Source organism: Trachypithecus francoisi, unplaced genomic scaffold, assembly GCF_009764315.1.
Source record: "Trachypithecus francoisi isolate TF-2019V2 unplaced genomic scaffold, Tfra_2.0 Lachesis_group2, whole genome shotgun sequence".
NCBI lineage: Eukaryota > Metazoa > Chordata > Mammalia > Primates > Cercopithecidae > Trachypithecus > Trachypithecus francoisi.
The window spans coordinates 148,914,939-149,461,169 of NW_022681465.1; the positions used below are offsets into that span (position 1 = coordinate 148,914,939).

At 42.5% G+C, this 546,231-nt stretch overlaps 1 protein-coding gene and 2 long non-coding RNA genes across 8 annotated transcripts; 1 reads left to right on the forward strand and 2 right to left on the reverse strand.

The window, feature by feature from the left end:
• Positions 1–14,247: 14,247 nt before the first annotated feature.
• ARHGAP26 (Rho GTPase activating protein 26) lies at positions 14,248–480,784 on the reverse strand. Of its 6 annotated transcripts, none has more exons than XM_033180796.1 (23): positions 480,227–480,784; positions 376,899–376,994; positions 375,222–375,283; positions 370,702–370,773; positions 364,347–364,448; positions 355,107–355,217; positions 347,455–347,559; positions 345,830–345,959; positions 341,752–341,852; positions 339,711–339,805; positions 320,135–320,213; positions 235,138–235,174; positions 211,767–211,832; positions 207,182–207,256; positions 194,497–194,584; positions 192,612–192,670; positions 190,950–191,055; positions 127,731–127,890; positions 114,757–114,895; positions 101,530–101,680; positions 35,527–35,802; positions 28,920–29,011; positions 14,248–20,642 (listed from the first exon to the last, which is right to left on the reverse strand). In XM_033180796.1, the coding sequence occupies exons 1-23, from the start codon at positions 480,378–480,380 to the stop codon at positions 20,554–20,556; spliced, it is 2,445 nt and encodes an 814-aa protein (XP_033036687.1). In that variant the 5' UTR covers positions 480,381–480,784; the 3' UTR covers positions 14,248–20,553. The 6 variants fall into 6 exon arrangements, 5 of the variants coding, with proteins under 5 accessions (XP_033036687.1, XP_033036688.1, XP_033036692.1 ...); XM_033180797.1 differs by lacking the exon at positions 480,227–480,784 and adding an exon at positions 454,900–455,019; XM_033180799.1 differs by having other exon boundaries at positions 19,817–20,642; positions 35,692–35,802; positions 480,227–480,730.
• On the forward strand, positions 381,477–391,113 carry LOC117065684. The gene is made up of 6 exons (XR_004430021.1): positions 381,477–381,582; positions 382,292–382,518; positions 383,433–383,508; positions 390,164–390,422; positions 390,566–390,724; positions 390,975–391,113. It is a non-coding gene; the product is annotated as an uncharacterized LOC117065684 (long non-coding RNA).
• A 9,663-nt stretch (positions 480,785–490,447) lies between the features above and the next one.
• LOC117064593 lies at positions 490,448–506,183 on the reverse strand. The gene is made up of 4 exons (XR_004429547.1): positions 505,782–506,183; positions 494,599–494,695; positions 493,502–493,609; positions 490,448–492,351 (listed from the first exon to the last, which is right to left on the reverse strand). It is a non-coding gene; the product is annotated as an uncharacterized LOC117064593 (long non-coding RNA).
• Between the last annotated feature and the right edge of the window lie 40,048 nt (positions 506,184–546,231).

Here is a 546,231-nt window from a genome sequence, read left to right on the forward strand (position 1 = left end):
CATGATAGCATTATTTTATACTTGAAGATACTTTGGGATGCATGAGCACAAAGCCTGTGTCTTTTGCACTGTTTCATTTACTGAACACCAATCCTATTAGTTCGCTCTGTATTACAGTTATTATCCCCATTTTATGGATGCAGAAAGTGGAGGGTAGACAGATTAAATGACCTCCCCCCAATCGCCTACCGGGGGGTAAGTGGCATGTCTGGGATTTGGAAGCAGCCCATTTGACTCCAGAGGCTACCCTCTTAGCCACAGGCTCCACCAGCACGTGTCTGAGACTGACACATGTGGATGGCGCTTTGTACCGCCAAAAGTACTCTCTTATATTTATGTCCTCCAAATAGACAGAAACAGGGCCAAGATGAAACCTTTAGCCTGAGATGGCTTTTCACAGTGTCTTCTGGGGCTGGAAGGTAGACCCAGTATCCGGTATCCTGCAGTACCTTCCAGGCATGAGCCTAAGAAACAACATCAGAGTGAAGCACACTGGCTTCCACCTTCCACAGGAAACACTTCATCAAGACTGCGCTTCCTATAAGATCACACCTTCCACATTAGCCCCCAGTCCTGGGAGCAGAGCCACCAAGAGGACCTAAATCAAGGTGAATGAGGGAAGGTTGGTGGCCAGTTACAAATTTTGCACTATAAAACCCCAAACTTCCCTCTAGCAAATCCTGTGTTGGTTTTATATTTGCTTTCTTTTTGGCTTCTAAACTCCTTACAATAGACTCAACGTTCTATTATCATCATTAAGATAAAACAGCAGGTCTCAGTATGTACTGAATACATTTTAAAAACATAACATCAGACCTACAAAAAAGTTGCTAAAATAGTGACGAATTCCTGAACAATCTTTACCCAGATACCCCAAAAGTTAGCAATTTACTACATTTGCCTTATCTATCATCTGTCTCTCTTTAAATTTTTTCTTTTACCATGTAAGAGTGAATTGGAGACCTGATGCCCTATTCCCTTAGTTAGTTATGTATATTTCCTAAAAGCCTGCCTAAAAATTCTGCCTCTCTAAACCACAGTGCAATTATCTAAACTGCAATGCTAACATTGATGGAATACAATTATCTAGTCTCTAATCCTTCCTCAGATTTTGCCAGTTGTTCCTATAATGTCCTTTCTAGCCAAAGAAAACCCAAAGTTATGTGTTGCATTTGCTTGTCATGTCCATGGACATCTAGAATAGTTTCTGAATCTTTTATTCCATGGCGTTGACATATTTGAAGTGAACAGCCCAGTTATCTCGTCGAATGCCCCTCAGCTGGGTCTTTCCTCAGTTCAGGGTCTTGACCCTCAGTTGGGTGAGATTCAGGTTATATGTTTTTGTTTTTCTTTTCCAGGCATTTTTCAGTTCTTCCTAATGCCTCATAGGAGGGATATGCTGTCAGTTAGTCCCATTTAAAGTTGGTGTCTGTTAGGCTTCTCTACCGTACAGCTACTGTTTTATCCCTTATGATTAATAAGTCTCTTGTGAGGAGATACTTTGAAACTGTTTAAATATCCTAAGTGAATCATTCATTGATGATTCTCCGTGACTCAAATACTTATTACTATGGTTGCCAGATGGTGATATTCTAATTCTGCCATTCCTTCTACAGTTATTAGTTGCTTTCAACCATAAGGAAGAATTTTCTTCTATGCCTTATTTATTTATGTCAGCTTGGACTCATGAATTCTGACTTTATTCAGAAAACTTCAATATTTAACAAAAAAAGATGTGTCTATCAAAGCATCACTCATGTCTGTTGGAACTCTTTACTATATTTATTTTGATACTCAATTGTCCCAAATGTTTGCCAGACACAATTGTTTCATTTAATTCATTAGGGATCAAATTTTAATCATTCAATTCTCAAAACAACTCTATGAGGTGGGGATCCCTTTTGATGTTTCTGCCACACAGGAATTATCTCCTCTCCCCATCCACACACACCTCTTTTTTTTTTTTTTTTTTTTTTTGTGAGACAGAGTCTCCCTCTGTTGCCCAGACTGGAGTGCAGTGGTACAATCTGAGCTCATTGCAACTTCTCCCTCTCAGATTCAAGTGATTCTCCTGCCTCAGCCACATGAGTAGCTGGGATTACGGGTGTGTGTCACCACGCCTGGCTAATTTTTTCATATTTTTTAGTAGAGATGGGGTTTCCTATGTTAATTAGGCTGGTCTCGAACTCCTGACCTCAAGTGATACACCCGCCTTGGCCTCCCAAAGTGTTGGGATTACAGGTGTGAGCCACCACGCCCGGCACTTCCCCGCCCCATTTTAAAATGAGAAAGACTCAGACAGGATAAATAACCTGTCAGAAAAGCTATGATGAGAATTCAAAGGCCCACTTGAAATCCCATGCTTTTTTCCAGAACACATTACCCCTTTAAGATATTTTTTCTTTTGCAGATGGGATACTTAAGGCTCTGTTCCTTTTTGTCACTTACTCAATTCTATTCAGGACAGAGGAGGTGAAGGAGAAACCGTGGCTTTGTCACTGACAGCCTGTATTTGTAACGGTTTCTGCTTTGGCCAAAAGCTACCCTGACTCTAATCAGCACTAAAGTTAGGAAGGTGTGTTGATTTAGATCCTGGCAGAATCCTTGTGTTCTTGAAATAGTTTCTGGCAATTGGGTTACTGAAAATCTAATGTTTTAAAGTGAGTGAGTTCATTCCAGTATTTAAAGGCAAAGTTTGGTGAGGTCTTTCATCATATAGCTACCAACTAATTTATGATTTACTAAATATGGATTTTTTCATATTATGCTTGTGTTAATCATGCCACAGTGAAGAAGCTTCTCGTTCATACATCCGTGACACAAGGAAAGTTGCTAACAACAGCATAGAGAGAACCCAGAAAACCTCAATATTTCATTAAAAAAACAAAAAAGAAATGTGTCTATTAACGCATCACTCATGTCTGGATTTGACCCTAAAATGAGTTTTGAGGGTCACCAGACTCACAATCATCCCAAGTGTCATTAAAAACATAGAATATGGTCAAGGCCAGCACAGACAACATAGTGAGATAGTGACATCTCATCACACGCACGCACACACACACACAGACACACACGCAGAATTTGGGGCCTCATCCCACATACACCAAGTCAGGATCTTTGGTTTCAATAAACTTCCCAGAGGACGCTAAAGGTCAGTCACTAAGTGAGCTCAGAGATGCTGGGGACTCTGACCAAGCTTGGTTCCTGGGGGGCTGTATACTGGCAATGCCAACCTCTGGGCCTCTTGCCCTCAGCAGTTACCAAGGGAAAGAGTAATTCTGTGATCCCCAAGTGAGGCAGCCAGACCTGGAATGGTTCGTGACCGTTCCACTGACCTGGGAGAATGAGCCTGTGGTGGCTTCCATCTCATCGAGCTCCCGCCTCCTTCCTGCAGCAAATGGAGCAGCAGAGAGAATGCATCACTAAGTTCTCTGATGCACAGGACCTGTACGGAGGTCTTGGCAGCTCTAAGAAAGTTTTAAGAAGCTTGTTTGAGGGAGGTGGGGAACCAACTCCTTTTTCTAGATCTGGTGAAAACCAGTGCAGATAAACAAAACCCAGCTGTTGATTCACAGGGCAGAGTACTGCCTGCGCTTGGGCAAAGTGACTTTGCGCCTCTCTAGTTCTACACCCGCCCCACCCCCATTCCCACGTGCCCACCCTCACTTAGGCTGAAGCCAGCCTAGGCTGTATGGAGCCAAGTTCAGGTGTTATCTATCATATTAACACCCAAGTAGACTAGGCAGTGGTGTGCTAGGAGGTGTTTAAAAACTGGCTGGGGTGCGGGTGGGGGTGGAGGTGGAGGGCTGATTTGTAGCACTTGGTGATTTTGGTGATATAAATAACTCCCACCATAGCCAGTTACAAGCTGGCTCTGGTGACCTGAGATGAGCCAGCTTTAAGTATAAGGTTCATCAGCTTCAGCTGGGGCTACCACAGGGACGGGGCAGAGAAGAAGTAGAATTTACTCTGCCGCACAGCAGACGAATGGGGCCAGTGCCACATGGTAAGCTTAGGCCTCCAAGGAGAGAAAATCACTGTCCCTGCCTCTCAAGATTTTCAACCTTTTTGCTCTGGCATTTGAGAGAAACAATGTGGCAGAGGGCTTGAGATTGTTCACAGTCCTCAGGGCCCTCCGGTTTGCCCTTAATAGAAAACCATTCCAGGTATTATCAAAGGAAAGAGCTTCAGTTCAGCAGAGGGAGTAGAAAGCTGTCATTTCTATTTGGCTTTCCCTGCAACACCATTGCTATGTGTGTGTGTTTTAAGAGCAATAGCTAATATTAACAACAATAAGACATTAAGGTAGTTTGTGGAAATTAGTGGCCAACCCAACTCCTGCAACTTTCTAAACCTGTTTTTCCCAACCCTAGCAGGAAAGAGAGGGGCACAAGATCCACACTCCATCTCTCCCCTGGTGTGAAACCTCAGGGTGGGCGCCCCAGTTCTGGAGCTCCAGACTAAGGGTAAAAAGCCCAGAGGCTGAAAACTGTTTCACTACCTGACCTTGGGCTGCCAGAACCTCTGGCTTTCCTCATCACCATTTGGGACCTATTATGGCTCTAGAGAGGGCTTGGTATGGTTTGGCTGTGTCCTCGCCCAAACCTCATCTTTAATTGTAGCTCCCACAATTCCCACATGTCATGGGAGGGTCCCTGTGGGAGGTAATTGAATCATGGGAGCAGGTCTTTCTCATGCTATTCTCATGATAGTGAATAAGTCTCATGAGATCTGATGATTTTATAAAGAGGAGTTCGCCCACACAAATTGTCTTTTTGCCTGCCACTGTCCATGTAAGATGTGACTTGCTCCTTGTTGCCTTCTGCCATGATTGTGAGGCCTCCCCAGCCATGTGGAACTGTGAGTTAAACCACTAAACCTCTTTCCTTTGTAAATTATCCAGTCTTGGGTATGTCTTTATTAGCAACGTGAGAATAGACTACTACAGGGCTTTCTGGTTGTAAGGAAGAGAAGTCACTTAAATCCACCCAAATACAATGAGGTGTTAATTGTAAGGATACAGGGATCATCTGGGATCCTAAAACAGAGCACAGAACCTAGTCCTTCTAGGAAAATAGCTGTTCAGGACTGAGGCAGCTTTTTGCTTTCTCTGGTTCTGGTCTTTTCTTTGTGCACCAATCTCTTGCCTCTGCAGATAGGCCTCTTTGTGTGTTAAACTTATACCCAGTGCAACATGACCACCAGTCCTAGCTGGACATCAGGAGCTCTCATCTCATGCACCCATCTCTAAGGACAGCTTCCTTCAAAGGTCAAACTCACAGGAGCAAAAATCTGATTGGCCTGCATCGTGTGTTTAAGCCAGACCACTGGCATTTTGACAGCCTCTGGCTTGGGTGTTGTATTAATTCTTGCACTGCTGTAAATAAATACCTGAGACTGAGTAATTTATAAAGAAAAGAGGTTTAATTAGCTCACGGTTCCACAGGCTGTATAGGAAGCATGATGGCTGTTTGGGAGGCCTTAGGAAACTTTCAATCATGGCAGTAGGTGAGGGAGAAGCAAGCACATCTGACAAGGCCAGAACAGGAGAAAAGAGAGAGGAGGCGCTACGTGTTTTTAAACAACCAGATCTCATGAGAACTCACTCACTATACAGACCAAGGTGGGATGATGCTAAACCATTCATGAGAATTCCACCCCCATGATCTAATGACCTCCTACGAGGCATCCCCTCCAACATTGGGGATTACAGTTCAATGTGAAATTTGGGCAGAGACACAGATCCAGACCCTATCACGTGTCTACTCGTGTCACAAGTAGCCCTTTTGACCATGGCCAGGGAAGCAAGTGGGGAGAAATGGATGACACCTAATATGTAGGGTTGTCCTTTACAGGGGTAATGGGCAGAACCCATAGAGCCCCAGGTGATGCCCAAGACTGGCAGGCTGAATGTAGTAATAGCTCTGCAATATTTTAGAAAACATCCAGATATTGCCAACTCCTTCCACAAACTGAAAAATACAATCCATATTGTGATACTATATTATTGACTTAAAGGCAATGAACTTTATAAAGCACATTAATAGATGTCATTTAATCCACACAACCTTAGAAGGGAAGTTCTTATGTCCATTTTAAAGATGAGGAAACTGATACTCAGAGAAGAGGAGCGATTACCTCAAGATCCTACAGAATCACACTTGATGTCAGGTTATCTGGCGCCTCACAAAGGAGTAGACAATCAAGTGGGACAGAGGGCTGTATAGAAATCATCCCTGAGTTTATCTAGAGCTCAGGATTTCTATTTTAAGTGAAAGAACCCAATTCAGATTGCTTTGAGCAAAATGCGAATTTATTGGCTGATGTAGTGGAAAAGCTCAGGTGCATCTGGCCCAATGGCATGGGTGCTGCTATTCTTTGTCTCTCTCGGCGCTGCTCTTAAGTTATCCAGATCTCAGGCAGCCTCCTTCACTGAGGGGACAAGATAGCCACCAGCAGTCTTCATGGCTCCAAATCTAGCACACCAAGTCTCTCACCACTACCTATCTAAAAAATCTAGAATACTGATTCTCCCTGGACTTAATTAGGTCTTAGGTTCATTCCTGAATCAACCAATCACTCTAGTTCAGTGGATTTGATGATCTCATAGGCCAGACTGGGTTCATAAATAAACCATTGTTGCCACCTAAACCCATGGGATCTGAGAGGAGTAGGGGGGGCCTCCGTGAAGGAAAACAGGTGCTGTTACCAGAAGAAAGAGTAATAGATGCTACACAGGCAAAAACAACAGATATTCCCTTGTGGTGGGAGAAGTGGAGGGCATGTAAGCCCAAGTTAACCTCGGGAACACAAGTGGGAGACGGCTATGAGTCTTAGGTGTGGACACAAGTAAGGACTCAATAAATATAGAATGAATGAATGGACAGATGGATGTTGGTTCAGATGGTTGTAACATGATGAAGAGTCAGTGCTTCTGGGACGTAAGTTGCATGCAGGCGCATTGGAGAAGAGTTTGTGGCCATATCGGGAAAAACCTTGAATGCTATGCTAAGGAGCAAGGATTCTCTTTTTCTTTTCCCTCCTTCGTTCCCTCCTTCCTTCCTTTCCAGGCCACATGGAGCTTCTGAAATTTTTTGATCAGAAATGTGCCATGGTGAAAATTTGGAGCAGAAAAAAAATCCCTTGAACATTTCGAAGTGCTGTACTTAAGTGAATGTATTATCTATTGAGGGCCAGGAGTGCCCTCCTTGCCAGTGGAGGTGTTCCTGTAAGATTTGGAATTCCTGGCTGTGCACGGTGGCTCATGCCTGTAATCCCAGCACTTTGGGAGGCCGAGGCAGGTGGATCATGAGATCAGGAGTTTGAGACCAGCCTGACCAACATGGTGAAACCCCGTCTCTACTAAAAATACAAAAATTAGTCAGGTGTGGTGGTGCATGCCTGTAATTTCAGCTCCTCAGGAGGCTGAGGCAGGAGAATTGCTTGAACTGGGACCTGGGAGGCAGAGGTTGCAGTGAGCCGAGATCATGCCATTGCACTCCAGCCTGGGCAACAGAGCAAGACTTCGTATCAAAAAAAGAAGAAAGAAAGGAAGGAAGGAAGGAAGGAAGGAAGGAAGGAAGGAAGGAAGGAAGGAAGGAAAGAAAAGAAAGAAAGAAAGAAGAAAGAAAGAAAGAAGAAAGAAAGAAAAGAGATTTGAAATCCTTTTATCTGGCAGTCCTTGAAACAAGGAAAATGTGAGCACAGCATGGAGGAAGAGCAGCAGCAGGGTATCTAAGTCTGATTAGATACACCCACCCCCTTTCAGGGCCTCCAACGATGCTGCCCCACCCCAGTGAAGGTGAAGGTCTGAACTGGGTACCCCCAGTGTCTCAGACTCATGCTTGTGGGATGGTTGAACAGGTTTGGGTGCGGCCCCCAAGGTGTGTGAACATCTTTCTGACTGAGGATCACTTTATGCCATTCAATTCCGTGTCATGATCTGGGCATGATGTATTGCCATTCTTTTTTACAACTGACTGAGGGGTCCTTTGTAAGAATTCCAGGGTGAAATGTCTCCACACTGATGCACCCCTGGGATGGGCCAAATCATCAAGTGACGACTTGAATCAACTGTGCTTGGGAAAGTATTTGCAGAGGCCTCTGTATGACATAATTCCTCCCTATTCATATGAGATCCAGTCATGGCTTCTCCTGGCCCAGCATGAAGAACGAAAGTCAGTATTTTAAAATAAGCTTTGCTTCCCGAGTGGAGGAAGGCATAAAGTCTTTTCTTTCTATTATTCTTAGGTTTTTTTTAGACTGTCTCACTTTGTAGCTTAGCTGGAGTGCAATGGCATGATCACGGCTCACTGTATCCTCGACTTCCTGGGCTCAAGGGATACTCCTGCCTCAGCTTCTCAAGTAGCTGGGACTACAGGCATGTGCCACTGTGCTTGGCTAATTTTTAATTTTTTTTGCCGAGATGGAGGTCTCGCTATCTTGCCCAGGCTGGTCTCAAACGCTTAAGCTCAAGCAGTACTCCCATCTCAGCCTCCCAAGTGTTGGGATTATAGGTGTGAGCCATGGCACCTGACCTAGATTTTTCTTTTAGTGAAATCATTCCAGGATTGATCAAAGTGGGACAGTGTTTGCCCATTTTATATTGCAATGAATATTTCACATCTTCTGCTTGCTATCTGAAACAACTTTTCTACGAGGTACACTATTAAAATCTCAGGAAATAGTCAACATAAAGTATGGGGGCCTTTATACTGGGACTTTAAATGAAGACAAGTGGCAGACAGTGTTCATGCTGAGGAGACATTGAGGCTGGGGGAAAGAGCACTTGCTATTCTTTCCCGATATGATGAATTCCTCTGCTGTGTCCTGTATACCGTTCTCCAGGACAAAGCCCTGGCACTGGGGACTTCACTAGGCCCTGTGCCCATTCCTGAATCAGTCAATCACTTTGGCTGGGTAGATGTGGTGATCTCATAGGCCAGAGCAGGGTCACAGGGTCATGGTTGGATCACGGGTTGATGCCAGCTCACCCAAACCCATGGAACCCAAGGTGAGGGGAGGGGCAGGGTGGCTCCCCAAAGGAAAACAGAGGTGCTGCTACCAGAAAGAGGGGTACTGGATGCCAAGCAGACAAAACAAAAGATATTCCCTTGGGGTGAAAGAAGTGAAGGACGTTTGGGGGGTGGAGCTTCTGAGACCATTCCCAGAGTTAGAACAGTATGGAAATTAAGAGTATGGGAGTTAAGCGTGAAGCTCTGGAGTCAGCCCACTGGGGTTGATTCTTTGCTCTGTTATTTATTAACTCTGTGACTTTGAACAAGTTGCCCAATCTAATATTTGGCTTCTTCATCTACAAAATAGGGTAACAACAGCACCTATTTCATAGAGCTGATTTGAGAATTGAACGAGACTAATGTACAGCAATTGGTTCAATGTCCATAACATGGAAATGCTGAATCAACGAGACAGACTTCACGACTGGCCTCTTAACATGCAACAGTTTAGCCCCCTTCAGGGAACGGAGGAGACTTGGGTGAGGGTCTTGCTCTATAAGCCTACCTTAGTTGACTCCCACTATTCCTGTGCCCTACAGATACTCACCCACCATCTGCTTTGAGTCTTCATGTTCTCTCTGCTACCTCTGACTTCTTTAAATCTCATTAGGCTCAAGAGAGGGTTCAAATGCCATGAAAATGATCTATTTTTAAGCATTAGCAGATCGGGTTAGAAACATACTGGTTCTCCCAGAAGAAGACACATGCTCATGGGATTTCCCTGGCAATCCCGTAAGAGCCTGAAGATCTGTTATCAGCAGCTGGATCAGGGTGGAGAAAGGAGCCATTTTCAAATTGTTAAGTTTTTTTTTAAATTTCACATTACATACTTCCAGCCAGCAAAGCACAACTGGGCCCTCTGCGGGGGCTGCCTCCATGCCACGTCCCTAAGGACGAAGTGACTGGCCAACACTTGCAGCTGGAGTGTCTGGGGCTGCCCAGGGAATGAGGAGTATCTGCACAGAGCTCAAGAAATGGGGAACTATTCACTCAAGATGAGTAAGCAGAGGGCTCCTAGGAGGAAAGAAAGTTTTTAATCCAAACATTTCCTGCTCTTATTCCTGCCACTGCAAAACCAAGGCTGAGTGTGTGCCAGAGACTGTGCTTTCTGAAGGGCTCACTGCTGAGAAGGGCAAAATGAGGTTGCTGACATTGGTTCTGCAGAGGGAGGAGGCTGATGTGGGGGGGATGGAAGAACCATATCAAAACCAGAAGGAAAAACTGCCACGAAATTTTAAAATGATCACGTGTGATGTGATTATGTTTACGCATTTGTGTAAATCACTTGTGTGTATCTATAAATAAATTTGGAAGTTTTAAAAGGTCATATGATCTCAGCACATTGGGAGGCCGAGGCAGGTGGATTGCCTGAGGTCAGGAGTTCGAGACCAGCCTGGCTAACATGGTGAAACACTATCTCTACAAAAAAAAAAAAAAAAAATTAGCTGGGCGTGGTGGCTTGCACCTGTAATGCCGACTACTTGGGAGGTTGAGGCAGGAGAATTGCTGGAACCTACGAGGCAGAGGCTGCCGTGAGGTGGGATTACACCACTGTACTCCAGCCTGGGCAACAGAGAGAGACTCCATCTCAAAAAAAAAGACATATGGGCTGTAGAAGCAGACAGACCTATGTTTGAACTTTCAGTTCACTGCCACCTGGCTTGTGTGACCTCCCTGATCCTCAGTTTTCTCATCTATAATTATAGATGATTATAGAACTTCATTCAAATGTCTTGAGGATTCAGTGATCAATATAGTACAGTGTTAGGTACCTAGCTAAATGTTAGCTAATATTGTCAGTCATTGAGAGAAAATAGAGCCGAAAGGCTAAGATGGGGGGTGGGTGAGGGTGACTAGAGTTTTCAATTCTCCAGAAAGCTCTGTCTTCTCATGTTTCAGTCACATTGAAATCATACCTAACCACCTAGCCACCTCTCTCTCGCTCTGCTCTTTCTCCCCACTCCCACCTTCCCCCTTTCTCTCTCCCCCCACCACCTCATTCTTGATCCTTGCTGTCCTTCTGCTTGGGACATTTCTCCATTTGCCTAAGTGGGAAACTCTTCTCTATCTTTCAAGGTCCATCTTGAATGCCACCTCTTCTGTGAAATTTCTCTGGTTCCTATTTCCCAGTAGAAAGGATCCCTCTTCCTCATCGCATCACACTACCTGCCACGCACTGCTAGTATGGTGATACCACATGGCAAACGCTGTTCCTTGTATATTTCCCTATGGCAGAAGCCAATTTTGAGTTTCCTGAGGACAGAGATCATGTCTTACACTTCCTGGTTGTAGCAGCTCCAGCATGGAAGAGGTGGTCAATAAGTGATTGCTGAATGGAAGCATAAAAAATCAAGGGTGATTGCTCTCAATGGGCCATGGCCAGTTGCTCCCCACTGTAAGGAAAAACAGAACGGAAATGGACTTAAGCTACCACATGGGAAACTTCAGTCAGACCCAAAGAATTCCCTCAGTGAGAGTGTTAGATACCAGACCAAACTCCTGTGGGACAGTGTGGAATTTCCGTGAAGGGACTTTACAAAGGAATACTTTTTTTATGTTTGGGGGTGATTGTGATGTGGTTTTGCTTGAAGGCAGGCCCGTTTCACATGAGGTTCATGAAACGACCCGTAAGTAACCCAGATGACAGCACAGGGTCTCTGGCTCTTGGTCAGCTGTTTCTCCAGATGGTTTCTTGTGCCCAGCACCAGCCAAGGAGGCTGGGAAAGAATGTGGCTGTGTGTGCCTGAGTGGAGGGTGGGAGGTCTTCCTCCCACGAGCTCCAATCCCAGTATGTGAGCAAACGGTGCCTTTTGCCAAGGGTCACAAAGTTACCCTGTGTTCAAGTACCCACGTCTAATAACATGCAGTTTCTTTCTTCCAACCCTAACTGTAGAGTAAAACAGGAAGGAGGAACTGCCTTCTAGCGCAGTGCTTTTCCCACATTTTTGTCCCCTTGGTCAGCCCACCCAGGGGCTATGAGCCCCTGCTGAGTGCCAGCCCCAGGCTGGGTACCGGGCAGAGGTGAACAAGACCTGGTCTCTGTCCTAACTGAGCTGCTTATCAAGAGCAAGATGGGCCTCAAACATTTGATGACAAATCATGAATTAATTATAGGTAGAAAGTACGTGAGGGAGAAAAATGGTGTGATGGTGTGATAGGAGAAAAGGTGAAACAGAAAGATGGCCATCCTCTACTGCCATAATTTCAACTTGCTCATCACAGCTGAGGCAAGCATGACTACTCCTTTTCTTTGTCATGAAGGTTCAGAAAAGGTAGAAAAACAGTTAATAATTCTTTTCAATAACCTACCCCCACCTCCAAATCCCAAAAGGGCATCCAGTCACAGTGTCAGAACACATGTTTCAAGTTTACGGTGGGCACAAGACCTGGAGGGTAAGATGCGATTTGGCACCCAAAGAAAGAACCCATGGACTCATGTTTTTACTAATTTGCTGGTTGGCCTGGGGAAGGCATCAAAGCTACCTGGGTTTCAGCTAATAGGAAGTTGCAGCAGGCTTCATGGGGCCAATGACATAAGAGATGTGACAGATTTACAGTATGACAGGAGTTGCTAAGTGCTGTGGGATACAGAGGGTCTCCGTGTTGATCATTTCAACTTAAAACCTCTGGCTTTGGTCCTCACTATCTGATGTTGACTGGGTGCTGCAGGGTGGCTTTCTGAAGTATGCACCCCGGCATGGGCATGCCCCTTCCCTGCAGATGGTTATTCAAAGCTCTTCCATGTGAGGAACCTCACCCACCCCGCGCAGTTACCATGGAGGTTAGAGCCTCCCTTGGCTGCTGTGCAGGCTGCAGTCAGCCAATACTGACTAACCCCGCATGGTTAATTAGTGGCAGCTTAGCTTGGTGCTATTAAAAGCAGGCCAAGCCAATGACATTGACACATTCAGGTAGGAGAGAAGTGTGGTATCTGAGTGCAGGTTGAGAAAGAACTGAGAAAATAAGAAATTAGAGCCACGACTTAATTCTCATGAGCAAGCATGTTTGGGGTCTGAGAAAATCTCTCATCACACTCACTCTCTAACATTTACCTAATTTCAACTGTCAGTCAAATCCACTTCTAACCCAGGTGCTCTTAGGACTAATCATGCAGTCAGAACTGAGTGAAAAAGACCAAGCTAAAAACCACAGGACGTGACAGTTTGCGCTCTGCTCTGAGTGGCTGCTAAAAGCAAAATGAAATTAAAACCTTCTGCTAGGAAGGCATGAAAGTTGAAGTAACTGGGAAATCTACTGGAAAGGCCAAGGACAAAGATAAAACACACACCACGTATTTCATTCTCTCCATGAAGGATCAGACATAGATGTACGCCATACTCAGAAAGCCTTGCCTAGTTACAGGATGACCCACACAAGTGGGAGGCGTTGGGTGCTGGGGGAGTTTTCCAGAGGAGGCTGTCAGCTCAGTGAGGGCAGCAGCTGCTGCCAGCCTGTGCTGTTCACAGGGGTAAACCAGGGCCTTAAGTGGCAAATGAGGACAAGTAGACAGCTCACGTGTGACCCACACATTTAAATAGCCCCCTCCCCTTAGAACCAGGACCAAGGGAGCTTCACATCCCTTCCTCCTCTCCCAGGGCAAGCTTCTGAAGCCAGAAGCCTCACCCTCAGTCCCCGGAGCGCTGGCTTCCCCATGCCCCCTCCGCTGAGCATGTCGGGGAGCCCTCTGTGCTTGTGGCGGAAGCTGGGCGCTCACTGGAAGCCTGGGTCCCAGGCTGCCACTCAGAATGTATCTGGAAGGGACGTGATGAATGCGAAGACTCAGTGATCTGGGTTGGCCTGGGACAGCGCGCGACAAGCTCTCAACAACTGATTTATGAGCCAGCTGTGCCGAGGGCATTGCCTGTGTTCTGGCTCTGATGATTCCATCCTTGCGTTCATGAGGTTCCAGAAAACAGGTGATTAGAAAGTCAAATTTAGGAAGAATAAAACAATATGTATTCTAAGGGAAGAAAGTTAGAAATGTGAAGTGGACTGTGACTCTTCGGGCTCAATTGTTTAATATGCCTGATGAGCAAATTCTTAAGTTTCCTAGCATCTGACCTCTTCCTAAATGGAAAGCAAAGCTTCTCAGAGCTCATCAGAAATCAGCACTGTAGTTGTCACCAAAAACTGCAGGATCGCGACCTTGGATCATCATCTATATATGCTTATTTGAAGACATATTAAAGTATGTATTGAGTCAAACTCTATCAGAAACTCAAGAAAATACCACCAAATGGAAAAGACATTTAATTCAAAAATCATACGTCCACTCATTTCATAGGGATTGTCACATAAACCAACCAAATGTAAGAAAGCCAAGTTTCAGAGGCCTCTGAACAGAAATTCTATTTTCTTTATAGATGTATTTTGTGACACAAAAGCACATTTTTTAAAAGCCTGAACATGGCAACAGGGCTAACGGTGACAAAGGTCTATTCTAGTCACAGATTACTTTCTAATTACAGCACTGGATTCTATGCACCAGTCAATAGTCAATACTGAAGTTTAGAACAGTGCGTTATTTTAAAAGAAAAGATTAAAGTGCCATTTAATAAGTACTTTATTGATATGATATCACACAGCACTTTACAGTATACTCAAAGGTAGTCTAAATTATGATTAAACATGCAAATATTTTCTTTTCCAAAATGTGGACAAAATGTCTTTTAGAGTGCTTCTGAACACTAGCCTTAGCTACTAAGCATTCATGGGTTTGACCCTTTTTGCAACATGACTTTAAATAAGTTAACAAAGAATGTAGCTGTAGATAATCATTTGATAAGTATGAACAGTTTTTAAATGGCACTGAATTTACATCTTTGATCATTTTAATAGGCCATCAACAGCCTCTCTTCTGTCTCTAATTCTCAACCTCCAAGTCTTAAAGGCTGTAAAGGCTCAGCAAGTGCCAACTCATGTGGGTCTCTGTGAGTGTCTGTGTCTTCATAGATGTAAATATGCGCTGTATATACACACACAAATATACTTTCGAATCAACAGATGTGCATTGTCAGATACAAGGCTGATTTTGGCATAACCAAGAAACTGGATCTGGATAACCAAGAAAGCCGCTTTTAGGTGTCTGGATAACTTTGTAGAAATGGTTGATGTACAACAGTATAGGATGTCTTAGCCTCTCCAGGACTGCTCCAGGTAACTAACATTTTGTTTATCAATACTCTGGTTCTGACTATACTAAAGCGAGTTTTGACATGTACATGTCACGTCATGTCATACCCACACAAGGGTCTGGGCCTGTGCTAAGCCTTTATTCTGTAAAGCATTCCATCTTGAGAGACGTTTTGTAATGTCCGGCACAACTTTTGTAAAAATATTAGCTGTGAAATTTTTCTGTGATTGCTTTTTTTTTTCTCCTCAGTAAGCACAATATTTATCCTTCTAAAAAAAAGTATCCAAAGCTCCTTAGGATAGTTCACCTTCCTCTTTCTCTCTGGTCCTGGTGTTACTTTGCATCCAGTACTTTTTCCTCCCAAGAATACAGGTGCTTCCACTGGAAGACCACATTTCAGCAAGGACTGGCTCTGAATAACACCTGGATTCTCTCTATGGCCTTTCCCTCCACTTTGGGAAGCTCTTTAGTTAGACAGGTACTGTAGGCGGCACGAGAAAAAAGTTAATTATTACTTGTTGGAGTCTTGTCTCAGGCATGCTGTGGGGCTGGGCAAGATTTGCCGCTCTGCTGCTGTTGTCATTTTGATGCTACAATTACAGAGCGGTGGTTCAGCACCCAGCCGATCGGTGTGGCTGCCAAACACATTTGAGCATGACAAGATACATTTTTTAGACACCAGCACGGGGTGGGTGAGAGGACATCCTGCTGACTTTATAAAGGGATGTGGGGCAGGGTTGTCGAGGTACGTGGTGATTGTCAAGTTTGCCAGAGATGACAGATAATTCCCTTGGCAGAACACCTAGGTCATTCCTCTTAAAGTCAGGTAGCTAACAGGCTGTTTGGTTTCTGCAGTGCTGGCTACCTACTTGGGGAATACGGTTGCTCAGAAAACATTCAGTACTTGGGCAAATTCTGGGAGCACCATGTCCACAAAACTCAGTCATCCAGACTTGCTTTCGGGAGCAGAAGCCAGAGGATGACAGGTGCCAACAGACAGGCAGGGATCAGGTTATCTTTGGCTTCTTCTTTCTGTCTTCCTCCCCTTCATCTGTGAATGGTTTTGGAGCCTCTGTAGTCAAGACAGAGCTTTTAGTGAGACAGCAGTTGCCATTTTCAGGCAATAGAAACTCAGGGTAGAGAAGGCCCTCCCTTTGAGCCGCAGGTATGGCACACCCAACTCTGTAGCTCTGGGCAAGTGCCTTGGAATGCCCTTGTCACTAGTATGGCTCTGTCCTGCTAATGCCAGTCTGTCAATACTTGATTGTTCATTCTCTTTGCCTCTCTGTCCGAAAAGCACTTGGCGAAAGGAAATGAACTGATGTCAAAAAGATAGTTTGGTCTGACATAAGAAAACACCTATTGGCCGTAGAAATACTTCGGACATTAAGCGAAAGACTGGCTCCAATTCTAGGACACCAAGGCAGGCCACACTGCACAGGGTCCATCCCTATATACGATTCTTTTGAAAAACAGGAGAGAAGATCTTCTGTCTTGAGCAAGTCAGGGTTTTACTTGCCTGGGGGCAGGGATTTGAAACCAGCTATCTTCTCCTGGCACAGCATTCTTTAACTATGACATTTTGTTAGTAACCTGAAGGAAGAGTGAGAGGCCGCCCTTAACACCCCTAAAAGATTCAGGCTATGGCTAAGTGATTCCTGGGTCTTACAAGGCAAACTGGAGGCTACTGGGGAAGCTCAGGGATCCCGGGCCATGGTCTTCCACTCTGATAACCAATTCATTCTCCTCATCTGCCCTAAAGTTTCCTGTTCACACAGAGTCAGAGGTAGGGGGCATGGATAGGGGAGAGAGTAAAATCTTTTAGTCTTCAAGTTCCTTCCTACTCGTTGGCTCATATTCTGAAGTTTATCCAGTTTTGTAGCTAATAGGAAGGAGGGGAGCCTGGCTGCGCAAAGGGAAACACAGCAGCCATCTGTCAAGGGCACCACACAGACACAGGGAAGCTGGGGAGGGGTTACCTAAAAGATCCCATTGGCAGCCATCTGTCATGGACACCACACAGCCAGCCACAGGGAAGCTGGGGAGGGGGTACCTAAGAGATCCCATTGGCAGCAACTCATGGGCACTGCACAGACACATGGAAGCTGGAGAGGGGGTTACCTAAAAGATCCCATTGGCAGCAGCTCTGTTTCTCCTGGTTTCAAATCAGAGCCAACTCAGGAGCGAGGGACATACTTCCAAGCAGTGAAGCTGGGGCCACGTGTCTACAGGGATGCTTTGTGAGGCACTCCCAAAGCAAGGATCTTGGCCTTCTGTTCCTCCACATGAGCTCCTGGTAAGTTTATGATGGGACAGATTACAACTTCAAACATCAAATGTGGTCGGCCATGGTGGCTCACACCTGGAATCCCAGCACTTTGGGGAACAGAGGCAGGCAGATCACTTGAGGTCAGGACTTCGAGATCAGCCTGGCCAACACGGCAAAACCCCGTCTCTACTAAAAATACAAAAAACTAGCTGGGTGTGATGGCTCATGCCTGTAGTCCCAGCTACTCGGGAGGCTGAGGCAGGAGAATCACTTGAACCTGGGAGGTGGAGGTTGCAGTGAGCCAAGATTGCACCACTGCACTCCAGCCTGGGCCACAGAGCGAGACTCTGTCTCAAAAATCAAACAAACAAACAAACAAACAAAAACACAAATAAAAAAACTCCATTGTATGTGTTAAAAGCATGATGTTGGTCTTTCTTTGGGAAACACAATAGTAGGTGAATGCACATCCCGAGGCCCCCATTTCCCAAGGTCTTCTTGTCCTCAAGTCCACAGATCTAACCTATTAGTATACTCCCTTTCTTCTCGAGTTTTCTCCAATGGCTTTCTTGAGTTCTATCTTGGTCCTGTCCATTCTTAATTCTTATTCCCTGATTCGATGGTAGTGTCTAGCTTGCTCTTGGGTGAGTTCCTGGAAAAGAGTCGTATAATCCTTGAGCTGATAAATTGAGTAGTGAATCGCCATGACAAACCCCTGTTAACTTTAAAACCACCTGTGAAGCTATGATGGCACAATCTACATCCCTCCTGGAGTCTTCCTCTTCCTTTGGGATCATAGGGAATTGGAGATGAAAGGGAAGAGTTTAAAAATGTTTAGGAAAAAGGAAAGCAGCAGCACATTGAGAACTGAACATTCTAAGAAGATGGTTTTTTAAGAACTTACAGACACACACAAAATTTGAAAACTAGCTTGTCCACATTTCTGAAGTCTCAGAAGATGTGGAGAAAAAGAAGTAAAGAACACAGCAATTGACTCATCTCTTTCTGTCCTGATATCTTGGGGGTACCAAGAAATACACCTGAGAAGAAAGACAAAAAATCAAATGCCTGACCCCACTTATTTAAATCCTGAGCTTCATCTTACTACTAAGTAGGCATTCTTTGAAAAACTCATTGCCTGGAGATGCTCTTCCCATCTCCAAATCCAAAGCCCAAGGGATGCTCAGAAACACATGACGACTGAACACCACTGATGTGTCATGCCCACCAATGGGACAGCAGAGAGCAAGGCCATAGGAATGTCTTCTCTTTCCTTCAGGCCGAAGCGGGGACAGTGACCTTGACTCTCTTCAGCTTTGCCGCCCCCTCTCCCTCTTAAACGTACTTCTTCAGCAACTGAAGACTAAGCATGTGAGCAACTAGCTTAAAGAATATCAAATATAAAACTTTGCCATATAGTATTTCAAATCATTCTATTTACAAGTTTATCTTTTCAAAAAAAAAAAGTAAAAGATACAGTAATTCCACACAATTCAAGTTTTTCTTTTCTTCTTTGAAGTTTCCTAACAAGGAGTTCCAGAAACAGGAACCACTCTGACGCAACGCTGCCATCCAAGGGGCTCCTGGGGAGCCTGACCATCCATCGGTTTGTAGTTTGTCTAGAGTCACCTTTGCAATGACATTCACATGTGGAAGATATGGATGACTCTGTTGCTTGAAGGCCAAGTGAATTTGAAATGTCCAGGCAGAACTTCCCCCCGCCCATCCAAGGCAGCCTTCCACAAGATCCAGCCTCTTTTCACCAGCAAATTCCCTTTTTCAGAGGGTACCCATCCCACCCTCTAACCCTGGGTTTCTTTCTGAATCACAGTGGCCTATATTAGTCTCATGCCTCAAAAGACTGAGAAATAATTCCCTTTTTCGGAGTGGCAGTGAATACAGATGTCCTTTTAAACTATAGGCCATACGGTTAGCCTAGGAATTAACCTTGAAAACCACCACAGCACCAGTGTTCAGCAGCCCAGAGCAGGGCAAGGGGGCTGGCCAGTGGTGGGTTAGAGGCAGGCAAGGGTGGGAGCAGGGATGGGTGAACGGGAAGACATGGGGAAACCAGTCAGATGGTGTCACCCATTGGGAGGCAGCATCTTACCCTTTAAAAAACAAACATCAGTTGCATGGAGAAACAGAAATATTAAGACTATGTAATTTAATCTCAAGAGGTTACTAGGGTGTGCTCCAAATATATCCCGATGCTGCTAAAATTCATCAGAAGGGGAACAGTTCCCAGCTACTATCCCGTCTGCCTCAAGTAGACCACCCTAATTCCTTGATCCTGCGCTTCAAGTTGTTAGAAAACCATTCAATAAAAGGATACCAAAAAGGGGAGAGAAAAAATGTGTCATGCAAAGAGGATGTGTTATTTTATTTTTTTTGGTTTGGTTTTAGAGTAGGTTGGGTTGCCGTGGTTACTAGGCGATGGATGGCAGCCCTTGGTGGCAAAGAGGTTCCTAGCCTGGGAGGGAGAAACGCAGGGTGTGTGTGTTCCCGTGCATGAGAAGACTGGACTGTATCTCACTGATGATGGGCCAGCGGCTGCTTTAGAGATGGTGAGAGATTGGATCTTATATAAACAGTGCTTTAACCCTCTTCATCCTGCATGCAAACAGACTCAGCTGCCTGTAGCACTTTAAGTCTCAAGTACTGAGAGGTGGGGTAGAGAGAGTGCCTACTGTAAACAAAAGCAATGGATCCAGCCTGGATCTCAGCGCCAATTTCTTCACCCAGCCCCAGCAGACTTAGCTACGCAGTGTGCTCTCGGGGACTGACTTCCTCTTTCTGAAGGTTGGGCGTTTGGACTGTTGAAACAAAATGAGTGCCCCCTATTTAGGGTACTCATGAGAAAACGGCTTTGCAAGTCTTCCTCTTAGTTATTAAAAGCAAATGGTCTCCTCTGCTGATTGACTTCTTTTCTTGCAGTATTGATGAGTGTTGGCTGAGATGATCATGGAGATGAGTGACACCAGAGCTCACAGAAACATTCATGTTGACAGGTAGCAACAGAGTCAGTCACGCTGCATTTCTCAGTGGCAAAGAGAAATGGCCTACGACACTGGAATCAGCAGTTGTCATGGATACCATGTAAAGCTCAGCAGTTCTGCTGGGGCCCACGGTTAGAGGAACTCCACGTAATTCTCAGGGATGAGGCCAGTCTTTCCGTTCAGAGTCCCCTCCAACCAGCCAGGCTCCTGAGATGGGTGAACTGTACAGGAAGGGGAGAGAAAGCGAGAATAGATGGCGTTACAGATAGAGCAGGCGGCAGATGTGTGTGTGGGGTGTGTGTGTGTGTGTGTGTGTGTGTGTGTGTGAAGGAAGCTTGAACAATGAGTACAATCACTTATTAAGTTACATCATTCTAGAAGTTTACAGGTTCTGAACCTTTTGTGGGATATAAGCCTTTTGATGAAAGCTGTCCTGAAAACTTTCTTCACAATGAAAAAGGAAACAGTCACAGACATTCAAAATTTTGCATACAATTTTAGGGGTTTCATAGATTTTCTGAAGCTCCTGGTTTAAACTACAAAGAAGTGACAGATTCCTACTATGTAGGTTAGAGGGCAACAACAATTGTCCTGGTCCATCCATACATGTATGTATCCTTCCTTCCTTCCTTCCTTTCCTTCCTCCCACGTACTCACTCACCTGCCTGCCCAGTATCAACTATGTCCTCAGTGCAGTACCCATAGAAGACTAAGAACTAGTCTCTAAAGATATCCAGCATCTAGAGGCTGGGCCTGGTGGTTCACGCCTGTAATCCCAGTACCTTGGGAGGCTGAGGCAGGTGGATTGCTTCAGCCCAGGAGTTTGAGAACAGCCTGGGCAACATGGCAAAACCTCATCTCTACAAAATATACAAAAACTAGCCATGTTTGATGGAGCGTGTCTGTAGTCCCAGCTACTTGGAGGAGGGGGAGTGCCGAAGTGGGAGGATTGCTTGGGCTCAGCAGGTCGAGGCTGCACTGAGCCGTGACTGCACCACTGCACTCCAGCCTGGGCAACAGAGCAAGACCCTGTCTCAATCAATCAATCCAGCTTCTCATCATCATCTCACTTTCCTTCAAATCCTTACCCCTTGCTTCTAATTTCCTTGCAAATTTTCTGGGTTTTTTTTTTTTTTTTTGGTGGTTGTCATTTTGAATAGCCTTTGAATAGCCATTTCTCTGTTTCACTCACACTCTTTCTTAGTTTTCTTTCCTGTTCTCTAGATTTCCCCCTCCTCTATATACCAGCTTAAAAATTCTTCTCTTCCTCCTTCTATTGCCCTTTGATTTTTCAGTATCCAAAGAATGTATATCTACTTTTGTGACATCATGATCCATCTCCATGGAAACCATTGTGATATTATAAAGATTATCTAAAATCCAGCTGAGTCTGCAAAGTAGTCAATAGCAGGAAGGAAGAGAGAAGGAATCATGGGACTAAGAAGTGGAGGATGTTCATGCTTGTCAACTGAAGATATACAGATCACTCTGCAGTGAGGCAGGGCATTTACTCTTAATGTGTTAGGAAAGCTCCAATTTTCCAAGATTATTTGGAGAGAATAGATTTTCCCCTATTCCCTTCCTGGGCTAATTAAATGACTTCCTGAGCTTGTTTTAGAAAAGCATTTCCGCTCCGACACTGCTACAGAATTCTAGTTTCAGTTTGTAGGGAAAGACGCAAGAACAGAAACCAAAGGAGGCAAATGGGAGACAGCAAAAGAATCTTCCAGAAGATCAGTGCCAGTCAACTTTGGGTACACCTTGAGTGCCTCCTTAGGAAAAGACAAGGTTAAACATCTATTCGTTGGCCTCCAAAGTTGGCCAATTTCAGATCACTAAGCCTCAGGAATAAATAGCAAGGATACTTTGGGTTCATGACAACCCACACAAGACAGAGTCTGGGAGAGAAGTGCCTTGGAAGAAGACACAACTTAAAAGCAATCTGGCCTCTCCAATTACCAAAGGTCTTCCATGCCACTCTTAAAGAACACCCAAATACCCCTGCCCTCTGCCTATCCCTCCAACCAAAGCTTCCAAGATCACTTCAGTTTCTGCACTTCATACTAGTGACAAGACCCTCTTCCCTTTAGTGGGTTCTTGCAAATATGTAAGGAGCTGGTGTGGATAAAGCACTCGGCACAGAGCCAGGCACAGAGCAAATGCTCAGTACAGGCTAGTCAGTAGGAGATCCTGGATCGCGACTTCTCAGCAAGACCCCCTCCTAGTAAAGACCTAGTAAAACCAGACGGCCCTTACCACCCACCTGAGCTTCAGGAAAAATCAAATGTTCAGAATAAAATTAACAAATCAAACCCATTCTCCAAAATAAAAACCTAGAAAGAATAAAGCAACCAAACTGACAAAACAAAAAACAAAAGCCAGGCCCTCCTGCTTTACAGCAAAGCTCCAAGTTGAGTTGTTACTCTACCAGATGCACTGAGTCCATCTCCTTTAGATCTTTCTCCTTTTCCTGGCCAGCTGTTCAACCACAGCACAGGTACTGGGGTGAAAACATTTACAAGGCAATTTGGGGACTAAGGGAAGAATTAGAGGGGACAAGACAGGCCCTCCAAACTGGAGGCCAAAAGGTAGGTCACAGGGGATGGCAGGAGATAACACAGCCTTTGGGTCGGACTGCTGACTCACTGAGCCTTCAAGCCAGGGTTTACTAAAGCATATGCCAGACCATGTGCTTCAGAACCCTCAGGATGCTTATTCAAACCGCACATTCCTGGGCCCCATGGCAAATCAATTAAAGCAGAATCTCTGGGAAGGGGACCCAGGAACCTGTATTTTCATTAGCTCACAGGAAGTTAGGAGCTGTACCTTTTCTGTGCCCAAATGCCTCTGAGTTAAAATGCAAACTGTCATTTACTAATGGGGGAGGGAGGCAGCACCAGTGCCTCCTTTCTTTCTGCTGTCTTCTGTTTCCATGTTAAGGCTTACCTGAAGCCCCACTTCCTTTGTAAATATTACCACGGAATCCCTTCTACCCGCACCCTCCTCTTCCAGATTCCTAAAATGCTCATAGTACATCCCACATAGTATGCATGCGTCCTACTAATATGCTGTTCAAATGTGCTGAGCTTTGCTTCTCTATCTAGTTTTTCAGTGCGTTTTGGTTTGGATTATAGCACTTCCTGGCTCGACAACCTTCAGTAATTCCCTTCTGCCTCGTGAATTATAATGATACAAGCTAACACTTAGATATGTTATGAAGCTGCCGTGTGCTTGGAGTTTTAGACATATTGATTCATTTGATTCTCAGGATCCTAGCTTATATTATTATTATCCATATTTTGCAGATGAGAAAATTAAGGCTCAGAGAGGTAAAATAATTTGTGCATAGTCACAATACTAGAACCAAAATTTGAACTCAGCTTGTTTGATTCCAGAGACCAACCCCCTTCCCACTATATCAGGCCTCTATTTAACCAGAGAGTGTGAGCCATGCTGATAAGGACGATAACATGTTGAGCACATGCCAGGTGGCAGACCTTTTGCAAATACGCGCTTCACACCTGCATTTCCTCCTTTCATCTTCAGAATGACTATGGAGTTGGTTCTGCTATTCTCCTCACTTTACTGATGAAAAACTGTGGCTGAGAAAAGTTAAGCATCTTGGCCAAAACTAAATATTAATAGCTGGTAGACAATGAAAATGAATCAGAGCCCAGGACATCTGATCCCAGAGTCTGTCGTCTTAACTACTACTGCTGTTGCCTAGCCCAATGCTCTGAACATCAAAGATGCTAAGTGCTTGTTGGGCTGAATGGCGCCAGTGTGCAACACTGAACTGCACCAGTGTCCAAGATGCTATACAAACACAAAACGTGTTGCCGCAAGCTGCCTGAGGGGCTCTTCAGCCCAGCAAGCATATAACAAATACAAGCTTCTGGGGACACAGGTGTGCTTCCTGCCAACCACTTTCTCTCAGCTCTACCCCTGTGTACACCATACACCCCTGCGCATACAACGCATGCCTTCTGCCCTCCTTTGCTCACCATGGTCAGGGAGCAAGTGTGTGACTAAGGTCTCTAATGGCTGACTGTCCCCAAAAGGAGTCTTAACTAAAAGAGGTGCAGACCCCTGGGTAATTAAAGTACATTCACTCATTTAAAAAACGTTTACTGAACACCTACCACATGCGAGACACCATGCTAGGTCCTTGCACATAGCACAGAACAAGCAGACAAGATTTTGCTCGGCGGGACAATCAAGTTATAAGCAAGCATATAATTTTAGGGAGTGGTGAAAGGAGAAAGACTAGAGCAGATGGGTAGTGCAAGTGCAGCGGCCCTGCAATGGGAAAAAGCTGGGAGTGATTTTAGAACAGTGGTGGGCCTGTATTTCCTAAAGAGCCTCACGGTGAGTGTGTCTCTCTCCTTAACTCTGCCATTAGTGCCACAGATAACACGCAGACACAAAGGCATGAGTGTCTATGTTCCAGTCAAGCTTTATTTACAAACACAGGCGGCAGGTTGGATTTGACTGGCAGGTCATAGTTTGCTGCCCTTACTTGAGAACATAAAGAAGGTCTGTGAAGCTGCAGGATGTCAAGCGAGGGTAAGAGGAGGTCAGAGGGGTAGGAACTGGGCCCTGGGGGGCCTTGTAAGTCATTCTCAGAGCAGTGGGAGGCCACTGATAGATTTTAAGCAGGAAATAACATGATGTGATTTTCATTTTCAAAGATGACTCTTGCTGCTATGTGAAGAAGGGGTTATGGGAGCAAGAGTGGAAGCCAGCAACAAGATGTGTCAGGCGGCCAGTGGAAGCGCCCAGGTGAGAGGTGGAGGTGGCCTGGGCTTGGATGTGGCAGCGAAGATGGCTGGAGAAGCTGAAGGAGATCCCTGAGTGCTCTCCTGTTAACCCATTTCCTAGGCAGCTTGGGGGCTCCCCTGTGAGGATGTTCTCCATCAGCAAAGGAAACTTGGGACAGGCCTGCTGTGTAGTGGTGCTGTGTCAGGTACCATGGGAATGAACGGATCCAGCTCCTCTCAGATCTTGTTAAAAGTATCCCTAGAACCCAATTTTAGTGACTGCCATGTGCATTTTCCAGGTATCACGAATCATGTTGCTTCAAGATGACTAACGTTTCTGAGACTATGAGCTTTTTCTCTTTCCAGTTACTGTCTGAGGTACTCTTGTTAAAATGGACAGTTTCCCAGTAGATTGGCCAGAGCTGACACTGGAATTATTTCTAGGTATTGCACATCCATTTCCCACTGCACAAAGTCCATGAGCTGACAGTAGCAGCCACTACAGAGTCACAGTAGGGGCCCCTGGAATCCAAAGGCTTTGAGATTAATCATTACGAAACAGCAGACTTTCACCTCCCCAGGCCCCTCCCTTTTCCTCTTCCTTATTCATTCTTCTTAATCCTGACACACACACAAAGACACACACACACACACACACACACACACGTGCACTTTCTTCTGATCGGTTTGATGATTTAATCTGACAGCTACACAGCATACAAATTAAATAGCCTTTACCTAATATCCCCAGTGGTAAACTAACAAGAAATGGAACAAGGAAAAAGACCCCCTCCCCGCCCCCCGCCAGGCAGAATAATAGTGTTCTGTAATGCCTCATTTTCTCCTGTACAGGTGAAGGGGTGGGGAGGAAGAGGGTCTACGTAAGCATTTTCCTCTGGAAAGAAGACCTAATAACATATTTTCAGTTAACCCAATTGAGAAAGTGTACTAACATTTCGTCAGGTCCATTTTCTACTGCAACTCAGTCAACACTGAGAGGTGTTTTCTTTCAGGTTTAATTTGGCCTTTTGCTCCTCAGGGAATTTGAAAGGTCACTGGCAAGGCTGGTTAAAAACAAACCAGCATCAGCAAACTCTGCCACGACTCCTAGAGCCCACAGGAAGGCTTGGGTAAGGCCTCTTACTCATTCAACCAAACTTCCCTCCTGCTCTCATCTATCAATACCTATAGGATTTCTGATGATTACCACGTTGTAGGCGGGAGCACTTACAGAATTGTTAGGTGGCAGGTGGCAGGTGGCGGGCTGGATTTGACCGGCAGGTCATAGTTTGCTGACCTTACTTGAGAACATGAAGAAGGTCTATGACGCTGTAGTATGTCAAGTGAGGGCGAGAGGTCAGAGGGGCAGGGACTGGGCCCTGGAGGGCCTTGTAAGTAATTCTCAGAGCAATGGGAGGCCACTGAAGGGCTTTAATGTCATTTCCATTTTTCAAAGATCACTCTCGTTGCTCTGTAAAGGGGGGGTTATGGCAGCAAGAGCAGAAGTGAGAAGATGTGTCGGGCGGCCAGTGGAAGCGCCCAGGTGACAGGTGGAGGCGCCCGGGGCTTCGGTGTGGCAGTGAAGATGGCTGTGGATGCTGAAGGACACTCTGCTGGGGAAAAAAAGGACTTGGCAGTTAACAATCACCAGGCTTCTCTTCTCTTCTTTTTTTTCCCCCCTTTATGCTTAACTGTTTAAGCTACTGCAGAAAGACTTAAAAATGAAAGAAGGTAGGAACATAAAATGGTAAAATGGTGCAACTTCTTCATGAAACAGTTTGGCGTTTCCTCAAACACTTAAACACAGAATTAATGTGGCTCTGCAATCCCACTCATAGGTGTATCCCCAAGAGAACTGGAAACCTGTGCCCTCACAAAAACCTACACGCATGTTCACAGCAGCATTGTTCAAACAGCCAAAAAGTGGAAACAACGTGCCCATTTACTGAGGAATGAGCTTACATAAACTGTGCTATATCCATACCATCACACATAAAAAGGAATACGGTTCTGACACGCTACAATGTGGATGAACTTGAACATTATGCAAACTGAAGAATCCAGTTTCAAAGATCACATACTGTATAATTCCATTTGTATGAAATGTCCAGAGCAGGCAAATATAGAGAGACAAAGTAGAAGAGTGGTTGCCTTGGGCTGGATGGAAATGGGTTGTGGTAAGTGGGGCATGACTGCTAAAAGGTATGGGGTTTCTTTTGGGGGTGATGAAAATATTCTGGAATTATATAGTGGTGATGGTTGCACAACTCTGAATATACTAAAAACCATTGAATTGTACATTTTAAATGGGCAAATTGTAGGTTGTACAGCTATCTTACTAAACCGTTAAAAAATGGAAGAAGGCTGCACTCACCAAAAGGAATCACAAAGAAGATAGAAGCATATACATAACTTTTGATAGTTTAAAACAATTCTGCCCCTGAGATCAGGAGTCCTTTGTGTTGTCAGAGGGAATGGCTGATAGGAACATGATGATTCCTTGCCCATGTGAGCAGTGAGTTGGGACTTAGAGGACAGACCTTTAAGCCCTGGATTCACCTGTCAATGTAGGAATCTCTCAAATTCTGCTCTTCTACAGACAGAAGCTCCTTCCCTGCCGACAAAGCAGGGAGCAGAAGCCCAAGCAACGCAGCCCATTCTGGTTTGTCTTCTGTAAGAGCCGTGTTGTGTTACGGCAGGGTGAGGACTCCGCTGCCTGGGCCTGCGTGGGGGACGCTCACCAGTAAAATGGCTTTGGACAGCCTTCAGCAGCCCCATTGCACCTGCACTGCACCTGCAGTCTGCTGGGGCCTGCAAGCACCAGCTGTGAACAGGAGAGGTGGCTGGGCTGGCTGTTTGTGCACTTTGATTTATAAAGGGCCCAGATGGAAGTTAATGGAGCAAAGGTTTAAGGACGGTGCTTGAGGCTTTGAGAGCGATAAAAGGGAATGCAGACCCAGACAGTTCTGGAGTAATCCCTCCTCCTTCTGCTGACCCAGAAGGCCAAGGGTTGAGTGTGACCTGGGAAACTCCCATGTTCTGTGCCTTGTTCCCCCTTTTGTCTACCTGTACCTGATGGGTATCTCTAATATGCTGAATGCAGGGGCTGGGCACACACAACGGCAGCCCCTGCGGACGTGAGTACAGTCAAGGGCTGGTCCCCAGGAACCCATCTCTGCCTCTGGCCTGGAATGTGTTTACAGATACAGCCAGGACCCCAGAGTCAGGTGCAGCACCCACTGCTCAGACAAAAGTGAGGAAAAATTGTCACTGTGAACTATGAGAGCATCAGGGCCTTTTTTGAGGATGGATACAATGATGACGATGGTTTTAATAATAAAAATATTAACTTATTGAATGCTTAATATGTGTTGAGTACCATTTTAAACATGTGATGGGTAGGATCTCTTAAAGCCACTTTCAGGTCCTGGGCTGGGTCTTTTGCAGGCACAATCTCATTCATGGTGGTAACAACTCAACACGGAGCTGATTACACTAGTTCACTCTTCACAATGTCTCCGGAAGTCCTGCTGCTGCTCTTTTATTTTGGGAAAAGACACAGAAACCAACACACACACACACACACACACACACACACACACACACACACACGCTTTTTTTTCTTACCCATTGTATTGAGATTTTCCCTAGGGAGGAGCTTTGAAAATGCCAGGTATTTATGTGCTCCCCTTGCCCCCACCCCCCGCCCATATCTTTGTGAGGGGATGAGAAACTCACCATTATCGAAGACCGTGCCTGCTGTGAACGAAAGTTCTGAGTCATGTTCAGCTTTGCAGGCATATAAGGCTTTCGCCTTCCGGAACGGTGTGCTGTGTGAAAACAGGAGTTTATTTAACATTTTTGAAAAAACCCTTAGAAAGCCCCAGATATTTAATCTCTCTTCTTCCCTTTCCCTGTAAACTACCTAGTCCCCTCTCGTGGGAAGTGCCTGGCAAGGCAGGCAGATGGCAAGACATGAGGTGGGAAAGCTGCAAAGGTCACAGGAGAAAAATGAGAAATATTCAGAGAAAAGCCATAAGCTTCAAGAAGCTACACTTCTTGTGGGGTCACCTTGTGCCATGTTAAAACTCTACCTGGGAGTTACAACAGCCAAACAGGGGGAGGGCAGGCTGGGCCCCATTTTTGGAGTGGGAGTGCCTCGCGGGAGGGGAGGGAAGCAGGGGCAGGAAAGAAGTTCCAAGCTGCTCTGGAGAACACACTCCCAACAGACCCTGTTGAAAGCTGGCAATGCTCAGTGAGTCAAAAAGGAGAAATTCCAGCAAAGCCAAGTTTCAGTTCCAGGCCACGGGCGGACATGAGCTCTCCCAGATGTTCCTGATTTCTTACTAGGCTGGGTCTTGCTGGTGAGGCAGGATTCCAGAGCTGGAGCTCTCCAACCCCCAGGGGAGGGAATAGACAAGGTGCGTGAGGGCAATTACACATGTGTGTGCACGAGCACACACGTGCACCTGTATGGGGAGTGCGGGGAGGAGGAAGAAGGGATAGGGGACATGAGGCGTTTTGTTTGTTTTGTTTTTGCTTTTCTCACGTCCAATGAGTGTTTACAATCACTCTCACTGTGCATCCGAATCACCTGGGGAACATTTAGAAAATGCAGATGTCTGGGTTCTACCCAGATGTGCAGATATTATATAGGCATCTTTTTTTTTTTTTTTTTTTTGAGATGGAATCTTACTCTGTCGCCCAGGCTGGAGTGCAGTGACACCATCTCGGCTCACTGCAAGCTCCGCCTCCTGGGTTCACGCCATTCTCTTGCCTCAGCCTCCCGAGTAGCTGGGACTACAGGCGCCCACCACCACGCCCAGGTAATTTTTTGTATTTTTAGTAGACACAGGGTTTCACCGTGTTAGCCCAGGATGGTCTCAATCTCCTGACCTCGTGATCCACCTGCCTCTGCCTCCCAAAGTGCTGGGATTACAGGCGGGAGCCACCACACCCAGCTGAGCATCAATATTTTAAAAAAGCTCTCCAAGTAATTCCAATATGCAATGAGGGTTGAGAGTCACTGTTCTAGAGCAGAGGGTGGCAAACTTTTTCCGCAAAGGGCCAGGTGGTAAATATTTTAAGCTTTGTGAGCCACATGGTCTCCATTGTGCAGGGTGATCCAAGTAAATGGTTATCTCGAATTTATACTGGGCCATAGTTTACTGTTGTTCCCTCTGGTTTTCTAGGAGCCAAGAGATGATGGCCAGGTGGGAAAACATTGGGAAAGCGGGAGAAAATGAAGTGGGACCCCTGAGAACGAAGGAAAGAAGAGTCCTTAGTATTCATCAGCTCCAACAGGAAAACAGCTCTTCCTGGCTAATTATGATGAAAGAATAAAGTTCAGGACAAAGGGCACAGTCTGTGAGCCAAAGAAACCAAGTCTGTGTTGGCCAGCAAGGACCAAATATCCTATGTGCAACTTTCCAGGGAGGAACATAAGAGGCATTTTTTTTTTTTTTTTTTTTTTTTGAGAAGCTGGGAAGCAGAGAGGAGGAGTGACTTGGCTGTGAAAAGTGCTAAAACAGATAAAAGACTATACTGACAGGCAAATGGAGCCTGTTATGACATTGAAGGTGAAAGGAGAATCCAGTTCACATTAGCTGGGGTCTCAGAGATCAGGTTTTGAGGCAATATTTCTGCCTCTTGAGGACAGGGCAGAGCAGGTCCTGGGCAGGGCAGAGCAGGCAGGTAAAAAGCAAAGAGACCAAGGAAGGGGGACTAAAAGTAAGGGAAACAGCATCTGAGGAAAGGCTCCTCTGACTGGATTTTCGCAAACATTACTTTTAACCTCACTAAATAAGGATAATGGGACAAAACAGGGGCAAGCCTGGAAACCAGCAGGGATATTTGGCAGGCAGAAATAAAAGGGAATGGTCCAGGTGTCCAAGATTATCATTCAAAAGGAGTAACATTCCATTGATATTAGGTTTGTGAAATTGAATAATGAAGTGGCAATAACATCATACATTAAAAAATAACAGACTAGGTGCTGTGGCACATGCCTGTAATCCTAGCACTTTGGGAGGTAGGCGGATTGCTTGAGCCCAGGAATTTAAGACCAGACTGTAGACACCTCCATCTCTACAAAAAAATTTTAAAAATTAGCCAGGCATGATGGGACACGTGTGGAGTCCAGGTTACTTGGGAGGCTGAGGCAGGAGAACTGGTTGAGCCCAGGAAGTTGAGGCCACAATGAGCAGAGATTGCACCACTGTACTCTAGTCAAGTGAGACCCTGTCTCAAAAAAAATGTAAGTAAATACATAAATAAATAAATAAGCAAGCCAAGAAAGGGCCTTGTTTTTTCCTCAAGTTGATAAGTAGCCAACAGTCTACGGGAGGAATTTTCCCTTGAGATCTCCCTCTACTGCCATAGGATAGGCACAAAAATGGGAGAAATGATAGAAGAGGTGCTTTTAAAGGGGGCCATTCCTATTGCCCAAGGAGTAGGAATGGGTAGGGTTGCCAGATAAAATACAGGACACCTAGTTAAATTTGGATGGCAGATTAAACAATAAATATTTCTTTAGTATACATTATGTCCCAAATATTGCATGGGGCATATGTATATGAAAAAATTTTTGTTGTTTATCTACCATCCAAATTTAACTGGGTATGCTGTATTTTTATTTTATTTGCTAAATCTGGCAACCCTACCCAAAAAGTCTTATCTTCTTAAAAGCTTGTCAGCTCAACAAGTCAAGTGTCCCATAACTCCTTCTCAAAGGCCTTAAGCAGTTTGCTTTAGGTAGGGTTCCTACCAAAACAGACAAATCCTGTTGGCAGAAAGATTGTGTTTGTAGGCTTTGGCTCTGATTGAAAAAAAATTAAAAATCTCCACCAGGCATCATTGGTTCTTTGGCTTCCTATTCTTCACAGTGCATCTCAAAACTGGCTACAGAGAGCCTGGAGCAGTTTTTGGCTGCTCCTGTCACACTGCCCTTCAGACTTCAGCTGGGCCTTTAAAGGCATGAACAAGTTTGGATCCTCCTGCTAGTTCCTTTTTAATTTTCGCCTCTGAGTATGGCACAAGGCCTGGAAAGCACTCACAGGAGTTTCCCTCAAATGCCCTTGCAAACCTTGCAAAATGATGACCCATTCTCCATCATATGGCACTACAGGGAGGTGGGACCAGCTAGACTGGCAGGTGGCAAAGGGTTGATCATTGAGGCATAATTCCAGGGACTCCTGTGCAAATGCAAGTTATGGGTTTGGGGCTGTGGGCTTTTATGGGGGAGGGGTGAGCAAGTGAAAGAAAAGGGAAATATGGAGGGAATGCGTCTCCAGCACCCTGTCTCTACTGTGCTGCAAAAGGCATCTCCATTCCTGACTTTGAACAAACAAGGTCTATACATGGTTTGAAGAGGGGACAGTGATATGGTTTGGCTCTGCATCCCCACCTGAATCTCATCTTGTAGCTCCCATAATTCCCGTGTTGTGGGAGAGACTCGGTGGAGATGACTGAATCATGGGGGATGGTCTTCCCTGTACTGTTCTCGTAATAGTGATTGGGTCTCATGAGATCTGATGGTTTCAAAAACGGGAGCTTCCCTACACAAACTCTCTTTTTGCCTGCTGCCATCCATGAAAGACAGGACTTCCTCCTCTTTGCCTTCTGCCATGATTGTGAGGCCTCCCCAGCCACGTGGAACTGTAAGTCCGTTAAACATCTTTTTCTTCCCAGTCTTGGGTATGTTTTCATCAGCAGCATGAAAACCGACTAATACAGACAGGAAGCAATTTCCAGAGGAGACATCATTCAGAAGTTCATGGGACCACTGATTAGGTCCAATTCAATATTTACTTTTAAAGGCTTTGCTCAGGGAAGGAAATCTGAAGTTTATGCTCTGGAAGTGGATTTGTGGGAGGCCTCAATGGACCTGAATAATGGGTGTATACCACCACCTCTTTGCTATACACTGCAGTATATAGGTTTTGGCCCTCTCTGTTCCTCTGATGAGCTAGCTCCCCAGCAATGTTGCTATCTGTGCTCCCCTAGGCATACACACTTAGCCCAACTCTGCCTTGACTTTTTTTTTTTTTTTTTTTTTTGAGATGGAGTCTAGCTCTGTCACCCAGGCTGGAATGCAATGGCATGATCTTGGCTCACTGCAACCTCTGCCTCCCAGGTTCCAGCAATCCTCCTGAGTAGCTGGGATTACAGGCGCCTGCCACCATGCCTGGCTAATTTTTGTACTTTACTAATTAGGTTAGTTGAGGTTTCTCCATGTTGTCCAGGCTGGTCTTGAACTCCTAACCTCGGGTGATCTCCCCGCCTCAGCCTCCTGAAGTGCTGGGATTACAGGTGTGAGCCACTGCGCCCTGCCTGCCTTGACTATTTCAAGAGGGCAGCTTCCTAAAGGGTGTCCAAATGGTGCTATTCTAACAATGGCCAGAGGAGGAGGTACTGACTGATTGTGACCCCAGACACACAAGATGGGCAGATTCTATTGCCACTGCCCTCTGTCAATCTGGAAATACTTTGGGAGGTAGGAAGAGGTAGGAAGGAAAAACAGTCTGGAAATACTTGGGGAGATGAAAACGAGTGAAGAGGTAAAGATACTTGACAAGAAACAGGGCCCCAAAGCTCAGAGTCACAAAAAAGTGAGTACCATCAAGGCAGAGAGGACATTTTAGGGTTTTAGCTGAGTGATGCCACTCTCGAGTCTCTTAACCCATTTTGTCCAAAGGGCCAATATTTTGAAGATTTTTACTCCATTTTGATAAAAATGAAGGAACTACATTCTCCTAAAGCCCAAGTTTCTCTAATGAGTGAGTGAGGCATTTTGGAAGCTGACTTGTCTGTGGTCACTTAGTTTCCTCTGGTTCAGGTCCGTATGATCTAATGAGAATAATCCATGCTATTTCTGGTATCTTAAAAAGTTAATGTCTCCCAAAGTGCCCAGATGTCCAAGGAATGATTAGGAAATCACTAGAATGTCAGGAAGACATGATCTGAAAATTTCCCTTATTTATAGAGTGAGGAAAAAAAAGAATTTATTGAAAAGCTCCTTCCCATCATCCAGGACAAAGCCAGGTAGAAAGCTGTATAAAACCTAAAAGAGCAAGCCAGGCTCTGGGCCGGGAGTGGCATGGAAACTCAAAGCTGGGGTTACCCACGTGTTTGGAGGAAAGAGTGCTGAGCTGAGGGGGAGAAGTCCTGAATTCTGGATTGGCTCTCATTTAGTCATGTCATCGTGTCCAAGTCACCTCACTGTGCTTTAGTTTTCTTTTTCCACAATAGGTTTCAGGCCATTTCTCTTCTCATTCTCACATGAGGATAGAATGAAATGATAGCTGTGTAAGTGCCTAGTGGGGAATAAAGTAATACATGTATCTGTATCTATATAAATAGCATGGGGTTTTCTTTTCTTCTAAAAGTGAAACTCGGCTTCACCAATTATTTAAGCCTCTCTGCTGGATCCACCCTTTGGAGAAAAAGACAGAAGAGAAAATACTCCCAAAGCCCAAAACGCTTCTGATGCTTAAAACTGGGCTCTACTATTTGGTTGTCTGAAAGCCGAGACTAAGCTTGAGAGAGAAGCATGTTCAGGAGCTTCACAGCATAGGAATTCTGCAGGATCCCTATTCATTCTTTTCCTGGTTGTAAAGAGCTCTTTTTTTCCCAAAGAGCACAAGAGTAAATAACTTAAGTGCGGAAGTCACAAAAGCAGGGAAAACTACAGCATGGCCCTGAGAAGAGGAACTAGGTCAAGCTGCTCTCCCTCAGAGAGAGGTAGTGCCTGTTCCCAGGACAGCTCAGGCTTCATGACACACAGAGACAGAAGCAGGCTGGGAGCATGGATTGTTCTGGGAGTATATGGGGGACACGGAGGCATAAGCCATGAGCAATTTAAGAGAAATCGCTTCATCTCTCAAGCTTTTATTCTGTGTTCTATTTGGCTCTCCCCCACTGGATCTGGTCTAAGTGACTCGGTGTCACCGCTCAAGGGCCAGGGGCCCAACCCCGCAAATAAATGTTGCCTGATGCTACCTGATAAAAAAGAGAGAAGAAAAGGTTGGCACGTGTCTCAACACTGTTTCCGCTTATCTTATCTTACACCAAAGCACAGCGAGCACATGAAATTGAGAGAGTCGTCAAAACCAGAGTCTGATTCAGGAGGTGCTCCTTCCCCTAACTCTAGGCACCAGAGAGATTAGTTCAGAAACTTGAGTCAGGGTTAAAAAGGGTGTGAAAAATGCCATGCTGGTTCATGCAAATGGTCCCTTTTAGCTCTGGTCTCTTAGGATGGAACCACAGGAGAGCAGAGGCAGCCCCCTGTTGCCCCTGGCCAGCTTTGGATAAACGGGAACAGATTGGTCATCATCCGAGATTTTACCTGGAGTCTTCACGTACCGCTTCTTCTGGCCTGTCAAAAAGCAAGTGCAGGTTTGGATGGCAGGGAACAAAGTTGACGAGGAGGCTGAACACTGCATGAAGAGAGGACCAAGCCAATGAGAGAACAACGGCAGCAACAGAAAACCAAACAAACCCTGCAACAGACCTGACGGGGGAGGAGTCGCTGGACGTGGATGAGGTGGGCATAGGGCTGGATGGCGCCGAGAACATGGGCCAAGATGGCGAGAGGGGTGAAGTTGGGCTTGGATTCGGGGGGCTGCAAGACATAACAACCAGAAAACTTGTCAGCACACAGGGAAACCACAATGGGAGCACAGGAGGTCATGGGAGGCCAGATGACGGAAAGCTGGGCAGAGCAGAGGAGCACCAAAACCCAGGGACGTGCTGTCAGGGCCATGTCACAGTCCTCCAGACCAAACCTCTGCATCAAGTAACGTCTGTTCTGTAATTCCTCGGAGTATAAACAAGCTTTGCCCAGCAGAACAACTGCTTTCCAGGTGATAGAAGCTTCTTCAATCATGTCCATTGGTGACAAATGCCCTGAGCCCATGCACATGAGTTCCCACACACACATGCTATCACCAGCCTTGTTCTGAGGCAGGGCTAGCTTATAGTGAGCCTTCAGCTTCCACTCTTGTGAGAGTGTTTTTCAGGTTATGTCTCAGCAGAAATGACCTTTTTTTTTTTCTTCTGGGCCACAAAGGCCATTCAGTGAGAAAATAATTTCCTGTTTGCATTTTTAACTAGATGGGCTGTGTGCCACTGGAGATCTGAAGTACTGCATGAAGAAGGCGATAGCCGATGGAGGTGAATACAGATACACCTCTTGGGAGATGGTATGCAACTACCAGCAGAATGCGGTTCCTCTGAGGTTTGCTGCCCAGGCTTGCCCTTTCTCCTTTCGTGGAATTTGGGCATTACGATACTCAAAGAAAAAGCCCCAGAGGGAAGGCAATAAAAAAAATGAGCTGAAACCTTCAATTTGTTCTTTTTGTTCTTTGACGGGTGGCTAATGAAAAGTCTGGAGAGGAAAGGTTGAAATTACTCACTGAAATGTGGCTTGTGGATTTTAATTGGTTATGTTAGCCTTTTGACTTATTTCCACAAATGACACAAGCACCTTCACAACTCTGTGAAATCATACATCACAAATAGGGCAAACACCAATGACTGAGAGAAACCAGTTCAGCCACACCGCCACTTGCCACCCTCGAATCTCAGCAGACTGCTGGACTGTTTGAACTAAGCACTTCATGAGGGCAAAAATGACAGAAATCCGGTTCAAGGGGAACAGACTTTCTAAGCGTACTGCAATTTAGCAGGCACACACAAATGTCCTACTTACTGGGACTTCCCTAGGGTTATACCAATTCAAACATGACACCACAATAGTAGCCCTAATTACTTACTGTTGTAACTCCTATAGACAAATAACAGCAAAAACCAGTGTGAGTTCATCAGAGAGGCTCAAACTAATGTGACTGATAAACACTTTATTAAATTTAATTACGTATGTTTTTAGAATATAAATTCCATGAGGCAGAGGCTTTTGTTTTGCTTACTGCTGTATATCCAATGTCTAAAATAGTGTCTGTAGGTATTATATTTAACAAATCATTATTGAATAAACTAATGAATCTCATTTACACACCCGAAAAGCCCACAAACAGGTACTGCTATAATTCCCATTTCACAGATGTGGAAACCTGGGCTAAGCTGAGGCTTCCCTAAGGATACCCAGCCTGTAAGTAACAGGGCTGAGGTTCAAACCTCATCTGCTGATTCTAAGGCCAGGGCTCCTGCAGCCAGTATACTCCCTCTGAGACAGCAGGACTTGCCCTGTTCCTCTAGCCTGTGCCAAGCTTCTTTATAGACTCAGTCATAGCATTAGAACTCTTCTTAACCACTGATTCACGTGTTTCCTTTAGATTCCTACCCTATTTGCATGGGAAAATGACAATACAGTGAGAGAGAATCACAATAAGACTCAACATATTCTAAATTCCAACAAAATCCCCAATCCTGCCTCCAGTGTTCAGTCTGGCACATTCATATAGCAGATGGAATTCATATAAGAGAAGAAATAAAATGTAAAGAGTATGACTCTTTAAAACTTTTTTTTTGTTAATCCAGCAAAAGCTAGTCATTGAGCACTTAGTACGTTCAAGACAATAAATGATATTTGCCAAGGTCCCTTGACTTCAAGAGCTTAAAATATATTTGACAAGAAGCAACAGATTTAAAAACAATAGTAATGTAAGACAGTAAGATCCATCAGCTGAGGGCTAAGCTATTATTAGCTTAATACCTGGCTCCCCCTTGATTCTGTCTCGAATCCTAGGAAAAGTGTCAACTTCTTTCTACTGTGCAGTTTCCATTTTCTTCCACAGTTGCTGCTAGTCAGAGAGGCCTCACTTTCTCAGTCCTCTCAACACAACCCCGCCCCACCAGACAATGACCTAGTAGGCAAGGCCTGGCAACAACTTTCAAACCACAACCCAGTCCAGGAACCCAAGCAGAACCAGGGACAATTTGGAGGTTCAAGAGAACAGCCCAGACCCAGGGGCTTTTACCAATGTGTTCTTTTGGTCAGTGGTTACCACAGGACAATTAAAAAGTCCTTCCAACTTTTTTTTTTTTTTTTTTAATGACTTTAATAAGTAGGAAACACCTCCAGCTTCCTATTCCATCTGTACCAAGAATTATGCCTTTGGCTAATGGCATAGTTGGGAACATATTCTGTGAACACAATGTGGGTTCTAAATGTTTTTCACAACCTCAGATATCTAAGTGGTTCTTGGCCAGAAGTACATGGCTGAAATTATCTGGGGGTGTGGCTGGAATGCAGGATATTCGTAACTCTTATAACAACTTACTCCTCAATCCCCATGTTGATTACCATAGTATCAGCTGCAATTTTTTTTTTTTTTTTGGAGATGGAGTTTTGCTCTTGTCGCCCAGGCTGGAGTGCAATGGTACGATCTCGGCTCACTGCAACCTCTGCCTCCTAGGTTCAAGCTATTCTCCTGCCTCAGCCTCCCAAGTAGCTGGGATTATAGATCCCCGCCACCATGCCTGGCTAATTTTTTGTATTTTAGTAGAGACAGGGTTTCACCATGTTGGTCAGGCTGGTCTTGAACTCCTGACCTCAGGTATTTCACCCACCTTGGCCTCCCAAAGTGCTGGGATTACAGGCATGAGCCACTGTGCCTGGCCTCAAATGCAATTTTTAACAACAGAATTTCAGAATTTCATTTGTTTGTTTATGGTTTAGCCATAGCAGTAACATTTGGTATTAAGTGACCGCTTTTTAACATTTATTACCACTATGTTTGAATTGGTATAATAATAAAATACATACTCCACAGTACTTCTGTGATTTTTTTAAATTATACTTTAAGTTCTGGGATACATGTGCAGAATGTGCAGGTTTCTTACACAGATATACACATGCCATGGTGGTTTGCTGCACCCATCAACCTGTCATCTACATTAGGTATTTCTCCTAATGCTATCCCTCCCCTAGCCCCCTACCCCCTGACAGGCCCTGGTGTGTGATGTTCCCCTCCCTGTGTCCATGTTTTCTCATTGTTCAACTCCCACTTAGGAGTGAGAACATGCGGTGTTTGGTTTTCTGTTCCTGCATTAGTTTGCTGAGAATGATGGTTTCCAGCTTCATCCATGTCCCCCCAAAGGACATGAACTCATCCTTTTTTATGGCTGTATAGTATTCCACAGTGTATATGTGCCACATTTTCTTTATCCAGTCTATCATTGATAGGTATTTGGGTTGGTTCCAAGTCTTTGCTATTGTGACTAGTGCTGCAATAAACATACATGTGCATGTGTCTTTATAGTAGAATGATTTATAATCCTTTGGGTATATACCCAGTAGTGGGATTGCTGGGTCAAATGGTATGTCTGGTTCTAGATCCTTGAAAAATCGTCACACTGTCTTCGACAATGGTTGAACCAATCTGCACCCCCAGCCACAGTGTAAAAGCTTCCTATTTCTCCACATTCTCTCCAGCATCTGTTGTTTTCTGACTTTTTAATGATCGCCATTCTAACTGGCATGAGATGGTATGTCACTGTGGTTTTGATTTGCATTTCTCTAATGACCAGTGATGATGAGCGTTTTTTTCATATTTTTTTAGCCACATAAATGTCTTCTTTTGAGAAGTATATGTTCATATAATTCACCCGCTTCTTGATGGGTTTTTTTTTCTTGCAAATTTGTTTAAGTTCCTCGTAGATTCTGGATATTAGCCCTTTGTCAGATAGACAGATTGCAAATATTTTCTCCTATTCTGTAGGTTGCCTGTTCACTCTGATGATAGTTTCTTCTGCTGTGCGTAAGCTTTTTAGTTTAATTGGATCACATTTGTCAATCTTGGCTTTTGTTGCCATTGCTTTTGGTGTTTTAGTCAGGAAGTCTTTGACCATGCCAATGTCCTGAATGGTATTGCCTAGGTTTTTTGGGGGTTTTTACAGCTTTAGGTCTTACATTTAAGTCTTTAACCCATCTTGAGCTAATTTTTGTATAAGATGTAAGGAAGGAGTCCAGTTTCAGTTTTCTGCATACGGCCAGCCAATTTATTAAACAGGAAATCCTTTCCCCATTGCTTGTTTTTGTCAGGTTTGTCAGAGATCAGGTGGTTGTAGACGTGTGGTATTATTTCTGAAGCCTCTGTTCTTTTCCATTGGTCTATATATCTGTTCTGGTACCAATACTATGCTGTTTTGGTTACTGGAGCCTTGTAACATGGTTTGAAGTCAGGTAGCGTGTTCCCTCCAGCTTTGTTCTTTTTGCTTAGGATTGTCCTGGCTATATGGGCTCTTTTTTGGTTCCATATGAAATTTAAAGTAGTTTTTTCTAATTCTATGAAGAAAGTCAATGGTAGCTTGATGGGGATAGCATTGAATCTATAAATTACTTTGGGCAGTATGGCCATTTTCATGATATTGATTCTTCCTATCCATGAGCATGGAATGTTTTTCCATTTGTTTGTGTCCTGGTCTTATTTCCTTGAGCAGTGGTCGTAGTTCTCCTTGAAGAGATCCTTCACAACCCTTGCAAGTTGTATTCCTAGGTATTTTATTCTCTTTGTAGCAATTGTGAATGGCAGTTCACTTCAATTTACCAAGCAAATGGAAAGCAAAAAATAAAAATAAAAAATAAAAAAGCAGGATTGCAATCCTAGTCTCTGATAAAACACTTTAAACCAACAAAGATCAAAAAAGACAAAGAAGTGCATTAAATAATGGTAAAGCGATCAATGCAAAAAGAAGAGCTAACTTAGATATTAGGGCGGAGCAAGATGGCCGAATAGGAACAGCTCCAGTCTCCAACTCCCAGCGCGAGCGACACAGAAGACCGGTGATTTCTGCATTTTCAACTGAGGTACTGGGGTCATCTCTCTAGGGAGTGCCGGACAATTGGTGCTGGTCAGCTGCTGCAGCCTGACCAGCGTGAGCTGAAGCAGGGCGAGGCATCGCCTCACCTGGAAGCGCAAGGGGGAAGGAAATCCCTTTTCCTAGCCAGGGGAACTGAGACACACAACACCTGGAAAATCGGGTAACTCCCACCCCAATACTGCGCTTTAAGGAAACAGGCACACCAGGAGAATATATCCCACACCTGGCCGGGAGGGTCCCACGCCCACGGAGCCTCCCTCACTGCTAACACAGCAGTCTGCGGCGATCTATCCGCAAGGCAGCAGCGAGGCTGGGGGAGGGGCGCCCGCCATTGCTGAGGCTTAAGTAGGTAAACAAAGCCACTGGGAAGCTCGAAATGGGTGGAGCTCCCAGCAGCTCAAGGAAGCCTGCCTGTCCTGTAGACTCCACCTCTGGGGACAGCCCACAGCTGAGGTCCAATAGGGGAAGCAGCGGGGGCCGGTGCAGACGCGAACGACTCTGTCTGACAGCTTTGGGGAGAGCCGTGGACCTCCCAACGCGGAGGTTGAGATCTGAGAACGGACAGACTGCCTGCTCAGGTGGGTCCCTGACCCCTGAGTAGCCTAGCTGGGAGACATCCCCCACTAGGGGCAGTCTGACACCCCACACCTCACAGGGTGGAGTCACCCCTGAGAGGAAACTTCCAAAGGAAGAATCAGAGAGGTACACTCGCTGTTCAGCAATATTCTATCTTCTGCAACCTCTGCTGCTGATACCCAGGCAAACAGGGTCTGGAGTGGACCTCAAGCAATCTCCAACAGACCAACAGACAGTCCTTCTGACTGTCAGACGGAAAACTATCAAACAGGAAGGACACCTATACCAAAACCCCATCAGTACGTCACCATCATCAAAGACCAGAGACAGATAAAACCACAAAGATGGGGAAGAAGCAGGGCAGAAAAGCTGGAAATTCATAAAATAAGAGCGCATCTCCCCCTGCAAAGGAGCGCAGCCCATCGCCAGCAACGGATCAAAGCTGGTCAGAGAATGACTTTGACGAGATGAGAGAAGAAGGCTTCAGTCCATCAAACTTCTCAGAGCTAAAGGAGGAATTACGTACCCAGCGCAAAGAAACTAAAAATCTTGAAAAAAGAGTGGAAGAATTGACAGCTAGACTAATTAATGCAGAGAAGATCATAAACGAAATGACAGAGATGAAAACCATGACACGAGAAATACGTGACAAATGCACAAGCTTCAGTAACCGACTCGATCAACTGGAAGAAAGAGTATCAGCGATTGAGGATCAAATGAATGAAATGAAGCGAGAAGAGAAACCAAAAGAAAAAAGAAGAAAAAGAAATGAACAAAGCCTGCAAGAAGTATGGGATTATGTAAAAAGACCACATCTACGTCTGATTGGGGTGCCTGAAAGTGAGGGGGAAAATGGAACCAAGTTGGAAAACACTCTTCAGGATATCATCCAGGAGAACTTCCCCAACCTAGTAGGGCAGGCCAACATTCAAATTCAGGAAATACAGAGAACGCCACAAAGATACTCCTCCAGAAGAGCAACTCCAAGACACATAATTGCCAGATTCACCAAAGTTGAAATGAAGGAAAAAATCTTAAGGGCAGCCAGAGAGAAAGGTCGGGTTACCCACAAAGGGAAGCCCATCAGACTAACAGCAGATCTCTCGGCAGAAACTCTACAAGCCAGAAGAGAGTGGGGGCCAATATTCAACGTTCTTAAAGAAAAGAATTTTCAACCCAGAATTTCATATCCAGCCAAACTAAGTTTCATCAGTGAAGGAGAAATAAAATCCTTTACAGATAAGCAAATGCTTAGAGATTTTGTCACCACCAGGCCTGCCTTACAAGAGACCCTGAAGGAAGCCCTAAACATGGAAAGGAACAACCGGTACCAGCCATTGCAAAAACATGCCAAAATGTAAAGACCATCGAGGCTAGGAAGAAACTGCATCAACTAACGAGCAAAATAACCAGTTAATATCATAATGACAGGATCAAGTTCACACATAACAATATTAACCTTAAATGTCAATGGACTAAATGCTCCAATTAAAAGACACAGACTGGCAAACTGGATAAAGAGTCAAGACCCATCAGTCTGCTGTATTCAGGAGACCCATCTCACATGCAGAGACATACATAGGCTCAAAATAAAGGGATGGAGGAAGATCTACCAAGCAAATGGAGAACAAAAAAAAGCAGGGGTTGCAATCCTAGTCTCTGATAAAACAGATTTTAAACCATCAAAGATCAAAAGAGACAAAGAAGGCCATTACATAATGGTAAAGGGATCAATTCAACAGGAAGAGCTAACTCTCCTAAATATCTATGCACCCAATACAGGAGCACCCAGATTCATAAAGCAAGTCCTTAGAGACCTACAAAGAGACTTAGACTCCCATACAATAATAATGGGAGACTTCAACACTCCACTATCAACACTAGACAGATCAACGAGACAGAAAGTTAACAAGGATATCCAGGAATTGAACTCATCTCTGCACCAAGCGGACCTAATAGACATCTATAGAACTCTCCACCCCAAATCAACAGAATATACATTCTTCTCAGCACCACATCGCACTTATTCCAAAATTGACCACATAATTGGAAGTAAAGCACTCCTCAGCAAATGTACAAGAACAGAAATTATAACAAACTGTCTCTCAGACCACAGTGCAATCAAACTAGAACTCAGGACTAAGAAACTCAATCAAAACCGCTCAACTACATGGAAAATGAACAACCTGCTCCTGAATGACTACTGGGTACATAACGAAATGAAAGCAGAAATAAAGATCTTCTTTGAAACCAATGAGAACAAAGATACAACATACCAGAATCTCTGGGACACATTTAAAGCAGTGTGTAGAGGGAAATTTATAGCACTAAATGCCCACAAGAGAAAGCAGGAAAGATCTAAAATTGACACTCTAACATCACAATTAAAAGAACTAGAGAGGCAAGAGCAAACACATTCAAAAGCTAGCAGAAGGCAAGAAATAACTAAGATCAGAGCAGAACTGAAGGAGATAGAGACACAAAAAACCCTCCAAAAAATCAATGAATCCAGGAGTTGGTTTTTTGAAAAGATCAACAAAATTGACAGACCGCTAGCAAGACTAATAAAGAAGAAAAGAGAGAGGAATCAAATAGACGCAATAAAAAATGATAAAGGGGATATCACCACCGACCCCACAGAAATACAAACAACCATCAGAGAATACTATAAATGCCTCTACGCAAATCAACTAGAAAATCTAGAAGAAATGGATAATTTCCCGGACACTTACACTCTCCCAAGACTAAACCAGGAAGAAGTTGAATCCCTGAATAGACCAATAGCAGGCTCTGAAATTGAGGCAACAATTAATAGCCTACCACCAAAAAAAGTCCAGGACCAGATGGATTCACAGCTGAATTCTACCAGAGGTACAAGGAGGAGCTGGTACCATTCCTTCTGAAACTATTCCAATCAATAGAAAAAGAGGGAATCCTCCCTAACTCATTTTATGAGGCCAACATCATCCTGATACCAAAGCCTGGCAGAGACACAACAAAAAAAGAGAATTTTAGACCAATATCCCTGATGAACATCGATGCAAAAATTCTCAATAAAATACTGGCAAACCGGATTCAGCAGCACATCAAAAAGCTTATCCACCATGATCAAGTGGGCTTCATCCCTGGGATGCAAGGCTGGTTCAACATTCGCAAATCAATAAACGTAATCCAGCATATAAACAGAACCAAAGACAAGAACCACATGATTATCTCAATAGATGCAGAAAAGGCTTTGACAAAATTCAACAGCCCTTTATGCTAAAAACGCTCAATAAATTCGGTATTGATGGAACGTACCTCAAAATAATAAGAGCTATTTATGACAAACCCACAGCTAATATCATACTGAATGGGCAAAAACTGGAAAAATTCCCTTTGAAAACTGGCACAAGACAGGGATGCCCTCTCTCACCACTCCTATTCAACATAGTGTTGGAAGTTCTGGCTAGGGCAATCAGGCAAGAGAAAGAAATCAAGGGTATCCAGTTAGGAAAAGAAGAAGTCAAATTGTCCCTGTTTGCAGATGACATGATTGTATATTTAGAAAACCCCATCGTCTCAGCCCAAAATCTCCTTAAGCTGATAAGCAACTTCAGCAAAGTCTCAGGATACAAAATTAATGTGCAAAAATCACAAGCATTCTTATACACCAGTAACAGACAAGCAGAGAGCCAAATCAGGAATCAACTTCCATTCACAATTGCTTCAAAGAGAATAAAATACCTAGGAATCCAGCTTACAAGGGATGTAAAGGACCTCTTCAAGGAGAACTACAAACCACTGCTCAGTGAAATCAAAGAGGACACAAACAAATGGAAGAACATACCATGCTCATGGATAGGAAGAATCAATATCGTGAAAATGGCCATACTGCCCAAGGTGATTTATAGATTCAATGCCATCCCCATCAAGCTACCAATGAGTTTCTTCACAGAATTGGAAAAAACTGCTTTAAAGTTCATATGGAACCAAAAAAGAGCCCGCATTGCCAAGACAATCCTAAGTCAAAAGGACAAAGCTGGAGGCGTCACGCTACCTGACTTCAAACTATACTACAAGGCTACAGTAACCAAAACACCATGGTACTGGTACCAAAACAGAGAAATAGACCAATGGAACAGAACAGAGTCCTCAGAAATAATACCACACAGCTACAGCCATCTGATCTTTGACAAACCTGAGAGAAACAAGAAATGGGGAAAGGATTCCCTATTTAATAAATGGTGCTGGGAAAATTGGCTAGCCATAAGTAGAAAGCTGAAACTGGATCCTTTCCTTACCCCTTATACGAAGATTAATTCAAGATGGATTAGAGACTTAAATGTTAGACCTAATACCATAAAAACCCTAGAAGAAAATCCAGGTAGTACCATTCAGGACATAGGCATGGGCAAGGACTTCATGTCTAAAACACCAAAAGCAACGGCAGCAAAAGCCAAAATTGACAAATGGGATCTAATTAAACTAAAGAGCTTCTGCACAGCAAAAGAAACTACCATCAGAGTGAACAGGCAACCTACAGAATGGGAGAAAATTTTTGCAACCTACTCATCTGACAAAGGGCTAATATCCAGAATCTACAAAGAACTCAAACAAATATACAAGAAAAAAACAAACAACCCCATCAAAAAGTGGGGAAAGGATATGAACAGACACTTCTCAAAAGAAGACATCCATACAGCCAACAGACACATGAAAAAATGCTCATCATCACTCGCCATCAGAGAAATGCAAATCAAAACCACAATGAGATACCATCTCACACCAGTTAGAATGGCAATCATTAAGAAGTCAGGAAACAACAGGTGTTGGAGAGGATGTGGAGAAATAGGAACACTTTTACACTGTTGGTGGGATTGTAAACTAGTTCAACCATTATGGAAAACAGTATGGCGATTCCTCAAGGATCTAGAACTAGATGTACCATATGACCCAGCCATCCCACTACTGGGTATATACCCAAAGGATTATAAATTACTCTACTACAAAGACACATGCACATGTATGTTTATTGCGGCACTATTCACAATAGCAAAGACTTGGAATCAACCCAAATGTCCATCTGTGACAGACTGGATTAAGAAAATGTGGCACATATACGCCATGGAATACTATGCAGCCATAAAAAAGGATGAGTTTGCGTCCTTTGTAGGGACATGGATGCAGCTGGAAGCCATCATTCTTAGCAAACTATCACAAGAAGAGAAACCAAACACCGCATGTTCTCACTCATAGGTGGGAACTGAACAATGAGATCACTTGGACTCGGGAAGGGGAACATCACACACTGGGGCCTATCATGGGGAGGGGGTAGGAGGGAGGGATTGCATTGGGGAGTTATACATGATATAAACGTTATGCACATGTACCCTAGAACTTAAAGTATAATAAAAAAAAAAAATTAAAAATAAATAAATAAATAAATAAATAAAAGAAGAGCTAACTTAATGCAACAAGAAGAGCTAACTATCCTAAATATATATGCACCTAATATAGGAACACCCAGATTCATAAAGCAAGTTCTTAGAGACTTACAAAGAGACTTATACTACAACACAATAATAGTGGGAAACTTTAACACTCCACTGTCAACATTAGACAGATCAAGACAGAAAATTAACAAGGATATTCAGGACTTGAACTCAGGAATGGACCAAGCAGACCTAATCGACATCTACAGAACTCTTCACTTCTGTGATTTTTTAAATGACTAAAGAAATTATGCCTTTTGTTTATTTGTACTTTAGAGTCATGGCAATAAACCCATCAACAATACTACTGCACATTTTTATGTACCACAATGATGCCTGTTGCAACAGAAGGACTGTAAACAGACGAACACTGCTCCAAGAAATAGAGAGCACATTGTATTTTAGTTCTGATGCAAAACTAAAGGTGTATGACTACGCATTCTCATACTCATAGAACAAACACATATGTGAGATATAAGACGCACAGGGATGGTTATTATGGCCCAAGACTCTTTGTAGAATCTTAAATTCTCCTTTCACTACAGAAGTCTCTGGCTGTAAATTACTTGAAAATGACAATGGCAGACAAAATAAATAAATAAATACAATAAAAATCTTGCTCCCTCCAGCCCCTCATGAAACCCAAAACAAAACAGACAAATTTCAAAATGGTCAATTTCACTCCTGGCTCTGAAACCTCCAATATCAAATTTGCAACCTCTTTCCCACTAATGAAGCCAAGGATAACAAACAATTAAAAAGAGGAAAAAATGATTTTATAACTACAATTTTAGCAGACGACTCCTAAAGGCATTCCTACAACCCTCAGAGTCCAGATGGGTGTATTGAGCTGAATACCCGGTGCCCCTAAATATTCCTGGGTTCCTGCCAGGCCCCCACATCTAGGCCCAATGACAGCAACAACATGGCATATACTTTAGCATGGAAGGAACATTTGCTGGTCTGGTTTGGATTCAACTGGTAGGCTTACATCCACTTTAGTTTGCTGGCCCACAGTGTCCTCAAAAGGAGTCAGACAGTCCCAGTCAGTCTCTCTGAAATTCACTGGACAGTGAAAGAATAATGGTTCAGGAAGATAAGGCTAAAAGGTTTGGCAGCATACTGGGTTGTGGCTGATAGTTAAAGTACAGTGTGTAGCAATATCATCAGCTTGACACCCTTCTGTGGTGACTCACTTGACTGATGGAACGTCTGCTGGACCAGCCAGGGAATGCCTGCCGTACTGTGGCAGGGCTGCCCAGGCAGGCTCCCAGTGTGACAAGGGATGTGGCAGACCCTCTCTGGTCTCCACACCACAGTAGTAGAGCTACTACAAGATGAGAGGTTCTATTACTGGAGGAGTAAGCTGACCGTGAAGAAGGAAGTTAATCTTTCAAAATTCTAATAATGAAAATTACCGACGGCCTTGTAGAAAATTGGAAAATACCAAAAATCAAGAAGAAAAGAAATACAATCATACATAATTTATGCCACTGATAATCACTGTTAACACTTTGGCATATTTGTCCTCGCTTTTTTTGGAGAATTATACTACACATGTAGTTAATACCCTGCTTTTTTTCCACTTAATAAGGCATTTTCCAATGCCATAATATAGCCTTTGATAACATATTTTAAAAATGGCTACAGGTGTTCTATTGTATGGTATACTCTGATTTATGTAACCATTTTCTTATTGTGTACACTCAGACTCCTATCCCCCTTTAGCTATTATAAATAGTATTGCAATGCACATCTTTGTAGAGGATTCCTGCCAGTGTCTCAATTGTTTCCTTAGCATAAATTCCTGAAAGTAAAATTAGTGGGTCAAAGGCTAGGAGTTTCTTTTAAAGGTCTTGATATACCGTGCCAATAGCTTTCCAGAAAGGTTCTACTGCTGTGCATTTCCACCAACATTGAGAATTCCTTCTCACCATGACACCACCACCATTAAGCATGATCATTAGAAAAAAATTAGATGGACATTTTTTCAGTGTTCAGAGGTCACCTTGGACTCTTTGCTTTCCTGATCTTTTCAGTGATGTACGAATGAATACAATTCCCTGCCTGTGCTCTGTTTCCACGTGGAAGCAATGTTTAATTTTCCAAAGGGCATTTTGACAAGACGGTCATGTGGGGAAGAAGACAGGCAGATGGATAGACAGACAGATAGCCACAATCTGGAGACATGAGACCCCCTAGTTGAAAGGTATGGCTGCTCTCAAAGGAAAAGAGAGTAGTGGATTTGTAGCTTAGTGTAGGACTTTAAAACAAGGACGAAGTAGGAGGGATGAGGCACACAAGGAAGGGCCTGAGAGTCTTGCACTAAGAGTCTCCGCAGTGTCAGACTATGGAGAAGCAGCAAAATTGGCATTTGCACGTCTCTGCCAGGCAGTGGCCCATGATCTGCAGTCCAGGTCCCCAATCATATGTCTCAGGCCTGGGCTGAGCCTTGGATCACCGGCCCAGGGCTCATCTTAATGCTGTCAGTTCCCCTTCTGGGTTAGACTGTTAACTGGGGATGGTGCTATTTAAGTAACAGGGGGCAGCTTTAATTTTCCCTATGATGAAAAAGAGAAGAAACTTCCATGAAAATCTAAAATGTCCTATCTAACCTAATCCCATTTCACTGAATTCTTCTTCCTTGGAAAATATCCCTTTATGGTTTGACTTAAGGTAGCGGGAAATCAAAGTTTAGCCAAGAAAATAGAGCCAAAAGGAATAGTGGTAAATTGGCTAGTGGTAAACCAGACCAAATGACACAAAACCAGTTTTTATCTGTTGAAAATTTGAAGACATATATTCCTTATGTGTGTCCACTCAAGCTTTTACAACACAGAAATCCTGTATAAGTCCTAACCTCCTGGATTTTCAGTATGTACTTCACAACTTTACGAGCAGAAAAAATTCACATGTCCCTAAGCTTGACTGTTCCATGTTCTTTTCTATTACTCATGTGCAGATGTCTTTGCACAGATTATTTCCCCTCATCTAATATAATTTAACATGCATTTTTATTTAAAAAATGACAGAGTTCTGTTTCTGATTTTAACGAAACTACTGAAATCCCCTTAAGGTATTAACAATAATAGGGAATTGCATTTTAAAATACTTCTTCAATAATTTGCTTTAAAAATAGCTTGACTAGTTTACAATGCAGTGATTCTGTTTTCTAGCTTTAAAAAAATTTTGTTAAACTATTGGGTACTGTGGCTATGACCTGGGAGATGGGATCATTCGTGCCCCAAACCTCAGCATCACACAATATGCCCATGGAACAAACCTGTACATGTATTCCCTGAATCTAACAGTTGAAATTATTTACACAAATAAAATAATTTATGAAGTTTTAAATAAACTTTAAACTTAGATGGGGTGAGTAGGAATGGCAAGTAATTCCATGATTTAAACAAAATTCAAGATTTTGGAATAGCACATACATCATCCTTAATGTTCCCCAAGTCAATAATCTGAATCTTTTCTCATTGAATAATACAGAAATATGAGGTAGAGGGAAAAATTCCAGATTGGAAGCAAAGACATCCGGACAACACTCCGAGTTCAACTGCTCATTGTACAGAAAAACCTCAAGGGAAAGGGCCAGAAAGGTTAAATGGGCAGAATGCTTCTATTGTGCACCATGGCTCACAATACTTATTGAGCTTAATATTCTTTCCTGTTGAACCTAAGTGTAGCCTCTCAATCTTTTCCAATACCACATTTCAGGCACAACAGAACTTTCCAGAATGAAAATTATTTACTTTCTCTCAACTAAAAAATTTCACAATTTATGAATTTATTTTTTAAAAAACAGTAAAGCATTTTGGGGGCATTATGAAGTGTTCATATGGTAACATTTGCTATTTCAAAAGACATGAATAGTTGCTAAGAAATCCCAATACTTCCTTACTAGGCATATAACTCTTAAATTGAATGCAGTACAATTGCCTTTCTCTACATAAAGAAGATATCGTGCTTGCCAAAACAAATTCACTCAAGTAACATAAAAATAAAAGGAAAGCAATAGTGCTACTACATCCAATCTTTCATTGTTCTGGGGTATAATCTAAAGCCACTGTTTAAATGCTAGAGATGTTTAAACATGATTCTTAAAATCTGTAAGCCAGAAACTATGACTGTCTCAGGGGGTTGAGCGTAGGGAACTGAATGTACAGATATGGACTGTACATTCACTTTTTTATTTATACTGTTTGGAATTTATCATGGGCCTATACTATTTTATACTACTAGTGGAAAGTGCTCTTTTATACATGGTGCTAGAATAACTGGATATCTCTATGGAAAAAAATGACACAATCCCCTACCTCACACCATACATAACAAATGTGTTCCAGATAGATTATAGACCTAAATGCCAAAGGCAAACAATATCGATTTTAGAAGAAATAACTCCAGAAACTGAAGGTTCCCAAACAGAGGTTGGAATTTATCCAATAGGGTATAGAGAGGGCATATCAAAAACAATATTAAAAGAGTAAAAAGGCAGCCTACAACATACAAATGAGCAAAGGGTTTATAACCAGACTATGTAAAGATTTCCTACTGGTGAGTAAAGACAACCAAGTGGAAAATGGGCAAGAAACCTGAATAGGGATATTAAAAGAGAAAATCCAAAAGAAAAGGCACTCAACCTTTCTGCACTGCAGGAAATGCAGATTAAAACCACAGTGAGACGTTACTGCACACCCACCAGAATGACTAAATAGTTAACATCAAAATGCTGAAAATACCAGAGGTTTATGAGGATGAGGTACATCTGTAATTCATATTTTGCTGCAGGAGGGGTGTAAATTGCTACTATCATTTTCAAAAATAGGGTAGCATTATCTATCAACGGTGAAGATATTATTCTCTCGGATCCAGTAGTTCCATTGCTAGACATACACCCTAGAGAAAGGTGTGTTATGTGTACACTGGAAGATGTGTATTGAATGTGTATAGCAAATTATTTGTAAAAGCAGAGACTGGAAATTCAAAATTTCAGAAAAAGTAGAATGAAAAAATAATTCTCGTGTATTAATACAATGGTGCACTCTACAGCAACATAAATGACTTAAATATGGTTGAGCAAACGAAGTCAAACTCAAAACAATAAAATACTGCATATAGGCACATATACAGTCTATCTTCATTATTTCCATATTCCTTATTTGCAAATTCACCTACATGCTAAAATGTATCTGTAACCTCAAAATCAATACTTTTTTGAAACAAAGCTCTGCCTTGTTTCAGCTCTCATACTGTAAACAAGTGTCTGTTCAAGGTCTACCTAGTACCACGTTTTTGTGCTCTTCGATGGTGATTTTGCCATTTAAAATGGCCCCTAAGCATACAGCTGAAGCACTGTCAAGTGTTCCTAAGCACAAGAAGGTTGTGATGTGCCTTACAGAGAAAATGTGTGTGTCAGATGAGCTCCAGGCATGAGTTAATGGTGCTGCTGGTCCTAAGTTCAATGTTAATAAATCAATAGTAATATTAAATAAGGTGTCTTTAAGTAGAAATACACATAAAACAAGGTGATGTATTGATCAGGTGATGAAAATGTATGACCAGGGGCTTGCAGAAAGCTCACTCTGTATTTCCCCTCCATGCAACGGTTTAGTATTCAGTAATTCCATATTTGCAGTGACTTTATAGAACATGACTACCATGAATAACATAATAATGTATTTATGAGGTAAAAATATAAATAAAAACTAATTGATTCCCATAAACATGAGATTAGACATTACCCTTGTAGGGAAGAAAAAGACTGTGATGAGGGAGGAGAAAGCAAGACATGTGGACACCAGCAAGGTTGCAGTTCTTAACCAGGTGTCGGGTGGTGGTTACTAAATAATAATTTAGTATTATTTAGGGGGTGTTTGCTAAATAACAATTTGTTAAGATGTACATTTATATTTCATGTACTTTTTAATACATGCTCAAACCTATCTTAAAACATATGGATAGTAAGTACCTTAACATATTAGTAGCATTCTCTGGGTGATGAGATTAAAGGTAACTTTGAAATCGCTTTATTTTTTTAGAATAGCTTGAGGTTCACAGCAAAACTGAGCAGAAAGTACAGAGTTCCCCTAGACCCCTTGTCCCCATACATGAAGTTTTTGTTTTTAAAACATATTTTTGCAATTAACATGTTACTTTTATAACCACAATTTAATAAATATTACAAAAAAAAATCTCCCCAGCCACCCAAACTGCAACTTTCACTCCATAGAATAAGGATGTTTAATAGAGGCAAAATGATAGTTCAGCCTTTGTTGCACCAATCCATGGTTTAGGTTGCACAATACAGTTGGCAGCTCCCAACTTGTATTGTTTCTCTGCCTACTGCACTGAGAAATTATGTTGACTCTTTTAGAGACTTTTTTATTTTGGTAAACTTATTACAGTAAATCAGTGGTCTCTTCCTTTTACCCTGGGTAGGGGGATGTCAAGGAGGATGTCTCTGATGCAGCACTCTGAGTAAGCTGTACAACATGTTAACAACACAGACTGAGAGGCACTGGCTCTCTGGCATACTTTCCTATATGGTTTACTTTCAGGGAATATTTCCTGTTTGGACTAGGGGGAGGAAAAAGATTTAATAAGAATCTAAATGTCCACTGCTGAAAACAAAGGAGTATCTAAAATTAGCAGCAGTGGCCCAAGGCATTTCAGCTCACGGGTAACCCTGGAGAGAGGAGATTCCTTGAGTAAGGAGCCTACAATATTTCACTATGTTCAGGACTTTTCAGCAATAGAAGCAGCACTTCTGCTAAGGACAATGCCCAGGATGATTAAGTTAAACTCTTGCAAATGCACAAACCTTGGTCCGGATACCATGAAAGGCAGATGAGGCAGAGAGATAAGGAGAGACAAATTTTGATGAAAAGGCTGAAAGGCTCCAAGTCTTTTTCTTTCCCTCCAAGCGAATAGCAGACTTCCCTCTAATTCTGGTGTTTATTTAGTAGTCTAAACATGTGGAAAATTGTCTCTGATCTGATTTTAATCTACTCAAGCTTCTTCTTTACTCCATTTATATCTTCCACACCTGGCCCTGCTCCTTCAGTGTGACCATTCACAAACCTGACATTCTCCCTGTGTTCCCGCTGGCCCTCCACAATGGCTGGCGCAGGCTGCCATGGAGGAATGTAATCTTACTAGGCTTCACGGCGATTTTTACCCCTTGTTCATCTGGTTCTGAGGAGCTTATTGACTTGACTGGAAAAAAACTTTAAATGATTTTGCAGCAAAGTCACCCTTTCCACTGGAGAAAAAGAGTTTTACCATCTGTGAATAAAAACAAACTGAAGAAAAATCATTTTTATATTCTCTTCAAGTTATTGTACTTCAAAACCAAATATCTACAGAGAAGTCAATGAAAAACAGACATGGCAAAACACATTTCTGATCTCACAAAATTATAATTTCTATTTTTTTTCAAATCTGAGGTGGATCCAAATGCACTCTGGATAATCTATGAGTTAACTTACAGTGCAAAAAGGTTTTATACATAAATGCTTAACTTAAGAGAACTATTCTTGGTGAACATTTCAAAATTCAAATCTGATGATTACATCATTTCTCTGCTTAAAACATTTCAATGCTTCCCCATTGCTCACAGGATAAAGGCCTTCTCACCTAGACTGTTACAAGAATCTTCAGCCTGTTTTCTTTACCTTTTACCATTCCAGTCCATTCTACTGTGCACTGTAAGTACATACACCTGCTAAAGACATAGCTTAATAAATATTTGTTGAATGTTGTTGAATGAAGAGCATTTTCCTGCTCATAAATTTCTGGTTACTTAACGAATGTAGAATAAATTTCTTACTCTGACAGACTGGAATAGTAGTTACAGTTTATTCTAGAATTTTTGTATTCCCCTTCTTCTGGTTCATTTGGAGAAGCTCTTTTCCATCCTAAGTGACCCAGGTGGGTCCAGTGTCCCACTGATTTCACTGCAGGGGCAGGCATGTGATCCAGGCTGGCCACAGTGGTCAGCATTGAACCCTTCTTCATCTGTGGAGTCTAATAAAGTAGTCCCCCTTATCCTTGGTGGTTATGTTCCAAGATGCTCAGTGGATGCCTGAAACCAGGGATACTACCGAACTATGTATATACTATGTTTTTTATATGTATCTATCTATGGTAAAGTTGAATTTATACATGTAGGCACAATAAGAGGTGAACAACTACAATAATAAAACAATATAATGAAAATTATGTGAATGTAATCTCTCAAAATATCTTACTGTACCACAAATCTTAACAGCCTCAGCATATATTTTTCCTTCCTTAAGTCAGTAACTTTCACCTTTTCACTTACAGGAAGCACTTTACGGCTTCTCTTTAGCATATGCAAATTGCCAGCATTACCATTCTTGGACTTTGGGGCCACTGTTAAGTAAGGATTATTTGAAAATAAGCACTGTAGGCCTGGCGTGGTGGCTCATGCCTGTAATCCCAGCACTTTGGGAGGCCAAGGTGGGTGGATCACCTGAGGTCAGGAGTTCGAGACCAGCCTGGTCAACATGGTGAAACCCTGTCTTTACTAAAAATACAAAAATTAGCCAGGTGTGGTGGTGTATACCTGTGATTCCAGCTATTCAGGAGGCTAAGGCAGGAGAATCACTTGAACCTGGGAGGCGGGGGTTGCAGTGAGCCGAGATCTTGCCACTGCACTCTAGCCTGGGTGACAGAGCAAGACTCTCTCAAAAAAAAAAGACAAAAAGAAAAAAAAAAAGAAAATAAACACTGTAATACCTGGAGTCAATCTGACAGCTGAGGTAGCTAATAAGCAACTAAAGTGTGGCTAGTGTCCACAGTGTGGACATGTTGGGCAGAGGGATGATTCCTGTCCCAGGGAGCAAGACTTCATCATGGTACTTAGAATGCTATGCAGTTTAAAACTTACAAATTATTTATTTTTGTAATTTTTCATTTAATATTTTCAGACAGTCATTGACCATAAGTAACTGAAACCAAGGAAGGCAAAACCGTGAATGAGGAGAGCCTACTGCATATGAATGCTCTTCTTTCTGGATCCAATAATGAAATGTATTGGCTTAGGGTGACCAGAAATCTTTTTTCATATTACATGGCCAACATCTGTCCGCAAATGAAGTTAAAATGAAAAAAAAGAGGGAAGAAGAGCCAAGCAAAATAATAATTTGGGCTCTTAAATCCAAACGTGCTGAGCGTTAGATCCACCATGAGACTTCCCAAAATGTCAGTTTATGACTTCCATTTCTTTCCCTTAAGCTAGCTGGGTTTCCTCATTTCAAGGTCTTTCACAACAGAGCCCCAACTCCCCTCTCAGTACTCATTACTTACCTTCAAAGTCCCCAGGGCTCTCCAGGTCGCCAAACTTTTTCTTAAGGGGCCATCAAATAAATAGTTTAGACATTGCAGGCCAAGAGGCAAAAACTGAGAATATTATTGAGGTACTTACATAACCATTTAAAATGTAACAATGGAAAAACAGTCTTTTCCCACAAGCCATAGAACAAACAGGCACCTGGATGGATGTGGCCTGTGGGCCTTGGTTTGCCTACCCCGTTCTAGTCAAATGGTTTTACTTGTGCCTTGAGTGTGCTTTAAGCTTTTGCATCTCCATGTTCTTGCTGGTACTGCTGTTCCCATATGAAATGCCTTTCCCTTTCCCGTAACCGCCGCTCATCTGCCATTCAAAGCCCATTTCAAATGTGACCTCCTTGCTCAGGCTTCTTTGATATCACAATGAGTTTGATCTTTCTCCAGTGAGTTAGATCTTTCTCCTTGGAATCTTCAAGGGCTGTGTTTGTCTTCCGGTCTTGATGCTACATTGAATTGCAGTTGTCTTATCCCTCTTTTATCTCTTGCACACTGTGAATGCTTGGAACTGACAATATCTAAAGACTGTATTTTAAAGAAAGACTCCACAGGATCAAGTAAATAGTTAAAAGAAAGGAAATGGATCTACCAGAAACCAATGGTAAGACTGCTGGCAGACAGGGAAGGCAGACATTTCTGAGTCAGAATTATCTGATGTCATAAAACGGTACAGCTCTCATTCTGGTGTTGTCACGACAGCTCCACATATGGCCACTTGCCAGTTTGCCTAAGACAGTTAGGCCTGACAAATACGATGGAAGTGGAGTTTCAGACATTTCATTTCTGGTGGGGAGGGAGACAGGCACGTTGGGCATAAACTTGGATGAATGCCTGTGTTTCAGTATTCATTCTCAGCCACCCACTGGCATTGTTCTTGCTCCTGGCTACTGGGTGGTGGTGCCCAACCTCAGTCATGCGTGCCCCAGCTTCATTATGTTTGTCATATCTGTGTATCACATGTAATTTTAATAGATAATATTTTCTTAATATTTTCTTTAGATTGATCTCCTTAACAAATGTCTACTTTAGTCCATTGTAAATAACATCTCATCATTAGTAGTATATAGAAGAAAGTTCATCCATGCACCATTGAAAGCTATTTCAGCTATCTCAGTGCCACACAGCTCACATTTTGGAAATTTCTGTTCTTGGCCACTAACCCTTTTTTACCCTCTTGTAAAAGTGTGGCATATATTTTCCCAAGATCTATTTAATTATTTGGAAGAGCAAATTTAATGAATGAAAAGCATATTTGTCCACTCACGCAAAGGGTACACAGTCATTTAACGTTTCTCCCTCTTAATTTTGGTATCATTTGTATACACTACCTACAGAATAATAAAAACAGTTATCAACATTTAAGGAATGCTTTGTACTCCTGGGAGAGTTTAAAACAGCTGTATTGAGATACAATTTATATACCATGAAATTTATCTGTCTTAAGTGTACAACTTTTAGAACACTGATAGAGCTGTGCAAGCATCATTCATATTCAGTTTTATAAAGTCACCACCACCCCAAAAGGTCCTTCCTGCCATTTGCAGTTAAGCCCTTCTCCCATTCTCAGCCACTGGCAACCACTGATCTACATTCTAACTCTAGAGATCTGCCTTTTCTGGATATTTCATAAAAGTGGAATTGCATATTGTGTGGTCTTTTGTGTGTGACTTACTTCATTTGGCATAATGTTTTTTGAAGTTCACCCATGTTCTGGCGTGTATAAGTAGTCGATTTATGTTTATTACTGAATTCTGTCCCATTCTATGGACATGATGTTCTTATTGAGTAGTAAGATTTCTGCATAGATTCTGGATACAAGTTCTTTATTAGTGATAATATTTGCAAATATATTTTCCCAGTGTATGGCTTGCCCTCTCATTTTTTCAGTGGTGTCTTTTGAAGGGCAAACAGTTTTAATTTTGATCAAGTTCAATTTGTTAATTTTTTTTTTCTTTTTAAATTGTGCTTTTGGTGTTAAATCCAAGAAATATTTGCCTAATCTAAACATTTTCTCCTATGCTTTCTTCTAGTAATTGTCTGGGAATGTCTTTATTTCACTTTCATTTTAGAAAAACAGTTTTGCTGATCATAAAATTCTTGGTTGACAGCTTTGTTATTTCCTTAAGCACTTGGAAAATTCAATGTATATCTAGCCACCCTGGCGCACGGAGCCTCCCTCTTATGTTCCTGACATACTGCACCTGCTACTCAGGCAAACTGCAAGCACCCTGCCCCATGCAGCACTATTCATAATATGTGCCCTTGCCTGCAATCTACTGAAGCATTTTTACTTTAAGAAGCATGTGTTGGAAGATATAAAAGAAAAATATTTAAAACTGTTTATGAGCAAATTTCCTCAAAAAGCTTCAGAAGCTGGTCCATTTGTGCCATCTGTTATAAGAGAAACTAGAAACCACCTGTCTGTCTGCCTGAGCTCTGCTCTTACCAAGGAAGCTGTAATTACCTCGTTGGTGAAGGATTTGAATCATTACAGTAAATCCTTATTCGGCACATATTGTATTAGGAAGGCATTCTGACCCCTAGAAACCAGGTTTTTGTTTTTTTTTTTGTTTTTTTCCCTCCTTCTGTCCTCCAAAGATGTAGTAAAACCTTGGCTATTAGGAGCCTGGAAGAGTGAATTGTGCCTTAGCCTTGTTTACTACTCAACAATAAATATTTAATAATCAAATATTTACTTATCACCTATTACCTGCTAGGCACAGTTGTAGGCACTGGAAGCACAGCAGGAAACAAGCCCAGCAAGGCCTCTGCTCTCAGGCAGCTTACATTCAAGTTCAGTAAGCTTCAAGGTAGGGCGGGGGAGAACACAGGGTGGGGGAGAACACAGGCTGGTGGAGGAGAAAAATATCAAAGCTCCTACTGGCATTTTAAATATCTGATTCTTATAACATTTATATTTTTTATGTTTTCTAATGTGTGTAATATAGCAATTACTAAGACAGGTATATACTTTATAATTAAGTAAATAAAAACAAATACATATTGGAAGTACATGCCCCAAATATTTTTTCTGATAATATTTAAATTATTATTGTAATGGAAAAAATTTAGGAAATACTACTTATGAGTGTGTAAAGCCAAAAATAAACTCATAAACAACCAAAGAAGATAATTTTAGGTGGTATTAAGAGCTATGAAATCAACCAAAATCAAGGCAGTGTGAAAGCAGGTGCCTGGGTGGGGAGGGTGTCTGGGTGTAATTTGGATTCTGTGGCTAGGGCAACTTCTTTTGGGTGACATCTGAGCTGAGATCTCAACAAAGTAGACTGCTGAGGGCTCACTGTCTTAAGCCCCAGTGCATCTTTTTTTATGGTTAAATATTTGGGATTAAAACAAAGCTAACCCCCATTTCTGCCTAAGCTCCTTCACAATCTCTTTGCCTAATCACAGAGCCTTTTCCCAGAATACTATGTGAACTTAATGGAAAGGGTCCTATTTTGAAAGAACTGTGGAAAGAATATCAGTAGTAAACATTGGCCTGTCTATAGCAGAATTCCCAGTAGCAGCTGATAACAGCAAAACATACTTTTCCTGCATGAAATTGTTTCTTGGTAAAGCTAAAAAGTCACTCTGTTTAGGGAAACAAATGCTTGCCTTTTCAATGAAGTCTCTGTGCACCCTTAAAAAGTATGTTGCTTTTTCCATTTTGGAAAAGGGGAACTACGCAAGCCCCAAACAGACAGCCTAGGAACTTCTCTTCCTCTGTGTAACCTGACACATCTCTAGCTATCTGCGGGACGCAGTACACTGTTCGATACTACAGTTATTACACCTCCTTCTTCTAGGTTACCCTCACTTTCACTACCTGAGATGTAACAGTTCTAAAGTTCTACTCCCTTTTTGTCAGTATATTTATGTTAATTCACTTGCAACAGTATTCATGGTCACACTGTTACAAGCTCATTCAGTTCCCTTCAGAAATCATCAGTCTACACTTTCAAAAATACCCACCTGAAATGTTAGTGAGGGTAAACTTTCCACAATGTCATCCCCAAAACCCCACAGCATGTCTCTGTCAGCTCTTCCTTCTTCCAATATTGTCACCCAGCCTTATTGTGACAAAACGGTACTCTACATTTACTCCAACTTTCTGTCATTCTCCCAGAAAACTATAGGAGAGAAAGGAGACTCCTCTCCGGGAAGGACTATTACAAATGACAATTTAGCAAATTACAAAAATGAAAGAAAATCAAATGTACTTTACAAAATGGCAAGTCCTCACGTTAGCAAGAAATTGAATGAGTATGGCAGGGTTGGGGCCTAAGAAGCTATACTTTCAAGACACTATTCCTGCTCTGGTCTTGTGGTTCTGATGAGCAACCAGAGGCGGGAAGCACTGATCTTGGTTCCCATTGTGCTCTACATCAGCTCTGAACATGACTGGGAAGTGTGAATGCCCCAGGTGTTGTACTTAGTAGCAAAACACCATTGTGATTACTTTGTCCCTCTAAGACCTTTTATTTGTTTGCATGGATTTTATTATTATTTTTGGCTCTGGAAATATGTGTAAGCTTCTTATCCCACTGAATTAATAAACTTTTAGTGCTAATCTGAGACTTGGTCAAAAGAACTGTAGGGATTCTGAGAAGGGAGGGATCAGACTGGGCTGGTGTAGTTTGGGAAAGTGTCCTGTGAGATGGAGTGCTCTCATTTTCCATTTTTGGGTTCAAAATCAAGGGGACTGTGGCATCCTTACAGCTGAGAAAGGAGAATCAGTGTCAAGAGCAAAATGTTTCTCTCTGCTGAGGCAAGACGTAGCAACAACATGAAGTCCTGCTTCTAAAACAACACCTCCCAATGGATAGAGTGCACTTATGACGTGCCAGGTAGGGCTGAACATTTCCCTGTCACTGACTCGTCACAACAGTCCTGCAAGGGCAGCCCTGATTTTGCATAAGGGTAAACTGCAGGTTGGAGGGGTTAAGTAATTTTCTAAGAGCCAGAAAGTGGTGGTGCTTGGCCTGACCTCAGGCAAACTGACGTCGGAAGCCGGGCTTTTCTGAATACCTGTGCCACTGTTCTCCTCTGGCCTTGCCTGTGCGGCTTCCACAAGGCGGATGGCTCCGAAAAAAGCTCCCACATGCCTCCTGCACAAGCCCGACGGACACGAGGGACCAGGAAAGACCTGACACAAACCAAACAGACTTCCAGAAAATTTGCTTAAATTGCCCTAGAAGCTGTTGAAACAGGTGAAATCCCATTCCATGATCGCATAAATATACATTAAATAGAAAAGAAGAAAAAATGGCTTGGAAGCTTCTCAATAGTTTCATGGGTTATTTGTTTTCAGAGAAAACTTGTCATACTTGATAGGCAGACTTCTAAAAGAAAACAATATTCTTAAGAATACTGAATTAACAGCTAAGTGCAGGAGTTTAGGGTCAGACAGCCTTCAATTACTGGCTCTGCAACTTATTAGCTGTGTCACTCTGGGCAACTTAACCTCTGTGTCCCTCATTTTCTTTGCCTGCAAAATGGGGATCATTAATAATGCTTACACTTCATAGGATTGGTGATAATTAAAGGAGATAATATATACAATATACTTAGTATATTAAAGCCTGGATATAGTAAATGTTTACTAAATGGTAGCTGTTATAATTAGAATATGCTTGGCTTGTCCTGAAAAAATCCTGCTTTTATTTTAAAATGAAGAGTAGATTTAAGGACTTAGTATTTGTACCATCTCTAAATCCTAAGGCACTGATCCACAGAGAAGTGCAAATGAAGACAGAATTGCACCATCATGCAACCAAATGGAAAGAGAGAAAAAGTACTACATCTCAGGTTCTAGAGCTTTCATTCTAGGATTACTTCCCCTCTTAGCACAGCCTTGTCACTGTGTCTGCACAGCAAAGCTCCCCAATGGAAAATGTACAGAGACAAGTTCGTAGGTGCTCAGGTTGTGTCACCAGTGGCAAATAGGTCCACAGGTATCAAATTACCTGTGACCAAAGCTCAAAATTTCATGTTCACGTGGAGGTGTCAATCCTGAGCTCCGGCTCATTTATGAAACTTCAGTAAGCCCCAGAATCTTCTTTCAGGGCAGGAAAACAGGAGATGTCTGTTTCTCCATTGGTTTGCTCAAGAGTAAGAGAGGCTTGATGTTGCAGCAAATAGGCCTGGGAAGATGGGGAAGAGTCACTACTTCCTATTCCACACTCATACTGATGGTGGCACAGTGAGGAGTCTGAGTCCCTAGGCACTGCTGTGGATGGCTTCTTACAAGCCCCATGTGGAGATGGAGTCGGGAGGGGGTTAGAGGAAAGGGACACAGAGTCACAGGGCAGTACTTCCTCCTTGGAGTGGGCTTTATCCTTGGACTCCACGTTCTTAAAAGCAACATCACATACATTTCATACAAATGCTGCCAGAGATGGCGCTGCTCATTCTTATAATACTCTACAAGGTGATATTATAATATCCACAAGGTGAGTGACAAACAGTCCCCATTCCTAAGCTGGACAAGGTAGGCTGGACCGGATCCTTGAATGTTAGACTTCTGAGAATGGCTGACTTTCTTGAGGGTGGCAGGTGCACCATTGCAATAGCTTTCCTCCCTCCTTTTCCTTCTGAGCCATGGCCTCTTAACTTCTTACTTCTCCTCTCCCTGCCCTAATCTCTGCAAAGAAGCTAAATCCTGGCTCTTTAAACGGGATGGCTCCTTTAGGAAGACAAGCCTAGAGGACATTCAGTGAGAAACTTCGCACCGGGGATGCAAGGTCAAGTGGGAAGAGCAAGGGAGGGGCAGTGCAGGTAGAGTGTGGCTGGGAAGCTTCATTCCTCTGCTTGCCAGCCTTGTGACAACTCTGCCTCACTCCCCTCTTCTGAAAACAAGGGTAAAAGTTACCCTAAAGGGTGTTTGTGCGGACTGCAGGAGTTAACATATATCAAGAGGTGGGCACCATGTCTAGTAAACAGAAAGTGCTCCCTTGACAGAAGGGCAAGGATTGATATTTGCTGAATCGGATAAAGTAGTGGAGTTAAGGAAGGAAAGAAATAGCCTTAGGGTGTGCGCAACCATTTTTTGCTTTTGGAAAAATTTGCTTTTGGAAAAGCAAAAATAAACACGGAGGATTCCAGGGCTCTGCTTAATTCAAATATTCAAAGCCAGCTTACTTTCTACTTCCTTTGTTTTTGGTAAAAGAAAAAAAGGAGGGACACCCCATAACATATATTTTTAATGCAGAAATTTTTTCTTAATACAGAAAGAAACTTTGTTGTTTCTAGCTATAAAAAGACTTCATACTTATTGTTAAAAAACAACAAGCAAAAGACAAAACCAAACCAAACTTATCAATACTCCTACTCCAGATACCATAGTTAACACGTTAGTGACTATTTTAGAATCTTTGTTGGTGTATATATGCATCCATACATATTTCATCTCATGCATTAAAATGACACCATAATTTACATACTTTTTCATTCTGTTTTCTTCGACAAAGTGGTTTTGTTATATAATATCCCCATATCAATAAACAGTTATCAGCAATATAATTTTCAGTAGCTGCATTGTAGTTCATGGCTGTGTAATAACTACACAACCATCAGTATTGTTGGACATTTAAATTATTTCTCTTACTATTGTAAATAATACAGGGGTAAAAATCCATTCACTGTTGCATAGATCTCTCATTAATTCCTTCTGATAAATACTAGGGGTGCAGTAAGCCCATCATAAGGCTTACAACATGTATTGACAGAAAGGTCTCACTGCTTTATAATCCCATCCCCAGTGGGGCAATTTGGCCTCACACATGTTCCTTCCCTCCTCTCCCCTTTTTCAGTCTCTTGAATATATGGATTTTGCTGCTTCTGTCCATCAAGACTGCCAAGGCAAAAATGGGGCAGATCTAGTCTAGGTTCAAACCATCCCTCCAAAAGAAACGAAAGCTCTAAGGGGAGACTTCTCTGAACCACTGTAGTGTTTCAGAACAAGGGGGCTGATGAGAGGCAGGACGGTAGATTTGTTCTCCCTTAGCCTCTTCTCCTGAATTAAGAATTACTGGCTTCCTCTAGTCCATCAGTCAGCAAGCTGAGTCTGAACACTGAATTACAGCAAGGGAATGAATGAGCTTTTATACAGTAGACACACACATGCTGCGCACACACAGGCACACAGACCCCCACCCACGGCACCTCCGGCTGTGATGCTGGAGACACTCAGGCAGGTAAGATGTACCTCCATAACCCTCATGGAATCACCAAGGAATGCTCCTTATACATATTTTTAAGGGAGAGACAAAAGGATAAGCAATAATACATTAATTCAGGTTAGAGGGAGGCCTGAATATTTGTAATGAGTATTTCAGCTAGTCCAAAAGAGGCATTCTCTACCCCCTAATGGGCAGGAAGGGACAGCTGGCATTTCGGACTTGGCAAATCCCTCCTGAAAGATCAATGCTGTCTCTGTATTGGACAGCCTGATCTGGTCCAAGGTTTATTTGTTGAAATAGATAATGTAATATTCAGACTGTCAGCATTTGCAAACATACACTGCTTTCCCTTAACCCCTTTCCCCCATGAAACTTTCAGAATCTAAATACCTTACCCCTTTATTCAAGGGTCAGAGTTTCTGAACAGGGGCAAAGGGAACTTCAAACCATGTGGTTACCATGAGGAGAGGAAAGAAGGCAGGAACATCAATCTTCAAAAACTACAGGTTATCCAAACTTCTACTAAAACTTAAGAAAATGGAGTCCTGCCCCAAGTACCTTCTACTATATTCCCCATCAGCATCTCCGCTTGCTTAGGAGGATGACAGAGACAGGCGCAGAGACACTGCTGAGGAGCCACAGGACTCACACTTGTAGTTAGAGACCTACATCGGACACTAAGGAGTTGGTGGAGGAAGCCATTCCCCTGGTACGCCTTTGCCCATAACCAGAGGTAGGGGTGGCCTCCAGGGGGGCCCCGGGGGAATTTCCACTGGTGAATGCAGCTGCTACTTTCTTGGCAACTCACAGTATGTGTGGGCAGGGAAGAGCTCAAGAAATGAGTTGCCTGAAGCCGACTCATTCTGCAAGCTGCTCCCCGGCAGATGATGGACTGTGGGTGAGTTTTGCAACTGTTCAGGATAAGGCCAACTCCCGGTGGGTTAGCACCAAAGCCACAAGCTTTGTGTTCTTCCAGAATAGTAGCTGAGATGAGCTAACAGTACTAAGAGTTAACATTTACTGAAGGCGCATTACCAGGCAGGTCACGGAGCACACGGCTCTCATCATCTCCTCAATCCCCACAACAAGATCAGCAGGCGGGTTCTACCATTAGCCCCATTTCACAGGCGAGGAGACCATGTGTATGAATTGGGTGTTCTGAGGAATCACAAAAAACCTTCCAAGACATTTTAATCTGGTCCTATGTCAACCCACCTCTTGCCCCTCAGCTCTGTAAATATTTGGCAAAGCACTGTGTTTATACATCTTTTGTGAGATTATACTGCCACCAAGAACAGCCAAAATTCTCCTACAGGTCTTATCTAGGAAAGGAAAAGGGTTTTGTTTTTTGTTTTTTGTCACTTTTCATTTGCATGAGGCATAAGGAGAATAACCTAAAATCAAAGTAGCTAACCTGTTGCCATCGCGTTGCATTCAGACAGTCAACAAAGCCAGAGAACCACAGGGCCTGTTGGGACTCTTACCACCTGGTAGCACCAACTTTCCAAAGGATCTATGTCACATAGGATTAGGAGGACTATGATAAAATCAATGACTATACCCTAAAAATTAATTTTCTTGACAGGATTTATGGAGATGACTATTTACATAGGGCTTGATTTTGAGAATAGGGTGGATGAAGACAGAGTGACTGTTTACTTAAGAGAACTGGCATGGCCAGACCACCACACACATAGAGCAAGGGCTTTGTCTTTATAGCCTGGAAATTTCAGGGCTATGAGTATATAAAAATCAATTGTTATGTGAATTATCTCCTAGGCCAATTAGCTAGGGTAGATAATAAATGATCTTGTGCATCTTCCATCTTAATGACAGGCTTTGGGTAAAGGAGTTTGTAGCTTATCAACAAACCAAGTTTTATTGTTTTCTAAACTAAAATGGATTCACTTAACAAATATTTAGGAAGCATCAGAGTCAGGCCTTGTCCTAAGTGCTGAGAATCCTGTGATACACAAGATAGGACCGGCCTTACTCTCATGGAGCTTAGTGTCATGAGGAGAGACAAACAAGTGAATTACCGGGCAAGAACATTTCAGAGGGAAACTGCAATGGAGTTTCCCAGTTCATCATCTGCAAGCTGCTCTCTCCAGCAGATGATGAACTGTGGGTGCGTTTTGCAACTGTTCAGGATAAGGCCAACTCCCAGTGGGTTAGCACCAAAAGCGAGTGCTTTGTGTTCCTCCAGAATAGTAGCTGAGATGAGTTAATAGTAGTAAGAGTTGTCAACTCTTACTACCATTAGGGAAATAACACAGAGTATTGTGGTAGACAGCGATGAGTGTGGGGACAGAAGGGTCAGGGCAGGCTACAGTGTGTAAGGATCAGGGAAAAACCTTCTGAGGCAGCAGGAGCAGGTGTTGCTAAGGCCTCACGGCAAGAACGGATGTGCTTTGTACGGGGACAAGAATAAGCACAGGAGCATACAAGCCAGGGAGGCAACCGTGTCAGGAGAGGTCGGAGAGGTTAGTTAAGTCAGGTAAACAACGGCTGACCATGTAGGCCATGAGAAACAGTTTAGATTTTACTCTATGTGCAGCTCTAAGCCACTGGGGAGTTTTAAACAAATTCCCGAATCAGAGGCATTGCAAAACCTGTAATGTATTTACAGAATTAAAAAACAAAAACAAAACAAAAAATCCTTAACATCTCAAAGATACTGGCATATCCAGAGTGGGGGGCTAAAGTTCCTCTTTTTGCAAAATGAATTGTCCAGAAAGCTCTTCCAGTGTATTTCATTTGTTTACTCATTCATGTCATATATAAATAAATGTTTGTCACTATGTTTCAGCCACTGTGCTTGGCACGGAGGGGATACAATTGAGAAGACAGGTTTGGCCCACAGAGAATGAGACAAATAACTAGGTGATGACAACACACTGATAAGTGCCCCACTGGGGATGATGCTTCCCTAACACTTGAGAGTTATCCCACCCAGTCTAGGGAGCGTGGAGGAGGAAGGTGTGAGGAGGGGGAAGCAGGAGAGGCTTTCTGAAGCAAGGATGTTTAAGAATACAGTGTACCCCAGAGGTGAGAGGCAACAGGACAAGGTTGTGGAAGTGAAACAAGTACAGCAAGGTCAAAGTAGAGAGTCTAAACAGAGGCTGCAGTGACAAGCCAGAGTAGGTCACCCAGAGTAGGAGTATATAGTATCCATGGGGGCCGTCAAATACTTTTGTGCAGGAGAGTGCTGTGTTCAAGCTTGCATGTTAGAACAATCCCACAGGTTTCAGTATAGAGAATGAGCCAGTCAAAAGGGTCAGGAAGGCCAGATTGGCAACGCTTGGGCTGGGGTGGTGGCAGTGGGGATGGTGACTGATAGGCTGCTGTGAGAACAGAATCAACAGGTCTTGATCATTGATGAGAAGTCAGTGATGATGAAAGGAAGTTGGCCAGGTTTCCATGCACCAGATGGAATTCATGGAAATAGGGAGACACACAGGTGTGGGTACAGGGTAGGAAGGGGAACCATTCATGCATAACAGGCAACTGGCTTGGCAGACATTTGGGTAGATGGGTCTAAAGAACAGGTAGGAGATCTGGGATATAGTTTTTGGCATTGATATAGTTTGGCTGTGTCCCCACCCAAATCTCATCTTGAATTGTAATCCCCACATGTCTAGGGAGAGACTGGTGAGAGGAGACTGGATCATGGGGGTGAACCCTCCATGCTATCCTCGTGATAGTGAGTTCTCACGAGATCTGATGGTTTTATAAGGGGCTCTTCCCTCTTCGCTCCTCACGCTTCTCTAGCCTGCTGCCATATAAGACATGTCTCTTCCCATTCTGCCATGATTGTAAGTTTCCTGAGGCCTCCCCCATGATTTTAAGTTTCCTGAGGCCTCTCCAGCCATGCAGAACTGTGAGTCAATTAAACCTCTTTCCTTTATAAATCACCCAATCTCAGGTATTTCTTTATAGCAGTGAGAAAATGGACCAACACAGACATGTTGCTGATAAATGGAACTACAGAAAGGGACAAGATCAACCGGAGTTAAGAAAAGAATTTAAGATGGCTCACGCCTGTAATCCCAGCACTTTGGGAGGCCAGTGTGGGCAGATCACGAGGTCAAGAGATTGAGACTATCCTGGCCAACATGGTGAAACCCCATTTCTACTAAAAATACAAAAATTAGCTGGGTGTGGTGGTGTACACCTGTAGTCCCAGCCCCTCGGGAGACTGAGACAGGATAATTGCTTGAACCCGGCAGGCAGTGGTTGCAGTGAGCCAAGATCGTACCACTACACTCCAGCCTGGGCAACAGAGCAAGACTCCATCTCAAAAAGCTAAAAAAAAAAAAAATGAAAAAAAAAAAAAAGAGAGAATTTAAAATCTGACTCTCTGAAATAAGAACTTTTAAGGGGAAAGGATCCTTCAAAGGAGGCTCCTTTGAGACAGAGAGATGTCCAAAAACTTCAAGAGTATGGTGCCACCAAAGACAAAAGCAAATTGAGGGTTTTAAACCAATGGGGCTGTTGACAATGACCACTGTTGCCTGAAATCAAGTAAAATAAGGCGTGAAAGGGGTCATGAGGTTTGACAGGGAGGTCATGGTGACCTTGATGAGAGGCAGTGTCAGTGGGTTGGGCGGGGACAAAATGGAGGCTGACATGAGGCATTCCTATATTTAGTTTTAAGAGTAGGGATGAAAAACAATCAGCACAGGACCTTTCCCACAATAACAAGTGAAGTGTGGAATTACCAAACATTGGAAATAACTCCAGATTTTTAAAATGGGAAATAAAAGAGAGCAAATTACTTCAGACAAGAAAAGGCCCAAGAAACCCTCCGGAGTTTCCTCCTTCCAGATGTCTTATGGAGTGGCCACCCAATGGCTTGCAGCTAAAAACTCTACTTCTCTCCCAGGGAGCCAAGCCCCAGGTGTGGGAAAGATGCCCCAGGGCCATGAGCCTCCAGGCATAGCTCACAGTGTCTGTTCTCAGCAGTAAGGGCAGTGTGCAGGAACAGTGATCACAGCCAGCAGAGCAGAAAGCCACAGTCATGAAAAGCAATGCACCCCAGGAGGTCCCAGGCTGGTCCAAGAAGCTGATGCACTCCCTGTTTTCACTTGGGCTCCCACAGCTCTCTTCACTGCCTCTCTTGCTTGTACACCCAACAAGTATTTAGTAAGTGCTGCTTTGGTGCCAGGAAAGGTACCAGATGCTGAAGAGGAATAAGCCCTCATCCCAGCCTTTGAGGAGTGTGCAGTCCAGTGGGGGAAAGCTGGTATATAAATGGCTGATAACCATGTATTTATCATGATACATGATAAATGGCCGGGCGTGGTGGCTCAGGCCTATAATCTCAGCACTTTGGGAGGCCGAGGCAGGGGGGATCACCGAGGTCATGAGTTCAACACTAGCCTGGCCAACATGGTGAAACCCCATTTCTACTAAAAATATAAAAATTAGACAGATGTGGTGGCAGGTGCCTGTAATCCCAGCTACTTGGGAGACTCAGGCAAGAGAACTGCTTGAACCTGGGAGGTGGAAGTTGCAGTGAGCCGAGATTGTGCCACTGCACTCCACCCTGGGTGATAGATCTATGCAAGACTCCTCGGAAAAAAAAAAATCATGTATTTAGTTAAATGGGGTGTGGTGGGCTCAGCAGTCTGGAGTCAGATGATTTCTAGGTCAACTACTTACAAGTTGGGTGACCTTGTGCAAGTTAGATGACTTTGCTGAACCTCAGTTTCCCACTTGAAAAATGAAGTATTAACAGCCTCCCTCCTAGAGCAATTGTGGGGAAATGTGAAGCCCTCAGCTCAGTGTCTGGCTCCAAGGGAGCCCGCATGAGCAGCAGCAGCTGTTGTTAAGTACAATGACAGAAATGAGCACCGGCTATTGTAGTAGCGCTGAATAGTGGCACCTAAGCCAGTCAAGGGGCAGGGCAGCAGGGAAGGCTCCCTGGAAGAGGTCTCAGTGGATCCTAAAAGAAACAGCAGATGTTAGCAAGTGTAGGTAGAGGGAGCAAATCCCATGCAGAGGGAACTGCAGTCTCCCATTTTTCTATGTTTCTTGCAAAGTTGTCACCCTCATACAATGAACACAATGCTGCTTCTTCTGGGTACTGATTCAACAGAAAGAGCACTGAACTTCAAATCCAAAGGTCCAGCTTTAATAGGAGCTTACGGGTTAAGACTGCCACACAGGCTGCGTGCAGTGGCTCACGCCTGTAATCCCAGCACTTTGGAAGGCTGAGGTGAGATCACTTGAGGTCAGGAGTTTGAGACCAGCCTGGCCAACATAGTGAAATGCCATCTCTACTGAAAATACAAAAATTAGCTGGGCATGGTGACACATGCCTGTAATCCCAGCTACTTGGGAGGCTGAGGCAGATGAATCATTTGAGCCTGGGAAGTGGAGGTTGCAGTGAGTGGAGATGACGCCACTGCACTCCAGGCCAGGTGACAGAGTGAGATGCTGTTAAAAAAAAAAAAAAAAAAAAAAAAGACTGCCACACAGACTTGAATAGGCCACTCATGCCCTCCCAGCCTCAGTGTTCCTCATTTAGAAAATGTAGGAGATAGTTGCCCTGCAGTCGTCATGCTTTCCATTGTATTTATCACATACCCGCAAAGAGCACCATCAAGTGCTGGGGAAACAACAGTGAACAAGAAACAGATGTGGGCCTGACCCACGTTACAGCTTAGAGCAGGAATCAGAGAAGAAAACGGGCAACTATAATACAGTATGCCAAGTGTTATGATTTGGGTTAGTGCCAAAACCAAATGAAACACTCTGAAAACTGTTTCAAGTGGCTCTGAAAACTGAAAAGCACTATAAATACATTTCGTAGTATTATTGTTATTCTTGACAACAGTGCCAGCCAGATCCTAAGCCTATCAGAAATTTTTCCCAACTTCTGGTCTGCCGACGGCACCTTGTCTCCAAGGTAGCTATGGGTGAGTGTGCATATCAAATACATGTACATGTCTGCTATTGACATGCCAGCTCTGCCAGGTTTTCTGTGGTCTAGTAATCAACCATGACTGAGTGTCTTGGCATTCGATGAGTCCTGTTTTCACTGGGGAGCATCATGCTTGGTGATCTCACATACATTTCATGGATCCAAATCCTACAGGCTCATGATGCAGCCCGATGAACTGATTCCTTCATTTGACAAGCACTACGTAGCAAACAAAGCCAAACACTGTTCTGAGAGGCCAACTAGATGATCCTTGGTCCACAGATGATCAATTTAGTGAAAAAGAAACTTGGGAAACTAATATGATGAGGTGTTATCATTTATTCTAGGTGGTATATGAGTGATCATATAATTTATCACCCAAACCAGCACATTGAAGCAGAAAGCCACAAATAAATTTATACCAGGGCAACAGATCTAACAGGCAAATGAAGAGGTATAGTCCCTACATGTAATGTAAAGGTCAAATGGCTTGTTCGAAGTAATGACAGATGAGTGCCAGAGCCAAAACACATTGATACTGTAGCCTAATTAGATGTCACTCACAGCTTTGCTTTCCACAGAACTGGTTATATACTTTCCATGGCTCCTTGCAATACGTAATTCTCTTTGCAAATTAGATCCTAAAGGCATTTATCGATTCTGAGATTAGGAGCTGAAAATTGCATAACAATGAAAATCAGACACCTGAGTCTTTTTTACGGTGGAAATTTGCATTATAGTATTGAAATTTAAGTTTCAATGCCAAATCTAGACCTCTGCCTAATGGTCTGCTACTTAGGTTTATGTTAAACCCCTAACTAAAGTAGTTCCTTCCTCAGGCTCCAAAATGAACTGTCTTTCCAAGTGTTTTTTAACATCAAAATTTAAAAGCTGTCTCTAAACTACCCTGGGGCTAAGGTAAATTAATTTCTCATTTTTAGGCTGGCTCTTTACATTCAGTGGTGAAAGGACTTTTACTTCAATGTATATGAGCAAGGAGGTGGTGCTCCCAGGAAGAAGAACGAGAGGAGGGACACAAAAGCTCTCGAAACAAACATGCTATGGTGCTTGGGAGTCACTATTCTGCCCAAAGGGCTCACCTGCCAATCCTGCAGGTAATTTCCCACGAGAAACTTACTTTCAAAGTAGAGTCCCACTGTATTAATTCCTACCATCTAAGAAGTGAATGTCAGTTCATAAATATAAAAGCAGACTTGGTTGGCAAGTCTCTTATGCAGTCTACTGAGCAGCAGATGGCTCACTACACAGGCATCATGACTTTTCATTTTTAAGGAACAAATGCTTGGCTAATCTCTGGCTAAGAGAAGACACAAATCTCATAAAGACAATTCTGTTTCATGGTCATGTGTCATATTTCATTTACTTATTTATTTATTTATTTATTTTTTTAGACACAGTCTCACTCTGTCACCCAGGCTGGCGTGCAGTGGTGCAATCTCAGCTCACTGCAACCTCCGCCTCCCGGGTTCAAGCAATTCTCACGCCTCAGCCTCCCGAGTAGCTGGGATTACAGATGCGTGCCAACATGCCCAGCTAATTTTTGCATTTTTAGTAGAGAAGGGGTTTCATCATGTTGGCCAGGCTGGTCTTGAACTCCTGACCTCAGTTGATCCACCTGCCTCAGCCTCCCAAAGTGCTGGGATTACAGGCGTGAGCCACTGTGCCTGGCCTATTGTGCCATATTTCAGATGAGGAAATTTAAAAATTAAGGGAAAAAGTCAAAATTGGCTAAAAACAAAAACCTTTTTATGGCAGTTCTCTCTCAAACCTAAATAAGAATCAGAAAGAAACTCAAACCTGCTTTTGCAGAAACACAAAACAAACAGTAATTCCCACACCCCACATATGCCCAATAGTATAAAACTTCCGGACCAGGTGTTGAAGTCTGTACCAACTGAGATGGGCTGTCTATTAGAAATCTCTTACATTTTGGTATCCATCATTCTTCATTTAAAAAAAAAAGTGTATCTTTTTTTAGACACTGCAAATTTGGTTAAGAAAAGCAGTCTTTTTTCTAAAACATTTCTGAAAATATCTTACTTACAAAAGAAAAACTCATGCTCAGTTGAGGTATGACAGATAGCCTTTCTCGGTGACAAGATGCTATCAAACACATTTTCCTTCACTGTCACCGCAGAGTGCCCCAATCCTCTATCTGCAGGCGCCCCGAAGCATTTTGCTTAAGCTTCTCATGAGCTGCCTTTCAAGATGCTGATGAGTCCTTTCAATCATTAACTGTTTCCAAACTCTGCCAGCTGCAAGCCTGACCCTAGATTTCTGAATTTTTACTGGTTAAAATAATACCACCATTTAGTCATCTGTGAAGCACCAAAAAGTAAGAGTCAGCCCTCAGGTCAGTTAAACAGCCTTATATAGGAGAGGGAACATTTGGGCTCCTTTAATGTGGGGAAAGAACGTCTTTTAAAGAGCTAGAGCCACAGACGTATTTGGAGCACACAGGTTCTCTCTGGCATCCTTCCATATCAAATTTGAAACGTAGTTAAATCACAGATTTACACTTAAGCTTGCTTATCTCTCATAATGGACTTGGAAACATATCAAAGAACCTGCCCATGTGTACTTATCTGTCCCTGCCAGGTATGAGGCTTAGAAGTTCAATACAGGACTTTCTTGCTCACTTGTTTAGAAACTCAGAGGTAGTGTATCAGCAAGTATTTGGCTGAGGGTTCCAATTACCTATGATCCTAGGTAATCCCATATTGCTAAAAAGTTGCCTGCTTATATACTACAAATTTAAAATACTCCTATAATGGATAATTCACAACCATAGGATAGAGGTATATATCTACAGATAAATTATATGAATACGTTTCAACTTGTTTGGGGGATGGGGCATTTTCTCTCTTTAATTTTTATATTAATCTATTGCTTGGAATGGCTATTGTATCAGTTGATAAAATTTCCAGACAGTATAAAAGGGTATCAGTATAAAAGGGTGGATAAGAAAAATAACTCTTCCTTCCCTCTCCAGAAGTAACCATTAGTATGAGTTTCTCGTATTTTCTCCAGAGATACTAAATGAACTTGCAAACTGGTGTGGGTGGATGTGTGTGTGTGACTTCACACCCCTCTTCCCTTTAAAAACAAATGACCACCAGTTATTCACACTGTTCTGAACCCTGTCTGTTTTCCTTAACGGCATCTCCTGGAGATTACTCCATCATTACATGAAAAGTTGCCTCCTCATTTTTTCTTAGTGGCTATGTAGCATGCCATTGTGGAGATGTACAACAACATACTCAACCAGATTCTTAACAATGAACAATAGATTGTTTCCTATCTTTTATTTTGAACGGGACAGAATCTCTGAGCTGGATAAAACAGAAGAGGCACTGAACGAATATTGACATTTTGATCTACCTGCTGCCATCCTCCTTTTAAGAAATACTGATTTCTAAACAACGTGGAGAGCCTATTGGAAGAAATAGATGTCACCCTTCTTGCTGTTACACACAGGAAGATAACAACACTTCTCTGCTTTGATGCTGCCCTCAAACAGCAACTGAATCCTGGCAAGAGGAGCTACTTAGTTTTGCCAAAACCAAATTCATCTTGGTGGGCAGACTAGCCTCAATGTCTAACAGCCTTCACCAAAGAAAAATCATCTTGAGGGTAAATTTTTTAGGTATAGGGAAGCCTAGGGTGCAGTCTAGGTCAAGGTCACCTCTCCCTTCCAAACAGCATGACTCCGAACTCCAATTCTACTTGAACTCTGATTTAGGACATTCAGAGGCCTTGGACAAAAAAGCTCCCAAATGGTGAGGTGGGGAAGTCTCTGGAGTTAGACTTTGTGGACTTCGGGCAAGTTACTTAACCTTTCCGAGGCTGCTACTGGTAAAAATGGGAAAATAATACCTACCTCTGAGAAGTGACTGTGAGGATTAAGAAAAACAATGCCTATGTAAATTGCGAAGCGAAGTGCCTGAATTCAGAAATGTTGACTCTTATTAATAAAGCAATGCAGAGGCACTTCATTTTTGGAGAAACATCTTGGCTCTGCCTAAAAATACATCTCTCGAAAATGCTGGCCTGTGGTGATTCTCTGCTGTTTTGACTCCACTCCCCCTAGGCCCTCGAGGCTCCTGCAGAATGGTTTGTTACTTCTCGGGCATGCAGTATGAGCCGGGTGCAGTGGCTCATGCTCGTAATCCCTGTGCTTTGGGAGGCTGAGACGGGAGGATCAGTTGAGGCCAAAGAGTTCAAGGGCACTCCTTATTTTTTTCTCCTTGTTTGTGCTTGCGCAGTTCCATTTGCTTGCAATGTCCCCCATCTTCCCATGGGTAACTTTTACTCACTTACCAAGATGCAGCCCAGAGGGTGAAGCTCAGTGTCCCTCCCCTGGGGGCCACTGCATCCTGAGTCTGTCTCCATCGCAGCACTGTCATGCCACCTTAAAGGGACCTGGGTGCAGGTCTCATATACACGGAATACTATCTTCCCAACACTATCTTGGCATGCTGTAGACATGATAACTGCTTGCTGAACTCATATGAACCCTATGGAGACAAGGATTCCAGTTGGCCTCAATGAAACATTATCTATGCCTCTGGCATCTTCTTTCAGCCAACAACATGGGTATCTGCCCTTCGGGTATTTATATTCCCACAGACCTCAATTTAGAATACATGTCACGTAGCGCCTATCAAAAGCATGGCCAAGACAACTGGGATCCTCTAAGAGGGATCCTGCCTTCCATCTATCATTCTGTTACCAGGCCGATCACCAGCAAACATGCTTTCTCCAGGTTGTTCTCCTTGTTTTACCATAGTAAAAACAACCTTTCAATACTTCAGCTTAATATCAGACTCTGTATTTAATCAAAACCAATGGGAGTAACAGCTCTATATAGAGGGCCTCATTTATTTTTTGCATGAAACTGCTTTGGAAGATATTGTCTATTGAGCTATTGAAAATCATTAATATAAGACTCACATGAAAAATTAATATTATAACTTATAGCTCTTGATGAACTGGAATGCTTTTTTTGAACAGACAATTGGACTATACATCCCATTATATTTTTTCCCTTCTTTGTCATGGCTGCTAGGTGGCTCAGGACAGTTTTATGATGAATTACTCTCTTCTTCTCTCAGCCTTTGTTAATCTGTTATTTTTTATTCTCATTTTACTCAACCATACATTTTTTTTTTTTTTTTAAAGAGTAACGAGCCTCACATTCCTGGATTTTGTTTGGTTATCAACCATGCTTACAGGACAGTTGTCACCAGATACCTGGCACATTGTCACCCAACTGTGCCCTAAACACACACATACATGAACAGAATTTGTCAGCATACAAAGACTTGAAATAACAAACAAATGCCTGCACTTAGTAAAGGCTTGGCACTCTTGAAAATGCTGCCTCAGTTTTGGCTGGCAATAGGAGACAAGCGTGTATGTGATGGTTGCCTGCACAGAGTTTGAGATGGACATAACACCCACGCTGTAAAGCCATCACTTAATAAATCTATTGAAACCAGTCTAGCCCTTAGGGGGACAATTAGACCTGGATTCTAAGAAATAAAAGGAAGGAAACAAAAAAAATGCAGAGGAAGTTCAATTCCCAAATTGCAAAACTAACAGTAAATGGGAAATGCAATCAGTAGATGCTGGGATTGTGCCTACACCAGAGATAAATACTGGGCTTGCAAACATCGTGCTACCACCTCTTCAATTTGGAAGAAAGTGTAGTGGCAAGCAGATGGTCAGCTTTTGAGGGAAAGTTTTTAGTTTTGTTTTTAATGGTAGAAATGGGCAAATGTAGGAGGAAAGCTCACAAATATGGGGGAAAAAATAGCTTACCTGAGATTGAAGAGCTATGGAATGCTTAAGGAAGAGACAGTACCTCTGGCAATATATTTAAAGTTTAAAGAGTTGGCTTGATAAAAGTTTGAAACTTGGGAAGTAATGAGGTGTCCCATAAAACTTTATTCCCCTCCCCTCCCCTCTCCTCCCTGTGATGCAAGTACACAGCAACTGCCTTCCAGCAAAGGAATGGCTATATTCCTTGGAGTATGATCTCCAAGTATCTGCCAAATCTCAAGATCTCAAGTGCAGCTTTCATCTAGGGCTACAAACCATGGCCAGGAATGACGGACTAGCCCTCAAGACGATGGATGGCTCGTTGGCTGAGGGTCACACAGGCCTCAGCTCAAACTGCTGCTTCCCAGTTCTGTGATCTTGGGGAAGTCACTTTATCCCCCTGATACCCAGTTTCCCCATCTGTAAAATGGGAATATTGACAGTGGTTGTTCATCTAACTGGGTTCTAAGATTAGACAACATATGGAAAAGCCCTAGGCTAGTGCCTGGCAACAGCAGATGGTCAATAAACATTCCTCCCATTCTTTTTCCTCCTTGGAGTCCATTTTTACTCTTTATATTCTCTGTCCTTTATTATAGCTCCTTTCAAGGATCTCCTGCTCTTTTTTCCCCTTTCTTTTTCTCTTAAACTCTGGCCTGCCGACCTCTGTTTTTAGGTACTCAATCTCTGTTTCCTGTTCTCCCATGCTCTTGTTATCTCCCCAGACTCCCCCAGCATCTGACGCTTGAAGGATACCAGAGAATGGAGGGCAAGAAAAAGAAGAAATATGACTGGGCTGCTTCAGTTTCTTTCCCAACACACCCAGCTTTAGTAGCTTGCCAATACCCAACCATTGCCCACAGAAGCAACTGAGCATAGTGGTTGTGGGTGGGGCAGTACTAGAACCTGACTGCCTGGGGTCAAATCCCACCTCTACCCTCAGGTAAGTTAGTTGATCTCTCTGTGCCTCATGTGTAAAATGGGGAGTACAACAGTACCTGCGGCATTATGTTGATTAAATAAGTACACACGTAAAGTGCCTGGGACACTGGGGCTTCATTAATGTGAGTTATCATTGTCATCAGCACTATTATCAACACCATAGCTCATGGAGACTTCATTTTAACCTTTGAGAGCAAAATTTGTTCTCAGGTATGAACCAGACACTGGAAGATCAAACTGAGGTGGAATTTTCCAGCCGCTCAATGTGATTCCTGGCAGAAGAAAGAGTTCTTATCCAAACTCATAGGTTTTGGACACTGTCACCACAAGTTGGAGACTTTCACAAAGCTCGTGAGGTGGATGCTAGCTGCCCCACTGTGTCTGGCAGGCCACCAAAAGATGCCACCATGCAGTGGCCTGTGTCTGGTTAGCTCTCAGAGCTGCTGAACCACTGTTTTTGCATGCTTATGGCTCTCACAGAAGACAAGGGGCCAGTCCTTTTCAGATTCTTTTTCTTCTGCTTAATCACAGTCTAAGATGCACTCTTGACAACACTGTCATTAAAATGAATGGAGGCCAAACCCAGCACACCGGTGTTTGCCATATGTTCTCTAATGACCTCTAATGGGCACGATAATGAAAGCCTTTTCCCAGAAATTTGTTTTTTAAATGAATCAACTATGTCCAGGGCCAATTAGGAAGATAATATTTTCTTCATTTTTAAAAAACTATAAAATACATTATTCTTAAAGGAGGCAGTCAGTTAACCAGGAATAAAATAAATTATGCAAGAAGCATTTGGACTGAAAAAAGGGGGATATTTTCAGAGAACATCTAAGACACTATTGAGGGGAATGAAAGCAGCATAAATTTGGATCCTGGAGTGTAAAGTCACCAAATATTTCACTAAGTCCACATAAGAAAGGTCCAGCATAGTGAATCTGTGGCTCTCTTCTCTGAGGACCACCCCTTCTCCATCTGCAGAGCCCATGTGCCTTGGGTGTTGTTCTCCCCTCCCACCCAGTCAAGGGTGAACAGGCAATTCAGGCCTAGCCCTGCAGAGCCTCCCTTATATCCCTGGCCACAAAGATTGATTAAGGGATGGGGATGGGACTCAATGTGGACCAACAAAAATTAGGCCCAGCCTGTATTTCAAAGTGCTGAGAAACAGAGCTTCTCTCTCTCTTTTCTGCTGGGCTTGGGCTTTTTAAGAAAGTAAGTCCAACTGGTGGTAACCACCCTGCCATCAAAAGGAAAAAGCTTATCTAAGGAGAGTTAGCAAAGAGGAAAGCTGAGCTGAGAGACGGCAAGAGCTCAGTTGCGAGGGCAACACCCATGCCCCTAGACCCAGCCATGCCTGAATACAAACGTTCCTACACACTGAAAAACCAGTAAGTTCCATTTTAGCCTAGCTTAGTTGGGCTAGGTTTTCTGTTACTTGCAACCAAGAACACTGATTGGTAAATCTGCTCAAGCTGACACACAGGGTATTGAATATAACTGTCTGTACATGTAAAAGATGTCATATTAGGGAAATTTACACCAGTATTCAGTTTCCAGAAATGTGAGGAAGACAGGAATAGCTCTTCTTAGAGCCCAGAGAGGCCCTGGATTGAGAGAAATGCAAACATTGCAAAAGCAAAGGCCCCAACAGTCACTTTAGTAGTGCATGGTACTCTGTGACAATGTGTCAGACTATCATCACTGAATGTCTGGGATGCAGTTTCCACAGTTCACTTACAGTTTGAGAAAGAGAATGGATGCTACCCATCCAAATGAAAATAAATACCACATGTACTTTAGCAGGGTTAGCATAGTAAGTGAAGGCTAAACAAAACAACCCTGTGTAAGGAGTAAAAATAAGCAGGAATTTTCTGTAAGTCTACGTGATCACTATTTATATCCTCTCCTTATTAATCTCACCATGAATCTGGTCTAACCTGATGGTTTCTGAGTTGCTTTACCCTCTCAGAGCCCAGAGCTAGTCTCTTAGAGACATAGCCTAACTCCAAGGCAACCAAACAGCCTTTGCTAAAAGCTGAAGGTGTCAGAATTTGTCTGATGTGCTTAGTATTGGGTTGCAACACAGAAGAGGAATACAGCTTATTTTTGAACCTGTTTTGTTGGTTTTTTAACATTATAAAACTCAAAGCAAAGAGGATGATGCAGAATGTCGTAGGATCTTGTGTGACACTTAGAAACGAAAACAGGCCTTTTGTGGAAGAAAATTTGAGCAACAAAAAAAAAAAAAAAGAAGAAGAAGAAGAAGAAGAAGAATTCCAGATGGTGAGGTCTATCTGACTATGAAGCAAAACTGTGATGAAAATAGGGAACATCTCAGGCAAGTCAATTACATGAAATAAATTGACAGAAGATGTTCCATCGGGATCCAGCTAGCATGGAATTCTGGAATGGGAAAACAACATTACTAGGCTTCCCCAGCTTTAGTGTCTAAAGAGGTAAAAAGCATATTGACACAAGAAAACAAAACAATGGTAATATTACAGATGAGAAGCATATGTTCAAGGTTAACTATGAGCAGCTCCCCACATGTGCCCAGTATGATCCTGCCTCTGAGCCTTTCCCCACTGTTTCCTGTTGAAATCCAACCTATCCTCAAGATGCATGCTTCAGTGCCAATTTGATCACAAAGCCTTCCTTGATCATCCCAGTTCAAAGTCATCTCTCTTGCCTAGGAATTCCAGCAGCACCTTATCCTGTAGCACCTAGACCACTCAATACAGGTATCTAATGTTTCTGTTATTTCTCATCGTGAAGCGCACGATCCCCCTCTAACTCATCTTTAATGTGCTTACATACTGAAGACATTCAGAAAAATCTATTGAATGGCAGAGAGAGTTAAAAAAGCTCAAAAAATGGGGCACAAAAGCCCTCTGTGAAGTGTTGAGTCCACTGTCTCTTGTCAGTTTCTTTTGCACATTGGAATGGCTGCAGCTGGACTTTCTCCATGTGATGGGGAACATGGCTGCTGGACATTCTGGTAGGCAACACAGATTCTTAACCCAGCTCCAGTTAAAACAAAACAAAAAAATCCGTGAAAATATTACAGTTGGCCTGGCTTAGTCATGAGATTACCCCCATACTATTACCATTTCTAGGTCCTAAGGAATTGTGGTACACAATCTATATCATTGATGAACAACTCTACAAACAAATGAAATTTAATCATTTGAGCGCCCCTATTCTTACTACAAACAACGGCTTTTTTTTTTTTTTTAAATTAAAGACGGAGTCTCACTCTGTCATGCAGGCTGGAGTGTAGTGGTGTGCTCTCAGCTCACTGCAACCTCTTCCCCCTGGGTTCAAGCAATTCTCATGTCTCAGCCTCCTGAGTAGCTGGGATTACAGATGTGTGCCACCAGGCCCAGCTAATTTTTGTATTTTTTTAGTAGAGATGAGGTTTCACAATGCTGGCCAGGCTAGTCTCAAACTCCTGACCTCAAGTGATCCACCCACCTTGGCCTCCCAACATGCTAGGATTACAAGCATGAGCCACCGCACCAGGTCAACCAATGGAAACCTTTCTAAAACATGGCACACATTTTTCTACCTTCAAAGACAGAATATATCAGATGCAATTTACTTAATTGAGGCAAGAGAATTATAAAAATCAATTACTATCTCATGCTGTCATACAGTTGTGACCAAAGAAGCTGCTGGGTGTGAAGGGTAGCTAGTTCTTTATCCAGACCTTTGTATTATTACAGTTTTTATGACTTCAGAAAGAGTTCTTCTGTACTTTGCCTCAGCAGCAATTATTAACTTTCTATTCTGTGAATGTAACTACCTTTTGTGGTATGAGTGTTACTTCCAAAATACTGAATGGCGGAAAGCCAAGAAGCCAAGTTTGTTTTAATTGTCTGCAAAAGGTATGTCCTGGACTTGGCAACCTTGGAACATGCTCTACCTTCAGTTCCTGCTGAAAGGTTGTGTAAGCCAGTTCCCCGTGGCTACAGATGATTAAACTGTAGAATCCCCTGCCTCAAGGTCTCCAGTGCATAGATGCTTTCCCTCAGGGCTGGGTAGCACAGAATTCAGCAAAGAAGCAGGTGAAATTCTAAGGAGAATGAGGCTATGAGAGCACTGAGGCTGTTGGGGGTCATGGCAATCCAAAGCTATAAGGAAGCAGAAGCTATGAGGGAGAGTAAGGCCCAGACACAGAATGGTGGGAAAGAATAAGCCAGAGGGGAGCACTGAGAAGCAGCAATTGGATGTAGAGAGGCCAACACACAAACTAAATGGTGGTCATGTGGAGCCAAAAGAGCCACTCCAATTCATTCTGCTCCTCGCCTTCCTCCAAGTGGCTCCACCTTCTTATAGTTCCTGCTCTGCCTGGACCCCCCAAAGCCCTAAGTAGCCTCTCCTGGATTCCTGGCCTGGGCTTCCTGCCCATACTCCCTCAGTCACCCTGACCTGAGGATGCCCAACAGGTCTAAAGAGCTGATGAAATTGTGAGCTCTTCCAGCTACTCAGAGAGCTTTTGTGTTCACTGCCAGCTATGTACATGGGGTTGTTCTAGATGAGTTAGGGGAAGGGCGTGTGTTATCCTTTAACTGAGATATGACTGGAACCCGGAGAGCAGCCTCCCTTCTCACCTTGTGCCCATCACGAAGCAGGACTCTGCACCTCAGTACAACCCTCCAAACACATTCCAAATATCCAGTGACTGTTAAAAGAACAACGATGACCATAATTACGGCAGGTAACTTTTACTGAGCCCTGATTATGAGCCAGAAGCCATGCAAAGAGCTCTACATGAACTATTTCATTTCATCCTAACAACCCTAGGAGGTAGATACTATTATTATTCCCATTTAACAGATGAGGCTTATAGAGGGCAAGGAACTGTTCATTGTACTCAGAAATAGAAAATAAAACACTATATGTTTTTACTTATAAGCAGGGAATAAAAAATACACATCATGGACATAAAGATAGAAATGACAGACACTGGGGATTCCAAAAGTGGGGAGGGCTGATGGGGTGACGATTGAAGAATTACCCATTGGGTACAATGTTCATTATTGGGTGATGGGTACATTAGAAGCCCAGTCCTCATAACATCACACAATATATCCACATAACAAACCTGCACATGTACTTCCTGAATCTAAAATAAATTTTAAAAAGGAAGTGTTCACTGTAAAACAACTAATAAAGTTGGGACGTGAACTCTCAGTAAATCTTCCCCCAGAACCCAAGTTCTTAATACTGTGGAAGACTGAAGAATGAGGGAGTGGTTCTTACCGAAGCCCGCATGGGGTGACATGGAGGAGGATTCACATCATGCACCGTGTACGAGAAACTCCATTAAACTTCCTTTTAGCTATTTCTGTTCCCCAAAGTTCCTCCCTCACTGACAACATCCTCATCTCTCCTCCCTCTTCCCCATCCAGCCTCCAAAAACCCCAACCTGTATGTTCCACTCAGCCAAACCAGTGCAGGGCCCCTAGGGGTCCTGATTCTACCCCAGCTTTGCACAGATACACACTCAGGTTTCACAGCTTCAGCGTGCAGTCAGGCCAGCCCCATGGTGATGTGTAAAAAAGCAGCCTTGAAAAGATCATATCCTCTCCAGAGGAAAGGAGCCATCTTCCTAGTTCGGCACACAGGCCAGCTCAGCTGAGCAGAGATGCTGCTTTCTTTCTCTTACTTACTACAAATTCACGGATTTCTATATGAATCTGAAGTAAAGCAAAGTATAGGGCTGTGGCAGCATGCAAATAGAGTTCTACATGACATCACATTGCTCTTCTGTTTTGGGGCCCGACACACTGATTATATATTCAGATTCTAGATGAGGGTCTTAGGTTTCTGTTGAACATTTTTGCACATAGAGACCTAATTCTTCCTGAGATGTGCCAAGGCCAGTGGGTTACACTGGGAACTTGCTTACACAAGGTGAACCAAAAATGATGACTAAGGCAGAAAGCTGGCTCTGGGTTTCAACAGGAACACTCAGGGTTATGGCTAATAGCATTCTCTATGCTCCAATGCAGAGCTACTATAGTCAAAATATCAACTCAACACAGGTTTTATGAACCCTCCCTTTGTACTGCCACTGGAGTTGGCATACAAGTGAAAAGAATAAACTCCTGCAAGTGGAAGAAGAGCTGCTAGCAGAATAGAAAAATCAGCCATGGATGCAAAGAAAAATACAGTAAAAAGAGTCTCATTCTTTGAAATGATGAACCAGGGTGCTTGCTTGCGAGCATCTAACCTAATTGATTCACGTTGAAATTAAAGGCAGAACTGAATAACTTAACAACTGGCTTGTAAGGAAGAGGAAATTTAATTTAGAATTTCCTTATAGACAAAGAACCAGAAAAGAGAGCCCTCATACCTATACAGAGATTTGGGTATTGCATGAAAATTTGATAGTAAAACTTCCCCTGACCCATGGCAAGCCATAGTCTCTCTTCACTTATTTTTTCCTGGTTACATTGATTCAGGGTTTAAAGAACTACTCCTTCTCAAAACTTTCCTCTTCCATATAAGGTCAGAAAACAATCCTTCAATATTTGATATAGTGCATTATATAAGAAATTGTTACAAATTTTTGCCAATACAAATATCAATAAACTGCTAGTTCTTTGGGATAAAAAAAAAAAAAAGAACAAATACAATCTAAGGATAAAGTCTCTTGTTGCAATGGGGTGGGGAGGACTTCAAAAATGTAACCCATGCAAATGATCAAATTGCAGCTTTTCATTCTTTGTGATATTTTTTCCTTTCTATGTCATTCTTACAGTCCAAATTTTAAGTTTTCTTGAAATCTAAAACATTAGAGCCACAGAGGCCTCAGTGGGCAAAAATAAATAAATAAATAAATAAATAAATTGGGACACAGCTTGGTAGAGTCTGAGAGGTAGGGAGCCTCCCGGAGAACAGGAGAAAAAAGTTGGATCATAAAACTAGAACTCCGACCAGGCATGGTGGCTCATGCCTTTTAATCCCAGCACTTTGGGAGGCTGACATAGATGGATCACCTGAGGTCAGGAGTTCGAGACCAGCCTGGCCAACATGGCAAAACCCCGTCTCTACTAAAAAAAAAAAAAAATTAACTGGGTGTGGTGGTGCAACCCTGTAATCCCAGCTACTCAGGAGGTTGAGGCAGAAGAATTGCTTGAACCCGGGAGGCAGAGGTTGCAGTGAGCTGAGATCGCGCCATTGTACTCCAGCCTGGGTGACAGAGTGAGACTCCATCTCCAAAAAAAAAAAGAAAAATATACCTAGAACTCCTTCTACCCCACTCACAGCAGCAAGACCAAGGCAGATAAGGAAATTAATACACTTCAAAGCAGATCTAGAAAACGAACTAGGGAAATTATTGGAAACCCTGCCTACAATTGCAAAGATACTTCATTCAACCATAAATATTTTTGAGTAAATGACCCAACTGCTCACTTACTACTTAAAATGTATCTTGCATTGGCAGCAATGCTCCCCTACATATGTAGATCTGATCTCCCTCCTCTGAGCAGCAGCAAGGAGAGTATATTTTAGTCTTTTTCACAGTGCCTGGAATAGTGTCTTTTTCTTTTTAAGATGGGGTCTTACTGTGTCACCCAGGCTGGAGTGCAGTGGTGCAATCACAGCTCATGGCAGCCTTGACGTTTTGAACTCAAACAATCCTCCCCTCAGCCTCCCAAGTAGATGGGACCACGGGCACGCACCACCACACTCAGCTAACTTTTTTTTTTTTTTTTTTGTAGAGATGGTATGTCATGTTGTCCAGGCTGGTCTTAAACTCCTGGGCTCAAGTGATCTTCCTGAAGTGCTGAGATTACAGGTGTGGGCCACTGCACCCTGGAATAGTGTCTTAAATAGTAAGTGTTCAGTAAGTGTTTAATCATTGACTGGGAAGGGACTGTCTGTCAGAGCTGGTCGATCCTGGATGCTGATATTAGTGAGTGCTCCAGAGTGCAGTTAGGCTACAGTAGCAAATATTCAACAGGTGGTGCCATACTCCAAAGGGAAACATTAGATGAAAATAAGTTTGTGTTCCATTGAGGCTGAAGGGGAAAGCGGGGAGTAAGGGCAATTGGTGGGTGTTCATTTCCTCATATGAAATGTTTGTAGTCTTCTCTTGGGATAGTGCAGAGTCTGACTGCTCTCTGGGATGAGATTACCTTGGCTGTGGCCATCACTAACATGTAGATCTTGTCTCTTTTGGATTAGTATGTCCAGGATTCTCATGACTCCATTTCCTGATTTCTGATTTCTTGCCAGTTTATTTTCACTGTGTGACAACTGAACATTGTAAGTGCTGTTATGGGATGACTAAGGACATATGTCCTCTAATTCTACTTCCACGCAAAGGATCAAGGGAAAAATGGGAAAGGGGATTGCGTGTGTGTGTGTGTGTGTGTGTGTGTGTGTGTGTTTGGGAGTAGGGTGTTTCTCCTCCAGAAGAAGCAGAGAATTATATGGAGCGCCTACCATGAGGTCTATGCCATAAGGCACAGCACATGGATGCTACGGAGGGGATGCAGGCTTTCCCTGAGACAGAGCAGAAGCCAACACATTCATTTGAAGAAATCTCTCTTGTGCTTCAGCTTTGGATTTACCAACCTTTCAGCAGCACTGTGCAAGTCAAAGTGCTGGAGTTAGAGGGCTTTACTCATCTTTGTCTGTGACGTCTGATATGACAGACTTGCCAATTTCATTCTCCTTTTCTATCTCAGGGCCATCATCCTTACATTATAGTCTGCGAGTTTCACCTACTTAAGTTTTCAAAGGTTTTCAGTACAGTGGTAAACAAAATAGACTGCACAGGGCTTTCCAATTTGCTCAAAACCCAGAATGATTTCTATCTCACTGCTTTGGTAACTAAAAAACAAAACAAAAAGCCTCTTTTTAGTGAGCATAATCACAAACAATATCACTTCTACCCTTACAATAGAAGCTGAAAAGGATTATAAAATTACTAAAATGTCCCCATTTTCATTAGCACAAAGCCGGTGATCTTATTGTCCTGCAGGCAGGGGATGGTGAAAAATACAGGCGATTTAAGCAGTAAGTCTGAGGTTACCAGGGCAACTGCTAATTATTATTGAGTAACTCTAGTATATCTCCATAAAGGTCAGGAGTTAAGGTTTTTCCATTATATATTCTGCTTTAAAATGGAGCTTTCAAAGGAAATTGGGTAGATAGCAGATGGAGAATGACAGATGAAGATCAGGTGAAAGAACTATATATAGCTCAACATAATTGAACTACTTACATTTCACAATGTTGGTTGGGGGTTGGAGGAGGAGTTCATGAGTAGCTGCTCAATATTAAATTGACTTTCTGGATTCTTAAGTTAGGGCTCCCTAATTTTAATAAGAAATCTGAGGCCAGGTGCAGTGGCTCGTGCCTGTAATCCTTGCACTTTGGGAGGCCAAGATGGGTGGATCACCTGAGGTCAGGAGTTTGACACTAGCCTGGCCAACATGGTAAAACCCCGTCTCTGCTAAAAATGCAAAAATTAGCCGGGTGTGGTGCCACGCACCTGTAATTCCAGCTACTCATGAGGCTGAGGCAGGAGAATCGCTTGAAACAAAGAGGTGGAGGTTGCAGTGAGTTGAGATTGCACCACTGCACTCCAGCATGAGCAACAGGGTGAGAGACTCCATCTCAAAAAAACAAAAAGAAATCTGAAATAGCCCAGAGGCAGGGGTCTAACTGGTTCTACTCAGCTCCCTGAGTGACAGCTCAATTAACTCCATATATGATTTCCTCTGCTGTGCCAAGAGTTACCACTTACTAAACTGACATGGAGCCCTGGGCGAGGCCAGCCTGGAGAGAGGGAGCCATTTGGCTATTGATGGAATGATTCAATGACCAACGACCAATGGCCTTAATTTCATTTTCACTTAAAACATACCAGCCCATGCATGATTACTCACACCTGTAATGCCAGCACTTTGGGATGCTGAAGTGGGAGGATCTCTTGCATCCAGGGGACTAGCCTGGACAACATAGCAAGACCCCAACTCTACAAAAAATAAAAAATTAGCTGGGTATGGTGGCACATGCCTGGGACTATCCAGCTACTCAGGAGCTGAGGTGGGAGGATCGCTTGAGCCTAGGAGGTTGAGGCTGCAGTGAGCTGTGATTGCACAACTGCACTGAGCCTGGGAAACAGAGTGAGACCCTGTCTAAAAAGAAAAAAAAAAAGAAAGAAAAAAAAACACACCCAAAGCAACAACTTCTCGGTAAAGACCTCACTCTTCTGTCAAATAGCATCTCATTTAGCTTCCTAGCTATTGAGGTAATACAAAAAAATTTAAGGTTAAAAAGAAAAATCTTGGCCGGGTGTGGTGGCTCACGCCTGTAATCCCAGCACTTTGGGAGGCCGAGGCGGGTGGATCATGAGGTCAGGAGATCGAGACCATCCTGGCTAACATGGTGAAACCCTGTCTGTACTAAAAATAGAAAAAATTAGCCAGGCATGGTGGTGGGTGCCTATAGTCCCAGCTATTCAGGAGGTTGAGGCAGGAGAATGGCGTGAACCCAGGAGACAGAGCTTGCAGTGAGCCAAGATAGCGCCACTGCACTCCAGCCTGGGCAACAGAGCGAGACTCCGTCTCAAAAAAAAAAAAAAAAGAAAAATCTTTTCTCACAAAGACATGTTCCAAAGCTTTAAGAGAATGAATGGATGGTCATTTCAAAACTAAGCAAATGTATTTCTGAGTTTTTGAAGCTAAACAGTCAATGCATGCACATGTTTAAAAAAAAAAAAAAATCCCACACTACAAGAGGGTAGTGTTAAAATGAAAAGTCAGTGTTCCTTCTGCCACAGATCACCATCCCATCTGCCTCCTTCAGGGAAAACCACACAGATTCATTCCCCCGTATCTTCCCAGAAATATTACAGATATTACACCCACCCATGTGTGTCTATATCCCTGGATTCTTATATAAAATACTATCGTATAATGTACACTGATGGTTTTCAAATCTAGCTGCACATCAAAATCACTTGGGAGGCTTAAGAAACACACCACAACTTTGACCCTACATCAGATCAATTAACTCTGAGGCTCCAGGGAAGGGGCCTAGGTGTTGGTACTTTTTATTTTAGGCTCCACAGGTGGTGCTAATGTGCCGTCTGGACTGAGAGTCACAGCTGCACACTGTCCTGCACCTCTTTTTCCCCCTTAATGTGCCTTTGAAGGTAGCTCTAGACCAGCACATACAGAACTATCTAATTCCTCTGTTGTACTGGACAGTACTCAACTCTACCATTTATTTAGGCCGTCCTTTATTGATAGCTATTCCTGCTGTTTCCACTCTTTGGACATCATTAATTTGCCTCTCCAGACACAATCTTCACCCTGATCTCTTCTCTGGGATCTAACCAGCACGGATTTCTTCAACAGGGCTTTTGCAATCTCTGGCTTCCTGTTGGGTTCACCAATGGGGAGCTCTTTAGACTAGCGGGGGAGGAGAGGGCCAAGGCATTTATTCCATTTCTGAAAGGTCTGGCTGTGTCCCTTGACCAAAGGTCACTGCTCCTGTCAAGGCACCAACTCGTATATCCTTCTGGGATCCTGTACCACTTTCCTCTCATGTCCTCTTAGCTAAGGGTGGTGACTGGGCAGCAGCTGCTAGCCCTGACTTACTGTACTATCTCTTGTGATTCCTCGGCACCAACTCTTTGATAAATAAACCCTCCTTGAGTTACGTTATTTCAAATGCACCAAAGTTTCTTCTTAGGATCATAATACGTCATCCTTGGATGAACACCTTTGTCTTTGTTTGTGGACAATAGCATCTTGGTTTTCTCTGAAGACAAGACTTCTCCTGTATAGGGCAACAAGAGGTAATAGGGTAGTCTGTAATGCAGCTATTTTATCCCTTTTCTGAGTATTTTTGACAACAGCCAGGGAATAGCCCCATCACCAGCTGCCTTCACTTTGTAAAGAATATTAGAAGGAACATTAAAGCAATGTCTTAGAACTCCACTGCTTCCTTGTGAAGGAAGGTGATAGACATTAGAAGAGAATTTGATAGTGCAAATGCAGTGAATGACTAAGATGCTACATTTCCAGATAATTTTTTTTTCAGAAGTTCTTTTCCTTTTTGCCATAATGACAGTCAAATCAACACACAGTCCTAGGCTGGAGAGGAATTCCTGAGGCTAAATTCTTCCCCAGTGGAGAGTTGAGATTGCAATTGGTTTCTAGTCTAATTAGCGTAGTTTCCAGTTGACTCCACCCAACGGAGGAACAATAGGGTAGGGGGCTTTGACCAAATGCTCTTTGATGCCTGTCTTGGAAGAGGAGCACTTCTATTGATTTCAGTGTATTTTATTATTTATAGTTAATTTAATTTGGGGTATTTTAATTCATTTTTAAAATTATATCAATGCTTTTAATCTGTGTTGCTTTATGTTACATCAGGATCAAACAAATAAACAAAAATAAATATTGAGTGTCCATCTGCTGCCACCATGGGAAGAAATCAATACTAGGGGTTTGTTCGTTGGTAGTGGGGGCAGTCTGAGAGCAAATAATAAGAAGGAATAAAAATAATAGTAGAAACCAATTTTTATTGATTGGTTTTATTGACTGATACTCTGAACGAGGCCATTTACTAAGTATTAGGAAGGCATTATCTTATAACCTTAAAAGTAGTTATTATTATTATTATTATTACCATTTCACGGAAGAGGTTTAGCTCAGAGATAGCAAATAACTTTCCTAAGTTTACACAGTTAGGAAATGGCAGAGCTGAGGCTTGACCCTGGTAGATCCACAATCAGGCCACACAGACATTGCTCTGCCCCAGATTCTCAAGCTTACCGATGCTTTTCACATGATGTAAACCTATAACCCATTTCAGTCTTCAGAAAGTTATTTGTGGTCATACACTTACCTATAAACAAACTCTCCGTTCTCTGGAAGGATCTTTACCATAATAATGCCATCCATTATGAGAAATACATTTCCCCCTCAAAAGTAGAGTGTTGATTTAGAATAGCATTTTCTAAACCATGGAATGCCATTTCAAGAGGCTTAAGAGAAGTGCTGTAGAAATAATGTACTATGGTCAATGTATTTAGGAAATGTACCATAACATGATGGACATATTAAAGGCTCAGAAGTTCTCTAGTCAATAATTTGTTGAACTGGCCAGGCATGGTGGCTCATGCCTATAGTCCCAGCACTTTGGGAGGCTGAGGCAGGCAGATTACTTGAGGTCAAGAGTTCAAGACCAGCCTGGCCAACATGGTGAAACCCTGTCTCTACCAAAACATACAAAAATTAGCTGGATGTGGTGGTGTGCACCTGTAGTCAGAGCTACTTGGGAGGCTGAGGTGGGAGAACTGCTTGAACCCAGGATGTGGAGGTTGCAGTGGGCTGAGATCACACCACTGACCTCCAGCCTGGATGACAGAGTGAGACTCTGTCTCGAGGAGAAAAAAAAAAAAGAATCTGTTGAACTTAGTCCAATGCAGCTCTTGCCCCCTTCCCTTCCTGTACCAGTTTGTGAAATGCTGATTTAGACATCTGTAATCTGTCCACGTTGATGCTCATCCATCACCTTCAGTATCACATAGCCTGGGAGCTATTTTTCTGTCAAATACCAGCATCTTGATCTTTTCATGTTACGCACACTATAGATAAACAATAAAAATATCTACTGGCTTAATTGATGCATCCACCCTGTCTTGATTTGTAACCAACAGGCACGCATTTGCGAAGCAGCTGACTGGGTTTTTTGGGGGAGATTGAAAGTGCAGCACTGGTGAGCTAATAGGCTCCTGTGAAAAGCAAACCCATCCCTCTTCAGCTGTATAAGCTGTGACTGATCCCAAAGGCCACGGGCAGAGCTCAGTTAAGCCCCAGTACTGTCATCACTGCACAGACAATCAGAGGGTGCTGGTGATGACACAGGCTTGGCCCTGAGAGCTTTACACTGAGGTAAGTCCTGATTTTATTCTGGTGGAAGTCCATGAGCTTAACGCACTAGATCACTATGCACTATGACTCTCAGACTTGAGCATGTATCAGAATCATCTGCAGGGTTTGGTAAAACACAGATTACAGGGCCCTCCTTCTAGAATATGCTGATCCTGTCAGGTCAGGGGTGGGGCCTGAGATTCTGTAGATCTAACAGGCTCCCAGGTAATGCCAATGATGCTGGTCCCAGGACCACACTCCGAGAACCAGTGCACAGGAACTAAGAGTCTGCCTTGGAAGACCAGTGTAATAGAGACCAAATGAAGCCTACGGTAGATCCTGCCTGGCTCTCCAGATCCCTAATGCAGAGAAGGAGTTAAAACAAGATTCTAAGGCTGTTTCCAGCTAGGAATGCTTTCCTAGCTAAGTAAGCATCTGCTTTCCAGATTGACTAAAAAAGGTTTCAAAAGCAGTACTTGAACTCTAATGTACTTTTAATTTACCCAATTTAGAATCTGAATCTATGAATAAGATCCCTCAGATTAAATACACAGAGGTAGAAACAATTCTAATCCTAAATAAGAAAAATAACACTTTAGAGTTCCTTCAAAGTTCCCTTACAGGCATAACAATGCTGAAGAGCCATGCAAAATCTTAAGTATATTTCCTTCCCATATATTCTACCAAAAATTTGAGATTTAAAATGCCTAAACTTACACAAATAAAATACAGTGTCATAAGGCATTTGAGGGCAGCTAAATTCAAAATGAAATTCAGTCATTCATACCTTTAATTAAACCGCAAGACTCTAAGCATGTACTGTACATGAGGGCAATTTTTGGAAACTGTTTTAGGTTATTTAGCAAGATTTATAAGTTTAAAGAAAAAATACAGACCCTTCATATGATTTTAGCTTGTACAGGAGAAAAGAACAGAACAATATGTGTAAAGCAAAACATTTTTCCATTTGTGATTTCCACTCTGCTGGAAAACAGGGATGTGGCTAGGCATTCAAACGGCGCCCTGCCCCTACCTCCTCCCATACCCCCTCTGCTGACAGGCCGTAGAGATCCAAGTGTCACCAATGGGTCCCTGGTGCTTGGGAAAGAAATCCTGCTGGGTCATCAAGTGTGAGAGCTGTCTCAAGCAATTTTTATATTTTAAAAAAGAAGAACCACCACTAATAACCAAACCCATTTATCTAATAAAAATTGGATGGAGGCAGGAATCTCCACCCTCAACCAAGGGAAGCCCAGCTGGGCTCCTGATTGATGAGTGAGATCTTGCTTAGGGAAAGGGAAAAGCGGACATGAAGCCACTCAGAAAATGGGTCACACCAGTAACAAACTGAAAATGTCAAGGGAACATGGCCTAGTTACGGGGCGGAGCTGTGGCTTCCACAGCCCAGGAGCCTGAGGTGACAGAGGGAGGGTATCTGGCATGTCCAAGAAACAACAATGAACGAGTAAGTAAGCTGGAATCACCAAGGGCACTGTGGGGAGCAAGGAGAGGCAAATAAATCCTCTTGAGAACAATGAGGCGTTCAGGTTATTTCCAAAGGTGAGGAATGTCACCAAGTTTTCAGGCAAACCGGTCTGAAGAGACCTTTTCTGCTTGGAGGTGGGTGAGAAACAGAATCCTCAATCTAAAAGGAAACATCCTTCTCCACAAAAAGCTGATCCAGCCACAGAGGAAAACTTCCTCTTTCAAAGCCCCACATTCCAAAGGATGACAAATAGAGACAATTCTAGTAAAATCATAGCTGCCTGTTTGGGTGTAACCCTTTGGCATAAAATAGCATGGGGATGGTAAAATTGCTTTTTAAAAAAAATATGTCATTAATTATCACTTGTCTAATGCATATTATACATTTTGCCATGCATTTGGTCTCAATAAATAACAGCTATGCACACAACTTATCAGGTACCCTGTGGGATTTAGAGGTTTCCACATCTTCCAGGAACAGGGCGTGGCGTGTCTACCCTAGCCGGCCTTGCTTTAAGGAGGGGTAACACTTGCCTCTACAGCAGAAGTTCCTTCCTCCTCTTCAATGATAACTTACAGCCCGGACTGAGTTATAGCTCCAGTCTCAGACTCAAGGTAGGAGGCTGGTGGGGGAAGGTGAGTGGGACAGCCAGGGACATTTCTCTGCACAGGAAAAATACATACCATGGCTGAGGGACTGGAGAAAATGTAAGGATAGTGTGTGGGGGTAGCCCTCCAAAATAATACTAATAATTGCCATACACAGTACTAAAATATATAAACAAAAGATGATCTTACTTAATTTTCATGCCACTTTATTTGAGGAGGTTATGATCACACTATTTTACAGATGAGAAAATTGAGGTACAGAGCGCTGACGTCACTTGCCTCCTTCCCCTCCAAATCCCTAGCTCCTTGATTCTGCATTAGCTTTCTCCCTGGGGCTTCTCCATCTACTGCGTGATATACTGTGTTAAACACTGATTTATCTCCTGTCTCCACTAGAATATAAAATCCATGAAAGCAGAAACTCTTTTTTTTTTTTTTTTTTTACTATTTTTAAATCACTGTACCTTCAGCACTCAGAACACCACCAGGCCCATGGTAGGAGTTCAATTGATATTTGTGGAATGAAAGCTGACCAGCTAAGCTGAAGATACGTAAAATCTGAGAGATATCTCTGAAGGCGAGTTTTCCCTGAATTTCATCAGAGAGCAGCTGAATCAAACTCAGAAGCCAGCAATGTTTCAGAGAAACAACTCTGTCTGGACGCAGGCCTTGTTTATCCTTTGAATTCCAGGGACTGTTCTCTGGCCACTGAGACAGGAGAGGAAGGTTGACTCTGGCAGAATCTGCAGGCGTTTGGCATGCGTGTCTTTTAGGTCACCAGAAATAACTTGGAAATGCATGAGTGTGTGTTAAGGGGGAAGGACGAGAAAAAATTAGTTTTATTTATGAGGCTACTGAGCAGTTAGTTATTTTTTAGGGGTGGGGACCACTTAGGCAGAGAGAACTCCAAGGTTGGGTTCCGTCATTGCGGTAATCAACCCAGCCCTCCTAGTTTTCTTTCAATCTTTCAATCTTTGTGGTCTAAAGAAGGCATTCACCTAGTCGTTTCTAATTTGGGGAAATTACTGCAGCATGTTATGTCCCTGGTGGGGCGTCCCCTGACTTCTTTCTCAGCATTTGTTCACTTCCTCCTTTAAAATCACTCTCTCCCAGAAGGGAGTTGGCATGATGCCCCACTGGTCATTGTGGAAGGAGAGAACGATTTGTTTCTGCAGCCCTCGGTAAGCACCCATTGAACGACCCTCACCCTTGGAGATAGATAAGCCCCACTTCCTCCACCAGAGAGAGTGGAAGGTGGTGGTGGTGGGCATGCTCAGGTCCAGGGACTGGTATCATCAGCCAGGCAATGTTGATGCCAGAACTAAAACCTAGGGTTTCCTGCTTTCCATTCCAATGTTTGAGCCACCTTTGTTGTTTGCCTCTGCCATTAGCCATAAATTTTGTTTCTTACATTTCTTAGAATCTCAGTTACGAGTTTTCTTTCCAAGAAGATTCTGAAAACTGAGAGGCCAGTCTCCATGCTGCACTATGCTACAGTGAGACCCTTCCATACCCTTCTATGCACGCAGACAGCTCAGCCCCATCCCAAGACAGCTGCCCATGACTCCAAGGTCACAAACTCACAGGCCTTGTATCAGTTTACTATCACTGTATACGAAACCACCCTAAACTCACTGAGTTCCCACAACCACAATGTGTTATTTATCATGAACCTATAGGTTGTCTGGGAAGCTTTTGGCTGGTCTTGCCTGATTCACCCAGGTGAACTGCATTCAACTGGTTGGTGGTCCCGATACTGAGCTGGGCTGAGAGAGATAGCTGGGCTTCTCTCTCCCATAATCTGTCATCTTTAAGGAGGCTACAACAGGCTTCTTCACGTGGTGACTGGGTTCCAAGAGGATGAGAGAGAAAGCTGTGAGGCATTGTGGCCTGGGTTCGGGAAGGCACATGATGTCACTTCCTCCACATTCTATTGGCCAAAATAAGTCAAAGGGTAAAGGCCAGCCTAGATTCAAGGGCTCTAGCTCTTAATGGGAGGGATTCCAAAGATTCTGTGGCCATTTTTAATTGACTATGGGCCTACAGGCATTATGTATAAAAGTGAAGCAGGCCAGCTGTGAGATAATAGAGACCAGAGAGCATCATCTGCTCCCAAGTTCCACACAGGTTTAGTATAGCCACCTCTTCTGAAATTTCAAAAGAAGCTGGAAATCTGGATTTAAAAAGATAGATTAATAGACTCTATTTTTTAGAGCAGTTTTGGGTTTACAGAAAAATTGCATGAAAGTTTTACACATACCCTCTCTATTTCTACATTCTGAGTTTCCTTAATTACTAACATCTTGCATTAACGCAATACACTGGTTACAACTCATGAACCAATATTTATATTGGTTCATTATTATTAACTTAAAGGCCATAGTTTACATTAGCATTCAGTCTTTGTGTTCTATGGGTTTTGACAAATGCATAATGTCTTGTGTATATTCCATTCGAGCATTACACAGAATAGTCTTACCGTGAAAAAAATGCCCTGTGCTCCAAATATTCATCCCTGTTCCTCTCCCCAGAATCCCTGGCGACCATTGATCTTTTTATTGATTCCGTAATTTTGCATTTTCCAGAAAGCCATATAGTTGGTATTATATCATACTGTAGTCTTCTCAGATTGATTTCGTTTTTTTGAGATGGAGTCTTGCTCTGTAGCTCAGGCTGGAGTGTGGTGGCGTGATCTCAGCTCACCGCAACCTCTGCCTCCCAGGTTCAACCCATTCTCCTGCCTCAGCCTCCTGAGCCTGGGACTATAGGCCCACACCACCACGCCCAGCTAATTTTTTTTTTTTTTTTGCATTTTTAGTAGAGATGAGGTTTCACCATGTTGTCCAGGCTGGTCTCAAACTCCTGACCTCAAGTGATCTGCCTGCCTTGGCCTCCCAAAGTGCTGGGATTACAGGTGTGAGCCACTGCGCCCTGCCAGGCTGACTTCTTTTACTTAGCAGTATGCATTAAAAGTTCCCCCATGTCTTTTCATGGCTGGAGAGTTCCTTTTTAAAAATCATTGAATAATATAGCATTGTCTACGTGCACCATAGTTTGTTTATCCATTTTCATGTACTGATAGACATCTTGGTTGCTTCCCAAGTTTTGGCAATTGTAAATAAAGCTACTAACAAAATCCATGTGCAGGTTTTTGTGTAGACATAAATTTCAACTCATTTGGGTGAATACCAAAGAGCATGATTGCTGGATTGTATGCTTAGAATATGTTTGGTTTCGTGAAAAACCACCAAACTGTCTTCCAAAAATGGCTGTATCACTTTGTATTCCCACCAGCAATGAGTGAGAGTTCCCACTGCTCCACATCCTTGCCAGCATCCGATGTTGTCAGTGTTCTGGAATTTTGGCCATTCTCATAGGTGTGTAGTGGTATCTCACTGTTGTTTTTATTTGTATTTCCCTGAAGACATAAGAAGTGAATCATATTTTTTATGCTTACTTGATACCTGTATGTCCTTTTTGATTAGGTATCTGTTCATATTTTTTGCTCATATTTTAATTGGGTTCTTTGTTTACTTATTATTTAATTTTAAAAGTTCTTTGTATATTTTGGATACTGATCCTTTATCAGATATGTGTTTTGCAAATATTTTCTCCTAGTGTGTGGCTTGTCTTTTCATTCTCTTGAGTGTCTTTCACAGAGCAGAAGTTTTTAGTTTAAACAAAGTCCAACTTAACAAGCTTTTATCTCACGGATTATACTTTGAATGTCGTATCTAGTAAGTCATAATTATACCCAAGGCCACCGAGGTTTTCTCCTATGTTATCTTCTAGAAGTTTTACAGTTTTGCATTTTACATTTAGACCTATGGTCCATTTGGAAATAATTTCTGTGAAAGGTATGATGTCTGTATCTACATTCATTTTTGTGCATGTGGATGTCCAATTGTTCCAGCATGAAATCTGAATTGTATGTGAAGTCTCCTGATTTTAAAGGTTCGTTCAAGTCTTTTTTTTGGTAGTAGTGGTACCGGAGGAATTACAGCTCCCCTCTCCCCTAATATACATGTCTGCAGATGCATTTATCCATTCTGGATAATCTCTGCCTCCTTCATCCCTCTTACCTGGAATGCTCTTCATCCATCCACCTAAGTTTTTCCTAATGCCCACCTCACACTCCACCTACCCGACCTTTCCCACTACTTCGACCTGGTGTGTGCACTCAGCAGATACTCAGTTAATAGTGGTTGAAATCTAAACACACTATGACTTGTAAGTCCCTATTAGCACTGCCATATGCCACTGCCTTTCTTCCTTAGCTAGACTGTGAACTCTTGGGGGAGACAGGAACCCTCTTTTTCTGGTTTACCCCAGGTAGCTTGGCATGCACGGGTCTGGGCATAAAATAGGTTCAGCCACAGTTGCTAACAATTTCAGACTAGCTGGACTTTGGTCCTGACTTACCAATTGTCCTTTGTTCTTCAGGAGAGACGGCTACTTCAGGAGTCAAGCTGAGGATCTGCCAAAGATTTAAACCCAGCAGCCTTGCCCTGGCACAGGTAGAATGATGGCATCTCTAATTTTGATGTCTGATTTAGCATTACATTCATGTAAATAAGAGGGCCCTGATATCCTTGGAGAATTAGGGAAGATTAATAATACCGCAAAATGTATCATCAGAGGTACCACTGTATTATGAGTTATAAACATGTTTCTTTGGCTATGATTTCTATCTGGTCATGATGATATCCCAGTCATTACAAAAAATAGTGAAATAAAGGAGTGAAATAAAAAGAACAAGCTTCATGGTAGCTGGTTCCGTACCTCATGCCTATTTAATAGTCAAGCTAATGGTAATCCTCCCAGCCCACCTATGTTCCTCATTTTCATCTGCATCATTAAGTGTTCCCACTGGAGGAGCTCTGGACACTTCCAACCGAACAATGATGGCGGGAACAAAAGGGCCCACACCTGGGGCTGAGACCCAAGTGGTCTCGGGTGATTGTTACCATGGCACATCTGTGTGCCGACAGATTTCTCGGAATCAATTTGCTCAGGGAAAGTACTGTGGGTCCATTTGTTAGGACTGCCTAACAGCCACGCATGATCCACGCCAGCAAATCCCAGGCAGAAAATATCAGGGAGACAGGAACCCAGGAAAATCACCTCACTGCCTTGGGTTTGAGAAGTGGCTGTGAGCCTGCCTGCAGAGCTTATGGGGGACTTTGGCATGGCTCTCACTCTGGGCCATGGCAGACGCTGGTATCAGTGCTGTTGTGGGTACTGCTTCTACCTCGGGGAACAACCTTCCCTGACCTCAAGACTCAAAGGTATCAATCAGCGACTCACTCGGCTTGGAAGGACAGTGGTCTTGTTGGAGGCACACCCACACTTCCTTTTCTAATCCTCCTCCAGAGACAAACAAGTAGAACCATTCCTGTTATCACCCTCCCTTCCCCAGGAAAGCCCCCCAGATCTGTACTAGGCAGGGAACAGTCCCTCTGGGTGGTGTGAAGTAGGCAGAGCGATTCCTAGGATGTTATGGAAAAAAAAAATCGTATCTAGACACTCAAAAAATAAAAAATTCCAAGCCTTCTCCTCAGGACCTGTTTAAAAGACACACCCCCCTTTTCCACTTAGCTGCTTAGGCAACCTCTTTGTACACACTGTACTCAGCAGTGACTCAGGGGCTCACAGCTACCAGCCACTGAAAAAAAAAAAATTACAGACCACTCATTGGTAGTGGCTGGCTAAAATCAGGGGATGTTAAGCAACTTGGGCTAGAAATTTAACCTTGCTCATACACAGCAAGAAATAACTTCAGCAACTGCTAGGTACAGAAAATTAAAACGAAGGAAAAAAAAGTAAAGAAAATAGAATCTCCCTAAAGTCTAGGAAAGCGGGTATAGGAGAGCCTAAGAAGGCCAAACCTCAAGGCAGGGAGGCTCCCTAGGCAAGCCCAGCTATGGAGAACCAGAAGAGACTCACTGCTCGTAAGCCGAACAAATTCAATTATTTTGAGGTCCTGAGGCACTGGTCCACTTCTTGGTGAAGGAACATGCGATTTACCACTCAACGGGCAAATAATTAAACTTCCTGAACATCAGTATGATTTAAAGCTGCCAACAACTAAAAAGACCTGATATTCTCAGTTGAAGGTTTCATCCTACAGTATAGTAACATTTTTATTATGTACCTCTTACGTCCATTTTGGAGTCATCTCTCCTCCCAAGTATTTAATAGCCCTTAGTGTCTTCTAAGGCATTATCAGACTCATTTTGCAGATTTGTAAATACCTCATAGCAATTGAATGACAGGGTGCTGTCATGAAACTATGGCATGCGGAGGAGCAGGAAAAGGTTACTGACATCCTAGCATCTCACCGCCATGCTAGTGTCTCCCCACGTGAAACAACCGCCCTGAAGACAGTCTGTGGCTGAACCTCAATCTATTTTCACTTAGAGGAAGGCAAAATCATCTCTGTTTTTCCTGAGTCTTACATAACTGTAGCCTGAGAGTCCAACTGTTCTGGTCATGGCCTCACATTCTTTCTGCAAAGGCGCTAGTTGACAAGATTTATGGGATGGTCTAAAGAAGCATGTGAAGCAATGTGGGTTGAAACCATGAGGGAGAACTTTCTGATCCTAGCAGAGTAGATCTAGTTTCTGTGGAGGGCTAGACAACCAGCCCCCAAACTAATTGTCCTGACTATGGGTGCTCAATGCCCAAAAATAAAGCAAAAAGGGTTCTTCTCTTTAATAGTATCTGTTAAGAAGTCATAGTCATGCTAAGGTTTGAGGATGTGAAGACACAAAGGGCTCCTGGAGGCTCTTCCTTGTGGAAGCAGACACGGAGGTGGCACTGAACATTTCCAACATAGTCAGTGGGGAGGGAAACCGAGACAACACGGATGAGTGAAACAAACTCGGCCACAGAGCTGCTACAGTCCCTGGATGTTTGTAAAACTTACAGAAATTGCTTTTCATGCCCAGCAGCCAGCACAGGCAATAGCTATCACCAAAGCCATCTCAGCAGGACGGTAAATCAAAAATCACCAAGGCTAAGAAGCAGTATGTTAAGAATAACGACTCCCTCTGAGATGATGATGCTTTAAAAACCCACAACAAGCCAGCTGAGCTCCCAGTTTAGGGAGGAGGTTTAAATATTGTTCAGGGGACAATGGTCCGAAGTCAGATGGAGCCAGATAGCAAATTCTAGGTGGAATGGCTGACCAAAGTCCTTGTGGGATAGGCACCTGGACATCATACTTACAGTGAGTTGGGCCGGGTGGGTTTGACTACAGCCAGGTCTGGGTCACTGGAGTTCATGTTGGGCTGTAAGCTGCTGCTGGAATTAAGGATGCTGTTTGGATTTGATGAGACAGATTCCAAACTGGAGTTGATGATGCTGTTCCTTTGTTCCTCTGGGGGGAAAAAGTCACAAGTCCCATATTACTATTATTGCACAGGGACAGTGTATTGCTACACGCACACAAATTTATAAAGAATAAGACTGGATTAAGATCTCTGGTCCCAGGGAAGTTTAAGAAACAACATAGAAAAGGTTAAGAATTAAAAGTGGGAAAAGGAAGAGTCAAGGGGAACAGGTGACTCGAAATTTTAAAGCAAACCCCCTTCCTTGTCGTAACAGGATATATCTCCCCTTTAATATAAGCCAGGATTTTTTCTAAGAGTGGCCCTACCATGGCACCATAAATTGCATCTTCTTTTGACTGGCAGATTGCCAGACTAGAGAAAAGCCTTCATAGACCCCCTCACATTCACCCAGATCCCCTTGGCTTCTGTGACACTTACCTTTTATTCTAAAACTCCTGTCTCTAGTATTGCTCTAATTCATCAGGCCATGTCCCACCTCCAATTCCACAGAGCCTCACCAGAGAAGATCTACTATTCAGCCACCAATGTCCTTATGACTCCAACAGTCTAAATTCCTGACCCCTTCTCAGACACGTCTTTCGGTGTCGCCTCTAGCTCCATGTACTTGGTGTTTAACTTCAAGTGAATTCTTTGATAAATCATTCTGTACTGGGCTGCAGAATGGTTTGCCTATAAACAACAACAAAATACCTGAGTCCATAGTCCCAGCAGTCATATTCACGCTTGGAGAATATTGCCAAGCCAAGAGACAGAAAAGCTGAGTCCTCTTCAAACACTGACTGGCTATGTGACCTCAGGCAATTTCTACTTGATCTTAGATTCCTGGTTAACAATCTATAAAATGGGGAGAACAAGAACTGCCTTTCACAGCTTGTGGAACTGTCATGAGGATCAAGTGGGATCACAGGCAGGAATGTATCTTGTAAACTTCAGAATACCGCTCAAAGAACAGAACTTTATGTTCTTCCCATCTTTAAAAACTCGGAATCATGAATGGAAAACACAATTTTTGGAGATAATTTAGCTAAATGGTACAGGCACCCACCATTGCTGTAGCAAAATATTATAGATGTGGAATGTGATTCTTGTCCCCTATTGATTACAGATATACCATACTAAAATCAACTGATACTTCTGGCAATTAACTCACTTAAACATCATATTTAGGCTAATCCTGGACCTTTTTGCAGTGAGTCAGGGGTATGTTACAATATGTCCCTCACAGGATAGTCTAGAGTCACTGGTATGATAATTTAAAGGCCAACATTTGAACTCAGGTCTCTTTGGGCAGTTAAGAGGGTGATGTGTCATAAAAATACTTTTCCTTTTGCACGAGTCATGTCTGTAAAAATAAAGTATGCTTATGAAGTGATTTTAGAGTAAGCCTCACACTAAATACATACACACTCACCCCAATACCCCTGATATCTTAGCAAATCCTTAACGCCCTGGATAAAGCCCCACAGGAGAGGAAAAAACCCTATGAGGCTACCTCCTGACTACTGAACTCAAAGTAGATTTGGAAAAAGTAGATTGAACTGATGTCTGAGATTTAGAACTGTTCATATTTTAAGAGCTTCATTTTTGAACAAAAACGACAACAAAGAGAAACCAAAAGAGTTACACTGAGCCAAGATGTAGGAGGACTAACAGGGCCTGTAAATGGGAACTTCCTACCAGAAAGAAAAACAACACTAAGATTACATAATAAGGGGATCACTGAGAGATTGGATGTGCCATTTATCAGTATGAATCAGTATCAGTAAGATTTTCCTTTTTACAAAACACGCATACAAAGATGCCCGAAAGACCATGAGGAGCTCGAGACTACCATATAAAGAAAGAGAGTGAGGACGGTTCCCTGGGCTTCAACTGGAGACATTTACTGCTTCACAGGACAGGACAGAGAAACAGTTTTATTAACTTGATTTTGAGAAGCTTAAAGGGCCAAGTTTGCGTGACATAATTCTCAGAATTCTTAGGAAACAGAAGAGCGTAACTATCGCTCACATTTCTCCTGTGATTATATTTACTTTTCCAGGAGAGGATTATCATTCTACAAACTAAAAACAGTCTTGCTAAAAGTATATTCGTCTTTCTAAAATGTTAGCAGGAGATTATTTTTCTCCCTTACTATCCATTAGTAAAGGAGGGTATAAAAATGTATCATAAGGCTTCATAGTTTTACAGCCAAGAGGGCCAAATATGCATCCTAAGAGGCCAACTCTTTATTGGTATCCCTTGCTGGGACAAATGACAAGAAAACCCAGAAACCTGGCCCTGCCTGACTATAAAACAACTACAATTTTGTAGAAGAAAGGTCTCATCATCTGTAGACAATACATAATGAGACTGAGAACATCTAGGTAGAGGATCTAAGCTGAAAGGCTGACAATCTTTACTGAGGGTGAGTAGGCAGGTGAGGATTATTCCAGGGAAAGGATAAGAATAAGATCAATGGCCAAATGTGTTAGTGGTTACAGCAAACTATACCAAGACAAATTTTAAAGCATTTGGAGTCAATTAGGAAATAAGGAGAAAATAAGCCAAGCATGGCAGTTCATGCCTGCAATCCCATCGCCTTCAGAGGCCAAGGTGGGAGGATCACTTGAGGCCAAGATTTTGAAATCAATCTGGTAAACATAGTGAGACCCCCATCTCTACAAAAAAAAAAAGTTAAAAATTAGCCAGGCCTGGTGGTACACACCTGTGGTCCCACGTACTTGGGAGGCTGAGGTAGGAGAATTGCTTTAGCCTGGGAGTTCAAGGCTATGGTGAGGTATTATGGTAACACAGCACACCAGCCTAGGTGACAGAGCAAGACTCTGCCTCCTTTAAATAATAATAATAATAATATTCAGTAATGTCACTCAAAATAGGAGCGTTTTTCATCAGCTAGGCAAATGAGTACTGCTCCCGACAGAAGCGCACAAGAACAGGCAGTCTAGAAGACACTTTAAAAAATAAAAATAAAAATTAAGCAAATCCTTCAAATAACATAGCTAGACTTCCCTGAGTCACTGATGATTCAATCCAGCTCTGGTATCCTCATAGAAGGTATAAGAAGGACTGATGGCAATTATGTTGCTGAAGGAAAAAAATTATAGGCTAGTGGGCTTCAAAAGAAAAACAGCTAGTTATGAGTCAAGTCAACAAGATCATAGAGGACCATGACAAAAAGGAAAGAATGCCCACAACTCAGAAGTATGCCTAAACTGGTTGAAGTCAGTGAGAATGCTTGCCCACCTCAAACATGTTTGTCAACAAGAATCTGTCTTTGTATCAGTCACAGAAAACAAGACCCCAGCAACAAGAAAATGATAAAATAAATCCCCAAATAATGGTAAGCATGCATTGGCAGTGCTTTCACAAACATACGTTCTATAAGGAGTGACAAACTGGATGTGAACTTGGTCCTTAAGGATGCAAACTACCTGAGGGCGGGGACATGCTGTCTGGCCACACGGCATCCATTAATGTGGCTGGTGAGGTCAACATTAGCCATCCATTCCTGGTGCCTAGCCCATGGGTCACTGACACTAAGGCTCCGTGAATGGTTATAAGATAAATATTAAATATAAGGGAATAATACACAGTTAAAAATTTATGCTGCTGGAACAGAAAGAGGTAATTTTGTGTGACTGAATTTTTCAGGTGCTTTAGACAGGGACCATGAATGTCCTTGAAACCAAAGTACTGATGACAGTGGGCAGAGTTTTTGTTTTTTGTACAAATCAGGAACGGAAAAACATGAGTATGCAACCAAATCACTGCAACTAAAAAAGGAAAGCCGCAGAATAATTTTGGTGATATTGTACTTGTTCTGGGGGTTGCCATGGAAATCTGGGAGCTGAGCGACTTCACTTTCCATATTTACCAAGTGACTCCGACCCACTCTAATGGCAACCCCATCACACACGGGAGGCAGGAGCTCTGTTTATCACAGAACCCAAAGGCGAGGCCAGGAAAGCACTCACAGAGCCAAGCCAAATTCACACGTCTTGGCAGGCCTGAACAGGTCTGGCTCACTGAATACACAGAGCTGGAGGGTAAATATGAAACATTTGTGGGAGGTTTCCCACCATGCATGGGACTCTGTCAGAATACTAGCTAATATCCCAACTTTCCATGGTACCTAAGAGTAGAGGGCAAAAAGAAGAGGCAAGAGGACTGTTCTTTAACAGCCTCTCAGGATGCCTCATAGAGCCAAAAGGAGGGAACGGACTCTCCACATGATCAAACAAGGAGAAAAGGGAGTTACCAGACAGCGCGAAGTTTTACAAAGACAAGGAGATTTATATAAAAAAATAGGAAGGCAAACACAAAATACCCAGAGGCTTTCCTGTGCTGTGGTCAGGAGAGAGGTGTACTTTCTCCTGCTTGTTAAAGTTTTGCAATGAAGTCTGTAATGTATCATCTTGACAAGATGGGATGATAATAGCACAGCAGCTTAATGAATTTTGCAATAAAAAATGATGAGTGTACAGCAATTTCTGAGTTTACCATCTCTGGGAAATACCCAAGTACATGGGAAGCTTGGAATCAGACTTTCCGAAGCAATTTTTACCCCCTGTAGCTCTTGCTCCTGATAATAGTGACATGCCAAGCCACACTAAAATCTGAGGTGGTCTCATTTCAGGCTGACCCAGCAGCCTCAGTCCCTATGATAAAAAATAATCTTAGAAAGCAGTCTGCGTAATATGTTTGGGTATATAAAAACAGTTTGGGCAATTTTTTTTTTTTTAATCTTAAAAAGGAGTTTGGGTGACGACAGACTCTACACATTGAGTTGAAAAGTAGGCTGGGCACGGTGACTCACACCTATAATCCTACCACTTTGGGAGGCTGAGACAGGCAGATCACAAGGTCAGGAGTTCAAGACCAGCCTGGCCAATATGGAGAAACCCCATGTCTACTAAAAGTACAAAAATTAGCCAGGTGTGGTGGCGGGCACCTGTAGTCCCAGCTACTTGGGAGGCTGAAGCAGGAGAATCACTTGAACCCAGGGGGCGAAGGTTGCAGTGAGCCAAGATTGCGCCACTGCACTCCACAGCCTGGGCAACAGAGCAAGACTCTGTCTCAAAAAAAAAAAAAAAAAAAAAAAGTGAAAAGTAGAGTCAATCCATTGTTTTGATCATAGTACATGAAAGATGATATTAAAACTTGGACAGATGATCTTCAGCAAAATGACTTCTGATTATGGTTCTGTGTGGACAGACTGACTCTTTCCCTATAGCATTTGTAATAACCCTTTTCTTTGCAAAGGGAAAAAATGCCAATAACACTGAATTTCGTGAGAGAATGGGGAAGTCACTGTAGCTGGCCTGGGATTGCACTGATTCACAGGAAAGAGACATGGAGGCACAATGAGAAAGACTGGCCCTAAAACACCATTTCAGAAACCACAGGGGAGGAATGGGCCTCTGATGAATGTTGAATAGGGGGTTGAATGATCAGAGTTAAATGGACACTCTATTACTCACAAGACAGCCCTCTTTTCTACGTGAGAACTTGCTTTCAGGAAAAGTTGCTTTCCTGTTAATCTACAGTTGACTGGGATCTGAGGGAGTCCACGTACAGATGGCTTATATTCTTGCTCATTAGAAAGAAGGACACTACACGTTTACTTACTTTTATACCACGACTCACTGCAAAATGGGTTTGAGATAGTACATGAAAGGTACAATTAGGGAGTTTTGTTTTTAATAACTTAAAAACAAGTGAATATATAAGAAATATGCATTTCTCTCCAACTTAGAAAGTATAGAAAAGCATTTGCATCTGCACACAAATATCCTGCATGGGCCACCCTCCAGCTGCATTCATTTTGGTGTGTAAAAGTCCAATTATTCTGCTACACAGAGGAATATATACATATACACACACACAGACATGTGTGTCATGCTTTTAACAAAGCAGACTCACATCATACTTAATGGTATCTGCTTTGTTCACTTGGTGATAGTGCCAAAAGGATGCGTCTAGAATGTGCTTGTTTTCATTTAATGGGTCTAGCTGGAACTTTTTTCCTGCCACAAGCTTTCCACAGCATCATTTTTTAATGGCCACATTATCAACATGGTTTTCAGTCACGTGTAGTAATTACACATAATTGACCCAAGAAACACGTTACACACCTTCTGCAGCCTGTGTGACAATAGGAATCCATGTGAATAAACATGTCATCTTCCAAAGCAAACAGGTGTGCCCAGGGCACCCGGGATCTGCAAAGGCAACCTGAGAAAGGGCACATGCTACAGCTTTGACTGCTCAGAGAAAGGCATTACGTAAGCCTTTGAATAGTATGAATTCCCAGTCATGTTTCAACAAGGAAGACACACATGAGAAATACATAAGCTGAATTCTCAACCTCTCACTGGGCCTGTCTGGGAGAGGGTCCAGGATGAATTAACGGAACTAAAAAAATCATTCAGAGCTATAATCTCAGCAGCTAGTTAACATGATCCATGTAAAACAAGGCCCAAGAATCCCCTCCTGCCCCCACCCCCACTTCCACCGACACTGTACAACATGTCCTAGGCTGCTGATGTTTTTGCACTCAAGCATCAAACAGGCTCTTTCAGGGGCTGGGGGGACTCTGCATTTCCCTCACATATGGGCCTCCCCTTTGCATCTGCAGGCTCCAAAGAGGGGTATATTTCCTTAGTCAGTTGTAAGGTAAAACTATAGCCTGATGATAATCACCATAATTGTAGCTAACATTTATTAGGTGCTTACTATGGTCTAGGCCCAGTGTCAAGTACTTTATATATACTGGCTCACTTAACCATAGCAATTACCCTCCGAGGAAGCTATTACTAGTGATAGATTTTACAGATGAGAAAACGGAGGTTCAGAAAAGGAAAGTAACATACTCCAGGTCTCAGAGTGGTAGGTGATAGAGATGACATTAAAACAACTCAGTCTCAGTCTGACTGCAGAGCCTCTGTTTTCATCCACCATGCCAGGGTGCTCCAAACCCCAACAGTGATTCAAAGAGATGTCCTGCTAATGACAGAAGACAAGCCACCCTGACTGTCCCCACCTTCCCAAGCCAGTACTTCTCTAAATTGAGTTAGCATCGGCATCACTAGGGTGCTTTAAATATATAGATGCTTGAGTCCCAGCCAAGACCTCCTGACTCAGAATATCCTGGGTAGGAGACCAAGCATCTGTATTTTTAACAAGCTCCCCACAAGATTCGAATGCACACTCAAGTCTATGAACCTCTATTCCAAGAAACGCATTTCAACATCTCGGTATAAATGCTAAAGATTTGGGACAGAATAAATCCTAAGTGTCACCTTGCAACCTCTTGGAAGAAATCTATAAGGTACAAGACCTTGTTGCTGGCTCCCTTCAATCCTTCTGGCTCCCCCTTCTACAGCTGTCCGGAAAAAGTACAGCTTGTGTGTCAGTACCTTTCACCTAGATGTACCAGTACAGTCTCTGCTGGATGATGTATCTGTGTGGAAACTTGGAGATTAAACAGTAATCTCCTTTGCTGCCATTCATTTGGTAGCACAGTTGAAAAACCTCGTTCCATCTGTTCGAAGGTGATTGCAAATGAGCCTGAGTGGCCTGGCCGAGTATATGAAAGCTACCGTTCAACACGTATCACTCTCTGTGTAGTTGGTGCTAGATTTGGAGGGGAGACTGTCATGTGGCTGCAGCCTGCCAGGACGCATGTTGAGGAACCCATTCAATATGGTTCAGCTGCCCCCATGTAGCCCTGGAAGCTGGAACAGATGGCTTTCATTGCTTCTGTAATTCAGGCTAGCAAGGTTTTCACTTTGGTAGCTCAAGAACTGACAAAGGCACTCTTTTGGAGATGACAAAGTATAGGGAAGGAAGACTACCTAGGTACAAATCCTTTCTCTGCCATTTGCTAACAGTGTAACTGCTTAACCTCTCGACCTCAGTTTACTTGTCTGTAAAATTTGGATATAAGAACCTACCTCACAGGATTATTAATTGTGGGGATGACACGAGACAATGAGGTTAGCAGGCTCATAAGTAGAGCTATAATTATTTTTATTTTTATTATTATTAGACGAGGTTCAAATTTAGTTTGGCCTGAAAGTTCTTTACCGAATGTATCCATTTGTACTTCCACCCCAGCCCCTCAGCATTTTATGGGCAGATGCCCAGCTTAATGAAACGTTGAACTCCAGGTTCTTAAGTGGAACTGGAAACATTTCCCCTTGGAGATAAGGATGAGTGTGCAGACTAGGTCACAACAGCTAACCCTAATGGAATGCATCTCCTGTCGAACCATCCCACAATTTGACAGCAAAATAACGATTGGGTAACAGTGTCACTTTGAGGTAGAATGACAGGGTTCAACTCTACATTGCTGCTGTGTAATCCTGAGTGTACACTATTTAATGTAAATTTTATTTCCTTTCAACTGTAAAATAGGGACAGTACCTGTGTCATATAATTTTAAAGATTAATTGGGATGTTGTGGTGCACAATGTCCAACACAAGAAACCACCTGGTAAGTCATATAGTCATAGATATTAAACACAGACAAGCAAAAAATCAATTTCTAGGGAAAATGTCTTCCAGGTTCAGTTTGACTAAATTACCTTTCTACAGTTCTCTCCGCAGTTCTACAGACAACAGCTACCCACTGCTACGCACAGAGACTCTCCCATCACAGACCACCTTTCCTATCTATTGGACCAGAATGGGATCTTCACATCATTTTGTATCTTTCTCAAAACTCCTTTCAGAAAACATTCCTTGACTGTCTACAGATAACTTTGATATCTAGTTCCTTCCTCACTAAAATATTCAGTGGTTTCCGGATGGTTTGTATTTGTTGCTATGATGCTTTCTAAATCCTGCATTTCCCCATCATTCCCTTTCCTCTTGTCCACAAAGTTTTAATCTCAGAGGCTGGTCCCATTTCACTCCTAGCCCCATTTCCATCACACATTGCCTATGATATGAGGAGCCACTTGCTGTCTTATAACTGATCTAAGTCCCTGCCCAGCACAGAGCATGAGAAATCATCAAGCTCTTCATTCTAAGAATAGGTGACAGCTTTATGTTTAGGAAAAGGAAAACAAAACAAAACAAACCAAAACAAAAAACCACCTAGAGAAGACTATACTAATACCCATAGATTAAAGAGAGAGAGTCTCAGGCAGGGACCTGGACACACACCTAGTCTCTTACACTGAAGGAAAAACTCCTTCTAGATAATAAGACACATATCTATGAGCACCATCTAATATCCCAGACCATGAGCCTGAAGTGCAGGTGCAAAGGCAGAGGCCTGAGCCTGAGGAGCTTCTTCTCCGGGAAGAAAGAGGCAAATGACAATCCGAGGCTAAGATTCACCTCTAAGAGCAAACAATGGGCTCCAACTTCCGCACAGAATAAGGACACTGCAGAGAGGTTGGGAGAAAAGCGTATGCTGCCAACAACACCTGGAGTCTCTTGGAGGGAAATACCTAAGTGAGCTACTCTGGAAGCCTCAGCCCCATTAAGCATTTCAACTGGGGAACTGGAAAGAGTACTGACAAATGGAATGCCAAATAAACATTAACGTGCAAGTGCATCAATGAAGAGAAAAAGGAGAATGACTGGACTCAAAAGAGATCAGGTGGACAGATTTATCAAAAGAAATGAGGCTCTGAAAATTATCGCAGGGCAAGTGTGAAGGTAGAGGAGAGGTATGCGGGAGTGCGCATGTACAGCTGCCTATGGGTGCATGTGTGCCCTCACAGCACATCCCTCCAACCGGGCATCTGCTCTGTGGCAAGAACCTGAAGAAAGGTAAGGTCGCATCAAACCAGGACAGGTGTCACTATGAACTGAAAGGGCGCAGCAGGAAACTGACATGAACGGCAAATGTCCACAGCCCACTGACAATATCTGAACCCAATTCTAGTTGAGTGGACAAAAGGAACTTGAGTTTGTGTACTTAAATTAAGAGGAAGGATGGAAGTCAGTCAAAATTAAAAGCCAGTTTGTGGATTCCAAATGGTGGTATGCATTCCACAAGTGGTACACAAAATAATTCTAAGGTGGGATATGGATGACCGCTTTCCAACTTAATGGTTACATATTTATTTTAACATATATTAGAGAATAATACAGTGAGATCATCGAAGTCATGTTTTTAGAGTTCTTATGTGTCAGGATGAAGCCAGGGAAAGAAGTGAGTTGCTTTAAGGTTAACTTAAAGAAGTATATTAAATAAGTCACAGTGAGCCACATGAGCTACGTGGCTGTGGCACAAATGGTGAATGAGGGGTTAGGTACATGACTGGCATTTAAGCACTGAGGCAAGTGTGTCAGGAGGCCTCAAACTGAAATCACTGTTATATGGAAATACATACTTTTTTTCACAAATTATTATATTTGCATAATCGTTACCTATACTTTAATGCCAAAGAGTAAATTCAGCAAAGTGCTGGGAAAAAGTTTTCTTTGTCCATAGACCAGACAAAGGGAAAGGTGCATTGTGTGAAAACTTCACAGTGCATTATCATCTGCTCACCCAACAGTGATGGGTAGCTGGATTACAACCTGGGAGGGGGCAGGTCCCAGCAGAACCTTCCAGCTCCTAGCTCAGTCTTCCTCAGTCAACTCTCCCACTGGCCCCCCACAGGGTGCCCTTCACGCCAGTTTGGATAGTATACTAGCTTCCCAGAAAAAAAGGGGTCTCTAAAACAAACCAATATATACACACAGACACATATAAATTGCAATTAAAGAACACACAGACTTGCAGTTATAATGTTTATTCTGAGAAAGGAGGGAAAGTTAGACTCCCTACAAATATCTGAGCCTACCTGTATGTGCCGGTCGTGCTTCCAGGGAGCATTTCCTAACATTAAGAGAAAGGCCCTATTGTTCACTCTCTTCCCCTTTTGCATCCCCTGTCTACCGTCTGCAGACATGGACAGAGCAGCTTGCTCTGCAGCTGAGACAGTCCTGCTTTCACACAGCCTTAACTTTCATCCTTTGCCTTGTGTGATAAAATTAATCTTGGACAAAGATCTAGTTGATTTTCTCCTGATATCCATCATCATTCTTATGAGCTCCCAGACAATGCTTTAAAGCTTGTTCCAACGCTGCTTCTGCTTCAGTCTAACTACATACCCAGCACTATTTTAAGCTTAGGGGAATTTACCAATACTGTCTAGCCTCTCCTAATCTACACCATACACTGCTTAGTACAAAACATTAGGTGACCGTGGCTGTCCTGGAAACCTGAGAAGCACATTACCCCATAGCCTGATGCCTCATTCATTCAGCAGGTGTGAGTGAGGCCAGTTCTGTTTCAAGTGTTCCCTGGTACACTCGCAGGGGCCCAGGCCACGTGCAGACCACACTGAGAGTGACCCCAGCCAGATATATTTAGAAGGAAAGCCAATCCCAGGACAGGGTCAAAGTCCTGAAACCTTGTATATCTGTTGACCTAGAAATTCTTCTAAGAATTTATCTAAAGAAATGTTCATGAAATAAGAGCAGATTTAGTGAGAAGGATGTTAATAGTAGCTTTACTTATAAAAGCAAAATATTTGAAACAACCCTAATGCTACTAAATATAGCAAGGTACAGCCACATGATGAGATTCAATGACATCTTTAAGTGCAGTAAGGGTTTTGGGATGGGAAGGTTTGCTTTTAGGAGTTATGGTAAGGAAGGCCATTACTTTAGAAATACAAGGGGATTAAATAACCACCTTTTTTGTGACAAAAAGAAAGATACCAATCCAGATATGAAGCCTCTCCTCTTCAAGACACGGTAGCTCACTGTCCTGCCTCTGTCCCTTTACCGTACCTTACAGAAACGAGTAATAATAATGATGATGATGGCAATACCAGTGCCATCACCACCCAGCATTTACTGAGCACTGACTCTGTATCTGGCAACGTTTGAAGGGCCTTAATCCTCAGAACGACCCCTTGAAATAGAAAGCATCAACCCTATTTTGCAGAAGAGGAGAATGGGACCGTGAGATATCAGTTAACTTCCCAAGCCACACATCGCTGATGAGCAGCAGAGGCAGAATCACACCCAGACCACCCAGGGCCAGAGTGTGTTTAACCACTGTGTTCCCCTGCCTCTCTCAGTGTAGGTCTCTCTAAGGAAGCAGCTGTGATGCTGACTTACATTTGTAGTCACTTGTCTACTCTCCTTACCCAGTTTTGAACTCCTTAAAGCCAAGGTCCCATGATTCTATTCCCAGTCCCTGGGAGGTGCCATGTAAACATCAGCTGCATGAAAGAACCAGACTTGGTTATCTGTGTGTGATTAAACAGTAACCAATAATGGTAGTGGCAGCTCTCAGTAATTGGCCCTTGCCATGTCCCAGGCCTTATGCCAGATGCTGAAATGCATAATTTCATTTAATTCGCATAACTTCCTATGAGTGGGTCCTCTTATCTCTATTTTACAGATGAGCAGACGGAGGCTCTCTTAGAGCAAAGGCTGAAACAATACTGTATATTTTAGGGGTCAGTATCTGATCATTGCAAGGAACTCAGAAATCCTGAGATGAAAAACAGAGGTGATATAATTGTGGTGATAACACGCTGGTATTTGGAACAAGTAGGGTATTGTTCCCTAATTAATTCACTAATGAATTTCAAATATTTTTAGGTGTCGACTCCATGCCAGGCACCATGAGACGTGGAGTAAAACATCAAGCTGAACAAGGTGCCACCCTCACAGAGTCACATTCTAGTAGGGCATGTGACTCACACTAATGGGTATTTCATTACAACTGAGAAAAGGAAAGGACACTGGCTCTATGGGAATTGCTAACAAAAGGGGAGCTGAAGAAGCAGTGCCTCAGCTCAGCTCTTATTGTGTCGGAGCAGGAGGAAAAGAGACTCAGCTGTTTGTTCACAGGAGATCTGGAAAGAGAATCCTCAACGGCAGCCCTTCCCTTTCATTCTCCTGTCCTATCAGGGTTACTCAGCAAAGGCACGTGGGAGGGCACAATGATACAGTCTTCAAGGACACAAAAAGCCAGTAGCACACAGAGAAAAGCTGGAAGTGTCCACCCTGAGCCGCGGCAGGTAGCATGGGATGTCCCTGAATGCCACGCTGGCCCTACGCAGCAGAGACTCACGTTTCTCTGTTGACTGAACGGTGTGGAAGAGCGTCAGGGGCCTCTCGCTGCAGGACGGGGGCTTGGAGTCACTGCTCTTCTTCCGAGACAGGTGCAGCTGGGCATTGGTGAGAGGCATATCGGGCACGGTGTTAAATATCTGCAAACAAAGTTTCACAACAAGGTTACTCACATCTGTGAACTGGGAAGAAAACAGGCCTGAAGCAGTACAACGGAAAGCTTGGCAGTGTCTTGGAATCAGCAAGAAAAGATCTGAGAAGACCACCGGCAGTTGCTCAAGACTTCATTTTAAACATTTCTAGGAAATCGCATTAAACATTCTCGTTTGGATGCTTATCCCAGAGTTTGATAACCACCCACTTCCATTTCTAACCTCTTCTGCCACAATTTCCACTGAGCGGCTTTTCATTGTTCTCTCCAGGGAAATAGAAAGCAGCTGTGCTCAATAGAAGCCACTGTCTGTTAACAGCACTTGAAGTTTTTGACTACCTTTGTCCAGAACCAATGAATCAAAAATTCCTTTATCTTTCTTCATTGGTTCTAAGTTCTTAACAATTACTTCATAACTTTCTTAAACTGTGAAACATGTATTTAAATAACATTTCATAAAGGGCCGCAGGGCAGGGCACCATTTCCCAATCCTCATCAATTGTCCTCAGCTGCAGCATCCTTGTCTCGTTCAGCAGTTCTGTGTTATCTGTGATGCTGAGCTTTTCCTCGTTTATCTTGATAAAAGTAACACATGCATACACACACACACACACACGTACTATGGACAATTTGAAAAATGCAGAAAAGTCTCCAGAAGAAAACAAAAAATTATCCCGATTCTACCATTTAGAGATAACCACTGTAAGCATTTAGGTTTTATTTAGTTACAAGCTTTTTTTTTGGAAGAGGGGATTTTATTCTTCTAAAAGTTCATGCTAAAAAATAAGAAGAAAATGATAGACAGAAATCATGATAACTCTCATCTTTATTTCTACAGATAGAAGTATGGCAGACTTTAATAATTATAATAGCTAATACTTACATGGTGCTTACCATGATTATAGTAGTAGCCGCCACTTATTGCAGACTCCCTTAGGTACCAGTCATCATACTGTGTTCTTTTCATGTAGCCCACTCAGTTCTCAGCAATCCTGAGCAACAGGTAATGTCCTCAGCATTTTATAATGAATAACTAAGGCTCAGGGAGGTTCAGTAGCCACAATTGTAGATACAATTTCAGAAAATAACAGTTTTTTCCCCCAGATTCCTTTTTAAATGCTTACAATAATACTGATGCTCATTCATTCAATCGACACACACCTTTTAAGTATCTCCTTTATAGTAGGCACTCTGGGCATAACAGTGAAGGAGGCAAACATGTCCTGTGGTTAAAGAGTCTGCCTTCCTGTAGCTATGGTTTACTGAGTCCTTGTCACACCAGGCACTAAGTTAAATGCTTTATATGAATTATCCCAGTTGATGTTAACACACACTTTTCATCATTGAAATTATATTCTTTATTCTGTGTGTATCATATACATTTCATCTAACATTATACCGTATTTCCTCATTAAAAAAATCTTCAGACATGATCCTTAATGGCTGCATAACACCCCCACTATATATTGAAAAATCCAAATTTATGGATCCATTCATTACCATCTCTTACTCTTTGAAGCTGGTCTCCTCCCTCCTGAGTTTTCTCCTTCCTAACAGTCTCTGATGTGTCTAGGGCCACTTTTCACCCATGAGTGGCCCTAGACACATCAGTCTTTCTCATGGTTCTCTCTCCTTTTCTGTGTGCATTTAAAAACAGAACTCAAAAGCTGATATGTAGGAAACAAAATCATAAGAATTATAAGAATTTCAGCCCAAACAGCTGCTCTCCACGGGTTGGCGGGTCCTCGGGCTCCAATGATGCCAGCCAGCTGGTTAAATCAGTCTCACTCCTAAACACAGCTGTCTGAAAACAGCAGTACCATATTTTCCCTAGAGGACTGAAAATTTTCAACAAGATAAACTGAATCACTACACGTAGCTGAGTTCAACTAGGGCAAGGGAATAAGAAGAGAAGGAAACAAAGTAAAAGCAAGAAAAAACTCCTAACTTCCCGACCAGCTGGAACCCCAAAAACAAGTTTACCAGTGCTACAAACATCTCCAGTCTCCTACTGAGCCTCTATAACAGAAAGAAAAGCTCAAGGACTGCAACCTCTAAGACGCTTTCTCCCTACTCTTTATTTGGTCATCCTCAGGTGACAACCTCACTGTGTACCCTTATCATTGACATTTAAAAATGGCTACTAAGTATGAGTTTTGCACCTGCCAGGCACTGTGCTAGGCAGATGCATCCCATGATGCATCTCTAAGCTGGAGGCCAACAGCATAGCAAGCTGGATGACTATCTCACAATGAGAGATTGCCTGCCCTGCCACACAGCTAAGTAGGAGAGTGACCGGGAGTGAAGTCCCAGGGCTGCAGCAGCCATTCATTTGGCTAACCTCCAGGCAATCTTCACTACAAAAGCTGTTGTCCCAAACATACAAAAATGTGTTTCAACCTAACAGTGTCTTCTAGCACCTTTCTGCCTCTGGCCTCAGTTACAGCAACTTCAGCAATCCCTAGCTAAGAGCATTTGAAAATGAATTCAGAGTTAGTGATAGGCCTGGTTCTCATTATTTTCCCTCACATCCTGCTTTGCCTCTGGCCTCCCAATTTTAACTCTTTTTTTCTAATGAGTTATTGAAAATGAGATCCTCACCCAATTACAATGGGAACAAAAATAACATGGACTTCGATTTCAACTGTCAACAAAAATGCGAGCTTTTACTATTTCCTGAGAACTGTAGTAAATGCTGGAGAAACAAAGAAGAGTAACTTGTGAGGAAGGACCATGGCTTTAGACAGATGTGTGAAAAATTGCTTCCAAGAAAATATTTATATACAGCAGAGCAGGAAGAGACACAAGAACAAATGAGGAAGAATTCCACTGTGCTCATCAGCTGTTTCCTCTAAAATAATTAAGTTATTCCAGCATAAGAGAATCAGCTCTGCAAGGAGATTTTTGCCATGGGCAAGAGCCATAGTCCCAGGGGCCAATTCCCTGGGTCTCATTGTGAGCCAGGCCCAGACTCCTGAAGACCGCTGATAGGGCTATTCTCAGGATCAAATGAGATAATGTGCAAGGAAGTACACAGCAAAATGTCCAGTGCCAGACATGTGATTATCATAATTACTATTACACGTTCTTCCAAGGTACAGGGTGCCTTTGCAAATTAGATCAAGTCAGAGCAGACGACACAAACTTTTATTAATGACTCTGGAAAATCATTCCCCAAGTGACTGTTGTTTATTTAACTCTGACACTTGAACACATGCAAATTGTTTAAAGCCTGTTGACTGTCTGGCCATGGGTTTGCCTCTATGCTGAAAGCTCGAGTTAGGATTCTAATGAGAATCTGAATTATTCACAACTTTGTTGGTTATTCCAATCCTATTTCATTTTGGAAGGGATGATTTCAAGAGAATCAAATGAAGTTTTCTTCAGTCTGCGGAGAAGAATCACTGTGCAAATGAGCCTGCTGAATGACGGAAGCAGGAGCTCATATAACCTATGAGCCATGGGTTTATGGAGCTCTACCATGTGGCTGGAACAATCTACTCATTTCATAGAGACTTTCCAAATTAACACAAAAGAGGGAGATTTATTTTCTGCCCCAAGTGCCCTGTTAATCCTGTCCAAACTCACAAACTAATTCCGACTTAGTCAGGAATGTCTTAGAGATAAAAGTAAGGAAGACTGTAAGCCTTCTGGAAGCAATTGGGGAATAAAATTGTAAAGCAAAAATAGAACTCTGGGTTACTCTTCCAAGTATCCCCAATTTCAAGCTTCCTGTAAGTGGAATTAGCAGATCCATAAATACCAAGTTACTGTTTCGCCTTAAGCTGCAAGTAACAGTGGTCAGGGGTGGTTTGGCCTCTGCAGTCAGACAGACCTGAGCTGATCCTGGTTCTGCTTCTCATTCAGCAGGCGGCAGCACCTACAGCTACATGGACCTCACCATCACTGACGCTGACATCACTGCCTATCATCACATCAAATACAGGAAAGGAACTTAAGATCATCATACGGGTACAAATGAAACAGGATTTGGAGCTATACGGACTAGAGTTCAAATCCTGACTTTGCTACCTACTAGCTATATAATCTCAGTCAAGATAATTAACCCTTCTGAGTCTGTTTCCCTTGTGCAAGTGGGGATCTAATATCTGCCTTGCAGAGCTACTGAAAAGATAATACACATAAAACGCTCAGTGCAGTATGTGGCAAAGAGTAGGCATGAGATGGTGATGGTATAAATGACAATAAAAACAAACAGAATTTGAGTACTTATCATGCTAAGTTATTTACATGGATTATTTTACTCATAATAACTATGTAAGGGAGGTACTATTATTCTTGCCCTCTTGAGATGAGAAAACTGAGACTCCCTGAGATTCACTGATTTGTCCAAGGTCACACAGAGAAGGAGTCCAGCTGGACTGGGACCTAGAGGGCTTGACTGTCTGGGTCTTAAGCACTTGTGGTCTTTACAGCTACCATTAATTTGAGAGACAGAGGACAAAATGGGAAGATGTAAGTTTTGGAGTCTGGCAGATCTGATTTTAGTCACTTACTAGCATTGTGACCTGGGCAAATTATAAAACTCTCTGACCTTCAGAGACCTTATCTGTAAAAAGTCCTAGGACTGTGGTGAGGACTGAAGCACCTAATACAGTTTGACATTCAGTATTCAAAAGATATTACTGTAGTCAATAAAAAAGGAGACATACAAGAAGCGAAATAACTGGAGATTCAACAATGGATTATTTGCAGTCAGGACATGAGGATTTAATTTATAAGTGTAAATTTAATTACTGTTCTTTGCAAAACATTGATCTTAACTGCTTACAGCAATGGCAGAATTTTCTGTTCTTATTCCCTTGCACTGTCTACAAAATTTAAATTTCACTGATTCCCCTCTGGCCCTTCTTGACATTGCAGAGCATTGACACTTGTGGAATTTGTTTTTATCCATGTCACATACACATTTTTAGACCTTCTTCAATCCCATCTGTCACATGCGCCTGCAATTTAAAAGGATTAGGAGTCTCCCTGTAATGTGTGTGGTGTACTCTTTATTATGTGCTATGATTTTTATGGGAGGGAAATTAGGTCATGATGAAGAGCTCCTAGTCTATAACTGCAAAGTAGCTCTGAGACAATAAATCAACAGCAGAGGCCTGGGGATTACAACGCAAAACAGAAAGGTTTATATGAGAAATGAGACCGAGCATGTTCTCAAGACACAAATGCACCAGGGCCCATAGTAATGTGGGATTGGTTTGTTTGACGCATTAGGAATGTAGACCTACCACTGTTGAGTACAGCTCTCTCCTTCTCATGACAGACAATGCAGCAGAGGACTGCATGGTTCAGGAGAAGCCATAAACCCAGCACCTTCACAGTGGAAGCCAGGCAAGTCTTAGCAGGGCTTATTTATTGTAACTGTTAAGAAGCCAAATTCAGAGGCTGTAGCTGCAGAGGTTTTTTAAGGACAGTTGGAAGTCCTATGCCCTGTTGATATCAGCATTTTGGCAGAGGGATCAACAATTTAGAAAGTAGTTTGGGGAGTTGTATTAAAAATCTCTCAAAAGGAACCAATTACATTTAGTAACTGAGGGTATATATAGACAGTTTGGGTAATCCATGGAGAGCTGTGATTTTCCATATCTCCAAAAAGATTCTATTTCCTGTTCTCTTTGCTGACAAAGATGGATAGATGAAAACACAACAACAATCTCCACCTTTATTTGAGTAATATTAAAGGAGCTTCACAATTCAAACAATTACTGGTTTATCTAGGATTTATTGGGGGAAATACATGTGTTCAAATGCACAACCTACCTTATCACATTAATGAAGAGTACCTTACACAACACTGACCACTAAAAAAAGAAAATAGCCCGGTGGCAGAAGCATTCTAACCTAACACACAAGTAAATCTAGCTTGTTTCTGAACCCTAACAAGGAGAGGAACAAAAAGAGTACAAGCAAGAACCATTGGAAGGAAAGTCAACAAAAAATTTAAAAATAAAAATCGATGAACAAACTACAAAAGCCGTGACCATGGGACAAGATTAGCTTCCTGAGTAGGCAAGAGTACCAAAGACTATCTCAATGCAGTGAAGCTCCAGGCATACCTTTTTATTAATTTCACATATCAACAACTGTTTGAAATAGCAAAGAAATAAAACGCGACTTCTAAACACCTGTCAGTTGCCAAACCAACTATATTTTATTAATGGATGCACATTTTGTGCACAAAGTCCAGAACTAGTGCAATGGATTTCAATGTTACCAGTATTTTGGTAAAAGCAGATCAAAGCACATTGGTGGCCCAAATCAGCTCAAATTGAGCTAACTACATTGTAAGCCACTAGCATTTGACTGGGAATGCGAGGTTGCTTAGGATTTAGTCCTTAGTCCAGTTGTCAAGCAGGGTCATCCATGATTACTAGCTCCTCTCCTTGACATCTGAGGTTAAAAGTTAACACATTAAAAAAGGGCACTGATCTTTGGGGATTTCTGAGAATTAACAGCTCAAGGATCAACACTCTCACCTCTTCCAAAGCTAACTGATGGACTGGGAAAAGAATTATTATAACTTACTTTGTCAAACATTAATAGGCATCAAAAGAGGCAATGCTGACAAAAGCCTGTAGTACATAACACATGAACACACATACATCCTGCTCCATGTACAGAAACCCTTTCGAGTGCCACAGTCCCAAGAAACAGCATGGACTGTTACAGAACAAGTGCAATCCTACTATTATGTGTTGGAATTTAACAGCAAGGGGACACACACACACACACACACACAGTAGCCTGAAATTTCGTGTTGAACCAAAACTATGAAAAGCAGGCAGTTTGTTTTCTTGATAAGGTTGGCCTTCTTAAACATCTAAAATTGTCATCATCATTAGCAAGTAAGCCTTTAAAACACTAGGTAAAGGGAAAACCTTGTAAGAAATATAATTTCTGGGCTTTGAGATCTTGGACCGTGACAGCATTCAATGTTTTGTTTGTTTGAAAATCTTAGCTAGAAGCATAAAAATACTGGTTGCTTTTACCATCACCTTAAGTTTTTGCCTACTTTATGTTTTAAGACTCAGTGTGATAAGGTATGAGTTTGGGGAAAAGATTCTGTTCATACGGAAATGGTAATTTTGCATAACTGACTGCTACCTTAACATAGCGTGGGAGGAGCCAAAATCTTTGCCATCTGAGCTTTCAACTCTGAAACTTGACTGTAGGTAAAAAGAGCTACACCATCAAATCTACTCTTTAGTTCTCATATAATTCAAAGAGAGTCCAGCGTATGGATCATTAATGGGAAATGATGCTATGAGCTAGTATTTCCCCTTAGGAAGTCTGGCAAAAAAAAAACAAATTAAGAATCTCTCTCTACCCTCCAAGCAAAGCCTGTAGGTCAAAGGTGACACTATCTGAGCTGCAGGTTTAGAACAGTATGGTTAACTCTACTGTGTTGCTATTTATTTAATGTGTGATTTTGATGTCAGCAATCAAAGTACTATTTGGTTCAGCTTCCAGGGATGTCTTTCTAAAGTGCTGACATAATCATTTTAGCCTCTACTTGGAAACCTCTGAGAGCTCCCAGTTTTCAGAAGTCAGTTCAAAACCTTTTCCTACAGCTTTGAGGACCCTTAGCAAATGGACTGAATCCAGCTCTCTGGCATCATCACCCACTACTTGCTAACAACCCACAGTCTTTCACAACCATGTCATTTTAACACAAACAACTTGATTAATGCTGCTCGTCTGAGTGGCTGTCCCTCCTATCTCTACTCTTTCTCTGCCTAGAAAACTTCTATTGATCTGTCAGAGCCCAATGCCACTAGAATTAAATTATTTCTCCTCAGTGATGCCATAATACTTTATTCATCCTACTGGAGGTCATTTAGCACATTGTAGTACAGTTAGTTCTATCTTGATAAAATGGGAGTGCCTTGAAAAATGAAGGACCTATTCTACTTATCTTTGGCCAATGGTAGATATTCAATAAATGTGTACTGCATTGAACAGAGATAAACTAGAGTAGATTTTGAAAGCTTGGGTTCTGAGAGTAGTACTAAGTTCAACCCCTGTTCCTCTCCTAATCAGCCGCTTCTTAAAATGTCTGCACTTCAGGCTTATAATTTGTAAAAACAGAGCTAAAAATATTAACCTTATAGGGTTGCTGTGAAAATTGAATGATGGATATAAAGCTGCTTAGCACAATATCTTGTAAACAATAAGCTATAAGTAAAAGTTAGCTATTACTATCATCATCATTATTATTTCTGGATTGTATTCATTGAAAGGATTCATTCATTTAATTGAGTAAACAGCCAGTATGTATCACCAACATAGAAAAAAAAATTTCCATGAGCCCCCAAACATAATATCGTATCTCCTAGTTGTTTCCTCTCTGTCTCCTCCTAATGTAGGTATTTATTTCCCAGAACTGTGCCAAACACTGCTTCCCTCCCAGGTCTGTGAGAGAGGTGGAGGACAGAGGCTCTGGACTACTGTGACAGGGTAAGCAGGTCGCTACTGCATTCTATCTGACCAAACTCAAGTTGTGTGTGAAACACACCACTATGGCTCCCAGGAGGAAGACATAGATGGATTCTCTGGGTTGCAGGGAGAGGGTGTTTCTAGATTTACAGGTACTATCTTGAGGGTGTGTGGATGTGAGTGACAAAATAAAGGAGATCATGTTCACTGTTAACCCTTGGCTGAATGTCTAGTGTTAACCCTTGGAAAACAAGAGAAAGACACGCAGGCAAAGAGAGAAAAGATTGTATGCCTTAGCTAGTTAGAACACAGAGGTCTCTTACCTTCTATTGAAAAAGAGGTGTTTTACCAGGTTAAAGAAACTGAATTACCCACTTCTCTTTCCTTTTTCTTTAATGCCAATCTTAAAAATGTTTTTCCAATTTTAGATATTTATGAGTTGGTTCTCCACACCCAGGCTCACAAAGGGCATTTAAGGGCTAAAACTGTCACTACCACCAGATGCCTGAGGTCCCTGGTTGAATAAAAAATGGCAATGCAGAGAAGAGGCGGAAAAGCACTCTCCATAAAAACACTGGGTTGCTACCCAAGCTCAGCACAAGCCGCTGATAAGAAAGCAGAGTCATTCCTAAAGGGAACTAAATGCAAACTTGCTGGGTACCATAGATCCCCTGCAAAGATAACGGTCAACAATCCTCCCACGCCTGTGTGCACACACTGTTCCTCCCACCCAGAGGTGGCTTCTCGCTCCCCCTGCCTTGAATCTGGCTGGACTTGTGACTTGCTTTGGCCAACAGAATATGACAGAAATGATACTTTGTTCCAGGCCTAAGCCTTAACAGCGCTTGCTATTTCTGTGTTTACTCTCTTGGAAGTTGGAGCTGGACTCCTGAATGATGGGACAGCACCTGGAGAGAGGGGGGTCTTTTGGAGGAGGATCAAGGCATTCTGGTCCACAGCTAGTACCAAAGTCCCAGTTGTGTGGAGTGAGGACACCTTGGACCCTCCAGTCCCAGTCAAACCACCCCAGCTGATACCACAAGGGGCACACATGAGCCCTTCCCAAATTTCTGACTCACAGAATTGAGAGTAATAAAATAATTGCTATTTTAAGTCACTAGGTTTGGAGATGATTTGCTATATAGCAATAGAAAATTAAAACAGGCATCTTCTGGCTCTCTCCATCTCTCTGTCAATGGAGTGGCTCCAATGGCTAGATGCCTGGGTTTCCACACCTTCTTTTCAGCACTATGCTCCATTTATTCCTAGAGCCCTCCTAATGATTATTCTGAAGCACAAAGTAAATATCTTATATAAAATGTTAACATGAGAGAATACTATGCCAGTCGCTAAAGGGGATATATACTTCAGTCCTGCAGTGAGGCTTGTTTCAAGCAAGCTTGTTTCATATGAAAAGGTGCTGCTGCAAAGCATTTCTTCAAGTGGGGTTTCAGAATGTTGTCTAACTTTCGACACTAAAGACTAGATAGAAGAATAGTCACCCCTAGACATCTGTGTGTGTGTGTGTGTGTGTGTGTGTGTGTGTGTGTTTCTATTATAGAAAATTAAAGCCAAGTCTAAGGAAATGCTTGGTAAATATTAACGAAGACCTTACATACTATGAATTTTTATGTTTTAAAACATTTTATTTATTTATTTTAGATGTAGGATCTCATTGTCACCCAGGCTGGAGTGCAGTGGTGCAATCATAGCTCACTCTAATCTTGAACTCCTGAGCTTAAGTGATTCTCCCACCTCAACCTCCCATAGCTAGGGTTATAGGCATGTGTCACCACATCCAGCTGATGTTTCATTTTTATTTTTTGTAGAGATGGAGGTCTTGCTATTTTGCCCAGGCTGGTCTCAAACTCTTGGCCTCAAATGATCCTCCCACCTTAGCCTCCCAAAACACTGGGATTACGGGTGTGAACCATCGTGCCTGGCCAACACTGTGGATTTTAAAGAGCAAGTCTCTGACAACATCCTTCTGAGGACATAAAATTGCTCTGGATTTGATGGCTAAAGTTAAGTTCTATTGGCAGGGAGTTTATACAAAGTATTATCGCCAGAAAGCCAGAGGCCAGAGCATAGCCATGGATGCTTAGAATTGTTGTGAGGTGAACACCACAGACTTCCAAAAAAGACTGAGGGAACATTTCCTTGCTTTATACCGGGCTAGGCCTGAAGCTACACTGAAAAAGGAGTCAAGATGGCTTATTCCAGTTGCTTTCACAAAGACAACAAACCCTATGAATATGAAGGACGACCTTCCCAGAGTAACGTACATGTACTGTTCTCAGAAGTCATATACCGTAGCTTTGGTAATATTCTATTGATCACATAGGCTAGCTCTATTCAGAGGTGGAGGGGGCTAAACAAGGGAATGAAGACTGGTGGACAGAATCACTGGGAGCCATGTTGGAGGCTGGCTGCCATATTCACCCAAAACCAATGTACTGGTGCCTACTGAGGAACAAAACACAATGTCCCTGCTTTCCTGAAGCACACATGCTTGGAGAGGTCAGAAAGCCAATGGATCTAATCATTAAGAAAATTTTATTATATGCTCTATAATTTGTGAAGTCCTATGTGTTAAATAAAATTTATAGGAGGCCATTGGTTTGGACTGAGCTCCTGCCCTAGGCTCAAGAGACCAAACCAAAATGCAGTCACTCCTGCTGAAGTTCTACGCCATCAGGTCAAATATAAGTTGTTTGTCTGACCTTCCAATAAATGAGGGGAGAGATAACAGGCAAATCCCAGACAGGCCAGTTTTAGTCAGCACATAAGGAAGTCCCCTCTGCTTTAACTTTTATAAGGAAAGTAACTTTAAAACAATTAATCTGCTTTTTGTTCTCTTCTTTAGCTCTATTCTGTCTATAAAGCCAACCTCCTCTGCTCGGCTTACTGGCACACTCATTCTATTTTACAGAACGAGGTATTGCCCAATTCTAGAATCTCAAATAAAAGTCAACTAATATCTTTAAACTTGTTGTAATTTTGTCTTTTGATATATGAAAATAGACAACGTGGAATAAAAGGAAAAGGGAATGGTGGAAGTTGGGATTATAATTTCAAACAGAGAGATCTAGGTAGGATTCACTTAGTACACTTGAAGGAAGTGAGGAAATATGCCATGTGGTTTTATGGAAGAACAGTGTTCCAGCCACTGGGAACAGCAACTGCGAAGGCCTGAAGTAAGAATGTGCCTGAGGTATCCAAGAAACAGCAAGGCAGAAACAAGATGGCTATAGGAGAGATGCAGGAGATGAGATCAGATAGTAACAGTAAGAGGACAGAGACTATGTGGGCGAATGTATGAAATGGGAAGCCACTGGATGGTTCTTAGCAGACAACTGATACTATCTGACTTAACATTTTAAAAAGTCTCATTCTGGTGACTGATACCAGAATTGACAGGCCAAGGGTAGAAGAAAGAAACAAATTAGGAGGCTCTTGTAAATAGTCAGACAAGAGGTAGTGGTAGCTTACAACATTATCAGTGTAGGTGGTGAGGCATGGTCAGATTCTGGAGTTACTGTGCATGATTAATTTGCCATTCTAGGCAAAGTTTTTATTTAAGAGGAACAGCATTTTTTATTAGATTCCAGATTTGTTGCTGCCAAATGGTGCTTTAGGGAACCCTGCACAAGTTCTGAGAAGCTTCACAGGGATGTGTGTGTAAGAGCAATGAAGTGGGTCAGAGGACTGAAGCTTTATGTCCCCTCCCCAGTTTCATAAGGGCAGCTCTGCATGAACATTCTTCAAATTGGGGGATGAGGAAAACCTTCAAAAGAAAGACTAGGAACTCCAATTCCCCAAAAGAAAAGACAGACCATAAAAACACACGCACACAAACTGTATAAAAAATACAACACCATTTATAAAATTGAAAGGCAAACTATAGGTAAAAATATTTGCGACACAAGTGAAGAAAGTTAAATATCCCTAAATTTAAAAAACTCATAAATTCGTAAGAAAACAATCAAGTAAGAAATGGACAAAGGGTGTTCCCACAATGAGGCTCATAAGAGTACTTCCTTCATTGAATTGCTGTGAGGATAAAATAACAATATATATATATAAAGTGTTTAACACAGTTCCTGGCACAGAATGCTCAGTCAATTTTACCCACCACTGCTGCCACCATAACCACTGCTGCTGTCATCGTAACTACCACGGTTGACACCTTTACCACCACCCTTACGTTATCATCACCACCATCACTACCACCACCAGCAACTTCATCATCATGACAGTGTAAGAGCCATGGCAATGCAAATCTGAATCAACTCTGAAGGTCAATTCCAATGCAGCTTCCCCCCAAGTACATTCTTCACTTGTGATCAATTACATATTACCTTTTCATGGTTTTCGATTAGGATCTCAATGACAATGTTCTGAAATTTGATGTCCATGATGGCTGCTACTGTTTCTTCCTGAGGCCTCAGCAGAGTGGGTCCAAACACTACGCCAAGGTTTGCCACCGTCATCAAATTCTGCTTGTGGTTGTTAGCAACACTGGGAGGAAGGAAAAGAAAAGGTACCAATGAGAGAAAGTATACACAGAGATACCAACCTCCCTGTACCCTTCCTATCTTCCTATCTACAGACTCCTCATCTGTAGGAGCCAGAACTTGGGACATCGTCAGATGCCACAGGAGTCAGAAAATCTACCACATTTCAGAAATCTTCAGCATCCAGGTTAATTTGCTATTTCAGGACATGACACTCTTTATCATTTCCATTTTGCCTAGAACAACCAACCAACCAAAGCAACTATCTGCCAAATTACTAATCTTTGAACATCTGAATCCCTGTTTTGCAAGTCCAGGTAAGTGCTAATCCCTCTTAATTACAATTTATGTACTTGGCAGCTGCTTAAACTGCAATCATTAGCATTTTTCTCCATGGCAAATGGAAAACCTCTTGATGGCTTTAATACATTTGCAAACATAAGCACAAAATAGACATAATTTTTTAAATGGGCAGATCTGGATATTTAAAACCAAGTCAGGAAATTCTGCACTTTAGATTTAAAGTATTAAAGGCTGATCAGATTAAACATGTGGCTCACATTAAGTGAAATGTGGCGCACATTAAGTGAAATGTGGCATAAACAGAAATAAAAATGCACTAGTGTATATTCATCTATATGGCTGTGTTTATATTGTCACTTATACTCAAAGTCTAACAAACACACAGGGTCAACAGTCGCTAGGTCTGGGTAATTTGCTAAAGACATAGGCATATTTTTGAGTAAACAACTACTCAAAAGATGTATCTGAACTCCACATGCAGGCCACCAGGACATAGCTATAAAACTCAATTGTTCACTTGTTGGCCCCATGTATAAAAACATAAATCATCTACTGGCAACAAATAAGTTAAAAGTTAATGCCATTCAGTTTTGTTGAGAAAATATCAAGAACTTACCTAAATCACCTGTTACAAGAAGGAAGCTATTCATTACTAACTTGAATCTAGAGACAAATTGGGTAGAGATAGGCAGTTTGCACAGACCTACCTCCCTAGCATTTAGTGCTATTTATATGGAGTACTTTTTCACACAATTCTATAAATGCCTGCAGTGTTTCTCTGGTATACTTTTTTTTTTTTTTAAGGAAGAAAAGAGATTATACTGCCTTCAGTGCTGGTTTTTAAACTGAGCCTTTATTGAAATACTGTATCAACTCATTTTATTAGCAGATGTGTACTTTTCTATAATTTTTTTAGGGCTAAGAGTTTAACTTTCTCCTCTAAAGGTGGGCAGACCATGGTTAGGTTTATGAAACTTTTAACTGTAGCACAGCCCAGTTAGAAAGAGGATTTGCTTTTTGATTGCTAAGCAACACCTGCAGCAGGGAGAGTGGCCTGTTTCTGGTCCACATAAAGAATATTTTATAAACATTTTCTTAGTTCTTGCTGAGTCTCCTGGTTTTACTTATGTTTTCCATTCTACCCAGAATCACATCACATTTCCAGTCTGACGAAGTTCATGCAGATAGTCAAATTCCAACCTGGCAAGGGGGAGAGACTTTGGTTCTGCGGATCAGTCAATCGGCAAGTATGTATATTTACAAGCTGCTTTTAACATCACTACTTTCAACATCAGCTCCTCTGTGTGGGAAGGGAATTCTAAGTCCTTATACTTCCCCTCCCAAAAGAGCTAAGTCATTAAACTTACCCTCTTGTCACAAAAGTCCCGTGTGCAAGTGAATCAACAAGCTATTTTTTTTATGACAGTACCTTCAAATTGTAGACCAGTATAAAAATACATGGTTTGGATGATAATCATTTTTCCCTGTCAGGCTTCTCCACACTACATCTGACTAAAGCAACAGTCTCCTAACTAGGGTTCCTGACCCAAGAACCTCTAACTTCAGCTTTATCCTCCCTGCTATCAGCAGCTCCACCTAAAACTCAGCTCTCAAACCTCCCCTGGCGAGAACACAATGGCATGGCATATGTGAATGGTTAGCAATGCTTTTATTGTTTAATTGTTCTGATAATGATGACTATAAACCTGTCATGGGCCCCACTGTTTATCTTTCTTTCTTTCTTCTTCTTTTTTTTTTTTTTTTAAACAGACAAGGCCTTTCTCTGTCATCCAGGCTGGAGTGCAGTGGCATGATCATAGTTCACTGCACCCTCACATTCCTGGGCTCAAGAGGTCTTCCTGCCTCAGCCTCCTGAATAGCTACCACCACCACACCTGGATAGTTTTTAAATTTTTCTGTAGAGACAGAGTCTTGCTATGTTGCCTAGGCTGGTCTTGAACTCCTGGTCTCAAGTGATCCTCCCAGCTTGGCCTCCCAAAGTGCTGGGATTGTAGGCGTGAGCCACTGTGCCTGGCCTATCTGACTATGTTTAACACAAAGTCTGAACTCTTATAAAACAGCATACCTTTCCTCAAATCACCGCTAAACCTTCCTGTGCCACTTCCTAGCTCCTGGTCCCTGGGCAGAGTGACTCAATATTTCTAAGCTTTGGGTTCCTCATCTTTAAAAAAAAAAGAAGAGGTTAGGTGAATAACATGCCTACTTCATGTGAATGTTGTACAGATTAAATGTGATAATGCATGGGATATGTGGTAATTATCATACTAATTCACCTTTCACTCTCATTCCACTTCCACACCTCTCTGCCTTTGTCCATATCATTTCTCTGCCTGGAATGTTCTTTTGTTGCTTTCTTCGCTTGGCAAACTGCTAATATGCAAGGCTCAGCTCAAATGGCCCATTCCTTTCTGTACCTTCCTCTCACCTTTCTCCAATCTTCTGTTCCCAAAAAAGGCAGAAGTGTTGGCCTGCTCCTGCATTTATTACACAGTGTTATCATCCCTACCAAGGCCTGAGAAGAGGAAGTATGGTATTTCATTTGGTAGCACCAGTGCTGAGCACACTGCTTGGCACAGGAGATGCATAGTGAGCATTCGCTGAGGCATTAAAAGATGAGGGGAGTTTCTGAGTAGGCCTAAAACAATTATTCCCAACCCAGCTACTTACTCATTAAACTTCAAATTATTGTTGATGATTTTTGGGGAATGTATCTCAACTATCCCCCAACCTCCCTTTTTAAAGTCTTGAGCTAGTTCCACTTCTTAGACTTAATTAATGAGTAATAATTACTTGGATTTGCAGGCCCCAGTGCCCAAAGGCATTTGGAAAAAAGGTATTGTAATTCTGGATTAGCAACTCTGAATATAAATAAGCTTGAGGTTACCCAGCATAATTCATTTCCCTTTTAATGATCCATGTTATTTTAGAACTTAAAAGACACATTGATCTAAGTCTTAGGAAACTTTTTTGGGGGGGAGGGGGTAGTTACACCTTTCATTATTAATGACCATTATCTTTCGGCACACTGAAGTAATAAATTGATCTGTCACTTGATTATTACTGCTCACAACTTGGTACAGCTATGTTCATTACTCCAGATTGAATTATTAATGGCTTGAGATCTCTACGTATCCCGGACAGAAAGGCCTAGACCTTAGCCTCTGCAGGCACTAGCCATCCATTATAGCTGGATGAATTTACAGATGTGTGAGAAACAGGCTGGCAGAGCACTGGGGAGCCGGTCCAGCAGAGGCCACGGGACTCGTTCATTAGCAAGGTCTATAAAACACAGAGAACCTGCTGTTTTGTTAAATTGAGCTGTCTGAGTTCCTCCTCACACGGCTCAGAATGTCATGTTGAGTCTTGACTTAAAATCTACACAGAGAAGTTTCTTGTACACTTCACACTGCAGTGAAGGAGTCTGTGACACATGCCTTTCAGATCCCTACGTCCACAGGCTGTAATGTCTTTTGAAAGAACTGCCAATTCTATAGGCTTCCTCTGGATGCTGCAGAGAAAAAGTTTTGCATGTGACATTCACTTGGGAGAGACCCAGTTTCTTCTGTGATCATCAGAATGGCTGCATCCACTGAGAAGCAGTGGATCTCCTGAGGGGCATGACTTTAGGGCAGTTGTTGGGGGTGGGGAGGTATATGTACCCCATGTTCCAGGCAGTTCCCTCATGAACTGGAATCAATGAGGAAAGAGCATGTTCCATGGAAATGGCCTTGGCAGAGGGGACTCTTGCCACCTTTGCTTTAAGGGGAAATAGATGGAGATGCTGTTTTGGTCTGATATCCTTTGAGAGGCAGAAGGAGGTAAATCACTTTCAGATAAAGATGGTGGTGAGGAGGGTGGCAGAGGGAGCATTATGACGGGCATAGACAGTAGCCAACCCTTGTGGGGCTTGTAAGGCAGAGACCCCCAGGCTGTCAAAGGGATCACATCTGTTTTCCTAGAGTTTAAACGAGAGCCAGAGCTCTATAAGTGCTAAGTAGTACTTTAAAACACCAGACTGGTCCTAAAGTAGCCCAACAATACGTAAGCTTATTGTAGGGGTTGCAGATAAGTTTCATCTTGAGGCCTAGAGTGCTATGTTGAAAAATGTCAAAGAGGAGTACTGGCTCCACTGGATACAATGTAGTGACAGATTTGCAGTGTGCCATGGGTTGGAGGGGTGGAGCAATAGCCCATCCCACTTATCTACCATCCCTTACTTGTTTGCTTCAGCATCCAATATTAAACAGGAACTTAGGCTTACAGAGCGTTTTAGACTTTTTAAAAAAGTTCTACAACAACTTTTTATGTTTATCTGAGCTACATAATAACTCTGTAACAGTGGCGCTCAAACTTCCTGACAATGACCCAAGGTAGGAAGTATATTTTACCAAGCAATACACACATACATAAACAGACAGGCACACACCCCCACACCATATCAGAAACAAACGTTTTCAGGCATAGTAAGTATGACAAATTCTGATATTTTCTATTCCCATCCTATCCTATTCAATTCTATTTTTATCCAATACATTGTTTTCATGAGCCACTTATATGTCATGAACTACTATTTGAGAAACACTGCAATAGAGGTATAAAGTGCAAATATTCTCTCCAATTTGCAAATCTGGACAATAAAGCTAAGGGAGATCATAGCACAGTAGTTGGAGTCAGACAGACATTACCAGCTGGATGGCAGCAGGCAAGTCACCTGGCCTCTCTAAACCTGTTTCCTCACATATAAAATGGGGGCAATAATATGTAGCTTGTAGCTTGTAAACTTGAAAGGCTGATTAAGTATGATTCTGCAAGTAATTCCCATGGCATGAAATAATGACTTAATAAATGACATCTGCTCTCGTCATGGTGGCTGTTGAGGTAGTTCTGACAAAAGTGGTAGCAGCAGCAGCAAGTGCCAATTTAAAGCCACATTGTTAGTTGGTAGTTTCTCTTGGTATCCTGTCCAGGAACCCCTAGTGGCCTGCTTCTGCTTGGGGCAAGAGGTTGCATCTTCTCCACTTATATTTCAAAGACTTCTATACCCTACCTATTTGTATTTCTCCTCTTTTCATTCTTTTGTGTAAAAGAAATTATGAAATACTTTGAATCTATAGAAAACCTGAAATCATAACAGTACTTCTTTTCTTTCTTTTGTTGTTGTTGTTGTTGTTGTTTGAGATGAAGTTTCACTCTTGTTGCCCAGGCTGGAGCGCAATGGCGTGATCTCAGCTCACTGCAACCGCCGCCTTCCAGGTTCAAGCAATTCTCCTACCTCAGCCTCCAGAGTAGCTGGGATTACAGGTGCGTACCACCACACTTTGCTAACTTTTGTATTTTTAGCAGAGACGGGGTTTCATCATATTGGCCAGGTTGGTCTCGAACTCCTGACCTCAGGTGATCCACCCACTTCGGCCTCCCAAGTGCTGGGACTACAGGCGTGAGCCACTATACCTGGCCATTGTACTTATTTTCTATCACTTCCCTATAAGCACTTCTGGTACAACAGGCTGAGAGCCTCACATGGAGCCAAAGCAAAGCCACCAAACTCACTCTGCCTTCAGGACAGCAACAACATCATGCCCCTAGCCTGCCTGGCAAGTTCTCCCCCACCATATAAAGCCCACCACCCTCCAAAGAACAGTTCTGAGCACTCCACTGACCACTGGAGGCCAAACCGAGCTCTCTCCTCTAAGAGATATGTCATGGTCAATCCCATGGGACTTTTCTACACCAGCTGCTCTCCTGTTCACAAATACCTTAGGACTAGGGACTGGATCATGACCTTAGAGCGCATCTTCTGCAGAACACAAGCAGGCGCTGGGGTAGGCCTGAGATGACCAATTCTGAAAATATTATAGGTAAGTGGGTGGGTACCTAAGCTGCAGTCAATATCACCCTTCTCTCTACTACCCTCTCAGGGAAGCTCCAAGCTCTAGGGTTGAAGAGGATTAGCCGGAAATGAAGCTGCTGGAACAACACTGTTTTGTGGCTAACCAGACAAGTTTGGTCTCCAGGGTTGTTAATTTGGTTCTTTTCACCAGCCTCAACTCCATCCTTAGTATATAACAGGGGATGGTGGAGGGAATCCCCCCTGCCACTCACTGCATGTTTTCTACCAAGTCAGACTCTGTGTTGCCTGGATACTACCTGGACTCGGTGAGGCAGGACTGCTGCAAACAGCACTGAGGAGGCGTCTGTCGAGAACACCCGTCAGGGCCATGAACACAGGTTGCTGGACTGCCCCAGTGGTGGCACCAGAATGAGGGTATCAGATAAATTGCTCTGTGTACTGACTGAGGCCTGGCTCACCAACCACATCTAACATCTTCCTGGGAATGGTTATCTGGTGAGCAGCCAGACAGGAAGCTTGGAATAGTTAATTGAGTGCTCACGGTGGGTACTTCTACACAGTGCCTCCTAACCGGAGAACCGTCTGAGGCAGGCAGGTACCACTATCATTACCACTTCACAAATGAGGAAAGAGAAGCACTGAGAAGGTAAGTAATTGACTCGAGGTTACACAGCTAATGAAGGGCAAAGCCAGGAGGGGAATGAAATCTGCAGAGTCCATACTCCCAACCCCAGCTTTCTCCTGCTCCCACACCACCAGGGCAAGTCCAACCTACGCTAAAAAGGCATTCTTCTTCCTCAGAAAATTCAACCCAAAATGAAGTCACTGTAGGGGAAAAAATCAGAGGTTATAAGAGGAAAAAGAGGGCCTCTCCCTCATTCACTTCACAAATCACTAAATTGGAAGAAGTAAAAACAAAGGAGAGAAGCAGAGCACTTATGCCTATGGGAGTGATACTGGACTAAACACTGTTTCTTCCTCCTTCTTGCAGTGGACACTTGACAAAATTATGAAAATGATGAACTACCCTCAAATATGATGGCATTCCATTTATAGCTGGCTGGCACAGTCAGAGCTGGTTCCTAATAATGAAAGAGTGAGCACTGTAAGATTGAGAGAGGAGAAATTAAAAGAAAAAAAAGGGGGAAAATAGCCCAAATGGGTTCTGTAGTCCAAAAAGGAGATAATTATGGCCATACATGTATTCATCCAGGCTGAACTGCTTTCATTCAAGGATGTCAAAGCTCTGTGAATGACTAGCAAAGTGTTCTCTGCTTGCTACATTTCAGATGGGTAAACAAAGCTGCTGAGATGTTAACTACAGCTCAGTATTACTTAGGCCCACTTTAACCCCCACTAACAGAGGCCCACTTGGTACTGAAAATTGTTTAGAGAAAAGGAAAAGGGATTTGGGGAAATTTTTAAAAAGACAAGATACCTCTTTGCATATAGCTTGCAATCTAATGCAGAGGTATTCTAAAATCTGAGTGTGTAACTAGCTCTATTTCCACTAGTCTTCTCTAATTCAACTCCATTCCCTATTTAAAATCTACCAAAGGCTTCTGACTGTTCTAAATTTCAACCTGAAACTCTTTAGCATCCAGTATAGTAGCTCCTCAAAAAATTAGACTCAGAATTACCGTACGATCCAGCAATTTCACTTCAGGGTTTATGCGTAAAATAATTGCAAGTGGGGTCTCAAAGAAGTATTTATACACCCATTTTTATTGCAGTATTATTCACAATAGTTAAAATGCAGAAGAACCCAAATGTCTATTGATGGATGAATGGATAAGCAAAATGTGTTACATACAAACAACAGAATATTATTCAGCCTTAAAGAGGAAGGAAATTCTAGCATATACTACAACATGGATGAATCTTGGGAATATTGCGTTAGGTGAAATAAGTCAGTCACAGACAGACACACGTTGTGTGATTCTACTGATATGAGGTACTTAGAGTAGTCAAATGCACAGAGTTGAAAAGTAGAATGGTGGTTGCCAGGGGCTGGATGAAAGGGGAATCAGGAGCTTTTGTTTAATGGATATAGAGTTTCAGTTTTACAAGATTAGTTATGGAGATGGATGGTGTTGGTGATTGTACACCACCACTGAACTGTACACTTAAAAACAGTCAAGGTAGTAAAGTTTACATTATATGTATTTTACAATAACAACAAAAACATATACTTTTAAAGAAAACCCGTGGCAAAGGACCTACAGGATCCAGCTGACCTCTCAAGGCCCTCCTCTACCCAGTCCCTGTACTCTTCCAACTCTGAGCTAAAATTCTCTTTAGGCCTCAGTTCCTTCCTTCCTAATGTTGATCCCCATTCCTGGGCCACTCTGTAGTCCCTCTCCCTATTGACTTGGCTCTGTCCTCCTTGCCACTCTTCCTCAAAGTGGTCTTTCTGGACACCTCACTCTAGGTCAGGTCCCTTACTATAATTCTAATTCTTCAATTCTCTTTCCTGGTACTTATTGAATTATAAATATATCACCACCATTCATGGAATTGACATTTTCTGACTCCCCTACTTAGCAGAGCTCCAAGAGGACAGGGATGTCATCAGCCTCTCTCACTGCCACATGCCAGTGCCTAGCAGTTTGCATATCATGTGTTGAATGGAAAACAAAAGAACACGTGGATGCTTTGGGAGGCCACCTTCTTCTAAGTGTGTCAAGGCTCAGCTGCACTAGGTGCCTGGGTTAAACATGTCATGCTGTCTTAGAGCCTTTGCCAAGCTGGGGGCAGTGGGGGGCGTGGTTGGCTACAGCAGCTCATCCTGACACAGACAGCATATCATGCACTAGGCGTCTCTTCCTGGTCAATCTGTAAGGTATAGCAGCCAAAAAATACTTACAAGCTCTAATAATTATTACATGCATTATCTAATATGCATTGTATAATACAGCATGAGCTCACACTATTATACTAGGATCCTTTCAGTACATTTTATAGCTCTCTAAGACAGTGTCTCCTATCTCTCCTTTTCTTTATCCATTTCTGAAATTCCTTTATTTCCTGCCTGTCTTTGATTATTACTAGGATTTCCATCAACAGTAACACAACTAACATGAACTGAGCACTTACTGTGAGCCAGGGATAACCACTCCATCAATTACCTCATGTGATCTTTAAAGTAACCCTAGGAGGGAAATTCCATTACTATCCCAAATGGAGAGGCTGGGACTCAGACAAATTCAGAAATCTGTCTAGGGTCACATATCTAGAATTTGAGACCAAAAAGTCTGCAGTCTGATTTCAGAGCTGCTGTTCTTAAATGCTCTAGTATGAGGCAGAGAGAGAGAGAGAGAGAGAGAGGAGAGAGAGAATATATATATATCCTGCCATTTTATCTCATTTGCTTCTCTTCTTTTCTACATGGCCTAACCTTAAGGAGATCATGGGGCAAAGAAGAACCTGATTATTTTTACAAGGATAATTTGAAAGCAAACAAGACTATTAGGTTCATCTATGTCCACCAACAGTATAAAATCCCTAAGCTTTTCTATTGGTAAATAAACTAATCTGGGTCATGAGAATTATTAGAACCCAACAAGAATGATACTTTTGCTATAAGCTGCCTAAGTTTTCCAAAATTAGTTATTTAGAGATTAAATAGGCCAACCTGCATTTTATTTGCCCTACATTGTCTCAGCTACCTGGGATTTGAGAAGTCTCATGCACAGGGAAAACACATTCCTTAGACCCAGGGGTTAACGGAGTAGCTTTCACCTATCTCATCCTGGACAGTTTAGGCTTCAGCTCGTAGCTGTATTCTTGGTCCCAGTCCACAGGGCGCAGATGGGGAAGAGCAGCATTCACATATAAAAAGACGTGCAGAGAAGCTGACTCAGAAAGCCTTTCTTCCTGGAAAATTACTTAACTATTTCGAATTACATAACAATTCATTCTAAAGTCCAATGTAATTAACATTTGCAAAGCATTTTATAGTTCATAAAAATGCTTTCACATTCATTATCATTGATTTATTGATTAGTTCTCACACCTAGAAAAAGGTGCCAGAGGGTAAATAGAGGAGGTGTAAAAGTTGCACATTTGTATGCCAGCCTGGTGTCACCAAGTGCTGCAAATGCTGGTTCCTGTTGTTGGTGACATTTCCTTCAACCACCCAACCTATCACCTTTAAGCTAACATTGTCCCAAAGCCAAGCAAGCCATGGAGACATTGCTTTGGGACTTTCCACCCAAGGAAGAAAGTGCAAGGTGACCCAGCACAGAGGCCAAAACGGTAACATCTATTTTTCAATTACCAACTATTTTTTAGCACCCACTGTGTGTCAGGGACTGCTTTAAGTGCTGGAGATATACTGGTGAACAAGACAGACTCCTCCAGTTTCCTGATGTAGAGAAGCGTACATTCTTTCGGAGTAGGACGGGCTTTATAAGCAAACAAAATATATGGCGGTATGGTGAAACAGCCAGCATGAAAGGGCTGGAGAGTATAGAGGAAAGGTTTGTAGCTTTAGACTACTGGTCAAGGAAGTCTCATGGAGAAAGCATGTCTTGACAAGCCATGAGGACATCTGGGAAGAGAGCTACAGGCAGAGGAAACAGCAGGTACAAACACCTTGGGGTAAGTACCTATGTGGCATGCTGGTAATGCCAGTGTACCTGGAGCCCAGAGAGCAAGGGGCCAAGTATCAGGAAAAGTCAGAGATGTAATGGACTTGGGGGTGGCAAATCCTGGAAAACTTTGCAGGTCACTGTAAAAGCTTTGTTCTTCACTGAGTGAGATGAAAAGCAATTAGAAAATTCTGATCAGATGGGTAACACAGTATTAGTCATCCTCTCTGTAGACTCAGAAAGGCCTCAACTAAGACTTAAATGCTGAAATTCCATAGATTGCTTAACATTCAAAGAGAGAGAGATATGACTGGGTGCGGCCTCTCACGCCTGTAATCCCAGCATTTTGGGAGGCTCAGGTGGGCAGATCATTTGAGGCCAGGAGTTTGAGACCAGTCTGGCCAACATGACAAAACCCCATCTCTACTAAAAATACAAAATGTGGTGCACCTATAGTGCCAGCTACTTGGGAAGCTGAGGCATAAGAATGGCTTGAACCCAGGAGATAGAGGTTGCAGTGAGCTGAGATCGCACCACTGCACTCCAGCCTGGGTGACAGCAAGATGCTGTCTAAAAAAAAATAAAAACAAAAACAGACAAAAACCAAAAAGAGGTAAGAACTTTACAAGCTGGCATAAAACCCAATAAGAGAACTCAAGACGTGTACAAACCAGAACACAGTAGTGTTCATATTTAATTAAAACGTGTCAGGCCCTGTGCCTTTGTGCCTACATATCTATGTTAACCTCAGAGGTTTCTGCAGTTGTTCCCCATTTTCCTCTTGGTCACTGTGCTGGAGACCTCTACTGGGAAGCCTGGTGGAAGAACAGAATCTTAGCCAAACCTGAACTGGGGCCTAGAGCAGGTAAGAGCTTCTAAGTGCGAGTTACCTGCTACCCAGCTAACAGCCACCCATGAACGGCACCAATATTAACATTTGTAGAGTCCATTGAATTTCACCATTGTAACAATCTTTAATTAATTAAAATAAAGAGCAGTCTTCTGAAACTAGATCCACATTACTAGCATCATTTTGCAGATGAAAGGACGGGGGCAAAAGGAGATAAATCAAAGGTTAAGGGACTGGCCCTTAGCCATGTGGCTTAGCTCCAACAGGAACAGTGGCTCTGGGATCCAGCGCTGGGAGCTTGTCCCTTCCCAAGAGATGTAAATCTCATTGCAGCTTCTATGGACATGACCATAATCCTTTCTGGAAAGATCAAGATTCCAAATCCACAGATGGGTTCATGGGAAATGTTACAGAGAGATGGACAGATTGATACAGAGAGAAGCATACACTCATGAAATATGCACCCTAGGTAACCTATCTCCTTTTGTGGGGATTTTTTTAAATAAGGGAAATAACTCATGTGACTGGCATATTTTTGAAATGGAATGTAAAGCAAACAGAAAATTACATTCCCTGCCATGAGTCTGAAAAAAAAAATTGGGAGGCTGAAGTTGAAAACATGAGCTTTATTTCAAGGGCCAGTCTACTAAAGTGACTGGAACTGACAAACCTACATGTTCTGTCATGGTATTTTTAGATTATGTTTGGATATTTGATTAGAAGAGAGAAAAATAACAGTAACGTATGGTGTCCAGAAAAGTGTATGCTCTTCATTTACAAGAGCTGAGACTCCACGGCAAAGTTCTGGAGGTCAGTTCATATAGTGAAAGGCGAAAAACATCCTAGATCTCTAACATCCATGAAGTTTACTGGTATAGCACATCAACATTCCATATGTTTACTTGTCTAACACTAATGAATGGAATCCACTAAAAAAAGAATACAAATCTTCACAATCCATAAAAGTTAGAAACAATCTGAATGGATTACACCTTTGTATCCCTCTCCTCCTGAAACTCTGTGGCAACACCTCCTAGCTCCTTGCTGCACTAAATCATTACCTCCTAAAACTTCAATGTAAGTTCGAGCCTAAGGGAAACAACCGTTCCTCTTATTTGTTCATCCATACAAAGTAACAGTGTTTATGCATAGTGGTACATGTGAGGATACGAGCGAACACACAAACCCTTCTGTTATATTTATTGCCTTAATCACAAAAATAGATTTGTCAGGGAATGATGCCAATAAAGTTCTTACTTCAACATATGCAAAGCAAAACCTGATTTATCCTCCTCAAAGGTGGCACAAAGTTGGAAACTCATTGAATTCTGCTACCATGAAAGCACATTTTAAAATACAGTGTTGACAACAGAAACTAGAGATCCAAGGGAGCAAACCAACTATCATTAGGCAGAGAAGAGCAGATCGTGTCTGGTAACAAAGACACCAACGATTCAGAGTGAAGTTGAGATCTGGGTCCCTGATCCACCCAACATTCACACTCTCAGCAAGTCATTCACAAAGCCCAAACTTAAACAGATATTTTTCAAAGGGGAAGTCAAAGTGTTTAGAGACAAAGTTCTAAAACGCTTTCTATTGTGCAGGCATCTCAGCCTGACACCTTAGTTGCTGTCATCTTGCTTTGCCTGGCTCAACAGAAAAGGTGGGTGAAGAAGGCCAAGCTGATGGCAGCTGAGATAGGGAGAAGAAATACAATGTAGGCTACAGTGGCACTTCAAGGACAGAATGATGCACAATTCCCAGCAGAAAATCTGTCAGTAACTGACTTTAGCAGACCAATCTGGATAGTGTATAAATCTACAGAGACGAAACCACTTAATGAATATCAGATCCTCGAGCAAATCCAAACACTTCATTGTGGCCTATACGATCCAGTCCCTGCCTACCGACCCCTCCAACCTCATGTCACGCCACCACGCTCTTGCTCACAGAGCTCCAACTACGCTGGCCTTCTGTCTGTTCCTAAATACACCCAGTATGCTCATACCCAACACCGACTGAACACCTATGAGATGCCACGCATCGTTCTTGGCACTAGGATACAGAAGTCAACCAGACTGACAAGATCCCTGCTTTCATTCCAATTAGGACGGCAAATAACACACAGATACATCAGTAAAAATGTCAGATTGCAGAAGTACCATGAAGAAATCAAACAGAGGTATATGACGAAACCTGGCGAAGAGGACCAACTTAGGTAGGCTAGGAAGGTCTCTCTAGGGAAGAGACCTGTGAGCTGAGCCCACTAATCAAACGGTGCAGTCTAAAAGTCTACAGCATAGAGGCAGACGACAAATCACACCCTCAAACACCTAGGCAATAATAAGTTGCATCTTCAACCACAAGCATCAGCGATGCCTGCCTGAGACCTCTTTAAAATGAAGCCCAGGCTGGGTGTGGTGGCTCACACCTGTAATCCCAGCACTTTGGGAGGCTGAGGTGGGTGGATCACCTGAGGTCAGGAGTTCGAGAACAGCCTGACCATTTTTTAAAAAGACAATCTCTACTAAAAATACAAAAATTAACTGGGCGTGGTGGTGCGTGCCTGTAGTCCCAGGTACTTGGGAGGCTGAGGCAGGAGAATCGCTTGAACCCGGGAGGCGGAGGTTGCAGTGAGCCAACGTTGCACCACTGTAGTCCAGCCTGGGTGACAGATTGAGGCTCTGTCTCAGAAAGAAAAGAAAAGAAAACAAAACAAAACAAAAAAACCCAATGCATTATATTCCAAAGGAGTTCACTTCCTTTTCCATGGGAATTCTGAAGTCTATGTCAACAGCTGCTGAGTACAACTGGAAGCCCTGCAATCGTTGCCACCATGTGGTTACCCGCACAATGATGTGAACACCCTGTGGCTTCTGGCTGCTCCTCCTGCCCATCTCTGCAGCCTCAACCCATTTAGGAAGCAGCTCCTCCCAAAAATACGTCACTAATAGATCCCACTGCTCAGTCTTCCATACAGAAGGTCACCTTCCAGAAATTTACATCAAGGAGAAAGCCACACCACCATCCTGTTGCTATGTACCAGCATTTAGCTGGATTATATAAAGAGCTAAGTAATCATTAAGCAAGGGTAGGAAACAAAACAAACAACAAAATAAAAAGTCACCCTTTAAAAAGACCCTTTGGGCTTGGTAAACTTGTGAGGAGAGGAAGAAACATGGTTCAGGGAGTCCTGCTACTCCAAGAAAAGTCAGGACTCAGATTGTTCACTATAAAAATGACAAAAAAAAAAAATCACTCGTACTCACCAAAAAAAGTCTCTTCTCTATTTGGCAATGGAAAATAAAAATTGGTACTTAAAACAAACAGTGAGTGGCTTCAAGAAATGAGTTAATAAATCCTACACGTTACTTTCCCATAACGCCCCAGTGCAGCTACATGTTCTTCAGACTTCTGACGCATTGAAGAGAGGATGCCTACAGCCATGAAACTTGGTGATCAGCAGAACGCACACACGGCATTTTCAGACATGCAGACAGATGCCACTCCCACCAGGACCACAGTGCTACAAGGCTATGAGACCTGTACCAAGGCTATGATACATGTACTGACATACCTGTACACACATGTCCACACACAAATGTCTACCTGGATGCATACCCTTTAAACATATACACACCCACATATGATTCCCACATACAGAAGAAAACTTATGCAATAAAATGCTTCTATCTTCCTTAAGACAGAATCATTTAATGACATTAGCTAACGTTAGATTGGTCTTTAGGTTAGGCCTATTTTTATTTTTATTTTTTTATTTATTTTTGAGAAGTTTCACTCTTGTTGCCCAGGCTGGAGTGCAACGGTGCAATCTCAGCCCACTGGAACCCTCACCTCTCGGGTTCAAGCAATTCTTCTGCCTCAGCCTCCTGAGTAGCTAGGATTACAGGCATGCACCACCATGTCTAGCTAATTTTTTGTATTTTTAGTAGAGACAGGGTTTCTCCATGGTCGAGCTGGTCTCGAACTCCCAACCTCAGGTGATCCACCTTGGCCTCCCAAAGTGCTGGGATTACAAGTGTGAGCCACCATACTGGGTCAATTAGGCCTATTTTTAAATAGCTTACCCTTTACTCTTTCTTTCAGTGCTATTGTTAGGGGAAAAAATTATAAGTTTTGTCTTTTATTTTCTTATAAATAAAACTATTTACAGTGGAATAACTGATAAAAAGCACAAAGAAAATAAAAATCACCAGTGATTCCACCATCCAGAAATAACTAAATGTTATTCAGTGTTTTAAGGTATACATGTTACATTCTACGTTTTTTTCAGACACACACATACTCATATTTTAAATCAAGTTGGAATCAAACTGTAGACACCTAATTTTATTACTTGCTTTTTACTGCATTACTGTGAACTTTTCAAGTACCATTCATTGTCTCGCTCAACATTGTTATGGTGGCACAGTGTTTTTCACTGTATGGGTATTCCATAATTTAGAAATCTCCCATTATTGGACAGTCAGATTGTTTCCAATATTTTATTGTTTCCACTAATATTGCAGTGAATCTCTATGTACACAAATATGTGCATATATCTTTCTTTCTCTAGAATAAATTCACAGAAACGGAATTTCTGGATGAAAGGGCATACTTTTTTGTTTTGTTTTGTTTTTTGAGAGACGTTCTCACTCTCTCACCCAGACTGGAGTGCAGTGGTGCGATCTCGGCTCACCGCAACCTCAGCCTCCCAGGCTCAAGCGATTCTCCTGCCTCTGCCTCCCAAGTAGCTGGGGTTACAGGCACATGCCATTACCTGCAGCCTGATTTTTGTATTTTTAGTAGAGATGGGGTTTCACCATGTTGGCCAGGCTGGTCTCGAACTACTGACCTCAAATGATCCACCTGCCTCGGATTCCCAAAGTGCTGGGATTACAGGCATGAGCCACCATGCCCAGCCAGCATAAATATTTTTAATAGATATTACCAAACTGTTACCCATGAGATCTATGTCAATTTATATTCCCATCTAGAAAATTTTAATATGCCCATTTCCCGAGGACCTTTATTTTTTCTTTTGGTGCTTTCACTAGCACCAAAATAAGGTATTGCTATTTTGAAAGCTTTTATCTTGAGTTTCATTTCTCTCTCTCTCTTTTTTTTTTCTCTAGGTCTATCCATGTTGTAACAAATAGCAGGATCTCCTTTACTAAGGTTGAATAATATTCCATTGTGTGTGTGTGTATATATATATATTTCTTATACTTTAAGTGCTGGGATACCTGTGCAGAATGTGCAGGCTTCTTATACAGATACACATGTGCCATGGTGGTTTGCTGCACCCATCAACCTGTCATCTACATTAGGTATTTCTCCTAATGTTATCCCTTTCCCTCCTACTCCCAGTTAGGCCCCAGTGTGTGCTGTGCCCCTCCCTGTGCCCATATGTTCTCACTGTTCAACTCCCACTTATGAGTGAGAACATGCGGTGTTTGATTTTCTGTTCCTGTGTTAGTTTGCTGAGAATGATAGTTTCCACCTTAATCCACGTCCCTGCAAAGAACACGAACTTATTCTTTTTTATGGCTGCATAGTATTCCATGGTGTATATGTGCCACATTTTTTAAATCCAGTCTAATATTCATGGGCATTTGGGTTGGCTCCAAGTCTTTGCTATTGTGAACAGTGCTGCAATAAACATACGTGTGCATGTGTCTTCATAGTAGAATGATTTATAATCCTTTGGGTATATACCCAGTAATGGGATTGCTGGGTCAAATGGTATTTCTAGATCTAGATCCTTGAAGAATTCCCAAACTGTCTTCCACAATGGTTGAACTAATTTACCCCCACCAACATGTAAAATCGTTCCTGTTTCTCCACATCCTCTCCAGCATCTGTTGTTTCCTGACTTTTTCAAGTTTCATTTCTTTGAAGGGTAATGATATTGAACTTTTTCCCATGTCTACTGATCCAGTGATTTTTAAGGTCCCAGACACAACAATTAGTCTCCAGCAAAGCAGATCAAAAGAATGGGTAAAGAAAAAGACATACCAGGCAAGGATGGCACCTCAGTTCTACATTTTAAACAATAGAGCTCTACACGTATTAAGGTATCCTTGTGTTTATAATCCATATGTCTTTCACAAATTTTCATGGGGAAGAAAAATAGTACAGAGATGTCGATCCCTCCTGTGAAGCTGGGCAGACTCCACTGGACTCCACCATGGCACTTGGGAGGCATTATATAAACATTTGTGGCCGCCACAGAGACCAAAAATGGATTGTGCTGCCTCCTCCCTGGTCTATTTCATACAGGCACTGGGATGTTGTGAGGACAAAGCAAGAAAGGGAGGTGAAAAAAGTACTGAAAATGATTAAGGGCTGTACAAAGCACGACGATAAGGAGAAGGAGGAGGAGAACAAATTTAAACAGAAGTTTCAAAGAGGCAGGATCGCAGTATATGCAGAGAACGTTATTAGTGAAGAATGCCTTGGTAAGAAAGCAAGCTTTCTGCTCTGGTATTTCATGAGCTGTATGATGAAAGAGTCTCTGTCTCCCTAGAGCCCGGATGGGCGATGCAATAGGGACAGGGGTGTAACCAGGCCACAAAGTCCCAAACGCCAAGTTTTAATTGTGTGACCGGCATGGGTCCAGCAGGGAAGTCAGTGATTAGCAGAACCAAGTACTGTTGCTCAAGCTTTATTAGGATCAGCATTCTGAGTTACGGGAGAAAAAAGAAATCCCTCTGATAAGAACTTGTTCTAGGAGAGTCAAATAAGCACCCCTTTTCTGCATGTTTGGGGCCGACAACGAGGTCTTTAATGAAGACAAACCTCTGAAAGAAATGGAGGTGGCATTTCTAGAAAGACCTGCCAGGGAAGATTCACACTCTGGTACTTGCTAGTGGAACAGACTGAAGTTTATCAGGAGGGAGCCCCAGGCCTGGAAGGCAGGAAGTGAAGAGAAGAGGGAGGGATATCTGGGCTGGAACACAGCAGTCTCCCCAGCCAGGCACCCACTGTACGGGTTCTCTGTCAGATGTAGAGAGGGTCCCTTACTCATGGTCCTGCTGTCTATATCACTCAGAAACAAAACCACGGCCAACCTACCCACTCCCATTTAACATAGTTTTGAATCATGAAAAATGCTAGTAATGACTACAAAAAAACACGCTGCAGACTCCTGGGGCTCCTGGCTATTGTTCTATGTTCTCCAGACTCCATTTCTACCAGCGCCACCACAGCCCCTCGGGAAAATAGAACCCGTTGCCATAGTAGCTGCTTCCCCCATCTTAGGGAAGGCATGCTCCAAGCCATTACGGGAAAAAAAAAAAAAAAAAGCTTTTATGTCATTTGACGAACTTTCCTCCAGCTTCTCTCCCTGTCTTGTCCAGTTAAATTTTGTGTAGAACACGCAGCAGAAACTGAAATGTGGACGTTTCCATTAAGCAATGACAAAAAAATTAATCCAGTTCCCAGAGACAGGCAGGTAGGAAGCAATTGTTCAAGGCAACAGTGTATGTGTTTGGTTCAGAGAAATTAAAAAAAAAAAAAGAAGGGAAAAGTAATTAAAGAAAGACATTATCTGAAGGGCATTATATCTGACAAACGCCAAAGCACTGCCTGGTTAGATGTTAAGAAAAGGAGAGGGGAAAAAATCAGAAATGGTGACACCTGAAGAGAAGGAGTCACCCCAAAGGGCTGAGAAAACAATCATCTTTTGTTAATAAAAACCAAAGGAAAGAGTGAGGACGGTCTGAAGGCCCAGGAAAGATACATTTAAGGACCACTCCCTGAGCAGAAAGAGAAGGGTGGTGTATGGGGCCACAATCCTACATCAAGAGACCTGTTGGTCCCCAGCACTGAAAGTGAAACAAAAAATTATGAGAAAGAGAAATGATACACTCAAACCAGAGTAATTTTCTGGTTTGTTCTCATCTCTAAAAAGGCATCCCTCCTGCCAGACTCATTCTCATTCCCTCCTAACTCTCTTGCAATGATTCAAGGGAGAGGTGTTCTGGCATATAACGCATTCCCAGTGATGCTTCTCAAGTGAAGAATAGCTTCAGACCTCTTTGGTTTTTGTTTGTTTGCTTGTTTTTTCTTTTTTTTTTGAGACAGAGTCTTGCTTTGTTGCCAGGCTGAAGTGCAGTGGCACAATCTCCGTTCACTACAACCTCCACCTGTGGGTTCAAGCCATTCTCCTGTTTCAGCCTCCCAAGTAGCTGAAATTACATGCACACGTCACCACACTCAGCTAGTTTTTCAATTTTTTTAGTAGAGACTAGGTTTCACCAGTCTCTACTGGCCAGGCTGGTCGGGAACTCTTGACCTCAAGTGATCCTCCTGCATTGGCCTCCCAAAGTGCTGGGATTACAGGCATAAGCCATCATGCATGGCCTCTATTTGAGTTCAGAAAATGGAGATACATGTACCCATTCATACTAGAAAGGAGAAGCAAAGGAGCAGCTTAGGAAAATCAAGTACATGCCTAAGGTAAACACACTTCATTTCCTACCCACAAAGCCAGCAGAGTCCCGAAGGAGACTGCCAAGGAGTGACTACTTGGGTTTTATGTCCAAAACCTAAAACTGGAAGAAAGGAAGCTAAGCTTCCTAAATTCACACCACGGGAGCTGATGAAGCCGAAAATCAGAGGTGATAATGTAAGTACAATAAACAATGTCCAGTTGTAAATCCCACATCTAAGGGATGTCAGTGCAAAACCACTTTCACAGCAGAGAAGAAAGTCTGCATCATTTAACTTGCTAGTGCTACCAGGATTTATGGTGCCAAGGATAACGCTAGGGATCGGATGTTCCTTCACTATTTCCCATACAATGTGGGCATGGCTGTTTGGCTCTTACTTATTATTCAAGGGTTGTTCTTTATGGATTTTCCCTTTGTGTATACAAGAAGTATCCTGCAGCTTCTCTAGGATGAGGATTTGTGTGGACTTATTTACCTTCATTTTTCTTTTCAGAAGCGGCTGTGATACCGAACCTGATATTTCACGTCTCTCAATTTTAGAAAATTCTCAGCCATTCTCTTCAAATATGACCTCTTCCCATTTGCTCTAGTCTCACCTGGAGTCCCATAGCCATATTTTGGACCTTCTCATACTGCCTTTCATGTATCTTCAAGTGTTTTCTGTTTCATTATTTCCCTGGACTGCATTCTGGCAACTGCCTGAAGTTATTTTCCTGTTTGCTCAGTCTTGCATCAACTTTGGTTAGTCTGATATTTATTGCATCAGCTACGTTTTTAATTTCAATGAGTTTTTAAAATTTCTGTACCTTCTAGTTGGTTCTTTCAAATATGCCTATTCTTTTGGTTTTAATCCCTTATTATTGTTTTTATTTTTGAAACATAACTATTTTATGGCCTCAATGGAATTTTTCTATTATGATTTTATTCTTGAAGTTCTTGGATTTTGGTATTCCTCCACATTGCTTCCACTGACTCTAGCTAATGGTGGATTACTTCCCTGTGTGTTTATAATTTTGGACTTAGCAGCAGAGGAACTTCACTTATGGAAATCCTAAATAACATAGGTTATGTGTACACAGAGTGAGTATACAAGAGGTATCACTGAGTGACATTGTGAAAATGAATTTGAATGTGGTTACAAATTTCCTTACAGATGCCAGGCTGAGATAGAAAAATAAATTCCCTATTGAATCCCTGGTCTAGAAAGTAGATTTTTTTATGTTGTCCATCCTTTCAATGATGGTGAAGCCTGTCAAGGATCCCTGATTAAGGTAGGGTCTCAGTTCCAATTCCTTCCACCCCCCAAGTGGTCCCCATGTCTCACCTTCATTCTCACATGGTTTTGAAATCCAAGTTAACCAACACTAGCAATTCTATATTCCTCTACCTGTGCCCCCCACCTGCCCAGGGCAGCTATGTTGTCAGCTTAGGTCCTTACTTTCTGGGAATATAATTTTTTAGGAATATGTAACCTTAGCTTAACTTATGCTATTTACTATGAATGAAGACTCAGATTCTGCAAAGACAGATATCACACTGAGTTAAAATAGGTACGTTTGCAAATTATTTTTGTCTGGTAGAGATGCAAATAATTTCTGTCCAGCAGAAAAGATAATCTCAAAAGTTGAGGTTTTATTGCTCTACAGAACATTAACCAGCTTTAAATCTAACTCTGTGATCTTTTTTCAGCATTGTGTCTTTCACTGGACATATAAACAAGCTCTGCTGTCCTCGTTTGAAGCCACTTTCTATTACTACTGGTAGCCTCACAGACCTTTGACATGTTCATTCTATACTTTTACAAAGTCATGTTTAAAAAATATTTTTAAAGTTATACTTTAACACTAACCCTATTTATTGAGTGTCTATCAAGTTTAAGGTAATGTGTTAATTTCTTAATATGTGTTATACTATTAAATTCAGTACCTATGAGGAAGAAGTTATTACTCCAACTTGAAAGATGAAGAAACTGAGGCTCGGAGGAATTGAATACTTTGTTCAAGATTGTCACCTAGCTAAGAAGGAACAGATCCATGATTCAAATCCAATCTTCCTGTTTTTTTCTCTTTGCAATATTATAGGCTGAATATTGTTTTCCTATGACGTCTACCACTGTTGCTAATATTATAAAGAATTGTTCTTTCTCTTTTCTAGATAAAATAATCCAGCTAATGTAGACTAAAATTACACTAGCTTTTCAGGGTAGATTGATCAATCTGTTGTTTCACACTGACCTTACTGTCAATTAAACCTCCCATACTAATTATTCCCAAGAACTGGTTTTAAGTCAAACTTGAATTCACCATTAAGAGTAACACACTTGTAAAAAATATAACAACATTTAATTTTTATTAAAAATTATGTTATTGTTAAAATGACATTGTGGAAAATGTATGCTTAGAAGAAACTGGCTGTCTAAAATACCATTTAACAGTTATGCTATCCAATGTAAATATTAAAGAATATATGGTCTGAACTATAACATTAGAACTTATGGTCAAATATGTCAAGCACAGCTGTAGAACAAGAATATAAAGGAGGCTTAAAATGAGAATGCTAAGCTTGAAACTCCAAATTATTTAATTAGGTTCTCAAGTAGAACAAAATTGAGGCAGTGCTATTATAAAGGAACAGCTCTTCTGAACAGTAAAAACTTTACGGAATTCTGAGAAGATTCCAAGGCAGAACTATAACTTTTTAAACACTGGAATTCTACAACTAATTCATTTTAAAAAATAACTCCAGACTTTTACAACCAATACAAAATACGTCCCACTGAACACCGTCACCTAATGAAATATGTCAGAGATATCTGAATTAAAACATCTTAGATGTCAGTAGGTTGCATGGGGCAATTTTCAAGTTAGCTCTGCTTTGATAGAATTTGTCAAATTCTCAGGAAGATAAATGACTACTTCTATAGAATTAGGTAAATTTGCCTTAATATACTCACAGGGAATTTCCCTCTGATTTGTACTTTACAGTCAGATATCCTCCTTTTGTTTTTTTCTTTTTGAGACGGAGTCTCTCTCTGTTGCCCAGGCTGGAGTGCAGAGTACAGTGGCACAATCTCGGCTCACCGCAACCTCTGCCTCCCAGGTTCAAGAAGTCCTCCTGCCTCAGTGCCCCCCCGCCCCTTCCCTGCCCCGGATTACAGGCACGCACCACCATGTCCAGCTAATTTTTGTATTTTTAGTAGAGACGAGGTTTCGCCATGTTGGCCAGGCTGGTCTCGAACTCCTGACCTCAGGTGATCCACCTGCCTCGGCCTCCCAAAGTGCTGGGATTACAGGCGTGAGCCACTACACCCGGCCCGGCTTCTTTTAAGAGGTGGCTAGAATGAGGATATTATGTTCTTTAGGCCATACAAAGCTATTTTGTGATTTTTATTTTCTCCAGGACAGTGGTTCTCTCACTGTTGGTCCATTAAGTACAGGGAGGTTTCCAAGACCCTTCGGCGGTTCCATGAGATACAAAAAAAATGGTCAGTTGAACTGTGATGCCTTAGCATGAATCTAGACAGTGGTACCAAGTCATACCAATAGTCATTGTATTCTTCACTGTTACACACTCACAGGTCTAAAAAAAAAAGAAAGAAAGCCTAGCTTTACTTGATAAATGAGTAAAATTACTAATTTTATTTAATCCTGACCCTTTAGCACACTTTTTATATAATAATGAAGGAGGAAAGGTGCATAAAGTACCTCTGCTGCATACTGAAATTGACTTGAGGGAAAGCAGTTGTGTGATTGAGATACAAACTGAACTTAACCTCTTTTTTCATGAAACACCATGTAAACGTAAAAGAATAACTGACAGACAAAATATGGTTACTGAGACTTGGGTGTTTGGCAGACACTTTCTCAGAAATGAACCAAGTGAGTGTCTGCTTTAAGGAAAACAGTAATATTTGTTGCAATGATCAAATTCATGCTTTCAAGCAAAAAGGCATAATTTTAGAAAATCTGGATCTGCACCATGAGCATGACAACTTCCCAATACTTAACAACTTTTTAAAATAAGTGGTGATATTAACAAATGTAATTTTTTGATATTATATGATGAAATGTGTTTTTGCATTGGAAGATCTGCTTAACTCAGTTAACTAATATTTTCTAAATGAGCAATGTATGCTAAAAAAAATTATGCATAAGTAAAAGATCCACTCAAAGTACAAGGTAGGTCAATAGATCTTAATGCAACTGCATGTGAACAATTCACTAATATGATTTTATTTTTTCACACTGCAATAATTTTTTTTTAAAATTACCATTTGTTGAATGTTGGTAGATTTTTTAAAAAAAGAATACCCAAAATTACCTGAAAAGGCTACTAAAAATATTTCTTCCTTTTCCAACTATATGTATATGTTAGGACTGATTTTTGTATGCCAATAAATTGAGTGAGGACGATATGAGGCCTGGAGCGGTGGCTCATGCCTATAATCCCAGCACTCTGGGAGGCTGAAGCCAGTGGATCACCTGAGGTCAGGAGTTTGAGACCAGCCTGGCCAACATGGTGAAACCCCATCTCTACCAAAAATACAAACATTAGCTGGGTGTAGTGGCAGGCGCCTGTAGTCCCAGCTACCTGGGAGGCTGAGGCACGACAACTGCTTGAACCCAGCTGGGAGGCAGAGGTTGCAGTGAGCCGAGACTGCACCACAACACTTCAGCCTGAAAAACAAAGAAGATACAATTTATCCAGTCACCTTCCATTAAGTCAGACATTAAGGAGATTTACAAAAATATAAAATGCCACTTAATAAATTCATAAATAAAGTTTTAAAATTGTTTTACTTCTAATTTCTAATACTGTAAAACATCAATAGATGGAATCCATATAGACAAAGGCTGTTGAAGTCCTTAATAAATTTTAAGAGCATAAAGAGGTGCTGAGACCAAAAAGTTTTAGAACTGCTGAGTTAAGAATATAGTATCTTGAACAGGGTTTCATTTGGGAGTAATGAAAATGTTTTCACTTAGAGGGAATGGTTGCATAATACTGTCAATATACTAAATTCCACTGAATTGTCTATTTTAAAGTGATTAATTTATGTTATGTGAACTTTACCTCAATTTAAAAATTTTATGTGACTGTGTATATATGTGCGTATATACATGTTATATATTATATAGTAATATATGAATATATCTAAAATGAATGTATATATGTAAGAATATATTATCTTAGACCCCACAAGTCAAAAGTCCGTGTAATATGGCACAATTTCCTTTCACAGAATTAAAACCAAGAGACACGAGTCTATTTATTGTTAGATATAAGCTCTAAATTTATTTTCAAATAATCAGTATGTCAGTATATTCAATTCTTTGCCTTCTATTTTTAAATTTAACTTCCTCTAAAAGCAAACTTTTTCGATTACCTACTCCACCCTGACTCATTCAGATTACCTGCTCCACCCTGACTCATTCTGATTACCTACTCTACACTGACTCATTCTGATTACCTGCTTCACCCTGACTCATTCCGATTACCTGCTCCACCCTAACTCATTCTGATTACCTGCTCTGTCATAGCCATTTTTCCCCCCAAACCACTCACCCCATCACTCTCTTTAAATTAGCCAATCGGAATGAGTTTAGCCTGTGTGGTCTGACTCTAGCCAATAGGAGAATGACACAGCAAGCAGCAGGAGCCACATGCATCTGGGATAAGAACCCCTTCCCCTCCCTTGTCCAAGTGTGTGCTCACCATTGTTCCATCTGTAAGGGCGCACCCTTCTATATAGAGGTATCTTGACTTGCTGAGAATTAAAAAGAAAATTTTATATTCGAGTGCTATTCTTTTTGTGGCACTGAAACTTTAGACATAACAATTGGGGGCTCGTCTGGGATTACATTCCCCTCCAGGGGCGAATGGTTCTCTGGTTCTCTCTCCTGAGCAGGTGCACCCCTGCGGCGGCCTCAGGGGTAAGAAATCAAGACCCACCCAGTGTGAGGAATAACTCGAGCTCTCAGCATCACGGAAAAAAAAGAAACTGGCCAGCAACCTAGCTTAAAGGATCTTCACATACTGCGTCAATGACTCTGTGCACAGACCAAGGAAGGAGAATCCACGGGAGCCGGTAAGGTATTTCTTTGGTGGTCCAGACTAAGGAAAAAGATGCAGCACGGTAAAGCATTCCTTGATTAGGACATACCAAGGAGAAAGAAACTACAGGGGCGGTAAAGTATTCCTTAGTCGGGATTAGGGATAGAAAGCCGCGGGGAGCGGTGAAGTATTCCTTAGTCGGGATGTCTTGGAGGTTAAAAAGAGGTGAGAAATCCCCATGAGGGGGTGGGGGTTGAACCTCAAGAAGCGGTGAGGAATCCCCATGGGGGGGCTGAATCTCAACAAGAGGTGAGAAATCCCCATGTGGGGGTTGAAACTCAAAAAGAGGTGAGAAATCCCCATGGTGCGGGGTTGAACCTCATACAAATCTCCAGTGGTAAGAAAAATATTCAGAACCTCCTTTCCTTTCTTCTCAGGGGAAGAAAGAGTAGCTCCACTCCCACTGGTCCCTCCCCTAGGGGAAGGGGAAGGAGAAGGGCGAACAGCAGCATAAGTGGTTGGCAGAGGCAGGGAAAGACCAGCAGAAGAGGAGAGAGGGAGAGAGAGGGAGACAGAGAGGAAAAACAGAGAGAGGAAAGAAAAAGAGAGACAAAGAGGGAGTCAAAGAGAGAGAGAGAAAGAGGGAGGTAGAGAGAAAGAAAACGACAGAGATACAAAGAGGGAGTCAGAGACAGAGAAAGAGAAAGTCAAAGAGAGAAAGAGAGACATAGAAGTAGCACAGAGAAAACAGTGTACCCTATTCCTTTAAAAGCCAGGGTAAATTAAAAACCTATAATTGATCATTGAAGGTCTTCTCCTGACCCTATAACCCTCCAATACCACCTTGTCAGTGTAAACAAGGCCTGAAAGCACTGTGGCCACTGACAACCAGTAGCCTTCCTATCAAAAATCCTTAACCCCATAACCCGCAGATGGCCCAGATGCATTCAGTCTGTAGCGGCAAGTGTTTTGCTAACAGAAGAAAGTAGAAAAATAACTTTTAGAGGAAACCTCATTGTGAGCACACCTTATCAGATCAGAACTATCCTAAATCCGAAAAAAAAAAAAGCAAAAAGGTAGCTTACTGACTTCAGAACCTTAAAGTATAAGGCTATTCTGTTAGAAAAAGATGATTTAACATTAACCACTGAAAATCCCTTAACCCAGCAGTTTCCTAACAGGGGATCTAAATCTTAATTACCATACAAAGGTCCGACCAGACCTACGAGGAACTCCCTTCAGGACAGGACAATAGATGGTTCCTCCCAGGTGACTGAGGGAAAAAGAAACAATGGGTATTCAGTAAGTGATAAGGAAACTCTTGAAGAAGCAGAATTAGGAAAATTGTCTAATAATTGGTCTGCTCAAACATGAGAGCTGTTTGCACTCAGCCAAGCCTTAAAGTACTTACAGAATCAGGAAAGAGCCATCTATACCAATTCTAAGTTAATATGGACTGAACGAGGTCTTATTAATAGCAAAGAATAATTGAAATCCCAAAATTACAAGGTTTTCAACAAAAGTAAAGTTTGCTAAAAGTTAACAGTGTAATGTGTATTATCCTAACTTCAAATCTTGTGGCCTTAGACAGTTTAGTTCACAGACATGAAGGAAGTTCACTTTGGAAAAGAATGGTTATCATTTTTGAGAAAAAAAAAGGGCGGGGGGAGGAGAACGGAGAACTTATGTAAAAAGAATGATATATGGTAAATTCTTGTCCTAAAATAAATTAACTGGTTGTTTAAAGAAAGGGATGTTTGCAACAAGTCAGAAAGTTGAGGCATGTCGAAGAATTGTCTGTAAAAGTGAAAAAAAAAAGTTATAAATGGGAATTTATGCAAGAAATGTTGTATAATTTAAAAGTAATTGGGCCTCTGGAATGTAAAACTATTGCAGAAACAGTTTATGTGCAAGGTGTATAGGAAAGTAAAATAAACCTTTGGTAAAAGGATTATATGGAGGCATAGGAATGTGGTTTACCTACATTAAAAGGTTAAAAAATATATTTTGTTTTAAAAGCATAAGCAAGTTTTGAAACATTAATTGTAAAGGAAATTATTTGTGTAAACATATTGGCTAAAGTTAAAGGGGTATCATCCAGTTTTTCTGTGAACTGAATATTAAAATAAAAGCACAATAGGTTTTTCTTAAAGCACTAACCTGCTCTTTAACAAAACTTATGAAAGATTAAAAAGAGTCTACAAAAATCTTACCTTATGGTCAGACGTTATAATTGGATAACTACATCTACAAGGTTTTATTAAAATTGAGTTTAACATTAATAACACATTAATATAAAGGTAAAATTTACCTTATCTGATATAAAAATCATACAGGAAGCATTGTCAAATATAAAATGATGTTTGGCTTTCTTTGGTCTAAAAACTAACAAAAATAGGTGCTAAAGGAAATTTATCAGTAAAAAGGCACCAAGGACTATAAAGTCCACCACTGATCTCCCCACATTTAAAACAAAAGATCAATTTCTTATAAACTATATACTTGGTTTATCTTCCACTTTCCTTTCCCTTAAAACTAAAAGTCTTTTAGTACAGGTACCACCCCTAGAATTTCCAATAAACCAGCACCAGCCTGAAGATCACATTTTCATCAAAGGGTGGAAAGAAGGAAAACTTGAGCCAGCCTGGGAAGGACCCTACCTTGTGCTGCTGACCACCAAGACTGCTGTTCATACAGCAGAAAGGGGATGGACTCATCACACCTGAGTCAAGAAAGCACCGCCCCCTCCAGAGTCCTGGGCCACAGTCCCAGGGGAAAACCCTACCAAACCAAAGCTAAGCAATTTAACTCTCTTTCATCTATTCTATTACTCTTTCTTCTTTACTCACTCTATTGCTGACCATCTAGTTATTAACATAACCAAGTCAATTTTGCCTCAAACGACTGCATTTAATGCTTGCCTTGTTATACTCTGTGGGGACTTGCCAAGTCAGAGACAGCTATCTACTTCAGAAAGGTACCTCTGTCCCTCCTGACTCTCCTCAGATTGGGCATTAGTGAATTGGGACCATTTAATCCGGGGAGATTTCGATAAAGAACACAGTGTCAACCAGGAAGCTTGCTCCCCAATGTAAAGCTTTTATGACATACTTGGTCCAATGTTCTGTGGACCACTAAAGAGCAAGAATGGACTGTCCCAACCGGTTTTTGCAATTTCCTAAAACCATACATTCATTTTACTAGAGGAACAGCCCTCCGTGCTACCCCCACAACTGTCAGCTAACTCATTGTAATTCTATACAGGTTATTATCTCAAACCCTCAAAGTTCTTCCCCTTTTCTAAGCCTATTACCTTCTTTAAGATGGTTTTTGTTTGGACGAACGGAGGCAAGATGGCGCACTTCCGGGTTCTTCATCACCAACTTTTCCCGCACCCGCGAAAATGCAGCCAGTGCCCAGGGAGGGTGCAGACCAACCGGGCATGCGCCAGGTGACGTCAATCCAAAGAGACCAAGATTTACCTGGTCGCACCTGTGGAACGCCCCCTGACATGCCCGTGTGCTCCGCCTATTGCCTTCCCACTCCTAGAAAAGCCGCTCCGGACGGACGCCACGCGCGGACTTCCCAGCCCCACTCCTGTTGGGATGTCGGGACTGTATCAGGAACCCCACCCAAGAGCCCCACCGGGGGACTCTCTTGGCCTCCTTTGCCGGAGGCCGACAGACCTCTCCCTACCCACCTTCTTCCCTTTAAGCTAGGTGACAAAAAATAAATTTGCAGTTTTGCTCCTACCCTTGCCTGCTCGCTGGTTCTTTTGTGCCCGCTCTGGTGGTCTTTAGAAAAAACAAATCAGTTTTATGGTATGGGGGCTGAGGTTTCAGGGACAGACCCTATTAGATTATTTGAAATGTGTTTCTTTGATCCCTACCACCTGCACCTTCCTCTAAGCCTTCTTCCAAAACAGCTCACAATGGAACAATTGCTCCTCCTCTAACTAACGACAAGACCAAGATAGCTATTGTAGAAGTTAAAGACTTAAAACAAACTTTGGCAATTAAGACAGGATACCAAGATGCAAATGCCTGGTTGGAATGGATCAAATATTCCATCCGCATGTTAAACAAAAGCAATTGTTATGCTTGTGTGCACAGCAGGCCAGGGGCCCAGACTGTCTGCTTTCCATTAGGGTGGTCCTCCAGTCGACCGGGCATGGGCTGCATGGTAGCTCTTTTCCAGAATTCTACAGCCTGGAGTAACAAGTCATGTCACGCTCTCTGTCTGCTATATTCAAAGTCCAGCACCCTGTGGGTCAACCCCTGAGGGCCATCCAGCTTCCGTCTTCCAACACTAAGTTCACTTCATGTCTCTCACGACAGGGAGGAAACTTAGTGTTCCTTGGAGACCTGAAAGGATGCAGTGAGCTTAAGAATTTTCAGGCCGGGTGAGGTGGCTCAAGCCTGTAATCCCAGCACTTTGGGAGGCCGAGACGGGCGGATCACGAGGTCAAGAGATCGAGACCATCCTGGCTAACACGTTGAAACCCCTTCTCTACTAAAAATGCAAAAAAATTAGCCAGGCATGGCGGCGAGCGCTTGTAGTCCCAGCTACTTGCAAGCTGAGGCAGGAGAATGGCGTGAACCCGGGAGGCGGAGCTTGCAGTGAGCCGAGATCGTGCCACTGCACTCCAGCCTGGGCGACTGAGCGAGACTCCGTCTCAAAAAAAAAAAAAAAAAAAAAAAAAGAATTTTCAAGAGCTCATCAATTAGTCAGCCCTTGTTCATCTCCAAACGGATGTATAGTGGTATTGTGGTGGACCTTTACTGGATACTCTGCCGAACAACTGGAGTAGCACTTATGCTTTAGTCCAGTTGGCTATTCCTTTCACCCTGGCATTTCATCAACCAGAAAAAGAAAAAAATAAGACATCATAAAGCGAGAGAAGGCCCTTATGGGTCTTTCAACTCTCATGTCTATATAGACACAATTAGAGTCCCATGGGGAATACCAGAACAATTTCAAGCCGGAAATAAAATAGCTGCAGAATTTGAGTCAATATGTTGGTGGGTGACAATTAATTAAAATGTAGATTGGATAAACTACATCTATTACAACCAACAGTGATTTATTAACTACACTAGAGACATTGTTAAAGAAACAGCTAAGCAATTAGGGGCTACTAGCCAGATGGCTTGGGAAAACAGGATAACCTCAGACATGATAGTAGCAAAAAGAGGAAGAATTTACATCATGATTAAAACTCAATATTGTACCTTCATCCCAAACAACACCATCCCTGATGGAAGTATAACAAAGGCATTACAAGGTCTGACTGCTCTGTCCAACGAGTTAGCCAACAACTCAGGGGTAAATGATCCCTTTACAGAATGACTAGAAAGTAGTTCGGTAAACGGAAAAGAATAACAGCCTCAATTCTTACTTCCCTCGTAGCCATAATGGGTGTACTTATTCTTGTCAGGTGCTGTGTCACACCATGCATCTGTGGGTTGGCGTAGAGGCTCATAAAAATGGCACTTACTAAAACCTCTCTTAACTATCCTCCACCTTATCCAGAGAAGCTTCTTCTTTGGGAAAATCTAGCAAAACAGCTAAGCCAAGACATGTTAAAAAGTTTAAAAAGAAAGCTGTAAGGAAATGCAAGAGGAGGGATTGTTAGATATAAGTTCTAAATTTCTTTTCAAAGAATCAGTACATCAGTATGTTCAATTATTTGACTTTTATTTTTAAACTTAACTTCCTTGTAAAGCAGCCTTTTCCAACCAGGTCCACCCTGACTCATTCCGATTATCTGCTCTGTCATAACCATTTTTCCAGGCAAACCACTCACCCCGTCACTCTCTTTAAATTAGCCAATCGGAATTAGTTTAGCCTGTGCGGTCTGACCCTAGCCAACAGCGGAATGACACAGCAGCAGGGACCACGTGCGTCAGGGATAAGAACCCCTTCCCCTCCCTTGTCCAAGTGTGTGCTCACCATTGTTCCATCTGTAAGGGCGCACCCTTCTACAGAAGTAACTTGACTTGCTGAGAATTAAAAAGAAAATTCTTATATTCAAGTGCTATTCCTTTTGTGGCACTGAAACTTTATTTACAACTTTATCATGAGTTTTTTTCAATCTAAGATTATCTTGGGTTCTTTCTGTTTCACATGAAATTTAAATGTTCCAGAAGGTCCTTTCCTTGGAAATAATAAAGACATGACAATTTTTTTTTTTTTTACAATTTCGTCCAAACCCGAGTTTTATGATCATCATGGCATCTCAGAACAACATATTTAACCATTCTGTCAACAGCCAATACAACCATCATCTACTTACCTGTATATCCTAGTACATATATAGTACAACCATTTATGTCATACCATAACAAGTTCTGAAAACAAAAGGGTGAGCAAAGATCACAGGTGGTCCTTGCACACATAGGGCTTACAGTTTAGTGTAAATGATGAACATTAATCAGAAAATGGTGCAAGCAAAAGGAAATATGCAATTGTGAAGAATGCCCTATGAAGGACGGATATATAATCTCAGAAGCACACAAAATGGGGAACTTTTGACTTAACTGAGGGCTGGGGAAGGATTCCATGAGGAACAGTAGCACCAGCTTTATGTGAGACCTTTTAGAAATGCTAGATCGCAGGCCCCTTCCAGACCTACAGAAGAATCTGCATTTTAACAAACTTCCCAGGTGATTCATGTTTAGAGAAGGACTCACTCTTCTGAAGAATGGGCCAGGATAAGACCGGGCACGGTGGTTCATGCCTCTAATACCAGCACTTTGGGAGGCTGAGGCGGGCGGATCACATGAGGTTGGGAGTTGGAGACCAGCATGACCAACATGGAGAAACACCGTCTCTACTAAAAACACAAAATTATCCAGGCATGGTGGCACATGCCTGTAATCCCAGCTACTCGGGAGGCTGAGGCAGAAGAATCACTTGAACATGGGAGGCGGAGGTTGTGGTTGGTGAGCCAAGATCACACCACTGCACTCCAGCCTGGGCAACAAGAGCAAAACTCTGTCTCAAAAAAAAAAAAAAAAAATTGAGCCAGGGTTAATTAGATGAGGGAGGAGTATTCTGGCATAGGTAACAGACAAAAGCCCTAGGGTCAGAGAGAGGAGGGCATGTCTGAAGAACTCAAAGAAGGCTACTATGGCTAGAATGGAGAGGGTATGGGGAGCACAGTGCCAGATGTTAGGGGCTGGCAAATACTAAATTTGGCCATGAGTAAACAAAAGGGTTAGGAGGGACTACAGTCTCCTGAACTCTATTAGGCATGCCTTTCTGGCACTAAACTGCTTTCCAAACAAACACAACAGTTAGATACTCATCCTTTTATAGTTGCTGAAGGGCAAATTCCTTTAATTCCAATGAAAGAACCAAGTTCTTATAGCACAAGTGGCAACAGCTCTGGCTCCCCACAGTGTGAGAAAACAGAGCAGGCTTACAACACCTTAATTTGAATGCATGTAAGGAATCATATTTAATGTTTTGATGCCTCAGAGGGTCCTCATTAGCAGAGAAGCCTGGACTCTAAAGAGGTAGTGACTACACTCTGGATTCTGCACAAATCTTAAGGCATAGTATATTTGAAGCCCCTGATAACATACATGGGTCACAATGCCAAGGACCCTGGCAAACACTCTAGTGCTTGGGAATCTTACTGGAACATGATCTAGCAAGCTCATAAAACTCAGCAGACTGCATTGCATGAGCTGCACCAAATGCGGCGATATCCATAAATATTTGAGTCAGTGGAGGTAAGGGGTAGGCGGGGAGGATCCAAAACTTTAATGTGGCTCCAGGCATTCATGGATATCTCAGCGTTGGAAGAACCAGTCATGTCCAGAGTCCCCCACTCCGTATCGACCGAAATTAGGTCTGTGGTAATAAGACCCCTGAGCGAGAGGGAAGACTCAAGATGTGGCCTTAGGCTGGAGAAGAAAATTTATAGCCAAAGCATCTCACCAGCAGCCTAAAGTGCTAAGACAGACAGGAAACATCTTGATTAATACAAGACAGACTGGCTCAATCTCCAGCTAATAAACCCTAGAGTAGTGCGCATTTCACTCTTAAGACTAGAATGTCCAAGGTGAAATGAACCCGGGATTAGAATTTATGGCTCTTTGAAGTATTTCTTACTTTCTCATCACTTCAGGGACCCAACCAAGTGTGCTGGCAAAACTTGCTTATATGATACACTAAAAATAAAGATGGAGTCCCAAGTTTATTTCCCAATTTACAGCTCTTTGAAGCAACTTCTTACTTTCTCATCTCTTCAGGAACCCAACCAAGTGTGCTGGCAAGAGTTGCTTGTATAAGACACTAAAAATAAAGATGGAGGCCCAAGTTTATTTCCCCCACAGTCAAAATTCTAGAAAAATGACCAACAATGGGTTTGTGTCATTTTAGTAATGCCAGAGGGGACTGGCAGTTTTCTAGTTCCTTGAATGGCTATATGCAACTTAATATAGCCATCTGGAATAATTCTTTTTCCAGATACTCTGGAGAGGAAAACATTCTTCCAACATTTTTCTTATCATCATAACTGATGACAAGATATGATCAACTTCTTGGTCTTTTACAGGTCACAGAAGCCACCATTAGCAGCTACCATAAGGAACCCTGAAAGGCCAGCTCTGACAGTCAAAGACTAGGAAAAAAACAAGAGTTCCGCCTTGTTTCTTTGTGAAAAAATTATTGATGGGAAATCTATCAGCCTTAGGAAGTCAAACCTTTCCTTGCATAATAGGGAAAATGTAGCTAAAATTATGTAAATATTATGAGAAACCATTTTTTAAAAAGACAATCTGAGGAACCAAGATGGTTTCCAATGAGTCTGAAATTCAGGACATTCTTTTGGTTAAGAAGATTTGTTTCCTTCCTCGTACCCACAGCCACTTCAGGGCTGGGAATCCTCAGCTAACTTTTGGCACTCACTCAAATCCAACCAGATGGATAAACACTTGGTTTAGCAGAACCAACGCTGTGGAGCGCTCTGCATCTGCCGCCACTACCCTCAACGTCTGGGAGAGGGACAGCATGAACAGGATCAGCTCTGACTTTCAGTGTTGCCTGTCCAATTTTAAAACTCAGACTAATTATCTGGCTTAAAAATTCATCATCATATGCAGTTACATTATTGCCTCTGTCTAGTTCTCCTAAGCTAATCAGCACGTTGGCCGTTTCCTCTCTGTACTCCTATGACTCTGCTTGCCTTCACACATGCCATTAACTGGAAATCTCTTCCCTCTTGTCCCCCTCTTTTCTCAATTAATTTCTCAATTTCTTTACATTACCCACCTCCCCTACCCCCAAATTAGAGACCCTAAGCTCTGCCTCGGTTTTTCATCACATATGTATATGAGACTAACTGGTGAATGTCTCCCCTACTATCTGCCACCAGAGGATGTTCTATGAAGCACCTACTGCAGGCCAGGACGAGTGGGAAAAATGACATGATAGACACTGGGGCCTATCATCAAGAAGCTTGTCCTCTAACGGAGAGGAAGAAAAACAAGTGAATCGAGAGTTTCAGGGGCTCAGACCATAACGTGCACAATGCATGGGGAGAGGGAGAGGAAACTCTACCTGTGCAGAAAGGATTTCTTTTTTTGTGAGACAGAGTCTCGCTCTGTTGCCCAGGCTGGAGTGCGGTGACGCGATCTCGGCTCACTGTAACCTCCAACTCCCTGGTTCAAGTGATTCTCCTGCCTCAGCCTCCCAAGTAGCTGGGATTACAGGCACGCGCCACCACGCCCAGCTAATTTTTGTATTTTTTAGTAGAGACGGGGTTTCACCATGTTGGCCAGGATGGTCTTCATCTCCTGACCACATGATCTGTCAGCCTCGGCCTCCCCAAAGTGTGGGGATTATAGGCGTGAGCCACCACACCCAGCCAAGAAAGCATTTCTAACGGAGATGTTGGCATAAGCAAAGGCAAAGAGGTATGACTGTGGGCCCTACAAGTAGTTGGTTATTCTCAAAGCAGCGAGCTTTTGGCATGGAGTAGAGACAGGCGAGGCTGGAGAGGAAGCAGTGTCCAGATCACAAGATGTCTTTGTATGCCACGCTGGAGAGGGCAGACTTCTCTGTAAGTAGGGCAGTGAAAAGGGCAGGGCTGCCTTTTGGTTAAAAACACGCATCCCTCCAAATCTGTGGTAACTCAGGCCATAAACCTTCCCCTGCTCCACTGCCAGATTTCCCATAAGCACCCCATGCATTCCGCTCAAGGGAACAAAAAGAGGGTGAGCAGCTTTTCCATGCATTCCAAATTCATTTCTATGAGCCACTGCAAATCAATCAGCACAGGGTGATGAGAATCTGGAGCTCATGACTGGGCACAGACAGCTAAATCTGTCTTGTTCTTGTTCTCTTTTTTCTATTTTAATAGCATATAGTGAAAAACTTATTTTTGAATTTTTTAAAGTAGGATTAAGTTTTAATGGCAGGGAATACTGTGACCACAGTTATGATCCCAAATCTTCCTGAAAAGTAATCAGTCCCCTACAGTCAGGTCATCAAGGCAGAGTCTTTTTCAGGTTGTTAAATTCCCACTCAATTATAGTTCTGACCACACTTTGAATGCATCCGGATGGGCTGGTGGCATCATATAGAAGTCAATGACGTGGATGGTGAGAGCCTGCACATACTTTAAAGTGGAAAGAACTAAAGAGTGTCTCCTCTTATCTTGAAGAACATTGTTTGCTCTAAAATCATGCCTTAATTTTTATGACATGTAATATAATGACTTGAAACTCAACCTTTGCAAATAAAGTATCTCAAGGTTTTCTTATCAGAGGGATAAGTCCGAGATATAAGATGGATAAAGATATATTGAATCTGAGTTAAGAAATAAAAAAGCAGCTGGGTACAGTGGCTCACACCTATAATCCCAGCATTTTGGGAGCAGAGGAAGATGGATCACCTGAGGTCAGGAGTTCGAGACCAGCCTGGGCAATATGGTGAAACCCTATCTACTAAAAATAACAAAAATTGGCCAGATGTGGTGGCAGGTGCCTGTAATCCCAGCTACTCCGAAGGCTGAGGCAGGAGAATCACTTCAACCCGGGAGGCGGAGGTTGCATTGACCCGAGATCGTGTCCCTGCACTCTAGCCTGGGCAAAAAGAACAAAACTCCATCTCAAAACAACAACAAAAAGAAGTAAAAAAGCATAAACAGGAAATTCTTCTCGACTCAAAAAATATTTACTGTGCTCTTATGATGTGGTCAACAGACTGGATGTTGGGGATATTCAGAGAAATAAGACTTGCTATCCCATCTCACAAGGTACGCCTGAGTGGAGCGAAGGGGGAGAAAATGCGACAAAGATAAATTTGGCAAGAGTAAAACTGATCATTACGCCAGTTACTGAGGTGTATGCTTGAGCAGAAATAAAGCCAGAATTTTAGGAGCATATCTGCATGGTAAACCAGTTTCCAGAGAAAGTGATCCATGGCTTAATAATGTAAACTAGCTCATATCTAGGAAACAATGACACCTGTGGCTAACGGAAAAAAGAAGAAGAAAAAGCCTCTAGCTCTAGCTTCCGCAAGGTACATAGAGACTGCCTTCAACTGCTGACTTATACTCGGCTGAGATTCTTGGTAGCTCTAACTTATCGATGTGGTCCAGCAAAATGCACACTCTACAGTGATAATCTTTGCTTAAGGGATAGTATATTCAGCTATGAATACCAAAATAAAAATGAGCTACATCAACCTTTTCCCTTCATTTTTAAACTAAAAAACCTGTGAAGTTCTGTAGAAAAGGAAAACTCCTTTAAACAGAAGCCATGGGAAAACATCAGTTAGGCTTTTGTGATTTGAAAAGGAATAATCTTATTTTATGAAAGTCAAAGAGAAATACAATACATCAGAAGGAGAGGTAGGTCTAAAGTGAGCTATATACAACTCCCGTCATCTTGGTTTCAGATCTGTAATTATGCTTATTTGCGGCTACAGTATAGTGAGAACAAAATAGGCTCAAGACTCAGCCAGAAACATGAATACAATTCTTGACTTTGAAACTTGGTAGCAGTGTGACTTTGGGCAAGGTATGTAACTCTGAATCTCAGCGTTCTCAGTAAATTAAAAATCCCAATTTTTGCTTTTGGGGACTTCTGCAATGATAGTAGATACCAGATAGCTAAAGCACCTGACATATAACAGGTTTTCAACAAATTCAAAGTAATTTTATGATTTTTTTTACGTTCCTCATAAATTCTTGGGCATAAATTGTTATTCCTCCTGACTTCTGAGCAGGGACAGATAGTGATGAGAGCATTTCTTTCTGGATGGGAACAGTAAACACAACTCCATATTCTTGTGACAGTCCAGAGAGAAAGCTCATTTCATTCATCCTAGAAGAATTTCTCCTAACACTTCCAGGGTGACATAATTATTGTCTTGGGGGTTGGGGCAAGTGTCAAGGCTGAAGCAATCAGGGCATTATCACTAAGCTGAGAGCCAGCAACAGATACTAAACAGAAGTTATAAACAGCAAAGGGAGACCCAAAAATGCAAAGTAGAAAATACAGTATTCCAAACTCTCAAATGTCCCCAGCAACAGATCCAGAGAACGAGTTACTGAGGTAGAAGCTACCATTTTTAAGCCCTTACTCCATGCCAGAAACTGGATATGCACTTTGCATGCATCAACTCAGTCTTGACAACACTGACTCTGAGATGGATCCTATGATTCTTCCCATTTTATAAACAAGGACACCTGTTTTCACCATCTTCAGATGGTAGGTAATTTCCTGGAGGTCCCCCAGCTGGTAAGTGCTGTAAATGGAATTTGAACTCAGGTCTGTTTGACTCCAGGGCTGCCACTCTTCAACACTGTGCCAATTACATCAATGGAAAACAGGTCATTGTCTTAAATCAACCAGGTAATTTATTCCCCAAAAAGCGGGCTTAGTCTTCCAGAGTTTGATTTTATTCTCTACGGTGTGAGTCCTGACTAGAATATAGCCAAAGGCTCTGCTCTGATCCCAGGCTGTTCCTTCCTGTCTTCACTGCCAGACCCTCCTCTTCCCACTTCTAAATGCTGTAGAGCCCCAGGACTCTGTCCTGGCTCCTCTCCTCCTCTATCCACAGACCTGCCCTCAGTGATCTCATCAGTCCCACGGTTGATACACAAGAAAGAAGAATCTGTATGCTGAGAGCTCTCAATAGAACTTTTGATGTCTTTACCCCAACACCCACCCACTCCACCACAGCAATAAAACAAGACAAGACCTCCATTTCTCCCCCACTGAAGGCCAAAAACCCAGGAGTCATCCTTTATCCCCCTTCCCCACACATATCGCATCTAGCTCATTGGTTAATCCTGTTGTCCCTACCTTTAAAAATATATCCGAAATATACTGCTCAGCATTTCCACCACTACTACCCTAGTCCAGGCCCCAGTGTCTTTCATCTGCACTACTGCAGCAGCCTCCCCAACACCACACTTGCCCCTGTTCGGCTCATTCTCCATAGAGCAACTGGGTGTCCTTGGGAAAAGAAACACCCCACCACAGATTGTGCCATTCACACCCTCAGAACAGTGGCTCCCCATTACAATGAGAATGGAATTCAAACTTCTTTCTGAGGTCCCCAAGCTACCACCTGGTCTGGCCCCTGCTTAGCTCTGCAAACTCAGCTTGTACCACACAGATCTTATTGTTTCTTGACCACGCCAGGGTGTTTCCACACCAAACAGGTGCCTTTCCCAGGGTTTTTGCACTTGCTGTTCCCTCTTCCTGGAAGAACCTTCCTCTACCTCTTCACATGGCTTTACTCTCTCACTTCATTCAGGTCATGGCTTAAATGCTACCTCCTCAGAGAGCCTTCCCAGACCACTTGCTCTAACACAGCTCCTTGTTCATCCTCAATACTTGGGCTTACCCTTACCTGAGGGCACTTACCACCACCTGAAATTATCTTTATAATGGATTTAGTCTACACTTCTATTTTTTAAAAGAATTTACCACTGTATTCACAGGTCATAAATCCAGAGCAGGTGCTCAATGAATATGTGCAAATATCTGCCTCTTGCCTCAATTTAAATTTAAGCTCTAGGATAGACAGCAGGGACTCTGCCTCGGGCACTGCTATATCCCCATGCCTAGAATAGCACTTGGTATACAATAGACATCCCCAGATTTGAAGAATAAATATGTGAAAGGCTCCTAGCAGTCCTACACATAAAGGTCAACTCCCATCTTACAGGCAAAGCAGTGACCAGGACTCACCTACTAGAGCGGCCATCTGAACTTGTGCTTGAGTAGCGTAAGGTCCCCCATTATCCAGAGTTAGGTCACACTCCTGAGGCTCCCCAGTAGATCCTCCCCATCCAGATGCTCTGGAGCTATGTGACAGCTGGCTTGGTCTTTTGAAGAGGGAGAAGACCATGTGAGGCAACATGAGCCTAGGCTTCGGGCACCAGGAGGTTTCTGCATCTCGTCTATCTCTAGACTCTCCCTAGGCCCTGCAAAGCTTCTGTCAAACAAGCTTACTCTCCCCAGGCACAGTGCACCACTGGATCAATTTCCACCAATGTTACCATGCTAAGGCTGTAGGGAAGTGAGTCCAAAGGCAAAATAGGTCCAATGTACACATAACAATATCCCAAGGAGTCACTGAGATGAAGCAAGTGCTTATTCCAAGACCTGAACAAGGTAAATATGTTTAAAAACATGTTCATTTAATCCAGTCTGACAGTGAGAAGGGTTTGTATGGGGCCGACAATACCAGGCTGGTTGTCCTCTGTCTGGCAGACCCTGCAAGTTTTTTCAGTTAAATGTAATAATCAAATTAGCTGCACAGCACGGTTAACTCTGAAAAGGCAAACAGAGCTTCCTGGATTATATCCCTGCCTGCCTTTCTCCCATGCTGACTACAAAGACCAAAGAATCTTAGCCTGGTAGCAAAGGTGTTTATAGACACACAGAGGACACTGGAAACAGAGAAGGAGAAAGATGGGGAGGTTTCTGCTCTAGCAGTCTCCAAAGGAGAAGGAGCTAACTTCACAGTACATGAAGATAGAGGAAAAAATGTTTCATAGGCTTCCTCCACCTAACTTGTTTGGTTGTCCAACTCTATAGATCCTTTGCGCCCTCCCAATCCTCTACTGTTTCCAAACTGACTTTGCACTCAGACATGACAAAGTTTGTGTAAGCACTCCCAAGAGAGCACAAGTTAAAGGAGGGAGAGACAGGTCTTCTGCAGACTAGTTATGTGAAAACAAAGGAAAGTTAAACATGTGATAAGATAAAGTAATAATCCTAGCACTTTTTCCACAGCCAATATCATTCTTTACTGATCCAGCTGGAAATTACTCTGCCTTTGCAGAGCACAATCAAGATATCGGGTGCATGACTGGAAGATTGGTTTCTTGAAATAAAAATGCCATGTATGTTTAGTGATGCCACCATAACCACCTGTTTCACTAGTCAGCCATCAAGAAAATACTTAAGAACCCAAAGAGCTCAGATGCTAAGAAAGTCTCTAAAGTTGATTTTTCTACCTCTTAGGCCAATCATACCCACCTGTCTTATTCTGCCACAGTTGTACACAAACCAACTTTCAATGAATATGTGTGAATATCTGCCTCTTGCCTCAATTATAACTTAAGTTCTAGGACAGGCTTAAATTATTGATGTTAATAGGAGAGAAGCAATTTTCAATTGTCTCTGCTTACCAGCAAGACACATTCCTGAAAAGTTTTCTTTAAAACAAAATACTATATCTGAAAACCTCTTTTTTCCTACTGACTGCTATAAAATTCCAGATGTAGTCTGAGATGGCAAACTAAAAACAGACGGAATCAATCTCTTCTCTAGCATGGTCCATCAGTGTCCACAGCTGAGGGAATAAAAGGGACGCACTCAGGTCTGGATACTGACCAAAAAAAAACCACACAAAATCGGAACTGCAATCCAGCAGGGGCAGGACTAGAGTTAGGCAGGAGACACACCCAGGCTACAACACTTAAAGAGGCCCTCACTTACTCACGGGACGGTTGCAGGTTATTGTCTCCTTCAATTTTGCACCCAGGTATCTCCTCTGCCTCGCCCTAGGCCCAGCCCTGCTAACACATCATTTTGGTGTTGTGACTTACTTTCCCTGCAGTGAAACTTCATTTTTCACTGAGTTAGCATAACATGATTGTCTGGGTAATTCAGGAACCTAACCTTTGTTAAGGTTTTTCTTTCTTGTTGACTAGCCTGCTGTCTTCCTTACTTCCTCCCTTCTTCCTGTCCATTCACAGAAGGTGAGAAAATACAGTAGTTTGTTCATTTCAATGGTGGTAGAATATAGGAGAGGGCATGCAGAGATGAACTGGCCTTTAGAGGCTGGCAGCAAAGGTGAGAGGCAATCAGGGGCTTAAGGAGATTCCTGGAAACCAGTGTTGGGGGAGGGGAGATAGGCTGAGTTGCATCCCAGAAAAGAAGAGCCTAGGCGCCAACAGCTACAGCCCCGCCCCACTCTTGGCCTTCGAACCCTCCAGGTGGTCCAAACAGCTATGTGGACCCAAGGTTAGAAAGACAGACTTCTCTTTGATTGCACAGTTTACTTTTAAAAATTGCTCACAACAGTCAGACACTTCAGACCCATCCCCAAGAGAGACTTTCCATAAAGATGCTGGCAGTGCCCTGTCATCTGTGCAAGCCAGATATGGCGGCACCCCATAGCCAAGGCAACCTGCTTAAGCCAGGAGCCCTAGTCATCTACAGTGAGCCTTTTATGAGTTCTGTCTGCTGCTGCTTGGCTTCTGAGGTGGCAGAGCCCTTTTTAGGGAGGCTCGTGGCAGAGGGTTAAGAGCCTTTACGTTTTATCATAAGCAGGACCTGCCAAAGCCCCAGTGAGGACAATGAGAAGAACTGGTGCTGGGGTTTTCTATGTTAGATCTCTGGGTGGTTCAACATCAGCCCATCTGTAATCCTATGAAGATATTTAATTCTTCAATTCCAGGGTTCTTTTTCTTCCCTGATATTCTATGTCTTTAGCCAAGCTGTTCCAATTCTTGGCCTGGAACACAATTCCACCAGCCTCCAATCCAAGACCTGTAGCTTAGCTAACCTGCTCCACTCTTTTACAGTTCATGATAAATGGTCATTACTGGCGCCCACATACCTGAGGCATTCACAGAACTTAGAGGATGCCTGGGACACATTAAGTGCCATCCAAAGTATTCTGTATCCATATCTAGCCATCGATCCAAAATGAAAAGTGTTATCAGGCATATATGCCAATTCAGTCATGACAGAGAATAACGTGGCAATATCTAGAAAAACTATGCAATTCCATTCCTAGGTAGGTATGCATCTTACTAAAACCCACACATGTGCAAAAGGATGTTCACTGCAGCATTGCTTATAACGGTAAAAACTTAGAAACAACTCTAAGCAGCTATCAGTGCACTTAGGAATACGGGAAAAGGGATAAATAACGTGTGGCATATTTACACAGCATTTAAAGAGATGAAATAATTTTTACCTCAAAAAAATAAAATTGAGCAAAAACCCCAAGCTGAAAAATTAGAGTATACCCTGATACCATTTATGAAAATTACAACACATATACAAATACCAGATGTCTATATTTGGACACACAAAATAATCCCTTTTAAAGTACCAAAACATAGTTCAAAAGGGTATATGCTAAAATTCACGTTAATGCTTTCCACTGGAGGGCAAAGGGAATTGAACAGGCGTGCCGAAAGAGGATGCCAATGTTAACATGTGGGGAGAAGGAACAAACTGACAAATGTTAGCTGTTATATAAATATGCATATATGTATAAACATATACATGACAAATTACAGCAAAACATACAAATATGGATGCTCCAAATTATTGTTTGTGCATTTTGCTCTTTTTCAAAATAAAAAAAAGGGAGAAGAGGGAGATTGTGCACATTTTGGACAATCAGGATTCCTTTACATTGTCGCAGAGAAATTTAAAAAGTGCAGTATACTTCAGGGGCTGATAGAGATGACAGAAAAGCTCAAGCATGGAGGCTCATTCTTGTAATCCCAGCATTTTGAGAGGCTGAGGTGGGAGGACAGTTTGAGGCCAGGACTTCGAGACCAGCCTGGGCAACATAATGAGACTGACTTTTCAAAAAGAAAAAAATTAGCCAGGTCTGGTGGCACACATCTGTAGTCCTAGTTACTCGGGAGGCTGAGGATCACCTTAGCCCAGGAGGTCCAGGCTGCAGCAACCTGTAATTGCACCACTGTACTCCAGCCTGGGTGACAGAGTGAGAGCTTGTCTGCAAACAAAAACAATGCCAGGCACAGTGGCTCATGCCTATAATCCCAGCACTTTGGGAGGATGAGGTGGGTGGACTGTTTGAGCCCAGGAGTTTGAAACTAGCCTGGGCAACATGGTGAAACCCCATCTCTACAAAAAAATACAAAAATTAGCTGGGCATGGTGGCGTGCTCCTATAGTCCCAGCTACTTGGAAGGCTGAGGTGGGAGGATCTCCCGAGCCCGGGAGGCAGAGGTTGCAGTTAGCTCAGATCGCGCCACTGCACTCCAGCCTGAGCGACAGAGCAAGGTCTTGCTTCAAAAACAAAAAACAAAAACATAACATAACTATTAAAAAGTTAATAACAACTTTAAAAATGCACATTTAATCAATATTATCCTTAGCAGTAGTTCCCAAACTTTGGTGTAGATAGAAATCACTTGGGAGTTTATTAAAAATGGAAATCCCTGCATGCCATGCCTACCCCCACCATTATAATTCAGGAAATCTTGAATGAGGTCCAGTGATCTCATTTCTATACAAAAACCAAACGTCCCTAGTATGGTATAATAGTTAAGCCTTTGTTAAATGTTCTGAGAAACATTTTTTTAAAAACTCAAAAACCTAAAAGCAAATGAAAATTGCTATTTTAACCTAAAAGTCTGTTCCCCTTTGCCAACAGCAACTCTTAAAATAAAATTTTATATTTTGATAAGAAACTAAAATCACTATATACAATATTTACTTACACAGCTCTGTAAAATGTTGACCCTATAATAGAGGAATATTTTTAATGTGCAATTGAAATGTTAAAGGCACACTTGTTAAAACTATGACAACTCTTGTTCTAAGTAACAATTAACTTTAATGGAACAATTCTAGAGTTATAATTAAAAAGTAACCAGCACAGAAAACACGCAGCTTTAGGCTATGCAGGCTTTGCTATCCATTATCTAATGATAACCACTTCTCTTCCCACCTCCCAGGCAGTCACAGTCCTCCTCCTGAGTTTCCCCAGCACCTATCTCACACCTTGGCACCAACACACAGAGCTGGAGTGTAGTTCACCTGTGGACAGGCCCATGCTACCCTCTAGGCTGTGAGCTTCTCCTTCCTAACAGAGAAGGTGTCATGTTCATCTTTGGATACCTGTGTCTAGCAGTGTGCCTGGCATGCTGTAGGCATGTATAAAACAGCTGCTGAATGAGTTAGCAAGTCCAAACATGTCTTAGGTCTGAGACACCCAATGGAAAAGGAATCTCAAGTACAGGAGTTCTGGCAGACCTTCTCTAAAGGACCAGAGAGTAAATATTTAGCTTTTACAGGCCATGTGGTTTCTCTTGCAACTTCTCAACCTGCCATCCTAGCTCAAAGGCTGCCACAGATAATACATAAATAAATGAGCGTGGCTCTGTTCCAATAAAACTTTATGAACACTGAGATTTGACTTCCATATAATGTTCATGTGTCATGAAATATTACTCTTCTTCTGATTTTTTTCTCAATTATTTTAAAATGTTAAAAAAAAAAAATTCTTAGCTTATAGGTCATACAAGAACCAGCAATGGAGTGTTCCAACCCCTTCTCTAGCAGATCTGGGCAGAGAGATTGATGGAAAAAGGCCAGGATGCCAGACAGACTGATATAGAAGAAGTAGAAGTAAAAGAGAAGAGAAAGTTCTATAATGGATGAAAAGTCAGTGGATCCTTACAGTACCTGTAAATAGGACAAAAACAATTCAGAAACACACACACACAAAATAATGCAGTTTGTTGTTATTTTTCTTTTATTTTAAACCAGTTTTATATAACAGGAAAGGTCACTAATTAACTAATATCTGAGGAAGTCGGAAAAAATTGGTGTACTTAAAAGTCATTACAATACTAGTTAAAATGAAAAAAGCCACAAAAACCTTTTCAAGATAAAAAGTTTTACCACCATTTCTACATTGCTAAAATGTATTCTTTCTCTCTGCTGCCCACTCTCCAGTAAAAATGCAAATGAGCAAAAAGCAGACAAAAGTCAGGGAGCAAAAGCAGACAAAAGGGATTCTGTCTCCAATAACCAAGGATTGACTGTCCTGTCCTATCCAGTCCCATTGTATAAAATCATAGATGTCTTCGAAGTTAAAGGGAGCTCAGCGTCACAGAGTCTGCTCCTCTCATTAAAAAATAATTATAACTTTTTAAATAGCACACACGATTATTTCATAAAAATTCAAAAATAAAGAAGCCAAGAAAAGAAAACCCAAGTTAAGATACTGATGGCTACCCTTCTAGACTGTTTTCCTTGACTGCAGCGTGTGTACATACTTTTTAAATACAAAAATAATCCCTTTCATTTTGTAGATGAAGAAACTGAAGGCCTGGTACATTAGCCTAAGATCATACATAAAATGAGTTAAAACCAGGATTAGAACCTCTTGCCTGCTGGGCCAGTGCTCTCCCCTACCATCCCTTAATGGAAATAAATAATTAGCCTCATAGATAAGTCAGTGCCTTTTCCATAGTAATTACTTAATATATTAATACATGATGAAATGAATGATACCAGCTGGGTTGACCCATTCCTTTACCTCACTCTGCCTCTCTCTGAGCCAGCTTAATCAGAGATGCTCCCAACTTTATCAATATCGCTAGAGAGTATAGTTTTCAACAAGCTGTCAAATCCCGAAGAACACAAGGATACAAGGACAGCCTCTTTTTTTTTTTTTTTTTTTTTTTTTGAGACGGAGTCTCGCTCTGTCACCCAGGCTAGAGTGCAGTGGCCGGATCTCAGCTCACTGCAAGCTCCACCTCCCGGGTTCACGCCATTCTCCTGCCTCAGCCTCCCGAGTAGCTGGGACTACAGGCGCCCACCACCTCGCCCGGCTAGTTTTTTGTATTTTTTAGTAGAGACGGGGTTTCACCGTGTTAGCCAGGATGGTCTCGATCTCCTGACCTTGTGATCCGCCTGTCTCGGCCTCCCAAAGTGCTGGGATTACAGGCTTGAGCCACCGCGCCCAGCCGGACAGCCTCCTTAATAGTAACTGGCATGTAACTTACAATTTTTGCTACTGAAGGTGCTTCACTTTGGAATTTATCGTTAAACTTTTTTTAAAAAATGAGGCACTATTCTGGGTCCTTTATGGATTAGTTTATTAGGAATTCAGTTGGATTCTCCTCATCCCCTAAGGAGGAGCTAAATTAGAAGGAGCAAAAAGCATCAAGATATTTGTATAAGGTTTGCCTTAAGTTTCAGCTAAGATCAGATTTAACCATGACTAAAACAATTTCTTCTTTAAATTTTATTTTTTTAATGGACAAATTATAATTGTATATATTCATGGGGTACATAGCGACGTTCTGATACACATAATGTATGGTGATCAGACCAGGGTAATCTGCATATCCATCACCTCAAACATTCATTGTTAACGTTCAATATCCTCCTACTGGCTATTTGAAATTATTTATAGTCATCCTAGAGTAGTATAAAACACTAGACTATATTTCTCCTATCTAGCTGTAATTTTATATCCTTTAACAAATCCTTCCCTATCCTCCCTTCCCCTACTCTTACCAGTCTCTAGTAACTTCTTTTTTCACTTTTTACTTCTATGTATTCTCTTCTACTTTTTACTTCTATGAGATCAACCTTTTTTAGTTTCTACATGAGTGAGAGCATGCAATATTTAACTTTGTTTCTTCACTTAGTATAATGTTCTTCAGTTCCATCCACGTTGCTGCAAATGACAGGATTTCACTTTTTTATGGCTGAATAGTATCCCATTGTATATATACACGTACCACATATTATCCATTCATCTGCTGCTGGACACATAGGTTGATACCATATTTTGGTTATCATGAATAGTGGTGCAATAAACATTAGTATGCAGTCTCTTCAATATAACGATTTCCTTTCCTTTGGATAAGTTTCCAGTAGTGGGACTGCTGGATCATGTTGTTGTTATATTTTTAGTTTTTAAAGAAACCTCTATACTGTTTTCCACAGTGGCTGTACTATGGAAAACATTCTCACCAATAGTGTATAAGACCTCCCTTTTCTCCGCATTCTCTCCAGCATTTTTTTTTTTTTTTGCCTTTCTGATAATAGTCATCCTAGAGTGAGATGATACTTTGCTGTGGTTTTAATTTTCATTTTCCTGATGATTAGTGACATTGAACATGTTTTCATATATTTGCTGGCCATCTGTCTTCTTTTGAGAAATGCCTGTTTAGATCACTTGCCCATTTTGTATTGGGATTTTTTTTTTTTCCTGTTGAGGTGTTTGAGTTCCTTGTATATTATAGATCAGATGAGTAGTTTGGAAACATTTTCTCTCATTCTGTAGGTGTTCTTTTCATTCTCTTAATTGTTTCCTTTGTTGTATAAAAGACTTTTAACAATGGGACTCTGACATCACATTTGTTTGTTTGTTTTTTGAGATGGAGTCTTGTTCTGTCACCCAGGCTGGAGTGCAGTGGACCGATCTCAGTGCACTGCAATCTCCACCTCCCTGGTTCAAGCAATTCCCCTGCCTCAGTCTCCTGAGTGGCTGGGGTTACAGGTATGCCACCATGCCTGGCTAATTTTTTTGTATTTTCAGTAGTGATGGGGTTTCACCATGTTGGCCAGACTGGTCTCGAACCCCTGACCTCAGGCAAGCTGCCAGCCTCGGCCTCCCAAAGTGCTGGGATTACAGGCACGAGCCACTGCACCTGGCCCACATTTATTTTTGCTTCTATTGACTGTGCTTTTAAGGTGTTATTCATAAAATCTTTTCCCAGAAAAATGTCCTAAAGCATTTCCCCTATATTTTCTTCTAGTAGTTTCATTGCTTTGGGTCCTACATTGAGGACTTTGATCCATTTTGAGTTGATTTTTGTACAGAGTGAGAGGTAGTGGTCTAGCTTCATTCTTCTGCATGTGGATTATTCAGTTTTCCCAGTACCATTTATTGAAGAGATTATCCTTTCCCCAGGAAGTATTCTTGGCTCCTTTGTCAAAAATAAACTGGCTGGAGATATGTAGATTAATTTATGGGTTCTCTATTCTGTTCCATTAGTCTATGGGCCTGCTTTTATGCCAGTACCATGCTACTTTGGTTACTACAGCTTTGTGGTATATTTTGAGGTCGGGTAGTGTGATACCTCTAGCTTTGTTCTTTCTCAGGACTGCTTTTGCTATTCACGGTCTTCTGTGGTCCCATATAAGTTTTAGGACTTTTTATTTCTATTTCTGTGAAGAATGTCTTCTCTTTTTTTTTTCCTGAGATAGAGTCTGGCTCTGTTGCCCAGGCTGGAGTGCAATAGCACAATCTTGGCTCACTGCAACCTCCGCCTCCCCAGTTTAAGTGATTCTCCTGCCTCTCAGCCTCCCAAGAGTAGCTGGGACTACAGGTGCACACCACCATGCCTGGCTAATTTTTGTATTTTTGGTAGAAACGGGATTTTACCATGTTATCCAGGCTGGTCTCAAACTCCTGACCTCAGGTAATCCATCCATCTTGGCCTCCCAAAGTGCTGGGATTATAGGCATGAGCCACTTCGCCTGGCTTGTCCTTGGTATTTTTATAGGGATTGCAATGAATCTGTAGATTGCTTAGGTAGTACTGTCATTTTAATAATGTTAATTATTCTGATCCATGAGCATGGGGTGTCTTTCCATTTGTTTGTATTCTCTTCAATTTCTGTCATCAGTGTTTTGTAGTTTCTCTTGTAGAAGTTTTCAATCTCCTTGGTTAAATTTATGCCTAGGTATGTGCCTATTTATGTCAAGAGTCACTATACATGAATAACATAACAAAGAAGGGATAATCTACATGTTTGCCAGTGTTCTTCACTTCATTAACAATCTGGCTAGGGCTGGGGAGAATGACCTTGTGGGACAGACAACATTTGGAAGGGAAGCTCATAACTAGGTAGCAGGCAAAGCAGTTTCAGTGGCAGCTCTATTATGAAGGGAAATGTCGTTCTTAAAGTAGCAAAATGGCAAGATTATCTTTTAATACAGAGAACAAGAAAACCTGACCAACCAGCTAGCTTGAGCAGCATATTTGACATGGGACCCCCCCATTTGCCTGGTGACTTAAAAGAAAGAGGTTTAAATGCACTGGATTCTGAGGACTGGTGAACCAAGAAGCTATCACTGGCACTCCACCAAACACCACTGGAGACAATTCTGGGCCCAGGGAACATCTGAAGACATGCAGTGAAGGGAGGCCAGGCCTTTGGGAAGACCTAGTTCCTGCAAAAACAGAATCAGGCTTCTGGGGAACCAAACTGTGTAACCAAGTATTAGGAAAATATCCGAATGCTGTTTGCTGTTTTGTATTTATTATGATGATGGTCTTATCTTCCACATAATGATGGATAATAGGGCTATTGAGGCACTTACAAGATCCATCACAGAGTTAAAATTTGTACCAAGACCTGAAACTTCTAATATAAAACAGGAATTCTCTAAGGCAAAAAACTGAATTTCAGCAAGCACAACTCCTATAAACAGCTGACATTTTTACTTGTTTGGTATCTTTTGAATGATGGCATCCAATTTTTCCTTGGCAAATTTCCAATTGAATGTCTTTCTCCCATTGCATGTGGTCCTACCAGGAAAGACAGGTGAGTCCCCAACTAGTGCCTTACCACAGACGTGGGGACCTTACTCAGGAGAGCCCGTTACAACTCTCTTTACTAGAAATGTTAACCTGCAGTAGATTCACAAGAGGACAAAGATAGTTGGAACTGAGACATCGTAAAGGTAGTGCCTGAAAAGGGCTACCCATGAGTTACCCGGATATTTTCCATTCATTCATTTATTCAACAAATATTTATTGAGTACCTCTTACTATGTGCAAGGCACTGATCCAGTTGCTAAGGATACAGTAATGTAGAGCAGACAGCAGTTGCCAGCCTTGTGGAGCTTACATTTCAGGGAGAAGAAAACAACAATGAGTAAACAAATCAAATATATAGGATATTAGATATTGACACATGTTATGGAAAAAAATTAACCAATTCTAGTAGGTAGGGAATGAAAGGGCCGGAGATTGCAATCTTAAAACAATCGAGGAAGACTTCACTGGGGAGGAGAGAGGACGGCAGGAGGGGAGATGTGGTCTGAGGCCTGAAGGACAGAGTGCTGGGGCACAGCAAACAGGACTGAGAAGCAGAAGTCAAGGAGGCAGGGGGAAAATCAGGAGAGTATGGTGTCCTGGAAGCCAAGTGAAGAAAGCTTATCAAGGAGGAGAGAGTGGGAATCCGTGTTAAATCCTTCAGAACAATTAAGAAAGGGAAGACTGAAATTGATTCAGCAACATGAAGTCATCAGCAATACTGTTATGAGGCATTTCAGTGGACTCGTGTGCATAAAAGCCTGAGGTTCAAGAAAGAATGAGTGGGAAGAGAGGATTTGGGAACAACAAGCACAGACAACTATTTGAGTTCTTCTAGGAAGAAAACAGAAAAATGGAATAGTACCTAGAAGGGGATATGGGATTGAGAAAGATTATTCGTAGTTGTTGCTTTTTCCTTTTTTATGTTTCAAAGGACTGCAGAAATTACAACATGCTTACGTGCTGATGGGAAAGATTTAGTAGAGACAGAAAAGTTAATGACATAGAAGACAGAGGGAGAAACTACTGAAGCACCCAAGTCCTTACAGATCCAACAGGGAATCAATCAGCTCTAGTGTCCCAGGAAGGGAATGCCTTTAGGTAGGAGCATTGGGTTCCCCTGTCACACAGGAGAGATGGTAGAAACATGGGTACAGGTGTGGATATTGTGGTGGTGGCTTGTAGAAGTTCTCTTCTGATTGCATCTATTTTCTCTGTGGAATGAAAAGCAACATCTGAGATGATCATCTAGAAGAGAAGAAGAAATGGCCTAGGGAAACGTAGCAGGATGCCAGGTACCACAAGGGCCCTTGAGGTTGCTTTGCAATGTCTGATGGTTCAGTTCTACTTTCCATTCCATGATTGACCCAGGAGCCTTTCAATAAACTTTATTCCTTTTATTTTTGATTTTATTTTTTGAGACAGGGTCTTTCTCTCTCACCCAGGCTAAAGTGTAGTGGCACAGTCTTGGCTCACTGCAACCTCTGCCTCCCTGGGCTCAAGCAGTCCTCATACCTCAGCCTCCCAAGTAGCTGGAACTACAGGTAAGTGCCACCACACCCGGGTAATTTTTGTATTTTTAGTAGAGATGGGGTTTCACCATGTTGACCAGGCTGGTCTCGAACTCCTGGCCTCAAGTGATCTGCCTGCCTTGGCCTCCCTAAGTGCTGGAATTACAGGCGTGCGCCACTGCTCTTGGGCCCTGTTTTTATTTTTTAAATTAGCCACAGTTGACATATGCTGCTTACAGCCAAAGAACTAATATACAAACTGTTTTTTGAGGCCTAGAGTGCCCCCATTTTCTCATGGAATATCTGACTTTAATAAAATAGTGACCCTATTCTACCCAATTCTAGGCACCTCCAAGTACATAGCAAGACCTGCTTGCAATATACCAACAAGACCCAACATTTTGGGTTCCTCTATCGCCTACTAAAGAGAATCAAGAATAGTGACTTATAATACCAAATTGGAAACACAAAATAAATCAGGATGCTAAACTGCTGGAAGAAAAACATTCCTGTGCATGTGTGGAAGCAGAAAAGACTGATACCAAAATTCAAACCCCCTGAACTTTTCTTCAAGCCCTTTCTTTGAGTGAAACTGCAAAAGTGAAAAAATATCTACCAAGAGAATGAAGCTGAATATAGGCATGACCTTCTTTAGAGTATAGATTAATACTTCAATACAGATTTCAGTAACTCGGGGAAGGAAATCCATGTGAAGACTGCTCCCAGGGGGAAACTGGAAGGTCAAGAGGGCCGTTTTCACAGTGGATGGTCATGTTTAATCTGGGAATGGCACCTGAGAGGGCAAACTGAGTAAAACAGAAGGAAAGTCAGACTCTCTTACAAAGAGAAACATCTCAAAGATCACAAAGATGAGTGGAAATTTCCAGACCATGCAGACAAAGATGAGTCTTCATGATACAACGTGCCATCCCCCTCCAGGAAATTAACAGTTATTAAACTCTAGCAAAGACAGCTGCTTCGGAGATGAAATCAGCCTTGCGACACCAAGAAGCAGAAGTGGGAGGGGAGAGGGCAGGGGAGGGGGAGGGGGAGGTAACCTCCATGGAAATCAGCCCCACACAGCTTGTTCCTTCAAACAGGTGCACCACTCCACAGAGCATTTGAATCATGAAGAGCCTTGATATTCACAGGGAAGTGTGAGACTTGCAATAAGGTAGGACCTGAAACCAGATATGAACAGCTCTTTCTCCCAGCTGGCCCTGTGCTGGCCCTTTGCTAGGAAAGGAGAGATGCTCAGCCCGTTGGGCCAAATGCACACAAACTGCCAAGAAACCACAAGCAAGGCAAAAACAAACACATGCACACACAGAAATCTCCCAAGTGGACAAGAGCTGTGTGTGCTATGTTTTCAGGATCCAGCCCTAAGGGTTTTGCTTGCCAATAACAAAACTATGAAAAAAGCCCCATCTAGTCAGCAAGGACGACTTATTTTGGTTTTAACAATTACCCCAATTTCCCATACCGTGAAGCCAGCTCTACCATGTTCTTTATCCCGCTCCCTGATTTCTCCAACACATTGTAGAAATTAACATTTATGGAAGGGATACTACATGCCAGGCACTCTTCTAAGAACTTTGTGTAGATTAATTTAATCTGCACAACTCTAAAAGGGTGGGCACTATTATTGCATTACTTTAGGTTTTCCAGAAGGAAGAGACTTGAAGTACAGTCACGCATTGCTTAACAATGGCAATATGCTGAGAAATATGTTGTTAGGCAATTTCATTGCTATGTGAACATCACAGAGTGCATTTGCACAAACCCAGATAGATGGTCGAGCCTGCTGCACACCTAGGCTCTATGGTACAGCCTATTGCTCCTCGGCTACAAACCTGCACAGCATGTTTGTACTGAATACTGTAGGCAACTGTGACACAATGCGAAGTATTTGTGCATCTAAACATAGTTAAACATAGAAAGGGTAGAGTAAAAACATGATATAATCTTAAGGGACCACTGCTATATATGTGGTTCATTGTTGATAGACACGTTGTTATGTGGTGCGTGAGTACATAAAGGCTTACCTGACACTACTTTACCAGGGGATTCTTGGAGGAACGAGGCGGAGAAGAGAAGCTAGACCCCACCTGGTTCAAGCACTAACACAATTGCTCAATCTCTTGAGACCATCTTCAAAGAGGCTGTTTAACAATTGCTTCTGGGATACTCAGCTCCCTTCTCCCACTGACCAAAGGTTTTCCCCTCAGAGTGTTTTAACTTCCCCTTGTCCCAGCGTATCTGTGTGTGAATGTCATTTTGTGTCACGCCTCCCTAGGGTGGGAGGTAAGAAACGTGGGCATGAGGCTCCAGGCTACCAGGCTGCCCTTGCAGGAAGGGTGGCGGAACCCACACAGAAGTGGTCATCTCAGTGGTGGCTGCAGTACAAACAGGAGAAGCCAAGAAAACCTGATGTGCTAAGTTAAAACTTTCTGATACGATTATTATCATCTTTTTCAGATGAGGAAACTCAGGCATAGAGAAATAATTCAAATGCAAGGTTACATAAGAGATGAGATCAAAATCAGGCAGTTTGGCTGTAGAATGTTCTCTCTTAACCACTGTGCTCTTGTGTCCTACAGATTAACTTCATATCCGTAGAAGTCTGCCAGCTGCCACATTTGAGCCACAATTGCTCTAAAGAGCTGGTGAGAAACCAGTCAATGTAAGAACATAAGTATCGCAGATAACACTCACAACGCAATTCAAAGAGGATGCAGCAAGAGAGGACTCCAGTACCCAAAACAGTGTGAGCGAATCAATTTATCCACCACCACTCAGCCAAAAAGAGAGACATTTCATGAAGAATACGCTCCCAAGGCCAATGTATAAGAAATCTAAGCTCTGCTAAGGATTAGCAAGGAAGAAACTGAGTCATGTTCATGTTTTCTGACACTCTCACTTTTATAATACTCCCGAAATGAAAGGCGGCACCAAGTAAGAAAGAAAAACAGAGTGTCTTCCTCCCACTCCTCCCTTAATTTGGGAGGGGATTCCGTGGACTCAGAAAAGGAAGAGATGAATCAGAAAACAGGAAATTTATTGAGAAAATAAATGCAAACATAAGTGGAACAACTCAAAACAAACAAGAGACCCAAATCAAAGGAGCTCTAAGACTGCTGAACATTAACAGCTTGAAGTCAAGCATTTCCCCTTTCAGAATGGGCGTTACGTGTGATGGGAAAGATTTAGTTCCTTGAATTCAGAAATTTTGTTGGGTTTTTTAAGGCAAAAAATTTAAACTGAACTGATATCTTTCTTTCTCCTATCTCTAAAGGCTATGAAGCCACAGAACAGAGAAATTCTTGGGTTGAAAGTAAGCAAAGGTCTGGCGGGGAGGCTAAATAATGCTGTCTGATTTCTTCCTCTGCATTTCCATTAATTTAAAGTGCTAAGTTGCCTGTTTGCTTTAAAATATGTCGTTGAGCTCTGTGCAATGTCCCTTTAAGTAGATTTTCCTTTGACTCTGCCAAAAATAGCTGGAGAAGGTCCTTTGAGAATCCCATTCTTAGCCTTAAAAAAAAATGCACTCTTCTTCCTGCTCCATACCCATAAATAGGCCGGGAAGCGGTATCACTCACTTCTTTCACGGACCTCCCATCTATCAGAAATAATAAATCTTTCAGGAGAGAAAAAAAAAAAAAAAGAGCCAGTCAAGGAAGTAACTCCCTTAGCCCATTTCTGCTTGCCGATTTATGTGATTCACCAAATATTGAGCTCCTCTTTTGGCATAAGCCAACAGGTAAGCAAGGATTGAAAACCCAAATGCCTACAACATAGCCAGGCAGGTAGGAGACCTGAAAGAAGTAGGCCGGGAGCAAGAGACCACAGGGACTGTTAGGAACGAAGGCAAACTGGAGAACGCATACCCTGGGGGACAGGGTGTGGCTTCTACTTAGCCCCAGTCAACTGTTAGCGGGAGCTACGAATCAGCGGGGAGATATGAATTTTTCAAGTAAAATCGCCCCCTTTAAAGATGTTGGAAACCTGTTCAAAGTTTCAAAACAGTACTGTGTAGGACACCACCACCACCAAACACATGTGTTGGCTGCTGGCCATGGGCTTCATTTGCAACTCCTAGGTAAGAAACAACGACAAGGGAGACAGACTGCCCATCCCCTGGGAGCTTAAGATGTCACAGGAGGGAGAGATATACACCTGGGCAAACTGTCCCACCAGGTGGAATGTGATACATGCTAAAAGAGAGGAACAAGCAAAGGCTGTGGAAGCTCAGGAAAGCAAGAGGGCACTTGTGGCAGGAAGGATTCTTGTTGGCAGTGATATTTGAGCTGAAGTTAGAAGAATGAGGTAGCCTTTGGCAGGCAGAGGCTGGGGAGGGGCCACTCCAGACAGGAGAAAATGAATTGCAAAAGGTAAAAAGATGGAGCAGGGAGGTGGGTATTTGAGAAGCGGTCAAGAGACTCTTCATGTGTTTGCCTAACAAATATTCATGAGTGTCTACTGTGTGCCATGCAGTAGGGACAGGATGGTGATCATGAGAAACAGACACAAGATGAAACTGCAAATTCCAGAAACGTCTGGTCCAGACAGGGCTTTGGAGGCCATTTCCAGGGTTTTATCTTAAGAGCAATGGGGAAGCTGCCTTTGAAGTTTTTTTTAAGCAGGGGAATCACATGCTGAGATTTGCAGTTTTCAAAGTTCCCTGGAAGCACAACATGCACTCTGCGGACTGGAGGGGAGCCAGAGCTCCACCAGCCAGAGCAACAGGGAGGAGGCCTTCGCAAGCAGACTGGGAAAGACACAATGGCAGCTTGGACTACAGGAGTACTGATGGAGACACAGAAAAGCAGACAGATTCAAGGGACAGAAAAGGGTTGGAATCACTGGAACTCTGCGTTCCTAGTGGGAGTCAGTGAGGAAAAAGCCTGATGGGACTGGAGAATGGGGTCAATGTGGCTGCGTGGGGGTATCAGGCCATACCACCAGTGGCCCAGTGGCCAAGCAATCCTGCACTGGCAGCACTGTGGTATTCAGTGGTTATTAGAGAGAACAAAGGTTCCAGAGCCAAGGTGTATGGCTGAGGAAAGGCAGCCAGAGAAACTCACAGGAGCTTTCCATCTTAGAAAGCCATCATCTCAAAATACTGCGTTCTTTAAATGTGTTTTGTAAAATTCTATGGCTATTTTATTTGGACCAGTCTTGATGGCAAAGGAATAACTAGCTCTTCTCATGTTCAACAGCTCATCGGTAAGTTAAATCTTATCTTCTAGACTTGGGATGGAGAAAGAAGAAATATTAGAGTATCTAATATGTGTTTATGTTAAGTCTTAATGTTCACTTCCTTTTATTTTGAATCCTTCTTAAGAACTTCAAGGAATGCTATTGAACCACTAGGGCTCATCCTCCTTGATGCCAATGCCTGGCAAGACTTTTTTTTTTTTTTTTATAACCACAAGCATTTGTACATGAACCCAATTCACTGTTTCTAGATCATTAAAGAAATATGAATACATCCTTTTTGATTTGCAGGGATGCCTGGAAGTACTCAGACTCAAGTCACAGGAACGAAAAAAAAAAAAAAAAAAAAAAACCCAAGCTACAACGTGCTCAATCCTTGGTAACTTCTGCCAACAAAGTCTACATATTTTGATAAGGTCTCACTTGTATGCCAAGCATTTTCCCCACAATATTCCTTTATAATCCCAGTGATCTATAGAATTTTGTCCATTTTGGAAAGTCACAACATACAACAGATGATCAAAATAAACATTAGAAAATTGGGTAATGAAAAGAACAAATAGGGAATCAGCAAGAGGCAACGGAGTAAAGTCAATTTTGCCCTCTTTACTACCCTCTCTTACCTCCCACCCCCTAAAATCTTGTAATTTAGTGCCTATGTGCCCACATTGCAGATGTACTCATCTCTCCTCCCAAAATTGGTCTTTTTGTCCCATATATCTTGATTGTGTTAGTACACCATGCAAGAGACTTAATACTCTCTGTTGAATGTGATTTACCAAGACTACGTGCCACAGACACCATGGGCTGTCTTTATTCTGTCAAAACTCTGCCTTTATTCTGATATCCAATGCTCCCACAAGTGGCTCAGATAAATCCTGTTGGACGGAAGATAATCATGGTGGTCCCCAGTGACTGCTCTGGACCAATGAGATGTGACATAAAGTGTGCTGGAGGATGTCTGGGAAAAGTATCACCCTAGCTCTTAAAAAGAGACTCAGAGAAGAAATAATGCCTTTTCTGCTTCTGGACAAGCACTAACATGCAAGGACACAGTGCAGTACACTGGGACTCTGCAAGGAGCTAGCCAACACAAGATGCTGACTGAGCAGGAACATGGAAATAGCTTGAGTCCTTCATGAGCTGAGAAACTAACCAACTCTCAGGACAGATTCTGTGTCATGACACAACAGATCTCCTTATTGTTTAAGCCATTTTGAATTGGATTTTCTGTTTCTTGCAGCCCAAAGCATCCTAAATGATACCGTATCTCTCTGGGGAAGCAAAATAGTCTTTTGCCTCTCCAGCACCCCTGCAACAAAAGAACAGTTGCTCCAAAAAAGGAAAGAGACTAAGGTTTATTTCTCAACAAGTATTTTGGGAAAACCAGCTGTGAAAAGGTATTTTTAATATCTACTCCTGATGTATTAAGGGTTCTTTGAAATCCTTCCTCACTGCATACACCGTAATAAATCCACATGAGCCACTACGAATGGTATGTGTGGGGATATACAACATACCTGGAGTCATAATATGTAAATATTAGGAAATCACCATGAAATTAGTCTTTATTACTCTTATTTCCTCCTATGATTATAAAAGTGGGATACTTTTCTTGTGTCCTGCTCCACCTGATAAAAATAACAGAATTATACAATCGGAGGAGAAAGAAAACTGAGGCTCAAAGAGGTAGAAAAATTGGCACAAGGATCCACAGCTAGCTGGGAATGATTTTTTTCTTAAGTAAAAATGCCTTTTGTATGATTTTTAAAACAAAAACATTTGTTGAAAACTCAATGCAAAGTCAAACTGCAAAGACTTGAAAAGTCAAAACTGGATTTTTAAAAGCTAATTTAATCATGACAACAAATCTCCCTTTTGAATTCACTGCTACATCTAATATTCACCTACATCCCAATCCATATTCCTCTCAATATCATTTCTCGCTCCTAGAAAATCCTTGCATATGGCCCATTCTCTGGGCCAATGGTTCTTAGATCACTGTTCACATAATAATTACCTGGGAAATAAATCAGAAATGCAGATTCCCAGGCAGAGATCCTGACTGAGTAGACCCACAGAGCCCAGAAATGTCAACGTAAACAAGCACCCCGGGTGATTCTAACCATCCTTTGAGGCACATGACTCCAGACTGTATACTAGATTCCAAGATCCAAACAGAAAACATCTAATTATCATAGTAGATTTAAGCTGAAACTACAAAAATATGTGCATGGTTGCCTATAATTTTTATGTTCCCTCTGAGGTCTGAAAGAAATCCAACATCTCTATGATTTGGATGCGCCCTGGTAATCATTTGCTTTAGAGGTTTGGAGTTTTTTTTTTTTTTTTTTGAGACGGAGTCTCGCTGTGTCGCCCAGGCTGGAGTGCAGTGGCTGGACCTCAGCTCACTGCAAGCTCCGCCTCCCGGGTTTACGCCATTCTCCTGCCTCAGCCTCCCAAGTAGCTGGGACTACAGGCGCCCGCCACCACGCCCGGCTAGTTTTTTGTATTTTTTAGTAGAGACGGGGTTTCACTGTGTTAGCCAGGATGGTCTCGATCTCCTGACCTCGTGATCCGCCCGTCTCGGCCTCCCAAAGTGCTGGGATTACAGGCTTGAGCCACCGCGCCCGGCCAGGTTTGGAGTTTTTATCCTTCCCCCCAACCCAAGACTTTTTTTCCCCCTCTGAATGAATTTTTAGTTGGGATTTAATAAAAAATGCCTTAATTCTCCCTCTGTGGCTAAGGGAAATCAATTTTGGAAAATGTTTCAAAAGAGTACTTTAAAAAATATACAATACAAAATGTCTTGCCTTTGAACTAGAATTCTGAGATGCACAAGGCAAACAGTAGGTAATGAGAGAAGTAAACATCAGTTTTCCAGCAGAATCAGCCCTGAAACCAAAACTTAGGAAGGAAGCTGACCATTAAGTAACTAGCCCAGAGGAACAATAGCTCAGGCGTAGCCTAGGGTAAGTCTAAACCTGAGAAAACTGGAATTAGACAAACTTCTTGTCCCAAGTTAACTTTCCCTTACTGTTTGATTTTAAAATAAGGACAGTGCTGTAAATGAGAATATAAAGTTTAAGTGGAATCTTAGAACTCCTCTGGATGCCAAAGAATTCTTTCAGACCTAAATAAATACTCTTTACTGGATTCAACACTGCTCATTCATATCCTTCTCCACAGGGACATTTTAAATATAGAGGCTCGGGAGACCAAGAACACAGCACGCTAAGAATTTAAGTCTGCTATAGTCTAATACTAGCTCTAACCAACTCACATTACAGCATGAGAGCTTGTCTATAGGTAGATTTCTTGATAATTAAATGAACAAGAAATGCCATAAAACCACAGAAAATCATTCTCAAGTTTCAAAGATAAGACATAATGCTCAAGAAATGCTATGAAGTAAACAACTCCAGCAAGAAAATTGCTTTAAATTGGTTAGAAGGCCAAAAAAACCAAAAAAGTGTCAAGGTCACAACCGTGATTTGCAAATTCCAGTTTACAACTCTTAGGTTAGTAACAAGGATGGACTGAATATAATGGGATTGAAGGGGGAAAGGGGAAAAAGGAGGAGAAAGTGAGTCATCCAACCAGGAGATGAACAAGTTCAACTGTTCAAGATCTACCTTAAGGGTTTGGTTTTGTTTTTTAAATCTTTTTTTCTTCTTCTTTAAAGAATCCTAACAATCCTAAAGGAAATTTAAAAGTAGGAGAAATGCAACACTGGCTCTGCTGGGTCACCCTTCACTTTTGGTCTCTCTCAGTTCAGTTAAGCTCCTTCCAACTGCACAGCTTGAAAAGGCCCATGGCTTTCAGATGTTTCCTAACCCTTCTCCAGCTGCTTTCCACAGGCCTGAAGGCCTCTTTAAGACCCAATGGCCATGAAGCAGTCATGAGCATCCCCACACATACTAGGATGGAGGGTGTACCTGGAACCTCCTGTGTCTTGGTGTTTGTCCTTCAAGTGTGCAAAGTTTTGCAACTAAGATCTAAACCAGCTTCTCTGCTTAACAAACGCCTGACTCTAGGTTGTGTGGAACCGGTACTAAACTGTCATCTCAGAGCATCTGGAGTTACTGTTTAAAGCCCAGTTCCCATTATTTCAAACATGCTTCATCAGGATTCTTTGACACCGTTAGGGCATTATCCTGTAAACTTGCATGCTATCTGCTATGCTTCCTAAGTACTCCTGAACAAGCAGCTCTGCTATGGGAAGCCAAGAAAAAAAAAATTGATCAGTAATGGAGCAACCGTGGCTTTGCCAAATTGCTTCCCAACAACACACAAAATACGTTTGCTTCTTGATGGAAATGAGGACATGGTGGAAATCTTCATGATATATATCACTCTTTTTCCCAAAGGCAGTATCAAGTGCTTGACAGAAAGATGAAAACTAACCATTACAATCTCCCTCAGAAGAATATCAACTTATCCCAAAGAAATACCCTAATGGCATAGCAAAGTGTGGACTATAAAGGCCAAATTTATAACACATCAGTTCAGTAGAATGTAGGGTTTAATAATTTAGGTTCACTGTTATGCTTTCATTCTTTTCTTTTGCTCCAGCCTGCAATCAAGAACATACCATCAAAGTCAATGGAAGGTTAGAACACACACACAAGTAGTGATGAATGCAGCATGGGAAGTCAGAAATGCCACTTGTAAACAGGTCAAGGAACAGTAAATACACAAATATTCAAAACCATTCCAAGACTGTAAATACTCCTAGCAGAAAATCAGGTCCCGACTGAATGCTTTGATTATCTCAGAGGACAAGCGAGTATTTGCTGAAAACAATTCCTTTATACTTCTTCAAAGGCTTTAATGCATGTAACTTCAAAAATCAATGATCCTTGCAGAAAAAGGGGAGTCTATTATCCACATTAGACAGAATGGGGAAACTAAGGAATAGAAAGTTCACTGGTTTGTTCAGGGCTGGTTAAGCAGCAGGTTAATAACAGAGTCAGCTCTAATATCCAGGCCTCCTTACTGAATACCCAAATTCTGTAAAGCCATAACATATTTTTGTTTGTTCTTGATGAGCAATTTATAATCCCACAAAATTCTGTGTGGCGACCTGGTATCATGGACACCACACTCCAGTTTGCCCTTGATCATCACAGGCAAAATCCCCCTGAAAACTCGGCTTCATGGCCTGGATGAAATGAGCACTTCCCCAGCATCCTCGGGGAAGGCCATCTGGCATTTGCTGCTGTTCTCCACTGCAATTAACATTTCACACATCTCTTTCCTAAGCCTCCAGCATACCTGATACAATAGTGGGAGAGAGAAACAAAAGCAGAACTGAGATCAGCTTCACTGCTAAGATAAGAACTTTTAGGGGTAAGAAAAGGGCTAGTAATTGGTCTTAAACCTACTTTGCCAAGTGGTTCATGAGCAGCTGTAACATCTGCCGATTTTTTTCTGGGAGCCGATGAACAAGGCTGTGGATTTCAGAGACCCGAGACTCCTGGTTCTCCAGTTCTGCAAAGGAATGAGGGAGATAATATTTTATCAGTGTCACAGCTAAACAACTTTAAGAATGAAAAATCAAGGGAAACCAAAGGATGGGCACTAACAGACCAAGGACTTCTCAAAGATTTACAGTCTTGTCTTGTGTGCATACTGCATGGCCAGCATGACTAGATCTGGAAGTCCTTTTAATGGTGCTTTCTGGAACAGGGTTGCCCAAAAAAACCGTCATCAAAAAATCCAAACCAAGGCGATGATGTGATGAAACGGAGTCAGTCAACTGCACACCCAGAGCTGCTCCTGAGAACAAACTCAGGAGTAGTTGGCTCCCTAAAGGGAAGACTTCATTTCAAGGAAGTAAGGAACTTTATGCACTTGTAAAGTGATAAACAAATCTTACATGAATAACATTGCAAGGGTTTCAAAGATCAAAATAACATCTCGAGACAGCATCAAAGAAATCAAAGGAAAATGTCCAGGATCCTCAAGTCACGTGTAACAACCAGCCTGCTAGAAAGAAAGTAATGGCAGATAAAATATTCAAGTCTTTCTGCCAACTTGTAACCTAAATCACGGCTTGTCACATTCTCTTGGTTGAACATGGGTAAGTGGCTTTGTTACTCTGGCAAATAGATTGATGGTACTCATCACACCTATTTATAGAACTGATGTGAGGTTTAAGTAGAGAATGGTCGCTATGGGTTTGTAATTTCTCTAGAAAGAAATGACATAAACACCATCTTTGCTCCTAGCTTTCTCCTTCCTGTTTTAAGGGGACAACTATGAGTAGATAAGGACTGCTATCATTAGGTACTACTAAATTAGGCCAGTAGTAGCTACCAAAGTAAATATATTTTAAAGGCTGAAAGGAACCCGGGAGAGGCACAAGTTATCAACATAATAATACTGTGAAGATTCATGCTGGATTTAAATCTGATACAGAATCTCTCTGCCCCTTTACAAGAGGCCTGACCCATGTAGCCAGAGATTCCAGTATACTTAGAGTAGCTTGCACCTAATCCCTATGTATTTTAATACCAGTAATATGACACCAGGGACCTGGATGATATAGTTGAAGAATGATCAGAAGCTGTAAATGGAAGACATAATGGAAAAGAGGACTGTGAAGTTATATAAATGGTGTCATATTCAGGGAAACATTTCCAATGCTCAATTTAGGTAATGTGCAATGTCTGATTCATTCTGCAAAATGCTACTCAAAGGCTGGAAAAAACCTAAGAAGTTAGAACTCCAATAATCAAAACTAGAAAGGCAAACTTGTTTTTCTCTATCCCTCCAACATCCTCCTCCCCTTAAAAAAAAAAAAAAAAAAAAAAGACTTCTGAAGTTTCTCTCGTCTGCTGTAATTTCAATGTGGTAGAAAGGCCCTTAGCAATCCCTATTTGGTTTCATTTTTATTCTGTGTTAGAATCTCATGAGTATGTTATGTGGCCAGTTTACATGCAGAATATGAAGGGTTAGGTAATGTTTATTTTGGGATACTGACTCTTCTTTGAAATAGAAAAATCTATTCCCTTCCCCTTAAAACTGAGACAAAAAAGACTTACTTGCTGCTTTGATGAAACTTCTTTGAAACTGGTACATCATGAGTGGTCCTGGAAGCATCCTGGAGTGAAAGGAGACAGGCCAATCAGCTTAATAATAAGAATAATCATATTCTCTCTAAATAGCAGCCTAGAGACTGACAAACTGTATTACATTTCTCAAAGACAAAGATCACAGGGAAACAATAACAATGCAATTTCCCTATTGCAAGGGTTCAGAGATTTCATCCAAAATTTTTATTCTCTGTCTTTTTTAGAGGAATAGATACAACTATGTTTCATTGTCAACACTAAAATAGTGCTAATGCAAGAGTCTAACACAAAATAAGAGATTTCCTTTTCAGTCAGTGACTCACCTATCAGCAATAGCATTTTAAGATGTGTCTGAGAAACACACAACTAACTACATATTTGCAATTCTTGATCTTCCCAGCAGCTTGTTGTTAGAATCAATTCATCTAGAAACACTATAAAAGACTTTTGTAGGTGTTTTGGTGGTGAATTCACTATGGAGTATTGGTCCAGAATTCTAAAGGGCTAGAACCCCTAACATTATGTATGATACAAACAAATTTTACCTGCTAGGGTATGAGTATGTTTAACCATAAACTTGAGTTTTTTTCTGATAGTTCAAATAGGAAACTTCTCAATAGGACTATACATTATTCTTGGCTCAGATTTTATTCTCATTGGGTCCCTTAATTCAACTCCTAGTTTTAGTTAACACATTATGTCTTACTCTTGACTCTAATTACCCAATAGCCAATAAAATCTACATCAGCAATTCCTTTTCTGTGGCCTCCCTCCTTTGCTTTCCAGCCAACTGCATCTTCAAAAAATCCACACAAAGACTTTATGATATTTCTGATGACCATTCTCCTCTCCTTTTAAGACTAGGTCCCGGCCAGGCGCGGTGGCTCAAGCCTGTAATCCCAGCACTTTGGGAGGCCGAGACGGGCGGATCACGAGGTCAGGAGATCGAGACCATCCTGGCTAACACGGTGAAACCCCGTCTCTAATAAAAAAAAAAAAAAAAAAAAAAACTAGCCGGGCATGGTGGCGGGCGCCTGTAGTCCCAGCTACTCGGGAGACTGAGGCAGGAGAATGGCGTAAACCCGGGAGGTGGAGCTTGCAGTGAGCTGAGACCCGGCCACTGCACTCCAGCCTGGGCGACAGAGCGAGACTCCGTCTCAATAAAAAAAAAAAAAAAAGACTAGGTCCCACCTTTTTCTGTAAGAAGAACTACAGTATTCCTGTCTTTCAAGTCCAGCATAAATACTTTGGTTTATTCATGAAACTAAGATGCAGGCAGCTGGTCAATAACCCAACTCTTAATAATGAAAGGAGGTGTAGAGAGGGTTCAGTAATATCGTATATAAATGATACAAGGAAAATAGTATCTCCAGGGAGATAATATTGTCCAATCTAAGGGAAGGAGTCAAAAAGGAGTTCCATTACGTGCTCATTTTTAAGAACCATGTCAGCAATGTACTCTGTGTAAAGTATGAAACTATCAAAATACATGGGGTATGTAATCATGGATTCTTAACAGAATATGATTTATGATTCCTTGTGTTCTTAACAGATTATTCAGGGACTTCGGGGAAGACCCCATTGTAGGTTCTGTTCAAGGCTAATTATCACAATACTTCTCATATAGAACAAAGTTTCCTAAATCACTCATGGTGTCATTGCACAAAGGCAACCCATCAACTATGGATGATTTACAATTGGTTTGACCAGCTGAGCTAAACGCACCCACACAGAAGCTGTTTCCACATCTCAAACACCCACCCGACAGCTCTCCGGAGTCTGAAAATAAAACTGCTTTCTTCCTGATTGCATGATAACTAGCTGGCGCTCTGCCTTGCAGATGGAAAGTCCCTACCTTAGGTAGGTCTTCAGAGCACTGGTGATGGTCTTTATCTCCCATTCAGCACAGATATCTGTTTCTGCCTCAGAAGCAGTCTTGGGGTCTAAAATGAAGACAAGACAGTACATAAAGCACAGCATACAACGGAACTAATAAATAAGCACACATAAAGGCATCCAATCTTGCTAGTAACTAGAGAAATGCAAAGTAAAACAAACACGACCAGTATTTTTTTACCTATTAAATTAGGAAAATGTCTAAAAATCCCAGTATCTATTGCTGGCAAGAATGTAGTGAAACTGATCCTCTCCTATCCTGCTGGCAGCAGGAGAGATAAATGCAACAGTTTTGAGAAGCAATTTGGTAATATGTATCAAAGTCTTAAAAATGTTTACACCCTTTGAACCAGTAATCCCATTTCTCACAGTCTATCCTCAGAAAATAAGATAACGCAGGAGAAAAGTTACAGACCCCAGATATGCTCAGCATACACTCTTCTTTGTAAAAGCAGAATAAAAAAAAAAAAGAAAAAGAAAAAAAGGAGACAACCTAAATGTCCAATGATAGAAGAATGATTAAGTGAATTACAGTATGTCTATCTGATGGAATATTACCTCGCTGATTTATATGACAACAATGACTGTAAAGCAACATGGAAAATGCCTGCATTATATAATGTCAAATAAAAAAAAAAACAAGATATGTTTGTGAGAAACTTTCTCTATGAACTTTTTATATGAACAAAGCTGAAAGGAAATACTCTAAATTAGTGGTTGGGTTAAAGTGGTGGACTGTGGTATCATTTTATTCCATTACTTTTGTATTTTTTAAAAAATTGCTTTAAGTTCAAATGTGCAATGAGAACCACCATAACTATCAGCTCTGACAATTTCTTTTGTCTCTTCTTGCATGGACTTTTAAACAAATCAGTATATTTTAAACAAGCATGTACGATAAAAGATCACAAGAGGTAATTCCTGTAATCTTCCTGAGTAGCACACAAGGAGATGAGAAGAAGAGGCAGAGGTTAGGGAGTGTAATTGCTTCACAGATCCCCATCCCGTCCCTGGTGAGGCAGGCCAGGTCACACATGTACCGGTGGGAGGGTCACAGAGTCTTTTTCAGTGCACAGGAGGGAGAATCCAGCTCCCTCATACTGGCTAAAGACTAGTTCTTTGCCCTCCAGCTCCCAGTCCTTTTTTTTTCTGCATAGCACCTCATTTTGAGTAGGAGAGCAACCCTTTTCTTACTTTTTCCAGGGGTGGAAAATGAGATTCAGGACAGACTGGCCAAAAGTAGATCATCTCTCTGGACTTAATGACTAGATGAGGGATGGCCCAAGACCTAAGCCTGCCCAATCAGAGTAACTCTCCAGGAGTCGGGAACAGATACTTTCTGTTTGCTGGGCTTGCACTGGGAGGTTATGTAACTGCCAGGTGCCACCACACAGAGCCTGAAAGTCTGACAAATCCAGAGACGAGATAAGCAGAAACGGTGGATCCTGAACCCTTGTATTTGCCTCTCCTTCTTATCACGTGAGCCAGTAAATTCCTTTTTCCCCTTAAGCCAGGTGAGGTCAAGTTTTCTGTCTTTTTACGATGCAAAGAGATCTAAATGATGCACCAGGTAAAGGGAGGCAGCCACTAGACTGCATCTTTCTGAACAGTCTCCAAGAATAATTCTGTGACATCAATGAAGAAAGCTGTTCCTCCTGCAGGGCCAACAGCCTTTCAGCTGGAAAAAAATAAGTCGCAGGTGGACACAAGACATTTTCTATTTACTGGGAAAGAAACCACTTTCATCCAAATAGAAAGAGGCCAAATACTCATGAATGGCCTCAGGATTTAGCCTATCATCACCAGGTAGGGGCACAAATCCAGCTGGTGTTAACTGCTCTCCGTGTGTTCCCCTGACACACACTGGGTTATGAGAGAAGAAAGGGCCCCCAGCTCATGAAACATGTGGCTCTCAAAGGCACAATACCTGTATGATGTTTGCAGGTGACCCTGAGCAATCAAATGAAGTCTTTCTTGTCACATGAAACAAACGAGGAGGAACCTAAAGAGCATAATTTTATTTCTGGGGCCACAGAACAGTAAATCCCATAGAGTCCTACCACAGCAAATTTCTGAAAAGTTCACAAAATGTGATTTTCCCAGTATCCAAAATGTCCGCCACTTTAATTCGTGTCTTTGTCATCTTGCACTCCCTGAATGGCTTTTTCCTGCAGAAGAGCATGTATCAAAAACCTCTGCTTTGCATGACCTCTTTCCTTCCCCATCCTAAGACACATGGAGAGCTGCCACCCTGCATGGTTCCTGGATGTGAGACAAATGTTACTGTACATTTTTCTAAGGAAGAAACCAACTTCTACCCAAGAAGAGTGAACATGAAACTGAACAAGCAGCAGTTGGCAAGTCTGGGAGTTGTGAACTGTTCCATGAACCACATTTAGCAAACTAATGATTAGCTTCCACTTATTCGGGCTCTGTAACCATAGGAATATTGCGTAACATTAGAGAGGAGAGTCAAATTACAGCCCGGCTAAAGGGCTTTTTATAGCACTGATGAGGCAAGGCTCATAACTCGAGCACATCCATTTTAATTCATTTAAAATCCAAACTAAGTTGAATACAGCCTCCCAAGCTACACCATTTTCAGAAAGTGCTGCTGATTTCCACACCTCCCTCCTGATGCTCCCGTCACATACAGAAACTTCCTGATGGCATCTGAATATGCTGCAGAGACATCATTTACACTCTTCTTTAGAACTCGGTACCTTTCTCTCTACCATGTCCCTTGACCACTGCTGCTCAGTAAAACAGATCTAAACTAGAGGAGCAATCCAGTGTACTAAAGGCATCATGTGGGGAAAGCAGAATGAATATTATTTCCTCCTGAATCTACTATCACATGAATTCAGAAAACCAGAAGACACAGACTAGAAGCAGTGGTTATAAGGGGAGAACATCTTAGAAATGTCACACTTGGATCAGTCCCAAGAGTCATCTAGTCTATCACTGTGCTGCAGACAAAATGAAGGATATTTTGGAGGAAATCATTAGGAAAGTTACCTATGTACACTTAAATTTTCTAATACTACATTATACTGTATGCAAATTAATGTTTTTCTCTCTTTAAGTGAGAAAGTAATATATGCACATGTTAAGAATTCAAAGAAAAAAAGACATATACATGAAAAGGTAGAGGCAACTGCTAATGCCAGTTTTTTATGTGCATATCCTATCTCTAACAGTCCCTTCTGTTTTGAGATCCAAAAGCTCTTACTGGCTCAAGCCCCAGTCTTATGAGGGCCTGCCTGAAGCATCCCAACAGGCAAAGGTTATGGTGGCTGGAGCAGAGGAGGAGGTGAGTTTCCATCTGTGTGTCTCTTCTTTGGGGACTCAGGATCGTGATTAGTAGCCGTATTGATAGCTCCCAGAATGATCAATGCTCTATCCAAGTAGTCTATCATCTTCTGGTCCTGTCATCCTTTGTCTGCTGCCCTTTACTGGTAGACAAAATTGGACGTTTGCTCTTCTCATGGTTCCCCTACTCCAGCAGTCTACAGTCTTCAAAGTCTGAGCTGTTTCCACTCAATCCTATGTAAGCCTTTAGGTCTTAGAAATCATCATAAAGCATTTTGATTTCTTCAGAAAGAAGTTGTTGATTGCTTTTATTTATGCCACTCTGTGGAAAGGTACGGGAAATAAGGGGCATAGAAAACAGAAATGCAGACATTCAAGGTCCCAGAGTAAGGAAGGATAGTTCACCACTGGGTCTGAGGTAAGTGGGGGAAGCATGCTACTATAATTCTGTGCTTTACAGCACTGCTCTATAATACCTTCGTTGTGTTCTCTGTTTTACTAAGTTTGCTTTACATGTGGTTTTTTAAAAAAAGAAGAACAAAAAAGGTTACAGGATGAGAAAAACAGTGATGCTGAATTTGCAGTCCTTTACCATCACGGTAAAAACACACACACACAAGGAACACAAATTTTTAATAGCACAGAAAATTAGGCTCTCAGTCAACATTCTCCTGCCACCAGGATATCCACTAGGCAAAGCTCAGATGAAGGCCTGAGGAAAACCCAGCTAGGGAAACAATGTGATAGGTGGTGGCCCTCTGCCCACCAAAAACTTAGCCCAAGCCAGCCGGGGGTGTGGGGAAAAGGCCATGCTGCAACCCCCGAACCCCACTCCAGCACACACACTATTGGGGGCTACTTTCTGGGGCACCCAGAGCTGTCATGAGATTATAATCCAAGCAACGAAATCAGACTGCAGAGCAGAAGTAGAGGGGAGTCCTTTTGTATCAAGGCAAGTGAATTCAGGAGAGCCCTAGAAGAAACATGACAGCCATGAGGGAAGAACCACAGCATGCTTCAGATTACCCAGGAGTAAACCCGGCTTCTCCCAGGACCATGACCAAATAGCAAAACCAGGAAAAATCAATGCAGGCTTAGAGGTCCACTAAATGAAAGCTTTAAGAATACCAGAAAGTTGGCTCAAATCATGTACAATAGCCCTCCAATTATCATGTAAGATAATGATTCTAACAGCATTCAGGAAACTAGCAGAACAAGGAGAATCTCCACAGTGAGTTTAAAAGCAAAGGTTTGATTAAACAGAAGATATAAACTCCTATAAAATATTTGTTGGCAAAAAATACAGACATCAAAGCACTCTGAAAAATAATTCAGACAGCACCTGCTCCGTCATATAAATAAAATTCAAAAAATATGGATGCCAGAAACTAAGACAACAAAATAAAACAAGAAACAAACCAAAATAATAAAGATTATAGCTGAAAAGTAGAAATAAAAGGAGTTAAATAAGATAATAAAGACACTGGAAAATCCAATTACAGAAAGTTAAAATATGCATTGTAAACAGCAAAATAATAATCACAGTTGACCCAATAATTTTAAATGAGTAACACTGAGATGGGGGACAAGTTTGAGAATTTTTGCTAGAATGTAAAGAATCAGGGGAAAATTTAAACATTAAAAAGGTGAAAAATGTCAGTGTGTTTAAAATATTGAGAATTATAGAAAAACAAACAGTAAAGAGATTTGTTTGCCTTTAGAAAAGTATGTATACAAACTCCTTCAATGGACCCCAATATGTATAAAAGAATGATTACATGGTGATATATAAAAGTAGTGGAAAGGGGAAAATGACTCATTATATGGATACCAGTCAACTGGACAAGTATTAGAGGAAAAAGGAGTTTCCATTTTGCATGACAGATTTTAAGGGAAATTAAGGTTTTTGTCATTCTAGATTGGGTAAGGGTTTTTGTTTGTTTGTTTGTTTGTTTGTTTGTTTGTTTTTGAGACAGAGTCTCATTCTGTTACCCAGGCTGGAGAGCCACGGCACGACTCAGCTCACTGCAACCTCTGCCTCCCAGGTTCAAGCGATTCTCCTGCCTCAGCCTCCTGAGTAGCTGGGACGACAGATGTGCACCACCATGCCCGGCTAATTTTTGTATTTTTAGTAGAGATGGGGTTTCACCATGTTGGCCAGGCTGGTCTCAAACTCCTGACCTTATGATGCACCCTCCTCGGCCTCCCAAAGTGCTGGGATTACAGGTGTGAGCCACCACGCCTGGCCTGAGGAAGGTCTTTTATGGCATAATTTGTTTAGAAAAAAGGTAACAGACTGGATATCATAAAAATTTAAAATAGGCCAGGCATGGTGTCTCGCACCTGCAATCCCAGCACTTTGGGAGGCCAAGGTGGGCAGATCCCTTGAGCTCAAGAGTTTGAGACCAGCCTGGGCAACATGATGAAACCCCATCTCTACTAAAAAGACAAAAATTAGCTGGGCATGGTGGCGCACACCTGTAGTCCCAACTACTCACGTAGCTGAGGCACAAGAATCACTTGAACCTTGGAGGTGGAGGTTGCAGTCAGCCAATATAACACCATTGCATTCCCACCTGGGTGAAAGAGTGAGACCCCATCTCAATAAAATATTCATAAGACAACAAAAATAAATGCACCATAAAGTTCAAGACAAATAATAATCTGAAAAAACACATTGAAAATACAGCATATAGATCTAAAAAGGTCTTGTAATCAAAAGAAGAACACACTGCCAGGTGCGGTGGCTCATGCCTTATAATCCCAGCACTTTGGGAGGCCAAGGCAGGTGGATCACTTGAGGTCAGGAGTTCGAGACTAGCCTGGCCAACATGGTGAAACCCTGACTCTACTAAAAAGATACAAAAGTTAACCTGGAGTGGTGGCATGCACCTATAATCCCAGCTACTCAGGAGGTTGAAGCATGAGAATCACTTGAACCTGGGAGTCAGGAGTTGCTGTGAGCCAACACTGAGCCACTGCACTCCAGCCTGGGCGACAGGGCAGGAAAAATAATAATAATATTAAAAATAAAACAAAACAATTTTTTTAAAGAAAAAGAAGAACATATCGATAGAAAAACAGGCTAAGAATACAAACAGGCAATTCAACAAAAGTAGTATAAATCAGCAATAAACATGTAAACAGTACAACCTCACCCAAAATTACAGAAATGCAAAATTAAATTTAAAAAGGTACTTTTAAAAATGTTTATAATTTATACGCAAAACAGCAATACACAGCATGGCAAAGATGTGGGGTACAGGATATTCTCCTCAGACTTCGCTAACTACAAACTTGGGAATATCAACTAAGAGCCTTGAAAACATGTACATACCTTTACCCAGCAATTCAACACCTTAAAATAAGTCCTGAGGAAATAATTAAAGATGCATATAAAAATTATAACAGCTAACATTTTATATTTAACATGTGAAGGCTCTGGACTCAGCAACCCACAGGCCTCTTTTCATCCCATCCTCACATTACTATGGAGGCAGGAGCCGTTATTACAGATGTGGAAATAGATGACTAGACCAGTGTGAATCATTTGTCTAAGTCAAAGAAATAAGCAGTGGAACTGCAACTTGTCTAATCTCAAAATGCATGCTCTTAATCTCTGCTGCCTCAATGGGGATGTTTACCCTCTGTCCTGCCTCCATGGGGATGTTTACCTGAGTGCTTTCTAGAATGATGAAGAATTGCAATTAGCCCATGTATCCCAGAACAGGGGACTGATTAAAAAGTTATAGAGCATCTATGCAATATGTGCCTAAGAAAATCATACTCTAGAAGAACTTGAATGACATGTGACAATAGACACTCTATAGTGTTACATGAATAAAACCTGTGATATCTGCACAGTGAGTTTAATTTTGTAAACATACTGCTATATTTATTATAGTATATTATACCATACTAAATTTAAAAGGTGATAATATAACATTTTGATGTCATATGACAAAACAGTTAATAAAGGTTAACTCTAGTCTATAGAACTGTTATTTTCTTCTACTTTTTGTATTCCTCCAAACTTTCACAATGACCACTCATAACTTTTCATTAGGAAAAAATTTATTTAAAATATGTACTGAGAGACAGGAAGAGAGACAGACATACACTGAACAAGTATATAGCTGATTAATATATTAAATAGTATAGACAAAAAAGTTGGGCTAAAATTTGGAAAGATTTATCTTTACTTAATATTCAGGGGGGAAATCCCCCAGACACACAGAAGGTATTCTATTTCTAGGAATCTGCAAGTCTTTGAGAGTCCTTTTCACTCTCCAAAGACTAACGACTTCTGTTGCTAGGAGGAAGGGATCAAGTGTAGCTCTTGGTAGGACACTAGTACAAAGCCACACTGCACTTGCTATGAGGAATTTTAGCAAGCTTTCTGAAGGAATCCTGATCAGTACAAAGAAGACATTCTCAAAGCGCTGGCTCTTATAGCCCTCTTCCAACCCAAAGTCCTCCAATGTATTAAGAGTGCAAAAAATAAACTCCAAGTAATCCAAAAAAGTATCTGGTTTCACTTAATTCTCAGCCATTTTTTTTTTTTTTTTTTTGAGATGGAGTCTTGCTCTGTCATCCAGGCCGGCAGTTCAGTGGTGCAATCTTGGCTCACTGCAACCTCTGCCTCCTGGGTTCAAGGGATTCTCCTGCCTCAGCCTCCTGAGTAGCAGGGCTACAGGTGCACACCACCACACCTGGCTAATTTTTTTATTTTTTATTTTTTGGGATGGGGTTTCATTCTTGTTGCCCAGGCTGGAGTGCAATGGAGCAGTCCTGGCTCACTGCAACCTCTGCCTCCCGGATTCAAGATGTTCTCCTGCCTCAGCCTCCCGAGTAGCTGGGATTACAGGCATGTGCCACCACACCTGACCAATTTTTTTTTTTTTTGTATTTTTGGTAGAGAAAGGGTTTCACCATGTTGGTGAGGCTGGTCTAGAACTCCTGACTTCAGGTGATCCGATCGCCTTGACCTCCCAAAGTGCTGGGATTACAGGTGTGAGCTACCACGCCCAGCCTAATTTTTGTATTTTTAGTAGAGATGGGGTTTCACCATGTTAGCCAGGCTGCTCTCAACCTCCTGACCTCAGGTAATCCACCTGCCTCAGCTCCCAAAGTACTGGGATTATAGGCGTGAGCCACCATGCCTGACCAGCCATATTTTCAATAACCAAAACATACTACTCCACTTTTGAGAGCCCTGGACAGATAAACCAAATCTTACACAGTACCTGGCACATAATAAGCATCCAATTAATTTATAATAGAGAAATAGTTAATGAAAGGTTCACTCGGCCCAGCCATCTCAGGGGAAGGTTTTGGAGCATGGGTGCCATGTTTATTTTATACTCTTGGCTAGCCCAGATACTACCAGTACCAAGAATGGATGAAGTTGAGGGCATGTTCACAAAAGAGAAGATGAAGCTCCTCCTTCAGGTCTGGAGCCCTGGTGATTCTGTAACTGAGAGATTCAAACTTACTTTTTTTTTTTTTTTTTTTAAATTCAAACTTACTTAACTGCTAGGGAGAATCATGTATACCATTCTCAACTTTCAATTAGATGTTGCACTGTGGTCATCTCGCAGCTCTGGTTGGATCTCAGATTAGATTCCAGTCTATCTGTAATGTCCTCCTGGCAGAAGCAGCTGCCCTCGTGACCTTCAGCTGCTAGTTATTACTTTTTCATGACATTTCTCAAATGTTCATGATTATTTTCTCTATCCCCAGGAAAACCAAGGAAGAGAACAAGACAAATATCTTGTGTGAAGGCCACTAAGAAAAGTGATAAAAACAAGATCCTTTCATAACCACTCTTTTGCTTAACACAACTGAGCTAAAGTGGTTCTTTTTTAGATTAGCAAAGCAGTCTAAAATGTCATATTTCTTTTCATTAGTGTCATCTTACATAATAATCTGTCATCTTTGAAATCTCTCTGCCCCTTCTGTTCCCCCATATCAAGTTGGTTAAAAGTCCTGTTGATTCTCTCTCTATACTCATTTTGAGTCTGTCCTTTTTTCCTGACTTCAGAGCACCTGGTTCAGTCTTTGATAGGGTTTGCCTTACCTAATCTATTACAACCATCTTCCGCCTCCATGTCTTTCCATAATCAAATACATGCTCCACATTGTAGCCAAGATTATGCTCCTAATGCTAGAATCTGATATTGTTACATCTGTATTAGATAGACTTTTTTTAAAAAGCTACCCACAGCCATTATTTCAGGAAAGCACTCCTCCATCATCCTATCAATAATCCTGCTCAGTCCACTGGGTTTCAGGGACTAACCCCGTCCCCACCCCAACCCTCCACCCCATCCCCCACATCCCCCAACACAGGCAGAGGATCCAGGCCATCTGCTGTGGGCCATGTGACTGGTCTGAGATTGAGAAACGAATCATGTGAATGGCCCCATATTGGCCAAGCAAAGTCCTCACTGGAGCCTTCTGCCAACACGGCCAAGAAAGGCACTCTCTTCTCAGTGACCACAGGCTCCAAGGACTGCAGAGGCTGAACCTGTCTGGTACACTCCCTCGGAGAACAAAGCCACACCAAGCCCAAAAGAGGTCAGAGAACATGAGAAGCCAGAAGAAGGAAGGGGCAAAGGATCTAGCAAAAGTAAAGACATCATTGGCATCCCTGACTCTGCCATGTTTCTGTCTTGGATTTCCCAGTTACATGAGCAAATAAATGCTTTTTTTTTTTCCTTGTAAACTATTCTGAATCGTCTTCTTGACACTTTTGTGTGCAAAAGCATCATAATGGATATAATCCCACTATTTAGAACTTTTAATAGTTTCTTACTTCCTATAGAAAAAACCCCAAACACCCTGGCTCAATATTCAAGTTCCTCAACAAAAGAGACCACCTTAGCTATTCAACTTTAAAACTCTCCTGTCCCAACCTCAAGTAAGTCTTTCAGAATTTTTTTTTTTTTTTTTTGAGATGGAGCCTCACTCTGTCACCCACGCTGGAGTGCAGTGGCGTGATCTTGGTTCACTGCCAGCTCCGCCTCCCGGGTTCACGCCATTCTCCTGCCTCAGCCTCCAGAGCAGCAGGGACTACAGGTGCCTGCCACCACTCCCGGCGAATTTTTTGTATTTTTAGTAGAGACGGGGTTTCACCGTGTTAGTCAGGATGGTCTCGATCTCCTGATCTCGTGATCTGCCCGCCTTGGCCTCCCAAAGTGCTGGGATTACAGGCGTGAGCCACCGTGCCTGGCCTGTCTTTCAGAAATATTAAAATAATAATCATAGAATCAATACCCTTTGCTGTAGCCACCATAGACCTTTTGTTCAGAATACTTCCTGAATTGGAATTATTATTCTACTCTCTCCTTCACTACACTACTCAATCTTCTAGACCCGGCACATATTAAGCACGAATATCATACTTTACATTACAGCTTTCATATACACACATATTTCACCCTACCAGGACTCCTTACAGAAAAGGAACGCTCTTTCTAAAGTTTAATCTCTAGCACCTGACATCTGTTCTAAACAGCAGACACCCCACAAATGTTTGCAGCTCTGGTCAGAAATGAAAAACTAAGGATTGACAGCTATTAGACTCTCAATTCTTCTTTATATTAGTATTTCTCAAAAATTAAGCCTATCACCATACAACCCAGCAACTGCACACTCAGACATTTATCCCAGAGGAACAACTATACGTTCACACAGGAACTATATATGAAAATTTACAGGAGCTTTATCATAATTACCCCAAACTGGAAACAACTCAGATGCCCTTCAATAAATGAATGGTTCAACAAAGTGCAGTGTATCCATACAATGGAATATTACTCAGCAATAAAAAAGAACTATTAATACATGGAACAGCAAAAATAAACCTTGAGAAAATTACACTGATTGAAAAACAATGCCAATCCCAAAACGTTCTGTATTGTATAATTCCATTTAAATAACAATCTTGAAATGACAAAATTATAGAAATAGGGACTAGATTACTGATTGCCAGGGGTCAGACACAGGGTGCAAGGTGGGAAGTGAGGTATGTGCTTGTACAACATCACAAGGAATCCTTTTAGTGATGGAAATGTTCTGCATCTTGACTAAATTAATGCCCATATTTTGGTTGTGATATTAAAATTGTGTTTTGCAAGATGTTACACCTTTAGAGAAGACTGGGTAAGTGGTACACAGGAACTCTATATTATTTCTTACAGTCGCATGTAAATCTACAATTATCTCAAAATAAAAAGTTTAATTTTTATAAAAACTAACCATATATCAAATCTTAAACAAAAAAAACCCAGATACTCGTTGCTAGAGCATCTCACAAAAAATCATAGTTTCAAACAACAGATCTCACACTAATTAGCAATACAATAGGGTTTTGGTTACAAGAAGTGAATGACTCTCTCAAAAAGAGGTGAAGACAGTCATTCTGGCCAACATGAGAGAAGAGATTTCTTTACATAAGAAAGCTATTTTCAGAAAGTGGGATGGCAAAAGAAATTACAAATACTAACACAAGAACTGTCCCTGTCTAAAACACTGAGCTGGGTACCCCAAGTGATAGTCCATCTCTACGAGCTAGGGCTTCCATGAGGAGGAATAACAGCCTCTGTGAAATCTGATCTGTTTGCCATTTAGATCCATGTGACTCATGGCGGCTGGCTGCACTCACATCTAAAAATACAGGAAATCTGCAGCCTAAGCAAATTTGGCTCATGGACTCATGGGCTTTTGATTCAAATACTGCACATTTGGAGTCAGTGGTTTTATATTTGTATCAGCCAGTGGCAAACGGGGTTCTGCTGCTCAAGTGACAAGTATTCAGTTGAAATCTAGAAGCAAAGAGGATCAGAAGATTTATCTGCTTATATACATTTTAACTGAGAGTTACATGACACCTGCTCAGTATCAGGAACATGAACTCTGAGGTCCTCTGGAGCCCAGAATGATGCCTTTCCTTGGGCATTGGGTGTGTCCCACTAAATACCTGCCCCAAAAGAGAATGGAGGGAGTCATGAGCTATTAAAGACAGAGTAGGGTGTGGCGGTCACGTGAGTGACCGAGTACCACTTGGACCAGAAGCGCGGAACCTACAGACAGAGAGGGTGTGGTGTCTGGGCCCTGGCATTTTTTATTTTGTCCAGTCCTACTCAGAACCTTTCCCAGCAGCGCCTGAAGCCATGACAACTGACTGATGAGGCAGCTGACTTCTGGGTGACAGCTCATGGATACCCTGATTCCTTTGCCACAGACTGTATCTACTCACAGACCTGGTGACTTCTCAGAGTGGGCCCCCCACCCAGGGACCGGCCTAGCAGAGCCCCTGCCGCACTCACCCATCAGGACACTCAGCAACTTCTGCACTCTGGAGTTGACCCCCACAATTCGATACAGCCCTTGCTCGTTGATCCCTGAGGAAAGAAACAGTGATGATTTAATTAGAGACACGTCAGAACACAAATCAGGCCAATCCAGCCAAGTGTACTTTTTTTTTTTTTTCATTTTCTCAGTCCTCCTAAAAGCTGCTCTAATTAAAGTCCCCTGTCACTCAGCTCAGCTCTTAGCAAAGGAGTGGGATTTGGTACAGCTGTCTAGGATTTCACGGATGTGCTGCACACTTCAGCCCTCATGTTAGTTCAGTCATCAGAGGCGAAAGAAACTTTCCTTTTCTCTTGCCAAAGGCAGCATCTGAAGAGTTCCAAAAGACGCAAAATGTACACTTTTAAATATGTCATATTTAACCAGTTTTTAAAATTAAAGTGCCAAAAATGACATGATTAAAAATCCATAAAACAGAAAAAGACACTTTATAACCTATTTTTACATATAAAATAAAAATATTGAAGTGTAAGAACGTTTTTAATTTTAAGGAATGTTAGCCAAGACTGAGAAATTAGAAGATCCAGTTATTTATAATATAAATCTTCTTTATCAAAAAAAGACCACCTTTATTTCATTCAACTGTACAATTAGACTAGTAAGGGTTTACTTTTAAATTCAACATCTAAACAAAGAATCAAAAACTAATCCACTGCAGTGTTTCTGTTCATTTAAATACATGGATTAGATCACCACTGTACCACTTACAAAAGAAGGCAATTTAGACCAGGTGACTTGAAACAATTTTTCTTCTGTTAGTCCCAGGCCCATCATATCTGACCCCTCTCAAGTAACAGAGCTCCAGCTTCCTATTTTATTCCTCTGATGTCCATTCTTCAACCAGTAGCCAAAGTGAACTGTCTAAAGTGCAAATTAGTTCATATCACCTCTTCTCTTAAAACCCTCCAGTAGCTTCCCATTGCATTTAGACCATAACCAAAACTACTTGGGATGGCCTATAAGGCCTATACTATTGAGCACTGACTACCTCTGATTGCGTCAATGACCACATGCATTCTGCTCCACACAGTGGCCTTCCTGTCACCTCAACGTGCCGAGCTCATGGCCCCACCTCATAGCCTTTGCTACAGCTGTTTCCTCTACCAGGACTGCTCTTCTCCCAGAGCTTTTCATCATTCAGATCTCAGCTTCAATGCAACCGCTTCAATATAACGCAACCCACAATCAATACCACTGGTCATTCCCTTACCCTGATTTCTTTCTTTATAGCAGTTAACAATATCTGAAATTATCTTTTTTATTTGATTCTTTACTTGTTTTTTTTCTGTTACATTCTCAATAGAATGCAAACAGTAATTGTGTCCTGTTCACCATTATATCCTCAGCCCCCGGATCAGTCTATGGTACACGAGAATAAACGAAACATGAGTTTATACTCCATCAAGACCAGTATAAAATACTTAGGGGCCAAAACACAATCTTTCAGAAGAAATTCAGGAAAGGACCAATTCTGCAGTACTTTCAACATTACTTATCTATGTAGACATGGAATTAACGAATAAAAAAAAAGTGGTCTGGAATGACAGGATTTTACAGCTAAAGAGGACCTGTAAACTCATGTACATCATTCTGGATGATTCATGGACTAGAAGGCCCTGGTCAAGACCTAAGTGATGGGTCCCAAGTTACTCAGTGGCAGAAACTTGATTCAGTAACATGTCAGCTTGGGAGCTGGAAGAGTCTTGTTAAGTGTCTCTACTTCTATCCTTGTGCTTTCCTGGAACTTTACACAATCCCACCTCCCACTGGACAACTGTCAAATCCCAGAGAGTATGGGAAGTCTGTCCATCTCTGGTCACCATAAATACGTATGCACATACACACACTGCAATAGGGAGATACCCACTTTTTTCAGCTATTTATGCTAAAATGGCACCTAACTCATACTGTCCTTGTATCTTCTTTGTGCTCAATGAAGACTTTCTTAGAAGTTAAAATACATCATTTCCATTTTCATTTTAGAGGGGGAAGAGGAACTTGTACACCTCTTCTCCTACTTATTGTATTTATTTTGTAGTTTTACATTAGAAAAATTTGTCCTCCTGAGCTACCAGTTTGCATTTACTGCAGACTCTGTGAACAGTTTTAAATGATTAGGTTTCTTTCTTGATTTTGGCTGCGAAAACCTGAGAGATGAACAGGTGGCCCAGTTCAAGCAAGTATATGAACTTTACTGGGGAAAGAGATTTTTTTTTTAGATTCGCTTTTGGCTCCATTTTTGCGCCTCTACCTTTAAACTCTGTACATTTTATTCTCGGTCTTTTCTTTTAAAATTAAAAAAACAAATTAAAACCCCTGTTGAAAATTAGGCTGTGCACAGTGACTCATGCCTATAACGTCAGCACTTTGAGAGGCCAAGGCAGGCAGATCACTTGAGGTCAGGAGTTCAAGACCAGCCTGGCCAACATGGTAAAAGCATCTCTACTAAAAGTACAAAAATTAGCTGGGCCTGGTGGCGGGCACCTGTAATCCCAGTTACTCAGGAGGCTGAGGTAGGAGAATGGCTTGAATCTGGGAGGCCAAGATTGCAGTGAGTGGAGACTGAGCCACTGCACTCTAGCCTAAGCAACAGAGCAAGACTTTGTCTCAAAAGAAAAAAGAAAAATTACCTTAGTAATGAACACTTCAAAAAAATTTAGAAACTACAGGTAAGGTAAATAGATGAGTCAAAGTGAGACAGTAAAAATCAGCAGAGAGCCACTGAGAACACAATGAAACCCGTACAATACGACCACTCCTCTCCCCACTGCTCCCAGAACAGGCTCATACTGAGCAGCTGCTTTGTAACTTGCACTTTTCACGTATTATAAATAATTTTTTAAATGCTGTATGTCTGTAATCCCAGCACTTTGGGAGACCAAGGTGGGCAGATCACAAGGTCAGGAGATCAAGACCATCCAGGCCAACATGGTGAAACCTCGTCTCTACTAAAAATATAAAAACTTAGCTGGGCGTGGTGGCGTGTGCCTGTAATCCCAGCTACTCAGGAGGCTGAGGCAGGAGAATCCCTTGAACCAGGGAGTCGGAGGTTGCAGTGAGCCGAGATGGCGTCACTACACTCCAGCCTGGGAACAGAACGAGACTCTGTCTTAAAAAAAAAAGCCGTATGTCAAAAAATGTATTTCCATTGCATTGTTAGTGATTCATAGTTTTTTACTACACAGACATACCATTGTTGATTTAACCTATTTTTTAGACATTTGGCCAGTTTACAATTTTGTACCTTAACATCGCCACTGTGTAAACATCCTTATTGCTTAATCTGGCCCATATCCTTATTTCCCCAAGACCAATTCCCAGAAATGTCACCTACTTCTACTTTATATTCTCTGGATATATCTTACCTTTACAAGCTGCCGTAAGTCTTTGTTTAAGGGAGGTATAGGAGAAATCACTGCACATTTTAAAAATGTTTCCATTCTTTACAACTGTTTTAGAAAAAATATCTTTTGACAGTATACATAAGGGTAGCTTTTTAAAATCTCTCTCTTCCCTTTACTTAATGCCTCACAGTCCTTATGGAAAAAAAAGTGTGTATTTCTCAACTGGTAAGAGTTATGAATCCTGCTTTAAAAGAGAGAATTTCTTTCCACTACTTAAAAAGGGCTGGTAGGCTAAGAGGCTGTAGAGTAAATGAGATTCACATCTCTGACAATGCTTCAAATCAAATCCAGTGGAAAGATGGTTAACAGCTTTTCTCAGTGGTACAACAGACCAGGAAACTCAAAGCTCCAAACTGCTAGGACTGAGGAATCTCCTTTGAGGCAGTCTCTGAAGAAGGGATGGAGACCATCAGGATGAACCAGCTTCCTTAATCTTAATGTCCTGCTCCCACAGACCTGGGAAAGATCAGTGTGAACATGGGCCTGACCCCTTCTCTCTACCTGGGTGGTCCCCAGGGACTAGCTCCCCAGAACATCTTGGGTTCACAGACCCCAAGATGTTTACCAGAGAACATTCAGGGTGTCTGTGAACTGAGACAGGAAAACAATTACATCTTTATCTTCACTAACCTACAACTGACATTAAGTATTTCCTTCCTTTATGGATGTAAGCAACAAATCACAGGAGCATTAGCGGTACCTGCAACTTCGTCAGAAATCACAGGTATTCCCATACCACATTACAATTATTATGGATATCTTGAAATATCACTGCTCCCAAATTATGTCGGTTATCAGACCCACCACTATCGCTTACAAACTGTTAACAAAGAAACACATATATCATGATACCCTGTGTTTTTTAACATTTTAAAAACCGAATTCCAGTAACTGGTTTCTATAATCCTATGTATTTTAGATATTTAACACATTCTTCTGATCAGCCAAAGAAGTTGGTGACACAAAATCAGTTAGGACCTCCTGCTTGAGACCAACAGAACTTGTGGAAATCCACTGACAATGGCACTTGGGGAGCTAATGAGTCACTTAAAGTCAGGAAACAACAGGTAGCAGGTCTGACTCCTCACCAGATGCATGACCTTCTATGAGAACAATGCCATCTGTTGAACTACTTTACCTCTGGTTTCCACAGCATGGATGCATTTCCTGATTATGCTGAAGCCAATGCTGTCCAACTGCGCAGCTGAAAGAGCAAGAGAAGGGCAGGTAAGTTGCTAGCCATGGAAATCAACCTCAGGATAGGGCTTAACCAATCCAGGATGAATCAATCGCATGCTGTGGTCGCACATCCTTTTAATGTTTCCCAATAACAGTACAGGAATAACACCATAATAATAATAGCTGGCATTGACAGCTTTCCATATGCTAGGTATGGTTTTAAGTGCTTTGCATGTATTATCTCATATTAGCTCTCACAGTAACCTCAAGTTGTAGTAACCTGTAAAATTATCTTCAGTTTATAGGTGAAGAAACTGCAGCATAGGGTGATAGGTACCTTTACATTGTTTTGCTATTAACAGAAGCTGTAGAACTAATTATGGTCTCCTTCAAAAAGCACAAATTAAGTGGTCTATAAATGTTGGGTAAGTGCTTCAAATAGATTATTTCACTTGATCCCAGTAAGTCCTCCACATTGACATTATAATCAGCCCATATTACAGATGAAGAAACTGAGGCTTGGTAAAACTAAATATCTTGACTAAAGATGCAGAGCCAACACATGGAGAGCTGCTCTAGAGCTCATACCATCAAACTGCCTTAAATGTGGCCCTGAGCTTAGTATAATTCTGCTCAGGTGACTAGAAGAAAGGAAAAATAGAACAAAGAAAAAAAGAAGAAAAACGATCCAGAGGAAAATTAAAACAGCCAAGAACAATGACACTACCTAAGGCAGCAGCACGAAGGCAGTGGGGCCATCCTCCAGGGGGAAATGAGCAAGTGGCAACAGGGTCCTCACTCCGAAAATAAATGATCAACAGCAGCAACTTCTTCCACAGAAGAGAACCAGACAAGGCTGGAAACTTCTAACATGACAACAAGGCTGGAAATTCCCTAAAATTCACTCCCATGTTTTGGTTACCCGGTGATAATCTTTAAGAATGGGTTCGGCTGGGCGTGGTGGCTCAAGCCTGTAATCCCAGCACTTTGGGAGGCCGAGATGGGCGGATCACGAGGTCAGGAGATCGAGACCATCCTGGCTAACACGGTGAAACCCCATCTCTACTAAAAATACAAAAAACTAGCCGGGCGAGGTGGCGGGCACCTGTAGTCCCAGCTACTCGGGAGGCTGAGGCAGGAGAATAGCAGGAACCCGGGAGGCGGAGCTTGCAGTGAGCTGAGATCCGGCCACTGCACCCCAGCCTGGGCGACAGAGCGAGACTCCGTCTCAAAAAAAAAAAAAAAAAAAGAATGGGTTCATCTTTGACCTTGTTAGGACAGTGGGACAAGAGATTCTACCACTTAATGGTCAGAGTGGAAAAGAAAATGGCAGAAAGTAGAAAAGCAAGTATTTTATAGACATTTGTGGTCATCTCAGGGTAAGTAATAAACTTGTAATATATGAGAAGTGAGCAGAACCTGAACTCATCTTGGATCTAATCCAAATTGAATCTTTCTTTAATTCTTAGCATTATATGGGTAAACTTAGATAAGATGAATATTTTACTTTTTTATTTTTGTTTTTTTATTTCCATAGGTTATTGGAGAACAGGTGGTATTTGGTTACATAGGCATTTTTTTTTTTTTTTAAGACAAGGTCTTACTCTGTCGCCCAAGCTGGAGTGCAGTGGCATGATCTTGGCTCACTGCAACCTTCGCTGGTTCCTGGGTTCAAGTGAGTCTCCTGCCTCAGCCTCTCTAGTAGCTGGGATTACAGGCACCCACCACCATATCCGGCTAAGTTTTGTATTTTTAGTAGAGATGCAGTTTTACCATGTTGGCCAGGCTGGTCTTCAACTCCTGACCTGAGGTGATCCAGTGGCCTCGGCCTCCCATAGTGCTGGGATTACAGGATTGAGCCACCACGCCCGGCCTACATGGGTAAGTTCTTTAGTGGTGACTTGTGAGATTCTGATGCACCTATCACCTGAGCAGTATACACAGCACCCTATTTGTAGACTTTGTTCCTTACCCCATTCCCACCCTTTCCCCCGTGTCCCCAAAGTCCATTATGTCATTCTGATGCCTTTGCGTCCTCATAGCTTAGCTCCCTTATGAGTGAGAATATACAATGTTTGGTTTTCCATTCCTGAGTTACTTTACTTCGAATAAGAGTCTCCAATCTCATACAGGTAGCAGCGAATGCTATTAATTATTCCTTTTTATGGCTGAGTAGTAATCCATCATATATATATATCACAGTTTCTTTATCCACTTGTTGACTGATAGGCATTTGGGCTGGTTCCACGTTTCTGCAATTGTCAGTTGTGCTGAAGATTTTAAAACATGTTTTTAATCCCTAAGAATTCCCAAAATCAAACTAAAAAAGAATGCTAATTCCTAAAACAACTCTTCCCAAACTGAAATATTAATAGTTCCTATACTTACATGCACAGTTACTGCTTAGTGATGCTTATTACAAACACACTCAGCCTCCAGGATAGTAGTAAAGTACCAGAAAAGAAACAGAAAAACAATGTTTTTCTCCCTGCAGATTACTTGCCATACAAATCATTCTTTTTATTCCCTTAAAATGGTAAGGAGCCTATTAACTCAATCCTTTGTTTTTCCCAGTATAAATAAAGTATTTGCTCTGCACATTGTGGCATCTCAAGATTTCTGATTACAGGCTGAAAGTCAAATCAAAATAATTCTTTCAAATAAAACTCAATTAACTCATGCAGCAGGCATTTTTCAAATTTAGTAACAAGCTATAATACAGAGGCCAAATACCTGCTGGAATCCAGGGAAGGATTTAAAAAAAAATAACAGCTTTATTGGTATATAATTCATATACCATAAGTTTACCCATTTTAAGTGTACAATTCAGCAATTTCTAGAGTATTTACAAAGCTGTATATTAATCACTATTATCTAACTCCAGAACATTTTTGCCCTCCTCCCTACCCCCAAAAACCCATACACATTAGCCATTTCTTCCCTTCTCCCAGCTGTGGGGAGAATTCCTTTTCTATGGATTTGCCTATTCTGAACACGTCACATAAATGGGAATCATACACTACGTGGTCTTTTATGTCTAGCTCCTTCTACTTAACATAATGTTTTCAAGCCTTAGCCATGTTGTAGCATCAGTACTTCATTTCTTTTTACGGTTAAATAATATTCCACGGTCCAGATATATCACGTTTTATTTATCCATTCATCGGCCGATGGATATTTGGGCTATTTCCACTTTTTTGTTGTTGTGAATAATGTTACTATGAACATCTGTGTACAAGTCTTTGTGTGAATTGGTATTTTCACTTCTCTTGAGATACACCTAAGAGTGGCATCGCTGGGTCACAGAATGACTCTATGCTTAACTTTTTGAGGAACTGCCAAACTGTTTTCTAAGCAGCTGCACCAGTTTTCATTCCCACCAGCATTGTATGAGGGTTCCAATTTCTCCTAATCCTTGCCAACTTTTGTTATTGTCTTTTTTATTATAGCCATCCTAGTGGGTGTCAAGAGGTATCTCATTGTGGTTTTGATTTTTATTTCCCTAATGACTAATAATGTTGGGAATCTTTTCATGTGCAGGGAGGATTTTCATTCCTTTATACAGTAGTCACAATAGAGCCTACCGGATAGCATTTGTCAGATGGGGAATTACTTTTTGTGCTAAAGGAGTTTTCCAAAATGTTTATAACTACGATTCATTAGTTTGGTGAAGCCTTTTAGTTCTTCTTTTGAGAGGTGCTTAAGATCATCTTTTCATAGGAATGAGAATCGAAGAAGTCTGGGAGAGAAAGAATTGCCATTTTACACAGTGCTATGGGGAGCTGCAGACATGGATTCTGAACTTGGATGTTTTAAGAGTAGGCTTGTGAACATGGTCTTATTCTAGGCATCGACGAACTTCTGCCCCAGACAAAGGCTATTTCTTTACCCTCTGAACATCGATAAAAGTTTTGAAAAATTGAAAACAACCTAGGATCTGACAGTGATGACCCCAGTGGTCAAAATGTACAAGCATGTGAAGCCATCAGCCCAATTACTGGACATAACCCTCTAGAGGTAAATCAGTCCTTGAACCTTTTTTTGTGGCACTGTAGGAAGTGGATCCTTTTCTAGGTAAATAATATTTAATAGAAAAGAATAAAATGGACCCTTCCAAATACATCCAGAAAATAATCACAAATTTACCCACTATTACGATTACTTCTTTTGGGAAATAGCAAAGCAAACACCCCACATTCAATCTCTGAATAAATGTTCCTCCTTTGGTTTTCCCAATGTTAGAGATTCTCCAATTTGTTTTAAACCAGCAAACTCCTTTTCTTGGAATAAGTCTTACACAGATGTTATACATAAAGGTCTTACATATGATATGTGTAATCCAGTGTTTCTCAGTTTATCTTAGTTGTCTAAGTTCAAATGGATACAATATTTACATATTGCAAAGTCAAACATTAAGAGCTCAAGATAACTCTGTTAGCCTCTAATGTATTAAAATTGCATATTGATGATAATTATTTACAGTCTATAAACAGATAACACTGTGTTAAGAAATGGAATCTCTTTCAAACAACAGTTTCCCCAACAAGGAATTCAAGAAATATAGGTTAGCAACGACTGCTTTAAACCTCTAAACTGGAACTAGTGTAAATTATCACACGGCCCACTGCCTGGGGACCCCATCTCTGTCTCTTCTCTTTCACAAACACACATGTACACGCATGCACACAAACACACACACAGAGCTTGATTTCTACTCTTATCAGCTTGAGTTTCCTGCTGACATCATGATTAGATTACTAATAATTAACAACTGTTTTATTATTTATCAAGGACCAAGTACCATAATGTGATAAGGACTATAGTGCACACATAACCAAATCATTAGTCCTGATCTCTGCCCAGCAGGGATATAATCTAAGTTAATTGAGATCTCCTAGTCTGAAAAGCAAATTCCCACTAAAAGGTTTAGAACACTATCACTACCAAGCCGCGTTTGCTAATGACAGAAAAAGTCTGAGTGGCCGCCAGATGGAGGCGGCTGTCCTTAATCCCCTCAAGCAGGTGATTCAGCTCTTTCACTGAGCCAAGGCTCAGAAAAGGTCAGGGATTTATTAGCAATTTCTGTATCCTTATAATCTCCAGCAATAATCTCTCATTAAATATCTACTAGGCTTCCATTAGTCCCTTAATTTGACTTGCGATGAGTTGTCGCAGGACCTGTGGCTCCCAGGCCCGACATCTACCATCCTGCAGTTGAGGCTTCGGCTGGTTTACTTCCCTCCCTCAGCCTCAGGTTCAGCTCTGCTCAGTGTACACAAGAGGCCGCCCAAACTGTTGTCTCATCATGAATCCTGGCAGAGCCTGCACCAAATATCCAGGTTGGCCTCCCGGGTTAGAAATGTGCCATCCTCTTAACTTTCATTTCAACCTTTGAAGCCTTGTTGCTTTGTCTCCTTTCAGACAAAGAAGCACGCTAGGGTAGCAAAGCCCATTTTCTCAAAGTTCTCTGGAGAACATGTGAACACAGGAGAGGTGGGTTTATGCTCAGTAACCTTGAAGAATCTTAGGGAAAACCACAGAAGCGGGAAGAGGATGCCTTGGGCTATCATGCCTAGGATATGAACCCCGGGAGGAGGGAGGCAGGTTACATCCAGAGACTAGCTGTCTTACTGCAAAGGGATTAAAAGAACAACTATAAGGTATAATCATACACTATAAGGCATGATCAAATTATTTTCTTGTCTAAAAGGTGGAGGCTTGAATCGCTTGAATCCAAGAGGCAGAGACTGCAGTGAGCCGAGATTGCGCCACTGCACTCCAGCCTGGGCAAGACTCTATCTGAAAAAATAAAAATAAATAAAAGGAGGAGGCTGGTGAGCCAGGGAGACAGACCTGGATTATAGCATAATTGCCACTGCTATACAACCATAAGGTCACCATCAGGCCCTGAAGCTTTTGGGACCTCATCTGAGATACTTTTCCCTGGCTCTTCCCAGGTATTAAAAAAAAAAAAAAATGAGGTGTGTAGGTGGTGGGAAAATTATAACAAAATCACAAGTATCACCCTGGGCACCACTCCTACTTCTTACCTCCTCTATCCAAATTATCACCAAGTCCCTCAATTGTATCTTCTAATGCCCCTCAATTTTGTCCAAGTTTCTCCATCATCACCATCACCACCCTGGTCCCCACCTCAATCATCTGCTGCCAGGATGACTGCATTAACCTCCTGGCTGGTCTTCTTACACTTCTTGTTCCTGTCTGCCCTCTGTATTGCAGCCCCCATGGTCTTGACAAAATCAGAGCATATCACCTCCCTGCAGCACCTCACTGCCCTTGGGAGAATAATCCCAGTCCTTACTTGTTCACAAAGCTCTGTGTGAGTGAGCCCTGCCTGGCCCTCCAGCTTCTTCAGGGGCCACTGCTCCAGCTCTGAGCACCTAGCCACACTGGCTGTCTTTCAAGGACATTCAACTGACCATGCTTTCTTCCCACCACAGACTGTGGATTTCGCATGGGAGCCCTTTGGCTCCCAACTCAAGTGCGCCTTCCTCAAGAAACTCACCCAGACCTTCCCACCTAGGTTAAAGCCTCGATTGTGCACTCGGATACAGGACCATGAGCCTCTCTCAGACTATGATGCACCACTGTAAGTTTACATTGATATGTGGGATTCTGTGAAAAATGTCTACCAAACTAGAATACACATTCATGAGGGTGATGGTCCAGGTATATTTACTTCACTGGCTACTACAGCTCTCTCTTTCACCATCAACTATAGGACTGGATATGAACTGGAAGTCTGTGCATGCGCATGTCATTTTTCATTTTGGATACATGAATAGGTAAATTAGTGAATGAATGGTAGAGAGAGCTGGCCGAGGGGCAGTGTGTCAAAATGACCTTTCAATTTCAACTGATATAAACCCTATGAGAGTAGACGAGTCCTTTTAACCTTTGGTCCTCCGCTTTCTCATTTTTTTGTGTGATGATATAAAGGTTAAATAAAGAAATGAATAGGCTGATCTAACCACTTCCTTCCTTCCTGTATCAATACAGGCATGCCACTGGGCCCAAGAGAAAGGAAGAACAAAAGTGGCACAAGCCAAGCCATGAAACATAGGAGACGAAAGCAAGTTTAGGCTTTCCCGGACACTTTTAGACCTTTTGCATTTTGTCCATCAAGGCATTATCATCATTGAGCTGCATGTGGTGTGAAGCTGGGGCCGAGAGGAGGGCTTCTCTGTATTACACTAACTTGGCCATCTAAATGAGGGTCAAGAGGGGCCTGAGGCCTGAGGGTCAAGAGAGCCCCTGGAAAACACAAGTATTCTCTGCTAGAGCTTCATGCTACCCATGAGATCTGACTCCTCAGGCTCAAGAGTCCCTCTTCTGAAAATCACTGACCGGCTGTTGCTCAATTCCAACCTTCAGTATTCAGAAAACCAAGAAATTTGGCAAGAAGTGGCCAAATCACCCTATCTGAATAGAAGAAAACTTTCCATAGTATAAGTCAACTGATGGACACATATATATAGTCTATAAAAACAGCACACTAGGACATGTCCCCAAACTACCCCACACCTGCATCCCTGGAATTCTAACCAAACCCTGGGGAGAGAAATCCTCATCCAAAGGAGAGGAGCTAATCTACTGAATTAGCCTCAGCATGAACTAGAAAGAGTTGCTGTCCCTAAAGCTGATATTCAACAGGTTTTTCCTAGTCTGAAATTTTTCCCCAGGAAACTGATTCAATTTTCCTTTGATCAAAAAGAAAAACACAAAACCAAACCTTTTTTGTTGGAGAAATGGAAATTTGCTGGAAGCACTGTAGGTTATGCATAAAAACAAGAGGATTGAGGTTGAGCACCCTGGCTCTCTACTGTAATCTCAGCACTTCGGGAGGATAAGGCAAGAAGATCGCCTGAGACCAGGGGTTTGAGACCAGCCTGGGCAACGTGGTGAGACCTCATCTCCACAAAAAGGTTAAAAAAAATTTGCTGGGCATGGTGGCATAAACCTGTGGCCCTAGCTACTCAAGAAGCTGAGGCAGGATGATGGCTTGAGCCCACGAGGTTGAGGTTACAATGAGCTATGACCGTGCCACTGCACTGCAGCCTGAGCAACAGAGTGCCTTAACAGAGGTTAAGAGCAACCTGCCTCTTAAAAAACAAAAACAAAAACAAAAAAACTGAGAAGTAAAGGATTTCTAACACGGATGGATGGATGGATACAGGAAATTGTCGAGGTGCTGTGAGCAGACCACTTCAGGGGCATGTTCTCACCACAGAAATTTACTCAATTTTCCAATGTGATTTGCTCTTTAGAGAGTCTGGTTGGTCTCCCTCATTCTGAATTTAATCAATTTCAGCACCCTTAAAAGCCATTGAGAAAACCACCCACATTGAAATGAACGTAAATTCCACCTGGAGAATAATTTTCAATTTTCACACACACAGAGGAAGACCAGAAGGGCTTGCATGTTTTCCCCTAATCATGTGAAGCCCCAGAGTTGCCAGGGCTCCCTGGGCTATGGAAAGTTGTCCTCATGGTGACAGCTCTCAGAAGCTTCAGTGGGGCCCAGGAAAGGTGGCCAACTGATTCTTAATTATCCAGGTGTGCATTCTCTATTGTGGGGGTTACCCACATCCAATTTTTAATCCCAGATCAGCACTCCAAAGAACCCCATGCACCATCCCACTCCACTGCCTCCTGTGCCCTACACCAGACTATTCTCTGGTCCCTGCCTGGTATGTTCAGGGAGCATGAACTAACTTTAATATTAACTAAAGTCACACAGATAGAAGTGTATGTAGTGGAGACTGAATGAGCTATAAAGCCAGACAGACCTGGATGAGAACCCTGCCTCAGCCACCTCTGGCTGAATATGACCTTAGCTTCCCCTTTTTGAGGCTCACCTTCCTCACTTGTATAATGGGGGTAACCCAACAGGATGCTATGAGGGTCAAACGAAATGTATAGCAGCTGGGATTTACTTGGTACTCAATAAATGATCATTACCAATATTACCTAGTATTGCCAAATATTAGGATGTTACTATATCCTCATATTTGAATGAAAAACCTTCCAGTTGATGAAATACTTCCCATATTCAAGTTCATGTTATCTTTATGATAATCCCACAGGGTAAGTGTTGCTACTCTTCTTACTCATAACTACTATGTTTTCACACTAATGAGTGTAATGAGGGATAATACATTACAGTTTATAAAATAAATTAATAAACTATAGTTTATTTGATTTTCCCAATATCTCTGCTAAGTTTTTATGATGAGGAAAGCCAGACTCATGTTACGTGGTAACAACAGCAATGATAACCGTGGCTAACACTTTCTGAGCACAGACTACATTGCTCTGAGCTACAGGTGCATCATTTTCTTATCATCATCATCATCATCATCCCTATTTTGTAGAAAGGAAACCGATGCTTAGGCAGGTTAAGGAATTTCTGTAAGATTATAGCATTAGTGAGTAGTGGAACCAAGATTTTATTTAACTCAGTCTGACTCTTGGGCTCATCCTCTTCTACTCTTTGCTTTCTGCTGGAGATAGTCAGAAAGGAACTGGGAGCTGGGAATCGAGTTTTGTGGATCCTGCCATTTCTATTCCAGTAGCAGCTCTCAACTCCAGTGAACAAGAGTGCACTTGTAGAAATGCAGATTTTGGGCCCTCTCCCGGCAATTATCCACCAGTACATGTGAGAAACCCACTTGGAAAAACACTGTAGTATATACTAAGCAATTAAAATGATTACCACCAAAAACAAACAAAAATGACTTAATTTAGTCAATTGCCAGTATCTATACCACATTCCCTGTTGGACAACAACTATTTGCCAGTGCTATGCATCTTGATATGGAATGCTGGATTGTGCCACTTTGGTATATGGGATGATTCCAAGAGGTTCACAAACATTTCTCAGTTATACATTTATTTTAATGAATATTAGAAGTCTACTGATTTATCACACATAGCATAATATATTTCTTTTTTAAATAAACTGAGGTAAAAAAGGAATGAATTGGTTTAAAACCAGTAAGAAAATTAATAATAAAAGTAGTATATATATATATATGTATGTATTTAAAAAGTCAGCCAGGTGTGGTGGCTCACACCCAGAATCCCAGCACTTTGGGAGGCTGAGGCAGGTGGTGGATCACTTGAGGTCAGGAATTCGAGACCAGCCTGGCCAACATGGTGAAATCCTGTCTCTACTGAAAAAAAAAAAAAAAAAATTAGCTGGGCGTAGTGCAGGTGCCTGTAATCCCAACTACTTGGGAGGCTGAGGCAGGAGAATCGCTTGAACCAGGAAGGTAAAGGTTGCAGTGAGCCGAGATTGTACGACTGCATTGTAGCTTGGGTGACAGAGTGAGACTCCATCTCAAAAAAAAAAAAAAAAAATCATGAAGGTGACAAAAATAATAAATTGGGGAGCTCAAGTCCTAATGTGTCTCAGAACAGGCACTATGTTCAAACTGGCTGGAAGAATGAGATGGGAGAGGACCATATTCTACCTGTAACATATTCTGTTCCAGTAAGGTTATCCTTGATCTTTGCTTTCTCTCACACCCTATATCCAATTCACACACCACATCCAATCCATTAGCCAATCCTGTCACTAATAACTTAAAAACATATCCAGAATCTAACTACTCTTCATATCCATTGCTAATACCTTGATCCAAGCTGCCATCATCCTTTGCTTGGACTGCCTGTAGCAGACTCCCAACTGCTTCAATTTGTCCCCTCCACCCCCGCACAGTTTATTCCCCACCAGCAGCCAGAGTCATCTTTTAAAAACATACGTCAGCTTATGTCATGCACCTGATCACAACTCTCCAGTGACTTCTCTTCACACTAAGAATGCAGTCTTATCTCCTGACCTCACATGGTCTAGCCCCATCCTACCTGACCACTCACCCCCAGGGCCTTCTCCCATCCGGGCACCACTGTCCTTCCTGATATTCCTAGACATGAGTAGCTCACGTCACCTCAGGGTCTCTGCACATGTTGTTCACTCCATCTACCCACTCTTGACACGCTTCCCTCCCTCCCTTTGTTCAGGTTTCTTCTCAAATGTCACCTCTTTAGAGAGACCTTTCCTGCTCCAGGTATCTAAAATCGCTCCCCTCTCCCTTATCCTCTATCCACCGGTCCTTATTTTTGCAGAGTACTCATCCCTACCGGAAATTACACCTTTGTCTACTTGCTTACTCTTTGTTGTCAATTTCTTTTCATTGTATATGCTCCATAAGAGCAGAGACAATCTGCCCTGTTCATGCCTAATCTCAATAAATATTTCCTGAAAGAATAAATACAATCCATGCTTTCACCAGCTGAAACACCAGGAGCCGACAGGCCAAAAGTCCCCACGTTGCAGGAGCCTCGAATAGTGACAGGTGGCTGCATATACTGGTACCTTCTAGAGTTCAGGGCCCCTGCAGTTGGAAGCATGAGACAAACAGGTTTGACAGAGATTTCATTCATACCCTGACCTCAAAGCAAGAATACTGCTAGTCAGAATATTCTTCCCTAGCCTACCAGATACAAAGGCATCTTTTTTTTTTCATTGTTTCTTGAAAACAAACACACAGAAAAATAAGCTGAAAGAGACATACAGTAAAGTAAAATAGGTAGCAGGAACAGAAACAAAAATCTTTGCCTGGATGGGAATAAACCTACAAGCTCTCAGCCATAGTTAAGGAAGGCTCTAAAGACTGTTCCAATTCTTGGCAAAAGACAGGCATCCAAGGTGACAGCACGTGGGTTCTTGCATAGCACAGGCTGAGGACTATACTTCTGCCTGGCATGGAAGGAGTGTTTCTTTGTGGGTTTCTACTCCTGCAATCTCCTAGTCCACCTTAAAATTCCAAATCAGAATAGCAGCGAAAGAGCAAGGCTTAATGCACACTGCAGTAACACCGACCAGCTTAATCAGGACCATTTGTCTCCTACATGGGGATCTGGACATCCTGAGAATGAATTACACAGTGGCCTCAATTCCCTTCTGCCTTGAGGCCCGGTGGTTTTGCACTGATTTCTCAACCGAAAGAGATCATCACCAGCTTTCTGAGGGTGGAAGTGTTTCAAACAGAACCAACTGCCTCTGCCCATCAAGGTCACCTTCCTGCCTTTACCTATCTGTCCTCTTACCTCGAAATGCTCTAAGAACAATTTGTTGGTCACAGCAAACACTGAGGCAGGGAAGCGCAGGGAAAGAGAGAGCATTCAGAATCAAAAGCCTAAGATCTGAGCCCTGGTGTCTCCACAAACTGCCTGTGTAAGTTGTGCATACTTCACCTCTCTGACCCATTCCCCTCACATATAAGATGCAGGTGTTGCGAAAATCAAATAAGGCAATGCCTGGAGGAACTTTAAAGAGACCATCCAGCGCCATGCTTTTACATAAATGGGTTCTGGCTTTGGATAATGATGACATTATTGGTAATAAGAAGAATAAAGGGCAACATTTAATCATTGCTGATAATACCAGGCACCACTGAGCAAAGGATGTCCATCCTCATCTCATCTATTCTTCCAAAAAAACCCAAGACTTAATTATTAAAACTATTCCCAACTTCAGACAAAGAAACTGAGGCCTGGAGAAATTAATTTCTCAAAATCACACACTCAGTAATTCTTGAGGCTGGGATTTCAAACCACGTGTGGAGTACTCCAGAGCTAACACTTCTAAGCACTACTCTACCCTCTGCTCAGTCTTACATGCTGAATGTGAGCTGCAGGCTCTGACAACTCTGATCAGTGCAGGGAGTGACCAAGTTTGCCCTCAGAATGAAGTCTCAGTTTTCACATCTGTAAATGGGGTCAATAATAGCATTTAGCTCATAGGATTCTTAGAAGGATGAAATGACATCACATATATCAAGCAGTGAACATGTTGCCCACTCCACAGTATGTACTCAATAAACATTAACCATAATAACTGGAAGCCTGTACTCGGTGGCAGTGGGGGAAATCTTTTAGTCTCACTGTCTCTTGGCTGAAGCCCAAACTGGGATGCCAACGGGTGGCTCACACCTGCTCAGGCTGCAGCCTGCTGTCAGTACAGAGCCCACGTCACTGAGGGAAAGGGGAATATTAGGCCATGGCAAAGGCATACACTGGCTGCATCTGCCAGTCTAAAGCTAGCTGAGAGAGAGGGTGGATTTGTTAAGTGTCTTTTAGGACAAGCAGAAAGGCTTCTGACTATCCAGGCAAGTCCAAGGAGTACCACCACCAGTCCTAGCTTTGGAGGCCAGGGTCTCATCAAACAAAATAGCTGGGAACCCAAATAATAAAATTTCTGCAAAAACAAGCTGTTTCCTGCCCCTTCTTCTCTCTCCAGCCCCCTGCCCTCCAAGCCAGGGCTATTCTAGAGCTGGGGTATTACAGCTCAACTAAATATAATTCAAGCTCAATGCACCACAGCAACTGTGTTGCACAGGCAACTCATAATGAAAAGTGAGGTGTAGAAAGTCAGCACCTAGGGAGAGCTAGAATTATACCACCTCGCCTGACTGTGGCTCAGAAGATGGAAGTGGTGGCCACGGAAACTGCATGCACAGGAGAAGGGAGAAAGGGGAAAGAAAAAGGATGTGGGGAGGAGGGCTGGAAGGAATGCAGGCGAGGGAGGGAGGGAGAGTGTCTGTCCTCTATCAGCTCAGACCTGGCAGGCCTGGAGAGAAAGCTGGAGGGGATGCTGCACTCAGCTGACTGCCTCGTGGGCCAGTGCACAGGAGGCCAGGCCACTGTGCCCATTAATGCCTTCCAGCCTTCTCAGGTTTAAAAGGGGAAATGTTCTATTTATAAGCCACCGACCAGTAGAGACCTGGCAGCCTCTGGATGGCTCTGATCCCAAAAGGATCCTGGTTACCGGTGGCTGCCTCCTCCTGCCTCTCAACTGTGGGTGTTCTAACAGCAAAAGGCCAAAGGTGACTAGAAGCAAAAGAAAAAAAAAATCCTCTTTTCTGCCCTCTGCTGCTTTCATGAGACGGTGGATTTTTGGTAATGGCTGAAGGCTTTAGAAGCCTTTTAAAAACAGTGGCCCAGGCGATTCCATCAAGGCTTTCCCTACAGTTTTCAAGCCTAAATCTCCTTTTCTGTTTTACAGATCAAGGGAAGCTAAAGCACAGAGATGAAGGAAATGTACAATCAGAGGCACAACAACGGGAAACAGAGCAATGGTAATGATGTCCCTCCCCATCTCCTCTCCTGGTCCTCAATCTTGTCCTCATAAAACAAGGCAAACCTGAATATAACACCATCAGGGAGTTTGCTCTGAATGAAGGCCCAAAGAAGAATGAGTGGATGTACAGAAACAACATATAAAGAGTTACGCTGTGTTGCCAAATCCCTGTGGGAGAGTGGTGGGCCAGGCTAAGGGTCTGACCCTGGGAAGCCAACCCTGTGCACAGGTGTTTGACGAATCACCAAGGGCTCTAATGAGGTGGTGCACTAAGAAGGAATATGGGATGGCCCCTCAGTCACAAAGAACTAGAGGGGTTAGATGTTGGAGTCAGATGATGAAATTCCTTCCAGCCCCACTGGGTGGACCACATATGAACAGGACGGCAGAACGGATCAAAGATTTCAAGCATATGAAGAGTCACCGGAAAAAAATGACCCTGGTGATCACGTAGGCTAGGGTCTGAGTATGAGCTTCGCTACTTCTCAGCTGTGCTCCCTTGACCTCCTTTTTTTTTTTTTGAGACGGAGTCTCGCTCTGTCACCCAAGCTGGAGTGCACTGGCCAGATCTCAGCTCACTGCAAGCTCCGCCTCCCGGGTTCACGCCATTCTCCTGCCTCAGCCTCCCGAGTAGCTGGGACTACAGGCGCCCGCCACCTCGCCCGGCTAGTTTTTTGTATTTTTTAGTAGAGACGGGGTTTCACCATGTTAGCCAGGATGGTCTCGATCTCCGGACCTTGTAATCCGCCCGCCTCGGCCTCCCAAAGTGCTGGGATTACAGGCTTGAGCCACCGTGCCCAGCCCCCTTGACCTCTTTAAGCCTGTGAGCTCCTTTGAAAACTCAGTTGTCGTGAACAGCATTTGTGCAAATGGCAGCCCATCGTGTGACACTTTTCATGCTCCCTGTCAAAACTGCATGCCATCCTATTTAGACTAATTTTAAAAACTTAACCTTGTGTTAAGCTAAGGGTTAATAAACTACAGTCCCTGGGCCAAATTTCCCATTGCCTGTTTTGTAAACAAAGTTTTACTGGAAAACACCCACATCTGCTCATTTCCATATTGTCTATGACTTCTTTCACACTACCATAGCAGAGTTGAATAGTCCTATAAAAATAAAAATATTTACTATCCAGCCCTTTACTAAGAAAGTGGACCCCTGTGCTAAGCAATAACATTTATAAAATCAGGGGATCGGCCGGGTGCAGTGGCTCATGGCTGTAATCGCAACATTTTGGGAGGACGAGGTAGGCGGATCACCTGAGGTCGGGAGTTCAAGACCAGCCTGGCCAACATGGTGAAACCCCATCTCTACTAAAAATAAAAAAAATTAGCCAGGCGCGGTGGCGGGCACCTGTAATCCCAGCTACTAGGGAGGCTGAGGCAGGAGAATTGCTAGAGCCCTGGAGGCGGGGGTTGCAGTGAGCCAAGATCACACCACTGCACTCCAGCCTGGGCAACAAGAGCGAAACTCTGTCTCAAAAAAATAAATAAAATAAAAAATGAAATAAAATAAAATAAAATTAGGGGATTTAAGAGTACTTATATTCCCCACAATACACATTAAAATAAATATAGAAATCTAAATGGTAATTTAAAATATACTCTCTCAAATGACCTAGAGTACCACCAGCAGTGTGCATACCCCACTTTGAGAAATACAGGAACGAGGATTAAATGAACACTCATAAAGCACCAAGACTGAGAAACAGTAGCAGGTTGTCTTCCTCCCTTCAAGAGCAGTGTTACCAATCCAGCTGGCTTTAACTTTCCAGTGGCCTTTTCTTTTTGTAGTGGGAGTAACTGGCCTGGCCAGAAGATAAGAGTAATAATCAAGAGTAATTAGGCACTTACCAACTAATGTGCAAATATTAATGTGCTGAACTTTCATCCTCACAATCAATTTATGAAGTAGGGGTATTATTATCCCCATTTTACAGAAGAGGAAATGGAAGCTTAGAGAGGCGCAGCACCTGTCCCATGTTCTACACCCAGGATGCTATTCTACACCAGCCACACTTTAATCCTCCATGCAAACCCTCTCTCTAATCCATGTGGCCGAATCTACACAAAGAGAATGATCTGAGATATGCACAAAGGCTAATGTACAAGACCAATAGCTGATGAAATTAACAACTTTTGAAGCTATTATGAATAACATAGGCCAATGTTGTTCATAATACCAAAAACCTGGAAAGAACATTAGTCTAACAATGGTAAATGGTTCAACATATTAAGATATAGTCCTATGACAGAATATTAAACAATCATGACAGATGATACTTCTAAACATTTCATGACATCAGAAAATGTCTGTAATTTTTTAAAGCAGAAATACAACAAGTATATTCAATGTAATGCCAGTTAAATTAAAATTCATACCAACATTAACAAAATACATACAAGACATCATTTAAAAAAGGTAAAAAGGAAATATCTCTGGGAATAATATTACCAATGAGTTCTGACTGGATGTTTCAAAATATTTTGCTGTATTTCTGTAATATTCTACAATGAGTTCCTATTTCCTTCTTTAATCACTGCTCTTCTCCCTACCTCCCAGTGTGAATGACAAATTGGCAAACTGCAGTGAGTTCTTCAGCATTTTTTATTCAAATACAAATGATTCTTATAAAAACACTAGATTAAAAACAAACCGGAAGGAAAGAAAGGATTAAGACTTGGAAGCAAAGAGGACGTGTTATATTTTCTTCTTCTGGGGAGGAGAGAAAGGAGGAAATCTCCATTTTTTACGTGTTTTTAACCAAGATGGAATCCCACTCTGAGCTCACTCTCAAATCCATGAGCTCTGGGCACGTAGTCTGCACCCTGGGCACTTCTGTAGATGGTATGAATATAACGTACACCCACACGATGTAACTGGGCCATCTGTCTATTGTTTCCCTGTGGTCTGAGCCTCCACAGCAGATCACATGAGCTTTAAAGGTAGAGACAGATGTGTGTTCTAGTTATGAGTGTCCTTACCTCTCAGTACTCACATATCTCAGTGCCACCTGCCCTTAGGAACTCCCAGAAGGCTGGGCATGGTGGCTCATGCCTCTAATCCCAGCACTTTGGGAGGCTGAGATGGGAGGATCACGTGAAGCTAGGAGTCCAAGAACTTCTAGAGGCATTCACTGAAGGAAGAGCTACAGGAAGCCTAGACTCCTGCGGTCTCATCCAGCACAAGATCCAGGTGGGAGTAACAGGAAAATGTTGAACAAGAGTGAGAAGTGGAGTGAACCACACAATGCCATTTTGAAAAGCCAGATGGCCAGCGCTGAGCCAGGTCCTGACATGCAAGAGAAGGCATGCCTGCAGCAACTTCAGCATATTCCTTTCAACATAACCCGATTAACCTATGGAATCTAAGTTAATACCCACATCGAGGAAAGTGGCACTGTAAAGTCTAGATTAGGAGACTGAGCCCTCTCTGCCTCAATCTGTCAGACTTCAGCCTTCAAGCAGTTGGAGAAGCAGTGGGAGGGCAGCATTCCTGTAAACAAGCTAATCTTTTTAGAGTTAAGTAGGCAGTGACATTTGTAATTTAAAACGTCAAACTTGGAAAAGACCAACTCACACTATGAGAGCCTGCTCTTCTCTTACTCCCTTGCACTGGACTGGTGTGTTCTCTCTGACAAGTTCTCGGCTTTCTAACCTTCTCTCAGGTGGGACAGCAGGACAATAGCAGCCTGGGCTGAGAACAGGCCTCTCGTCCTGCTTCCAAGTTGGACTCATTACAAAGAAAAATGAACGAATTCTCATAGTCTTTGGGGAGTAAATCTTATAACTCCCTAAAGACATTCCCTATCTTGTACCCAAAGGTAGGGAACAGCAAAAAGACAAAAAGACAGCGGGGCTGCAGGGGGTGAGATGGGAAAAACGGTTTTTGCCCAGGGCAGTCTTGTTCTCTGTAATAATGAAAGGAGCGAATGAATGACAGGTGTCAGATGACTAGGTGACTGACACTGGCAGTGATCACTTCCTCAAAAAAAAAAAAAAGCTTAAGAAGAACAAAATCATACTTTCTTCTTCTTTATTACCTATACTTCCCTTTTCCCCTTCCCTTCTCTATTAGGTAAGAGTTTGACCAATTAGAGAATCTGGTGTCACTGATACAGATTCCTGACATTCTAGAAGCAAACCCAGGAAGGGTCCCCATAGGTAGCAGGGTTGGCAAAAATAAAATATTGGTTTTTAAATTTAGTATCTAGGGATTAACTTGACCAGGAGCACACATGATCTCTAGGCAGAAAAAGAAAATTCTCATAAAAAACGCTGGTGGTCTGAAAAAATGGAAAGACATTCAAAGCCCTTGGAAGACATGACTCAATATTACAAAGGTGTCAACTTCCTCCAAATAATCTGTATGATTCAATGCAATCCCAAAGAAAAATTTTATTTTGGGAGAAACTTCTTAAACTTATTCTAGAATTTATACAGAAGGATAAAGACTCATAAATACCCAAGTCAAACCTCAAAAAGGAGACTGAATAGAGGAGACTTAAATAAGTGGATATTAAGAGTTGCCTCCAAGTTATTATTAAAAACAGAGAGGTATTGGGACAAAAACAGCTACACAAAAAACCTGAATAAAGGGCTCAGAGACAGAACTAAAATATGCAAACCTAAAATGCAAGAACACCGGCACTACAAATCAATCAAGGGAAGAATAGGTAGCTTAGTAGATATTGACAGGAAAACTAACACTTCCCATGGATAAAAATAAGAATGGATCTTCATGGAACATCTCATACCATGGTGGAAATCAGCTGGATTCAAAACTTAAATGTGAAAGACACACTCATAAAGCCAATAAAAGAAAACATAGGTACACATCTTTGTGACATGGGTCATAAAGGCCTTCTCCAAAATACAACTTGAAAATCATAAACCAGAAGGCAAAAAAGAGATGATTTGAATATATAAAAAGGCTTTAAAGACTTTATAGTCAAAGAAGGATACCACGAATTAACAGACAGATGACAAGATGAGAACATATTTAAACTGGCTAAATCTAACAAGGGATTAGTATCTAGAATCAGTAGGAACTTTTTACATATCAAAAAGAAAAGATGGTAACTGAAATAGAAAAATGGGCAAAGGACATGAATAGGCAATTAACAGAAGACAAAACCCAGTAAACTAACAGGCATATGAATAGATGCTCAAATTTATTAATTACCAGAGAAATGCAAATTAAAATAACAATGAGCTATCATTTTACACCTATCAGACTGGCAAAAAATTAGAGAGCTGAGTACTGGTGAGAGTTGGCAGGAATGGAGAAATTTGCACATAGGGTTGCTGGGAATGCGGATCGACCACTCTGGAAAACAATACAGGAGAGTGCTTAAATGAAGTCTATGCATAGCCTTTGGCCAGCAATGCTTTGGGTGGGTGTATCCCAGAGGAATTCTCACACAGGAAGACATGTACAAAGATGTACACTGTGGTGGTGTGAGTGGTGATGAGGAGTTGGAGGCATGAGGAGATGGAGTACATCTCTACAAAAACAGATACAAAGTGCTGTGTACCACAAATTATGCAGTCATCAGAAGCCACAGCATAAAAGGACACAGAGGAATACGAAAGGCTCCTAACACAATGATGAGGGCACAAAATTGGAAATAAAACACCATTTATTAAGAACACAGGAAGATAAAAGACACACATTTTAGAAAAAAGAACTAAAAGAGAATGAATAAATAAAACGAAACACAAGGAAAGAATGAATGAACCAAGAAACCTGTGCTGATAACATGCCATGAACAGGGGAGTGTGATGAATTCAACTCTCTAAACCTGAGATCCAAACACAGAATTAAAAAGAGGAGAAGAAAAGGCTCTGCAAAGAAATGTACATATATTTATCAGCTGCCATCCTATCTCTGGCAACTGGGTCATTTGGAAAATACCAGCAGCTGACAGACATTACTGATGACCCTGTCTTATACTCCACAGGCACCGTATGCCCTGAGAGAAACTTCAAGATGAAAGCAACGAATTCAGAAATTCCCTTTTGCTATCTGCTCCTTCAAAACATTCTAGCTCTGTGATAAAATGTTTGCATTGAAATTCCCACCAAAACATTTCCTAGAAAGGAAAACGCTGGACATTTGGAATTTGGACTCTAGACATTTGGAATCTGGTTAAGAAGAGCAATGCCTCGCTCTTAAATTCATATCAGATTGGCTTTATATCTTTAAAAGAGTTTAGATTGTGACACAAACAGAAGGAGTGTGGCAAAACAATCAAGACCCCGAGCATTAGCGCCACCTGTGGTAGATGAGCCCTATGGGTTTCGATTAAATTGCAAATTACTGCAATCAAGAGATACAGTACAACAACCTTAGCAAGGAGGGGAAGCTAAGAACCTGCACCATGTGGGAAAGGGTCCAAAAAAGGGTGAGGAAGCACTATACCAGACCATTACACTGGCTTGCCAGCTTGGAAATCAATCAATACCCTAAAAAAAAATTCCTATTTAAATGACTCCTGAAAAAGTAGCCCCTCTCTCTCTCTCTCTCTATATATATATATATATTTTTTTTTTTTTTTTTTTTTGAGACGGAGTCTTACTCTATTGCCCACCCTGGAGTGCAATGGCACAATCTTGGCTAGGTTAACTACAACCTCTGCCTCTCAGGTTCAAGCGATTCTCCTGCCTCAGCTTCCTGAGTAGCTGGGATTACAAGCGTGTGCCACCATGCCCGGCTAATTTTTATATTTTTAGCAGAGATGGGGTTTCACCATGTTGGCCAGGCTGGTCTTGAACTCCTGACCTTGTGATCCACCTGCCTCAGCCTCCCAAAGTGCTGGGATTATAGGCGTGAGCCACTGCACTGGCAAAAGTGACCAATTTTTTTAATCCATCTTTTTATCTCCTATGTGCTAGATGAAAGGGTAATGATTGAAGGATCATTAGACACCCAAGACAAGCAACTCTCTTTGCTCTGTGAATAACGAGATGCAAAAAGCAAAATGTCACAACTGTTTATATTTTCCAAAATAAAATTGTTCGTCTTATTCTTTTCTCGAGGGAGGTCAAGTAATGCATGTTATTAGGTATGTTGTTCTATAGCCTAGTTTTTTTAAAATTTCAATCATTAACATACTATCAACACAATTTCTGCAAATATATCCAGCCCTCTCTGGTTCTTTGTAAAGGCTGTGTACTACTCCTTAATTTATTTATCCAGCTCCCTATTTGGTATTTAGATTGTTTCTCATTCTTTGCTATTTTCACCAATGCCCCAATAAACTTATTTGTACAAATAAATACAAACTATCTTTGCACTCTAATGATTTCTTTAGGACAAGCCATTGGGGGGTTAGAGGGTGGTCACTTTTTTCAGGTTTCCAAAGCATATTCTCAAAATGCCTTAAGAAATATCAGAACCAGTTGGGATGCCCACTACTAGAACCATGGTGGTCTTTCAAATCTATTGGGATTTATCCCAAATAGAGAGATGTAGGTTCATAAGGTCACAAGTTACAAGTAAAATTCTGGCCAGTGTGGGTGGAGGTCTCCATTCATATGCCTCTCCTCCCCCACCACTTTTGGGTACTTTATTACAGTGTGTCCCAGGAGGGGCCAGGTGTGAGTATCTGTTAGTGTAGCCTACTTGGCATCCATCCCCTCTGGTCCTGATGGCTTCCCTGATTTCCCTCTGGGAAACTACCCTACTCCCATTTTTTGCAGCAGTCTTGAAATTTTCAATCAAAGTGTACAGTTTTCCCCTGGGTGGACCCAAGTTAGACCAACTTGATGCCTGGGAATTTCAATCTTCAGAAAGGTGAGGCAAAGACTACAAACAGTTTAGAGCTTTATCGTACTATCCAGAAGACCCTTTCTCACCGGGTGCCTGAGTCTCCAGAACTCATCTATTCTCAAGCCTCGCTTTTCAGCTCCTCCGACCTTACTACAAGCTACCATACAGTCTTACATATTCCTTCATTATTGTTACTGTTGTTTTTGCCTCAGTTAGCCAGAGTTGACTTCAGGTGCTCTAAAACAATCATACCTAATTGGGAGTGGGGTAGGGTGGAATTATGTCTTTGTTTCCTTGCATATTACTTGAAATTTTTCCCTTGTTCATTTTTTTTTTTTTTTTTTTGGAGGTGAGGGGGAACATTTTTTTTCCTCTCAAAAAAGGCCTCTCAACCTACCCACAGCAGACATTCCAAATTACTTAATATTTTATATAAAACTCCCACGTAAAACTTATATTTTGAAAAGAAAGGGGGAAAAATTCTCTGTCCTATAATGACTTTCACAAAAAAAAAAACAAAAAACAAAAAACACTTCATCCTTTGGTCCATGTGGAGAGGCACTGCTCTACTGATTTTCCTAACACAACTGGAATTCACAGTGGGGCTACCTTTAAATTTTTTCTCAAGTGGATTTTACAAAGCAAGGTGACAGGATTTCCTTTGTACTCTTGCAGCAACCTGGAAGGATTTTGTTTTTTCTCCCATACACCAAGGAGATAATCAGCCCAAACATTCTACCAGTAGCAGGTTCATTTTAATCCCGTTGCCTTTACAAGATTACAGGTACCCTTGGAAATCATGATTAACCAGAGTGCTTACAGGCAGCAGCAGGGCAAACGCACTATGGTCTACAGAGGCTGCCCATGGACACTTCCAGCAGAGAAGAATGTTACCATAGAATTCATCTCCATTCTTTCCTCCCCCAATAGACCACAAAGAAAACAGAGTTACTAAGAAATCATCTAACATAGTTATTGCCTATCCAGTCCTTTGAGCGAGACCGTGCTGGAGGCAAAAGCAACTTTGGCTTTCCCACAGGATAAGGCTCTCGGGCAGTTGAGTATTACTGTATTAAGTAACTTTTAAGTGGTGATGAGCTATAGTCTTAAGACCTACGATTAAAGGAGATAATGTACACGAGAATGCTTTGTAAAGTGTGACACATTATTTCAATGCAAGGTGTCACTCCAGCCTTGCCAGCCAGGCTTACTTACCGTCCCTGTGGAGTCACCGGTGGAAAGTTGGGGTGGAGGCATGTCCCACTGCACTCAGGAACTGGGGCCAACCCAACATGCCCACAGCACCGCCTGGTGGTTCACGCCTGGAGTAGCAACTTCTCAAAGCCCACTCCCAACCCTGGCTGTAGGTTACCCAAGCATCATACTTACTCCCTTCACTCTGGCTGTCTTTGTTCGAGTTGTAGACCTGGAAAATAAAAATAAAAATTCACTTGTGTGCATTTTATACCACCCTATAGGTTCACTGTAGAAAACCATTATCTTCCTCATTTTCCCTAGTTTGTACCACGAAGTAGAAAGTAATTTCTGGCTCCCAAATATGAACCCATTCAATAATTATCTACTTCTCAGTATTTACTTTAGCTGTTCTTAAGTGTGTGTGCATCAGAATCATCTGTGCAACTTTATTGTGTAAAAAAAAATTCCCTCTTTTCAAGAAAGCAAGTAAATGTATATGCGTACATAAATAGAAAAGAGAAAAAAATTAAAATTAGTTACAAATCGTTAAGCAAGAACTGCGCACCAGGCAATGTGCTAAGCATTTCACATGAACGATCTGAAATAATCAACATGACAATTCTGTTGGGCAGGAGCTGTTATTATCACTGTTTCACAGATGGAGAATATGAAGCCTAGAGGGGTTAACTAATGTCTCACAGCTAGTTAGTGGCAAAGTCAGGACCTTTACATCAGAAACGTTGACTGTTAATACTGGGGAGTGGGAACTGTTACTTTTTACTCTACATACTTCTAGAAATTTGAATGTTATAAGGAGAATATATATTTTCCATAGAAACCCCTTAAATAATATAAATCATAAAAAGGGAAAGTACCCCAATAAAGAAAAAGAAAATGCCCAATATAAAAGAGACAATGGCATATTGCAAGGGTCAGCAAGTTTTTCTTGCAAAGGGTCAGATGTTAACATTTTACGCTTTGTGAGCCAAGAGGCAAAATCAATGACATTATGTAGCTACTTCTACAACAAGATAGAAAGCAAATTTTCATACATTTTTTGACAAAATCGAGAATCTAATAATATTTGAGTATGATTTTCTGAAATGCAAGCCTACTAATCAGAAGAATGTTTTGTTTCTTTTTTAAGAGAGGTTGATCTTTAGCTTCATTGGTGCTCAAAGTTAGTATTCCGTATAAAGTCGATCGTAGATGTTTGTTTGTAAACATGATGCTTGGCTTATGGGCTCTACAAAAGAAGGTGGTGGGCTGGATTTGGCCTGTGGATCACAGTTTGCCCGTCCCTGATATGCTGTCATAATTAAATAAGATGAAACCTCTACTTTAGAAAAGTAAAAAATTGGCTGGGAGCAGTGGCTCACACCTGTAATCCCAGCACTTTGGGAGGCCGAGGGGGGTGGATCATGAGGTCAGGAGATCAAGACTATCTCGGCTAACATGGTTAAACTCCGTCTCTACTAAAAAGCACAAAAAATTAGCCAGTCGTGGTGGCAGGCACCTGTAGTCCCAGCAACTTGGGAGGCTGAGGCAAGAGAACGGCATGAACCAGGAAGTGGAGCTTTCAGTGAGCTGAGATCATGCCACTGCACTCCAGCCTGGGCAACAGAGCAAGACTCCATCTAAAATAAATTAATTAATTAAGTAAAGAAAAAAATCATAGAACCCAAGCCCTTCTTTCGTTATTAAGGTTCTGTAGGTATAGAAAGGTATAAGGTGAACCTGGTCATAATATATATTTTTTATATTATATATAATTATATATAATTATAATTTATTATATATAATATATAATTATATATTTATATAAAATATAACATATTATATATAATAAATTATAATTATATATATCTCCCTCCAGTGATTCTAATGGCCACTCTCAATTGAGAACCACTTATTTAACCCCTAAAGAAACTAAGGCAACCACCTCGGAAAAGAACCATTAAATCCAGAAAGGGATTTTTTTACTTAAGAAATATGATGGAGAATGGCTGGTCAAGAGGTCCCACTTGCCCCTTTTGCTGCTTTGTATCTTTGGGTCTCTTAGTCTCTCTGTGCATCTATTGCCTCATCTGTAAAATGAGGGAGTCACCCAAGAAGGTCTTTGAATTATCAAGCTCTAAATATAACAAATCACCCTATTTTATTATTAGTTTTCTAAAGAAAACTAAAGCTATCAGGCCACTTATTAAAGGTCAGAAAGATTAGGAAAAAGGGAAGAGGTTTCTGTACTTAAAGAGGATTGTCTAATGAATAAAAAGACATCAATGTATATACCTAAAAGTTCGAGAGATAAGGAGTCAAAGGATTTTGATCCTAGCCTGGGCTTCCCCATCGGTAACTTCATCTTGCTGAACTTTAATTTCTTCATCTATAAAATGTGAGTGATGATAGGTTCTCCTGACTAACTCAGCCAGAGATGCTGTGAACATCAAACGAGATTGTGCCAAAGAAATATACTGAAACAGCACAACACAATGCAAGCGCTCTGGACTCTACTACTGAGAAAAGAAATGCTTAACATTCAAGGAATCTAAGGGGAGGGCAAAAGTCACCACCAAGTCTAGGTGGAGGCTGACTTAGAGGTTGTGTAATTTCTGCTTAAAAGAGGAAACACAGTGGCCCATTATCCCTCAGCAGCATCTTTATCATCTATATAAATGAACTTGAGCTAGACCATGGTTTCCAAATCGAGCCCCACAGCACCTGCACAAACAAGGACTGCCAAAGGGGTTGGAGAGAGGCTAAGAGCAAATGACCCCTCCCTTGGCTTTTATCCATTTTACTCATGTGGCTGTTGAACAAGGGCATAGCAGCTTTGAAAAGTTTGAAGACCTCCTAAATAGTAATTTCCCATGTTGCTTGTGATTCGTTTACTTATCCATGCATTTAACAAATATTTACTGTGTGCTTATAATGGTCAGGCAATGTTCCAGGTACTGGGGATACAGATGAACTAGACATCTGTAATCTCTGCTCTCATAAAACCTTCCAATTAGTGAAGAAAACAGAAATAAGCAGATGCACAAATATGATTACTTCAAATATTGATAAGCATACTGGAGAAAGTTAAAATAAAAAAAAAGCGGGGGTGTATTGTGGACTTTAGGTGAGGAAATGCTTCTCGGAAGAGGTGACCTTTCCGCCAGGCCTGACTGATGAGGGGGACCTCCTTGGGAAGATGTGGGGCCAGTGTCAATAAAAAGTACAGGTCCTTCGAAGGTGAAAAGTCATCGCATTTGAAGGAAGAAGGCCAGTGTGGTTGGCAATCAGTGCAATGCAGAGAGGGGTAGGAGATGAGGATAGGGCAGAGGGGCAGCGATCCGATCCTGCATAGCCTTGTGACCTGTGAGTGAAATGGGTCACAGTGTAATAGCTAGGACCAGAGATCCATGGTGACTGGCATTCACTAGCCTTGGAAAGTTGGGCAAGGGAAGTACAGTAGAGAAGACCACACTTTGGCAAGTATTTTTTTTCAGCCATCCTTGATCCCTGCATTTCTCCCAGTAAATTCAAACATTCTATCCAAGGGAAACTTGCTTCTATTTATAGCTGGCAAAATCCAGAAGGAAGAGTAAAATGCAGGACTTCCAGCCCTCCTTAATTAGGAGATGAATTTGTGCCAAATTACTGTCTTTCAATGTTTCCTGGGTCTCAGGAGATCCCTTCCTGGAACACCCAAGCATTCCCTGAATTGGAGAAGTATAATCAATGAGCCAAAGGCACCAGAAACATGTACCCGCCTGCTCCCCTGAGGCCAGGCCGTTAATCTCTGTCTGGTTTGGGTTAATGAGCCAAGGAGAATGAGTTTTGAAATGAGGCTAACAAATCCTGCTTACCAGGACGTTGTGACTACAGGGCCCAACAAAGAAAGCCCAGGGTGAGGAAGCAACCAGATGCTGGCTCAGTCACAGCACTAAGCAGGATGGTTTTGTTTACCTGGCACTTACCAAGTGCCACACATGGCAACGTCTAATCCTTGCAACCACCACATGGATAAGGTCTAGTATTATTCACATTTTAGAGATATGGAACCTGAGACCCAGAGTGGTTACACAGTTTGTGTAAGGACATAGAGCTGGTCAGTGGTGTACTATGCTATCTTGCCTCTAAAGGATGTGCCAATAATTCCCTTTTACCTTTCTAGGCAGTGGCAAATGTATATCACTACCAAGTCCCTCCAGTGGTTGGTATTATGGCTCATAAATACCTTGTATACTGACAGAAGCTAACAGCATCTAATTCACCCTTTAGAAATGGTCGGTCTGCTCTGGGTTATCCTTCTTCTACAGATCTCATAGCTGCCCACTAGCATCAGACTGAGGTTCAGAGGCAAGAGCAATGTCCTGAAAGGTCACTTTGACCATAGCTTTGTCTTATGATTAGCAATTTCAAATTTATATGCTTTCAGGTAAGCCTCTTGAGAGTATCTATCTTAACAGAATAGAACCCAACTCTCCAGGAGCAACCCAAGTGGACAACAGGCACTGAACAATGCCCTGATTTATGGCTCCTCAGAAGACTGAAACAGTTAACGCACCTTCGACAACCCAGCTTCAGCTAACCTCTACCTGTTCTGCTTAGCTAGAGTACTCTAAAACCTGGGAATATTGTCTCCTTTGGGTTTACATACTTTGATGTAGGTATAGTCTAGTTCCTACTGACCGTGGTATATGAAGATTTGTTAAAGATCCATGCCAACAAGTATCTATTTTCAAGTATATGCTTCTGGAAAAGAGAAATTACATGTGTTTATCCTATCAGGAACCATCTAAGAGTCATTAAAGAATAATTAGGACAGATAGAAATTAGTAATGATGATGATGACAAAAGCCCTGCTATGTGCCAGACACCATGCCAAGCATTCTGTGTGCACTTGCTGTGTGTCTTATTTGGTTCTCATACCAGCCTAATTATTCCTGTCACAGAAATGAGAAAACTGAGGCATTAGAGAAGTTAGGTCACATGGCCAAGGTCAGACAGCTGGAAATGGGCCGAGTCCAGACAGGAACTCCCACGGTCTGTCTCCAGACACCAATCACTTAACCACTAACCACATGATCAATAAGTCATTGTGATGATGACGACAATGACGATGACGATGACGACGACGATGATGATGATAAAGGTGAGATGTTGTGGGCAGCTGGGCAGGTGAATCACAGAAGGAAGAACTTGCTCTGAGTCAGAAAGAAAATGAAACTGGGAACAGCCTTCTGATTCTAGCCTGGAGTATTTACCACTAACCCATGCAACCAGCTGGCATCGAGTGTAGAAGTGACACTTCATATTCTCTCTGAACCACAGGGTTTGATCCTGACGATATACACCAGGGGTGGAGAGTAGCTCTTTGATACAAATCACAGGGCACTGCAATTCTGAGTCCTTACCCAGAAGCTGCAATGAAAGTACAATTTAATAAATCAAAGGAGGGCAAGGAAAGCCTTCATATGCTTCCTCTGCACCAAGATGTGATTTTGCAGTAAATTCTGTTCACTGCTGAGCCAATTCAGTTTACATGTCCCTACAGAATTAACAGAGAATACACAGAGTCATTTGGATTCCCAGAATTTTTCTATGAGTACCTTTATTACCATTATCCAAGCCGTACTGAGAAAGCAGAGAGGCTTGTTTTTCAAATGTAGAAATTAAAGACATAAGTAAAGCAAAAATTTGACAAAACAATGTAACTTTTCCCTTTCACACACAGCTGTGTTAGAGTTTAGCCATACCACAGTTTGGATCAAAATCTGTACAAAATAAAGATGCTGGAAAAATAGATTCATAAGTAAATTTGTTTAAAACTGATGCTCCTCTCTAAACCGCACCATCTTTACCCAAATGCACATCCAAACCCTATGATCCCCTGAGGTCTACTTCAAGTAGCCTGGGATATCTAATCTCCTCCCACCTGGATGTTCCCCTGATGTACCAATGTGGAGACACACTGAATAGGGCAATGTGTCAACATCTTAAAACAGTGAACAGGCTGGTTCCATACTGTCGAATATCATCTCATCCCCTCTGTGTGACAAAATGGGTCCATCACTAGAGTCAAAAGAGCTTGTTCTTTTGCATTGTTTCTGTCAGTGGTGACAGACTTGTAGTAATCTACTGCTTAGGTTCAAAGTCTAACTTTACTATTTATTGGCTAACATGCGCATCAGTTATCATCCCTAGACCTCAGTCTTGCCATCTGGAAAAGGAGGATACTAACACTCTCCACCTCTTAGGATTGTTGTAATAATTAAATGGAATCACAGATACACAGTATTCAACACAGCACTGAATGTAAATTCTATGGCCTATTGAACATTTTATAAGGATTAACTTTCATCATCATCACTGTTATTTTCCTCCTTCCTTCTCTTCCCACTTTGTGTTTAAAAAGCAAAAAAATAAATAAATAAATAAAAGCCTTTTCTGGTGATGGAAATGTATCCCCTATGGGATAAATGGCTAAGGACGGGAAATGTCATTTGAGGGACCCTGTGGCATTGGTCTTGTTGGCAATGTAACATAACCAACTGAAACTAAGAGATGAAGGGAAAGGAAAGGAGATAATCTAAGGTCAACTTTTAGATCAATGGTTCTTAATCTTTTTTAAAATAGCAATCAAACATAAAAATAGCCACCTGCCACCAACCACTTTTTCACTATCAATTATGTGCCAAGCACCATACTAAGCATTTAAATGAATGATTTTATTTCATCCTCAAGCCTATGGGGTACTACACCTGCCTCTATTTCATAGCATCATATGGGTTAATTAACTTTCCAAAGGTTACATACTAGCAAATTACAGAGCCAGGATTTGATTTAGGCAGAGCACAGTAGACTAGAGTCTGTACTCAACCACAACTTCATACAGCTTCTCCACCCAGTCCTGCTTTCCAGAGGAAAAATAGCCTGCCAATTAACAAAGAACTCAAAAGAGGCTCAGCAGTAATTAAAATGGCAACAATGCAACCATTATGTAATAACAAAATTTCCACCCAATTTAAGCATAACAGGAATTCTACAAACTTCCAATTAATACAAGTGTGGCAGTAATTAAAAACCACAACCAGCTTGAGACATTTTAGGATGCCCAAAAAACACCCCTCCTAAAACCTATCAGCACATACAGAGAGAACTGGCCAGGGTTGCCAAAGACCGTGTGGCAGGTTTCTCAGTTGAGCACCACATTAGAATGTTCGGCAAACACTAATACAGGCTAAATTTAGGAACTTTTTTCTTTTTTTTTTTTTGAGAAAGAGTCTTGCTCTGTCAACCATGGCTGGAGTGCAGTGGTGCGATCTCAGCTCACTGCAACTTCCACCTCCTGGGTTCAAGTGATTCTCCTGCCACCTGAGTAGCTGGGACTACAGGCCACGCCTGGCTAATTTTTTGTACTTTAGTAGAGATGGAGTTTCACCATGTCGCCCTGAGCTCGGGCAATCCACCCGCCTCGGCCTCCCAAAGTGCTAGGATTACAGGCATGAGCCACCGTGCCCAGTCTTAGGAACTTTTGATAACACCCCTGAGAAGTCACTAGTAAGACACCCTTAGTCTGTGGAATGCCACCCATGAAACCCAATAACGGACATGATTTTTCTAGATCCGGACTTCTCTTTTCACCCATGGGCCACAGGCCACACTTGGAAAAGCTTTTGAGAAGGAATTGTTTGAATCTGAAGCATGAATAGCCCGGAGTAAATAAGAATGTGTATCAACTCAAGGGGTCAGAGCTTGGGAGCCAGCTATTGGTTCTTCCTCCTCCTCCTCCCATGAGAAATGTGGCTCTCATCACTATGGTCTGAGTGGTGAAATATGCTCAGTGGAGCAAAAATAACATGGTTGTTGCAACTTTTCTGTTTCTCAGCTGGCAATACTCTGTCAGGCTTTCCCTTTCCACTGCTACCACTGTTGCACTTGCTGTCTTAGGAAGGCTCCCTCAAATGTGAAACCAATAAAAATATAGTTGATGGCACTTCCCAATGACCGATTCCTGAACCAGTGTCAAGACCTTGCTCTTACCCTGTAGAATTATACATAAAGGGGGTTCAGTAACTGACACATAGCCAGCCACTCAGAAAGTACTGATTGGATAAATAGAGGGAATAAGAGAGAAACTGCAATTGAAAAAAAAAAAAAAAAACAGGAAAAACACTAAAGGTGGAGTTGGTGAGGACAATGCATTGGCCAGACAGAAAAGGCAAGCTAGATGTGTGCTCAGGCGTCCAGGTGACTGCTTTGCTCCCCCCATCACCTGGCAAATTCTCTATGAATCTTTCTTACAAGGGAATGGAAATAGACAATTCAGGCTTTCCTAGGAGACAACAGGATACAGATATATCTTATTTGGCTTAACTCAAGGCTATCAAAATCCCTCACATAGCCATTTATTTTCTATGTTCCACTCCTGTGTGTTAGGTCTACATCCACCAGGTGACAACGAATGCTGCTAATAGTTTTGGAGCCCATGGTACCACTGGGGAGTTCTGAAATAAGGGCTAAGGAAGGGGTTCTGTACCTATTGGTGCCGAGTGCCTTCCCCTACACAATCAGAGGCATCTCAAGACTAGGCAGTCTTTTAGAAAATGGCCCAGTAAAAAGTAACCAAATGGCTGTGCTCCTACAGCCATCCAAAAGACAGTCTTTCAACAGCCCCTAAAGCTTTCTTGCTGGTGAATAAAAATTGCTGCTTGCTGTTCAAAACATGATTACAACAATGATGATGAATAGAAAAATAAACTTTCTTTTCCATTAGTTCAAGCACTGCCTGCTGCTTTGTACCTTGTGGATGTAAGCAACTTATCTCTTTGTATTATTCCTCAGTAACATTGAGGGGGGAAAAGTGCTCTGGACACCTGTGATTACTACTGTTCAACATCCATGCCCCTCTTTTTCCAGGGATAACACCCTCATTTTCCTTGGGGAGCTACCTCCCTGCCAAGGCAAGTCCATATGATTTGGGTTGGGGCTGGTCCCAATTCCATCTTCAGGTTTGTTGCATGTGATCCAGACTATGCATCCTACAGCACATGTCATTGGCCCAAGCCAAACTCAGCCAACGACACTCACTCACTTTTTATTACAACTATTGGAAATGAGGCCTTGTGTTGCTAGGAAAACAGGATGCATACCTGAAGCTTTTGAGGCCAACTTCGGCTACCACACAGGCAAAGCCTTGAGCAGAAAAGGTCAAACAAAGAAATGCAGAGCCATGAATGAAGGGACATGGGATTCTGATTGTATCACTTGAGTCCTTTTATCTTAACATATCAGAAGCTCATCCCTGCTCTTTCCATAGTATATCAATAACATCCTTTTTATTTTACAGTTGTTTCTGTTGCTTGCAGACAAGGGTTGTCTTACTTGTGCTTTATAGGGAACTCTAGAGTGAAGGAGAAAAAAGTGCAACAGAGTTGAACAAGAAACTGTGCTGTCATCCTTGAATTTCCCATTCCTTCTACCTCACATATCCAATCAGTTCCAAGTTGTATCATTTCTATTACTATCATAAATCTTGAACCTATTCCTCATCCCCACTTCTTTTTCTATTGCCCAAGGTCAAACTGTCTTTGCCTTCTCACCTAGACCTTGACATTGGCTATCTCCTGGTTCTTGTTGGCTCCACTCTCTGGCTCTGCTCACTTGCTCCACAAGATGTGTTTCCCTAAACCACAGTGTTGGTTGGAGAAGAGAAGCCTTCAAACCATCACAATACCAGTCTTCAGATTCTCAAAGGGCAGTGATGTGAAGAAGGGGAAATCTTAATGGGCTGAACAGACATGAAGGTCAGGGTGGAGTCCCCAGGAAGGCAGATTTCAGCTGAATCTAAATAACTGATAGGAGCTCTTCATGGTCCACTAAAGCAGGAGACTGACCCAGCATCCTCTTACACACAGACCTAAGCCCCCTTCTGTCTAGAAGGCAGCCCAGGCATTCCTGGGCTGATTAATTTAGCTGCATTGGGGTCTAATCATCGTTAGCCTAACCCTTTCACTGGTATAGGCCCTGGACAGATTCCAAAACAGGGAGAAATGGATTTGGATGAAGTAGAGTCAAGGGTTGGATGGAGCATGCTGTGGGCTTTGGAAACTTGGCATTAAGGCCTGTGTTAAAGCAAACTAAATATGGCTAGAGAAGGACTCCATACTCCTATATTTGAGTCCTTGTGGACTAACCGTAACCTAACTTAATAGGTAGACACCTGAAACAATAGCTGAGTCTTGGCCAATCCCAGCAGCCACACCTCAACCACTTATACACTGGTGAGTGAGTGTTCAAACTATGTTCAAATAAGGCAAACACCAAGCTGTAACCAATCCAGTTGTTTCTGTACTTACTTCTGATTTCTGTACGTCACTTCTTTTTTTTTTTTGGTCTATAAATTTATTGTGACCACGAGGCATCCCTGGAATCTGTCTGAATCTGCTGTGATTCTGGGGGCTGCCCGATTCACAAATTGTTCATAGCTCAATTAAACTCCTTTAAATTTAATTTGGATGAAGTTTTTATTTTGTCACCTGGTTCTACTGCCTTTGAGCTATGCGCCCTTAGACGATCATTTAACATTTCTGAGTCTGCTTTCTCATTGCAAAGTAGAGCTAAGTAATAATACTTATGAGAGTATTAACGGAATTTAAAATAGTCATCACAGTGACCGGAGGTGCTCAAAAACATTATTTCCCTTTTCCTTACTCCACAAATATTTCCTAACTTACTTTATGGCTGCAGACAACCTTAATCTCTCATTTCTTTGATGTCTTACTGCTCCTACAGTCTGTATTCTACAGAATTTAATACTTCCAAATATAATTTTTCATTCTCATCATTTCCAATCTCCAATCAAGGTCAGTTTTACATTTCTATGGGGCAGGGTTTAGGGGAAGTGATCTATGTGGCATCTAAGTGTTTGCATATATTCAGTGTCCAAGAAATTATTCCTGATTAAACGACAAGGGGTTTACAGATGCGCATTCCTTCGTCTGAGTCTTTCTCTGCAGGTCTGAGGCAGGTCATAATGACCTTGATGAGCCAATTATCCTTTTAGCAATGCTTTCACATTTTGAGTGTCACTGGCACTTACTGCACTTCTCTACGAGAAATTTCAAATTAAGCTGAAATAGTTTCAAGAGAAAAGGTGAAACAGCTCCTCCTGGAGCATGTAGGTGGTAGGTTACACCCCAGCAACCAGTGAAGGAGTAGGCCATTTATTTTAACCTGTGTTTGGTCCTGGTGAATTAGGCACAGGCTAACTGTTCTGGGGTTATTAGCACTGATTGTTGTGAGTGCTTCTCCTCCCCTACCCCGTGACTTTGATTTGTGTGTTACATAAACACTGTTGCCATAGTTATAATTCAGGAAGCTTTGTTGTTTGACCTTAAGAAAAATTCAACCTCAAATCAGGATAACACTGACTCTCTAGACCACAATAGACCATCAGAGGATAGGATCTGCCAAATTTCTTCAAGCTTCTAGAAGGAACTACTGTATTTTGGGTAACAAGCAAGCAACAAGAGGAGGAAACGCTGCAATGTTATGCAATTTCCTTGCATTTCATATTCAGCAATCCTGAAAACCTTTATAAGCAACTTCCCTAACTCTCAACCAAAGATTGGAGTCACAGCCAACATAAACAAAAACTGGATGCAACAGAGGAAGAAAGAAATCTAAGTAACGTACAAGTCAGAAAAGTATTTCAGGAAATCTTTAAAGTCAGCAGAAAGGGCACAAGCTCATTTCCTATCAAGTGCATGACAGTTCAGTAGATGGTATGCAAGCTGACATGTATGTAGGATGTGGCCAGGTCGCAGTGTGAGGAGTCTCTTATGGCTCTAGCACTTCCTGGCTTCATGCTCATGCAACATTAAAAAGTGGATGTGAACCCACTCATCTGTCAGCATGCCGTTTACACGGTGAGAGGAGAGACCACCTCCCATCACCCTAAAAGAAACTGAAATATTACACAGAATGTCTTTATATGCTCCCCTCCCCAACCCCCAACCCAGTGTTTTTGGAAATAGTTACACATCTCTGTTAGCAGAAGAAAGAACCTTGCTCTTTTGTGCTTTAGAAAACTGCAAATGAGAAATTCCTCAGGATGGTATGCAGGACACCAAAGTAGGAGCTCATAAGGCTCTTCTGCTGCCCAAGTGGGGCCCAGCCCAGGAGAAACCACGGCCAGAAAGTGAGTCACCGCACCATGCTGCTCCTTTCAACCTCCAGTCCCTCCTTCCAGGAGGTTCCAGGCACTGGCATGCAGAGCTATCTACATTGTAACTTGAGGCTGATGCAGTCAGACAAACTCAAAGCACGTTCATGATCTCCTTCATCCCCACAATGCCCCTTGGAGAGGCAGAAGGTGAATGTTGTGTTATGCAACACAGACACAGGGAAAGATGACTTCTTCCCTTGCCACGGACAACTGTGAGTTCAGAGGACTGCATTTCTAGATCTATGACTCGAAGCTGAGTTTCCTACCCCAAATCTAGAAATAATCTTGATGCCAACTCATATGTATGCAACAAGAGATTCTGAGAATAGTCACTCTTTTATTCTGTCGCTTAGAGCTGGCAGGAAAGGGTATCCCCAGCACTGTGACCACATGGAGAACCTCAGTATTCTCCTACAACTCCCAAGGAGCAGAATGAGGTTTCTAAAACGGAACTGTAGCTTCTAGAATTCTGTACTCTGTATGGGTCCCCCACCTCCGTCGCAGGCAGAACCCACTCCACTTCCGACTCCAGGAATAGTGTGACTTAGCCCCAGAAGAGCACATTTACTCCCAACCCACATACCTTTACAAAAATTCTCAAACACACAGAAAAGATGAAAGAAGAGACAGTAAACACGCATATACCCATCACCTCTATTCTACGGTTGTTCATATTTTGCTATATTTGCCTTATCACATATCTAGCCATCTATCTTCCGTTAGTCCATCTTTGTTTTTAATAAATTTTAAAAGGAGTTGCAGATATCAGCACTTTTAAACATTTCAGAACACATATCATCTAAAGTTCAATAGTTGCCCGTTTTTAAATGTAAAATGTACATACAATGAAATACACAGTTCTTAAGTGTGCCAAACATGAATTGTGACAATTTCATATACTCATGTAAGCTAAACCTCTATCAAGATAGAAACATCTCTATCATCTCAGATAGTTCCCTCAGACCTCCTTCCATCTTACTCCCACCCCTCACACACCCCATGCACCAGCAACAACTGTCCTGTTTTGTTTTGTACCCCCAATTAGTTTTGCATATTCTAGATCACTGTACAAACAGACTCACATCATATATATTCTTTTATAGCTAATCTGTTTCACTCAGCATACTTTTTTTCTTTTCTTACTGTAAGTTCTGGGATACATGTGCAGAATGTGCAGGTTTGTTACAGAGGTATACACGTGCCATGCTGGTTTGCTGCACCTACCACCCATCACCTAGGTTTTAAGCCCTGCAAGCATTAGGTATTTTTCCTAACGCTCTCCCTCCCCTTGCCCCTCATCCCCCAACAGGGCCCAGTGTGTGATGTTCCCCTCCCTGTGCCCATGTGTTCTCATTGTTCAACTCCCACTTATGAGTGAGAACAAGTAGTGTTTAGTTTTCTGTTCCTGTGTTAGTTTGCTGAGAATGATGGCTTCCAGCTTTACCCATGTCCCAGCAAAGGACATGAACTCATTCTTGTTATGGCTGCATAGTATTCCATGGTGTATATGTGCCCCATTTTCTTTATCCAGTCTATCATTGATGGGCATTTGAATTGGTTCCAAGTCTTTGCTATCGTAAATCGTGCTGCAATAAACATACGTGTGCATGTGTCTTTATAGTAGAATGATTTATATGATTTATAATCCTTTGGGTATATACCCAGTAATGGGATTGCACCCAGCATCAAATTTTTAAGATTCATCCGTGTTGTGATATGAACCAATACTTTCAGTCCTTTTCACTTCTGAGTTGAAATTTAATGTTTGAATGTACCATAGTTTTATTGATTCCTTTGTTCATGGACACCTAGGTGGTTCCCTGTCTGTGACTATCATAAAGCTGGTCCAAAGGTTTTTGTACAAATCTGCTTGAAGACATGTGTTTTCACTTCTCTTGGGTAAATGCCTAGGAGTGGAACTGCTGGATTCTACAGTAGAGTTTTTTATTTGTTATTAAACAAAAAAATTCCAAGACTTTGTCCACAGTAGTTGTGCCATTTTACTTACACCCTCATCTATAATGTATGCGAGTTTGGTTGCTTCACATCCTCACCAGCACTTGCCAGTCTTTTAATTGTGTTGTCAATCTTTTCCTTTTAGCTGTTCTGATGGGTATGCGCAGTAGTATCTTATTACAGTCTCAAACTGCACTTTTCTGATGATCGATGATATATACTTTTTCATGTATGTATTGGGCCATCTTCTTTTGTGAGGCACCTCTTCAAGTCTTTTGTCTATCTTTTAGTTAGGCTCTTCTTTTTATTACTGAGTTTTATGGGTTCTCCATACATTCTGGATATGTCCTTTGTCAGATATATGGTTTGCAAATATGTCCTCTTATTCTGTAGCTTGCCAGCTGATTTCTTAACAGTGTCTTTTGATAAGCACTGGTTTTTAATTTAAATCAAGTCAATTTTTTTTCATGTTTTTGTAGGGCTATCACTTTCTATGTCCTACTAAATAACTTCTGCCAATCCCAGATTGCAAAGATTTTGCCATGTGTTTTCTTCTGGAGGCCTTATAGTTTTAGCTGTTATGTCTGTAACCTACCTTGATATTTTTTAACCTCTAGCGGCTAGAAATAAAAATTCACCTTGAATTAATCCCCCTAGTTACCTTAGTTTACAAACATTATTTTGAGGTGCTTCTGAGTCATAACCCAGATTTGAAACTCACTGGTTTTAAATACAAATTTAGGAACAAGCAGCCTTAACCCGTCTCACCCGCCTTCTCCTTCTCCTTACCCCAAAAAAGTTCTCATATTATAGAATTGATTCATACATCCTTTGGGAACCCTCACTATATTAATAAAACTGAGATCTTCCTCTTACCTGCTCAGCTAAAAGGACAAGCAGGTAAGTGTGCTGAGCATTGTAAAGATCTATATGCTCAAGGTTAATTTTCAGGGGACTCACCTGACTACATGGCAATCTATAAGCTATGATTTGAATGGGCAGGGAGCCCTGGGCGCCAACAAGTATAGTGGCCCTAATCAGTCACTGCCTTATTGTGGGACCCTGATCAAACCTCTTCCTCTCCCTGTATCTTAATTTCCTAACGCACCAAAAGTGGGGCCTGAAACAAACCAGCTTTGAAATTCCATACTCTTATACCTATGATTTTTAATATTTCACCATCAAGAATGAACTCCTTTAGGTCCTGAAGGGCTCTCTATGCACTTTAAAAATTTCATACATACATTAGGATGGTAACATCTCAAATCTTACCAGAAAACAGCAAAACTGGGATTTGCTGACAGCTGACTAGGAACAAGATCCTGCAAATGTTGGAGGGAGTAAGAACTGGAAAGGAAAGGGACAGCAGGTTGGAAAGCTGCCGATCAGACTAGCTCGCTGTCTGGTGTTGCACAGGCGATACTCTGCCTTCTTGTTTCAGTTCGCATACTGTAAACAAATGTCCTTCTCGTTTTCCTTTTTTTTGTTGTTGTTCTTTTTTTAGGGGGTGGGGAGACAGGGTCTTACTCTGTCACCCAGGCTGGAGGGCAGTGGCTTGATCATAGCTCACTGAACAACGCTTAATGAACAATGTGGTTTAAAGTTGACCTGGATGAAACAGGTTTAGTATGTTCACATCAAAAGCTCTAAGTGCCTAGCCAAGCCTCTCTTGCTTCTTCTCTAGAGAGAACCCAAGCATACCGGACCTGAGCAACCAACATACACTTACAAGCACAACCAGCAGCCAGAGCAACCGAGTAGACTAAGTCCAGTCGGGTCCCCTCCCCAGGATGGGAGAGATTAGGGTGTGTCTGTCTTGAGAGCATGGCAGATGAACACACAAATCCAAAGGCTGCTTCTGGGTCCTTTCCTATCATGCTTGATATAGCTGACCACCTGGGTCCTTTAAATGTCCACCTCTCCTTGGCCCTACTACCCAGCCCTGCTCCACAGCTCTCCACAGGTTCCTCTGCCCTGTACTAATCTTAACATAAAAGGAATATATAAACACACACATATAATCATAAATATAAACATAAAATCTAAATAAGTGCGTATATACACACATACATATAGAGTCAATTTTTGTTATTTGCAGGAGTTACATTTTAGAAAATAGCAACAAACACTTAATTAGCAAACATTAAACCATTGCTTCTAGGAGAAACAGGTTCCTGCAAGCCTCTGGTTCCAACATTTTCATCAACCAATCAATATAGAACCCTATTTTATGTGTGTTTCTATCCAAAGACATCACCTTATTCAATTTATGTTGCTGAATTGTTTTCACTGAGCTCATATCCACCTGCATTATAATTTATGCTTGAACAAAGCTCATCTCACAAGTATTTTCACATTATGTCACAAGGCACATCACAACCTTCTTTCACTCAGACAGGATATCAGCATTACATTTGGGGACCAGTTTAGCTAAATCACCACAAGAAACCACAAAATGCAAAAAAAAAAAGCAAAAAAAAAAAAAGTAGCACTAAATAGAGTGTGAAAAGGACATTTATCGGGCTAGGTGTAGTATCTCACATCTCTAAATCTTTAATCCCAGCACTTCAGGAGGCAAGGCAGGAGGACTGCTTGGGATCAGGAGTTTGAGATCAGCCTGGGCAACATGATGAGACCTCACCTCGCCTCTACTAAAAAAAAAAAAAAATCAGCCAGGCATGGTGGCATGCACCTGTAGTCCCAGCTACTTGGGAGGCTGAAGCAGGAGGATCACTTGAGCCCAGGAGATCGAGGCTGCAGTGAGCTATGATGGAGCCACTGCCCTCCAGCCTGGGTGACAAAGCAAAACCCTGTCCCCCAACCTCCCCAAAAAAGAACAAGAAAAGAAAAAGGAAAAGGATATTTGTTTACAGTATGAGAGCTGAAACAAGAAGGTAGAGTAGGGCCTGCGCAACACCAGCTGTGAACAAGCACAGTGGATGATCAAAACCTTTCACCACTCTACACACGCCTACAAATGATTGTGAAAACTCTGCAAGTATTGACTTTGGGGTTACAAATAAATTTTGGTGAGTAGATGAATTCACAAATATGGAATCCATGAATGAGGAGGATATGTGTGTATGTATATATACACACATATATATACAATATACATATAAGAATATATGTAAATGCATATATATAAAATTTTTTGGAAAACAGCTATGTTCATTCACTTGTCCATAGCTGTTTTTGTGCTACAATAGAGTTGAGTAGTTTCAAGTCTGTTGTATGATATGTATATATTCAACTTTACTAGGTTTTCGATGGTTGTACTAATTAACACTCCCACCAGCAGTACATTATGAAAGTTCCATAGCCTACTCTAAAAATTCCCTAAGCTCCTCTTTGGATCTCTTTACTTATCTCTCCCTCTCTCTTTCTATATGCCACAATTAGAAATTTCATCCATTCCCATAGCTGCAACAATGCCTCCATGCAGATGGTGCTCCACCTCTAAATCTGCAACCCCAACCTCCCTCCAGTTTTCTTAGGAGCAGACCTCCATTTCTAACTGCTTGCTGGCCATCTTCATCTGGGAATTTCCCCTAACCTCAAATCTAGCACCTATCCCTCCTACAACCACCAAGAAGGGTTTCTCAACACAATAGGACGGATAACACCTTAAGACCCGTGAACAAGCCACTAAATTAGTACTTGTTTTTAGTTAGTTGACGGCAAGGCCATTGAACAGAAACACATACACACACACAAAAATCTACTTTCTTTTCTTTTTTTTTTTGAGACAGATTCTTGCTCTGTCACCCAGGCTGGAGTGCAGTGGCGCGATCTTGGCTCACTGCAACCTCCACCTTCCAGCTTCAAGCAATTCTCCTGCCTCAGCCTCCTGAGTAGTTGGGATTATAGGCACATGCCACCAAACCTTGCTGATTTTTTTGTATTTCTAGTAGCGATGGAGTTTCACCATGTTCATCAGGCTGGTCTCAAACTCCTGACAGATGATCCGCCCACCTCGGCCTTTTTCAAAGTGCTGGAATTACAGGTTTGAGCCACTGCATCCAGCCACAAACCTATTTTCTTTTTTATTTTTTATTATACTTTAAGTTCTGGGGTACATGTGCAGAAAGTGCAGGTTTGTTACATAGGTATGTATGTGCCATGTTGGTTTGCTGCACCCAACAACCCATCATCTACATTAGGTATTTCTCCAAATGCTATCCCTCCCCTTGCTCCCCACCGATAGGCCCCAGTGTGTGATGTTCCCTCCCTGTGCCCATGTGTTCTCATTGTTCAACTCCCACTTACGGGAGTGGGAGTTGTGAGAACACAATTTATGAGTAAGAACATGCGATGTTTGGTTTTCTGTCCTTGCGATAGTTTGCTGAGAATGATGGTTTCCAGCTTTATCCATGTTCCTGCAAAGGACATGAACTCATTCATTTTTATGGCTGCATAGTATTCCATGGTGTATATGTGCCATATTTTCTTCATCCAATCTATCATTGATGGGCATTTGGACTGGTTCCAAGTCTTTGCTATTGTGAATAGTGCCTCAACAAACATACTTGTGCAGGTGTCTTTACAGTAGAATGATTTATAATCCTTTGGGTATACACCCAGTAATGGGATTGCTGGGTCAAATGGTATTTCTGGTTCTAGATCCTTGAGGAATCACCACACGGTCTTCCACAATGGTTGAACTAATTTACACTCCCACCAACAGCGTAAAAGTGTTCCTATTTCTCCACATCCTCTCTGGCATCTGTTATTTCCTGACTTTTTAATTATTGTCATTCTAACTGGTATGAGATGGTATCTCATTGTGGTTTTGATTTGCATTTCTCTAATGACTAGTGATGATGACCTTTTTTTTTTTAAATATGTTTGTTGGCTGCATAAATTTTGTCTTCTTTTGAAAAGCGTCTGTTAATATCTTTCGTCCACTTTTTGATGGGTTTTTTTTTTTTTTTTTGTAAATTTGATTAAGTTCCTTGTAGACTCTAGATATTAGCCCTTTGTCAGATGGATGGATTGCAAAAATTTTCTCCCATTCTGTAGGTTGCCTGTTCACTCTAATGATAGTTTCTTTGGCTGTGGAGGAGCTCTTTAGTTCAATTAGATCCCATTTGCCAATTTTGGTTTTTGCTACAATTGTTTTTGGTGTTTTAGTCACGGAGTTTTTGCCCATGCCTATGTCCTGAATGGTATTGCCTAGGTTTTCTTCTAGGGTTTTTATTGTTTTAGGTCTTACATTTAAGTCTTTAATCCATCTGGAGTTAATTTTTGTATAAGGTGTAAGTTTCAGTTTTCTGCATATGGCTAGCCAGTTTTCACAACACCATTTATTAAATAGGGAATCCTTTCCCCATTGTTTGTTTCTGTCAAACCTATTTTCATCTAGCAACTGTTATTTTCTCACTGTGACATTTCTCTGTGCCTCATTACCCCATCTATAAAATGGAGAGCATACCACACAAAGTAGAAGGTAGCAGCAGCAGAGCAGCTGGCACTATGCCCAGCACAGAGTAAATGCTCAGCAAATAGCAGCTAATAATCATTACCTTGGTTAATGGTATCACTTTTATCTCAGTGGCCAGACCTAAGATCTTAAAGTCCTGTCTTTTCACTCCCACGTCTAATCAGGTGATAATAACTGGATTCTGCTTCCAGCATGATCGTATATTTCTCTTCTGTCTCAACAGTTCCACTTGGGAGTTCAGCACCTCCTGCTTGGAATGCCTTCATAGTGGTTTACTCTCTGCCTTCCCATAGACTGCATATCCTTCATGTGGCCACAGCTCTGAAATCACTTCTCAAATCCTTTATGGTCACATCATCCCTTAACAGCATAATGTCCAGATTTCTACATTAGGCCTCTGATAAGCTGGCCCCAATATTTCCTACCTTACTTTTCTATTTTCCTTTCCCAAACCTCATGACCATCTACATGCAACTACTATCTGTTTCCTCATCTGTCCCATGCTTTCTGTCTAAGAATCTGAGTGCCACATTTCTTGACAAGGAAGCCCTTCTATCCATCTCTGCCTGTGAACATCCTTCAATGCCCTACCTATATGTGCTCCTCTATGAAGCTGCCTTCAACTCCCTCAGTCTAAAATCACTGTTCCATTTCAATAGCACTATGTTCACACCTCACACTGACCTTTTTCACTCTGAAATAAATGCAAGGTGACAAATTTATCCTGGTAGACCGGAAGGCCTTGCACATAGAAGGCATTTAATAAACACTGGATGAACGCCATGAGGAACCAAGGCCATCTAAAATGTCATCAATGCACATCTTAGATTCAGTTTACATTAACTTTAAAAAGTGGCTCTTGACTATAATTCTAGCACTTTGGGAAGTGAGGCGGGGGGATCACTTGAGTCCAGGAATTTGAGACCGACCTGGGCAACATAGTGAGTCCTAGCCTCTACTTAAAAAAAATAGAAAAAGAAAAAAAAAAGAAATTAGCTGGGCATGGTGGCATACACCTGTAGTCCTAGCTACTCAAGAGGAAGGCTGAAGCAGTAGGATAGCCTGCCCCCAGGAGGTTGGGGTTGCAATGTGCTGTGATCATGATGCCATGGCACTCCAGTCTGGGTGACAGAGACCCTATCTCAAAAAAAAAAGAAAGAAAAAAAAATCAACAATCCAATCATTCAAAGTAGTTTGTAATTAAAAATGAATTTAAGACTGGACATGGTGGCTCACACCTATAATCCCAGCACTTTGGGAGACCAAGGTATGAGGATCACCTGAGGTCAGGAATTCGAGACCAGCCTGGTCAACATGGTGAAACCCCATCTCTACTAAAAACAAAATATTACCCAGGCATGGTGGTGGGCGCATGTAACCCAGCTACTCGGGAGGCTGAAGCAGGAGAATTGCTTGAACCCGGGAGACAGAGGTTGCAGTGAGCCGAGATCGCATCACTGCACTCCAGCTGGGCGACAGAGTGAGACTCCCATCTCAAAACAAACAAAATAAAATGAACTTAGGACTCGGGAAGCTCTTCAAATATGGAAAGAGCAAATTGCCATCTGACTAGCAGCATTTTAAGTATTAAATTGCTCACTTACAATTGTGCTCACCCCAAGAAGCAGTCAGCATCAGGCTAGGCACAGAACCCAGCAGTGTCAGCTATGAAAATAACAATGTCTTGGATGACAATTAATATGATTTCTGTATGGCAGCTGATCTTTGCATACCCTATGTGCTTTAAAAAAAAAAAAAAAATCACTACTGGCCAGGTGCGATGGCTCACACCTGTAATCCCAGCACTTTGGGAGGCCGAGGCAGGTGGATCACGAGGTCAGGAGATTGAGACCATCCTGGCTAACACGGTGAAACCCCGTCTCTACTAAAAATACAAAAAATTAGCTGGGCGTGGTGGTAGGTACCTGTAGTCCCAGCTACTCCGGAGGCTGATGCGGGAGAATGGAGTGAACCTGGGAGGTTGCAGTGAGTGGAGATCATGCCACTGCACTCTAGCCTGGGTGACAGAGCGAGACTCCATCTCAAAAAAAAAGTCACTACTGCACTTCTTAAATCATCTTGCAGCCTTTCAAATCAGTTGTGAAATAGCTAATTATTCAACAGTGTTAAGATAATAAAAATCATCTGGAGGAATAAAATCAAGGTCTTCACCTTACATTATATTTTGATGCCAAAACAAATCTCAGGTAAATATTTATCCTATAATGGGAATCCATTCAAACAAAGATAGAACGCATAAAGTAGCTCACAGCCTTAATACAGAAAGAGTTCTTAATGCTCAAAGGTAAATACACCAATAGAAAAAAAATGGACAAAGGATAAACTATTTGCAAAAGGAGAACAATAATTCAATAAACATAGGGAATATTCAAAAACAAAAAATATCCTAATTACAACAATGATAATACGTTTTACTTTTTGAAAAAGTTAAGAATTTTCTAAAACTTTGGTAGCAACTAGTATAAATGTAGGCTCAGGGAAATGGATATTCCCATATGCAACTCATGGAAGTATAAATTGGCACAATCTTCATGAAGAGCAAGCATCAAAGATCAATATATAGTCATGCATCACTTAATGACAAGGATATGTTCTGAGAAATGCATTGTTAGGCAATTTTTTTCCCTACAAACATTATAGAGTGCACTTATACAAACCTAGATGGTACAGCCTACTACACAACTAGGCCATATGGTATAATCTATTATTGTTCCTAGGCTATAAACCTATACAGCATGTTACCATACCGAATACTGTAGGCAACTGACACACAATAGTATTTGTGTATCTAAGCATATCTAAATATAGAAAAGGTACAGTCAAAATATGGTACAAAGATAAAAAGTGGGGGAGGTTCCAACATGGCCGAATAGGAACAGCTCCAGTTTACAGCTCCCAGCATGAGCGACGCAGAAGATGGGTGATTTCTGCATTTCCAACTGAGGTACCAGGTTCATCTCAGTCAGGGCTTGTCAGGCAGTGGGTGCAGCCCACAGAGTGTGAGCCGAAGCAGGGCAGGGCATCGCCTCACCTCTTTCCTAGTCAAGGGAAGCTGCGACAGACAGTACCTGGAAAATTGGGATACTCCCACCATAATACTGAGCTTTTCCAACTGTCTTAGCAAACAGCACACCAGGAGATTATATCCCGTGCCCTGCTCAGAGGGTCCCACGCCCACGGAGCCTCACTCACCGCTAGCATAGCAGTCTGAGATCGAACTGCAAGGCGGCAGCAAGGGTGGGAGAGGGGCGTCCGCCACTGCTCAGGCTTGAGTAAGTAAACAAAGTGGCCAGGAAGTTCGAACTGTGTGGAGCCCACTGCAGCACAAGGAGGCCTGCCTGCCTGCCTCTTTAGACTCCATCTCTGGGGGCAGGGCACAGCTGAACAAAAGGCAGCAGAAACTTCTGCAGACTTAAATGTCCCTGTCTGACAGCTTTGAAGAGAGTAGTGTTTCTCCCAGCACAGACTTTGAGATTTGAGAACGGACAGACTGCCTGCTCAAGTGGGTCCCTTACCCACGAGTAGCCTAACTGGGAGACACCTCCCAGTAGAGGCCGACTGACACCTCATACAGCCAGATGCCCCTTTGAGATGAAGTTTCCAGAGGAAGGATCAGGCAGCAACATTTACCATTCTGCAATATTTGCTGTTCTGCAGCCTCCACTGGTGACACCCAGGCAAACAGAGTCTGGAGTGGACCTCCAGCAAAATCCAGCAGACCTGCAGCTGAGGGTACTGACTGTTAGAAGGAAAAACTAACAAACAGAAAGGACATCCACACCAAAACCCCATCTGTATGTCACCATCATCAAAGACCAAAGGTAGATAAAACCACAAAGATGGGGAGAAACCAGAGCAGAAAAGCTGAAAATTCTAAAAATCGGAGCACCTCTTCTCCTCCAAAGGAACGCAGCTCCTCACCAGCAATGGAACGAAGCTGGAGGGAGAATGATTCTGATGAGTTGAGGGAAGAAGGCTTCAGACAACTGGTAATAACAGACTTCTCTAAGCTAAAGGAGGATGTTCGAACCCATCGCAAAGAAGCTAAAAACCTTGAAAAAAGATTAGATGAATGGCTAACTAGAATAAACAGCATAGAGAAGACCTTAAACGACCTGATGGAGCTGAAAACTATGGCATGAGAACTACATGATGCATGCACAAGCTTCAGTAGCCAATTTGATCAAGTGGAAGAAAGGGTATCAGTGATTGAAGATCAAATGAATGAAATGAAGTGAGAAGGAATTTTAGAGAAAAAAGAGTAAAAAGAAATGAACAAAGCCTCCAAAAAATATGGGACTATGTGAAAAGACAAAATCTACGTCTGATTGGTGTATCTGAAAGTGACAGGGAGAATGGAACCAAGCTGGAAAACACTCTTCAGGATATTATGCAGGAGAACTTCCCCAACCTAGCAAGGCAAGCCAATATTCAAATTCAGGAAATATCGAGAATGCCACAAAGATAATCCTCAAGAAGAGCAACTCCAAGACACATAAGTGTCAGATTCACCAAAGTTGAAGTGAAGGAGAAAAATGCTAAAGGCAGCCAGAGAGAAAGCTCGGGTTACCTACAAAGGGAAGCCCATCAGACTAACAGCGGATCTCTTGGCAGAAACTCTACAAGCCAGAAGAGAGTTGGGCCCAATACTCAACATTCTTAAAGAAAAGAATTTTCAACCCAGAATTTCATATCCAGCCATCTAAGCTTCATAAGTGAAGGAGAAATAAAATCCTTTACAGACAAGCAAATGCTGAGAGATTTTGTCACCACCAGGCCTGCCTTACAAGAGCTCCCGAAGGAAGCACTAAACATGGAAAGGAATAACCAGTACCAGCCACTGCAAAAACATGTCAAATTGTAAAGACCATCGATGCTAGGAAGAAACTGCATCATCTAACAAGCAAAATAACCAGCTAACAACATAATGACATGATCAAATTCACACATAACAGTATTAACCTTAAATGTAAATGGGCTAAGTGCTCCAATTAAAAGACACAGACTGGCAAATTGGATAAAGAGTCAAGACCCACCAGTATACTGTATTCAGGAGATCCATCTCACATGCAGAGACACACACAGGCTCAAAATAAAGGGATGGAGGAAGATCTATCAAACAAATGGGAAAAAAAGCAGAAGTTGCAATCCTAGTTTCTGATAAAACAGACTTTAAACCAACAAAGATCAAAAGAGACAAAGAAGGCCATGACATAATGGTAAAGGGATTAATTCAACAAGAAGAGCTAACTATCCTAAATATATATGCACCCAACACAGGAGCACCCAGATTCATAAAGCAAGTCCTTAAAGACTTACAAAGAGACTTAGACTCCCACACAATAATAATGGGAGACTCAACACCCCACTGTCAACATTAGACAGATCAATGAGACAGAAAGTTAACAAGGATATCCAGGAATTGAACTCAGCTCTGCACCAAGTGGACCTAACAGACATCTACAGAACTCTCCACCCCAAATCAACAGAATATACCTTCTTCTCAGCACCACATAGCACTTACTCCAAAATTGACCACATAGTTGGAAGTAAAGCACTCCTCAGCAAATGTGAAAGAACAGAAATTATAACAAACTGTCTCTCAGACCACAGTGCAATCCAATCAAACTAGAACTCAGGACTAAGAAACTCAATCAAAACTGCTCAACTACTTGGAAACTGAACAATCTGCTCCTGAATGACTACTGGGTACATAACAAAACGAAGGCAGAAATAAAGATGTTCTTTGAAACCAATGAGAACAAAGACACAACATACCAGAACCTCTGGGACACATTTAAAGCAGTGCATAGAGGGAAATTTATAGCACTAAATGCCCACAAGAGAAAGCAGGAAAGATCTAAAATTGATACCCTAACATCACAATTAAAAGAACTAGAGAAGCAAGAGCAAACACATTCAAAAGCTGGCAGAAGGCAAGAAATAACTAAGATCACAGCAGAACTGAAGGAGACAGAGACACAAAAAACCCTTCAAAAAAAAATCAATGAATCCAGGAGCTGGTTTTTTGAAAAAATCAACAAAATTGATAGACTGCTAGCAAGAAAAAAGAAAGAAAAGAAGAAAAGAGAGAAGAATCAAATAGACGCAATAAAAAACGATAAAGGGGATATCACCACCAATCCCACAGAAATACAAACTACCAACAGGGAATACTATAAACACCTCTGCACAAATAAACTAGAAAATCTAGAAGAAATGGATACATTCCTGGACACATACACCCTCCCAAGACTAAACCAGGAAGAAGTTGAATCCCTGAGTAGAACAAAAACAGGCTCTGAAACTGAGGCAATAATTAATAGCTTACCAACCAAAAAAAGTCTAGGACCAGATGGATTCACAGTCAAATCCTACCAGAGGTACAAAGAGGAGCTGGTACCATTCCCTCTGAAACTATTCCAATCAATAGAAAAAGAGGGAATCCTCCCTAACTCATTTTAGGAGGCCAGTATCATCCTGTTACCAAAGCCTGGCAGAGACACAACAAAACAAGAGAATTTTAGACCAATATCCCTGATGAATACTAATGCAAAAATACTCAATAAAATACTGGCAAACCCAATCCAGCAGCACATCAAAAAGCTTATCCAACACGATCAAGCTGGCTTCATCCCTGGGATGCAAGGCTGGTTCAACATATGCAAATCAATAAATGTAATCCAGCATACAAACAGAACCAAAGACAAAAACCACATGATTATCTCAATAGATGCAGAAAAGGCCTTTGAAAAATTCAACAGCCTGCATGCTAAAAACTCTCAATAAATTAGGTATTGATGGGACATATCTCAAAATAGTAAGAGCTATGTATGACAAACCCACAGTCAATATCATACTGAATGGGCAATAACTGGAAGCATTCTCTTTGAAAACTGGCACAAAATAGAGATGCCCTCTCTCACCACTCCTATTCAACATAGTATTGGAAGTTCTGGCCAGGGCAATCAGGCAAGAGAAAGAAATAAAGGGTATTCAATCAGGAAAAGAGGAAGTCAAATTGTCCCTGTTTGCAGATGACATGATTGTATATTTAGAAAACCCCATTGTCGGCCAGGTGCGGTGGCTCAAGCCTGTAATCCCAGCACTTTGGGAGGCCGAGACGGGCGGATCACGAGGTCAGGAGATCAAGACCATCCTGGCTAACACGGTGAAACCCCGTCTCTACAAAAAAATACAAAAAATTAGCCAGGCGAGGTGGCGGGCGCCTGTAGCCCCAGCTACTCGGGAGGTTGAGGCAGGAGAATGGCGTAAACCTGGGAGGCAGAGCTTGCAGTGAGCTGAGATCCAGCCACTGCACTCCAGCCTGGTGACAGAGCAAGACTCCATCACAAAAAAAAAAAAAAAGAAAGAAAGAAAACCCCATCGTCTCAGTCCAAAATCTCCTTAAGCTGATAGGCAACTTCAGCAAAGTCTCAAGATCCAAAATCAATGTGCAAAAATCACAAGCATTCCTACACACCAATAACAGACAAACAGGGAGCCAAATTATGAGTGAACTCCCATTCACAATTCCTTCAAAGAGAATAAAATATCTAGGAATCCAACTTACAAGGGATGTCAAGGACCTCTTCAAGGAGAACTACAAACCACTGTTCAATGAAATCAAAGAGGACACAAACAAATGGAAGAACATTCCATGCTCATGGATAGGAAGAATCAATATTGTGAAAATAGCCCTACTGTCCAAGGTATTTATAGATTCAATGCCATCCCCATCAAGCTACCAATGACTTTCTTCACAGAATTGGCAAAAAACTACTTTAAAATTCATATGGAACCAAAAAAGAGCCCGCATTGCCAAGACAATCCTAAGTCAAAAGGACAAAGCTGGAGGCATCACGCTACCTGACTTCAAATTATATTACAAGGCCACAGTAACCATAACAGCATGGTACTGGTACCAAAACAGAGATATAGACCGATAGAACACAACAGAGCCCTCAGCATAATACCACACATCTACAACCATCTGATCTTTGACAAATCTGACAAAAACAAGAAATGGCGAAAGGATTCCCTATTTAACAAATGTTGCTGGGAAAACTGGCTAGCCATAAGTAGAAAGCTGAAACTGGATCCCTTCCTTACACCTTATACAAAAATTAATTCAAGATGGATTAGAGACTTATATGTTAGACCTAAAACCATAAAAACCCTAGAAGAAAATCTAGACAATACCATTCAGGACATAGGCATGGGCAAGGACTTCATGTCTAAAACACCAAAAGCAATGGCAACAAAAGCCAAAATTGACAAATGGGATCTAATTAAATTAAAGAGCTTCTGCACAGCAAAAGAAACTACCATCAGAGTTAACAGGCAACCTACAGAATGGGAGAAAGGGCTAATATCCAGAATCTACAAAGAACTTAAACAAGTTTACAAGAAAAAAATTAAACAACCCCATCAAAAAAGTGGGCAAAGGATATGAACAGACACTTCTCAAAAGAAGACATTTATGCAGCCAACAGACACATGAAAAAATGCTCATCATCACTGGCCATCAGAAATATGCAAATCAAAACTACAGTGAGATACCATCTCACACCAATAGCCATCATTAAAAAGTCAGGAAACAACAGGTGCTGGAGATGATGTGGAGAAATAGGAACACTTTTACACTGTTGGTGGGACTGTAAACTAGTTCAACCATTGTGGAAAACAGTGTGGCGATTCCTCAAGGATCTAGAACTAGAAATACCATTTGACCCAGCAATCCCATTACTGGGTAATCCCAAAAGATTATAAATCATGCTGCTATAAAGACACATGCACATGTATGTTTATTGCGGCACTATTCACAATAGCAAAGACTTGGAATCAACCCAAATGTCCATCAATGACAGACTGGATTAAGAAAATGTGGCACATATACACCATGGAATACTATGCAGCCATAAAAAAGGATGAATTCATGTCCTTTGTAGGGACATGGATGAAGCTGGAAACCATCATTCTCAGCAAACTATCTCAAGGACAGAAAACCAAACACCGCATGTTCTCACTCATAAGTGGGAACTGAACAATGAGAACGCTTGGCCACAGGGTGGGGAACATCACACACTGGGGCCTATTGTGGGGTGGGCAGAGTGGGGAGGGAGAGCATTAGGAGATACACCTAATGTAAATGATGAGTTACTGGGTGCAGCACACCAACATGGAACATGTATACATACGTAAAAAAACTGCACGTTGTGAACATGTACCCTAGAACTTAAAAAAAATATATAAAGATATAAAGTGGTATTCCTGTATAAAGCACTTACCATGAATGGAGCTTACAGGACTGGAAGTTGCTCTGGGAGAGTCAATGAGTGAGTGCTGAGTGAATGTGAAGGCCTAAGACATTACTGCACACTACTGTGGACTTCAGAAACACTGTACACTTAGCCTACACTAAAGTTACTAAAAGTGTTCTTCTTCAATAATACATTAACCTTAGTTTACTGTAACTTTACAAACTTTTTAATTTTTTTCAACTTTTTGATTCTTGTAATAACATTTAGCTTAAAACACTAATACATTTTACAGCTGTACAAAAGAATTTTTTTTCTTATTCAACAAGCTTTTTTCTATTTTTTATTATTGTTTTACTTTCTAAGCTATTTTTGTTAAAAACCAAGACACGAACACAAACATTAGCCTAGGCCTACACAGGGTCAGGATCATCCACATCACTGTCTTCCACCTCCACATCCTGTCCCACTGGAAGCTCTTCAGGGGCGATAACACACATAGAGCTGTTTCCGATGATAACAATGCATTCTTCTGGAATACTACCTGAAGGTCTTGTTTAAGGCTGTTTAACAGCTTTTTTTTTTTTTTTAATAAGTAGAAGGGGTACACTTTAAAATAACGATAAAAAGTAGAGTGTAGTAAATACATAAACCAGTAATACAGTCATTTGTTATCAAGTATTGCATGTGCTCTACTTTTGTATGACTGAGAGCGTGGTAGGTTTGTTTACACCAGCATCACCACAAACACATGAATGATGTGTTGCAGGAATACGACGGCTACAACAGCACTAAGAGACAGGAATTTTTTAGCTCCATTATAATCTTATGGGACCACAGTGGTACATGTGGTCTGTCATTGACTGAAATGTCTTTATACGATGTGTGACTGTATGTGTTCATCAAGCAAATCTACTTCTATGCATTATGCTAAGAAAAGAATCATGGCTAGCAGCCCACTGAGAAGTGAATGCACAGATCTGTTTCTTATACACAAAATGTTACAAATTATATATTTCTCTGAGGAAAGTGTTCGCAATTTTCTTAATATTATTTCTTCTTTCATCAAAGGAGTTTCTAAGTCACTCAACACTTCTGGTTGTAGAATAATATTTAGAAATAAGTGTGACAGCTACTGCTAATGGACTGTACAATGTCTGATTCCCTTTTTTCCTTAATCAGACCCTTGATATGTGGGAACAAGATTTTACCCAGCTGAAAACACATATTCCTCTTAGGAATATGACACAGTTCTGGCCAATGAGACACAAGTGGATATATACAGGTGGTTTCTGGCAAAACTTTGTTTCGCTGACACAGACACCACTCCTTCCTCTTCCCACCTTCCTTCTCCCTGACTGAACCACAGATGTGAGGCCAGGAGGTATAGCAGCCCACAAGGAAGACAAAAGCCTACATCCTAAAGGATCCTCCTCACCCTAAGGAGTGGAAAGACGCTATGAAGCTGGGTCTTTGGTGGCTTCACAGAGCCACCCTATTTGTCCCACGTGGCCTATCACATATATTAATGCCTAAAACTTATTTTAAGCCATTGTTTGATTGTCAGTTATTTGCAGCAAAACTCACTGCTAAACTGACAGATATGAGAAAGTATAAAAATTAAATGAAAATCCTAAAGTACAATACTTGGAAAGGGATGCATGTTTTGTTTATATATAAACAGATGTGTGTCTAGATATACATAAATGCATAATGATAGAAAACAGTTGAAAACACAAACATCACAAATTAACCACTGTTTTCTAAGATGAGTGATATTCATCTTCCTCTTCATCTTTTTAGTTATTTTCCACATTTTCTACTTTGTTACTCTATGTTACTCTTTCAATAAAAAAAATACAGTTTATTTTTTCGACATAAAAATGCATGAAAATCTGCATTCTCTCTTTTCTGTACCTTTATATCTATTTTCTGTAGACTTTGGGATTTTTTTCCTATTTCTCAGACCATTTTGAAAACGACAGAAACAAAGGACCAGTCTGGTCGTGGAAGTTCACGCCTGTAATCCCAGCACTTTGAGAAGCTGAGGAGGGCAGATCACTTGAGGTCAGGAGTTCGAGACCAGCCTGGCCAACATGGCGGAACCCTGACTCTATTAAAATAAATACAAAATTAACCGGGTGTGGTGGCACATGCCTCTAATTCCAGAGACTGAAGCAGGAGGGTCGCTTGAACCCGGGAGGTGGAGGTTGCAATGAGCAGAGATCATGTCACTGTACAAAAAAAAAAAAAAAAAAAACAGAACAGGCATAGCATCTTCAGGTCTACTTCACCATGGGGTAGCAAGAGAAGATAAGGCTCAGAGATCACAGACATACGGGTGTCTCCATTTCAGATGCACTGGAGTAGCCAGCAGTCAGGGGACCTGTCCTCCTCCACGCTACCAGCCAACAAAAGGCAACCCCTTGTGGTAGGCTGGGCAAGCACAGCAATCCCAGACAGCTCTCAGATCACCTACACAAAATAATCACCAACCAAAGATGCAAGGCTGCACATGCTATCAGTGGTGGACCGGCAACTTGGACAGCTGCTTCCTGGTCCCATCAGGACAACACACAGAGAAAGTCAGACCTAGAGATGACCATCCTGTGAGCCATACCCCTGGCCACCTGGGCAGAAGATCCCAGGGCCTCATGTCAATTTTTGGTCCATCTTCCTCCCACTCCAGAAACAACAGGTTCAACAATCCAAGCTTGTGATTTGGAGCTAGTCTGACTAACTGCAGCCACATGGTGCCTCAAAGCTACGGAATGCATACCATTTCAAAACCTCTGAAGAAGACAGATATACAACAAAAGGCTAAGATCAGTCGCTGGGCAGATAAAATAGCGAGGCTGGAATTGGCTCACACTGGGTGGTGAGATCCTTCCCTTCCTTTTCAGATTCCTTCCTTCCACTATCCAGCCAATTCCACAGGACTGCCAGGCTGTACAATGGTGTAATTCCTGTTCTGCAGCCCTGCCCACTCCTTCCTGTTTAGTAAAGTCCAGACAGTAGGACAAGACACCCTCCCATTACAAGGCATCCCCTGTTCTGCCCCAGAGGGAAGCCAGCAGCCATGTTTAGGGGATCACAGCCCTGATTTCACTCCACTACTGGGATTCATACAGCTGAACAAAATTATTATTCTCATTAAAAATGAGCCCATGTTTCATTGCCAGTGAAGGCATCCCCAAGTGCTCCAAAGCTGAGTTTGCCTGGGCCAGCAGCCAGCCATCTGGACTGCTCCAACAACTTATGTAACTTGCTGGGTTTTCCACCTTTGCCTTGGGGGATGGGGAGGTGTGTGTAAGGCAGGAAACGGACTTAGATCAAGGCATCAGTCCACTGTCTGAACAGCCTGCTAAACTTCTGGTCACAGGGCTTTTCAGCCTTCAAAAGCAGCATAAGGTGAGCTGGATCAGTCTAGCTTACATGCAGCAGCAGCAAAAAAGCAGCCTGAGGTCAAATGGATTGGAGAAAAGACTTCCAAGTGGACTAATGCAATGGAAGTCTGCACGAGGCATTTTCTCTGTCAACAAATTACAGAGTAAAGTGCAGGCAGAGAAGAGGATAGGAAAATGTGAACCTTTCACTGAGTCAGGAACTTCTGAGGTTTAAAAAGCAAGGAATGGGTGCTGAATTCGTTCTGAGCCAGGCTGTGGGTGTGGCGGTACCACGGTACCATTCAGGGACAAAAGCAACTCCAGTTTGGTTTTGGGCCGAGAGTTCTGGAGAAGTGAAGGGGGAGACAGGAAGGAAGCAGCAATTAATCCTTTAAAGTAGAAAGTATACAGAAAGGTCACTTGATTGAAGATAATTCTGCTCTGCAGGAAAGGAGCCAACCTGCTGCTCATAATAATAATGACTATCAAGAACACACTCAGGCCTTCAAAAAACTTTCCAAATACTAACTTGCACCCTAGCTAATAAAGCAGACTTTACAGATTTAGGAAACCGAATCATGAGGGTAGCTCATGGCCTTATCACTTCTGCAAGTAGGGAGGCAGAGGAAGGTGCCTGCATGGCTCAAGAAAGACCACTAGGGTATTTAGACTACATTTTGTGTTTGTGTGTTGTTAATGCTCTTTGTGGCCCAACTTCCTTTGAAGAGAGGTATGTTAGGGATGCATGTCTCATTGACTCCTCCCAGCACACTGGTGATATGGGCACTGTTATTAACCCCATTTTACAGTTAAGGAAATAAGATTACAAAGTGAATTCACACCACACTAGTGGGTAGCAAGGCCGGGACTTGAACTCCTGCTGTTGGGCAGCAATGCCTATGTTCTTTATCACTAACCAGCTGACACTGCTGCCACATGCAGCCTCTCTATCTGCATTTTTCTTTCCATGATGACTTTTGGTGTTCATAGTCACCTTTATAAGAAGGATACATTTGCAATGAAAACATGGCCAAAAGATGGTACTGGTATTTCTCAAAAGATATCCAAACATCATTACTCACCCAGGAAATGCAAATAAACACCAAGTGAGACACTACAATGACAATGACAACTACCACCACAATATACACACACGCCCTAGAATGGATACAACTAAAAACATGGATAATCCCAAGCATAGGTGAGGGCATGGAACAACTAAAACCCTCACATATTGCTGGTGGGTATGAAAATGGGTACAACCTCTTTGCAGGACTATGTGGCAATATTTACTAAGGTAAAAGAATTGTGTCCCTTATGATGAACAATCCCATTCCCAGGAATATACTCAAGAGATGAGTACTTATGGCCTCAAAACACCTGTAGCAGAACATTCCAGGCCAGGCGAGGTGACTCACACCTGTAATCCCAGCACTGTGGGAGGCCGAGGCGGGCAGCTTGCCCGAGGTCAGGAGTTTGAGACCAGCCTGGCCAACATGGTGAAACCCTGTCTCTACTAAAAATGCAAAAATTAGCTGGGCGTGGTGGTGGGTACCTGTAATCCCAGCTACTCAGGAGGCTGAAGTAGGAGAATTGCTTAAACTCAGGAAACGGAGGTTGCAGTGAGCCTAGATCGCGCCACTGCACTCCAGCCTGGGTGCCTAAGCGAGACTCTATCTCAAAATAAACAAACAAATAAATAAATAAAATAAGAAAATTTTTAAAAAGGTCCCTAGAGGCTTTATGCACAAGAGCTCAAATTTACCAACAATCCATTGTTCAATCAAAGAATGAATAGTGTTATGTTCTCTACAACGAAATGCTTTCTACAACAATAAGAACAAACTACTGCTAGATGGAAGTATGGATGAGTCTCACAGGTATGAATGAAAGAAGTCACACACAAAGAGTAGACGGTATACATTTACATGAAGCACCAAAAACAGGGAAACTAATCAATGGCAACAGAAGTCGGAAGAGTGGTTGCCTGGAGGGAGAAGGGGAGCGAGGGAGGTATTGACTGAGTGCACTAGGGAGCCTTCTGGGACGCTGGAAATGTTCTACATCTTGATCTGGTTGGTGGTCACATATTTATAAATTTGGCTTGAAAGTGACAACGCCGCATGATCCACCTCAGGTGACATTGCTCTCTGAAGGCCTCACTCCAGAGCTTCCAGCTGCTGGCCAGGGATTTACAGTAGGCAGGAAGTGCTGCCTGCCCACCTCCCACACTCTGCCCTCCCTTCTTGCACGCCCACAACAGTGCCTGCAGAGAATAAATTTCATATGGAATTATCTTCTGGGATTGGGCTCACAGTGGGACACTTTTCCCTTAATTCGCACGCACATACCTCTTTGTCTGGAAGGCAAACAATACAGCCAGAACAGAAGCTAGGGCTTCCGCTGCTGCATTTTCCTTTTTCCTTGATTGTGTATGGAAGAAATTTTAAAAATATTTCACAAGCCATCAGTCTGTTCCTGCTGTTTTCTTCTGCGGGGATTGATGTGGCCCCATAGGTGGTGGCACTCCTAGCCCTCAAGAGATACATCTATGTTTGCCAGATCCCAAGTGAAACATTGAGTCTAAAGGAAAATGTGTCATAGTCTCTGGATGCACAGGGTTCCCAAGGCGGAAGAATCCACTTTCTGAGCAGACTCACTCCAACTGGAGACACAGCCTCAACCAGAAAAAAAGCAATTGCAGAGCAAAACTCTGACACCAGTTGGGACCTCAAAATTCAGTAGAGTTGGGGGATGATGTAGAGATGGGAGAAACAATGCCTAGATGAAACTGTCAAGGTAACACTTATTTATTAAGGAGGCAGAAAGTAGAAACATTCAAAAGACAAATTCCTCTCCTACAAATTCCTATCTTCTTTAAGCTAATAATGTTTTATTTTTTTCATCTTCACCATGGTATTATCAAACCTAGCAAAATTAATAATTCCTTGATATCATCTGATAGGCAGCCCACATTGAGATTTCCATAAAGGCCTCAAAAAGGTCTTTGTATAATTGCTTTGGTTAAATCGGGTCCCAACCCAAGTCCACACATTGCATTTCATTAGGTGACTTAAGTCACTTTTGTTTTCAACAGTTCCGCCTCCTTTTTCCTTTGCCCTAGCACTGCTTTATCAGAGGATGTGAATCAGCAAGGTTTTAATTCCTTTTTCAAAAATAAATGTGGTAAAGTGTCGAGATCTGATGAAGCTGACTGGTGAGACACGACTGGTCACTGTATCATCCATTATGCTTCTTTATATTTTCCCCCAACTTTTTATCTTGAAACATTTCAATTTTTACACACACACAAAAAAAAAGGTAAACTCCTTTCTTGACATAAAGCTCCAGGATTAAGATAATGATAACATTTATAGGGTGTTCAAGAGGTGGAAAGTATCATGCCAATTGATTTCAATGGATTATCTCATTCAATTGTACTGAGAACTCTATGAAGTCAGTGTTAAAATCATCTCCATTTAATGGGTAAGAATCTGGGGCATAAAATTACTCTAAGTAGTCAGGGATGGGGCCTGAATTCAACCCAGATTGTCTGAAACCAGACCACCATCTTGGCCACTATTCTATACTGGTGCTTTGGTTTCCAGTTTCAGATTGGTTATGTCAATGATGACAGTAGCACCAGCCAACCCTGGCTATGTATTTTCTGGATGGGGACACAGGTACATACACAGTGCCCCTCTCTTGAGAGACGGCCAAGGATTTCTCACACATTATCTCATACCTCCTCATCACCCAAGAGAAAGAGAGTTGAAGTGGAGAATGAATTTAGGCCAACAGTGCTACTGAGAAAAGAGGACATGCTTTGACCATGACCTACCACTGATGGCCTTTGAGGCCTGGGGCAAACCCTAAGCCCCTCTGAATACAGTTAAAACCTAAGGAGAAGTGATCTGACCCCACACCAATTAATGCAGAAAAAAAAATTTTAAGACTGAATGCACTCATTCATTGTGGGAAGGTCTACAAGAACCTAGGAGTGAAATGGAAAATATTTTCAAGATGTCGGAATCACTGAAAATAAGTCAGAGGAGTCAAGAGGAACCAGGTCCTTTTCCCATGGCTTTGCAGGTGATCTGTCAACCATCCCGGCCATAGGCTGATGAAACCTTTCAAGGTGCTGCTCCAGTGTCTTCATGCTGGTGAATACAGCCAGGAAGGAAAGCAGTAGTGGTGCGAGCAGAGAAACACAAGATACCAGAGCTCGCTGAACTATGCTGACAACTTACACCCTGGCGCATCTCTGACTCACTGACTTCCTCTGTGAATTTTTGTGGTCAAGGCAGGATAACGGATCTGTCTTTGGGGAGGCAGTGTGAAATGTTTTTGCTTCCTCTCCCTACCACCTTCCATCTTCTTTCCTAACCAGGAGACGGCTAGCAACTTCTGAAGACAGCTGCTTTGGAAGAAACTGAGCGCACAAAGGTTGCCTCCTCACCCAGGAAACTGCTGGGTTCAACGCAAAGACCAGAGGCACATGTCCAAATATCTGTATCCCACAGGGGGAAAAAAACACCTGGCTGACCTGTGGCAGCCCCAGGACCAACAAAAATCTGTCAACAACCATCTATGTGCTTTTAAAGTAAATCAAGATTTCAAAACAGGATTCTTCTAGTGCTTTTTTGTTTTTTTTAAGTAAGGTTAATTGATGACTCTCTGTGTGCCAATAAAAGAATGTGGAATATCTGTTTGAAGTTCTCTTTATTGGCCCAGCAATGCCACATATTGTGAAATAAAAGGAACCATAATCTCAAGGAAGAACCGCGGGTTGAGGTGTTACTTTTATATAATTTTCTTTACCTACACCATCAATAGCCCCTCTGAAACTTGTCTTGTATGAGCCTTTGCAATTGCTCATTATGAGGAACATCTGTTCTTTCTGCCTGCCCAGAATCCATCCCCACTTTCTAACTAAAACTTCTCAATTTTCCTTTAGTGTACTCCTTCCCTCAGCTCTGTCTGTGTGGTTAGGTGGAGCTAACCCCAGGGCTAGCACATGATTCAGGAGTGGCCTCAGTCACAGTGACCACTTCAGGGATGAATACAGAATCTGGCCCAGGCCATTGAAAAAGCCTGCCCCGGGACTTTTGCTGGAACTATCACCACAGAAGAGTACTCTTCCGTGCAAGTGGGTAGGGTACAGACCAGGAGCTTCTCCTGGTCTCCACGGGCCTATCTTTGACACGATGAGAAGAACCTACCTGAGAATGATGGCAAACACAGAAAAGTTTGAACCAGCAGGTTCAAAATCTAAATTCTCTAGTTCACATACTATTTAAGTTGATATGCTCGCTTTTAAGAGTTGAAATTCCACCTACAGGGAACCAGATGTCTCTACAGAACTGTCTTTCCAATCTAGTTTAGTAAAGTCTCAATTTATATTTTTGGCATGTAAAAAAATATCTTTTCCCAACAGGATATCTTATGAACGTTGCATTTTTTCAATACACAGTCTTAGTTAGGTGGGCTTTTATTCCCTGAATTTAGATTGGATGGATACATTTATCATGTATGGACGTTAACGACTTCATCAAGACGATACAAAAATGTAGTAATAAAGATTGGGTCAAACGTCCCAGCATTTCAGAGGCCTTGCTCTTGGGCTACTTTCAGGGTTAGCAAAATGGTCAAATAGGGATCAAGAGGATCTGTCCTTCCTTAGCCAATAACCCCTGCCCCTCAGAAGCAGAAGATCCTCTACACAGGCTGCTAGCATGACATGAGTTCACTTATTCACTTCATAAACTTAATTTCCTTAAGAGAGGTGCTTTTAAAATAGTTTCATATTCCTATTTCAAAAAGATTCTTTCAAATGCTTTAAAGGAATACTTTATGGAAGCATCACCATGTATTAAAAATCTGCAGAATCCTCCATGGGAAAGAGCTTCCAATGAAGTGAAACAGAATATGATGATATCACATCTTTACTTGGGTGTTAGGTTCTACAGCTAACATTTAAGGCAAAATCCAGATAGAGTGAGAATTTATCTTGAAAAGCCCTTAAGCCAGGGAATATGGCATAATATACTTTGCTTTGTTTAAACTGTACTGTACTGCCTGTCACTAAGTTCCACAGAGAGTTTTTCCTCCATACGGTGGTTTCTTAAGCTGAGCACCAGACAAAGCAGTTAACTGGTGTTCAGAGGCCACATTATATTCTTGTTATTTGCAGAACGCTTATAGTTGAATTCATGTAAGATAAATACATGTATGGTACACCTCGACCAATTTTATTATGCTTTCTTAATACTCTCCAGGCAACCCAGGACACAAAGAGTGGATACTTTTATCCCATACAATCCTTTAGTAAGGAATCCCAGGGACCCTGTGTAATAATACACTTACACCTAAGATACACACTGCAATCTTAGGTACTGGGAATGATGAAGTTTACTGACTGTCGATTGGCAGATGATGCACACAAGAAACATCTAAAGAACAAAGCTAAGACTAACCTTTCAGGGATCATCTTTATAGTTTGCTAAAGAATCAAAGCTAAGTTGAATTAAAACTATTTATTAAGTAGCTAATTGTGTGTAAGAAACAACAACCATATTCAGGTCATTTAATCTGAAGGTTTTAAAACTATCAGTACAGAATATATCTTATCAAAAATAGACAGACAGATAAAAATTGAATGTGAAACCCAAGTACACCAGCAAGACGAAAGCAGGGCAGCTCTGGAAGCAGCTGGGAGAAAGGTTTCTTTCACCTCAGCAACTGTAGAGTCCCAAAGATTCTTGAAACATAATTTGAAAATCACTACTCTAGAAGCAGTTCTCTAGTCCTACCCCTTTTATATTAAAGCTGCAGAACCACAGGCCTCGAGGGGGTGAGCAGCTTTTCCAAGGCCACGCTGTTTAGCAGCACAAGGGCAGCAGATACCACATCTCCTCGCTCAGTCTACCACCATTTCCATTACAAATCTGCCTCCCCTCCACAACCACCCCATATGTAAGATAGAATCTTTCAGAACTGTATGGGGAGAGCAAATGGAGATTTGAAATGATTGAAGTTGGATGTACCATGTCAGGCAAGACTTCTGGGAAGAGGGAAGTTTTTTTGCTAGATCTTACAGGAAAAGCAAGGCAGGATTAATGCAAAAAGCCGTTTCTCACTCTTCAGGTGGAATGAAACGTATGAGAAGGGAGGTATGTATGTAGAACAAGGGAGGCTAGCAAAACGGAATGGAAGGTCTTGAAAAATAACAAGGCCTGAGGGAGGGAGGGCGAAAGGAACAAATGGGGAAACTATTAGTGATGCTAAATAGTTGAGGAGGAAAAACTATTTCCAAAGATGTATCACTTTCCTGAAGCTCAGCTTGCCAAATACTTTCAGTAGTACTGATGTGAAGACAAGCGAGGATGGAAGGAAAAGCTCAGGCGGGAGCCCTGCAGTCAGAAGGCCTGAACGTGGAGGAGGCTCCACTTCCTCATCCACCAGCGATGGGAGTCATGAGAACCACAAACACTTTACATGAGTTAATGTTCAGAAAAAACATGTTGTAAACATTTCATCAGTTTGTAAAGTTACTGCCTCTTAAAATAAAACAGTAAGCAATATTTGTATATGAATTCATCTATTCCCATGAAAAGCCCATGTAAAGAGGGCCCTTGCCTCTAATTTTCCAACATTTCCAAACATTCATGCTCCATATTAGGAGTCTGTAGGCATCATCTTGCCAGGGTTTAGCTGTCAGAACAATAATACAGCATTGAGAACCACAGCTCTTCCTGCCTGATGGTTGCTTGTATCATTTCAGCCACTGTAACCAGGGAGGTCAAGAAAAGTTCCACTGGCTATTTAGGTTGCAGACATTGAATTATTCAGATATTTAAAGAAAAAAAAAACACACTGAAGTACAAAGATAAAAGGAATAAATGGAACAGGATAGCAAGGGAATGACCAAAGTCAGATGCACACTAAACTATAGCAGAAGCAAGCAGGGTAAGAAGCAATAAAGCACTAGATACAAAATTTAAAGGAACTGATCAAATAGACACTAAGAAAATAAACAGACTCTAAAAACATGCTGTAAAAATACAGAAGGCAAAAGCTAAAAATGTTAGGACACTGCCCAGTCTAAAATAATCTTCAAAATGTATGTGGGAAAAGGGAGGAAAATGGTTAGAAACCAGCAACAAACACAAAAAGGCAGAGGAAGATCAAGGAAGCCAACCTATGTCCTCTGCTAGCGCCCTCCCGCCCAACTCTCCCAAAACCAAAGGAGAATCTTTTTCTGGTTGTGTTGCTGACCTACTTTTGAACATCTATGAAATAAATAACTATAGTGTCATAAAGCCTGGGAGGAGGGAGAGAAAAGAAATGTCCTGGGTCTTAAGATATGTAACAGACCTAGCTACTTAAAACCACACCACGGATTTATTTTAATTACGGAATTTAACTGGATTTTATTACTGAAATTTCTCTTTCATTCATAACCAATAAGTGTTACTTTTAGGACTGTTATTTTTAAAATAAAACTAATACGTGTGCATGGAGTAAAATCAAACCATACAGAAAAATTTAAAAATTGAAAGTTAAAATTCTCTATCCTCGCTCCCCAAACATTTCAATGGTTTTTTAGTATCATCTCTAGAAATCATATATGAGGAAGAGCATTTGCACAGACTTCATAAACATCCTTTTATTTGCTCAAATGAGATCACATTATTCAAGTAGTTTTGGATGTCGCTACTGTCACAGTGCTTTTCTTAACAGGACACACAGACCTGCATCACGTAGAAAATGCTGCACAGGACTCCATGGTATGGATACACATAATGGAAAGAGTCAGTCCCATACTAGTAAGCTATTTTGAGCAATGCCTTTTTAACTCTCTCTTCTATCTATCTTAGCTTTTCCACTAATGCAGCAACAAATATCCTTACCTGTAGGTCTAGCATTTGTTCTAGTCCACTCTGAGCTGTCAGGGTCCGTTTTCATTCTGCAGTTAACTCTCAGTTAACTGGACTGGGGGAATTGCTACTCTAAAACAACCCCAAATCAATCCTTATTAACAATTAAAATTTAATAAAATATGGTATAAAATAAAATAAAAATTTGTTTAGAGAACCTTATTTCCAATACACAGATATATTTACCACTTTAAAAACATCATAGAAAAAAATTAAAATAATACAATATTGCCTGATCTCAATTATATGTAAAATCTGGAAAAAAAGAATAAAGGTCAAATATACAGAGATAGAAAACAAAATAGTGATTACCAGGTTTGGGGTAGTGGAGAGGAAATGATGAGGTGCAGAGGTCAAAGGATACAAAGTAACAAATATATAGGATGAACAACTCTAAAGATCTAACATACAATAGGAAGACTACAGTTAATAATGTATATTGCATTCAGGATTTCTGCTAAATGAGATTACAGCTGCTCTTGGAGGGTGGAGAATGGCTAACTATGTGAGATGATGGCTATGTTAATCTGTCTCACTATAGTAACTGCTTTACTATATATATGTATCTTACAATCATGTTGTATGCCTTAAATACACACAATAAAAGTTATTTTAAAAAACAAGGAATACAAAACAAAGGTTTGGGATTAAGACTTTATTAAAAAACAAAAAAAGGCCCCCCAAAGAGGTAATAGTCTTTTAAGGCAGTTCCCTATTGTTGGCTCCAAGTTCCCTATTCAGATGAACTTCCTTTTACTCAAATATTAGAAGAAAATGTGCAGACAGCAACTGGTTTCTGAGCAAAGTAGCATCTTAAATGTCCTGGCAAGAGAAGCAGAGGGAGAGCAGGCCTTCCCATGATGAAGGCCAGCCAGCAGTCCCCCTCACTGCTTCTGACTTGCTCCTCCTCATCAAGTAACCTCAAAACTGTATCTTTTCTTTTTTTTTGAGATGGAGTCTGGCTCTGTCGGCCAGGCTGGAGTGCAGTGGCACAATTTCGGCTCACTGCAACCTCCGCCGCCCAGGTTCAAGCAATTCTTCTGCCCCAGCCTCCCGAGTAGCTGGGATAACAGGCGTGTGCCACCACGCCTGGCTAATTTTTGTATTTTTAGTAAAGACGGAGTTTCACCATGTTGGCCAGGCTGGTCTCTGACTCCTGACCTCAACTGATCTGCCCGCCTCAACCTCCCAAAATGCTGGGATTATAGGCGTGAGCCACTGTGCCTGGCCCACAACTGTATCTTAAACCCTGTGTATCACATAGGAAATGAAATCAACCTCATCCTTAATGTCAGCTTCCTCTTGTCTTTCTCTGGGCTCATCAGAGAAGCCTTCAAGCACTCTCAGATTAGCTTGGTGCTAAATTGAAAAAGTTGAGGGTATGGCCTCTTTAAGCTTTCAGTTTCCTCAAATGAAAAACAGGGATAATAATTGTGCCTACCTTCATAGGACCAAGAAACAATACACGAGACATTCGTGGCAGAAAGAATGGTATACAGTAAGTACTCAAAAGGTGTCAGCCTCAGTTTCCAAAAAAAAAAAAAAAATGGGCAGGTACAGAAAAGAGTCTAGCACTACCAGAAGATTTCACTTAAAGATATGATTAACCCTGCTCAAACTTCCTGCAGTGCTGCTAATTTGTGATACCTGGGGGCCTCCCCAGCCGAGGAGATAGCAGCTAATCCAGGGCTTCAGTGAGACAAGAAAACACCTGACCAGAAAGCGGGTAGCAGTCTCCCAGTGACTACTGTCAAGTTCCAGGCATCTGGAACCTTCCAAGATATAGATGCTTTCCTTCTCCGACAATTTCATTCTCTTCAAAAGCATGCTAGTTTTATTTACTTTTAACCATCGTTATTTTGCCCCATCAACACATCAAGGGTTTATAGTACTGTACTTAGCACAGTCCCTTACAAATGATGGGTGATAAGGAGAAACAGTTATAACTTAGGTTATTTTCCTCCTGCTTAGAATATGTACCAAATACACAGATCCACCACATTAAGTATCATTATAACGGACATCCCTGAAAAAAAAAATTATTTTCAAATTTGTATCTCAGTCTTCAAATTCACTTAAACTCAAACCTCCAATGCCACCTAAATAATTTGTAGAATCTTAAATTTTACCAAAATGGGATTGAAACCAGAATTTAAACACACACAATCACACTTTTAAAAGTTTCACATGAAAGAATCCTGTGTCCTGAAAGATGGTTATTTTAGTCTTTGATTCCTTGACTTATTCATTAGAAACTTGGTTAGGCATCACCTTCTTCAGAAAGCCTTTTCTAGAGTGACCGTCACATCCTCTCCCTTGTCCACCCATATCTTACAGAAACTTCTATTAGTAGATTACTGCTGTAGTGGTCCTTGTTTCTATTTGCCCCACATCCATCCCCACTTCTGGTAACAACACTACCTTGATTCTCCCTCGGAGAACCATTCCTCCCCAGATGACAGTCCAGGTGGCTCCCCCGTCTGTTACACCCTGGCCAATCAGCATATTCTATCCGCCCTCTTCCTGGCCCCAATGACTGGCTTAGGAATGGGCATGCGACCCAACTCCAAGACTTCTATTCTATTGGAACAACAGGGGAAGAAGTATGTCTTCTTGCCAGGACTGCTGACTGTTAAGGGTGATATGAGGTTGGAGCCCTAGAAGTGGATGGCTGGTGGGTCACACACAAAGATGTAACCTAAGGATGAAGCCAACAGAGAGGAAAACAGAAAGACTCAAAGGCTACTTCTGGAATTTTCAGATACATGAACCAAAAAATTCTCTTTTTTCCTTGAGCCAGTTTCTGGCCTTTGGAAACAAACCATGCTCACTAATAAAACTATACTCCATTTATTTCATTTCATGTCCATTACCCTCTCCTAGAGCATAAGTCCTTCAAGGACAGAAACTCGGATTTATTATCTTTCTATCCCTGTAATCTAGCAGAAGGCCTGGTTCATGAGTGCTGAATATGTGTGCAGCACTGGGCTCAGTGGGAATTTTCCTACAACCAACTCTCATGTTCAACAAACACTTTATATGCACCCTGTTCATCTGCTTAACATGACTAACAGTATCTACAAAAAGTCCCTGGTGTGGGATGTTTATACACACTGGCAGAAAATAAAATGCTGTATTCTTCCTTTCTGCCTACAAAGATGCAATCCACTTGTTAATTCTTTACATACATCCCCAACCTCAAAAATATCAAGAACAACAACAACAACAAGCCACTAAAGTTTCCAGAGCAGTGTCACCAAAACACTGTCACAGGAAAAGAGCAAAGAGACTATGCATGAAGGGAAGGCAAGCACAGGCAACAGCTCCCGTAAGTACAGAGGTCTTCAACCCATACTCCTCATCTTCAGGGGCCGTGATATGCTGAACGCCCATATGCACTTCTCTAAGCAGAGGACCCACAGCTTAGTCCCAGAGCCATTCTCAAAGGGCTCTGAGATTCCAGAAAGGTTAAGAAGCACTACTCTAAAGGGTACAATAAGCATTTCTAATATTTCATTGCTCTTCCCCTGCTAATTCAGTTAAATGAACATTATTCATGGAAAAGACAAATAATCCAACTAGAGGTCTTCTACCCATCAAAGATAAAGAGTCTCTAAGGAGCAGGCCAACATAAAATCAAGCTTTGTTTGTTTAAATCTGGCCTCTAATGTAGGAGGAAATAATTTCCCAAGAGTCATTGTCTCCATTGGGACTGATCAATGGCAGCCAGCAAACACCTGGCCAGATGGAGAGAAAACAGCTTCATCTTCATCCTGCCAAGAGCCTGCCAAACTGTAAAGACCTCATCACAAAATGGCCTCCCTTCCTGAAATGAGGAAATGGCATTTTTTATAGTAGTGGAGAACAGGAAACAAACTAAATGTTCATTTAAAAAATGACTACTTGGTCAGGCATGGTAGCTCACACCTGTAATCCCAGCACTTTGGTAGGTTGAGGTGGGCAGACTGCTTGAGTACAGAAGTTCAAGACAAGCCTGGGCCACATGGCAAGACCCCATCTCTATAAATAACAACAACAACAAAAAAATAGCTGGGCATGGTGGTGCACACCTGTGGTCCTAGCTAATTGAGAGGCTGAGGCAGGAGGATCACTTGAGCCTGGGAGGTCAAGGCTACAATGAGCCATGATTGTGCCACTGCACTCCAGTCTGGGTGACAGAGTAAGACCCTGGCCCAAAATGAATAAACAAATGAGTAAAATAAAAAATGACTACTTAAACATTGTGGCATAAGATAATGGAATCAACACAAGTCATTAAACAAATATTTATTGAGCATCTATTATGTGCCAGCAGTTTGTCAGGGAAGGGATACACAAAGGCAAATCAAAGAGCTCCAGTGATATACACCTAAACTCATTAACACGGTCGGATCTCAGTGACAATGATACAAAGACTACAAAAAGCAAAAGAACATGTGAAGCACAATTCCATCAACACATGTACATACATGTGCACAATACATGTGTATGTAAAGATATATGTATAAAATAATAAAAGAAGTACAATCCTATGCAGGTAAATATGTACACATCCAGAGAGGACTGAAAGGCTAGTCACTAAAAATTACCTGTGGTCATCTCTTGAAGGGAGGAATGAGGGTAATTGTTCTTATCTTCTTCATACTACTTCCATATTATTTTCATTTTGGGAGTGAGCATATATAATATTTGTATGTGTAAAATTTTTTGAAATATATCACACAAAAACAATCCAGAGATCCTGATGTAATTTTTTGAGAGAGGAGAGGCTGGGAAGCTATAGGTCTTTATTTTTAATAAGGAAATGATCATTGTTTACCCAGGGGCAACTGTACAGTGTAACAATGGAGAAGAGCACTGGCTCTCATACCAGATGGTCTGGGTTCAAATTTTACCTCTGTTTATTAGCTGTGGGAATTTAGGTAAAATACTTAATCTCTCTGTATCTCAGTTTCCAAAACTGTAAACTGAGGGAAATACGACCTACCTCATAGAGTTGTTATGAGGATTAAATGAGCTAATACTAAAAGGGATGATGACAGTGGTGGAGATGGTGGTGGAAGAGGAGGAGGAGGAGGAGAAGCAAGAGGTAAAGCTGTTCCAGATATATTACCTACAAGCAAGGAGCCTCATCTAAAAACACTGCTGAGTACAAGCCTGATCCAAGGGTTTTTTGGCCCTTCTTTGAACAATTCCTTTAATAGTAGCAAGGACCACCTCTCCAGAGGCTTCAGGAACTTCTAGCAAACTCTTGCTCATCACTGATTTTATTCGTTTACCCACCTCCCAGCTGCCATCATCCACATCCGTGCACCACCCTTTCCTACTTTCATACCCAAGAGAATGCTACTTCCCCAGCCTTGCAGATCCTCTGTTCTCTAACTGGGTTCTTTCCTTCCTTCTATTCATCCAACTAAATGCTTCTGGTTCTAATTAGTGTTTCCCATCCTAGCCTATTTTACCTTATTATTCTATCATCTAAGTGCCTAGATTGGCACATCAATAGAACATATTGATGTATTTTTTGTAGAGACGGGGTTTCACCATGTGAGCCACGATGATCTCGATCTCCTGAGCTCATGATCCACCCACCTCGGCTTCCCAAAGTGCTGGGATTACATGCCTTCTGTTGGCCTGTGAAGTGAGGCCAACCGTGCCCAGCCTCTTAACTTCTAATTCGGATTTGTGTTCTTAGAAAACCATCCACTGATTCCATCCATCCTTAGTGATGACAATAACAAGCCAAGCATTGTGATAGGTGCTAGGTCAGTGTGGGTAACTGAGGCTGGGAGGTCACCACATCATCAAAAGTTAAACTGATGGCACACACACCTTCTAATCGCTTGACACTGAATGGCTCTGTAAAGATTCACATGTATCTGACTTCTCTATACAACTAGAGTTCACTTTGTCTTACTGAAACTTGTTTTTATACATACGTGGTCAATTTTTATCTTTCTGTTTTCCCTGTCCTGAATCTTATTCCCAGTGAAAACATTACAGCACTAAAAGAACATTAACAATTTTTTAAAATTTGCCATCCTAACAGCAGCTGTTTTATTTTCCTGCATCTTCTGTGGGTTTCCGTATGTATGTGTGAGTGAGCATGTGTGTCTATGTGTGGTATCATATACATATGTATGATATGCGCTATATACACACAAAGAGTTATGATAATAACATGCATACATCCTCATATATTTTTCATTTATTGGCTAAGCATTTTTCTGCATTCAGTATTTATGGTTGTAATAGCAGTACAAGCATTCAGAGAGTTGTCATACCATAGTTTACTTATTGTCCTGTTGGCTAAAACACAGATTATTATACTTTTGAAAGATAACTCATTACATGTATACCTATGTAACAAACCTGCACGTTCTGTACATGTATCCCAGAATTCAAAGTAAAATAAAAACTTTGAAAAAAGATAACTCATTAATGAATGATTTTCCTGTATAGAATCTTTATCTTTCTTCTTCTCAATTACAGACTTGGAATACATTTTTCCAGCAATCAGATTATTAGACCAAAAGCTATTAAATAAACAACAAAGTTTTTCATTGCCATATGGCTGTTCTAAAGGGTTTTAACAATTAAATGCACCTACAATAAACACTTTATTATTCATACTCGTGGAAGGAAATAATGCTGAGCATAACCAAAATCATTTGGTTTGCAATTAGGAGGCCAAATATTTACACATATTTTTACAGAATAATTGTCTTCTTAATTGCACTTCACAGGCCAACAGAAGACATGTAGATAAAATGAGATCAGGTATGTCAAAGTACTCTGGAAAATTGAAAAAAAAAAAATACAAATTTGAACCCTACTGGGGAGCAGGAGGAAATCAGTCACGGAATTCCAAATAAGCCAAAAGTCATCCACACAGATACCTGAGAGCTGTCTGTGTATGTGCGCATGCCCTCTCCTATAGTATGTTACAAATGCAATTAGGACAGTTTTCCTATATGTGACTTCTCAGCTGAGACCTTACAAACAGAAAGATAAGTATGTGTGTCAATATTTGACTCTCTTCTGTACTCTTTTCTCCGCCATCCCAGCCTTACAGAATCATTCCCATTGTACATGCTACAAAGCAAACCACTGAAAATAGAAACCAAACTGCCCAAAATGCAAGGGGAAAAGGAGCAGGAGAGAGAAAACAAAAGGTTTATTTTAGAACCAGCTGTTAAAGATTAAACTAAAAATTTTTACAGGCCCTTGAAAACACAATGCTCCAACTATTTACACCGGATGGCTTTCAAAAACTCCCCTTTACTCCCAGTACACGAGACCAACAAAATCACTGTGGCTGGGTCTCAGCAGCATCCTACTGAGCCTGGATTGCCCAAGTATGGGACCCAGGCTACCATGTATGAGATAATTTTGGGTGATCCAGAAATGCATCTCAAGTTGTGTGTCATGACCTGAGAAAGATACTCCCTTCCCAGTCTTTTTTAAACTTGGTGACATAGCCTGAAAGAAGTCCCCACTTGATATTAGCAGGTCTCCAACACTTAACAGTTCTTAACATCAGTTTTTTTGTTGTTGTTGTTTTTTGTGTTTTTTTTTAAAACAGAGAAAAGCAGGGCATAAGCTCAGTGGCTTTAGAAGTCAAAGTATCTAGCTAGAACTTAACAATATAGTTTTGTTGCCTTTTTTTTTATTTTTAGAGTTTCCTTATACAGCAAGTGATACTGATGTAGGTAGCAAGATAAGCACTTATTTTTTTAAAAGGATATTTTGAAATAAAGAAAGTGAATCAAATCAAAGAAAAGAATTTACTAAATAGAACAAATGTTACAGGGATATGATCAAAACTGAAAGGGGGGGTAGGGGGAAAACTAAAGTTTGGGAAACTGCATTAAGCCTACTTATATTTCATGCTTATCTTTTTTTATGTCTTCATCTTCTCAACGTAACTGTTATATCCCTCAGGGTATAAGGCTATATTTTAATATCATATGTCTTATTTCAGTTGCCAGGTATCCTATATAGAAACAGACAGTCTAGCATTTCAGTTCTGTCAGTCAAAACAAAACATTTAAAACTAGACACATTAAGTCCATCAAAATACTATAATTTCAGCTTTGCTTTATCTTGATTTCCCACTGATCCTTATGTCCATTTAAAAAATCATTATAACTTAACTTTGCTTTATCTTCAATTCTGGTTGCTTTTTAATCATTAATGACTTGAAACACTTCACCTTTCGGTTTTCCACTCTGTTAAATTTCTGATGATCTATAAAAAATATTGCAGATATTCTAATAAAACAGGCACAGAGATCCTCTAATTCAAGGAATGCCATTCTAAAGGAGAGAAAGAAATTATAAACAAGAAAACATAGTGGGCAGCACAGAAGATAAGCAGGTGATTTGATAGAAGGTTCTAGAGGTTGGGAAGAGGCAAAGTGCTAATTTTATAAAACAGAGTAATCAGGAGTAATCACCTTTTTTCTGAGAAGGTGCAGGGGATATTTAGGCTGAGATCTGAGATTTAGTAATAATTTTGACATGTTGTTATTTTACTCCTAATTTGTTTTGTAAGTACAGTGTTTAGGTATTAAGAGTTAAGCCTTCCTACCAGATGGATTCACAGCCGAATTCTACCAGAGGTACAAGGAGGAGCTGGTACCATTCCTTCTGAAACAATTCCAATCAACAGAAAAAGAGGGAATCCTCCCTAACTCATTTTATGAGGTCAGTATCATCCTGATACTAAAGACTGGCAGAGACACAACAAAACGAGAATTTTAGACCAGTATCCCTGATTAACATCAATGCAAAAATTCTCAATAAAATACGGGCAAACCCAATCCAGCAGCACATCAAAAAGCTTATCCACCATGATCAAGTGGGCTTCATCCCTGGGATGCAAGGCTGGTTCACCATACGCAAATCAATAAATGTAATCCAGCATACAAACAGAACCAAAGACAAAAATCATATGATTATCTCAATAGATGCAGAAAAGGCCTTTGACAAAATTCAACAGCCCTTCATGCTAAAAGCTCTCAATAAATTAGGTATTGATGGGACATATCTCAAAATAATAAGAGCTATGTATGACAAACCCACAGCCAGTATCATACTGAATGGGCAAAAACTAGAAGCATTCCCTTTGAAAACTGGCACAAGACAGGGATGCCCTCTCTCACCACTCCTATTCAACATAGTGTTGGAAGTTCTGGTCAGGGCAATCAGGCAAAAGAAAGCAATAAAGGGTATTCAATTAGGAAAAGAGGAAGTCAGATTGTCCCTGTTTGCAGATGACATGATTGTATATTTAGAAAACCCCATCGTCTCAGCCCAAAATCTCCTTAAGCTGATAAGTAACCTCAGCAAAGTCTCAGGATACAAAATCAATGTGCAAAAATCACAAGCATTCTCATACACCAATAACAGACAAACAGAGAGCAAAATCATGAGTGATTTATTCTTCAAAGAGAATAAAATACCTAGGAATCCAACTTACAAGGGATGTCAAGGACTTCTTCAAGGAGAACTACAAACCACTGCTCAGTGAAATAAAAGAGGACACTAACAAATGGAAGAACATTCCATGCTCCTGGATAGGAAGAATCAGTATCATGAAAATGGCCATACTGCCCAAGGAAATTTATAGACTCAGTGCCATCCCCATTAAGTTACCAATGACTTTCTTCACAGAATTGGAAAAAACTAATTTAAGGTTCATACAGAACTAAAAAAGCGCCCACACTGCCAAGACAATCCTAAGCCAAAAGAACAAAGCTGGAGGCATCATGCTACCTGACTTCAAACTATACTACAAGGCTACCATAGCCAAAACAGCATGGCACTGGTACCAAAACAGAGATGTAGACCAATGGAACACAACAGAGTCCTCATAAATAATACCACACATTCACAACCATCTGATCTTTGACAAACCTGACAAAAAAAAAGAAATGGGGAAAGGATTCCCTATTTAATAAATGGTGCTGGGAAAACTGGCTAGCCATATGTAGAAAGCTGAAACTGGATCCCTTTCTTACACCTTATACAAAAATTAATTCAAGATGGATTAGAGACTTATATGTTAGACCTAAAACCATAAGAACCCTAGAAGAAAACTTAGGCAATACCATTCAGGACATAGGCATGGGCAAGGACTTCATGTCTAAAACACCAAAAGCAATGGCAACAAAAGCCAAAATTGACAAATGGGATCTAATTAAACTAAAGAGCTTCTGCACAGCAAAAGAAACTACCATGAGAGTGAACAGGCAACCTACAGAATGGGAGAAAATTTTTGCAATCTACCCATCTGACAAAGGGCTAATATCCAGAATTTACAAAGAACTCAAACAAATTTACAAGAAAAAAACAAACAACCCCATCAAAAAGTGGGCAAAGGATATGAACAGACACTTCTCAAAAGAAGACATTTATGCAGCCAACAGACACATGAAAAAATGCTCATCATCACTGGCCATCAGAGAAATGCAAATCAAAACCACAATGAGATACCATCTCACACCAGTTAGGATGGCAATCATTAAAAAATCAGGAAACAACAGGTGCTAGAGAGGATGTGGAGAAATAGGAACACTTTTACACTGCTGGTGGGACTGTAAACTAGTTCAACCATTGTGGAAGACAGTGTGGTGACTCCTCAAGGATCTAGAACTAGAAATACCATTTGACCCAGCCATCCCATTACTGGGTATATACCCAAAGGATTATAAATCATGCTGCTATAAAGATACATGCACATGTATGTTATTGCAGCACTATTCACAATAGCAAAGACTTGGAACCAACCCAGATGTCCATCAATGACAGACTGGATTAAGAAAATGTGGCACATATACACCATGGAATACTATGCAGCCATAAAAAAGGATGAGTTCATGTCCTTTGTAGGGACACGGATGAAGCTAGAAACCATCATTCTCAGCAAACTATGGCAAGGATAAAAAACCAAACACCGCATGTTCTCACTCATAGGTGGGAAATGAACAATGAGAACACCTGGACACCGGAAGAGGAACATCACATACCGGGGCCTGTCGTGGGGTGGGGAGAGGGGGGAGGGATAGCATTACGAGATATAACATAAATGACGAGTTAATGGGTGCAGCACACCAACATGGCACTTGTATACATATGTAACAAACCTGCACATTGTACACATGTACCCTAGAACTTAAAGTATAATAAAAATAAAATAAAAATGTAAAAAACCCTAAAACCTAAAAAAAATAAATAAAATAAAAAGTGTTAAGCCTTCCTGTTATTAAAAAGTAAAAAAATGGCCGGGCGCAGTGGCTCACGCCTGTAATCCCAGCTCTCAGGGAGGCAGAGGCGGGAGGATAGCTTGAGCCCAGGAGTTCGAGATCTGCCTGGGTAATACAGCGAGACCCCGTTCTCCACAAAAAGGAAAAAAAAAAAAAAAAAAGACAAGAAAAAAAAGTAAAAAAATAAGAGATGCTGGTAAGGTTGTGGAGAAAACAAAATGCTTATATTGTGGGAATGTAAATTAGTTCAATCATTGTGGAAAGCAGTATGGCAACTCCTCAAACAGCTATAAACAGCACTAGCATTTGATCTGGGAATCCCATTACTGGGTATACACCCAAAATAATATATATCATTCTACCATAAAGGCACACGCACACATATGTTCACTGCAGCACTATTCACAATAGCAACATCATGGAATCAACCTAAATGCCCATCAATGACAGGTTGGATAAAGAAAATGTGGCACATATACATCATGGAATACTACACAGCCATAAAAAAGAATGAGATCATGTCTTCTGTGGGAAGATGGATGGAGCTGGAGGTCATTACCCTTAGCAAACTAACGCAGAAACAGAAAAACAAATACTGCATTTTTTCACTTAACAAGTGGGAGCTAAATGATGAGAACTCATGAACCCAAAGAGGGGAACAACAGGCACTGGGACCCCCTTGAGGTAGGAGAGTGGGAGAAGGGAGAGGATCAGAAAAAATAACTATTGAGTACTAGGCTTAGTACCTAGGTAACAAAATAATCTGTATAACAAACTCTTAAGACATGAGTTTACCTGTGTAACAAAGCTGCACAGGTACCCCTGAACTTAAAATAAAAGTAAACAAACAAACAAACAAGAGTTAAGCTGCCTCTGTAAGTGTGGAAAAAGTTTTGCCCACCCTCTGTTCTACCCACAGTTCATGTGGCTCATCTGTTTGGGGGTTCAGGTTACTTATCTCACACTCAAGTAGAAGCAAAGCTTTGTACATAGGTAGCTTTATCCATCAGACATTTAAAATAAACAAGCAAACAACCAAAAAAACCTTTCACCTTTCAGGCCTGTTAGTCAAGGAAAATTCTTATGGATTTCTGGTTGGCAGCCTATAACCTGGGAAAAGATTAAGACTATAAAGACGCCCTGTATCAGTTATCATATTATTATTCAACAATGAAATGATCTAGAAACGGGGCACAAAGGGTGTTTGTTGGCTTTTCCTACTCTTTTAGTTCTTGTTATTTTCCTCTATTCTTTTATATTTGTTAAAAACCAAAGCAACCCCACCCAAAGAGTACATAGCGAATTCCTGCTTACTCAAGGCAACTCCTGGCTGAGAGTTGAACTGAGGTTAAAGGATGCAAAAAAGGCAAAACAAACAAAAACCTGAAAGCACAAATTCAAATTTGTCAAGGTAAAATTCACATGGAGCTGCCCAAATTAAATAACCCTCATTTAAATTTCAGTAGAGCATGAAATATCTGGTATAATCTGTAGAAGACAGGCGCAGAGGGAGTTTTATTTTGGAAAAAATTCCATCGTCTATTTTTTCGCCACTCACTTTTCTCCCGCTTTGCTTAAAATCTTTGAAGTATCTCATTAACACAGTCTCAGTACCAAACACAGCAGTATCTCAAAGGGTCAATGATATTTTAAGCAAACCTGGGAATGCTGAGGGTTAGGAACACCATTCAAAAGATGTGTAATTTCTACCAGGAAATGAATCTGTCATCATTTTTGTCTGACAGATGCTGAAAATGAAAATAACAAATTTAAAAGAGAATTTGCAAGCAGAAAAAATATGAACAGAGTGAGAAGAACTAAAAAACACTTCAAATGGGACATTAAGAGATGAACATGTATTTAATTTTATTTAACAAAGACAAGAATTCTAAAAGTTGGCTGGGTGCGGTGGCTCAAGCCTGTAATCCCAGCACTTGGGGAGGGCGAGACGGGCGGATCACGAGCTCAGGAGATCGAGACCATCCTGGCTAACACGGTGAAACCTCGTCTCTCCTAAAAAATACAAAAAAATTGCTGGGCAAGATGGTGGGCACCTGTAGTCCCAGCTACTCGGGAGGCTGAGGCAGGAGAATGGCGTAAACCCGGGAGGCAGAGCTTGCAGTGAGCTGAGATCCGGCCACTGCACTCCAGCCTGGGCGACAGAGCAAGACTCCGTCTCAAAAAAAAAAAAAAAAGAATTCTAAAAGTTGAATATTTTCAACATATCTCCTTGTGGGAGAATGGCTAAAAATATCAAGGGCACAGGAGGCTAGCCGTTATCTCTTGCTATGATTAACTGCAAGAGGGCTAGTCATTAAGCCATTCTTTTTTTTTTTTTTTTTTTTTTTTTTTTTTTTTTGAGACGGAGTCTCGCTCTGTCGCCCGGGCTGGAGTGCAGTGGCTGGTTCTCAGCTCACTGCAAGCTCTGCCTCCTGGGTTTACGCCATTCTCCTGCCTCAGCCTCCGAGTAGCTGGGACTACAGGCGCCCGCCACCTCGCCCGGCTAGTGTTTTGTATTTTTTAGTAGAGACGGGGTTTCACCGTGTTAGCCAGGATGGTCTCGATCTCCTGACCTCGTGATCCACCCGTCTCGGCCTCCCAGAGTGCTGTGATTACAGGCTTGAGCCACCGCGCCCGGCCTAAGCCATTCTTATGCCAGTTGCCAAATTCATAGCCAGGAATACCTATAGGTCAGGTGATAGGCTGATATTTCCCTTAAACTGAGTGCTACTCCCTATTACGCCATGATTTTCCTTTGTGACGATGGGACTTTTAAACTCTCTGTACCCCCCTTTTGTTTTTCTGAGACAGGGTCTTGTTTTGTCACTCAAGCTAGAGTACAGTAGCCCCATCACAACTCAATGAACCCTCGACTTCCTAACCTCAATTAATCCTCCCACCTCAGCTTCCCAAGTAGCTAGAAATGCAGGTACACACCACCATGCTCAGCTAGTTTTTTGTATTTTTTGTAGAGATGGGGTTTCACCACATTGCCCACGCTAGTCTGGAACTCCTGGGCTCAAGCAATCCCAAAGTGCTGGGATTACAGGCATAAGCCACCATGCCCGGCATGGATCCCTTTTTTAAATCTCCAACAAACAATGGCTGTCTACTATGTGTCTGGCTCTGATCTAGACATGGGACAGACAAAGGTGGGTTAGATAAGGTCTAATCCAAGGAGTGTCACTCTAAAGGAAAGAGAAATTATAAGAAGAAAACATAGTAGGCTGTACAGAAGGTAAGCAGGTGATTTGATAGAAGGTTCTAGAGGTGGGGAAGAAGCAAGTGGTAATTTTATAAAATCAGGTAATCAGGAAAGCCCTCTCTGAGAAGGTGACCTATAAGTCAAGATCTGAAGAAGAAAGAGTGAGCTATGGCAAGAGGCACATGAAAAACTGAAGAAGAACACTGCAGACCAGCAGAACAGCATGAGCAAAAGTCCCAAGGTGGGAAACAGCGTGGCATGCTGGGCAGAGAAAAATGGTCAATGGGGCTGCCTTTCTGATCACACCCGAGGTCTGGGATGTATTCAAGGTAATGAGAAGCCACTGGGGTTCCACTAAAGTGAACTACTTTTCTCAGTAAGTTAAGCTTAGCCTTTTTAGGTACTAAACTTTAAACCATTTTTCAATGGGAATTTCTTTCACATTACAGTAGTCTCTCCTCACGACAAGAGACACCTCCCAAGACTCCAGTAGATGCCTGAAACCTCAGATAGTACTAAACCCTGTATCTGCTGTTTGTTTGATCTGATAACCCAGATGGCTACTAGGTGACTAACGGGTAGACAGCACGGGACAATGGGATGATTCACGCTCTGGGTGATTTCATCATGCTACTCAGAATGATGTGCAATTAAAAACTTATGAATTGGCCGGGTGCGGTGGCTCAAGCCTGTAATCCCAGCACTTTGGGAGGCCGAGACGGGCGGATCACGAGCTCAGGAGATCGAGACCATCCTGGCTAACACGGTGAAACCCCGTCTCTACTAAAAATTACAAAAAAAACTAGCCAGGCGAGGTGGCGGGCGCCTGTAGTCCCAGCTACTCGGGAGGCTGAGGCAGGAGAATGGCGTAAACCCGGGAGGCGGAGTTTGCAGTGAGCTGAGATCCGGCCACTGTACTCCAGCCTAGGCGACAGAGCGAGACTCCGTCTCAAAAAAAAAAAAACTTATGAATTGTTTATTTCTGGAATTTTTCATTTATTATTTTGGGACTGCAGTTAATTTAATAGGTAATAGGTAACTATGGAAAGTGAATCCATGGATAAGAAAGAACTGCTTATAGATTTTCTCCTCTTAGACTGAGTATATAGAACTTAACTTCTTTTGTCAATTTAGGCTCATGATTACTATTTGGTGCTCTGTCATCAGGACGAGGACAGAAGTATGTAAACCCAGATCACTGTGCTTTTATAGTATACTTTCTTCTGCTGCTGCTACCAGCAAACACTTCTTGCTATATCAGGTTGTCCTAGCTGCCTCATTTGGGTGAAACAGCTTCAGTTACGGCCATCAGGCCGTGACTCTCTTTTCTATTCGACCAAGGACATGGGTTTTGTGACAGTCATTGCTGCCTAGAGGCCATTTCTATTACTGGGCCCTTGGAATACAAAAACAGACCCATCCCATATAGTTGCCTTTTCCCACCTTTATTTCTAGGTTCACAACAGTGTCACACATGGTAGGGTGTGTCCAAAGTTTGGCCACCAGACATGTGGCTGGCAGAATTCTAAAAATGGCTCCCCTGAGGTTTCCATCCTGTGGTTATTCAATCAAACACTAATCTAGGTACTACTGTGAAGGGGTTTTGTAGATGTAATTAAAGTCCCAAGTCAGTAGACCTTAAAATAGAGAGATATCCAGATGGGCTTAATTGAATCACATGAGCTCTTTAAAAGCAGGAAGTTTTCTCTGGCTGGTAGCAAAATAGGTCAGAGTGATGTGAAGCATATGGTGGATTCAACATGCTGGCCTTGGCTTGAACATGGAGAAGCCTCAAGAGGAGGAACATGGTGCTGCCTCCAGAGGCTGGGAGGGGGTCCTGGCTGAGAGCCAGCACGGATCTGTGGACTCAAGTCCTACAACCACAAGAAACCCAATCTGCTAATCCTAGGCATGTGTTTGGAAAAGGGCCCCAAGTCCAGGTGAAAGCACAGCCAGCCAACACCTTGATTTCTAGCCTGAGCAGAGGACACAGACATACCATGCGAGATTTCTGAGCTTCAGAACTATGAACTCATAAATGGAGATTGTTTTAAGCTAATCATTTTGTGGTAGCTGGTTACACTGATAGAAAACTAATATACTTGGTGAAGTGAGTGTCTAGTAAGTCTGACAAAGAATGATAAAATAAATGAATAGGCTTTTGCTCTATTATTCATACAAATGTCCACATTAACAGCATGACAAAATGGAGCATAAAATTAGGGGCCAGCAGTTCTGGGTTCAGACTGTGCTACCAGCCACTTACGTGATTCACAAAAATGAATTTTCTTTCTCTGGGCCTTTTTTCTATAAATGAGAGAAATGCTCAAGATGACTATTAAGGTCTTTTCCAGCTGCGATAGTCTCTAAGTTTAGTAATTCCTTATTACATTAGAAAACAACTAAAAACAATATGCACATTTTCCTCTATATATTTTCCTTTTTTTTTTTTTCTTTTCTTCCTTTTTTTTTTAAGAGACAGGGTCTCACCATGTCATCCAGGCTGGTCTCGAACTTCTGGCTTCAAGTGATCCTCCAGCCCTGGCCTCACAAAGCACTGGGATTATAGGTGTGAGCCAATGCACCCAACCTATTTTAAATTTGCTAATGACACTCATTTTTCCCAGCTAATTAGCATAACTGTATCTCAAGGTAACAATAGTTAAGGAAGGTTGCTGAAAAAGGAATCTACTTATACAGTTTTGTTTTTCAAGACAGGGTCTTGCTCTGTAGCTCAGGTTGGAGTGCAGTGGTACGATCACAGCTCACTGGAGCCTCAACCTCCTAGGCTCAAGCCATCTCCTGCTTCAGCCTCCCAAGTAGCTAGCACTACAGGCACATGCCACCAGTTAATTTGTTTCATTTTTTGTAAAGATGGGGTCCACTTATGTTGCCCAGGCTGGTCTCAAACTCCAAGATTCAAGCGATTCTCCTGCCTTGGCCTCCCAAAGTGTCAGGATTATAGGCGTGAGCCACTGTGCCTGACCAGAATCTGCTTACACTGATCTTAAATATATTCAACATATGATTGGTGCATTTATCTTTAGCTTTGGTTACAATACCATCTCAGAGGCTTTTCAATCTTGCAATTAAATAAATATTTAGGCAGTTTACATAGATCATCTTTGCATAAAAGCTGAGTTAACACAATCCTAAAACTTGTTTAAAACACAATCTGGGTGCCAAACCGGGAGGAGGAGAAACGGGGGAAGGGAAATGATTTATCTAAACACATGACTTAAAGCCCAAAAAATGCTCCTTGACAAAAATGACCATATAAGTTTGGGGGCCTCTGTTCAAATTTTTCATATCTGTCCTTTCAGTTTTTTCACTACTAATTTTTATTTTAAAACAAATAGAAAGAAAAGTCTTTACACACATTCCCCTTTGTTATTTCAAATGTGTTCAAGTTATGTTAAGTTGCATGTCATTCTTAAGTGAAGCATTATGAAACAAAAATCTCTCTAGAAAAGCTATCTGCAGCATCTCTCAAAGGCTTATGCTACAGTTCAAGTACGTTTGCAGATTGAGAGCCAGAGCACGTGCAAAAGGCAATGCATGAAAGTGGGAGAAACTGGAAGGGGTAAGAGAGAGAAAAAGAGAGAGCACTGCTTGCAGTGTTTTGATAGGCACAAGTTTTCCTTCCCATTCAACTGCTAAATTCTCTGTATTTAAGCTGAACTCTGGGTCGTGGCATAGAGTGCAGGAGCACTTTCTATAAAAAGCAGTGTGCACTGCAATGCAAGAAGTGGCTTCCTGGTAGCAGAGAATAAAAACAGTGCAGCACGGAAATCTAGATCAAACTAGATTAAGAGGCTCTCCATAGGGAGGAGGATCTAAAACTCTATATCAAACCCACCGCCTATTATGCATATGTAGTGTATAGGAAGGAAGGTCTTATTACCAATGGTACAAAGATGAGTCACAAAGTGAATTCCCTAACATGAGGACCAATATCTTACAGTCCAATGATGGTCTTGGAGGGAAGGCAGGGAGCTAAATGGAACTTTATTTTGAAAAATAACATAATAATCAAAATAAGGTAACCTTATATTTAAGTAAGATTTATGTTCTTATTTCAACTGTGCACAAAATCATAAAGACAAGTGCTGATGACAGATACAATTTTTTCTACAAGATTGTATGATAATGCTGTGAGATAGCCTTTAAGTTCGGCTTTACTACAGCACCATCAAAAAGATTAGCATTCTTGCAAAAGCAATTGAGAGCCTCATCAATTTTCCCCAAATCCATTCTTATTCTTTTGATTCAAATTACTCTTTTCAAGTGCCCATCAAGTCATCAACTGATGTGTTTTCTCTTCATTAAGTGCTCTAATATGCCAGATCCTCATTTGTCTATGACAACATACACAATTCAAGAGGTCTTGATATGGTTTGGCTGTGTCCCCACCCAAATCTCAACTTGAATTGTATGTCCCAGAATTCCCACGTGCTGTGGGAGGGACCCAGGGGGAGATAATTGAATCATGGGGGCTGGTATTTCCCATGCTATTCTTATGATAGTGAGTAAGTCTCATGAGATCTGATGCGTTTATCAGGGGTTTCTGCTTTTACTTTCTCTTCATTCTCTCTTGTCACCACCACGTAAGAAGTGCCTTTCACCCTTCACCATGACTGTGAGGCCTTCCCTAGCCACGTGGAAATGTAAGTCCAATTAAACCTCTTTCTTTTGCAAATTGCCCAGTCTTAAGTATGTCTTTATCAACAGTGTAAAAATGAACTAATACAGGTCTCCAATACCATGTTCATAGATTTCATAAAGTCACAGATCTCTTATATGATTTACAATTTCTGTTTGCCCTGCTTTTTTGTTTTATTTTGTTTTGTTTGAGACAGGCTCTCACTCCGTCACCCAGGCTGGAGTGAAGTGGTACAATCATAGCTCACTGCAGCCTCGAACTCCTGAGTTCAAGCAATCCTCCCACCCTAGCTTCCTGAGTAGCTGGGACTACAGGCATGGACCACCACACTTGGCTAATTTTTAAAATTTTTAGTAGAGACCAGTTCTTGCTATGTTGCCCCATCTGGTCTTGAATTCCTGGGCTCAAGTGATCCTCCCATCTCGGCTTCACAAAGTGCTGGGATTACAGGCATGAGCCACTATGCCTGGCATGCTTCTGATCATTTATCTGTCATTCAGAGACAGACCAGGACACAGACAAGATGTTCTAAAATAAATAAAAGTATCAAGCAGGGAGGACTATTTGAGCTGTGATTAATTTTATCAGTGGTCAGTCATCAGTTAATATTTTTGATTAATCATAACTTCAGGGACTCAGATAATGAAAACACACATAAACAAGGATGCCTATGCCCACAATTATGCTTAATACCATGCCTGGTTTCATTATACAACATGGCTTTGAGTATTCTCAAATAATTCCCTGTTGTCTTCAAGAGTCCCAAGTAAAAGGAGCCCTCCGGAGATTGTTCTAAAGAAATACCAGGCTGGCTGGACTCTACTCATTGCTGCAGCCGAGATTCTGGCATTCTGAGGGAGTAAAGCCAAGTAAGCAAAAAGCTTCACAAGGATTCACTCTAGGGGTGCAACATAGAGACAGCATGAGATGCACCCTGGCCAAAGAGGCCACAACAAGACTAACATCTGGAACTGGTCATTTGTCTATTTCCATTTTCCCTATTAAAGGCCTAAAGAACCTTTTGGTATTAATAATCTAAACAAGGTTCCTGATACAAAACAGCACAAATTTCTTCCTCAGTCATTTCTTGGAGAGCTTTCCAACAGTGTCAAACAAGGACATGCTCTTCTACAATGATTGAGGCGGGAGGTTTGTGATATGGGTAGATTCAGAGGATCCATAAATCCCCATAAGTGTTGTGCCAAATTTCTTAGAGTCCATAGTATTCACTGGATTTTTGACAGGGTCTCTGATAATACTATTCCTATCAAGAACTTCCTGTATATACAATTTTCGTATTCAGTCCTCTAGGCCCATCACCGCACCTCACCAGGAATTTCTATGTACCATATTTCCTCGATTCTCAGACACCTCTTTTTCTGCAATCAGAATGCATCTTCTTTGTTTTGTTTTGTGGGGTTTAAAAAAAAAATTTTTTTGAGACAGGGTCTCACTGTCGCCCAGTCTGGAGTGCAGTGGCATGATCATGGCCCACTGCAGCCTCAACCTCTCAAACTCAAGCAATCCTCCCACTTCAGCCTCCAGAGTAGCTGAGACTAAGGCACATGCCAACACACCAAGCTTGTATGCGTGTGTGCAGAGACAGTGTGTGTGTGTGCACGCGCGTGGAGACAGTGTGTGTGTGTGTGGCGGGGGGGAGTGGGGGGAGAGGTCTCACTATGTTGCCCAAGTTGGTCTTGAACTCCTGGGCTCAAGTGATCCTCCTGCCTCAGCCTCCCAAAATGTTGGGATTACAGGCATGAGCCACCTAACCCAGCCCAGAATGCATTTTATAATCCTTCTTTATCTTTAACAAGATGTTTCCTTCTTGCTCCTCAAAAGTGATTATTAAATTGATGATAAGCCTTTGAATTAATGACATTTAACCATTACAGGAACTGGCCCTACACCAAATATCTCAATAAAAGGTATACTGCATGTTCCTAAACAAAAACCCTTAGACAGATACTGCAGTGTCTCCATAAGGACACAGGGCTAGATCTAGTCAGCTGGGCATCAGAACACCTGAAACACATTTGAGTTGATGTCATATCACCACTGGACACTAGTCAAGTTTCATGCGCTTATTCAACACGTACTGCATGCTACTGTGTGCCAGATAATACGTCACCTGAAAATGTTACTGATCTGGGTGAGGGAACTGGCAAGATCCCCAGAGGGGAGGGTATAGGGATCCTGGATGAGAAGCCAGGGAGTGTGGACTAACAAGGAACCTGAGTGTTCTTAGAGACACAGAAAACAGAGCTGGAGAGAAAACAGGACCAACTGAATGACTCCAGAAGAGGTGAGGTTGTGTGGGAAGTGTAATTCATCAACTTGTTAGAAACCATATTTATTTATAACACAGAGTACAGGTAGCCTTGGGAATTTCCAGTTACAAGAACAAAGGGATTCTACGAGAAGCCAAGAGGGTAGATGTAGGCTCAGATAAAATTCTGACCACAGGAGCAGAGAAAGCAAGCATAACCTGATGTGGGCTCTACATTGAGTGAACATTATAAAAAATTATCAAGAAAATATCATATACGGGGCCTAACATTCTTATATTTTATGGAAAGAATGAGACAAACAGATCTTGATGCTTGCCTGGTGGTATTTAACAACAGCCCCCAAAGTCTGGATGCCCTTTCCCAGAGATGGGCTCTGGGGTTAGAACATGTAATATTTGTACAGCTCTCACTCAAAAACACCTTTGCTCAGACAGCACACTTGCTTGCCATGTATCATGTATTTTAAAACGGGCAAACTTGTCCCTTAGTGGTCCGAAGGAGACAAGAAAATTATGATCAGATACCAACAGAGACCCAAGTCTGAAGAATGTGGTTCTAGCACCCCACCCCAAATGGGCACTGTCAACCAAGGTTCTGTGGGAAATCCTCTTTAGCGCCAAACTGAGACAGCTCTGTGCCCCTACCTCAGACAGATGGTGGAGAGACCTACCTTCAGGCAGAGGTAATACCAAGTCACTACATCTAAAAGAAAACAGGGGACACGGGAAAATTATTTTGGTTGGTCTCTTGTCAACCGGCACTCCATAAGTTTTACCTCACTAAATTAAAAAAGAATAAAAGGACAGTCTTGTCCATACAGGACAGGCTGCCTTAATTTTGGCAAGTCCCAAAATACTGAACCAGCGTAACAGGCAGTGTTCTCCAAGGTCAGGACTTGAAGAGCCTGTTAGAAAGGAAGGAGGTGGTGAAACAAGCAGGTGCTTGAACTAGACTATTGAAAGCTACAAACCCAGGAGAAATGGTACTCCAGCTATGATGGACCACATCTGTATACATCTAGAGCTCAAAGACTTTTTTGCATCAAAGTTTTAAAAATGAAAAGTTTTTCAGTTTAAGATAACCAAGCACTGCAGCATACAGGGCTAGAAAAAGGTACACGAGAAGGAAAAAGGAAATTATTTTATGGCATAAGTGCAGGTGGCCAATCTGTTTGCTTGTTGACTCTTTCAGCACCTATACAGTGGCTGGTACAGAGTTTATACCCAATAAATATTCACTGAATTAAATTTCAGAGGCTCGAAATTTTGAAGAGCAGCTCACCTTCCCTTGTATGTCAAGAATAAAAGCGGCAGTGGGAATCCAGTGAGGGCAATCCTGGTTGGTGTGGGCGTTCATTTTGTCAAGCTAAACCACTGAACAACTTACATGGACTAGCTAGTGCAAGGTGTTATAAGTTACATCCTCTCCATGACATTGTGGCTACAATCATCATAATGCAAAAAAGTACAGTTGTAACAGGGCACAGTGACTCATGCCTATAATCCCAGCACTTTGGGAGGCCGAGGCCGGCAGATCACAAGGTCAGGAGTTCAAGACCATCCTGGCCAAGATGGTGAAACCCCATCTCTACTAAAAATACAAAAAAGAAAATTAGCTGGGCATAGTGAAGGGTGCCTGTAATCCCAGCTACTCAGGAGGTTGGGGCAAAGAATTGCTTGAATCTGGGAGGCGGAGGTTGCAGCGAGCCGAGATGGCGCCACTGCACTCCAGCCTGGGTGACAGAGTGAGACACCATCTCAAAAAAGGAAAAAAAAAAAAAAGTACAGCTGGGATGCTAAAAAATATATACAATAACAGCCAATTGCTGGTGGTAATGGGATGACTGGTCTCCCAAAGAGTAGGTACCTTTGAATAACTGAAAAAATGATCCACAGAACTGTCAGGTCCATTTTTAAAAAATAACTTTGCACTCTTCTATCACCAGTGCCCCAGCACTCCACCTTATCACCTCCACCAAGGCATCAAAGGCTTTCCTCTGTTTGCAGACATACTATGGCACATAGGATGTTGAGGGGGAATGAGAAAGTCATCCCCAGGCAAATACCAAAACAGATGAGAATACCCCTGACTCAGACAACAGAAAAAGAAACAAAACAAACACTCCCAGAAGAGAAACCTCCCCAGTTAGAGGCATCTTTCACTGCCAAAATGTGGCAGCAAAGATGGCATATGACACCCATAAAATGCAGAGACCAAGAAAGAAAAGTCCCTTGCTCCAGTGGGTCAAATGGTGGCCCACAAAAGGACAGGTCCATGTCCTGAGCCCCAGATTCTGTGAATGTGACCTTATTTGAAAAAACGTGTAACTAAGGATCTGGAGATAAGATAATCCTGCATTACCTGAGTGGGCCATAAACCCAATGGCAAATGTCCTTACTAGAGACAGAAGAGCAGCCAAAGAGAAGTAGTCACATGAAGATAGAGGCAGAAACTGGAATGACACAGCCACAAGCCAAGGGATGCATGGAGCAACCAGAAATTGGAAGAGGTGGGGAAGGATTCTTCCCTAGAGGGAGCACGGCCCTGCCAACACCTTGGTTCAGGACTTCTGGCCTCCAATACTAAGAGAATACATTTCTATTATTGTAACCCACCCAGTTGGTGGAAGTTGTGATGGTAACCACATGCCATACCTCCAACTCAGGTATTCCTCTCATGGTCTGTTCACCTACCATCTGGAAGGTGCAGAAAAGCTTTCTGAATGAACAGCCACAGCAGCCTGGGGACTCCCTTAGATAGGGCCCTCCTCTATTCTGAATGGCCAGGTTGTGGCTGGTTATTTAGTCAGAAGACTTAGACTCACATCTCAGAGCTGGAAGAACACTTAAGGGGTGATACGATCCTCAAGACAGACATACTACCACCCTGACTGTAATGAAGCCCTGAAAGTTAGCTAAATGGCCTAAAGTCTGACTAGATTAGATCCCAGTCCAAATCCCAAAGTGATCCTCCTTCTGCTACTCCAAATAATACAAAGAGGCCTAAATGAGCATTAAAAGTTGGTGCTTCCTCTTTTCTCTGTTTACATTTCCAGCCTTCCTCGAAGGTCCCTAAAACAACTACCATTTTAAGAAAAAGTATGGCCAGGTGTGCGCTCATGTCTGTAATCCCAGCACTTTGGGAGGTCGAGGTGGGTGGATCACTTGAGGTCAGGAGTTGGAGATCAGCCTGGCCAACATGGTGAAACCCTATCTCTACTAAAAATACAAAAATTAGCTGGTCATGGTGGTGCATGCCTGTAATCTCAGCTACTCAGGAGGCTGAAGCAGGATAATCGCTTGAACCTGGGGGGTGGAGGTTGCAGTGAGCTGAGATGGCACCACTGCACTCCAGCCTGGGCAACAAAGTGAGACTGTCTCAGAAAGGAAAGGGGAAGGGGAAGGGGAAGGGGAAGGGGAAGGGGAAGGGGAAGGGAAAGGGAAAGGGAAAGGGAAAGGTCTTATTCCCACTTCTCAAAGACCTACCAACCTAGAATCCACTTCACAGGTAACGCACCACAGGAATAACTTGGTTTGCAAGCAAGATGGGCTCTCCTAACAGATGCTGGCCTTCCATGGGACCCATTCCACATTCCCGAACAGTTTTCTTTATTCCTGTAACTCATGTAGTCATCTTTGTGGTCTGTATTTACTTGGGAGGGGCCCTCTCTAATCTAAACAGGTCTCCATCATAATTCAGCCTGAGATAAGTTTAAAACAAGGGCAGATTCACAGACCTTCTTATAACCTTGAGGTTGACTTTCTGGGTCAATGACTGAAATTAGGTGTCACTGTAGGAAACATGACATTTTGATAACAATAGTGGAACCAAACAAAAAATAAATGCAGCAAAAAAAGGATCACTTTAAGGACTTTTTGTATGAACCAGGAATAGAGAAAGAAATGAATAGAGTTGTTTAGGAAAAACAAAATGCAGCATTGATTCTACTTCTCTTTCTTGCAAGTAAAACTTTTAGAACCTATCCCAAAAACTTGGAAAGAAAAAAATTCCACCACTAGTTTAACTGTTAATTTTGCAGTCACAAAAAGGAAAGTACATATGCTAATCAAAATGAAGTAAATATGATCAATTTTAATCCAACATGGAAACCCCATGGTGAGACTGAAGACATCCCTCAAATACATGTGGGTTGCCCCTCTCTCCGCCTCCAGTTTTCTGCCTGTCCTGCCCCTCCCCATTCACTCCCAGACTACACACACAGATACACACACACACACACACACACACACACACACACACACCCTACCCATACCTAAAAGTTTGTTATCTCTATAAACTCATCTGTGAAAGAAACAAGGTTATATTTTATCTCTGGGCAAGATCAAAATGCAGGCAGATGTCAGAAAGATGCACTCAGCTGTGAGACCTTCCAAAGCCCTCTTCAGCTCACAAGTGGGCCCAGGAGAGACAATGTGCCATTATTGTCTGGATATTAAGAACAGAGCAACCTCCTCCAAATACTTATTCTCAAGAAATGACCTGGTCTACAGTTTCACTTATTGGCAGCAGGTCACAGGACCCTTTGACAAATTAATAAATGCTATGAACTTTTCTCCTTAGCATGTCCATATTCCAACACCCTGTATGCCACTGCAGAGGGTTCACAGACGTGACCCACTACGCCCCTGTCCATATTGATCCATGGATCCTAGAGTGAGAAGCCCTGCTCACCAAATCAGTTGACTCATTTACATTCCAGCTACCTCCCTCCCACTCTGCCCCTCAAACTGGCCCTTTGTGTCTATTCCATCTGCTTGTACCAATCCTCCTTTGATTCTGATGAATAAATAGACAAAGTCAACTACATGGTAGTTGGAATTTAGACCACTGTACCAAAAAGTCTTGAGCCAAAGAAAAGATACTGACTGATACCTATCCAAGGAAACAGCCTGCCTTCTGGGTAAAATTGATCTGAACCTCCCAACACTGATTCTGATGCATTAATATTGGCCCTAACCAAAGAAGAGCAAAAGGACAATACTCATAATGATTGGATTTTAGGGTTAGAGAGATGACAGTGGCAAAAATGAAGGCTTACTGGAACTGGTAAGTGATACAGCTCGGGTCCTGAGCCTGTTCATAGAGAGGAACATATTATCACTTGGCCTCTCTGAATCCTTTGCAGCAAAGACCGGACAGCAGTGCTCGCTAGTATTCTCAACTCTCTCTCTCTGGAAATTAAACTATAAAACTTCGGCAGGACATTTCTGTGCTTGTTCAATGTACTTTTCTTTTTTAGACAGAGTCTGGCTCTTTCACCCAGGCTGGAGGGCAATGGCGTGATCTCAGCTCACTGCAACCTCCGCCCCCCGGGTTCAAGTGATTCTCCTGCCTCAGGCTCCCAAGTAGCTGCGATTACAGGCACCTGCCACCACGCCCGGCTATTTTTTGTATTTTTAGTAGAGACGGGATTTCACCATGTTGTCCAGGCTGGTCTCAAACTCCTAACCTCAGGTGATCCATCCGCCTAGGCCTCCCATAGTGCTAGGATTATAGGCATGAGTCACCGCACCCCACCTGTTTAGTGTTCTCTTACCATATGGACACAAAATTAATGAAACTGACCTGAATTTCAGAATCATGTTTCCCTCCAATTTTAAGTGCTAAGATTTTTAAAGTATTATTATTTTGTTTTCTTGTTTTATATCCCCTTCTAACGTTTGCTTTTAACCTTCTAAAAAAAAAATAAAAAAGAGCTAAGGAAAGTATAGTAATTGTTTCAGGAAATGGAAGGCTGACTAAAATCAATTGTTATCTATCAATTCGTAGCTTCTTCAGCATGGCCACAGGGATGCTGGTGGTCACACTTGCTTTTACAACATGGTAACACAACCACCAGGAACCAGAACTCTGGGCACAATGATACATTTTTGATAAATTCAAAGAAAGCCAGCAAATGACAAGAAATTAAAATATATTATATATATATATTTAATACACACAAGTACGTATAGTCATATATCCTCATATATATACATATTCATATATGCACACATATTCACATATACACACACGCACACCCATCCTAATTTTACTGCTAGTGCTAGAGACAGTATTACAAACTTCTCAACCAATTCCTGAACCTTGGGCTCTAATAAGCCTTCTGACCTGAGACTTTCTCTGGTGTGGCACTTAGTATATGGTTTCTGCCATATACTAAAAATTACTAAGAAATGGAGAAGGCATCCTGAATCACATGAAACTGAAGGTACTAAGTTCGAGGCCCATGTCTAAAAAGAGAAACACGTTCTTGGGTTCTCTCTCTTTTTTTTTTTTTTTGAGATGGAGTCTTGCTCATCATCCAGGATGGAGTGCAGTGGCGCGATCTTGGCTCACTGCAAGCTCCGCCTCCCGGGTTCACGCCATTCTCCTGTCTCAGCCTCCTGAGTAGCTGGCACTACAGGCACCCGCCACCATGCCCGGCTAATTTTTTGTATTTTTAGCAGAGACAGCGTTTCACCGTCAGGATGGTCTCGATCTCCTGACCTCGTGATCCGCCCGCTACGGCCTCCCAAAGTGCTGGGATTACAGGCGTCAGCCACTGCACCCAGCCGGGTTCTCTCATTTTTAAATCCATTCATTCAAAAAAAAAATTTTTGTTTAAGACACAAAATATCATTATGCTGCCCAGGCTGGAGTGCAGTGGCCATTCACAGGTGCAATAACAGCACACTACAGCCTCAAACTCCTGGGCTCAAGTGATCCACCCCCTTCACCCTCCCGAGTAGCTGGGATTTCAGGCACACACCACTGCACCTAGTTTAACAATAAATATTTATTAAACATGGATTCTCAATGAGTATACTCAATGATCTTGGCCAGGGGCTGTTCTAGGTGCTGGGATTATAGTGAAGAACAAGAAAGTCAAGATCCTCGCCTTCATGGATTTCTATTCAGAGTGGCCCAATAATGACCAAAACCCAAGACATTCAACAAATCAACTTGGGTATAGGCTAGATAACAGAACACCACTCAATTTATTGCCTCCAAGTTAATTCAGTGAGTAATAGGTGCTTATTATGTTTCATAGCACTCTACTAAGCACCCTAATAGATAATTTTAAGGTTATAACAGACATGATCCATCCCTGCCCTCAGCAGGTCAGCATCTCCCTGGCATGACAACACATAGAGGTAAGAACTGGGTGGAGAAATTGCCGAAGACGGGCATTGGCATCCATCCAAAATGCCTTGCATAGCCAACAACTACTGTAGGAGAAAGATGACATTCATCTCAACAAAGTAGTAATAAAAAGAGATTAAGTTAAAAAGTACTCCAGTATATCTCAATGCTAGGCAGCAGCACCACCATCCCTCCCTCCCTCCAAACAAACAAAAACTCCGCATCAATTTAACCCAAGAATGTTGATGATTTCCTTAGTGTGGCTGAGATAAAGCTCTTTTTAGATTTATAGTGAAAACAAACTAACTAGCAATGATTAGTTGCAAGAGGACATATTTCTAACCTGAGAGGAACTCAGCTTAGTTTCTCCCTCTACCCCATCTCTCCTTCTCTTTTTTTTTTTTACTTTTAAAAATAAAGAGGTAGAAAGTGGGGAACCTTGCTTTTCTGGGCATTGGGTCAAGACCACACAGCGCGTGGGAGCAATGGCAGCTGGCTGGGGCTGGCTAGGGCCGCAATCCCTCTGCTCTGCCTTTGGCCATAACCACTAGACCGCACGTTTGCACTGTTTTCCAAATAACCAAAAGGGAAGATTTTTAAAACCATACTAGAAAATAACTTTGTTTTTAGGATGTGTTTACTTGTTCTGGTAAAGGTCATGGGGCAGGATTTTGGGGAACACAAAAAGAATGCAGTAAAACTGGCATCATAAGCTTTCTCAGTTTGACCACATTTGAGCCCAGTTCAGCAAATCCAAAGACATTTTCAAAAATGCTTATCTTGTTTCACACCTCACCACAAAGCAAACAACCTAATTTGCAGACTTGCTAATACTCATAATGCCTCTAGGTCCTCCTGTCAACATGTGTTTTTAAGTATCATCTTTGATTTGATCACTAACAAATATTACCACTTTCCAGTTTTTAAAAAATAAGAAAAAGCTGCAGAAATTGACATAAAAGCCAGCTCCATCATTCTTCAAAGGAACAAAGTCATTCTTATAAGATCTTTCTTTTGCAAACTGCCTTTCCCACAAAGAAAAAAAAAATAGTTGAAGCTAATCCAACCATAATCTCCACTCCCACGAATCACTGCCCAATATCCGAGAGGGTCAACGTAACTGGGGCTGTTGCTGGGGGGTGAGAGGTCACACCTCAGAATGTCTAGTAAGATCGGATTATGGCCTCAAATGTCTTTAAACCAACAACTACAACATAGATAACAAACTGCATAAGGAAGAATATATGACACGAGTAGATGGGGTAGCAGACAAAATGTTCAAAAGCAATAGATGTATTATAAGGAAACCTACAAACCTGAGGTTGAATATATGTCAGAGAGGCTTTAGAAGATGCAGAGAGAGAAACATAAGTGGTTAGATTATGGAAATGTATGAATTATTACCTAGATGAAGGGAGGATAGTGACAACAGTCCCTAGATACACTCCAAGATGGGAACAGAGATAGGATGCTGTCCTGATGTTCAGCTATCTGGACATCAGCTGGTGGTGATGTTCCTTTAAAAAGCCAAGCCTCTAACTGTCCCAGGTTAAATGAGACCAAGGAGATGTGACAACTAATTGCAATGTGTGATCTTGAATAAGACAGTGGATCAGAAAAATATATATATATTAGTGAGATAATTGCAAAATTTAAGATTTGTAAAATAGATAATAATATTGTATCAGTGTGAATTTTCAGGTCTGATAATTGTACTGTGGTTATGTAAGACACTAACATTTAGGTTTTCTGGGTGGAAAGTATTCTGGAATTATTTGTAATATTTTTGTAACATTTTTATGTCAGAAATTATTTCAAAATAAAAAGTTTAAGAAAAACTCTTAATGAGCTAATGCAAACACACACACACAACCAGAGCCTCTGACAAATTCTTGACTTAACAAAATATCATCTTCCAGATGGAGGAAAAAACTAGAGAACTCTTAATCTGGACTTAATTCTGAATCAAACGAGCAACCAACTGGTGATAGAAACCTTAAAGGTGTGTGGAGGGAGGTGTGCGGTCTCCCTCACACCAATCTCCTCAGAGGAGACTGGGCAGTAGTTAACCTAGGCCACAAAAATGGAGGTTCCAAAAATGGAACTTCCAGAAAATATAAAATTATGTGTAGCATTAACAAATAGCAGGAAGAACAGTGACTTTAGAATAGAAAAGGTATAGAGAGTGGCAGGCATCTTCTATCTCTTCTCTGAGATAGAAGCACAGGTAGAAAGGCTGAAAGAGCACACACGTCTGTCAGGCAGAGACCCATATCCCTCAGGGAGCTTTTCTAAGCTGAGAACTCTTGCATTGGTTAGACATGGCAGCTCCTGTGGCTCCTTGAGATGGGGTGGGGTACTTCCTACTTGGGAGTTAGAAGGAACTTGGTAGCACTGAGGGAAATACAACAAGTTGTTGGCTGTTGTCAGAGAGATGCAGAGGATCTATGGGTTCCCTGTCAGATCACACGGCCTGGTGAATGAGGAGGACAGCCCAGGTGAGAGGTTAGGAGTATACATTTCGCTGCAACACCCTTTGTTACTCACTGCTCCAAATCTAAACAACAGTAGGAGAGCTGCTAGAAAATAGGATACACCAGCCAGGATAAAGGGGGAGAATCCTGATCAGTTAAGGAAAGAGCACAAGAGAAAATTAGGTTTGTACCTTGGGATTTTGGAAGCAGAACTGGGTAAAACAACTGGTATAATCCCAAGGCCAGAAACTCAAACAAGGAATACTACTACTTTACATGGCATGAATCATGTGCCAGACACCGTTCTAAGTACCTTACATACATTTTTGTATAAAGAAGGAGAAATATAAGTGGCCAATAAACATGAGAAAAGATTGTCAATCTCATTAGTAATCTGAGAAATGCAAATAAAAACAAAATACAATTTTCCACTCTCAGGTTGACACACACACACACATACATACACATACAGACTTATCACATGCAGAAGTGGCAAAGGTGTGGAGAAAATGGGCACCCTCATAAGTGACTGGAAGGATCACAATTTGGTGCTTTTTTGTGGGGCTATCTATTGGCAATATCTACTGGAATATTAAATGTGCATACCATTCAACCTAGCAATTCCACTAGATATGTATCCTAGAAAAATGTTCAAAATAGTAAATAGTGAAGTTCATACAAGGATTTCCAAGCCATTGTTCATAATGATGTCATAAAAAGCTGAAAACAACCTAAATGTAAAAGGCTAAAGGTCTAATAATCTATTACTAAAGCTATTATTATGTCAAAAATGCTACAAAACAGAAGCATTTATTTCTAGATATACATGTATAGGAGTAAACACACAGGAAACGCTCTGGAGGGAATTACACTACACTTTTAACTCTAGAGAGGGACTTCTCCCTCACATTAGAGCTGAGGATGGGAGGCTCTATAAACCCAGGCATGACTATGTAATTGCAACTCATGTCAATGACAAAGAAAAAGTCATTCTTTAGATGGCTAAAGAACAAATGAGACTCACAGGGACTCCCACCAGTAGGATTTTTATTTAATAACAAAATTAACATGCGCTAAGAAAAATTCAAGCAAATTAAGAAGGTTCAAAAAGTATCACAACTAATCCTATTCCCCAAAGGTTAAGCTAATATAGACAAAAATAATGGCAAAAGATTAAAGAAGTACATGTAATTAAAATTAAAATGAGGTGCTCAAGCCTATAAAGGTAGTGGTATGAAGATAAAATCAACAATGATCTGAGGCTTGCAAAAAATGCTAAAGACAATCAAAGGGGCCTTTGTGCTATATTTAGAACTGATAGATTAATAAAGAAGTGAGAATAATGAACAGGGGATTTCTGAACATCCTTAAAGGTAGGTGGGCACTATGGTCTAAATGAGTGTGCCTCCCCCGCAAAAAATTCATGTGTTGCAAACCTAATCACTAATGTGATGGTATCAAAAAGTAGGGCCTTAGGGGGTGATTAAGTCATGACAGCAGAGCCCTCATGAATGGGATGGGCACCCTCATGAAAGAAGCTCCAGAGATCTGCCCTGCCCCTTCCACTGTGTGAGGACAATGATAAAAGGTGCCATCTATGAATCAGAAAATAGGCCCTAACTAGACTAAATCTGATGGTGCCTTGATCTTGGATTTCCTAGACTCCAAAACTATAAGAAACAAATATGTATTTCTATACTACCCAGTTTATAGTATTTTGTGATAGCGGCCTGAATGGAATAAGACAGTAGGGAATCTTCAGGAACCAGTCTCAGGTAGGAAGTCATGCCAAGCCAGCCATACTTTAATATTCCTTAGGTTTATCTAATGATTTGACAAATATTTAGTGAACACCTACTGTGTGCCAGACACTATGCGCCAAAGCCACAAAGACAAACAAAAAAACAAACAACGCACATGTTCCTATCACAATCCAGGACAGGTGCAGTGGCTCACGCCTATAATCTCAGAACTTTGGGAGGCTGAGGCAGGCAGATCACTTGAGGCCAGGAGTTTGGGACCAGCCTGGTCAACATAGTGAAACCTCATCTCTACTAAAAATACAAAAGAAGATTAGCCAGGTGTGGTGGCACATGCCTTTAATACCAGCTACTCGAGAGGCTGAGGCAGGAGAATTGCTTGAACCTGGTAGGCAGAGGTTGTAGTGAGCTGAGATCCCACCACTGCACTCCAACCTGGGAAACAGAGTGAGACTCTGTCTCCAAAAAACAACAACAACAAAAACCCACCGCAATCACAATCCAGCAGGAGAACAGATATTAATCAAATATTCCCAGTAATCAGTGTATAATTCCTGGCTGAGTTAAGAGCTTCAAAGGAAGAGTGTCTAAATACATTTGCAAAGAAATGAAGAAGTGGGGTCTAGAGAGAGGATACAGGGAGTCCATGAACTTAGAGAGCGAGAACAAAAAAACTTTTATTTTCATTAATTTCTAAATGTATTGTTTCCTTCAAATATAAATGCAGGCAACACACCACAGAAGTGCCTGTGACTTTGTCACCAGTAGAAATCCACGTAGCATTACCATATAGGCAGACGACCCAAAATATCACTTACAGAAGTTATCACACCTGCCCAGATATCTTATTTCATGTTTATTCTATCATAAATGTTTTTAATACTTTGATAACTATATTTCTATATAATTTTTTCCTTTGTAACCATGCATTTTATTTTATACATGTAAAAGCATTATTCTGAGAAAGTATCTAAAAGCTTTACCTGATTGCCAAATGTATCCATGCACAAAAAATGTAATCTCTAAGCTAAATTCTGGTACAAGTAGGTAAATATGTGTCAAGATGAACCATAAAATCAAGGAATTCAGGTCTCAGGTAACGAAGGCAAATCAATCCCCCAAGAAATAATTTTGTCATCACCCTTCCCTTTAGTTTTGACTCTAGCTGTTTAACAAATACTTGCTGAATGCTTACTCTGCCAGCTGCTGTGCTGAGCAATGGGGAAAGTACAGCAAAAAAAAAAAAAAAAAAAAAAGACATTTCTATTAATGTGACCCATCCTCATCTTAATATCTTTACTACCCATCAAAGTGATTGCTGGACAATCTAAATATATTTGCTCAATATTGAAAGAAGAATGTCTAAGACCTGAGTAAGTGCCACCAACATATATAAGTCATAAGGCTCAAGCAAAAATTATCTGGCTATCAAAATTTCCATTTCTTAGAAAATTTCATCAACTCTCTAACATAAAACAATTTTACCTGACCTCTTTCTCTTTTTTCCAACCTTGTTAACTCAGGTTGGTTAATTAAATATTTCCTAATGTTCATGAGAAATTGTTCTTCTGAATAATCTAACCAAAGGGAATAAGGACATAAATGAGTATTATTAAATTTAAGACTTCAGCGCATTGATGTGATATCATATGCACCTATTATGAAGTCCACCTAAATAAAAGCACTCACATGACACAAAAATGAAGCTTGCAACTGGCTTCTAGATCCAGTTAGAGGAAAAGATACACAAACAAAATAATATGGGGGATATAATGTAATTTCCTAGCCATCGGGGGTGGGTGCGCATGGGAGACAGGGAAACAGAAACCACACTTGAAATTTCACTTTCAGATTCTTCACCCATTCACAGTATGTGACATTAAAAAGAAAGTTCACTATATCACTGATCATTGGAGAAATGCAAATCAAAACTACAATGAGACACCATCTCATACCAGTCAGAATGGCTATTACTAAAAAGTCAAAAAATAACAGATGCTGGTGAGGTTGTGGAGAAAAGAGAACACAATTTACACTGCAGATGGGAGTGTAAATTAGTTCAACCATTGTGGAAAGCAGTAATGCAATTCCTCAAAGAACTTAAAACAGAACTACCATTTGACCTAGCAATCCCATTGGGTATATACCCAATGGAATATAAATTCTCTTTTTTTTTTGAGACAGAGTCTTGCTCTATTGCCCAGGCTGGAGCGCTGTGGCACGATCTTGGCTCACTCCAAGCTTCGTCTCCTGGGTTCACGACATTCTCCTGCCTCAGCCTCCCAAGTAGCTGGGACTACAGGTGCCTGCCACTATGCCTGGCTAATTTTTGTATCTTTAGTAGAGACGGGGTTTCACCAGGTTAGCCAGGATGGTCTCGATCTCCTGACCTCATGATCCATCCACCTCAGCCTCCCAAAGTGCTGGGATTACAGGTGTGAGTCACTGCATCCGGCCAAATTCTTTTACCATAAAGACATATGCATGCATATGTTCACTGCAGCATTATTCACAATAGCAAAGACATGGAATCAACCTAAATGCCCATCAGTGGTAGGCTGGATAAAGAAAATGTGGTAAATATACACCACGGAATACTATGGAGCCATAAAAAAAAAAAAATGAGATCATGCCCCTGTGGGAACACAGATGGAGCTAGAGGCCATTATCCTTAGCAAACTAACACAGGAACAGAAATCAAATACCCTATGTTCTCACTTATAAGTGGGAGCTAAATGATGAGAACGCATGGACATACTGAGCCTACTTGAGAGTGGAAGGCAGGAGGAGGGAGAGGATCAGGAAAAATAATTATTGGGTACTAGGCTTAGTACTTGGGTGACAAAATAACCTGTACAACAAAACCCCGTGACACAAGTTTACTTACATAACAAACCTGCACATGTACCCCTGAACCTAAATGTTAAACAAAATTAAACAAATAAAAAGAAAGCTCAGAAAGGAGTAAGGCCTGCATCATCACACTATAGCCTAGCAAGCTCACCCGATACCTTCTTAACTATCCATACTTTTTCAATCACTTATTTTAACAAACAAAGAAAAACGCAAGTGTCAGCAGCAGACTGGTGAGTTGAGGTTAGCATACAACAGGATTATGAACTGCCAGGCCTGAGATGCATCACAGCAAAGGAGGCTAAAGATCACTTCCTTCTCCTCCAGTCATATCCTGAAAGTTCACACTGACTGCTAAATGGAATCACATTTTCCATACTATTGAAAGCAGTCCCTGTCCCGCACTCTGGTGAACTGGAACAAGGTGACTTGAGCTATCTAAGTGAATCAAGTAATTTAAACATAGACCTAGAAATAGAACCCAGGTATCCCAATATCTACCTTCCTCTCCAAAAAGACAACAGTAAGAACTAGCTTTAAATGATCCCTTTGCCATGTACAGGCATTTACATTTATGTTGATCCTTACAAAACAATCTTATGAGGTAGGGGTTATTATTATCACAATTTGCAGGGGAGGAAACCTGCTCAGAGAGACTGTCATTTTCCAATTTGAGAGTGCCAGTAAGCAGTGGAGTAGGATTTAAACTTGGGCTGCGTGAGTGCACATTCTTAACCACCATAACATTCTGCTTCTAATCCTGAGATCTCACCTTAACAGTCATCAATCTTATTTTTTCCTTTAAGCACTTCTCACAGCTCACTCTTTCAGATATTAGATGCGGAGCATAAAATGCAATGCAACTGCCCATTTATTCCAGGAGTTCCAGAAGGACTAGCGAGTTAGAGCTTGGGCACGGTAGAGAAAGGTGAGAGAAGACACATTTTGTTCAGCCCCAAAGTCCACAAAGACAAAAGCAGAAGATATCTTTAAAATGGAGGTGAGCGGAAGGAAGCAACATTGTCTTTTACTAGAGGAGTGGTTTTTCTTCAGCCTCTTTCTTCTTTTCCCTTCATCCACTGCAGTAGCCACAGCAGAGTAACTCCACTTAAAAATGAAAGGTTGATGCCATTCAACTGTGACTTCCTAATAATTCAGCAGCAATTTTTTGTGTGTTGCAGCAAAAATAGCACAGAACTGGAAGCTAAGAGACCTGAATTATCTATCCGAGATCAACCAATTACCAGCCTTTTTTAGGCAGTGTTCCTTCTTCCATAAATAAGGGTATGATATTGACTTACACATGGGCTTGCTTCTTCCTGCTCCACAGCTATGAGATCAAGCCATAAGAAATTGCCAATATCTGGCTATTTTTTACTACAAGAGTGGTGATTTCCTAATACACAGACTTACACACAATTGCTGACGCTAAAGTATCTGTTTCTTACCTTCTTAATCTAATTCCACATAATTCTAGCATCTGCCAACGTTCAAAACTTGTGGCTGTCAAAAGAAATTCAAGTACCAGCTCAAAGTGGAGAAATATTTAATTCAACTAAAGAATCCTTGAAATGTGAAGGAGGACTAATACATCTAAAATAAGGAGGTGCTATAAGCAGTTCCAGAAAGACACCACTAATCACAGCTAGGGGATATACGGAAATGCAGTTTTAAGAGGCTACGTAAGCCCTGAAGCTCTGGATCACCCCTAGTCCCACGGACTTCCTGAGCCCTCTTTTCCATAGTAGAGGGATATTAAATACTTTGGGTTGGGTGTGTATATGTTGGCAATGATGATGGGCTGATAGTGATTCTATTCTACTTTTAGCAAATACGCTTACCAGCAATATGCAACGAGAAAAGGAGAGACAACTTTAGTTATTAGAAACTCTCAAAAGAAAATCTGCTGTCTCTAAAATTTTCCTGAGTTGTGGTATTTATGCAGTTTGAACTAAGGTTTCCATGTCCAACTTAATATGAAAAGTCATCTGTTCCCAAGCCTTAGACAATGGCCACACAAAAGTAAAACAAAAGCTTATGCAGTTGCAACAGTGACCCTATTGTTTGTCAACCCAGATTTAACAGAAAGTGAAAAAATCCAGCAGAATCATTTCAAAGCTTTATCTGACTAGCTAACTTTGTTTTTTAAAGTTATAATTTCATACCATTATAAAAATAGTAGTATCCTATGAATCCTTTGCCCTACTTCTCCCCGTAATCCAATGATACCAGCTCTTAAAACTATAACATAGCATCAAAACCAGAAAATTGTCATTAGCACAATATTGTTAACTAGACTATACACTTCGTTCAAACTCCATCAGTTTTGACTTGCGTTCATCTGTGTGTGTGTAGGATTGTACAGAAGTATACACATATACTTTAGTGTAGTTTCTCATAACCACTTTAATATGATTTCATATAACTAACCACCAAGATTAAAACAAAGAACTATTTCATCACCACCAAGGGCTTCCTTGTGCTACCCGCTTTATAGTTGCTTCCTGCTTCCAACGTCCCTATACCCTAGAAATCACTATTCCGTTCTCCATTTCTAAAACTGTCACTTCAAAAATGTTACAAAATTAAAGCTTGTATTATATATGCTTTTTCGAGACTGGCCTTTTTCATTTAGCATAATGCTCCTAAGATGCACCCGGTTGTTATGTACCCATAGTTCATTTCTTTCCATTGCCGAACAGTATTCTATTGCATGGATGTACCAGTTTGTTTAACCACTCACCCATTAAAGGACATCTGTAGTACTTCCTGTTTCGAGCTGTTATGAATAAAGCTGCTGAGAGGGAGGTTTATGCATATAGGTTTTTGTGTGAACAGAAGTTTTCATTTCTCTGGATTAAATGCCCCAGAACAATTGCTGTGTCATAGAGCAACTGCAATATTTAGTTTTAGAAACTGCCAAGTGACTTGTCAGCATGGCTGTTTCATTTTACATTCCCACCAGCAATGTACAGAAGATCCAGCTTCTCTGCATCCTTGCCAGCATTCAGTATTTTCACTACTTTTGATTTTAGTCATTCTGGAAGGTGATAGTTCATAGTGGTTTTAGATTGCACTTCCCTAATGGCTAATGATATTGAACATCTTTTCCTGTGTTTATTTGCCATATCCTCTTTGGTAAAATGTCTCCTTGTGTCTTTTGCCTTTTTCCAATTGGACTGTTTCTCTTTAGCTGTTAAGTTTTGAGAGTTTTTATTTATTTATTCATTTATTTTTTATTTATTTATTTAATCCTAGATCTAAAAAGAACTAGATGTAAATAAGTTCCTTATCAGATATATGTTTTTGCAAATATTTTCTACCATTCTGTAGCCTGCCTTTTCATCCTCTTAACAGGGTCTTTCACACACAAAGCAAAAGTTTTTAACTTTGATGAAGAAAATTTTATCCATTTTTTTTATGGGTTGTGTATGCTTTCAGCATTGCATCTAAAAACTCTTCATCTAGTCCTAGATTCCACATATTCTTCTAAAAGTTTTAAAGTGTTATATTTTACATTTAAATCTATCATCCATTCTGAATTAAATTTTGTATAAGACATGAGGTTTAAGTCAAGGCTTTTTTTTTTTTTTTTTTTTTTGGCCTATGGATATTTTGTTTTAAAAAGCACCATTTCTCAAAAAAGCTATCCTTCCTCCATTGAACTGTTTTTGCACCTCTGTCAAAAATCAATTGGGCATATTTGTGTGCGTCTATTTCTGGATTCTTTATTCTGTTCCATTGATCTATGTGTCTATCCCTCTGTCAATACCACAGTCTTGATTACTGTCACTAAAAAGAAAGTCTTAAAATAGGGTAGAGAGACTACTTAGAATTCATTCTTCTTTTTTAAAATTGTTTTATCTATTTTGGTTTCTGTGCCTTTATATATAAATTTTAGAACAAGCTTGTCTGTATCTATAAGAAATCTTGCTGTGATTCTAATAGGAATTGCATTAAACCTATAATCATTTTGGGGAGAAATGACATCTTTACTATGTTGATTTTTCCAATCTATTAATGTCTCTCCATTTACTTAGATCCTCTTTCATTTCTTTCATCAGCAGTTTGTAATTTCCAACATACAGATCCTCTACATTTTAATTAGATTTATACCTAGTCACTTCATTTTTGGGGAGACTGACTATCAATGGTGTTATGCTTTTAACTTTGATCACCATATGATTATGGCTAATCTATAGAAATATGATTGATTTTGTGTATGTGTCCATCTTGTATCCTGTGACCTTGCTGAACTCACCTACTAATTATAGAAGGTGTGTGTGTGTGTGTGTGTGTGTGAGTGTGTGCATTCCTCAGGATTTTCTACATAGACAATTGTGTTATCTGAAAGTGGGGGCAGCTGTATACCTTTCTTTCCAATCTGTATGCCTGTTATATTACTTTCTTGCCCTACTGCACTGGTTAGGACTTCCAGTCCTCTGTTGAGTAAGAGTGGTAAGAGTGATAAGAGCAAACACCCTCAACTTGTTCCTAGTCTTAGGGGGAAAGCATTTAGTCTTTTACCCCAATTATCATGTTAGCAGTAAACTTGGCATTTCCACCCTTGGCCAAATATCAAAGAGGAAGTTTTCTGAACATAAAGTTTAAAGGAACATACATCTGAGAGTAAGTAGTATAATCTGCTTTTCTTGACTAGTGTCTACGTCCTTCCCTCATACAACAATGCTTTTTCTCTCACAGGAAGATGACCTTCCGCCACCATTTATACAGTTCCAGTGCAATAGGCACATGAGTAAGTTCTGGTCAATTCATCCATCCTAGCCTCTGGACCAAGTAGTTAGTCTAATAAAATCCAAATAAAGAACTTTTTTGGAATGATTAGATAAAAGTTCTCTTTCCACTAGACTTACAGATCAGGGATCAACAAACTATGTATGGCCCATGACCCAAATCAAGCCAGCCATCTGTTTTTGTAAATAAAGTTTTATTGAAACAAGGCTATACCTATTCATTTACATATTGTCCATGGCAGCTTTTTAGCCACAGCAGCAAAGTTAGTAGCTGCAACCGCGACCACATGGCCCACAAAGCCTAAAATACTATCTGGCCCAGTACAGAAAAAGGTTACTGCCCCCTGTTTTTAATAATAAGACGTAAGCTTGGAATGAATAGTAAGGAAGCATCTCACCACTCTATGAAAAGAACATGTTGGAAAATGAAGCCAATACAAAAGAGGAAACCAACTCCAAATATTATGTAAGTTCCCGGATTCAGATGAGCCACAGACTATTAGACTCCAGTATTTTTCAGTTACGTAACCCAGTAAGTCCAGCTTTTCCTCAAGTTTGAATTGAGTTTCCTACATTTGAATTAAAATAATTCAAATTTTAATTCAAATGTACTACATAAAATCCATAACACTTATTGTAGGAAGACAATTCTAATTTCTTCCTCTATTATATGTCCATCAACACCATAAAGACAGCATTTCTTTAGACTAAGATATGACTGTGTATTAAAAAAAAGTATGATTTAATGCCAAAACTAAATTTAACATTTAAAAATGAAATGTTGCAAAATCAACTGATTTGGGGCTCATTTAGCTTTTCTTTGTTTTTCAACCAACCATCCTAAGGTATTATTGGACAATGAAAGAACAAAAGAATAGAAACTAAAATTAACCCCCTCCAAAAACACAAAACAAAACAAACAAAAAACACCAACACCAAATAATCCATCAAAGAACAACTGAGATAGAAGTATAAAACAGAAGATAGTTGCCACTATTAACATCTCCCTGCAGTAAGGCAACCACACTAACACCGACTAGAGAAAGAGCTAACTAGAGAAATCCAAAGCTCCCACGGGGACAGATTTAACTAATTAGGGAGATGGTGATTAAAGCTGGAGCTGCTAATTGTCTACTGGCCATGTATCTCTAGTAATGTCCCCTAGAGGCTTTCAGCAACGGGAGACAAAATTAAGCCTAGTATTACTGTCAATTACACAGACATCATTTGTCTATATTTATCTCCCTCTTTAGGAAACTAAAAAGCACACAGAAGTGTGGTTTTCAGTGCAAGCTATATGTTCCTGTGAGGAAATAATTTTATATCATGTTTAGAAACAAAATTATTTTGTGTTTAAACTTGTTTTAATTTGTACATTCTGGAGCAAGAAGATGTTTCTTTCAACAGCACACTTTCCATCTGCAGAGGCCAGATGTTAATCTACAGGAAAACTGAAGTGGTTAGTAAGAAGACCAATTATACACAGAGAACAAATATCTAAGTGGTGGGGGGAGAGGACGGGGAGGCTTAAAATGGAATTAATTGGTGAGGCAGTTTTAGAACTCCAGCTTATTGGGGGCAGGGGGAGAGATGGTAGTGGGTTTGGGGTTTTTTTGTTGCTGTAATTTGGCTTTTTTTGCCCATACCAAGAATAGAATGCCATACAGGATTGTTCTTCCTGGGCATTTCCTTCCCTCTGAGTTGAAGAATCATTCCAGGGAGTGAGTGAAAGTACTGTAAAAATGAACTGAGAATTCTGAGAAGGCAATTTGAAATTTTACCTCCATTAAAGATGAAAACTGAGTATGTCTAGGATTAGACATGGGTCAAATTCCAGCTTTGCCACTAGGATGGAGACTGCCAACTACTCACAGTATTATCCTTTCTCCTCTTCTTCTCTGAAATAATAACACGCCCAGGGTCCTGGCAGGTCCCATGACTGCCTATGTACAGCCTAGGTTTCCCAGCCTGCTCTGCAGGTAGATGTGGCTGTACCATTATGTTTGAGCCAATGGAAGTGTCGTGTGCATCTTCTGGGTCCTTCAAAATGCTTTCATCCTCATTTTCTGGCTTGAAAATGGCAATGACTGGACCAATGTGGGAAGCCGTGGGCTGAGGATAGCAGAATGACCCTACTAGGCATGGACTCCTCCCTTCTTGGCTCTAAGAGAGAAATACACTTGTCTATCTTACATAAACCACTGTACTTCAGAGTCTCTCTGTTATAGCAATCTAGCCTGTACCCTACTAATATAGCCATTTACTATCTGTGTGACTTGGGGCAACTTATTTAACCTCTCTAAGCCTCAGTTTCCTCATCTATAAAATGGAATCACAGCACTTATTTCATTAAGTGCTAAGAGAAATAAACAGGTTAAGAGATGTAATGTGCTCAATCCTGTGCCTAACATGCAAAATAATGTGCTCAACAAATGGTAGATAATGCTAGCAAAAAGAAAGATCTACTTGAGAAGCTTCTTTCAAAGGCCTTTGACATCAAGCAGCTATTGTGCCCATAAAGCCTCAAAGGTAGAAATGTGTATCTGGTTTTGAGGGTTCCTACGGGTACCAACATATTCAGAGACAATCAGAGCTATCTTATATTTTAGCCCAGGAGAAGAACTAGGATTAAACAATGCTTAATTATAGTTTAGCAAACTGTGCCTAAATCATTAGTTATTTAAATCTTTAAGAGACCTTGCTCTATATATTATTAAATGTCATACAATACTAGCTATTTCTTTATGCTTAGTTGACTGCGTCCCAAGTTTGTATAAAATACGGCTGAGTAGAAAGGTACATAACTATGTTGCCAGACCACCTCACCAAGGGAAGTGAGAAAGAGACACACAAATCAGCTGGCATTATCCAGCTTCATGCAAAGAGTTCTATAGTCAGTGGAGCCCATGGCCTACATCTTCCTTGTACACATTTCCTCCCTTTGGTGTAAGCATCAATTATTGGCCCTCTGGCACTGTAGATTCTTTTTCTCTTTTGTTGGTGGCACATGGTTAGACTGTACTCTTACGATTTCTGCAACCTTGAGATTTGCTGACTAATGGGGTTGAGATCCTTGGAACTAAGATAAGACGACTACAATGATTCCAGGGCTCTTACGGATTTTACACGTCACAAGATATGGAACAACTATGAGATTACATCACCCAGCTGAGGCCAGCATTGCTGAAATAGCAGCAGTGATCATATTACCAGGCTCACCTCCCTCCATCCACCCTGATAATGTCCCACTGCTTATAAGGGGAGGTAAGTTACTATGGGAGGCTGAACCAGAAGTCAGTGATAAAAGATGGAAGTTCTGGTGTAATTCTATGCAGAAGCCATGCCTTAGGACAGAGAGGTCAAAGCTCAAGAACTATATACAGAAGCAATATCAATATCCACAAACATAAACCTAGGAATAAAAAACTACCTCTGGTACATTGGTTTCAAGAACCCAAGGCTTTAGAACAACAGCAAAAATCACTGCACTAGGAAAGCAACAAACAACTCAGGGCCTTCATTCTTGCTGTACTTCCCTGAATTGTTACTTACAGGTTCCCGGCCATCCATGGCTTCCATCCAGAGCCTCCGGTCCTCTTCCGACAATGCTTGCATGGTGATAACCCCTGGCCTGCAGAGAAAGGAGGGACATGGATATGAAACCAGTGCCACATGTAGAGAGGTTGGTGAAGGCGAATCTTAAACATCCACTCAAAAGAGTCAGTGGTTGCTAGGGTTAATGACACAAAGAGGGGTACAACACTCGGCTTTACTAAGCCACCTTCTAGTCTCAGAAAAGATGGCCCAAATTCCTCTCAGTCAGCCCATCTCCCTCAGAGAGGCAGAAACACAGAAGATATGACCCTATTTTACAGGTAAGGGACATAGAGGAGTTAAATGATTCCTTTAGACACTGTTCAGTTCCTTGAAATCTTATTCATTTCAAGACCTCAAAATGCTTAACAGAGTATGATACTCACAATAGAAATGAAATAAACATTTGTGGAAGTGAATGGAATTACTGGACTCAAGACAAAAAAGAGGAGAAAACATCCAAGCTGGAGGCACGCTTGTCTCCTAATATCTAGTCCACTGCTTCTAAATTGCTTCAGACATGGAGAAGTTTTATGGTGGTCATCATCTTGGTAGTTACGATTAAATGTGCACAGTCTTTTTAAAAAATGAATACTTAATCATATCAGGTGCTAAGTGCTTTACATGCATGAGATCATTTCACTCACTGAAATCGGCTTGCTCCCTAAACCTGAGCACAAGCCCTCCAGAAGACATGCACACAAGATCAAATGGGTTTTGTTCAGTTCCCATCACAAATGATACTCCACAAGAAAAAGAGACTGCACCATAAAAATGACCTTGGGAGAAGAGGCTGAAAGCCCTCTACGCTCATTAAAGCAGGAGTTATTCATTTAAGGTGAAGATAATTCCCAGAGTGTCCCCAAACCACCTCCTCCTCTCCCTCAAATGTATGTGGATTTTTCTGTAGAAACAATTCATATTGTCCGTCAAATTCTCAGAGAGAACTGCAACCCTCAAAAAGTTAAGAATTGCTAGTTAAAAACCATCCTCTTTAAAATCTGAGACAGCCTAAAAAGGAGGAAGAGGTCCACTGAGCAAGAACTAAAGTCTGATTCCTGTCTGAGTGCACAAACACTGCGAATGATCATACAACAATACGGTATGAAAACTACACAGGATGAGCAACACCCTTAGCAGCACAAGCCTGGGCCCCATAAGCACCCAAGCCTGATCATTCTCACCCGCTCATCATCTCTGCTTCTGGCTTATAGCTATAGTTCCAACGAATATGCTAAACCTATTTGTTTACCATAATTTAAAAGTCACATTTGATTCTTTTCATTAATCATCCCTCAACATCCCCTTAGAAAAAACTTCAGAGCTGTGGGCATGTAAATACAGATGGGTTGGGGATACAAGGGGCATGGGGTAGGGGTGTGAATGTGTGAGGGTATAAACGTGTGTGGGGTCGAGAGAGACAGAGAGAGAGGGAAAGCATGCAAACAAGCAAGAGAAGGGAGTGAGAGAACAAGCAAGAGACAGAAAGGGGAGTGGGGGTGTATGTGGGTGAGAGGAGGGGTAGGCAGCTAGATGGGTGGGCGTGTTGATGACGGTGGAACACTGATCCCAAGAAGAGGGTCATTCCCGTGAAGGTCACACTGGGACTGGCACCATAATACAAAGATAACTCAGAGGATGGAATAACTCTCCTCTCCATGAGCATCTTCCAGGACTCTGCCTCCTCTTCTCAGAAATTCTCATTCTCAGACCCAACCAAGTGCCCACTTCCCACCATCAGCCCATTCAGTGTGCCAGAGTCAGTGGGTATCTGCAGACAGCTGACAGTTGTGGCTCCAGAGAACTGACCCTGTGGCTTGAGGGCACGATGGACTGATTCTACCCTTCCACCTTTCTCTAAAGACCAAGTACGACATCTTAATAGCTTTGAAACAAAAAGCCTCTGCAGTTACTGTCTATTGCAGAACTCTCAAGTCCCCGGTTCTGGGTCTTTCAGTGTTGCTGTAGCTGCTGTTTCTGTATCACCTGCTTCAGAATCAGACATTCCCTTAACATGGAGACTCCAGCCCAGCTCCACTCCACTCAATCTGAACTGGGCTGTGCCTGGGAACTTGGATTTTAACCAACTCCCCAGGTGATCTTGATGCAGAGTTAAGTTTGAGGCCCACACCCTGGGCTGTCCACTCCATCCCCACTCTTTTCCTTCCTGTTCCCCCTGCCCTAGAATGCAAAGTTACCCTCCTTTCTGCAGTGAGGTCAAGGAGCCAACATGTCTCTAGTTCGTTTCCTGCTAGTGGCCCACCAGCAAACAGTGAGATCACAAGAGCTGTCTACATACCACGGTCTCAGGGGCTCACAGATATTACATCAACTTCATGGCACACAGTGTGAGATTTCCACCCCGAGCCACAAAGAGGAAGTTTGACAACCTCAGAGGCTGTGAAGGGTGGGCCACTCGGCCTTGGTAACCAGGAAAGTCAACAGGATTTGTTTTCATTCCAAGAAGAAATATCGAAATACAAGTTCTTTTCCACATGTAGTCTTGTTCTCTTTTGCAGGGGGAGTGGGGTAGGGGACAGATTCACATGTCTTGCATGTGAATTTCCAAGAACAAAGGTAAAAAGGGTGAACTATCTTTATTCTGGAGTAAAACCGTAACTTCTTTCCACATTTACCTTCCTCATGCCCTACTAATAACTATCCCTCAAAACAAAATAAAACAAGCAAAACCCTCAACGACCCTCCACACTTTGCATGTCAGTCCCTATAAAATAGCATACTTTGAGACCTCCTCTTACAGGATGTCAATTTAGTTCATGTTTGAAATGCATGTGGTTCTTCACAGCAAAAAAAATGGGCAGGGCTGGGGAGACAGAGGAGAGAGAGATTAAAAGTAGGAGGACAGGTCGGGCACAGTGGCCAATGCCTATAATCCCAGCACTTTGGGAGGCCGATGTGGGTGGATCACGAGGTCAAGAGATCAAGACAATCCTGACCAACACAGTGAAACCCCATCTCTACTAAAAAATACAAAAATTAGCTGGGCATGGTGGCACGCGCCTGTAGTCCCAGCTACTCGGGAGGCTGAGGCAGGAGAATCGCTTGAACCCGGGAGGTGGAGGTTGCAGTGAGCCGAGATAACGCCACTGCACTCCAGCCTGGCAACAGGGCGAGACTCCGTCTCAAAATAAAAAAAGTAGGAGGATAATATGGAACGAGGAAGGGAACATATAAAACAATGAAAGAGAAATGGAGTAAATGATCAGAGCTCTTTTTACCTCTACGAAGAATTGTGAGCCTATTAGACTCACTACAATAAAAGAACAGTAATAAGTATAACCCAGCAGTATGTGCCAGTTGCTGTGCTAAGCACTGTATATAAATTAATTCACCTAATCTTCACAGCTACATCATGAGAAAAGTATATTCTTATTATTCTCCTATAGCAGATGAGAAAACCAAGGCTCAGAGAGGTTAAGTATCTTGTCCACAATCACAGAGCTGCCAAGACACAGAGCCAGGATGTGAACACAAGCAGTCCAACCCTTAACTCTTGTGCATAATGCCATGGCAAATGTGATGGCACCGCAGCCCCCAGAGAGCTCATATTGACCACCCAAGTCCTCTGGTGTCAAAATCAGCCATGCACTTCTGCAAGCGCCTTAGTGAGCTCCTGCATGGGATTAAATAAGATTGAATGATAAAGAGCTCTGTAAAAACCTAACGTGCTTCATAAATATGAGGGCTTACAACACTACTCTAGGCGAACAGCTAATCCAAAACAAGAATCCAACAGCATCCAGAGTAACTGGGGCTTGCTTTCTATAGCAGTGGTTCTCCATGTTTTATCTGTCTTAAAAATACTCAAGAGATGGAAAGGCAATTAGTTTTTCTTAAAAAAGAACACAAAAAGTCCTAATCATAAAGAAAACATATTGAAAAAATTGGACTTCACCAAAATGAAGAACTTACACTCATCAAAAGATGAATTTAATTACTTAATTACTTTCATTTTTAAAAAAGTCAAACCAGAGTGAGAGAAGATATTTGTAATATCTATCTCCTACAAGACTCATATCAAGAATATGTAAAGAATGCCTAAAAATAAATAAGAAAAAATGAACCACCCAATACAATAAATACTTGAATAAGCACTTCATAAAAGAGGACATCCAAATGGCCAATAAGGCTAAGAAACAGAGCCCAAACTGATTACTTATCAGGGAAATGTGATTAAAACCACAATGAGATGTAACAAGCACCCTCCTGAATAGAGGGCATTAAAAGGCCACCAATAACCAGAACTGGCAAAAAATGTAGAGTAACTGGGACTCTCATACATCGCTGGTGGGAGAATAAGTTGATGGAACTACTTTGGCAATATCTACTAGAACTAAACATACACCTGCCCTATGACCTAGCAATTATACCTCCACATATATACTCAAGAGAATTGAGTACATATGTCCACCAAAAGGTACATTCAAGAATACCTGCAGTTTTATTTAGAATAGCCAAAAATTGCAAAAATAACAACAAATAAATACCCATTGATAAATGGATAAACTGTTGTATATTTGAACAATGGGACACCATACAACAATTTTTTAAAAAAGAATCAACTACTGCTACATGCAACAACATGAATGAATCTCAGAGATATAACGATGAGGGAAAGAAGCCAGACACAAAAGACTATGTGACTGTGTGACTCCACTTCTATGATGTTCAAATACTTGCAAAATTCATCTATGGCAACAGAAGTCAGAAGAGTGATTTTTTTTTTTTTTTTTTTTTGAAAAAGAGATATGGGCAACGACTGAAAAGCGGCACAAGGGTATCTCCTGGAGTGACAGAAACATTCTATATCTTCATCTGGGTGGTTACACAGTTGTGTGTGTATAAAAAGTTATTAAAATATAGACTTTGGATTCATGCATTTTACTGTGATTACACCTCAGTAAAAATTGTTTTAAATACCCAAGAGCTATGACTTCTCATCAATAACTTAGGCTCACTAGTTATTCTGACTCTAGTGCTTCCTAGATGTATAACCATAGCAGACTAGCAATTGAACTATTCTGTGCTACTCTTATTATCTATGTTTTAAAGAACAGTAGCATACAGCAGTTCAATTACTTGTCTCCCAGCGTTATCACAATTATACCTCAGGGCATGCTGGGAAGGTTACATGAGAAGTGTGTGCGGCATTTCAAAGTGTCAGGCACACGGTGAATGCTCCAAAAATTAGTTGTAATCACAGGGGCAGGTAGAGGTGGGGTGAGCGGGAACAGGATGGTAAATATGGGGTAGGGTTAAAATTACCACTGCAGAAGGGCAGGTGTGTATAGTTTCAAAAGGAAAAGAAACAACCCACAGGTGCTAATGACGTGTGTGAGTCCCACTCCCAACATGCGCATATACAGCACTGAAATTCATGCCTCTACCACAAAGCACACAGGGCTGAGGGCTGAAGGGACACACCTGCGCTGACATAATGGCCATTTCCTTTTTCCTCCTGAGTAACGCAACAAAGTGGCCTACCACTCCCTTTTAAAATTAACATCTGATAACTAATAAGAACAGAGAAGGGGTCTTTGGCAAATTCTAAAAAATATGTCAAGGAGCTCCCTCCACCTGCCAGATGAGAGAAGGAGTAAATGACTTAAAAATCCTCTGTAGCGCTCAACCCTGAGAATCCCCTTAAAATACAGCACTTCCTCTTCACTCTGAATATGTCCTTAGTGCTATATCTGGATCTGCTTGAGAATCATGAACGAGAATCTGGAATTTTCTCTAAGCTGGCACCTCACCTCTCACACTGTAGGAGCCATGGACAAAATAGCTCTCCATCTATCACAGGGCAAGTTGCTACCCAACACCATATCTCTCCAACCCTGGCCCCCAAAAACAGCCCATGGAAATAAATATATGGTTTAGCAACACATTCAGGATCCTGGGACCACTGGCTATATCAACTCATAGCCTGCTCACCAGCCAAGAGCAAAGAGAATTACAACCAGCCCCGATTCCAGGGTTACTCGACAGCTTTCCTACTCTAATCTTATTCCTGAATCTGAGTCAACAATAGTGATCTCAGTGGTTTGGCAATTTACCCACGTCCTATTGGACAAGGAAAAGCTATTACTAACTCCACCCCACTGAAACAAAAACACTCAGAATTTACCAGTACCGTTCTTTCTAAATCAACCTACAAAGATCTAGGGTTTATTCATTCATAAGACTACAAATCTTCTGTTGGCAAGAGTTCATTCCCCAACTTCCATCCACACTACTGTATATTTAAGGGTCAAATTCAAAGAAGACGAGCTGAGGCACCCACAGGAACACACAGTCTCAAAGCCTTTGTCTGAAACCTGCCCACTACGCTTATATAAGACGACAAAGGGGAATGATAAGGAATGGAGCATGAGCTGTCATCCACTTGCAAGAAGAGTTTTGCAAGTGCCAGGGAGGGGAAGTGGTCCTTTGTTTCTGAAGTGCTACTGGGAAAATGAATTCCTAACAGTTCCTGGACAATGTAATGGTTCTGGTTCAGAAGAGCTTCATTTACACAAAGATATGGCCAAAGCCATACAGAATAATATTGGAGAATGACACTTTTTCCATGTCTGTTTACGAGATTACAGACCCAAATGTCTGCAGAGACTAGGTAAGTAAGCAAAATGAGGGAAACTGGATAAGAAATTCTTTAATCCAAGGAAAACAGGCTTGGTCTTATGTTGCTCTTGGTTTTTCTCTTTTTCAGTTTTACTTTCAGATAGAAACAAAGAACAAAGAATTATCTCCCCTCTGGGGGAGAAACAACAGTGCTAGTGCAAAGCAAAAAGCTGTCACTTGTCTTCATAGGGGAGGTGGGCAACAGGGCATGGTGGGGACTGTGGCAGAACAGACAGCACACACCCCACCTAAAGGAAGTATCTGTCATTCAGCTCAACCGGCAGCTGGCATGTGGGAAGGCATGATCAGCAATTAAAGATTTTTCCAGTTTTAAAATGTTGCCTCAAACACTATTCAAGCCAAACCACGCATGTTTGGGGACCATCAGTTTGCAACTTCTGTTGTCTGTGTCTGTCTTTCTCTGAATCTATCTGAGCTCCAACCCAGGTCATCATTGCATGTTATAAAGTCATCCACCTCATGCATTAATACCAACAATGAAAGATGCCTGTCTATATTCTTGATTCACCTTACAGTCAAACTCTGGAGAGTATCTCCAGGTTATCCACAAAGGAGGAACTTGAGCTACTTCCTTTTTTCTTCCAATACTCAAGGACCCAGTGCCATCACTGCAAGGCAACGGTAATCTACTATTTGGAGACAGAATGCATGAATCTGCACTACTATGTGTGCTCTGATGTAATAAACCATTGAGGTCCTTCTGCAAGGCCTTTGTGCATGAGAAGAATTCATAATATGCCATGATAATCTGGGTGTGGTACAGGTGAGAGACAGAGAAAGTAAGAAACCAGAAGGTGCTGCAACCGGCAGCCCTCAAACCACAGGTAGATTTACTGAGTGTTTTTTATGTGCTAACCACTGTGCTAAGGACTTTACTTGTATTATCATTCATTCTTCACAATAACTGTATGAAGTAGACACTACCATTATTTCTCTTTTTAAAAGTGAAAAGACTGAGACTCACATAAGTTACTTGCATAATGTCACACCACTAGTAAGTGCCAAAGCCTGCACTTGAACCCAGGTGTGCCTGAATCTAAAGCAAAGCCCAAACTTTAAGGACAATGTTGTACTGCCCCCCTGTGCATGTAGCATACATGTCCTGGGATCCAGGAAGACCAGCACCTTAAGGGGAGGAAGAAAGAAAGGAAGGAGGGAAGGAGAGTTGGAGAGAGGGAGGGAGGGAGGAAGCAAGGGTCAACCCTCTAAGAAGTTTTTGGAAGTAGTTTCTAATCAATTATTTAGAAAGGATCTGATCCTCCCAGCACTTTGGGAGGCAGAGGCAGGTGGATCACGAGGTCAGGAGATCGAGACTATCCTGGCTAACATGGTGAAACCCCATCTCTACTAAAAATACAAAAAAAAAAAAGGTAGCCAGGCGCAGTAGCAGGCGCCTCTAGTCCCAGCTACTTGGGAGACTGAGGCAGGAGAATGGCATGAATCTGGGAGGCGGAGCTTGCACTGAGTGGAGATCACACCACTGCACTCCAGCCTGGGTGCACAGCAAGACTCAAGAAAGAGGAGAGGAGAGGAGGGGAGGGGAGGGGAGGGGAAGGAGAGAGACAGTGAGTGGGGGGAGGGAGGGAGGGAGGGAGGAAGGAAGGGAGGGAGGAAGGAAGGAAAGAAAAGAAAGGAAGGAAGGAAAGAAAAGGAAGGAAGGAAGGAGGAAGGAAGGAAGGAAGGAAGGAAGGAAGGAAGAAAGGAAGGAAGGAAGGAAGGATGGATCTGATCCTAATAAATGAATGAATCATAACCTATTAAAGCCTTTAACCTTGGTATTTTTAGAGGAATATTCCTAAAACAATTAGGATCATAGCAATAACAACAGTCTAAAAAGTAAGTATCACCAACCACATCAGATAAGTTCTTATATTTTCATGAGAGACGGGAGTCGTAAAACATCGGGAAGCCCAAAGACATCTTTGGCATATTAAATTGCATGGCTCTTAAATGCAACAGATATTGACTGAGTGCCTATTATGTGCTAGTCATGATGCTGGGCATCAGGGACACAGGAGCCAGCAAATGTTAACACACTGCACAAGGACAAGGCATTATTCACTGATAGGATGAATGAGACTCAAGGAGAATGCAAATACCTGTTATTACTATTGATAACAAACTATGAAAATATAGCTTCTGTTTCATGTATTTTTTTTTCATTTTTACTATTCTATCTCACAATCAACAGAAATGTACATAAGTGGAATGTATTGGTTGAATTATTTCTTCTATCCAGAATTATGAAATAGGTAATTTTTGGTTTTGATTTTAAAAAGACAAACTCATCTTATATTTAGAAATTGGTAAATAAACTGGTATACTCAACCAATAAAACTCCTTATTTCATCATGCAGACTAAAGAGTAAAAATACGGTTGCCTCAATCACCCTCCCAATCAAGTCCATTAACCACCATATCTCATTCTTTGTTAAACCAGAATCAAACAGCAAACAGGCATGCTCTCATTTAATTGAAAGAAAAAAAAAACAACTCAATGACAAGTTCAAACTACATGAATTCTAAGATTCCAAGAACTTCTCCACTAACTTATTTTACAGAACAGCCAAAAAGCAATTCAGAAACTATGGTATCTTCCCCCAACTCAAGTCATGGAAGTCAGAGTCATATAATACCCTCTGAGGAAGGAAAATGCCATTTCCTGCCTGAAATGTCAATGGCATTGAGACCAGCACTCTAATCCAACCAGCAGGAAGGCAAAATCAAATATTATTGCAAACAAGGGGTGAGAAGGGGAGGGAGGGGAAGTTTGAAACCAGGAAAAATGGATTCATGTGTTGCAAAAGATAAAGGCACATTGCACCAGGAGGGAAAAGTAGGACTGCCAGGTTCTCAGCACACACAGGACAGTGAAATCACTCATCTTTTCTGCACCATCCTAAACAAGCCATTCCTAAAGCAAAGGGCCTGGCACTTTAGTTCAAAGAGTCAGGTAAAAGGTAACGTTTAAACAGAGGCCCAACTAACTGAGCGTGTTTGTTTTTACGAGAAAATGGGTATGAACAATTTGTGATGAAAGGGTGGGAGGAAGGAATTTCTAGAGAAAGAATGAGTCATTTAGGATACTCTTCTTCCTTTAAGGTTTAATACATGATTTTTTTTTCTACAGAAAACACACACACACACACACACAGAGTCTTCTGTCAGTGTATACAAGGTGTATATAGGACAGCTAATTATCAACTGCACCTTCTAATAGTTACTAATACATACACAAAACTGCCATCTAGAGGTTGAATGTTGAAACAAAGTGTTATATAAGATGATCCTTTTTGGAAAACACATAATCTCACAGTCACACAATTTCACAAAGACACACAAATGCATGCACAAACACCACTTACCAAGCTAGAAGAAACAATATTATTTTAATTTAAAATTAATATAGTTTCTTCTTGAGGCCACAAATTGGAAAGAGAGGGCATAAAACTTTATCTTTTATATGAAGTATGTATCAATAAGAGGTTATCACATAAACAGTTTGAGAATGTAATCTTACCCTAGTAGGCCCTTTGCACATATACCCTGAATGCACCTGTATTTCCTCTCAGCTTATAGATAACTTGAAAACTCATGACACTACAGGAAACGAGCACCATTAAGACAAAAAGCAGGCTCACAGGAATATCCACCAAAGCTAAGGTTCACCATCACAACAATAGAGTCCCAGGGTTTAGGGCATAGAAAAAAATTCAACAGCCATGTTTTCAGACATAGGACTCCATCAGAGGGGAATATTAGTGTGTTCCACCTTCAGAAAAAATCCTGCAATGTAGTGATAATTCACCCCATCTTACAGATGTGGTTAAACCACTTACCCAGGGTCACACAGCTAATAAGGAACAGATCCCAAATTCAAATTTAGGAATGCTCTTATTTTTTTACCTGCATCATGCAGCCTGCCATACAAACATATTTGAAATGAGGGTGCTGAGGGTTCCAGTAGATTCTTCGTATCTTTCAAAAATCTTTCTGGCCTCCACCATTCTGACTTTCACCAACCTTCAATTTTCCTGGGTCTTTTTCCTACCAGTACACAAATGCAGGTTATGTGGGCACCTGCTAAAATTTTAGTTTAAATAGCAACTAACTTGATTAAGCTCCTCTAGTCTCTTACACAATAGTTCACCATAGCCCCAAAGAAAATAATTAATCCATCTCAAAATTATGTCACCATAAAAAATAAAATTGAACAACCATATGCACCTATTACTGTATTAAAAGCTGCAAAAAAGTTTTTCTGCCTCTGGAAGCAAATCACTTGAGACAGACATTTAGAATTGAACAGAGGTATATATAACATACCTAATTAAACACCTAACCAACCAATACAAAGAAAAACTCATCACTGTGCAAATGCAGGTTACCTGGGAAGAAGAAGATAGAGTTGACAGTGGATGTGAAATGCTAGGCTGGGACTAGATCAGTGGAGAGCTACTGCCCTTTACCCATTCATGGAAAGCTTGCAAACAAGGACTTTGGAATTGGTATGAAAGAAAATCAGATGAAGTCTGTTAAGAAAGTCCAATTGATTTGTAAACTTTATATCTCCACTGTCAATAGTCTCTAGCATGTAGATATGGTCAATAAAATAAGGAAGGAAGGAGGTAGGGAATGAATTCAGCGTATTCCAGTCAGGCCATCATCCTTTGTAAGGATGGAAGGGTAAAGTCCTCCTGTTTGTTACATTTCCCCCCAGTATTCTGGCCCTTCAGGTTTGCCGAAACATTCAACATACTGGTGTTTATACCTTAGTTGCTTGAATGTATATGAGCATTCCAAACTCAAAGGTGAGCTCCATGAAGACAAGTTGATTCTTACCTTATCCCTCACTACAACTCTAGCACTAAATATCCTTGCCCTCTCTAAGAAGCTATCCTTGCTGCCCACCTCGAGAGAGTACCAGTGCTGGGAAAGAGGCACTTAACACACACAGCATTTTCAAATGTATGGACATTGGTGAGAGTCAGTTAATCCCAGAAAAAAATGATCATCATCCTTTCCCAGTGTGAACACTGCCCCTCAAGAGACTCCACTGATTCAGGGAATCAGAAGAAGTTGTTTTATTATTTTTCACATGGTTGACTGAGCCTTCCTGGAAAACACGAGAGAAAACATCCAAGTGTCACTTACATCTGTGAGAAATTTCTTAAAAATAAACCAATCCAGAGATGCGGGCAAATGACTAGTACCATGATTTTTTAGCCTAAACAAATACTTTCCCTATATTTGCTCATGAATTTCCTTAAGACACTGCCTGATGGAGTTAATTATTCAAAGTGAGTGAACACAGACATGAGCAAGTACTACCGATTCACATCATGCTACCACTAACGGCTGCTTTGAAATCATGTTCCATTTTTTAATCCAGAAATTTTACACTAAATCCTCTCAAAGAGTTGACATGTTTTGTAACAATAAATCCAGTCTTTATTCAATTAACCAATATATATTATAAACCTTCAAATGCCTGGTGCTATGGCAAAGTAACACAAAAGCACCCAACAATGCTGCTTTATTAAAGAATTTTAAAAGTGATTTTTATTTTATTTTATCTTACTGAGATGGAGTCTCCCTCTGGCACCCACGCTGGAGTGTGGTGGTGCGATCTCAGCTCACTGCAACCTCCATCTCCTGGGTTCAAGCAATTCTTCTGCCTCAGCCTCCTGAGTAGCTAGAATTACAGGTGCCCACCACCATGCTCGGCTGATTTTTTTCTGTATTTTTAGTAAAGACAGGTCTCACCACGTTGGCCAGGCTGGTCTTGAACTCCTGAGCTCAAATGATCCACCTGCCTCGGCCTCCCAAAATGCTGGGATTACAGGCATGAGTCATCATGCTCAGACAAAAAAGGGAGATTTTTAAAAAGCTAATGAAAGCTTAGGCTATCATCAAGTAAAAATAAAATAAAAGAAAGAAAGAAGGTAATTTATGTGAATGGGCTGCTTTATGAAGTGGGGTTCCTTGGCAATGGGATTGTTCAAGCAGAAGGTGTTGAGTTATCCATTTAAAGGCTGCTGGGTGCATGGGTGCTGCTTCATTGAGAAAGGCCCTCCCTATTCAACACTGTGTTCATTTCCTGGGGCTGCTGTAACGAAGTGCCACAAACTGGTTGGCTTAATCAACAGAAATTGATTGCTTCACAGGTCTAGAGGCTAAAAGTTCAAGATCAAGTGTTCCTCCGGAGGTCTGTGGGGAAGAATCTGCTCCATGCCTCTCTCCTAGCTTCTGGTGCTCTCCTGCCAATCTTTGGCATTGCTTGGCTTGTAGGTGCATCACCTCAACTTCTGCCTTCGTGTTAACATGGTATCTTCTCGTGTACATGTCCATCTCTGGGTCCAAATTTCCCCTTTTTACAAGGATAACGGTAACATCGCATTAAGGCCCACCCTAATCACCTCATTTTAACTTGATTATCTCTATAAAGTAATCTCATTTTCAGATACTGGGGATTAGGACTTCAGCATATGATTTTGGCAGGGACACAATTAATAACAAGTGTCTGCTAGGAAATTTTTAAAAATTATCCTTTGGAGCATGTTGTGGCAATACAACACAACTACTACAAGTTACATTTATTTAAAACCATATCAATTTTTTTTTTTTTTACTTTTTTGAGATGGAGTCTCACTCTATTGCCCAGGCTGGAGTGCAGTGGCGCGATCTCAACTCACTGCAACCTCCACCTTCCGGGTTCACTCCATTTTCCTGACTCAGCCTCCCGAGTAGCTGGGACTACAGGCGCCTGCCACAATATCCGGCTAATTTTTTGTAATATTGGTAGAGACAGGGTTTTACCATGTTAGCCAGGATGGTCTCGATCTCCTGACCTTGTGATCCGCCCTCCTCTGCCTCCCAAAGTGCTGGGATTACATGCGTGAGCCACCGCGCCTAGCTGCCATGTCATATTCTTAATGCTAGAGTCTTTAAACTGAATTTCAAAAGAAATCAGAAGGAACCTTCAAAGAATCATTATATCGATTGGATTGACACGATACCTTGATCCAAGCAAGTTTTCCGTTTGAGATTGAAGAAATACGAAGAATTTCTACTAACTTTAGCTTTTCAATGTTGGGAACAATGAAATTCTTTTGAGGGAAAGGAGAGATACGAAGAGCTAATATTAGTCTGTGAAACATTTGCTCCATGTAATCCCAGGGTCCTCGTTAGTTCAGGTTTGAACTTCTCCCCCAAAACTAGTTCTAAAAAAAAGGAAAGCACTAGAGAAAAGAAACTAAATGAGATGTGGCCTCTGAAATCGTGTAGAAGCCAATAAGAAAGGGTGTGGACACAGAGACGAGAGCATAGGTCTACTCTTTAGATATCAAAGGTAAAAGAACTTAAATATATAAGAATTAAAAGTAGAGTTCTAGAAATGTAGTTGGTTTTAAAAAGGATCCCTGGCTGGGCACGGTGGCTCACGCCTATAATCCCAGCACTTTGGGAGGCCGAGGCAGGCGGATCACCTGAGGTCAGGAGATTGATATCAGCCTGGTAAACATGGTGAAACCCTGTCTCTACTAAAAACAGAAAAATTAGCCAGGTGGGGTGGCACACACCTGTAGTTCTAGCTACTCGGGAGGCTGAGGTAGAATTGCTTGAACCCGGGAGGCAGAGGTTGCAGTGAGCCAAGATCACACCACTGCACTCCAGTCTGGATGATAGAGCAAGACTCTGTCTCAAAAATATAAAATAAAATAAAATAAAATAAAGTAAAGTAAAATAAAATAAAATAAAATAAAATGGATCCTCGATATATAAAGTTCAAGAACCATAGATGTAAATCCCATTGACCTGGATTAACACTTAATGTGATTTCCAGCTCATTCATCAGTCAAAGAACGACAACAGTTTTCTGTAAGACTTATATGTCAGGGATCTGAGGATTAACAAACTGACAGCAATGTATTGTGACACAATGAAAACAATTAGCTGACAAGTGATACTACTGCTAGGATATCTCCTACTCATGCTAGTCATCCTGGATTTTTTTTTTTTTTTTTTTTTTGAGACGGAGTCTCACTCTGTCCCCCTGGCTGGTGTGCAGTGGCACAATCTTGGCTCACTGCTGCAAGCTCTGCCTCCCGGGTTCACGCCATTCTCCTGCCTCAGCCTCCTGAGTAGCTGGGACTACAGGCGCCCGCCACCTCGCCCGGCTAGTTTTTTGTATTTTTAGTAGAGACGGGGTTTCACCGTGGTCTCAATCTCCTGACCTTGTGATCCGCCCGCCTCGGCCTCCCAAAGTGCTGGGATTACAGGCGTGAGCCACCATGCCCGGCCGTCCTGGATTTAAAAAAAAAAAAAAGAGTGTCACCTTAAAAATAAAAGGTGGAGCCAGGGACAGTGACAGTGGTGCACCCATCTTCTCAACTGCTCGGGAGCTGAGGTGGGAAGACTGTTTGACACCAGGAGTTCAACTCCAGCCTGGGCAACATGAGGAGATCCCACCCACCTCTAAACAAATAAATAAAAGTTGGAAGAAAAGGTGTACAGAAACCAAAAAAACCATTCATGGAATACCTACTCAGTGCCATGTGCCTGTCACTATGCTCTATCACGTTGTCTCTCTTAATTTAGTCACGTGAGGACTTTCTGAAGGTCACAGAGGAATAGAAGTAAGAAGAGAGGCGAGTTTGCTGCTTCAGTTCAGTGTACTTTACATTGTACAGTTTCACTCTAGTTTATAATGCCAAATGCAACTGACAGTGTGCCAATAGCACTTCCCAGATTTCACAGCCTGAAAACTGGACACTGTGGTGTCTCTGAAACACAACCACCAATAGCTCTGAGCTCATCACTGGAAAATGTTTCTAAAATATCTGAAGTTTTGGCCAGGTGTGGTGGCTCACGCCTGTAATCCCAGCACTTTGGGAGGCCGAAGCAGGTGGATCACCTAAGGTCAGTAGTTTGAGACCAGCCTGGCCAACATGGCGAAACCCCATCTCTACTAAAAATACAAAATTAGCTGGGCGTGGTGATGCATACCTGTAATCCCAGCTACTCAGGAGGCTGAGGCGAGGGCATTGCTTGAACCCAGGAGGCAGAGGTTGCAGTGAGCCGAGATCACGCCACTGCACTACAGCCTGGGCAACAGAGCAAGACTCCATCTCAAAAAAAAAAAAATTCAAACTTTTGAGGTACCAATGTGCCCTGGAACAGACTCCTGCGAACCTCAGTTCAAATCCCACCTTAGCCCTAAGTAAACGGCCTCACCCCTCTACACTGCAGATTCCTCAGCAGTATGGGAATAACGGAGGACCCACTTCCCTGGGTTGTAGTGAGGATGACACAAAACAAGGATGAAAGTGTTCAGCTTACAGGAAATGCTCTGATACTACCAGTTGCCTCACTCCTCCTCCATTTTCACTTCCTTTAAAAAGGCAGGGGTTTGATTTTGGTGGCTGTTTTTGCCTTTTGCCTGGTCAAGTAATCTGTCTCAGAAACTAGAAATCACCTTTCCTAGTAGTTACACTCTTCTCCTCCATACAGGTAAGCATTCAGCTCCTTAGTAAAGGAGCCTGAATTTGTTTTGTTTTGTTTTACTATAGTTGCTTGTTGTGATTTTTCAAATTAGGAAAATGTTTTCATGTGCGCTGATGAAACTGTATTGTGAAACATATTGTATTTAACATACCAAGTAGTAGTAAGAATAAAGGACAACTAAAAAGCTTGAAAATATGGATTTCAGGGTCTCAGTCCCAGAAAGTTGAACTGTGTAGGTGTGGGGCAGGCACCAGGAATCTGTAACTGAGTGCACGTGGTTTTCACCACAGTAAAATACGTTGATGTAGGGTAATCAACCCACAATACTGACCTCCTAGGATATCACCTCCTAAAGGCTACAGCTTTTGTTACAAAATAACTTGATATATCAGCATTAAGTATAAAGGATAAATATATTCAATCTTAAAAATCCATAATATCCCATATTCTAAGTCACATAATTCACACTTTAACATGTATTTGTATCTTGATAGAAGAAAACATTACTAGTCACCACATAAATGTTTGTGTATTCTCCAGTTAACATACTCTGGGAGTATCTCAAACCCTTATGCGGTTAAATGTAACCATCCCCTCTTTCACTTCCACATTTCCTAGGTGCTAAACTTGCATTTTGACCCTCTGCCTCTCTGGTCCAGCAGGTGGAGCTGGGGAACCTGTGGAAGGCAGGACAGCAGGGCATCTAGCAGCAATCTCCTCCTTGCTAAGGGACGTTGGTGAAAAAGGAAAGTATGGTAGTCTTCGAGAGAAAAGGATTCTGGGCAGAGTTCGCAGGGATGCAGCTACCCAGCGCATGAAAATGCCTTTTCCTTCTCTACCTGGGCCCCCTTCTAAACACTGAGGGAAAAAAACAGAAAGGCACTGAGGTCAAAAAAGGAAAAAGGAGGAAAATCCTGCTGTACTCTAATCTAAATATTTGGGACCTGTATAGAAATCTGAGAGGAGGTGTTTCCTAGGCGGTCTACTCACCTCCTGTTTATTAAGAGGAGATTCAGGCTAGGCATGGTGGCTCATGCCTGTAATCCCAGCACTTTGGGAGGCCAAGGTGGGCGGATTACTTGAGGTCAGGAGTTCAAGACCAGCCTGGCCAACATGGTGAAACCCCATCTCTATTAAAAATACAAAATTAGCCGGGCATGCTGGCATATGCCTGTAGTCCCAGCTACTCTGTAGGCTGAGGCAAGAGAATCACTTGAACTTGGGAGGCAGAGGTGGCAGTGAGCCAAGATCGTGCTACTGCACTCCAGCCTGGGTGACAGAACGAGACTCCATCTCAAAAAAGAAAAATAAAAAAGAAGAAACTCAGCACCCTCATCTGAACCATGACCGAAATCCCTCCATGCCATGCAGAGGGAACGAGGGACAGAAACTCAGGAGCAATCGACTCGCAAGCCCACTCAGTATGCTGAATGTGACACATTCACTCTTTGCTTATAATTGGGACATGCACAGCTGTTGTGGGAGTCATAAAGGAGGGAAGGTGCTAGGAAGTGCTGGCAAGGGTGGAAATAAGACGGAGGTGCCACAGTGAGCTTTAATCGCCTAAAAAGCCACTCTCCACAACTGCTCAAGAAACTTCTGAAGATGAAAACACAAAAATAATTCGGCTTCAGAAAGCAAATTTGGGTTTGTTTTCAATCTGACGGAAAGCTGCAACACAAGGCATGCTCTCTTCAAAGCAGCTCTGCAGCAGACGGTTCTCTCTAGGAACCATTCATTTGACGGGCATCATAGGTGGCTATACTTCCATGCAAATAGATCTTCCGAACCTCCTTCAAGGATGCCAATAATATGAATTCCCTTCAATCACATGCTTAGAAAAGAGAAAAGAGATGCTTAAAGCACCAAGGTTTAGGATTTAAAACCAATAATAACCAAATTTAGTTTGGAGAAGGCTGTTTGCAATTCCCCTTTGCTACTCCAATTCCACCTATCCCCCGACCCTATCCCATGCTATTCTTCATCTTCCCCTCTCACACCTCTACACACAGTAAAGGATATGTACTTCTCTGTGTTTAGAAGTGAAATATCAAGTCTGGTGAGCATGCAGGACAAGCTAGTTAGCAAAAAAAGAGTAACAGCTAATACTTGTTGAGCACTTATTATCTGCCCCTCTGCCAAGCATCTTACATGCATTATTTCCTTGAATCCTTATAACCATCCTGGGAACTTCATTTTCCAGATGAGAAAATCAAGGTTCCAAAAGATTAAGTAACTTGCTCAAAGTCACACGGCTACCAAGCAGCAAAGTCAAAATTTGAACCCAGGTTTTCTGGCTTGAAAGCCAAAGGTATAATGACTAAATCGATTAAGAGATGCAGTTAGTTTCCATGAACTTCTGATACAGGCTAAGAGGGCATGCTCTCTCCATGGGAGGCCTAACAGCCTCCAGCAGCCCTAGCAGCCTCCAGTGCAGAGTAGACACCTGCCAGAAGAAGGCAGTGCACACCTGCCAGTGCACAAGGAGCACACCCCAGGCAGTACTCAGTCTCAGGATGCCACAGAGCCAGGGAAAGGTGGCCACAGGTGAACTTCCCAGGGAGGGGTAAGTACTGGCTTGATGAAATGGTATAGTGTTTTTTTAATCAAGGGGAGAGATTAAATGGCATTATACGGAGCATCATGCTGAGATTTAAGGATCTTGGTGCTAGCATTCCTGATCTTGAACAGGCAGCTCAAATAAGCTTAACACGTGGGTTTCATTGAAAAAATTAACCTGTTGCCAAGTAAAGTGTTTCAAAGAATTGGAATGTTGTCAAACTAGCTTAAAACCACGAAATGGTACAACTTAATGAGAGACTCTATAAATCTTGAGGAATACAACACATGGCTCTCTCTCCAAAAAATTGTGATTTCACAAGTGGTTTGGTGTCTTTCCTGGGCACATACACACATTGGTAGGTGAAATGTAACTAAAAGCTGCTTTTTTATTTGAGAAAAATTTCTTCCATTCCAATGCCTTTTGAAACATTATACTAACTTTTTCAATTAAAAAAAAATTTCAAATTGCTGATACAATCATGCTAAATCGTTTTCTTTAAAAGTCTACTCAACCTCCTGGAGATATAACACACATTTCTGAGCATGAAAGCACTAACATTAAAGTAAAACAAAAGCAAGCCAGTGATTCAGTGCTGAATCCAAAAGATAGGGAGGCTCTAATGATTCTCGCAAACCAGCAATGGCCTGGATCCAGCACCCTGGACATAGATGAAGGGATGGAGAAGGAAAGGAAGGAGGGAGGGGTAGAAGGGAAAAAAAGCAGAAAAGTTTTGACTGAAAAGAAAAAGTAAGATATAGAAATTCAGCTCTATTGGCTCCTGAGAAAAGTGTGCTAGCTACTCACCTGTCTACTGCTTCCACATCAAAGCAAAACCTCTTCTCAATGGAATCTGTTTTCCGCCGTGTGCAGGATTTGAGGGTAACTGATTCATCTTCTCCCTAGTGGGAACACACAGACTATCAAGATGAGGCCAGAATGGGAGCTCTACTCCTCTCCAGGACACACATGACCTGTAAACAGGAGCCATCATTTCATCTTCTCAAACCTGAGTTTGACCATGGGCGGTGGAAGGGTGACTATAAACTTTCCGGGAAAAAGCCTCATGTAGCTTACATTTGTACACCATATTAGACTTGGACCCAAACATGTTTAGTATGGGTGGATCGTGATGGCACTGCATCAGTCCATGGTAGATAAACGAGTGTGGATATTGTTTTAATTTGCAGGTTTCATAAGAGTAGAAGAAGACGGTTTCCTCCCAACTCTGAGCTTCTATGATCTTGGGTTGGTCATCACTTCTCCAAGAAAACCTTCCCGGACCAGAACAAATATCGCCAGTACGTGTTCACAAAGCACAATGTACCTTTCCCTCCATCACAGCACTGACCATAGCTGAAACTGTGCATTGATATAGGTGATGAATACAATAATGTCTCTCTCTCCATTAGATCACAGGACCCTGAGAACAGAGACTGGGTCAAATTTTGCTTATTCTTGTCTCCTAAGCCCAGCTGGATCCTAGAAACAGTAGCTGCTCAATAAATACATTTTAACAACTTTACTGACATATAATTAAAGGTATAAGCTGTACATGTTGAACTGTACAATTTATAGATGTTGATGTCATATACATCCATGAAACCATCACCATGACCAAGCCAGCAAACAATTCCATCATGCCCAAAACTTTCCTTGTATCCCTTGGCAATCCATCCCTCCTCCTAGTACATCCCCAAGCAATTGCTGAATCTGCTTTCTGTCACTACACATTAGTTTGCATAGTCTGTAATTTTATATAAATGGAACTACACAGCATGTGCTCTTTCTGTCTGGCTTCTTTCACTTAACATAATTGCTCCGCTAGTCATCCATGTTGTTGTGCATATCAAGGGCTTATTTCTTTTTATTGCTGAGTAGTATTCCATTGCTCAACTGAATGTGACAATTTCATCTCATAGCACTACTTTATAGCACTAGTTTATTGCCCAGAAACACAGAAGTTGCTCTCCCTGATTTCTTCTTACTGTCACTGAGGAATTTGTTAGGATTTCTGTTTCCCCTGCCTCTGTCAATCTTTTTTATCTAAACTAATGGGGGAAATTAGCAAGCTTGCCTGTTTGTTGAAATAACAGAAATGTAGCTACATAAGGTAAAACTTAACCACCCACTAATATCAGAATAGCAAACAAAACACACAAGGCCTAAGAGGAGACAGTTTATATTCACAGGCCTTACATCTATTGTCTTCCGTTGAATAGCAAAGATTAATTTCTCAGACAGAACTGCTCTGTATCTGGCCAGCTTAAGCTGCTTCAGACCCTCCTTGTTCTAGCTCTAGCTACCATCTGCTTAGTACCTTATGAGAAACCTCAAGCCTGAACCACCCATCCAAATGCCCCCTGAATACCTGACCCACAAAAATGATGAGAAATACTAAAATGATTGGTGTTGTTTTAAATATTGCTAAGTTTTGGGGTGACTTGTTACACAGCAATAGGTAACCAGGACATCTATACTGCCACCAGCAGCTCTCCAGGTGCCAAGTGGGAGTGGGATTGAATCAGTTTCACAGGATGAGGTCATCCAATAATTTTTAGCATATAAAAATATTTGACATGCTTGATATTGTATATAAGTGAAATACAAAAATATTTCTTAATTGCAGTTCCTAATATAACTTAGAGCTAAGAGTAATCATCTTATCTTAGCGATTCTTCAGCCTCTTAGGCTTCCTGGAACTACTGTATAAAATTTTTTTTAATTATTAATTTTAAATTTATAATGAAACATAAATGTAACACTGGAGGTATCACTTTATACATGCATTATAATCATTATATGTTAGCCAAGCAAATCAAGCACCAAATTTTAAAAATGAACTCACCCCTTTTCCTCCTGACTTTTGGTCAAATGGTACCATGGTGATTTGTTTGGAATCCCGTTGATATGTACAGTAGTGCTTCACCCAAGAAGTTCCAAAGTGACCTGCAAGGTAATATTTCCCATAAAACATCTATACATTCCACTCTATGCTACACATCATGAGCTGGAAAAACCACAACCCATAATTCATAATGCTCATCTACCCTTAAACTATTTTAGGAGTAATATACTCTCCACACCAGCTAGAATGAATAGACAAGAAATCTGATCCCACAAGCTCAAATGAAACCAACCCAGGGATTTCCCCCAGGGACCAAAGAAGGCTATTTCCCACTACTGCTACATCCAGTGGGTCTTAAAATACAAGGGAAGTAAAGGTTCCCTGGGGAAATTAATCCACGTTCCCATCATCAAGCCCCAACTGAAGTTTCCACTCTCTTCGCTGACAGGAGTAAGATGACTGAGGAGAGAACGCAGAAAGGCTCCTCCAAGTGCTTGTGACCATTCCCATCTGTTGCGATGACATCATGCTTCCCACACAGCTGCTCTGTGACTCTGTGCACAGACATCAGGGGTTCTGACCTACTTCCAAACCCCAGACTTACTTTGGCAGAACTCAAGAAGATCTGAAAAGCAGACAAGGAGACCCCAGAGACACCAGAGATGCAGAGTGGAAGTGACTATCAATGCCCAGATGTAACCTATAAGGAGTATGTTCCTCAAGATTAGTGTGTCACCTCAAGAGGGAGGTGCCATGCAGTCATGTTCTAGTCTCTGATTTTACTCAGTGCTCAGCCAATTACTTGAAACGACAAAGCACTATTACAGGAAGAAGGCATTAGTCAGCCTGCAAAGGACTTCAACCAATACTAGTTTTAGATGCATATGGAGATCACACAGCAGAACTGGCAGACTTTTAGTAATTATTAATGGTATGGCATGACTGCCAACTGCAAGTGTTACATGTCATTTAGTAAACTAAAAAACAATACAGTAAATGTTTCCACTGGGGCATCAAGGACAAATGACAATGCAAACCATCTTAGTGTATGCTTACGGACTAGGGAAAAAAATTCCAGCAATCGAGCAACACAAAGATTCCCAAAGCACTGTATCTTGGACAACTTGAGCATCAAGATAAATAAGGATAGTGATAAATTATAGCCTCCTGAACAAAATAGGAACCCATAAATCCACACTGACAATGGAAAGATGGAAAACGGATGGACAGATGAGGGATAGATAGATAGTAGGAAGGGAGGGAGGGAGGGAAGGAGAGAGGGAGGAAGAAAGAAGAGCAGGACTCTTCCTTACATAAGTACACTGAAAGGCAACTATTAAATGTGGAGGGGTTGGTGGAACTGAGAAGTCACCATTTTGCAACCATCATAGTAAAGATCAGCTCAGGCAAGGATTGTCAATGGATGCTAAATCTATGGAGGTAAAGCGTGATAAGGAGAAGGATATTTACATGATCTTAAGGTGTTACCTTCAGATTGCTAATTAGTTACGAGGGGAAAATAGTGACTGTGTAGTGGAGAAACCAGACAATACCTTGACTGGGTGATCAAAATTTACAACACCACTGAGGGGCAGATCAACACCACATGTGTCCAGATGTGGCCCCAGAGAAGAACTCTTATGTGGGATTATCTGACCAGGGATGCATATTCCAGATCTAATCATGAAGAAACACCAGATAAACACATGCTGAAGAAAACTAAAAAGGAACTGGACTGTGTTGTTCAAAAATGTCAATGTCATGAAAGACAAAGAAAAGCTGGAGAACTGTTCCAGATTAAAAGAGACTAAAGTCATGACAACTAAACGCAGCATGAGGTTCTGTACTGGAGAACAACAAAATGCTTTAGAAGGCCATTATTGGTACAACTGGCAAAATTGGAACACAGACTGTAGTTCAGATTAAATATTGTACCAATGTTAAATTTGTTATTAGGTTGGTGCAAGAGTAATTGTAATTTTAGCCAAACTTTTAATGGCAAAAACCATAATTACTCTTGCACCAACCTAACAGATGTGTTTACATAAAAAGAATATCTTTTATTCTTAGAAAATACTCACTACTGAAGAAGCATGGTATATGGAACCATATTCTCAAATGACTCAGAAAAAAGTGTGGATATGTGTGTGTGTGCAAGTCTATGATGCACATACTCACACACCCACACAGAGAGAAGGAATGATATAATTGTGGCTAAATGTTAAAAACTGGTACGCTGGGTAAAGGGTTTATGGTTGTTCCTTATACCATTCTTGCAACTTTTCTGTATGTCTGAAATTATTTCAAAATATCAAGTTATAAAAAATTTAAAATTAAAAAAAAAAGTGCCGTATCCCCATCACGTGCTCTGGACTGTGTTAGGGAACAAAAAAGTATTCTCATGATAATCAACACACTAATGTTGAAAGAACATGTGAAGTGTCTGAATAAAAGTGTGTGATGTAATATGAGAGTGCAAAAAAGCAACACTGATTTTATATACGTAAGTGAATGATATATTAACAAATTAAGTATTATGGTAGACTTTGAACTATATTTTTAGAGCCCTAAAATTTTATATTTTCAAGTAGACCTAAAACCTTTGGCAGGGATCTTCTTACTGGGCAAAGAGAGAATCACTTTGTATTCAGGTATATATGAAACACACAACTAAATTCGTTACATTTCTTATAAACTTCAACAGGTTGATCCTGTAAGAATAAGGAATGTAATCCTCATCACAGCCAACACCTCCAACACCACTACTGCCCCAGTGTTCCCAGGAAACTTAAGTCCAAACAAATTTTTGAGTAATTACTAAATAGAATAATCAGTGAAACCAAGTATTTCTATTCTATTCTAACAGGGAGCTATTAGGAATGAAGACATCTGCCTAACTCTACATCAAGAGAAGGACATGAAAGAACACAAAACCTGCAAAAATCTGGAAAGACCAAAGTTCTCTACGAAGAAAGCAGGGTAGAGGACTAGAAGAATTACCCATTAAAGAAAAAACATTCACTGTCTTTCATTCCTAGCATTGCATACATGAATTCAGTCTGAATGTGCTACCCTAAACGGCACGGCCCCATCACAGAGCCTTTCCCCAGCTGTAAGGCATGAACTTGTGAGTCATCACTAAAATGTCATGTTAGCAGCACCTGGCATTCCTTTCCTAGACATTATTGGCAGAGCAATGAGTATTTTGGCTCTTTTTTTTTTCTTTTCAGAGACAGGGTCTTGCTCTGTCACCCAGGCTGGAGTACAGTGGTGGCGATCTCAGCTTACTGCAGCCTCCACCTCCCGAGCTCTTATAAACTTCAACAGGCTCACCCCTGTAAGCAATCCTCCCACCTCAGCCTCCCAAGTAGCTGGGACCACAGGTGCACACCACCACACCCGGCTAATTTTTGTATTTTTGTGGAGATAGGGTTTCACCATGTTGCCCAGGCTGGTCTTGAACTGTTGAGATCAAGCAATCCACTGACCTCAGCCTCCAAAAGTGCCGGGATTACAGATGTGAGCCACCACATTCAGCCTTCTTCCTGGCTCTTGAAGTGAGCCTTTGTTTCTACTTTTCATAAAATTCAGGTGTTGGAATGAAATGAGTTGAGGAGAAGAGGGAAAGGGCCTAAGTCATGATTGATTGGGCCTTGCCGAAACAATGTCAAATGAAAACAGAATCACCAAGTATTAAGTCTACCAAAGGATATGCTGCTGATAGACAACAGGGGCCTAGCATGCAAGACCTTTCCAAGGCCACTGTGCTCAGGGTATGGTATATAAAGCTGGACTAGGGGTATAGGAACCTCAAGAGTAGAGTAACACTATAGAGAGAAGAGCAACCACAGAGCCTTAAGGAACTGCAGGTTCCCAAAGGAATTCCCATTCATAAAGTAAAACAAAGTAGACAAGATTCTGTGGACATCATCTTTCCTTTTGGCAAGATGAACTATAAAATTGTTCTTGTTTATCCAAGCATGTATTTGCAGTAAGGCAGGCACTGCTGGATACACCCTCCACCTTCTAGGTAAGAGGCCTGAGTACATCCCAAGCTGTTGCAAGTGAAAGTACTCACGTTTCTCCTGCACGTAGAGGTATCCCTCCATGGTGTAGGGACTGATGGTCTTGTGCTCAAGGGGATTCTCCTTCATCTTTTTCATCAGTGATTCCACTTCTGATCTAGTGCCTTCAAAGCGATTTCTTGTCTAGGATGAAAATAATTTTATTCAAATCAAAGAAACGAAGTACCTGTTTTAACAATCCAGAATATCAACCTAATAGAATCCTTAGATCTACAATGAGATAAAGGACACTCAACCTTCCAGGAACTGGCCAAATACTCCCTTATAAGAAGTATACTTTGGCCTTCAAGTCCTAAATCAGAATGACTCTCAAACTCTAGTGACCATCAAAATCACCCAAGGATCTTATAGAAAAATGCAAATGCCCAGCCCTCACTCCTACAGATCAATTTAGCATCTCCGGACGCCAAAAAGTGTGTTTTACCATAAGCCTCCCAGGTGATTCTGATTCAGATGCTCTAGGGGTCTGTCTGACTCAAGGACCTGGGCATTCATTTCTCCAGCTGCCATGAATGTTGCTTGCTGATGGCTCACAGATGAGTCCCTCCTTAAAAGGGGAGTTCCTTCACTCAAGCACCCAATGACTAGTCAAGGCTAGGGAAAAGGCAGAAGGGGTGGAAAGCCTGGCCCCCCTTGCTTGTATTCAGGGTGACTGTGAAGGATCATCCCAGCTCCAGAGCCTCCCTTGCACTGAGACCTCTGCTGCATCTGCATCACAGCTCTAGTTCCCCCTCTGCAAGTCCAGGTGCCCTCACTCTGTCACAGGTGTTTTTACCAGCATTGCCCCCACCTCCAGTAAGCCCATTGCATGTCAGTCTTGATTTCAGAGCCTGCATTCTGAGAAATCTGGCCTAAGGGGAAGCTATGCTTTGTGAAACCTTTTCCAAGATTCTGCAACTTCCTGTTCTCTGAGACAACACTGACTACTATGTAAGCTCCAGGCTTCTAAAAGCCGTGCAGTACAACTGACATGGACACAAGATCACCTAGAGACAAAGAAAATACAAAGAATAACATGGTCCAATTCCACAGTGAAGAAGGGGGCTCAAGCCCTACTAACTGCTAACCAAAAAGCCCTACGCAGGATTCTGTGCACCAAAAGATCCTGTGTTTAAAACTTGTGAATGCTGACCACGCTGGGAGTGAAGCACAGACATGGATTTCCTGCCAGCCTTCCTAAGAGTTGGACAAGAGCACATCCTTTGAGCCGGAGGCCAGCATGTGTCCCCAATCCCCATCCCCAGAACACACACTCCACATGGTCTCATGTAGCCAGGCAGCTAGATGCATAGAATGGAGGCTGGGCTGGGCTGGGATTTCCACTGCCAAAGGAAATCCTGACTCTGATGCTACAGATGCTACAGATTTGAAACATAATCAGCAGCAGCACTTCCGAGAACATAAATAGGGCTTCGAAATAATGGAGAAGAGGATGATGGTCTAACTCAGAACCACCAAGCACTCTAGAAACGCCTGCTCCTAGCTTCCCTCTGAACCCAAGCAAGACCCACCCTCCTCATCTACATTCCAAGCCACCTGGATGGTTTCTATGGCAATCAGGCCCATATTTTGTTTTTCCTTAACCAGAGAAAGGAAGCCTGTCCCTATGCCCACTCACATTCTGTATGCTAATGGTTAACTGTGTCTTGAAGTCGCCGAAATCCTTGGCCAGTTCGTAACCATGGTGATAGAAAGTGAAGAGTCCTTGCAGGAAGGCCAGCAGCTGTAAGGAAGGAAGAAAGGCAAAGGTCACGTAACCAGGTTGAAAAGAGGTATTGTGTAGCTGTACCTGAGCTCCCAACACTGGGTTGAAAGTCTAAAATAGCGAGTAATAATGGCTGACGCTTAAAGAGCACCAATTGTGTGCCAGGCACTATGCCTTTCCATGCCCTGAGTGAGTACTCACAACCTCCTATGACCTAAGCACTACTGTTATCCCCATTTTAATAATGAGGACGCAGGTTCAGAGAGGTTAAGAAACTTGCCCCAAAACACACAGGAAGTGGCAGCCAGAACTTGAAACCAGGTCTCCTTGCCACCAACACCCATGCCCTTGCCCTGTGGGCCTCACCACCTGCTGAGAACATCATTTCCTCAGAAACCAAAGACCAGGGTTCTGACTCAGTTTCCCTCTAGTACATTTGTAGTATCAGATTATTACACAGAAGAGGAAGGGAGAAAAGGAAGTGGGGTGTCCTGAGTCTGCAGTCTAACAGGCAAAGTCAAATCAAAGAAAATCATCCAGATTACACTTCAACTGACGTGCATTCCTGTGCTTTCCCCAAACTACTCAAAAGTAAACACTATGGATTCCATTGGTAAAATATTTCCATGTTCCCACATTTTCACTTACGGTGGTTTCCCTAAATTCTCAATTAAATCCCTCAGGCTAAAAGGTAAGCCCGTTTCATTGTTTAGTCTTGTCTTTAGTGAATGGTGAAAACATCTGTTCACCACAATGCTCACCACATGCCTTCATATACTTAAAAACTATTAATGTCCCCACCCTGAGCCCCGCCAGCCTTCATTTCTCCAAACTAAATAAACAACGTTCCTGTGGTCTTTCCTCTCGGAGCTTACATCCAAACCTCACTGTTGTTATGCTTTCCTGGCCCCTTCTCAAGTTCTACACATCTTCCCTCAGTTCCAAACTTCAACCTGAAGAAAGGATTATAATAAAAGCCTGAACAAGATTTAGGAAAGACCAGCACTTCACCTCTTTCACAAGCTCAGCTCCATGGCATTTGGGGACTATTCCATTCACTTTGGCTTCTGAAGGCTGACCCACATTTTCTGAGGGGTGAACTCTGACCTCCCTGACCTGCCATACCACCTTATTCCAAGACACATTTGCTGTATTTTACACGGTGGTCTTCAGATTTTCAGTCCCTAAATGAATTTTTTTACTTATTAAACATTACTTATTATGTAAAAAAAAAAATTACTTACTAAACATAATCCCATCCCACTTATTTTCACCTAACTAACTCTCCTTTTCTGAGAGGCAGCCCTAATAAGTGACAGTAAAGGAATCTCATCCCGCCCAGCCTCCCCGTACTCTCTCATCTTGTTTGCAGTAGGAATAGCAAGCACAAAGGTATACAGCACTGGACCTAAACTCAGAGGCCAGGCCAGCCCGGTTTCATCGAAGAGCTGGGCACCGTGAAGATAAAACCCAGATGATGACAATATGACCTTTAACTTCCCATTGCCATTGTCCCCGGCCCGTCTATCCCCTTAGATTCTCGTGGATGGTGCGAGAGTGGGCACTGCTGGGTCCTCTGGCTATAAAACTATCCAGTGGCACCATATACAGACACCTAACTAAATCAGTGAATGAGTGTTAAGCCCCATCGAGTCACTAGAGACTGAAAGTGAATGCTTTTCTTCAAAGATGGCCGAAGGCTTTGGGCTTACTCCATACAAAATTCTTTTGTTGCGAGGAAGACCCATACCTTTCCTTCTAGATGGCTCCAATAATAGAGGAGAAGGGGCTCCTCTGCCAAACCTAGTCGCAGCATTCACAATGAAAACTGTTGTCCCTCTTGTTATCTCTGCTCTCCCTGCTGTCTGCAAATGTCCTGCCCCATTGCCTTTCCACGGTATGACACCACCCCTAACTTGAGAATAAGCAGCTAATTCCAAGGTCATTCCTCCTATTAACTATGATTTATCCTTTACTTACAGTAAACAGAGGCTCTCTTGCTTGGGGTAATTAAATATTCTCAAACAGCTCACCAAGATGCCACCTGGGCATACCCGCAAGTGCTCCCAAAGGCAGGAAGTTAACTAATATTTATTTTGTTTTTCCTCCTTTGGTCTCATGCTTTGATTGTCCATGTTACTAAGGGAAATGACTCCTTAACATGTTGCTATTTTTGGCCCACTTCCCCCTTGCTTCTCCCCTCACAGCACCTTTTCTCTCCCCTACCCCCAACACCATATGAACCTCTGAACCATTACAAAGTGGGAAATGAAAGTCCACTCCTCAGGGGGCAGGAGGAAGCCTATGGGACTCCAGAGGTGGGGGAGCTGTCTGCTTCAAAGCAATGCTTCTACCCAAACACTAGGAGGAAGAACTTGCTGCAGTCCCACCTGGTTATCAAATAAGAGGGGTCAGCTGTCCACGGAGCAACCACAACATCGCAGCCTGACAAAGGAAAGATCTTTCCCGCCTCCCTGTGCCTCCTTCTCCATCCTTGTTATCCTAGAAGAATACCATAAGCAAAATCTATTCCTACTTCCTAGCTGACAACATAATTTATTTTTTTCATTTTAAAAAGCAAAAATCTAATTGTCCAAGTTAGTGCTGGCTGCATCGTTCTGGATTGTCAACATTCACAGAACAGACCTACTTTACTGAGTTGAACTGTGTACCCCCAAAAAAGATATGTTGAAGTCCTAATACCTCTGAAGGTGATTTTACTTAGAAATGGTGTCTTTACATGGGTATTCAAGTTAAATGAGGACATCAGGGTGGGTCCTAGTACTTTTACAAGGATGCCATATCTGGTGTCCTTAGAAAGGTGAAAATGTGGACCCAGAGACATGCATGGCCATGTGAGGACGAAGGATTGGAGGGAGGCATCTATAAGCCAAGGAATGCCAAACATGGTCACAAGCCACGAGAAGCTAGAAGGAGGAAAGGAAGTGTCCCCTTTCACTGCAGGTTTCAGAAGGATCTTGGTGCCAAAAACTTGACTTCAGACTTCTAGGCTTTAGAACTGTGAGACAACAGATTTCTGTTGTTCCAAGACACCCAATTTGTGGTACTTCGTTACAGCAGCCCTAGCAAACTCATACAGCTACCAAGAATCATCCGCACAGGCAACAAAGGGAAGAGCAGCCAATAGAGCGGTGAAAAGCTGAGGGGGCTAAGCCATGTAACTCCCTTTAACTCATCTTTAACGGGAGGATAACAGTGATTTTTACTACTGCACAGAGTTTCAGTGAAGATTAATTCAGATCATCCATGTAATGGGCTTAGTACAGGAGGGCTGTCAGGAGATTCTTGGCAAAAGAGAGAGAAAGAATCAGACTGATGTGTCAGAAGATGCACTCTGGTCCAGGCCAGACTGGAGAAGGGGGAGGCCCAGGGCAGAATGCAAAGTCCAAAGGAAAGAATGAAGACCTGCAATGGGACAGAAGCAGAGGGAAAGGAGAGGAAGAGACACAGCACCAACAAATATTCAGGATGTAAAACTCAGAGGATGCAGTGCCTAATGAACATGGAGAATGAGTTCTCTGCTGCACTAGCTAACCTTCAATTATGAAAACTCAGGGAACAGAGAGAATGTGGCTTCACCTTCATGGAGTCAATATGTCATTATCTGCAATCTAAATCTCAGGAACATTTAGTACTGTGACAAGAAAATTAAGGCTTCTAGTGCAAATACACACATACATATACATATACACACACACACACACACAGATATTATTTATTTTTTATATATATATATATCCCAGAAGATCTGATTTAGATCCCAGAAGTCTGATTTTTTTCTTCCTTGGGAACGCTACAACTGTTTCTTTTTCTGAAGGTCAATAATATCCTGGTACTTGAAGTTACTTTCAAGAAACAAAGGAACACAGTCAATTTGCATAGAGGACCCTTACATAACTGGAAAATTCCCTTGACTGCAACGAACTCAAATATGAATACCCACCCCAGCAATTTAGTTCAATAGACTTCTTGCTGGTTTCCTTTCCACCTGTAAGCAATCAAATGCTATTTCATAGAGATGAAGAATCAGACCCTTCCAGCTCTGCTATTTACTAGATACGATGTTGGACAGGTAAAGAAACATATTTGTTTCCCATTTCTTCATCTGAAAATTGGGATAAAAACAGTTTTTACCCTTAGAGATGTTATAAGGTTCAATTGACATACTGTAGGTAAAGCACTTAGCACGGTACATGACATGGTTTCAGTTAATAACATCAATGGTTATTTCATGTTCTTCCTTTGTATAATCTAGGCCAGTGGCTCAAACTGAAATGTGCAGCTGAATCACCTGGAAGGTTTACTAAACTACAGACTACTGGGCCCCTCCCTTAAACTTCAGGGCTGGAATGAAGCCTGAGAATGTGCATGTCTAACACTGAGAATCACTGATCTCACCAGTAGCATTTTCACTGTAGGAATACCTTCTCCCAATCCCCAGCTCCTGAAGCCACTCACCTGCCTAGAAGCTGATGTGCAGAGACAGGAACTTCTGTAGAAAAGTAAAGGCCAAACATCTGAATCCTATATCCAGCCTCTCAACATTTAGTTTAACTTTGGGCAAATCCCTATTACTATCTCTTTGTCCTAACAAGAGACTGAAAATTTCTTCTCATTAGCTCTCCAGGTTTCTCACTGTATGAACTGAAAAACATCTGCACGCTGCAATGGTTATACTTTTAAATCCATCTGGCACATCTATAGCATCCATCCTGTCCAAGCTGTCACTGAACTGCTTGCTACCTTGGCTAGCTCTCTACTATACACATCTTGCTTCCCCCAGTGAGGCTATGAGTGCCTCAGCCACAGCATCTGGGTTTTCAGCATTTTCTATGGTACTCAATAAATACATACTTTTAGATCTACCAAAATTGTTTATATTAAAACAGGTAGGCCCTGTTAATATTGGTACTTCACTCATTTGCTCATAAATAGAAAAAAAAAATGCTAACTTTTTATTGGGTTCTCATCAGGTTCTGTTCTAAGCACCCCACATGGAAAAACACTCAGTCAATCCTCATATATCTTTATCAAGTAGGTGATATTACTATCCCCATTCTGCAGATGGGGAAAGTAAGGCTCAGAGAAATAACTTGCCCAAGAACACATAGCTAGTAAATGGCTAGGCTGGGATTTAAATTCAGGGAGTCTAGCTCTAGAATCCTTAATCATGATGCTACTACTTCTTAAAGTGAAAACTCCCTAAGACATGGACACACTACAACAGAATGCCAGGAAATGGAATGGTAAATCTTTAGAGATTTCTTTTCTCAAAAAAGAAGGAAGGAAGAGGGGGAGGAGAGATAAAAGAAGGAGAAGGAGGAAGAGGAAAACCCATTTAGATGAGCAAAGCTACCCAGCTGAGCCCAACCTAAGCTGGCTGAACCTCACAGATGTGTGAGAAGTAAACATCTATTGTTGTATGAGGTTTTGTGGATACCACTCAGCAAAAGCCAACAGATAAAATACCTGACCCACTAGGTACACCTACTGAGAGATCAAAGTGGATAACAAAACACTTACCTCAAAAAAGGTGGATGGGCCAATTACAAAAAAAAACTCATCAAAAGCAAGCAAATTTGGCATAATATTAATCGAAGTATATATAAAGATTATTAGAAATGCACTGTTCTTTTTCTCCAGAAATTCTGGCAAAAGCAAATAAAAATAATGCTAAAGGAAAATTCTATGTGACAGCATTTGAATTCCTGCCCTGACCACAGGAAGCAAGTCTTCAGTAAACCTTTGCTTGAAAGGCCAGGGCTTGTGCTTTAAGCAGGAAAATCAATAAGGCAGCTTTATCTGACAATAGCTGTTCAGACCTAACAGACCCTGCAGAAAGATGGGGATTTTTGACCTGGGACCTTGACTGAAACCACTGCTGGGCAGGAAGTTGGGTCTAAGGTTTTAATATTCATATATGGAGACTGAAGTAATTGACGACTTTAAGGAATCTGCCAAATGAGGTAGCTGGGAGTGGTATCCAGAAATTATAGTTCTAGCATAGCAAATGATGTAGACACAAGGTTCCAAAGCCAGTTGGAATCCTTTTTTTTTTTTTTTTTTAAGAGATGGAGTCTCACTATGTTGCCCAGTTGCCCAGGCTGATCTCAAACTCTTGGTCTCAAGTGATCTCCCTGCCTCAGCCTCCAAAAGTGCTAGGATTACAGGCATGAGCCACTGTGCCTGGCCACCAACTGGAGTCTTGATGAAACCACCAGCAAGTCTACATGCCTAAAAAACATCCACCCCAAAAGTCTATAAATTAGACATGGGATACAGAACGCTCTTTACTAGAAAGAGTGGTCATTTCTTTCAGTTTCTTATGGTTTTATTCTTATTTGCTTAAGAAAATTATCCTTTCTTGGTCGGGCGCGGTGGCTCACACCTGTAATCCCAGCACTTTGGGAGGCCAAGAGAGGCAGATCACAAGGTCAGGAGACGAGGACCATTCTGGCCAACATGGTGAAACCCCGTCGCTACTAAAAATACAAAAATTAGCCAGGCATGGTGGTGCGTGCCTGTACTCCCAGCTACTCAGGAGGCTGAGGCAAGAGAATCACTTGAACCCGGGAGGCAGAGGCTGCAGTGAGCTGAGACTGCGCCACTGCACTTCAGCCTGGGTGACAGAGCGAGACTCTGTCTCAAAGAAAAAAAAAGAAAAAAGAAAATTATCCTTTCTTAAATCTAGGTAGAGAATCTTATTTGTACAGAGATGCCAGGCTTGAGTCTAAATCTGAGGCTGTATTTTGGCTGGAAAATCCATGGTCTGCAAGAGTTTTAAATTGAGGTCCATACACTATTTTGGTGTTTCCATGAAGTCTTCCTGCTGTGGATTCTCCACACCAGTGACCCACCCAGCAGAGTGGAGTGGCACCACGTCCAAACGAAACCACAACCATGCTGGTGTGGCCTAAACTAAAGTCAGGCTTTTTCCCACAATGCAATATTCATGTTCACTGGGACACTGTAAAAGTCCAAATTCCATCAAGGTCCACTCATCAGAGTCTCTATGTTGCTCTGTTTATAACAAATCCATGTGAGAAATCCATGTGAGAAACTTTATATAGCATCTTTTAATACCTGAATGGGGTGAGAAGGGGCTTTGAACCATGGGGTAAAAAGAGAAATGTACTATGTCTTTTGGTGACTACTACATCTGAATTATTTGAGGCAGAGAAGAAGGGTAGGAAAGAGGAGGGAAATTAAGGTATAATCACTACTATTTCATGGCAAGATACTCCTCCCCTCTGGACTCCCATTTCCACTCTATCCACCTGAAAATCATATGGCACATCACTGGGTAGCTAGAGGAAAGAATGATTGCTGGACGCTCTGTCTCCATTGCTGTGCGTTGCACAGGAACGGCTGCTGGGAAGAATCCAGGGCAGCCAAGCTGACAAAGCACTGATACTTACAGAAGGCATAGCATCAGGGCTGCTCAACCTCTTCATCAACAACTTAAGAGTATTTTGTAATCCACTACTAGTTAGAGTGAGAAATGAATGTTCGGGTACATCATTAAACCCTGAATATCTACTTACGGGCTCCACAAACTCAAACATCTTTCTCTCTTGGACTTCCTGCACCTTGAAGACATATTCCAGGGATACTTCATAGAAATGCTGCCGGACCAGGTCCACTTGGCTGTCTGCCTACAAACAAGATGGAATTTAAGAGAAAAATCAAGTCACTACCCAAGGATAGCATTCTGAAAGCAGATCAGAAAAAAAAAAATCTCTGGAGATAATTTTCAAAAACAAATCAAATAGCATTACACAGAAGAAGAAGAAGAACTATAGTAACCATTTCACAACGCAAAAGTATACTGAAACATCATGTTATACAACTTAAATACATATAATTTTTTTAAAACAAAACAAAAAGCTTTCTAATGAGATTATTGGTTTAAAAAGGTACATGTATACAAGGAACTCAAACAACTCAAAAGAAAGAAAAAAAAAAAACCCACAAATAATACCATTAAAAAGTGGGCAGAAGATCTGAACAGACATTTCTCAAAAGAAGATATACAAATGGCCAAAGGGTATATTAAAAAATGCTCAACATCACTAACCATCAGGGAAATGAAAGTCAAAACCAAAATGAGGTATCATCTGAACCCAGTTACAAAGGCTATGATCAAGATTAAAATTAGCGAATGCTGGTAAGGATAGGGAGAAAAGGGAACTGATGGTGGGAATGTAAATTAGTACAACTATTATGGAAAACAGTATGGAGATTTCTCAAAAAGCAAAAAATAGTACTACCATATAATCCAGTAATCCCACTACTTGGTATTTATCCAAAGAAAAGGAAATCACTCTATCAAAGGGATACCTGTACCCCCATGTTTATTGCAGCACTAGTCACAACAGCCAAGATATGAAGTGAACCTAAGTTTCAACGGATGAATGGATAAATACACACACACGGACTGCTATTCAGCTGTGAAAAAGAATGGAATTCTGTCATCTGCAGCAATATGGATGGAACTGGAGCTCAGGTCAAGTGAAGGCACAGAAAAACAGATATCCCATGTTCTCATTCATATGTAGGTGCTAAAAAAGGGGATCTCAAGGAAGTAAAAAGTAGAATGATAGTTATCAGAGGTTAAGAAAGGGGTGGGAGTCGGGAGTGGTGGTTCATGCCTGTAATCCCAGCACTTTGGGAGGCCAAGGCAGGCGGATCACGAGGTCAGGAGTTCGAGACCAGCCTGGCCAATATGGTGAAACCCCATCTCTACTAAAAATAAAAAAATTAGCTGGGTGTGGTAGCACGCACCTGTAATCCCAGCTACTTGGGAGGCTGAGGCAGGAAAATCACTTGAACCCAGGAGGTGGAGGTTGCAGTGAGCCAAGATCGTGCCACTGCACTCCAGCCTGGCAACAGAGCGAGACACTGTCTCAAAAAAAAAAAAAAAAAAAGGAGGGGGTAGGAAGGATGAAGAGAGGTTGCTTAATGGGTACAAAAATACAGTTAAGTTAGATAGAAGGAATAAGTTCTAGTATTTCATAATACAGTAGGATGACTATGGTTAACTGATGTACAGTGTATATTTCATAAAAGCTAGAAGATATGAAATGTTCCCAACACAAAGAAATGATAAATGTTTGAGGTGACAGATACCTTAAATACCTTCATTTGATCATTACACCTTATAGGAATGTATCAAAATAGCATACATGCCCCATAAGTATGTATGATTACATATCAACAAAAAAGATAAGTGAGTGAGCCAAACAGACATCATATTAGCCCAAATAGTATGTCACATGTTAAAAGTAATCAAATCTAACAAACAAAACAGAAATAAGAATAATGATAATGGTTACCTGAGCACTAACTTTGTGCCAGGAACCATGCCCATAGCTGTACCTACATTACCTTATTTAATTCTCATTAATTTTAATTATTTAATCTTCACTAAATGCCTAGAAAAGAGATATTATCTGTATCTCTAACATACAGGAAGAAAATATAATCCACTGACATTAAGGAATTTGACTAAGGTAACACAGCTAGTATAAGGCAGACCTGGGATTCCTGTCCTGGTGGATCTGCCCCTAAGGCCCTTGGATCATCCTGAAACCACCAGTCTCCACTGGATCATCCTGAAACCACCAGTCTCCACTGTCTCGCCATACCCTGGGGCAACCTGAGTTCCATGGGAGACAGATTCTTACAGTGAAAAAGAAATTCCTGTAGAGTCATCCTCATCCAGGCCTTTCTAATGCACAAAACAAATTGTCAGAGGGCAGGGAATCTCAGAAAAGGCCATGTTCACAGAAGTCCCAAATATTAGCTTTGTGATAAGAATAACAGTTTACTACAAGCAGAGACATTTCAACACTCCCTCTCAATTTCACTTCTCCCTCTGTGCAGGCATGTGTCCAGGACAGGCCAACGAGCGGGTACAATTAAACCACTGATCTGGGATCTGGCACCCAGGGAGAAACTCCAAGCATGGAGTTGCAAGATGCTATGCTGGGAAGTACCTCAACTCTCACTATAAAGCTCTAAACCTTTCCTTAATGTGTCTGTGTCAACTCAATCCTTCAAAGCAGATAATCATACGGAAAGCATATTTCAATGGCAAAACACTAAAGTGAATATATATTTTTAATATAAATGAATATCCTGCTAGTAAGAAACAAAACACTGTTTTCCTTAGAAATGACACAGTCAGAAACCATTCTATAACGCCCTTTACTAAGACACAGCTCCCAAAGTCATATTTCTTTGAGTGTTCCTTTGTCAACATTCCTACAGAAGAAACTCGGGACAGACCCTTACTTCCATTGTACCAAATACAATATGCAACTTGGACATCTTAAGAGTTTAGCAAGTCATCTATCCGTTCCACTATCATGAGCAAAAGAAACTTCCTTCCTGGAACTTAGAGCGTAGTAAAGAAAAGAGACATTAGTCAAGTAAGTAAATTAAGAGAAAACCACAAGCTCTGGTAAAACACAAGACGTTATAAAACACCCTGAAAAAATATATTCAGGTCGGCCGGGCGCAGTGGCGCAAGCCTGTAATCCCAGCACTTTGGGAGGCCGAGACGGGCGGATCACGAGCTCAGGAGATCGAGACCATCCTGGCTAACACGGTGAAACCCCGTCTCTACTAAAAATACAAAAACTAGCCGGGCGAGGTGGCGGGCGCCTGTAGTCCCAGCTACTCGGGAGGCTGAGGCAGGAGAATGGCGTAAACCCGGGAGGCGGAGCTTGCAGTGAGCTGAGATCTGGCCACTGCACTCCAGTCCGGGCGACAGAGCGAGACTCCGCCTCAAAAAAAAAAAAAAAAAGAATATATTCAGGTCTCTCACACTAGCAACTTCCTCCCACAGCAATGGACATTCTCATACCCAAAAGCCAGTCTGCTGAGTAACTGCTGGATCAAACCAATCGGAAAGGCTAAGACTGGGGGCATTTTCTAAGGCTCCCAAGCAGGGAAAAGAGATATCTGAGCACTGATAAATCTTTATTTGGAGACAGGTTTCAGAAGGTCCTGCACCCTACTCACCACCACCACCCCCTGCATCGTGTGGCTGCTGAGACAACTGGGCTGATACGCCTTCCAACCAGGCTCCTGCTGCTAAGCCCCACGTGTTCCTGTAGCCTTTGATCTCCTTGTAGCACAAATCCAACACGCTTACATGGAGAGATGCATCTACTCCCGACCACCCCACACACCTCAAAGCTTCTCTCTGCCTGGGCTTGCCAACTGACACTGCGAGTGGAGGGGGGAAACAGGAGAAATCATTACAAAAATCTGCAAAGGCAGGGATGAAGGATCCAGAAGGAAATTCCTATGAGGAACACAGAATTGACTCCCACATCAGAGAGCTGCCCAAGTGCAAGCTCCAATTCTACAATGTCCTAGCTGGTGAGACCTGCTCAAGCCATTGACCTCCTTTAGAAGATGGAGATAATATCAGCCCTTGCTTCAGAGTAGTGTTTCCAAGAGAAAATGAGCCAAATGATGTAAACCATTTGAAAACTGGAAAATGTACTGTGCATGTCGGTGGTTGCTGTCACCAGGCACTTCAGAACACAAGGGTCTCACTTCCTGCTCTACCCTCAGATAGCCACATCATCTCTGAGCTACTACACTTCTCTCCTAACTGGTCTCTCTGTCTTCATTCTCTCCCTGTCCCAATTCACTCTGCACCCAGAAGCCAGAATATCTTCCTTAAAATCTAAACCAGATGGTCTCATGGCCCCTTCGAGGGCTTCCCATGGCCTCTACCATGGTCTGCAAGACGCCGTGTAATCTGCCCAACCCTCAGCCTCACCTCCTCCCAACCTAACCCACTATCACCATGCTTCAGCCACTCTGGTCTCTTTCCTGTCCTCTAACACTCCAAACCTCTTTCTTACAACCTTTGCACCTGGTGTTCCTTCTGCCCAAAAACCTCTTCTCCTAGATAAATACACATTTTAACTTCAACATACAGTAAGAAATACTTTTTATATTATGACTCAATAAACACACATTTATAATGGTTAAGTACAATGCACTTACATATTTTTTTTTAAGACGGAGTTTCGCTCTTGTTGCCCAGGCTGGAGTACAATGGCATGAATACGGCTCACTGCAACCTCCGCCTCCCAGATTCAAGATATTCTCCTGCCTCAGCCTTCCTGAGTAGCTGGGATTATAGGCTGGGATTATAGGCATGCGCCACCATGCCCGGCCAATTTTGTATTTTTAGTAGAGATGGGATTTCTCCACCTTGGTCAGGCTGGTCTCAAACTCCCAACCTCAGGTGATCCCCCCGCCTTGGCCTCCCAAAGTGCTGGGATTACAAGCATGAGCCACCATGCCCAGCCTCATACTTTTTATTCTATTTTAGCCCACCCTATTGCACGACCCAATAATTGTGATTTTGCAACACACTCACAACCTGAAGAAGATTGTCCTGGCCTTTCATTAGCTCATTCCTTCTGGGCTTGATTTAAATATTACCTCTTTAGGAGAAGCTTTCATTGACTATATTATTTTAAATAGGGTACCAGGAAATCTCTATCTCATCTCCCAATTGAAACTCTTATCTATTCCTTTCTGGAGACAGAGTTTTACTCTGTTGCCCAGGCTGGAGTGGAGTGGCATGATCTCAGCTCACTGCAAACTCCGCCTCCTGGGTTCAAGTGATTATCCTGCCTCAGCTTCCCAAGTAGCTGGGATTACAGGCACGTACCACCACATACAGCTAATTTTTTTTGTATTTTCAGTAGAGACAAGGTTTCGTCTTGTTGGCTAGGCTGGTCTTGAACTCCTGACCTCAAGTGATCTGCCCGCTTTGGCCTCCCAAAGCGCTGGGATTACAGGCATGAGCCACTGTGCCTGGCCTATTCCTTTCTTGTCTTGTGTATAGACTACTAGAATACAAAGTCCAAGAGAACAAAGACCTTATCTAATTTTTTCATTTTCTCCTCCAGTGCTCAGAATGGTGTATATAGCCCATAATAAATGTTCAACAGATGCACGGAGAATGAATGACTTGATCCCCACGTGGCCATCAGTCAGCACCAAAGGCATGTCCTGGCAGTGACCCAGAACTAAGAACAAATGCATAACTCAATGCATTCCCAAAGGAAAAGGAAGAAGAAATCCCAAGTGTAATGTTACGTTTCCCTTGCCAATGCCCCTGCTTGGTGTGGGCCATGGAATCCATCACATCCTTGAGCCCCCTGTAATGGAATTATAAGCCAGGATTCCAGTCCACCCTGCAGATCATTCAAGACAGTTTTCCTGGCTGCCACTCGAGAAGCTATAAATCTACTGGCTTGTCTAAACCCATCAACCATTCTGTGCTTCTTTTAAAAGAGACTTCCTCCTATATCGTAATTTCCATGAAGGAAGATCCTTCATTTCACTTTCTACAAAACACCCAGTGCCTGGACAGACTGCTGCAGACGCGTCCAATGAGTATTTGTTGAATGAATGACTACTGTTTTTGAAGCGAACTTTTTTACCATTCAAAACTACACATTTGTTTAAATTATCCACTAGATGGCAGTGCCATTCCACAGCACCGCCTGTAGTTTCTACTTCCAGGGATCTAGGGATGGGCTGGAATTTAAAAGTATTCCGTGCAGAACCTTGCAATCAGGGAACAACTCTGGATAATCAAAGTGGAAGGTTTCATCAAAGGTGTACCAGGTGCTCAATAATGTTCTTAAAAGCTGAATTTTTAATAAATGTGAAGAAAATGATCACTACATAGCTGAACACCTTCAGTAAAACACCTGACCTCTGCAAGAAACCCAGTTCCTTCACAAAGTGTAATTCCAGAAAGTTGAAATGGATGATCACTAAGGTCCTTCCCTCTCTCCAATTCTATGTTATGACACTGGCACTAAACAATGGTCAGCATCCCTCCCCAGAGAGAGACATAGAAAAGCAAACTGGGTGAAGGGAAAGGACCACACAGCCAGTGCTGGGGTTGACTCGCTGCCACAAAGCTATTTATCCTGAGTCTCAGTTTCCTCATGTGTCAAACCGAGTGATAACCACATCTATACCTCTTAGGGTGAGGATTCCAGAAGATTCCATGTAAAGTGCTTAACACCATACCCGGGCCATAAATATGCATTCAACAAATGTTTCCCTATATTGTAGTTGCTACTGATGCGGTTAGTGGCAGTAGTAATACCATCACTGTTCTTTTTGTTTGTTTTTGATTTTTGGCTTTTTGTTTTTTTTGAGACAGAGTCTCACTCTGTCGCCAGGCTGGAGTGAAGTGGCGCAATGTCGGCTCACTGTAACCTCCGCCTCCCGGGTTCAAGTAATTCTCCTGCCTCAGCCTCCTGAGTAGCTGGGACTACAGGCACCCGCCACCATGCCCAGCTAATTTTTGTATTTTTAGTACAGACGGGGTTTCACCATGTTGGCCAGAATGGTCTCGATCTCTTTACCTCTTTACTGTTAGATTTTTATACGGTTTAATTTAGTTCAGGTACAACTAAAAAGCAATGCCTCAGAACTTACCTGAACAGATCAGAACCTGCAAGATCCGCAACCTAATCCTTACATTCAAAGTACTTAGAAAGTATGACAAGGTCAAAGGCAAGAACATAAAGGACTATAATAAAAGAACATAATGGAAAACATCCACTGTCAAAATACAGAACTGTCAAAGTCAGGAATAGTGGCATCCAATTTGAGAACAGAAAATGGAGCGAACAGGCCAATCTTAAGGATATTTACACATTTTATATTAAATATAAAATACTTTATATTCGAGCAGCAGTTATATTTGCCTTCTCATGCGTAACATAAGTAGGACGTGAGTATTTAACAAATAAAGGAAATAAAGCTTAGAGAGTCTAAGTAATTTGCCCCAGGTCACAGAGTAAATATATGGCAGAGAAGGTTTTGAGGCAAGGTATACTCTTTGCCAGCCCAGTGGTCTAGTCCCTACACTGTGGTAATTCAGAGGGCATTTACGGTCCTAAAAGAAAATGCTGGACTCATTCCAGACCAAGTCTGCAATGTCTGACCACAGAGAGAATGGATCTGGTGGAGAAGCACCTTTGTTCTAGAGAGTGCCATGCCTACAGCGCAAGTGTGCTGTGGGCCTCCCAGATTCAGTAGGTGCTAGAATAACCACACACCTGCTCAACTCTGAATACTCTGAATATCTGCACTAATGATGCATAGTCATCAAATCCATAATTTATGCCTACTTGGAAACTGGAGAGCTGGGCAAACCTGGTCATTGTGAAGCACAGCCAAAAAGCCTTTCTTTAAATATAAATGAGTTTCCAAATCCTAAATGCCAAGTGATGCCAGAAGAATAACTAAACAGTCAGGGTATCAAGACAGATTCTAAATGGAATCCCATATTTACCATGGACTATCTGCGTCTTCGGGATAGGGCCCATATCCTCATGTCAAGTTGGGATAGCCTTTATATCCCATGAAAACAAGATTTTTTTTTTTTTTTTTGGTTTTTCAATCCCATTTGACAAGATTTTCCTGAGTAGCTATGCCACTTCAAGAAGCACTTCCTCTGCTTTTGCTTCTTTTTCCCTACTCAGGCACAAGATCTTCAAGGATAAATTAGCATTTTCTACTTTGTAAAGCACACACCCAATAGTCAATGCTATTTGTTGGCTGGCCAAGAACTGATCTACAAAGTCCATTATAAACATTTGTTGCTGCTACAGTTGTCATTGTTGTTAAGTAACGGTCCTCATCACTACTCTAAAAACTGGATTAAATACTCACTTCAAAGCAAAGAGTTCCCAGAACACCACATTCCCATCCCAAGATGTGTAACCAATTGTGGTTGGGAGGGGATTGAACTCCACCATCTCCTGAGTTACTTCAACCTTTCAACCTCTGACTCTACTGTCCTCATAAAACTTTTACCTAGCAGAAGTACTGGCATGGTATCTGCTCAAAAAGAATTAATATTTAAAAACAAGGGCCGGCCTGGAAGCCACAGTAGCCTCTTTTGGCAAAAATATCATGAGAGAGATCAAGCAAACTGTTGAGTTAAATGACATTTTTAAAGCCAAATTTGAGGTTCTACTAGGAAACTCCCTGTCTCCAAGAAGCATAAACTCCCTTAAACATGCCAGTCTTCATGAACTAAATAAAAATGGTCACAGCTCCATGGCTGCGAGGGTTCCATCATTTTTCTTTCCAAGTGAATTACTTTTTAAAAGATACCACGCAAACCCAGAAAAATCAAGCACAAATTTAAGAATGTATTTTCTTGAAACAACATTACCAAAGCAGAAAACATACACAGGATAATAAAGCACCACTTTTTAAAAAAAAAAAAAAGAAAGAAAGAAAGTAGACTAATGTCAAGTGCTGGTTGAAATAACGAAAAAATTAATATTAAGGAAGGATAACCAAAGTGTTTGAGATGCTAACATTTCAAATCACTGATAAAAGGCAGGAAGTCAAAAGGTAAAGTAACAGAGTGCAGAATTAAGGCCAAGGGTGAGAGAAACAGGAAAAGAAATGTCAGTATGAAATGAAGACATCTAGCAATCAGGGCAGCCTAACAAGGAGGTGGTCATCTCGGCCAGCAGCGTGTTCCACCTTGACAGGCTGGAAAACTACAAACAGTGGAGTGGGATGGGAGGACACAAAGGCAATCCAGGCATCAGGCATTGGATGAGGGATCAGGAGCAATCCCTTGGTGTCCCAGGTCCCTTCTAACCCTAAGATTTTCTAGCAAAGAGCAACCAGCACATATCCACAGCATCGTGTACAAATTGAACACTTTATTCAGGATACTAAATAAAGCCTCTTACCTCCTGAAGCTGAGATTCTTTCTTTTTGGAAGACAAATTCAAGTGTTTTTCTAAGATGCCACAATACTTTTCTGTCTCTTTGTCATACTTCTTTTTGGCTTCCTGGAAAAAAAAGAGAAAAGAAAAAGAAAAAGAGTAACACGTTGCAGGAATAAAAGCAGCCTCTATCTCTCAAGATCACACATGATGACTTGGCTCCTACTTTTCAGGTAATGCCCTTAAATCCTGCAGCCACCCATCAACAGCCCGCTGGGTTTGAGTGTCTAGCAGAGAGGCACCAACCAGTACAAGACCAGAAAAGAGGTAAATATGAATATTTAATGGGGGCAAAGCCAAGATTCCCCCTCTAAGAACTTTGTGAAACAGAAATTTCTACTTTCTAACTCACAAGGATATTCAAGGCTAGAAGGCGGCCAGGGGTTGGGGGTTGGGGGGCAGTAGCAGTGGGGGTACCTATGAAGCTAACACCAAGGAAGGAAGATCTCCTTACAGCCTGAAGGAGACAAGTCTAGACTAAGGCTAGACCCAGCCTTAATACTATTGAAAAAACACTTCTTGGTACGTAAGCCTAAATATCTCTTGACACTTAATATCACATGCAGGTCTTTAAGCTGAGGAATAATTCAAAACGACAATATTATCTTCACACAAATTTGTTTACTATCGCACCATTTATGCCAGCAAAACAAAAATAAAAGCAACAGCAGCAACATCACTGCCAAGGATAACGTTTAGCATAAAGTATGGAACATCCAATAAGCACAACTAGTCATTGGAAAACTTGAGAAAAGTAAAAGAGCATTATATAAACTTGCTGCATCCTACATACAGTGTGTCTACCACCTATGGACAAAGATGAGGTGGGAATTTACTTATAGGAAAATACCTGAGTTATGGTAATGGGGTAACAGTTATTTTTTCTTCTCTTTAAGAAATTATTGGCCGCATTACTGCCTTCAAAATGAAAAATAATTACCATAATATACATATTAATCCCTGCTCCCCACCACTGAATCACTGGGTCACTATGGTTCTATTTCTATCTCCCATTTGACAGATAAGAAAACTTGGACCCAAAGAGGTGAACTTGTAAAAAAGTCACGGAGAGTGACAGAGCTGGGATTGGAGCCCAGGACAATGTGCCTCCAAAGCCTGTGTTCTCCACCACAGTTGAGACAGATTGTCACAGGCAGTCTGCCTTCCTTCCACATTCCAATGGGGAGAGCAGACAAGGAGGCTGGAAGAAGGCTGGCACTGGGCTGATAAGCAGGATCAAATTCACTAATTGGGTACATTATTCCTGCTTTTGACTCCTGTGGAGCCCAAATCCATAGAGATGTTTTTCTGCAACTCCAAAGCCTAGAAGAGAAAAAACATTTTCTGGCCAAATAAGGAAGCTCAGACATACCTCTTTATTCCTTTAACAAATTTATAATCAGCAACCACTCTGTGTAAGGCTCTACTTTAGGCACTAGAAATATAAGACAAAAATGGTCCAACCCTCATAGTAGAAATGTTCTAGTAGGAGAAGCATGATTAACCACTAAACAAATAATCAACATAATTATAGACTGCTACAAGCACTACAAAGAAAATAAACAGGGCGCGGTCACAGAGATTCTTTAGATAGGGCACCCAGGAAAGGCACCATTTGTGGGAGGGAGATGTGAGCTGAGACCTACATGTTAAATACAGAAGGAGCAGAGTAGAGCCTTCTAGAGCAGAACCGTCAAGTGCAAATGCCCTGGGGCAGAACATTCTGAGCCAAGAAGCCATCACCCAGAGCCCTGACAAGCTCCGCCACGTCAGAATACCACTCATCTGGCACATGCTCACAGAGTGGGCAGAATAACCATATATCCATTTTAGCTGACATATACCCATTTCCATGAATCTGAGTTTTGCTTAAAAGACTGCTCACGTACAAGAACAATTAAACACTTAGCAGCAAATGAAGAAAAAGCCTGACGACACATTACTCCTTCAAATTTGAGGAGGGTACAGACAAGAGACTTGATTTAAGCAATTCTTTTCCGTTAGTGAAACCAGCAACTTTGAACTGGGGCTCCAACTCCAAATACTGCTCACATGTATCTACTCCCACCAGCCTTATCAGCAACGCCAAAAGGACAGTCCAGCTGGCCAGAGGTGAGAAAAGGCCAGGGAACATGAGTCACTGGCATTCTGGGACATTCTGGCAACTTGTGCCTCCACATTCCATGTTTAAGAGGACACCCAAAGTTAGAGAAAAAAATAAGGAGAAAGGGAAGCCATTTCTGTTCTGAGAAAACAGCAATAAGACCTCTGCGACAAAAAAGTACTACAGCCTAGATAATGTTCTTAAGATGGGAGAGCGTGTCCATTACTCAGGACACAAGATGGTTTTCACCTTCCACAGAGTATACTGTGGGGTAGTTAAGTCAAGGATTGAGTTAGAATCCTAAAATTTATTCTCAACTCAATACGGACTGGCTAGAAAACAAATCACCATCCCTCTCCAGGACTCAACATCCTTAACTATAAATCGAGGATGATTAGATAATTGCTCAGGTTTCTTCTTTCAGTTCAAAGACCGTATAACAAAATAAAAATAAGAACACCCCCTCCTCAAAGGATTTCTAGGGTTAAATGAAATAAACCACATATAGTGCTTGGCAGGGTGCCTGCTACATGGAAAGTGCTCAATAAATGTCAGCAATGGTGGTGACAGTGGTGAGCTCATCACCTAAACCTGCCTCCTTCTTATCAAGAACACACCTGCTTTCCACGTCCCATGTGCCATGAAGGTAACCTCCCAAGAACCTACTACAATTGGAAATTATACATTTATTTATATCTTTTTGTCTAATGTCTTTTACCCCAGCTACATCATAAGCATGGCAACCACACCTGCCTTGTTCTCCACAAAATATCAGGGCACAGAACAGTACTGGCACAGAGCAGGCTCTCACATATTTTTTAAACGAATGAACTGTATGTGAATGACTACATGACAAATATTGTTCTCATGTTCAGGTAGCTATATGTTAGACACCATTTTAAGCATTTGATAAGAGTTCGCTCACTTCTTCTTCATAACTCTACAAGACAAGTTTTATTATTACCCCCATTTTAGAGATCAGGAAACAGGCATGAAGAGGTTCAGTAACCTCCCCAAGTCTACGTGCAAATGGCAGAAGTGAGATTTGGATTCAGACGGTCTAGCTGTAGACTCACTCTCTACGCTATTCTCTTATGTCTATTGTACTTATTCCAGAGTCCAGCATTCCAAATGTACTTCTGATACAGGAAAAAATAATTTCCTCAAACTCAGAAATAGAAACTTAGGGCCATGGTTATGTCAAGCACCAGGGGTTGTGCCCTACTCCAGAGTAGCACATTAGCATAAGAATGCCCAAGAATCTTCTTCCCTGGCAGCCTTCACACAGTGCACTCTGCAACAGGCTGTTATGGCAACCGAAGCAGCACCAGAGAGTGGAGGAGGAGGAAAAAGTAATTTTAGCATGGCACAGGCAGAGTTCAGAACCTCCACTGGGCCAATACTAAAATCACCTGAAGAGCACTTGCTGGCTCTGAGATGTTCTTGAGACTGCTCCCAGGGTCACCTAGAAGTAGATCTGTTCTTTGCTTGTATGTTTTCTCTTAAATTTACATAATGCTATGATATAAATGTATGTGTGTGTGGAATGATGGAAAGGAGGCTATGCCGGGGGAAAAAATGACAAATGGGGAGGGATGAGAAATCATCCAAATGTTATCACAATTCTCCTTTAATGATCATCCAAAAGTTATTTAATAATTGATCATTATTATGGTTTAAAGAATGGGAGAATAGAGTATGCATGAGGGGAAACATGCTTTGGTGAGTGACTATTTAAATTCTTTTATCCTAATATGTCACCACCTATACCCCCCCCGGGGAACAGTACCTCCTCCTGTCATTAAAATCACTGGTATTAAGTCCAGAGGGAGCTCACTCAGACTCTTGCCTCACCTCCTTGGTAACCATGATAACCCCCAAGCCAGTGAGAAAAGAGGCCAGAGTGAGAGGCGTCTGTGCTCAGAAGGAGAAGTAACTACTGAAAAGATGACTCGCTTGAACCTGGGACGCAGAGCTTGCAGTGAGCTGAGATAGCACCACTGCACTCCAGCCTGGGTGACAGAGCAAGACTCCATCTCAAAAAAAAAAAGAAAGAAAAGATGATTCAACAGACAAGTCTGCTCTGCCTCGGTCTCAAAGCTCTGCATAACCCCTGGAAGCCACTGCCAAGCATGTTCAAGAGTGGGGAGGCTCCAGCCTGGGCGACAGAGGGAGACTCCGTCTCAAAAAAAAAAAAAAAAAGAGTGGGGAGGCACAGGCCCCAAAACCACCAAGAGGAGGCCTGCTGGCAGGGCCCGCACTGCCAGGAACTGAGGGAGCGTTCTCACACCTTATTATCTGCCATCACTGGACTGGTTCACAGTGTGTATGAATTCTTAGTGGAATAAGACTTCGTGCAAATTGTACATTCCTTAATCTCTGATCCAACACCAGTGAGCTCCCACTTCCTCATAAATGTGTAAACTAAAATAAGTAGAAAAGTACTACTATAAAACTGAAAGACAATCTTTGCCACGGTCCCTCCTTCAAACTGTGATCAACCATCCCTCTGAAAGATCCTGACTAAACATCATCTTTTGCAGGCCCTAATCACATCTATTTCCAGAAAGCAGATGCACTTAGGGGTGTGTGTGTTGTAGGGGTAAGGAATTCCTCATTTTGCAACTAAGTAAAATCCAAAGTAAGAGGGTGGTGTTGCCCAAAATTCCCTGCAGGTGGCATAAGAGACTGCAGCTGAATTGACTCACAGTTCTAGAAAAACAAGAAGGAAATGTTGGAAATCTTTTTGCTTTCATTGATTCCAGTGAAAACATCTTCCCTGCAGGTGGCCTCTAACACTCTACCGAAGGTCAAACCGGCTAGAGTTTCTTTTTTTTTTTTGACACAGAGTCTTGCTCTGTTGCCCAGGTTGGAGTCAATGGCAAGATCTCGGCTCACTGCAACCTCCGCCTTCTAGGTTCAAGCGATTCTCCTGCCTCAGCCTCCTGAGTAGCTGGGAACTACAGGCACCCATCACCATGATTTTTGTATTTTTAGTAGAGACATGGTTTCACCATATTGGTGAGGCTGGTCTCGAACTCCTGACCTCATGATCCGCCTGCCTCAGCCTCCCAAAGTGCTGGGATTACAGGCGTGAGCCACTGTGCCTGGTCCTTCTTGTGATTTATTACAGGGCAAAGGAGCCCTGGAGAATCTACCTTTTAAAAAGGAACAGGATTCCCTTTGCAGTGTCTTAAGAACACACTAGAATTAGTCAAGCTTAGGTTACAGTCCCTCCAGGTCAGTGATAACAAACGGTGATCTCTGGGATGAAGCAGGCCTGCAGATGTCATTTTTCGACCTGCACAATGTGTAATACATATTTTAAAATTATTTGCCAACAAGAAATTTCACATAAAACTGGCTTTTCAGTTTGTCTTGAAACATTTAAAGAATCAGCAACAGGCCGGGCGCGGTGGCTCAAGCCTATAATCCCAGCACTTTGGGAGGCCGAGACGGGCGGATCACGAGGTCAGGAGATCAAGACCATCCTGGCTAACACGGTGAAACCCTGTCTCTACTAAAAATACAAAAAACTAGCCGGGCGAGGTGGCGGGCGCCTGTAGTCCCAGCTACTCCGGAGGCTGAGGCAGGAGAATGGCGTAAACCCGGGAGGCGGAGCTTGCAGTGAGCTGAGATCCGGCCACTGCACTCCAGACCGGGCGACAGAGCAAGACTCCGTCTCAAAAAAAAAAAAAAAAAAAAAAAAGAATCAGCAACAAAGGGCCCATTTCCAGACCCAACAAAAATCAGCTACACCCAAGTACTAGCTGCCTCCCTTTAAAGAAAGTCCCTGTACCCACAGGGCACAAATTTGTAACCCCTGCTTAGGCTGCAAGTCCTGGACCTCCACAAAATACAATTCCACAAAAACAAATGTATTCTCCAATAAAGGCAATTGTCTAAGCACACAGCTATCTATTATAATAACACAACGAGGTGTGGTTTATACCTTTGGATGATTTATGAACAAGCACAAAACAATTAGATAACAAAATATCAGAATGGCTGCTCCGGGGTTGACAGCTCAGATGGTCGTACTTCAGTCACCCATAAAGAACTGATGAGTTGGGCTCTATAGAGTTCTCTGCCTAAGATTTTCTGAATAACGTGGGCTTCGATTTTCTGAAAACATTCTTAGATTTTTTAAAGAAGGTGCTATGTTTTCCAGACCTCTCACCCTAAAATCCAGACCAAAGCTTGCAAAATTCTCACCTTAGCAGCCCCAATCTGTTCCTTTCGAAACTTCTCCAAGGGAGTGATGAGCACCTCGCTGGCATTCTCAATCTGGTGAAGAAAAACAGAGTAGCGGAAAGAAGACACAAAAGCAGTATCAGTAAAGAATTACAGCAGCTCCAGCACGAGATGCCTCCCCACGTCTTAAGATAAAACTTGGGTAGGCAGTGTTGTACATGTCAACTGTTTACAACCCTTGAACTAACAGCATGTCAAATCAAAACTCATTATTTCAAAACATGATAATCTTCCTCCCATGCATGATTAACATTGATTCTTTAAAAGTAAAAATGAAGAACTCTAAAACTGTAAGCAAGCATCTGAAGGGGCAGAGACGAATTGGTGAAAGAGTGGGGTCTAAGTTACAAGCTTCAGGTGACATTTTCTTGTAAATATTCACTTACCCAAGTTATAAGTAAAACCTTTCAAGCCTGATTTTGTGTTGCTCTACCAAGATAGGACTGGACTAGAGCCAGGACACCTGTGGCTCCTGACTACTGGCTGCCTCTCAACTTCATCTCACAGGGCTCACCCCTCAGGTCCTGCATTCCAACCCACCAGCACTCCAATGCACCTCAAATGCACCAAACTTGTCCCACTTCAAGGCCATAGCATTTGGCTATTCCTTCAGACACTGTGTTCCCAAACCCTTACAGGGACAACTCCTTCATGTAATTAAGGTTTCAGCTTAAAGGTCACCTCTTTAGGGAGGCCTTCCCTGATTACCAACATAACTCAACTTCCCTCCCCTACCAAGTGTGTTCTGGTTCACCACTACACACTACACATACACACACACACACACACACACACACACACATCAGTATCTTGTAAAGGCTCACTTTGCCACCACTATCCCCAAAACAAAGAAGAGTGCTGAGACAAAGGAGCACTCAAACATTTCTGAATGACGAATGAATGGATTATTTCTTGATTGGCTGCCAACTGTGTGACCACGGGCAAAACATTTAACCTCTCTGGGCTCTGATTTCATCATCTGCAAAACGAGTGGGCTGAACTGTCCAGCTCTAAGATTCTATGGTCTTTTCTAAGGCAGTACAATATTTTACAGTTTTTCCTTTTAAGTCATTCATTTATCACTCTTTGCTCAACTAATTATTCCAGGAATCTCGCTGCAACAAAGCATTATTTTTCCTAAACCACACGCATGTCCACTGCAATGAAACTAACAGGGTAAATGCCAGAAGTCACAGATGGACACAGTAAAGAACTAACTGAACAATGTAAGGGACAGAAAAAGTCAAGTCTCCAAATGTATTCCCATTTGCCTTTTTCTCAATTTGGAGATCTCTTATTTCAGAAGAGTGAAATTTAAGCCTAGAGTGTTGTGGTGTTAATTTGTTTGATTTTGTTATTTTTATTGTTATTTGACGTTACTTAATCAGTTCACTTAAGACTTCTCCACAAACCATCTGCAAGTCTCTGAAGCTCACAAAGGTGGGCCAAGCCCCTAAGTCAATGATTCTCAACCTTAACTACACAGGAGAATCACCTGGAAAGCTTTTAAAATTCCTATGTTTAGGCTACACTCCAACTAACTCAGAATCCCTGGACTTATTTAGTCCAAGATATCAGTATTTTTCAAACTCCCCAAGTTAAATCCAGTGGACATCCATGATTGAGAATGCAGTCCTAAGTAGCCGCTTATAATATGAAAGTGCTCATCTGCTCACCTGGGAATCAGGACACCCAAGTCCTTCCCCCAGCCATACTACTACTTGCTGTCAGCCTTAATAAGACCTGTTTTCTCATCTGTCAAATGAGCAATTGCAGATGGTGAGGAATAAGGCCCACTTAGTCTTAGATTCTATGACTATGTAACATCCACTTGGTTCCAACACTGCCTGATGTTGGGGACATGGAAGCCCATTCTCCGCCCTTGAGGAATTCATATTTACTATAGGGCACAGACAGGTACAATGTATATCAGGACACAATGTGGTAAACACAGGATCAGAAGCATGAACTGGATGTTAGGAAAATACCAAGGGTAGCCATATAACCCAGGAAGTTAGGAAAGGCTTCCCAGAGAAGGTGCAGCTTTACTTGCTGAGTTTAACTGAACTGATGAAGTTGTCACAGGGCAAGGAGGTACAGAAGGAGCTTGCAATGGCCAGATACTCAGATGCAGACAGTAGAAACTCAATTCACTGACATTAATAATAAAATTGCAGAGGCAAGCTGAAAAGTATAATCCAGTCATTGTTCCCTTACCACAGGCCATAGCAATCTGCAGGGTATTCATAGTGATTTGCTTACCACACCCCCACCCCCAAATACTAACTCAGCCAATAATCAGACTCAAAAGAATCATTTCCCTTTCTCAGGCACCAGCACATGCACAAACACACAAGCTTTTCCTTGCTTCCACCCACCACCAACCTCCACTGCCACCGCCACCACCCTTCTGATTCTGGTTCAGCCACAAGCAGTGAGCAATCAAAAGAAACTGCTCTTTCTGTAGGGCAGAAGGTAAGAGGCTTCTACTCTGTTTGGAGTTTTAAAGGAATCCTCCTTTTTTTTTTTTTTTTTTTTGACACAGGGTCTTGCTCTGTTGCCCAGGCTGGAGTGCAATGGTGCAATCACAGATCACTGCAGCCTTGACCTCCCTGGCACAAGCGATCCTCCTACCTCCTCCCAAGTAGCTGGGACTACAAGCATATGCCACAATGCCAGGCTATTTAAAAAAAAATTTTGTTGAAATGGGGTCTATGTTGCCTCCAGACTGGTCTTGAACTCCTAGGCTCAAGCAATTATCTTACCTCGGCATCCCAAGGTGCTGGGATTACAGGCATGAGCCATGGATTACAGGCCATTACCTGGCCCCCACATTTTTTAATATAATGCAGTCTTGGGTTTGAACCCAGACTGTACCACTTATTAACTGTGTGATCCGTGACAAGTTACTTAACCTCTGTAAACCTCAATATCTTCACCTAAAAAATGGCGATAATACAGATACCACTTCCCAGAGTCATCACGAGGGTTAAAATAGAAAATGCATGTAAAGTACTTGGCTACATAATGTCTTGGTGAATAGTGTTCAAATTACCAACTGTTAGCATGGGAAGAGAAGAAAATGTTGATTGATGCAAGATTTCCTAGGACTTTGGAGCACTGCTGCCTGAAGATACGCCCTCCTAGTGGAAAATCAGTGGACAGGCAGCAGGGGACTTCAAGTCAGCAGGTGACTTCATTCCTCATATCTTAGGGATATGGAGGAAAATGCAAAGGAACTTCCTGTAGATGTGGAATCTCTTATCTGCTAATGCTGAACTATATCAGAATAAATTACAGGCTGGGCACGGTGGCTTATGCCTGTAATCCCAGCACTTTGAGAGGCAAGGCAGGAGGATCACTTAAGGTTTGGAGTTCGAGATCAGCCTGGGTAACACAGCAAGACCTTATCTCTACAAAAAATCAAAAATAAATTAGCTAGGCACAGTAGTGCAGACCTATAGTCGTAGCGACTCAGGAGACTGAAGCAGGAGGATTGCTTGAACCCAGGAGTTTGAAGCTGCAGTGAGCTATGATGGCACCACTGCACTCCAGCCTGGGTGACAGAGTGAGGCCCTCTCTGTCTCCCAGAACAATAAATTCTAGTACAAAAGATATCTCTTAAGAACCTGGAGATCAGCATTTGACTCTTAAATGTGGACAATGCCTCTCTTGAAGAGCTTTTTAGAGTTACCTTCATTACAAAGTACCTGTTTACTGGGTCCCTCCTACCTGGCAGGCACTGTGTTGGGTACTTAAAAATGAAAAGCAAAGGCCGGGCATGGTGGCTCAAGCCTGTAATCCCAGGACTTTGGGAGGCCGAGGCAGGTGGATCACGAGGTCAGGAGATCGAGACCATCCTGGCTAACATGGTGAAACCCCGTCTCTACTAAAAATACAAAAATTAGCTGGGTGTGGTGGCGGGCACCTGTAGTCCCAGCTACTCAGGAGGCTGAGGCAGGAGAATGACATGAACCCAGGAGGCGGAGCTTGCAGTGAGCCCAGATCACACCACTGCACTACAGCCTGGGCGACAGAGCAAGACTACGTCTCAAAAAAAAAAAAAAAAATGGATAGGGAAGTGATCCCTGCACTCAAAGGGCTCTTGATCTGGTTCAATAAGATGGGGGGAGGGGCAGAGTGGGGCACCTTCTTTCCCATTCTGCTGGTAGAGAATCTGAGGCCCAAAAAAGTGAAATAATTCAAAAGATCCACCCTTAAGCCATACACCTTATGAAAAGACCTCAAAATGAACCTTCAGAAGAATGTCATTTAACTATGTTGTTCTAAAGTTATCCACCAGTGTAATCCTTTAATATTTACAAAAGGCTTCAAACTCTACAAAGATGAGGCTTGCTAAAGAGCTCAAAACACTCAAATGGCAGAGTCTGGATTTGAATCTAGTTCTCCTGATAACCAATCCCTCGCTCCCTCAACATGAACACACTATCTGGGACCAGGAGTAGCCCAGCCCTACTCACCATCCGTATCCGTTCATCTTCAAGATTCCTGAGGACAGTGGCAAACTCCTGCAAAGACCTTGCTGGAAAAGAGAAAGGGGCTATGAGGCGGAAGGAGTGCCACGGGTCTTGGGGAGCCTTTCCACTTCTGGCTATTATGTTATGGATTTTAATTCCTTGGCACACACAGATGCCTAAAGTCAATTGCTTCCCAAGGCTCCCTTCATCTTTTTAATCATTAACCATTAAGGATGACCCAGAAATGCAGGTTAATTCCACCTGGCACTCTAGCTAGGGAATGATTTCTTCAAGGAAAAGATCTGCCTGTTCCTGAGAGTACCCAGGACTGGTGAGATGCTGGCAGGCTTCCAGGCCCCAGGCTGGAAGGGGCAGAGTTCCGCTTAGGAGTTGAAGGATTTCCTGTCCGGATTCGACCTCCTCAACCTTTGTCATGGCGTTGCATCAGAACCCAGCCTTTTCTTTGGCACCAGAGCTAAACAAACAGTGCTGCTGGCATTGGAAGCCACATCTCTGGCTTCTCTTTGGGTTCCTCCTCTCTGAGTCCTCAAGCCACTCATTAATAGAATGCAGCGTGAAGCATGGTGCTCACACATGAACAGTCATCCTTGCCAAAACTATTCACAAAAGCAACAAGCATTATGTGCAGTGGCCCTGAGGATACTCGAGATCCTTGAGCCATGTTGGGAAAAGCATCCATACATTCACAAGTTACAAGGATGCGTTTTCACCACCCTCAGCTGTCTCCCAATTGCCTGTGCCAGCTCCAGATGCTGATGTTCTGCATGGCAACAGGAACTCAATAAGCATTTTAAGAATTAATTCATCCAACAAAACTTTCTCAATTCTTGCCCATTTAATGGTGTCAACCAAGGTGCCCACAGAAGAACAGTGTGCAATGACATGGCCCTGGCAAAGAAAGGTGTCTTGACATTGCAAATCCTCCATGCTTACAGCTGCCTACAGATCAAGGCAGGTGATGGTGAAGAGTGAAGCAACACACCGTGGTGATAAACAGTAACCCATCTCAGCCTCTTTTTAAGGAAACAGGAGAGGCAGGGACCTCCCTGTAGACAGCACAGGAGAACCCAACATGGAGCTCCTCTCCCTATCTGAAGGCAGTGGCAGATGCATAGCTCAGGCAACTGCTGCCAGGTCAGAAGAGGGGGCCAGTAGATCAAATTCTCAAACTTTTTGAAGAAGCTGGAAAACTGGAATTTTAGATTATGAATTGAATTTATATGGTCATTCAATTTTAAAAAATGAAAGCCAAAGAAAACCGGGCTGTGTTCTGATCCCAGCCTATCATTTTGCAACCTCTGATCTAATTTTCCCCTCATCTACCTGTGTTCTACATATGCTCTAAGCTTAGTATCGTGGTTGGAGGGAAAGAATGTCACCAGCCAGAAAATCACTAAAGGGAGGTGGAAAGGAGAGTCCCACCACAAAACTTCAAGCTTTCTCTCCTGCATGCTAGAGGGTGAGGCAATCCCAAAACTCAAGAAGACCAGAGTGGCCCCAAGCCCCGATCCTCACATATCTCTGGCCCTCCACTTCCACTAAGGACTTCTTTCTTTACTAACCTTAGAGGCTTCCTATCCCAGGAAAAAGGCTCTGCTGGGACACTGAAGGCTATGACAAACAATGAACATTTTTATCTTCTGCACAGTTATGACTTACCTATACACATCTCATCATCTGTTTCTGCATCTCCTATGCACTGAAATTTAAATTCATTTAAGGAATCTGCAAACTTCCGCTTCGCTGAAGACAAATCTAGCAAGAAAAAGATAGGAAAAATCAGGAATTACTAAAATTAAACTGGCTTTCTCATTTGCTGCCTGTATTGGTCCTTCTAGGAATATCTTAGGAGGCGAATTTGTTCGAGTCCATTTCAAAGCACAAAAGAATATAAATTCAAAATAGCCAACATTTGGTTATAACATGAAGCACTGATTTGTTCTAGAAGTTAATATTTTTGTTATATTGGCTTTAACAATTCAAGTTCTATCTCTACTTCCTAAAGGCAACTTGTCATCTCCATCTGATATGTGGGAATCCACTTGCCAAAGGAAGTTGGGGAGAAAGCGTGGATCAGAGCCAACCTTAGTGTCCACAGCCTGCAGGTCTGCTCTGCTACTGACCCTCCACACAGTCAGTGCAGCTTTCCCCACACGTATGACTCAACAATAATTTCCCCTAGGTCCTACTCACAACACAAACTTTCACTAGGGAGGGAGCCTGGAGAAGGCTGGAAGGAGGAGCTGGGAACTGCCCTACCCATAGTACCTGGCCTTCCTCTTCTGACTCAAGCACAGGCGAGACCCAGGTTCTCACAACCTTCTCCACTCTTCTCATGAGCAGAGTAGACTGCTGGCCTGACAAAGCTCACCTGAATTTTCCTGGCTGGCCACATCCAACACCACCAGGAGAACAAAACCCCTGCGATGTTTTGCATTAGGGTAAAAACACGTTCCACACACAGTATCCATAAGAAAAACTCTCAAGGGCCCTTATCATTAAAAAATCATCATCATAAGCTTTCACTGAAGATAGTAATGAAAGCCAACGATCCTTCCAGAGCCTTCAACTTCTCTGAAGGGTATGAAACCACCAAGGTACCTTTAAGTGGACTGGCAGATCTGGCTGCTGAGGACAAATGTTCTTAACTTAATTCCATGTGCAGTCTTCCTGCAGATTAGGCTAATCATTCAAATTACCCTCATACATGTTTCCCTCACTGAAGGGGAAATGGCATTATGTCCAAATGCCCAGGGGAGGGAAACATGAGGCAGAACCGGCAACAAGGCCTGGCTTTAATAAGACATGGGCGGGGGGGCGGGTTACGGGGTGGGGCGGTGGGGGGTGTATTGTGGCTGCACAGATCAACATAACCTACTAGAATAAAAGCATCCGTGACTCCCAGTACTTTTTCTTAGCTCCCAGATTTGTCCCTTGAGGTTAGGGATCGTGTTTTCCATCTTTCTCCTTGGTTTGGTTTGTTTCCTCTGTGTACCTGGCACTGCATCCTGCTCAGTGTATGCTGAATAAATGTGGGGGGCGGTGGAGGGGCACTGGATACAAATCCAATCCTCAGTGCTCATTCCAAGCAATGGCTGCTAGTGGAAGAGCCGGGCGTGGGCTGTGCTGCTGTTCTCAGGACCAGGGCTCAGGCTACTGCATGGACAGCAGCTGCAGCTCCTACTCCTGGACTGCCCTCCCACACGCTGTGATGACACGGTCCTGAGCTAGCTGCAGCTTGTCCAAAGTGCTCTGCTCTACACCATAAGAAGGCACTTGGGGTGGAGAAGGGGAACACAGGGGCCAACAGTCTCTGATCTCCCCCTTGTTCAGTCACTTGCACAGAATGGTCCTTACCAAAATGTCAAAAGATGTTGGCAGGGGACTCAGGCATCTCACAAAACTGGCCAGCCCAGGCTGAGGCTATCCCTCAGAACACAAATCACAAAAGGCAAACCAAGAAGGAAACAGATGCACCCGAAAGCCAGAACATCGTGGGGAGGAAGGCAGGAGGAGGCCACAAGTAGACACGAGGAAAAAGGGAAAGAATAACATTTTAGAGTAGAAGACAATGTTCTATTCGAGTCCCCAAATGCGTGTGCATCAAATGTGGGTATGGTTATGCACATTCCTATTTTAGTCAGAATGTTCCCTGATCAGAACTCACAAAGGTCTGCACTAAGAGTAACACAGGTTTGCCTTTCTACCCAGCTGACAATCCTGTGCCTCCCCCATAAGCAAGAGAAACTCAATCACCTCAACCAAGTGGAAACTGGTGAAATGCAAGTCAGGCTCGGGAAAGCTCCCAGCACACACCTGAAGAGCCGCACTGCCGAGGGCAGCTGCCAGTGAGGACAGGGAGTGGCCGGTCATGCACAACGGGGCCTTTGTGAGGCTTCTGCACAGGCGGACCCGCTGAACCAGGGCAGGGCCTGTTAGCTTATGGTGACCTGATTTCCTTGTCCACTGGCACAGAGCACACCCTGCCACAGTGCAAGCCTGAGAAGCAGTGAGGACCCCATGAAGCTGAGGGAGAGGCCGATCCCCCAATAAGACGATTAGGTAATGACTGCTGGTATGGAGTCAATATTGGGCTTCAGGTTAACGAGGAAAGCTGGGTAGAGTGAGAATCGTAATGAAGGGACCTGAAAAAGGAACTCACCTCAGGCTTGATAAAGGAATTTTTCAGTAAAGTTAAAGTGGATAGCTGTCCTTTTGCTTGTTTAGAATCCATTCCCCAGACTTTGGGACAGCTTCTCAAGCTTGTTTTTGAGAACCTCCCTTCTCCACTTGCATTCTATGGGGTGGTGGTGACAGGCTGATCAACCCCAACCCCTTGCCCCCACCCCAATCCCACAGCTCCTGGGTTCAAGTTCTAGCTCCACCATAGATCAGATATGTAACCAACCCTGGGTTAGTCGTAAAGTGTCAGTTAGCTCATCTGACGGAGGCTGTCAGCCTGGGGGTTAGGCAGGGAGGATCCAGTGAGACATACTTCATAGGCACTCTGCACATCACAAGATTCAGTTCTAGGTATAGCTGGGCTGTTCTTTTCTCATATATGAGTCCTCCAGTAAGAGGAGCCAGGAAAGGTAAGCATGAATAACTGTTTGGAGCTCGGAGAAGTTAAAGGACTGACATGAGAGCACAAGGCCACTAAGGAGAGGACCTATGACTTAAGTCCTGTGAACTGAGATCCTTGTAGTATGTGGGAACACCATACCACTTCATCCCATTGAGGTAAACCCTCTATGTTACTTGAGAGAATGAAAACAACACTAAAAAGAGAATTTTCTACCGAAAAAACCATTGCTTCTTGCCTATTTCAACCCAGTAGGATTGGTGGTATCTTTTGTAGATTTTCACCTTGGATATGGAGCAGCCCAAAGATTTATTTCAAGAGCTTTCCCTCTGATGCACACAGGAATCTAGCACACACATTCCAGTAAGAGGAGAGGGAAAAGAGAAGAGGCTGGCACTGGTGCTGGGTGCATGCCAAGCTTCGTGGCACCCTCCTCATATAACCCTGCTATTTCATGTACAGGCAGTGCAAGACACAGCAAGGAGCCAAGCAGAGTCAACAATATTTACTTTGCAGAAACATCTGTTGCTAGAAAAGCAGAATGCTGGCCAGAGTGGAGGGAAGTCGTAAGTGCCGGCATCTGGGGAGGCCAAGTATCTGCTTTCCAGAGTAGGTAGGGCTGTGCTTCTCTGAGTGAGGGGACCAGATGGCTAAGAAATATGGAAGCAGCTAGAAGTTTGGGCCTTGAGAGACTGCTCCAAAAACCACCTGCTCACTCAGGGACTAGAGGAAAGTGCCCTTCTTTTCTTGGAGATGCCAGCAGATACTAATCACCGGATTTAAGAAAATTTGACCCAAATAGATCCATCTTTCACTAACACAGAAGGTTTGCCATAATTTTTTTTTAAATTAGAATCTACCTTAATTTTATACAAGTTGCACCAGTAATACCACAAGTCAAGTCATTTCCTTTTTCTCCTTGGGTAAAACTTAACATACATGTGCACACACAAACATGGACTCAGGTAACCTTACAACTGTATTTTCAGTGTATTTCTATTGCCTCTGTGACCTCCAAAGTCACCAAAATTGTGTATTAACTACCCTGAAATGTTTTGTTGCTCATTCACATCTTTCTCTTTGGACTTAGAAAGTGATTACAGTTCCGGGAGGCCAAGGCGGGTGGATCACGAGATCAGGAGTTCGACACCAGTCTGGCCAACACAGTGAAACCACATCTCTACTAAAAACTAAAATTACAAAAAAAAAAAAAAAAAAACCTGGGCATGGTGATGTGCACCTGTAATCCCAGCTACTTGGGCAGGCTGAGGCAGGAGAATCACATGAACCTGGGAGGCAGAGGTTGCAGTGAGCCAAGGTTGCACCATTGCACTCCAGCCCAGGTGACAGTGTGAGACTCCATCTCAAAAAAAAAAAAAAAAAAGAAAGTGATTACAGTTCAGAAAGGCCATCACTGAGGTTAGAATTTGCAACAGGATTGGCCTTGTGGCTGCCTAAAGCACAAGAATACCAAAGTCCCCGGGGCTTGTTAATCTCTCCCTTTCCTGGATGCCAATTACTCTCTGTGCCTCATCACCTTGTATTTGGAATAACTCTGGAACTATTCATGAATGGCTTCATGTCACAAAGCACAAAGAGTGCCTCGGACAGGGCTGGACACAGTGTCCCCCAAAACCTGTTGTACTAATGTGAGTGGGCAAGGAAACACAAGCTGGCTTACAGGTGGAACACCTGAGAGTCCCCAGAGAGGACCCATGACAGAGAGCTGAGACATGGACAAGAGCCCCAGAGAGACTTCAGGTTTAGCTCACACCCCCATTCCTAGGTCACACTCAACACACTCAAAACCAAACTCTCTCTACTCAAACACTCTCTGCCACCCTCTCCCCAGAGAGCCAGCCGAGGGCCTCTTCCTCATCCCCAGTGTGATGAAGGGCACCACCGGTCACCCTGCCACACAAGTCACCAGTACATGTCATCCTCTCACACATCAGGCTCCTTCATGTGCCATGTCCATTCCCAAGTCTGTCCATGTTGTCTCCTAAGCACATCTCAATTCTGCCCACTCCTTCCCATCACTATCAGCAACCCCTAAACAAAACACTCCATTTGCCTAGATAACTGCAACTGCCTCCTCTCTGGCCTCCCCACATCCACTTTTGTCCATCAAATCAGTTCTCCACCCAATTAATGTCAGCACCAGCAATGAGCCCTGTGATGGCTTCCCGGAGCTCTGGAGGTGAAGACAAAAGTCCCTCCCACGGCCTGAGAGGCCCTGCAGGGTCTGGCCTCCCCATACCCCTCTCTGGGCTCCAGCTGCTCCGGCCTCTGTCAGTTCCTGGGGCATGCCCAACTCCTACCTGCCGCTACATGCCTGCAGCCCTTGGCCCAAAAGTTCTTTCCTCCAGGAAGCCTTCCCTGACTTATCTAATCAGGCTGAACCCAACCCTATTTCTCACTCTCTGAGTACTATACATCTTTTCTTCAGAGCAATTTTATATTTGTTCAGGTAATTCTTCAAGTAATGCCTCCCCAACTAGTACATTCTATAAGGATGAGGATCATATCCCTTCATGCTCACCACTCTATCCCCAAAGTCCAACACTCTACCTCTTGACTGAGAGCAGGTGTTGCGGAAAGAACAGAGAGAGAGGAAATTGGGCACTTCACAAGTCCATTAGCTTCCATCAAAGGTGAACCTCCCGACTCCATGTTTGACAAGTGAAAAAAAAGCAGGTAAGTTAGGACAAACTCTCCAACTTACATAAGTCTGGCTGGAGCATATGACCACCTGCCTTCCTTTAAGGAAGAGTACCACAGAGCTGGAGGGAGAGCCACCACCAGCAGGAGCATAAAGTAAAACCTCATCTATACCAAGGAAGCTAGAGAAATGAGCTACACACAATCCAAATGCTGGCCACAACCAACTGTCCCCTCTTAGCCCCAGCACAAGCCCCAGGATGCAGTTAAAACAGTTTAAGGAAGAGTCCCCAAAGATCCCTCTTTCCCCTTTCCCCATATCTGGGAAGACTGAGAACATATCCAATCAGAAACTGTGCTTGGAGAGAGGCACTTCCCACGACTCCCCATTTCCCCAAGTCTGTATGTAGCATTTAACCTAGTTCGATGTGCTTCACTATAAGAAAAGCAAGTGATAGTCCCTTGTAAATACCATTCTACAGCCCAGACTCCTGGCATTGTACTAGCAAAAACAAACAAAACACATATACACACACACGCACACACACACCCTGTGCAAATCTTAGAATGAAACAAAATTCTCCATAACATTTTTCTTGTTTCCGTGACACGCAGTCTTATCTGTGGCCACTAGGTGGCAATCAACTACATCAAACACCTTGACCAAGCAGCTAATTTAAACAACAGCTAAGACTCAAGGAGAAATGACAGGGCCAGCCTTAAAGGCAGTGTTGAGGACAGACCCTGCCCTGCTGAGGAACAAATAACCACCTAGAAATGTCCAGTGGACACTCAGCAACTGAAAGAGGAGCCCTGGCTTCCACTTGGGAAGAAGTGCTCTAACACATTCAGAGGGCCTGTGCTCTCAGACAGCAAGTCAAGCCTGAAACATTGAGTGGGAGGGGTACAGGGATGAAGTCACCACCACAGTGTCTCTCACGTTCTTTCAGCTCTAGCTGGAGCACATTCAGAAAACCTCTCATCTCACCCAGGCAGATGATGTGCCCACCGACCACATCAGCCACAGTACATCACATAACGTGCATTCTGATCATACATCTGCGTGCTTTTCCTGAGGCCATTTCCCTAAAGCAGCATTTCCTAAATGAGGCCATCACCAGCACTGATTCTGGAAAATTTGTTTTTCCAACCAGAGCACTAAGGCTAATGAAATTTTCAGAGTTGATTTTTAAAATGAAATCAAGTAGATTAGAGAAGTGTTCCTCTTTCCAAAATGAGGTTTCTAATTCTATTTAGATGAAACACCTCTTAAAAATAATTTGGGCTACCCAAACTCACCTTAATCTATATCCAAATAACTATGAATATATTGTATACATTAACTTACTGAGTACTTACTATATAACATGTACCTACCAAGTACTTTAAATCCCTCCATCCTCACAACCATTCTGTCAAGTACACATTATTACCTCCATTTTGCAGATGGGGAAATTGAGGCTCAGAGAGGTTAAATAACGTACCCAAGGTCATGCAGGGAATGAGCAGTAACGTAAGAAACTTGTTCTCTCTGACTCCAAAACTCTTAACTACTACACTATATTGCCTAATTTACTCAAATATTTGAGAATCTGGTATCAATGTATCCAAAAAAATGAAAAGACGGTGTGTATACATTCCATACCTTAAGGGGAATACAATTTTTAGAACGGCCTAATCTCTGTGTACAAAACTACAAAATTAACATAGACTCTGCTAGGGCAATCAGAGAGCAGACAAAAAATGGCTACAGAAGTGGAAGTGGGATATTATTCCAGTTAGGGCCATTGCGGCTTCCAAAAAAAAAAGAAGAACAAGGAGTAGCATTTGAGCTGAACCTTGAAGTTCACTCCTATTTGAATATGTAGAAAAGGGAAGCAGTACAAGGCAGGGAAGCAGTCTGCGGCTTCCAAAAACAAAAACAAAGGAAGAACAGGGAGTAGTATTTGAGCTGAACCTTAAAGTTCACTCCTATCTGGATATGTAGAAAACAGAAGCGGTACAAGGCAGGGAAGCAGTCAGGGGAAGATGCTGTAGAAGTGGAAACATGGAGCAAGGAGATGTGAAATGCAGAACCTACCCAGAAAAAGCAGCAAGTTTAGATAGACAGGAGGTCAGAGTGGGAAGACCGGTTAAAACCAAACCATGGAAGGACCTGAATGTCAAGCTAAGGAATTTGAACTTACTCCCTTAAAGAAATGGGAACTGGGGCCGGGCGCGGTGGCTCACGCCTGTAATCCCAACACTTTGGGAGGCCAAGGCGGGCGGATCACGAGGTCAGGAGATTGAGACCACCCTGGCTAACATGGTGAAACCCCGTCTCTACTAAAAACTTTTTTAAAAAATTAGTTGGGCGTGGTGATGGGCACCTGTAGTCCCAGCTACTTGGGAGGCTAAGGCAGAAGAATGGCATGAACCTGGGAGGCGGAGCTTGCAGTAAGCCCAGATTGCTCCACTGCACTCCAGCCCGAGCACACAGCACACAGAGCGAGACTTCGTCTCAAAAAAAAAAAAGAAAGAAAGAAAAGAAATGGGAAATGGATTGTTATACAGAGGAGCAACAAGATCAATTAAACAACAATTAAGCCTTTTACTAAGGAGCTGGCCCAGAACTTCGCTGGAGACACCTTCTGTAACTCCTCCAGCACACTTCACTATGAGAATGTGCAACCACAGCCAAGGGGCATTCTCCCTGTAGGATAACTAAATGACAGGCAACACCTCTCAACTTGGACATTTGTGCACAGACCACTGGTCAGTCCGGAGATAAGGAAAGAGTTATAAGGGATTCAAAACAAAACTACTCCGTGCTGAAAACTCCAAGTTCAGGGCCCACTATGAATTATCCATAGCATCATCTTGAATTATACATAACTATATGCAAATAATGTATACAAATACATATATATTTCCAAAGTGCTGTATTGGCTTTTCCTCATAAGAACATTGAGAGTTAAGTGAAAGCACTTGACCTTTTCTGGATGAAGAAATTAAGGACTGGCCTAATGACAATGCAAGTCACATAGTAGGCCCTTAATAAACATTTGCTGGATCAGTGACCACTGTGTCAAGTGAGTTAGTCGGCATTGGATCTCCGATGAAAACTCAGCCCCTAAAGGGCCCAGCCCCAGCTCAGCCCTGGCACAGAGAACTGAGGTACTGTATTTAGAATAACTGCATTCACATGCTGCCCCAAGATATGATAAGACAGCAGAAGGTCACCACAGGAAAAACTCCCTCCAGGAAGACTGTGGACATTTGCTTAGTGAAAACAAAGAAACCCATTTTGAGAGGGACTAATCAAGTGACAGAACAAAAAAGAGAGGGTAATTCCAGGCAGCTCAAGTACAAATATCACACACACACACACACACACACACACGGGGCAAGGGGACGGTAATTCAGAGGTGTATGACGCGCATTGGCTGCACAAACATCAGCTTAAATCCCCAGTCTCTCACTTCCTCGCTGTGTGGCCTTTGGCAAATTACCCAACCTTTCCAAGCATGTATGTAACTATGAGGATAGTATGTACCTTGCAGGGCTGTTGTGGGAATTCAAAATAGGAAAGAAACGTGTTCCGGAAGAGCAGAGGACAGGGATGCCCTCAGCCCTGCCTTGCTTTCCTTCCCACAGCAGAAGTGGAGTGGAAGTTTACCAGCAGGTTGGAGAAAGGAGAATCAACCAAAGGAGAATCTTAATTAGCATAAGAATTAAGCAATTTTTGCCTCATCAAGTCACCAGATCAACCCCATTCTTGTGAACTACTAAAAACACACCTGAGTTCCTAAGGGTTTTCTTCAGTGCTCAGAAAACCCCTAATGCTTCTACAAATTTACAATTTCCTTTCACCCCTGGCAGATGAAAGGCAAGGTAAAACCCCAGTGGACTAAATAACACCATTTTTTAACTAAATGAACTCAAAGCAGTATGGGTTTCTTTTTGAGAAGTTTATTAAGCTCAAGCCGTGCCTTTTAAATGCACTGAGGAAACAGTGCTATCATCAAATCCTTTCTGTCCGCTGCCTGGGGAGGCAGGCCAGCCCCCAGATGAAACAGGTAAAAGAATGAGCGTGCTAAGACGACATTTAAGATACAAGAGACTGACAGCGTTCACAGGCCTGAAGTACTGGGCTTCCTCAGAAGGCGGAACTTGAGCTTGGCCCCTAAGGTAGGCACGGTTCTAGAACGGAGAGGGGGTGGTGAATTAAGAGGAGACCACACAAGTCAGGCCCACTCACTGGGTCGGACTAGGGCTGGAAAAACCGGTAGGGGGCGGTAGGTGGAGACAGAGGCCTGAGAATGGTGGGGAGGGGCAGGTGGAGCGGGGATTCCTCTCTCAACACCTCAGCAGTTCTGTTCTGCTCAACACCAAGCAGGTGCGCAGACGGGCAGCAGTGGGGCTAGGAGGGTTGATCCTGGCTTGAGCCTCAAGACTTAAGATTTTGTTTCTGGAATGCCTTTTCCCCTGCAGCAGAGACAGCTACTCACGCTTTAAGGTGCACCCAATCACCCAGGACCCTGTCAAAATGCTCATGTGATCCAGCAGGCCTGGGAGGCTACATTTCTAATTCCCAGGTGAAGCCAATGGTGCTGATCCAGGCACCACACCCTCCAAGGCAAGGGTTTGGACTCCCACTGAAGACCCTGAGAACGAAGATCACAGCTTCTTTATCCTCCTGGCATGTGCCTGAAACATACAGGACCTCAATATATATTGGAGGAATGAATGAATAAATTCCTTGAGAGAATTTAAGCCGTTGCAGACAGAATAGAAAAGAACCTAGAAAAAGAACCAGAAATGGCCTGTCTCCTTGTGCAGCCACCAACTATACATGTGAACCTAGGGAAAGTCACGTGACACACTCGGCCTTTAAGAACTCACTTGAGGCCGGGCGCGGTGGCTCACGCCTGTAATCCCAGCACTTTGGGAGGCCGAGACGGGAGGATCACGAGGTCAGGAGTTCAAGACCAGCCTGGCCAACACGGTGAAACCCCATCTCTATTAAAAATACAAAAATTAGCTGGGCGTGGTGGTGGGCACCTGTAATCCCAGCTACTTGGGAGGCTGAGGCCGGAGAATCGCTTGAACCTGGGAGGTGGGGCTTGCAGTGAGCCGAGATCGTGCCATTGCGCCCCAGCCTGGGTGACAGAGCGAGACCCCGTCTCAAAAAGAAAAAAACACCTCACTTGAAAATCAAGCATCCAACCCCTTTTTCTAGCTCTAAGATCCCTCCCAAAGTATCTTTTATGTGCCTTTTAGTTTTTTTAATGGTGAGGTTATATATTGGATATTCCTACAGCAAGGCACACCTCTATGTCATTCTCAAAGAGCAGTTTCCAAAAATCCAATTGAGAGAACACAGACTCTGTTAGTCTCAGCAAATAACCATAGCAACTAATACCCCCCAAATGAAATGATGTCTTCACAATGATGTGCTGGCTCAATTAGATTAAGAGGGTGACGTGTACCATCTGAAAATTTATGGTCGTAAACTTACAGTGAAAGCCAGACTTTCTTGGAAGAGGTTTATAAGTAAAAGAAAGGCCTTGCCAATAAATGGAATTCAGGACAAAGAGCCAGAGAAGTCAAGCAGATGAGGAAATTGGGCAGGACTGCTCTGCCTGTCCAGGTTCACACAGGCAGGGCCCACGCACCCAGACAGAACCCAGAATTTGGTTAAACAGCTACAGATCTGAGTACCACCACTTCTACCAGGGAGTTATCAAAAGACTGCCATTTTATTCTCGTTCTATGCCTTTCTTCATGCATATTACAAAAGGAAAATACTGCTAGCTCAGAAAAGTCTGCAGAAATATTTACCAAAATAATTGTAAAACTTTGAAATGAAAAAGAGGACAATTGCAAAATAACAAATTAGGGCTGATAATACATTTCCAGCCACATTCATTTCTCCACAGGTCATCACAGGATGCAAATTTTTCTGTTCCAAGGTTTTCTGACTGGAGTCAGAACTGTGAATGGAAAACTCAACATCTATAAGTTGTACAACTGTCTTTCCACACCCTTAGGCCTGCCTCTTCCAGGGTCTGTGCAATCACATGTGCCCTGAACAAATATGGAAGAACCTCACTTGAAAAGCAGGAAAAGAGAAACCAAGGCCTGTCACCTCCCTGTAACCCCTGAGCTTTCTCGCTTTCTCTAGCAAAGAACAAAAAGAAAAAAAGGAACAACAAACAAGCCAACCCATAACTAAGCCCAAAGAAGCAGGGTTTCACTAGCATTCAACAGTTGTGAACTCAGAAAGTCACAGACGGCAGAACCTAGATACACAAGGATCAGAAACCCCTGCACTGTTTCTATCAACAGCGAATTTGAGGATAATCAAGGAAAAAACAAGGCATGGTGAGTAAATCGAGGCCTTCATCCAGCCAAATAAGCTTAGATTTGTGGTTAACAGACTCCCAGGGTTCAAAATCCCATCTCACACACTTACAAGGTACTCAATTTCCACCCGTGTGAAAAGGTACTAAAGGGAAACCTGCCTCCTGAGGTTCCTGTGAGAAGACAGATGATGCATTGAAGTGCTTAGCACAGGGCCTGGCCGGCAGCAAACACTCAATAAACCACAGGTATTGGAATCATTTACATATATATTTAATAAATAACATGCCCGGCTGATTTGCTTCTGCATAAAAATGAAAGAACAATGAAGCCACCTGGCCCCCACCACTTTGACTTCCTCTCGCCCTCCTTCTCACCGTCAGTCCACGCAGCATAATTAGGATCAAAACTGAATCCACCTGATCCCTGGACACAGCTCAGAGACTCCTTGCCACTAATACCACAGAAAGCAAGGTGGCAACTCCTAAGCATCAGAATAAATTCAATTAAAAAGCAAAACTCCATTCGTCTCCCCCTGGATTAAATTAATGTTTCTGGAAGAAAAAAAAAAAAGTACCTAGCCATTCTGAAGAAATAACATTTCCAGAAATTGGTTCCACTTCCTTTTATCCCCTCTTTAATTAGTCACTTTTCTGCTATACCTCAGGGGAGGCTGTGTTCCAGGCACCAAGAACAGTAGTCCAAGCAGGCAAACACTTACCCTCCTCATAGATGCCCACAAAATCCCCAGGCTCCCCACTTCCCCACTCTTCACTGTCTCCTCTCCAGCCTGGATTCCAGTCCAGGCAAGAACTCATGCTCCAGCAAGGAGTACCCCTTGCCGCTGCAGACCACCACAGAACGTGAGAGGCCAAAGATGAGTGGTTCTCAAAACATGTCTGAACACCACTTGCAACAGGCTCTTCCGGGGAGCCCACCCTCAATCAAAATCTCTAGGGCTGTGGCATAGGAGCCTGGGCTTCCCAGGCAGTTCTTATGCATGCTGAAGTTTGAGAGCTGATATCACCTAAGCCTTCAGAACATCTACTACTAAGTACCAGTAATGGAACCCCTCCAGATGACAAAGGTGGAGCTCCACAGAGAAGCTGGATCTTCTAAATCATGAAAGCAGGTTTACAAATGTTCCCAAAGCAGGCAATTAATGCTCGTGGTAGAAGAAAGTTAGGTGACAGCAGGGGTGGGAGGAAGAAACACCCTAATTCAATTTAAAAATCACAAATTCCGAAGCCTGAGTCTTCCTCAAAACATGTTCTCAATCATGTCTCCTTATTCTGAAGCCTACACAACTGACTGGGAACACATCTCTGTTTTGTAGAAACCCAGCTCATGGCACCTGGAGCTGATGAATGGCCCTGGTGCCGACTGCCCAGAAACCAATCCGGAAACCAGGCTTCCCACAGAAGGGGCAGCTGGAGAGCCAAGCACTCTTGGACTACAGTCCGAGGCTGGGTCTGCCAATACAGGCTCTGCCCAGCTAATCTTCTCTGAGCCTGCAAATATTAAACCTGACACACAGACTCAAGTGAATCCAGAAAACAGGCTCACAGGGCAGCTGAAAATTGGGAGTGCCTGAGGTACAGGCATGGCAGCTTCATGGGCATTCAACCAGTACAGACGCACCGGGTCCCGTGCTCAGAAGGGCCTGCTTGGCTTAATGCTCTGCTGTAGCTGTCTTGAAATTTTTAATAACTTTATCTTTGAACTTGTGTTTTGCAAGTGAGATCCGATGGGACAGTGGAGCATATATGTGCGTAGAGAAGACAGGTACAACCTGGATGTCATGCGGGCCCACTGGGGCTCCTTATGGCCCCAGTGCACAGAATTCTGGTGGACCCACCATGTATGGGAGCTCAGTGAGACTCAAAGCAAGAGAAAGGTAATTGTCTTATATCTACAACTGAGTTGTAGGGGCAACACTGACAGCCCTGAGGGGTTACACCTACGATTTCAACCAGAACATGCCAGATGCAAGAAGACAATAGCATCCAAAGAAACATGAACGGCCCAGGAACCCTATCACAGCCTTCTTCCTCATGTTACCTCCCTGGATAAGCCAATCACTGACACTGACCATGGTAACCTAGGACAGGGACAGACTGGGCAACCCATAGCTCCTTTCCTTTCAGGCCCTCCTCATACATCATAAGCCGAAGGTGGAGCACATCGGGAAAACGTGCATGCATCAAGAAGAAAACTGAAAACTGATTTTGTGCAACATTTCCACTGTTCTTGGAAGAATGAAATAAATGCATATGAGCTATGAAATATGGATTGTATAACTCTAGTGATTCTGCATATAAGTCAGACGATCTTATAGAAAATTGGCATTGTACAATATAAAGATGAACAGAAGAGTTCATACTAATAATTTAAATTTTTAATTCTTCCTTTTTAGAAGAACATGGGCAGATTAAAAATACCACCACACGTCAAGAAAGAAACCAGGAAAGAAAGAAAGCAGCTCTCTATTTTAATGCTTTTAACAGTACTTATGTCTGCTTTTTGAACAAGGAGCCCCACAGATTAAATACCCAGTCCTGGGCACAGGAATACCCTGGGATTGCTTTTCAACCTCAATTAGCTCTCCTCTCCTCCAACTGGTACGCTGAGAAAGACCTGAGTCCGTGCCACCATCATCTCTGGCCTGGACTCCTAATTGGCCTCCCCACTTCCCTCCCGATGCTTTCCAGTCCATTTGTCACTTAACTGCCCAGAACAAGCTATTCAAAAGGCAGACCTGATCTTGTTGATGGTCCCTTCCATACCCTCCCTGATTATAACTCTTCCCATTCCCCTCAAAATAAATCCAACCAAGGCCTACAAAACCTGCCTCGTCTGCACACCCCACTGGCCTTGCCCTCACTCTATACCCAGCCCCACTGGCCAACTTGCACCTCAAAGGTGCCACAATCCAGCCGGCCACAAAGCATGGTGCTTGTTCTGTGCCCTCTTCCTGAAACACTCCCCTGTCTCCCCTCCTAGTTACTGCCCTTTAGCCCATGAGATTCTGCTTGAAGGGTCACTACCTCAGGGAAGCAGCCTCCTCGCATGCCCTATCCACCCAAGGGGTACACTCTCATACCTCCCCAGAATTCCCTTTCCCATCCTTTCAATTGGTAATCTCCTTTGATTTTGGTGACTGTTTAATGTGAACAGCTCCAATGACATAAACCCCAGGCAGGCAGTAGCCGTGACTGTTTTGTTCATAAAAGGATAGTCATCCACAATTCTAGCAAGCCAGAAGCCCCCAATAATGTTTCTAAATAAATAAATAAGCAAGCAAATAAGAACGTAACCTTTTTTAAGTTTGGTCAGAAGAATGATAAACCTTGCAATCCCCTTTTTATAAAAAGGGAAAGCTAAGTCTCAGAAACGTAGACAAAACAGCCATCCCATTACTCCTTCAGGACACACCAAACAATCAGAACACCATTTCCTAGGCTTAGTCTTGAAGCCATAAAACACCCATTTCCATTCCCCACTCACTTTCTTCTTTAGCCAACAAGATGCCTATCATGTTTTCAAGGTACTGCTGATATTATTTTAAAACCACTTTCCCTCTAGGCAAATGATACAAGAAGAATTTGCATGTGTGTATCTAAACAGCATATCTAGGCCAGAGTTTGTTTGTTTGTTTGTTTTGAGATGGAGTCTCTCTAGGTCAGAATTTTAAATAAATAAACTAGTGACAAACCATACCAATTAACATCAGGTCAATACAAAAACCATCCTTTCTAATACATCAGGTATCACTTGAGGGAAAGCGTACCTGTAAAACACACACACTCACACTCTCACACACACACACTCTCTCCCACACACACACACACACACACACACACACACACTCTCTCATACTCTCTCTCTCTCATACTCTCTCTCTCTTTCCCTCTCCCTCTCTCTCTGAGGACGTGTTTCTTGAATTGGCCTTTGAATTTCACCTGAATCCAACTGCCCCCGACTTACGGGATCAGAAATTCTGGAAAATACATCTGGAAATATGCCTTTTTAAAATAAACTCTCCAGATGATTCCTATGCACAGTAAGTTTAAAAACCACTGTTACAGAAAGACACTGCAGGTAATATTTTAATACCAGAGAAATGGAAGAAACTAATAGTACTAAACCTTAGAAAGCACAGAAACAAGAAAGAAAAGGAAAGTGATGTCCTGAGGACCCGGAAAGTCCCTGGCAATGCACCTCCAAGAAGGCAGCAGGAAACTGTTCCCAGAGGAGAGAAGAACTGTGGAAAAACCCTAAGCCATTGTTTGCTAGGGTCATTAATTATTTTAGCTATTTATTCATGGAGACTTCCTCCTATCTCAAGGTGCTCCTAGGACAGTCAGAAAGAAACCCTGACATGCTTCCCTTGCTGCAGGAGGGACGAGGTGACCCTGAGCCAGGGGCATGCATGAGCAGGGCCACCTCTCTCAGTCACACAGCTTCTCTTGGGCACCTGAGAAGAATGCAGTACCCAGGAGCCCTCACCAAAGACAGGAATCCTAGCAGCTGCTGGCCCACCCTCCCCCGAGCAGCCTCACTGCCCCGGCCTCCATCAACCCAAGAACCTTGAAGAATGAAAAGACTTGGAGGAAGCCTCCTAGCACAGGTCCTACCACTTCAATATCCCCTCCTGTAGTGGATAGTACCCTCAAAATTGATGTCTACCCAGAACCTCAGAACGTGACCTTATTTGGAAACGGGGTCTTTGTAGATGTACCTAGTTAAAATGAGGTCATATAGGATTAGGATAGGTCCTAAATCCAGTGATTGGTGTCCTGGTAAGAAGAGGTGAGAACACACACACACACCCGGGGAAGAAGGCCCTGTGAAGATGGAGGGAGAAACTGAAGTGGCACGGCTACATGCCAAGAACACCAAGGAAGGCCAGGAAGAGACTGGGAATGATTCTTCCCTAGAGCCTTCCAAAAGAATACGGCCCTGTTGACATTCCGATTTTGGATTTCTGGCCTCCAGAACTGTGAGAAAACACATTTCTGTTGTTTTATGCCACCCAGTTCATGGTACCGTTGTCCCTCGGGATCCATGGGGATTAGTTCCAGGACTCCCCACAGATACCAAAATCCATGGATGCTCAAGTCTCTGATATAAAATGGCATAGTATTTGCATATAACATACTACACACATCCTTCTGTATACTTTAAATCATCTCTAGGTTACTTATAATACCTAATACAATGTAAATGCTATGTAAATTGTTGTTATACTGTATTGCTTAGAGAGTAGAAAAAAGAAAAAAGTCTGCACACGTTCAGTACTGATGCAGTAAATATTCTCCATCCGCAGTTGACTGAACTCATGGATGCAGAACCCACAGATATAGAGGCCTGGCTGTAATTTGTGATGTCAGCCCAAAGAGGCTAATACACCTCCTTCCTTAGGGAGCCTGGGCCTTAAAGTTATATTGTTACCAAAACCTAGGGGTTCTGCCACAACAAAAAAAGGAAGCCTTGCTCTTCCGACACTGTAGGTGGTCTGTTCAGCCTCACTTAAGATTCACCCTCCCACTGGCCAAACAGCGATCTTCCAAAACATGTGTCCTCAGATTGGCACCCTCATACGTCCTCCTTGGCCCGAAAGGCCTCTCCCACCCTGACCAACACAACCAACCGACCGCCACCTGGCCCTCCAGGAACCCCTTTCAAGGTGTGGCTTCACACACATGGCCCAGGCTGGCCCCAACTGTGTGTCCACAGCTTCTGGGTTTCTCCCAACACTTATCATGCTTGCTCAGTGTGGACAGCTCCAAGAAGACAGGGACCAGGTCAGTCCTGTACACCACCCACAGACCAGTGCTCACTTCAGCTTTGTCCACCTCCTCTGTAAACATTTAGTAGAAAAACAGCTTCACAAACACAAATATGCTCTCTCTCTCTTCCCAACCCTGCCCTTTCTTTCTGTAATGGGGGTTTTAAAAGGCTGTTTTGCCAGTCTTTCTCCACCACTGACAGCATTTATGTTCTAAAATGGTGACTTCACTCTTGCCAAAATGCATACCACACACCACTGCCAGGTTGTATCATTTTTAATTATTATTTTTGTGATCCTTCTTTTATCTAGTGCCTTAAGAGAGACATTTCTCTGAGGGACCCAGAACTGACTCTGAACACTTCACTGTCATATATGATGGGAGGCAGGGGGAGGATACCACAAGCTGAAGAAGAAAAAAAAGGGACTGGCGGTGGAGGGGGTCCTTTGAACAGCACATCCAATTAAAGCCCCCTTCCATGGCAGCCTAGAGTAGAGAAACAGTTTGCAATAAAACAAAAACACAGAGCCCCAACATTAAGATTTAACCTCCTACAAAGCAGCTGGGTCTCAGAATGACAGCGGTCTCACAATGCCCCAACATGCCTCATCTTTGGGCCTGGCTTAAGCCATGTTAGATTCTCTGCATTTCCAGGGTCTACTTGGTCTCATATCAGTAATGAAGTTAAAGTAATTCAGATCCTAGGAGACCTTTCTTCCCTTTCATTTTCCTTTGCTGAAGGTAAGAATAATTTTAATCTCCAAGAACAACTCAAGTTTCCTTTGCTTCCAACTCAGGCCCAACAGTGTCATATATTTATTCTGGCAATAGGCTCACCCATTCATCCTTTAACTCTTCATTGAGCACCTCCTATTTCGGGGACTGAGGGAGGAATGGAGAATAAGACACTGAACAAAGCTGACATAGTCCTTTTGTCCCCCAAACCTACAACCTAGTGGAGACAGACACTCAACAAATACATACTATAAACACTGAAAATTTCAGTGGCAAGAATGTAAAACTGCAGATGCAAGCTAGAAAGGAATATGGTGGAGAGGAACACAGCAGATTCCCATTAACTTCCTTATGAGGCTGGGAGCCATATTCAAAGCCAAGGTGGAAGTGGTTTATCAGCAACAGAGAGATAAAACACTTTAGAGACAGGCATTAAGAATTCTCCCAATATTGTGGGGGTGGCTTCGTGAATGTATACAGGTAACAAAGTTTATCAAATTGTGCAATTAAACACACACAGTTTTTGTGTGTGACAAGCTTTTAAAAACATAATAATTTCCCCAATATTTTGCTACTCATTTATGATCTCTCATGATCTCCAAGATGATGAAGTTTCTTGTAGTTATAAACTAACAAAAATGACTTCGCTACAGGAAACACACCACCCTGCCACATTGTTGTTCTTGGCCTGCTCACAGCTTCATTCGTTCCTTCAATAAGTAATTATTAAACATTTACTAAGGGCTAGTACTGTCCATTAGTGTTTCCCATTACACTATAAACAGAAACACGCATAACCCAACTCTCTGGAAGCTTGTAGCCTCCTGCCAGCGTGGACTCAAGTGGAAAAGGTAAGCGCTGCCTACACGCTGAGAAGGACCTACAGCATCTGAGAACACGGAGTCAAGGCTACTCTGAAGGATTTTCAACATCATGATAGACAATGATTTCTTGAAAGCTTACTCTGTGCTAGCCCCCAAGTACTTTCGAAGATATTGTTCATTCAACTCTCCCCAAATCCCTACGAGATAGATACTATTGTTTAAATCCCTTTTACCAAAGGAAAAATTGCCACTAAGTGATAGAACCAAGGTGAAAACCCAGAAGCCTAACTCTAGAACCCTCAATATAAAATCTAAGCTAGGTTGGACATAGTGGCTCATGTCTATAATCCTAGCACTTTGGGAAGCCAAGGCAGGTGGATCACCTGAGGTCCGGAGTTTGAGACCAGCCTGGCCAACATGGTGAAACCTCATCTCTATTAAAAATACAAAAATTAGCTGGATGTGGTGGCACATGCCTGTAGTGCCTGCTACTTGGGAGGCAGAGGTAGGGGGATCACTTGAGCCTAGGAGGCAGAGGTTGCAGTGAGCCAAGGCAGTGCCAGTGTACTCCAGCCTGGGCAACAGAACAAGACCCTGTCTCAAAAAAAAAAAAAAATTAAATTAAAAAATAAAATCTAAGCTACCATAAAGATAAGTTCTCACCAACCACCCCAGAAACCTGCTTCAGAGTCTAAGTAGTTCTTCTGGGCCAAACTAAGACTCAGCTTACACTGCTCTCTACTGAGTAGACTCTCTGGCCTCCCCCATTAGTACTTCCTCCACCTTTGGAGCCTGATGAAGGCAAGTTTCAGAAATAAGGGAGGTCAAAAGTTTCAAAGCAGCAGGTCTCTGCAAAAGAGAGACTCTGACATCTCTGTGCCAAAGGAGAGGCTCAATATCATGGTGCTTCAACGGGACATGCAGAGACAGCAGCTCGAATCCCTGACTGAAGGCTGAGCGACACACAAGGCTTCTACATGGTAAAATCTGCTTTGTTGGTCTTTTAAAACATAAGTAAGTCACCAACTTACTGAGTGAGACCATGTTGTAATGATGACAGAGTTCCAAGGAAACGCAGACCTCCTCTGGATCAAAGAAGCTTCCCATTGTCTCCATCCAAGACACTCGACCAAATCATGGAAAATCAATCCAACTGCTGGCAGTCCACAGGCAGTAAGCAGCCAAAATGCATCAACATGTGAGAATGCAAGTGAGATGTGGATAGAAATCCCTATTGTTAAAAGCCATAGGCATCCATATTAATAGCACAAATGCTATAATTAGTCATTTAGGGAAAAATAAAATAAATCTGCTCCAAGACAGTCTCCCTGAATGTTGTAAGAGTTAGAAAGATGGTTTTAAGATTGCTGATCCTGCCATGCTGACTTGCTTTCCCAAGAATGGCTTTGACCTTAGCCAGCTGTTGCACTAGTAAAGAGGAACCCAGCAATGCCTGTGAGGAGGGCCAATTCCATGTCCCCCAAGGACAATGAGGTCCTCTCAACAATACCCACTAACATATGTGAGCATCCCACAACACTGCAAAGGCTGAATGACTCCCACCTGAGACCTGTCCCTTCTAAACTACCTCTGACCACTCAGAGCCCCTGCGGCCCAAACCACCTCTCTGATGCTTTGCCCGCTGCTGCATACCTCACTCTTTCCTTTCTCGTTAACATTCCTCTGCACAGCATTACTTGCTTCTTCACAGAAAACCTATCCAACCCTCTAGCACAAGTGCTTATCATTATTTCATCCAGTTCTGGAAGGAGTGAGACTGTCAGCAAACCCAAACTATTGCTAGAGGACAGCTGAATTTCTATCTTCTGGTCAACATGAATCATCTTTCCAAGACTGGGGAGGGACCATGTGCCTATGTAGAGTGAACGCTGGAAATACCCAGACTCCATGAATAACCTGGACCTCTGTATGACAAAGTGTGAAACGAATAGGCAGAAATAAAGTCAATCTGGCAAAGATGAGATAGATGAGAAGGCCATGCCGAAAGAGCACCAGGTGCACAAGACCATGTGGCTGGAGAAAACGTAGCAACTAAAGGCCAGCACGTGGGAGAAAGGGCAGGGGTGGGGAGACCAGTGTAAAATGGGAGGGAGGGGGCCGCCACATAGGGCCTAAAGGATTATAACCAATTCTGCACAGCTGCCAGGGAGGCACCAGTTCCATCAGGGATCTGTAAATCGTTGGGAGTTACTTTCTGATTACAAGGTAAAACTCAGTTCTTGTGCATGAGCCTATGAGGGGCAAAATGCCAAGCTGTTCACAATAAAACAACTGAACTGAACTATTAAAATTACAATCTCAAGCATGGATATGGTAGAATAATGTTAGCCAACAAGCTAATGCCTGATGTTATCTTAGCTAATGTCAAAAATGTATTTTCGGCTGCACACAGCAGCTCACGGCTGTAATCCCAACACTTTGGGAGGCCAAGGCAGGCGGGTCACCTGAGGTCAGGAGTTCGAGACCAGCCTGGCCAACATGGCAAAACCCGGTCTCTACTAAAAATACAAAAATTAGCCAGGCATGGTGGCACACACCTGTAATCCTAGCTACTCGGGAGGCTGAGGCGGGAGAATCATTTGAACCTGTGAGACAGAGGTTGCAGTAAGTCAAGATCGTGCCACTGCACTCCAGCCTAGGCAACAGAGCTAGACTCTGGCTCAGGAAAAAAAAAAAAAAAAAAGTATTTCCCATGTGAACAAAACTACAAAATCCACTCATCTGTGAAACAATTATTTCATCATCAAATCCATCCTGATTAATCTGTAAACTATTCGTGTCTCCAAATTGACACTGCATATCAAGCTTATCCACTGCTCTAATGGTAGACATTTGCATAGTAGAAGCATTGGCTATACCAATGCTTCTCTTAAAATCCTTTCTCTTTAAAGTCCTTTCAGAACCATTGGCTATCCAGCTAATAGCTATTCCTTATTTGCTACATATGAGGCACAGGGCTCTGCATAATACAAAATTAAAATGCATGCAGACTCAAGAAGTTAGCAGCCTAATGAGAATGGAGGAGGGTAGAAACATGACTAATAGAGGACCTACTATGTGTCTGACATTGACTTATACCACCTCCTTCAATCTTCCCAAGAGCCCAATCAGGAAGGCATCATTATACCCATTTAATGGAGAGACTGAGGCTCAGAGATATTAAGAAACTTTTCTACCTTATATAGCTAATAACTTCGAAAGTTTGTATGCAAGTATAGGTCTGACTCCTAAGTTTACTCTTAACAACTACACCACGCTTCAAAAACACAGAATGTTGTTTTTTGTGTGTTGCTTTGTTGTTGTTGTTTTTCATGCTGGTTGCAAGAAAAAGAAAAAGTAGTAAGTACCACAGAGAGAGAGATCATCTGTAATGAGAAATCAGTCAGAGTAGAAATTGCCCCCATTGAAAGGATGATGTTGTTCTAAGGAAGGAGTAAACTGGTCACTAAGGAATTGACCAAGGAGAGATTGGGAGAATTAGCCCTATGGGAAGAGTGGACAATTTAAACAAAAGCACAGAGGCAGGATGCTGGGCTGCACACAGGGGAAAAAGCAGGGCCGAAAGAAGGAGAAAGGCCACAGGCAGAGCGCGACAGGCAGGCGGAGCTCTACAGAGGCCCGGGGAACACAATGAGGGCATGAGGCTGCAGGAGGTAGTAGAGCAGAGCCCCAGTCTCCACAGCGGAAGGGAAGGAAAGATCCAAGTGAGGTGGCTCTGTCTGGGGCCTAATTTTGAGGTAGCCAGGGTCTGAATCAGCAGTGGCTGGTGTGGCGAGAAGATTGTGTGCAGAAGAACACTCGTGGGGTTTGGGGACTAACTGGGTGAAACAAGTAATCACATGTGGGTCCAGAGGTTGTGCCTGGATGATCGGGACAGCAACAGCATCTTTAACAGAAACAGGGAGCATGGGAAGTGAAGCAGGCTGGAGGAAAAAGGACAGAAACATGGCAGGATTGAGGCACCAGCAACGCATACAGATTAGAGATACCAGCAGACATCAACTAAAGAACTGGAGAGGGGCTGGGGCTGCCAGAAAGAAGTGTAGGAATCATGCTCATGTGGGTGGTGGCAGAAGCCAGGGACTGGAGAGATTAGTGACAAAGAGAGGCAGACCTTCTGGTTGGGGGAACGAAGAATGCAAGGGCAGGAACCTTGAGAAGACCTACAGGACAAAGAAGGTGAGCAAGGAAGGGATGTTCAGAAGGAGATGAAGCATAGAGAGCACACTGTCAATGGAGGAGGAGAGAATTTCAAGACAGAGAAGGAATGTTAGAAAAATCTCATGGCAGCTAATGTTTGAAAGCACGCATACCTTCTCAAGCACCATTCGTCTTTTTAAAAGAAAAGCCAAATGCAAATGGGAATGCTCTGGGAGGACAGAGACAAGAGGTGTGCCTCCCCTGCTCTGAAGTCTTAGGTCTTTTTGGTGTGAGAACCTGTTTTACCCAAGGGTGAGAAAACAAGAGTCCACACCTACTTCACAATGAAAACCTACTGGAATTGCTTTAGGTAGTGAAAATCATCCTGAGATGGTTTCAATCTTTCAAATCATTTCTCAAACTGCTGAAATTGACTCCCATCCCTTTATGCCTTTATAAAGTGTTGTTTGTGGCTCAGAGAAGAGGGTAATAAACACATCTGATAAAAAATTAAGTTAGAGTTGGGAATGGTATCACCACAGAACCAATAAACAACATGGAAAAGACTCCAGTAAATTTCAGATCATTACCTCTAGTTTAAAACCAATTTAGTGCAAAGATAACTAATTGCTCCTGAGATCTCTAACACACCCATGTGTGTCCTCTGACCGTCATTACTTAGTAAGGCCAAGAAACCAAGTAGGCAGGAAAGAAAGAGCTACCTGGCCCATAAATCGGATGCCCACTGGTTAATTCCCACAAGCCATGGCTAGGTTACATACAGTGAGGGAGTAGGCCCCTGTCTTAAGGAGCTTCCAATCTTGTAGCCTGCTACAGGAAAACCTAACATATAAAAACCATGCAAAGAATCATATACAGAATTAGGGTACAGATGTTCAAAACTAATGCCATCCTTTGCCTCACTAAGGATTCATTATAGGCAAGATTCTTTCACACTGTGCTCACCTCGGCAGCTTCCACGCCATCTTCACAACTATGATGTGCACACAGCCTTTGTCTAACACATATGTTAGATGAAGTGAGGAGCGCCTGTGCTCAGCTGATGTGCCAAGGCTTGAGAACCACCTATGGTGAGAATCTGACCACAGAAAACAAGGAAGAACCGGAAGGGAGTAAAGGAGGGAAACGGGATTGGGAAAACCACAGGGCCACACACGATATTTACTTCAAACAAGCTTTCGTTTGGTTCACGGTTCTGTGGTCTTAAATTTAAAAGACCCCAGGGAGTGATGGCCACCCAGTCCTATAATCTCCTATTACCATAAGCAATGTTGACCAAACAGCTCAGAGAGTATCAGATTCACTGTCCAGATAAAAGCAAAACTAGTGTCTAGAGCAACTTACAGTTTAATACCAGGCGGCTGAGAGAGCTAGCCTTTTGCAATACAAATGAAAGAATTCCGTGTCTCACTGTGGGCAGGCAGAAATCAACTTCCCCAACTGAAGTTCAAAATTGCTTTCTCCCAGGTCACTCCCTTCACCAACTAAAGCTTGCCACCTCCAGACACTGCCATTCAATTGGATTAAACAACTGTGTGTGGAGCCCCTCCCAGGTGGCAGGCACTCTTCTAGCACAGAACTAACCCAGCCCAGCCCCTGCCCTCATGGGCTTACATACCCCCACCTCTGCTCTGAATCAGAGGATGCCTGAGCTCACACACAACCCAATTCTCAACTCTGAGTTTCTGCCCTGATGTTCACTCCACCAACAATGTTCCACTTTCCCACCTCCAGGTGTCCAGATGGGCCAATCCTCCAAATGCCATCTCATCCATAGAGTCTTCCCAGGCCCACACCAGTCCATCTGCAGCACTGCCCACCACCCACACAACACAGGTGCTGCTTCTCTCCCTTGAGCCTCTTCGTGGCACTCTATTTGTGCCACTTAATGGCCGTTAAGACATCACCATCCTTTGCTGTATTCGCTGTGTGACTTAAGCTGAGGCAGTTTCGCCAAGGCTCAGGTTCTGTGTAAGGAGATAACAGTACCTAATAATAGTAATTTTTAAAATAGCCACCTTTTATTGAGATCTTACTATGTATCAGAGAAATGCTGTGAAATTTACAAACATTGTCTCATTTGACTCTCCCATGAGACAGGCACTGTTATCCCCATTTCACAGATGAGAAAACAGAAGGTGACAGAGGCAGAGTGATTTGCCCAAGGTGCACAGACAGCAAGCAACAGAGCTGAGATTCTCACTCTGGCAGCCCCACAAAGGGCCCTTCATGAATCACCACCCGCTACCCCTCTTTTCACAGATCCCTTCTTCAGTTTCCTACCCACCTCATAAGGTTGTTCTGAGAAAAGACGTGAAAAGTCCTTAGCACACCGACTGGTTTTGGGTCTCACTGTCCCCCATGGTATCCTCCTTTAAAGGAGAGTTATTCACAGACATGTGTGCTTTAAGCATACTAATCAATACATAATGAATTAATGAATGAAGAAAGAGAAAACAAGACTAAAGGACATCTGCCAAACTACTCAAATAAGATAGCAAAGTGTCTTACAAGTGGTTACTCAGCATCCTATATATAGATCCTCTACAGGACAGCACAAAATGTGAGTCTCTTTTGCTCCCAAATGTCTGTGAGCTGCAGTCTTCATTCTGAAGAATAAAGGGGAAGAGGCAGGGGTGGTCACAGCAGAGGAGTGAGCAGGAATGACACAGCACATCCTAGAAGCAGCAGGCCCAGTTCTGCAGCCCTCACTAAGACAAAATCCCCACTGAAGGGAAATCCCATCCAAATCCTCTTTGCCAGAGAGGAGAAGAAGGTCAAACAGACTAATCCTCAAAAAGACCTGAAATTCTGGCTCACCTGGGCCACACCAAAAGACATTCCCCTGGGAGCAAGAGACAGGCACAAAGGTGGCATGCCCCACCGTCCCGCCTATGCGCTGGTGACTCCTCCTCACTCGACACACGTGCCTCAGCACTCCTCTGAGCTCAGACACAACTCCAACCACGTGACCTTGGAAAGGTCTCAGGCCCGTGAGGTAATACCAGAACCACCCTCACACAGGTAACTGTGGCTCAATAGGTAATACACAAAGCCAGCGTCTGGCATATAACTCAACATGAGTCAGTTATAAATGTGAGCAGGCAATGGTGGTACAGAGACCCAAACGCTGCAGTACACTGCCCTCCCATGAAATCAATGCATAGCTTTCACACATGGATACCTTAGGTAGCCAGTTTCGTTGTGGTGTACAAAATACTCCTCTTTGACCATAACAACAAAAAAATCAAAACACGGGGAAAAAAAGGCATGTGAGTGAAGTGGGCGTGAGGAAACAAGGAGAAAATGCAAGCAGGGAAATGGAAAAAAAGAAAAGAATGCAGCCTGACCAACTGCTGACAAGCCAGGAGCTGAGCTTGGGGAGGAAGCACAGGCAGGTCTCTGGGGGGACTCAGAGCTTAGTCTATCAAGAAGAAAGACGTGAGAGGTCAGTCCTGTCCCTGAAGCCATCCTGGTGAGGACCTGCCAGCCAGAAGACAGGGCCACCAGTTATCTGGACACCAGCCAGAGCTGACACTCAGCTGCTTTAGCTGATTTTAGTATTCAGAAACTGATACGTGTCTGTACATAAACAGTACACACAGAAGCCTCTTCCTTTTCTAAAAATACACGGGTCTGCAGTTCAGCGCTGAGAAGGCCATCATAACAAAGACAGTAACTGCGGATATCTGGCCACCAGAAGGAAAAGCATTTCCTTTATCGGCAAAGGGCGTGAAGTTACCCTTTACCCCAGAGACCTGACTCCATCTAGGGGAACCGCACGGCACAGAAGACCTCCATGACTTCAGAGAGCTGACCTGACTCCCACCTTGGACATTTGCTATTCTTAACTTCTCTAAGTCTCAGCTTCCTCATCTGTGAAGCAGGGTGATAACAAATCCCCACCGGGAAGCATTCTTCTAAGGATGAGAAATAATGAACACAAACCCCCTAGGCACAGTTCCTGGTACAGAACACAGAGTAGCTGGGTTTTTCTTACAGTCCCAGAGTCTTTGCTGCTCCCTCTCCTCTCATCCCTGAAATAACCCAACCGAGGAAGAGAAAGACTGATCTTCCCTGCTCTCCTAGCAGCCTCCCTCAAGAGCTGTGGCTCCTCAGGACATTTCTGGTGCTTGTTCTGGGCAGCAACACTGGGGCCAAGAAATCAGGAGGTTGCTCATCAGCGAACAGAGAAGAGGAAAAGGAATTGCATCCCTCCAGTCCTCACAAAGGGCTCCTCCACGTGTGCTGGCCTCAGTTAAGTTCAGCAGGCATCAGACAGAAGGTGAAGAATGGCCTGCAAAAGGGGGTCTACCATCCTACAATCAACTAAAAGAGTAATTTTGTGTGTGTGTGTGAGATGGAGTCTTACTCTGTTGCCCCGGCTGTAGTGCAGTGGCATGATCTCAGCTCACTGCAACCTCCACCTCCTAGATTCAAGCAATTCTCTTGCCTCAGCCTCCCAAGTAGCTGGGATTATAGGAGCCCACTACCAGGCCCGGCTAATTATTATATTTTTATATTGACAGGGTGTCATCATGTTGACCAGGCTGGTCTCAAACTCCTGACCTCAGATGATCCACTGCCTTGGCCTCCCAAACTGCTGGGATTACAGACATGAGCCACCACACCCAGCCTAAAGGAGCTCTTATTCTGGAGTTCTTAAAGAGCTCTAGAAGGTCCTGGCCCTGAACCCTCTGAAATTGAAGATGAATTTTGGGTAAACAGGCATTTTCTTGGGAAATTGTCCTGAACTTTCATCATATTTCAAAGTCGTTGACACTACTCTCAAAAAGAAAAAGAAAAAAAAAAAGCTTTAAGACTGCCATCTCATTCAGGGAAAACAAGAATGTCTGAGAAAGACTAATATAAAGTAATGTCTCGGGCTGGGCCCGGTGGCTCACGCCTGTAATCCCAGCACTTTGGGAGGCTGAGGCAGGCGGATCACCTGAGGTCAGGAGTTTGAGACCAGCCTGGCCAAGATGGTGAAACCCCATCTCTACTAAAAATACAAAAATTAGCCAGGCATGGTGGTGGGTGCCTATAATCCCAGCTACTCAGAAGGCTGAGACATGAGAATCGCTTGAACCCGGGAGGTAGAGGTTGCAGTGAGCCGAGATCGTGCCACTATCCTCTAGCCTGGGGAACAGAGCGAGACTCTATCTCCAAAAATATATATATATATATATATCATTTTTAGCTCACATATAATGACACTTGTCAAGTATCTTATTGTATATTATCTCACTTAGTCCCCACAACAATGGAAGGAGACAGTTATCATCTCCAGATGAGGAAACCAAGGCTCAGGAGCACACCACTTCCCAAGACCCCATAACTAACAAATGGCAGAGCCAGGACTCAGTCCTAAGAATGTGTGAGTCCAAAGCTCAGGCTCTTCATCACCACATCACAGAGGCATCTTCTGCAGATCAAGCCCCAGATTTTATAAACTAAAAGGAAGAGTGGAAAGAAAGAAGGTAGAGGTTATGAGAGATTGGTTAGAACCTGACTTATAATTCAATGCTTTTTCTACTACATCCACCCTGCCCCATGTCTTCATATAACTCATACTGAGAAATGTTTTAACCATCAAAAAAAACAACACGCTATAAGGAAGTACCTTGGTACCATACAGCCCTCAGTTTCCTTGCCAGAAAAACAGGGATTATATATCACTACTCCATAGATATGTTACTGAGATTAAAAGGAGGCAAAATGTGCAAAGCACGTGGGTTTGCCTGGCATGTCTGGCACGGAGTAAGCACTCAATGAATGGTAGGCATCATTGTAATCATGACAATCGAGTGAAACAGCATGCCTTAGCAATCAAAGGTACCATCTTTATGTGGATGAACCCCACATTAGTTGCTTGAATGAGCCCATGGCCCTGCATCTCTGAACTCCACTCATTGTCAGAAAGACAGAGGCCTCAATTTGGCTCCCAGGAGTGATCACACTCTTTCCCTCGGCTGCATGCTTGGGAAGCAACAGCAGGAGCAGCCAGAGAGACTTGGGAGCACGCCTGGGTCCCAGAGCCAATGATCCAACATCATCTGAGGTGCCAAGAGGTCTTGGAAACCTCCAGGGTGATTACAGGGAGTAGGGAATATTCATGGCAAGCTTTTCCAGACATAGAAAGCAACCCAGAAAATAAGTATAAGAAGCTGCCAAAGGTGGGGTAGGTCCACTTCTGAGCCAGATATGCCAACAGAGGAAAAAGCCAGGGTATGGGGGAACAAAGGTTTGGAGGACCTTTGAATCGTGTCCCCTACATCCCTACAAGAAGTCCGTCTAACTGACGTGATTCTTCAAGGAAGATAATTTTCATGAGTTTGTCCCACAAGAATATATCATCACTAGTATAATCTCTGATGTCTCCACACTTAAGACAATTATTAACAGTAACAGCTGCCATTCATTTATTAAACAATTACGTTCTAAGCCTATTGCATATATTACCTCCTGTAATCCTCCAAATGAAATGTTGAGGGAATTTCCATTCTCATTTTACAAATGGGAAATTGGCCTCAGAAATGTTAAGCAGACTGCCCAAGGACACAGGGCTGGTAGGTGACAAGACAGATTTCTAAATCCCATGCTCTACCACTAAGCATTTTTAGATCAATTATTGGGTTTCACCCGTGGGACCTCTAGGCATGTTTTTCTCCTAGTCCTTCCCGAAACATAGGAATGAACTTACTCCATTCTATCCTACTCCACAAGATGTCTTGTGCTGGGTGCTGAACCCAAGAATCAACTGCACTAACCAGAGGTTCTGCTATGCTTAGAAGCACACAAGACGGATGCATAAATGACACAAAGTGTGGGTGAGGTGGATATTAACAGGTAGAAGGAATGGAAGAAGCAGCCACAAACCTTCTGTCGCACAGAATGCATACCCAGATCACTCCATGCTCTTCTATTTTCAAGAACAATTTCAGGAAACACGCCTCTTCAGAACACAATAAAATTATTGAAATGTTGGTGGAGTATCTAAAGAATAAGGAAAGGTGACCATAGAAGAATGCAGGGGAAATATCACTTGAAAAAAGCAAACATATAACACCCTGCAAGTGTTCTCCATTAGATTTCCCAAAGCAAATCATGACTTTGGAACCAACCCATTAACACAAATCAAAATAATCTGAACCAAATGTTCCCATTTACAGGCCCTTTCCCCCTCGAAGGTTTGTACAAGGGAAAATGCGCTCTCATATACCAGGCCACCTTGCTTCAGTAATTACCACCAGATCTGGAGGTTTGCATGGCTCTTACCAAACAAGCAAAAGTCTATGAACCCCTAAACCAACAGCAGAGCTCACAAGAGAGGTGGGGAGAGGCAGACACAATGCACATGGGAAATTCTGCAACAGGACCTCCCTCTGAAAATGAAAATCTCTCTATGGATTTTTGTTCCTAGAAGTCATCCTTCTACACGACTCAGGCACTACTCTACTTTCCTTGCCTCTACCCTCTTCTGCCAGCCATCTACTTTGCTCCAGCCAGAGGGATGTGTTGCTTAGCAACTGCCCTCCAACAAAAACAGGAGCCAAGATGAAGTCAGGCCTCTGACATCTCCTGCTTCCTTGCACTCACGGGACAAGCTTTCGGCAGAGCCAAGAAATCTACAGTTTCCATCAGACCTGGGGTTCAGAAGCTGAGGAGCTTTGCAGGGTTGCCCACACTCAGTGTGACTAAACAGTCACCTCCAGCTAGGGTAAAGGATTCTTATTCAACATGAAGGCTCCAAGGATTCAATACACTGTAGGAAGCGCTGCATCCTCAGCTCCCATCCTATCTTTCCTCAACTATGCTGTAAACATAATGGCAATGATGTCCTGGATTTGGCCTAATATATCTTCCAGTCTAGGTGTTGGGCTTAGCACTGTGAGATTTGAAACCTGTGGTCACCTCCTCAGGGACAGATCTTGACACTTCATTTGACATTAGTCCTTCCCTATCACCCAGGATTTGTTTCTTTCCTAGCTGATGACTTACAGTGATTTTTGTCTCATTGCTTTCTTCTTTGTCTGTCTACATGAAGGTAGGAACCCTGAATGCTGTTTTATCCCCAGACCCCCGAGGTTGATACAAAGAAGCCAAGCAATTAATATTTATTATATGGGTGGGGTAAGAGGAGGAAAGGAAATCAAGTGGAGGTCCCTGGATATCCTTAAATGGTGAGACATAGATCATAATATTACTAACTTCCCTAAATAACCTGTTATAGATCTAGTTTTCATGAACTTATGAAATCTCCATCTTTTCACCCTTTCCATCTCAAGGAAAACACATAAATTCCACATGTTTACTGTCTACTGTGTGAAAGTACTACTTCCTTTTATGTTCTTACATTACCTCTACTGAACCTTTCTTTGTAGGAGGAAGGCAAGAAAAAGAACTGGCAGAGCAGATATGCAAGGGGTGCTTAATCTAGCTTTTATTCTAAGATTCTGTGAACAAGTCCATGTTTGCTCCCTGACAATTTCATCTCAGCTTCTGGGTGGAGTACACACACGGGGACCTCAGAGAAGAGGCTAAGTGAACTCCTCACATGGCTTTTCTGATGCCTCTACTGACCAACTAGGCTCAAATAAGATGATGACAACGACCATTTACCATGGGCCCTCCCCATTCATTTACCTAGGAACCGTAGAACTACAATTCTTAACCATTTTCTTGTTTACTGTCTGTCTTTTCCACATGACTTGAAAGCTCATAAGAGGAGAATCTTGGCTGTCTTGTTCACAAACCCCTAAGACATTTTAGGCCCTACTTAACAATAGTCAAAACACAAAAAACAACAACAACAACAAAAAAAAAAACAGTGATTATGTACTGCCTAAGATTCTAGACAAAGACTAAGGATTTATTCCCTACTAAAAGAAAAAAATAACCAATGTATTATTCCTCCATAATGAGGTAAGGCTTTGCCAGACACTCCCCATCATATATTTACATAGTTCTGAGTAAACACAGTTCAGGTTCCACCCAAAAACTGTTTAAGTTTAGCCTTTCTAACATCTGCAAATCCATAAATCAACTGACTATGAGGATAAAGGACCTCAATAAACTTCCCAGTCCTTGAATGAACCTATTTAGCAAGAGGAGAGTCAACACGTGTGGCAGATTCTATTTCCCAAAGATAGCCACACCCATATTCCCATCCCACATATTCTTCTTAATGACAAATGAGGCACAGGCACTCCTCCACTAGGCAGCGGGGTCTATGCTCCCTCGAACCTGGCTGAACCACTGCAACTGCCTCAACCAAAAGAATATGGGGAAAATAATATGCATGACTCCAGAGGCTAGCCCAGTGTCTCTGTCTGTCTGTCTGTCTGTCTCTCTCTCTCTCTCACACACACACACACACATACACACACAAAAAACACAAAACTGGACAGCACACAAAACTTCCCCAAGGTCTCCAGTCTCTGAGCTCTTTGGACTTGAAGAAGCTGAGTCAAGCTCCTCGGCCAGCTGCCACTTTCTCCCTTAACCATCCATTTCATTTGCACAGAGACTGAAAATAAAAACTTTCCCTTTTAAACAAATTCTTTTTGCCAGCTTGCTCACTCTCAGGAAAGCCTCATTCCAGAACTTTTTGGTTTTGAAAACCAGAATAGGGATTATTTTACCTATATGAGGTCTCTCTTAGGCCTGTCTCAACAGACTATATCAACCAAATCCAGAGGGGTATTCTTTTAATGAGAAAAATCCTTTAACTTTCAATATTTATTGAAAAAAATCTACTATCCCACATGGGTTTCAGCATCAGACATACAGAAGTTCAAGTATCGGCTCTGTCAGTTGTTAGCTGGATGACCTTGGGCAAGTTATATGACCGCTCTGTATATTAGCTTCCTGTATCTGTAAAAGAAATTTTAAAAATCTTCAAAGGATTGTTATAACAATTAAATGGGTTTATTATAGCTAACACTTGTAAAGTGCTTGCTATGTGCCAGGCACTCTTTAAGTGCCTGAAGGTGCTCAGATAACTCCGTGAAAATCAAATCTTAATTACAGCATACGTACAGAGACTCAAACTCAGTGAACTCAAATAACTCATCTCAAACTCACTTTGTAATATATTTTGTATTACATTACCAAATAAATGTAAACTTATAAGATATATAAGAATCATCTGAAATGTTTGTTAAAATGCAGATCCCTGGTTATACTTCAGAGATTTGAGTCATTAATCTAGGATGGAGTCCAGGAATGTACTTTTTTTAACCATATCAACACTACTCCTTCCCAGGTGATTTTAGGAAATCTTGCCCTAGAGATGCTGGTATACATATCCAGACCAAATAAGTCATGATGGCATAAAAAGACCGTAAGCTAAGAGTCAGTGTAATGAGTTCTAGTCTCAGCTTTGTCCCTATCCAGTTTTACAGCTTTGACATGGTCACTTAACTTTTCTGAGTCTGTTTCTTTGTCTGTATAATGAAAATTTCAGACTAGATAATTCCAAAGCTGTCTCTTTTTCCAAAGCTGATCCTGCAACATGACTACTAGACACAAGTCCCTCAAACCAGCTTGTTCTGTGCATTTGTAGCAAACAAAATAAGAACTATAATGTACTAAGCCCCACTATATACCAGACACCCCAAGATGCTTATGAATTCATGTAATTATTTTTAATGGTCACAACCATCTTGAAATGTAGGCATTATTGTCTAAGATGATAAAAGCAAAACTCAGAGAAGTTCAACAACCTGTCTGAGGTGACACAGTCAATAAGTGTGGCTACACCTAGATTCTATCCCAGGTTTACCTGACCTCATACCTGCGTTAGTATATCATTATGCCTTTGGCCATCTCACTATAAAATTAACTTCCTTTGTATTTCTTTGTTCAATCAAAAGGTAAGAACAATGAAAGCTTGGCTATAAAGAAGAAGAAAAATGCAAAACCTATTTCCTTGTTAAGGTACCATACAAACATTACTACAGAATCAATCAATATTTTACCCTTAACTTTTTTTTTTTTTTTAAAGACAAAGTCTCACTCTGTTGCCCAAGCTGGAGTGCAGTGGCATGATCTCAGCTCACTGCAACCTCCACCTCCTGGGTTCAAGCAATTCTCCTGCCTCAGCCTCCCGAGTAGCTGGGATTACAGGTGCCCACCACCATGCCCGGTTAATTTTCATATTTTTAGTAGACACGGTTTCGCCATGTTGGCCGGGTTGGTCTCAAACCCCTGACCTCTGGTGATCCACCTGCCTCAGCTTCTCAAAGTGCCAGGACTACAGGCATCAGCCACCACACCCGGCCTACCCTCAACATGTCATACCTGAAAATGCTCAGATTGCTATCTGCCAATACCCCTGTAGGGAAAAATGAAGATCTGCTTACTGTGAAACTATGTACACAAATAACTATTCTTTTGTTCCGCTTCCATCTGAAGCAATGTGAGGGGTAAAACTGTTCTGTATTGCTTGAGTTAGTCCTAAGAAAAGAGAATGAGCTGGGGTATAAATATGTAACTACTCTATCAAGGCTGCTGATCCAGAATCTCATAAACCATGACGCCCAAAAAGGAACAAGAAGAATCAGGGATCTTACGAAATACTCAATACTGATTTCGCATTCAAAATTATCTTCTACTGCAGAGGAAAGATAGGACTAGCTCACTCTTAAGCTCCGCAGCTGCACAAAGTACCAAAGGGCAAGTACGGGGCACAAGGCAGAAGAAGCAGGCACAACCGGCCACTGCAAGCCTAAAAAGCAGGCCTTCTTATCTCCAAGTGAAGCTCAAGTGAGACCTGAGAGCAACGAGATACCAAGTTAGAATGATGTGTTCACTACGAGAAACCCAGGGTGGGTGGTAGAAGAGGAAAGCAGAAGTGAACACAAAGCACTGAGGCTGGTCAGAGGGAGAGGGTGAAAAAAAACAGAATTTTGCCAAGATCTTTCTTCCCTTCCTTAATTCCTCTCATGGGAAGAACAGAACTTTCCGATAGAGTATCCTCCACTGAGCTTAGAGATACAATGGGAAACTTTCTCATGACGTCTACCCTTTTGTTTTCTCTTGCCAAGTAACTTAAAAAGGAACCTAATACCCTTCTTGCCTCCAAACTTCATTACTTCATCCCAGGAACTCAGAGGAAAAAATTGAAAGAGGATGAGGTGGAGAAAGAGTACTGACTACAGAAGTTCCAGAAATTTTAGACAAAAACTGTTTTGGTTTCCAAATGTGTTCTGTGAGAGATTTAAAGGGTGCCTGAAGAACAGACACATCAATGGGGTAAGTCACCCAGGAAAAAACAGGATTTGAAATCTGAAAAACCTGAGTTCTGATCTCAGTACCACCTGGGCTACTTCCTAGCTACCTGACCTGAGGCAAGTTACATAATTGTCCTTCAGTTTCCACGTCTGGAAAGTAGGTATGATAATACCAATCTCATAAAACTGTTTTAAAGAATACATGAAATAATACCTGTAAAATGCCTAGTATGGTATCTGATCCAAGGGTTTTCTAAATGGGAAGGGTAGCAATAAAAAAAATGAACCATAAAGTCTTATTTATATTTGGAGAGTTTCAAATTCCTTTGAACTGCTCCGTGGGGAGACTAAAACTGGGGTACCCTGCAATTCTACTCCAATCCTTACTCTTCTAAGTAACCCAGAGACAACTTCTATGAAAACACAGGCCTCGAGATGTCTCAAAATACTCAGTGATGCCAAGGAAAATGATGGCAATTACTTCAGACTGAGTGCATGGGAGACTCTTACTTGAAGCCTCAAACAGAGAAATGAGAAGAGGTGGTCTAACTAGCATAGGTGGTCTAATTAGCCCAGGTAAAGGACTTTGAGCTCCTGCCTTACCGAGTATCTTGAATTCTGGCATTGGGAAAAAGGAATATTTCTTTAAAGAATAAGTTGTAAATGATGTATATGACTGGTTCATCACCAGGGAAAAAAGCTGTCAGGCTTTAAGGAAGCCAGCTCCTCTCTTCAGAGGGGAAGAATGAACCACAGATTAAGTGAGAAGCCAAAACCCCCGAGAGATCATTAACTGAGTGAAGCAGTAACTTGGCATCACCGTTCAGAGCCCCTGCCCAGGATGCCTGGACATGGAATTAAACACCAGAGGAGGGAAGTGGGTTGATATCTTACTTTTGTTCTCCAACAATCTAGACACCAGGTCAATGTACATGAATATTCCATTCCCAAGAACCAAGAAAGGGTACCAATGCCCTGGATTCAGATGCCCTGGCCTGGGTTTAAATCCTGGCTCTGCCATTTACTAACTGTGAATTATTTCAACTCTGTGTACCTGAATTTCCTAATATATAAAATGGGTGTAATACTAAAACTTAATCTTAGAGGGTTTTGTGATGATTTGATTGTACAAGTTAATAACACAAACAGAATCTAATTTAGATCACAGCAAGTGCTCAATTAAACGAAAATTATTATTATCCATTTCTTGGTGTTGGTGGCTAACCACTATTGGGCTTTTATTATGTATCATGTGCTAACCATGGGTTACCTAATTTCGTTCCCCACAAACCCTGTGAGACAATGTGGGAAAAGCACTAAGCTCAGGGAACTCTATGAACATAGCAAATGCTCAATAAAAAGGACCCACTCCTTGCTATTATCATTACCAAATCACCAAATCAAATCCAAAGCACCATTTCCCTCCATTCTGAAAAGACACCTGGGTAAAAGACAAGTCAAATAAATGGTGAGACTTAACCACCCTATAAGTATATCTGTCTGGGTAATATGTCAGTTGGATGTTTTTGATGAGTCAGAGACTCATCTTAGATCAAATAGACTTGATGTTACCTTGACTATTTCACTTTGATAAAGAATGCAAGACCCAGGAGTTAAATGAATGGGGCCACATAAATACTCTCTTACACTGGGTGTCTAGAGCCAGAAGGAAAAGAAGACATCTCCATACCATTAACTCTACCTCTGATGGGTTAAGGTACAATGTGCTTTGAAGAACAGCCATTCCAACTCCAGAAAAGTTTTCATATTGTTAAAGCATTAACTTCAAATCACCTCATGAGATAAATAGAGGCTATTTCAAATAATGAAAGAAACATCAAGGAAAAGAAAATGATTTAGTACAGATCAAACTTGATTCACCAAAGAAAAGCAATCCTTAAAAGCTCTATTTCTGATCTAATCCTCTTCTATCAGATGGAGACAATACATCCCCTACTAGCCCCAGACATTCTGGCTCTATCAACTGACAGTGTTCAGACACGAAGTAGGTGGAGTAGAGCCTCAGTATTATCGAGTTCTGTACTAACAATAAACTTGGTCTACACAGGATCATAGCACTCTTTGGGTGATATGGTAGATTGCTAATGGCCATGTACCTATAATGCATGTTCCTTTGCAGCGTGACTTTGCCATTCCTCCCATCCAGAGTTGGAGGCAATTTCTCCACTCTCTGGATTCTGTGATACAATTGGATCCCTTGTGACTTGTTTTGGCCAACAGAATGTGGCAGAAGTGAGGTTATGCTAATTCCAAAGCCTAGGCCTCAAGAGGCCCAGAGCTTCCATCTTTGTCCTTTGGGAAAGCTGCCCTGAAGCTGCCATAGCATATAGATGGCCAGGATGAAAGACCACATGGGAAGGGGCCCTGTGGTCCCAGCCCTGAATGTAGCTGCACAAGTGAGCCCAGAAGATGACAACAGAACCACCCAGTCAATCCACTGAGTCACAAGAAATAAACACTATTGTCATCTTTGGTCTCAAAGGCTTGGGAAGATTTGTTATACCATAATAGATAAGGGATACAAGTAGATGAGCTAGGGCTTTTGAATTTAATTTTTAAAATAAGTTTCCAAAATGATTAAAAACTTATCTTAAACTCAACAGGAGGCAAAATCCAGGTTGCTGGAACTCAAGAAGAACAGTTGCCTTAGGAGAGGAGGGAAGGGCTAGAGATGAGATGGAGCTTTCCAGGATGCTAATAATTTTTATTGCTTGGCCTGGGTTGCAATTACATAAGTGTATTCACTGTGTGATAATTTATCAAGCTGTGCACTTCTGAGCTGTGTACGTTTCTGGATACATGCTAAGCTTACATTTAAATAGTTTAAAATAAGCCTCCTCTTGGCAAATCTCTTTGAGAAATAGGGGTATGTAGCTAAAGGAAATAAATTATCAAGCTCATAATATTTTGTCCACTAATCAAAATTTCCTCAGAGAAGCACCCCAATATCACACACACACAAATGTAGTTTAAAACGGAACATGGCTTATTAAATATGAGTATGTTTCTTTCTTGCCGAAAGCATGACTGTCCCACTTACGAGTCTAAAGAAGGCCCCAAAATCCCAGAAAACTTTCCAATGCCAAGGTCAAGATATTTCCAAGTGGTAGTTTGAAATGTTCGTGTTGTTTCAGGAAGATGACAGAAATTACTTACAAAGTAAAAGGTCCTCAAAGCTCCCACACTTCTGGGTATATCTGTCTTGGTAGATTACACAGACACTGTAGGGGTAGTGGCCACATCTCATTCTCATCTCACTGTCCCCAGGCCTCCACCCGCAATGCCAAAGCCAAACATGACCCTTGCTCACACAGAAAGAATTCAAATATCAGTGGTAGGTAGGACGTCCCCAAAGCCCTTAAAAATGCTTGTGCCCTTTGACCTAGTAATTCCACTTCAAGGAGTCTGTTTGAAGGAAATTATTTTAAATGGGGGGAAAAAGTACATACAAAGATGTCCATCATATTTCTTAAAATAGTTTAAAAAAACTTACAAAGGAAACACTCTAAATGTTTAACGTAAAGAGGTAAGAAAATTATCTTATATCTGTAAGACAGAAACAGTACACACACATTTAAAAATACATGAACATGTTTTTTAAAAAACATTTTTTAAAAAAGGAATAAAAGGGCCCGGCACAGTGACTCATACCTATAATCCCAGCACTTTGGGAGGCTGAGGCAGCAGATCACCTGAGGCCAGGAGTTTAAGACCAGCCTGGTCAACATGGTGAAATGCCATCTCTATTAAAAATATAAAAAATTAGCCGGGTGTGGTGGTGGGTGCCTGTAGTCCCAGCTACTCGGGATGCTGAGGCAGGAGAATTGCTTGAACCCAGGAGGTGGAGCAGAAGCTGCAGCGAGCAGAGATCGTGCCACTGCATTCCAGCCTGGGCAACAAGAGTGAAACTCCATCTCAAAAAAAAAAAAAAAGAAAGAAAGAAAAAGAAATGAAAGTTCTCTGTGGTAAGATTATGAGAGTATTTCATCCTACTGCTTTACAAATTTTCCATATTATACTTTTCAAATGTTCTACCAGTACATGTATTTTTCACTTCTTTTATACACTTCTTTTATAATCAAAATTTTTTTAAAGTAAAAAACTAGAAAAAAGTTGAACTGTGTGGCGCTGAAAGATAATTAATATTATAATCTATTCCTTACATTGCTTGCCTAAATCATCATTTCGGCTATACACGTGTCTTGAGCATCTGAGCAGATTCAACTCCCACTGAATCATTTCTCTTTCTTTCCTTCTAAGATATAAGCTCTTAATTATCTTTGTAAACTCAGTGCCTAACACAGTGTCTTGCTCTTACATTTTGACCAAAAGCTGCAAGATATCAGGGCAAGGACAGGGTGACTTACCTAAACTGTATAATGGCAGGGGCCACACTTCCTTAGATGTCCTGTGCCAGGCACACAAAGACCCAAAATAAGTGTTTGTTATTTGTATTAGTCAGCTTGAGCTGCCATAAGAAAAAGAACTTTATTTTCTCACAGTTCTGGAGGCTGGAAGACAAGATGAGGGTGCCAGCAAGGTCAAGTCCTACTGCAGGCCCTCCTCTTGGCTTGCCTTCCGGCTGTGCACTCACATGACCACTTCTTTGTGCATGTGTGCAGAGAGAGAGAGAGAGAGCACGTGCCTTCGGTTGCCTCTTTTTATAAGGACACTAATCCTATCATATCAGGGCCTCACCCATATAACCCATTTAATTGTACTTAATTACCTCTTTATAGGCCCTATCTCCAAATACAGTTATATTGGAAGTTAAGGTTTCAACATACAAATTTTGGCTGGGGACACAATTCAGTCCATAGCATTTATTAAAGGGAAACTGATAACACTTCACTCTCCAGTGGACCACTAAGTTGACATCAAAAACAGACTATTATCTGTGACCATCTGAACAACAGCATCCCTTGTGTCCACTGACAGGATATATCAAAGGACATGTGTACAGTTTTGGTATGTCTTCACAGTTTAATAGACAACAGGGAGCCAAGGGAAGATTTGGGGGTGGATATGATATGGCCAAACCTGTGATTTAGGAGGAGTGATAAGGGAGCAGTAAATCTGATGCAAACAGAGACACACAGGAGGTAAGAAGCCATTGCAAGAGTCAGTCAAGCGGCTATGCAGGTGCTGGCAGGAGGAACAGCTATGCTGCAAGGAGCAGAGAGAGAAAGGAAAAAGCAGATGCAAGGAGAATCATCAAGGTCGAATCCATGAGAACTTGCTTCCCACTGGATAATGGGAGATAGAAAAAGCAGCGAAGTATTAAGGTAAAGGGAGTAGGTGGTGAGAGAAGGGCTTCACCATCTAAAGACCCAGGGATGGGGTGGGTGGGAGGTGGGGAGTTGGGAAGAGAAAGAGAAGGAGGAGGAGGAGAAGGAGGAGGAGGGTTTGGAGGAGGAGGAGATGCTTTGGAGAAGGGAGGGGAGGGTGGCTTGCATTTAAGACTTGTTGGATCTGAGCTGACATGAGACATCAAGCCAGAGGTACTTAGGCATGCAGTGGGAAATGGATGTATGGAACCTAGAAGTCAAGTCGGGGTGAACATGTGAATTTCATCCACAGAAGTAAATGAGATGACTGATAAAACCTAAATGAACTGAGCACAGAAACTCAGAGATTGTCTTCTGTGGACAACAAGGAGAGAAAAGGAGACCAAAGAGCAAAGGAAAGGAGACAAGGAAAGGCCAGAGGGGTGGGGGTGAAATCAGAATAACACAGCGCCACAAAACTCGTAGAAGAACTGTTTCCAGGATGCACAGAGTGTTCAGCAGCTGAACGAGGTACAGAGATATCAAATGACTGAGCACAGAGTATTCAGATCTGGTTCCATTGTGATCAGTGGAACCCTTCAGAGAACCAACTCAACAGGGTGAAGACAGCAAATCAGGGAACCACAGAAAGCAAGAAAGAAACAGACACTAACAGGCTGAGTACCTATGTGTGTGCCAGGCATTGTGATCGGAATTTCATATGGATTATCATATTTAGTCCCCACAAACACCCCTACAGGGTAGGTGCTATTATAATTTGTATTCAGGGCATTTTGTGTAAAACTTAATAATGAAAGGAGCTCATCTGCAAGGTCATATTTGCCTGTCTGAAAAAATAAACCTCTCATACATATTTTGATGTAGCTATGGAGATTTGAGAGGAGGCATGTAGGTGGAATCAGATATCAAGGAAAATGATACAAACGGAGAGAGGGGGATATGGAGCAGTCTGGCTGAGTGACTAATCACAATGGTCAAAGTATTTACAATGGCAAAGAGATGAACTTGACTCCCAGAGGCTACATATTCTGTGTGTGTATCTGTCTGTCTGTCTCTCCCACAGGAACTGCTTGGGAGAAAATATACAAAACCATGCTAGTCTGGCCAATTTGCCCCAGTGAAAACTGATACTATCGGTAACACTCTTTGAAGACTTTTTTTTTTTTAATCCACCTGCACAGCTATATTAATTAAAGACTGCATTGATCAGATCATTAATTTTAAAAGTCAAGTCTTCACTCAGAGGTCATCACAACTATGGAAAAACCAACTGATTGCCATAATGTACTCTCAGAAACATCCCAAACCTGTGGAAATGTAACACAAATGGAAAAATCCTTCACTTCCCCTTCCTACCCTTCACCGCAACTTATTATCACCACAAAATAATTTTTAATCATTGCCGCAGTCACTCTCAATTGCACTAATTAGAAGATATATAAATCACCTTACTTTTCTCAGCCAGGTATTTAATCCATACTTGATAGTAATGAGCTATTTTATTAGAACTGTTCAAAAACAAATGCTAGCAATCCTGAGCATGCAAGAAACCTGAATAGCGTTTCAATTGGATTTACAAACCCACAAATCTGTGGATGCTATTTGACATTTATTGAACATGAATAACATCCCCACGTGCTGTGTTCCTGAGGCTTAGCCAACATTCTAGGGAAATGACTTAACTCACACCAATAAACTTGAAAAGGTTCACCCTGGACCAATATTTCCTCACACCAAGTGCCCCTTCCTACTATTTTCATCAGGTCGAAAACATCCACGATTTAGCCCTCCCCAAAGTAACAATGGTAAAAAGGCCTGAGCTTAAACCTAACCTCTGCCACTTCCTAGCTGTGGGAAGACAGCAGTGGTAACAATGACCATGCTCTGAATCAGCTCATTCCCTGCATGATGAGAATGACACCATCCTCAGTGTCATGAGTTGAAAACATTAGGCCAATATGGTGGATAGCAAGGGGCACTGGAAACAGCCAGACACACCTGGGCACACACTCTTTGTTCACCATTACCTACTTGATCAGGTGACACTGGGTAAACTCATTTCCTTTAGTTTTTCTGCTCTCTCTAATTACACATCTAATTTTAGCCAATTAGCCTTGAAATTTTTGGTTTGTTTTAATCCACTGTGGCAAGCAGGCCACGGAGATAAACACCAATTATATCACACTGCACCTCACCCTCTCCACAATGGTGATGTGAAGTGCCCTCTGCTCTGCAGATCTGTAGCTTTTTGAAGTTATTAATGGTGAGAATTGTAACAACCATCCACAGAACTGTTCTTTCTTGCTAATTTGGGTGGAAAAGAAGGTGATCTCACTCTTATTATGATCTACTAAGGGGGAAAAGGCCACTGGAAAATGAGGTTCATTCCTACTGACAAAAGTTTCAAAGATGCATACATGGGGTGGCCATATCCAAACAGATGGTTTTGGGAAAGGGAGCACTGTTAAAAATCATGCTGTGATAGCAGGTGTGACCCAGGACATTTGGTCATCCTGCGCAGAGAAGATGATGGTATACAGCATTCTCTCTCCCTTCTACCAAGTGTCAACCTCAGAAATCTAGAGGACAGAAAGGTTACAGAAATCTCAAAGCCTCCTCTCCTTATCACCACCAGCCTTTCCCTGACTCAACAGAAGCACATGCCTAACCAGCACTTACTAACCTATTTAATCAAGCTGTGCCTTTCTTTGGAACACAGTGGCTAACTTCCAATAACACACCAACAGTGAGGACCATGAGCACACAGAAACACTTAAATAGGTGAAACACACACGCAGGCCTTCTAGCTGATTTGGACAGAGGACAGGGTCAGGCTGCTGGAGGAATGAGGGGACCTGGTGTGTGTCAGAATCGTCTAGCACACCAACCCGTCTTGTTAGAGGAGGCAAAGACCAGATTTGGGCCACTCTACACATGGGCCAGGTGGCAACTCTCCCTGAGCATGTGGAAAGAGTTGCCAATCCCTCAAAATATAGAGACAGTCCCCCACATGACAAGTCCTTGCCGAACCAACTACCCCAATCACAGCAACCGTCCATCACTGGTACCCTGCACGTGGTTGATGCCTCATTAGGGCAAAACCTTTCTTCTTAAATTATTCCAAAGACACACAGTATTTTAGTTACAACTAATTATCAGGAAAATGAAAGCAACCCCATGTGAAGGCAAAAACCTTAGGGAGAAAAGAATAATACATGCTTGTTAATTTCCTTCTCCAAGCTTTTCCTTTAATTTTCATTTTCCCAATCATTTTAGAATTGACCAGAAAGGACTCTAGTTTATCACCTACGTTGGGCTTAAAAGAAATAAAAAAATATTAAGTCATAATGACTCATTTTGTAGTGCATATGCTGTAAACCCACCAAAAAAGGAAGAGAAACTACATAGGTAAAAGTAGAACCGGGCTGGGCGCGGTGGCTCAAACCTGTAATCCCAGCACTTTGGGAGGCCAAGACGGGTGGATCACAAGGTCAGGAGATCGAGACCATCCTGGCTAACACAGTGAAACCCCATCTCTACTAAAAAATACAAAAAACTAGCCGGGCGAGGTGGCGGGCGCCTGTAGTCCCAGCTACCCAGGAAGCTGAGGCAGGAGAACGGTGTGAACCCGGGAGGCGGAGCTTGCAGTGAGCTGAGATCCGGCCATTGCACTCCAGCCTGGGCGACAGAGCGAGACTCCATCTCAAAAAAAAAAAAAAAAAAAAAAGTAGAATCGTACAGAGTGTAGGAATAATCTCTCAGCTACAGTGCACTCAAAATCTTTTCCATAAGAAAGGGTGGAGATGTCAAAGAGGATAACACTTGTAATTTTTAACAGATACTTCATCCCCTGAGTATTGTTGTTATTTCATACAATCTGCCAGTGGCTCCCAGGGAGGTCCAGGCTGAGGGCCCGATAAGGAGACAATTCCTGCCTGTGGAGGAAACTTGATCCAGGGAAACTCACAAAGTAAAGCATCTATTCCCTCTGAATAGCGTGCATAACTATTCCCAGAATGAACCAGTCCTACTTCAATACTTGGAAGACCAAGAAAAGCCAAGGGAACAAAGACCAGGAAGAAGTGTTGAAAAGGGCTACAGGGCTACCGCAAAAACGACAATATTTGAAAAATAAAAGCAGTATCTACACTTCCTGGCTGCCAGGAGAATCATTAGCTGTAATGGCTGACATTTATTGAGCATTTACATGTGCCAGACACTGTTTGAGGCACTAAGGGTATATGCATTAATTAAGCTAAATCCCCCAACAATCTTGACAGGTAGGTCCTTTTTCATCTTCATTTTGGAGGTGAGAAACCTAAAGCAGCTTCTAGACTTGGGTCACCAGAGGGTAAAGCAGCAGAGCCAGGAACAGTCTCCCACATTAACTCAATAGCCCACGCCACTGACCTCTATAGGTATGCCTTGATTATCTGTCACCTGGCTGGTGAATGAGGAGGTAAGGACTAAACCTCAGGCCATCCTGACCCTAAAGTCCATGCTCTTAACCTACACTCTACACAGTTACCTAAACATTCACTGGTCATGTTGCCCCAACCTCAACCTCCAACACCACCACCACAAATTCTACAACCACTAATAATAAAGGGCATCATTTATGCAGGGCATGCTGTGCCAAGACAACTATGGCTTGGAGGCATTAAGCTGACTCAGCTCCCAAACTAACATGCAATGGAGCCAGGACCTGAGCCCACGTCCAGGGGACTCCTGCGCCCAAGCTCTCAATCCCTCCTGCAGAGGCCACAGTTGTAGTAAGACCATGACCACAGGACACAGGGCCATGCCACAACCAACCATAGAGGCCAACACCAGAAGTGGCTGTCACAGTCACTGACTCATTCCCCGGGTCTCACCCAGCAACTTCCGGCTTTTCATTTGACAAAAAATAGGTTCAAAAAAAAAACCAGAAGCTCAGTTTCCTCATTCACAGCAGATGAAAAACAGCCAACCCAAAGGAAATGAGAGGCACTTAGTGACAATCTCAGTGGCCACAGGTGAGGTGACAAGTGACACAAAGAAAAAAAATGAAAACCTGAAAATACAGATTCAAAATTGTATCAGTGAAGCACATAATGACAGGTCTGAGTCATCCAGAAAGATGTTGGCTTTTGCTCAAGCTTCCTCTGTTTTTAAAAGCAGGGAAATGCCTAACTTGGAAGCCAAGTTTTTATCAAGTATTTAAAAGTTTTCAAGTCTTGGCATTTGAAATAGTAGCAGGCGGGAGGTCTTGGTAGAGACAGGCACAGAGGACAGCAGACTGACCTGGGCTTTAGTGCTGAGAACTAGATCGCACCTGGTGATGGGGCCAGGGATGCAGGGAATCGCCTCACCTCATGGGTCTCAAGAAGGCCCTGTACCTCCCACCACTAAAATCCTGTGAGAGAGAACATGGTGTGGCGACAAGTCACCTGCCAGACATCCCTGGGAAGAATCCTGACTCTCCTATGGACAACCCAAGCCTGGTCTGCTCACCGTGGTGATAATAACCCTCTTGCTAGCACGTAATTGAAATTCAACAAATGGCTATCCAAAAATTGAATGAACCCGGCAACTCTGAAAAAATTACTTACCCCTCTTTAAACTTCAATTTCCTGCTCTGCAAAATGGGTAGTATGACAATTCCTAACATGATGGGATTGTGGTAGGGGTTAAATGAGTTAACTGTGTGCAGCGCCTCCTCCACCCCTGGATATGAGTCTTACTCTACCATGACAAGCGTATGGACAATCTTCAGTTATCTGGAAATCTGACAGAGAAAGCAGCCCCGTTCTCTGATAATAATCGACAGAGGAAGCATCAGTTCATTAGTCTGTTAAATATATAAGAGACAATTTGATCACATATCATATTCCCCTCCTCAAAAAATAGTTCCCAGATTCAACACTGTCTGACTGGTCATTAACACTCTTGTGAGACAGAAAGATGTTCTAATTCTATCAATGAAGCACAGAGTAATTTTCCCTGGGTCAACCAGCAACTCGATAACAAAATCTAGGTCTTCTGTCTTTGCTTCCTCATCACCTCCCCTCGGCCACCAGAAACTAAATACCCACATGCGTCATGTGCAGAATTCCACAATTTCCAAGCCAGCACACAGCACGGGAAAGGCAACATTGTCACAGGCAGATTCTAAAACTGTGTTCTGAGGGATTCCGCCAAGGACACCTATAAATGATACTTTCTGGCTCAGGAAAAGTTTCCTGCTGTCTGATCTGGAATCTCTACTGGACAGAAAGGCCTTTTTAGAATATCTTCGGGATATTGGCTCTTAATTACTTGTCTTTCCTTGAGTCAGTGTTGCCAATTTAGCTTTTCAAAAAAAAAAAAAAGTCCTGCATGTCCCAGAAGGAATTCATTGTCCCACTAAGGAATTACAATAGAAAAAAAATATCCCTTTGAACTTCAGGTGGCCTGTGGGCAGGAAAGAAATTAAATCAAGGAGCCTGTGCTGCTCAGGGTGGTGACACCCAGACAGTCCCCAAGGACAGCCCGTTAACATAGGTCCCCTGCTGGTCTGGACAATGAGAAGGAGACCAGCCTTCAGGCTCCTCCTTCTCATCTCCATAACCTCATCCCCATATGTACCTCAAGCAGGAAGGGCACCAAGACCTCCAGCCCTCCAGCAGTGGATGGAAGGGGGCCTTTGTCCCCTGTGGCCACCTCCTGAGTTGGCTCCCAACTACCCTCTTCCTCCACAAGGACCCCTCCTTACTCAATAAGGATGGCAGTAGCAGCAATAGCAACAGTTACTGTTACTAACATAGAGCATGTACTGTGTGCTAGGTACTGTTGTAAGTACTTTCAACACATAAGCTGGTTTAAATCCTTACAACTATCCTGTAAAGGAGGCACTGTTATTACCCCCAAGATCGCATAGCAAGAGAACAGTATGCTTCACAGCTGCCTCTACTACTTATCCCAGCCCACTTTCCAAGTTTGAAGTAGAGGGGAGGGGTCCTCTTGTTCTCATATATAGGAGACACTGAATAATTATAATGAATGAAAAGAGTTGCCAGCCCATTTTCACTGGTTGCCCCAGTAAGAGTTACCAGGCTACTTTCTCCATTCTCTGCCCAAAGTAGCAGAGGACAGATGATCCTTAATAAATACTTAACATTTGCCAGATTCTCCCCAACTCCTAAAGCATAGTTTCTGCACATTTTGCTGAAAACCTAGCCCCTTCTATGGCACTCTTGGTACCCTGCCAATAATAATAATAATAATAAGGCTTCCTAGGAAATCCTATTATTGTCAATGCATTGTGTTTAGATCTCTCATTCGCTATATGTTCAGTCCCACAGAGACACAGCTGCAGGGACCATTTTCTGTGTGTGTCTCAACAGTTAAGCACAGTGGCAGCTGGCAGTCTCACCTCCTACCTTTGCTGGCTGTGTAATCAACCTCCTTTTAATCCTGCCGAGCTCCACACTGCCTGGCACCAGAGGCCAGAAGCTGCACACAGGTAATAATTTAACAAATCACCTGTCTGGCTCTCCTGCCAGGACACCCACTCTGGAGCTTATACAGCTGCTGATGCTAGGGCTGCAGCCTTGCCTGTGGGATGTCAGCTAAACCAGTAAGTACTGAGGCCTTGAGGACCACACACTTCCAGCTCTGTCCTGTCTTAGAGGACCAGGGTGTGGTGTTTGATAGGGACAACCCTCAGGAACTATGCTTCCTACTCCATGCTTAGCTCTTGGGGATTTTTTAATATTCCCATTTTGCCCAATACAAGAGCAACCAGCAAGAGCTCCACTCAGCAAGCAACAACACAACAACACATCCTCAAGAACCTGGATTGCAAGAATATCCCAGGACACAGCTGTTAAGACACAGAGCATGGGAAGGCAAACTGCACAAAACGTACACACACACACACACACATGCACACAAAAACATACTGAAACTCATACAATGTGTTCCACAAACAAAAAACTATGGTGTGAAACCCATTGTGGAGCTGGTCCCCAAATGTGCATGAGTCACATCCAGCCCTGGAACACACAAAAATAAGTGAAGTCATCGCCAAACTTTTACAGTACTCATCCATTGCTTTGTTATTTGTCTATAAACCACTGAAAAGAAAATATCTTTTCAGGTTTACAAATAAGACGACCACTTTTAAAAAGTGAAAATTCTGTCATGACAGGCATTACAAGAGAACAAATCATTTTACCCAAAGCAGTGGTAGAGAGAAGTAACTTAAGGAAAGACTGCCTTTAAATAGCCATCAGCAAGCTATAATCTGTCAAAAGCAATTATTGCCATCAAATACTAGTTAACACACATACCGTGACATTCATATTTCAGTAAGACAGCAGGACACTGATTTTTAGCAAAATCTAAAAAAATATATATGTTTCAAACCAGACTCTTGGTCCTACGCCTTTGAGGAAGGAAACAGGATTTTTTTTCTTATAGTACTTGCTTATGATCAGTGCTTTGAGATTAGTTTGCCGCTAACACCAGCAAACAGCAGAGTAACACAGCTTGTTCCAAAAACCAAAAAAGTGGTAGGGTCCCAAGAGCCAGGCTTTAGGGTGGACAATGGGAGAAGTGAGAACACATTCAGATGTCTGTGGCTTTACTTCTGCAGGAGGAAGAGAAAAAAACACACAGAAGGGGGAAGGGCACACTGAATGAAGGGAGGAGCACCAGGCATTGGGGTAGCCGACATTTGTCATCTGCATATACTGATCATGTTATAGGAGCCATGTGGAAGCCATGGCCTGCTGCTTCCTATTGCTTTCTACAGGTCAGTGCCCTTACCTGAACAGAATTAAATGCTCATGTGTTTAGCACAAGCTTCCAAGCCAGAGGCCCAAGGGTCCAATCCTCAGCTCCACCCTCACCAGCTGAATGACGCTGACCAAGTTACTTTATAAGTTTCCTCAGCCGTAAAACGGGAATAGTGATGCCCCTTGCCCAATAAGGTTGTTGAATTACACAACGAAACGTATTTAAAGTGCCTATTTGATGGTAAGCACACAATAAATGATAGCTGCCATTATCAACATCATTCATATTTCAATAAATAAGGGCTCACTGGTGAACCAGTACAGTTATTGATCCCTAGATGGTTCATCCATCACTCAGCAACTATTCACTGACTGGTCTTCCATGTGCCTGGCACCAGGCTAGAGGTTAGGGATATAAAAGAGAATAATATGGGGTTTAGCCTTCAACAACTCCTCCACTGGGGAGACTGTCATATAACCAATACAGTGTCCAAGGTTCCAGATGAAGACCACTAAGAAGTACACACAATTCAACAGTTCGAATACTTTACTGTAATTTATAATGGACTTTGTGACATGAGTAAACATATATGTATGGTGTGTGTGCACACACCCACACGGTGAGATATATACGTGTGTGTGTATATATTATACACATACATATACGTCAGTTATATATATGGTATCTGATAAATATGTTCACAAACACTGTGTATGTATGTGTGTGTGTGTATGTGTGTGTGTGTGTGTATCTCCAGTACCATATTATACTTGTTTCCTATATAGGAATTATACCGAGATTCAACCCTGCAGATCTCTTGCCAACACACCCACAGACAGTTAATGTTCAACAGTGAGCTAAAGTTCAGCATTAACTGGAGAAGTTGCCAGATCAAAGCATGCCAAAATGAAGACAGCCTTCCCCTTTCAAGATTAACAGAACCCAGCATGTATGTCACCAGAAAACACACAATCACAAAACGAAAGATGCTGCATTTATTAACTGTGAGTCTGAGTCATCAGGCAGCACTCTGGGCAAATGTAAGACTAAACTGCCCTACTGCTGATGATTCATCAAAAACTTAGTGTGATAGAAAGACGGAAAGTGGGCCAATTCTAGGCAAAAGGCAAGAAGCAGAAGAAAAGAGACCAGTAAAGACTGCTCCAAGGTAACCATGACAAGTTGAGAAGCCAGTGCAATTATTTCCTTAAAACCCACCAATGAACTCTTAGAAGAAAGGCTTAATGGGGGATTGGAGTATGTTTAACAGGTTAATAGTTTGTCATCTCCAACTTTTTATTTCCCTCAAAGGGCTGCCCTTTATGGCCAACCTAACAGTTCATGTCAATTAACCTACGTAGCTCAAAAAATTCCTTTATCTAGATCTGACTCAATTTATAATCAGCTGAGCACCAATACTTAAGGGGCAAAGATGAGAACTATTACACTTACCAGAGGCACCCTACTTTCTAAACAAAGCTGTAAGGAAACATGGCTTTTCTTAATAAAAATTCCTCCAACACAGAGTTGGCATTGGAAATTAACTCACCAAATGGGAAGGGTTACTCAGTCCAAGTGCTTCTCAAATTTTAATGTGTATATATAAATCACCTGGGTATCCTGTTAAAATGCCAGTTCCAATTCTGCAGGTACCAGATGGGGCCCAAGATTCTGAATTTCTAGCAAATTCCCAGACAATGCTGATGCTGCTGGTCCAGGAACGATAATTCCCAGCCATGGCCCAGCAATAAAGCATTCCCCATGCTGTAAGGCACCTGTTCAGGGTTACAGGTGACTCTGAGACTATAATGGAAGTCAAGGACTCTACTACCCAGAAAAATGCACGAGTGCACTTGCAGGTTTTCCCAACTCTACTATGGGCCATCAAAGGAACCTCCCACCTCTGTAAGGCAGTCCATGAAAAAAAAAAAAAGTTTAAAAAAAAAAAAAACACTCCACCTTAGGAAGCCTGCCAATTACTGCTGCCAACACCAAACTAGCTTGGGGTGGAGTGGAGAAATGCATCCCTTTGATCACTTTGGCCCATGTGTGAGTAATTCACCCTCTCTTCTCTTGGTCCACAGAAACATAGTTAAGATGCCTTAAAGATAGGGAATAATAAAAGGAAAATAAAAACAGAATATCAAGAAGCTCTGTAATCTGTCTCTAAGATATAGTTTACTCATCTTCCACTTGAGTTCCACCTCAAGGAGTCCTCATTCCTGGTATCCTGTCTGCTCTAAGTAGAGCAAAAGCTACTTAATCCCACCACTACCTGGCACTGCCTTCCCAGGTAATTTGATTTCTAGTGGAGGTGCAGGGGCAGAAGGCTAGTCATCTTGCTGTCCTACCTAGTTACCCTCAAAGTCTGAGTTTCCTCGTCTATGAAATGCAATTAAGAATAGACTCCACTTTGTAATGTTCTGGGAAAAATAAGAAAATGCAACGTGATGTACCTGACACACTGCAATTGCTTTAAAATGTTTCATTCTTATGGTTTATTATTATGGCCTTTATGAACACGCAGAGATCAAAGATCATGCAAAAGAAAAGGCTTTTGTTTCCTAAATGGAAGAGTGTAACTGCTGCTCTGCATGTCTGGGGCAAGGTCCAGCTCTGCCCATCCTACTGCTGCACAGATACACGCCTGCTGTCTGAGAACCATGCTGGAGGCCATCATAGCTGCTCACAAACACTTGTGATTGTCTCTCTCTAACACTGAAGTTATGCCACAGCCTTCAGCTCCAGGATGGCAATGTTCAATATGAGCCTTAGGTGTTTTTGGTTTTTGGTTTTTTTTAAGCACCTTGGATTAAAAAGATCAAACCCAACAACAAAATGACTGATCAGAGAAGTCAAGATCAGAGAAAAGACAGCGACCTTACTAAGAAACCCTTAATAATTTGTGATATAAATTTATCTAGAAACCTTTTGTCCAAAGATCTCAAAAATTCTTGACAAGAAAGTTTTAACCACTGCACAACAATCCTAAGGAAGTTGGGATGGGTCAGAATTGAATTCTCAACGTTGGGGTCTCCTGAATCTCTTGATAAGCAGTGTTCCTCAATGTGAGGTCTGAGAACCACCTGCACTCGTCATCTAAATGCACGTGAAATGCACATTTGTGGGTTCCATTTCCACGGCTACATCAAAATCTCTGGGGAAGGAAATTGGAATCTTTAATAAATAACCCTCAGAAAGTTCCAACACTAAATTTCTAAACCAACCAATGACTCACTCTCCCTCCTCCACAAACGATGGCGGAAAGATAAGTAAATCCGAAACGTTGTCTACAACTTCAAGGGCTTCACAGGCCTCCTGAAGTCTTCCCATGGGTTCACAGGTAAGAATCTCTGGTGTATGCAACACCAGTCAGGGCTTCTCAACTTTCATCACTCAATCATCCCACTTTCACTTAAAAAAAAAAAAAAAAAAACTCAAGTCCATACTACATAAATTTTTATAAGAAACTCATTATTACTTACATCTAGAATGACATTTTCTGTGTAATGATTGTGAAATTGTAGGTTTGATCCTTAGTTGTTAAGTTTTCCAAATAAAGCATATAATTATCAGTATAAAATATTGTGTCACTATATACCTAAAATCATCTCCCCTATCACCTACATATGACTACTCTTCCTGTTCAGGAAACATCGGTTTGTGTAATCTAGAGATCTGGAACCACGTGGGGATTTTATGAGGCACGCATGGCCTGTGATGCAGAAGTCTGTCTGTTCTGGTCAACTCCAGAAGGCCTAACAGCCTCAGGCTGCATATGCCTGGCAGAGTAGGCTATGGGAGGAGAGGGCTTTCCCTCCTGCCAGAAGGCCCGAAAATTATGCCACCTGTGGGTGTGACTGGCTTGTCCAGGTGCCCTTTTTGTGACCTGTTTGCCCCATCAGTGAGATGAAACATGCCCACCCACCCACAGCCCAGACTCCCCATTGCAGGGACCCTGATGGACCTCTGACCTATGGGGGGTCAATCTGCTTTTCTTTGGGGGAATTTGTAATTAGGGCACAGAGGAGCTTGTTAATTGACGCTGGACATGCAAGCTGAGGAGTGTTTTTGAATTGGACTGGGGTGGCCTCCTTCTGCCTTGTGTGCGAGCTGAGGCAGAAAACCAGTCCATAGAGGCAAGTAAGAGAAGACACCAGCTGCCCTAGAGAAAAAGTAGGTACAGAGACATCCCAGCACCCTAGCAATAAACTTTTCTTTAGCTGGTTTGAGCAGGCAGTTTCTCCTTGCAACCAAATCACCCCTAAGACTCACTGTGCTGCACAACTCTGGCTCCAATGTCCAGGTGGAGTTGAAGGAAGGCTGGAAGTTGGGTGAGCACCCTTCCCAGACACACCTCAAAAGACAGTAGGGCTTGAACTTTATTATAGGGGCAGGGAAGGGGGATTCTAATGTGGGTCCCCTCCACATTACTCCAGGTGAGAGGTGTCACAAGAAGGAGCGAACAGGAGGGTCCCTGGAGCTCTTCCCTCCTGCTGCTGGTGGGGAAAGAATGGCAACACACACAGCGCACAGTCACTGTGTATGTTAGCATGTGGATCAGGCTCTTTACAATTGTTACCTCATTTGGCTTTTCCTGAGAGCCCCATGAAGGTGGTAATGTCATTTTCTTCACTTTTTTTTTTTTTTTTTTTTGAGACGGAGTCTCGCTCTGCCGCCCAGGCTGGAGTGCAGTGGCCAGATCTCAGCTCACTGCAAGCTCCGCCTCCCGGGTTTACTTTCCTCACTTTATACATGAGGAAATGAAGACTCGGAAACACTAAGTGATCTCCAAGGTGACATAGCTGATAAATAAAGGATCCAAACTCCAGAGTCTGAGCCATCTCACTACTTTGCTTTTTTCATTAAAGATAGGACAGAGACCCCAAGTACCTACTGTCTGAGTGACAGCAAATGGCGCAGACACCAAAAGGTCCTCCCTCCAGCAGCCCTGTCTCCTGTGCTAGTCCCTCACCCCAGCCAGCAACGCCACACCTATGGGCACAGCACCAAGAAATAAGGGTGTGCAGAAGTAAGAGGCTGGGGGAGAAGCTGTGCCACCTGACCAGGGCATGGCTTGGCTGGCCAGAACAAGGCCCAGTGGAGCCTGGCTTGGACCCAGATCACAGACAGAGGGTTAAACCACAGTGACTTTTTTTCACAATAATTGGTACATGGCATTCTCCTTTGTGGTCCCACATGGCACAGTGGAAGGAAAGATACACTTCCAGGCCAGGCAGAACTAAGGAAGCCTGCCAATACCCAAGCTGTCTCAACTTCTAACAAATACTGGAACAGAAACTACATTCCTGGTGTTAGGACTGGATGACATGCTAAGAAAGAGAAAGCAGAACCTTAATTACAAGCCCAGAACCTGTTCTGACACCCTATTATTCATATCTCATTTCCAAAACCTGAAGCTCAGAGAAGACAACAAACCTGTCAAAGTTCACAAATCAATCACAACTAAAACTCTGATTACCCAAACTCCAAGTAGATTTCAGGTTCTGTCCAGGAATTTTAAGTAAGGCTCCTGAGCTTTTCAACATTAGTATGGCTGGTCCTATAAAAATAATGCTGATATAACCACTCTCCACCATCTCTGCAGTAGGGGCGAACAGTGCAATTTGGCAAGTGTGATGCAAGTATGGATGTAATGACTGCTCCTGGCAAGTCACTGAGGCCAGCACTGAAGTTGTGCTGATGTGTCCATACCACCTCATGAGAGGTGGGCACTTACTACATGGCCACCTCTCATCCCCCCACTAGGGATGGGGATGAGGTCTGTGGTCACGGAACATGAGTAACAAAGATGGCTGGCTGAAATGGAGGCCCGACCCCAGACCCAATCCCACCCACAGGGCACCAACAGCCCTCTTATCCTTCACCTCTACAGCAGGAAGACCTGTCTTATGAACCCAGGACTGCAAGGCACCATCCTCTGGGTGCCCTTCCTCTTTATCTCTGACTGTTCTGCCCTTGCATCCTGCTTTTCCTCCTCTAACCCTGAAAGGGGATGGTCCCCCGGTTCTACCCAAGCCCCTTCTCTCTCCCTTGTTTTCAACAATGACTCTGTGAAGGTGGCACTTGCCGCTGTCCCGTGCCAACTCTGCTCCTGCTCGTTCCAGCCAGCTGCTGGGTCTCATCACCTGAATACAGTGCTGGCACCTCCACCTTTCCCCTCCCCTCCCACCTGCTTCTCTGCCTGAGCTCCTGATTTCTGGCACTGGGGAGAGAACTAACATTTACTGAACTTCCCACACGTCCAGGACCATGCTGAGTGTTTTCCATGTTCCTTCATTTAAAAGCATCATTAAAGTTTCAGAAGCCCAAGATGCAAAATCCCGTCACCCTCTCTGTCCCATCCCTCTACCCTGGCTCCTGCATCTAGTCAGTGACCAAGCCCCATCCATGTGCTCTCTCTCCTCGCTACACAGCCCACTCGTAGGTTTCTCCTTAAGCCCTCTTCTTCCCACACTCCGTCTCCTACCTGCTCCCCCTCCCACTGCTCCTGCCTCCACACTCCATGCAAACCACACTGGACACTATCTTCTTGAGCACAGTGCTGATCACACTACCCCTCTGCTCAAGGACTGATCACACCTCCCCCCATCTTTTCCTCCAAACCAACCCCAAGTGCCTTGCCTGGCACTGGAGTCCTGCCACAATGTGGCTGAGACATACATTCCAACTTACTACCCACTGCTTCCCTGCAAGGCGGCTGGACTCCAGCCAAACCATGTGACTCCCATTCCCTGAAGCCACACTGCACTTCACAAGCCTTTGCTCACACAGTTCTTTCCATCTCATGTGTCTCTTCCTCCCATTTCTTCTCACTCATCTCCTCTTTCTCCAAGGCCCAGGGCACACATGGCATCTCCTACAAGATGCCTTTGCTTCTCCACTAATGGAGAGTGACTATCCTCCTGTGAATTGTGGCTTCACTCATGTACTCCTCCTATGGCACTATTTAATTGTGTTCTCTATGATACCAGATGCTCCTCAGGCAAAGAGGTGGAACAGGCTTTATCTCTGCAGCCTCCACTGTACCTCATACACTTTACATCAAAATGATATCCACTCACTCATCAACACATATTTATCCAGTGTCGATCATGCACCAAGTTGCTCTCAGCTGCTCAGTATATGATGGTAAACAAAAAAAGACATGGTTCCTACCCTCATGGGTTTCCCATCTAATGATGAGCCAAACTTCAATCAAATTTTACCCAAATGAATGTACAGTTAGCAATATCCCTGTACTGTAGAAGGGACAGAATCAGAGTCCTACAGAAGCACAGAGGGGCTGGGCACCATGGTTCACACCTATAATCCCAACACATTGGAAGGCCCAGGTGGGTGGATGGCTTGAGCCCAGGAGTTTGAGACAGCCTAGGCAATGTATCGGGAACTCATCTCTATAAAACTTAAATAAATAAATAAATAAGCATGGTGGTGCATGTCTGTGGTCCCAGCTACTCAGGAGGCTGAGGTGGGAGGATCACTTGAGCCCAGGAGGTTGAGGCTGCAGTGAGCCATGATTGTGGAACTGCACTCCAACCTGGGTGACAGAGTGAGACCTGGTCTCACAAAAATAAGAAGAAAAAAGCAGCAGTAGCACAGACGGACCAGGAAGGCTAGCTGGAGAAAGTGAGGCTCGAATGAGTCTGCAAGTGGTGAGAAGGGGAAGTGGCAAAAGTGCTCCAGGTCCTGGGGACAGCCTGTGCAAAGGCCCTGTAGTAGACCAGGGCTGACAGCCAATGGGTTTGGACACTGCAAAGGAAGCAGGGGAAGGTGCCAGAAGGTAGCAGGGACATCTCAATAAATGTGTGCAGTGAATATGAATCCATGACCTTCATCACTTAGCAAACTTTTTTAACCAATAAAACTAACCAATCTTAGATTTATAACAAAACACAAAATATAATTTAAAAAATACTCTTTCCCATTTAAAAGAAATGTTCTCCTTCAGTGTAACTGTTGTTCTCTAAAAAAGATTAAAGTGAGTTCTCATAGCTAAAATAGAAATAGAAAAGCAAGCATAAAAATCATGTAATTCTGGCCGGGCGTGGTGGCTCACACCGGTAATCCCAGCACTTTGGAAAGCCAAGGAATGCAGATCACCTGAAGTCAGGAGTTCGAGACCAGCCTGGCCAACATGGTGAAACCATATCTCCACTAAAAATACCAAAATTAGCCGGGCGTAGTGGCCCAAGCCTGTAATCCCAGCTACTCGGCAGGCTGAGGCAGGGGAATCCCTTGAATCAGGGAGGCAGAGGTTGCAGGGAGCCGAGATCATGCCACTGCACTCCAGCCTGGGCAACACAACAAGACTCTGTCTCTAAAAAATAAAAATCATGTAATTCCATAAGTAATATGATGTTGCTCTACCCTTGAGTTAGGAGCCAGCCAACTGACGTAGGGAAACAGCCTCTCAATCATCCTACATTGATAACAAGAGCAGAGGCTAACAACTGGCTTATAACTGTTGAGCATTGTCTAAGGGTACTAACACATCATCTCATTTGATTGTCACAACAACCAGTGTGGTAAGTACCAATATCATTACCATTTTACAGATAGGGAAACTGAAGCCCAGAAAGGTTAAATAATTGGCTCAAGGTCACACAGGTAACGAGCAGTAGAGCTAGGTTCTGAATGCGGGTTAGCGAGACTCCAGAGCCTGTACACTTAGTAACCATAATACACTGCCTCGCAAGCTAGCTACCATGTCAGCACTTGCAGAATCTTATTTACTTGTTTATCTCACCTTGTTTCACTGAGGATTTAAGCCACTGAGCACTGACAATGCAAAAAAGATAAAAATCATCTCTGAAGGAATGCAGTGGAACTTCTGGTGTCAGCTCCCTTCCTGATCCAGGTCTCTTTCAAAACACTCCAACTCTTCCTCCAATTTTAATAAAGAAAAATTTTCCAGTTCATGGCAATACTTAATATCCTGAGAGAACAGGAATTGGAAACCGATGAATCTCCTTAGGCTACATCCCAGCCAAAGTCAACAGATTCCAAACCCCTCTTGAAGGCAGTCGCTGTTTACAGCACATCTAACAGGAAGAACAGGGGAGTTGCAGATTACCGGAAGGCTCTAGCCATGGTGTTCTCAACTCTTGACAAACTTCTGAGTCCTGTCTGAAGGACAATATCCCACTTCTACTATCAACAAATTCTTCCCCAACGTATTCCTACTCCTCTTTCTCAGCTCCTGTCTGAAAGTAGGCAGAACACAAGGGTTAATAAGCAAAGCTTACCTACTTGTGGATAGCACTGTCCACCTACTTCAGACCTGGCCAACCCTCCTGAGGAACAGTTAACTGGCCTAAGTCACCAGTAAGATCTTATTAAACTAGTAATGGTGGCCACCAAGTCCACACCCAAGCCTAAAGCTGGCTGACCTTGTCTTCCCGGCTGGCCCTCAGAGGCCAACCTGAGGAACTCAAGGCTTAGGTAACATAGGTGTATTTTGGAACTGCATTCCTGAACCACACTGTCAAGGGCTGAATTGAGGCCCCTAAAATTCCTGTGTTGAAGTCTTCATTTGCAGTACCTCAGAATGGGACTGTATTTGAAAATAAGGTCTTTAAAGAGGCAATTATGGGAAATGAGGTCATGAGGGCAGGCCCTAATACAATATGGTGACATTATAAAAAAAAAAAAGATTAGGACGCAGGCACAGCAGAGAAAAGACCATGTGAAGATACTGGAAGAAGACAAGCCAAGGAGAGAGGCTTGGGAAGAAAAGAGCCCTGCCAACACCTTGATCTGACTTCCAGCCTCCAGAATTAGGAGACACCAATTTTTGTTATTGAAACTGCCCTGTCTGTGGGACCTTGTTATGGCAACCCTAGCAGATTAATACACACACTGTCTAAGTCACCCCCATCACCCAGTTCCCTCCCACTCTTTGAAGGGCAGAGCAGTCTGGTTTCCTTCTGAAACAACCATATGGCACGCCCCAGCACAAAAGTCCTATCAGGTCACTGAGTGCTGAAGTCAATGGAGACTGACCTGGTATTGCCTTTCAGAGGCTGGGAACTCAGCACAAAATCTTATGTCAATTACACAGAAATGATAGGTAGAATTTTTCTCTTTAGAAATTATACAGAATTCGGTGGCTCACCCCTGTAATCCCAGCACTCTGGGAGGCCGAGGCGGGTGGATCACAAGGTCAGGAGATCGAGACCATCCTGGCTAACACAGTGAAACCCCATCTCTACTAAAAAACTACAAAAAAAATTAGCCGGGCATGGTGGCGGGCACCTGTAGTCCCAGCCACTTGGAGACTGAGGCAGGAGAATGTGTGAACCTGGGAGGCGGAGCTTGCAGTGAGCTGAGATCCGGCCACTGCATTCCAGCCTGGGTGAGAGTGAGACTCCTTCTCAAAAAAGAAAAAAGAAAAAGAAAAAGAAATTATATAGAATTAACATGCAGTCAAGCCCTCCCACAGATAACTGGTTGCTAAGGCCCAGCATAAATACCCCTGTTTTAGAAGCCAGACATGGTGGCTCATGCCTGTAATTCCAAAGACTCAGGAGGCTGAGGCAGGAGGACTGCTTGAGCCCAGGAGTTTAAGACCAACATGGGCAACACAGCAAGACCCCAACTCTAAAAAATTTTTTTAATTAGCTGGACATGATAGCATGTGCCTATAGTCCCAGATACTTGGGAGGCAGAAGAGGGAGGATTGAGGCTGGGCGTGATGGCTCATGCCCATAATCCCAGCACTTTGGGAGGCCGAGGCAGGAGGATCACTTGAAGCTAGCAGTTCGAGACCAGCCTGGCCAACATGGCAAAACCCCATCTCTACTAAAAATACAAAAATTAGCCAGGCGTGGTGGCGCACACCTGTAATCCCAGCTACTCGGGTGGCTGAGACACGAGAATTGCTTGAACCCAAGGAGGCAGAGGTTGCAGTGAACCAAGATTATGCCACCGCACTCCAGTCTGGGTGACAGAGCAAGACTCTGTCAAAAAAAAAGAGGAAGAAAAAAAAGGAGGATTGCTTGAGCCTAGAAGTTTAAGGATGCAGTGAACCATGACTGCACCACTAGACTCTAGCCTGGGCAAAAGATTGAGACCCCAGCTCTACAAATATGAAAAAACACCTTTCTATTAGACCAACCATGCTACAGTGAGTTTTCCTGTAAATAACTGGGTTAAAAAGATCCTTACAGCAACTGCAAGGTCAGGATGTCTGCCTGAACAACCCTCATACTACAGGAAGCGAAAAGGAAGCACTGGGGGGAAAAGGCAGTAGACAGCGGGGGGGAGCCTTTCACAAAAGATCCTTTCCAAAACACGTCATCCGGGAGATGAGAATGCCAACTCATCACGGCAGCTAGGTGATGAGTAAGCTTATTTCAGGGGGTGACCAGGAGTTCTTAGTTCTTAGAGTGCCATGATTAGGTGAGGAGGCTGCAAGCCATAAGAAGTTCCTAGAGGCTGGGAGGTTTCAAGAATTACTTACAGGCCAAGAAATAAGGAGAGAATGTTTCAGTTGCGTGCCACTGAAGCCAAAGCAGGAATGGAACAATGAAAATGGGTTCAAAGCCTGGTGCAAGGCTGGGCACAAGAGTATCATAAGTGAAAACCTAGCAATTATTAAGCAATAGCTGCAAGCCAGGCATTGTGCTAATAAGCAGGCTCTGTATGCATTGGCTCACTTAAACCTAACAATAACCCCAGGAGGTAAGTCTATTATTACTTCCATTTAAGAGACGAAAATAAGGCCAGAATATAAGCTCTGCAAAGGCAAGATTCTGTCCCTCAGTTTGTTCACTAGCAAATCCTTAGAGCCTAGAACAGTGGCTGGCCCACAGTAGGCACACAATGTTTATCTGTTGAATACATGAAAAAATAAGGTACTTATCAACTTCACGTAAGGGACAGGCCAGGATTGGAACCCATGCTGTCGAGGTCCAGAGCCCACACCCTCAGCTTCTACTCTATGCCTCCCAGGATGGAGAGAGCTTGCTGAAGAGACGGGAAATAAATCTCCTGGCACGTGGACAGCTTGGTTGTCCACAGCACATTTCACAGTGTCTGCATCTTCTGCTTCAGCGCTGGCAATATTGCTGTGTACCCAGCATAAAGAGTGAAGTTATTCAAGGGGCCAGTGCCTGTAGATGATCAGGAAAAGGGGAAGCCCAGGCATTGTGCTAACAGGCAAGGTCCGTATGCACTGGCTCACTGAAACTTAACAATAACCCCAGGAGGTAGGTCTATTTTTACTCCCACTGGCAGGGCACAGAGTAGCCACAAATGCTCCTTTCCCTCAGTCCTGGAACACTCCCTGGGGCCTCTCTCCAACTTGTGTCATGTCCCACAATTCACTTTAGTGTGGGAGAGGGAGATGGGAGGAAAGGACTGGAAGGGGGTAGATTTATTCATCTGACTCTCCAAGAATATGGTGAATACAGCTGGTACAATCTACAACAGAACTTCCCAAAATGTGGTATGTATATGGCTTTGCATACCACAAATCGCTTTATGTAGGATACAAACACTACAGTTTACATATCAATGCTTATGGTTACTTACTATTTGGGGCAAATTATATTAGTTCTTTATTAAACAAAGAGTGTCCCTTCAACTCCCACTTAAAGAACAATATTAGGTAAACAATGAAATAGGTGTTACATCAACGCAGCAAAAAATCATAATAGAACTGACTATAGTTTCAGTAATACTGGTTTCCTGGAACTTCCTAAGCTCTCTGTGTCAAATGTCCCCATCCCTGCAACTTGCCCGTCCACTCAGGTATGCCATAGTTCAAAAGGAAGAGATTACAGAGATTAAGTTTTAAATTTTCTTTCAAAATCCCTTAATAAATGACTACATACAAAAGAGAGAAAGGGGGAGAGGGGAGAGGAACAGATACAGACACAAAAAGGCATGTTCATTAAGATATTATGAAGTCAACAACAGGACTTGACCTGGGGCTGAAGTCATGCCCTCTGCCTGGAGACAGCTGAAACACAGAGCTCTCTTTGATACCACCCTAAATTCCACACTATTCTTTCAACTATTATTTTATACATGGTAGCTTAGCTCAGCCCTGTCCAAAGAATTGTACTGAGGTCTCTGGGACCTGTTCCAACAACAACACACAATGAGGCCTTCTTTCTCTGATAAAGCCAAGAACTCCTCCCTCTGTGATCTGCTCCCCTGCCCCTCCCACACAAAACTAAAGTATCATTTTGAGAAGAATTCAATCAGTCAAATACTGCCCTCTCCTCACCTTCCCTGTTGGTGATGATCAGGTTGCAGGGCAGCTGAGGGTGAGTTGTGCTCTAGGACGGAGCCTAGGGGTCTAGTCTGCTCCAGGGAGAGATAAACACTTTTACTGGCAAATTCATGGCACCGTATCCACAGTTGTAGAAAGGTAAGGCTGAAAGGGAAGCAATGGCACTACAACCTGCACCAGTCCAATGAAAGATCCATGAGAGAAGGGCCTTATCTTATTCGTGCTGCACTCCCAGAACCAAATGCAACAATGTTTAGCGCTCAACAGGTATGCAGTAGATTGGTATTGAATGGATGAATGAAGTGAGCCAGTAAGTGGAGGAATGAATGAATGCATGAGTGAATGGATGGATGGATGGATGGATGGACAGATGAATGAAGGAATGGATGGCTCCAGCAGAGCTGGGAGAAGTTAAGAGAGGGAAAGCATGACTGCAAGATTATTTTTTCTCTCTCTGCTTGAAAGCTAGCAACTGTATAAATAATGGGACTCCAAAGGAGGACTATTTTTCTCTTTTCACAGTCGTCCCTTGCAGGTGGTGGATTAACTGCAGGACTTTTTCGGCCCCTGAACCACCGGGGCTCACTGCCTGGGGCAGCAAACCAAAAGCCACCTTGACTTTCTCCAGGACATCCTCAAACACCCCAACTTCTGTCTTGATTGCTAGTGTCCAGAACAGGAAGAACAGAGTGATGCTGGGAGTGGAGACTTACACCAGCTGATCTGACCCCTTCTTCTAAAAAGCTCAAAGTCCTTCACACCCTGTCCTCTCTCTTAGGGAACTTTTATTTAGAGTAGATATATATTTTTTTTCTTTTCTTTTCCTCTCTCTCTTTGCTTATCTGTATTTTCTAATCATTCTACAATGAACAGACTACTTGAGTAATAAAAATGCCTATGATTGATAAAACACACAAAACCATTCAAAAAAGACACTGAAAACGCATATTTTACAGAGTTCCAGTTTAATATTTCCACAGTATAAAATTTAACACTGCCATTTCATACAATTGCACTCAACTAACTCCTCTGAAAACCAAGCTGTAAATTTCTGATAAAAGTCAAAGCTCATGACTTAAAATCAGAACAGCCAGCCATACAGGCACTTAGCTTATAAGAAGGGGCAGCCATCTGATGGGCGAGGTGCCAGAGTATTAGAAAGGACAAGGACACAAGCTTCATAAGCAAGGTGCCCTATATGGATGAAACATATGTTCTCAGTTCAGCTGTGTTAAGAAAAGATGCTCTGCATCCCTCTTCTAGTGGCAAAAACTTCCAGAGCAGCTGACAGGCGCTAGGGTACACTCCGCAGTGATAGAAGGGGTTTCTTTCTTCATGGGGTTGATTGGTCCATCTCAGAGCTCAACCCTAGTCCCAAACAGATAGACCATGCTCTAAGCAGCTCGACCACCAGCTGGGAGGGGTCTCCCATTCCAGTCAGTCTCAGAACTCATTGTCAATGTCCAGCCTGCTCCACAAAGTGATAACAAGGAAAGCAGCTGGGCTAGCAATCAAAAGACCACATTTCTAGATCCAATTCTGGCCAGACCCTGCACACTCCACTTAGTTATTGTGTACCTTGGTGACTCCATGTTACCAAAAGTGAGTGACACTAGCCATACATATCTCACAGGTTGCTAAGCATAAACTATGGCAAATGTTAAACTGAGGAGAAAAAAAATAAGAGGAAAGGAGGAAAGGGAAAAAGGGAACACAGAAATTACTACTAAATAAAATTCGACACCAGTTAGATATGGGATTTCCCTACCTCAAACTATGCTGAGTTTAACAAGCAGAAAAGACATGCAAATCACCTTTCAGATCAATGTGCTCGTAAAATACAACTTTTTTTTTTTTTTTTTGGAGACGGAGTCTCGCTCTGTTGCCCAGGCTGGAGTGCAGTGGTGCGATCTCAGCTCACTGCAAGCTCCACCTCCAGGTTCATGCCATTCTCCTGCCTCAGCCTCCCGAGTGGCTGGGACTAGAGGCGCCCGCCACCATGCCCAGCTAATTTTTTTGTATTTTTAGTAGAGATGGGGTCTCACTGGGTTAGCCAGGATGGTTTCAATCTCCTGACCTCGTGATCCTCCTGCCTCGGCCTCCTAAAGTGCTGGGATTACAGGTGTGAGCCACGACGCCCGGCCAAAATACAACATTCTTAAAAATAAAAGAGAAATGGATAGAAGCTTCTAGTTTATCCTTTTCAACCCATCTTTCTAAGAAATGACACAGCATTAAAATATGGCCTGTAAGAACTGCATAAAGACAGCGGGTAAAGTCCCCAGTTACCAAGCACAGGCAAGGGGGAAGCCACCAGCATGTAGATCAGCACAAATCTCCATCATGCTGATACCCACGAGCACCAGGGCAGGCACTCACATCCTGTTCTCAGGCTCAGGAGCCGGGGGTGCAACATGGGTGTGAACTTGAACATTCTGGGAATGTATCAACAAAAGGGGTGAAGAGGGCAGCCGGGGCAAAGACTTCCCAAGTCTGAATCAATAGAGCTGTCTATAGACAGAGGGGCAGCAATAAAGTGTGCTGGATACACCAGAGCCGTGGGCTGCCTCAGGGAGGTTTTGCTAAGCATGGCCCACAGAATCCATTCCCAGCTCCCTTTTCACACACAAGACCTCAGCAGCATAGCTGAACTGAAGCGCTGGCCTCTGGGAATAAGATTTGGTGTAGAAACTGCTGACCTGAGAGGCTCAGGGTTTTAAAAGAACAGGTTAGGTTTGAACCCTGGCTTGGCCCCTTCTGGCAATGGGCTCTACATCTCTCATCCAGTCAGTGGCAAGGTAACTGTGCAATTTATTAAACACTCCTGCCCCTAAGTTGCTTCTCACAAAAAAGGAATAACCATACCTATCTAACACAACTGTTGCTGGGATCAAATTGCATCATGCCTGAAAGCATTTAGCATGATGTTGGCTCAATGCATTTCACGGTTATTAATTTCATGCCATTAATTTCACTGTTATTAATTTCATTTCAACCATCATCACTGTTGTCATTATTAACTGGAGAACATGGCTATGTGTACTGTAGGATCACGTTACAGCAAAATCCCTCTCCCTAGCCCCAACCTTGAGAATGGGCACAGTATAGCAAGCCTGAGGGCTCCCTTCACACTTAGGATCCAGAGCTCCTATAAAAGCCCTCACCACATGCAGTTGGTGCAGAGCCTCCAACCTCAGCAGAATATCCATAGAAAACAAGTGCTTATCTTGAACAGAGTCAGCTGCTGGTTAGTCCCAAATATGCATAAGAAATCCAAACTAAACTTGGTTCTGGATTCTTTGTACTACCAAAAGGATTTAAGATGACATGTGCCCATCAACTGCATATATTAACACAGAGTCAGATGTCTAAGTAGTGGTGGGGGGACACACCTGGGATTGTCTTTTCTTGGTTGCACTCATCTTTCATTGTGATCTCATCCAGGCATCACTCTAGATGCCCACACTCCACAATAATGTCAGAAAATAAGGAAGAAGGGAAAATACAAACATGTCAAGTAATGTCTTCTCAAAACTTTCCTTGGAACAGTAGTTTCCAGATTTGGGAATTTCAAAAACCAACTTAAACTAAACACACACACACACACACACACATTTCATTGCCTATAACTTATTATGCCATGTACAACCATTAAAAAACATATATCAACATCACTGAATTAAAAAGTCTTCATGGCCAGCACAATGGCTCAGGCCTATAATCCCAGCACTGTAATCCCAGGCAGTTTGAGCTCAAAACTTCAAGACCAGCCCAAGCAACATAGCGAGATTTCGTCTCTACAAAAATAAAAATAAAAATAAAATGGGCCTGGTGGCACGTGCCTGTGGTCCCAGCTCCTTGGGAGGCTGAAGCAGGAGGATCACTTGAGCCCAGAAGGTCAAGGCTCTAGTGAGCCATCTTTGCGCCTCTGCATTCCAGGCTGTGCAAAAGAGCAAGACCCTATCTCCAAGAAAAAAAAAAAAAAAGTCTTCATTATTCCAAAATAGTAAGAAAGATACATTCCAAGAATAAGATACACACCTTTGCATTATATAAATTTAGGTTTATGAATAACCCATTATAATATACTGTCCATATTTTTCTTAGAGAAAACTGTGGGACTGGTTTTCCACATTAGGGAATTGATGCTCTAGAAGGCAGAGCATTGCTACTTCCCGGCTAAGGACTATTGCCACTGGAAGGTTAAAAAATGACATTCTAATTCCTGTGTCCAAAATCAGCAATGGGAAGAGGAGCCTTTTACCCACCCTACCAAATGTGCAAAGAAAGGAACACTGGCTTCATAGAGAAGGAGAGGCAGCAGGATCGCCGGATAACTCCAGATCCCCTCTAACCTTCCTATTTAAAAATCTGTCCAGCTCATCTTTCTGGGTTCTGGTACTTCATTCCAGGTTACAGTTGCCTCATTAGCTATTCCAAACCTCAGTCACACTTTTGAGCCTTTTTTACTCATTTTTAAACTCATTTTTCACTCTCCCTCCTCAAAAACCTGCTAAACATAAAACAGAAACTTACCACATGACCTAGCAATTGCAATCCTAGTTACCTACCCAAGAGAAATGATACATCCGCACAAAAACTTACACAAAAATGTTCATAGAAGCAACATATGTAATAGCCAGAAAGTAAAAATGATCCAAATGTCTATGAACTGGAGAATAGAAACACAAAATGTGGGCCAGGCACAGTGGCTCATGCCTGTAATCCCAGCACTTTGGGAGGCTGAGAAGGGTTGGTCGCTTGAGGTCAGGAGTTCAAGACCAGACTGACCAACATGGCAAAACCCCGTATCTACCAAAAATACAAAATTAGCCAGGTGTGGCGGCACAAGCTTGTAATCCCAGCTACTTGTGAGGCTGAGGCAGGAGAATTGCTTGAACCCGAGAGGCGGAGGTTGCAGTGAGCCGAGATTGCGCCATTGCACTCCAGGCTGGGCAACAAGGGTGAAACTCTGTCTCAAAAAAAAAACAAAAACAAAAACAAAAGAAAAAAAGAAAATGTGGTAGAGCCACATGATGGAATACTACTCAGCAATAAAAAGGAATGAGCTCATGACACATGCTTCAACATGAATGGACCTGAAAAACATGCTAAGAAGCCAGACACAAACGACCATACATTGCATGATTCCATTCATACAAGATGGCCAGAAATGGCCCATATACAAAACACAGATTAGTGGTTGCATGGTGGTGAGAGTAGAATTGACTACAAATGAGCAGGAGAGAAATTTTTCAGAACAAAAAGGTTTTTTTGTTGTTTTTTGTTTTGTTTTGTTTTTTTGAGACGGAGTCTTGCTCTGTCACCCAGGCTGGAGTGCAGTGGCGCTATCTCGCTCACTGCAAGCTCTGCCTCTCGGGTTCACGCCATTCTCCTGCCTCAGCCTCCCAAGTAGCTGGGACTACAGGCACCCATCACCACGCCCAGCTAATTTTTTGTATTTTTAGTAGAGACAGGGTTTCACCATGTTAGTCAGGATGGTCTGGATCTCCTGACCTCGTGATCCGCCCGCCTCAGCCTCCCAAAGTGCTGGGATTACAAGCGTGAGCCACCACACCTGGCCAATAAAAACTTTTTTTAAAAAAAACTGTTCAGCCTAGGTGTGGTGGCTCACGCCTGTAATCCCAGAAATTTGGGAAGCCCAGGCAGGTGGATCACCTGAGGTCAGAAGTTTGAGACCAGCCTGGGCAACATCGTGAAACCCCATCTCTACTAAAAATACAAAAATTAGACAGATGTGGTGGTGCATGCCTACAGTCCCAGCTACTCAGGAACCTGAGGCACGAGAATTGCTTGAACCCAGGAGGCGGAGGTTGCAGTGGGCCAAGATCGTGCCACTGCACTTCAGCCTGGGAGACAGAGTGAGACTCGGTCTCAAAAAAAAAAAAAATCTGTTCAAACCTATGCTTAATAATATGCTTGGAAGAATTTAGTAAGTTTCCATTCAGTGAGTGAGCCAATGAGTGAGTGGGTGAATGAATGAAAACTAGCTTCCCAGAAGCATCTCTGGTGAGCTCAAAACTAGGTCCACATATTTCATTCACCCTAGTCAGCCTTGGCAAGTTACATGTAATAATTATAGAATAGCAAGTTATTTGTAATATATATGTGTGTATATATAATATTGGGTCTCGTTCTCTGGATGAAGTTGAACCATATGAAATTGTCATTTTTTGTAGGTCAAAAGTGCTACATACTGGCGATTTCACATGATTCAACCTATACTTGCAATATTTGATAAGGAGTCAAGACAGAACAGGAACTTTTAGGTCAGGCTGACTTTAAGGCTGCAGGCTCCACCCCACAGCCTAAGCTTCAGTCTCCTCAAGTGGAAAATGGGAATAATAACAGGATCTTGTTCACAGGACTGCTGTAAGGATTACTATGACAGCGCGTGGAAAGCGCCTATCAGTGCTGACACAAAGTCACAAAGGAAGAGTAGTGTATATACCTGCTGGTCCTATCCCTCTCTGGAACTATACATTCCTTAGTGATCAAGGACCAGGACTTTGACTTCTTTTGTTTTTGTGTGTTCCCTATTTGTGCATTCCCTTGGCATGCAGAATGGGATGTTCACTGCTGGACTCCTCCACAGATAAGGCTTCCTACCCGCTATTAAAGCCTGAGAACACATCCCCAGATGCCACCAGAGTGTCCCTGCCTGCCGACCTCTAACTGCTCCAGGGTGAACTGCTGACGTGCTGCAGGAGGATTCTTATGATTCCATTCCCAACATCCTCCTTGTCGCATGTTCGGCAATAGCGTGAGGTTAAAGGAAGTGTCATCACAGAGATTTCCGTCTGGCTTATTTCTCAACAAAAATGTTTGGCTGCTATGCAACCAGTGTTTTAATAGATGATGGGACCTTTCGTGAAAGGCCAGGTTTCTATTAGCAACAACAAAGGAGAGGAGCTATGGGGCAGATGCAGATAAAATCATACCGCTGCATCCTATGTGAAATTCCTCAACTCATTTTTAGCTACCATAAAGGCAGCCAAAAGATTCCACATGGGGAAACAATGAGATGAAATTAGAGGTGCCAGACTTCACAAATAAAAATGCAAAACAACTAGTTAAATTTAAGGTAAACTACAATTATATTGGGACATACTTATTCTGAAATTTTTTCATCATTTATCTGAAGTTCAAATTTTACTGGGTGTCCCATATTTTATCTGGCAACCCTAGATTTAACTGGCATCTCAGATCACTATTTTATTTCCCAAACACAAGACACAATGCACTTTCGGTTCAATTAACCATTATTTCACCATTAGAAACTATGCAGACCAGAAAGATAAGGTTCCCAAACTTTATGAGAGTCTGGATGAGGCTGGATTAAGGGGCCTCTCCCCGCCACCACACACTGGAACTTCAGTTGGGCCTGCATGGCCCCAAAACACTTAATATGGACTAGAGGCTTACTGAACCTTTGAATGAGCCCTATGGGATAGGCCACAAAACCAATTTTCTTGTCTTCAACATTACAATAAAAACTATGTTGAACAAAATGACATGATTCAAGAACCCACTGTACACCATTTCGCTTAAAGCCACAGTTTCCAAGAACCTATCGACAATGTTAAGTGAGGACTTACTGTGCTTTTTCTTTCCTCCATCTACTGGCAGATCTCAGCAAATTCGCTTCTCATGGATCTTTCCAGTAAAATTAAGGACCAGAAAAATAAAAGGAGACCAAACTTTAAAGAAAGTAAATCTGCTAACTGGGTACAGCTCTGTTAAAGAATGCTCAGAATAAAATGAAAATGAAATCTGAAAAACATCAACTTCCACACATCTGTTTATAGCCTTCATCACTGATGATAACAGGATGGGTCAAAATTGTAGCCATCACTGTAAAAAGAAAATTATCTGGATATTGTTATAAACAAATACCTCATTCATATAAAAGGTACCACAGAATAGTTCCTCTCATCTCAACTCTCACGGCCTCCGGAGCTGCCAGGTATTTAAGAGGGAACAGATCCGCTCTGATGTTCTTCTTTCAAACTAGTTTTTAGCCTCTCTCCACGAGGTCACAGAATCTGACCCACACCCACTCCAGTCTCACCAGACAGAAGGCAACTCTGCACACAGATCCCAGACCAATGCCTAGCCTTAGACATAAGCATCAACAGCAAGGATTTAAAGTCATCTTTTTAAAAATGCAATGTTTCCCTAAGGGCTGTGGGCTTCTCTAACCACAAAAGTTTAAGACAAGGCACTTTCATCCCTATTCCTTGCGAGGAAAACAGTTGGGTACAGTGACATTCTTCGAACACAAGAGCAGCCAAAGGCGGGGGTTGGGGGGGTGGGGAATTCTTCATCATATTTGCCTTTGGAAGGCAATCCATCTCCTTGGTAACAGTTCTAAAAAAAAAAAGAAAAAGAAAAAGAAAAAAAAACCTCTAGTAAATCTTACACCTTAGCAGGCAGCCTTGAAAATATGCCAGGGATTCAGGCAAGGTACCCACTCTTTTTCTCAAAAAGATGTTTGGGGTTTTCATGTTTGTCTGTGTTTGTCTTTACCAAAAAGGGGCATCCAGTGTCTTTCCCATGGATCTCATGTCTTTCCTCAATAAAAAAAAAAAAGATATGGTGGCACACTAGTGACACTATACGTTATAAAATTCTAACGACTGAATGACAGTACATACAGGATTTTAAGGTCTGGCACGTAGAGTGTCATCAATTTCTATTTGCTATGACTATAACTCTTATTATCCCACAGTGCAGCACTAGAATAGTACAGATGTGAACCTCAAGATGACAGGAGGGAGAACGAGATGATGTGTGAAACACAATGCAAAAAGCTCCTGCAGCAATTCCACAGCTCAAACCCAGAGGAAAGAGGCAAAGCTATGCCCAGAAAAAATGTTAAAAAGAAATAAAAAGCAATCAGACCTGTGCTCCAACCAACTAAAACCACACCGCCACCATCATGCAGTTAAAGATGCCTCAAGAACAGGAAGCGGCACCTGCAGTAAGCTGATGACTGAATCATACAGGCAAACACACACACTCTTGCCCAGAGCCCCATCTGTGACCTGATGTTCCCCATCAGGGAGGAACAGGAGCCATACAATGTGGAGGTTTGGGCACCTTCTTAGACTGGAACAAAAAATGAACCTGGCATCATTTTGATCTCTCTCTGGCATGGCCTCTGCTTTCCTCCCACCCTGATTCTAAGACCTTCCAGTTTGCAGGCAGACACCTTCCAGCTATGGAGATCAAATCATATGTGAGCATATGAGAATGTGCTGCCAGGTTCACAAGAATAGTTGTGGAAAGCTGGGAAACTACTGAACTGACACCATAAGCAGGTCTATTAACAAAGCACACACAAATAATGGAATTAGATAAGAAAAAGACCTAAAGACCTCGAGGCTGAGCATGGTGGTTCACGCCTGTAATCCCAGCACTTTGGGAGGCTGAGGTGGGTGGATCACCTGAGGTCAGGAGTTGGAGACCAGCCTGACCAACATGGTGAAACCCCGTCTCTACTAAAAATATAAAAATTAGCTGGGCATGGTGGCAGGTGCCTGTAATCCCAGCTACTCAGGAGGCTGAGGCAGGAGAATTGCTTGAACCCGGAGGTTGTAGTAAGCTGAGATCACGCCACTGCACTCCATCCTGGGTGACAACAGCGAAATCCCATCTCAGAAAAAAAAAAATTAAAAAAAAGACAAAGAAAAAGACCTTGGCCTTCTGATGGCAGTTTGAGAGACAGAGACAGAGAGAGTAGGAGGAAGGACTCCAATGAGTCACTAAAGAACAGAAGCGAATAAGCTGCATGTCTCTAGAGCCCTCCCCAGTTCCCCTTTAAAGGCTCAATCTTGAAGCTTTTAAGTTAGTGCAAACATTATTCACCATTCAGAAACTTAGTCTGGATTTTTTATAGTTACTTATTATGCAGGTATTGCTTTCTAGATCATTGTGCCAGAAAATGGGAAGTATGGCTCTCTGAGAGCCTGCATTCAAGGACAAGGTACCAACTTAAATTTGTACCAATGAGTCAAACGTGCTCATTTAACACTATGTGTTCCACTACATCAGGCCAGTGACTCCAGCATGTGAATAAGCAGCTGTGAAGTCAATTACATTTTGCTACAGTTTGAATGTCCCTTCCAAAACTCATGTTTGAAATGTAGTTGCCACTGTAACAGTACAAAGAGGTGAGGACCTTTAAGAGGTGATGAGGCCATGAGGGCTCCGCCCTCATGAATGAATCAATGCTGTAATCATGGGAGTGAGTTTATTATGAGAGGAATGGGTTCTTATAAACGGATGGGTTTGGCTCCCTTTTGCCTCTCTCATCCTCTCTTTGCCCTTCCAACATGGGATGACATAGAAAGCAGACCCGTCCTCACCAGACGCTGGCCCCTCATTCTTGAACTTCCCAGCCTCCAGAATTTTGAGCCAATAAATTTCTGTTGGTTTTAAGTTACCCAGTCTGTGGTATTCTGTTAGAGCAGCACAAAATGAACTAAGGCATATGTCATTCCTACAGCTCAAGGAATAAATCCTGCTGAGGAATTCACAGGTACAAATTCTCTCAGCCTCAAAGCATCCACTCTCAGGACTGTTGAAAGATGGAGGGTAAACTTCTCACCATATTACAAATTAAGACATTCATCTTGACAAGCATTTGTAGAATGGCTACTATGTGCCAGGCACCATGCATACTACTCAGGATCTAGCCATGAACCCTATCCTTATGGAGCTTAGCATCTAAGGGGATCTTACAGTCTGAATTGTAACAAATGTAAGAAAGAACCAAATTGCAGAAACATAAATCTCTAAAGAAAATAAAAATACATTACAATATACCTCAAAAAAAAAACACACACACACACAAAAACCACAGTTGTTACGCCTAATACCATTCACTGCTGTAAGAGTGAATACCTGCAGCATTACTTTACTCTTACAGTAAGAGTAAAAGCAGAAAAGGTGACCAAATTAGCGATGTCTGTTAGGTTTAATGTGGAACACATTCAGGTTTATCTCTTCAAGGTACGCCAGATTGGGAAGGAACAGCATCACCTAAACAGGGCTGTTCCCATGCCCAGGAAAGCTGCCAGACAGCTACTGGGCCTTCTAGGTTACCACTTAAATGCCAGACCAGCCTGGCCTGATGGATGATGGAAGGAGGCCTGATGGAAGGAGCTCCATGCTGCAATGAGACCTAGATTCTTTTCTCAGGTCAGCCATATATCCTACAGCCCTGAACTAGTCAGTTCCTTCCCTGAGGGTATAGTTTCTGCATTTATAAAACGACAAGACCAGTAGAAAAAGGAGAAGCATGGGGAAGTGGACAGGGATATATAACTGTTCACCAAGTGCATACACAGAAACAAACCCAGCTTTAGATGGCCTGATAGGTCCTGGGCGAAAACTCTTGGCTCTTCCTCTTCTCGCTTCATACCACGAAGTGTACTTGCACCATCACCACACTTCCAGGCAGAGTGGCTTTTGAAAGACAACGCTTAGGCAATCTACAACTTCCTAAAATGCTACACAATGCTCCACTTGAGAGCACAATATCCAACCATGACCCAACCGAACCTGTTTCTCTGATGCTGGTCCCAGCCATACACCAAAGAAGCCTGCCAATGACAGAAGGTCACTAGACTAGGAAAACAGGTGGCTTCCAGAGGCAGTGGCATTTGAGCTGAGATGAAAAAGGAGGAAGCGGTGAGGGAAGTGGAGGAATGCTACATCAGAGGGCACTGCATGTACCACGGCCCAGTGATAGAGGAGGCACATGAGCATCAAAGGGGGCAAAAAAAGGGTCCTGTTACCGGAAGATGCAGAGATGGTGTTAGATGCGACTGGAGAGGCAAAGGAAGCCAGACCACAATAAGGCGGCCATTCTAACAGCAATGGGAGACAACTAAAGGGTTTAAGCACTGAAGTGGCATATGTGATGAGATTTTCATTTTGAAAAGACCACCCTGGCTATAGCGGTAGTCACAAGCTAATCAATGAGTCCAGCTGGCAAACGCTAGTAGCCCCTAAATGAGGACCACTGTCCAAGACATCAAGAAAGAGAAAGGCTGGGACATAGGGGAAAAGAAGAAGGGTCAAGTAAGGGGAAACTTGGTCTAGTACAAGCAACTCAGCAGCATCAACATCAACCGGAGCTTGTAAGAAATGCAGAATGTCAAGCCCCACCTCAGAACCTGCATTTTAACAAGGTCCCCAGGCAATCTGGATGCACATTAAAGTTTGAAAAGCACTCCCCCAACAGAGTGGGAACTGGTCTTTGGAGATTATCAATCATACCACCAAAGACTTGCCTTTTCAAACTCAGCTTTAAACAGTTTGTTAATGAAGCTGCAAAACCGAGATACCTGCCTTAAGGTTTAAATAGAATGGAATCACAGACAAGGGTTGCTGTGAGAGAACTCTTGATTCCTAAACTAGCCAAGAAGGGGAAATCAGCATCCACTTGTTCTTTGATCTTGCCAAGTCAACACAACATAAGTAACCACGTAGGGTGAGCACAGACAACTATAATACAAAAAAATCACCCTGTGACCACCCCCAAAAGCATCACTTATCTTCTAAGCAGAATCTAAGTTTCTGCCAAAGCTTCCTGAAGAATCCATGAGTCAGTCACCTTTGAGGGACAGCTTCTCAACACTCAAATATTCATCTTGTTGCCCACTTGAAAAATGAACAAAGCTACTTGTAACATTCATCAATCCTGCAGATCACAATTCTATCTAATTATAAAAACACTGGCTCAATCAATCAACAGATTTCCTATGATGCTGAAAATCAGTCCTTTAATCATTAAGCGTCCCAGCTTTTCCCCATTTACAAAACAGGAAACCTAGCATTTATCTCCCAAAGGATGTTTTAGAGATCAGAAAAATGATATTTTCAATGTTCTTTGAGGTAGATCTGGGCTATTTAGTTCACACAATTTTGATTATGTCACTACGCTACTCAAAAAACTTAACAGTGACTTCCCAGTGTCCACTGAACAAACACTCTTCACTGTGTCACCTAAACCTTCCGCAATCTAATTCCAACAACTTTTGGATTCTTATTGCACAGATGATCTAGCCAACCAGGCTAGTCACAGTTTCTGACACCACACTTTAGCTAGAGAGCTTCCCAGTGGAAATGGAACCCCATTGTCAATCCCTCCCTAAGTGCACACCCTCTTGTGTGTTGAGACCTAAAGAACCAATAGGCACCGGCCAAACAAAGGAGGACAGGGATGGTCCCAGAGACACCAGGCAGAAAGAACAGAAATACTCAGTGGAACTGATGCTGGGAAATCCATTATCCATTAGAAAAAATCAAAACAGATTCAGAAGGACTGGAGCAGAGAGCTTACACACATAGACAATGTGAGGCTGGAGAAGCTGGCAGGGGCCAGAGTCCACAGGGCTCAGAAAGCCCTACTGAGAAGTCTGAACTTTATTCTAAAAGGGCTAGCAGAAATGTTCTTGAAAGAAATTACACTGTAATACTTGAGAACTGTTTTAGTGAAAGCAGAAGGTGCCTCCAAAGACTTTTTCTGAAACTCTTGATTCACTTTGCCCATCAATGAAATTCAAACTGTTTTTAGGAAATATATGTGGGAATTTTAATGGCAGTACATCATCTCTTTTAACCAGCGATTATAATCACAGAACTATAGAACTTTAGCAATCATTTACTCTAACCCCTTATTTTTTTTTTTTTTTATTATACTTTAAGTTCTAGGGTACATGTGCATGACGTTTATATCATGTATAACTCCCCAATGCAATCCCTCCCTCCTCCCCCCTCCCCATGATAGGCCCCAGTGTGTGATGTTCCCCTTCCCGAGTCCAAGTGATCTCATTGTTCAGTTCCCACCTATGAGTGAGAACATGCGGTGTTCGGTTTTCTCTTCTTGTGATAGTTTGCTAAGAATGATGGATTCCAGCTGCATCCATGTCCCTACAAAGGACGCAAACTCATCCTTTTTTATGGCTGCATAGTATTCCATGGTGTATATGTGCCACATTTTCTTAATCCAGTCTGTCACAGATGGACATTTGGGTTGATTCCAAGTCTTTGCTATTGTGAATAGTGCCGCAATAAACATACGTGTGCATGTGTCTTTGTAGTAGAGTAATTTATAATCCTTTGGGTATATACCCAGTAGTGGGATGGCTGGGTCATATGGTACATCTAGTTCTAGATCCTTGAGGAATCGCCATACTGTTTTCCATAATGGTTGAACTAGTTTACAATCCCACCAACAGTGTAAAAGTGTTCCTATTTCTCCACATCCTCTCCAACACCTGTTGTTTCCTGACTTCTTAATGATTGCCATTCTAACTGGTGTGAGATGGTATCTCATTGTGGTTTTGATTTGCATTTCTCTGATGGCGAGTGATGATGAGCATTTTTTCATGTGTCTAACCCCTTATTTTAAAGATAAGAGAACTATGGTCCTAAGAGATTAAATAATTTGCTCAAAGACAGAGGCAATTTGTGGCAGAGTCAATATTTAAACCCAAGTCTTATGTCTTCTTTGGCCAGAGAGAATAGGATGTAGTAAACATTCCGATATAAGAATCAAAGCATTTATTCATTAATTCCACAAATATTTATCTATACAGCAGATGCCATTGTAAGCACTGGTTATACAGAAATGAACAATGACAAACACCTTTGCCCTTGTGGAGTTTTCATTCTAGTAGCAGAGACGGATCAAACACACACACACACACACACACACACAGAAAACTTACCTTAGTAAACAAAGTAAATTATACAGCATGTTAAAACAAGATAAGTGCTACAGAAAAAAGTAGAGCAGAGAAGTGGGATGGGGGAGGCTGTCAGGGTAGAACTTGCTGAGATGACATTTGAGAAAGTCTTTAGAAAGGCAGATACTTTCAGGATCCTGGGGATTTGAGAGGTCACATGATTTCTATCCATTCCATCATAACTTACCTGTACAAAGTGGTAGGTAATAGGGCTGAGATTCTGGGGATAAATTCAGCCCCTTTTCCAAACCTGCTGACATCCATCTACCAAGTTCAACAAACAAAACTCCACAATTCTAACATTCTCTCTTTTCAAACTGGAAAAAATTCTCCTCCTGGCTTTAATAAGAGGCCTTGATAGGCTGATAAATTGGAATGTAATGAAGAAGTGGATAAGGAGGGAATCTGGGGCTGGAAGCAAAACAAGTACATATTCTACACTTGGGTAATGAACCAAGCCAATTTATTTTGGTTACTGCCAAATATGGATTAAAATGTGGGTCACTTCCTGAACACACCAGAAATGAAACTGAGATTTGCACCAAGTTCCCAAAACCTGATGAAGAGTTGCCCAGAACAGAGAAAAAGGAGGCACCAAAAGAGGAAGAACAACTGAGATTATAAAGACCATTAGAGCTTGGCCTCTTCTTCCCCAGAGCATGCTGTGCGGTGGTAAAGAGTCAACAATATCATTCCAGAGAGCCAATACTTTCTGAGTAATCCTCATAATAACCCTATGAGGTGGTCACTTTCATCAGCCTCACTTTACAGATGAGAAAACTGAGGCAACTGAGTTTCTGAGAGATTAAAATGCCCACAAAGTCAATGGGCAACAGCCAGACTGGAACCCAGGTCTATCTGACTCCAAAATCCATTCTGGGGGTAGGCAAAATGTGGCTCTTGTCTTGTGTTTGTATGACCTGTGAGTTAGGAATGGTTTTTACATTATTAAAGGGCTGTAAATTTTTTTTAAAAAAAGATGATACGACAGAGACACTATGTGGTGCACAAAGCCTAAAAAATTTACTAACTGGCCCTTTACAGAAAAAGCTTGCCTACCTTTGTAGTCTAATCCATTATACGAGACATCAACAGATTCACAACAAGTTCTATTAGTTGTAGTTTATTTCCCAAAATGTACATATCATAAAGAGAAAGAGACTGTGGAAGATAAGGAACTAGCTCTCATACTGGCTGGGCTATAAGACAATCAATCGTTGACTGGGGTATTACAGAACTCTGTGGCATTATTTAATAGTTCTCATACATCATTTTGTTTTCATTTCTTATCATGTGTCCCAACAGGGGCAGTCCCCTCTCTCCCTCCTATCTGCCTGACATCCCTGTCCCCTACTCTATAGGCACTTAACTCCCAAACACTATTCTTAGGCTGCTCACCGTCTGCCCAATCCTGGTGGTGCCTAATACTAAAATCCTAAAACTATCTGACTTTTTCCCCCTACAAATTTGAATTTCCAGGGTTACTTTATTAAACCACAGCCTGATCGCCCAAAGTAATTTTCAAATGTGGGTAACAACCATGCTATATCTGGAAGGCAGGGCCTTTTCTCTTCCACAGATGACCGTGTTCAATTTACTTATGCCAGTGTGGAGTAACTGCATTGCCTTGGCCTCTATCCCCCCTCCTTCTGTATTTATAGCACCCCAGTATTCCTCTGGGAAATCATCCCTCCCTGACTCTCAGAACACTTATTTCACCCACTGTCAACTCTACTCTAGGGTTCAGTCAGGGTGGCTTCAGGGATTATCTCAAGGATGAGCACAGGCTTCAACAAAGAGCCAATGAGAACCACGCTGAGGGCTTCCATTTAAAATCGTGGCCAAGTCATCCCACCAATGTGAAGGAAAAGCTGCCTGAGAATGGCGCCAGCCTAGAGAAGAGTGGAGTTGACAGATGCAGAGACCAGAGCCTGCTGATATCCTTTGGAGTCATGAGAGTCTGGCAGGTCTTCAGTTAGAACATCACTGGGCTTTCCAGCAACATACCACAACAAATTCCCTCTCTGTTTCAGCCACTTGGATTGGTTCTTCTCTCATTCACTATGGAAAACACCCTGTTTGGTGTGGCCAGAAGAGAAGCACCATATCTACAAATGTAACTTACTAAAACCAACTGAGGCTGGGCATGGTGGCCCATGCCTGTAATCCCAACATTCTGAGAGGCCGAGGCAGGTGGATCACTTGAGGTCAGGAGTACAAGATCAGCCTGGCCAATATGGAGAAACCCCATCTCTACTTAAAATACAAAACTTAGCTAGGCATGGTGGCACATGTCTGTAATCCCGCCACTCGGGAGGCTGAGGCACAAGAATCACTTGAACCCGGGAGGTGGAGGTTGCAGTGAGCCAAGATCACGCCACTGCACTCCAGCTTGGGTGACAGAGTGAGACTCTGTCTCAAAAAAAAGAAAAAGAAAAAATAAATAAATAAAACCAACTGAGAGAATGGTGATAACAAGCACTGCCTTCACTGTCAGCAAAGCTCCTCACCAATACTCCATGTCCATACTGAGACCTGAAGGGGTTCCACTCTCTTTTCCCCATCTATTCCATCTCTCTAGGGCTCTCAGAGAGACATTAAGGCCTCCTAATTTAACACCAAGTGATCGGATTAGAGCTGGGACCGGTGAGACTAAAACACTAAGACTCACCATCAATGTTTCAAACTAGCATGCTTCATCTCCTGCCACCCAAAGCTATGACCCCTCAAGCCTCTAAAGAAAGACCAAAAAAAAAAAAAACAAAAGCAAAGGGATATAACAATCAGTGGGCAAATTCTCCTGCTGCTTTTAGGTCCAGGGTTGCTTGGCAACCAGCCTCAGCCTGGTCATTCCAGTGGACAGGCAGAGGAATGAATGTCAGGTCTCCAGGTCATGCACCATGTCCTGTTTGTGGTCCCACTACTCGAGGGCAGGAGTGGATTCATGCTGTTCTACAAAGCTGGCAGAATGCAGCTGACAAAGCCCCTGATGTCTAAGGGGAACACATGTGGGTTTCTGTCTGCCCCACACTGGCCAAAGTTCCTCCAACCTTTCTGCCTTCGATGAACATCAGTTATCAGTGTTGCTGAAAACAGATGAAATAGGCTTTCAAAAACAGCTTGATAGGAAAACAAGGAAAAGGTTTTGAACACAGAAAGAACTTTAATGTTATTATTTATCAAGATAGTAGAAATCAGCACAATAAAAGTCACCGTGCACATCAGGAAAACACAGGCCAGCTTGCATTTCAGGTCCAGGATTTTCTCAAATCCTCCAGCGCTGCTCATTCCACAGCTACATTCAAGGATTCCTGCTCTGAAAGCACAGCCAGGGTGCTCTCAGTCTCTAGGTCATGAACTAATTTTCAACTGAGAAGTCAATGGGGATAGAGATTTCTACATTTGGCAACACATTTTAGAAGTAACTGTGGTACTAGATCTCTGCACGGTCAGTACCCTGGAGGAGAAGGAGGAAAAAAAATGTGGGTCAATAAGTCTCTAGTGCTTAGATGTCGCCAAACAGGGCATCTGTGTGAGCAAAAATAGAGAAGAGGTGATGCTGTTCCTTCACTCTCCCTACCCACTCTAAATACCTAAGAATGGTAGTGTTCCACAAAAAAGCACAGAAACCAAAGCCCAAGAGAGAGACAGAGACAGTCTCTTCTGCTTAAATTTTACTTAGCAAGCCTAAAAAATAAGAAGTTGTATGGGAGGCACTGTCTTTTGTTTGCTAAATTCCTGTTAAGACCCATTTATGCACATGGAACTATCCAAATGAACCGATATTAAATCCTGCAAAAGGTCACTAAAGATTTCAGATAAATTCTGTGCAGAAACTATGCCCTGAGGGTATCTACTGGAAGAACAAGAGATGTGGTTCCAACACAGAAATGCTGTCAGCAAACAACGTATGAGAGGCCTGAAATACGAACCAACGAGAGGCCTGAAATATGGACAAAGACAAGAGAAATTTCTTTTAATTTCAAAGGAAAGTGAAAAATGACTCTTTTGTAATTGATTAGGAGGCTTATAAAGTGTACCTTCCCATTTGTGCTACTATAACTAAAATGATTTGTCAAAACTTAACACCTTTTTTTTTTTTTTTTTGAGATGGAGTTTTGCTCTTGTTGCCAAGGCTGGAGTGCAATGGCGTGATCTTGGCTCACTGCAACCTCCGCCTCCTGGGTTCAAGCGATTCTCGTCCCTCAGTCTCCCAGATAGGATTACAGGCACGTGACACTGTGCCTGGCTAATTTTTGTGTTTTTAGTAGAGATGGGGTTTCACCATATTGGTCAGGCTAGGCTGGTTACAAACTCCTGACCTCAGGTGATCCACCAGCCTTGGCCTCCCAAAGTGCTGGGATTACAGGTATGAGCTAACATGCCCGGCCAACTTAACACCTTTAAATGCGAGGGGTAGGGAGGAGAATATACACTCTAATATTCAAAATATCTATTTTTAAAGCAGTTGCATATTCACAAACAGCTTTGTCAATTTAAGAGTTAGCTAAAAGTCCATTTCTTCTAGGTGTGAAGATTAGGAAAGACATCAATTCACCGAAAGTCAACTGACCCAGTCAAGCAGACCTGGCCCTCCTGCATGGTGCTACTTATGACACAGATTTAGAAACATTCAATTTCTCTCCCCTTTCCCCTACTTGAGAAAAGTAAAGCAATAGAGAAGTAAGAGAGAAAAAGAATGAGCACACTGGCAAAAGAACGAGATAGGAGATGGAGGCTGGTGACAGCATTATTCTACACTTAGTGCTGATTCTTACTTCTTTTAACTCATCATTTCTTGGGCTACCCCAAAGGAAGCCAGATGGCATCCTATCAGAGCAGTCACACCTGGTCTATCCAAGACAAAAGGCTGAGGCAGGAGAATTGCTTAAACACGGGAAGCGGAGGTTGCAGTGAGCCAAGATCATGCCACTGCACTCCAGCCTGGCGACAAAGTGAGATTCTGTCTCAGAAAAAAAAAAATATTTAAAGCAAAATAAAACCTAAGGAGAACCAAGAGATGCTTAAGGCCATCAACATTTAGAGTTGCTTCTAGAAAAAAAGTCAAGTGGTTGAGAAGGGCCCTCTGAAGGAACATTTGACATCATTTATTCAGCAAGCAGCGGGGAGTTTAGAGGATGAGAAGTACCATAAAGACTATTAAATGGGGTAACAAGATAGAAGGGGAAGGATGGGACAGCAACCTGAGACTTTAGGTCAGATGGTCAGAGGAGGACTCTTTGAGAGGACCTTTGGCTGACAGTTGAAGGATGAAAACATGATGACATAAAAATCTGTAGCAAAGGCATTCCAGAAAAACAGCAAGGGAAGGTGGCGGGAAAGTGCTCAGAGCATCAGAGGAATCTGAGGTCAGCCAAGTATAAGCACAGTGAGGTAGAAAGCAGAAGGTCAGAGAGGCATTAGGTAAGGCAGAAGCCTGATCATATAAGGCCACACGAACCATGGTAAGGTATCAGAATTGTATTACAAAATGGCATGGGAAGCCACTGGGAAATTCTGGATGAGAAAGAGTGGAATAAGGTTTATGACTTCTAAAATATTGGTCTGTCTGCCATATAAGAAATGGATTCTGTCTTACCAAGATCACTAAGGTTCCAGGTGCATGATTCCAATGAGTAAGAGTATTATTCTGCCTACAAAAATAGAAGGAGAAATACAATGGGAAAAAATACTATTCAGCATAGTCTTTCCTTTAATAAAGGGATGCCTCACAATTTTCAACACTGTGGTCACCAACTATATGCCCAGAATGGAAGGTCATTCAGCCCCTCAGAGAAGTGTTCTCTGACTACATAATCTAAAGTTGCCTCTACCCTCTATCATCCATCACTCAGTGTTATCTTATTTCCATCATGGTACTTTATACTATCCAGTAGCATCCTGCTTACTTGTTTACTTGTTTGTCTGCCCACAGAAATAAAAGCTCCATAAGGCTGGAATTTAATCTTGTTCAAAACTATTCCCCCAACACTACAACAATGTCTACCATACAGCTAGAGTACAATAAACATTTGTTGACTGGATTAATAAAGACCTTATCTTTATTTGTACTCAAAAAAAAAAACTACCAGTCTCCAGTTCTAGATTCCTTACTAGGGCAATCAGCTTCTTATGTGGGTTGTTATAACTAAAATGACTTCAGAAATTCAGCAGAGATTAGGAAAGAGTACCATGGTCCTGGATACCTAAGGAAAGAAGGGTTCCCTTGTCCTAGATCCCATAATAACCCAGTCTAGATATGTTTTGGAGTGTCTTCTGCTGTGGTTTACCCCAGAATTGCCCAAGTGTTCGAGTCTGCTGAGTGGCAGGAGTGTGTATAGTTGGGGGTGCGAGGAAATGTAAACTTCTATACTGGTAACAGAAATAATTCATGACCAGAGAATGGAGATCAGTCCTTAACACAAACAATTATATAAATAAGGCAACTTTCTGTTAAGTACTATGACACTTACATTAGACTCGAAGAAGTATTCTTAAGTAATCACCTCCGGGTAGTGAGATGGGTTGGATGGGAGGGGCACTCATGTGATGCGTTGCTTTTATAATGATTTTTGATAACTCAGCATCCCAAACAGTCCAGGAAAGATAGCAGATTCTTGTGACTAGACAGATTTACAACCAAGACATCTGGATTAAATTCAATATAATACTGGCCAGAGTATGAGGTCCAGTCTAATTTCTAGATATAATTATGAGGATTTATCTCCACTGAGCAAGCCAGAGATTCAGATGTAGAGACAGCAGAGAGACAATTTTTTTAAACGTCTATACTATTACTATCTCACAAAAGGTGAAAATAATGATTAGAGTAGCAATAGCTGCTACATTTTTGTATCTGCTGCTTTGCACATGCTACCCCATTTAACCCTTCCAATGCTCCCAAGTAAGCACTCATGTCCCCATTTTGTAAATGAGAAAACAGAAGATTTAAGGGCTCAGCTAACAATTTATAGTCAGCAGTTTAACAATAGTTCCAAGCAAAAGGGTTGGCATTAGACCAAAGTTCAAATTCTGACAATAGCACTTTTTAGTTGTCTGAGACACTTAATCTCTCTATGCTTCCGTTTGCTAATTTATAAATGAACAGAGCAGTACATACCTCATTAAAAGTGTTGTGAAGGTTCAATGAAATAAAGTTTGTAAAAACACTTAACGAAAGCATCTGACTCACAGAAAACACTTAAGTGGTGGAGATATTCTACTGCAGTTGTCCCTCAGTATCTGTGGGGCACTGGTTCCGGACTCCCAACAGATACCAATATCTATGGATGCTCAAGTCCCTGATATAAAATGGCACAGTATTTGCATATAACCTAAGCACATCCTCCCATATACTTTAAATCATCTCAAGATTACTTATAATACCTAACACAAGGTAAATGCTCTGTAATAGTTGTTATACTGTACTGTTTAGGGAATAATGACAAGGAAAAACGTCTGAACATGTTCAATAATGATGCTCTTTTCCCAACCCAATATTCTCGATTTGTGGTTGGCTGAATCCCCAGATGAGGAACCCACAGATACCGAGGGTCAGTTGTACTATTAGTATGGTTCAAATAAATTTAAATCATGCTTTCAACATATGAAATTTTTTATTCTGTGACACTCTGGTAAGGTATCTTCTCTTTGTCCCCAAGGTTCTGCTAAACCAGCAACAAAAAAATGGGGTGGGAGTGGGGGAGCAAGCAGAGAAATGGGAGCTGGCTTTAAAAGAACTGATTAATTGGCCAGGCACGGTGTCTCGTGCCTGTAATCCCAGCACTTTGGAAGGCCAAGGTGGGTGGATTACTTGAGGTCAGGAGTCTGAGACCAGCCTGGCCAACATGGTGAAACCCCATCTCTACTAAAAATACAAATATTAGCTTGGCATGGTGACACGCGCCTGTAATCCTAGCCACTGGGGAGGCTGAGGCACTAGAATCACTTGAACCTGGGAGGCAGAGGTTGCAGTGAGCCGAGATCATGCCACTGTACTCCAGCCTGGGCAACAGAGTAACACTCCATCTTAAAAAAAAAAAAAAAGAATTGGTTAATAATCATGGACAAAAGAGAGAGAGATGCAACCTAAGCATCCAAAAATAGTTCATCAGTTCAAAAAGTCTTCACACAATATACCTGGAGTATTATGTAGCCACTAAAAACCATCTTAGAGAGTAATGATACATAGGGATGATCATGAACTGTCAAAAAGGCTATAAAACCAAAATGATAATCTCTAATCAGTACTATAGGCATAATTTGCATTTTCTTTTATCCATCTGTAATTTCTAAACTTTCTCTAATGAACATGTATTGTCTGTATAATCATGTTATCTAAGAAAAAATACATGTTTTTGGATTGCTTTTTTTCCTTTTAATGACTAATGTATGTAGACAGAAAGTCAGGGGAAGGCAGAAGGGTCAGCCTGCTCCTTAGGTGTTGGTGGCTTTGTCAGTGGTTTTGTCAGTGGCTTTGTCAGCTGTGGGCTTGGCTGTCCAAGGGAGGGAGATGTAAGCCATCTATCTTATCCAAGTCTCATTGTATATGTCCAAAATACATTCTCCATGGAGATTCTAGACAGAGCACCTACAAAGACTCAGATCTCATACCCAGTTTCCTGACCTCCCCAAATAGGTTTCTAGGTCTCTAACTGGCATTAAAAATACATAATAATTTCTGGAACTGTTCAACTAACCCAAATAACATGTTCTCATTCCATGTCCCCACATTTCTCTTCTTGAAATACAAATCATCGACCTACTTTGTTAAAGACTATTTTAATGGCGCTCTCCCACCCCAACGATAAAAATGGGACACCTGACATTGCCATCAGGTCCCATTAGAGAGGTAGAAAATAAGCCACTGAATGTTACCCATCAGAGCGGCTAACCAGTGAGCCAGATGTTTTGTGCCCACTCTGGTTCTGAGCACATCCTCACTCTGAAATGTAACACAGGAAGTATAACAGGAAAGGGAGCCCTAGACAGTGCTTTTTAACCAGATGAGACCACTCACAGTCCGACTAAGAGTTCTGTAGAACCAGAACATCTTAGACACCTCAAATCTGAGAGTCATTTTAACTATAATTATAGAACTCCGAGCCAGATGCAGTGGCTCATGCCTGTAATCCCAGCACTTTGGGAGGCCAAGGCGGGCAGATCACGAGGTCAAGAGTTCGAGACCAGCCTGGCCAACATGGTGAAACCCTGTCTCCACTAAAAATACAAAAATTAGCTGAGTGTGGTGGCATGTCCCAACTATCCGGGAGGCTGAGGCAGGAGAATTGCTTGAACCTGGGAGGCGGAGGTTGCAGTGAGCCAAGATCACGCCACTGCATTCCAGCCTAGGCAACAAAACAGACTCTGTCTCAAAAAAAAAATTATAGAACTCCAGAAATCTGTTTCAGGTCACTTCCATTTACCAAAGGCTTTGTTTTCTCCATAACTGAGATATCAGGGATGAATCCCAGCTACTCAAGAGGCTGAGGCGGGAAGATCATTTGAGGCCAGGAATTTGAAACCAGCCTGAGCAACACAGCAAGATGCTATGTCTAAAAACACTTTTTTAAACTTAGCTGAGCATGGTAGCAAGCTCCTGTAGTCCCAGCTACTCAGGAAAATGAGGTGGGAGGAACACTTGAGCCCAGGAGTCCGAGGCTGCAGTTAACTATGATCACACCACTGCATTCCAGCCTGGGTGATAGACGAAGACCCCAACTCTTGAAATTAACTTTTTAAAAAATGTATGAGGGCCAGACAGTGGCTTACACCTATAATTCCAGCACTTTGGGAGGCCAAGGCAGGAGGATCACTTAAGGCCAAGAGTTCTAGATAAGCCTGGGCAGCATACTGAGACCCCCAACTCTACCAAAAAAAAAAAAAATGTTTTTTAATTAGCCAGGCATAGTGACACCAGCTTGCAGTTCCACCTACTTGGGAGGCTGAGGTGGGAGGATTGCTTGCACCCAGAAGTCTGAGGGTATAGTGAGCTATGATTGTACTACTACACTGGGTGACAGCACAAGACTCTATTTAAAAAAAAAAAAGGCCAGGCGCGGTGGCTCAAGCCTGTAATCCCAGCACTTTGGGAGGCCGAGACGGGCGGATCACGAGGTCAGGAGTTCGAGACCATCCTGGCTAACACGGTGAAACCCTGTCTCTACTAAAAAATACAAAAAAAGCTAGCCGGGCGAGGTAGCTGGCGCCTGTAGTCCCAGCTACTTGGGAGGCTGAGGCAGGAGAATGGTGTAAACCCGGGAGGCGGAGCTTTCAGTGAGCTGAGGTCCGGCCACTGCACTCCAGCCCAGGCGACAGAGCGAGACTCCGTTTCAAAAAAAAAAAAAAAAGATACCAGGGATCAGTCACCTCTCTGGTCCTTTGGCAAGGCAAGAGAGAGATGGAAGAAGGCCAGATACAGTGAATAAATGAGGGGGGGTGGGTGGGGAAAGATGAAGGGAAAGAAAAAGAAGGGAGGAAAGCAAGTGAGAGAGAGAAAACATACAGATGGTAGAAAACATATTCTCTACATTTGGACTAGAATTTCCTAGAACAATGCAAGGTTGCTAGTGAGGAAGAAGGGCTTTCCTGTTAAGACCTGAGACACCCCCAAACCATCACCATTTCAGCACATAAAAAATTTACTTTTGTCAATAGTTCCTAAAATGGTTAAAGCTGAAACCCTCAAATGCCAACAGCCAAATCAGGATAGTACTGGAAATTTTTTTCCTCTGTAGAAATAAAGGAATGCATCTACCTACTGGATTTGGGGTACCCATTCTCAAGCAGAAATAGCACGCTCTCATTCCAATTACTCTCTCTAAAGCAAGATCAACACCAAGGGAGAGACAAGACAAAAGAAGTGTGAAACCAGAGGCCTACAGGCCCCCTCGGCAGTGCGTGTGCATTAGTCAGGTTGCACTAGCAAATCTGTCAGAGGACAAGAATGTGTGAAGAGCAAGAACAGTGCCAGGTCGGAACATCCCGGTGTTAGAACTGCAGCATTCCAAGGAGTTGCAAATTGTTTGGATGCACTGAAGGAAAAGGGTATGTGGCTTCACAAGATCAGGAGACGAAGACAGGAGAGTCCCACACTTGGAGACATGAGTTAAAAATCCTAAGGAAGTGGTTGCCTAGGGACTGGAGGTAGGGATGGAAAGAATGGCAGATATTAGCTAAGGAGTACAGGATTGCTTTGGGGGGAATGATGAAAATGTGCTAATATTAATCGTTAAGATGAATGCAAAATCGTCTGCATATACTAAAAGCCATTGAATTGTACGCTGCAAATGGGTAAACTGTGTGGTGTGAATTGTATCTCAAAAAGGCTGTTTTTAGAAAAAATTGTCCATGGTCTCTGCCTACCATCGCCTACCCCCAGGCTGCCCATTTGGGGAGCTCAGTAATATGACTGATTGAGACGGCACATTAAGAGATATGAGTCATCCTTCTCCAGTTTGACATTTTACAAGTTTCTTGCTTAACCATCAAAAAACACTTAAATTGTCTTTCTTAAAGAGACTCAGTTTAAGGGCAGTAAGGATTAGATTCCTTAGGAAAACAAGCAAATTTTAAGTTCTTCAACTCGTGATCATCTTCATGTACAAATTATGTACAGTTTCAAGCACAAAATCCCAAGCAAGCCCCATTGGGTTGTGTCTTTTCCTTGCAGTATGAGGTTGCACTGGCCAGGAGAGGTGGAGGAGATGAGAAGCAAGCCAAAGTTATATCCCGAAAGACACGGAGGCCAAAAGCTATCAGTTCCACTCTAATTTCCTATGCAATGGAGCAGAGCTTCCCTGCTGGGGAACCGATTACAAGCATGCTGGCTACATAAGAGGAAACAGGCTTTCTTTCCAGAGAGAAACCCATCTTGCTGCTCTAAACAGAGCTGGCAACATGGTAGTCTGCTGACCTTTCACATTGAACTCAGGGCGGCTTCCGTCAGAAGGCCGGGAGATTGCGGCAAGGCCTGGTCAGCAGACACAGATGCAGCAGGAGGCCGAAGCCTCCAGATGCTGAGGCACTCGTCTCCAGTGCCTGCCCTGGCCTCCACAATGACATATTGTCCACAGCAGGGGTTGTGTGGCTGATGATCTGCTAGATAAGTCGCCCAGGGTAAAGTCTGTGTCAAACATTTCAGTGCACTAGTCAGATACAAATGCAAGAAACCCTTATTTTTGGAAGAGCAACCCACAGATTTTCTCAAGAAGCAAACAGCAGAGCAAAAGCAGCACTAATTTCCTGGTGGTGACACCCTGGGGTCACACCAGCAGCAACTGTGGTCTGCACAGTCATCCAGCCCTCCTTTAACAGGGTGAGAATCAGCTGAGATCAGAACAGAGACAGTAGTATTTGCCAGAAATGAGTTGCCCAGGGGCACCTCCAGGTAGAAGGGGGAGATCAGCCCTCTCTGGGTTTAGGGCATCTCAGCTCCAGAGCCATCAGCCAGTCTCTCTCTTCCTCTCCCCAGACCCTGAGTTCCCCTAGCTATGCAACAGCTCAACTAGCTCATTATGCTTCCTGAATGTTTTTAAAGAAAAAAAAATGTGAAACATAATTACAGGCTCTGACCTCAAATGACTTTAACCCTGACAAGAGCACCCAAGACTCACTGTGGGAATACAGTTTCCCTGTGATTGCCTAGGAGCAAAAGTTTCCTTTCAGGAGCTCCCCCACATCCGCTGGCAATGCTGCAGAAGGGTTCCGGCTCACAGGCCAAGCTCATGGAACAACTGGATCCCAGGCGTGAAGCCACACTGGCTGACATGTTCTCAAGCTGCTAGAACTTTTACACTTCTGCAACACTCCCGCATCATTCCTAGGCCTGCAGTAATGCAAACATCCTCCAGATATCTGAGATGTGCCCACATGAGGCTGGAGAGCACAGCTGTGCACATTAAGGGAGAACAGGATTTGGGGACTAGATTTATCGAGAATCTCTTCTGACCTATTTAGATTTAATGTGTGGTCCAAGGACTGCCACCATGCAAATCACTTGGGGTGAGATGGAAGGGAGTGAGGGGGCAGGTATAGGAAATTCAGATTTCTAGGCCTGCCTAGAGCTCATGCATCATCATTTTCTTGGGTAAAGCCTGGGAATCTGCAATTAGGGGAATTCTTACACACTTTCACTTTTAAGAACCACTATCTTGCAACAAGGACACTCTAATGGCAGATTCCAATAACAGGTCACTTACCACGGGCCTGTTTACACTGCTAAGCACCATATCTACAATTATCTCAGCTGTTCCTCACAATAATATTGTAAGGTACAATAGATATTTATTATCCTCCCTTGCACTTAAGCTGCTTTCTCCAGTTTCAGCTCCAAAGGTCAAATCCAAAAGCTTCTAAACAAGTCCTCACCCAAACTGGCCAGGAAGAAACATCAAGTCATCAAAGCCTCTCCAACTCTCTGCTACCCACCTGCTAAATGTGGACACTCCCCATGGTTTCAGCATCCACTCTTGTCTCTCACTCCATGCCAGGTGTTCTTCACCCTTGCTGCACATTAGAATCACCTGGGGAGTTTTTAAAACACCCCCATACCCAGATTGCACCCAGCCAAATTATATTAGAATCTCTGAAGGTGAGTTCTGAGCTCCCCATGGTGATTCCAATGGACAGCAGAGGCTGAGGACCCCTGCATGGGTCTCACTCTTGTAGATTCAGTCACTCCCAGGGACTCAAATACCACCTGGGGAGAGCCAAACCTATACCGGTAGCCCTCATCTTCCTCCAGAGCTCCAGACTTGTGCTTCCCACAGCCTCGTGGGTGTCTCCACCTGTATGCTCTGTAGGAACTCAACAAGGACAAACCTTACTTTACTCTGTATCCCCCATCACACACCACGATTCCTCTCCTGTATGTAGTTCAGCCATCCTCCTATGGCCTAAGAAGGAAACGCTGGAGACACGCCTAACTCCTCTGTCACCCCTTCCTCAGGCATTATGCTGCTGACTATGTGTTCTCTTCATCCACACCTGATCATCTACTCTCAAAAATGCCATGAATCGGCCAGGCACAGTGGCTCATGCCTGTAATCCCAGCACTGTGGGAGGCCAAAGAGGGCAGATCACAAGGTCAGGAGATCGAGCCCATCCTAACACTGTGAAACCCCGTCTCTACTAAAAAAAAAAAAAACACACAAAAAATTAGCTGGGTGTGGTGGCATGTGCCTGTAGTCCCAGCTACTCAGGAGGCTGGGGCTGGAGAATCACTTGAACCCGGGAGGCAGAGGTTGCAGTGAGCCAAGATCGTACCACTGCACTCCAGCCTGGGCAACAGAGCAAGACTCTGTCTCAAGAAAAAAAAGAAAAGCCACGAATTCTGCATTCCACTCTATAACTTATCAGTGTTTATTTGAATATTCAAATTGTGATTCCACTGAGTAAAACAGATTTTCAGCAGACTCTATTCCCTAGCACACAGCCTCCTGCCCCAGACACCTGCAACCAAGTCTAAGGAATGTGTCACTCCCCTCCCTTTCCCCCGGGGCGTGATAGACAGATGGTGTCCATTCTCTCACATACTTCTGCCTTGGGACAATGTTAAGCAGAGAATGGCTCTCATACCACCGGTGAAATATGGGATTATTTTAGGCAATACAATGACAAATACTTTCCAATATAATGATTATGATTTAATAATTATTTGAAGATATTTAGAAAAAAACGTTAAACATATCAAACTTGCCATTTCTGAATGCAGGTTCAAAAGCTCCTTTATGAAATAAATGTATTTTGTAATGAGTAGACTTTTTTCAAAGTAAATAAATGGTGGCAAGAGTGGGGCAAAAATAACAGAGGTACCCTTTACGTGACTGATCATTAGTGACCACATTGCCCCATTGGGCTTGATAAGTCTTCAATTGCCTTTCCCACAGGCCTCTGCTCCCTCCCCCAGAGATCCTTTTAAACTGTTAGCAATCACCCCCTTGTGCTGTGGGCTGCCGGTTTCCCTGCCTCCTCTCAAAACACTGAGCATCTAGGAGACAAGGACTGTGCCTGCTTCACGCCAGGAACCTGGCCAAAGTCGCCTTCTACATCAACAGGAGCTGGAACAGAGATGGCAGAGGACATGTGGCATGATCCTATCCTCCATCAGGGAAAAGTGCTAAGCTCTGCAGGAGAAGCTGCCAGAGAGAGATGTCATGCAAAACTCCCCACTCCCTCACCAGTTCCCAGGAATTCCAGCGCCCACAGGGAAGCTTCTATGATAGGCAATGTGTCCCCTAGACCGGAGTCATGGTCTCCGGTCACAGAAGGCAGAAGACTACCCTCCTTCGACACCTGCCGAATCTCCTGAATGTTGCACACGCCGCACAAAGATAAAAACTCAACAGCACCATCACTAGGAACACAAACAAGGTCTCTCGGATCCTACATTCAACTGATTTCTAGGTACCGCTGTCTCAGTTTAGGGAATGATTTTTGCTGTGGCTTTTAATCCCAGAATTAATAATACACACAAACTGGAAAGGGGAAAATGGAAAAAATTCTAAGTATCATTTTATTTACAGAGACAATTCTGTAATAAACTGTCTAAAATGGTGAGTTTCCTTCCTACTCTAAAATCATGGTTTATCAAATTCAGTTCACTTAGAACTTTTCAGAAACACTGCTATGAAATACTTCTTAAAATGAAAAATGTACATACCCTTTGGTCCAGCAGTTTCATTTCTAGGAATTTGTCACCCATGTGCCTCACGCCAGAGGTGCCAGGATGTTCGCAACACCATTACTTGCAATGGTGAAAGGTTGGAAATAATCTAAATGTTTATTATGAGGGGAATGGTTACATAAACCATATTTAATTCATACAATAGAATACAATGCAATCTAACAATGAGTGAACTCTCTATGTGCCAATGTAGAATGATATCCAATATATTAAAAGCAAAGGGTAAAACAGCACATATGGCATGTTACCACATAATGTATATGTATATTTGTTGGCACATGCATCAATTACACCTGAAAAATACCAAAGAAACTGATAAAATGATGCCTCCAGAGGAAGAAGTGGGGATGAGGAGACAGGAAGCATTGGAAGGATACTCACATTCTCTTTTGAAATGTGAACCACTTACACCTATTTAGACAACCCTTTTAAAAAGAAACACAGCGACCGGGCGCGGTGGCTCAAGCCTGTAATCCCAGCACTTTGGGAGGCCGAGACGGGCGGATCACGAGGTCAGGAGATCGAGACCATCCTGGCTAACACGGTGAAACCCCGTCTCTACTAAAAAATACAAAAAACTAGCCGGGCGAGGTGGCGGGCGCCTGTAGTCCCAGCTACTCGGGAGGCTGAGGCGGGAGAATGGCGGAAACCCAGGAGGCGGAGCTTGCAGTGAGCCGAGATCGCGCCACTGCACTCCAGCCTGGGCGACAGAGCTAGACTCCGTCTCAAAAAAAAAAAAAAAAAAGAAACACAGCTATGAGTTAGAGTAAAAATACCTTATTTTATTTGTTCAACTAATATTCATTGTCTACCCCTAACCCACAAGTGTGATAATGAGATACAGTCAGGAATTTGCTAAGGCTTTGATCCTATCTGCTTGACAGTCTCCTTGGCATAGAAACAGCCAAAGTTCAACTCAGTCAGCTTGGAGATCTATCTGAAGTCTCAGGGGAGGAGGCAGTTCATATTTTCAAAGTGTTCAAATTAGCCTGCAGTAAACTTAAAAGCAGATCTGACAGCAAGATCAGATGAGTTTTGAAACTTACCGGTGGTATCTTTTCAAACCATATAAAACAGGAGTTTTTTGAGCTTTTGCTGTGTGGCAGCAGTAAGAGTCAAAGAGTAGCTACTGGCTTGGCCCAGAGAAACCAGCTAGTTAACAGTTTGGTCCGGAATTCACAAACCCCTCAAACCTTTGTCTGTCTGGCAAAGAAAACACACACACACACACACACATACACACCACCCTAACCCCAGGAATCTCCTCTTTCTAAATATAGCAGGAAACTGCCCAGTCTCCAGCTTACCCAGGGCAGCGTTCTGTGCCTTCCAACCAAGGTGAAATGAGCCAGACACAAACATGCCATGACAGCTCGTGGCCCACACTGCCAGGCTGTTTTACTTATCATTTCCTCTCTCTCCATTCTGAGTTGCTACAAAAATGTGTAAACCCCAGTCACTATAATTTGTAAAAATTCCTCTGGCTGCTAATGCTGTTGTTCTCACCTTAAATAAACATGATTTCCTTCTTGGTCCCTGAGCTTGGAGGTTAGAATAGACTGTTAGATATGGGCAAAGCCCCATCCCATCTCCCATCTGACCTGTAAGAACATGCAGCTCAAAAAGCATATCGGGCTTTCTGATAATAGGGACATATCCAATTAATTGGACACATCCAATTAAAAGGGGGTGCTTTTACACTGTAAACGTCTATACATAGTAGGGACACTATGTATAGACACATATACATATTAATACACATATACATATTAACACATCCAATTAATTGTCATCTCTCTCTCCCTGGCACACATACACACACACTAGTTTGTTTTTTTGCTTGTTTGTTTGTTTTTTCCCCATCCCCTGGTTGTTTTAGAATCAGTGTCAGTGTGCAAGAGAAGGGTCTGTTAAGGATGTTTCTGATTTAACCAAAAGGTTAAGCTTCAGAAACAATCTAACTACTCAAAGGAGCACCAAATTATCAACCGGCTACAAGGATGCAAAGGACCTAAACAATAGATGTCAAAGGGCTTGTAAAAACTGGAGTCAGCAACCATTCCACTTGAAGGAATCCATCTCAGAGAAATGCTGGAATCCACATACAAAAGCAGGTGTGCAAATAATCACTGCAGCACGCTTTCTAATAGTGAACAATGGAGATAATCCAAATATCCTTCAACAGGAAACTGAGTAAACACCAACTATGGCATATCCACATAAAGCTCTCTGTAGTCATTAAAAAGAATGCACTACATGCATGTACTGACATGGAAGGTCTTCAAGACAAATGATCAACTGGAAAAGCAAAACACAAAATAATCCTTACAGTACAATCCCATTTATGAAAAAAAAATACAGAAAAAGGACAAGAAAAAAAATGCATACCAAACTGCTGACGATTGTTAACTAGGAAAAGGGGGTGCTTTTACACTGTAAATGTCTATACTCTTTGATACTTTTATGAGAATGTATTCAGCAATTATCCATGTCATATTATTTTGTCTTTGCACTATAAGATTAGGTCACTCATTCATATTGTTAATTTTACCCCTAAACCTAATCCTTCCCAAGCAAAGTAGTTTAGAAAATAGTACCATCATTCACATAATTGCTCAGACCAAAAATATCTGAATCATTCTAGACTTCTTTCTTTTCTCTCAAAGCCCATATGTTGTGCAGCAAATCCTGTGGGCTCTACTTCCAAAAATACCCAGCCTCTGACCACCATCTGTGATGCTGCCACCCTAGCCCACGGTGCCATCATCTCTCACCTCACCTATCACAGCAGTTTCCTTACTGGTCATCTTGCCTCCATTCTTGCTCCACTACACTTGGTCTCTACACAGCTGCCTACATAATCTTTTTAAAGCACGACTACGATCATGGCACAGCCTTCCGTGGCTGCCCATCACACTTAGAATAAAGCCTAAGTCCTTTCTAGAATTCAAGATCCCTATGACCTGGCCCTGGCCTATCTCTTCATGCATTCGCCTTCATTCTGCTACAGTCACAACTGTCCGCGCCACTGGCCCCCAAACGTCCCACTCAATCTCCCCACTAATGACTTCTGCATTGGTTACCTCCATCCAAAAAGCCATTACTCTATAGTCTAGGGCTTTGGAGGACATGGTAAAGGTTGAGCAGGGTCTCCATATTTGCTGAACAAAACTTCCTCTGATGGCAAAAAAATATATAAGTTTAAAAGTTAAAACGAGGCTCACTCAGAAACTTAAATCTAGAAAAACTACTTTGACTGCTAGGTTAGTATTCCTCCACTGGCTAATTTTTAGAAACGCAATGGCCTTGACAGGATAACAAAGTCCCCTTTACAACTTGCTTTCCCCAGTAGCTCAAAGGTGATAACGGTTCTTCCTTGGCTGGTTCTCATTTTGTCCATTGAGAGGGCTTGGATCATTAGCTTATGCAGGCCAGAATTAGGAAGTCCAGCCTGTGGCATCCGCCCAGAGTGATGCCCACTGGCCTAACAAGAGCAGAAACCTGAACCACAGCCTCATAAGAACCACTTTCCTAACTCCTGAGATTCTGAAACTGATCAGTTAAATACATCTAAGACGGAAGCACGTGGAAACAAATAGTCCCTAAAAAAGGGCAAATGGAGAAAATATACTAAGTGCTGTTCACTTAATCATCAAAAGTTTCATGGGACAAAGTAAAGGAAAAAAAAACATCTGAATAGACATTTCAGCAAAGATGATACACCAATGATCAACAAACTCATGAAAAGGTGCTCAACCTCGTTGGTCATCAGGATAATGCAAATTAAAAACACAATGAGGTATCACTTCACACCCACTAGAGTGGCTACAATCAAAAAGAAAGACAACAACCAGTATCAGCGAGGATGTGGAGAAGTCAGAATCCTCATTCATTGTTGGTGGGAATGTGAAACGGTGCTTCTGTTATGGAAAACAGCATAGTAGGCTTTTTAAATAAACATAAGTTTAAATTAAACTTAAACATAAATTTACAATACAACCCAGCAAAATTCTACTCCTAGGTAAAAAATGAAATTAGAAGTGAAAACATATATACACATAAAGACACGTATGCAAACATTCATAGCAGCATTATTCATAAGAGCAAAAAACTGGAAACTACCCAAATCATCAGCTGGTGAATGGATAAACAACTTATGGTTTACAAAATGGAATATTTTCTAGCAATAAAAAGGAACAAACTACTGATACATGGTACAACACGATGAGCCTCAAACACAGCATGCTAAGTGAAAGAAGCCAGATGCATAAGACTACATATTATACGATTCCATTTAGCTTAATTTTTCAGAGAAGATAAATCTTTAGAGACAGAAAATAGTAGATCAGTGCTTGTATGAGGCTTCAGGCAAAAATGCAGTGCCTGCAAATGAGCATGAGAAAGCTTTTTGGGGTGCTAAAAATGTTTTAAAACAGGACTAGGATGACAGTTGCATAACTCTGTAACTACAAACCACTGAATTATACACTTAAGAAAAGTGAGTGGTTAGGAGGCATGGTTCATGCCTGTAATCCCAGCACTTTGGGAGGCCAAGAGGGGAGGATCGCCAGAGGCCAGGAGTTCAAGACCAGCCTGGGCAACAAAGTGAAACCCCATCTCTACAAAAAATAAAAACAATAAAAAATAAAATTTTAAAAGGTGAATTTTATGGAATGTAAATTATAATTCAATAAAGCTTTTATGAAAACCTCCCCCAAAAACATGCCGACCTGAAGCAAGTTACTGCTTTGAAAGGAATAAATATAAATACAGTGTTCTTGTGAGAACCATGATAAATTGGTGTGTCAATTCCAAGTGTTAGTGATCACACTGAAAGGAAACGAAATGGAAAGAAAAAAATACATTTTTATGACTTTAAAAGAGAAAGAATAGTCTTTGTTAATGATAGCTGTTAATAATTAAAACTTAACAAGATATTCAGCCATGAAAAGAAATGAAATCCTAACACATGCTATTAACATGGATGAACCTTGGAAATATTTTGCTAAGTGAAATAAGCCAGATATTTATGACAAATATTGTATAATTCCACTTATAAGAAGTACATAGAATACGCAAATTCATAGAGACAGGAGAATAGAGCTTACCAGGGTTGGGGGAAGGGAAAGGGGGGAGTATTGTTTAATAGGAACAGAGTTCCAGTTTGTGATTATGAAAATGTTCTCAAAAGAGATAGTAATTATACAACATGGTGAACATGCTGAAAACCACCGAATTATATACTTAAAAATGACTAAAGTGGTAAATGTTGTGTTATGTATATTTTACAACTAACAAACCTCAACAATAAGAAATAACCCAAATAAAAATGGGCAAAAGATCTGAAGACATCTCACCAAAGAAGATATGCAGATGGCAAATAAGCAACATGGAAAGACGCCAAACATCATATGTCATAAGGAAATAGTTAAATTGTTTTAAATGAGATACCACTACACATCTAGTAGAATGGTCAAAATCCAAAACACAGACAAAACCAAGTGCTGAGCAGAATGTAGAGCAACAGGAACCCTCATTCATTGCTGGTGAGAAAGCAAAACAATACAATCAGTGGAAGCCAGTTTAACAGTTTCTTAAAAAAACTAAACATACTATTAATATTACTATATAATCTAGCAACTATACTACTTGGTATTTACCCAAATGAGCTAAAAACTTATTTCCACATATAAACTGCATGCAAATGTTTATATCAGCTTTATTCATAATTGATAAAACTTGGAAATGACCAAAATGTCCTTCAATAGGTGAAAGGATAAACTATGGCACATGTAGACAACAGAATATTATTAAGCAGTAAAAAGAAATGAGCTACCCAGACATAAGAAGACATGAATAACCTTGAGTACACACTGCTAAGTGAAAAAAAATCCAATCTGCAAAGGCCACATACTGTTTAATTCCAACTGTATAACATTCTGGAAAACGTAAAACTAGAAAGACAGTGAAAAGATTCGTGGTTGCCAGGGGTTAGTGGGGTGGGAGGGATGAACAGGTGGAGCACATAGGATTTTTAGGGTGGTGAAACTATTCTGTATGATACTATGATAGTGGTTATATGTCATTATACATTTGTCAAAATCCACAGAATGTACAACACGAAGAGTGAGCCCTAATGTAAATTATGGACTTTAGTTAATAATGTTATATTGATATTGGTTCATCAACTGTAACAACTATACCATGCTAATGCAGGATGTTAGAAATAGGGGCAACTAGAAGGAACGGGTATGAGGCGCTATGTGGGAACTTCCTACACTTTCCACTCAATTTTTCTGTGAATTTAAAACTGCTCTAACAACAACAACAAAAAATCCACTAATGATTTTAAGTGCAGGGGAGGAGGGTTTAAGCCAAAGCCAACGAGTTGAGAACTACAGACTGGATGCAAATTTATTCAGTCCAACTAAGAACACAGAATGGAGTAAAATGAAGGGATCTTTTCAGCCAATGTTACATAAAAACTACAAAACTTTGTTTGAATTTAATTTACTGCCATTTATGCTTGTATGAGTAATATTCAAACTGTCAATTACTACCATTTACAAATAATTAGGAAATGCCTTTGATTTTCTTTATTCACAAGGTACTGAAGCAAAGCAAAAGATCTGGGGAAAATATTTTGCTACCCAACTCCACATCCATTTGTCCCACTGGGATTTTCTGAGTAACATAATTACTCCTAAACAAAGCAGTTTGGCATCAAACATCCTTTGAGAGTTTATGCCATTCAAGAAGCGCTTATGTATTGCAAAATGCCTATCCTTAATTCTAACAAGTACAAAAGGGTGACAGGCTTTAAACCATGTAACTCAATGCTGACCTTTTTACTCTTCCTTTAAAAGGCAAAGAGGATGAACCACTTACTTACCTTACTGAATCACACCAAGAACAGGTTTTTGTCCTCTCTGTTCAATGCTGTATTACTCAGTGAAAAGACAATCACTGATAATCATTCAGGGTTACCCCCAAAAGAAACTTTGCTGCTTTACAAAGCCAAGACATATTCAGTCACCCTTATCTGTCCCTCTAGCCCACATGGGTTCTTCAAAGCCTGTGATGGAGAAAGAATTACAAAACTTCAGAGGATAATACAACATCTTAGGTCGCCCTTGCTACCCAGGGCTCGGAGTCTAAAAAACAACTCGCAATATTTTCACTTAATCAAGCACCTGCTGCATGTTTCTCCTTTACGGGATCTAGATCTATAAAGAATTTGCATCCCCATTGCCAGCATCTCATTCATAAAGTGGAAGTAATAGTAACAATGATCTACCTGAACTTTGGCAATCCCTAGAGGACAGTTTTACTGCCTGTGATTAACACTCAAAAGCAAGCTAAATCCAAAGAGCTGCAAATACTAGTTATAAAATAACTGTAAAATAAAATAAATATGGCTATAAAATAAAGCCACAAAAGTTTAGAGCTATAAGAGAACACATTATCTAGACCCAGTGTTTATATAATTATGTATTTATGTTTAAGTTGTACTGGAAAAACAATTCTGTTTATAAACATAATAAACATGACTGAAGAAAAATAATACACAAACATTAATATAGTAGTACACAATGCAGCAAGCATCTCATGATACCAGAATGTCTGAAATCCAGGACACAATGGTTGACTCCACCCTCTATTTTAAGAGGTCACCTGACCTGATCAAGTAGTAGTTAGTAGTGGTAGAATACATTAGTAGAGCTGGATGTAGAGAGAACAGAACACCTAGTTCCCCATCAGTCTTTCCTCCAGATTACAGGGCTGATCCATTCCATTAGACAGCTTAAATAACCCTTCAACTCTATCACTGCAATATTCCTTCCTACCAAAGAATTCTTGCCCCCAAAAAAATAGTAGTAGGAAAACTGTCAGTCACCCAAAGGAACCCTCCTCAGATTCAATGCCAAAATAGAAAATACAAGTCCAAATCCTAGGGCTTGGTGCAAGAGGTTCCATTCCGGGCAAGTGAGATGGGGCAGAAGTAAGAGCTCTGCATTGGCAGGGACTCCATCTCTGGCTCAAACCAGGTGGATTCAAAAGCTCTAGTCCTGCTGCTAGAGCTGTGTGACTCAGAGGAAGTGTTTTCCCCAGTCTCTGTTTCCTCATTTGCAAAATGAATCTAAGCAGATGAGATAATTATAGGTGAAGAGTGCCTGGAATGAAGTACACCTCTGTAAGCACAGGGGTAGCAAAATATTCACTGCTACACCCTTAGTGCCCAGTGCAGCCCAGTGCAGTACCCAGTACACCACAAGCACACCAGAAGTTTGCTGAGTGAAGCAGAGAACCCACTAAAGCCAGCCTGAGGTTCAATCAAAATTCCTGGGCCCAACCTGTGAGTGGGCCCCCAACTTACTCCAAACCAGGGACCCACGTCCCCTAAACCAAGAATGGCCTTGATCATTGACAAAAGAAGAGTCTGTTCATATGTTTCAGGTAAGGCACAGCCTGAGAATCCGCCTCTAAGAAGCCTCATCACACCACAGTCCTGTGTTCATTTCATCCCAAAAGATAGGCACTCTGAGCTGCACTGGCATTCCATTGTCTCTCTCTTCATTTTTAGAAGCAACAAGCTGACAAATTGACATCTCAGGCACCTGACTTTTGTAAGTGCCCTTTAAAGAGGCTTGGGAACAATTCTCATAGCTAGGACTCTACTCTGCTAAGGCAACCTTTCTTAGCTGAAAGGTATCACCTACTAACAAATCCATCACAGAAACAGATAAAATAACAGAGTCAGAGACAATTCCACTATCTGCCTTCATGTGGTTCCTGATTCTTAAAACTCAAAGATGAACTGAGCTATTTTTAAATGGGGAGACTGAAAAGGCACCAAAAACGTTCTCACAATCCAAAGCACTCATCCCTAGAGCACGCTTATTTGGCCAGAAAAAGAAACTCTCTGGCTCTGCAAAAGTGAAGCAGAATGCAAAATTGCATCTCTCCCCTTGTACCAAAAGGAAAAAACGCAAAAATGGTTTTACAAAAGGTCCAAGAATGTTTGAGATACGTTTAAACTTCTTTCTGAGTACTATGGACATTCCTTCTCAGACCTTTACGTTTTCAAGGATAATGGGAGAGGTAAAAAGGAGAGCTTGGGAGCAGGAGAGGGAGAGAGTTGGGATATGTACATTCTATTTTTAAACCCTCGCCCACAGTTTAGAGTAAAGGAACACTCTGATTCTCTACTCCCACCCCTATCACCTTCTGCTAAACACAAGAATCAGAACCTGCGCACGTACTGATTCTAGATTTAGAGATCACTGGCTGCCAATACTCCAAGGAGTCGCAAGCTAAAACCAAGCATTCCACCCAGGGAACCCGGCGGCCTGACTGGGCTGCAGCTGCGTACAGGGAGCGAAGCAGTCACAACCCGCCTTTTCCCAAGGGGAGGCAGCGCCCCCTCGGCAGGGCACGCTCTATTCTCACGGCTGGGCACCCAAGGCTGAGCAACTCTGCCCCTATGGAATCTGCCCGCAGGCTGCGGCGCGCTGGGCACTCTGGCCACACTCCTGGGGACACCTGCGTGCCACGCACGCCCGCCCGCGGTGCCCCAGAGCACCACCCGCGCTCGGTCACCTCCCGACCATCCTCGAACGCAAAAGGCGGAGCGACGGGTCTCTCTCTTCATCTTATGGTTGCCGGTTCGCCCGCTTTACGTATCCTTCCTGCCTCGGAGGCGTCGACGCCGGTCCCCCAGTGTACCGGGAGCAGAAACCCGGCGGATGCGCGGGCAACCCGGGCTGAGCGCCACCTCCCAGTCCCTCCAGCCCCGGGGCCGCGTCCCCGCGGGGCTCGGGACACTCACTCTTGAGCGCGGTTATGAGTGACTTCCCGTCCTTGATGAGCTCCTTGATGAATTTGTTGGTCTTGTCCAGCTCTGCTTCGTGCGACTTGAGCGTCTCTCGGAAGTGCGGGCTATCGAGGCAGCAGTCGCTGAACTCGAGAGCTGGGAGCCCCATGGTGCCCGCGGCGCCCAGCCGCGGGGGCGCGCCTCCCCCGGGACCCGGGCCGCCCGCTCCCCAGAGCACGCACGCGGCAGGATCCCGACCGGCTCCTCCGACTGCCGCCGGCTCCACAGGTGTGGCGCTAGCTCGCTCCCCGCGCGGTGACCGCCGGCACGCAAGACTCCCGAACCGAGCCCGGACCCTGCCGAGGGGCTGCTGCTCCAGGCGCGGGCAACGGAGTGGTTCGCGAGCAGGAAACGCAGCGCCGACCCGCAGCGGCGCCGGGAAGCGAGCGAGCGGGCCAGCGAGTGCAGACGCCGCCTCCCCGCCTCCTTCGCTACCTAGCTCTCGGCAGCCTCGAGCGCCCTCTCACAGCAGCCTCGGCCGCCCCGCCGGCGTCTGGGCCGCTCGAACCTGCTAGCGATGACTTAATCCCCGCCGGGCCAATCAGCGCACCCTCCCCTGCCCGACCCTCGGGCCGCCCGGGGAAGCCCGGCCCTTCCGCGGTCTTGATCCAATCAAAGGGGCCTGGAGGCAGGGTCTGCGGCTGGGGGCGTGGCCCTCGCCAACGCCTAGGTCCGCAGCGCAAACTCCGCCTCCTATTGCCCTCCCGGCGTTGCAGACCCCGAAACCTAGGGGTGAGCGTTGCTGTGCACCCGCTCCAGCACCCTTGCCCACCTGCTCCGGCCCGAATCCGAGCCGCGCATGGGGAGTCTGCTGGTCCTGGGGGCCGAGGAGCCTCGATGTGCCAAGCATGAAAAACCTGGGAACTAGGGCTGCAGTTCACCACAACATGCCCTGCATTGCTGGGCAACCGATTTTACACTAAAAATGCAGCCCCCTGCCCCGGGAGAATCCCGAGCGACCAAACGCTCCTCTTCCAGTCAGGCAGAAAAAAATGTTATTTGCATCTTAAAATTACCAGCTCTTGCCTGCAGTCTTCCCGCCCCCTACGGTCCGTCTCCCTCACGGCCACTCCTGCTCGGAACCCGCCCACGGCTCCCCTCAGCCGTAGGAGCTCACATCCTTACTAGAATTTCAGCCGCCTGTTATTTTCCTGCTCTGCATCTAGCACAATTTTACATAATTCCGTCCAATGCCTGTCATCCTTCGCTACACGGTAAGCCCCACAAGGGCAAGTGCCCCTGCAATTTTATTGTCCGCTGTTGCATCCTGGCACCTAGCACAGTGGCTGGCATTTAATAACAGATATTGAGCGCTGTGTGCTATGTGTGCTATGGTGATTGATAAGTGTTTGTGGAATAAATGAATGGATCCTTTCCCAGAGCCATCTCCACTTCCCACGCCCAGTGCATTGCCCTGTAGTTCCTCTGTTCGACCGCAGGACTCAATTCTGGCATCTCGTTGCACTTGTCAGGCTGGGTCCCACAGGGTGTCTAGTGCTGAATTGTGAACTCCTGGAGGATAGGGACTGTCCTTGAATAAATTATCTCTATGTCTTGGAACCAGCAGCCCTCCTTCAGCTACATGGGGGCTTCATGTTTGTTTGGGTTGGTTTGTTTTTTAAATAGGTCTGCTATGTGCAGGCACTAGCCTAGATGGTAACAATACAAAGATGAATAACAGAATGAATTTAGCTGCTGGTGGTATTAGGAGAGATGGAAGCGAACAAGCGATAACCATGCCTTGTGATAGGATGGAAGGCCTGGGTGCTTGGGAACATGGATTTTTCACTCAGGAGGGGTCAGAGGTGTCCCATCTATATTAAGAAAGCAATTGATGTATTAAATTCATAAATGGAGCATGGTGGTTCACACCTATAATTCATCATTTTTGGAGGCCAGGTGAGAGGGTTGCTTGGGGTCAAGAGTTCAAGACCAGCTTGGGCAACATAGCAAGACCCCCCCCCGACCATCTCTATAAAAAAAATTGTAAAATAAATAAATGTATAAATGAATGAATGTGATCTGTTTGATAGGTGTATCTACAAATTTAGACTTGATAGCAGGTCCAGACAGCTATCTGATAGATAATTACAACCAAAAATCATTGTTCTTCACTTGCCAACGATGAGAAAGATCTAGAATGGAAACCCTATGAAACTCAATCTGTTTAATGCTTTATCTTGAGCCCCTAAAGGTAGGTGTTCTGGTTATCTATTAATACAGAACAAATAACACCAAAAGTTAATGGTTTAAGACAACAGTAATCATTTTATTTTCTCTCACAATCTCTGTGGGTTAGGAATTTGGGGAAGCTGAAACCACTGGGTGGTTTTGGCTTGAGGTCTCTCATGTGATTGCAGTTGGATGGTGACAGGAGCTGGAGGAGTGGATGGTTAGCTGGGCATCTCCCACTTTTCAGGTAGACTCAGGGCTTCTCCATATGGCCTTTCTCTGTGGCCCAGTTTAGGCTTCCTCATATGTGTGTGAACATATACAGCTCACAAGGGGAAAGCTGCATCACCTTTTATGACCTAGCCTTGTGAGGTGGGAGGCCTGCAGGACTTGTTTTCCAATCACAACCCCACTGATCAAACCAGGATTCAGTCAAAAGAGGATTCAGTGAAGCAGCCAGCAGAAACCAGCAGGCAAGGAAGAAAGACACTTTTAGTTGCCCTCACTGCTCATTAGCATGGAGACACTCCCACCATTGCCATGACAGTTTACAAATGCCATTGCAACGGGCCATGGCAATGGCCTGGAAGTTACCTTATATGGTTCTGGAAACTCCCTGCCCCCTTTCTAGAAAGTTCTAAATAACTCACCTCTTAATTAGCATATAATTAAAAGTAGGTCTAGGTACAGCTGCCAACAGCCCTATACACTGCCCACCCAGAGCATACTCCCTATGGGATAGCCCTGTTCCACAAGGAGCAGCACTGATTCAATGACAGTTGCTTTCTCTTACCACTGGCTTGCCCTTAAATTCTTTTCTGGGCAAAGTCAAGAAGCCTCCTGGGCTAAGCTGCAATTTTGGGGCTTGCCTGCCCTGAATCACTTGGAAGCCACATACTTCTACCACTTTCATTAGCTACAAGCAACTCATAAGCCCATCCAGATTCAAAGGGAAGGAGATTAGACTGTATCTCTAGATGGGGAAATGATAAGAATGGGAGATATTATCGTAGCTATTTCTGAAAAATATAATCTGCCACAGTGGGTCTAGCATAAATGGTAACATTCAATACATGTTAAATGAATGAAATAAAATGTGATCCACAATTATTTGTTTTATCCCATTGAGGAATAGTAGGTGAATGTGTATAAAATAATATATATGTATAATAATAACAACAATAATATATCAGCTATCATTTGTTAAGCTCTCAGTTTATGCCAGGCATTATGGTAAATTATTTACATGCATTTATAGCTGTCGTAGTGGCACACGCCTTTAATCCCAGCTACTCAGGAAGCTGAGACACAAGAATTGCTTGAGCCTGGGAGGCAGAGTTTGCAGTGAGCTGAGGTCGTGCCACTGCACTCCAGCCTGGGCGACAGACCAAGACTCCGTCTCAAAAAACAAACAGAAAGGCCGGGCGAGGTGGCTCAAGCCTGTAATCCCAGCACTTTGGGAGGCCGAGACGGGTGGATCGCGAGGTCAGGAGATCGAGACCAACCTAGCTAACACGGCGAAACCCCGTCTCTACTAAAAAATACAAAAAAAAAAACTAGCCGGGCGAGTTGGCGGGCGCCTGTAGTCCCAGCTACTTGGGAGGCTGAGGCAGGAGAATGGCGTAAACCCAGGAGGCAGAGCTTGCAGTGAGCTGAGATCCGGCCACTGCACTCCAGCCTGGGCGACAGAGTGAGACTCCGTCTCAAAAAAAAAAAAAAAATTATTTACATGTATGTAATCCCTACAGGGTGAGACTGGCACTATGATAGTTCCCATTTTTTCAGATAAGAAATTGAGGCCTAGAGTTGTAACCTGAACCAGCTTACCCAGATAATATTAATAATTCTGTGTGGCACAAACATGTAACTTAATATGCCCATTCAGAGACAAATATGTAAATATGTGAAAAATCTGTAAATTTCTCATAAATTTAATCTGGAATTTCCACATAAGACCTCCCACACTTTCAGCAGTATTACTACAAAGAGAGAATCAGAAAGAGCAGTACAGGCTGGGTGTGGTGGCCCAAGCCTGTAATCCCAGCACTTTTGGGAGGCCGAGGCAGGCAAATTACTTAAGGTCAGGAGTTGGAGACCAGCCTGGCCAACATGGTGAAACCCCATCTCTACTAAAAATACAAAAAAAAAAATTAGCCGGGCTTGGTGGTGAATGCCTGTAGTCCCAGCTACTTGGGAGGCCGAGACTGGAGAATCACTTGAACTTGGGAGGCTGAGGTTGCTGTCAGCCGAGATTGCGCCACTGCACTCCAGCCTGGGCAACAGAGTGAGACTCTGTCTCAAAAAAAAAAAAAAGAAGAATGCAGCAGTACAGAAACTGGCACATGGAGGGCACAGTTGTCTTTCTCCTCCCAGAAAATCAGCTCATGAGGGTAGAGATTTTATATTATTCAATGCAGCAACCCCAGCTTAGAACAGCAACTGGAATTTCAAAGGTGCTGAACATCAATGGGAGGGACACATGTTTATTAAGAAAGAAACAGGACTCACGTGACAACATCAGTTATGACCATGCACATAAACAGAAGAGAACAGTTAAGCCGCAGAAATCACTTTCATATGAAATAGAGAAACAATTTAGGCAACATTTGGCCTAAATCCTTTGGAAGAATGTCTGAATTCCTTAAAATTAGCAATTAGTTCAAACAATTCTGCTTTCAGTATGAGTATATTTTAAACCTCAATGGTCCAATGGTCCAAATAACTTTACACCTGCCATGCAATTACCTCCCGTTTGTAGAAACTTTACCACTGGCAAAGTACTCCCATGTACATTGTCTCTGAGCCCATATAATCAGAAGTGGGCATGGACCAGTCACACATTGGTTCCTGAACACCAGTTTGAGAACAGATCTGATCCATGATGAAGCATTCATGGGTCCTTATGTAACTGAAAAGTTCAGGGATAGATCCAGCTTCAAGGAAGCCTCTGTGGATCTAGAAGATGATAACAGCACAGGTTTCTCTCTCCATCCCTCAAGCTGCCCTTTGTCTGTGGTGGCTTCAGTCTCAGTGACTCTCTCAGCTTCTCCAAATTACACCCAGCAATATCAGCAGGAAGAGAGTTTTCTAAGAATTCCAATAGAAATGACAAGACTGGAGTCAAGGATGAAACAGCCCCACTCCAAAAACATAAAGTATTGGGGAGAAGTTTTTCCACCAAAGGACAAGCACAGTGCATTTAGCAGGAAAAACGGACATCGCTGCTGCAGAGGCAGAAGCAATAATGTATAGTACATTTGACCTGTCCCCAACTCCCTCACAGTGAATGCGCCTCCTGCCGCATTCCCATGGTCCCATAATTCTAGTTAGCACTTATTCATGCTTTTTTATGGTCGATACCATATTTTGTGCTGCACAGTGACTTCTCCTTTTTATTATTACTAGATAAGATACCAGTTTTCCTATTTTAAAATAACAATTTAGGGTTGATGTAAATGTTCTATATCTCAGTTCTGGTGGTGGTTACACAGGCATTGCATTTGTCAAAACTCATGGGTGCATTTTATTGTATGTAAATTATACCTCATTAAAGGTTGATTTTAAAAAATAATGACGATGGGCCAGGCGCGGCCTATCCCATGCTTATAATCCCAGCACTTTGGGAGGCCAAGGCAGGCGAATCATGAGGTCAGGAGATCGAAACTATCCTGGCTAACACGGTGAAAACTGGTCTCTACTAAAAGTAAACACAAAAAATTAGCCGGGCTTGGTAACACGCACCTGTAATCCCAGCTACTCGGGAGGCTGAGGCAGGAGAATCGCTTGAACCTGGAAGGTGGAGGTTGTAGTGAGCCAAGATCACACCACTACACTCCAGCCTGGGTAACAAAGTAAGACTCTGTCTCAAAATTAATAATAATAAAATAATATCAGTGATGCTGATATTTATTAAACTTTTGTTGTGTAACAGGATCTGTGCTAAGCACTCTATTACATTTCCTTATTTAATGTTTACTGCAATCCTGAGAATTAGATGCTGCTACCATCCCCATTTTACAGATAAGGAAACTAAAGCTTAGAGAAGTAAGATGCCTAATGTAGTTACTGATAGAGCTCGGCTTAGAATTCAAATCTATCTGGCTTAAATAACTACATCCATATAAAATGTCTATAGAAATACATTTTATATGTCTAAAAACATTATTAAATAATAATAGCCAAACACCTAAAAATTGGATGAAATCACATATGAATGATGGAGGAGCGATCTCATTATGAGCTGTATGTGGTTTTCCAGGGCTTTTTGCTGGTATGTCCCAAATATGTCAATAATTATACAAGCCTCTAATCTGCTTTAGCTTTAAATCACAGGCCCTACAATTTCTGTAGAAGCAGTTGATTGAAACAGACATAAAATCCTCAATTTCCTTAAAGAAAAAAGAATAATCTATCCTCAGAAAGTCACTGGCTCATAGTTCCTTAAGGGAGGTAGCAGCACCTATTTAACTTTCTTTGGCTCAAGAAATTAGTGAAACTCCTAACATTTGTTCTACACAAGTTTTACATGTTAGCAACACTTTTATTTTCAGTTTTCATGATTTATTTCATGCTTGCCACTTTTCTACCTAATATTTACTCTTTTCCTTACTCATTTATTGAAAGTGCTTATATAACATTTACAATATACTGGATACAGTTCTAATCACTTTGAAAGTATTAACTCAATTAATACTTAGCAACCCTATTGTTATCTTATCTCCCTTTATAGGGGAGGAAAGTGAAATGAATCACCTGTAACTAACCAGTGGCAGAGCTGAGATTCTCAAAAGGTAGTCTAGCTCCAGACTTACGTTACGTTTCTAGCAGAACCCCAATGTGCCCAACTGAAGAATTTAATTTCTTAGGTTTTCACACAGCTGGTGGTGGCCATGTGCCACTTTTCTGACCACTGAGATACACTTGGAAGTCTATTGGCTGGGGCTTTGGAAAAGTTTGTGTGTTTTTGTTGTTTTTTAATAAAGAGACAACTGCTGACACACACCTTCTGCTTACTTCCCTTCCCTATTCTTTTTGCCTTGAATGTGGATGCAATGCATGCAGCAGCCATCTTACAGACATGAGGATGAATATCACATGCTAAGGATGGCTGGATGGGAAAATAGAGGGAGCCAAGTACCTTGGTGACACCCACGAGCCACAACACCCATCTCCAGAGTACCCACCTCCTGACTACTCATCACATAGAGAGGGAAAAAGCAACCTATTTCTTTAAGCTACATTAATGGGGTTTCCTGTTACTCAAAGCCAGACACTACTCTAGTTGATATAATGCATTAATTATAAAACCTATTGCTTCACCTCCTCTTGGATTTTGAGCAGCTGCATTAATCCATGGTCCTTAGGTTTTAGAAAACCATAGTTTTAAGGATGATTTCTTAAACATTTAAAGATGATATCTGCATTTACAGGGTAGGAATATGTATTAAATGAGGAAAAGTATTTAAGAAAAAGGACAATGTATTGATAAAAATAAACTGTTCAAACACTAATATGAAACCAGAAAACTATCAAAGACAATTTCAACCGAGACCCAGATTTATCTGGGTCAATAAAAATAATTGGCCTATTCTTCTATAATTGTTGGTGCTAAAATGACCAAATAAATTAGTTCACTTCAGTAACCTAAACTAAAACATTCCTATGTACCTTGCTGTCTTTCTTGCCTCCAAATCTTATACATGAGTGTATGCTTTAAATGGACAACAGCATATTATAGGTCCTGAGAAATCCTGTGTTAAGTAATCCTGTGAGATTTTGCTTAACCAAGTATTTCTTGTATTTTTTTGAGCACAGAATCCTGTTTTCCCCCCAAACATTACATCCCATGCATACTGTTCTATAAAATACATTCAGGAGGGCGTGGTATCTCACACCTGTAATCCCAGCACTTTGGGAGGCTGAGGCAGGCGGATCACTTGAGGTCAGGAGTTCAAGATCAGCCTGGCTAACATAGTGAAATCCCAGCTCTATTAAAAATATAAAATTAGCTGGGCGTGGTTGTGCGCGCCTGTAATCCCAGCTACTCAGGAGGCTGAGGCAGGACAATCGCTTGAACCTCGGAGGCGGAGGTTGCAGTGAGCTGGAATCACGCCACTGCACTCCAGCCTGGGTGACAGAATAAGACTCTGTCTCCAAAAAAAAAAAAAATTGCGTTCAGGAAATAAACACTAACATAGACTACAGGAATAAGGACATACAAGATAAAGCAATAATTTCTAGCCTTTTGTCATTTTAGTTATTGCAAAATAGGTAGTCTGTCATGAAGCATTAGCAAACTTTCTAAAGCAAGTGGGAAACTATCACTTCCCAACTTCAAATCCTTATTGATGGATGGGCTTTTCATCCATGGGAATTCATATTTCTTTAGATGGCTCTGGTTTTGAGATGATGCTATGGTTTTTAGTGAGTGCATATGTTTGTTGAAGGTGGCTTAGTGCCAGTGAAGAGGGCAATATTTCAATAGATAAAGTATTCTGATCTTCTTTTCTTCTATGGAGAAGTCAGGATGAAAAATCAATGCTAAAATGGATTATCCTCCATCTAAACACAGGGCGAATGGGATGCAATGTCTGGTGGGGGAGAGTGAATACTGGCAGATTTCTTTACGTCCCCATTTTCCTTTGTATTTCTTTTCTGGAATTTCCCATCACTGTATTTCTATTTTTGACTTTAAAAAGCTAGTAGCTGTGGACTGGGCACAGTGGCTCACGCCTGTAATCCCAGCACTTTGGAAGGCCGAGGCGGGCGGATCATGAGGTCAGCGGATCGAGACCATCCTGCCTAACACGGTGAAACCCCGTCTCTACTAAACATACACAAAAATTAGCCGGGCATGGTGGCGGGTGCCTGTAGTCCCAGCTACTCGGGAGGCTGAGGCAGGAGAATGGCGTGACCCCGGGAGGCAGAGTTTACAGTGAGCCAAGATCGTGCCACTGCACTCCAGCCTGGGTGACAAAGTGAGACTCAGTCTCAAAAAAAAGCTACTAGCTGTTACATTCTCAAACTAAAGCATTCTATCACTATAAAAACTAAACATTTAAAGATTGTTTTGCCTGAAAAGTAACAATGTGAACTACTCAACTACTCCTGTGCTTCCCAAAGCTGGTCTGATGATACAGGCCAGTCTATAACGTCTTCTTTGATCCAAAATGAAATGAGAAAAGCAATGACCATGTAAAGTTTTTCATGAAGTTTAATATATTTCATTTTAAAGAGTGTTTTTGAGATTATATTCTTCCTACAAATTTGGCATTAATATACTTTTTTATATTAACATACTCCTTTTATAAATAAAATAATGAGTGAAAATAGTAGCTGTGTTTTTAAAAAATAACAGCTACTATTGGGGCCAGGCAGGTGGCTCATGCCTGTAATCCCAGCACTTTGGGAAACTGAGGTGGGCAGATCACCTGAGGTCAGGAGTTTAAGACCAGACCCGTCTCTACTAAAAATACAAAAAAAAAAAAAAAAAAAAAATTAGTGCGTGGTCACAGGTGCCTGTAATCCCAGCTACTCTGGAAGCTGAGACCGGAATATTGCTCAAACCTGGAAGCAGAGGTTGCAGTGAGCCAAGATCGCGCCATTGCACTCCACCCTAGGTGACGGAACAAGACTCCATCTCAAACAAAAAAAAAAACAAACCCCACTGGCAAAATTAATATTTGGAAGTTCTATGTCCCTCCACCTTTGTTTGTTGTTTATTTTTTATTCCAAAGTTTAGAAACCGCTTCTTAAGCCCAAGGCAGTCCTGTGTCTAGTTTGCCATGTTCCCTGTGACTTGCAGAGTGCCTAGCAATAGTAAGCAATCAGTATAGTTGGTCAGCAAACTTTTTCTATAACAAACTTTTAGGCTTTGTAGGCCATACAGTCTTGGTTGCACCTACTCAACTCTGCTATTGAGGCAGAAAACCAGCCAAAAACAGTGCATAAAAGAATGAGTGTGGTAGCTATATTCCAGCAAAATTTATAGATGCTGAAATTTGGATTTCATATAATTTTTATGTCACAGAATAGTCTTTTTTTCCCCACCATTTTAAAATGTGATAATCATTCTTAGTTCATGGACCATACGAAAACAGATGGTAGGCTGAAATTGGCCTGTAGGCTGTAGTTTGCCCATCATTGGGCCAAATGTAAGAAAGGAGTGAGCAAGTACAGAGAAAGACCAGAAATTCAGAAATTTCAAATGCATAGGTACAAATTCTTCTTGGTACTGAGTGCCCGTGACCTCAGGAAAGCCAATTTAAGGTACCAGCATAGCCAGGTTTTCCAGCTATAAATTAGGGAAAGCAATTCAAATATATATCTTCAGGTTATCATTGATGAGAGAAATGACAGTGAGAAAACATGTTACAACTAAGAAGGGCCAAATAATATAACCATGACTATAAAAGAAAAAAAAGAATAGATGTATTTACTAAACTAATTTAAAAGTTTCAATTTTCTGTTTCCAAAAAAAAAAAAAAAAGAGAAAAACAGGAGTCCCACTGATTACTGTAGAATTATCTTTGAAATGGGCTATTCATGGAATTACAGAACCAAGGAGCTTTAGGGCTAAGAGAGATCATGAAAAACTTCCAGTTTGATCACATTGTTTTAAAGGCAGGGGAAAATACCAGGAAAAAAAGATAGTTCCCCAAAGTCACTTATTTAGAGAATGAGAATAATCTAATAAAATAATACATCTTCTGAAGACTGAATAGGAAATAAAGTCATGTAATAAAAAGATCATGGGGTTTTGAACCCTGGGTTCAAATACTGCCTTCTACAGTTAACGTTTTTGAATTTCAAGCAAGTTACTTAACTGAGTCTCAATATCTTCATCTGTAAATCAAGGACAATAATATTTTATAGAGTTATAGTTAAGAACAAGTGAAGTAATATACACAGTAAATTATTAGGCATATAATTTAAATGCTTAATAAATGAGGATTTATGTTACATGAACTTTTCAAATCTCAAAATTTACAACAGCTGCTAAAAAAAATTGAAATTACAGTTTCTAAACTGAGCTAAGAAATGAAACCCACATATTTGATGTTCTTACAAAACTTATTTTATCTGTATTCATTGAAATACTTCTTGAATTTCTATTTATATATTTCTGGAAGACAATATAGTGCTGTTTTTAAACTGGAAACCACAAACTAACACACTTTCATTGCAGGATGAAATTTGATTGCATTAAAGCCGATTTGTCACTGAAATACCCCAAAGTTCGTTCATTGTGGAGGAATCCTAGACCCTGTAATCTTTTATTTCGGTTTCTTATCTGACAATAATTTGGTAAATAAAATAAACGTAGTACTTAAAATACATAGTTTCTGCAGATCACATTGGGCCAAAAAAATACATTAAATGCCCTCATATTGTCACTTTCAAAGTAATGCTAAGAGCAAAATCTTAAACATCACAGACATAGGTTTTAACAACAGCTCTGCCACTTCATGGCTGTGTGACCTTGGATAATTTACTTAGTCTCTCTAAGCCTCAGTTTTTTTGAGTGTGAAATGTGGTTAATAATAATAGTATCTACCTCATGGGGCTGTGTGATGATGAGATGATAGGATGCACATAAAATGCTTTACTTTGACCAGTGTCTGCAATATAGTAAGTGTTCAAAAAAATGTTAGCAAAATTAAATAACATCATATTGTTGGGAGAGGAACTTTGACAAATTCCATTTTCATGATCTTTTGTTTCTTCTGGTGGGTGTTAGATAAAACTTGAAAAGAACTGATTTTCAGAGTAATATTATAAATTATAAATAGTTGCTCATGTGAAGATAGAATCGGAGGCAGATTTCTTCCATTGTTCTATTAAGTGAGGAGGAAACCAATAACCTTGAGGATTTCTAGGAACTGGGAACACAGGCTTGATTCAGGATTCTAAAAAAGGAACAGATGAGCTGGTTACTTTGGAGACAGCAGAATCTAGCCCTTCAGAGATACTTCCCTGCCCTCCCAATTGAAAGTAATTCCCTCTTACTTCGCTAAAATATAAGTTCCCTGTTGGCAAAGCTCATGTTGGGTCTATCTGCTTCATGGCTATATCATCAGCTTCTAGAACAGTGCCTGCACATTGCAAATTCCCAGTAACTACACAGCAAATGAATAAATGAGTGATTTTATGAGTGGACAATGCTGGTATATGCTCAGTGCTTCAAATTCTCCTTAGAACTGTAAACAAAAGGTGAACTGATCTTATAGCTGTCATAAGAGGAAAAGAGAAATATGAACTCATAACCACACAGGCCCAGTACTGAAGTCTTGGACCACATGGACTCAGAGTTTCTAGGGGAAGGAACAAAGGGAGTATATGGCAGTTGGGTAACCCCAGGCCAAAAACAATAAAGAAAAAACATCTTTACAGACACATAGATGTGGAAGTACACCATCCACTGAGACCTGGGGTAAATGGGAACTTGGTGGGTTGTTTCTTACTTCAGGCATAACAATCTTTCTTCACTTGGCCTCTGGGTCTCCACCCACTCACTTTCTCTTGGGTCTCCTTCTATCTCACTGATCCCTCTTTCTCAGTTTCCTTTTGTGATTCTTCCTCATTTTCCCAATCTCTAAATGTTAGAATACTCCAGGCCTGTTCTCAAATCTCTATCCAAACACACCTCCTAGGTGACCCCAACTTTGAATACTCCATAGCTTTGAACACTGTCAGCACACTAACAACTTCCAACATCTAGCCCAGCTTTGACCTCGCTCCTGAACTCAAACAGGTGTACACAATTGACTGCTCAACGCTCTACTTGTATATCTGAATAGGCATCTCAAATTTAAAGAGACACCAGAATTAACATCTCTCCCTCTCACCTCTGAAATCTGGATTTTTCTCCCCAAACCCCACTAAATCCATCCTTTAGTTGTTCAAGACAAAATCTTAGAGCCACCCTTTTCCCCCCTCACAATTCATACCCAGTCATCAGCAAATCTTTTTACTGAGTCTCCAACAGATACCTATTGCCTGACTACTTTTCCACCTATTCTGCTACCACCCTGGTTCAAGCCACCAAACATTCTTTACCTGGATTATTGCAACAGCCTCCATCTTTTACCTGGATAATTGCAACTGATCTTTTGATTTCTGCCCCTGCCACTCCCTGTGGTCAAGCCCAGGCAACTGGCTGTGATCCTTTAGAGTGAACATAGAAGACAGCATATCACCCCTCTGATCACAACCCTCCAGTGGTTTCCATCTTACCAGAGTAAAAACAAAACCACGATCTGACCCACAGATATTCTTCTCAGCTCGTGTCCTGCCCTTCTCCTTCTGCCCACTCTGCCCCAGCTACCTGGCCTTCTTGATATTCTTCAAATAAGGCATACCTAGTCTCTTCCCTCAAGGCCTTCACACTTGCTGTTTTCTCTGCCTATAATTCTTTTTTCATAGATATTAACATGACATTCTTTTTCTTCCTTCAAGTCTCTATTGCAATATCATATTTTCAGATAGGCTTCCCCTACCTTCCCCATCCAAAATAGCACACACACACAGACACACACACACACACCATTACCCTGTTTTATTTTTCACCACAATCCTTATCATGGTTTTTGGTGATGTATATTTCTTGCATGATTTATGGTTATTTTCTTCACAATAGAATGAAAACCCCATGACAGCAGGGTAAGAGAGTGGGAGTGTGCTCTTTTAGACAGAAAAGTCCTTTGTTCAGTGCTATATCCCCTGGGCCTAGAACAGTGCCTCACACATAACAAGTACTCAAAAAAATTATTGAATGAATTAATGAATAATTTTCTTTTGGTGAAATATTATGTGTATTCCAATAGGAAAATATAAAGTCAATAACCATTTGCTGAATGCCTTCTGCAGGGTGAATACTGTCTTGTTCATTTCTTACTCAGAATGCAGTACAAAGACTAGTTGACATTCCATATGGATTTAAAATTAATTTAGAAAATATTAGTTTGACAATTCCAGATAAGGCTTAGAAAAACTGAATATAATAAATGGTTTAAACTAGAGAAATAGGATCTTATTTTTTTGTTAGTCATTCTTCTGATCCATTGTGTCAAACTAGTATGTATTTTAGGTTCTGTAGTATTTGTTTTTGGCCTCTAGAATTAATCCTTTGGCCCAGAAAATGCAAATTAGATTACCTACAAGTTTCTGCTGGCCACCTTCCATCTCAAGCTTAGATAACAATCTCCTTTAGCTTTTAGTATTTTAGGGAGTTTCTTTGTCACATGAAGAGAGCTATGAAGACCAAGAGGAGAGACAGACCTATAATTATGAGAAGAATCATAAGCACTTAAGAAGAAACATAGATCTACAATGATAACTGTTCTTTCACTCCCCAGACATTTACTGAAATCTTACTATGCTTCAGGTGCTGGACTAGGCACTGGGGAGCCAAGGACGAACGAGACATGCCCACACCTTCAAGGAACTCACAAGGGAGTCTGAGTGACAGCCAGAGGACCTGAACTTCAGAGTGCAATGAGAGAGGATGCCCAGTGTGCTATGGGAGCCAATGCAAGGGCACTCAGCTCAGCCTGAAGAGTGCCAACAAGGCCTCCTAGAGGAGCTGCACCTCAACTAAAGCTTGGGGTGAGATATATTCCAGACAGAGGGTAGAGCATGCAGAAAGCCACAGTGGCATGAATCTGTGTAAGGTGTGCAGAAAACTACAGACATTCGAGGCAGGTCACTCTAGAGGTAAAGCTGGAAGTGGAGCAGAGGGCAGGATCCAGGGAACTTTATTTAGCATATTAAAGAGTATAATAGGCAATGGAGAGCCACTGAAGCAGGGGAATGTGATTGATACATGGATATGCTTGGAGGGAGGGAGACCAGCATTTAAATAAAAGGTGACACAGGTCTGAATTAGGGAAGGAGGAGGGAAGATGGGGGATAAGAGGACAGACTTAGAAATACTGAGTCAAAAATCAGTGGGATTTGATGTTAGGGAGACTAGAGGGAGGAGGCAAGGACAATCCTGAAGTTTTGATCCTGGAGGGTATTACCAAGTATTAATACAAGTACAGATAGAATCAGGAAGGAAGAGGATTTCATTTTTAGGTATGTTAAACTTGAATCACTAGGGAGAAGCATTCTATTTATCCATTCAAGAACATTCAAGAACTACCTATAAAGGAACTCTACATGAATTTCCAAGTGTGAATTTGGAGGGAGAATCTAGACTTCAGAGAGTTGGGTATGATTAGCACACAGATATTCAGGAGTTAACCTATGAGGATGGTTGGCCCAGTACCTGGGACAAAGGAGGCTCTCAGTGGGTGCCTGTTGAAAAGAGTAAAGGAAGAGTTACTCTGCAAGAGTATATAAAAAGAGAAGAGCTGGAAACCAAAGATGAAACTCCAGAAACACAATGCTTCAGGGGTGGGTAAGGGAGGCAGAAAGGAAGTGGTCAGAAAGGTGGTGTCATGGGGATAAAGTGAGATAGGCATAGGAGCCAAGGACACCACCACACTTCGTCAGGTATCATACGGGCTTGTAAAATTCTGAGCCTTCTCCCATGTTAACATTTCTTCATGAATTAATCCTAAATTGAAAGTTAAGGCCAGGTGCGGTAGCTCATACCTGTAATCCCAGCACTTTGGAGGGCCAGGGCAAGCAGTTTACTTAAGCCCAGGAGTTTGAGACCAGCCTGGGCAACATGGTGAAGCCCTGTCTCTACAAAAAAATACAAAAATTAGCCAGGCATGGTGGAATGTGCCTGTAGTACCAGCTACTCAGGAGACTGAAGTGGGAGGATCACCTAAGCCCAGGGAGGTCAAGGCTGCAGTGAGCCATGATTACATTACTTCTCTCCAGCCTGGGTGACACAGTGAGACCCTATCTCAAAATAAAAATAAAAAATAAAAAAAGAGGCCGGGCGCGGTGGCTCATGCCTGTAATCCCAGCACTTTGGGAGGCCGAGGCGGGTGGATCACGAGGTCAGGTGTTTGAGACAAGCCTGGCCAATATGGTGAAACCCCATCTCTACTAAAAATACAAAAATTAGCCAGGTGTGGTGGCGCACACCTGTAGTCCCAGCTGCTCAGGAGGCTGAGGCAGGAGAATTGCTTGAACCCAGGAGGCCGAGGTTGCAGTGAGCCAAGATCATGCCACTGCACTCCAGCCGGGGCAACACAGCAAGACTCTGTCATAAATAAATAAATAAATAAATAAGAGTTAAGTAGGTCTCCAGATGGAAAATATAAACATTTCTTTTTTCTAGAGCTTTTTAATCTTCTAATTCAAGGGTTATTTGAGCAATAGCTGCATTTCTAGTTACCAATTTTAATTCCAAGTTTATGCTGTTATGCATTTTTGTTTTAAATAATTTTGGATACATTTTTCCTCATTTATGATGATTATTTTCTATTCTTGGTGTTAACTCCCTAAAGCTAATTTAAACCAGAGCATGCAGCTTTGTCAGTGTAAAAACAACTGAATGTCTAAGATTGGGTTATAACATTTAGAATTACATTCATGTACTTATGAGAGAGATTGTGGCTTCTGGTCAATTCTATGTGAGTGTGATGATTACTGGCTGCAAACGTCTATTTTTCATTTGTTTTAATTTGATTTGTTTTTGCTTACCATACCCAATTCTGATATAAACAGTACCAAGTTTTTCTTGAGGAACCACTTCTCTCTGATTCCTAGTCCAAGTGATTTTGGTAAAGCTGAGTCCACTGGGCTTCAGGCGAGGGCATGCAGCCCAGAGATGACCAATGAAACACTGTAAACCCGTGGGCCCAGTAACTGGCTCAGGAATGAGCTTAGGACCCACTCAGAAGAAATGAGATAGAATTCTTGGACTTGTTAGAACAACCAGGCCAAAAGTACTCTTATCTGAACTTGAAGCTGCATGGATATACACCTAGAGCTGATGTGGACCACTGCTCCCGTAGCACACTGGGCATCATGGGGAAAGACTCAGAATGAAGCGAACACAGAGGAAAGATGAACTGAGAGAGGAAGAAAGAGAGACCAAGTACTGAAGACATTCTTTGAGATCCTGTCTCTGACCATCTCTAAAGCTAGCATATTGCCATACTCCTCAAATATGTGAGCCTATAAATGCCCTTTTTAAGGGTTGGTCCTTTTTTTTTTTTTTTTAATAGCTTTTCCACTACTTGCAACCAGTAAGTCCAGGTGATAGACATCATTTGATCTCTATTTTCTCTGCCTCATCTACCAACAGGGACTCAAGTGTCCAAGTTCATGCTTCTTCCCAGCTAGCCTATTGTGCCTTCCACACTGTGCTCAACATTTTCAGGTCAGCCCCTTGTTATTTTCTGTATCAGGCCCACTCTCCACTACTTTGTGATCTGTGTCAGTGCTCGATTCCTAAGCTGAATTCACTGAACTCACAGCCTAAACTGTGGACCTCACTGCTTCCCATGGACACTTCCTGTTTATTATATTCACCTAGAACAGGCTCGTTCTCCTTTGCCAATCTGTTTGTTTTAGTAAGTAGAGGCAGGACTGGCTGGAAGCCACTTCTGTCCCCAGGCTTAGAAAGCCCAGTGCTAAATTGTTGGGCCTGGCTGCCACCCAGCAGCACCGGTACATTCTGTTCAAGCTCAAGCTCTCGGTCCCGAATGTTGTACTTGCTGCTGCTTTTCCTCCCTGCCTCCCAGGACAGGTTTAGCCTGATGTTATTCCCAATTCTGTCATCTCTGTTGTTGCCATGCCACCCAGGACCTTTGTTATTTCCCCTGCAGGGATCTTGGGAATTTCTGTGAAATCATACCTTAGTGGTCTAGAGTAATCTAGCTTCTAAACACGATTTCACAACCACTGCAGTGATATCCTCCCTTCTCAAATAAGATTGTTTCTCCTTTCCCTGCCTCTGGACAGACATGATAAGTCATTCATATCTGCCAAGAGAGAAAAATAGCTATCTTCAAAATTATATAAGAGGAGAAGAATTTTTCCTTCAGTTTTCCCTGAAACACACAGAAATAACAGAGGGACAGAAGCTTCTCTGAGTAAAGGTGATGACTTGATCTCCTTCCTCTGCTTTCATTATCTTTCTCATTCAATCAGTATAAATGGAGTAGACTTTTATGTTCTTCTCAAGCCCTGAATTGAATTGTAACCATTATTGATTCAACCAATATTTACTTGAGCATCTATTACATGCCAGGCACTGTGCTAGATAACGGGTTCACAGAAGTAAATAAGACAGACATGATCCCTTCATGTCTTCATTTAGATTAGAATCTAGTGAGGGTGGAGAAAAAGCAACAAATATGTAAATAAATAAATGAGCAAAATTTCTGACAGTTAGACATGCTATCAAGAAAATACAAGGAGAGGCTGGGCACAGTGGCTCACGCCTGTAATCCCAGCACTTTGGGAGGCTGAGGTGGGTGGATGACCTGAGGTCAGGAGTTCAAGACCAGCCTGGCCAACATGGTGAAACCCCATCTCTACTAAAAATACAAAAATCAATCAGGCATAGTGGTGGGTGCCTGTAATTCCAGCTAGTCAGGAGGCTGAGGCAGGAGAATCACTTGAACCCGGGAGGCGGAGGTTGCGGTGAACTGTGATCGTGCCTCTGCACTCCAGCCTGGACAACAGGGTGAGACTCTGTCTCAAAAAAAAAAAAAAAAAAAAGGAAAAGAAAAGAAAATACAAGGAGAGAATGTGTTTCCGAGTAAGGGTACTATTTTAGATATAGTGATCAGAGAAGACTATTCTGAAGAGGTAATATTTGAGATAAAACCCAATGAAGAGAATATACAAACCACATGGAGACCCACCCAGAAGAGCATTCCGGGAGGCAGCACATGCAAAGGTCCTGAGCCTGAAGCTAGCTTGATATGTTAGAGTAGGGGTTGGTAAAATATAGCCCAAGAAATAACAGAGGGACCTGGCCTGTGCTTTTTTTTTTCTTTCTTTTTTTTTTTTTTTTTTTTTTTTGGACAGCCCACAGCTAAGAATGATTCTTACACTTCTAAATGGATGAAAAACAAAACAATTTGTGACATGTGAAAATTATGTGAAATTCAAATTTCAGTGACCATAAAGAAAACTTTTATTGGAATATAACCATACTCATTCATTTATTTATTTTCCATGGCTGGTTTTCATGCCTCATTGGCAGAGTTGAGTGGTTGCAAAAGAGACCATGTGGCCTGTAAAGCCTGAAATATTTACTATCTAGACCTTTGCAGAAAAAGTGTACAGACTCCTGTGTTAGGGGAACAGGAAGAAATATCTTGCCAAGCTTGAGACAACCCTGAGTTCCTTGAATTCCTCAGGAATTCTTGAATTCTTTTGCCTATAAATAACAGAAAACCAGTGTCCAGTTGACTTAAATAGTGTGAAGGATTAAAATAGCCATAAAGTGATAATTTTCCCATCAAGAGGTAAACGATGTCCTCTCCCCTTGAATCTCAATGGACTTTGTGACTGCTTTGACCCATAGAATATGACAGAAGTGATGCTGTGCCAGTCCAGCCTCTGGCCTTAAGAGACTGGAGGCTTGTACTTCCTGTCTCTTGGAATACTCTCTCTGGAAGCCCCTCACCCTGGGGAGGAAGTCTGAGTACCTTGAGATGGCCATGTTGAAGAGGTCATGTGTGTGTGTTAAAGGTCCTAGCTGAGCCTACACTTCCAGCCGGCAATGCCAAGGTGCCAAATATGTGAACTCTAAAGACCAGCCCATCAGCCAACTGAATACCACTAAGGGACCTCAGTCAACGATACATGGAATAGAAGAATTACCTAAATAAGTCCTTCCTGGCTTCCTGGCCTACAAAATTGTGAAATTTAATAACATGGATGCTGTTTTAAGCCACTCCATGTTGTGGTAACTGTTTTATAGCAATAGACAACCAGAAGAAACAACACAGAAATCCTATTATCTCACATAATAAGAAGCTCAGAGTACAGCAAGGGCCATCTAGAATACTGCTTTCATTTATGCATATTGCTACTGCTTTTATACAATGTCCTTGGCGCTACTTTTCGCTTTGGTTGGTTTAATTGTTAGACTGATAGCAAGATGACTTCAGTAGTCCTGGGAGTCACATTCAAACCCGACAATGTCCAGAGAGAGAAGACTATTTTTAAGAAAGAGAAAATGTAGGCTAATCAAGATCTACCTTGGAATTGGGAATTGGGTCACCTCCCCTGAGTCACTGGGGAAGGGATGGACACCTGATTATAATTTAGGTTCTATTAGAAAGGAAGTAGGTGAGTGGATATTGGGTCAACAATGCACTTGTCCAAAGTATCTTTCTTCCTGCCATCATTCATTCATTCATCTATTCATTCATCCAAAATAGTTTACATTTAATCATATGAATATGCTTTTTGTAACTCAAAAGTAGTCAAATAACCATAATTTCAAAAGGTTAAGCAATGTTTATTAAGCCTGTATGAAGTGGGAGGTATGGAGCTAGATGTTAGGACTATTAACACCTAATTTAATAGCAATTAAAGGTGCTAAGTTCAAGAAAGGGAAAGAACAGGACCAGCTATATAATCTGCAGAACCCAGTGAAAAATGAAAATGGAGGACCCCTGGTTCAAAAAGTATTAAGAATTTCAGGATGGTGACAGCAGAGCATTAAACCAAGCATAGAGTCCTTCTAAGTACAGAATGACTCTACAGGTTGTATGTCCATGAATCTGGCTCTGGGAAAGGCCAGATGACCACAGAGAGAACAGGAAGGACCCTAGGTTAGATTGAGTTGAGGGAAGAGGGTGTTAGGAAGGCCTCTCTGTGGAGGTAATATTTAGGCAAGGACCTGAAGGGTGGATAGGAGTACCCAGGTAAAGAGTGGAGGAATGCAGCTTCCTAGAAGAACAGCACCCTCCCTTCTTCTCCATCCTCCAGGTTGGTTAAGAGACTTAGCATTAGCCTGTCTTTATCAGCTGAAACAAGACAAAGGTAACAGATCCTTTTCCTGTTTGTGCCAGCTCAGGCCTATTTCCCAACCCTTTTTTGTATTCCAGATCTTGGTACTTGGGTACCCTACCCGTATAATCTGATCCTCCCCCTTTAATACTGTAGATAGTCAGGACCACCCTAGAGGGGTCCCAGCCTTGCTCCTTGCTTAGTGCTTAATATGCTCAAGGCTTAATATGCTCAACGGCAGATGCTTTCTAGGAAACAGCCTAACCTGCATGATCCACTTGGTGCAGGCTTGTCACAAACAGGGAAAGACCTCTCCCTGTCCTCACATTCCCTCAAACCCCAAACCATGAAATCAGCTAACACAAATTGGACCTCAAAAAATATTATCCACAAACCCAAACCTTTCCCCTGAAATTACTGCATTCATCCATTTTGCATTGCTATAAAGGAATACCCAAGACTGTGTACTTCATTAAAAAAGTTTATTTGGCTCATGGTTCTGCAGGCTGTACAAAAAGCATGGCACCAGCATTTGTTTCTGGTCAGGACTTTAGGAAGATTTTACTCATGGAGGAAGGTGAAAGGAGAGAAGATGAGTCATATGGTGAGAGAGGAAGCAGGCGAGATGGGGGAGAGGTGCCAGGCTTTTTAAACAACCAGCTCTCACATGAACTAATAGAGTGAGAACTCACTCATTACGGTGAGGAGGGCACCAAGCCATTCATGAGGGATTTGCCTCCGTGACCCAAACACTTCCCACTAGGCCCTACCTCCAACATTGGGGGATCACATTTCAACATGAGATTTGGAGGGGACAAATATCCAAACTGTATCATATCTTATCCCATTTTTAATTCTGCAATGTTCTTTTCCTATATCAGATCCTATGGAAATTTGATGATGTAGTGGGCCTCCAAGTTGGTTGTAAGCAGAATCAGACGAGAGGCTTATTAAAAATACAGATGCCCCAGCCCTATGCCAAACCTAGCTTCTCTATTTTTAATAAGCTCCACAGGTAATTCTGATGCACTGCCAAGCCTCTGAACCACTGCTTTAGCAGACTGGATGGAATAAGGAAAATTCCCATTTGGCTGGTGGGGGTCAGAACATTTCCTTTCTGCCACTACCTGTGGCTCCTGGGCAAACCACTTTAATTCAGTTCCTCAGTTGTCCCTTTAAGTAAAGTGATGATTCCTCCATGACATCTCTGCCCTAGAAGCTTGCTGTAGTATGAAAGTACTGATACCTTCCCATGATCTAATCCCACTTCGGGTGGCCGTGCCTCAGTTTCCTTGAGGAACTACCGGCCCCTCTCCCACTGTAGGAAGGCTTTGTAGGACTGTCAGTCAAGGTGCTCTGCTGCCCCCTGGCTGCCCCCTGGGCCCAAGACCCAGTTTGGCCAACCAGATTTTCTCTCCCAGGAAATTTAATACTGAGAGAGCTGAAGCAGAGACAAAATAAATGAAGTTGATTCATCTGGTGTGAGTGACCCCAAAAATCTGTTAGTTTCTGCTTCCTAAGCTGTTGCCCTGGTTCCTGTGCTTTCAGAAACCTGGTTTTGCAGCCTTTCCCTCAGATCTGTAAGCAACCTTGATAACCTTGTAATAAATTGTTTCTTTTGCTTAAGTGAGCCAGAGTTAGTTCTGTTGCTTACCACCAAAGAATTCTAACTGATTCTCACAATCAAAATCTTTGATAGAGTGTTGTATATAATAATGATGTCATAGCTTCCATTCTTATAAAGCCATTGTGAATGCTTCTCTTGTAGCTAAAGTGACCATTCTATAGAAGGTCAAAAGTTTGTTTTAATAATGACATCTTTGTTCCAGTAATTCTAGACAGTGAAAATTTCTCAATAGGATAAGAGGTTATTCACTGTCCTGCTGAAATATCTTAAGTAGAAACAGGCCTTGGGTAAATACTCTTCCTCTAAACAAAGCTTATTGTTCTGGACCCAGGCAAGGAAAAGACAAGAGAAAAAAGAAAAAGGAAAAAAGTTTGGGCTCAGTTTAAACCAGCTCGCATTCAGCTATATCTGCCCTTTACATACAAATTTAATAAAAAGTTGACTCTTTATGAATTTTTTAAAGGCTGGAAATTGCATCCAAATACACATTTTAAGGGGTGACTATTGCAGAGAAAATAGCTTTAGTGATTGAACCCTTTTCTCTCATCAGCCTCTATTTTATTTCTACACCCATCTGATTGTTACAGTTTTTACCCTTTCTTATTGTTGCTGGAATCCTCACTATTTCTCATCTTTATTGGCTGTTAACAGTTATGAGCACTTCCTGTGAACCAGGCACGATGATAGATGTTTAACACATATGACCTCATTTAATCCTTACAGTGCCCTTCAAAGCCAGTATTATTATCCCCATTTTACAGAGGGGAAGCTTGAAGCTCAGTGAGGTTAAGTAATAGGGCCAATGTGCAACATGACCAATCACTTATTACCTAGGTGTCCCTATCTGTCCCCAAGTCTTCCTTATACTGTGACCCATTGCCTGAAATAGAAAGTACCTGCTTAGTCCAAGGCATCACTGGAAAGAATATTAAATGTGGCATTGCATCTCAAAAAAAAAAAAAATGACAACTGAACTCATTGCCCATGTCACGTTCTATATTCCTGACTAGACTATAAGCTCTTTGAGAGCAAACACTATGTTTTGTCCACCACAATATTACCAGCACATGCCTAGCACAGAGGAAGTTCTCAAGAAATGCTTATAGAATCAATGAATATCCTGTAGGGTCCTCAGAATAAGGGACCATCACAAGGTTAAGAGAAAGTGTCAAGAAATCCCTTTTTGGGAAATAGAAATTCCAGGTTACCCCTAGTGAATTCAACCAACTTTGAAGTTTGGCCAAGCCTTTAAATAGCATTGGATGATTTCAAACGTGGAATCCTGGGCAGCGATTTCCCTTCCTGAAGAGCTGTTGCACCTTCTATGCATAGTCATGCTTTGGCTTGAGTTTATGAGGAACAGAAGTTTCAAAAAATCTGATTGGGAAGTATAAGCTAAAAGGCTCAAGCACCAGTCATACTTTTCCCAGGGCCAGTAAGCTTTCAGAGAGCTCAAATCCAGGTATCAAGCTCTCCATCAAGGACTGGGAACATAATGTTATTTTATCATTTTCAGAGATAATAACCAGAGATAATTTTTGGTTGACATAAGACCCACAACATATCCTTGGGTGAACTCTTTTCATGTCTCAGTTCCTCAAATGGAAAACAGTCAAATAAGCACATATACAGTCAAAATCTCCCTCCAAATCTGTGAGGTTCCCTCAGTGGAGTCAGTCTCATTCATTCACTGCTATTTAGTTCAGAATTTGACCTCTGGATTCAGATAAACCTGAGATTAGGCTTTGACTTTGACATGTATCAGCCATGTGACCTTGAGCAGAACATGGTAGCTCTCAAAGCCTTAGCAGCCTTGTCTCTTGCTGGGAAGATGGTAAATGATAATGTGTTTAACGTGCTTAAACCAGTGCCAGGCACATGCAAGGCAGTCAGTAAATAGTGACTTATAGTGATATTTCTGCTGGCTTCACTTGCACATTTCATTCAAAACAATTGAAAAGTCCAGTGTGTTCCTGGTGTTTTAACTGGCAGGTGTGATCTGAAGTCATCCTTCAACTAAGTGGATTACTTTATCAACTTCCAAATTGTAAGCAAAATTAATCTGAACTAAGGCAATGAAGTGATACAGACATACAAATGAAACATCTGTGCTGATCTCTGCCTTGAAAAAATTTTGACTTAAATATAAAGCATGAAACAGGTTTGATTTTGAACATAGCAAACAGATGAAACATCACTCCTTTCTTAAAAGAGATTCTTAGCAGGCATTTTAAAATCCCTATCCTGTCTTGTTTTCACTAGATCACTGGTCAGTACACCACAGTTTCAAGCTAGATAATTTCAAAGGTTCAAGACATCAGTTAGAGCCCACTGACTACAGGTAGATCTATCTGAATTAGAAAAATTCTAACACTGATGAGAGAACTCTTTCCTAATGTTAGGTGTGGCGAAGGATCTGTTTAAGCTATCGGAATATAGAGTAGCTTATAAGAATTAGAATACAATTTTCTTGTCTTTTTTTTTTTTTTTTTTTTTTTCCTTTTTGTGGAGAACGGGGTCTCGCTGTATTACCCAGGCAGGTCTCGAACTCCTGGGCTCAAGCTATCCTCCCGCCTCTGCCTCCCTGAGAGCTGGGATTACAGGCATGAGCCACCATGCCCGGCCTAGAATACAATTTTCTGTTTCCCCCTTCTCTTTGCCAGGGACAGCTGGTATTGATCTGGACATGCAGTGTGAGCAAAATAACTTTATGTCATTGTAAGCCACTGAGGTTTTAGGGCTATTCATTTCTTGCAGCATAGCCTAGCCTTTCCTAACAGATATAGAATAGATATAAATGCAGTTGACATGTATAACAGACATACTCACGGAGCCACACACAGAGTCCTCTCATCTTGGTCTACAATTAATTTCCAGAAGTTAGTGGTTTAGTGGAATAGAGACAAAGCTCAGAACTAGTCAATATCAGAATAGCTTTAACACACTGGCAGAAAGATTCAGAGGCATCTTTTCTATGTCATCATGAGAGTGAGAAGCATGATTCCTAAATCTGTATTCCTGGCTGGAATTCTCATCTGTCAACAGGTGTCATTGTCACCCTGAAGAGAACCAGAGCAGGCTCTCTCCCTCATCCTCGCACACTCTCCTGGTGAGTTGTAGAGCTGGGGCTGACCTCAAACTGAGAACTCCTTGGGACATAGCATGAATCCCAGGTAGCCCTCACTCTAGGGAGGTTTGCTTTTTTTTTTAATCTGTATCTCAAGCCTAGAAGAAGCGCTCAAGGTTGATGCCAATCTTTGACACGTCATCTATTCCCAAGCCAGCTTTTCCATGAAGGAATCAGTGATCTTCCAAATATTTTCTTTTCATAGCTGAAATGAACAATAAATATTATTTATTATTTTAGTAAGAAACACATGATCTAAATCCCACTAGTAATAAAGATAATGGCCATTTGTTGAGGGCTTGCTATTTGGCACTATGACATGTACCATTTTATTTAATCCTCACAACAATTTGATTAGGTAATATATTATTAGAGTTCTCCAGAGAAACAGACCCAATAGGATATATATAGAGATATATGAGGACATTTATTATAGAATTGGCTCACGCAATTACGGAGGATGAGAAGTTCTACAGTATGATGTCTACAAGCTGGAGAACCAGGAAAGCTGGTGCTATAATTCAGTCTGAGTTTAAAGGCCTGAGAAACGGGAGCAGGAGCTCATAGTGTAACTCAGAATCTGAGGCCCAAGGCTAGGGAAGCTGGAGGGTGAAGAGGCTTGCTGGTGTCAGTCTCAGAGACCAAAAGCCTGAGAACCAAGAGCATTAATGTCCAAGAGCAGGAGAAGATGGATGTCCCGGTTTCAGCAGAGAGCAAATTCACCCTTCCTCTGCCCTGTCATTCTACTCAGATTGGACGATGCCTACCCACATCGATGAGGGTGAATCTTCTTTCCTCAGTCTACTGATGTAAATGCTGATCTCTTCCAGAAATATCCTCACAGACACACCCAGAAATAATGTTCTGCCAGCTATTGGGCATGCCTTAGCCTAGTCAAGTGGATAGATACATCATGAGTAGGTACTGTCATTTCCTTTTTTACAGATCAAAAAACCAAACCTTAAAGTGGTCAAGTAACTTGCTTAAGGTCAACCAGCCTAGAAACGGGAAAAATTATGCAAACTCAAAAGCTGTTCTTTGCAAGGAGGCCCACTTTACTCCCCCTCCTGGCCATAGTATTATATCTCAAGCTCCACACCCAAGATATAAACCCTGGAGTTTTCCTTGTCTTCATTCTGTTGCCAGTGACTTGATTACATCATTTCTGGTCTGACACCAGGACAGCTCCAGTATGTTCCCGAGAAGAATCAGGCCCCAACACCTGCTAATTTCTTCCTGCATTTGCAGAGGAGAGCCTGGGAACTTAACCTAAGAAAAAAACAAAACGAAGTGATCCAAGAAGAAAAAAACCCCTGGGATGAAGAAAAGTTATTTTCCTCTTTGATAATTCTGTGTAACTAGTAACTTTGGAAGAGAAAACTGATCTATGGGTTTGTTAGAAACTCTGGGGCCTGAGGCGGAAATAGACACTGTGAGACCAAGAAGGGGGTGGAACCAGAGGCTACAGCCAGGAAACAAAAGACAGGAAACAGGATTTCTTCTTGCCAATGTCCAAAACAAAGCTGATGAGGAGTTTGGCAGGAAGAGGGACCACCATTTCATACTTCCAGTGGAAAAAGGACTAAATGCTCAAAATTGAAGATATGTGGGAAGGGATGAGTCATGGAGAAACGGTGATACATAATCTTCTCTTTCTGAGAACAGTCACTTAATATTCCTGCTCGGCATTCTTTTATTATTTGACAGCAGTCCTTGTGCCTCTCTATTGGAAGCCAGGAAGGGGCCAGAATCATCTCATGCTGCTTATTATGGGATGCACAACTGGGAAGTTGCACTTTCTTCCCCTCCCCTCCTTTCCCTCCTTCGTGTATTACTCTTCCCTCTTCCTGGAATGCGTCTCCCACTGTTAGCATAGGTAACTCTTCTTTATTTTTAAGTCTTAGCTTAGATGTCACTTCCTCAAAAGAATTTTCCTTGACCCTTATCCTGTGACAGAGTTGTCAGCTGCCTATCCAGGACCCATTCTCCTCTCTTTCTTTTCTTCTTCTTTTTTCTTTTTTTTAAAGACAGGGTCTCACTCTGTGACCCAGGCTGGAATGTAGTGGTGCAATCATAGCTCACTGTAGCCTCGAACTCCTGGACTCAAGGAATCCTCCCACCTCAGCTTCCTAAGTGTCTGGGACTATAAGCATGTGCCACCATGCTCAGCTAATTTTTTAAAATTATTATTATTATTTTGTAAAGATGGGGTTTTGCCACGTTGCCCAAGCTGGTCTTGAACACGTGGGCTCAGGTGATCTGCCTACCTTGGCCTCCCAAAGTGTTGGGATAATAGGCATGAGCCACTGCACCCAGCTTTATTTGCATTTATAACCAAGCTTTCAGCCTAATATCTACCAGGCTTGCAGCATATTGACTTTCTTTCACTGGAGGACATTATCCAAACAAAACATTATCCAAATAAAAAATAGCTCATATTTACTTGTGTGTGTTGGAAAGAGCTATTACTATTGGAAACTATATTTTGTTTTAAAATTTTTTTCTGGAAAATATTTTCAAATCATTTCTTTTGTGGGGAAAATGTCACCTGGATGAAATATTTGTCAAAGTGTGGTTGCACCTGTTGCCACTTATCATTTGATAAACTGGCATAGTCAATGCACAGTTGTACAAAGTACACATCATGCAAACCTTAGCTGGTAAGTATAAAAATGACCACTGACCCCTGATTTGCAAGCAGCCTCAGACTTGGTTTGGACTCTCCCAGAAGCAGACCTGGAAACAATCATTCAAGTGCAAGCCCTTCATTTGGGAAGTGTAGGGACAGTGCTTAAGGGTTGGGAGGTGATAGAAGAAAGAAAGACAGCCAAAAAAGGATGTATTATTCAGCCAGATACTATAGTAAGTGACGAGAGTCTAACCCCACAGGGATACTCTGGGGAATAGTATCCCACAAGAGGCATGGGGAACTGGGATACTTATCCACCAATTCTCATCAGCCATCAGCTACTTCTAGGGTGTTAATTCCCTGGCAGCCTACAGGCCAAGGCAGAGGGGACTTCAGTGGTTCCCAGAAAATCCCTCATGCACAGAGATGCAGATACTGGCAGTTAAATGTGTCCAGAGCACAAGGAAGCCGTAAGGTCTGCTGCACGCTGACAGCCCTGACCACTGCCCCCTTCAAGCTAAGCTCAGACTTCAATGTCCTGTTTCACGGGGGACATAGACATTTTTAGATAATACAAGGACACATTTATTTTTTAACAGTTAAAAATTAAGTTTCAACATTCCCTTCCACCTAATGCACAAGGTGCTGGTTTCCAGTTTGTGGTAGTGATGAAATATATAGATTGCAAAAGTAATCAATTTTTTAAAAGACCATCAGTTGATTTAAAGTATATTGAAGAAAGGCCGGGCACAGTAGCTCACGCCTGTAATCCCAGTGCTTTGGGAGGACAAGGTGGGCGGGTCACTTGAGATCAGGAGTTCAAGACCAGCCTGGCCAACATAGTGAAACCTCGCCTCTACTAAAAATACAAAAATTAGCTGGGTGTGGTGGCATGTGCCTGTAATCCCACCTACTCGGGAGGCAGAGGCAGGAGGATCACTTGAACCTGGGAGGCAGAGATTGCAGTGAGCTGAGATGATGCCACTGCACTCCAGCCTGGGTGACAAGGTCAGACTCTGTCTAAAAAAATAAAATAAAATAAAAAGTATACTGAAAAAATAATTGTACAGATAGTAATCATTATGCAAAGATAATGGGGAAATGACTGAAGCTTGGAAAACACTGACGGATATTTTATAGGTAGTGAAATGGAAGCATAAAGCCAGGCCACCAAGAATCTATGAAGGAATATCTATTGCGTACCCATCACTCTTCTAGGCATCAAGAAGGATGTAAGAGACAGAGAAAGGATGAACTCCACATTGGGGTTTTTGCCAGTAGCAGTAGTAGTAATGGCTAGCATTTAATGAGAGCTTTGGTTCTCCTGACCTGCCTTCCTTAGGAAGCTCTACTAGCCTTCAAAAAATACATGAAACAATAAAGCATGCTCTATGCAGAATAAGAGGGTCAGACTTACTAGGACGATTTCATTAAAACTTCAGAGGGAAAAGCAGCAGTATGGCAGCGTAACCATAGACAGAACTGTACCAAATTGGCAGTGGTCAGAGCCAGAGAATAAGGAAGACACAGCCTTAGGTTTTTCCTCCATAGACCCATCTCCTGCTCCACTCAACCTACAGAGCAGGACTCATCATCTGGGAGCAAGCAGGATAAAGAAAGAGGAAGCAAGCTGCTGCTGAATGTTGCCAAGCTACTCCCAAAATGTGCTGCCTTGAGAGGCTGTCTTATTGTGCAAGAAGACATAAAATCCAGATGGCAGTTTCTGGATTCTCAACTTTCTATACAGAAGTCATATTTTTTCCGATACATCCTAATTCTATTTACTGTGTGCGTGATGGCCAAATGTCATTAACAATGGCCAGGCATGAAAATAAAGAAAGTAATTAGGCTAGGAAATAGCTTGGCAGCTGCATCAGCTATGTGCTCTTGGAGTGGAGGTGCGGTGGTCAGGAACCATTACTGGGCTGCATTCAAGTGTTGTATGGCGTCTGGGGACCAGTCACATATGTAAGCACAAATCTAGACTGACGGCAACATCACATTCAATCAAGGCCCAGTCTTCGCAGAGGAGCCACAGACCCGTTACAGATAATGCCTGAAGGATTGACTCAGAAAACAAATAGACTTTTATTTGCATTAGAACTTGGATTGGCACGTTGTTTACTTCCTGTAGGTGCAAAGAATACAACTGTGGTCTATGCTCACATAGCTCCATGTCCTTCTGTTTTCAAACTGGGTTAGTCAAGCCTGGAAAAACCATCCACTGGGCCAATGATAGATGAGGTGGCTAATCAAGAGTGTACCTGGGAATCAGACACTTGGTCCTGAAAGCTGGCTATGCCACTCACTCTAGCATAAGACCTTAGGAAATTTGCTTAGTTTCCCAGAGCTTTTCTTCTTCTGTAAAATGGGATGATAGAAGTATCCATTTCATTTTGAGGATTAAGTGAGACAAACTTTTAGCTTCGTGCCTAACACATGGTAAGTGCTTAAGATATACATGATTATGACTAAATATGACGGATTTTTAAGGTAGAAATCTTTATTTAGCCTTTGATGACCTTCTTTGTGAAGAACAGCAAAGGTTATGACGAGGAATTGGCTCAAAAATGAAGACAGAAGTCAATCAAATCTAATCCTCATTAGAAGATAAAAGAAGAAAGAGGAAGGGGATATTAGTCAGGGTTCTCCAGAGAAACAGAATAAAAAGGATCCATATAGATATAAAGTAAATTGATGTTGGGAATTGGCTCATGATGGGGATTATGGAGGGTGACAGGTCCTATGATAAGCAGTCTGTAAACTGCAGGACCAGGAAAGCTGGTGGTGTCATTCAGTCTGGTCCGCAGGCCTGAGAAACACGGGAGCTCATAGTGTAACTCCCTGTCCAAGGCCAAAGGTCTACATCGGGGTTGGGGCATAGGAAGGGAGGTAGGGAGGTATGGGTGCAGCTGGTATAAATCCTGGATTTTGAAGACTCAAGAACCAGGAGCTCTGATGTCTGAGGACAGGAGATGATGGATATCCCAGTTCAAGAGGAGAGAGAGAAAATTAGCCCTTCCCCTGACTTTTTGTTCTATCCATGCCCTCAACAGACTGAGGGGTTCCTGCCTATATTGGGGAGGGCAGTTTGTTTTACTCAGATTCAAATGCTTGTCTCTTCCAGAAACACCTTCACAGACACACAGAAGCGATCTGGGCATCCCTTAGCCTAATTAAGTTGACCTCTAAAATTATCCATTATAAGGAGAAGAACTAGCTGGCTAACCATGAGGTTCTGAAATACTAAATGGGAATGGAAAACGTGAAAAATAAAGAACTTATCATAAGAATACACTTCTCAGAAATACAATTTAATTTTATGGTGACAGAGCATAAGATTTAAAATAACTTAGTAGGAAACTGCATATGTTCATTCCTAAATAAAAAGATAAATAAGAAAGAAAGTAATTAAAATGCCCACTAGAAGTGATAAAGGAGGTCATATTGTTTTTGCTGGTAATCTAGTAGTGTGAATATTAAAATAATATGGTAGCATATACTGTGGTGGGATAATGGCATTGTTCCCACTGTAGTACAGGCACCACAGTCTGCCCTGTGCTATGATGAGGCTTCTCAAAGGTCTCCTGCTTCCACTTTTGCCCCTGCACAAACCATTCTCTGCCTACCAGCCAAAGTTACCTTTTTAAAAAAATACATATCAGCACCTTATCTCTGCAAGAATGGCCATAATCAAAAACTCAAAAAATAATAGATGTTGGCATGGATGCAGTGAACAGGGAACACTTTTACACTGCTGGTGGGAATGTAAATTAGTACAACCATTATGGAAAACAGTGTGGAGATTCCTTAAAGAACTCAAAGTAGAGCTACCATTTGATCCAGCAATCCCACTACTGGGTATCTACCCAGAAGAAAAGTAGTCATTATACAGAAAAGATACTTGTACACACATGTTTATGGCAGCACAATTTGTAGTTGCAAAAAATATGGAACCAGCCCAAATGCCCATCAATCAATGAGTGGATAAAGAAATTGTGGTATCTATACACCATCAAATACTACTCAGCCATAAAAAGGAACAAAATAATGGCATTCACAGCAACCTGGATGGAGTTGGAGACCATTATTCTAAGTGAAGTAACTGAGGAAGGGGAAACCAAACGTCGTATGTTCTTACTCATAAGTGGGAGCTAAGCTATGAGGATGCAAAGGCATAAGAATGATACAGTGGACTTTGGGGACTCCAGGGAAAGGGTGGGAGAGGGGTGAGGGATAAAAGACTATAAATTGGGTTCAGTGTATACTGTTCGGGTGAAGAGCTGACTTATATAACCAAATACCACCTGTTCCCCAAAAACCTATTGATATTAAAAATATGTATATTGGTTGGGGCGCAGTGGCTCATGCCTCTAATCCTAGCACTGTAGGAGGCCAAGGCTAACTTGAGCCCAGGAGTTCAAGACCAGCCTGGGAAACATGGCTAAACCCCATCTCTACAAAAATACAAAAATTAGCAGAGCATGGTAGTGCATGCTTCTAGTCTCAGCTACTCAGGAGGCCGAGGTGGGAGGATGGCTTAAGCCTTGAGATTGAGGCTGCAGTGAGCCAAGATTACACCACTGCACTCCAGCCTGGGTGACAGAGTAAGGCAGTCTCAAAAAAAAAGTATCAGATTATGTTACCATTCTGCTTCAAATCCTGTGGGCTTCCTAGTGGATTTAAAATAAAATCCAAACAACTTAAACGGTGGTCTGGCCTCCAGCGACTTCTCTGGCCTCATCTTGCACCACCACCTTGCTCATGACTCCAGAACAGGCCAAGCTCATTCCCACTGTGGGGGCTGATCCCTCCGTCTGGATGTTCCTGCCCAGATACCTGCATGGCTGGTTTCCTAGCAGCGGAGTCTCCAGTCAGACATCACCTCCTTAAAGAGACCGCCCTCCACCACCCAACCAAATGTTAATTTTCCCAACCCATTCTCTCCTGGATTACATTTTAAAACTTCTCTTTATAGCACTTTAGGCAAAATTGCCTTGTATGTTTATGCACTTATCACCTGACTCCCCTTGCTAGGAAGTGAGCCTCTAGAGAGGCAACTTATTCACTCATGAACCTCAGGAACTAGAATGGTACCTGCCACATAGAAGAGATGTTTAATAAATAAGTAAATAAATAAACGTATATTTCACTCTCTTACTACTCCCACCCCAGCACCTTCCTGCCTTGGGGGAGTTTGTGATTCAGAGCTAAAAGCAGAAGTTGTCTGAAGCCAGCCTGTCGTTCTCTCTTTCATGAAGATCTTACCAAGCTAAGGAGCAGATGCTTGGGGCCCCGGGGGCTGGAGCATGCGGGACCTTACTGTGGTTGGTTGAGAACAGGAGGAACAGGATTTCTTCAAGCAGAGGGAGATCTGCAGGTTGGTGAACGATGGGTCCTAGAGATACCTCCTTGTAGATCCCTGAAGTCATGTGGGATCTGGGGAGTTGCAAATGGAGGAGGAACAGAGAGCTTCAAGGTGGGCTAAGGAAGGCAGACGCCAGGCATAAGAGCCAGGTATGAGAGTCCGGCACCCTGAGAGGCACAGAGGTTCAGGTTTCAGGTTGCTCACCTGACAAGGTGAGCCTGGACAAGGCCCATGCACTAGTCCCCTGAGTCAACTATAGTGGAGCCCCCCAGTGTCTGGCAGCCTGGGAAACCTGGAGGGTGGACGGTTTGGAATAATAACTGAGATGGAGCTTCCTGAAGCCTGATAGAACAGGGGCTGGGATTGGACTTCATATCATTTTTTAAAAGTAATGAAGTCATGGGACATTTCAGACACCTTTGAGTTTGGGAAAGAGTACACGTCTGCTGCCCAATAGCCAGCCCAGGAATACTACACTTATGGCAGCTTTCATTGATAAGAACTTAGAATGCCAGGCCTGGACTGGGCACTCCACAACTTACCCCCTTAAATCTTAAAACAATGCTATGAGAGAGACACTATCTATCATCAATCTAATCTAATCTATCTATCTATCTATCTATCTATCTATCCATCCATCTATCTATCTATCATCTATCAGAGTTGGCAACTGAGGCCCAGAGATGCTTGACTGCTAGATCTCCAGGTCCATCCAGAAGGTTTGTGAAGAACTCCTGGTCAAAAGCCAATCCCCAGACTAGCTCTTTCTGCCTCAGCTTTGTCCTGCAGCTGGAAACAAGCAAGGACTGCCTGCCTGCAAAGAGAACAATCACAGCCGTCTGCTCTCCAGGTTGAGCGCAGTGTTCTGTCCCACAAAGCTGCAGGGTGAGAGAAGAGTGTATTGCTTCCCTCCAGTTTAGGACTGGGATCGTTTTCACCCTCAAGAGGTTCAAGACAAAAGCGTGTAGGTAGGCTAAGCCGACTCTGATGTCCTCCCCTCTCCCCAGCACCTGCTGGAGGCAGCAAGGGACACAGACATTGTCTGATTTTATCCATTTGTTGGCCTACCCATTGCAAGACATTAAGTGTTGTTTTCCTACCTCAAAGACACAAAGATCTCTTCCTAGAGTACTAACAGGTAACATGGCCAAATACCACACACACAAAAAATGTGTAATCAACTGCTCCCTCCTGGTGGGGAAAAGCAGCCTATTTTGCCGTAGATCGCTTGCCTTCCCATCTGCTCTTCCCCTTGTAAGCACCCCCTGGTGCATTCCTCCTACCCAGGGTTATTCCTGGGATTGAGGAAAGGACCAGGAAAATGAGTTCATATGGGAGGATTTGCAATTTCATCATCTCATTCTTGAGAAGTGAGGGCAGGATTGGGAGGGGGGTGAGGAGGAATATCGTTTAAAAATAGGAGTCTAGAGGAGACTGTGTTCTAGATAAAGCAATGACTCCAAGGGTGGAAGTTGAGGCTACAAAGTCAGGGCAGGAACACAGCTGTGATCCCCTCAAATTACAGTGTAAGTCTCTGGCTTGGGACTTAACCCTGAGGAACCCATTTGGCTGCTGGGACCTTCAGTGTCTCAGATTTTTCAAGCCTGACCAGTAAATCTTAGATGAGGCTCACTAAAAGTGCAATATATGCCCCACCCTCTCTCTGCCTGCCTTGTCGCAATTCCATGCCCTATCAGTTTTCATTCCTGAGACCAGGCCTGTGCCCAGGGCCAGTGTGGGGTATGTAAAGGGAGGCCCAGAAGGCATATTTGGTTGAACTTCCAGGACAAAGGGGTCCTCAAACTCACACAATTGGTGACTCAGGATATTTGCACAATCTCACCAGGCTCAATCAGCAGGGAAGTTGGAGTTCTCAGCAATCAGTCACTTGCACACTGGAAGACCAAGAAAAGTCTGTTCAGATATCCTCCCCTAAGGAGCTGGGGAGGGGTGGGGTGTGTAGTTGACTAATAGCCAAGCTGGATCTGCCACATTGTTTATGCCCAGGCTCTGCTTCCTAGAGCTGTTTCCAGCCAATGACTGAACATGGTAGGGTTCTAGTGCAGGACCCCTCTAACCATGGCTTCAGCACTCTCCATGAGTTTGACTGATACTTTCTTAGAACTGCACCAGAGTCTGAAACTCTTCCTAATGAATCCTATTCTCAGCCTCCTTAACCAGATGCAGTTCTGCAGAACAGTCTGAAGGCTCTCCCTGTCTAATCTTGCTCTTTCTCCTTTCTGCAGGTAAATCTCTTGCACGTCATCACCCTTGGCATCTGTTTCTTAGAGGATCCCAACTAGTACAGAAATGGTTGGAGAAAACAGGCAGAATGATAGGGCTTGGGAACTGCCTCACTCACTGCCAGGGAGGCAGAGGACACCATCCTAAGTAGACTGTGGGACACAGAGAGTCCCTGGCACAAGGTGGCAGCCTAATTGCTGAAGCTGTACTGGTGGTGGCCTGGGGACGCTTACTGGTGGAAGGGAACAGCCTTGCAGGTGGGACAAATCAGGCACCTGAAAGATATTCAGGGAAGCAGTGTCCATGGGGACAGAAGAGTTAACTGTTTTTTGCTAAATATTCTTGAAGCCCACCAGAGGGGGCAGAAACTGCGGTTTTTGTTTTGGTTTTGTTTTGCTTTGTTTTTCTGGGACGGAGTCTCGCTCTGTCGCCAGGTTGGAGTGCAGCGGCACAATCTCTGCTCACTGCAAGCTCCGCCTCCCGGGTTCAAGCAATTCTCATGCCTCAGCCTCCTGAGTAGCTGGGACTATAGGCGCCGCCACCATGCCCAGCTAATTTTTGTATTTTTAGTAGAGACAGGGTTTCACCGTGTTAGCCAGAATAGTCTTGAGCTCCTGACCTTGTGATCTGCCCGCCTTGGCCTCCTAAAGTGCTGGGCTTACAGATGTGAGCCACCTCCACCGGCTGAAACTGAGGTTAACAAACAGTTATACAAACAGTTAAAGGCTAAGTGTGAAAACCAGAGGGCTTATTTGGAAATTTGCCAAGAGGCCCTTATTTCCTGCAGTGGAAGGGCTAACAGAGCTGAGGAATAGCTGCAGGACTTGATTGTTAGAGGTGTAGAGTTTTAAAGACATTCAAGGCCGGGCGCGGTGGCTCAAGCCTGTAATCCCAGCACTTTGGGAGGCCGAGACGGGCGGATCACGAGGTCAGGAGATCGAGACCATCCTGGCTAACACGGTGAAACCCCGTCTCTACTAAAAAAATACAAAAAATTAGCCGGGCGAGATGGCGGGCGCCTGTAGTCCCAGCTACTCGGGAGGCTGAGGCGAGAGAATGGCCTAAACCCGGGAGGCGGAGCTTGCAGTGAGCTGAGATCCGGCCACTGCACTCCAGCCTGGGCGACAGAGCGAGACTCCGTCTCAAAAAAAAAAAAAAAAAAAAAAAAAATAAAGACATTCAAATGCTCAGCCTAGACTAGCCTATTTTACTAAAGTCAAGATCCTAACTGGAAAACCTGGCCCCTGATGTATGGAGACATCTAGATGGATGCTCTGGGCTTCTTATTAGTAATATCCAAGGGGATGAACCTCTTCGTCCACATCCCCATGAGGTGGTTCTGCACCTTAGAGATTGCAGAGGTAACCCAAGTGAGTACTTCCCCATGCTGATTGATGCTAAAGAGACCTCTTCCCTGCAAAGCACAGGTTCTCTGGTCCCTCAGAAACTGCCTTCACTCTCCAGTACCTAGGATTACATTTCGGGATGTGCCAAGCCTGACAAGGGAGAGAAGAGACTATACAATGATTAATAAGAATGAGCTAGCATGAATCAAGAGAAGAAAGGGAAGGATTTCAAGGGTTAGATTTGAAAGTTCTTGATCAAGGAGTAATAACATAGGACTGAATATGCAATAATTCATTGACTTGGGGGTACTTTCTTGGGCCATGGGATTTAACACCTGGTTAAAGATCCCCAGAGTTAGGGGCAAACTTACTGCTAGGTAGCTATGGTAGGCAGCCTCAAATATAATGGTCCCTATGACCTCCCCTCCTAATATTCATGCCCTTGTTTAATCTCTTCCCACTGAATATAGGCTGAACTTACGGATTCACTTCTAATAACTAGAATACAGCAGAAGTGACAGGATGTCATTTCCATGATTACATTGGTTGAAATTTTAGGTGTATGCTCCCTTTCTCTTTAGCCTCTTTATTCAGCCCAACCACCAGGTAAAGAAGTCCAGGCTACCTTTCTGGAGAAGCCACATGGAGAAGAGAGATCCTGAAGGTTGGGAGGGCAGAAGGAGAACTGAGGCATCCTAGTTGACAGCCAGCACCAACTGCCAGCCATATAAGTGCGCCTTTTTGGAAGTAGACCCTACAGCCCCAATCAAAGCTTCAGATGATGCCTTGACTGACACCTTGACTACAACCTCATGAGTCCGAGCCAGAACCATCCAGTTAAACCATTCCCAATCTGTCCCACAGAAACTGTGAGATAATGTATGTTTGTTGTTTTAAGTCACTAAGTTATGGGAAACAATAACTTAGCATAGCAATCAACAACAAATTCAATAGCTCCTAGAAGCTCAGAGAAAGTAATGGTCCATGGAGGCCAAGACGGGTGGATCACGAGGTCAGGAGATCAAGACCATCCTGGCTAACATGGTGAAACCCCATCTCTACTAAAACATACAAAAAACTAGCCTGGCGAGGTGGCGGGCGCCTGTAGTCCCAGCTGCTCGGGAAGCTGAGGCAGGAGAATGGCGTGAACCCGGGAGGTGGAGCTTGCAGTGAGCTGAGATCTGGCCACTGCACTCCAGCCCAGGCAACAGAGTGAGATTCCGTCTCAAAAAAAAAAAAAAAGAAAAAAAAAAAAAAGAAAGTAATGGTCCATGCTGAACAACATAGAAATGCCTAATTCACCCCAAAAGATAGTAGAGAAAGAAATAAAGAAGTTGAAGGAAGGGAGAAAGCTGGAATGGATACATTCTGTGAGGCCAGAGGATCATGTTCTATGAGAGGCCTCAGAGCACACACCACCAACCAAGGCTATCAGGGCTACCATCACCATGGAGAAGTCCAGTGGTAGTTCTCCTCTCCAGGCCAGAGAGCTGGTCACAGGGCTGGGCTGGTTAGTATCCACAGGGATGTCTCCTCATGCTCAGGTAACAGAGGCCAGGTACATTAAGCATCAGAAGCCAGCTCTGGTAGCTTTTACCATAATGACTGGCAAGTTTGAAGGGGCAGCTAAGAGAGCTTCATGGAGTTGTGGCAATAACTGACAGAGCATGGCACTCCTAGGAGCAAGATAGATGGGCAACCTACAAGGTGATGCTTAACATCTATAACTCCCCCATCCCCTAAAAAAGCAAGCGTGAAGGAGGAGGAGACTGAGGGAAATTACCCCAATATGAAATCATGGGGCTGGGCACAGTGTCTCACGCCATTTTGGGAGACCCAGCACTTTGGGAGACCGAGATGGGCGGATCACCTAAGGTCAGGAGTTCAAGACTGGCCTGGCCAACATGGCTAAATCCTATCTCTACCAAAAACATAAAAAATTACCCGGGCGTAGTGGCATGCACCTGTAATCCCAGCTACTCGGGAGGCTGAGGCAGGAGAATCACTTGAACCCAGGAGGCAGAGGTTGTAGTGAGCCAAGATCCTGCGACTGTACTCCAGCCTGGGTGACACAGCAACACTCTATCTCAATAAATAAATAAATAAATAAAGTTCAGACTCTCACTCAGTTCCTGAACCAGTGTCAGTTTTCAGATCCAGAACTAGTCGACTGAAGGGGTGAATTAGTCCTTAAAAGAAAGGACCTGGAAAGGCTATGGGAGGTGTATACTAGAATATTTACTCAGGTTATTGTAAACTAAGAAAAGGGTATACCTGGATATTTATTTATTTGTGTATTTATTTATTTTTAATTTTTTAATTTCTTTTTTTTTGAGACGGAGTCTCGCTCTGTCGCCCAGGCTGGAGTGCAGTGGCTGGATCTCAGCTCACTGCAAGCTCCGCCTCCCAGGTTTACACCATTCTCCTGCCTCAGCCTCCCCAGTAGCTGGGACTACAGGTACCCGCCACCTTGCCCGGCTAGTTTTTTGTCTTTTTTAGTAGAGACGGGGTTTCACCGTGTTAGCCGGGATGGTCTCGATCTCCTGACCTCTTGATCCGCCCGTCTCGGCCTCCCAAAGTGCTGGGATTACAGGCTTGAGCCACCGCGCCCGGCCAATACCCAGATATTTAAAACACTTGTAGATAGATGTGAAGTGACGTTGATGCCCAGAGACCCAAAGCATGAGCACAGTCCCCTTATTAAAGAGGAGGCTTACAAATGTTAGGATACGAATGGACTCATGGCTAAAATCTAGTTCACGGAAGGTCTCCTAGATCTGTTAAACCACCATATGATCATTTCCCCAGTCCCTGAGTGTAAAACTGGGATTGAAAAGCTTAGCAGTTGGTATGGCATCCACATTGGCTCCTCGGCCTATGAGGTAAGAATAATGGTACTAGAGAGGGTCAAGTGGAATCCTCTGAAGCTACCTGCTCCTTCCTGGCTAAGACAGTAAATAAAAAATACTACGTCCTACAAGGATGGAGACAATTAGCATCACCATTAAAAACCTAAGGGATGCATTGCTGATGGTCCCTCTCATATCTTTATTTAATTTGTCAGTCAGGCCCCTGCAGGGAACAGATGGATCCTGGAGAATGACTGCAGACTACTGCAAGCTCAACCGAGTCATGGCCCTGATCACAGCGGCTGTGCTGGAGGTGGGATTTCTGCTAGAGGGGATTAATAAGCTCTAAAGTACATATAAGGTAGGTGGCCATCAATTCAGTAAATGTGTTATTTTCTATTCTAATTAGAAAAGAGGATCAGAAACAAGTCACTTTATCATGAATCTGGCAACATTTATTTATAATTTTGCCTCTGTGCTCTCTTAACTCTCTGCCCTCTGTCATGATACAGTCTTAAAGACCTGAACTAACCGGACGTCCCACAGAACATCACACCAATGCATTACGCTGATTGATGGTGTCATGCTGATCCAACAGGATGAGCAAGAGGTGGCTGAACACTGGAAGCCTAGGTGAGACAAGTGTACCCTCAGCATGCGAGATGGATCCTGTGAAGATTCAGGGACCTGCCACTTTAGGGAAGTTTGTAGGGGTCCAGTGTTCAGGAGTTTCACAGAATATCCCCTCCAAGATAAAAGAAACATTGCTGTAAGCCCCAGAGAAAGACTCACGTTGAAGTCCTGGGATTCCAGAGCAAGGCCATGCTATCCACAGCAGACAAGTCTCTGCCACTGGAGAAACAACCCGTAATGTGTTCCTGGGCCCCAGCAGAGATAGATCACTTGGCCATTGGGTACAAAGTGATCATGTATCTGAAACTGCCTATTATGAGCTGGTTTTGTTGGATCAAGTCATAAGCTGGGTGAGCGAAGCAGCACCACATTGTAAGATGGACATGATATACTTGGAGTCAAGCTGCATGAACAGGTAGTCCAGACCCCAGGTCACCTGTCACAGTTGCGCAAGTGTTTCTACCCCAACTGGTACCTATGCCATGCTGGGAGTTCTTTTTATTCCCCAACTTTTAAGTTCAAGGGCACTTGTGCAGGATGATCAGGTTTGTTACATAGGTAAATGTGTGCCATGGGCCGGAGGAGGAGAAAGAAGCCCTAGCTTGCTTTATGAATGGCTTGGGTTGTTAGGTGAAACACAAAAGGGCATGGCAGCTGCACTCCAGCTACATCCCAGGGGTCATCTTGAAACACAATGGATGGGGATGGAAAATCTTCCCAACGGATGGAGCAGAAAGTGGTGCATGTGCTCACCTACTTTGCGTGATTTGAGGTGAGACTATAGAGATTAATGGGCAGAGGCCAGTGGCCTGCTCATCAGATTAGGGTCTGGGAGATGAGGAGATCTGGGGCAGACACATATGGGAGTGGGTACAAAGTGAGGATTTTTGTATCACATTTTAATGCCTGCCAGAAAGCATCCACCATGGAAGAGGTACTCAACAACCAAGGAGACAAATAATTCAGCAGACTGATGTCATGTGCATGGTGGGCACAGGCATGGAGTGGCCTTGGTAGCAGAGAGGGTGCCCACACATATATGGGCCAAACAACATGGATCCCCACCTACCATGGCTGATCTAGCTACTACTACCTTTGAATGTTCAACTTGGAAGCAACATAGACCAGCCCTAAGATCCATGGCATAGGTACCAGGTGGGGTAGAAACACTTGTACAAGTGTGACAGGTGACCTGGGGTCTGGACTATCTGTTCATGCAACTTGATTCCAAATGTATCATTTCCGTCTTACAATGTGGTGCTGCTGGGCTCACCCAGCTTATGACTTGATCCAATAAATAGGCAGTTTCAGATACATGATCTGATAGATCACTTGGCTATTGGGTACAAAGTGATCACGTATCTGAAACTGCCTATTTATTGGATCTATCTCTGCTAGGCTGTATAGTTCCCCCACAAAATTCATATGTTGAAGTCCTAACCTCTAGTACTTCAGAATGTGACCACATTTGGAGATGGGGTCTGTAAAGGGCATTAAGTTAAAATCAGCTCATTAGGGTTGACTCTAATCCAATATGACTGGAGTCCTTATAAGAAAAATTGGACACAGACACATACAAAGAGAAGACAACATGAAGACACAAGGAGAAGATACCCGTCTACAAGCCAAGGAGAGAAGCCTAGAACAGATACTTCCTCCATGTCCCTGTGAAACTTGCCACACCTTCATCTTGGACTTCTAGCCTCCAGAACTGTGAGACAATACGCTTCTGTTGTGTAAGCCAGCCAGTCTGTGCTACTTTGTTATGGCAGCCCCAGGCAATTAATATAGCCCCCAGTGTAGCATTATTCCTGAAGGATACCAACTGGCTACTTAGTGACAAATTGGCAACATTGAGCTCTTTCTGTCTTGGAAGGGCTATCAGTTCAACCTCATAGAGGGAATTGTTCAGGATATGGATTTGCCTTTCCTTCTGACTCAGCCTTAGCACCATTATTCAGGGGGTTAAGGAATAAATGATCCACAGTTGTTGTCCTACCCAACATAGCATCTAACCAGGGGTCCCTTCACAGCAAAAGAAGTGCAGATGTGGGCCCATTAACATGGGATCCACTGATCATATCACCCAGAAGCACACCATCTAGATGCAGTGGGCCTTGCAGTGTGTGGAAATGGCTTTCTACAGGCACAGCTGAAGGATGGGTGCCATGCATCAGGATCTGTCATAGGCATTAAATCAGAGATCTCAATGTCACTGTGTCCCCAGTAGGATGAATACATTGATCAGGAAACCAAGGAATGGAGGCAGGAGTGTTCCCACTTACCACTATTCCTAATGACCCATTGAGAGACTTGGTATTTCCTGTTCCCACAACTCTAATCTCTGCAGGGTTGGAGGTCATGGTTCTCAGAGAGGGTGTACTCTTGCCAGATGACACAGCAAGGGTCCCACTGAACTACAAGCTTTGGCTGCTGCCAGGGAACTTTGGACTCTGTGTGTCTAGGAGACAGCAGGCAAGGAGTTGCCATCTTGGCAGAGGTCATTGATCCTGATTAGCAAAAGGATATAGGGCTGCTTGTACACAATGGAAGCATGAGGGCATGCATGTGGAACCCAGGGGACGTGTAGATAGGTACAGCAACCCCAGTTGAGAAGGCTGAGACGCAGGCCCCTCAAGAATGAGGGTTTACATCACATCACAAGGTAAGCTATAAAGACCCGCAGGGGTGACAATAGGGTGAGGGGAATTTTAAATGGCTAACAAGAGGGAGGGGATCGGCATCACCTGCAGCACTGAGACGCTGCATCTACTGAAGCTATAGAAGCTGTAGTCAGTTTTCATCTCCTTCTAATTTCCCTACCAGGAAGAGAAACTCGTGAAAACTCCGGAGGAGCTGCTTTCTGAGTGTATATGGAGAAGTGGGTCTGTGAGGACTAGGGATGGACTGTGGAAGCCATAAGAATGCAGCACTCAGGTCTTGCTTCAAGAAAGAACCTGTTGGAAGGACTGCAGTTAGCAGACGGTCTCCAGATTCAGTATCTTTGAGATAGACCTCACTGTTCATGCTAGAGCAGCATTCTGCCCAAGCTGTTCCCAGCCAATGATAGTTTGGCAGATACTAGAGCCAAGCCATTTCTGGCCAGCATGGACAACTTTGTGGGCAAGCTTTGTGCTAGGGCCCCAGCTGGGCTTGACAAGATGTTCTCAGAACCGCTCTACAGCCTGAAGCTCTTCCTACCCAGTCCTCCTTTCTTCTCCCTCTCCTTTCAAAGGCATCAAAGCTATAATGCAGTCTGAAGGCTCTCCCTGACCACTGCTGCTCCCTTTCCCTCTTACCTTTCAAGGCCAGGAAATCCAATAAATCTCTGGTAGTTTTTTTTTTTTTTTTTTTTTTTTTGGAGACAGAGTCTTGCCATGTCACCCAGGCTGCAGTACAGTAGTGCGATCTCGGCTCACTGCAAGCTCCGTCTCCCGGGTTCACGCCATTCTGCTGCCTCAGCCTCCCCAGCAGCTGGGACTACAGGTACCTGCTGCCACGGCCAGCTAATTTTTTTTTTGTATTTTTAGTAGAGATGGGGTTTCACCGTGTTAGCCAGGACGGTCTCAATCTCCTGACCTCATGATCCACCCACCTTGGCCTCCCAAAGTGCTGGGATTACAGGCGTGAGCCACCGCGCCCAGCCAATCTCTGGTGGTTTTAATGCCATCTTGGGGCCTGAATTGACATGCTAGCACTCCTCATCAGAACAGGCAAAACCCTTGGAACCTGCATGGTCTTGAATGTGAGAATTGAAAGAGAGGGTTGGAATTGCAATTCCTAAAAAGCAAACACGAGTTTTTAATTTTCTGTTGCTACTCTGGAAAGAAACAGGCACTCCAAAACTCAGAGAAAAGAGGAAGTGAGAGTGGAGTCCTCAGTCCTCTTAGTTGGTTTCTTTTCATGTCTTGGATCTCTGGATGGTGGGCATTCTTGGATTCAGTCCTTGGACACTTCTATTCCTTTCTTTCGTTTTTTGTTTTTTTTTTTCTGAGACAGAGTCTTGCTCTGTTGCCCAGGCTGGAATGCAGTGGTGCGATCTTGGCTCACTGCAACTTCCACCTCCAGGTTCAAGCGATTCTCCTGCCTCAACCTCCCAAGTAGCTGGGACTACAGGCATCCACAACCATGGCTGGCTAATCTTTGTATTTTTAGTAGAGGTGTGGTTTCACCATTTTGGCCAGGCTGGTCTCGAACTCCTGACCTCAAATGATCCACCCACCTCAGCCTCCCAAAGGCTAGGATTACAGGCGTGAGCCACTGCTACTGGTCCACTTCTATTCCTTATTAAGCTAACTTTCTATTGGATCTTGTGGAACCTTGTGGCTTAAAATAACATTTATGTGCTGATGACTCTCAAATTTGTATGTCGGGCCATCAAAATGAAAAATTCTTATGCTTCCAAGGATGATTAAAAAAGAGAAAAGAAAATCCACAGAATAGGACAAAATATTTGTGAGTCATATATCAGACATGGACTTATACCCAGAGTATATAAAGAACTTCTCAGTTCAACAATAAAAAGATAAACAGCCCAGTGAAAAAAAATAGGCAACAAATTTGAATAGACATTTTTTCCAAAGCAGATATAAAAGTGGCCAATAAGCACATGAAAAATGTTCAATATCATTAGTCATCAGAGAAATGCAAATCAAAATCACAATGAGATACCACTTCACCCTCACTAGGATGGCTATAATAAAAAAAGACAGACAAGAACAAGGATGACTGAATATCTGGAGAAATTGGAACTTTCATACATTGCTGGTGAGAATGTAAAATGTACAGCTGTTTTAGAAAACAGTTTGGCAGTTCCTGAAAATGTTAAAAATAAAGTTATCCTATGACTCAGCATTCCACTTCTAAGTATACCCGAGAGAACTGAAAACACATGTTCACACAAAAACTTATACATGAATGTGCATAGCAACATTATTCATAACAGCCCCAAAGTGGGAACAACCCAAATGCCCATTGACTGACGAATGGACAAAAGAAACATGGCTAATCTAGACAATAGAATATTATTTAGCCATAAAAATGAACGAAGCACTGACATTCATAAGTGTACCTTGAAAACATTATGCTCAGTGAAAGAAGCCAAAAATGAAAGACCACGTATTTTATGATTCAATTTTTATAAAATGTTCATAATAGGCAAATCAGTAGGGCAGAAAGCAATTTCATGGTATCGAGGGCTTGAGGGGAGAGAGGACTGGGGAATGACTAATGGGTGTGGGATTCCTTTTTGGGGTGATGAAATGTTCTGAAATTAGATAGTGGTGATTGTTGCACCATTCATCCCGTGACTATACTGAAACCTACCACTCTGTATATTTTAGAAAGAAAAATTTATGGTATGTGAATTATTTCTCAACAAAATTTTTATATTAAAAAAGAAACTATAGGAATGAGAAAAAAGTGATTATGTCAGTCAACCCTGACCTCTCTCCTCAACTGAATGTTGGTTATCTCCTCCTGGCTACTTGCTATTTCCATCCGGATGCCTAACAGGCACCTCAAACTTAGCATGACCCAAACTGAACTCCTTGATCTCAGCATCCCCCCTAAATTTGCTCCTCCCATAGTTTTCCCATATCATTAAATGTCAACTCCATGTTTCCAGTTGCTTATGACAAAACAAAACAAAACAAAAAACTGGAGGCATCCTTGTCTTCCCTCTTTCTTTACACTCTACATCCACTCTATCAGTGAATCCTATCCCACCTGTAAGATATTTGCAGAGTCGGACCACTTCTCACACTTTCACACCTGTCACTCTGGTCCAAGCTACCATCACTCTTGCCTGGATCATGGCATTAGCCTGGCAACTGGTCTCCCTGCTTCTGTCATTGCCCTGTTACAGGTCGAACTGTGTGCCCTCCAATTCATGTGTTGAAGCTTTAACCCTCAGTAGCTCAGAATGGGACTGTATTTGGGGACAAGGGTTTTGAAGATGTGATTAAGTTAAAATGAGGTCATTAGGGTGAGTCTTAATCCAATCTGACTGGTGTCCTTATAAGACGAGGAAATTTGGACACCCAGACACCAGGGACGTGTGTGCGCAGAAAGACCCTGTGAGGACACAGTGAGAAGATGGTGGCAGCCAGCCAAGGAAAGAGACTTCAGCAGAAAGTAACCTGCCAACCTCTTGATCTTACCTGAATGACTGGCCTCCACAACTGTAGGAAAATAACTTTGTTGTTTAAACCACTCAGCCTGTGGCATTTTATTATGGCAGCCCCAGCAAACTAATGCCCCGCCCCTGCTGACACCCTGTTTTCTACACAGTGGCCAGAGTGGTCTCTTGAAATCATATTGCCTCCCTGCCCTATAGCCATGGCCTGGAGAGTCTCATTCTCCTCCTGACCTCGTCTCCTCCCCAGGGCTGCTATGTTGCCCAAATCCCCAGGGTGCCGTGAACTTCCTACCCCTTCCGGGCCTCCCCTTTCACTGTGCTTGGGCCACGCTGTCTTTTTGCGAGTTCCACAGACATCTATGACTCTCATGCTCTGTGGTTTTTGCACACACCGTCCTCTGCCTGACACTCTTCTCCCACACATCGGTACAGCTCCCCGCCTCCATCTTTAGGTTGCTGCCCAAATGCCAGTCCCTGGGGGGCTTCCCTAGTGCCCCTGTCTAAAATGGCCACACCTCTCCCCAGTCACTTTCCATCCCTGGGCATGTTGTGGTCATTTTCATTTAGCACTTAGCACCACCTGACATATGATTATCATGTGTGGCATTGTTTACTTGCACAGTGTTTCCCTCTCCCACTTGGAGAGTGAGCTACATAGAGATAGGGGCTTCATTTTTATTGTGGCTGTATCCTCCATGCCTCGGACAGTACCTGGCACATAGTAGAAGCTCAATAAATGATAGATTTAAAAAATAATAAAGGAAAGGGTGAAGGAATTGATGTCACTTGGGTTATCTTTAAGCCTGACCACGTCTTCCCTTGCTAAAAAGCTTAGAACTGGCTGAGTGTGGTAGATCACGCCTGTAATCCTAGCACTTTGGGAGGCTGAGGCGGGCAGATCACCTGAGGTCAACAGTTCAAGGCCAGCCTAGACAACATGGCGAAACCCTGTCTCTACTAAAAATACAAAAAATCAGCTGGGCGTGGTGCCACGTTCCTGTAGTCCCAGCTACATGGGAGACTGCGGCAGGAGAATCGCTTGAACCAAGGAGGCAGAGGTTGCAGTGAGCCGAGATCATGCCACTGCACTCCAGCCTCAATGACAGAGCGAGACTCTGTCTCAAAAAAAAAAAAAAAAAAAAAAAAAATCTGTGTGCTGTCTTTAGCAAGTGTGCCAGGAGTTCATGTATCAACCTCTACCTAGTTTCATTGGTTCCCCTTCCTTTATTTCTCTTTGTTGTTATTCCTCTTGTTGAGATATACTGTATGCAATTTTAAAGTTGTCTTTTGAGACAGGGTCTCACTCTGTCACCCAGACTGGAGTGCAGTGGCATGAACACAGCTCACTGCAGCCTTGACCTCCTGGGCTCAAGCGATCCTTCCACCCCACCTCAGCTTCTCAGGTAGCTGGGTCTATAGGCACGTGCCACAACGCCTAGCTAATTTTTTTTGCTTTTTGTAGAGGCGAGGTTTTGTCATGTTGTCCAGGCTGGTCTCAAACTCCTAGGCTCAAGCAATCCACCCATCTCAGCCTCCCAAAGTGCTGGGATCACAGGCATGAGCCCTCCAGCTTAAAGCTGTCTTAAATTTTGACATGATATGGAATATAATAAAATAAATTTTAAAACAATTTTTTTTAAATGTCTCCAGTGTCTGGCCTTCCGGGATGGCTGTTTGATCTCTGGCCACCATGGGGTGGGAGAAAGATACTTTGCATATAGTGCTTATAGTGCTGAGTGGACATGTGTTATTTTCATCTCAAGAGTTTCCAGGAGAATTCTGAAGATGTAAAAATTCTCCCAGGAGCTGAGTATGGTGGCTTTTGCTTGTAATCCCAGCTACTTGGGGGACTGAGGTGGGAGGATGGTTTGAACCCAGGAATTCAAGGCTGCAGTAAGCTATGCCTGAGCCACTGCACTCCAGTCTGGGTGACAGAGAAAGACCCTATATCTAAAAAAGAGAAAGAAAAAAAAAGAAAAGAAAGAAAAAAATTCTCCCAGGGATCATCAGCTGCAGAAGAAGAAAAGATACCCTCTTGAGGACCTCGTGGTCAAAGAATACTGAAAAACAGCGCCCTGGGGGAGGAAAGTGCATCTTCTTACCCTGTAAGATGTTGTTGGGCCAAAGTTGAAAGGAGAGCTTTAAAACTTGCCTGCCCTAAAGGGCACAGAGGCGGCTTCTGGGTTAACCGCCTGGGTGCCAGCAAACTCAGGAACAGAGTGGCATTGTCTGGCCAGCTGGGTTCCTGGAGAATGCCTCTGTACTGGCTCCCCGCAGGGGAGGAAGGCTCCTGGGGGCTGGCAGCAAAGCCTGTCCTGAAACACTTCCCAGATCCACAGACTGTACCTCTCCTCTCCCTTGGAGGTCAGACTCTGCCTCTGACCTTTGGGATCCAAGTTTCCAAACTCCCTGCTTACACAGTCCCTGCCCCAAGACTGCCCAGAAGAGTGCAAAAGCCAGCCAGGCACAGTGCGTCATGCCTGTAATCCCAGCACTTTGGGAGGTCAAGGCAGGCAGATCACTTAAAGCCAGGAATTCGAGATCAGCCTGGCCAACATGGCAAAATCCTGTCTCTACTAAAAATACAAAAATTAGCTGGGCATGGTGGTACATACCTGTAGTCATAGCTACTTGGGAGGCTGAGGCGGGAGGACGCTTGAACCTGGGAGGCAGAGGTTGCAGTGAGCTGAGATGGTACCACTGCACTCCAGCCTGTGTGACAGAGCAAGACTCTGTCTCAAAAAAAAAAAAAAAAAAAGTATGAAAGCCAAGCAAACCTACAAGCAGTGGCAGAAGCTTCTCCAAGGAGAAGGTTACTAATTCCAACTAGCCTGTTCGCCAAAGAACTGCCCAGTGTCTTTTCACACACTCCATTGCAACTCTCAAAGCTGGGTCATAGTCAAGGTGAGGATCCCTGGTGTTTTTCCATCACAATTCCTTCGCCTCAGACTCCACATGGCTTCAGATTACATCACTTTTCTACTTTCTTTGCCTCTTTTGTGTTATGCTGGCCAACAACACTTCTCTTGGCTGCTGAGGACAGTCTAGTTGAGTCAGGGAAAAAAAATCTAGGGTCTGCAGGACAGAAATTCAAGCATAATTGTTCTGGAGTAGTGGTCAAATACAGTGCATCAGAATCACAAATGGCAGCAGCTCTAAAACTTGACTGTGTTCAAGAGCCACTGAGGGACCTGTGGCAAAAGTCACCTGTTAAAAAGGAAGCCGTTGGCCGGGCACAGTGGCTCACACCTGTAATCCCAACACTTTGGAGGCCGAGGCGGGTGGATCACGAGGTCAGAAGTTCAATACCAGCCTGGCCAACACAGTGAAACTCTGTCTGTACTAAAAATACAAAAAAGTTAGCCAGGCGTGGTGGCAGGTGCCTGAAATCCCAGCTACTCTGGAGGCTGAGGCGGAAGAATCGCTTGAACCCGGGAGGCGGAGGTTGTGGTGAGCCGAGAACATGCCATTGCACTCCAGCCTGGATGGCAAGAGTGAAACTCCATCCATCCACACCCTAGATAGAGCTGTCTATATAGTGGGTCTGGGGTATGGCCAAGGGACCTGCATTTTTAACAAGTCCTCAGGGGATTGGAGGCAGCCAGTTAGGGGACCACCCTGTGAGCTGGTTAATAACGCAGGTGTTTGGGGCTGGCCACACACCTACTGACTCAGAACTGGCAGCCCCGTGTGTGTCATATTCCCCAGAAAAAACCCGGCACACAGCTGAGTTTGGGACCCACTGCTGCAGAAATTATCTCATTTCAGAAAAAATAAGCCAGGCTTATACGTTTAAGGTCCCCTTTCTCTCTGGCCACTTATAACTGCCCGAAAATCAAGGCACATTATTGCTGGCACAGAAACCAAAGGAAAACTTGCACGTGCCCCAGCAGCTGAGATCCTTAAACAAAAAGGACTACAGAAACAACAAGCATGATTGTAAGAATTGTACGCAGCTGTTCTTTCTTTTCCTGGGTATGGTAGGAATCTCCAAGGTCAGTGTGGCCTCCTGGAGCTACCCACCTGGCTGGAAGACTGTCCCGCTCTGTGCTATTTGGGAGTAAGCAAGGCAGCCGCAGCCGTATCTGCCCGTCACCCAGGAGCCGGCGTGGCTGGCACGAGTCCTGAGCGGCTGCATATCGCCACCAGATGGGCTCCTCCGTGCCAGGTGCCAGGTTGCTGCAGCTGCCAGGGAGTAGTCCGTCGGTAGGACTGTCTGCACCTGGATAGAATGATGTAACCTACAGGAACGCAAGATTCACAGGCTTGCAGACAAGCCTCAGAAAATTATCAGCCTCAGCTCTGAGTTACAGCTGATTCAGCTGCAATCTCTGTGGTCAGACTTGCCTGTTGAAGCACGCTGCTTCTCCGGCGGACTGGATGGCGTCACTTGGAGTTTATGTTAAAGTTGAAGTCTCCCTCAAACTAATGTAACCCTTATTTCCCAGTCCTTGTAAGACAAGTGGAAACCATGGGCCAGGCTTAAGCTTAGCTGATGATCTGATCTCCCAACTGCATTGGGTGCCACTGGGGTCACCTAAGCCATTGCTCCCTTTCACTCCTTCAACAAACATTTACTAAGTGTCAGAAGTGATAGTAATCACAAACATTGTCTGAATGATTGCTGGGGTCAGGCATTGTGCTAGACTTGGCACCAGCATCTTCTTAGTCAGTACTCACTAAACCAAATAAGTTCGAGTTCATTTCACAGGTGAGGAAACCCAGCTTCCCAGAGGCAAAGCAGCCTGCCTAAGGCCCCACAACTAATGAGGGGTAGAGCCTCTCATCCATCCACTTGAACAACAAGCCTTACCCTCTCTGTGGGGTCTTCCCCATGGCCTCGCACTGAGCGTGTAGACACTGAATCAGCATACACAATGTCAGGTCGTGACTCCCCAGCCCCTCTGACTGGTCCCTTCCTCCTATCCATCAGCTGTCTCAGGTAGGCTCAACCCTACCATCCAGGGCTCCTTCTTGCTGCCTTATCACCACTCTGCTGACCTTCCCTGCACCCCTCTGACTTCTAATGCCTGGCTTCTTGAAGCTGGTGTTCCTCAGAGTTCTTTGAGACTTAGCCCTCAGGACGTTTCTCCCAGGAAGTCTTCCCTGACCCACACCTCCTCCACATTTATGACTCCACTGTATGATCGCAGTGCATACCAAAGATGCCTTTGTCTCAACATGATATCCCATATTAGGTTGGAATTTTTGGTTTCTATCTGTCAGTATCCTTCATTAAAATGGAGTTTCATGAAATTGGACAGCTGGCACCACCATGATGCACGGCGCATGGCGGGTCCTCCATGGATGCTTGCCAGACCAAGCACAGCTGACTCACAGGCCTCAGGCACCAGGGCATGGGCAATAAAGACAGGGAACCTAATATTTTAACACAAGAAGGAAAATACAACCTCACAAATGTCATTACTTGGAAGAGGGAAACAGACAACTGAAATATGGTCACCAAAGAATACAGGGAAGGATATAACACACAGGCTGAACGCATGACCCTGTAGTCTGACTACCTGGGCTTGAGTCTTGGCTCCCTCACTTGAAACTAGTGAGATTTGGAGCAAGTTGTTTTACCTCTCTGCACCTCAATTCTCTCATCTATAGAGTGGGAGTAGCTAATCTTACAGGGTTGTGTGAGGATGAGATAATTCGTGTGCAGTGTTGAAAACAGTACATTGTTCATGCTTGGATATTATCGTATTTTTTGTTCATAATAAATGGATTTGCTAGAAAGGGGTGAGGGAGGAAACTGAGAAGAAACAATGGTCATAATATTTTATATTGAGGTGCAAACCATCAGATCCACTTTTTTAAAACGCAGGTCAGAAGTTACCACCCAAAGGTGTACAGATTTTTTTAATTTTCAATGAGCTGCCTATTTAAAAATGAAGAAACTTTACATCATGAGAAAGAAATCCAGAGATCCAACTTCTGTTGAAAAACTGGATGACTTGGCAACTCTGAGCTTCTACTTCCCGTGGTAATAATTATCGGGATTTGTGTATCACTGCCCACTTCAGAGTGGACATGTGTTCTCCAGCTCATGCGACCCCTCCAGGCCCTCTTGCTTCTTACCTGGCCTGCTTCATGCTATAGGCATTTGAGTTTGTGACCTCAGCAAGAGATGAAGTCTTCACAATAATAATATACACAGTTTTCCTCTGCTCAGAACCTCCTCATACCTCTTTGGTGTGTCTATCATAAAAATCAAACTTTAACTGCTCCCTCCTCCATCTGGGAACCCATCTTGCCTCATTTCCTATGACTCCTCATCCATCCTCCCTCCTCACCAGGCTGCCCCCTGCCCCCCTCTCATCCCAGCTCCTCCCCGCTATGGGGCTGGCATGGCCTCTCCCTCCCCTCTGCTTTCCCAAGTCCCCCTGCCCTGTGAAGGTTTAGCTCGTGTCCAGACACCCTAATGAGCTTCTTCCCCACTCCCTAGCCCACAGCTGATCTCCCTTTTCTATGCTTGCACTGCCCTTTGGACAAGGGTAACTACTATTACAATATGGCTGTGTCTTCTTAGTCTTTACTCTGAAAAGAAGCCTGTTGTTATCTATGCAGTTTCTCTCCTTTTCCCCTGCCCCTTGGGGCTTTTGTCCTTGCGGGGCCTGTTCGTGAAATTTTGTGATTTACAACAAAACCAGAATGGGATGGGGAGAGATTGGACAAGAGGTATGGGAGATAAGGGGAAAAGGAAATGAAAACGAGGGCAAACTGAGGGTGTGCTGTTGAGAGTGAAAAAGAAGGCAGGAGGCCCTGCAACAGCAGCTGGGTGGGAGGGAATGGGAGAGGAAGCTGGGGAGGGGTCGTGTGCAGCATTGCGCGGCTCCCAGCTTCCTTGTATTTACCCATGCTGTCAGAATCATGTCGTGTGGGCCCTCTTTGGTCTGTTTCTAGGCGGCAACCCTGCCTTTTACAGAGGACTGGAAGCTCTGTGAGGGCTGACAGATTATTACTATTTAGTGCTCCTTACATCCCTCAGAGCCTTCGGCCCAGGGCTGAGCCCAGGGACTGCACACATTCATGCAGAATGACTGACCTAAGAATCCCCAGGTGTCCTCAGGCAAATGACCTGTAGGCTCTTCGATTTCACCTCCTGGCAGAAGTGTGACGAGATCAGATACCACCATGGTTTTGCGTCCCAGAGAATAACCAGGAAGATGCTCTGGAGGAGAGAGTAGCAGTTATCGAGAGGGAGCAAACATGGCAATCACCTGGGAGGGGAGGGGTCTTGTTAAACCAGAGATTGCTGGGCTCCACACCCAGAGCTCCGGATTCAGCAGGTCTGGGCTGGGACCCCAGAATGTGCTTTTCTAACAGCTTCCCAGGTGATGAGGATACAGCTGGTCGGGGAGCCACACTTTGAGAAACCCAGCTCTAGACTTCAGGGCTGAGGTCTGATCCAAAGCCACATCATCCTGCCACTCTACTGGAAGGAAAGTGACATCCCCTCCCTTTCTAGTGACTGTTCCCTCTTCATAATCCAGCAACTCATTCAACCTGCCTTGGAGCTTTATGGAGACTGTAGATGCTTATGGCTGAGTGGAGGGTGTCCTCTTGTGGCCCAAATAGAAAATTACCTGAACTGCAGTGACCTCACTCTCAGCCTTAACAAAGTTTGCCAAACGCTGAATTTTATCTGCCTGACAAAAGATCCAGGGAAACGGGATGTTCACCATTCGCCCGATCTAGTCCACTGTAGAGGAGGGGCCAAGGGCCCGCTCAGTGTGAGATGCGTCAAATACTTGGCCCAAAAGGTGTCCAAGGACGCAGAAATTATTTGTTCTCATGATTTTGGGATTTTGTAGGTTGGGAAGGTGTCTTAGGAGAAGAGTCCAAACCAGATACTCACAAAATTCTCTATTGAAGGATACACCTTTGAAACATGAGTTAACAATCTCAAAGCCTTGGAAACACCATGTGACTAAGAAGGGACCTTAGAATGGCTTTGAACCATGTTTGGATTTGTTCCCTGAACTTTCCTGAAACGAGAAAGCTGGTATCATGAACTGTGGGCTAGTGTAAGAACACTGGAGCAATTGTCACCAGCTCCGTCACCAACCAATCTGATGCAAGCCAGTCCCTTCTCAGCATTTAGCAGCCGTTCCAACACCGTTCTGCGATTCACTGCCACCTATCGCTCAGGCCCGGAATGAGCAGGCGTTGGTAACCAGGACACAGGGGCAGTGGAGCGGCTCTTCTCAGAGTTTGGCTTGTATTAGAATCACCTGGAAGGCTTGTTAAACTGTAGATACAGGGGCTTCACCCCCAGAGATTTGACTCAGTAGAATTGGGGTAGACCTGAGAATTTACTCTTCTAGTAAATTCTGGGTGACACCAGTGTTGCTGGCCAGAAGATGCCTCTTTGGATAACATTTGTAATTCTCCTACCACACACTTGCTGAGCTTGATTATTAATCAGTCACATCTGTAAGTGATCAAGAGCCACTAATGCAAGATGTCTCAACCTGGGTCCGATTGATATTTTGACCTGGCAATTCTTTGTTGTGGGGGTAGCTCGTCCTGCACATTACAGGATTTTAGCAGCATCCCTGGCCTCTGCCTACTTGATGCCAGTAATAGCCACTTCCCCCAGGTTTTGATCATTAAATATGTCTCAGACATCACCAGATGGCCCTGGGAGCCAAAATTCTCCCATTTGAGAACCACCTCTCTAAAAAGTGGGACTATGTTCCTCTTCCATTTGACAGACTGTGAGGGTATCTTCAAGCATTGCCTTACCTGGATACTGACATATAATAAGCTCTCAGCTGTTTGGGTTTAAACAACAACAGAAAAAATACACTACCTATCTTGAGTGCTTAGTATGTGTGAGTTACTGTGCTAACGCTTTTTAGTATGTAATCAATATTTTTTAAATCTCTGATATATTTTACATTCTTGTTTTTGCACTTAGTATGTATCTTACCTTTACAGCAGATCCTAAATTTGCAGTAGCCTCCTTTCCAGTGCTCCAGAGACACGCAGCTGCCACACTGGATCCTGCAGGGCTAGACTCTGAGCCCAGATTCTGCCTCTGCCCAAATGGCTTCCAGCCTTTAGATGTGGAACAACACGTGCCAATTTTACTTCAATGTCCTTCCATTCCTGTCCTTATTTCAGCTATTTTATCAGACTCACATACCTATTCATGTACTTTGCAATCAGTCCTTGGAATAGTTCCACATAGTTTAAAATAAGGTCTGCAGTTTTATAAAATTTATCAAACAGCAGAATACCTCATCTGGTGGCCAGACTGTGTTGACTATTATCATATTTTAGTTCTGATAGCTTTTCAAGGGGCTGTTTTCCAGAAACAGTCTGTGTTTATGCATGCTAGTCCTATCCAATGCTAATCACTGATGCACAAGTTCAATCACACTCTCCCGTATTTTGGTTTATCTCACAATATCCAGGAGTGTTCTTCTCCATTCAGAGATTCTGCCTTTTCATTAGTCCTATGTGACGTTTCTCCCTGTCATTCCTCATGTTATCCTTAGTAAATGTTTCTGATCACTTACAGAACCAATTATTCTCTAGAAAATTTGCAGTGAACCCTTTAGTCTTACCACATTTGTTCATTCAAGTTTTACAGGCAAGAAAATCAAGATAGACTTAATTACTAAGGTCAACCTTTAAAACCTTTAAGTATTATGCCAATAAAAAGTAGTCACGAGTTAACCCTAATGAAATGTTTCCTGTGAGCCATGCCCTGTGCTCAGCTCTTAACATGCATTGTTTACTTATCCTAATAGGCCTATGAGGTAGGTGCTGGGATGATCGCCATGTTAGAGGCAGGGTAAGAAGGCACAGAGAACTTAAGTAACTTGCCCAAAGTCACCCAGCTAGCAACTGGCAGGGCTGGGGCTCATATCAAACTGTGGATGATGACATAGTTGGTCCTCCAACCTCTGTATTCCATTGCCAGGAAAGATGATTTACAAAAGTTCTTGTTAGGCCTTCTCTTGATGAGGAAGAATATATATATACATATATCTCCTGGTATTCTAGGAACTGCCTCTGAAGCAAGGTGCAAAGACTTCTCAGGATGCAGCGCTTTTGACTTGAACATGGGGCTGAGTTCCCGTCAGAAGCTTGAACCAAGATGTCACATCAGAAACCCTCAGAATCCAGTGCCAGGAGAGCACCATGTTCAAGAGTGAATGGGAGTATGGATGTGGAAGTGGCAAGTGAAGATGATTCCTTCAAGAAGATAGGCTACAGCAGGAGAGAGAGAGGAAGGATGGGAACTGAAGAGAGGCAGGGCTTAAGGGAGGGTTGTGCTTTCTCTGTATTAATTTGTTTTGTTAACTACTTGAGCATATTGCAATGGTGATGGGGGAAAAATTAAGAGCTGAAGGCATAGGAAAGCATAGGGGGGCGGATAGAAGCTGAATCAGCAAGGACCCCGAAGAGTCCGCTCGCAAAGACATTTGAAGCTCATGTCGGGAGACATGTTTGCTGGGTCTGACACCAAAGCCTGCTCATATCTGCATCACTCTCTGGCTTCCCATTATCACTGCCTGACAATCTACGGCTCTCAAAGATTCCCAGAGCCAAGTGGCTTGGAAGTTGTTTACAGTCAGAAACATGTTCCCTCCACTGGGCACCACTTCTTATCCTTTTAAGTGAGGAAATACAAAATGCATGATATCAGAACATATATCCTGGGGCAGCTCAGGTGATATATATATATATACATATATCTCCTGGTATTCTAGGAACTGCCTCTGAAGCAAGGTGCAATATGATCCCATGTATAGGAGGTACCTAGTCAAATTCAGAGGCAAAAAGCAGAATGCTGGCTGCCAGGTCTGGGGGAAGGGGAATGGGAAGTTACTGTCTAATAAGTGTGGAGTTTAAGCCTAGGAGGATGAAAAGAGTCCCGGAAACGGATGGTGGGGATAGTTGCACAAGAATGTGAATGTACTTAACACCACTAAACTAACCGTACATTTAAAATGGAAAAGTTTATGTTATGTGTATTTTTCTACAATTAAACAAAACACTGGGTGATTTAAAGGGGCTGCCTGATCAATAGCCAAACTATTATTAGTTTGGCTCAGCTTTGATTTCCTGTTAAGGCCACTTTGCCCAGAGCAGGACTCTAAGGAGCCAGGGCTGGGAGGAGCTGGAGATGGAGAGGTGACAGGCATGAGGACAGTAATTCACAGGGCGCTGGAATGCGTTTTGACAAAGGCCAGGTGTCGGTTCCCGTCCTGCCCTGCAGGGGGCACTCTGTTGGGACCTGGGAAACGAGGAGAACCGGAAGCCTAGAAAGTCTTGGGAGCTCCTTGAGCGACAGGGAAGCCTCTGTCTACCCGGACTTTTACTGAGGCCGCCGGCGTCATGATACTACACAGTGGTTATTCTTAGGCCTCGAGAGTCAGCAAAGCCGCTTGTTTGGAAAACCTTCTCCCGGGTCGCCCCTCGCAGGCTGTGTAAGGGGCGCCCCGCCCCTCCGTGTCCGGGGTGGGTGTGAGGATGGCGGGGCCGCGCCCCCTGCTGGCCGCCTGCTCAGCTGCGCCGTCGCCTCCTCCACCATCAGCCCTTGGGAAAGAAAGCCATTTTGGTCACAGGAAGCAACGTTTTCAGCTTCTCTCATTAATGAGAAAGACAGAATTGTGATACTCGAATGGGAATACTCGAGGAAAGAATAAATTAAATTTCCATGCAGCTCCGGCTCGAGTCCCAAGCTGAACAGATGCTATTTTTATCAAATACTTTCTATTCTGTGACGTGCTCTGCCAACTTTCTATTATTAGACAAATCAGGAAAAGTCTGATTTCTCTCCCTTCTGCCTTCTCCTTCCCGCTTTTGTGGTGGTTTGGGTGGAGACTCTGTCCTGTCCATAGAAGGTAAGTGACAAGGAAATGGCAGCCACCTGAAAACTTGCCTTGATGCCAGCGTGTCCCAGAAATGTCCTTTAAAATGACATCTCATCCAGGCGTCACACCATCCCAGATGGCATAGCTGATGGAACAGGAAAAAATACATATTTTAGAGTATTTACAGCATCATTTTCCCCTGCCCCCACTTCCTTCCTGTGAAGGAGGAATTAGTCTTCACTAGCCAAGTTCTGGAGTATTTCTTTTTCCTTTTTCTTTTTTTTCTTTTCTTTCTTTTTTTTTTTTTTTAATTGAGATAGTGCCTTGTTGTGTTGCCTAGGCTGGAGTGCAGTGGCGCCATCATAACTAACTACAGCCTTGAACTCTTGGGCTCAAGTGATCCTCCTGCCTTAGCCTTCAAAATGCTGGGATACAGGCGTGAGCCATTGCACCTGGCCCTGGAGTATTTCTTGTGCATAATAAGGGAAAATGTGAGAAAGAATTCTGAATTGTACCATGGGTAGGATGGGTTGATGCCTAAGAGAAGGCAGGGAGTTACCTACTAAGGAAAGCAGAATGGATCAGAGGGCAAGAGAGAGAATAAGAGAAATGAGCCAGGGATGAGCTGGGTTTGGGAGAATTCAAGAGATAAATTAAGGAGGACTGAAGTAGCAGCTGGGCTGTTGATATGGTTTGGCTGTGTCCCCACCCAAATCTCATCTTGAATTGTAGTTCTCATAATCCCCACGTGTTGTGGGAAGGACGCAGTGGTAGGCAATTGAATCATGGGGGGGGTTACCCTGTTCTGTGAGGGAGATACGCAAAGGGAAAAGAAAAGACACACACACACAATACCTTTAAGGGTAAGCAACCTTTATTCCATGTAAATGGCAGTGCAGATAAATAAGCAAATGATATAAGCAAATTGCAATGGGAAGGGGAGAAGGGAGAAGATATAGATAGATAGATAGATAGATAGATAGATAGATAGGTAGATAGATAGAGCCTGGACTACTGGGAGGCTAGAAATTAATGGCAAGAGAATGCCAACTTTCACGCCACTTCTCCTATCAACATAGACTATATATATACACACACACTCACCAGACAATGGAGGATTCATCACCAGACCAGAAGCAACAGCCTGGGCTCCAGAGTCAGCCACTCATTCATGAACAGCTGAGGAGAGGTCTCATGAAGCTTCAGCGTGGTCTGGGACCCTAGCTCTTTTTGTAATGAGTTACTTGGTATGAGGCCCAGTCACGAGGGCCCTTCTTGACTGGACTCAAGGAACACAAAGAGGTCAACTTGTTTTTGTAACTGTTTGTTGTTTTTCAATAACTAACGTACAGGAACAGATTTCTCTGAACCCTTCTGGAAGAATGTCTCAAGGGGCTCATGCAACCTGTTCCGGGACTTGGTGACCATTGTTTGTGTCCACGTTCAATTGAGTTCAAATTTAAGATTTAACTTTTCCTCCACACACCCCCATGCTGTTCTTGTGATAGCGAGTTAGTTCTCATGAGACCTGATGGGTTTATGAAAGTCTTTTCCCCTTTGCTTGGCACTTCTCCTTCCTGCCACCATGTGAAGAAGGATGTGGTTGCTTCCCCTTCCTCCATGACTGTAAAGTTTCCTGAGGGCTTCCCACCCCTGTGGAACTGTGAGTCAATTAAAACCTCTTTCCTTTATAAATTACACAGTTTCAGGCAGTTCTTCATAGCAGTGTGAGAATGGACTAATACAGAGGTCATGAGGAGCACTTGAGAAAGAGACAGGAGAAGAGGATTCTTCAGAAATGTTGGTGTTACGAATGGAACCCAAACTCCACCCTTTGGCATTTTTAAGAGATTTCAGTAAAGACATACATTGGTTTAAAAACTGTTTTGATCAAGCATAGTGGCTCACTCCTATAATCCTAGTACTTTGAAGAGGCCGAGGTGGGAAGATTGCTTGAGGCCAGGAGTTTAAGACCAGCCTGGGCAACATAGCAAGACTCTGTCTCTCAAAAACAAATTAAAATTAGCCTTGTGTGGTGGCATACACCTGTAGTCCCAGCTACTCAGAAGGCTGAGGTGAGAGGATCACTTAAGCACAGCAGTTCATGGCCTCAGTGAACTATGATTGTGCCACTGCACTCCAGCCTTAGCAATACAGCAAGACCCCCCAACTCATAAATAAATAAATAAATAAATAAATATGTTTTGTGTGATGGTCTGGTGTTTATTCAAAGCAGCCTGGACTACTGGGAGGCTAGAAGTTAATGGCAAGGGAATGCCAACTTTCACCCCACTTCTCCCATCAACATAGACTATAGTCCAGATATTTTAAACTAGTATCCTATAGGGTAGCTGGGTATGGACCCCAGATGCATTTTATTTGGCTAGTTGAGAGTTAAGTTTTTTTTGAACCAGCAATTGAAAATTGGGATTTCACATTTTAAAAGCCTGCATTTCCTTTCCTACTTCTTTTGAAAAAAATGGAAAAATTTGGCAATATGAGGCCCTTATTACCACAAGGCAAAAATAGGCTCATGCTTTCTATTTAACCTCAGTGCCCACCCCTCACATAAGGCAGGTATATGCATGTATACCTGGCCCACTGCCTGCATTTGCAGGTGGACCTTGGAGACATTGTGGGTTTAGTTCCACACTGCCACAGTAAGGCAAGTATTGCAACAAAGTGAATCATACAAATTTTTGGTTCCCAGTGCATATGAAAGTTTTGTTGACACTATACTGTAGACTACTAAGAGTGCAACAGCATTATGTCTAAAAATGTACATACCTCAATTAAAAATACTGCTGAAAAAAATGCTAATTATCTGAGCCTTCAGTGAGTTATAATCTTTTTCCTGGTGGAAGGTCTTGCCTCAATGTTGATGGTTACTGACTGATCAGACTGGTGGTTGCTGAAGTTTGAGACAGCTGTGGCAAGTCATTAAAATATGACAGTAATGAAGCTTGCCATGGCAATGGACTCTTCCTTTCACAAAATATTTCTCTGTACCATATTTGATAGCATTTAATGACAGCAGAACTTCTTTCAAAAGTGGAGTCAGTCCTCTCAAATGCTGCTGCTGCTTTATTAACTAAGTTTATGGAATATTCTAAATCCTTTGTTGTCATTTCAACAATGTTCACAGCATGTTTACCAGGAGTAGAGTCCATCTCAAGAAATCACTTTCTTTGCTCATCCATAAGAAGCAGCTCCTCTTTCGTTCAAGTTTTATCATGAAATTTGTATTAGCGTTCTCTAGAGAGGCAGAACTTATAGGATAGATGTATAAATGAAAGGAAGTTTGTTAAGGAGTATTGACTCATGCGATCACAAGGTGAAGTGCCACAATAGGCCATCTGCAAGCTGAGGAGCAAGGAAACCAGTCCAAGTCCCCAAACCTCAAAACTAGGGAAGCTCACACAGATACACCCAGGAACAATACTTTGCATCCTTCAATCCAATCAAGTGAACACTCAATATTAGCCATTACAAGATTGAAACAATTCAGGCACATCATCAGGCTCCACTTCTAATTCTAGTTTTCTTTCTGTTTCCAGCACATTTGCGGTGACTTCCTCTAGTGAAGTCTTGAACTCCTCTAAGTCATCTGTGAGGGTTAGAATCAACTTCTTCCAAACTCCCACTAATGTTGACATTCTGACCTCCTCCCATGAATCATGAATGTTCTTAAGGGCATCTAAAATGGTAAATTCTTTCCAGAGGGTTTTCAATTGATTTTGCCCAGATCCATCAGAGAAATCACTATCCGTGACAACTATAGCCTTCAAAAATGCATTTCTTAAGTAATAGGACTTTAAAGTTGAAATGACTTCTTGATCCATGGACTACAGAATGGATGCTGTGTTAATAAGCATGAAAATATTACTCTCCTTGTACATCTCTGTCAGAGCTTTTGATTGACTAGATGCATTTGCCAATAAGAAGTAATATTTTGAAAGGAATCCCTTTTTCTTCCTGGAGGAGTAAGTCTCAACAGTGGGCTTAAAATATTCAGTAAGCATGCCATAAACAGATGTGCTGTCATTCAGGCTTTGTTATTTCATTTACAGAGCACAGGCAGAATAGATTTAGCACAATTCTTTGTTTTGAGACAGGGTTTCACTCCTGTCACCCAGGCTGGAGTGCAATGGTGTGATCTTGACTCACTGCAACCTCGGCCTCCCAGGCTCAAGCAATTCTCCTGCCTCAGCCTCCTGAGTAGCTGGGACTACAGGCACACTTCACCACACCTGGCTAGTTTTTGTATTTTTTTGTAGAGATGGGGTTTCACCCTGTTGCCCAGGCCGGTCTCAAACTCCTGAGCTCAAGTGATCTGCCTGCCTCGATCTCCCAAAGTGCTGGGATTACAGGCATGAGCCACTGTGCCTGGCCTGGGTTTAGCATAATTTGTAAGCATCCTTAAATTTTCTGTATGGAAAATGAGCAATTGGCTTCAACTTAAAGCCACCAGTTGCATTAGCCCCTAATAAGACAGTCAGCCTATCCTTTGAAGCATTGAAGTCAGGCATTGCTTTCTCCTCTTTAGCTATTAAAGTCTTAGATGGCATCTTACTCCGATAGATGTTTTGTCTACATTGAAATTCTGTTGTTTAGTGTAGCCACCACCATCCATAATCTTAGCTAGATCTTCTGGATAACTTGCTGCAGCTTCTACATGAGTGCTTGCTGCTTCACCTTGCACTTTATGTTGTGAAAATGGCTTATGTCCTTAAATTTTATGAACCAACCTCTGCTAGCTTCTAATTTTTCTTCTGTAGCTTCCTTACCTCTCTCAGCCTTCATAGAATTGAAGAGAGTTAGGGCCTTGCTCTGGATTAGGCTTTAATTTAAGGGAAGGTTGTTGCTGCTTTGATCTTCTATCCAGACCACTCCAACTTTCTCCATATCAGCAATAAGGCTGTTTTACTCTCTTAACATTTGCTCATTCACTGGAGTAGCGCTTTTAATTTCCTTCAAGAACTTTTCCTTTCCATTCACAACTTGGCTACCTGTTTGGCACAAGAGGCCTCTATTTTGGCCTGTCTTGGCTTTTCCTCACGCATTCCTCACTGAGCTTAATCATTTCTAACTTTCGATTTAAAGTGTGGGATGTGCCACCCTTGCTTTCACTTGAACACTTAGAGGACATTGTAGGGTTATTGATTAGCCTAATTTCAATATTGCTGTGTCTCAGGGAATAAGGAGGCCTGAAAAGAATGTGAAAGATGGGGAATGGCTGATTGGTGGAGAAGTCAGAACACACAACATTTATCAATTAACTTCACCATCTTATATGAGCACAGTATATGGCACCCCAGAATGATTACAAGAGTAATGTCAAAGATCACTGATCACAGTTTACTATAACAAATATAATAATAATGAAAAAGTTTGAGATATTGTGAGAATTACCAAAATATGATCCAGAAACAAAAAGTGAGTACATGATGTTGGAAAAATGGCACCTAAAGACTTCTTCAATGTGGGGCTACCACGAACCTCCAATTTGTAAAAAAAGATAATATCTGCAAAGTGTAGTAAAGCAAACTGCAATACAATGAAGCATACCTGTCTATTTCCTACCATCTGGTAATGGCAGACTAAATTCAGACCTACTGTCCTGCTTAGGACAATTAGAAAAGTGGGAAAGAATAAAAATAAGATCTGCTTGAAAACATCAGAGTTAAAAAGATAATGAAGAATCACCAACGAAGATCTAGAGAAAGATGGGTATTCAAGGAGGCAAGCCCAATAAGTGGGCCTGTTTCCCCCTTGGGACATTTGCTGCTTCTGGGAATAACAACTAAGAACTGGAGAGATGGTCAGGCATGGTGGCTCACACCTGTAATCCCAGCACATTAGGACACCAAGGCAGGCGGATCATTTGAGGTTAGGAGTTTGAGACCAGCCTAACCAACATGGTGAAACCCCATTTCTACTAAAATACAAAAAAAAAAATTAGCCAGGTGTGGTGGTCGGTGCCTATAATCTCAACTACTCAGGAGGCTGAGGCAGGAGAATCACCCAGGCTCCCAGGAGGCAGAGGTTGCAGTGAGGCAAGATCATGCCACTACACTCCAGCCTGGGCGACAGAGTGCAGAGCGAGACTCCCTCTCAATTAAAAAAAAAAAAAAAAAAAGAACTGAAGAGACTAAGCAGAACCTGGGCAGCTTTCCATGGCCACATAAACACAAGTTGGAATCCAGTGCTCACCAAAGGAGAGGGCAGACATATAACCCCCCATGGCAGGCTAGGACCCTGAAAGTCTTCATCTTGAGACTGAATGAAAAAATTAGCCCAATGTGGTAGCATGGTGGCATGTGCTTGTAGTCCCACCTACTTGGGAAGATCCCTTGAGCCCAAGAGTTCAAGGCTGCAGTGACCTATGTTTGTGCCACTGGACCTATGTTGTCCAGCCTGGGCAGCAAAGTGAGAGCCCATCTCCAAAAAAATTTAAAAAAGAGAAAAGACTGGATGACTTGGATGGAAGTAGATGAGATTTTGTAGGGCCTCAGCTGAGATCCAATTGGCTTAATTCTTCAAATTGGATAAAGGTGATCCCAGGTCCTTGCATCCCCAGGTACCTTGCAAAAGCAAATATAAATACAGTTGACCTTTCAACAACATGGGTTTGAACTGTATGGTTCAATTTTACATGGTTTTTTTGTTTGTTTGTTTTTTGACAGAATTTCACTCGTGTCACCCAGGCTGGAGTGCAATGGCACGATCTCAGCTTACTGCAACCTCCGCCTCCCAGGTCCAAGCAATTCTCCTGACTCAGCCTCCTGAGTAGCTGGGATTACAGCTGCCTGCCACTACACTGGCTAATTTTTGTAGTTTTAGTAGAGACAGGGTTTCACCATGTTGGTCACGTTGGTCCCGAACCCCTGACCTCAGGTGACCCGCCCGCCTCAGCCTCCCAAAGTGCTGGGATTACAGGCATGAGCCACCGCACCCAGCCAATACATGGATTTTAAAAATAAATATAGTCAGCCCACTCTTCTCTAGCTATGAAAGTCCTAGATGGCATCTTATTCCAATAGAAGGCTGTTTTGTCTACACTGGAACTCTGTTGTTTAGTGTAACCACCGCCATCCATGA

Excerpts from the sequence above, each read along its gene's own strand:
- ARHGAP26 (XM_033180796.1), bottom strand. The coding sequence starts at position 480,380 with ATGGGGCTCCCAGCTCTCGAGTTCAGCGACTGCTGCCTCGATAGCCCG. Across the intron at positions 207,257-211,766 it reads CCATGCTGTGGAAACCAGAG|GGATCAACGAGCAAGGGCTG; the intron begins GTAAAGTAGTTC and ends TTCTTTCCTCAG. Across the intron at positions 35,803-101,529 it reads CCCACCCGGCCCAACTCACT|CCCCCCGAATCCAAGCCCAA; the intron begins GTAAGTATGATG and ends TATGTCTTGCAG.